Raw genomic sequence first — 557353 nt, 5'->3', positions numbered from 1 at the left:
TAGGAGAGAACAAACCATATGCAAAGAGTACATGAGACTTTGGTCTGCAATTCAAACCAACACAGTTAACATGTTAAAATATCCTAAAAAACACAATCTGCAGTACAATGACTGCATAAGGGCCAGAAAGAATAATGTTGCTAAGGATACATTGCCATTATCGTTATCGTCTACTAACTCTAACATCTCTTTGTTGACCAGAAGCTTCAAGTACACAGCAAAAATATCAACACTTCTGGTCTTAGACAAGCCAGGTACTTCAAAATTAAAGCACAATAGGTTCTGCTTTGATTGATTTATTTCTAACAATACTTTATTTAACTTTAATATAACAGTACTTTATTGAACTTTTTATAACTGAACTATTATAACAGTTGTTTATTAACTTTATTATGTGGCAGTTAGTACTTAATTTAACTTAATGTAACTGTAGTTCATTTAATAACTTTGTATTTTAGTAGTTTACATTAATTAAGAAGGGAAATTTCAAAATATCAAAATATATATATATATCATTTACTGCAATATAGCCTAAAAAATACTTTAAAGCTATATCACCAAGCTCTATGTGAATACTGGAAAAAATATATAGGCAATATGGTTACAGCAGGATTAACATATCCGTGGGAGATGCAATTAATTCAGGTGAAGAAGAACCTTATTCTAAGTCTTATTTTGGTGCAAAGATTTGTCAGTTAGCATGAATTCAGCACAAGGTGAAAGTTGACAGTAGTGCTATGTCGAATTAATTTGGGTATAAAGTTTTGCTAGTTTTATCTAGATTTTGTACCTAGTAGATGCACTACGAACAAGGACCAGTGTTATTCTGATGCAAGTTGTGCTCTGTCTTGTAGTACGAGCGAAAATCAAAATGCCACTTATATCATCTCATAACATCATGCCACCTTAAATATATCCAATACTATTCCTTGTCAAAATGTCACTGACTTGATTAAGACTTGATTAATTTGAATTTACAAGTGGTTGATGCTTCACTCAAGGCTACATAATCTCCTATGATAATTTAAAATGTATAAAATTCAGCTGCACTCCTTTGTATTCACAGTCATGACCGATAATGATTAATGTGCTGAAAGAAACACTTAACAGTGATGGATGATGCTGTGCCTGTTTAACATACGAGACCTTCACTGAGTTTTAATATGTCTCCATTCACAAACGGGGCCAGGTAGGTCAATTTTGCTGACAAACACTGACAAACACAAAAACCTTTGAGCTACTGCCTGAAACAGAAATAAAGCATGAGAATAGAATAGCTATGTTATTTTATAGATACTCTTCATTGAGAATGACATATATTATTGAGCATGTAAGGAGTACAAGAAAATGTGGTGGTCTTTGGTGAAATTCCATTAACTAGAAAAACACACAGTAAGCAAACCAACAGCGGCAACTGTGTCTAAAGGATCATCTCAAAGTACTGGACCAAGATGTGCAGCATGGACGATGTGCAAAGAGTTGACTACAACCTCGCGTGTCCATGATATTAAGTGTCCCGCCAGAACTAGCCTTTTATTTGAGAAAAACTGAAAATCCTGCGGTGAATCCCTGTGACTATAGTGATAATATCACATACAAGGTTACACCGTAACAGAAAGATGATCGAAAACCTCAACAAAAACTAAAATGTCTTCGGTGAAACAAATATTTCTTCACATACTGATAAATATTCAACATCCGAGTATAGTGATTTTTGTCATTGTTGCATAAATCTGCATTTGACATTCAATTTCCATATCCAGTAATAGAATGCAAATACCCTTCACGCTGTATTTATTTGCATTCTCTTTACATTTGGGCAACGTTGTCCTGTGTAAAGATTAGCAAAGTTAAATCCCAAATTCATACTGGCAGGCATGCCTGTTGTTGCAGATTGCAGGATGAAAGTGGTGGACTTTTCAACAGTAATTGGCTTTCAAGTGGATGGTAGAATGCACAGCATAATGCAGCGAATATTAATAAGGGGGAGTAGTATTTGAGGCGCTGCTAAGCACTGCACTCTCTTTTTTGGGGCCTTTGAATTTGACTTTTAACTATTAACTAATGTTCTGAAAAATTCCAGAGCTAAAATACTTCTGGCATATGGAGGATTGTCAGTTTCTTCATTTTATCACAGTGTCATAACTGCATGTTTTCTAATGCAGATATGTTTGTGAGAGAAACTAATTTTGTGAAGACTAATGCAATCTAGACAAGAGTGACTGTCATGCTACTCTTTGGGAGTTGCAGACATGCAAGCTGCGGCACAGAGGAGGGGAGAGAAGATGGACATTCTGCTTAACATCAGTGAATTTGCAGCTCACAGCAACTCAAAAAATGCAAAAAAATGTTGTTGCACATTTACAACCTGTTGCCAGTGCCATAAGCTTTTTCAGTGTATTTCATTAATGCTGCTGACACAATGAATGTCCCACAGAGCCTAATCAAACCTTAAAACTTTATACAAAAAACAAAAAGAGTCGTTGAATATTCGTGTTGAACAGCCAAATCTGATTCAACTGGCACAATTCAGTCAGCTTCAGCCCCAACGATAATTATATCAGAAAATATTGCAGAGTCACTGTATCACATTATTACAGAATTATTATTACCCCTTACAATGAAACTTAAAAGGAATAAAAACAGATATAGGAGAATATTACTATTTTTTTAAATGAAAGTATCTGTAGAAACTATCCCTTTTGAAAATTAATTAAAATAAACATGAGATTCTCTGTCAAGCTGCATTTTTTCAATACTGTAGGTAAGCAAACTTACCAATTGCAACCATCATTTTTCATGCCACAGTATACCTTGAAACCAGTTAATTACTGCAACTCCACCACCTAATATAGCAATAATAATATCTAATATAATTTGTCTCTTAACTATAATCTATACTTTCCCTCTGTTCTATATATTTGAGCATACTTTGTGTAGTAGTAGCAGTAGTTTACAGTTCCAAGTTTAGCATTTTTGCACATCCAGGAAATCTGTTATCTATTAATCCACAACAGCTTTATCTGGGATAATGTACAACAAATTATCTAGCACTGCCACATATTCTAAAATGTGCTCAGAAGCTACTGTATGGAATAATATCTAAAGCCAAGATTTCTGATAGTTGAAGGAAAGAGAAATGCTTTTCATCTGACTTATTTCTTTACAAGATTGATATGGTTTTGATTGGTTCATAAAGCATAGTCACAAACAATGTGATTCATACAGCTGGCCTGCTGTGCTGCTTCCTGTCACCAAAGATGTGGTACAAAAGCTTTGGGGAAAAAGGTTTAACCTGATTGACAAGTAAACATCTTAATTTGGTGTAAAAAAAAAAAAAAAAAGTACAGCAGCGATGTGTATCTAAATAATGTTGTATATACAGTAATGTGCTATAATTATTACAGTTCAGCAAAAATCCTTATAATAAGCAAACTGCCCTGATATGATGTAAAGCTAAGAGGAGCAATTATAGTTTGTCATTCTTGGTGATGCCTGAGTTATGCAGATTTGGCAAGCACCTCAGAGGACAGATTACCCTGTTAGGAACTGAACCCTGCAGTAAAGCAGTCAACATTTAAGAGCATATACATCATGAAGTTAAAGAAAGAGCAGCAAAGATGCAACACTGCACCGAACAAAGTGGTTCCAGCACGGAGGAGCAAAAACATTATCTGAACTACAAAAAGAAAGTTTATAACCATTAAATTTAAACCAACTTTTAGACAGACATGTTAAACATGACATGTTTCTGGCAATTAGGATCTCATACATTTCAAACTTTTAAACTTTTTTTGACTATTCAATGACTTTCAAGGCCTAATGTTTACAAAATTGAATTTTCAGACATTGAAGACTTTTTAAGGACCTGCAGACTTTAAGGTCAACTGCTCTTAAAGTAACTAGATACATTTTGCAGCAAAAGAAATGATTGAAATGAGACTGAACAGACTGAAAAATCAAAATCATTATTAAATATTATGAGAGAGAACAGATGTTAAGAAAGTTTTTTCTTTGGGTGAAATAATTTACAGTTGAAAAAAGTAATTAATTGCCACGTACGGCAATATATGTTATAAATCACAACATATTGCTGTATATATGTTATTGTAATCCTCAGCGTATTGCAAAACATGAAATATGGCAATAATATTGTATTGTGACTTATTTATCATGAAAATACCAGATCATGGGGTCGCAAATGATGATATTGACTCTTACTTATCTGTACTGCATTACAAACGCTTATTTTATTGCTAAGATAAACTAAATGCTAAATGCTTTGTACTTTAAAGTTTGAATTGCTCATCCAAAAAGTGGAAAAAATTATAAAGCTCCAACATTTGCTTGAGTATGGAAATGTTCACAGAAACACAAAGTGGTATATTTATGTAAAAGACTGTGAAACAACTTGTGCATTTGGCAACTACAGAGTAATCACTGCAGGTATCAAACTATCCTTTGTTCTATTAAGCTACAAACCCAGCAGGAAAAAAAATAAAACAAACACTCCGCGTAGCCTTTAGCAATATGTTGATATGAAAGTCTGTGATGAACACAACAGCCGACATTTTTCTTTTTCTGTGATAGACAGACTAAGGTAGCAGATATGCACACACACACACACACTTACCTTTTTTTCATCTTCTCTTCATAGATGAAACAAGCAAAGCGCAGAAATCTGCCACACAACAGAGAAAAAGATGGCCTTCACAATACAGTCAACCAATGGCTGCTATTCAATGTGTGTTGCAGTTGCTGCAAATGACCTTGCATAAATGCTGTCTGAGATAAGGGCCTATTCATATGTAATCTGCTGCTCTATATCTGCTGTGTGCTTGTGGAAAAACAACACTGAGAGGAGAAGAAAAAGTTTGAGACCCTGGACACAGGAATAGCAATGTGCTGTGAAGAGATCTGGCACTAATTACTTACTCAAATTGTAACACTTTGGATGAATACAAATGTACCCCTTTCAAACAGAAAAAGAAATTAAAGCAGATAGTTGTGTAAATCTAACAGAACATTAGGGGGTCCTTGAGGTTTTATAGCAAACACCTCTCATGTGAAACCTGAAGACAAATAATATGGGTAGATTTTTACTCTGCCTGCACACTGAAACATGTCACATTGCTTAAGTTGCATATACCATAGCTAGATATTAGAATTTTTGAGCAGATCTGTACTATATAACAGATAGAAAGGTGTCTCTTTGCATCTTGTTTTGTGGGAATTTAGATAAATAACAGGGACTTGCCAAAGGTTTTCAGTAATGAGCCAAGAGCTATTTAAAACCCAAAATGTTCCCATGATGAAGGTCTTATTAAAAAACTCCACTGCTTAGAGCTCTTAGGTGATTGCCTTAACACTACTGTCAATTTACTTCACACTCTACAGCCTAAATAGCCTACTTGATAAGAGAGTGATGCTACAGTCACTTCCTCACATTCACTGCTCATAAGATCAGATGACTCATGATATGGGTGTATCTCAAAATTGTGTAGAACCTCACTAGCATGTTTAAAGCCAATACAACTGCCCCAGGCTGTGGCATGATAGTAAAGAATGGGCATGATAAAGTGCTTTACTATTTAGAGAGATATGTTTGTATGATAAAAGGTATTATTTGTGCTCAGTTCACCCAAGTGCCTCGGGTGTCATCAATCAAAACAGATAAAATTTCTGTGATACAGGAGCTAGGACATATATACTCACACACACAGGAGACAAGATAGGTACATTTTTGAATTGTTATTGGCTTGTACCTAAAGGGACAGTTACCCCCCAAAACATAAAAAAAAAATACACATATTACCTCTTACCTGTAGGGCTATGTATCAGTTTAGATTGTTTTGGTGCTGAGTATTGCAGTTATCAGCCCAGAGATGTCTGCCTTCTCTAACATATAATAGAACTAGACGGCACTCAGCTTGTGGTGCTCAAAGAGTCAAAAAATAAATTTGAAAAACTCAACTGCAATGTCTTTTTCCAGAAATCATGACTTTTTTTATCAACATAATCCACAGACCTTGTTGTGAGCAGATTCATGTAGGAACTATTTTCTTTCTGCCAAATTACAACCACCAGCCGAATCACTGCACGAAAGGAATCCGGCATCTACTGCTCACCACTGAGCAAGCTAACATCACAGCTCAGCCAAGGAAGACGCCATTACTGTTAACATCTCACGCTGTCACAAGTACAAGCCTATTGTCCAAGTGTAGATGCACTCAACTTTCTACATGGTGATACAGTTGATGTGTGTAGTTCGGTAGAGAGAAAATACATGAAACTGCTCACAACAAGGTCTGTGGATTATTTTGAGTAACCATGTCAAGATTTCTGTAAAGAGACATTAATATTGTTTGAGCACCATGAGACGAGTGCCATGTAGTTTCTTTATGTTGAAGAGAAGGCGGTCTACAGCTCTGATTCTCTGCCTGAGCCCGATTATGACAAACCCAACCAGCCAGGTCGCAAGGCAACATGGTTGGCTGTGTTCGATTTCTGCCTCCCCAGCAAAGGGAGACGTGTGTACAACATGCAGCAATAAGCAGTGATCATTTACACACCGCATCACCATAGCCAACTAGACGCACCAAGAGACACAGCCCACTCTGCTGAACTTGACAAGACTATTGAAATAGCTGTTAGCCTGATCCATGTTTTAATGTTTAAAAATATACCATAAAGTATAAAGAGGGTCTTTAAAATGGGTCAAGACCAAATTGCTGACCAGGCCTGATTTTTTTGGGTCCAATCAGACCTCTAAGGCAGACATCTCTACAACCGATATCTCCAACACTTCGCAGTTGACACTAAAACAAGGTAGCCCAATAAACAGCACCACAGGCAAGAGAAACTAGGTATTTTTGATTTTGGGGTGAACTGTCCCTTTAAACTGTTCTGTCAGTACTAGGATATATCTTATTGAAATCTATATGGGAGATAATCTTCAACTGAAATCTGAAAAATACAAAAACCTTGTGCAATTTGCGAAATAAAATGCTTTAAGACAGAAACGTAAATGTGGCGAAAGTCAGTATATAAACATGTTTCATGATTAAATCTGGATGTTGTCAGTTCTATTATACTATATGACTAAAACAATCACACACTGGGGACCAATTTTTATGTTAAACCTTTCATCCGGAAGAACACAACAAGAATATCTAATAAAGAAATACAAGCCTAGAGAGCATTAACATTTTTATCCCAATTATCAGCATGAAAATCTTAAATTTGTTGAGGTGTTTTATACTTAAAAGTGTCCAGGATCAAACACAAACATAGCAATGTAAACACGCCATAACCAAACAAACAAATCTTCCAATTACTACAACCTGACACCCCAGAAACAGCGGCTAAAAGTGGAATACATTCTGTTTGTATCAAGGGGGCAGATGCACACACTAGGGGGCCTCAGATCATAACCCACTGAGGCCCAGCCACCACCACTTTGCACGTTTTGATGCAAAGACAGATTTTTGTCTGGTATCTGAATGTGATGAAAGGATAAATTGAGAACATGCTTAAATCATAATTTGCCAAGAAAAAAAACTTTAATATCCCAGTTTTACTAGCCCTTTGCAGTTAGTCCAAATTTATACTTAGTTTAGACACAAAATAGATAATGCACCAAGTAAATGCAGTCTGAGTTAAAATTATAGGGACTTAACACAGCACTGTACTATATTATAAAGCTTTGAGACTGGACTTTAATAGTGAAAATATCTGCCACACACTTAATCAGACAAAATGAACCTGGGGCTTTTGGGGCTGGGCTTCTGTGGCAAGTCCCTGCTTTAATCCAGTCTCGCTCATAATACCATACATATTTAATAAGCATCGCCACAGTGTACATTAATCTATCTGGAAACAGAGCAGGTCTACATGCAGATCAGGAGTGAGCTTACCCAAACCCTGAATGTTACTACAAATGCAGCTAAAAAGTGTTTTCCTGTAAATGTTGTGTCATCTGAAAATAGCCCTAGGTCTTAGATATTTTGTTAGCTAGTAGCTACATGGAAGATTACAGTGGATTAAAGCGGAATCTACTACAGGTAGATAGCTCCAATTGAAATATTGCATGCAAGCTTAAAACTGGTGCAAGAGTGCCACCCAGTGGACTCCATTATTAAGTACAATGGTATAACTCGACGTCCATTTATCAAATTACTACTGTGCAACACTGCAGTGCAAAATAAACCAATATATAATAGCTGCGTAAATAAAAACTGTCACGTTTGGGAGGCCTCTTAGCTTAAGTTTTATTCATTCTAGTGGTCATTGATTTAGTTTTTATTAATTTAATTTTTAAGCGGATTTTGTATTGATTTTTCCCATGAAAGCTGAAATTTAACAAAGTGAATTTTACATTATTAACATTGATTTTATTATAATGTGCGGCTTCTGTCCATGCAAAACAAAACAAAACATTACCTGCCTGAATAAAAACTAACACGTTTGGTAGGCCTCTTCAAAGTTTTATTCTTTCTATTAGTCATTAATTTTATATTTTTAGAACTTGTTTATTTTTTAAGTAGATTTTTGCTGATTTTGCCATTACAACTGAAATTCATCAACAAGTGCCCTTTACATTTTCAGCATTAATCCTATTTCAATGTGCAGCGTCTATTCGCTCCAAAATCAAAGCAGGTGAGCTAAATTAGTCACTAATTAACGCACGCTATATAAACAGCTGTGCACGAGCCAGAAAACTGGGATAATTATTCCTTTAAAAAAAAGCTTGATATAACATTTGGCGTAGTTACTATTGTCAACGTTTATATCTTACACCGTTTAAAAATGACTAACGATATATCTAAAAAGAAGGGGAAGAGTTCGGGTGAGAAAAAGGGCAAAAGAAAAGTCAAAAGAAGAGAGACTTATGCGATGTACATCTATAAAGTTTTGAAACAGGTGGGTGAAAAACCTTAACTGTTTTGGTTTTGCGAACTTTACCATTAACTAACGACCCTTTTCCTCTGCTTTCCAAGGTGCATCCTGACACGGGGATTTCAAGCCGAGCCATGAGCATCATGAACTCCTTCGTGAATGATCTGTTTGAGAGGATTGCCACAGAGGCGTCCCGGCTGGCTCAGTACAATAAACGCTCTACCATCACCAGCAGAGAGGTGCAAACTGCGGTGAGACTGCTGCTGCCCGGGGAGCTGGCCAAACACGCCGTGTCTGAGGGAACCAAAGCTGTCACCAAGTACACCAGCTCCAAATGAAGACTTCAGCACAGTTGTTGTGACAAAGATGCCTTTGTTGTCTGGTTGATTTCAATAAATATGAGCACAAACAGCATATTTTTCTTGTCGTTTTGTATTCCCTTCTTTCATTTAGAGACGGGGAAGCAGGGTCAATATTAAACCACTAGATGGGGTAATTGCACATCTATCATATTGCAGGCACATTGAGTCAGTGTCTTTGATAACAGACCTAATTTCTGTGCATAAAAGCTATAATGTTCCTATTTGCTAAAAAGATTCCCTGTACAGCTGTCATTTTGATTAAAATAAACTATACTATATTCACAACGTATGACACAAACATAACTGTATAATGTACTTTTCTTCATTGTTAATTATTATATACAAATTAAGCAGCAACCTTCGCCAATCTAGTTGATATGTGGAAGGTTATCCACAGCGGACTACTGAACAATTATTTACATTACACACAACAAAATCCCATGACCTTTCCAAAACTTTCAATGATTATTCACTAGTTTAATGTCTTTTCCCAGCATGGAAAACAATATTGTGATATTCTATAACTTTTCCAGGTTTTCTATGACTGTGGGAACCCTGGATATCCAGCTGTGGGATTATGCTTTTTGACAGCCTTAACTGCGTTTTTTGTTTTGTTTTGTTGTTGTTTTATTTATTTTTTTTACACATAATAAGAAAAGGGAAAATTACAAAATGTTTCTAATCAAGCCCCAATCGCAAATTCCCTTTCCTCACATTCAGACAAAGTTTGAATTACTATTACAACTCGGCTTGTTTTACCATTTATCACCACTAACACCCACGCTTTCAGCATAACAGAAGACAGCTATAACTGTACAATGGTACACACTGTACTTTATTTACGACACTGATCATAATTGACGTAAATTAATTATTATTGGTGTAAACTGTGGCATTTAGTTGGATATGAGCGAGGTATGAGACAAACCTATTGCAGACAAATAGTTTATCATCCACTTTGTTTTTCAAAACACACACAGGCTCCACTTGTGTGTAGGTCTATCATTCATCACACACTCATATCGATCCAAGAGCAAAGGCACCTGTGTCTCTAGGCGAGACACAAATAAACTGGGATACACTGAGAGCACCAAAGCCCCAACAGGTGTTGAATTAAACAGGTGGCTGTGATGTCGAGAGGGTAACATAACTGGATGAAAGCTGAACTGCTGTCAGCCGGTTAATCGCTTCGCGTTTTTGGCACGTTATCTCCTGCAAGTGCTCCACTGCAATGATTCAGAGACTCTTTAAACAAGCCCCGAGAGTCAACCGATACAACCACAGCTAACGTTAATGTCACTTACACAAGTAAGGGTTCCCGAAGTGTCTTGACTCAATGCGTATCAGTGGCTATAACTATCGTGTCAAAAGTTGATATGTTTTAAGCTTAATTTGTATCACAGCGAGCTAGCAGTTGCCCGATGTAAGGTTAGCTAGCACGGCTAACGTTAGCCTACCGTTAATGCGTTAACACACCACAAAAGTGTAATTTCACAATACTTACCAGTGTTTTGAAGATATTTCCTGATGTCTCCATCTTCAGTCGGCCGCCGAAACAACAAAAAACGACACATATCTCGCCTCAGACGAGTAAAGAAATAAACAAAAAAAAATCTTGTTCTTCTTCTAACGCAGTTCCGGTAGACTGTACACTTCAACAAAACTTTATCAGCAGCGGTCCAAAATAAAGATGGCAACCGGAAGTCTTGCTCGCTTGCTGGGCGGGCCCATAGACTGTATATAAAGATTTATATAATATTTATATTATATATTTATATATGTGTTTATATTTACATATAGTCACTTGAATATAAACTTGGGTGGGCCACAAGAAAAATATCAACACAATAAGCTATTGTTCGTTTCAGCGACCAACTAGTTACAGTTATTAAATTATAAAACAAACATAATTGTTACTGGTTACAGATACTGACAGAAAAAAATGTAATTAAATTATAGTTATTAATCACAATGTTGGTGAATACTCATTTAAAAAATCAGTAAAAAGTTTCTATGTTGAATTAAACATTTATTCTGCTGCTTTACATCTTTCTGTTGTGCAGGTATAACTACTCCTGGTGTATTTTTTGTCCAAAGCCGATCAGCAAAGGTGTTGAGACAATTTTTAGTGCAACATTTATGCACTTATGTATTGGGGTCTTTTAAGATTTATTGCCGTGTTTAAAATAGTTTTTGGAAAAATAATCAAAAAGTAATCAACTGTAATAGTTACATTACCTTTTATGAAGTAAGTAAAATCGTTAGGTAAGAAGAGTTTTTACACATACTTTCATTCACTTTTTAGTTACAGAAGGCCTGTAACACATTCAACTAAAAAAAAAAAAGCACAAAAAGCACCCATTGTTTTTATTACTTCATATGTCAGTGTAACTGATAATACCAGTTATTCTTAATTCTATGACAGTGACACTGTAATATTTTCTGAGATGGTTATCATACTGTGAAAGTCTCCTACCGTTGTATGTGAGGACACAGTCTGGGGTTTGAGGGTCCTCTCTGAGAAAATTGTAAGCATCAATTTCCTGCAGAGGAAGTTTTATGCACCAATTTATGGCAGAAATGTCTTTATGTCTGTAAAGCAAAACACAAAATTCAGGCCATAGGTTATTATTGAAAATATAAAAATATAATGGAATGTATAATGCAATAAGGCTCTCTGTCATTCTGTATTGCTTTCAAATATTTATTCTCTAGACTTTTCTCATTTAATGTTATCCCAGCTGAGTGTCTCAAGTTTGTGGAAGTAACCTCTTTCAACGTTCATGTGGCACCTGCTCATCATAATGATGAATTATTTCATTATAAATTATTTCATGTAGGGGTTGATGAATTAGTTAATAGTCCATATGTGTTTCAGCAAGATTAATACTCATGTTCAAAACTGAATGCACATTCAAAACATATCCCTTGTATATGTGCTCTCTCAGAAGTCCAGAAAATGTATAATTCTGAGAGAAAAAAAGTTGTAATATTATAAAAATGAACTCAGAATTTAATGAGAATGGAGTCATAATGTGTCAAGAAGAAAAATCTGCCCTGTAGCCTGCTGAGCATTATGTTACTAGTCTGCTGATTTCTTCTTCAAACTGTCTGACAAACACAGAACCCCCATTTGGGAATTTCTGTGGAGCAGGCAGTGCAGTGCTCCTCATCAGAGGTGGAATACCAAAACTAACTGATAACACTTTTGATCAGGCATATTAAAAGATTGTCCCATATTAAAAAAAAACCTACTGCACCTGACTGAATCAATACAAGACATGATTTGTCCTGCATATTCATGTACAGAACTCTTACAATGGAAATACTGCAGATGAGTTTTCTAGGATATTGTTAGGAACAAATCTGTCCTGGTAAATTATTAGTACGGATATCTCCCTCTTTAATACAAAGCTACGCCTTTGACAAGATGAGAAAGGACAGGTTCTATCTATTAGCTGAGCAAAACAGCCTCAACTTGAGAAATTGGTCATATTCACATTGACAGCATGCTTTTTTTTCAATCAAGATGGATAGACAAGTCTTTGATGGATCCCAAATGTTGTCAGAAATGGGGGTAAGAGTTTTTCAAAGTTTAAAACAGGCATATATCTCTGACCCATTTATCTCACATGCAAAGACAATGAATACATGAGAGGTACAACCTGTTTAATATTCTTATGATTAGATGTCAAAATACAGCAGTGGTTTGTTATAAAAGTCATGTTTTTATACCTCTGACGTCTGTATTCCAACCCTAATTCATTATTCAGTTAGCTTTAAAAATTGACATATTTATAAAGTGACGGAGGAAATAATGCAACATCGTATCCTTGTTATGCATTCTAATCAGGGTTTTAAAAGACGACCCTGTCAACTGAATAGTACTTGATTACAGGATAATGACACTAGCGTTTGCACCAGTCCAATCTGCATAAAATGGAGGAACTGATAAAGGTCTCTCTAATTAGGATGGTGTTTACATCAGGCTTTACATACACCTATTAGGCTACTCTTGTCAACATCCCACAAAGCCGGGGCTCAGTGTGATAATGCACTTGGATGTGACTCCCACCGCTGACTGTTATTGTTGAGACACCCATTTTAGACGTTTCCCAGTATTCTTGGTAATGATGTGAAATCTACAGATGTTATTACGAGGGTGATACAGTCTTTAATGGCAGTAACTTTGTTCGTGATTATCATGCCCATTTAGGTTTTGTATCTCGCACCCTTCCCCATATCCCCTCTCATGCCCATGCCTGGTGGTAGTCATCGCTGTCTCCTTTAGGCAGACTGCTATGAACACATTATGGATGGATGCATTAGTGAGTGATGCAGAGCCCAGGCTGGCTTGCCTTGTTTTCGTGTGAGAGTGCATCATTAGAAAATGTTCCACTTGGCAGGGAAGCGCGTATTAACTGCAACCGCAATGAAATGAGGTTGTGATAGATGGTTAAAGTTATACAGGACTATTAGGTTGAAATATGAACCTCTCAATTGTCGTGATGAAACAAAGGGCTATTTGCGTGGTGATCAGTGCATTGAGAGACAATTGGAATCTGAAAAGACCGATACAATACATTATAGGTAGTGGGGCTAAGAGCTGAAAGAGTACAGAAAAAGTAATCATGCTTCCACAAAATAGTTTGGAGCTACTGTTCAATTCAAGGCTCTATAAATTCATTTAGGTTCTCCACCAACATCTCAAGCATTGTGATGAGACCTGGGGGAGATTTGCGAACAGTGCACCTTGTCTAAGCCCTGTTGAAGACTCTGATGAGCCACATATATATGGAAGTAAACCAGAGATTGGCTATCAAAGGCGCTTTAATGGCATTGGAGAATTAAAGCAGACTTTGTGTGTCTACTTTAATGTGTCCATATGGACTGCCAGAGTCAATATGATGTTAAGAGAATGAGAAAAAGCAAAGATGTAAATCAGAATCAGCAGACAAAGGCATAAACATAGAAAATAGCTTCCCTGTAGATAATGTCGCTTGCCAAATAACCCTTTGATAAATGAGCAAACTGGCTTGATTTCTTACAAAAACATGGGAGGAGAGCAATTTAAGAAGAAATGAATGAAAATTAGCAAGAAATTAGTAAAAAAAAAAAATGCAAGAAAATTACCTGGAAATCTAAACACACACAAAAAACTGAAAGAGATAAACAAGCAAATGGCCTGAAAATGTTTTTAAAAATTATGAGAATTCTGTAACATCATTTTAAATATGTAATTATAGCAATAATGTAGTTTTTCCTCTATTTCTTTTTTCCCCATCCTTTTCCCTAGCTTTAAAAGAGAAATAATCTAAATCTACAAATTTTCAAAAACAATTTCTTTACTAATTGCAGTTACATTTCTTAACAAGTTGCTCATTGCCTTTTTTCTCTCATGTTTTTGAAAGAAATCAAAGCAACTTGTTCAGGATTCAAAGGTTTAAATACTTGTGAAGTAAAAGAAAAGCAACAACAACAAAAAATAAAAAAATAAAATGATCTCAAGAAAGTGCTACAATACATTTTTTGTAACATAATTTTAAACATATAACTGCTATAATTGTATACAGTTTGCAGGACATTTCTTGTCATGTTGCTCACCATGTTTATTCCCATGTTTTTAAAATAAATCAAACCAATTTTCTTAGGTTTCAGAGGTTTAAATGCTTGTGAAAGACTTCTGAATGAAGCCAAAGAAAACTGATGTCGATCCAGGCATCAAAGGGTTACCCTAGCTAAGTTATTCTACCACCTGCATAAAAACTTCCTGTCTTTAACTCCCAAGATTGAAACTTAAGTATGTAAATTACATATTAATCACTTTCTTATTAGCTCAAAATTGCCCAGACACAATCTTGCTCCCTAACAATAAGTAACACATAAATCATTAATAATAGAAACACCTGATGGATAATTGAGTGCTCTGATGTCATGGTAGCGCTCTCTCTAAACTTTCTTTGGGTGCACTCTGTCTTAAACTAACAACAGATCCAATTGCAAACCCATTAGCATTTAATATTACTGTAATTACTGTGTACATTTCATTATGTTCTCAGTATATTAAATGACTGCTCAGTGTGGAGGGAGGGCTATAGTTTAATCTCTTTCTGTATTACTGTGTGCCACAGTACTCAAAACAGCATTAAGAGGCACATAATCAGAGGGAACTAATTGCCTATGATTGCATAAATGAAGTGCCTCACTCTCATCAGGCCTGTTGCTGATGTCCAGCCTTTCACTGCCTTGGGAGAGGAAGGCAGTTGACCACAATGCTGAAAAACCTTGGAGAGACAGCTTCTGGTTGGTAATGTGAAGAAACCAAAGATTTAATATGTCCACAGGGGGCTGTGAGGGCAGGGGGTGTTACCACTGCTGATGTTTTTTTTCTTGTCATCAGAGTTGCCTCCGCTTCACAGAGGGAAAAAAAAAGTGGAAAAAAAAGAAACATGAATGCCCACCATTTGAGAAATGAATTTATCGAAGTCGCTGTCTTTTTCCCCATTAGTAAGTGTTTAGTTCAGCGTTTTAAATAATTGCGTTACCAGGAATGATATTTAAAATACATTTGGGAGTCAATGAGGCGGGAAAGTGCCTACATGTTTTGCTGATGACACCCGGGCCATTTGGAAGACATCAAAGTAGAGAGGAGGTAGCCCAGATGCATATTATAAACTCATTATGTATATCATTTAAAAGGATGTACTCCAGCCGCAAAAACAATATTCCTAGTCTCTCTCTGGTAATGTGTGTTTTCAAAGTTGAAACTCTTACTCGCCTTCAGTTTAATGTGGCATCTATTACCAAACTGTAACATAAAATAAATGACCTTGATTTCCATACCAGAACAGTCGTTAAGGTATAGATGAGATGCAGCGCTGCTTCTGTGTTTTTAAATGGGAAAGAAGGTAAAACCTCGCCACAAATATCTAGTATTTCTCCACCTGTGGTACAGACCTTGTTTTCCACAGAGCTTACAGGAATCCTAAAGGACTCAGAGGTGCATAAGCATATATTAAAATATGTGTACTTTTATACAATATGTATTCAATACAGCACTTTTTAACCCTTTAAAACCTGGATCAATGTCACTTGTCTTTTACTGTACTCAGCGGCCTTTCACAAGTATTGAAATGTTTGAACCCAGGGAATTTGTTTTGATTCCTTTGGAAAGCATGGGGGAAAGGCAATGAGCAAGTTGGCAAGAAATGACCTATAATGTGCAAAAATGTATAGATTTAAAAAAATAAAAAGAAAAAAGAAACTAAAAAATGTCCAGAAAACTATATTTTTATAATGATCATAATTATATATTTAAAATGATGTCACATAATTATTATTATTGAGCATGTTTTTGAGTAATTTCCTCATTTATTTTTTAAAATTTTTTTTTCTTTCTTTCTTTTGTTTTTGTTGCAAATTTTCTAGCAATTTTTATACAAATTTCTTGCTGATTTGGGGGTAATTTCTTCTCAAATTGCTCATTACCTTTTTCCAATGTTTTTTAAAGAAATCAAGGGTTAATAGATAATGATATTACAGCAAGTTAATCAGTCACCTAATTTTGAGTCATCTTTGCATGCCTTGAAAAACTATCCCTGATGTCTGAGAGATGGGATCAGTTTTGCTATTGGATAGGATAACGTTGGAAAATAGTGGTCCATCAGTCAAAAGAGATGTTTGTCAGATGCCTAGCGAGTAGGCTTAAGAGGCTTAATTATGCGCCGTCCCTCCGCCATCAGAACACTACACGTGGGGCAGAGTAACACAGCGGTTGCCAGTCATTCAGCCTAATGTTCTAATGCAGGGAGCCATGTGGATACATAAAATCCATTAAGGCTCTTGAAAGAAAAAAATACTGGAAGAAGAAAAAGACATTTTGCAAACACTCACAGGGGCTTACAAACAGGACATTCTAATTTGATCTTCCTCTAGGAAAAATTACAGGACAAAATTTGGACTCAAAAATGGCCCAAATGCACAAAAGTCAACTAATCCTTTTTATGTTTAACAGTGAAAGCTTTGTTAGGAATGGTCATAGTTTGCAGTGATTTGACACTTGGACTATACTTGCTCAGCACATCTCGAGAAGGAGAGGTGGAAACACACTGAGCTTCTAATGCCTCATTCCCACTGCACAAAAAGCCTCAACAAAAAAACGCACTCGCTAACATCTGGCTTTTAAATGCAATGGCAATCCGTACAATCGGCTTTTACACCCGGGTCAAATGACTCTGCAGTTGTCACGGGTATTTATTGCCCCCAGCTTCTATCAGCTGCTTAACCAGTGAGATGCAATGACATGCCGTCACTAATTATCATTTGTCTCCACCTAAGCAGCACCAAAACATCCATCCAAATAAATCTGCACCACGTTTTTAAGAGAGACTAAATTAGTAAGAGGTAAAAAAGAAGTAACTACTGTCATGTTTTCACAGACCTCTGTCCTTGCTGCTCTCTACTGTTTACGTGTTCTTTGGCCTATCTGTGACGTGAAACGGACACACCAAAACAACCCACAGACATGCTCATGTGCTGCAATGCTGTGTCACTCAAAATTAACACATACTGACCAGGAAGACACTAAAACAACCACAAACAAATGCAAAGGAACTGCAAAAACACAGAACAGAGCTGCAAAAACAGGCAAAACAACCACAAAGAGACACAATATGCAGGGTGACCTCTAGCTAACCTGGTTGAGTGTACCTAATATAGGCTGAGTTCTTTGCAGCAGCCTGGTAGCAATTCCAACCTTTGGCTCTTTGCTGCATGTTATTCCTCCTAACCCTCACTGCTTTCCTGTCTCTCTCCTGCTGTAAAGGCAAAAAGTCCTAAAAATAATCTTTAAAAAAGGATATGGCCACATATAGATGCAACACAACCACAAAGACACACAATTTGACCACAAGGAGATGCAAAAAGACACAAAATAACCACAGAAATAGGGGAAAAAACAACAACATAAAAACACACAAAATAACCAAAAAAGACTTAATTTCACAGAAAATGCAAAAAAACATACAATATGACTGCAAAGAGATACAAGGGAACTGCAAAGAGACACAAATGAACTGTAAAAATGGGCAAGACAAGCACAAAGAGGCACAATATGACCACAAAGGGATGCAAAGGAACTAAAAAGAGACACAAAATGATGAACAAAAAATACAAAATTACACAAAAAGATACATAATGACTAAAAGAGACGAAAGATTACCTAAAAGAGAAACAAAAAGACCACAAAGAGATGCAAAGGACCTGCAAATAAACATAAAATAACTAAAAAATAGGCAAAACAACCACAAAACACACAAAATGACTAACACAATTACTCAAAAAGATGCATAATAATGACAAAAATTACCATTAAGAGATGTAAAGGAACTGCAAAGAGACACAAAGTAACGGAAAAAAAGATGAAAGAAACACAGACACAGTAAAAACCTAATGTGTCAATGCTTTTGAGGAAGCACTCCTCCAATCTGTTGCTGATTAAGGTTCTGTCTAATAGGAGCCAGTGTAATTTAAAAAATATTTTCTATCACCCAACAAACTACGTGTATCGTAGTTACAAAACATGAGTTTACTCAACTCATTTGATACTGGCAGTCTGACAGAGACACTACATGGCTGTAACTTTGCTGCAGGCAAACAGGAGCAGCTCGAGTGGCTGCATGTGAGACATAAAAATAGCATTACTTGTCACACTCCGGGGAGGGTCTCATACCGAATATCAAAACAACTCTGTGAACCAGCCCTGTGAACAGCCGGCAGGCACACAGTGGACATTAGCCAGAGAGAACAACAACAGAAGCAGACAGACAGGCCTTTTTAGATGCTCTCCTTCACTTAATCACAAACAATAACTTTACTCTGTGAGAGACAAGCCATTCAGCATGTCGCGAGGCAGCTTTGTCTTCACATCCACAGCCCTACGCTCCCTTGAACTTGACGAGGACATGCTGGAGAGACACAAATACAAGAAGCAGCTGGCCTCCCATCACTTCAATAGCTATATGCTGAAGAAGGCGATGAGGGACAGGGCACCGCTGAGGTCCAGTACTGCCACACCGCCAGCTATCTGCCAGGATGTGGTCGTCCAGAACGCTCTGTATACAGGAGACCTTGAGGCCATGCAGCGCCTCTTTCCCAGAGGATCCACAGTGAACCTCATAATCGAGCCGCAGGGAGGGGACATGCACTGGGTCGCCACAGGGGAAGGTAGGAGACAACATCTGTCTTCATTAGAAATTAATTCAGGAATTCATATGATCTGGCACAGCTAAGCAGCTTTATTATATGTCCTGGAGATCAGCATCCAAAATTGACTGAAGTGAGAAAAATTACCTTTGGGAAAAGACAGAAAATAAATCATTGCTTTAAAATGATTTTAAGATGCAATTATGAGCAATATGTACCTTGTGGATCTCACCTTGACCCAGAATTTTGGGACACATGAGCTGCAATAATTATAGAAACAGAGCACGTGGCGATATTTATAGAAACCATATGCTCAACACATAAACAGACTAAGAAGTCATGGGTTTGTTGAGTGCAACAGGATAATAATCCATCAGATTCAGTAGTAGCCTTTTACTAAAGCAAAATAAGCTTCTTGAGGCCCTGGAAAATGATTTTCATACCTCTAAAGTTAAAATTTTGTACACTTTAGAATCTGACAAGTTGATTTAACTTTTTTTTAAAAATCTAGAAAACTGATTAACTTGAAAAATGTAAGTAAATATAACTATTAGTCTTGATTTATGTGGACTTTATATCTTGTAAAGTTTAATTAAAATAAATACAGTAACTTAATTTTGTAAAATGTTGTTGCAACTTAAAAATGACTAATTAAATCAATCTTTCAAAGTTTTAGCAACTTCAGTAATTCTCTGCTATATTCTGCTGTTTGCAAACTAGTCAATCTTTTCAGTCTCTTTTTTTTCCTAAACATTTTAACAATTCAGAATTTGCAGATCTCTTAACTTCATCACTGCAAACATCCTCTTTGTCATAATCAAGTTAAGTCAGACTAATTTTGTTTACTGAAGTTGTGGTTTAAGTAATTCCACTCGTCATTTTTAAGTTGCAACAACTTAAACTTAAAGTTAACATAAACTTAGATTTATAGGTATATTTACTTTCCTTCTTTCAAGGCAATTAGTTTCCAAGATTATTCTAAGTAAAGTCAGCTTGTCAGATTTAACAGTGTATGAGTACAGCTAGTGATGGGCTTTTGCAATACTGGAATTCTTTTGACTAAAAATTCTGTTTGTCAAAATAATGTCTTTCTCTTGAACTTAATTTGTGCAAGAGAGCATTGTCCTTTGACTCCAGTGTATTAGCTGAATCAGTGGGCAGGCGACATGCAACACACCAGTCATTGGCTCCCATGCCACTGCACTGGCAAGGTTCACCGGGTCAAGCAAAATATCACATAACGCCTCCTTGAAATAGCCCTGTCTGCACAAACAACCTGCATAAGCGATTATTTCCTCTGGGAGAAACCACCTTACAAAAACTTTTTAAAAAACAATCCATTTAGCTCCAGTATGGCTTATGTAGCACCTAAGATAAAGTACCGCAAACCAAAGCAGTACCGCAGCGATGTGATCGCCACAGCCAAGGCCTCCGGTTGTGTCCTGCAGTTCTGGAACTCTCTACTTGTCGGGGATGAGCTGACGATTCTCAGCATTGTGGACGACGACGAGTATGAGTACCTTATTGATGCCATCTATGACACCAGCAACATAGAGGAGTGGAAGAACTTCAGATTTAACTACAAAGTTTTGAGTATGTTTGTCGGAGTTGATGTTATATCAAACTGGCTACAGTTGGGGAAAAAAGTTATGGTCTTTTATGGTCCCTTTTCGTCAGGGTACTTTTGTTGAGTGAAGTCATGCAAACAGTAAAACTACGTAATGTGCAACTCTTAGATTCCTAATATCCTAAGGGTTGAGCTCTAAAATGACTTAATATTGTACTCTCTTTTGGCAGGACTGTGGTCACTGAGTTATGAGCAGGAGCTGACCACCCCAATTCACATCACAGCCAGCCGAGGCTTCACGGACTGCCTGAGACTCCTGCTGCAGCGTGGGGCCAATGTTGACCTGGCACCTGGGGGCAACACTGCCCTGCATGAGTCTTGTGAAAACGCCGAGCCAGAGTGTACCAAACTGCTGCTAATCCACGGTGCCAACGCCAACGCTGTCACTGAAGACGGCTTTATGCCCTTGCACTTGTGTACACAACCCGAATCCCTTGAGTAAGTAAATAAAACAAAAATAGAAAGTGTAACCAGCGCAGGAGCATTTATCGCAGATGAAATCAGAGAGTTATGTGATCTCACCATCTGCTCCTGTTAAGAGTGCATGAAAACAAGCTAGCATACAAATAGAGAACATGACATGGACACATGGGCGGGGCAAGATGTTGTAAACATTCAGGGCTCAGTCCAAACCCAGGGGGAGGGGGGCAGTAAGCATGCTCTCCTGGAGACTTGGGGAACAACATGACAATTTCCAAGGGAAAAAGTGATCCTGTAGAGCCTAAGTCCTCTTGTGTACCTATTTGTTCTCCAACTGTCTTAATCATACTAAAACCACAACACAACAAATGTTTTCAGCCGTGCCACCTAAAACAGAAGAAAAAATTGTCTGTGCTTTTATTTTCAAGTTACACTGTGTAGGGTAGGAATTTGGTGTCAACAGCATTACTAATCTTGAAACCTATTTTTGCTACTATAATTAAGTAAAGCCTACTTTCAGAAATCCCGAGCTCGGAGCTGACATTTTATTCAACCTAAAATGTTGTCTTTGGGACAGATGTAAAGCTCTGGGTATCCCTGAACTAAAATGATCTACTTCCTCCCGACATTTATCATTGACTAATCTTTACCAAAGACAGTGAAGATACCCGCTGGCTGTGATTGGTTGATCTGCATCACATGATATGTGGTGCTTATTGCTGCGTTCCAAAATTGAACTTTGGGCGTGTTTATAAATCTAATCTGATGCTCTGCAATAAAATGAGCGAGCTGTTGTTGGGAGAAATGGAGCGTTCTATTTCTACATGAATTAATGAACAGGAATTAATCTCACATTTACTCAGTTTGGTGCTCTGCTGCTCCTTCTCCTAAAATCTGCTCAGAGCACACTCTGCCACTCCGAGAGCGCTGGATAACCAAACGGTACATTCCAAAAGCGCTCCGAGTTTACAAACAGTCCAGTTTGTGTCAGAGTGTGCTTTTGACCAAGCGTTTCGGAGCACAACCTTTGTTAATCTCAGGGCACGGTCATCGTGCTATGAAAAACTGGGGCTTGAAAACGCTTGTCTGCTGTGACAGCAGCACTTTTGAGTGCATCTTCCATGTCTCTACATTAGAAACAATGGAATGAAAAAAAAATGAAAAAATGCAACATGTGTACAGGCCCTAAATAGGGTGCCCCAGGGATGATGTTTTGCTGGTTCTCTCGTCAAAAAGCATATGGGATTTTTCCATTGGATTTTGGATCACTGCAGAAAGTAAGGTCAAAGAACGATAACCTTAACAAATTAACACCACTTTCAGGATTTTTGATGCCTAAATGCAATCGCCAGAAGTAAAAAGTTATTTCTAGGCTAAAAAAAAACTACACTAATGACACATTGTCGCCACTGCGAGGCTGTAAAGATGTGTTCGGCGTAATGACGTTCTGTACTATTTCTTAGCCACTTGTTAGCAACCCTTTTTTTAAGATCCATAAAAGCTTCAAATATTACAAATGGGGTATTTACTGACAGATTTTATGTCGTAGAACAAAACATGAAAGTCTCTTAAGCTAGTGTTAACCACAGGCCTTATTTAACGCTGCCAACCAAAAAAAACATTTAAAAAACCCATTGACTTTGAGACGAGCAAACCAGAGGCACTGAAATGCTGAGAGGATTTCCAGGTTTTAGTACTTAAAAGGATTAATAAAACCTAATGGCATAAAAAAAAATATCCAGCCTCGACATCAACAAATTCAGGATCATGTTTTTCACTTTAGTTTGTTAAATGGAATTTAGTTTAAAATCCATTTAAATTAACACATTTGGAGCATGATGTTGATGAACAGGTTCTTATCTGATAAGACTATGAGTCAGCCCAAAAAAAGCAAACATTATACACATAACATATAATGTTTGCTTGGGAATTCACTGTGTTCTGTTACAAAACTTCTGCAATTCTGTGTGCAGATGTGCAAAGTATCTCCTTCAGTACGGTGCAGCGATTAACGGTCGCACTCTAGATGAAGACGACACTCCCCTACATGTCGCAGCCAGGAACGGCCTCCCAGAACACACTGAGCTCTACCTGCGCTATGGAGCTGCTGTGGACAAACAGAATAACGAGGGTCTCACGCCCCTGAACTCTGCCTGCTCACAACCCCAGGAGGTGCAGGAGCTTGAATGCTACTTCAAGGTGTGCCAGAAGCTACTTGGGGCGGGGGCCACTGTCCACACCATGGACCAGGACAGACGCACCCCTTTGCACATGGCCTGTAAGAATGCAAATCCAGACATAGTGGATCTGCTGCTGGCAAACGGCGCCTTGGTTAACGAAATGGACTACGGCGGTGAAGCTCCCATGCACAACATCCTGAAGGTGGTGTGCTACAAGATTTCGCATTACCCTGAGAGGATTGTCCGTGCTCTGCTCAACCATGGCTCTATTCGGGTGTGGCCTGGAGCTCTGCCCATGGTAGGGAATCAAAAAGGATCCAAAAGGATAAAATGTGTGTGCATGCATTTAATATGAGCTAAAGCATTCCAGATTAGTTTGTAGAAGTATGCTGTCTGTACAGCATGAACTAATTATTCATCAAGGTGTCTCATTTTGCATAATTAGCACATGTAACACCTTGACAAAGAGTCTTGAAACATTAAGCTGTTCCTTGCAATAATCCAGACTTCACAACTTCACATTCAAATCATTCTCATTTCATGACACAACATGAAGTGTTGCACTCTCTGCGGGAAACAGACTACAACCATCAGTGAACCCACGTGCACTAGACAAAATGCCTGGTTCCTAATTAGGCAAGTGTTAATAGGAGATTAATTAGCACTAATTGCATAATTTCCAGTTAAACCCCTGGAGGGAAGACCAATCTGTTCATTTCACAAGTGTTTAATTACTTTATTTCTTCAGTTCTATGGAGTCACAAGCTCGCTCATGAACTTAAATGATAATTATATGAATGTGTGTTGTGTCTTTAAAGGTACTGAAGCACTGCTGTGTATCCCCACGCACCATCGAGGTCCTCCTCAACTCCTACAGTCGCCTCAAAGTCACAGACACCTGGGTTGAGTCGGTGTCACCAGAGGTGTTCAAGGCAAGCTCGTTAGATGAGTCATTAATGAGTTGGGTGCAGTGTGTGCGTTTTGGAAAAATGTTTTTAGATTTTATGGGGTTTTTTTTAAATATGTTTTACGATTTTACCCTTTCTTTTTCTTCTTAAATTTCTTTTTGGTATTTACATGCTTAAAGGTTGCATGTTTTGGACAAAGTATCAGGACCATGACAGCCCCATTAAAATCAATGCTAATTAATTAGTTCTGGTAGTTAAAGTGCTCTTAAAATTGAGGTGAACCATCAATATGGTAAAGCCTCTAAAGGTCCAGTGTGTAGGATTTAGGTGCATTATTTGGCAGAAGTTATATATAATGTTCATAACTATGGTTTCATTCGTTAATAATGCCTACAAATTCTTTACATCGACAAAGTGGGTTCTAATTTATGGAGTCCGCCACGTTGTTTCCACAGAAGCCCAGAACAAACAAATCAAACATTGGTTCCCGACAGATACATTCACATTTTCACATCAGCCACGGGCTCCCAGGAAGTGAAGCCAATTTTCACAGTGACCAAAAAGTGTAATGATGTCTGTCACGTCATGTGACGCCCTGCAGCCCAAAAAGACCCTTTCCCATTGATTTACATGGTCAAAGAGGCATCAATTAATCAGTGAAAATATTATTTTGAGCATCAAAACACCTATGAAATTACTCTTTTCACCATTGGCATTTAATCCACTCTGTCCAATTACATTTGGAAAGTCTATAAGAGCAACATGACTGAATCATTTTTTTCCCCATTTAAGTCATCAGAGTGCTGAATAAGCTAGTGTGCCTGTTCTGCAGGCCACACAGTGCAGAAGCACTGCTGGTCAACTGAGCAATTATATAAACAGCAGTTGGACTTTTTTGGCTTTTTTGGCTCTCATGGGAATGAACGGATCCTTGCCTTCAACGCTGTATCAATTTCTCTTTACACATCTATTGTCAGCCACCATAGTTCTCCAACACAATTGGCACAAGGGCAAAGTTTCAGTTCTGCAACGTCACTGCTAGATGCCACTATATCCTACACACTGGATCTTTAATTATAGAATTAATTTACAACAACATTCTGATAAAATGAATGACTCAAAATGTGCCCAAAAAAAATTTTTTTTGAATGTTTAGCATATTTAATAATTAGTTCTTTTTATTTAAAAATACAGCTGTGAGTTTCTGTCAAGTGAGCCAAATACTTAGTGCTTCACTATCATGTGTTTGTATCCAACCAGGAGCACAAAGAGTTCTACGAGTCCCTCTTCTCTTTGGAGCGGACTCCTCGCTGCCTGCAGCACTTGGCGCGCTTCAGACTCAGGACCTTCCTGGAGGGCCGGGTGCACAAGGTGGTCCCTAAACTTGAGCTGCCCACCTTCATCAAGAACTACCTGCTGCTGGAGTACAGAGATTATGTCCACTGAAAGCACTTTGTGTGTAAACTGTGTTAGTGTGAGTGCTGATGAAGACAGAGTGCTGCTACATTTGTGAGGCTGCAGCAGCTTCTCACAGTATAACTCATAATTAAATTAGTGGCATCAAGTGTAGCACTATAACAGTACACTTAATAGTTTGAAATACATTTTGTGCCACACGTTTCAGGATGAAGAAGCAGCTTCTTGTCCTCTGTCACGTTTATTCCAGTTTGATTTTGCACCACAAGAGGGAGCTACAGACTAGAGTTGATCAAATACATAGCAGGTTGTGTTTTATATATTTTTAATTTTATGATCACATTTTTTTACTTCTGCACTTGATAGTAAGGATGCTTGTATTTTTATAACGATTATTATGATTGTTTGATGTTAATGCGCACTGTGATGCTGTGTTGCACATTAAGGATTAGCTTAAAATATTTGCATAAATGATTATTCCCATCGGTATTGTTGTAATTAGGCGTTTTGTATCAAAAAATGGGCTTAATGTAAAATAAAATATTCCACTACGGCTGTGTCATTATTGTTACTTTTTTAACTTAGGTTTTCTCTCTTTCTTCTGCTCTGCTGTTGTCGTTTTTCTACACTCTGTTTTGCTTTCTTTCTTTTTTTTTTTTTACATTTATGACAGAAAAGAAGTTTTAAAAAATTGATTATGCTTTAGTTTTCAAAAATCACATAAAGTTAAAAATTAAAAACAAGTTGCAACATTAAATCGTGTTGAATACTGATTGTGATTTGTGTTTTCATCACGAGATTCCGATAGTTATTGGTCTTTAACCTGCTCATGTGATGCAGCAGGGGTGTAAATATAGACAGCGCAGGCAGGGGCGGTTGAACTGGGGCACATGGGGTTGGGGGTGGGGGAAATATAGAAAGTGGGCCCTTGTGAGTTATTCAGATTGCTACCATGGAAAAAATATGTGACAAATTAAATTACAGTTAATAAATTGTTTCTTTAGCTATAAATAAAATTCAAAAGAAAAATCCATCTCCATCATGTTTTTTGTTTCTTTTGAAGTATAATAGTGAGTATCAATCTTTAACAAAATATGTTAGAAAGTATCTTATTCTATACAAACTATGAATAAACTACAAAGAAATCCAATTTAATACATTAATTTTTGCTTATTTGTGTGTGTGTGTGTGTGTGTCATATATGCAATGAGGAATTCTGGGTAATGTGTATTTTTAGTGTCGTCTCTATTTGACCTAGTGATGAGATGATAAAATTATAGAGTAGCTAGTCCGTAATAGGATGCTGGGAGCCTGCCTGAATAGCCTCAAGAAAAAGACAGCATAAGTTACTCTATGCAAACTGTCAAAAATAAAAATAAAAATAGCCTAACTATTCAATTAAATTAATATTTTCTGATTTTCTTTTGCATTCTTGTCATTTAAACATATGCAATAAATAATTATGGGTAGTACACATTTTTTGTTAATTTCAAGTCTCTATTTGACCATGTGACGAGACGATAAGATTATACCGTAGCTAGTTTGGGCGTATAAATAGTTACTCCCGTACACTATGGGCCCGTCATAATAACTTACACAGGGCCCATTGTCTCTTCTTTACGCCACTGCGATGCAGAAATTAATAACGAAAAATAAAAACGACAAGAGTTTAAGTTGCACCTGTCAGTCTCTCCCATCAGGGTTAACAAAAACAGTTAAGCTGTAGGGCACATTATAGTCACACGATTATTATCTGCAGACTTAGTTGCATCGATTTTACCTTATATTGAATAAACAGTAATGACAAACATTTTCAATACTTCTTTTTACAATTAAAATATATGGGGATTTTCTATAAGGCCTATTATCAATGATTTTTTTAATTTAAAAAACATGAATATGTTGGATATTCTATATGATTTGGTCACGAAAAATGTGACTAAAAATGGTCAGTGAAAAGTGTAAAGAGGAGCTGTGAGTTTCTCTCCAAAAGAAAAGGGAGAGAGAGGAGCTCAGGCGAATGGTTTCAATAGATCAAAGAGAGGTGCTGCTGGAGTCACTTGCAATTATAAGAATTAGCCTGGCCTGGCCCTCCACTGCTAATCAGAGTCGGTGGTGATATGTTTATGTCCTCGTGCAATCAGAGGACCAGTTGGAGAGCGCGGACACCCAGGACTCAATAGGGCTAATCATCATCAGTTCCCACTGCCATTTAAAAGGTGAAATGATCTGCGATTAAAGCAGTGCTTAAAGGAAAGTGATTTTTTTCACTTTACATGCATTTTTTTTTTAAATCAAGTATGAATAAAACAGCACACAAAGCAAAATGTGCGCGTCCAATTTATAAAAATAAAAAGTTTAAGGGTGATTTAACTGACAGATGATCGATAAGAGACGTTAAAGTTAATAATTCACATCCTTTCAAATACATTCCCCACTCAGATTTGACTTTGGCCACTGTGTGTCCGCGTCCACGCCGCAGTTGACCTCGCATAAACGCCTTTTATCTGAATCTAATTTCGCGCAGAGTATCTCTCTCCAGGGAACAATTGTTGCAGCACTTCTTTTCCCCCCTTCTCTGAAGCCAAACGCATTGTTTTTAGCCGCGGAGAATAGCGCAGAGAGCGGAGAAAACATCTGCCTCTCCTCCCTCCTGACTCTGATGCCCATCGGCCCCCAAATATTCCAACAAAAGCCACCGTTGTTTTACGCTGTCCCTTGAATCCAGAGTAATTACTTATCATCAATCAAAATTAATAATAGCTGATTGGGTTGGTGTGGTCAACGATTATAGAAGGGGAAGGGCTGGAGCAGTCTCTCACACCGTTTTGCAGTCAATGGTGAACCTGGCAAAAAAGGGGGAGGAGGGCTTTGGAGGGGGGTGCGACCCGTCTATTTGGTCTCCACTGGGAAACTACCGCCTCTCAAGACGGCCAAAAAGTCAGAGGCTGAATAAGGAAATGAAGCGTAATTTGAGGAAGATGGATGAGCCCCCAGGGAAACACCCCCTTTTCATTCCTCTTGTATTGCAGATGATAACCAATGCGCTCTCGCCCTCTCTCTCCGCGCGCACACACACACACACACACACGGTGCATCGGAGGGAGGAGTTGCAGAGAGAGGTGGATAGATAGAGAGAGCGTGTGTTTATGTCTCAGTGTGTGACAAATAAGAGGGAAAAGGTAGCGGTGGGGCACACAACAAAGCGCCCGACTGACATATAGAGTGCAGAGATCCGGAGAAGCGGTCCACTCCCAGGGATGACAACACGACAGAGGATCTACTTTCAATCCACTCTGTCTTGAAAGTTTTGCGCGAGGAAAAGGACACCTGCTTTCAAGTTTCAACCAAATTTAAAAAAAAAAAAAAAAAGTGTTCGCCTGCAAAAATGCAGAGACCAGGCGGCCAAGGGACGGCGTTTTCAATTGACTCCCTGATAGGGACTCCTCAGCCCAGACCGGGACACCTGCTCTACACGGGCTACCCTATGTTCATGCCGTACAGACCTTTGGTTATTCCACAAGCTTTATCCCACTCGCCTTTATCGTCTGGTATACCTCCACTTGCGCCTTTGGCTTCTTTTGCGGGACGGCTCACCAACACCTTCTGTGCCAGTTTGGGACAGGGGGTGCCATCCATGGTAGCGCTCACCACGACCATGCCAAGTTTCTCGGACCCTCCGGACAGTTTCTACCCACCACAAGAGCTCCCGGGTCCCCGTTTAAGCGCCGCCGATCCCGGAGCGAGGAGGCAGGAGAGTCCGCACTCTGACGAGCTGCACAGCCGGGACAAGGGCTCCGAGTTGCTCAACTTCTCGGAAACTTTTCAAACGATATCAGGTGAGCTCGGCCTCATTGTTTATCTATGGTATTTTATCAAATCCCACGATCCCTTGATCGTGGGATTTGGTGCGTAAAAACTGATCGTTGTGCGTAAAAATGCGTTAAAGCAGAGATTTTTGCATTATGACGAAAGAGTTTTATTCACTCCAATTAAATGTAAAAGTCATCTTAGATCAGTTTTGCCACAGTTGTAGCATAACAAAAAATTAATGATACGTTTATTAGAGCCCAGTTTCACGAGAATGCAACCTGGTGACACTTAATATAAAATATATCAATCCAGATACATTTATTTATAAAACAAAAAACAGAAGGTTGTCATTTCTGTAATTGCTATTTTTTCTTCACATAATATTAAATGTTAAAAAAGGGGACATGCTTAATCACTTAAAAAACTTAAGTAAACTTAAAACTTAAGTAAAACGATTTTGTTGGATAAATTAAACATGTGTTGCCAAAAAAAGCTGCAGTGAAAACTTACACACAGGCAGCTGTAATGACCCAATATGAGCTCAGTAAATGTTTCTACTTTTAAAAATATTTGAAGTGTTTTTGTTTTGTGATTTGTTTCTTGGCTTTTATCTCCACCAGCCCACTAAAAAACACAACGAATGCTGTCTAACGCTGTGAGACATTGCGTAATGGTCGATTTTGTCTCATTAATGTGAATGTTTATTTTTCTGCAGGTGAGACCAAACTGTACAGCTCAGACGACGAGAAGCTGGACCTAAAGTCGGCAGACACGGTGTGCAGTGACCGAGAGGACAGCTCCGCAGACAGCGAGAACGAAAGTTTCTCGGACGGGAACAACTGTGGCTCCCTGTCCCAGAAGAGCAAACTAAAAACCGGCTCGCAGGAGGCGCTACCGACCGGCAGCTCGGCGGGGAAGAGCCGCAGGAGACGAACAGCTTTTACCAGCGAGCAGCTGCTCGAACTGGAAAAGGAGTTTCACTGTAAAAAGTACCTTTCTCTGACTGAGCGCTCCCAGATCGCACATGCACTTAAACTGAGCGAGGTGCAGGTGAAGATCTGGTTTCAGAACCGCAGGGCCAAGTGGAAACGGATCAAAGCCGGCAACGTTAACAACCGCTCAGGAGAACCGGTGAGAAATCCCAAAATTGTGGTCCCCATCCCCGTGCACGTCAACAGGTTTGCTGTGAGGAGTCAGCACCAACAAATAGAACAAGGGACCAGGCCATGAACTCTGATGAAAATCCAAAATTATTATTATTAATAATAATAAAAACACTTACATTGACTCTATGATTCGTTGAACGCATGAAGCACAAAAAGGAGGACTCGATTATTTTGTCTGAGAGGTGAGACTGAGCAGGGAAGATGCTCGCAGACAGATCAGTTATTTGGCTGTCATTTTTATTTATTGCTGTGTGAATATGTAAATATAAAAGGGTAAAAATTGTTACAAATGGGCACTATGAGATGAGACTGTAAAGATTTTTTTAAGTATTTATATGTAGGGCCAAAATGTTTCTGTTGCATGTCCTCATTTGGTGAATTTTGTGTTTCGTACAATTTGTTGACCACATTTGCATGTGAGACAGTTTACATTTTTTTTTCTGTTTGGCAACTGTAGGAACCACCTTTGACAGCTATTTGTGGCAAAAAGAGAAAAGATGTGAAGGGAATAATGACCAAACAAGGGACGACTGTAAAGTATATTGACCTAATAAATCGCTTTATACGAACGTTGGGATCGAGATTGAATTATTTTTGTTTAGAGGGTGGAGGAAATTTGTTTTTATGGTTGCGAAAAAAACTGTCTTGGAATTGTTTTATCTTTTTAAAATCAAAAAAGTGTCCCACAGTGTTTGAACATAACGATTCATTTTCAGTCAGGCGGCTATACTTAATATTATTCAACACATTTTAAATAAAAAGATAAAGATATTATTTTAAATTTAATAAGGAGAATACTTCCATATAAGGTCTGTTTTCATAAAGGATTTCACTGAAAAAAATGTGTTTCTCTGCGTTGCAACTCAAGAGTTAACAACCGCTTCAGTGTTTTCTGTGATGCAACGTCGCAGCTCCGTTTACACATTTGTAAGTTGTAATATTTTTGTTACATTTTTTCTCCAGAAACATCAGGACCTGAAACTAGATGTTTAAAAAAAAAAACTGCAGCTGTGATTGATTTCTCTTTAGGAGGCCATGCTGTCTCAAGTGGACTGATGGATCGTCATTAGACTGAGGACATTCAACACACTGTAATGAACTTATCTATCAGTCAATACATAGAGAACCAAACCGACAGCAGCCAGTACTAATGTGAGAGCTTAAACAATTTTGTTTTTGTAAAATAATAAAAACTGACACGCAAAAATATAAATAATAATTTAATAAGAAGCTATAGAGGCTGGAAATAGAATTTTAAAAGCTGCTAGAGAATATCAAGTTGTTTCTGTGGCATTATATCGCACAAATGATACAACACATTTTTATTAATGAACGTTTTTTAAGATAAATGTTATACTAAGTTTAAATATTGACACCTGCTGAAAATATTGAAAAACAAAATTCTTACTTTGGTTTCTGTGTTCTTTTTGAAAATTGGATAAAAAGTAAATTATTTAATCAATTAAAAATCCACTGACTTTTAAGCATGGGTGAGATGTGATGCATTCAAAAGCTCCAGAATACTAAAAAATAAAAAATAAATAAAAAGTAAAAATAATAATAATTTCAAAAGTAAAATGAAATTCATATAATGATGCTTGAATGTCCCATTGGAAGAATATTTCTTTAAAAATAATAATAATTATAAAAAAAATAATATTTTTTTTCTTATCACGCAAGAGGGAACATATGACTTCTCAAAAGTTATTTTAAAATTATTTCCTAAAACTACATAACTATTTACACACCTTGACTGCATGCATGGCTAAGAGACAAACGAATGCTTCACTCAAACTGAATATGGAAACTTACATGGCAATGTAAAATTATTGAGCAGCAATATTAAAATAATCTGCCACTAAAGCCATGTCCGGCCACACAGCTATCCAGTAACAGGAAGGGGCGAACAGAGCTTAATGTTTTATGCAAACATTTTTGGGGTTTACACAGTTTCTCTTGTGTTTCCAGGAAAGTCTCGTGTTGGAATAATTTCATTTTTCCTCAGATGAGAGAAAGAGATTCCTGTTTCTAAAATAGACTCAGGCCTCAAGCCAGGTTTAAGCTGCAGCAGCACCTGTTGAAGTATTATGACCGGCCAAGATTCTTCAAATATTCCATTAACATTTTATCAAATTTAGCAGCACTCTTCTTGATCAGTATTTAGCTGGGATATGATGCATTTTGGTGACAATGATGTTATAAAAAATATTCTTGAGTACAGCAAGAAACACATTATAGCTGTATATTTCATCTCCCTCAAGCCTCTCATGGACACGCGCTCTGAAAATGATTTTTGACCTCAGAGCACAAACAGACATTTCATGACCTGGGCACCCATGAGTAGTAAAGTTTATTCCACTGTCCACCTCATACATCAAGACTGTGACACTTGGATGGGGATTCAAGGAGTGATGGTCGTGTGAAGGAGCGGTGGAAGTTTTATTATGGTCCAAGAGCTGACTAATATAGACAGTCAATTCCACGATGTTGTGCCAGAGTGCAACAGCTATTTCGGTTGCAGTGAGCTGCTGAGGTGACAACGAGGAGCCGTGACACAGCTCAGAGGCTAAGGTCATGGTGGTTGTTATTATCAAGATCCTTTGAGTGACGGTTTTCAAAGTGAAAAAAATTCTTAACTAAAAAGTGACTTTTAATAGGATTTGCTCATTCAAAACACTGTATATCATGCCAATTTATGTGGATATAAGATTTTGTTCATCCTTTAACAGTCTCTCTGCCATTAAAGCTACACTTTACACCTCAGTCTCAAACAGGGGCATTATTGTCGGGGTGGGGGGGGGGTGATTATCCAGGGACTCAATGGCAAGGGGGATGCAGTTTTGCATTTACATGTCTTTATTTAATGTCATTTTATAAGTGCCATAAATACATTAAAACTGCCCGAATAAATCAGGTGAAAGACTAAATTTTGTATAAAAGTAATAGTAGCTTCATGAGCACCAACGTACATGTCTCTTCCCCAAAAAGGAAAAGAAAAATACACAAACTGACAAAAAAGTAAAATAAAATAAAAAGATGAATAAAAAGGTGCATAAGAGAGACATGGATCAAGAGAGATAGGATGGGAAGCCCACAGAAAACTGTTTATGCATAGGGTCCAGAATTTGATGCTGCAACCCTGGTCTCTTATCTTATTTAGTAACCAGTGCTATAAAAAAAATTAGAATTGGTTTAAAATAGGGTAAAAGACAAAAGAAACAACACATGCCTTTTGAGGTCCCTCTCACCCCTTTGAGGCACAAAATGCTTTAGTCCACCCTTCTACTAGAATTTATCTCCAAACGTGGCTGAAGCCAAGTGAGTGACTACTTTTCCTGCTTGAGCACCAACGTACACACGTCTCTCCCTGAAAATGGAACGGGAAAGAAAGAAAACTGACAAAAACTACATAAAAAGGTGTGTGAGAGAGAAATGGATCAAGAGAGGAAGGACGGGGGGGCCCACAGAAACAGTTTATGCATAGGGCCCAGAATTTGATGCCACATCCCATTCTTATGATATTTTATTTAGTAATTAGTGCCATAAATCAATTAAAATTGGCTGAATAAATCAGGTCAAAGACAAAATGGTTTAGCTCAACCTTTCACTAGAATTAGTCTCCAAACGTACCTAAAGCCGATGGAGTGACTGCTTTTGCTACTTGTGCACCAATGCCCCCCCTAAACTGGCACAAAAAAATATCTAAAAGGTGTGTGAGATATGGAGAGAAGTGGATCAAGCGAGGAAGGATCGGGGGTATACAGAAACTGTTTATGCATAGCGCTCAAAATTTGGTGCTACACTTCTCGTCTTAAGCCAGTATCATTCTGCTACTTGAATCACAAATTGAAATATCAGAAATCCTCTCCAGCCAAGACATTAGACCACATTCCCACCTGGAGAGAGGGAGGGAGAGAGAGAGAGAGAGAGGGACCTCATTACTCGCTGCTAGTGTGAGTGCAGGGCTGCTCCGCGCTGACTGCAGGCCTGACTTCTCGGGAGGGTCCGGACGGTCGTGGCTACAGTGATGTATGGGCAGATGCATCAAATCGCACAAGATAAACAAGCGATGAGTTTCATCAGGGCCATCATAGCTTTAATTTGGCTGCCTAATGAGTCAGATCTAGTGGCGGAGATAAGAGTTGTCAGAGGCCCAGCTCTAATGAATTTCTTGCCACTTGTAATCAAGGTTGCCTGTCTGAGGGGGGATGATTAATGGAACCCTGGAGGATTCCCTCGGCCCTCAGCCTTCATTACAGCTAATGCATTCTCAGGCAAATTAACAGAGAAATGCAGGCAAAAGCCAACGGGGAAGGGGAGAGAAAGAGAGAGGGGAAGGGGGGAGAGTGATGGGAAAAGAGCGTTTATGTAAGACAAAGGAGAGAGAGAGGGGAGGATGAGGAGGAAGATAGTGTGGTGGGGATGAAACGGCCCCGGTTGGCAGCAGGAGAGGGGAAAGAGAGGCAGGGGATGTGCTGAAATCCGCTGATTAGCGAGAGGTTCAAGGATATGGAAATGAAGACATGAGTTTGGGGCAGTTACGGTGCAACACGGATGTACTGGGCAGACATGATGGAGCTGAAATTGATAAATGGATGTTCGGGTCTGGAGGGGATTCAGGAGGGGAGAGATGGTCAGATGTAAGGATATAATTATTGGTTAAAGGGGGTTAAAGGGGTTAAAAGGGGGTGAAGGGAGCAACAGTAACCTGCAAAAATCAAAACATGCCACCTTAAAGCAACATTTATGTTGCAAGCATGTCACTAACCAGGCTGTTAAAGTGGCCCGTGGCCAAGCAGCCCCTACATGTTATGGAAATATGGATTTAATGTTTGCAAATATGGTCTCGTCAGGTCTTTGTGTACCCATCCATCAGCCTCAGACCCACCTCTGCAATCTTGGAGGCAATTTGTCTAAGAAGAGGTGGGCGGCAGAGAGCCCTCCTCACTGTTTAGCAGGCCCTGATGAAATATCAAAACATACAGCAGTGCAAGCGAGTGCTCCAGTCGCACCACAACAAACACAAGTGGCCGGGGTCTGCCAAGGCGAGAGGCGCCGTAATAAATTACAGGACACATTTTTACAGTAATATTTCTACAGAGATGTGAAGGTTATATGATTCAGTACGGTTTCATTTAAGCAAGGGCTTTACATTTTGACATTCAAAGAGACAGGTCACCCCCAAATCAAAAATATATATTTTTCCTCTTACCTGTAGAGCTGTTTATTTATCTATCTTGTCTTGGTGTCTGTTGAGATATCGGCTGTAGAAATGTCTGCCTTCTCTCGAATGTAATGGAACTAGATGGCACTCATCTGATGACGCTTCGAGCGAGCAGTAATGTCTCTTTCCAGAAATCATGACCCAGTTACTCAAGTTACAGGCCATGTTGTGAGCAGTTTCATGTAGGAACTATATTCTTTCTACCGAATTACAACTGCCAATATCACTGTGTAGGAGGAGGAATCACGAAACGTGCTTGTGAAAGCGCAAGATGTAAACATTAATGTTGTTCTCCTTGGCTGAGTTTAATGTTATTGAGCAGCAGACGCATGCATTGTGATACGGTCAGCGGGTGTAGTTCAGTAGAGAGAAAATAGTTCCTACACAAAACTGCTCACAATAAGGTCTGTGAATTATCATGAGCAACCGGGTGATGATATCAGGAAAGAGACATTGCTGTTGAGTTTTTATTTTTTTTTTAAAGATAATTTTTTTTGGCATTTTTGTTAGACAAGACAGAAGATCAATAGCATGAAAGGGGGAGAGAGAGGGGATGACATGCAGCAAAGGGCTGCAAGCTGGAATTGAACCCGCAGCCGCTGCGGCAAGGACATTGCTTTCATTTATGGGGCACCTGCTTTATTCACTGAGCCACCTGACACCCCACTGTTGAGTTTTTCAAATGATTTTTTTGTCACTTTGAGCACCACAAGCCAAGTGCCATCCTGTTCATATTCCAGCGAAGGCAGAAACATCTCTATGGCCAATATCTCCAAAATTCAAAAACTCACACTATAACAATCTAGACTGATGAATAGCACTACAGGTAAAGGCAAAAATATGTACATTTCATTTTAGGGTGAATTGTACCGTTAAAGCCACTAAAGACTTTGAAAACTCAAGCTGTTATAATAATTTTTTATATTAACAATGGATTATGTTAATAAGTTAATGTGAAAGGGACTGCTTTTAATGACGGACCAAAGAGAACCTATATATCTGTATTCTGTTGGTTGCATACTGGTCAGTCATATTTGTATTTTCTTAAACATGTTAAGAAAACAGACCTTGCAGATCTCCTAACTTCATCACTGGCAAAATCCTCTTTGTCACAATCAAGTTGAGTCAGACTAACTTGGTTTACACGATATTGCTAACTCTTAGAAAGAACAAGGTGATTCCACTTGGCACTTTTAAATTGTAGTAACTTCACAAAATTAAGTAAATGCAGCTACATTTTAAGTACACTGAGAAATTGGACATAAAGCAAACGTAAATTAAGATTAGTAGCTATGTTCACTTTCCTTTTTCAAAATCAATTTACCAGATTTTACAGTGTGTATTGTACATCTTTAAAAAACATTTTTTATCAATAGTTTAACTTGCATAAACGCAGGCAATCTGCTACAATAAGTCAGTTTGTGGGTTGACTGACAGTAATCAAACAACCAATAAATCATTATTAGATTCAGATTCAAATATATGACTAATTGGCGAAGGGATATGCAACATCACCTTCCTCTAAATTACCTCTTGCTCACCTGGTAAATTGTGCGTCCCATAGGCTGAGTCCTTACAGCGGCCTGGGTTCAATTCCAACTTGTGGCCCTTTTGCTGCGTGCCATCGTTCTTCTCACTGCCCCCTTTCCTGTCACTCTGAAGTTGTCCTATAATAAAGGCAAAAAGCCCAAACATACACCTTAAAAATGAGCCTTGTCCACTTCAGCAGTGAGAGGAGAATTCAACAAAACTGTGTCTTGCTCACGCAGGAACCCATAGTAAGAAAGCTGATTAAGAGAATAAGTTTTCCGAGCCTTTAAATGTGATTTAGAGCATTGTGGCTCCATGTCAAGCCAGCGCTGAGGGAGGAAGAGGAAGGAGAAACCAGGTGATGAAGCCCGAACAAAGCCGGCCAGCAGAGAGGAAGGGGATGAAGATATGCTGAGACGAGATTAGCAGGAAATAAGAAGTGGATTAGTGAGGGCTCGACTCCTCTCAACACTTTAGACCTTTTACTTTTTCACCACAGTGTTGTGCTGCCTGACACTAAGCCCAGCTCTTTATCTTAATCCTCTTTCACCAAACTGTTGGGGGTCCAACAAGCAGGAAGTGGAAAGAGGTTGCTTTACTTACCTCAAGACCTGCTTGGTTGAGTTGTCGGACACATAATCCGGACTGCTGCAGTGAACTTTCTTCAGTGGGTTTGATGAAGGACCATGCAAAAGGGAAGAACATGAAATGGCAGCGCTTGTTGAAGCGATAGTGAGACTTTTATTTTGAAAGAGATGCTCACCTCATCAGCAGGTCATGCACGGAAGCAGCAGGCGTGATGGATGATGGATGAGCAACACACACACCAGACAAATGCGTCGCTTTCCCCAAATGCAGGGAAGGCTACTTCGTTTTATTTGAGTGTTTATTAATAGGTCAACAGTCAGCCAAGCATCCAAGCATACAACAAGTTACTCTTTAGCTTTTGCTTTGTTTCACGTTCTGAACGTAAAAGGAATTACAATAGGAAAATTAACTTGAACAAAAACAAAAAAAAAGAAAAAGATATTTACAAACTGCATTATAAATATGTCAAATGTACATCATTATACACAAGTACCAAAGATGGCCGGTTAATGTCGAGACCAAACAGAAGTACCTTAAAAATATGCCTAAGAAGAAACAAAAAACAACATATCAAAATATGGTTCATGGGTCAAAGGGGACCGTTGACCTAAAACCAATTTAGTGTGTTTCTCTGGGAGGAGCTCGTCTTCAGATAAAAGCATTAAGCTAATATGTACACTTGTTCATATGTTGTGTCTGGGGGGAAAACAGGCAGGTTTCTCGTGTATTTTTTTTTAATAATCTACAGTATGTAAATAAGGTTTCAGGTAATCACTATACACATTAAACTCCCCTCGGACACAGAAATGTTCTCACTGAAATAAGTTGGTCAAGTAAAAATCAGAAATAAGGCCAGTACCACTGTACAGTACGAGTAATATTTGAAGGTAGCGAGTTGAATTTGTGGTCGGTTTTGGGATGTTATGAAGAAATAGTTGGACATTTTGGAAAATGCTTACGTGCTGAGAGTCAGATAAGGCGATTGGTACCACTCTCATGTCTTTGTGTAAAGCATGGCACTAGAGCAAGGAGGCTGTTAGCTTAGCTTAGCTAGCAAAAAGACAGGAAGCAGGGGGACATGATTAGTGGGGAGCACGTTCAATATGAAAAGGTCGCGCACTGTTTTGCAGCGGCAGCGACAAGTATATAAACCAAATTCTAATATAACTTTACCTACTGTATGTGTAATTTTTGTTTTTATGTTACACACTTGCTTTGGTAATGTAAACATATATTTCAAATGCCAATAATGCCCTGTTGATTTTTCTTGAATTTTACTGAATTAAACCAGGACGTATTTAGCATAAAGGCCAATGCATAGCGTCTGTGCATGGGTCCAAATTGGTCTGTGTGATGTTAAAGTCATAATTCAGCCAAGTCCACGAGGGCCCGCTTGGGTCCACATGTAGCCCATTTTATGTGACAGCACAGACTGTAGGAATAGAAACCGTGGCAACTGTGCATGCTCCAATCTCTTGTTCAACACTTATTTCCAGTTCAAAACACTGCAGTTGAAGCAGCCACAGCTGCCTTTCTACCGTAAAGTTAGTTTTAAGTTGGATATCTGACAGACATTCACACGCAGCATCATTAAGTTTCTCTTTAACCTGATGTTGGCAGTAGAAGGATCCTAAGCCCTTGTGTTTATTGCCTGGGGCTGACACGGACCGCCAATTGTACTATGAACACAACTGCATGTGCTTGACCGCAGCTGTCACCGGACGTCCAATGTGGAAAGTTTGTCTGAGCCTTAACACAAAAGGACGTTCGATTTCCATTTAAAGTTTTGCTACATTTTGTCATGGCTAAATTCAGGCCTGGCTCGCACCATAAATTCAAAATCTGCCTACCAGCAGCTCTAGAGCATGACTGCCTAAAGATAACTGGACACAGCATTGGAGGTAGGGTTCTGTTAGTTCCTATGAAAGTTACTCAGTGGTGCACAAAGCCCCCAAAAAATCCAACTGCCGCTTGTAAAATTACCCTAATGATCGTCACTCCTTCTGCACTGTGTGGCCTGTAGAGAAGGCACATTGGAGACTTCGGCGCTCCACTAACTTGAATGGGAATAAAATTATTCAATTGTGCGTCCCTTCTAGTCTTTCAAAATGTTATCGTACTGAATGGATCAAATCCTGATGATGGAACAAACCCCTTTTTTTGGCCCTCAAAAAATGTATCTGATTTCACAGATTTTCAGATGTCTCTTCTGCCATGTAAATCTATTGCAAAAAATGTTTTTGGCAACACATGACGGATGTAATTACACTGTTTGGTCACTACGAAAAATTGTCATCAAAAGTGTGCCACACTTCCTGGGGACCTGATCCTGATCTTACAAATTAAAATGATAAATCTTGTTTTTTTTAATACAAAAAAGAAATTTTAAAATAACAGTTTTTTGAAGGAGCTACGTGGTATAACTAACCTTGTAGCCAGGATAATGTTTTTTTAGGGTGATCGCCTCTTGCCTCCAGCTCCATACCAAACACACAGACAAGAGACTGGCATCAATCTTCTGATCAAGACAGCAAAAAAAAAATGTATTCACAAATATGTCAAACTACTCCTCATATCCCTCTCTTGACTTACATCCTCTTTTGACCACATATTCATACACCATGGGGCTCTGAAAACAGGAACGCTGTAAAGCAACAACAGAATCCCGAAGATACAAAATGTTAAGAACTTGCTCTGTAAACATATACATCCTGCCTTTGTAAACGCATAAAATCAAAATGGTTTAAAACCTTAAAAATGGCAGTTGAATAAAAGGGAAAGTACACTGTAGACTTCGTGCCACCTGAATTAATTTCTTACCTTTACTATAAATGAATTATCATGTCAATGGAATACTGTACATTTGTATTAATGCAAAGAGAGTCGAACTAAGTATACTTCCCTCTATGAACCTCCTTGCTCATTTTCTTTCTCGCTTCAGTCAATTAAATGCATTCTGTTAACTCCCTACTTTCAGGCTGACACTTAAGGATTTTTTTTCGATTCTAAAACTTCAGAGTAAGTTCTTATAAGGAATAAGGTGAAGGAACAAGAACTACTTTTTACAGGGGTCTGTACATTAAAACACAGTTATGTTCCTAAATCTTCACTCTAAGCGTCTTCTCTCCAGTGTCCTCTCTCCAATGTATATGAACAGAAATGCCCAGTCGCTCTCTGCTGAACACGGTCACGGACGAAAAGACGTAAGCACACACGTGTTGTACGGTTAATGTACGGAGGCACATACACAGTACTATATATGTTTTTCACAGCAACAAAAGAGGAAATGCTCTTGAGAGTACCGATTACTACAGCCTTTGGCCACAGGAGGTGAACAGATAGTATCTGTGTCAAACAATTATCAACACAATCTGGTCAATCGGAAAACTACTCCAACAAAGACGTCATTAATGGTGTGATTCTACTTTTTCAATCAAAGGTTTGAATTTGAATGAATTCTGATTGAAGAGGCACGCTCACAAAGCCGCGTGGCTCGATGGTCATAAAACATCATGCCCCTTAATTCCTTTGTAGTCACAGACACTTTTACTGGAGGATCACGATAAGGGTGGCGAAGGAAATGACTCACTTTCAGCCGATAGGAATTCAGCAATCAGCTCCTTTATGATGATCCTAACCCATTTTCCTGTGAATTAAGTATCTAAATCATTTGGACTCTTCAACTATAATTGCTTTGCCTTTGTATATGAATAGTATGTCAAGAGTTTGATAGCTGTGGTGAAGACATGCATCATTACTAAAAGCTGCAACAGCCACCGAGATCATGGAAGATTTAGTTTCTTTGCCCACATCAGTGTTTCTTTTTTGTCACTTGTGAAACTATTCCTCACAGTTTTATGTTATTATGCTTAGGCTTGGAAATTTGAAGGAAGTTGCTCATCTCAGGCTCGTTATAAAATCAGTTCATGTCGCAGAAGGGGAAGACATAAAAGGAAATGTTGGAGCATTAAGGAAATGCTTTTCGTGGGGAAGGTATGAATGCCAAAGTAAGTCATTTGTTTGGTTGGCGCTTAAAAAACAAAAAGCTTAAAGCTGATCGTGATCGTTTCAGACCAAGACTGAATGAGTTTAACAAATAAAAAATAATAATATAAAACAAACAATGTACAATGTCCGAACCCCAAACACCGACTTTGTTCGGTGGAATATAAACAATGTGTCCATGGCTCCTGGTTTCTCTCTGTTGGTTCTGATTCTGGGTTACACAGTGTGAAACAGAGGAGGAAGTACTGGGAACAGACAGGAGCGGGTTCGGGGAAGTTCGTGTGTTTGCTCTCTGGCTCCTACATAATGCTGATGCTGCGGTTGAGCTCACACTGGGCGTTGTTGTTGTTGATGTTGGGATTGGGGTTGCGGCGGCTCATGTTGGGTGTGGGCACGGACGTCAGGCTACTTGTGTCGTTGGGGCAACCGTGCTGAAGCAAGATGTCCGCGCACTCCTGGCTGCCAGCGCGCCGGGCGTAGGACAACGAGGTCTGGCCACGAGCGTCCCGACTCTTCACGTCCACACCGTACTGTCGGAGAAAATGAGGCAGATCAGATATTAAATTTTACATACTTTGGGGAACTCCCAGGCTTTCCAATGTGAAAATGGGATTTTAAATATCCTAAATTCAAAGCAATCTCTCTGTATTTGGAGTTATTTTTTGAGTTTCCCTTTAATCTTACTCTTTTTTTTCTCACTTTACTTTCTACAACCAGAAACATTTTTTAGCGCTGTGTTTGTCACAAGATTCCTTTGTTTACAACAATGATCTGTGTATTGTTGGAACAGGTAATGGTTACTGGTTAATGGTAAAAGGTTTATGGGTCCGTATATTATCAACACTTTCCTGAGACGTTTCTTGTAAAGAAGTTTGTTATCCAATACTAATTGTAGCTGAGACACTTATTTTAGTTAGATTTCATTTAGTTAGGCAGTTATATCTACACTTCAATAAAACTTGAAAAGATAACTATGAAAAATAAAATTCCAAATAATAAAATCTTTTAGAGGGTTCTGTAGGAGGGGACTTGTGTTGAGAAACTGGCACATCTGGAAAGGTTTTCTGGTTGTCGGGAGGTCCTTCTTTACACACTTAAACTCCTCAATCACAATAAATCCCGACGATAACGTTCATCCACCTCAAAGCCACAGGAATCAACCCACCCAGATGAGCAGCTGTGTGATGACCACGTTTGCCATTGCGCAAGAGAGGTGCAGAGCGGTGCGTCCGTCTCCGTCCCCGTAGGTCTCGTTAACCTCCTCCTTGGTGCCGTGGGCCAGCAGCACCACCACCAACCTCAGGTCATCCTCCACCACCGCCCGAAGCAGCTGCTGCCCCAGGGGCACATCTGACTGGGGCAGCCCCACCAGGAACAGCTTCTGCTCGTACTTGGCTCGGATCCAGCGCTCCTTCTCCTCCCTGGAGAGACGGGAATGACAGACACAGAGCAGGTCAGCCAGGGTGAAACACAGCTATGATTAATTAAGCACCGAAGTTTAAGAACTTTTAACACAAATCTCATAAGTCACGAGAAAAAGGGAAGAGCGGGGATGCTGAAGATGCTTTACTTGGGGGACACTTTTGCAAAGTGACAGGAGCCTAGGGGCCAGTCACAGCAGCCCCATACAAGTTTCTAGGATTATAGGACATTTCTTGGATTTTTGATTTCTTTTCTTTTTTTTAAGATTATTTATAAGGCTTTTTATGCCTTTAATGGATAGGACAGAGCAAGTGTGAAAGGGGAGGAGCAAAGGACTAAGGCCAGAATCGAATATGCGGCCGTGCGAGCACATGCGAGGACACAGCCTCTGTACATAGGGCACCCGCTTTATCCATTGAGCCACCGGGCACCCTGGGGGATATTTCTAGGATTTTACGATATTTCTAGGACTTTAGGACGTTTCTAGAATTTCAGGATGTTTTTCCGGTCTTAGCATGTTTCAAGGATTCTTGGACATTTATTGGATTTTAGGCTGCTTCTAAGATTTTAGGACATTTCTAGGACTTCTGGACATTTCTAGGACTGTTGGACATTTCTAGAACTGTGGGACATTTCTGGGACTTTGGGATGTTTCTACGATTTTAGGACATTTCTGGGATTTTAGGATGTATCTAAGATTTTAGGACATTGCTAGGATTTCAGGGCATTTCTTGGATTTTAGGACATGGGGTTTAGCTAGGACCTCTATCAGGGGGGTGCGGGGGATCCTTCACTGGCACTTTTTGATCAACAAGCTCTATTTTAATCCTGTTTTATGCACTCTGGCACCTTATTTATACTAAAAGTACAAAAACAATTCCCAGTATGAATAACTTTATTTTTATTGTGAATTAGATAATGGTTGGAAGGCCACCCGGCAACCTATCTGGGGCCAGATTTGGTCCGCGGCCCCTAAGTTGAGAATCACTGGGATAGACTGTAGACACACAAGGGAAGCATTATTGTAATTAACCTGAGAGACTCACTAAAGTGACGTTTCCAAATGATCAGAGCACAGGACATCCACTGGCCTCCACTATCACAGTAGGAAATAATACAGATTGGCTGCAGAGATGAAAGAATGCCAAAGGCTGTGACGCTTTGGGCAATATTCCACTTTCGAGTGATTAAGGTCGACAGCAAGGCGGTTAGAGCCTGGCCAGCTTTCTAAAGGTTACACATCTTGAACAGCATGTCTGCCGCTGACAATACAGGAAGAAGGGGGACGTATTTTTTATCAGCGCTGTCGGCTGTCAGTCTGAACTGGTGGATCCCCTCCACAAAAGAGGCAGTGTGTCTCGGAGCCCCGGTCTCCCTTGGGGTGGCTGGGCCCTGAGTCAGATCGATGGGGCTGAATGGCAGCCAGAGAGGGACGGTGGGATGTGGGGCTCCTTCACTCCAGCACACAGCAGAGAATAGAGGCTGAGGGGAGGCTCCGTCCTCTATCGCCAGGCTTAATTCTATCTATTGCTGTCCATCTTGACCCCCCCCCCTGCCCGTCCCGTTTCATTCTCTACCCACATACAAACTGTCCAAATAAGAAAGAAAAAAAAAAAATCAATATCAATATGTGAATGACTGAGCATGCCCAGTGTGGCACTAACCCCATGACCCTGTCAGCCGGTGTGATAAGGGGAGCAGAAAGAGTCTGTTGTTTGGATTTGTGGGTGAGTGACAGAGAGGAGAGGGTTTGTACGGATAAGTTCAAGCGTCGACGCCAGCTGGAGTGACAAGGCCCTCGTGGGACTCTCCATCAACGGGCCGAGGCTTAGCAGCAAGTTCAAACTGACATCACTTCAAATTTGATCACAATCACAGTGACGACAAATGATGCAACTTAATTTCCAAAAATTAACCTTTCAGATGAGCAACAGAGCATCATATCTACACATTAAACCAATAAATATATATAAAAGAGTTGATTAGTCCAATTTACATTGGTAGCATTTATCCACAGGCACATTTGGTTTTATTTGACTCATTCAACCTTGAGTTTTTGTTTTCGTGTAGTTAGCATGCATAAGCTTACAGGGCTAACCTGGCTTGTTTCTAATATTATGGGAACGTCACTGCCACCCTGGGGTCAAATATTCATTTTTAACAGCCAAATCTCATTCAACTGATATAATTAAGAGGTGGGTCCAGCCCGACTATCTAGGGCAGTGATACTTTGGCCTGTGGGACAATTTTTGCCCGCCAACCATTTTCCCATTCACAATGAAAATGAAATGACTCACTCTGGGAATTGTTTTTTGTACTTTTAGTGTAATGAAGGTGCCAGAGTGCATTAAAAAAGGCAAAATAAGTAGAAAATATTTGTAAAAACAACACAAATTAAGGCTAATTATTTATTCATTAATTAATAATGTGTCAATGCCCTGTCTCCGGTCATTTTGCAAAAGTTTTCACTGGGCAAATCAAGTTGAGTATCCCTGATCTCAAGCCACAATGGATGAAAAAATAAATTCTTCTGTCATTTGTGTAAACTGAACCTGACTAAATCCCCAAATAGCTAATTTTCACTTACAGCAGCAGTTTCAACAATAGTAACCCGTTCAACATTAGTCACTCTCCTTTATTACGACCTTAGCAGCGAAGTGTCAAGGCTGCCAACTTACCACAGACAGCAACCATTTTCAGACTCATATGTCAGCTGCCAGGCTCACTTCACAGCGCAGTCCGTCTTACACAGAGCAGCCTGGCATCGGCCCTAACTACAGGAGTTAAGGATGTGATGGAAGAGGTGCGGCTCTTTATCAGCACAGATTGATTAACTGCAAAATGCCATTGGAAGCTCATAAAGCAACTAAACTCACATCTTAAAATATCCACTCAAAGCTGCTGAGTCTATAAGCATATGGGTGCATTTTTGTTATGACCTGGAGGAAAAAGTGGAGGAGAAAGTCCTCACTCTAACATAAGAAAATCTTTTCTTAAGGGTATTATGTGAGCAACAATACAGCCCTAATGGCAGGCAATTGCAGTAGCTTGGAGTTTTATGGTGTAAGACCTCCATCAATCCCTACTCAGTCATTATGTGCGGACAAGCCTGTTAGCAAATCAATTGGCCTTAGAAGCAGCGGACTGCTCCGAACAGGAAGGGGCCGTCCTGCCCTCCCCTCTTATTTCCGGTGGACTCTTTGAAAACAAGTCTTTTTTTTTAATGCCAAAGAGGATAAAGTATCTGAAAACTCTTTCGTAATCCTTAAGGCAAAAAAAATCTACAACCCTCTAAAAAAATCTGGTTAAAAGCAATCACTGTCGAGCTGTTGTCCAAAGTTTGTCTCAGAAAGCAGGACCATGAATGAGATGCTGAATCTGTGTAGCCCAGTGAATTGATATGAGCTAAATGAGGCAGAAAGTTAGCACCAAGATGTGAAACAAAAAGGCTGAGGAGAGCCATTAAGAAGACGTCAACATCTCAGAAAGGAGCCCCGAGGACACTTTGTTAGCCTCCGCTTCGAAATCAGCCCCAAAGACCTGCAGGGGGAAAAAAAAGGCCTCGCTCACCGCTGATGCTGAGCTCTGAATTCAACCACGGCTCTTTATACCCCAAAAAATAAAAGCTAAAGCAGCCGGGGCAGTGGTTTTAAAAATCCCTAAACTGCTGCCCACTTGAAAGACAGAGTGTGAAAGGAAGTGAAATGGTAATCCTGCCTCTGTCTTTTGTTTGAAATAGAAAAACAATCCAAACAGAGGTAGGGTTTAGACAGTCAGGGGGGAAACTGAGACCCTTGAAAAGGACACTTCCTCACCGCAGGAGGAAGAAAAATAAAATCAGCAGATTTAGCATGTCAAAGCGCCAGGACAGAGTGGGAGGGGAGATGGAAAGGGAAAGGAGAGTGAATTTTCACAGCATGGGGGGATATTTAGGAAACTGAACCGATGGCTACTCTGATACACACACACACACACACACACACACACACACACACACACGCGCACACACCGGGCACCAACAGACACCGATTTCCCCACCCTGGCCTGAGCACATACTTGTTCTAAATTTCTCTGTTGCTGAGGGGACAGAGGGGAGCTCAAAGTTCCCAATAAAAATGCCTGTGTCTCTTACAAGTAAAAACAAGCCGCACTTGCTTTACTGCAAACTCCCTTCATCGTTCACAGCTGATAATAATTGTTTAACCCTTTGAAAACTGAGCAAATATGCTTAATTTCTTTTAAAAACATGGAAAGAAAGCAATGAGCAACCTAAGAAAGAATAATTTTGATGCAGCCATTATTTACATTATTTTGACTTTGTCTAACATTTAACTGAACTTGTATTCATTTTTTTCCTTGTGATTTTTTATATATTTTAATTTATTATATACAGTAAACATACAGTATATTTAAATGTATATTTACCGATTGATTTTTATATTTTGATAAATGTGCCTTAAAGTGACCTTATACACACAATACGCACACTGTATCTATCCTGTGCAGGTGAACTAATGTGGGGGTGGGATCACAGGGGATGTATCTTATCTATTCATTCTTTTCTTTTTTTTTTAAAATTGTTTTTAATTTTAATTCTCTTTCTTTTTTATGAGTAGTTTGTTCTTTAAATACTTTTACCATCATGTCATCTGTCATTATATGTACTGTATATTGAATGTAACTCTATTTGTTACGGTTTAGTTTTCTATAAACTGTTATTCTCTTATTAAGGAAACAATAAAAATCATGATTGAAAAGGAAATCAGAAACAAATAAAGCTTAGCATTAAGTTAGTAAAAAGTAGAAGAAATTTGCCTGAAAATTTACAAAAAAATACAACAGAAAAAAATAAAGTAAAAAACAAACAAACAATGAAATGAGCTGAAAAAAGTTGTTACGAAATTATATTAATATTTCTTTATAAGCTGCAGTTATATGTCTTAACAAGTTGCTCATCACCTTTTTCCCATGTTTTTGGAAGAAATCGAGAGAGGGTATTTATATGCACATCACGTGGGTGCAAGACTAACACAAAACAGCGAACATGAGGAATAAAGTACCGCCAGACACTTACTGTTTGTTTTTCTAGACTCTGACACAGAAATATAGTTGTTTATTAATATAAATGTTTGTTCGTATAACAGGTGTGTGTCTTCCCTTATTGGGATTTTATTCCTTTATTGGCATTTAAGCTTTTTTCCTTCAGTGGAACATGATCTGTGTTAAAGGTGCCTTTTTTATATTGGAGATTGCTTATGTTCTCCCTTAACCTCAGTTTAAAACAAGTTTGAACACAGGTGATGCAAACTGATGGTGAATTTTAATATACATTTTTTTCTGATATGACAATGAATTCTGATATAGAAATTTTTTATATAGGCCTAATGTTTTTATCGATTGAGAAATGTTTGATGTTTTGTAATATGGCCTCCACATCACTGTTCTTCTTTCCCTGTGTTCTTTTTCTATGTATTTCCTGTGTAATTTATTGAAGTGTCTGTTGTTTGACCACCCTGATGGTTAAACACACCTGCTACCATAGACTCTGTAATCCCGTTGGGGTGCATTATGTATAAATATTGATTTGGTTTCATCTTTTCAAATATTTTGACCTGATGAAGATCAAAGTAGAATTGAAAAGTTGTCTTCATTAAACTTTTGTGGCACGGCGTAAGTGTGCAAGTGGAAGAATCAGCCAACTTGTTCAGGGTTCAAACATTTAAATACTTGTGAAACACATCTAAAAGAAGAAGAAAAGTGATGTTGATCCAGGTTTCAAAGCCTTCTATCATTAGATTTGATGCAGGAAGAAATCTTGAGCAAACATCAAAATGCTCACAGAGTCCAAAGTGGAAATGGGCTCCTGTCCAGAGCTGGTGTCCCCTTTCATTTGCCTACGCAGAAGCCCACCTAGATAAAGGCAGCCTTAACAGTAGAGAAAGGCCTCTTTTATAATTCTATTAGAGCTCTGTCCTTTCAGCTCTCCGTTGAGCAATGGATCCTGACCCTGACTTAATTAAGTGGCAAATGGCGGAATGATTCTCCTAAACCCAGCCCACGGAGTCAAGAACACATGACTGAATCCAAATAAAGAGGGACAAACAAGGATAATTAGTCAAGCCTGAAAGACAAAAGGCGAACGGGAATTTATAAGGAGGGAAGGGGAAACTGAGACGGCAGGGGCGGAGCCAGCAGTGAAACGACCAATCTGACTGCCTGCAATAAAGGTGCATTGGCCCATAGGAAGAGGAGGATGTCCGTCCCACCACTCGCCCATCTTTCAAACACACACTGAGTCCTCCTAAACAATCAAAGCTTCCAGAGCTCCTCCTACTCTTCCCCGAGGATCCAAATTCACTGCGGACACATCAAATAGACGCAGTGAAGGGGAGAAATGGTGGTGGTGGAGGAGAGGAGGGGTCTTGGGGTTTGACCAGCCTAAACAGACCACGCAGTGGGGGTGGGCAACTTGTATGGGAGCGATTCCCATGCAGCCAGCAGCTTCACTTCCACAAACCGAGGGGAGGGAAGAGACAGTGAGCGAGGAAGAGGGACAGCAGCAGAAAGACAGAGAGGGGGCTTGGAGGGAAACTACAGAGATGAAAAAAAAAGAAAAAAAAGCGCACAACAGAGACAGAAAGCTGGGCCCCAAAGCATCAAAGGTTGCTAAGGGCCAGAAATGAAGCAGCAACACAGTAAACGCCACAGCAAAAGTGCTAAATAAGGCCCCCTATGGTTCAGCGGGTACAGTGTGGACATGCTCCACTCTGAGAAGAACAGCTGCAAAAGAATTAAGACAAATATTTTCACAAGTGGAATACCTTTTTTTCCTCGCTTCCAGAGTGCGGTCTGAACAGATGACCAGAATTCAAAAGGTTGTTGTGCGGAGCTCTATAGAGGGGCCAACAGGAGAGCATCTGGGTGCCGAAGGCAGCCAGAGGGATGAGTTGAATATATTGTGACATTAATGAGGTTGTCAGACTCCTCATGATGGAGTGGCTGTGTTTTTGTGCCAGCAAGACTAACACCCTTAAATGCTCATGCTGTTAACCCCTGCTGAACCCTCGCCTCCAATACAAAGCAGAGGGGACGATAACACATGCCCTGCTTATGTATGCAGCCTGCTGCACGGACATACATTTCAGATTCTCGGTCACAGGAACTGAGCTTTTATTCTTTCAGACAAGAACTTTATGCTATGATTTTATAATAATATTAGACTAAATTGCACGTTTAAGTAGACTTTATCTACCTGGGTCTGAAACTCGGTGGCATGTGGGCAATTAGTGACCGTGGTACCACTTCTCCCACACAGGGCTAATTACTGACCTGTGGGTTTCATTTAGAGAGAGAAAAGAGAGAGAGAGACAGGGAGGACATGGGAAGACCCAGCCGCTCATTTGTCTTAATTAATTACTCTTCCTCCACCAGGGCTCCTGGCAAGGCCGGCTATTCTAAAAGCTCTTTTGAGAGTCGGCGTTCCAGCACTCCTAACCTGTAAGTAGCCCCAAAGCTTTGCCCCGTGTTTTGGGGGATAACTTGGAAGACAGAGGCCACTGTGGACAAATTTTAGAGCAGGAATCCAAATGGCATCCACAGCATTGACGTAAAACAGCTTGTGAAGGCGAGCAAAGATGCCAACGCCGGAGCAGAAGGGGTTAAAAGAGGCAGCAGGGCCAGGTTTGGAGAGGTTAGCGGTGTGATTCATTTTTATTACCACGCAGCCCCTGCAGGCGGCAGGAGTGGCAAATTATTTCTGAAACAAAGTGGAGGGCTCTCATCAGAGCTATTACCTGCCTGTGGCCGAGGGCGGCGCGGAGCCTACAGAGGGTGACAGTGAGAGGCCCGCGTCAGTGAGGGATAGCCGTCCACATCCGTCCACGCTCCAGGACATCTCCCCCAAATGAGAACTGGTGTCTGCGTATGTGTGTGTGCTTCGCTGATACTGTGTGTGTGCGCCAGTAGACAATAAAGTTAGCTCTTGGACTTCCCCCACGGTATCAGTCAAAATAGTCTGTGGTGTTTTCTATCATGAACACGCCAAGCAATTAGAGGTGACGTGCAAAACATGACGACTCCCGGGTGCTAATTAAAAGAACAACTCCCCTCCAATATGCTGACTGCAGCCACAATGAAGCATGAACACAAATTTATCATTGAGAATTTAGCTATAGCAAAGCAAGGTACTGCTTTTTAATTAGCCCTGCTTTATAAATGGGTTATTAATTGTTTCTAATGACTTTATTAATGTTTAATACGTCATTAATTCTTTTTAGATCAGTTATAAGACATGGATAAGAATAACTTTTAGTTTGCTAGATTGTAAAAAATCCCTTTAGCTGTTTGAAATATTTGACTTCTCACAAAAAATAAAATATTAACACTAACAACTGCAGACTTGGGGCCAAATTAGACACAACGTGCTTTAGCAGCACCAGTCCATGTCATACACCGAATGCTGTTTGTGTCCCATGGAAAACCACAATTTAATGCTGTCACTTTAAGTTATGGATGTTAGTAATGTCACCACCAAGTGGCAACGTACAAGGCTGAAAAATGAAGCCAATGCGGAAAAAAACTGTAGTTCATCAAATGGCCTTTAGAGGCTGGCTCCGAAACAGAGTAAATCTCTATAGACCCGAATGTTAAAATGCCCACCAAGTTTACAGCCTGATACAAAAAAACTGATTTGAGGCGTGTGGTGGTGAAAACTGCAAAACTGTCTCATTAGAGCCTTAATGATTAAAAGCATTTATTAATGACTTACCAAACTATAGGCTTGATGGCTTATTAGAAAGTGACAAAGACATTAGCATTTATTGGTGGATTAAAAACATTTATAACAGCATTATGACCAAATAGAAAGAGTTGACACCACTGAATGGGATTTTTTTTTTTTTTTTTTTACAACCTTGCAATCCAAAATGTGCATTAACTCTATTAGAAAGTGAACCATGCGTTTTTGCGAGGTCTAAAACAAGTGACACATACAGTATATGTGCACACATGCTTGGATATATGCATGCTTCCTATTATGAAGCCTGCAATCAGTCTGATGTTGCTGTGCAGATCTGCGTACGACAAATCTATATATTGTGCTCCTCCGATCCAGAATATCATAAGCTAAACCAATCTTGTGGATGAATGCTTTTAAGTTAAATCTCAAAAATGCAAGAGGGTAAAACTAGTCTTGCAGGAGACATTCAATCAGACGCTGAGTTGATATTCAGGTAGTTACTGAATCGTTTAGATTAGGTGTCACTAATGTTTAGTGGGACTTGGGAGCCATGCACTACCTGCCTGGGTGCCATCACAAAGCTGCTACATGTCACAGATGTGACACAATTAAAACCTTCTCATATGTGCTGCGCTCAAGTTAAGAGGAGAAAGAGAGTCAGGTCAGGATTTATGGTGTTAAAAGAAAGAAAGAAAAAAATACATCCCATTAAGCTGGCTGTAATTCATCATTCGTGATAAAGCAAAAATAATTTGATACCAACGTTTCACCCACAAGGGTACATTGTTCTATCAGCAACAAAATCATCAGCATCTCAATAACCAGTGGCCATATATGATATTTACAACTGCTGTGTTTTGTCTGAAGATTAGTTATGCTGCAAATGAGATTTATTGTTTGACAGTGAAGACTAATGGAGATGCTGCTGCAGGATAAGATCGGATTTTTTAGACAATGAAGAACCTTCCCGCCTGAGGCGACGTGGGACTGACAGCGGTAGGGAGAGGAATCAACATCAATAATCTTTCATCAAGTCCACAGTGGAGCACTTTAGCACAGATACCATTCAATAAATAACTGTAGGCCATCATTCAGTTCTGAACTGGCCGGAGAGCGCAGGATGGATTCAAGAGGAAAAGGCCTCAGACTACCACTGGAATGAAAAAACAATGAAAAACTGTTCATTATTAAAGTGAAACAGCATTTTTGTGAACTTTTCTTTTGATATGGTTGCAGTTTGTGCACATGAAAGTCTGTCACAATGCCATTTCTGTATGAACAGTTGTGATTTTGTGTTGGAAAACAGGCTAAGACTGCCCAATTGACAAAAAACAGGGAAGTGGATTTTAAGATACTCACTTATTAAATTTTCTTTTTACAGTGAGTCTCGTGAATTTTAATGCCACAAGATCAAAACCATAACCTGGACTCAGTCCCTAAGAAAAAGGAAACTATCATGACACAGGCTGTGCTCATATACTGTTCATACCTCCGAAAAGTGATACAATATAGTTTGTATGTAACCAAACCATCATGGGCCAGGAAGCTGTGATCACATGACCTATGTGCTCCAGGCTGGCCTTCCTCATATGACGGGAACAAAAGGAGGAAGTCAGATGACGTAGTACAAAGACTGGCAAAGTCTGCATATGTAGATCGTCGGGGTGGATGAAATGGGTCAAACAAACGCAGAACTTTGAACCAGGAGACCACTGTTTGTGTCCCTTGTGAGTTATTTTAAGTTTAAGCTCTGTCATTTCACGACAAGCTGTCCCATTATGTTAAGTAAAAAATATAATGTTTCTCACACATTAAATTATTTGCTGTGGCCCACCACAATGATACCATCTGACACCACATCTTGATTTCTGTGTTTTAACAAACGGAGCAGCAGAACACCAGGTGCAGTCAAAGTTTAACTTAACCATTTATTGTGCTGGGTTTAAAGTTTGCTTTTCACTCACCTGCAGCAGCTGCTCTTATCGGATTGAATGACACACACAAAAAAACATAAACTATTGTACTGTATTTATCCACTAAATGTTTCAGCACTGTCTCAAGCTGACTAAACAAGAAAGCACTCAGCCAACAATTACCTCCACCACGGCTTCACAATCCACTAAATCAAAAATTTAAGAGTCCCTTGATCTGTGGCCAGTGGCCCAACTTTTGACAGATTTCAGTGAAATTTTATAAAAAAAGTTTTCAAGGTGTCCTGTCAACAAACAAACATGACAGGACAAAAACAGAGCTGCTGCTAATACTGCTAAAATGCAACCAATATGAGCTGCGTCTGCTCATATATCAAACGCATTTGCTTTCAAAATACATCATTAAGATAGTATTTAAATTCATTCATTCATTTTTTCACCATTACAGCAGCAGCAGAAACAGCAGTAGTAGTTTAAAAAGGAAAGCAGCTCTATTTCTCTGTTGGTTTGTCACTTTTTGTAACAAAGTTACAAAGCTGTGATGTTAAAACAGTCTAATGCCACCAGGGAGACCCTGCAGACAGTCTTTGCTGTGACAGACAGAGTGATGACCCGGCCCTGTGTGATGGATATGTGACACGGCAGCTTGAGGCCCGAGGGCCTGGCTCTTGGGGTGGGGTTTAGCCATAATGGTGTGCTTAATTACCTGCACAGCCACACAGCAGGTCATTAGTCAGACTGGGACGCTAGGTCTCACCTGTCACCAAGAGATAAACAATCCTCCTACCAGATATCTGGGTACCTCAGAGGAACGGGAGCGGAGAGTCATTGGGATAAGTTAAGGCAGGGCAGCGCGCAGTAAGTGTCAAAGTATAATTTAACAGACACATATTAAAAAGATGGAAAGCTACTTATTAAGTTTCAAAAGTAAAAAAGGAAAACTTTGGTTAAGTAACTTTGATTGTGCAAGTTCTAAAAAAAACTCCACACTTCTACTTCCTATTAAACCTTTGAAACCTGGATCGACATGAGTGTGACACGTTTAGACATCTTTCATAATCATTTGAGCCTTTGAAAACTAAATAGTTTGGTTTGATTTCTTTTGAAAATCTGGGGAAAAGGGTGTATATATATATATATATATATATATATATATATATATATATATATATATATATATATATATATATATATGTGGTTATTTTCTTCTTGTTGTGGTTTTCTTCTTCTTGTAACTTTTTTACAATTTTTTTGCTGATTTTTGGGCCATGTCTTTTTAAGTTGCTTCTTGCCTTCCCTTTAGGGTTTAAGAAATCAAACCAATTTGTTCAGGTTCCAAAGGCTTAAACCTTCGCTGATATCGTACAGGAACAAAGGGCTTGGACTGGTTTCACATGTGGTTTAGATCAAAATATCTTCTACTAATTAGCACTTACATGTCAAGTGACAAACTTGATTGATTTTGAGCTAGTCAGGGCATTTATCAAGGAAGTGCAAAAATGTCGCACACGACACAACTTCCATGAATTATGGTTTTCAAGTGAGATTAGTAGAGGAAGAGACGTACAAGATGACAGAGACTATGGTGGAAATATTAGATAATATATCCTGAAATCATAAAAAAGATGGGCATAGATGGAAACAAAGTACTGACTCCAAAAAAAAGAGGTGTTGTGATCAATGTGTACAGGGCAGATTGATGCTCAAACATAAAATACTGCGTTCTTGCCTCAGCAGACTGACATTTATGGACCCCTGGTGCTTCTTATGGAGCATTTTGTGGTGTGAACTGCCTGAGCTGAAATGTGGGTGGCTAATAAACGGCAGGTAATGGAGAGAAGACGGTGCTGCCTCCTCACTCTATAATCTCTGGCCGCTTCATTAAGCAGCACCTTTATTTGTAGAAGGATGCTAACCTGGTGCTGTCGCTGCCTGGCTTGGTGTAGCCCTCCAAAGCGCCTTCCCACACGCTGTTGGCCATCGAGTTGCCGATGGCCGTCATCACCATGCTGAGCTCCACCGGCCAGTCATCCAGGTCCAGGGAGCGGACACGAGACAGGTGGGTGCCCAAGTTTCTGTGGATGCCGGAGCACTCGATGCACATCAAGGCGCCCAGGTTCAGACTGGCCCAGTCTGGGTCTGCAGGGGAGACGATAAGAAATCATTATATCAAAGGAAAAGCTTCATAAATTAGTCTGAACACAAGATTTTTTTTTTTAAATCTTGGTAACCTCTCTTGGAGAAAAGCTTTCTTTAAGGATCACTCAGCATTTTTTAATCTTAACTTTATACCAAATTTTTATTTGAATGATTGTAAAATTGCACCTTTGTAGCTTCAGCATCTGCACTGACAACATGAGTTCGTCTCACATTATGCAATTTTCATGATTTTGTTTTTAGCTGTACTTTAACAAACAGTATCCATTGTAGCTGAGTCCTGAAGCCAATAAGGAAATGCACTAAGAGAAAGTTTCTTTAAAAGTTGTTAGATACTGGCTTTGACACTTATAACTTGAGATAAACTGGTGCAAATGGCTGACTACATTTGAGCACACACATACATCCATTTCAACCAAAATAAGCACGTATATTCAGGTTTCTAAAATGTTGAAAACCGAGGTGATAAAAATAACATAATGGGCTCCTTTCCCATTGCCAAAGAATGAGTTTACCTTTCTGCTGTTGTTTCTAGTGTGCCACATTTAACATAACGAACACGTCAAACAACAGTTAGTTAACTGGAACATAGCGACCTGCGAAAATTTAACATTACTTCTTGTTTTGTGTCTGCTACTTTTATTCAGTCTCTCTTTTAAACTCTGTGATGTTTCCGTCTCTGCAGGTCAGAACTGGAGCTGTATGTATCTATGCGCAGGCAACCCAAAAACATAATGCCTCCAGCCCCAGCTATTACTGGAGCGGAGGCATGAAAACGTGATGAAAACCCTCAAATGAAAGGTGTTACAGTGTATCTGACAGAGACAGTGACTGCTGTTTGCCCAAATTTGGATTTTTTTTGTATGCATTAATTAATAACAATAGCAGTGATTATTGTGATCGGAAAACCCAAATCCAATCAATTTAATTCTTATGATACACTAAAAATGAATGCACTTGTGTAGATACAAAGGGGTCAAAGTGGACCTGAATTGAACGACTGACTCAATGTCTGATAACTTAAAACTTGCAAATATTTTTATTAAAGTCAAATTTGAGCAAAAAATTGGAAATACATATACTCTTATTTCTACTCTAGAAGGCCCTTATGAATGAGAAGTCAGCTGTTTTGGGGAAGAATTATACTCACTGGGTGCATCACAGTCCACACAGAAGCTGTTCCCCCTCACGTTTCTTATGGACTGAATGGCCATCGCATCACTTTGGCTGCCTAACCGAGACTGTAAGAAACGAGGAGGAGAATAAGTCAGCAGGAACTAATCACTGCAGGAGTAAGAGAAGACAAACAATTATAGCTGGACCTCGAATCATAGACAACCAACGAGGAGAGGGAGGGAAGAGGTTTTCAAAGTCTTAGGAAAAGACTGAGGCAGAGGGAAAATATGAATATGAAAATGAGGCCGTGTCTCCCCAGTATGCTGACACAAGCCGTGTTCTATCTCTGATGTCTGTCAGTTCTAATAAGAGATCCCCCACACTGCGGTGCACCTGTCTGACAACCTCCCACATGTGACAGCTTGAAGTGGGTGAGGAGGGGCGGGGGAGGGTGAGGGCGCAATAAAGGTTAGAAAGAAGGGGAAAAGAGGAATTTAAATGAAGCAGCAGAATTGTAGGATGATGATGGTGATGCTGTGATTAGATGATTTTCTCTCCTCGGTCCTTCAGATATTTCTTTTCTTTCACACTGTACCTTGTTCTTTATGCTCTCACACGACTGCAGGCTGGCAAAGATCTGGCTCTCGATGGCTTGGACCCACAGCTCCCTCTCCTCATATGTAGATGCCTCGAAGTTCCACGTTTGACCCGTCAACGATACAATGATGAACTCAAAGGAATCCTCTTGCTCTGGAAAACACAAATATATGAGAAATTAGGGCTTAAGAAACACACATGCCGATTGTGCAATCTTCTGCAAGTCAGCGCCACAGCTCAATGGTCGAGGCCCATCCAAGCACGAATGCACAATGAAATGGGCTTCTGTTGAACTCAGCAACATCCGAACGATTTCTCCTGCGCGCTGCTGTTTTATCTGACAATGCCTCAAAATCAAAAACTCATAAATGCTTTAACACATTTATTTCTTTTCTGTTGGAGTCAAATTTAAAGACCAGTTAGTGGTAACTCACACAGTTTCTGAAAGAAATATTTCATCCCCCCAAATGATGATTTGTAAATGAATTACACGTCTCATTTTACATTTAATTCATGGGGAAAACTGGTAAAAAAAGAATAAAAATACTCCAAAAAATATATTTAAAAATGTGTATTTTTGATTAAAAAAAACCCTTTCTATTTAAAGCACTTCAGCATACAAGCAGTGCACCTGGCCAAGCGTGTGCATCTGAACTGACTGACAATACCACTGAAATGCCAATTGTCTGTGCAAGAGAGTGGTTATGCAGAAGTCTTTTAAATACTATTGTTTTAGCAGAAATGCAAGACTGGATAAGTGAAACTTGGATTATAGTACACGCTATGTGAGAGATGTTTGTAACCTGATGTTTAAATGTAGTTATGCTGCTGTTAAACACAGACCACTTTTACTCCATCAATAATTTTCACAAATTTTGGATTCTTCGTTCACTGTGGAGGCATGCAACTAAAAGTTTTCTTCACAAATTCAACACAACACGGTGTGAGTTACTGACATACATTGGCAATCTAAACAGGGTTTTTAGTATCTAAAGTATTTTATCGTTATCCCAGAACTGTTAAGCTCCACGTATTTTATAAATATACAGACTACACGGGGGGAAAACAGTTCTTGAGAAAAGTTTAGTTCAAATTATGTCAGCTTTGTTTTGGCATGGAGGACGTGTGTAAATATCACACTGCCGAAGAACTTCAGCTAACATTGCCCTTAAGAAGAAGGCGATCAGAGTGGTAGTGAATTCTATATAACTCATTGATAAATTTGTGATGAAAACACTGCGCCATAGTTACTCAAATAAATAAAAAAATGATCAGAGTACAAAACATTTATCCAGGAACTGGAGGTAAATTCATTTAAGATGCAGATTGTATTATCTATTTTCTCAACACTGTATTCTTTAGCTTCCACTCACTGTTACTGATGCACAAAACAGGTTTTTAAGTTCAACTACTACCTCAAAGTTGTTATGGACACAGACTTTTACTTTTGACTTACTGTCAAACCAAAACCAGATATTTCTGACAAAAATGATCAGGTTGTCCCAGCTGTGGTTCCAAAATTATATTTTGGTGATCCGAACTTTTCCCTGGTTGAATTTTAAGTAAGTGGCCAGAGTCAGATTTATTGCATTTTTTAAATATAGAATTATTTATATATTCATTTTCACCACATCCTTTTTTAAAACTCAAAATTAGATTTTGAGACTTCCTTTCATTTAACATTAATCAGAATACTGACAAGAACGTATTTTAACTTCTTAGTTGAATGCCTTTTTAAAAACTGTTGGTACTGGCCTTTTAGTATTTTGTCTTCCAGCATACTGGTAGGGTTTGGGTATTTATTTTGAGATCTTTGCTTTAAATTAAATCCTTTTTATTGAAACTGGTTTACTGAACTTAAAAGTACATTTACTCCTCTGTAGTCCTGTCGAGTCCCTTAACAAGAATTTATCTCTGGCATGATATATCAAATAAGTAAAGCCTTGGTTTTCATTGTTACGAAGTATGTTGGTGTCTAGAAAGACAATGCTGAGACCAGTTATGTTTCTGGTATGTAGTCTTGTACATTTATTTTCTTAAATGCATTTGTTGCTTTGCAGTATAATGTAATATATAGTTTTGCTTCAAACTGGTTATGAAAATGGTGAATTGACTGTGTGATCTTTTTTTCTCCACTCTTTGTGTTTAACTAAGATTTATGAAAATGTCACCTGTCGTCTTCAAACAAGAGGTCTGACACAACATATGTTCCAACACATGCCATAATGCCTCTGCTGTTCAGCAGCAATTCATTAACTCGGTACAGTACAATGTGACTCGTGTAACATCTCTGGTCCGTGCACATGCTTGAGCTCATAGGCAAATGATTTGTAATTACCTAATTATGTCTATGCAAATAGTCATCTCATTTGCATAAACCATGTTTGGAGGACTGGAGGCAAGTAGACATGAGGGGAATGGATTTTTTTTCTTGTGTAGCTTTATCATTAATAGAAGTTACATTAAAAAGAAATTTGTTTAATGTACAAAATCCATTTATACTTCTAATGTGTTTTGTATTAATGTATATAAGTTTTTATATTTAATTAACTGTGTGTCTGCAGTTATGAAATGATGGCGATCTGATGATGATAAGATCATCAGACAAATCATCTAATCAAAGACATGATTACACTTTGTATTTATAATCAATTCAGCCTCCTTGGTGCGAGACGCAGCCCCTGTGCTGTTAAATGACAGATGTCTGACGGACGCCACTGATGTAGCAATCCCTGAGCTGCGGTGGAGGGCCATCTCTTCAGGGGGAAAGCAATAATCCAATTAGCTCGACACCGACTTCAATTATCTGATTTAGTTTGTGCAATCGACTACAGGTCACAGGGAATCAATAAGGGCTTGGAAGCCTCTTTATTTAGGCTTACAGTGAAAAAGTATTTATGTGGGCGCCACTGGTGGGGATTAAAATACAAAAATCTCTATTTGATGGATTTAAAATGGTGGGACCTAAAAGTGTCAGAGAATAAAAGCAAAAAAAAGGTAAGAAAAATAAATAAATAAGAAAAGCTTGATTAATTGGAACACATACAGTAGAAATCAATTTTTTCTTGTCCAATATAACTTCAGGTACAATAACTAATGCATTTGATTATAATTTGTGGCTCCCAGACTCAAATGCTGTTATACTTGTGTTTTCATCTTTTTAAAAACCTGAACAAAGCTAATTATTCTGTTGGCTGCCCAGGCAATAAATTGGAGGCATTAAAACACTTTCATTATGGAGATTAAAAAAGCAACGGATGGCTGGTTTCTTAAACTGATGAGTATACAAGGGAAAACAAATCTAATTCTCCATGCATAGTAATGCACACGCCAGACATACTGTAGCCACTAAAGAGACAGAGGACCATGTGCAGCAGGAAGCTTTATGTGTGACACCGGCATTGTCATTACATGCAGCTCCAGCATGCTGATATTACTTTTTAATGCCGTCCACAGTGTGGCAATTCAGCTCCGCATGCCAAAGTAATTCTGCTCCGTGTAAGCATGATGCTGAGGTCAAAGTGGTCTTTTCAGGGACGGTAAATCCGAGCGTGAACAATGTGTCAAAGGTATCACTGCTATCTTACAGGCACCTGACATGATGAGCTTGTAAAAGGGCCATTAGTGCTTCGGTTATTACTCAACGGCTGCAGTTAGCACATGGCTAGCAGAGGAGCGATCACCTTGTCACATTAACATGTGCATTAACCTCCTGACCAAATCTATCTGCGAGCCTACAGTCAACAAGTTTGTGCCAATTAGAAATAAATTAACACAGCTCTGCCGGTGGGCGGACAAGGAAGAACACAATTTAAAGCCAACAGAGGAGCCAACTGTAAAGAATGAGCGAAATATGATTTTCCTTAATTAACACGGCATAATAAAAAGGAAATTAGAGCGTAATGGCCATAGAGCTGCAAAGAGGAAGGAACAGGATGAGATACACGTCCTAGTCCACCATTTACATGGATCATAAAACTGTTCAGGAACATCCCAGTTACACGTTAGTCATCAGACACTTGATGGCTTCTAGCAACAGTACAGCACTTTCATAAGCAGAATGTTTTACCAATAATACATAATTACAAAATAAGATGGTTAATGCATTTCTAAAATTTGCTGGCTGCAGTGATGGAAGTATTTTTACTCAAAAACTGTGCGTAAGTACAGGTTTGAGGTAGTTTACTTTTACTCCAATACATTTACTTGGCAGCTATGGTTGCTAGTACAGCTGCAGCTAACTTAGCTACAATATTTTAAAAAAAAAAAAAAACCCACACAACTGGATGGACAATCTTGTCTGTATTTTGGTTTTGTTTTTTTTTCAAAGGCATACTTTTTACACATGGTTCGATTAACAAAATGGTTTCAGTTTTAAGTGGTAAATGTTTGTTCAACCAAATAAAACCCTTCTGTTCATGAAAGTGTTCATGTAAGGGTCATTGTAATTAATAATAAAAATAATAATAATTCTGTAATATTGTGAGACCGTGATATTTTCTGAGATGTTTAAAAAAATTGGCGATAAATTTAAAGAATATAATTAATTGTAAAGTTGGTCCCCAAACTTTTCAGCTAATGATCACTTTTAATGAGGTGAATGATTGGATCTCTTTGTCGCCTTACAGATGTTGTTCAGTTCAAAAAATGAGTGATTTCCCCTTTAAACTTCTCAGATGGTTTAATTTCTATGCAAACTGTTGGAATCAGATGTAATAAACTGATAAAGCCTCAAAGAGAGCTTAACAAATGCATGGGACTCTGTAAAAATGTCATGTGATGATTATTCTTCCCAAAATACTTGCATTTTCCAATATTGTCAAGAAATATACTCTTAACCCAGCACCAAAACATACTGGAATTGTTAAGAAACAGATACTGTTTCCTCAAAGATAGGACACAGATCTTTTTTTAAATTAATCTTAAAAGTATTCATTTTAGATTGAAAAACAGTGCTAAAAAGCTGGGCTTTTCAACAATTTGACATGGCTTTATGTAAGATAATCCTTTATTGGTCCCACAGCGGGTAAATTTGCATTTTTTTTTTTCAATATGAACTTTACCAGAGCTTCATTAAGATCTGAAGCATATTTTGAGGTTGGTGCATATGCAGCCCAGCAGTCTGTTTGGGTGATGCTGGACACGATATTTACAATTATTCCGATAATGCAAATTTACCAAGATCCACTTACTAATAGCATTTTTTATTGCAATTCCACGCTAAAATTGTAAATAATCTTATCCCTGCTGACAACCCTCAGTTTATTTTAGGACCCCTAGGAAGGGGTCAAAGTTGACAACTTCTGAACCAAATACAGACCTTCATATTAAGTACTAGTTCTAACAAAACCAGCTACATCAATAAAATGCAACTTAATACATCAATACTAACAATGAGATACATAATTACTCAAATACTTAAAGCACATTTAGCTGATAATACTTGTGTGCAATTGTGTAAGTCGGGTTTTGAATGCAGGACTTTTACTCTGAGTATTTCTGTATTGTTGTGTTTATACTAATGTATCTTCTTCCACCATGTCATTAAAAGACATTTGCACATCACATTTCAAACCTCTAAAATGTGTTTGTTTGACCTGAAAATCAAAGTGGACCCTGACAGAAAAGCGGGTTGATCCTTGCACGGTTATTCCTTTTTTGCTGTGTGCGTGCAGCAGATGCAGCGTTGAGGACCTGTGGACCAGATTGGCACCTCGGGGGGTCAGCTGCTGAGCCCAGCTGTACTGTCTATATGGCAGGCAGCATCTTTTCTGTCTAAGCCGCTCAAAGACCTCTGGAGACCAGTGTGACGAACCCTTAGAGAGGACTTAACAAACACTCCTTAGCCTTGAGGACTCCTTTTTTTCATGCATTTGTGTGAACTTGGCTGAAATGATGACAAGGCGCCGAGGTGCACAAGGTGAGCTATTGTTTTGGTGTGTAGGATGTGTTGTTGTGTCGTATGCATGCATCAGGCAGTCACTTAAAGAAGTGCTTGCCGTTCCCGTGAATTAACGAGCAGTTGGGAAGAACAGGCCAAGGCGGTGCCATCTGTAAATGTCACAGGCACTGCTTGCTCATTTTACACATCATTAAAGCCAATATTCCTAACCTGTATCAGAGCAATCAGGAGCAGGCCATTACTGCGACAGGGGCCCCAGGGGAACCACGACCAAACTCAGAAAGAAGAGAGCAGGGAGGGAGAGAGAGATAGAGCACACTCTTTATCTATCTGACACACACACACACACACACACTTCTGCACACTTTAACGTGCACACGCGCATGCTCAAACAAACAAGGAGCACACCTTCCAACAATAAACAAACACATGAAATCAGCACCAATGCCACTACGCTAATAGCTAGTGCATTTAACAACAGAGGCGAATGAAAACAGGGCCAATTATACATGTATCTGTGGGCAGTGTGTATGGAGCCCAAATGAGAATCTTGTTATTCCTTTCCCTCCATACTGTGGCGCTCAGAAAGCTAAGCCATTACAAGAGTGGAGGCTCCAGGGACAGCTTTCGGAAATGAGAGCGAGTCGGGGAGTGACAAAACAAAGTATTGAGATAAACACCCACCATTAGCACAGGCAGTTAAACCTCCATTTCCTAATCCTCAGCTGGACTCCAGAGGATATTAACCCTTAGTTTACTAAGGTGCAGGACAATAGGAGACGGGATTAAGTTGGACTGCAAATATATAACTTAACGTTTAATTTTATTTATTTATTTTTTTTATTAATGCAGGTTTACTTGTAGTTTGGGCCATGAAAATAACAGAAAGACCATGAATTCTTGTTCCAGTCAGGAGCAAGGCTCTGCTAAACATTTTTCTTTTGATCTAAACATGCAAAAGCTGGGCTCAGATTACAGGAGTTTTAAAATCCTTTACAGAAGCACCTCTCTCTTATCTCAAACATGCACACAAGATCTGAAAATAATCACACACTAAAGGATATTATCGTTATATTTACGCTGCCTGTTCAAGGTAGGAATATCACTCCATTATGCCGCCTTGCCGCTTAATAAAAGGTACATTATAATAGTAGTAACAGTGTCAAATGAGGTCTATGGTGCCTTGCAAAAATATTCAACTTGATGTTCTTCCTATTTTGTTGCATTACAACCTGCAATTTAAATCGTTTTTTATTGGGATTTTTTGTAATGGAACTACATAGTATAGTCAAAATTGGTGGAAGGGAAATGAAAAAAAAAAGTTTAAAGAATTTTGAAAAATAAAATAATAAAAAATGCTGCTTGCATATCTATTCGCCCCCTTTGCTATGATGCCCCTAAATAAGACCTGGGGCTACAAATCACCTCCAAGAGTCACATCATTTGTTAAATAAAGTCCATATGTGTGCAGTGATAGTGTCACAGAGTCTGCAGCACCACTGAGCAAGGTTTTTCAACAAAGCGATGGGCACCATGTAGACCAAAGAGCTATTCAGACAGGTCAGGTTCAGAATTTTTTTTAAACATTTTTTTTTAAAAATCTGACTCATTTTGACTATTCTGTGTAGGTCCATTACAAAAAATCCCATTAAAAATCTATTTAAATTATAGGCTGTGGTGCAACAAAACAAAAAAAACACAGAGGGGGCTGAATACTTTTGCAAGAGACTGAATGTAAAAGACCATGGATGAGACGATGGGACGTTTTGATGGTTCGTTAAGTGTGCAACCCACACATTTAGCTGCAAACTAAAAGAAGAACAGATGCAAATTGGGAAAACTTTGAGGTCCAGGAGCTCCTTACCCTCCGTGCAGAGGACAACAATGGCCGCCATGCAGGGACGGTAAATGATTGCTATTGACATGTCATGTTTTGTAAAGCTGCTGTATGTTTTATGTCATACTAGAGGCAGATGCAGTTGTATTAAATTCTACACCTGTCACGCCTCTTTAACTTTCAAAATATCACTATGCCGTCAGGAGCGGCATGATCCCACCATTGTTTGCTTTTGTGTAAAAATGCAAAGGTGGCATAAAGACGGGACTTCGTAGTGGCCCTATATTGTGAAGGAAAATTTAGATTATGTGCCACAGGGAGCCAGTCACGTGATCTCTCTCATATGATCCCATTGGGACGCAGATTGATGTGGTACAACAACTTGCTGTGATGTTAGCACGAGAAAATGGTTTTAGATACGTGGTTAACATGGGTTATCTGTAAATCCTCAGCGAGAACTGGAGGTGAGATTTTGTCAATTTTAATAAGAGCAGAATGCTAGCTAACGTTAGCTTCAAGGGCCTGAATGTTTATCTTTGCTTGGCAACAAACGGCTGCTCCACAAAGACGTAATCATAATTATTCAGATTTAATTTCTAAATAACAAACGTATGAAATTATCGCAGCTGTCACTGTGAGACTGCGAGCAGTTTGGGAGGTTTCAGACTGGATCTGTAACCTCTCACACTAGCAGATCTGGGCTGAACATCGGTACAGACCAGAATCCCAGACTGGATTTCTTTTTATTGTTGGGAGGGGTGAAACGGGGAAAAATTGGCTCAAGACAGCCAAAAGTTTTGAAAGAAACCCAAGAACAGATGTAGACTGATAAAAGTTATTAATAAAAAATTAAAGAGAGAAAATCTGATCTCTCCAATTTCAAGCCTGCTGTTGTGTTAGTTAACCCTTTGAAACCCAAGCAAAACTATATTTAAAATTATGTGACATTATTATAATATTTTCAAAGCACTTTTTTACCAGCTAATTTCCTTGTTTATTTGTTTGTTTGTTTTACTCTCTTTTTCTTTTTACTAATTTTTAGGTAATTGTCTTAGACTTTTTACTAATTTCTTGCTACTTCTTTTGGGTCATTTCTTGTTTAAAAAATAATTTCCTTAATCTACCAATTTGTTAAAATTGGTGAAACATTTTTACAAAGTTTCTCAGGGCCTTTTTTCCCTTTTTTTAAAATAAAGAAACTGAACCAATTTGCTCAGGATTCAAAGGTTTAAATACTTGTGAAAGGCAACTGAAAGCGGCACAAGAAAAGTGACGATGATCCAGGTGGTAAAGGATGAAGAAGGTGTCTGCTCTAGACATTACAAATAAACATCACTGCAAAATTGTTTTCATTTTGGTAAGTAATTCTGGTTAACATATATTATAATATACAACATGCCCTCCTCTGATTATTGCAGCTTCATTCCAATTCTTCATTGTCCAGTTACGGGAAACTGTGCCAGTGATCCCAGTGGACCCACATTATTTAGTGTATGATGCTCTGCAGCCTCATCCAATGGTAAATTATCGTTTCTAACAGTGTCAATCTTCAGTGACCTCGATGAGCTCAAACATGGATTCCTATTAAAGCCTAACTAATGTTTAATTTTTTACACATCTTCATTCTAATCTTCATATTCCTATGTTCACTTGAATAAAATGGTAGATTAATATGCTTACAACTGATTCTATTGAGTCTTTTTTAAAAAGAGTAACATTTATTATAATTGAAGCTGTATGTGTTTATATGCATGATTTGAAACTTGTAAAAATATATATAGTACTTTTATAAAGACTTTTTATTGAGAATCCAAAAAATACAGAAGTATAAAATCATAGATCTTTTCCATTTTTGTTGTGAAATGAATATCCCCAGGGGCCTCAGAGAGGGACCCCACCTGCCCGACAACATATTATATGTACTTTTGGTCAAATATCTGTCACTGAAATTTTATGATCACGTTGCACCAGTGTTCGTCCTCCTACTACACTAGGTATTAATGTCAACATTTTGTCCCTATTGAGCAAGTTAATCTATATTTCTAATTTTTTTTTATTCCCACTGATTTATAAGGGCAGGTCGCATACTCCTCAGCGACTATGTGAGAATTGTCTATTTTGAGAATCTGTTTTACATTTGGGACTCCACTTTCTTCACACATACAAATAATTCCCCCTGTCCTCCTCTAATTGCTGGTACAATCCAGTTGAGGAGTCCTTTCAATCACTTTTGATTCAATCAATTTGAATTGCAAAATAAAAGTACTTGATTAAAATCCATTGTTGAGTTTCTGAGTAAATAAGAAGGTTCATAAACCAATTTAAGAAGATTTGATTCAGAATGTAATTTGTCAGGATAAATTGACCTCAGCTCTGTTGCAAACACAACGCTCTGCAGGACATTTCAGTTCATTGTAGCTTACAGAGAGCATGCCATGCAGTACTAGTGATGCTGTTACCTTAATTTAGAGGCTCAAAATGTACAATCACAAATAAAGTTTGGTGTGATTATGTTTGATTTGCTGCCTGTCTATAAAGTTGCTTTAAATAAAACGTGATGGTGATGTAAATAAACGCTTTTAAGCATTCAGGCAGCCTCTTAGCTCTCGTTTTCTCCCTGATTTCTGTGACCTTAACACAAGTAAATATCGTCATCCATAAATCTGTAAGAATCAAGAAACAGCCATTCGTCACCATTTCTCTCCGTTTCGACGCTTCCCTTTCTGCTCACATTGGACAAGCGAAAACCCCCAAAACAATGAGCATTTGATACACTTTCTTTAAAAGAGAAATACATTAATGATGCTCCCTGACAGTCTGCATTAATCAGAGGGGGCTCCCCCTGAACACAACTCTTTATCGGCCATCGATTTTCCAGTGGGTTTATGGCGAGCGACACACCGAGAAAGCTCGTCGCCGGGCGGCTGCTGGGAAACACATTACGGGGCTGTCAGTTGTCTCGCCATGCATCCTGCATCATTCTTTAAGCACATGAGAAGTTCATTACACCACCCAGCTCTGACAGTGCATAGGATATTAGGGACTGTGTCCATTGTGCATATCCTTGGTGGAAGTGTAGCACCATAGACATAACAGGGATTTTATTGCCAAAATATGGCTTTAAATTGATTAAAAATAAATATGGCTTTACATTAATTTGAAATTAATCCATTTTACAGCAAATATATGAGTGATTTTAAAGCTTTCAGCTCTACTGAAGTCTATTTGAATGTTTTCAGAAAAGACACCTCTGCACAATAACTCTGTCATTTATCCTTTCATAATAATATTAATGAAGTTTAGGTTATAAAACAAGATTTTCTCCCACTTCAGCAGCCATGTAGAAGAGTCTTGCTAAGTACTGTAGCACCATATTTGGAAATGACGATGCAGCAACAGTTTCTCCGGGCTCACTCTTACATCCTACACGTCCCATGTTGACCAAAAATGATTTCTCACCTTAAGACGCGCACGGCGTTTTGATTTATGATGCTTCACAACTACTAAAATTCAATTTCAGCCTGCATTGCACGCTTCTGATTGCCCCGTAAATGAGATAAACTGATAGCAATTTATTCAAAGATCCCACCTCTCCTCTCCTTTCCCTTTCTCTCTCTCCGGTTCTCTCAAAAGGAGACACATCCCAGACTTGGGTGAATCCAATATTTAAGCGATACGTCTGTATTCCAGAGCATTCAGCAGAACAGACAAGGTGATGCTAATAGAAAAGCTCGCAGAGAACAATGAGAGAGATAGAAAACAATGTGCGTGTTTGATGACGTGAGAAACATTCAGAATCTGCCGCCTCCAGTCTGATTACTCTTAGATTTCCTCCTCAGGAAGTCCAGGAGTCATCTGACTTCAATTATTCCTCTTATCGATGAGATGATGTTTGATAATGCCAGCCATCACTCATTCACGGCTTCAGTGCAACTGTGTTACTCTGCCAGGACAGTCCCATTAAGAGCTAAGTAATGTCAAATAAAACTGAAGTAATGGACTCTACACTAGAAGCTGCAAACTTCTTCTGTACACGAGACTGTTCAAAACGATCTGAGATTAACTTTCACCAGTATTCTGATGTGACCACTTATCTCCAGGACGCTGATGATGTTCACTCTAAACAACAATGTGGTCAACAGACCCATTCAGACTTTAAAGAGGAGCTGTCAGAGACCATGATAAAAAAGTGTAATGATTATAAATGCTAAGCCCCATTTAGGAGGCGTCAATGCCATTGTTGTTGTTATCCAGCGTATCAATCTTGTTGATTGATCATCCCGCTCCGGTGACATCAGTTTTATGGCCTCTGAAATGCGTCCCAGTGTTTTCACAATGCCATCCAATTAGGGCGCTCCATTCATCATTGGGCTGGAGAATCATTATTAATTGGGTGGAGAGCCGACTGCCACTCCCCTGCTGAGGAGGGCCACGGCTTCTGGAGATCGGGCCTTTCAGACGACGGTGAAAGAAATGGGGGCTGTGAGGGTGCGCCGTGCAGGGGGCCACATAGAGACACAAAACTGCACACCTTTATGTACTTCACAGGCATCTTCAGTCAGGACACAGAGGAGTGTGTGCTCTCTTTTTTCATTCTGACTCAAGAAATCTTATCAGGCTGAATAACAAATGCTTCCAAAAAATGATCAAAGACAAGTTTCTGTTAAGTCTGATATAAAGATTCATTTTCCAGTTTACTGCACTCATTTGTTACGGCTGAGATGTTTTTGGACCAAATAGTTCGGGGGATCCCTAAGAAATATAATAACTTTACGTGCTTTCTTTCTGTTTGCATTCACACTGCCGGTTGGAACGCTAAAGGGAAGTAAGCAAACTACAGCTATTTCACACTGACGGGCCAAAATTGCATTGTACTCCCGCTGCTGCACATATATTGAATAAAGCCTGGACTTCACTGCCACTCATTTGTCCATGCTGTCATTTTTTTGTAGTTTGTATTGTCTGTTTTTTATACAGCTAATGTTTGTTTTTTATTTTTATTTATTTATTTACTTTTTAAATACTGGTGCTGTATTGGCTCTCGTGTTTAACCAGTCAACATACACTGATGTCACTGAAGAGTAAAATTGAAAAGTGACATAGGAGCTAAAATACTTCCTCAAAACGGTGTTCTGAGAAATCAGATTGTCCCTCGCTGTTTTGGTGAAGATACAATATAAAAGGGGGCTCTAAGAATTCTGAAAAAGTTCCTTCTTTACCACTTAACTCCAGTGTTTGTCTGCTTTTGACTACGTATCACTTTCTTTCACCGTCTAGTAACAAGCTTCACTGGGAGGGCATAACACTCACTTTACACTCCAGCCAAATCCTACACACCGCTGTGCAGAAACACAAACCAACCAATAGGAGTCACTTATGCACATACATGGATGTGATCCCTCACTGGCTTCCTAACAGCAAGAACAGACAATTTTTCAAACCGAAGACGTATAGCTCAAACATCTGTGGGTTTTACTCCTCTGTGCTGACCACTGAAACTTAATAAATAAATCAGTTCAGCCTGTGAACTCTTTTTTGTTCTTGCACAACCAGGAGATGAACTAGGGTCTCTACATTTGTTAGGTTTCCATTTAAATTTAGCGCAAATTTTATTCGAATTTTCGAAAAATAAGCAAAAGAAAATGCATATGAATGTATGTTTCCACCCACTACCTCTATATGATGCATTAGAAGTTGAATATATGAGAAAAATATTATGCGGCACTAATTCATCCGTCAGGTTAGGTGAAGTAGAGGCAGAAGAAGAGGGCACAACAAGATGACACAAACAAGTGCAGATCAAACCTCCACCTTCTATTTCATGTATAAACTGATCACAGTCTTCTCATTGAGCCACACAGATCTGATGTTTTCTGCTATTTTTAGGCTCTTCAGTAGACAGAAACATCAGTTGATGTGGACCTTAAAACCTTTTCCAGTTAGGCACCTGTGTATCCCATAGATTATTTTCTTTTTTTGTTGAAGAGGTTTTAATGATTTTAAAACTGTAGCAATGTGACTGTGTTGTACCTTCGTTGCCCGCAGATAAGCCGTCTGGTTTCGTGATGCCCGTGCTCTTTTTCCGTCTGTGTTTCTTGCGGTTGGCGTGTGGTGAAGGAGGTGGCTCAAGTTTAGGGCTGGTGGCGCTGCCCACACTGGAAGTGGTGGGATCACTCATTCCATTGGCTGAAAAAACACAGACAGGGAGAACAATTGTTACTTTGATGTTAAATAAATACATAAATGTATTTCTGTTCCCAAGTAGGTGAGTTGAAGTTTCAGGTTCACAGCTTCAGTTTGGTATCTATTGTTCCACACTAACCTCACAATCTTCGCTCAGTGACATAAAAAAAAAATACCAAAGCTATAACGAGTCTCTCATGAATTCAAGAAGTTATATAAACCTGTTTAAATGCACCTTTCCCACTGGTGGGTCATCATTACTGAGCTTTTACTCTAGTCTGGATTTTTTATCTTTTCATTTACATATTACTAAACTTTTTCTTTTCTTTTGGAAGTTCTAAATTTTGGGATATTTACCAGTGAAGCATGTTGAAAATTATGCTGTGAATGTGAAATGTGAAATTTGCATCATGTAGCATCATGTTGGCTCTGCTTGTGCTTAATAAGAAAAGTTAGTCTATTGGTTATTAAATGTGTTCATTGCTTGCAGCTAAAGGTTCAAGTCCAGCATGAACAAAGCACTGTGTGACAGTGAAAATGAAACATCTATCTGTGACATGAGTAGAGTATAAAATGTACTGGTTTGAAAAATGCGAAACCATTCCTTTAAAAATAAACTAAACTGGCAGCTTCAGTTTCACCTATTCAACTCAAAAATGTATCAAATGTATGAACTAATAAATCATTGTGAAATGACACTGAGCGGTGAATAATGAACAACATTATTTACTGAAAGCTTCATGCAAAGTAGACTCAGACTTGTCACATCCTAAAAATGTTGCAAGAGTTGGAAACGACTCCAAAAGTATCGGCGTGGCTCCGGCTTTAGATCGAGTGAAGGACAGGTACGGGGCTATCAGTGAACAAATGGTTACCTAAGTTAGCCCGCGGCAAAGCTTTCTATATGACTGTCTGAGAGTGACAGGGGGCTAAGAGCCGGCTTTGTTTCTTGTAAGTGATTTTATAAATGTGATATTAACCTGTGCTACCGTTGGGCAAAGGGATAGGAGGGATGGGATGAGAGGAGGGGGTTGTCAGCTTGCCATCCTTCTGATTTCCTGACATTTGACATCACTTTCCCTTCTTTCCCCCTCCGGATGCCATTATGAATCTGAGGAGCGGGGGCCAGGGGCCTGGGGGAAGCAGGGAGGGAGGGCCGGTAGATGGGCCCCATATTGCTCTCCTCTTACCTCCCTGTGTGGTGCTGGCAGCCTCCTCCATTGTCTCCCATCAAAAGCTCATTGTAGTGTGGCAAACTCCATTCATTTCCCTGTGCACCGTCCCAGCCCCAGGGGTGGAGTGCAGGAGGACAAGGGGGCTCAGGGATTATTGCTGTTGTCGTTGCCAGTTGCACATGCTATAATGTGCGGCACTGTGCCATTAGCCAGTGTACAACATTAGGCCTAATTCGGTCATTACCTTTAGGGAGATGGGGCTGTCTTGGAGGAGTAAGATGGGCTCAGCAGGGGATTGAAGATGCTAACGTGGGGGGAGAGTGGAGCTCTGGGCCCGGGGATGCATTGTTTGAGCGTGGGCAAAGTGAAGAAGACAACACCTGAGACACATATTGTTACGTCTGGACTCAACTTAAGTTATTTATCTTGATGATTCACAAACAAGAACATCATTACTGGAAAAAATATGTTCCAATACTTTTCTCTTTCATTTATTAGAAGATAAGTGACCATCCTTAGAAGTGAATATTTCAGCATAAATACTGAAGTGCAACTTGGAAAATAATAATATTGATTGTACGCCGTCACATTAATAAACATAACACTGGTGCTTGTGCCGGACTACATACATTAAGCTCTCTGGTGTTTTGAATGGCAGCACGCAGCCACACATGTAGCAGCTCCTAGTCGAGGCGTCTGTTTCAATTTCCCTGCTCTCTTACAACAGCCCCCCTGAGACGAGTCATTAGCTGGCTCAGACAGCTGGGGGCACAGGGGTCCTCCATGTGCACCCCCCACCCCTCTCCTCCCACCCTCTGCTTCCTCCTCCCTCTCCATCCCAGCGTCTGTCCCGCCAGCACAGCTCCGTATGGCGGGTGGAAGACTTGAGCTCCAACCTGCCTCCGACGTGACAGCCAGCATTTGTTTAATGTCGCTTGAGGTTAAAGGGGAGGGCTGCCCCTCGGGGGGCCCCGACCGTGTCATAAACACCTCTAATTATCAATTTCTGCCCCTAATGTTGTGGAAAATGACCCTGGCCCTGCTCATAATGCACCTGAAACTCATACGGGGTGATGCACCACCCTTTGTTTTAGGGATGTCCCGATCGGTATCGGTCCCGATCAACGCATTTTTAAATGGATCGGTATTGGTAATTTTGAGCACGCTCCCTGCCCAATTCTTTGTTTACATCTGTCGTCACACAGGTGTCATAACAGGGAGCACGATTTGTGGGTGATATTCAAGTTTTATTGTGATGCTGCTACACCAATAAGTAAAAACTGATAAAAAAAAAACCTTTTCATGTTAAACTTAAACTGCTGCACCACTTAAAATGGCATTGAAATTTTTGTACTACTTTATAATGCACATTTTTAATTTTTTTCAAAGTTTAAATAGAAAATCAAAATCCATCAAAAATGAGTATGTGCATTATTCCCAAGTACATATTTAAGATGGAAAAATAATTTAAAAAATATATATATACTACTAGTACAACTACTACTCATAATAATAATAATAATAATAATAATAATAAAAAGAAGGAACAAGTAAGACTAAGGGGATTTAATAAAGTAATCTCCAAGGTAGTTCATTTTTTCCTATAACGCTGTAATAAGCAGAATTCTGATGGATTTTGTTTTAATTTGTTGTGACTGGGAATGTGGAAAGTGGAATTGTGCTTATATGACTCATTTATAGTGTTTATGTACTTTTATTAAAATGCTACACTGCATGAAATTTTGTTAGCAATTTCTACAGACACATTTTAGTTTGTTTACTTTGTCATTTTGTTGAAAAGAAACCCAAATTTTTAAATGGAATTAAGAGCTATTTCTAAAAAAATTTAGTTTGTTGACATAGTTATTTTATTTTTTTTTAATGCTGCACTAAGTGGAATGGTGATAAGAGCCATATAAAATATGTTTACTTTGTTATTTTGTAAAAAAATAAATAATTATATTTAAAAAAAAAAAGCCTTAAAGAACTGTTTGGATGCAGACATTTTTTCTTGTATTGCATCGCAGAGCTCTTAAACGGTCAAGCAATACAGTGGATTGATTTTAATAACTTTAAAGTACTTGAAGTGTGCATTGTGTAGCGGCGTCATCCAGGTAAATACAAGTATCGAATTGGGACTCGGTATCAGCAGATACTCAATTTCAAATGACTCGGACTGGGATTGGGGGCAAAAAAAACGTGATCGGGGCATCCACACTTTATTTGTTGAGCCCTTATTGGTCAATGAAGGTTTAGGAGCAGGAAACGGAAACAACCACAGCACACATCATTCAGCAACAACCTGAAATCTAATACTTGATTATAATGCAAAGTCTCCTGCCTTTAAGTGTTCAGCTCTAAACTTTGCACAACTGGTGGATTATGTTTCTTAAATTGAGTATTAAGAAGTTAGAAGTGGACTCATTCTACGAGCAGAGTATTCACTGTGGCGTTATTAGCCGGCTGTTAGTGTGTATGAGGGCCATCAGGACCAAGCTGGGTAATGAAGCACACTGGGGATCAGGAGTCTCTTTCCCACTCAGCCACGATCACCTGGGCAGCAGAATAGGTATCAGCCTAACCTGTGATTACAGTGTATTACACTCCCACCACGGAGATGACAGTTTAAACATGCTCCAGGATGAAGACTATGGGTGAGACAAAGAGGGGGCCGCTAACAGCTTCCTGCCTTTACCAACGCCATGCTGATAATGAATGAGAATGAAAAAAGGGTGAGAGAGCGAGAGAGAGGCAGAGGATGGAGGGGGTGTGAAGGAGGGGGGGGGAGTCATTTCATTGTTATTCAAGAGGCTCCGGGTGAGGAGCACTATGATTCCGCCAGGCCCCTTGACATGGCAGCCCTGCCTGTCCTCAATCAAAGCCAACGGCTGCAATTAATGGCAAAAATTAGAAACAATCACCGCCTCCCCCTTATTATCCTCAATTAGAGCGTACTAATCAAGGCCTGATCGCGCTCTGCTGCTCTCTCCAAACTAAATGTCAAACTTCATTACGGCCTAGCGTAGAAATCAAACGCCCCACATGCTATCACCCTCGCATCGGGAGGCCAAGGTATAAAACACAGTGCCACAGGAAAAGGCTATCTGTGCATTAACTACCTGTGTCCTCATATGCAAACTTAGAGAAGAAAAAGCACTTATATATAAATACAGAGCAGTGCAGGGCAGAGTTGCAGCATAAAAGTCTCAGAAAGAAAAAAGGAAGCAAACTTTTCCTGGAGAATAGATATATATATATAAAAATATAATGTTGTGATAATTAGCACAGAATTATTCACAAAACTCAAATGGTAAAAAGCAAAAAATACTGCTTTTCTCATTAGATCTGCAAGTAACATTTATTTTCATTATGGACTAATCTCTTGACATTTATTGTACATCTATCTGTCCTGGGAAAGGGATTCCTTCCCAGTTGCTCTTCCTGAGGTTTCTTTACTTTTTTTTTGACTAAAAGACTTTTTTGGAGGGGGATTTTTCCTTATCTGCTGTGGCGGTCAAAGAACAGAGGGTGTCGTATATATTTAAAAGCCCACTGAGGCAAATTAGGACTTGTAATATTGGGCTATACTGAAAAAAAAACAGAATTGAATGGGCTTTAACGAACAACTATTTCCACTGTCAATTAATCTGTCGATTATTTTCTAGATTATTTGATTAGTTGTTTGGTCTATAAAATGTCCGAAAATGGTGAGAAGTGTCCATCAGTGTTGTTGTAGTGAGGACATCCTAAAATGCTTTGTTCACAATCAAAAAAATATTTAGTCATAGAGGAGTAAAGAAGCCAGAAAATATTCACATTTAAGAAGCTGAAATCAGAGAATTTTGACTTTTTTTCTACAAAAAAATTTCTTCAGTCAATTATTAACAAATTAGTTGGCGCTTAATTCCATAGTTGACAACTAATCGATAAACCATTGCAGCTCTACTGCTGATTATTGCCTCAATAATGTTATATTTCAAAAAATGTGGGAAAATAGCATATAAAAATGTCCATTATAAATTCAGAGGTGTTTTCCAATTGATTGTATTATCAGGTCAACAGTCTAAAACCCACAAGATATTAAATTCACTGTCATATATGACAAAGAAGAGAAGCTGATAAAGTAAATAAATAAATGACTGATGAATCGAAATGAAAATTAATGCATATTAATTTTCTGTTGACTGACATAATTATTCATCAGCTTATCCTTACACTTATCCTTACACTCACACAAAGAAAACACATTCTGTTCTTCGGTTAGGACAGATTTTAGCATAATTTTATCAATATATTTTTTTTTAGCCATGAGATCTGTGAACCAAGATCTTTCTTTTTTAACTACAGGATGATTTTGAATTAATTATCTCCCATAGAGAGCACTTCAATCTTTTGCCTTTGGAATTGTGACATTACTCACAGTTTGACCACGACTTAAGTTATTGTCATCAGCGAGCCCATCACGTTGCTCCGACATCTGTTTGAGCCTCTTGCTTTTAATTCAGCCTCAAAGATTGAGGTGTACCGAGGAGAGCGGGATCTAAACAAGCATCCAGTGCATTAAGAATGAGCGTCTTTATGAATGCAAGCAATAGAAAAATTGGGCCGGGATTTAATCAAAAATCTGCGCTCAATATTCAAGAGACGTTACTACCTCTGCTTCTGCCTTTGCTCAATAGGTTTACAAATGAGGACATTCTTTAAATAATATGGAAATGGTTACCTGGCTAAGATGCATTCATTCTCCTGTGAATCATCAATCTGCTGTTTTTGCATCTCAGAATCACATTTTATGTTAACCTGCAACCTTCACCAAGGATAATGGAGTGATTGGGCTAGGTTCAAGTCAATTCAAATGGCAAAACATGAGCACCCTTCACTGTGGAACACCCTCTATTGATTATTGAAGGCACATTAGGATGAAAGATAAGGGGGTCGTGTTTCAATCAAGTTGATGTTTTCTGATAGTCCAGTCACACTTTGCGCTGCATTCTGCTGCTTTAATTCACATTCTTAAATCGTAAAGAGACATAAAAACATGATATTCGGAGAAAGTTTTTGAGACGCTGCTCCCTTAAACTGTCTGCACTGACTATGCACTGATTACAGAGACCCTCCTTCCCAAGGACGAGCAACATATCTATCATTTGATGCAACGTTTCTACTATTATTTTCAGCTCATTTGCCTCATTCAAGCTCATTTGTGGTTACCTTAAGAGTAGCATGAAAATAATTGAAGAAAACAGAATAAAGGAGCAAAGTGTGGATCTGATTTAGTTGAAGACTGGATGCTGGTTAATGAGCTATGTTAATATTGAGGGCTTTTCAGTTTACCAAACATGAAAATGGGAAATTCTGAGCCTCCTCGCAGCACAACGTTTAGGAATTTGTCCTCTGCAGACTGGCTGCCACATTCACAAATATCCCCCCCCCCCCATACACACATTGTATGAACAGACGCAAACATGTTCCGTGGAAAAAACTCACATACAAAAAAAAAAAAAAAGAAAAAAATCAACGAGAACACACACACACACTCATTTATTTGAGGACCCCACGAATCTAAGTAATTCTGCTTTGGGCATGCTGCTGATGGGAGACAGGGGTAGGGGGTGATGGAAATGCCTGCGTCCAGGCAGAATTGATCGTTTGGCAGCTCCAAATGAGAGACAGGCTTGTCTGCGGAACCACGAGGGCCGTGCAGTTGGACTCCAGCAGCGCTCGTAAAGTGCGCTCTTTAAACTGCCGGGGCCCCTGGGAGCCCATGGGGAGGGGGGGAGCCGCCGCCGTGCTAATGAGAACTACCAGAGTGCAAACATGCATGGAAATGACTGTTATTCTGTTGATGTGCATTTAAGTGCTTTTTTACTGCCAACCACAAAGAGAGGGAAATAACTGGTGATGAATGGTACCCCCAAAAAGCATTCATTTTCCTCTTCGGAAGAAAAGAGAGGAAAGCAGAAGAAGAACGGAGGGGAGGAGGGGGGGGATAAGAGTAAGATGGAAGGTAAAGACAGGATGGGTGTGTGTGTGTGTGTGTGTGTATAGACATGCATGGTGAATATATTATCTTACTTCACTCAAGTACAGTGACAAGGTGCAACGTGACACTGAGTGGAGATGCATCAGTGGCGGAGAGTTAACCTTCACCACTCCTCTGCTCCGAACACGCCGCTTCTATCAAAGAGCAGCAGCCAAAAAGGTCACAGCGATCACAGCCCTGATCACCTAATTATGAAAATGAGGCTTGTTCCACCTGTCTGAGAAGCTTGGGAAATGCTGCCTACATCTATTCATTTAATTCACTCGACTTTGTGGTGGCGATATGTAAATTTTGATGTGCATGTTGAAACTTTGGAAGAGATTTAAGGGACGGGAATGTCTTACGGGCTCCGCTGCTTGTACTGGTGTTGATGGCTTCATTCCACTGGTCAGCGCTGGACACGGAGAAGGAGCGTTGGTGCATGCCGTCTTTGCTGCCGCTAAACAACGATGCGCCCGTCTGGAGGGATGAGCTGCTGTTGGAGTGAGGAGCACCTGGAGGAAAAAAGTGACAGACACAAGAAAATTAATCCTGATTTCTTGATTTCCTGATCCTGATTGTGTTGTGATTGTTTGAATTATTAACTTAGTCTGATATGACGGTTTTCTTTAACCCCATAAACCTGTAAAATGGTTTGACTTCTTTAAAAAAAAGCAATAAGCAACATATCAAGACATGGCCCAAAACTTACCAGGAAATTAGGAAAAAAAAAAGCAAACAAAAAAAAACCAAGTAACAAGAAAAAATAACTGATATTAAGCAAAAAAAAAAAAGTAAGTAAAAAAACAAAAATAAACAAGAAAATGACTCCAAATATTCCTAAGAAAATAAAAAATATGTTTTTTCTGTACTATAATTTTAAATATATGGTTATAATAATTATATATATAGTTTTCTGGACATTTTTCCCTAGAATTTTTAAATTTCCCCCTTTTTTTCAACTAATTTTCTAGTCCCCTTTTAGTAATTTCTTGCATTTTGCAGGACATTTCCTACCAAGTTGCTCATTTTTTCTAATGTTTCTCAAAGAAATCAAAGCTATTTGCTCAGGTTTCAAGGGTTAAAATGCTTGCGAAAGGCATCTCAGCACAGAAAACTGATGTTGATTCAGGTTTCGAGGGGTTTAACACAAAAAGTCTGCCAAAGAAGCAATAATGATGCAATCCAGCTAACAGTTTTTTGGAGTTTCTTCAGCACTGCAATGCTGCTGCCACCATATTTGTGCACATCCCTCTGTCAGCCAACCCCCCTCACTCACACTCACACACACACACACACGAAACCCCCTCCCCTCCGCCTCTGCCTCTAATTAGCCCTTAATTAACAAGATACACTCTGAACGCTAATTATCTCGCCTCATCCCTCTGACTGCCACATCGATCTCCACTGGCGTCAGCAGGCGTTCTCTCCCTAACTTCCAATCAGGCGAGCCGCGGACGCCTGGCTCTCTTTACTAATTCATGGGCTAGGCTGCGCCATGTGGGGTCCTTCCCTCCTGTTCACGAGCAGTCGCTACAACACATCCTAACTACTGTGGAAAACTCATCGATACACTGCCAGGCGTGTGCCAGGAGCCAGATTAACTGCTCGAGATTTACAGTGCATCAGAATTTTGTGATTTTATTCTGATGAATTATTTTAACATAATATTTTGTATGCCGAACAGGGAAATTAGTCATTTTTGTATCAAATTAGTCATCAGAGAAGTTCATTTTTTTACAGTGTCTTAACTCCTTTACAGGCAGCTACATTGAAAAACAATACAATTTAATGAGGTAAGCTGACATTGTTTTGACACTAAAAGGTTAAAAAATCAGATGCTTTGTTTTGGAAAACAAGCCATATCTCTGATTTCCCCCACAATGCTTTTCTCATCATACAGGTATCACACATCAGGGCCCTTTCTTCAATAATTACAAAAGAATATCAGTTTCTGATTGAGGTGACAATAACAGAAAATATAGTGTGTGGGTCGTGTGTAAAGTAAACTAAGCGGCACGGGTGCTTGTTAGGATAATATGTCCTACTCATTATCTAGAGTAATAAGTGTATCAAATTCACATAATCATGTCTAATTAGTATCAGTAATTATCTTGTTGGGCCCAGGAATATTAATCTTCAGGTCCCAGAGGGGAGGGAGCAGGATCGCAGCAAGAATGGGAGAGAGAGCGAGGGAATCATGCTGAGGAGCACCGACTAAATTAGCATGCTGAAATCAGAGCAGAGGAGGAGGAGGAGGGGGGAGACGGAGCTGTGGAGTAGAGGTACTGAAAAGAAAATGTGAAACTTTGTTTTTTTTTTAAAAAGTGACGGATGAATGATACACAAAAATAAGCTCCTGACTGCAAGAAAAAGGCTTTTGATTGCTTTTATCATTCTTGAATTAGAAAAAAAAGAATATTGAACAATATGATTTATGCAAAAAAGCAGTACGGTTGTGTCCTATATTACACAGACGAACCTTTAATCACCTCATTGTTTTGATGTAATTCTTTATTAACTACTTTTGCAATTTCTTCTCTTTTAAAATTTCTTTATTTCCAAAGTTTGACTCTTTGACACCTTAAAAAAGAGACATAAAAAACTGTTAGATAACTGCGAGGCAACTTCCATTGATATTTAAAATTCAACAATCACGTCTAATTGTCAAATTGGATGCTAATGATTAATGAATTATACATGGCTGTATCCATTAGTCCCCAGAGACCACTCCTGCATAAAGGGGAGGATAATGTAATTACAGTGGAGAAATAATCAGCTTGTGGCATTAAAAGAACACTGTACTGGCAGCTCCAGCCAGGACTCACTTCAGCACGACGTTTCACAGCTTTAGCAGCGACACTGCGGACAATGACGAACCTGACAACTGCTAAATGACGGCCACACGATTTGACTTAATAATGAATGCTGCCAGCTTCAGTAATCAGTTTACTGTTTTGACTGGTGAATACACCAAGCATGACAACTGCAAGAAATGTTTAGAATAATAAAAAACTATGATGTAACCTAAGATTGTAGGAGAAGTAAAAATGCATGGACACCACTGACGTTGCAGTCTTGTAATACTGGCCCAATATTATATATAGTTTACTTATTTATCTGTAATTTTTTATAATTTTTTGTAACTTTTTCTATTTTTTAAAAATCCTATTTTTAAAATCATTTTTTAAAATTGTCTATTGCACTTAAAAAATGTAATTTATGTTATCTTGTGTCCAACCTGCGATTTTTGTCAGATTTAATATATTTAATGTTGAATTTATTGTATTTGTATGACTTTAAATACCTATAAAAATAAGTAAAATTGTTAGCATTATAGTAAAAACGTAAAGTACTGCTTCATAAAGATGATTAAATGTATTGTTATTATTTTTGCAGTAACTATTCACAAACAATCAAGGCATTTACTGTGGAATTGTGCATCATGTAGTCAGTGGTAGAAAGTAATTAATGACATTTACACAATTACTGTAGCTAAGTATAAGTATTAGAGTACTGCACTGTAAATATACTCCCAGAAACATTTACATTTAACACCATTTCATTTCCTGACAGCTCTAGTTACTTTGAAAATGAATATTTTACATGACTTGACTTACTGTAACTTGTTTTTCTAAATATCTAGTTTTAGAGAATAAACTGCTCCACAGCATGAAGCTGTAAAACATTTGCTTCATCTCTGTGAGCTACGACATTAAAATGTTCTCACACCTTTTTATGCATCAGCTATAATAATTAAGTATTTAATAAGACATTCTGTTGCATAATGAGTATTTTTACTTTTTACACTTTAAGTGCATTCTGAATTAATGCTTTTGTACTTCAACTTAAATACAAGTTTGACAATGATCTGGGCATTGCTACTTTCACTGTGATAAAATTATGAATACTTCCTCCACCATTGCACATAAATATTATAGTGAAAACATTATTAAGGAAGAGGAAATTCCTGTTCAGTTAAATTCAGAATGATGCTTTTCATATCAAGGATGTTGCTCCACGGATGCCTCGAGTTTACTTCATTCTTATTAAAATTAATTGACCAACTTAAAAGTACGAAGCACCATTATGAGCATTTCTTGCTGACTGTATCGTCATGTGTATGAAGAGATAACAGAAGACACACAGTGTGTTCTGCAGGCTATCCAGGGCTGGGGTGTTAAGTAGAGGCGATGGATTAGCGGGGAGCAGCGCTGCCTTGCCTCTCATTTCTCTTTAGGCCGGGCCGTCAGTGGGTTGATGAGCCGTGACGAGGCCTGACCCCTCCGTGGAGTTGTTGCCATTATGTACAAGTAGTGGGATAATGAAGCATTCATGCTAATGTGGGCCGGGCAGCACATCATCTGCGGCTGTGTGTAATCCACCAACATCATCCTGACCGACGCCCAGACACCCCCCACTCCACCCCCCCCGATTCTGCTGCCGCCGCCAGTCCCCACGAAGCCACTCAGACTTAAACCTGAGCATTATGCGAATTATACTTATATAAACTGTTTGCATTAAACAAACTATACGATTTTTACTTTACCCCTTGTCAGGACAATACCTCACTATTTTCTTTACTTGTGTAAACATCTCACTTTTTGGCCATTTTGATGTGTTTGTTATTTCTTATTTTATTGCTTGCATATATTTCCGGCTCACAAATGCTGTTATGCAAAACTGTTACTATGAATTTGATGACAATTTGAAGTTATTTTCTGAGAGATGCATCTGGGTAGGTTAAAAAAGAAATTAAATTGAGGAGGAAACAAATATTTCTACAGACAAAACAGCTCTTGAAACAAACTATTACTCTGCGATTTCAAAGCAGAGATACATGCACCCACAGGGGATACTTCTACAGTTTCCAGGGACACATGCAAAGACAGAGGAGTAGCTCAACTTATTAAAATTTATAAAATTATGAAATTAGACAACTAATTTTGTTGTGGGGACAGGCAATATACGGATGTTATATTGTGATGTGAAACTAGACTTTGTCTTCTGCTGCAAGAGCAGGAAGGTAATCTTACGTGAGGTGAATACCAGTGAAGACAGAGAGCATTACCATTCACAATTAGTTTTTGACATTTTGTTAAGTAGCTTGCTCACACAAGGCGAAAACAAAAGCAATCCGGACAATATCCAGATGATTTCGTGGCATTAGAAGTGCTGTCTTTTCCTGGTTTCAAAGGCTGCATTATAACAAAGTGATATAATTTCTGAATTTACCAGACTGTTCTAGCTGTTTTATTATTTGCCTTTACTCACTTAGTCATTATATCCATATCACTGATGATTATGTAACAAAAATGAAGTACCAATCAACCCTAGTCAACCCTACAATACTGTCACAATATTGATATTGAGATATTTGGTTAAAATATCATATTTTTTCTCCACATCGCCCAGCCCTAACTAAAAGTGCTGGATAATATTTAACACATCTAGCTTCTGCCATTATTATGGTTTATTTATACTCCCTTTACGTACCAAAATAGATATGTTTATTTTGAACATTGTAACCTCCGCTGCCGACATATTTTCATGTGTTCTTTATGTTGGCCTAAATAAAGCCTGTAGAGGGCAGAGTTCAAATGTTCTAGCAACAACAAACAAGGTGATCTTGGTGGAGGCTGTGCTAATCTACCTTTTACAGGTCGTGTTGTTGATGGCTGTGGCTTCTGAAGTCATCAAATTCATAGGGGCATGTGGAGGAATAATTTGTTTTACTATAATACTGATTTGTACCACTCCGTCATTTAAAAAAAGTCTCGCTTGTAATCTGCTACACTGTCCCACAATTTCCGATGGTACTCGGTTTCATCTGTATCCCTAAACTTTGAGAAAACATGCAAAAATACAAATAACATGAACGTGAAACAGGAACAGAAGGCTCCATCTGCATCTGCATTGAACATTGAACATGAATTTGCTTTAACCCTTTGAAAACTGGGCAAATAAAGAGTATTTAAAAAACAACATGAGAAGTAGGCAATGAGCAACTTAAGAAGAAATGATCCAGAAATTTAAGAAATCATTAAAAAGTACTAGAAAAGTACCATAAAATTATCCAAAAAAACCAAAACAAAAATATGCTAAATAATTTAAATACATAAATATGATAATTATAATATAGTTCTCTGGAATTTTTTCACCCATGCTTAAAAAAAAATAATATTGTAAATCTATTAATTACTTGCATTTTGAGAGACATTTCTTGCCATGTTACTCATCGCCTTTTTAGGATTGACTCTAATTTGCTCAGGGTTCAAAGGTTTAAATACTTCAAAGGGTTAAGTGGTAGTGGTACAAATCCGAACATGGCTGAACTTAAACATATCAACATAACAATGCCAACTCATACATATATGATTAATGGTATTAAAAACCGTTTTAAATCTGTTAAACGGGACACTTTGGGAACCTGACGAATGAAGACGTGGTACTTGAGTTAATCTAATGTGGCTGAAAATAATGACTGGGAGTTACTTTTCGCTAGTACCCCCAAGAGGCCAGATTGCTCCAGTATTAAAACACAAGTCTCATTGTGGCAGTAGCAGGGCCTGCTGGTCAGTGAATATGTGTCTACTGGTTTTACTGGGCCACAGATTAGAACTGGAGAGAGCGAGGAGGGAATGAGCTAAACACTCCTGAAATCTCCACCTCTTCCACAAGCATCTCTCTCCCCAACAGGATTGATTCAAAGTGACTGGGCCCATTAATACTTTGATACAATGTATCTGTCGCCGGTGACACGGCAGGATGCGTGTTAACAGGGAGGATCATATTTAAAACGGTTCCGCTTAGCACCCAGCAAAGGAATTAAACCTGGCCGCTTGGCAAACTCGTGGGCGCATGCGTTCTCTCATTTACTCTCTGTCTCCTCAGCCTCTCCTCCACATCTTCCCATCTCCCCCCCCATCCACTCCGCCCCTCCTTCTCCCCGTCGCTATCCCTCTTCTCCCAGTGATTATAAAGGTCTTTAGATCTAAGGAATGAATGAATTACCAAAGGCACAGACAAGGCTTGTGATTTGGACGCCGTGAATGAAAAATTACCCCTTTGTTCCCTTCATCAATTGCACGTCTAATGAAATCAAAATCCCGATCGCATAATCAGAAGAGGGTCCTCCACCCAGAGAGAGACCTGATGTGATTTGTAACCTTTCTTTTCCTAAGTGGAGATTAAGGCGAATCTCCCACACATTGTTCCCTGATGCACGAATGGATGGCAACTGAAAATCTTGGGAATTTGTCACTGAGGCGTTCTTTCAAAGAAACAGAGAAAACTAGTTATACCGCCATGCCTTCACACAGAGAAGATCTATACAATCAGTGCAGTTTCAAGGTGGTTCTTGAGTTATGGCCAAAAGCATGTTGTATGAGGTCACTGAGACCTTGACCTTTGACCACCAGATTCTAATCAGTTCATCCTTGAGTCTAAGATGATGTTTGTGCCAAATTTGAGGAGACTCCATCAAGGCCATCCTCAGATATTGTGTTCAAGACAATGAAATGAATGCAAAGTCACAGTGACCTTGACCTTTGAACACCAAATTCTAATCATCTCATTATTGAGTGCAAGTTAATGTTTTTGTCAAATTTGAATAAATCCCTTCAGGTGATCTTGGAATTGTGCCCACAAAAGTGAAATGAATGTAAGGTCACTGTGACCTTTGACCACCAAAATCTAATCAGTTCATTATTGAGTCTACTGGAATGTTTGTGCCAAAGTTGAAGCAATTCCCTCAAGGTATTTTGGAGATATCATATGCACAAGAATGAGATAAATGCAAGGTCACTGCAACCTTGACCTTTGAACACCAAAATCTAATCAGCTCTTCATTAAGTCCAAGTTAACGTTTGTGCAGAATTTGAAGAAATTCCCTTGAGGCATTGTTGAGATATCATGTTCACAAGAATGTACTGGACAGATGGACAACCTGAAAAGATGCTATCGCCGGCGCGGAGACATAACAAACCAGTTGGTGCCGTTTTCCCCAAACCTGGTCTGGCCTGTTTTTAAAGGCCCTTTGTCTGCCCCAATGACTCCCCTCAACCCGGCGCTCAAGGTTAACAGATTTTGGGATGGGACAACCTCGATCCAACGTCCTCTGCTTTGTAAACTCCTACATCTTCCTGCTTTTGACTGATTAACCCGTTCAGCGGTGGCAGCACCTTGCCCAGGTTGAACAGTCACCTGCCTGGACAGTGCTAATGGTCCCTGCCGACCCGTCTTTGGCTCTGTACCAACTCACAGCCGGTTAGCAGTAACCTGAGCGATGGAGACACTGTGCTCATTTTACAGCCGATGGAGGACCCCGCCTCCCTCCGGGGATCATTTTGTTAATTAGTATTAATTACTCTTAATCCTAACCCCTAAATCCAGTCACTGGCTTCCCCTCTGTAAACCTGCCAGACTCTCCACAGCCTCCGGTGGCTCCGCTCGCTGGGAGAGGAGCTCTATTTTTAAACTTGAAAGGAGGAGAAACCCTGGCACAACGCTCAAGACCAAACTGGTTTTTGTTGCTGTGACCCGACTCGACCACAGAGGATAAAAAATAACTAGGTCAGTGTCACTGTGGCATAACAGTCCAAGATAAATAAACTACATTTATTTTTTGTTATATTTGGTTTTATGTTTAAACACAATTTTTAAATCCCTGTTTAGTAATTCAGAGAATTAATAGATTTCTCATAGACGCTCATTAAGTAATCATTGTGTTATACTGTGAGGCAGCTAATTTGCATGAGTGAAACATATGGAAAGTAGATAATTGATCTGCTGGGATCCATTTTTATGATTAATCACAAACTGAGGATGTAGAAAATGAGTACAGTCATAAAAGACTCATTGAGTAACAATTACATATTGTACCTATGGTATTTTTACTCTTTTGCGCAGTTCCTGACATACAGTATGACAGATCCCTCTTTACCTACCATGTCAATCCTGTCAAATTTACAAATGTAAGTGAATATTATAATTAGGAGGCATTCATTTCTATACCACAACTATAAAAGAAAAAGAGAAAACGTCTTTCCATACAGCCTGTACTTCAAAACTGGCGGCTAACAGTATCATAATTTATATTTATAAAATCAAAATAACAAAAAAATCTATTTCTGCTCCAACACTATTATAGTAAAAAGACTAATTATTTAATCTGATTATAACTTTACTCAAATTGTGTTTTTTGTTTTAAAGACTGTTGCTGCTTTTGTCTTATTTTGGGTTGATGGCGTCATAAAAATGATGACATATATTCAATACTTTATTCAAAAACCTCAACAGAAGCTCCAAATAAATTAAAAAAAAAAAAGACATATGGTACAGCTCTACACACGTGTTCTAGGGTCTGACAGATTATCGGCCTGGCCTTATGATCTCCAAAAACATTAATTAATTAAAAACTGCAAAGACAGTGTCAGCATGGGAGGAACTTTTACTTTGTCAAACCTCAGGGAGCTATTTTTATTTTTAAATTAAATTTCACTGTTTTCACATATTTAAGCCTTTGAACCGATGTGTGTTTCGATTCTGAAGCAGGGAACAAAATGAGTTTCTTTTATCTGAGTTGGCAGATCCTTGATTGTTAGTTTCATTAGTGTGCGATAACTTCCACAAACTTGTGGCTCATGTTCTTTTTACCACAATTTCCAATCATAAATTGAAGGTAAAACATTGTGCAAATATATACCAATCATATTCAAGATGAATCACTCAATTAAGTGATTGCATAAGTGTTGGAATACTTAAAATGCATTTCTTAAATTGTGCATTAACATGTGTTCTAAATATGTGAATGCACTTTCGTTACTCTGGTCTTTAGCCTTGTAATGAGGACAGTAAATGGCACCTGTGTTTCCTATGCCCAGCTGCAAGGTGCTGCGGTCCTTGGTCAGCCCGTTGGTTTTGGGACTGGCAGTAGGGGCGACGGTGGCCACTGCTCTGGGTGGTCGCTTCCCAGGAACTTTGACTGTTGTCCGCAGCAAGTCTATCTCTTTCCCATGCACATTCTGCATGTAGTCCTATTGAAAGTGGGGAAAAAAGAACATATGAATTGTTGTGAATGGCGTGCTCTCTACTCAAGTAGAGTCCAAATATTCCCACATATTCCCTCTCAGTTCAGGGAACTGATTATACACAGCAGACCAACAAGAATCCAGGAATTATGGAGGAAAAACTAATTAAAAGACTATTCAATTTCTATCCCCATTAGTCACAACCCATCTTAGACCTTCCACTAAGGGTGTGTGATGGTGGAAAAATGATTGTAAAGCCATTATACATCACCTGTGCCCACGCCGTCTCTCCAAATAGCGAGATGTTAGGCTTAATGAATGCAAACAGTCTCATTCTCTTTCAATTTGGGCATTTGATTTGGTTTAAAGCGACTACTGCCCAAATGTGGGAAGCCAAGGTGAAAATCATTGGGCTCAGCAGAAAAAAGACCCAGATAGAGGCGAGCTCGGCCTTTGCCGTCCCCCCACCGGCTCCTCTGCTTTATTACCGTGTCATAAAGCACTCATTTCTTTCCCAAGCCTCCTCGCTAATTACCCAGTGAGCGCTCTCATTTCATTTTATTGCTGGAATTAACAGCCAGATCGAAGCGTGCAAAGCTATTAAGATGTGTGATTAAGCCACATTCAATTAGTTTCTACAAACAATTTAATTGATGTAGCAGATAGAATTAACAGAAGGTGATTGTGTGGATGGCTTGGCTGACTGCGAAATTAAAGGTTCCCCTCTTCCACTCTCAGTCTGCCTCCCTCCCTCTTTCTTCCTCCCTCTCTCCTTTCCCCAATCTCTCTTCCCCTTCCTCACTCCTTCTCTGCTCCACTGCTCCAAATGAGCTCGAGCTGTTACCGCACTAATGTAACTGTCTCCCTTATTTCACCTCCCTCCGTAAGTCAACAGATTCATAGATTCATAGATTGCCCTGATGACCTGTAATAGCTGTAATGATCAAGAGATAGCCTGTTCAGTCAATTACATACATCACTGTAGCACAGCTCCGCTCTGCTAATAACTGCTTGTAAATTAAACCGCTAACACACTGTCAGTGCAACAAGGCCACACACAAGGTTCATGTCTAACTGTTGAGCTTGTGTTCAAACTTTGAGCTGTCTCATTAGACCCCAATATCTTTCATTTTAGCTCGCCTAGATTATCTAAAACAGTGGTTCCCAACTGGTCCACATTTCTCCTTAGTCATTAAATCATGGTCCACAGGTAAGAGAAATTACCACATATTCAATTTTATTAGACAAAATTAAATAACACCTGGGCTTAAAACACAGTGAAATAAAAACTATTGTAAGAATGAAGTGCAATTAGTTAAGATTAGGGGTGTTTCTAGCATTTGAGGACATTGGGTTTTTATTTCGGACCTTAATAGGGGTCCCACGGTTTGAAAGGTATGTTCTGTTTAGAAAGTTTTGGCTATTTTTTTTTCCTTTTAAATATTTTGGGGTTTTTTCTCTTTAAAATTTTGGGATTTTTTTTAAGTTTTAGTGATTTGTTCATGGTTTAATTATTTTTTTTGCGTGGCAATTTTCTTTTTTTGTGTGATTTCTAATTGGCAATTTTCTTTAACTCTTAAATTTTTTGTCTTTTTTTTCCTCTAAATATGTTTGGTGATTTTTTAAAGAAGACATGCATTCAAAAACCACAGACCCTGTGAAAAACAAACAAAAAAACCCCCCAAAAACGTAGCAATTTATCACAATAAGAATCTGTAAAACAGAAATTATCCTTGGATTTTCAAATTTCCAATGGTCTGTGCACACATCATGTGGGATGAACGCTTACTGCTTTTCCCCTGAGTCACTCAGGGAGGCTCACGGAAAAATATCTGTAGTTTTGTGGAGGGTAAAAAAAAAATAACTGACAGCAAGGTTTTGACAAACTTGACATGGTCGAGAGTCACTTGCAGTCCATTCAGAATGAACCCATGACCCACTTTTGGACTGCGACCCACCAGTTGGGAACCACTTATTTGAAACATTTTTAACCCTTTCAACTCCTCACCAAGAAAAAAGCAATAGAAAAAATGTTTAGACTTTAATAACAAAAATCTATGTTTATGTTTTTAAATGCGAAATATACCTCTACCAAAGGGTTGAGATGGCTGAAAAAAACCCCATGTACTGTAATAATGCTTCCAACATAAATTAATTTGTGACCATGGAATTAGTAGTATTACCAGTAGTAATATTATTTCCGTGGATATTTACTGTTACAGTACTTTAAAAATGTCTCAGAAATGGTGAAATAATCATACTGATAGAATTTCTTTCCCCAAATATGTAATGAACTAACATTAAATATATGTTAATAAAAACAGTAAATATTCAGCCCTTTTTTATTAATAAAAAATGCAAATGTATTATCTTAGCATCACTACTTTTACCACAAAAGCCTGATTCAACTCTACAGTAAAACATGGCTTTAAACAGCAAAAAATCATACTTATGATTTCACTGCATATATAATGGATACTATTAAATGTAATGTTCATTTGACAACTATGAATAATCATAAAGTTCATTTATATTTTAGCAAATAGTCAAATTGAATTCCATTACCTTTATCATCAAAGGCTAAATCAACTGTTTGGTAGAGCATGTTTTTAGAAAATTATTTGACTCGTATTTTTTGTATAAAGTTACATAAATCTGTTTACCTCTGACACTATAACAAGTTGCATAAATATGCCTACATTTGAAAATCCCACCCCACAGAGTGCTCATGTCTGGCGTGATTTTTCTTGTAACTAACTTCCTGTAAAAGGAGAACTGAGGGGGCAGACTGTTTAAAGACACAGCGACATCTAGCCGACTTTCTTATCATAACATTTCTAAACCGAATGGCAGAGACAGCTCAGTCAATTGAATTTTTTTCATTAAGATACAGTGACTCAAAATGTGCTCTACCATACGGCTGAGCAGGACGTTAAATGGTTAAAGGCAGTCAGAGTGACTGGAGGAATTGAAGGGATTTTGGAGGAAGACGGGCACCGGGCTCCTGAGCTGTCTGCTGCCAGCCAGCCGAGTGTTTAAGAGGTATTAGCGGCCCAGCGGGATTCTGACAAAGATGGATGTGGGAGGCTGGTCAGGCTCTGCTGCCATGCGGTGAGAACCATTATAAATACAAGCCAGCGTGGAGTCTGGGTGCGGCGGGCACGCAGAAGCCATGTCTCCATTAAACGGCACCGGGGATGGGCACCACAGGGGGGACAGAGATGACCACTAGGAAACCCTGTTTCTTAATACTACGCTTAAAGTCACGGGGTTAGCTAATATAGCTGTTATATACTCTGTAGAAATAATGAGCCTGTATGGTTGTAATCCAGCTCACTACAGCAGCGGTGGTAAATGTAATCCCATCAAGAGAATTGTGCTCAGCGGTGGAAAAAATCCTACATTAAAAACCTCCAGTAGCACCCTTGAGTACAAACAGTAGTGTAACAAACACATAAAGCCGATTGGAAAAGAAATGGGAAGGGAAGAAGGGAGGGAGGAAGGGTTCAGACTCACATGTAAACTGGGGTGGTAAGTAAGGACGCCGTTATCACACAGTGTGACATATTTCTTTTTCCACTCCTTGTTGAGGGATTTGCCACTTCGCTTCAGAAGGATTCCCTGTAAGAGACGAGGCATCACGGTGAGCATGTACTCTTCTCAAAGCAGCATGGTGGATAATATGAGCCATTATGGATGTTAAATACCATAAAACAGCATTATTATTGCTATTACAGATTTCATTATGGCACTTACATTATCTTTGTGGTTAGTCATAAAGCAAACATCATTTTAAGTGACAATTATGAAACAGTATGGAAGTGATTATACATTAAAAAAATATGAAAACATAATAGTAATATGTAATTAAATCTCCTTGAACTTTCATTCTTTATTATAATTTGTTGGCTGACAGGTTTAATACACTGTAAAATCTGACCAGTTGATTTTACTTTAAAAAAAAAAAAGAAGTATGAAACCAATTGCCTACCAAGTAACTAAAACGATCACTTAACATTTATGTTTACTTTGTATCTATTTTTTAATTTATATTTTATCAACCTTTTTTTCACTTAAACAATGTCACATATGATCAGCAAATCAAATAACTCATGTACACATATATAAAACAATAAATACCTAAATAAAATAATTATAATAATAAAAATAAATTGCATGAATAAAAATATGTATGTAATTTCAAGAGGAAAAAACAAAACAAAAAAGCAACAACAAAAAAATAACAACCAAAAACTTAATAAATAAATAAGAGTAAACCACAAAACAAATCCATACTCCTGCATAGACATGCACCACAATCTACTGTGATTTACAAGCAGTCGATTAGCTCTCAGACACCCAGAAAGTGTTTAAGTCTCATGCACATGGCGTGAGAATTACTTCAAGATCTTCCCATGTTAGCAATGAACTCCAAGTAGTCACCACTTATGTCTCAGTCCTTTCCTTAGAATTGAAAGAAATGTGCTGATAGTATCTAACTTTTGCCAACTCTGTGTACCACTCCTTAAAAATCTACATCCAATTGTTAGGTTTACTTCAAATGTTGTTATATTTACTTAATTTTGCAAAGCTGTTGCCACTTAAAAATGACAAGTTTAATTAAATCAATCTTTCTACATTATAACAACTTCAGTAAACCAAGTACATTGTGCTATATGCCTATATTCTGCTGGTTATAAACTAGTCAATTATGTTTGTATTTTCTTAAATATGTGAAGAAAACAGAAGTCGCTGATCTCATAACTTCATCATTGGCAAAATCCTCTATGTCATGATAAAGTTAAATAAAACAAGGTAATTTCACTTGTTATTTTTAAGTTGCAACAACTTCACAAAAGTAAACACAGCTAAATTTCAAGTAAACTTCTAAACTTCTTTTATTATATTCACTTTATTTTTTCAAGGCAATCGCTTTCCAATATTATTTTAAGTAAAATCAACTTGTCAGATTTTACTGTGTTTCTATTGTGATCATTTGCACCTCTGAAGTTGGCCAAGTTCCTCTGACACAGAGACAATTCAGAGGAAGAGAGAGACAATCCAATTTGCCAGACCTCCTCCCTGCATTCATACACATAACATGCTGAACTCTGGAAGACCTCTCAATCCTGGGATTAGGGAGTGTGATCTCCCCTCTTCAAAGCTCACTCAGCTCTTATTCTATTCCACTTTATCTTCTGTGGCCTTTCAAGGCATCAGAAGGTTTCCTTATCTGCTGAGTAAATCCACTGGTAAACAATGCAGTTCCTCTGCTGGAGGTGGCCAAACGCTGCTGAGTGCAAGGGCCAGGAGGCTCTCTGGGGTTAAACAGTGAGGAGGGGCATGCTTAATTAGGGGATTAAGCCGGGGCAATGTTTGTGCTTTTACAGCCAGGGCCTCTGTGTGTGTGTGTGTGTGTGTGTGTGTGTGTGTGTGTATGTGTGTGTGTGTGTGTGTGTGTGTGTGTGTGTGTGACTGGAAAGAGGGGGGTTAAAAGGGGTAGTATTTTGCTAGCCAGGCCCATCCTGCAGGCTTTAATCCTGATTAACACATCAGGAAGAGGTGACCCTCCGTGACCTGGGCACCAGGCTGTTTGCTGACAATCATCCTAATCCGAACCCTGACTCATCTGACGGGGGGGGGGTGCTGACTGTTGACTGCATGTTTGAACTAAAGAGTTTGGTGTTCTTCATATTTTACCAACTTATCTGCCTGTAGCTTGTCAGTGGAGCAGGACTCACATTTTGGACTATTGTCTTCACTCATAGCATGTATTTGCTCTATAACTTTTGTACATTCCCTGCCTAATATTTTGCACATCCAGCAAAAAACTGTAGAGCCCATCCTGTAACTGCTGTATTGTACATATTTGTTATGTTATAGTACTTTTTAAAAGTATTTTTGCCATATTTCATTCTAAGTTTTCTATGATATATTTATGATGATACTGAGTGTTGCAGTATTTGCCTGTTTCTTATTCCTCTATGTTTATTGTATGCATTATGAATGTATGCACCAAAAAAAAAAGCAAATTCCTTGTCAGTGAAAATCTACTTGTCAATGAATCTTTTTTTTAATTTATTTATGAATTATTTTCTTTAAGGGGAGAGGGTACAATGTTTTACATATGGATAAAAATGGCCTGTGAGAAGAAAGGTTCGCAATTTAATTTAAAAATAAGCCAAAAAAGGCAAACAATTTTAATATTTGTTTCATATGTTCTATATATTCTTTGTAATTATGCTTTAATATGCACAAGTCATGTAATTAAATGTTATTTTACATATCACAAAGCCTTGGTTAACTTTAATTATTGATACATCTGATGATTTTTCAGGAAGAAACATTGTGTCCCTCAATCGATAACTTGCTGACTCAATTCAGTCAATATAAGAACTGTAAACACTTTTTAAATGACTCTCTAATCATACAGAGTAAATGATCCAGTCACAGGGCCTCTGGCGACTTTATAATGCATGTTTTACAAGCAAATATGTTGCTCATCTCGCGGCCTTACTGAAGCATACACAAATCTATACACGCAATCAGTGCCGAGTTTCGTATATTTATCAGAGCCGTGAAGCAGATCAATAAAGACAATAATGTGAAAATCTTTAGAATAATTTTTCTGTTTTATTTGTATAGCTGCTGTGATGTATATCTTTGATAAAACACGTCACGTTCAGTAATTAGAAGCTTGACAAATGATTTGAGATAATTTACCCTAATTGCTCACTCATCTGCCACATTTGGATTAAGCGGTGCGCTCTTTATGTGACGCTTTGGCCTCGAATGGCAACATGTGTGGAGCCCTGTGCTTCTGACACACATACACACACACACACACGCACGCACAAAGAGACGAGTGTGTTCAGCCTGCGCGACATAAGGAAACAGGCCGATCGTCAGACGCGCTCTCTGTGGCCACACAATTGTCATATCTACACAGAGGAGATAGTGTCTCTCTCTTCTTTTGTAAGAGGACCAGGAGAAAAGCTGCATCCTGCCACTGTGGCTGACTGATAGGCCGGCCCTTTGTGACAGGGTGTGTGTGTGTGTGTGTGTGTGTGTGTGTGTGTGTGTGTGTGCGTGTGCGTGCGTGCGTGCGTGCGTGCATGCGTGTGTGTGTGTTGGGTCGGGGGGGTCGGTGATGGGACAAGAAAGCACTCACTGCTGAGGAGCTGTTGGCGCCTCAGAGTGTATTGTTATCCTCACTCACTATTTTCATAGATGGGAGGGGCTGGAGCAGAGGGGAGACATGAAGGGGGGTTGTGGTGTGTAATTTGGCCCAGTGGGGTGGGGGGGTAATTAAGCTCACATTGACACTTTGATCGCCTTGATTGTGCATTTGACTGGCCTAGAGATCAACTACCACTAACCCCCTCCCTCCACATGCCCCCCTCCACCCCCTTTAAAAAAAAAAATCCTTTGTAGATAAAGAGTGGGACGGCTCTTGTCAAAAGTTGCCATGATACTCCCTAAAAAACGGCCCTGGACTTTAATGAGGAGCTCCCAGTAATGGGGAAGAATGGGAGAGTTTACAGTAAAGATTGCTCTGAGGGGATTCTTTCACATGTGCAAAAACGAACCTCCTGCTCACCTGCACTTATCTGATTTGCTTGTTTCTGCACTGGATTACACTAAGAGGAGCTTTGCAGAGATGAAATAGAAGCGACATGTTCTCAGATTGATCTGAAGTTTTATATTTCTAGTTTTTGGGTGGCATTTTCAGCTGTTTTACAGGTTGTACACAAATTTGTTATTTGTATTTTATTTATTTACGCAGGGACAATGTACATTAATCCAAATTTAAACAAATGTAAATGCACCTGAGTTATCTTGGCTGCTAGTTTTAATCTGTAGTCCTTGCCTAATGTTAATAGGCATCCTAAAATAAAAATTAAAAAACATAAATAAATACAAAATACAATATAAAAATAAATTAAAATATAATATAAAATAACTAAAACATACAATATAAATTAAAAAATCTAATAAAAATATGCAAAATGGAACCACAATTGAAACATCTGTTGTATTAATAACCTTATTCTGAAAGCAACTGCTAGATATATTTATTTAAAACATCATGATACATATGATATGGGGTGCAAATCGTTTTCGCTTTCCTTTATCAATATTTGTAAAGTTAGTAATCAATTAATCAGTTTTTAATCATTATTTGAAAAACATACAGACCTTTACTTACTTCAAACAAAACCAAATGTTTTTTTTTTTCCGCTCAATCAAAGCTCACAGCAACATGTTGCATATAGAGCATACAGCATTGCATTTCACATGATCAATTAAATTTCACACGCGCAATTAAATTCTTAACTACCTGTTAATACATCCTCGATTAATTGTTATCATCTCTAGTCTGTATCTTATACGTCGACTATCAGGGACGGACAGAAGGACCCATACATGCTGTATCTGTTCCACTCCCTCAAGCGATATTTTCTGATTGAGTGAGGGGGTTTGGAAGTGTCACCCTGACATTATTTTTCGCTGGACCAAAGCCTTAGCAATTTTCTTTCAAAGGGAGTGAGAAGGTCTGGCTCAACATTTAAAAAAAAAAAAAAAAAAAAGAAGGACATTATCTTCTATCATTTGCAGGTAAAGAGGGTAATATAATGATGCTGACCCATTTTCAAAAGCCCTCAAATAATCATGAGTGATTACTAATCAATGTGTCAATTACTTCTCCGGTTGTCATCGGACCTTTAGAAATGATCCTCGCTCTGGTGTGTAATTCAGTGTTCAGTGCTACACAACTGGTCTTTTAAAGCACGAATAAATAAAAAAGAAAAGAAAAGAAAAAATCACGTTAAAAGGAAAATACCAGCAAAAATTCTTTAGCATGGGAAAAATGCAAATATGTAAAAATAGAATAGATTAGAAAATAGTCTTTTTTTGCCGTCGATCACGAACCTACCTCAGAAAACAAATAGTCAGATTAAAGAAAATTACATCTATCGGAAAATCTAATGAAATTTTCAGCTTATCATCCGCTGTCAAAGTTGATTATACGGATACGCATGAATAAACTTTCATGTAAAAATACTTCCCACGCACAATTACGGGCACTAATAACAATAACGTTTCCACTGGGACCAAACGTTTTGATATTAAAAGGTGCAATCTGTGATCTAAATGTAAGATTATTATCAGAACTGATCACAGGATTGGAATTATCTCTCCAAACCTAAGTGACATGAGTCTGAATATATGGACTAATACTACAAAATAACTAAATTTGTTTACACTGGTTGTATTAGTATACACACAATTAGCACAGACCTTTATATTCAGTTACAGCCATTTGAGAAACACTCAAAATGAGCAAATTATTATTAATAATTTTGCAATTTACCTACAAACTATGAGGTCAGAAATTAACCGGTGGTGCCTTAAAAATATCAAAACCTACATGTCTTAAACTGTTGGGTGTGTGATTTATACAAATAAGATGATTTTTTTTTTCTTCTGATGTTGATGTTGTGTCTAAACCCCCAGTTTTCTGTCTTGTACTCAGCTACATTTGTACTGGCACTGGTGTAATGTGTTATGTTGTATTACGGCGCCATCTAGTGGTTCAAGAAACACATGACTTTGCTCAATTTACACTGCTAAACTTTATGGCCTGTCCACTAAATTTTTAACCAGCAGGATATCAGAATTAGAGCTGTTTATTAAATATATTTTTTTCATATTTGTTGAAATGGTTTCTGTGTTCATGCAGCACTAAATGAGACGGATAATATGTGAAAAAAACTTTGGTTCTTCACCTGCTCTATTGACTTGTTGCACTTCTAATGGCCTTATCACGAGCTGTCAGTCACGTTAATCACTGCTCATGAACTTTGGTCAAACTGTCAAACTAGGTAGTAAATAATATAAATCAAGATTTTGGTGCTGCATTGCCCGTTTCCCATCTGAAATGTTTTTAGAAAAATATTTTAGAGTACTGTATATCTGTAAAATGAGGGAGTTTAGCTGGTGGGCAGTGCTTGGTGCATTGCTCCATGATTTCCAACATGGCCACATTGCCCGGGTCACAAATTGTTTTCTCTTACAGCTAAACAGTGCACTAAATAGATTATTTTGACAATTATAAAAAACACATCAACTGCTTCACTTAAAGAAAGTTATCACAAACATCTACAATCGTCGACATTTCACTTACACAATAAAATCAAAGGCTTATTTCCATTGTGATCTTGTGCATGAGTCTTTCCAGCTACTACCATCAGGTCGCCGCTATAAAGTCCCCCTCGCCAAGAAAAAAAACTTACAACAACACCTTCATTCTAACTGCCATAAAAATCTCCAATAAAAGGTAATGATACATACATCTACATAAATACTATGCCACTTTGCACACACTAGTATATTTTAATCTGTCTAAATTACTGTACTATGTATTTATACTTCGTTCTTTTTTTTGGAACACATGTATGTTTATTGTCCGAGTTTGTTTTGCACTGTATGCTGAAGCACGTCTAAGACAATTACCTCTCATGACAGAAAATAAAGTTTTCTGAATCTGAAAACTTTGGTGGGGCAAAGTGCCAGGTCTGAGACCCACAGGTGCAAATACAATATTCACACAATTACATAAAGAAACATAAAAGCCCAAAAAGGACAACGCTGAATTAGTTTTTGCAATGTCCCTTTTATGAGAGACTTTTACTAACCATTTCTCTGAGGCTTCATTCAACTTCACAAAAAGAAGTTTCTGAAGACACTTCAGGTGAGAAACCAGCAATGCAGTAACAGAATATTGATTCATATCTTGATCAGTGCTGCCTAGTTTGGCAACGGTGATTGACATGACTGACAGCCGTGTTAGAGACACCTCGGCTCTGGTTTGTTGTTTTAGGTTCACCACAGTAGATTCTAGCAAACGTCATGAGAAGCAGGTAGGTGGAGGAAGAGCGGCATGATATTTTGTTTCTTTTACTTATTATCAGTCTTACTTACGTCTTTCAGAATATAGTGACAGTTTCAGAATATATGATTTTATAAGTTACTAATTGCAGATTTAAACAGAAACAAAAACAAATGACGCAAGTGCCAAGTAAATACGACATCTACAGACTGTCAGCAGCTGACATGGCAGAAAATACCCTCCATGGAAAAGAGATATGGGAGTTCAAATTAAATATCATTACTGAGGACGGGGGGAATATCTTTATGAGTAGCCACACAGCAGTCTTCAAAGGAAATAATTTGTTTGGAAGATACAAATCAGATTTTTCAAGACCCCATTGATAGTTTCAATGTTTTAGAAAGGCTTAGTATCAGCTTTACATTGAAGGCATTGTGGGGTGACTGAGGATTATCCTCTGGGACTGAGAGACAGAGATGTGTCCTACTGATTACTGTTACTGCTAATTGTTTTGGTTCTGTACATTTGTAGAATTGATGGCTTTCTTTAAAAAAAAACAAACTGTTCCTGCACTTTCAGATGTGCCAGATACATGACAAAACCATTATTTCCTACATTATTTTCACAGGGCTCCACACATGCTGCCATTCGAGGCCAAAGTGTCACATAAAGAGCGAACTGCTTATACCAGATGTGGCAGATGAGTGAGCAATTAGGATAAATTATTTTAAATCATTTGTCAAGCTTCACATTTCAAAAGTTAAACAATAAATGCTGGGTTTTTTTTGCGTTTGTTTGACTAAATTCATTTGCATTTGTTTAAAATGTATTTTTATTTTATCATTTGTATTATATATTGTTTTCTTTAAATGTGTAACCTTTTTCTATTTACTTACTTATTCAATAATTTTTAACTTTTGTATTGTATTTTGTATGTATTTTTTCCTACTTTTAATTTTTTTGTTTTTTTATGGCACTACTATGACTCCCTACATAATATCTTCTCTGCTACTATTTAACTGCCACTTAAAATTCTTATTATAGCTGGTACAACCACTGCTATTACCACAGCTGCTATTGTACCACTTCCCACTCCCAATTTGTCAAATGCATCAAATTGCAATGCTCTTGGTACCAGCATCAGTTCCAGTCTATTTACACATGCAATGTCTTTTCAAAATAAAGTTCCCTTTTTACAGGAAAAAAAACTGGCCCAATTGAATTTATGATTGAAGAGCAAAGGACAAAGAAGTTAAAAAAAAGCCCAGAGTTGAGGAATGTCAAACAGTGTTTCATGCTTTATGTAACTGACATTGAAATGTTTTGAAGAAAGAGAGATCATACTTACCCAGATAACTATGAGAAATGTAGTGTAAAAATGAGTAAAAACGGCTTACCTGTTTGATAGGTATGGCCCTCCCACTGCCTATGCTGTCTGTTTTACTGTCAACGCTCTTTGCTTGTTCACTGGCTTTCCGTGACTGCAAGAAAACAAGAAACTCAGTCAGCAACTGAAGCAACACACTGACGGCCAAGCAGAGAGGGAGATGTGGGGTGTGAGGTGAGTTTTTTGGGACGAGGTTGCACATGTTGGTGTGTGTGTGAGGGAAAGAGAAAGAGAGACTGGGGGTCAGAAAGTGAGGGTTTTTTCGTGTTTAGAGCATTTTGCGGTATTTGTGGAGAAACTCGACGTTGCAAAATAAAAGTCTCAAAAGAAGCTCGAAATTAACAGACAAGCAGACCAGCGGAACAAACAGCAGTAACACCGACGTGCAAGTTAAAAAAGAAAAAAAATTAAAATGAGACCAAACCAAGACCACACTAGACACATCTCAACACAGAGGAGACCAAGGACGATCACACATTGAGTCATGACTCAGCCCTGAAACCCTTTGGGGGATCCTTCCCTCTGTTTGATACCCAGAGCGGGCCCTTAGTGGACCTGCAGACCAACTGCTGCTATACCAGTGTAGCTTCAGCTGTGCCTTAAGCATAGTTGCACTGATAAGGGCTTTTGTAGCACGATAAACATGTCAAAGTTCATAACAGGTTAAAGGGAGAGAAGGGAAAATGGTTATTTGACAGGAGAAGTTAAAAGTAGCGTCCTCTGACCTATGACCTGCAAAACCTGGTGGGATGTAAAATTATTTTGCAAATATCAACAAAAATTCAAGGAAAATGCATGAACATTTCAAAGTCGTACCTGTTAAGAGAAAAATTGTTACAGTTGATATAAATTGACATGAAAATAAATAAATAAATAAAACAATTTTCCCACCCCAAAACAAAAATAAAGAGATGTGATACAGGTAGGGACAGACATGAGTGTGTATGATCTCACTCAGAACATGAGAAATGTCCAGTCACCAATGGAGAAGAGGTAGAGTCTGAGTTCAAGTAAACCAACTCTGGTGCTTATATTTTTTCCAACATTTTATTTTTTTTTAATGATGACTTGTTTAGCTTCTATACAGACACCATACAAAGCAAGTCACAAATTCACTTCAAAATATTCAACAGATTGAGCCAAACATTGCAGTTCCCACAAAATATAGGATGAACAATAAAGGCATTATTTCATATACTCCTTATATGTATGTACTTTGTATAGAGTACCATTGTAAATAAAATACAATACAAGATATACAGCAGTCTATATTTTTCGTCAATCCGTTCATGATAGAAAAGCGATTATGCAAGAGTTCATAATCTCTGTACCAAACCTAAACTGAGGAAAATGAAAGTAAATAAATGAAGAAAAGACAATCGAATGTGCAAAAATAAATTAAATAAATAAAAAAGGAAAAGAAACGTTAAGTTTAACTACATTCATACAAGTCGGTGCAACCCAGTGTCATTTGTTGGTAACTTTCAGTATATTATCTCTCTGTAACACCCTGACCCTCTACGCTGGTTTTTATGAAGGCCTTCATAAAATTACCCCATAAATATTCTAATCTAAAATACCTCTATGATAATACATTTATACCACATTTTCAGTTCCATTCAAAACTCCCTGGAAAATAAGAAGGAATCAAATAAAAGCGGACCAAATGAATGTAGGAAAATCTAAAAGGAAGAACAAAAAAACAACTTGGCACCTCTAGTCCTTGAGTCCTCATTTATGGCAAAAGGCAGTGTGATGTCATGTTAGGAAAGGTTGGGTCCTTTGGGTGGCTGGATAACAGTTCCAAGAGTGACTTGACTGTACAGCGTGTTTTTGTATAGGATGTCTGAATGAGAGTTTGGGGGGGTGTTGCGGGCAGGGGGTGGACGGGGCATTTCCAGAAGAGTCCCTACAGTCTGTCTCACGTCGTGATATTTGACAGTCTACTTTGAGTGTGCTCAAACACTCAAATGGACTCGATTTTAGGCTGCGTTAGACACAAAGTCCTATGGTTTCCGTATAGTGCAAGTTCTATGCATTACCCTGAATGCAATAAAGCACCGAGGGTAAAGCAGCGACCAGCTGTAAGTCCTCAATAAATAATCTCCTCTCTATCATGATTGGCAAAGCAGGGGGACTCTTTTTTTTTTTTAAAACCATCATGCTCTTCTAATTCGGAAGGAGTTGGAAAGCCCTTTTTGTTGAAGAAAGGTTGGAAACAGAAGCACAAATCTGCAAATATTGAAAAACAGTGTCAAATGGTTATTATTTTTTTTCTTTGTTTGTTTTGGTTATGTTTTTATTTCATACGTGGAGATCCAATGACAAGTCAAGGGACTTAAAAACATGAAATGGGAAACACCGAATGGCAGACAGTAATAGATGAATTAAATGAATATGAATGAATGAGTGGGATGGAATTAAGTATAAAAATGCCGTAGTATTCATCTAAACTCCTAAACGGTGTGCTTTTCAACACAAAAAGGGACAGACAGCCTGAAGACGTCAGGAGAACCACAGACAGATTACAAAACAGATCGTTCAGTTATTGACCATGGAAGCACTCGGAAATAATGTGTACTGTGCTGACACCTAGTGGCCGAGGACAGTTATGGCAAAGACTGGCTTGAGATGACTGTGGTTGGTGACTTGTGAGAGCGGTGAAAAGACGGAGTGACACGATCTTCTGTTGTAAAGCTTTGAGTTTCATTCGCTAACTTTAAAAAAGAAAAACAATATATATTTTTCTAATCACCTATTTTAAGGGGCTTTTCTAATAAACTACATCAGATGTTTTCGTATTCAGATTAAATTAAACTTGGGCTACAAAATTATTTTTCTCTCCAACACTGCTCAATAATCTGCACATTGCAGAGGATTTTTCTTAATTTCAAGAGTCCCAATGCCAGCGCCACAAATGTGACATGTATTACTTTTATATCTGATTTCAACTGGAAAAAGATATATTACTTGCAGCAATTTTCTCCTCTGCAACAAAATACCGTGCATATCAAGTGAGTCAGATATCGATCCGTCAAAGTTTGTCCACTGATGGCATTAAGGCATATTTTCTTTCACTAAATTCTTCTCTTGAAACTCCCAAAATCAACATAAAGTGAATTACTTACAAGACTGTGGCTAGAAAACATGTCAGGCTTTCTGAGTGGCAGCCTGCGGTGGACCTTCGTAACACAGATGTCAAAATTTTATTTTGAAAACGGACAAAGCTAGGAAAAGGGGCATCCTCCGTATTGTTGTGTCGATGAAATATTTTCTCTGTTGTTTTGTAAAATGGCAAAAAGAAAAAAAGGTTGGCACTGCAAGTCTTCCTCTCCTGAGCCCATCGCACTCTTCAAGTGTCACTGAAGAAATGTCGCCCCGTGTTAACTTTCCGTCCCCTCCTCCTCAGCTTCCTCCTCCTCCTCCTCCTCCTTCTTTCCTCCCTCACCCTCCCTCACTCCTCCCACCCTCGGCTCGCTGCTCCTCAGAAGGTCATGAGCTGAAACTCCCGCTCGGCTTGCCACTCCGGCACCCACACTGGGTAGGTGGCGTGCTTCGGCATCTCCATGACGCGGACGGGGAGAGGCTCATTTCTCTGGTGGACATGGTTAGTCACTACCTAGCAGGGGGGGAAGGGAGACAACAAGGGGAGCTAGCACACAGCCTGTACTGCTCGGAGGCCACAAAAAAGCCTGCGGCTCCCACAGCAGCTGGGGGTAACAGGGTGAAGGCGGTAGGAGAGATAGAGGAAGGGAGGGGACAGATAGAGGGGTTAGTTAGAAAGAGATGGGGGAGAGAAGGAGGCAGGAGACAGGGGTCAGAGGTGATGGGGACGAAGACAGTTGGAGAGGAAGAGGTGAGGAAGGATAAGAGGGAGGAGCTGGAAAGAAATCATCTCACATAGCCCGATCGCTGTCTCATAAAGCTCATAAAGTTCTGGAGAAAAAGAAAAGTTGGACACAAAATTTAAAGCTTTGGAAAAGCTGACTCAGGCATTCTGAAAACACACTTTTTTTTTGGAGGTGCAAAAAGCTCTTTGTTGAATTTTTTTCATTGATTTCAAGACCATTTTTGGTATAAAACAAAATCAGCAGACCTCCCTGAGCTTCGAGACGCAGAGGTCTGGCTACGTGAGATTAGGAGAGGCTTAGCAGCAAAGAAGAAGGCTGGTGTAGGAGGGAGGAGAGAGGAGGAAAGGGGGAGCAGGCTGGGTAGAAGAAGAGGGCAGAGGCTACAAGTAAAAGACAAGCTTAGGACAGCTAAGGAAATTAGAGTGGTTAGTGCACACATATGCTATTGGTTAGAGCAGAGGGCAAATACGACAGGACACGGGGTAAAGAGCAGGCAGACAGGGGGTCGGGGGAGTGGTAGTGAATCTCCGAGATCAGATTTGGGCCAGAGTAGAAGTGGGGTTGTCTAGACTCAATGAGATGCTTAGTGGCCGGGGTGAGCGTTTCTATCTGGAGCTGGGGCGTTGGAGGGTGCTGGCATGCGTTTTTAGCAGCGTGTAAACAGGGCATTGGCTGGCTCGGACTTTTAGTTTAGCTTGGCCGGGCAGGAGAAGTGGCATTGGCGGTTTGTTGCTGCCGTCTCTGCCCAAAAGGGAAGTCACTGCAAAGAAAGGATCTAGTAGAAATAAGAGGGGTAGGGGAAGGGAGGTCAAAGATTTAGACAGTGCAGAGGGCCTAGTTTGTTATGGGTGAGATGAAAATCCATGCGCACTTACTACATCCAATTAGAAAAGAAAAAAGGACATGAAAAGACGTTTTCCACAGTGCTTATCTTTGATATTTGCTTTGAAGGAAGGGTTTTTCCATTTTGGAGCATTTTCGGGGATCTAATATAATTTTTCTCCTTTGCCCATTGTGCTGTGTGAACAAGACGCTTTCTTTGCCTGCAATCGGAGGCAGGAGAGGTGGCTTTTGATGCATTTTTCGAGCTACCTGTCTCCCTCTGGTGGACAAAGTGTGCTTGGCAACATGCCTCCTAGTAGTGTGAGTGGGTGTTGCTTTGCATCAGCTGTCGCATACTTACTGTGAAAATGTTGGAGCGGCGCTTTGACTGCTTGCGGATGGGCGTGGGCGTGTTGGAGGCAGCGATGGTCTCAATGCGCATCTCCCGCTGACTTATGCTGGGGGTGGAGGGAACAGAGGAGGAGTAGTCGCTGAACGCACCCCCACCATTGGCCGCCTGGGGAGCGAGAGAGATTAAGAGGAGCCAACAGAATCAGAGGAAGGGAAGCAGGAAGAGAGAAAGATGGAGAGATTGAAAGTCAGAGAGTGTTTATAATGAGGGACATTTCCACACTGATAAAATAAGTTATGATTATGAGAGGAATTACATAAACAGAGTATGGTGGAGGCTTCTTTAAATAACAGAATTAAGCTCTTAAATAACGACATGATCAGTGAGTAAAACAGCGAGCTGGTTTGAGGATCTTACCTGGTTAATGTGAACAGAGGGGATGGATGCAGCAGGGACTGATGAGTGGCTGGGAGAATTGGGGAGAGATTTGCACGGACCAATAGAGAGCTGCTGCTTTTTCCTCATGGCCACAACTTTCTGGGCAACTGGAGGACAGAGTGGCAAAGACACAGTGACAGATTGTTCAGCAATCCTGTCATATTCTTCCTGATATAAATAGAGTTTTGGTGGGCTGGTTAATAAAGCAATGAGAACATTGAAACCATAATTTTACAGGTGCCTCTGCAGGTTGTTTGTTAGCATTACTCATTTCGGGGACTAAAATAGAAATAGCAGCGAGTGTCACAACTTTTAGAAATGCTGCATTATTAAATAAAAAGCATGTGTTAGTCCTGGGTCAGAGATCAGATACATTTCATTAACATAAATGCTAAAATAAAGATGTTTTAGCAGCCTTCTTACTTTGAAACTTGGTTTCCTAAAGACTTAGATAAACATTTGTTTTCATGACAAATTAATGTGATGAACGTACATCCAAAAACCACAACGCAAAGAAAAAGGTGGTTCTTCAATTAATGTGTACAAACAACCTTTTAAAGGTATATCATATAAAGTTTTTTTGTAAAATATATCATGTTTTAAATTTATAAACCAGCATGTATTACAAGACAGCAATTCTCAGCTAGGGGCCAGCCCTCTTACTTTGGATTATGTTAGTCACCTGTAATAACTTAAAGGGTCAGGCACCCTAAACAGCATATTTTCTTAAAAATGTATTTAATTGCTGAAAGTTTTTTATATATATAAAACTGGGCTGTCTATGCAGTAAAAAGACACAGATACTGAGATGAAATTGGTGCTGCATGACCAGAGAAAACAGAGGAAAAGGACTGTGGCATTCAGTTTTGCTCAAAAGGTAAAAAACCTACAACTACCATAACGCTTTGCATTACACAGGACAAATAACGCTCCTGCTGGTGCATGTTGTAATATACGCTTTTCCATCTTTCCACAGGAAAAAATATGGTGGCCGGCTAGAAACAAAAGATCTTGAATTACAATGAAATGGTAAGCTAAAATGTGTTTTACGTAGTTTATTTGCAGCCTCTGTTTTTAGAATACAGGGAAACAGTAAGGCTTCCACTTCTTGTTCAGAAACTCTCTTAATTCAGCCAAACAGTGCACTGAAATATGTGGCAAGAAACAGGAAATACAGTAACAGTTATATTTATATATTTGTCATATTTGAGCACTGCCTAGTTTGAGAGAGCTTGAGAGAGGTGCGGGAAACTTCTACACACTTGTGTCCCTGGTGGTGGGCATACAAAAATGAGGAAGCACAATCTGTGTTTTGAGCCAGCAAAAATTCACGAGCAGGGAGATCAGAGCTCTGGTTAGATCAAAAGACGTTTACCACAGTTTATTAACACAAACTACCCACATTACTATGATACAAAGCTAGTTAAAAGTTGACACTGTGTAACTTTAAATCTAGTAAGTAGCCGTGCAGAGTTTAAGTAAGATATGGTTATTTTCAAAGGTTATGACCTTTCTGTGTCTGCGATGTGTTGAAAATAGCAGGGCGTCTCTGTCTGGACCCAGGGCATGTCAAGTCATGTCAAGTCAAACTGACTGTTTTCATATAGAGCAGGTCTAGATGGTATCACAAGCTGGAGAGGGATGGCAGGGTTACAAGGAGGATGCTCCCCCCAGGCCTCACCATAACAAGACTTCAGAAGCAAGAAAACATATTTATCTGTAGACTAAGTTAATTCTGAATGTGATGTTTCACCTACATATTAAACGTAAAGTGGAAAAAGATTTTCTTCCCAGTGTCATTATTAAAAACACTATCAAAAAATGTTCACATGGCCTAATTTTCTACATTTTTATGTGGGCTATCAGATCATAAGGGTCATTTTAAAACTAACAATTTGTACCTTAGAGAGGACCTATTATACTTTTACTTATTTTCTATCATATGTATAATTTTTCAGTGTCGGATGTTCATAATAAATGTGGCTAAAGTTTTAAATAAACAATAAATATATTTTAAAAAGCCTCAGGCTTCAGATAGTTCCGAATACTTGTTTCAATGTTGTTTTTTTTAGACTTTAGAGACAAACTGATGTCAGCTTGAGATAGATTTAAATGGACATCTGCTGCAGGCATGCGGCTGCAGGTGATTACATTACATAGCCTACACTACCGCAAGTAGCTGCACGCCAACATCTGCGAAACATGAAAACTTTGTTGACAGTTTTTTTATAATACTGTCCTTGATTCCAGATCATATTCCTGTTGGAACATGTCTGGTTGTGTTTTAGAGACATTTATCTGCAATTTTTCACAGTAGAAAGTGCCACTATTCTCTGTCATTGCAACAACAATGCAGAGACGGTGACTTATGAAACAACCGAAATGCTGACCAATTAGAGCAGACTGGGCTTTTTTGGGAGGGGGGCTGAAAGAGACAGAAGCTAAAACGGAGCGTCTGGAACAGCGGGTGAGTACAGGTGTTCCAGCACTGACAGTATAAGAAAAATAAAAGTGTTTTGGACAATTAAAGCCTGTTAACATGTTTTTGTAGAAACCCAGAATACAATAATAAACTTGAAAATGAGAATAATAGTTTCCCTTTAATCTCAGACTTCTGTAGACGTATGCAAACAACTCTGGGCAACTATGCATGCAGGCCTATGTATATGCATAATTTTAGGATATGTCAATAAAGTCTTCAGGCAGACAGAGGAAGAATGCTAATTTCTTTCTTGTTTCTTTATAAACAGAACCATATTAATAAAATACAGCTCAACAAAGTAAGCAAAGCTAATTCCAAACAGACGAAGAGCCATATGAGCACATTATCATGAACACCTCGGGCCATTTGTTTTCCAGTCAGGTAATAAGCAACATACTGCAAGGTGGCTCATACCTATCTCCTGGGGGGAAAAAAGGTACCTCTATTTCCAAGAAAAGTAATCATACAAAATGATGCTTGCAATTTTTTTGTGTCACTCACCGAGCTCTACAGAGTGATGTTAGCCAAATGAGACTATGTCACCATCTGAACAACCTGATTTTACATGCAATTGGTGCAACCTGTCATTTAATTCACAGCACACTTGAATGAGGGACTGGGTGGACCGGGAAGGAGGGAGGGAGGGAGGGAGGTGATGTTCACGGCTGCGTGATGTGAATTAGCACTGAGGGAAAGAGATGATTTGAAGTTGTGCTGACAGCTGGGACCACAACGCCCGGCTGCCTGCTGCAGCATGGCAAATACAGAGAGAAGGCAAGGGTGACACAGAGCGACATCTCCAGACAGCCAACACTCCTTCATCTCTTTTAATTATTTCAGATTGGGCTTCGGGAAGCAATTAAGGCAGGGAGGGAAGACAACGTGCCTGTGCATCAAGCCAATGAAATGCAAAGTGAACGTTGTGTTACATATTCAGATGTTTTGTGGAGGGATGACAGGCTTTCAAAGGAGCGGCAGCCTTAGGGGGATAATGTGCCAGAGTTGAGGCAGCAGAGTTTCCAAACAACAGTTTCATGACTTCAATTATAGATTTTGGGGAAAACTCAGAGTTTCCAGATACTTTTAAGAGACATTAAGTAAACCATTCAATCACATCTGAATATTAGCTGGTCTCCACATTTGTATGCAATCCTTCATTATGATTTCTGCTTCCATGATTAATAATTGTAGTGTTTGACAAATTAATTTAATTTAAAATGCCTGCTGTATGCAGCATTAATTGAGGTGAGACCATTAATGTTCCTTTACTGCTAACAAAGCATACTGCCAATCAGAGCTGCCGAGCACACGGCATAACGCATATTAATGTGTATGTGCACCCCTCTAAGTGATTCAAGTATGTATGGGCATTTATGCATTTTGCTAACAATAACTAATAATTATTAGTGAATTTCAACACTATGTCTAAGAGACTGACATACAGTTAAAAAAAAAAGTTGATTCAAGATTATCAAGGTGGTTTACTGTTTTGTCAGAGGGACTAAGTGAAAAATTACCTCAGTTTTGCACATATTAGAGCTAATTTGACCACTTTTCTTGAAATGGTGGGAAGTTAAAAGAACCTTGCAGTGTTCACATTCTTCACACAAAATGCAGCTCATTTGTTCATCCAATAAATTGTCAGAATGTCCTGTAGTTTTTCCATCAAACTTTTCAAACTGTAAGTTATTAATCTCAAATGTGGTTTAGCTGTTGGGATGGTGGTTTGGAATAATTTTGAGCTCAGTGTATTAATACAGCCTTTGTATTTGCTTTGGGTGATGCATGAGAATAAGGTGACTCAGTGAAACCTCAGCCTGTAACCCACAAATGATTCATTATAGATTAATCTGCGGATTTTTTTTTTAATTCATTGGTAACAAATTGTCTATATATGTCAAATGGTCATGTTTCTCGTCAATAATAGTCAGAAACGGCCATCACTATTTCCAAGAGCCCCAGTTGACATCTTGTTTCATACAATTCTATGGCTGAATTTGTGCTTACTCAAAGATAGTGTAATGAAAGGCTTAATTACTTTTGAAGAGTTATTTTTTTGTTTTGCACAAAAGGGAGAATGAAAAACAACAAAAAACAAAGAAACATCAATTGTACAGTATCGGCCAAGAATCTCACAACCGGTAGATCCCTACTTATTGCCTAAACAATTAGAACATAGTTCCAGATACATGTTTTGTCGATCAAATAACTATTTCATCTCAAATGAAAATGCCAATAAACTGAAAGATTACAGTTTAAACTAGAAGTGTGCTGAACTCTAAACCATCATGATGTTAAAACTACACCTTGTACTTCCTGTCTAACCCATTTCCATTTATCGTTATTATTTTTTGGCTCCCCTCTCACCGTCCTGGAAGACTCTCTCCACATTCAGGCCGTAGGTGGAGCAGGTCTCATAATACGTGCAGCGCTTCAGGTCATTTGACAACTTTCTGGCCCTCGAGTCGTCAATCACTCTGGGGTTGGCAGCACTGATTGCATCTAAGAGAGCAGGGTGAGAATAAAAGATTACTCAAACACTCAACTTTAATAAGGTTGTCGATATGTTATGGTTTTTGTCAGTGTCAACAGATTTCACCAAAAACACACAAGTATATAATTTCATTTTGAACACAGGTTAAATAATTTCCTAAAAACAGCTGGAAACTGTAAACAGAAGTTACAACAGTTAGAACAGTTACTAATTCTGGAGTAAATAGTTGATTTATTGGGGACTATTTTTAGTTGCAGGTTAATACTAAGGATGTCATGCAAACTTGTACTCCACTTTCAAGTTGATATCACAAACACAACATTTTTATCCAGTACAGTAGGTACCGTGCCTGCAATTCTTCTGGACCTGACAGGACCACACATTCATCTACAAGTGCTTTATTCTGCTGTTAAATGTTAAAAGAAGAAGAACACCAATCACCATGGAAAACAACAACACGTGGATGACAGCAGCAAGTGCAGCTGCAGCGACAGCTCCATTTCTCATCGTCAAAAAGAAGTTTGTTTTTCTGAGGTTTGCTATTTTCTTAATCCTTTGCAATGGGAGCGTTCCTATTTACACTACGCTACAAACAGCAGCATTGTGACGAGACGCTGAGCTTCCATTCTGCACTTTAAGTTATCGAGAGATGAAAAATGTTCAAATTTGGGTAAAATGCTGCGACTGCTCATCACTGTCAATTTTCGCTCAGGCATCAGATCAAATAAGAGGAAAGTTGGGACAAATATTCTACCGAAAAGACCAACCATCAAATCTGTGCGACTGACAATGGAGAAATATGTTAATGTACTCTAAGCTACATATGTATGTGTATCCTTGACCACAAAATCTCATGAAGATACATCAACTCTTACTTTGTGTTTTAGGCAGAGCATAAGGGATTAATGAATTACTGAATGAATTAAAAAAAACAAAACAAATAAATAATAAAAAAATGAGAACTTAATTGGGTACTGAGGATCATAACATTTTACTGATATTTGGTATCGACTGTTTAATTTCTGTCATATTCACATGCCTAATTAATACATGTTTGATATGCCACTGAGTATTTCCGGCAACAGGACGACATATGTAGGATTACTAAAAATAAACTCAGAGCTCATCGTAATGAAAAACATGTCATCCAGTGCCTCACAGCAGCTCATTGATGTGTTTCAAAGGAGCTCTACTGCAGACAGAAATGAGCGACTGTATATCAAGCTTTGACTACACATCACTTGTTAGTTTGATCAATTCATTTTACTGGAATTTGTTGACAATAGCAAAAATACAGAATGTGCCAAACTCATACTTAAATCATATTTTCCAAGTGTAAAGAACATTGAGTACTTCCTGTGTAAAGTGCGTAGTTTCATTATGGAGGAAACAATATCTTGACAAAACACATATATCAGATGTAGAGCAAACACCTTGTGTTCCAACGAGGACCATGGGGACCTCAGCTGTGTTCCTGTAGCTGGAGAGTCGCAAGAAGTAATTGTAGACCGTCTGGAAGCTGATCTCATCCTCCAGGCTAAAGACGAAAACCACCGCATCCACCCAGGCAGCGAACTGAGGACGGAGCAGAGGTGACATGATGAAGCACTGAGGAATATAAGCTGCCTCATTACTGCACACAAATATTCACACAACAGATTTCTTTTTTTCGACATCAAAACCACTGCTTCCACTTCAGTCACACACTACACTTGCAACTTAAAGTCCTCCTCCGTTTGGAAATGTGTTGCAGGTATTGTTACTTTACTGGGATGTTGGAGCTTCACTCTGATGTTTTCAAGTTAATCTGCTGAAAAAATGTTACGTTTCTAAATTCATGACATGTGCAAACCAGCAACTACTTGACATCACTGGTCAATCATGATCCAATATGCAAGTCTGAGCTTTCGTTATAACTTACAGACACGTTCTGCAATAATCAAACATTCACCTTCTCTTCCCCTCTCGTCAGCTCTCTCTCTGTCTTTCTCACACAGCAAGCGGCTTTATCTGTGCTGAGGCTTTCTGCTATTTGGCTTTTGACCAGGGAAAATTTGTTTTTTAAATCCCTCACTCTATAATATAAACATAAATGCCTCTGCAAATATGTAGGCCTAACATCATGTCCAAACAGCAAGCAAGTGCCTTTCTGTTCAAACTGAAGCTGTTTATTATGCACCTCTGTAACGACATGTAAACAAACCACTGTCAGCTGTGCACTTGTGTAAACAAGCCACGTAAAATATTGGCTGTGCACTTATTATTACTTTTTTTTAGTTTAAATCCTTATTTCGAAGATGCAAATTTAAGTGAAAAAGCATATTCAGTAAACAACAAAAGTATTTTATGTCCGAAAAGAAGTAGAAGCAAGTGAATACTTCTCAAAATGTACCACTTTTTAAAAACTGCATAAAAAAACTTGATATTAAACATGAATATTCACACTTTCCATCCCAGAACTTTTGACACTTCCCCTTTCTGTTTAACTATCTCACATCCCTTCAATGAGCTGTTTTTACAAATGTGTTTAAATTCATTAAATGTTTTATATGTTTTCATTTCCAGAAATTAACCCTTTGCCTGTAATACAATGATATTTAGCATTAGTTCTTACCGTGTCTTGAACAATGAAATTCATCTCAATTCATGTAAACTTTCTTTCATTTGCAACAACTTTTAGATACTAACTGATAGTAACTGTGTGCTTCAGATCCTCTCAAGAGTTAACCACTTAAATGATGGTTGAGTACTTGCAGTCGTTCTACCTTTGTATTTTTTACTACTGAAAACATTATATACCGTGAGATTTACTCGATATTACATACAACATAGTCAACAGCAAGTAGGTTGTTTTTAGCAATGGTCATTACCAGAAACTTCCAGCTCAGCTTTTCAGATCTGTGGTTCAGGTTTGGGTCACTGATTAACTCCTATGTTTACAGGTCGGGCAGGGTGGACTGGCTCTGGACTGGACCAGTGACTGCCTCTTATAATGGACACGGTTAATGCAGCAAAACCCTGACCCATCACTACATGGTGCACATTAACTGAGAACGGCCCTTTTTAGTATAGTAGGATAAATTATTTGTGTAGTAGTTAACATTTTTTGAAATACAATGTGCATGTTCATGGATCTTATAACAAATAAGTTCAAGAAGTTTTAACAAGGTAATTAACTTTTTGTGTGGGAAACTACTGACACATAAATAATTTCCCATATTCACATGTCTTAAAACACCTTTTCTAAATGAATTTTGTTCTTATAGTTTGTTCTTATAATGAGCTTCTGTATGACATTTTACAGGGCTTTAATTTTGATTTTCCACATCAGAATACCCTTATGGTTCCTCCAAGACACTTTGAGGTGGTGTACTGTCATTTTAAAGTCAGTCTGGTTTTTAATTTAATCTTTATTATTAAATTTGACTAATTATTCACACAATTTTAATTGAAAAGCAGTAGTATTATTTTTAATTACGTTCTCATCTTTTCCATTTCATTCATTTTCTATTATTTAATATGTATTTATTTTGTTCTATATATTTATGTTTTTTTCCATATTTATTTATAACTGACAGAGTAAGTGACTTCTCTCAATGACAATGAAATACACAATTTTATTTTAAAGTCTGTTCTTACATACTCTAACTGTAATGCCTGGTATATACATATTGCATTGCAAAACAACATTTTGCATAGATTTTAGAAAGTTCAATAAGTTTTGACGAGGTGTTTTTAACTTTTTTTGTGAAAAAAAAAAACAAACCCAAACTACATAAGACACAAATTAATCTAAATATTTATATGTCACATATGTTATCACTGTAATGTGTTGCAGGCCTACTTGTATCTGAAGTTCATACATACAGACAGAAGGGGGCAGTGTAGCAACAGCCATAGCACACTGAGTGCCTGGTTTTCAGCTAAAGAAGCAGTGTTAGGTGATATGAAAGTAAATGATGACAGACAGTCTTTGTCTTTGCTGCATCTTATACATTAACAATCGCAGTGTAGTTTATGATCGAACAGGTGAGAGAGGTTTCCCTCGAGTGGAGGAAATCAATCCTAATCACAGCTCATTGTAGAAAAGAGGCTAAGCAGCGTAGTTCCAGCAGTGACAATCAAGTGATAACTATTCCCCTCACCGCCCTCGTCTCCATTCAGCTTCCACACCTCACCCAAACCCCTATAGGGAATGAATGGCAAATCAAGCCTCCAAAGCCACAACTCTTCTCAGCCTCATGTGAGTGTGAACATAATGGAGGCCTTTAATTATGCCGCTAATTATACAGGCAGCTGACAACTGAACCGGACTCATTTCTGGTCCCTAATCTCACTGAGCGTAATGTAAGCGGAAATCGGAGCTCTGCCAGGCCAGGTATCAGTACCTGCTAATATAAACACAGTGTAAATTCACACTGAGCCATACCAGAAACATTGAATCTCGTGAGAAAAGTCAAAAGCAAGTCAATTTGTAGCTTGTTAGCAAGACCCAGAGACACTAACCGAGTTTTATTTTGCGCCTCTATCTAGCGCAGATGTGGGTTTGAGATTTGTAGATGTTTAATAAAATGCTTCCCATGCTCTTACAACCACTCCTGCACATAGGAGCAGATTTAACATATATTATATTTAACATATAACATATATTACTGTGACTAACATTACTTGTAAAAACTGACTAATGGTTAAAATGTAGCACACAGATATAATTTCTTTACATTAAATTGTGTCTGAATAGTTCAAGAGGTTTTGGAGCTCTGGGCTGGAATACATAAAGATACGATATATACTGTATACGTAGATACTCTGTTGTACAGGTATTTGTGAAGAAAATTTCTGTGACATTTATCTGGGTTTATTTCTTTTTCCAAAACGTTTCCAGGTCTGTAAATAGTTAATTTCAAATTTCATGACTTTTCCAGGCCTTTCATGACGTACTGACCCTCATCAAAGCATGTTAACATGTTCTAGTAGGTACAAAGTACACAAGTATGAACCTGAAAATGAGTATAACAACTAAAACTCAAAGAGTGACGTTCAAAAATACTCATCACATTCACATATGTGCCACATGAGTGTGTTTGCACATTATTCTTTGCTAATTTAAACAAAAGGGAAAAGATGAGAGTCCTGCAGTTGTTTCATTTTTACTAGAGCTGCAAATAACTACGCACATACTCAAAAATGCATGCACTAATTTTTTGGCTACTTGTGTGCAGTAAAAGACAAGCTGGAGGAAAAACTAATGTTACATCATCATCTTCTGAGTTGATATAGTGAGTGTGTTAGGAAACAGTTGCCTGTTTTCACATCCAGCAGACATGGAGCGACATTAACATTCATTTGGAGTTGTTTTTCTGACCACCAGACAAATGCAAGTCCAATATTCACAGTTGCTGTTTTTTTTTATCTCTGCTGCACTCTCCATCAACTCCTGAGGGAGAAGTCTGGCTCTGTAGCAGCTAAATGCTCTGCTATGTTCACCAGGTAGCCGCCAGCTTTGTCTGTCTGCCGTTTGGCGCTGGCCAGGTAGCGCTCAGTCGGTTTTTCAGTTTTTCGGTGACAAACAGCCGTCTGCTGCATTTGGAAATCACACTGCTGGAGGCCATGAGAGCGAAAACAGAGAAATATTGTACTTCTGACTCTATTGACAAACTTAATTGGCATCTTTAGTCACTAGTTAGTTGCAGATTAAGACTAAAGATAAATGTGATTAAAAAATAAAATATGATCCTCTGTTATAGATTAGAATCATCTGTTTTATATAAGATTTTTCCAAAACTTTAAAACCGGATAGTCCAGATACTTGAATGAATGTTAGGGTGAAATCTTGACTGATTACCTTCAGAAAACCCAGACAGGAGGAAGTATAAAAAATAGTTGCCCTATCTTACCTACATTTAAGTCCTGTACGATCTATAAAAGGGAGGTAAAAACAATCATTACACAAGGCTGGATTTACCAGGAAGCACTTCTTTAGTTTACTCCCTTTTGGAAAAGCATGAAATAGCGTCTGTATGAAAATATCAGTGGCATGTTCTCTCATAAAAACTGAGTAAAGCCCATTTTGGATAAAACAATAGCTCCATTACTCTTCATATTTCACATACTAAAAGGGCGATTAGGTGCTGCATCGCCCCTTTTACGACAGAAGTTATTTTGGCTGAGCTTACTCATTGATCTGTTGTTGCCCCTTAAGTGCTTCTGGTAGAACAACCACAGAGCGCTGTCACGCTGCTCCAAACAGTCCCGCAGAGAAGTAATGGTCTGTCTCTAAACAGTTCCTGTCTGCATGACAGTTTGCAGACAGTTTCTGTCTGACACATCTCGCAGCTTGAAGAAGAAAGAGACTTTTTTTTCAGGGTCAACACCCTCACCTGTAATTCTGGAGGCCCTCCTTCATCTCTGATCAGAAGTAGGTAGCTCTGTCCATCCACCACTATTTCTTTCTTGAACCGTCCACCTGAGGAAGAGACATTTATGAATTATTTATTATGACAGAGATTGTTCCAAGATCACTCTTACAACATGTCGAGTCGGGTGTAGTGTTGGTGCAAAACTAAAATGTAAAATTGTCTTTCTTAGGATGTAATTAGCGACCACCAGGGATTTCCCAGACCGCAGGCATATTTCACACTCATTAATCAGAACAAACATTGAACATGTTCTGGATCAGGGCTGGGTAATATACCTTACAAATAATAGGTATATATTGATATTTTAAGGCTATGCTGCAATGTATGCTTTACATATCTTGTTTTTTTCTCTATAATAACTGATTTAACCCTTTAATGTGTATGATCATCACAGTGTGATTATTCTAGCGATGTAATCTGAATTTAGAGGGAACGCAGCTTGTTTGTGACATTTTAGAGGGATTTAATTTTAAAATTTCACATCAGAATACCCTGATATTGTCTCAGTGATTAAACTGTCATTTTGAGGTCATTGGCCCAAAATGTATTTTTTATCATTATTTTTCACTAATTATTTACACAAATGAAACCCAAATTCTCCCTGAAACAGAGTTTACAGCAGTTCTGAAAAATTCTCATTCATTTTATTAATTATTACATTTAAAATTTATTTTCATTTTATAATATAACTATTTCATAATATAATATTTTTTTAATTGATTGATTTTTTTTTATAATTAACAGACTGACTGACTGAATTACATTCACCAGAAGGTCACTTTTATTTTTTGGTCAGTTTTTACTGGAATCTCTTGTATGAGGTATACATGTGCTGCAAAAAAAACAAACAAACAAACAAAGTGGGGACTAGTTTGACTGCCTTTCTCAAAGTGGAGGCTGCAGCTTGACTGCAGTGTTTTGCACTGGGTGATTTTTTTAAGTTATAAAACAGATTTGTGATACTGCTACCTTTGGCAGCAATCACTTCGTGTCATATTTTGCAGAGTGCAGTGGTTTACTCATCAGCTCTCCTGAAACTGAACCATCTCCAGATGACAGACACACTGTGGGATCTTCCTCTATTTTGAATTGACATGAACTCAGGACAATGACTGATGTTCAACCAATGGAACAATTTCGCCTATATTCATGCTTGTTGTTGCTGTGAAAACGGCATGAGGTTGCCTCAACAAGCTGGAATATTGCCATTAACACAATGTGATTAAAAAAAAATCAAATTAAAAATACACAATGAACAATATGATAGGGCACAACCCTATTCCTGATACCAAATTTAATATCAAAACACAGCTTGACATGGCTCATAAAAGTTTGCAGAGATGTGTGTGAGTTTAAGTGCAGTTCTCAATTTAGACCCCTAAATGTGTTGCCTTTAGGATCATATGCCAACAGGAAAGCAGGTCTCTCTGGAGCCAATTATGTGGGCGAGAAATTGCCATTTAGCGTGTCTAATGCACAGCTGCTGAGGGAACAGGTTCAGCGCCACTGTCACTGCACTGCCACAAGTCCTGGAAAGACCCAACTTTCACTTCACAAACACTATCAGACTGCACGTTCAGTCCATCACTTCTCTGCACGAGCTGCAGTGGTTAAGAAGATTGGTTTTCACAGCATTAACATAACTCATTACACTCTGCAATAAAATGATAAGACAAGGGGAATTATTTTAGAGACTGAGAGAGAAAGGAAAGGAAGTGATGGGAGATAATATTAGAGATTAAAAAAAACCTGGCCGTTATTCTAACTGGTGCGCCTCGGGTCACACCACGTCCACAGGAGAGTGGTGAGGAGCTAACACTTAGCCCCCGTGCAGCCTTGAGTCTCCCTCTCCTTTTCTTTATTTCTCCTCTAATAGAAATGCATTTTCCTTGCCGCGAGCAACGCTGGCTGCAGATAAAGAAGAGATCAATGGGAGAACTGCACAGTCAATTAGATTCTGCATATCATTTGAATGGTTGGCGATCCTGTGGAGATTAAAAACATTCAAATGAGAAAGTTGTGAGGCTAGAAATGTCCCTGGGAGTGAAAACTGGGCCTTATGAATACGAAAATATGCTGGAAGCAATTTGACCAAAATTGAATAATGCACAAATTCTGGGAAAAAAAAGGTCTACGAATGATCATGAAATAAATCAAACAAATGAAGCCAGCAGATGTGTGCGCAGAATAAAAGCACACCTGTTACACTTATCAGATTTTCTAGGAGTTTCATAAGCAGACATGTTAGCTGAGATACTCATACGATTAGATAACAGAGTGCCGGAGATCACGCTGTTCAACCAGCATATCAAAAACTACAGATCTTACATCACAGAGGAGCTGCAGGGGCCATATAGTAGCTGTGCCCTGTAATTTTTAATAGGCGGACAGTATTCCTGTCTCAGCAAGCAATACAGATCCACTTGAGCCACACTTCCACCCTGTTAAGTCCACTTTAGCCTGCTTGGCAAATAGGGGATTCTCCCAGCCTTTTGCACAGGCTCTGAAGCCCTGCTGGATGCTGGTTGTGTAACAAAGAGAGAGAGATTCACGTACCACCAGCCAGCTATTTCTTTTTTTTTTTTTTTAACTCAAGTCACAGAGCTTTGGAGATTCAGACAAAGGACTGAGAAACTATGTGTCTGTATGTCTCTGAATCCTGTTTAAAACGGGGAAAAGATGAGGAGGATCTCATTACACAGTGAGAAAGACTGGATCAGAACGATACAGCAAACCAAAGATTTATCAGAATACATTTGTGTGGAGCTTGGCAGCTTCGTGCATACGCCAGTGCCGATTATGGAAAGTCTCTCTGAAATCTGTAATGAAAGCATACGGCTCTGGTGAAAACACGGGTGGAATTTGAAGTAAACATATCAGTTACGTAATCATCCAGGATGCTGTTGTCTTTATTTAGAGCGGAGCCAATACAATGCATCCAAAAAACCTGGTGCTGTGAATAAATAAAGCAGACTACCATACCTCTACAACACTTTTCTACATCACCATGAAAAGAAATGATGAATTATTTGAATGTGTTTTTTCGCTGTTACATAAAAAGAGGCGACTAATAACCTTGCAGACAGCCTACAGAGACGGTAAGTTGGTAGGCACGGTTAACACGCAGTAAGCATACTCTGCTTACACGGAGGCTTAGACCTTGACACAGAGCCACAATCCAACGGAGCTCCATCCGGTGTTGCCATGGCAACATACCCCAGTACCTTTTTTCAGATATCATAGCAAAAGCCCAGGAACAAAACACTGAAGAAACAGCCATTGCTGAACCTTCCTCTGCTGGGCAATGCTTCTGCAATGTAAATACCCAATTTGGAGTAAAGCCAGTGTTAAAGCACATAAAAATGCACAGAGAGAGCCCGAGCAGCTGCTAATTATGAGACAGGTATGTTGTATCACAACGACTCGCAGCAATGTAGAAGGACATGTGCACATATCTGAGCCCGACATGTTTCCTTGATTACAGCAACAATAATCGTTTCTGTTTTTCTAGCATTTCCACCATTGATTTCTCAAGGACTAATTAAGCTACGAGGGTTTTTTTTCTCCCCTGGTGCAGCAAAATGCCAGAAACTAATTATGCGCTTCATGTCTCATCCTCACTATAATTACACTAAAATGAAACACTGCAAACCCCTCAAAGATAATCAGTTAACTCTGGGTTCGCCAACATCTTTGTGGATTTCTGAGAGGAGGACTTACCTTTTAGGCCAGAAGGGGGCATTCTCATTATGATTCAGATGATAAATTCAAGAATATCTGATTTTTAAATCTTAGAGAGCAAATTAAAATGGCGAGGGGTCCTTTTATGGAGAAGCGATCCTGAACTAAAATTCTAAAATACTAAAATTCCTGGATGATGCAAAACAAAACTGAAATTGTATATTTGTATTGACACTGTGTATTTGCATAGACACTGTACATTTGTATTGACACTACAATACTACATGTATGTGTATAGATACTATTGAGACCATATATTTGTATTGATACTACATATTGTATTGACACTATAAGTATTGACATTGCATATCTGTATTGACACTGTATATTTGTATTTACACTATATTTGTACTGACATTGTGTATTTGTATATTGTATATTTGAGTATTTTGTAACAGTTTTATATGGATTTTTTTTAAATTTCTTTTGAAATCATTTTATCTTAATATTTTCTTTAATTCTTGTATTTATATTTTTTACCTTTCAAACCTATTTATTTCAATGTTAAAACTGCATTCAGAGTGAAAGGAAAAGAAATAAATTGTACAAGAACACTTTTTTTTCTGTGCATATGATAAGAAACGCCTTGACTTGACGAACCATGGTAAACTGGCTCATCATCAGAGCATCCAAAAAGTAAATGGTTCATTATTGTTACAAAACCTTTAATTTACAGTCTGAAACAAATGATGGGGTTTAGTTTTACCTTTGTGTTTCAACAATGTGTAATCTTCACGGCCCTAATTTACTGAAAATGTTATGCTTTGTCATTATCGCGGCAGTTTCAGTGGAGGAGCAAAACGAAAATTTATTTAAAAAAAAAAAAGAACTGAGCCAATTATGAATTTTGGCATGCAGAAGCTTGATGTAATCCAACACACAACATTTTAACACAAACTAATTAGAAAAAATACTCTCAAAAGGAACCGTGCTTCATGCAACTGTCATAATACGCGCACCCTAATATGGTTATCCGTCTGCACAGTGTTGCAATCACTGCCAACATGCTTGACTTTCTTCTGGTGAAAAACAAAAGAAAACTAATTTACCAGCCAGCATGTTTTGGAATAATTTGACTAATCAGTGGCTTTTGAAATACATCACTGTAGTCAATCTTACAACAAGTCTCTGTTTAATTTTTGAGATGCTGAAACTATGGAAATTTAAGCTTTTCACTCGTTAGTTTCTACATATTATATATGACAGACTGTGAGGTAAATTAAAGCCGCAGTAAACATGCTGCATTTATCCAAATCTTTGTGATTTTCTTTGAGTAACTGGCATGTTTTATGACCTCTTGACCAGCTCCTCTGACAGCAGACTCTTACCTTCAGGTGACTCCTCCTGCACATATGTGCCTGTCAAGTACCGGTGCACCAAAGCAGACTTTCCACTGGAGAGATTCCCCACAATGCCCTGCAAGGCCAAGAGCAAAATACTGTGATTATTACTGACAAACATAACATGACAGGTAAAAACTACAATATGTAGACTTTGAGGACAACAATGGCGACATGACAAAATGGTCTTAGCACAAGGTGGTCGCTCTGTGTGTTTCTGGAGCTTTAAACCACGCTCAGCGACTCTGTCCACAGAGCAAGGCCACGAAATGTTGAAAAAAGCCTTAAACATCCGAGGTCAGTGGACCTTGTGTGTGAGATTTTGGTTTTTTTTTGGCTAGTTGTTGTTTCTCACTTCATAAAGCAGCCTTTACGCTCGATCATGACAGTGGTTTTGCAGGTTTTAGCCGATTATCTACAAATTGCATTTACTTTTCACTGCACTAAGAGCTATAGTATCAGAAACTACACAATTTTCCCATGTCATTTTTCCCCACAGCGTGATAAGAAGAACTGAAATTTGATAATTTTTTTCATTTAAGAAGTTGCTTTTTGGCTGTCAAATATCAAATCTAAGCGATTATACATTTTCATTTTAACACAGCGTTTTAAAATGAAAAACTACACAACACATTTTTGGAAATTTTCTCCATCTACCCCACCTGAAAATGCATATCACATGACCATTCACATACACTGGGCATGCGTGCGCCTGTGTAAACAGGAAGCAGATAGTCTACTCCGCAATTAGATGAGTAGTTATAGAAAATACTACATATCAAAAAAAGCAATGGCAGCAATGGAAAATATGACGGCATATTAGAGCAGTAAACGGAGCATTTTTCAGTTTCTTTACCAACAGGAAAGGGGTAAAGTGACCCACACAGGGAGGATGAAATGACAAGGTACCCAATCTGTAAACTAAGGCCCTGTCTACATATATACAGATATTTTTGTAAACAGATATTTTTCTCTGTGTTTTGGCTTCTCGTGCACACACAAAAGGAGTAGAGGTCGCTATAACAGCTTTCTGAAAACACCTCTCTGACGGAGCCGCTTCGTCAGTGACGGCGTGCACGCGCACAAACACACAGCCGCGCCTCTGGCTGCGGGTAGCGCGCGCACACACACACACACACATACGCCTCACTCCCCTCCCTGTTCACCCGGCAATTAAAAACAGCTCATGACAATCTCTTTTCCCCTTTACCTGTTCAAGTAGCGCGACCGAGGGTGCACGCTCAGATGTTCTGCTCCATGTGTACGCATACATGCACACACATCCTCATACACGTGGCCACTCACCACACGCTGCAGGCTCACCTGTCGGCCTCCATGTCTGGAGCCGACTGACCAAACAAAGCTGAACTGTTTCCTCAGTTAAATCGAGCGTTCTCGCGCGCGTACAGTGTCACGTGACCTACGTGATTTTGTTTATGATGTGAAATATTGTTTTCGGTGCATTTTGACTTGTTTTGGTTCAGGATCAGAGTCTAAACAGAGGGGTTCGATTGTTATATAAAATACACTGAAGCATGAGGGGCTGAAAAGGACTCTGGCTGTATTATATTGTGAATCTCGGCCTGATAAGATCAGTCGTGTGATGGTTGCAGAGGAGGTGAGTCACAATTGAACCGTGTTTTTGTACCTGAGAGTTGACGAAGAACTCCATTTAGTACTGTTTGTTTTTTGTAAACTTGTGCAGAGTGTTTCTTCTTAGTAGTTTTAAACTTTTCCCCCACTTTTGTAAATATTTTCACTGTTTTTCACTTTGGGAGGCCGGCACAATAAAATTGCACCAACACCAATATTTTTTTGACTACGCCATCATTTTTTTCACTTTTGTGAGGAGACTCCCAGGGCGCAGATTTTTCCAAATTCTGGTTACTTTGTATCTGCGAATGTAAAATGGAGCATTTCTTAAACAATGATAATCTCTTTAAATCACGCATGCAGATTGATGCTTGCGTAAAGATAAGCATGCACCAGAAACAACAACAATGGCAGACTACAGCTTAGTTTACATTTTTAGCACTGCTTGGTCTAATGACTACCTAAGGCTGAAATGTAGTATTGTTGCACAATTTCACTTACTGACATAGGCATCTGCTGCACCCAGTGTTAACTGGTCTATATCAACACATTTTTTAACCTTTTAAATTTGAGCAAATTAGTTTGATCTCTTTCAAAAACATTTGTAGAAGAAGACATGGCCCAAAATTTATAGAGAAATTAGTAAATGGTTATGAGAAATTTATCTGAAAAAAAGAGTAAAAAAGACCTGAAACATGTGTGGAAAACTAAAACAAAATATGTATACACTTTCTGTTACACAATTTTAGATATATAGTTATAATAATTACAAACACAATATTTTGGAGATTTTCCCCCACTTTTTTAAAATTAATTTTCTTTTCTTGTCACCTTTTACTAATTTCTTGGAATATTTGGGACACTTCATGCCAAGTTAGTCATTACCTTTCTTCACTATGTTCTTTCTAAGAAATTAAACCAATTAGCTCAGGTTTCAAAGGGTTAAATAGCTTATAAAAGGCATATAAACACAGCACCCCAGCTCCCTAGCACAAGAAAACTGATGTTGATCCAGGTTTCAAACAAGGGTTTTGGATCAGACCCATTCATACCAATAGATTGGACTATTTCGGGAATGGAATTGTTGTCTGTAAGGAATGAAGGAAAAGTTTGCATGTCCAGAGCAAAACTTGTATTTTGTATTTCCGTCATAAAGGGAAATCTCAGCAATGAGATCCCCAGTAGGTGTTCTGAAAAAGGTAACAATACTATACAATTCAATACCGTTGGGATGAGGGAAAACTGCAGTAGAAAGGTAATGTTGGGGAGCATTTGGAGTCATTTTCTAGTGAGGATGAAAAACCTTTTTAAAATGAAGGTTTCTTGGACAGAATACTTTTAAAATGTATGGAGAAAATATCAATTTTTAAAAATATCTGTATACTTCTTGACAGGGCCTCAATTTCCGCTGTGATGGATTGCTTCTCTATAAGTAGATTGTAATTCCATAGTGGCATGAACTGTAACAAACTGCTGCTTGGAAGGTAGAAAAACCAAACAAAAAAAAACGTATTGTATGGTTAGAAAACAGTGGGGAGTCATGGAAAGTGCATGTGGTTTGTAGTTAAGGAACAAAACCCTGGAAACCACGATCTGGTCCCCTGCACACAGGCTGTGTGAGGTTGAAACATTATGAGGAAAGTCTTCTAACATACATTGTTACAATAATCTTTCTCCCGCTTCCTCTCCCTGGTGTCTAGACCAGACCTGGCTACAGTGCCTTCAGGGTGATGCATGGCGGAGGGTGGGCTGATGATGCCAGCACGTCTGGGAAGAACAAAGGCTGCAACATGCCTCATCTCCTCCCCTCTCCTCCTCCTCCTCTCCCCACCATCGCCGTCTTCTTCTTTAGATCATTAGTGGGTGTTAAAGTCAGGTATGGTTCTAATTATAGGGAAGTTTGAGGCGCAAGAGAAAAGATCTGTTTAAGGCCTTTCCCAGCCTACCCTCTCTATAATTGAAGTATATATATACCATGTGGTACCCCAGCAGAATAAACTATGAATACGCTTTAAGTTTGCAAAAGTTGTAGGCTGTGTGCGGTGAAAGCAATGAGTCAACAAATATCGACTTTGAATGTACCACTGAACCAGTCTTCCTGCTGTTTTAACTGTTGGGCTTTGTGACTTGCTGGTATACAGCCTTCATGAAATCAAACAGCTGCATCAGCACAAAACTTTTACTCCTTTGTAGATGTTTGGATTTGATTTGGGAATATTAACAAGGTTCCCACACGTCGTCATGGACAAAATTTCAAAATCTTCCCCTGACTTTTCAAGGACCCCAATTTTTTTTCTTCTTGCCCTACTTGCCTGGTGTTTTTCAAACACACACAATTCAAACTGAATTTCAGTGTCCTATATGATGTGTTCAAGGACCGTCAGAAATTTGAAAATCCAGCAATAATGGGGTCAATTTGATGGATTTTAAAGAAAACATGCCTTTTGAAAATGTAAGCAAAAAACAACAATAAAACAAAGCAAAACAAAAAAATATCACCCAAGTTTTTAAGTTTTCTATTGAAAAAAATAAAGAAAAATGCAGAAAACAAAAAAAAAAGAGAAAAAAAACTGCCAAATTTTTTTGGAGAAAACATGGCTTCCAAACCTGTTTTTGCAAACAAATTTAGAAAAAGAAAATGAAAAAAAACACCAACATTTTTCAACTTTTCTATAAAAACAGCAAAAAAGAGGAAAAATTGTCAAAAATGGTTTTTTTTTAAAATGCCACATTTTTTTTCACGAAAACGTGGGTTTGGAAGGCATGTTTTCTTAAAAATCAGCGGTAAAACAAACACAAGTGGGCAAATGCCTCGTGGGCAAACATAAAGGGAAAGATGGTGATAAAAGAAGGTTTGGCCACAGTTTAGTTAGCATTATAAAGCTACAATAGAGGGGTACAGCTCGCTGGTGGGCTAATGTTTCAGACGTTTACTCACCCTATCATCATTTCAACTAATCTGCAGGAAATGTTTTGACTCCACTTCCTGTCGTTATCACTGTGGCATGAAAAAGAAGAAACAGATTTTGCCGTCATATTTAAAAAAGCTTTTTTTTTTTTTCAGTGTGACCTTGTCGCTGAACAGCACGTCTTTGAAAGATTTGAAAAGAATGATCGCTATTTTGAGACACTTCATTCAGTCTTTCCAGGTCCATTTAACAAACCCCCGTGTGGAAGCTGCCAATTAACACCTCAGCAACATAAAAGGAAACAGACGCATTCAAAGTGTTTGAAGCCAAAAAAGCAAGCTTGTCTTTGAGCTCCTTCGCGAATTCCCCTCTTTTGACTCCATTGAAGTTTTCTCTTCTGCAAGACGCAACAACAATGAATTCACCTGATACGGAAATATTACATTGACTGTCAGAATGGCGGAGTGCAGTTTTTTAAAGACTGCTAGTCTTTATGAGTAGAAGGAATTAAACCACGTGAGGATGTTAGTTGTGCATTTGGCCGTGGCTGTGTGTGCTTCACTGGCGGATGGGATCAGACCCAGGATGTGTCACTAGTCTAGCCCAAAACTGTCACTCATCTTGCGTCCTGCTGCAAGCCACCCTGCATCTCCATGCCAACGCATCTCATTAAAAATCACCAAGTACGTGCCAGGGAAAAGTCCAGCCAATTTCTCAACTGTTCCCCTCTCATGTAGAATGCAAAACCAGTATTACATGGACAGAACATGCTTTCCCGTTGACATTTAAATCGATCAGTAAGATGAAACCTCAGAGGGCGACTTAGAGAAGTTACTCACCACTTTCAGCTCCGGCACTGACCGACTCAATGTCCATTCCTGGCTGTTGACGAAGGAGTCTAAATGGAAAAAGACAAAAAAGACATTTAAAGATAATCTATCTGTTTGAGCACATTTGACCCTGGTTATATGGCTTTAACAGCATTATAGGGAACTTATAGTCAGACTTTCTGTCTTGTGTGCAACAAGTTTTATGATGGATTCAGCTGTCATATAGATATGACAAAGCCTATCTACAGGCTGGTCAGGTATTTAGTACACTTTTGACATGCTGCAAGATCAATTTTTGTGATAATCTTTTGAGAGAATGAGTCATTTCACCATAATTTTTATTTTTTGCACACAAAAAGAGAGACACACACAGAGTTAACCAGACTGATAGGGTCAAACTTTTATGGAGTTTACGGTAGATTTGCAGAGTCATGCTGCACAGAGTTTACTGACTTTAAAAGGGTCAGATGGTCATAAAGACATAGCCTTTTAAAGTGGGCAACTTTCAGCCTTTATTTATGCCATACACTGTGGGCCAAACAATCTTTCTTTTCATATTTTTCATTGCACTTTATTCTCACTGAGGATTCCAAAAATATGATCATAAAATAAAGAACTTAACACATCAGAGCTGCAACAATATTGTGATCAACTGTTATTCTGGGGGAGCATAAAGACAAAATCAATTAGGTGTTTTTTTCCAATACTGGAGGTAAAATGAAACTTTTAAAATGATACCAGTGCCTACACAGTGCTTAAACTGATATTCTTTTTTAAAAGCAACATTTAAGAACAAATTTTTATATTGCAAATTATATATTTACAAGTATGCTTGAATATATAAATATGGACGGATACAAAACACTATTAGACACGATATAAATTCACCTAACAAATAAAGCATAACCCAACTTCTCAGGCTTGCCCTCACTCTCTTTCTCACTACTCACACAGTCTGGCAACAAATTGAGGCATCGCTATCTGCATTATGATCCGGTCCATTACCATTTGGTTATGAAGGAACTAGTGCCATACTGACGCCAGGTTTCAGTAGCAAACACTCAATGCGATGACAACCGTATGTGACTGCATTGTACTTGTGGATGAGTAACTAGAACAGTTAAATTATAAAAGTTGATTTCTTGAAGAAATTATAATAAAGTATTAGATAAAATATGATATGTGTTGTATTCAGAACCTTCCTCACTCAATGAAAAACAAAAACGGTTATTTAAAACAAACAAAAGAGCAATGATAAATCATGAAATAGGGTTGGGCAATTTGATGGTAGAAATACCAGTAAAAACTTTGCAATACCGCTTTTTAACGCGGAAGCTTTTTTGAACAGGCTATGTAAATCTGCGCAGGAATCGCACTTGATCTTGTGAATCCAGCTGGCTTGCAAGGTAAAATGATTTTGGCAGACACTGAGGAAGGGTGGGACATTTTAAATACGGGAACCTGTAAGACTTGAAATTATTGTTCTCAGGAACCTTAAAGTTTCTGTTTTGAGAGTGTTTTAGTTCTACTATTTTGAGTCTTTCGTTTTCACGTAAAGCAGTTGTTTTGTTGTTTGTATTGAAGTTCCAAATGAATGAAGAAAATAATCAAATATGAATTACGATTTGGTTCCTTTAAACCTTAATTGAGCTTACGGGAGAATTTCTATATCCTGTTATAAACCATTACCACGATACATAATTGCATACATCATGATAGAAGATTTTGGCCATATCACCACCCCTGTCCAGATAGTAATCAGCATATAGATGGAGAATTAAACTAAAAGACATTCAAAGAAACAACCTGTCTGTAAATATTTTTCTGTCTCTCTCCCTGATTAATGTGCTCATGTCCTCCGTTGTTTATGTATTAACAACTTAAAAAAAACACATAACTGACGAGAAGGACTTGCAAAACACTTATGGTAAACTCAGTCTATGTAGCCTATTTCAATATCAGGTTTCAACACAAAGCAGTCTCTGAACAGGATTTAACTAATCCATTTCAAAAGACAGCCATTATCAGGCCTGATTCAACTTGTTTGGTTTTCCAGTGACATTTGGAGACTTTGACTGGATAATAATTGCACTTTGAAAAAGGGCAGTGGGAAAGAGCACTACGAGGAACAATACAAGCCCTCAGAACTAAAAACGCAAATGACAGCTTCACAAGCGGCGCCTGTGTCCCACAGAGACGGCGTACACAACGATGTGTCATAACAACTATTAGAACAAAGACCACCTTCCTGTTTTGGATTGTGGCTTTCTCACCATCTGAACCCCCCAAGAAGAAGATACCATCTCCAATATTGGAGTGTAGACTCTCTGTCTCCAAGCAACAAGGTGTGTAATACCAGGTGAGCCCCCCGCAATCCCTCCCCATGTCAAAACCACAACAATTAAAATGTTCATATACTAAAAAAAGGAGCCACGATTACAATAAGCCAGTTTGTTGCAGCGATGATGGTTTCCCTTTGCGCCCGAGGCGATGCTAATATGAAAAGAATGGCAGCATAAACAGTAAAGTAACCACCGTCACTATAAGACATGTTTCTATTTTCTCTCCAAAATGTACGCTAAAAGCCCACATGACTCATAGCTCAGCAGGCCGGAGCCAAAAATTCCTTTACCTACTACAATTAGAGTAAAAACACCCCCCCGCTAAAATGTTTACTTATTTCTGACCTCCATTTACAAAGAGCCTTGTGCTGCTCTGCTTGTCTCACTTGTTGTGGGAGAGGAGAAAAGTTCATCCCTAACAGAGGGGCCTTTCACCGAGCATTGTGTGGAGCGGAGTAGTCTTTAAACAGCACGCCTCATGTTCAGCCCTCTCAGCGTGGGTTTGACATGTCTGAACATGAGCGAAGACACCCTTCTGATTCAGTTTCAGGTCACAGCTCCCTGAAGCCATATCAGATAAGGCTGCTGCCTAATTTTCTTGGATTTCCTGTCATTTTGTTAAGACCTATTATTTCCACAAGCAGTCTCTGTACTTTCTGGATGACTTTTATTTATTTTATGTTTTTTTTCACTGTAATTAGAGGGCTGATAAAAGTTAACCATTTGACACCTGAGTGACAATATCTTGATTTTCTTACAAAAACATGGGAAAGCAATGAGCAACTTAAGAAATGCCCCCCAAAATTGGCAAGATATTTGTAAAAAGAAAAAAAAAGTTTAAAATTAACTGAAAATAAGCAAAAAGACAAAAGAAAAACAAACGAGAAAATTATCTGTAAAAAATGAGTAAAAATGTGCTATATATGTACAGTCTATATATGTATATACATATATATATATAGACATTTGTACATATACATACATACACACACATACGTATAATCTGTTAAACAATATTAAATATAACTTTTTTCTTTTCAATTTCTTTTTTTAAAGGAAATTCTCTTGTCATCTTTTACCTATTTCTTGCGATTTGCAGGACATTTCTTGCCAAGTTGCTCATTGACTTTTCCCCCCATGTTTTCTGAATTAATCAAACCAATATGTTCAGGTTTCAAAGGCTTAAATGCTTGTGAAAGTCGTCTGAATGCAGCCCAAGAGCAAGAGCAGCAACTAGCAATTAGACAAACACGCTGAAAGGTTCCAGTCTTTAGCACTTACTGCAACATTAACAAAGAATCAGTGAATAAACAGAAACAACAGAGAGCACAATTTAAAAAATAAACACAGAAAAACCCGCCAGATGCACAGATGTTTTTCTCACATTTACCCATTCCACATAATCAAACTTTCACACAGGGACACATTCAAATAAAAGCCAATCCATAGATAACGGTGCAGGGAAATTAAGTGTCATCAAAGGCCAACACTGAAATGGAGTTGTTGGCGGCCGACAAGCGCTGCATTTTGGAACAGCACAGTACCTTCTCATTGACCATAACAACATCACTTATGCTTTCAAGGACATAAAAACACTGACAGGAAGAAAAGAAGAGAAAATGAGCTCTAACTAACAAAATTGGACAGGACCCAACACCTGTGAATTAAAAAACCTTTAAAGGGCTCATATTATGCTCATTTTCATGTTCATACGTGTATTTTGGGTTTCTACTAGAACATGTTTACATGCTTTAATGTTCAAAAAACACTTTTTTTCTCACACTTTCTGTCTGAATATATCTGTATTCTCCCTCTGAAACACTCTTTAGGCCTCTTCAGACCCTCTTCCCAGAAAAGCCCTGAATGCTCTGATTGCTCAGGGGCTACTGTTATTCCAAATCTACGCTCTCGACATCCATTCATCATTGCAGCCATGCGACAATGGGGGGAGAGGGTACAGTGTCAGCAAACTACTACTATAAATTTGGCTGTTTTTGCAGGTCCGTGAACGCAGAAGAACACAGAACTTCATCATAAGTTATTTTCTTCCTTTAGCAGCAGTTTCAGTCGGGGCAAGGATGACTGAATGCAGTGTGAATGAATGCAAACTTTTTGACCCAGCACAATGATGTTTCACTTAACTTTCACTAATCTATTTTTGGCAACAGATGTTTTAATTATGGCACAAATAAATGAATGTGTGGGAAGCCCTGGTCAGTAAAGGCAGTGTAGCGACACTCTGTCTTTCTAAAGGTTTCACTGGAATTACATCGCTAGACAACAGCTCGTGTCTCTGTTTACTTCCTGTCAGCTTTTGTTATTCACATGCACTGCAAATAATAACAGTAAGGAATCAATAGACTGAATCACTGTGATACCGCACTAATAACATTTACTTCGGGGTAGAAAACTGGTGACCATTTTGAATGGTAGAGATATGTGAAACTGGCAAACTTGATTATCTCTGTTGTCATTTTCAGCTGTAACTCTAAGGTTTTAAGATATATAAACACGGTGGTTTGACCTGACGTTTATGCTGAGGTTATTTTATGTGCTGTGTTGCTTTGCTGGAATCTTTGATCAACCAAATCTACAGACACAGAAGCTTAACAATGTACAGCTGTGGATGGGAACCACAGCAAAGCATATTTCAGCCACCTACAAACAAATCCATAGCAGTTTTAAGCATACCCTTATTTTAATATTTTCACCGCTTTAATTTACACAATACCTTAGAAAGGCAGCAGTAGACCAGCAACTCCAGTACTCTATTCTAAAGAGCGGTCTGACAATACGGTAAAGGTACAAAATTATTTTAAATATATTGTAGACTTAAACTGATAGACGTTTTTTTTTTAAGGTAGGGTTTTTAACACTGTAAGAATGAATTAATTAATACAGCATTTGCTCAGCACCATTTGATTTTACTTATGTAACTCTGGGGCTTTCTGCTGAGAGGTTACTGTAAATAAACATTGTGATTTGGTCTTGATAGTATATTAGTGAAATCGTGACTTTATAGAAATCCTGGCGGCTCCTTTAAAGGCACAGTTTCTGAGTACGGACTGTGTGAAAATCCTTGTGGATTGAGTGTTTTGATACTTTTTCAATATCTATACAGAACCTGTAGCTGCTTTATAGTTAACATACACGGAAACCTGACTTTTTACAATACGGGACCTTGAAGGGAATCATTTGACACATTTCCTCTCACAAACACACCCTTTACAAACTGTAACAGAGAAAATGCCCAACTTCTTCCACCCTCAGAGCAGATACAGTACAACCAGTTTGGTCCCATGCAAAAAAAAGCCCTAATTGAATCCATGTGCTCTGTATTACGTCATTCAGTAAAAATGAGCATCCCTACATTACCATGTCCCAGAATGCCTATGGAAACAGAAAGCCCCTGCGTTTGTGATGCTTGGAGAGGACACCAGTGTCTTTGTCTCTGCCAGGGGGAAACTGCATTGCCAGCTTGTTTGTTAGGTTTTTCACTTCACTGCTCATGTCTACTCAGATAAAAATGACCATTCAGTCTGAGGGTAGCGAAGCACAATTACCCCCCCTCACTTATTCCATTTCATGAGAAAAGAAAATGCAATGCGAGCAAAAAATCATGTGCATACGGTTGTCTGAGTGTGTGTGTGTGTGCATGTGCATACATGCGGGCATTTCTACGTGCAGTGAATCTGAAGTGGTTTTTGGAATGAGAGAGGACAACCTTGAGGTCGAAACTTCCACTCTGAATGACTTTCCAGCCTTGCTTTCCCACCATCATAAATTACAGAGTGGGAATTTAGCTAGCAATTAGTATTTCTGCTTCCTTTCGTTGCCAACCTCATGACCAAACATTCCTCGTCTGACTACTTTTATCATTACAAAGTGCTCCTGAATCATCTTCCTATTGATGTGCAGTCCGAGCTCTTATCTCTCCTCTTCTGGGCACCCAAACACAAACCTCTTTATTCCATCAAAGGCCATAAGTGACAAACACAATCAGCAAGAGAACGAGGTAAAAATCGTTGTGCCATGTCAGTGTAATGCGGTCTGGATGGCCTGCCCTATTTAAAGCTCTCAGAGCCTTGTGTTGACTGCAGACAATAAATTGGACATCCTGCTTCAAACAGGATCGTCATTTAACATGAGACTTGCAAATTGACTTTTGAGACATCTTGACTGACTCGATTTGTAAATTTAAGAGATGAATGTGTCAGATTCATCTTTCTTGCTACCAAAAGCAGTGAACAAAATGAAGAAAGCAATCGACGTGAGCTGAAAGTGGACAAAGTGCACACTATGATTTTACTTACAAAATCAAAATCTAGGAAACTGATTAAAAAACGGAAGTAAATATAACTATTAATCTTAATTGATGTTTACTTTATGTCTATATATAAGTTTAACGAAACAGAACTAGCAGATCTCCTAACCTCATAATTGGCTAAATCTTCTGTGTCATGATCAAGTTAAGTCAAACTAACTTGGTTTACTGAAGCTGCTTATACTTAGAAAAGAACAAGGTAACTCCAATTGTCATATTTAAGTTGCAACAACTTTACAAAATTAGGTAAAATCAACAATTAGATATAAAGTAAATATATATGAAGATTTGTAGTTATATTTACTTTTTATATTATATATTACTAAAATCAACTTGTCAGATTTTACAGTGTACAAACAGACCCGAACGAAAACTTCAAACACCAGTTTGTAAACTGTTTCTAGAACAGAAGGACGCTGCTCACCTACTGAACCACAATCTCGATGAACAAAATGTACCCTAGCTGAGATTTGCAGTGGCAGATGCTCAAATATGAGATATATTCAGTTATTAACAGCTTCCCCTCCTCTCATGCCCAGACTGTATCACACAGTGATTTTTTCAATATTTCACTGTCTCCCCGTTTCTCCTGCAGCAGGTGAGAGGGCATTATCACAGTGTTACTGTTTGTCTCCATTTCCATGAAAGTGTCTGTTTGCCTTGAACATAATTACCTGCTGTGCGTCTGGCTCACCCGCCCCTGCTGGTATGAATGAAATAAGCAAATGCATATTTTAAAGGACCCGTGTGTAAGATTTAGGGGAATATATTAGCAGAGATGGAGTATAAAACAATAGGCATGTTTTCTTTGAAAATAAAAACAGTTTTCTTCCCCTTACCTTAGAATAAACCTTTAATATCTAGGAAGCGGATCCTAGTTTACTGAGATCAACATGTTGCCCTGATATGTTTCTACAGTAGCCAAGAACAGTCAAACCAAACATTGGCACCAGATGCGGCCTTTTGCATGCAGCCACCATAGTAAGAAGCCTAGCTGCACCAGAGTTGCACAGTTTCTAACTTGAAAGTGTTTTATTCAGTGTTTCTGGATGTTAATATCACTGGATCCGTTTGTTTTGGAGAGGAAGCAACTTTTGTGGATAATTCGGCTTCTGGTAAAAACTCCTGAACACCCAGATCTTTAGTTCTCAGAGAAAAAAGGTGACTTCACATATTGGCATGGGTTGGACAAGCTGCCCAGAGGCCAAAGTACATAAGAAATACATGGATTTTTGAAAGTTAAACTGCTTCATACCGTTTTTGATCAGTTTAAATTACCGGATCTGTTTATAGCTGTTTTAGTCACCTGATTTGGAGAGGAAAAGACCTCTGTGGATAAATCAGCTGGTTGCAATCTGCAATTCACTGCTAGACGCCATTAAATCCCCCTAAATTTTTATGAACGTCACCTTTAACCCTCTGGATCATCAGTTTTCTTATGCTGTGATCAGACACCTTTCACAGGCATTTTAACCTCTAAAACATGAGCAAATTGGTTTGTTTTTCAAAAACATGGGAATAAAAACAATAAGCTAAAAATATCTGAGTGATAGAGCAAGAGAAAAAGAGAGAGAGAGAATCACTGGAAAATGATCCAAATAAAGGGAAAAATAAAAACTATTTTCATCATTGTTAAAATCATGTAATTAAAATTGTGTTACACAAAAAAAAATCATATTTATTAATATTAGCATATTTTAACAATCATTAAGATTTTTTAATTTGTTTGTTGTGAATGTTTTTTACTTTTCTTTTTTGGAGCTAATTTTTAAGGTAATTTTCTTTTCGGCCTACCTTTTTTTTAATCAATTCTTTTCCCATTTTTGGGTCCTCTCATAAGTTGCTGATTGCCCTCCATCCATTTTTTTTTAGAAATCAAGCCAATTTGCTCCAGTTTTAAAGGATTAAATCATTTCTGAATGTGCAGATTTTAAAGCAGGCAGACTAACTCAAACTGCAAGGTGATGCGGGAAATTACGTTGGCAGGATTTCACAGGAAGTGAATGAAACATAGCAAGGGAAAAAAGCAAAGGGAATTCCACGCTGAATACATTTCATGTCAGATTGAAGATAAAGGAGAATGGATGACACGGATGGGGGATTTTCTTCAAACTGTCAATACGTAATGGCAAGTCAAGGCGGGTCAGAATAAATACGCATCGGCGAGCACTTTTTTCTACTGGATCTCATTGACACCTCATGCAAAAGGCTTATTGCAGAGTTCAATCTACTGTCCCAGTATTTCAACCTTCCCTACATTCACTGACCACCTACGCCGCACAGCGAGCCACCCCTCCTCCAACCCAAAGACCCCAGAGCGCCCCGATTCCAGCACATGGTTCACCGATCACTCCTGTCTCCACCAGCTCGACAGAGTGGCTCTGTTCATCCACAGGTGGGGGTGGGGACGCATTCTCCACACCTCAAACCGATCATCTCCCTTCCCCCCAAAAACATCACAAGATTTCACCGTCATCATCAGGAAGCACTTGTGTGTGCTCATTTGTGTGTGTTTAGTGTTGTGGGGCCGGGCTTCAGCTTTCTGGATTTAATTTAGGAGCAAACACTTAGGCAGGTAGCAACAGGCGACCAGGTCCGCCCAGGGCATTGCACACCTAACCTAACTCCGCCTGATCGGCACACCTACATTCCTGATGCCTGACTGACTGACTGACTGACTGACTGAGTGGAAGAAATGGACAAATACCGCTTGACACTAGGAAAAGGTATCCTTGGTAACATGTCATGTGAGAATACAAATACACCGGGGGGGGATCAACCAGGCTGACCTCAGGACCTATTATGAGTGTTACGCTGGCATGCGAATGAAATATCTGCTTTGCTGGTTTAAAGGTTAATCTTAATAAGAATAAATACAGGATATGTGCGACCTGACATTAGCAGAAGTCATTTAGTTGTCACAGACGACTAATTAGGTCTCCATGTGAAGGTGTGAAATTGGATCTTGACGCACAAAATGTAGCAAATCACAGCTATTAATTCAGATTGTTGCAAATATTTGCCTCTCTCAGCCTGGACTTCCAGGCAACTGGACAAACACACTCCACTTTCAGAGTTAACCTTTAAACACGGTGCTTAAGTCGTCTTCGTTTCTTCCCATCATTATAGCATGTAAGCCCTCTTAATTTAGCCCGGCTAGGCTGCCAAACGAATCCCCATTACAGCCACTAACTGCTTTAATGCTACTGCTTTAAGCTGCGTCTCTGTGAGGCCACAGACAGCTTTATCACTACTCTCATGTCCTGTGTCTGCTAACACAGAGACAGCAGTAGGGCTGTGTTACACCACAGTTGTACCACTGTAAAACAAGCTATTATAATGTGTTTTTATCAGTCAATGGTGATTTTAATCAGAGTTCCCACACATTTTCATGGACAAAATCTAAAAACCTTTCCATGACTTTCCAAGGACCCATAATAGTTTTTTTTGCAGCTAGCTGGCATACATAAAGGGAAAGAGACAGGATGTGGGGAAAAACTGGAAAAACATACGTGACGGTTAAATAAATGTTGTCACGCATCGATGCACATTAGACCACATTAGACAACTTCATGAAATTAATTTTCCATTTTGTTACGTTACATGGAAGATTATCGGATTGTTTACTATGACAATTTCATTACACAAAACAAAATTCCATGACTTTTCCAAAACTTTCAATGATTTTTAACCATTTGAAACCTGGATTGACGTTGATATTGTTGTTCTGCGTTCAGTCCTTCCACAGGTGTTTTGAGCGCTGAGCAAATTGGTTTGATTGAATTTAGTAGTTTTATAAAACGATATTTAAAAAGCTAGGGGAAAAAACAGTTGCGAAAACTGTATTCATAATATTATATATTTACAGTAATGTGAAGGGATTATTACATTTACAGCAATTTTTAAAGTCATTTCCTTGCTTGGCATTGTTTTTTTACTTTCATTTTTTCTGCTTATGTCCAGGTTATTGCCTCATACTTTTTACTAATTTATTTCAATTTTGTGAGTAATTTCTTCTTATAAGTTGCACTTTGCCTTCTTCCCATTTCTGAAAAAATAAACAACAACAACAAACAATCCAGATTACTGAGGTTACAAACGGTTAAAAATTCATTGACTTTTACCAAACTTTTAATGACCTTTTACTAGTTCCATGACTTTTCCAGGTATTTTATGACCATGGGAGCCCTTTTTAATTCACTGTACTGACCTACTCATTTACCGAACTTAAAAAGATCTAATGTAAGGCAAATTAATTGCTGTGTAAGTGCTTACACACATGAAAAAACACTGGAGAAACAGACTACCCAAAATAGAAATTCCAAAAGGACTCTCTGGAACCAGACATTTTTGAATGCTATCCAAACTCACAATTCCCCATGTGTTTTTCATTTGCCTGTCCTAAAAAAAACTGCACTTCCGTGTAACTTTCTGTGCGGTGAAGGAGGGGCTGCAAATGCAGAGCCGAGCTGAGAAATACATTCAGTAATCTTGCAGGTCTTACCTCGACCTTTGTGGGAGTCAATGCCTGCCAGAGTCGCTATGGTGACTGGCTGTGACTTATTATTCCCGGCCAGGGGATATTGGCCTGTGTCTTTGCTCTGGGACTCCTGGCTTTCACATTTGCCATTGTACGGCTGCTCTTTCCTCCTGAAACGGTTGGCTATGAGCTGCCATATGCTCGGCTCTTCCTGAACTGGTTTGGAAGATAGTTTTGTTGGACAGAGGGGCACCTCCATCACCTTGACCTTCCCCATGCTGTGGTACTGAATGTACTGCATGCCCCCATCCTCACTCTGCTCAGTGGAAGTCGGAAGCGTTCTTCCTGTGAGGTACGAGAAAGGCCGCGGAGGCATTGTTGTATCCTCAGCCGTGCTTGTAGTCCGAGAGCACTCCTTTACCTCCTTTTCAGACCCTAATGTAACTTTGTCCCGGGGCCGAGTCCTCCTGATTCGCAGACTGAGGCTCCGTCTTAAGGAGCTCAGTGTACTTTTTGGAGCATCAGATTTACTACATTTGGGAGAAGATTTTGTATCTTTATCAGTGTCCCTTTCCTTGCCCTTTTCTTGAGATGCTTTCCCAAAAAGCCTCCAACGAAAGCCCCCTTTGAGCAAGCCTCCTCCATCGCTGCCTGTGTGGCTGCAGCTCCTCTGGCTGTCTATCTCATCATCAGAGCCCCTCTTCCTCAGCTCCAGTACTGTCATACTGACAGGCCGGGGCCTCCAGCTCCTCTGGCGCAGTCTGGCGGTCACCTCAGCGGGGACCGAAGGCCGCTGAGGTGCAACAGCATTGAGGCCATCCACAGCCCTCAGCTCAGCCTTTCTGTTCCTGATCTGCTGGTTGTTTTCTAAAATGCTTGCCCTCTTGAGGGGGTTCTGGGTCTGGGGCTCCAACAGGACTGGGCCTGGGCCTGCCAGCATGCACACACTCCTGGGCCTCCGCAGCCGCCTCTCTTGTTCAGGTTGGGAATCTCTTTGCTGCTTGACTGAGTCGCCATACATGCTCAGCGGTCTCCTACCTAGCGGGGCTTCATCCTGACGTGACCTTCGCAACACGGCCCGAGGCAGAGAGCTATGTCCTGCGACTGGGCCATGTTCCCCAAAAAAGAGCCCTTTAGCATGGACGGTGACGGGTCGTAATGTTGCGCTCTGAATGTGTTGCTCCTGGGTGTCTGTCTGAGCGTCTGCCACGTCTCTGTCTCTCTGCAAGGAGTTACCGTAGTTCTTGAAGGGCTGTTTAAAAAACCCGTCAGTCTTCATTTTTCCCTCTACCTCTGCCAACTCCTCCTCATTCTCCTCCACAACTACCTCCTCTCTTTGTCTCCTAGCTCTACCTGTGCGGCTCAGGGAGGGCCACCTGTCAAACTCCTGCCGTGCCCTGCCCAGCCTCGGGCTGCTCTCCATTGGCACGACTCTGATTATCTCTCCTCCTGGCTGGCAGTTCTCCACCTGGGTGTGGGTGACCCGGCCCATTCCCAGCCCTGACACCACCGCATCTCCCTGTGTTTCGTTCAGGATGACTGAGATGTGGTAAACGGTTTTCCCCTGCTGCTGTTGGCCAATAACTGTACTCCTCGGGGTGGCATCCACGGTCCCACTGCTCAGGAATAGCATGGCACTTCACTCAAATTGATTCACACATACATCCTTATTCACAAGTGTGCAGCACAAGGAAATGTTCACATTCTGCCCAGGAGTAGTTGAGATTCAGCTCATAAAGTCCTTCATTTGAAGACTAAATTCCTATGCCAGGCATAATCCTTCACCTTTGACATGGGAAAAAAACTTCAAACAAGTTAGAGCAAAGCCTCGCTGCCACCTGCATCCTCTGGCTCCTTTCCTCACACAGACTCACACAGGCATTTAGACGGTAGCTGCCCGCTCCCCGCACTTTGTTCTACCTGTCTCACACAGGCAGATGAACAAAAGAAAAACTAGTTATCCACTGATTGTTTTGCCTCAAAGTCATATCTGTAATAGCTGCAAAAGTTGTAACTAAAAAAAAAAAAAATCACCTTTCCTCTTTGGCAGTTACGAACTGTGAGCAGTCCTTGTTGTTGGCGGTGCAGACAAACCTCTTAATCTCTGAGCTCTTGCCATGCAGAGCATGAGGGAGTGTGTCTCTGTTTGAACTTTCAGCTGCCTTCCAACCCCCCGGGACACATGGAAAACAAGGAATGGATCCCACAGGCATTAAACACGCCCTCCTGATTTCTGCAGAGCTGCTAGTAGCCCCCAGAGACGTAAACAGACAAAAGTGAACATGAGCTTGAGAGAAGACTGAGCTGATTACACACATGGCTGAAATAAACAAAGATGACCGGCCATGAACACTGGACAATGGACACTTTGTCTTCTGACCAATGGGAAACCACAAAAAGGGAGATGCTTCCCCATGTTTTAACCCCGTTTAAAACTGAGAAAATTGGTCTGAGTTCTTTCAAACACATGGGAAGAAGGCAATGAGCAACTGAATGAGAAATGGCCCAAAAATTTCAAGAAATTTGTAAAAAAAAAAAAAAGTACAAGAAAATCAACTGAAATAAGCAAAAAATAATCAAATACATTTAAAAGAAAAAAGTAAATAACCTTAAGAAAGTGCATAAAATAAAAAAGACTATATTTTTTCTGTAACATAATATAAAAAAAATAAAATATCTATATTTTATAATTCTAAGAATAAAAGCCCATCTAAAAATCATCCCACAGCTATTTTTCAAGTAATTTTCTTGTCATTTTTTACTTTTTTGTTCTTTTCAATATTCTGGACATTCCTTGCCAAGTTGCTCATTGTCTTTTGTCTTTTTAAATTTTAAAAAGAAATCGCACCAATATGTATGGATGGAGCATATTAGATACTATCCAAAAAAGGAAAAATGTCCAGAAAAATAAATCTATCATTTTTATGTTTTTATATATTAAAGTTATGTTACAGAAAAAAAATATTTTATTTTTTCAGTTTTTTGGGGATATTTTTTTAAGATATTATTTAATATTTAAGTTGCTCATTGGCATTTTCCCATGTTTTCAAAAGAAATCAAACCAATTTTCTCAGGTTCTATATGTTCAAATGCTTGTGAAAGGCATCTGAATGCAGCACAACAAAACCAATGTTGATCCCGGTTCTAAAGGGTTAATGGAAGAAGAGAAAATAGAGTTGACCAAGTTCTTTGTTAATTCATCCACATTTTAGTGTCCACAACACCGCGTTAAATTAAAGGGTCGAGCATAGCTGCACTGTAGACATGTAGCACAGTTTGGTCATATCTCTGATAGAGAAAAACTATTAATAAAATGTCTCTCGCTGCAGGCCCAAAAGAACACGAATGCAAACATAACCCGTGGTAGTAACATGAAGCATGCACAAACACACCACGCTTCCAGTAGCTCCCACTACCCAGCAGCCCACACACCGTGGGAGAGCTTAATGGGCCGAACAGCCTTGACATTTTTCTGTTCCATTTCCTCCTTTTCACAGGTGTGCTGCTCTATGATGCTTTAGTGAGATGAAATGGGGGCCCATCAAATATAGGACCAGGACGTATATACAGAGAGCATCATCTGAATAGAGCCAGATTTTACCTGCTCAGCTCTGCAGTGGTTACAGTGCGGTTTGGGCTGGAACACTGCCCCTTTGTGGTCAAAACGAGAAAAATGTTGGTGGGAAACAAAACTGTGGAATTTTGCCCTGAGGTTAAATCTTATCAAATATCATCAGTGTTGGGATAATTTGCCAGAACAATGTTTTCATGACACTAGATCAGAACAACCCTCTCTATGTTTTGATATTACACATGAACCTCTCATTACAAGATTTCCTGTATGACATAATGAACCAAGACACAGGTGCATGATCAGAGTTTTGCATTATGAGGGGTTTTTGGCAGAGAAAACCTACAAGAAAATGGCACTACTCATTCTCAGAGTCTGTCACTGTGGGAAATCCAGTATAACCATGAAGGTGGAAATTGCACTTCAAGTTTTACAGCAGCTTTATGATTCTCACTAGCACTTGATTTAACACTTTGAAACCTGCGAAAAATGTCTCAGTTTCTTTCAGAAACACGGGAAGAAGGCAATGGGCAACAAAAGAAGAAATAACCCCAAAATTAGTAAGAGATTACTAATAAGTGTGAGAAATTTACCTATAATTAGTTAGAAATAAGATAAAATAATTTGTAAAAAGTGCAGGAAAATTACCTGAAATTAGACCAAACCAACAAAAGAAGTAAAAAAAAAAACCCAACTAAACTAAAAAAGAATAAAATAAAATAAAATGAAAGGGAAAAGGGACATTAATTGGAAAAGTGCTTGCAAGATTTTGTAACATAAATTTAAATATGTAAGTATGACCATTAATGATATAGTATTTCCTCTGTTCTTTCCCTCAAAAAATTGTTTCTTTGCTTTTGAAAAAGATTTTTTGTGAATCTATTAATATCTTGCACATTATGGAGCATTTCTTAGCAAATTGGTCTTTGCCTTTTTCCCTATGTTTCCAAAAGAAATCGCACCAATGTGCTCAGAGTTCAAAGGTTTAAATACTTGTGAAAAGTGACGTTGCTCCAGGTTTCAAAGGTTTAAAGACACCCTTAAGTCATCCAACTGCTGAAACGCTGATCATTTCTTCAGGCTGAAGGAAAAACGTGCTCCAAAATTATATTACTTAAGGCCTTTGCCAGTTCACACCATTTCACAGTACACGTGAGGACTGATACTGGAGGTGTTTGTTGATGCATTTTTCCTTTTGTGTTCTTATCAGCAGACTGAGTGGTGCTGGAATGACGACAATTGAAAATATTTGAAGGATTGTTTCAGGAAACCCAGTGCTTTACCTACTACCACGTGCTGCAACCACACACAATCAGGGAAACCTGATGTTTCTTACAAGAGAGTAATACCAGTAAAATGTCAATGTTAGGCTTCATGTCAAGCTGTCAAAGCTCACCGTGCCGGCCTTTACCTGTGTCTAGGAAGCAGGGATTTGGAACGATATGAGGCTCATCGTCAAGCAAACAGTCCTTTTCACTCCAGTGGATCCGGTGGTGTCGAGTTCGTCTGCGACCCCCGAAGCACAGCAACATGGTGTACCTCAAAGGGCCTTCTCTATGACTCACAAAGCATCCATTCAAAACGAAAACATCCAGGTGCCTGTGATATCATGTGTCAGTCCAAATTGTTGGTCATCTTTTCATTTCCCTCTCCTCATGGGTTTTTCTTTTGCCTCTTTAAGCATTTCTGTGAAAAATATCCTTGCAGCTCAATCTCTCAGCTCGAACACGTCGGTCCTCTGTTGCTGTTGTCCAGCATGAATACAAAAATGTCTCTTTTGTCAGCTGAATCATGCTGTGGCCATGATGTGCTCTTCATGCAGACCTGATAATGTGGTTACCAGCAGAAGCTCGCCCCCTTACTGGACAGTCTGAGGAAGTGGCCCAGAGAGGCCGTGTGTGTCACGGTTCACTCGGAGTCGTTTCCTCCTGGTAATTCGTTCTGCAGGTGTTGGCGAACAGGGTCCCACATAAGAAACACTGATAGGATTAAAGGTAATCCGCTATCCTGTTGTCTCTCTGTTGTGGTTCGATCCAGAGGAAACCTGCGCTGCGGTAAATCCAGAGATCTCAAAGTGCTGACCTGCTAACAGAGCTTCTCTTGTGTGCCCCTCTCTCCTCCTCTGTCCCACAGCTCAGTGTTTCTCCCTCTTGTAACCGTATCTTGACGGCAGCTGGGAGGGTTTTTTAGAAAAACTGGATTAGCATGTTTTGAGGTTTTCTGAATTACCCTCCGCCTCCGTATCTGTGTGTACACATCAGGCTGATTGTGAGCAGATGTCACGCTGTGTGTGTTGGCCATTTATCTGTTTATCTGTGTGTGTCACTGTTACAGACATCAGTGCACTGTTGTTGTTTTGCCAACAAGGCTCTGACTGACCTGAATTTGTCCTTTACTTCCCTAAGGCTACATTCAAACTCCTTACTTACACAAAAGGTTTTCTTGGTTATGTTTAACGAATTCTGAGCATTTTTGTTGTCGTTGGGTATTTTTGGACCAAACAGTTCTGGGGACTCCATGAGAGGATGCCCACTGGAGAGCTCCCCCGATAACTGAATACCTTCAGGGGCTTTTTTCTTTTTGCATTTACACTGCCAATACTGAAGGATTGAGGAAGTGACATAACACCTAACTGTAACTAACTAACAGGATGAAATGTTTTCTATTGGACTCTCTCTGTCCACGAGCAACAAAACTCAATGACACGTGCTGTTTTGAGTGTAACTTCTATTGGACGCCCCGTTTGTATTATTTTACTTGTTCATGTTGAAAGCACTGCAGTGGATGAGGAACAGCTGATTCATGAGGCTGAATTTTTAAATTATTTCTTAAAGCAAAACATTCCTACAAGAAAATTCTTGTCATAGTTTGAGGTAACTTTTGAAATTAGACAACCTCGCTCGGATGTCTCCATGCTGCAGTCACCCGCGACTGTAAGCCTGGAGATAGTGAGCGGCTGAATTAGGAGAGGTTTTCACAGGATCATCAATTACCTTCAGGGCTTAAGCAATTTCAGGGGTTGTGATACCTTCTGAATACCTATTAGCAGGAAGCAGAGGGTAGATACTTCTGAACAGCAGACGTGACAGACAGGCAGCACTGGCGTGTTTATATAAGGACGCAGACATTATGTCCGACAAACGCTGGTGTTGTCTAGCATATTGCATGATGCATCCAAGCCACGAGTAAAGCTTACTAACCCGCCGCCAGTATCAGAACATGAGTCAGTGTGAGGAAGACAGCCGTGCACATATGTACACTCGTCTGAGGAGACAGTTTGCTTTGCTCTGGCAAACAGGGTAACAGGAACAGTCGATGAAGGTGACGACCCGACTGAAGATAATCAGCATGAGGCTCATAGGTGGATGTAGTCGAAACCTGCCTCATTTTTTTGTCAATAAGGTGTTGCTGACCTCACTCGCACATACACAACAGCAGCAAGGCTCACACCTGACGAGCATCCAGCATTCTCTGGCATCGCTCAGAAAAACAACAAAAACTCTGGTGTTCTCTACTTTCTGAAAGCACAAACATACACGTGTCAGCTGCATAATTCAGAGGTGTTGGCTGAGAGCTTTGCATGACAAATCACTGCCAAAGCTTGCGACTCTGACTCACAAGGTTTTATGAGACTAAATATGTTTATGACTTTTCTTTTTTCAGGTATTGATGTCACGCTTTCAAATATAACTGCATGTGAACACAAGAGCTTATTGCACAGGGAACAGAGGAAGTGATTCAGTAAAAGTCCTTGATTGAAGGGACCTCTAACCTCCATGGACAGAGTCAGAAAGTGACTGGCGTCATCACAGACCAGAGACATGAGCTCTGAATTGCTAATGGACAGCGTACAACGTTCTGCTGGAGGCTTCAATCATACCAAATGACTCCTGACACCATCGCTTGGATTTTCAATTTCAGCTGGTTGCTAGTAGTAGTAGTGCTCCTTTTTGGCAAAAATGTTGAGACTTCAAACCAAGGGAAAAGGGAATAAAACTTCTCACAGAACATTTCTAGAAAACTATGTGGACATGTATTTGGGCTTCACTGCTTAAAATCTAAATCATGTTAATATAACATCTAGGGGTTAACAGAGTTTTTTCAAGACCAGTACTGATTATTAGCAGTTCATGAGGCAGACAACTGATACTTGAAACTGATACGCATTTACAACTAAACTGAAAATATTTTTCAATATTTCGAATTTGGAATATAAAAAAATTCAACACAAAATGATGTTTAAATGCCTTTAGCAAATGTTTAATCAAAACTGAAACATTCATCAGCAAGTTCCCAGCAACTTTTTTTTTTAAGTCAAGTGAAAATTAAAAAAAAAAAAAAAGCATAAATAATGAGAGCGCCCTAAGGTTTTACAAAGTAAAGGTTCCTCTCATGCTGACACTTTCTTGCACTTGTTAATAAATTAATTCTACATGTTTGACTGCACAGACTTAGCCTTCTTTCATTCCTTCCTGTTTTTTTTTTTTTTTTTTTTTGGTCTAATAGCATATGAATTATTTTAATGTCGTAATAAGTCCTTATCTCCATAATTATTCATTTAATTTCAGATACAGTTATACAGCAATGTTAAGCTACGTGGTTACTTGTAACCAGATAAAAAACTGTTATGAACTTTTATCAGATTAGGAACTTATAACGCAGAAAGATCTTGAAATCTTGAATCCAGAAGTATGTTTTCAGTCATGTTGTTGCTGAAAGGATTCAGTTAAACTAAATGAACTGATAACTCAATTGGCCATTGTCAGAAAAACAATCATTAAGGTAGCAAAAGTGATAAATATTTTCTGTGTCCAGTTTCTCAGTTATGACAATTTTCTGCTTTCTTTAGTCTTCTGAGATAATAAAGTGGATACATTTAAGTTCAAGACTGTTACTGCTGATAAAAAACAAGCAATGATGACTTTACCTGATGGGCATTAAATGACTAATGGAAATAACAGATAACTGCAGCGCTTCAGTCATGTCATGTGTAAATTCTTTTGCATACTGTAAGGGGATTAGTAAATCACTTCTAATAATAGTGCAGGTGTTCTTGTGGATTTCTTAGGCGTGCAGCGATCAAGTTTCATACCAACAAGGACTGAACATGCCACAGTGGTAACCCTATTAGGGAAAAAATAGCTAAAATTAAAGATCTGTCACTGCATCTTTAAGAAAAAGAATGGGGAATAAATTATCACAGTTAATTATAGGTGTGGGCAGTCAAGAGGGAGCACCGATGTTTTCCTGGGTGTGACTATTCAGCTCTCTGTGGCACAATTAACATTTGATGTGAATCCCCCCAAAATTATAAACAGGTCTGTGAAACAGCAAATTCCCTTGACAGATGTGAATTATAATTTGATAAAGAAACACACACTGTAATGCTTGTTATGGCTTAAAAACTGAAATGAGGTGTTTCTCCTTTAAATTAATGTACAACAGTATTTATTCCTGAATGCAACAGTGAGAATCGCTTGGATGTAATGCAAACAAACTGCAGTTTTGGTGCGACAGAAGCCAATCTGTTCCTCTGTACATGCAGGAACACATGTACTGTGCACGTAAAAACACACAGTGAGAATAAGTAGACACGTGCTTTTGATTCCCCTACGCCTAGGTGATTAAGCAGCTCCAGTGATTACAAAATGACCTCACAGTTTTCAAAAAGACATCAATTTACCAGACCCCTTCCACCCTCCCCTCTCTGCATCCACACTGAATTAATATCTGCAAACGAAATAAGTCAGGAGAATCACACACAAAGACAGAAGGCCGACAGACAGCACAGAAAGTTTATGATAATTATGCTTGCAGTAGTGGCATTGAGCGTGGGCGTAGAGCTTTTTAAAATTCAGCTGCACTAGCGACGAGCATACGTCACCATTGCTCCACTGCAGAGAAAATGATAGGTTCGAGGACGTCTGTGGGAGGTTGTGAAAAAATTCCAGACGCTTCTGTCTCTAAAATTCAGGTTTTGAGAGAGAGCTTGTGCGTTCTGTATCGTGTGTGTGAGAGAACGTCGGAGAATGTATGAGATTGAATGGGAGAGAGACGGTGAAAGAGTGTGTACTCGTTGCATAACCTAAGCTATACGAGCAGCATGAAGGCCCCTTATTAAAATGTTTGACATCCAGGATGCTCACCGCTCATTTTCCCTTTTCCTCTGACAGAAAAATGAAACATAAAGTGCTGGGGAACAGTTTGCAGCGTGAGTTTGTACCTGCAGATGTACTGAACATGCATGGGTGGATGAATAGGCGGTAGTCTTGACTTTTTGACTGTTGCTTCTTGCAAACCATCACAACCGCCCTGCAGCCAATATGTTACTATTCGCTTGATGTGTCAGATGAAGAAATTAAAGGTGCAGAAAACTGTGGATGAGGTCTGCAGACTTGGCCAGAGAGGATGGAACAAGTGAACACAGAAAAAAGGTCAACTCAACAACTGGGAATGGGCGGGGGGGAAACACAGAGGCATATAGCGGTTTGTAGAAGATGACAAAATGACCAGTGAGAGCACGTAGGAGGAAGCTGCAGAGAGATGCACAGTTTTTACTGGCAGGTTTGTGTGGGCTGGTGGCTCCCAGTCCTCCTCCTCCTCTACACATTAGTTTGCAAACCCCCGCTTACTTCTGGTGTCATCTTTTGAAACTTGCCTTCAAACTCCCTTTTATGCAAGAGCTTTGATGTGGTTTTGCATTCTGTGATCTTTATGATGTAGGAGTTGTAATATCAGTATTATTTTTGGCATTATTACACAGAGGGACAACCTGATAGACTAACATCACGGAACAGGGATGAGACGTGCTTGATTAAAGTGGATAAATTCACTAAACAGTGACTGCTATATTGTAGAGATGCACTGATTTATTGGCCGAACATCAGTATCAGCTGATATTTGATCTGTTGACTGCATATTGGTTTATCTGTTAAAAAAAAAAAAAAAAAAGACATTCACTGATGGCAGTGGCTGATGTTTTACTGTTTTGTTACATTAACTTTAGGCAGGTTAAAAAGCAGGGTTCAATTAACGTTATGCCATGTTTGGGACAGACAGAGATCTTCCCTGGGACGCCTTCGGGATGAAAGCACATCAACGCCTTTGGGGATGCACCGATTTTTTTCCCCCTGATAATCACAATCAGAAATGCTACATTGTCAACAACAAATCCGTGTCAAAATCAGCAAGAGGAGAGCTAGTTAATGTTCGCTGTTAGCAGCTGGTGGCCAGAAGGTTGAGCTGCATGATGACGCGTTCAAGCTCTATTGTTCTATATTCTCTACTTGTTCAGCATTATTGTCTGGCCTCTATTTTTAGCCTCCAGGGTCTCTTGCCTCTGCTTTGCATTGTTTGTCAAAGCTCTTTGTAAAATCGTTTTTCAAAAATTCTATATAAATGAAGTTATTATTATTAAAGTTATTATTCATGACAACCTTATATCACATGCTTGGCTAACCAAGTGTAAATCTATTATCTACGGCCAAATCAGTTAAAAATCTAACTTTGTAACTGCTAAGTTACAGTTATGTTAGTATTTACTATCTCATTATTTGCATTTTTTCTTTTATTGTTATTATTTTTTTTCATTTAATCTCCCTTTTTGCAAACAGGAATGTGTTTATTGGTAGAAATATTACTCAGAATTATTATCATTATTTTTATTAATTGCTTAATTATTGATACCGTGTGTTGAAAACCAAATAAATAAATTGGTTAAAAAAGGCTGTTTCATGAATTTGTATGATTGAATTGGTGGCCATTTAAAAATTGTGTAATGAAGCACTGAATGACTTTAAAACAGTAGAGCAATTATTTATAAAGATTTTGTTGTGTTTGGTTATTATTGGTTGTTATTTTAAATGTGGTTATCGATACTGTATCAAAATTTCACAATCATTGCATCCCTAGTGGAGTGAGCTCTCTGTTGACATCTCTGTGCAGCGTTTAAAGTCAGAGGTAAGACACAGTGTGTGAGGCCCAATTTCAGCTGAAAGAAATCCTTCACACTGCTGTATCATTTAGACGAAGAGCTCTGAGTACTGAAAGGACTACTGCCAGCTTTGCACACGACACTTTCTTGCTCACCAACATCTATACCCTCCAAGCGATCATGCCAAATTGATCATCTTCTTTCTCCAATTTCCTCCTTGTAACAGCAACATGTAATCTGTCATGCACCATCTGGCCTTCAGTTGCATTCTTGTATCTCACTGCCATCATATTGTAACAATGCTGCAGTTGTTAAAATAAATGGAGCTGCCAATCACAACATTAGTCAGCCTCAAACTGACGTCATCTTGCTACGATACAATAAAGTTCTCTAAACTATTAAGCCAGCTCTTTTTTAGTTCTGGTTTCTTCAATATGCCCTTGCTACTCTTAAATGATTCTCCGGAGATGCCAGTCAGAACATCAACCTTTACAATCAGTCCTTCCTGTGGTTTACATGCAAAACCACAAGTCTGATGGATTTCCTTCGGCTGTATTTCTATAGAAGGAGTAATAAATCTACAGTATGTAATACAATTCTGCTCGATCTTCTTCCTTTTCTTTCCGTGCTGTTCCAAAAAGAGGGCCAAGAATAGCGACACATTTGGGCACAAGCTCCCATGTAATTTCCCACGCCTTTTGTCTCCGTTCCTGTGCCGCCCATGCATGCTGAGACAATAAGCTGGGAGCTTCGTTATGAAGCTGACAACACCATTTTACAAAGAAGTCAGGAGAAAGACCATCATTCCTACTGATGCTACCCCGCTGGCGCTAATAACAGACGAACCTATGGAGCAGCTGCTGACTGATCTAACACAGGAGTCTTTATTTGTTTCTATCAAGCTGATGCAGTTCATGAACCTCAGGTTTACAAAATAAAAACTCTGTGTGAAAAGATAGTGTTCCTCCCTTGATACAGTGCCATTTGCTTCCTGCAAACAGTTATGTAATCAGTTTGCAACAGATAATGGCTCCAGGATAGTGACGCATCATCGATTCGGTATTCAATGTGGGATTAATTGTTGCTATGTTCATTTAACTAGCATATCTGTGACTGATGAAAATCTCAAATCCTCAGCCTGTGAAATAGCTCGGGGAGATTTAGTTCCACAGGTGATTGACAATTAAGCCACGCTCCAACAGTTCAAGTCAAATGACGCTCAGTATGACGGGCACCGTGGTAACTTGGTTACTAGCAATTAGCATGGTGCAAAGGGAGTGATGGGCACAGAAGGGAAGACGCTGAGGTAAACATATAACAGACTGTCTGCAGGTATCAATACTTTAATTCAATGTTTTTAAGACCTTTCAGACAGAATTTGACAAACAGAATTTGAGACTGATTTTTGGACAATTCAACTTTTTCTTATTCAAGCTCAGAGAATCCCCAGTAACGAGTCCTAAAATCCAGAATTGAGTTAGCGTTTCAGCACTCCCAGTTACCTCGTCTTGCAACGACGGGTGTTTTGAATGGGTTTTTGGTTGGAAGCCTGAAACACAAGCTTAAGACACTTAAAATAGGAAATAAAATATGTCAGTAAATACCCTACTTGTGAACTTGAAGGGTGGTTGCTAACAAGAGGCTAAATGAGACTACAGAACATCATCATGCTGTGGCGTCCTGAACACAGCTTTACTGCCTCATTGTGGTGACGATATTAAGTCATGTGACTGTAGTGCAGTTTGTTTATAGCCTGATGTTCACTTTGTTCTTCTAGTGATTGCATTTAGGCTTTAAAAAACCTAAAAGTGGTGTTCATTTCTAAAGATTATCTTACTGAACAGCATGTGTATGTATCATTAATGCTTGTTTGCCACATATTGTTTTTTTTATACTTCATTGCAGGTAAGTATAAAAGTTCCCATGCAGGGGTAGGTTTTTTGTAGGAAAAACATATTGTTAATGGGAACAGCTGCAACTTAAGATGATTTTTATTGTATTATAATCTGCCAATTATTTTGCCAATTAATTGTTGAGTCTATAAAATGTAAAAAAAAAGTGTGCGTCACAATATCCTACAGCCCAAAGTCCCCAAGTGACATCTTCTAATTGCTTTTTTTTGTCCTACCAACAGTCAAAAACCCAAAGATTCCTCATTTACTATCAGAAATGACAAAGAAAAGCAGCAGAGTCTCACATTTAAGAAGCTGTAACCACTAAATGTTTGACATTTTTGCTTGAAATATGACTGAAACAATTTATCGCTGATCAAAATAGCTAACCATTATGTTCCTTTTGATTGACTAATGGATTAATCGACTAATTGTTGCAACTCTATTAACGAGTGAGTTAGGTTAATCTAAATTTTGCCAAAAGGAAGGTGCAAGTATGAAGTAAAAAGACATTAGGGTCAGTGGTAGGTTTAAGATTTGAAACATCAAATGCAGACTTTTACACAAAGGAGTTTAACTAATTTTGACAACAAGAAATTCAAAGATTAATAAATATATAATATAATAATAAAATTAAAATATAATAATAATAATTATGAAATGTTTGTGGCCATTGAAAAATACAAATTGTAATTTTTTAGGAGCTAAACTAAAAAGGTGGAACCTGCGGGCATCCTGTGTTAAGATCTTTGCAAAAAAATCTACTTAATAATAATATCTGAATATCAAAAACACCAAATTGGCAGATATAGATTCCCTCCCGGTGGCTTACACAGACCTGAAATCTCCCCCGAGGCTTTAAAAGTGGGACCTCAGCGTGAAATTGAATAACTTTGAAATCATTTATAGTAAACGTTGTGAACCTCTATCAGAAACGACATGCCATCGGTATTCTGGATGAGAACATGTCCTCAGTCAGACAGCCAGACTCAGAGGCTTAGTTCCACCTCAGTCGCCGTCTACAGTGTCTGAATGACACAGACGTCGAGGCTGGAGAGGCCAGCGCAAAACATCTGTATCCTAATTGGTGAAGTTTTGTGACAGGTCTATTTGTCAAAGTCAGTCTGGAGCAGTTACATTACACGCTCTTCGTGACATTTTTAGGTGCCCTTAACATAATGACACATCATCCTGTCGCTGCCAGGTACATCGGAGGAGGAAACATTTCGTTATATGCCGTGTTTCAGTCCAGTAAGATGTGGGCACGAGCAGCAGGTCGAGGTGAACCAGAAAACCTGAATATGATTAAACTGGACGTGGAGACACTGAGTGATGGTGCCCGACTAGTATTTCCTGCAATTTGGCTTTTGAGAAATGAGGGCTGTCTGACGGCTTTTGCTATAATGTCAAGCAAGTCTGAAAGTGGCAGCACTGAGATGGTATATTTAAAAAAACACAACAGTTTAACAAACTCACAAACAAAACAGTAAAATAGAAACACAAACTCGTCATTTCTCCTTTTTGTCATCTTTGAATGTGAGGATATCAAAACTGCTGATCAGCAGATCAGATTCTCCTCAGGGCACCACGCTGTGCTGAATACACAGTTTCTACAACTCCATCTGATATTCTACCGCAGACTCTTTGTCATTTTTCGACACTGACAGCTGAAAGATATAAAAACACTACGCTGAACTGTTGGCCATCAAACAGAGTAGACAAAAACTGCATGAACCAATTTTTGTTGGTTTGAGGAAACATGAGGGGCCAAAACCCCACGTGAGATATCATGTGAAGAGATAAGTGCTGTGTATTCAACCTGAGGGGGGAAATTGGAAAACAATCTAATGTACTTGGAATTCATATCAACTGATATCCATCTAAACACCTACTTTTTCTTGAGAATCACCACAAGAGATCAACTCGGTTTGCTCAGACTCACATCCAGCCTCCAGATCGAACTCTTCCAAATGCTGACGTGCTGTCTTTATTAGACATGGGGGAGTTCTCCTGCTGGGAAGTGTCAGAATCTAGTCAATTTAATGGAGGCACATATCTGCTGTACCAAAGAAATTCATTTAATAACTTCTGCAGCTCTGTGGCGAGTGTCCAAGCAGGCAGCTGCCGTACAAGTACAGTTAAGACTTTTAAAGGTAAACTTCTGTATTTTTTTTCCTGGACCCTACTTTCCCAAGAGATAGTAATTTTTGAAATTGGTCCAAAATTGAGAGATACTGTAGCAGCTGCAGTGGCGAAACAGGCTACAATGTTATCCATATGAGCCTTTGTGCACTGTCAATAAATGCCCCCTAAAACTGCTTCTTTTTTGCCACTGACAGGTTTAGGTTGTTATTGTATGTGTCAAACAACATTATGGAAAGGGTGCTACAAAGGAAATGTGTTTTTTTTTTCGTACAGTACCTTTCACTTGATCTAGTTTGTTTGTTAGTGTATGTAACCAAGTCTCAAACAAGTTTCATGTTCTGAAATCTCAAACTTTGTCAAAATCAGCTTAATATTTTGCGAATGTATTAAAAATCTTTAAGATGACACTAAAGCTGCGTTTCCTCTGAGCTGGTTGGTTCACTTCAGTTCTGTAAACATTTTTTTGCATTTCGATTGTGAAAAGTTGTGAATGATAACAATGAAATCATTTCTTATCATCCCCATTTTTCGTCAGCCTTTCGCTTTGGGTACCCAGCACACAGACCCGGTACTAAAAGGTGGAGCTAGAAACTCTGCAGTCCGCTCATTGCTCAGTAGAGAATAAACACTCTGAGATGTGGCTGGTTTAACCACTGTTCATAATGTGTCAAGTTTTACATACATTAGTAAACTATAACTATAAATAAAAGGATGTTTTGCAGGCTCTAGCAGCAGCTGTAGACTGATAAAAAATAATTTAATTCACTGGGCTGACTGCCGGCAACTTTTATGGAGGAACTTTTTCTTGTAATGTTACTCAGTGCATGAGATGTGAATCCATCAACACACCTTAAATTTCAATATGACAACTTTGACCACTCCGTCTGAATTAATTGTTTCTCTTGGATGGTTTACACTTTTAACAACAAGTGGATCTTCAAGCATTTAAAAAATCATAATTGCGATCAGATTATGTGAACTGCATGTATTCTAATCCTCATTTTGTGAAAAAAACAAAAAACAAAAAACAACTTGGCAGAGCGTCGTTTGGGAACTCTCTGGCAGCATTAAACCCTTGCTCTTGTTTGACAGAGAGTCAATGCACAAACCTGCTATTTTGAAATATATCATCGAGAGAGACTCAGTCCAGCGTGGTCTTTCATGTTCCGAAAATTTAGGCATGCCAGCCACAGGTGGCAGACTTCACTCTTTATCACCAGTAAACAATAAAATACAGCAAAAGCTGCTGTACGGAGCACTGAGTGACATGAACTCTGCCCAAATGTTAGAGTTCTGCCTGCAGTGAAATTGTTAAACAGATCTAGGGTCCAGGTACCTCTTCTCCTTGAACAAGACCGGTCACAATTACAAGTAGACCAAGAAATGATAAGGAAAAACATTACATTATTCTGTAGTGTTGTCAGACCTGTCTAATAGCAATCTGAGCCCATCAGTGACAAAAACACTCTTAATGGACATAAACTGACCGTGCTCAATAAATTGTAGTGACTGTACTGCAGCCTGTTTCTCTGCTGCAGCTGCTGCTGTCTCTTTCTGTGATGGATCAATTTCCAAAATTGTTGTTTCAATAAGTCACTTAGACATAAAAAATAGGGTTGAGGATAAAGTTTTCCTGTTAGCAAACATCAATGAGAATGATTCAATCATCATCTCAGCACTTTATGCGATAAACTGTCATATTTCTGTGTATTACAGAGGCAGAGCATCGCTGTGTAGACTTAGGCTGCACTAATTTCAGTAATTGAGCAATAGGAACATTCCCACCTGAAACAAATCATTGGCAACAAAGAAAAGTACATCTAAATTGCAATAAATGGGCATTTAGTGAGCATGAGCGAAATATGCTGCACTTCAGATGCTGATGTGCCCCGGTTTATATATTTCATTTACCAGAGGCCTCTTGAATGTACTTAATAGCAAATATCTTCTATGCAGAGCATGTACAGTGTACATTATTATTCAGCATTACTGCCTCATTGAGATCTGAAGTGTCATAACCTCCTACACCTCCAATCCATGCTAACTTTTCAGCAATTGATTTTTTCCCCCTGCCACCGAGGGTGATTGTGTTTGAATATGATACACTAAGACACACACAGTCTCCACAGCCATCCCATATCTTCCCCTGAGTAATACAGAGGGAAATAAGCAGCCTAATGAGCTGAGCACTTTGGTTTGGGCCACAGCAAAACAGCAGAAATGACACAAGAACGTGATCTCCTCCAGGTTCTCCTCCTCCTCCTCCTCTCTGCTTCTGTGTCTCTTCATCTTTAACTCGATCCTATCCGCCCACAACCCTCCATCCCCCCCATGCTTTGCTGAACACTGCATCAGCAGCATCCCCAGGAGAAGGGAGACCTGTTCTTTAACTAGACCCTGACGAATAACTGCCACTTCAAAAACCGCCCAGATGTACTGGCTTTATCTGCTCCCACACTTTCTGGGAGGATGCGATTCTATAATGTGATTCTCTGTTACGTAACCCTGCGTGATAAATAACTGCAGACACTCCAAGATTAATGAGATTCAGGGGAAGCCCCCCCACACCGCCTGATCTACAATAGGAGAAGATGAGGGTTCTGCTATTTTTACTCAGGCATCTCCATAGGTACTCTGGTTTTCTGAGGTCACATGGCTGCCCGCCCCTCGCAGAAGCACACTGCTGCAGTGCACTATTTCTGGGCTCCAGGAAGAGACAGGTGTGAGCGCTTGTGGGGGGAGAAACCTGCTGAAAGGTGCTACAGCGCTCCACTGCTTCAGGGCTGATGGTGGAAAGATGCCGCATGGTGCAAAAAATAACCCCCTCCCCCTGTGTTACCTCCAGTGTGACGAAGGCAGTACAGACAGTTGAGAGTCAAGGTCAGTGTTTGGGTTTCAAAAGGTAAAAGCTTGTGTAGCTCGGTGTTATTTTTGACCAATGGGTTCTTTGTCTGGGTTGAGTCTGAACTGTCTGCATGGCCGCTGCTGCTGCATGCCAATGAGATCAGCGCAGCGGCAGTGTCAGTTATGCGCCTCATCACAGTGACAGCTGCAGGATGGCCGGCATTATGTCGACATCAGTCTCCCTTTCTCATAACCCAAGCCTCGTTTATCTGGTGAAACGCAGGACTGATTTATTCAGATTCATTCAGAGGGCTGATAGAGAACTTTATGAATGACAATACAAAGGTCCAGATTTAAAGCATGATTCTTCTTGTGTAAAGACTTAGATGCATCAGTGAAATAATCTTACATATTGAAATAGGTAAATCTTTATGCAAGAAAAGGTCAGTACTAATGAACAGATTATGTGACCAAATATTATGATTTAAGAAATACTTCACAACTGGAGAGATGGTCTTTTCATTAAAATGCATTTGAAATTGGTGCTGAATGAGAAAACAGAGGAAAATGGCTGTGGCATTTAGTTTTGCTGAAGAAGTACAAAAATAACTACCAGAATGCACTGCGCTGCGCCGGACCAATAAACGCTCCCGCTGGTGGATGATATAATGCCTGCTAGGCCGTTTTTTCCACAGGACACAATAAGATAGCCAGGTGGTAACAAGTACACAGTACACTTCATTTTTACGGCGAAATAGGCTATGAAACAAAAGATTTTTGGTATATATTTTATCTGCACTGCTTACTTTTATCAGAGGTCTCAGTTTTTTTGGCCTCCATTTACATAATACAGGTAAATGATAGTATAGCGCCGTTTCCTGTTCAAAATCCTTGTATTACAGCCAAACAGTGCACGAAAATATATTTACATTTATTTTTTTACAATAATAGTAATAATAATACAAAGCTGATTAAAAATGTCCCTTTAAATGCAGCACTTACTTGAAACTAACATTTCGAAATAGGTACTGTAACGTTTTACACAACCAAATACATAGAGGTCAAGATCCAGAAATAGATTACGTGACCAAATAAGGATGATTTAAATGTAAATTGAAGGCAAATCCGTTTTCAAGACACAGTCAAAATGAAGCTCACACAGTTCTGGGACATTTTGGGAAATGACATAACAAGAAACAAACATACTAAAAACTAAATGAGGTCCACTGAAATTATTCTAAGTAGAGGCAAAACAGGTTTTCCCGAGTGCTGTGTAATGAACATGTCCGTGTCCTTTGATGTTATTCCTTTGTGCTGGTACGCAGTCACACACACACACACACACACACACACACACACACACACACACACACACACACCCACACACACACACACACACACACACACACACACACACACACACTATAGAGCAACATAATGTACTGGGTGCCATTAAACAGGATCAAACAGATGATTAATGTCCCTGAAAGCTAATAAAGCCGCTGAAGACTAAACTGATAACAAGCTGAAAAAGCTAGAAAAAGCGAAGCATGATAACATCTTTCTGTTCGATGATTATTGCATTCTGACTGCAGCGCATTTCATTATCAACAAACCATTACTTGCACATCTGTGTGTGTATTCAGGTGACATCACTGCTTTAATCTTGTACTGACGTCAAGTGATTATCTCTCACCTAATGTCTGCTGGAAGCCAGTCGAAGTTAATGTCAAAATGAGCGACGATTTTAAGGATCGCCATGTTAACCTGAGAGAGGTGATCAGATAAATCAAAACTCATTTTATTCTAATGCATAAATTAAAGGAGTGATGATATTGTGGGCACAAAACTGGCGGATATGAGTTCACTCCTTATTGAACATGCCGGAGACAATGAGTCTGGCAGTAATGGAAATGTTCTTTTACAGTCCATCGCAGCTGAAAATAGAAGTTATTCCAGTCAAGGTATATATGCGTTAAGGTATAAAACTCATTATGATGCTAATGGAAACCCAGGAGGACAAGTATGTGAAAGAAGCAACACCATAGAAAATATTTAGGAGAAACAAGTGATTGAGTGTATATAGTGTCAAGCTCGATGGTAATTTCTTTCTCCTCAAACGGCAAATTATCTTCCCGTGTAAACTGTGTAAGGAGGTAAATGCATGTTTGCTTGTGAAATACTTGACAGATAAGCAGCTGCTCTCAGGGATTCAGTCTGATTTGCGCTGGCTTTCACTTTCGCAGACTTTGCTTTGAAAGCACACACTGGAAAAGTCATGACACATGCACATTCGGTAGGAAACAAACACCACGGAGAATGCAGAACTTACAACGAGCCGGCCATACTTGCTGGGATCCTGAGGGGCACTGACCGTGAACAAAAAAAAAGCTTTCTAATGCCTTCTAATGCTTATTCTAATAATAAAAATATGTGGGAGAGGGATTGCCAATTATCCTCCTCACATGTAAATAGCTGCCCGGTCTGCTGTATTCCTGTTGGTGTCTCCATATTTCCTAATGGTCCAGAAATGACTCATGCTGAAATAGATGTAAGGCCTGGAGAGACATGTATCCATCTCTCAAGGTATTCAAAGCTTACTCACTCACGAGTAATGTCAGCGAGCGCCTTGATGCATGTTGACATTATAAAGTCAGAAATTCCTTCATTCTGTGGCTTCTAAACAGAGGAAACCTCACATATTTCAAAGCGGATGTGGCTATAAGAGGTGCAGTTGGGTGTTTATAATTGGTTCCATCTACTGTCAGTTTAACTCTTTTATATCTGGGCCAGTGTCACTTCCTTTCTGTTGCTTTCAAACGCCTTTGCCAAGTATTTAAACATTTGATCCCTGAGCAGTTCTTTTAAAAACATGCGGAAAAGGCAACAAGAAACTTAGACATACATGTTTTTACTAATTTCTTGCTGTTTTTTTGTTCAACAAATTGTGATAAATTAGGAGATTTAGCAAATTGTGAAAATCTAAGGAAAAATAATATATTTAAATATTTTAAAAGGGCAAGAAAGCAAAATACATTTCTAATCATCATAATTACATTTAAAATGATGTAACAGAGTTATTCTAATTTTAAAATTAATTTACCAGGTTATTACTAACTTAGTGTTTTTTTTAACTTATAAACTTACTTACTAATAACTTAACTTACTAATATATATATATATATATATATATATATATATATATATATATATATATATATATATATATAGTTTTGATTCATTTTCAGGTAATTTTCTTGTACTTTTTACTAATTTCTTACTAATTTTGGGCTTATTCTTCTTTTGTTGCTCATTGCCCTCTTCCCAAGTTTTTGAAAAAAAAAATCAAGCAATTTGCTCAGGTTTCAACGGGTTAATTGATTTGTACTCTCTGTTATTGTGCTTTCCCACTTCTCAATGAGCATGTGTCATCCGCAAACAGCGGCTCGGGGGCAAAGTCACACTACAGCCCTTTAAAGCGAAGATGTCTGTGCTGATTATAAACTTGTCTTCCCAGAAAATGTGACAGGAATAACACCACTGCAGAGAAAAACTCTTCAATGTGAGAAAAGGACATCTTCAATTAAATATACAGGTCACTGGGGGAAAGTGTCCCGCTCCACTCAACCGCAACCACAAAATAAATGGGAAACATAGTCAGTCAAGTGATAAAGACAAGGACAATTCTGGCACAGTGGCCGTTTTTTCATATACTCCAAAAAGACTTCCAGATCCACAGATAATAACCAAAACATAATAGCATCTGTGCACATCCCCTGGAGGAGGGACAGCTGCAGGGAGTAAACAAACGGCTAATCTGACTTTAGCCAACAACTGAGCACTGCCTTGACACAATAAACGGAGGAGATTCATCTAAATCCCAACATAAGCTCTGCCCACGTACTGCGTAGAGACGGGCACTACACAACAGACACCCGCTATTTCTGCATCCCCCGGTGCTCATGGGTAATACCATTTGTTGCAGTGACTCTCTTAGTCTCACTCCAATTTGCTGCGGTGTACCTACTTTGTTCCTCTGTCAGCTGAAATGTATAAACAGAGTTTCACATCAGAGGTCAAAACTCTGCTAGTGTGTGTGTGTGTGTGTGTGTGTGTGTGTGTGTGTGTGTGTGTGTGTGTGTGTGTGTGTGTGTGTGTGTGTGTGGTGGCAGAGCGTCACCACAGGGGGTCACTGTTGCTGTATAAAAATGCTCAATAAATTTAGACAGACTATCACAAATATACTTGCAGCTTCTTTTACTGCTTTAAAGGAAATGTGGAAAATCTCAAAGAGGAACAGATAATACAAACATATTTGACATGCATATTTCCAGGGCAACCATTGCTCATATTTTCTAAAATCCTGTTAAACAGAATCTGGAAAACATCTTAAATATCTTTTTATGTGCAGATATTTCAACTTCCAGCATGCAAAAACATGGATCTTCAATGTTAGCCATAGCCATGCAATCTGCCAGCTTGTGCTCGCCGTGGACAATCCTCCACCAGCGTGCACAGAGAGGTTGGAAAACGGATATTACATAAGAAGCTCATCAGTGGGGTAGTGGCCCACGCACTCCGCATCCTCAGTGGAATCTCTCGCTGTTGATCGGCCTCTCACTCAAAGTAAGAACAAAATGGCTGAGGTGACTGGCTGAGGGGGGGAAATGCAGCAGAGAGGCTGCAAATTTATGTGAATAATTAGCCATTAAAGAGATGCTACTCTGCGTAAATGAACTGGGCAGCTATATGATTCAGGAGAAAAAGGCAGCCAGTGTCCTCATACCCTCAACATATTTACACAGAAGATCAATTGCTGCAGAGAGGGAATGCTAATTACACGCTGACTGCATAACAAACATCATTCATGCACTGCATTAATAATTCTACCAGTGAAAATTGCTGTTGTTCCCATCTTTGTGTACCAGTGCCTTTTTGATATAGTTGAGCGTGCCATTTTGCTGCGCAAACTGTAAACAGACAGTGTGGTCAGTGGGGTCTTCACTGTGGTTAGAGTGAGTACTAATGCAAAAACCACACGAGCCTTGACCTTTAATGGGAGGCTGCGTAGTTTTTGTAGGATTTAGAGCTCATTGCACACGTTGGAAAGTGTCAATGAGAGAGAGCGAGAGTGGACTGGACTCTTTTGGAGATCATTTTGTTTGCATGCAAATTCTCCCTCATGCCATGACTGTTAAAGGAATATTTCACCCCCCAAATTTGTATACCAAGTACTTATCCCGTGCTATGGTGAATTTGTGAGGGAAAATTTGTTTAATTAGCATGCCTCCGTTCCGAACGAAAAATCCTAAAAAAAAATCTACCTTATTTGTAGTAAATTGGGGCTGCATTCAACAACAGCAAAACTGTATTAAAACATCTGTTTGCAAACGCTCACAAAACGTGCTGTATAATCCAAGCTTAGTCCCACTGTATGCTCAGCACTTCCCAAACACACGCATCATCGCTAAAATGTTACTTCTTAAGTTCTTTAAAGTAGTGTAAGGTTGAACTGAAAATGCACTCAGTACTCAGCATACGAATGGATGAAAAAGAGTTTGAATTACACAGCAAAAATTATTATTGTGTGAGTTTGTAAACACAATTTTTATATGTTTTTGCCATTGGTACATGTGACTGCCATCAATAATTTTTAACATTACAATCATAAAGAGATTATATCATAAGTAATATAAGCAGGGCTTTTAAGAATATTTTCTTAATTCATTACTTAATCATTTGGTCTATGAAATGTCAGAAAATAGTCAAAAATTCCACAACTTCCTCAAGCCTATGTTACAATGTTATGTCCAAAAGGTTATTTTTCCGTTATTTTATTTTAGTTTATATACAAAAACATTAAATGAGGAAAAATTGACAGATTAATCAATCACAAGATAATGTTAGTTTCAGTAGTACAGGAAGAACTATAGGTCTGGCAAAAAGCAAGATGAAGAGTTAACTTACTCTGGGCCTTAGATATATCAGGACATAAAAAACAGATTTATAAATTACAAAGACACTCACATTAGACAAAGAAAAGTGTCAAATCATAACATTTCATCAGTTGGAAGCAGAAAAATGTTGGAGTTTTATGCTTATATAACAACTTAATAAATCAAGTATCAAGACGCTGATATCTTTTCTGTTGGTATAATAATCCATTCATGTAATGATCTCAGCACGATCTGTTAGGCAGCTGCAACTCTCAGCTCATGACAAACGGGCCTGATGTGACACACGACCTTCTCCACAATACATCCACAAAAGACAGTAATCTAAAAATCAACAGCAGCCAAAGAAAGGACAAATCCTCCTCCACCAGGTGGTCCCTGATTGTGATGTTTTCACAAACCGCTGTCGGCTTCCAGCTGCGGCACGCCACAAAGGCAGGAGTGTGTGTACTCCCAACATGTCATGTTGTTGCCACCCTCCTCATTTCCCAGCAGATGGACGAGGGTCAACACCGCTGTCAGAGCATCAGCATTGAGCCCCCGTGCGGCATGCAATGTGTGCCAATCGCCTGCCTCCGCTCTCACCGGCCCACAAACCCATGTTGACTCCACGCCCACTTGCCCATCCATTGCACAGGCAACCAGTTGCCTAGGCAACCTCAAAGCCCTCGCGCCTGTTTAAGTGTCAAGACGAATTCTGTTTTACATTTTACTTGCACAACGGTTCATTTTTCATTCATCCATTCATTCATGAATCTATTTCCACATCTGCTTGTCTCTTTCCGTGAGCAAACCTCATGCTCAAATTTTTAACTCTACAGTCTCCAAATACAATTGTGATCTGACAAGGAAAATTAGGAAAACAGACATTCAGACACGGTTTTCTATCAATGTCTGTGTCTTACACAGCTAATAAAACTGCCACGGTCTCCTATCTCCACAAAGTAGGCCACGAGCAGGGAAAAAATGGATAGACATCATCTTCAAATAGCTCAGATAGATGAGTATAATTTGAATTCCAATTACTGTGTGCTGTTTCCACCAGAACAATTTATAAGTGTAGAGATGAAGCTGAAATGAAAGTCATGATATAAATCAATTATCAACCCAAAACAATAAGTAAGCATGATATCATCAAATCTCAGTTACATAACAGGAGATTTTAGGATACTGTCCTGTTGTGCAACTTACCTCTTAAGTAACAGTGATGAATAAAAGGAAATTAAGGTGCTAGATTGTGACACTTTTACATGTACATTTGATAAGTGAAGCTACGTGTCCAGAAAGTAACAATGTTGCTAATTAGAAAATAGCTGCAGACACATCAATTTTAAGATGAGCTGCAGCTGCATTATCTTAATTTTGATTTTTAGATGTATTTTATTAAACTATTCACAGACTAGTCCTGGTCACAGTGATTTCTGCACAGTCACCCATCACCCAGCAAGCCATGGCAGCCTGGACTCCACGCCCAGTTTGACTGCTGCGCAGCCATCCGACTAACCAACACCACTTCCTCTCTCTATCAGAAAATATCAGCAGTTAGGAAATTGGGGAAAAATGTCTTTCTGCTGTTTGTGTCTGAGAGAAGAAGAAGAAGAAAAAAAAGACAGAAAGAGAGAGAGAGAATAACAAGTAACACAGTTCAGCCCGGCTGCTGTTGCATTCATCAATGCCAACGTTCTGTCAAGGGGGGCGTGACACACACAGGAAAACTCACTATGCACACACAGCCGCAAACACACACATGCACACACGGCTGGAGGCTGATGCTGTGCTCATCAGTGTCACTGTTGCCGAGCCCCCTCGCTGCACAAATCGCAGCAGGAGTGCAGACGATGGAGGGAAGAGGATGCTTACATAAAGACGAACATGGAAACAAAGGATTTGTGGGATGCAAACATCCCCTGGCATGAAAACACAGACAAAATATACAGAAGAATAAATATTTCCAAATAACTGTCAAACTGAAGATAAGAGTACAAAGTCAGCGTCAATGGAAGACTTTCACTTCCAGTAAAAAAAAAAAAAAGTCTTGCAATCAACCTTTTAATCACAAAATGGTGGTGCGACAAAACTGTAAGCTCAACAATTGAACATCCACAGCCTTAAAAACAAACAAGCACCTTTATCAAAACTGGCTCAGTGTTTCCATGGGTGTTGTATTTCTTAATTCCTCATTTCTAGTCTACATTCAACAGAGCACTGCTGTCATGCTCTGTACAGCCGCCCACGTTCACCCTTGCAGAGTGTGAGAGAAAGGAAAGAGAGGGGGGGGAAGAGAGAGAGAGAGTGGGAGGGAGGTAGAAGAGAAAACCTTGCTTTCACAGTGAGAGACCAACGATACATTATGGGAGGACAAACCATATTGCTCCATGCTGTTTTTCTTACAAACCACTACATGACCAAACAATACATGCACATATTGTACAAATCCAAGGCGGCATGCCAGGCCTTGATTATTATAGCCCTGGTTGCACGGCTGAATAGAGCTGAAAGGAAGCACAATCTAAATCTATACACCAATATGCTGTGTTTATGTTCTTCTCATAATGGGAACATGTTCAAACTTCAGCAATTTCCTGGTAAATGACTATAATTTTTTTTTTAAAAAACTTGTTTTATTTGAGAAGATTCAGGTACTGTTTATCCCTCAGGTTAGAGCAACATTGGATTTTTGGGAAAAAGAACAACTTTGGCTTTTATGTTTTTCTATCACATATGAATCCTCCCTTGAACAAACACTGGATCCTCCTGCTTTTCTGTCTAGACAAGATTCAAATTAAAATCCTGAATACTGCAGCGTAATTATAAATACTGTGTTCCTGAAACGCAGCTTTCGTAATTAAGGAGGAGAAGAAAGAAAACAAAGTGCAGCCATGTTATGTAAGACCAACAATTTTCCATCCAAAAACCTGTAAGATCTTAAAATGGTATCATGGTAAAAAAACAAAACAAGCATTGCACAGGAGAGTAGCTACCGCTGAGGATACTGAGGTCATGTCCTCTGGATATTTTGTGAATTTGAGAGTGTTAGGAACTTAGGGAGGAGTTTCTGCTTACACAATGAGAGTATTTTATAAGTTGATATAAGTTGATAACTACTCCCTTTTTAAAAGAAATGTACTAACTGGAAAACAAAATAAAAGTCACTCACAGCCATCAGGCACCAATGGCCCCAAGGCCAACTGTTATCAAATTGAGCTACCAAGTGTAGAAATCAGAGGCGACTAAACACTGTCATACAGCCAACCACCAGGGTGCAGCATAACCGCTGTATGTGTATTTATAGGCAAACCAATGTCAAAAATTTAGTTATCGAGAAAAAAAATCTGAGAATAAGTATACTTTATCTAGACAACGTAGAAAAAATCTGTTATATATATTCTTTTTTTTACAAAGAGATTAATTCATAAGTAAAAAATGATGCTTAAAGATGGTCTTTGGTCATTTACTGTTGTAGGCGACATGATGGCAGATTCAAAATGCTGTAAAAAAAAAAAAACAGTTTCTTATAAACAATTCTGAAATTTAACACACTATTTACTGTGACATATTTGTATACACTGTGAGTTAAAGTTTCTGTTATCCAAAAATCCGAAATCTGTGTGATGCATTTTTGTAGGACAGTCTGAAGATGCTGTGTGGTGAGTTTGGTGTGACTTAAGCAAAAAATACTGTTGCAGTTTTTGATAAAAACAGAGTGAACAGAGGTTGAAATTTACAAAAGTGTCTTCATAATTAAATTAAGTTGCAAAGCCATAGGCCAGGCAGGTGATTTCTTATGAATTTTTAAAGTTTTGAAATGTAAACAGTCGCTGTAGTGCCACCATCAGGACTATTGACCCACTATTCATATTAAGGAAGTTTAGCCAGTTTATGTCACACTTTTGGTTTACTTTCATGAGTGGAACGTCGGATTTGCTCAGAAGAAGGAAGAGGAAGAGGAAGAACAGAGATTTCATCAATTTTTCTGGAAGTCTGGGAAAAGCCTTCACATCACCATTCAGATTTTTCTTTTTTAAAATTCACCGTTAATTGAACAGAAAAAGTCCTCCACTAAAAATCAAAATAATTTCAGAAAACTTTATGGATCTTATTAGTATCTGGAGCAAGGGCAGGGGGGGCGGCATTGGCGGGACTCATTATCACAGTGTTTCTAAAATCCTGGCAGCAGCAGCGCTAAACTGTTTAAGACACTTACGACTTACAAAATTATGCGACGGAAATGGGAATCAGGTTGGACTTAACTGATCTGTGTTACTATCTGAAGATCCCTCATGACCGTGACCCATATTACAGCGGGGGGAGGGAATCCATCAGAGGCAGTTCATCAGCGAGGATGAGCTCCTCTCCTGGGATGAGACTCATGGCTCATATTCAAGGCCGCTCGTTTATGAGCGCACACAAACACTGCCATCCCCAAACGGCCTATTATAACTTCCTGTCCTCGTCTCCTCTCCCTGTAGTCCACTGAGCTGACAGGATATGAGAGGTGAAAGCAAAGCAGTGGCCACCAGTTTATTATGACTAGTTTGACTGGTAGTTATGAAGGAAAGGAGGCGCGGGAAAGGAGATAATCAGATGTTTTGGCACCGACAATCCACCGAGTGAATAAAAATCATTTCTCCATGCAGCCTGAATTCCATCTGGCTTACCAACCGCACTGTCAGAGACAAAATGTTCCTTACTGTAGCTTGCTATAAGCATTAAACCCGGGTAGTCATGGAGAGAGGATTACTTCACTCCCCACATCACCAATTAGCCAACCTGTATTGAATCAAATGACAAGAGGGTCAAAGCCGACGCTATCTGATGCACTCTCCATTATCTGCAGCAAGAACAGCATTATTAATAAAGAGTGAAGCAGCACACGGCAGACAGTATAAAAGTACAGCACACAATATGAACACATGCTCGGTGCATCTTTGGGCTCGTTATTTTTGCGGCCAGGTATTAGGTAGCTAGCGCTCTCATTACTTGGAGAAAGATGGCACTCGGCAGTTCAGTGTTCTCCGGGGGAATAGAGCATGGAAAGAGACTCGGCACCTCTGCCTCAATTTTGACCTTAACTGCTTTATTTAGGTGGTTACTGCAAAAGAGGGAGTGGGAGAGAAAAGCCTTTTCATACTATTACATGACGAATGCACAGCAAATGATATGCAATGCAAAGACTACAGAATAACTGCATTGATCTGGGGTGCAGCTTGACTGTGATAAGTCCAAAAGAGATGCTTTTCTGCAGACTTTAAAGGGATATTATGCAGATTTTCAACCAGCTTTGTATAAAAACAATGTGGGCACATTTCAAAATCTCACACGCTGATCTTACTTTAAAACAAATTTAGGAAACAGAAAGCCTTTAAAAAGCTCAGTCAAAAAAAAGTTATGTTTACTTTATATCTGTTAGGTTGACTAAAAATTTTGTTGTATTTACTTTATTTCATGAAGTCAACTTAAAAATGACAATTGAAATGACCTTGTTCTTTCTAAGTGATAGCAACTTAATGAAACCAAGTTACAGCACAACAAAGACTGAATAGTTTGCACGATTACTTTCATTTTAACAAAATGTCATTCTGAGCACCTGTGTTACTCTAAATCTATATCAAGATATTACATAGTAAGAAGTCTTTCTCTTAGACGTTATTTAATTTTATCACAAATATCAATACCCAATCAAGCTTCAGCCAACTTGCAAAATACATTAACTGTTCAGTTAAGTCCAACTAACCTAAGTCTATTTAAAAACTTAACTTAGTTGCAAAACTTAACAAAATTGAGTTAACACAATTAAAATGTAAGTAAACTTAGGTTAGGTATGAAATACACATACATTAAAACTAATTGTTGTATTAACTTACCTTCATCAAAGTAATCGGTTTTGTAGATTTATAAAAGTAAGATCAGCTTGTTAAGTTTAGGATGTAGTATATGTAGATGAACTGTAGTAAACTTTACTTTACTCTACCTAGTGCCCACATGTTTCTCCTCCCCACAGCAAAACTCCTCCAAGTGACGTAATAGACAACATTTGGAGGAGTTTCGCTGGGTCTTGGGGCTGTTGCTCAAATTACAGGTTGTATTTCTGCATTTCCGTATTGCCCGCCAACCCTGCTGCCGCCACCACGTACTCAAAGAGTATTCAGCTGATCAAGAGACACACCTGCCCCTCTCTTCCTTTCTCAAACTTGGACCAAAATCCAATCAAACTGTAAAACCAGGCAGTGCTGATGGAATATAAATCAAGATTCTGTTACTGCACTGCCTTTTCTTGCTTAAAATATATTCAGAAATTTATTTCAACACCCCGTTTCACCGAAACGGGAGAGATTTTGAATAGAAGTGGGCGTCATGCTTTCTGCACATTGAAAACAGAAGCCAAAAAACTGAGCTTAAAGAGTAAAACTATGCAGCACTGATAAATTATAAACCAAAATTCTGTTACCGAGTTGCATATTTCTCGCCTCACCTGTTTTCAGAAACATGTATTTTAGCTTACTGTTTAACTGTAATATGAGATGCAGTCGGCCGCCGTTGTTTCACAAAGACATGCATCAGGCGCACAGCATTCTGGTAGTTGTAAGTTTTGAGTAAGAGCACCCTTTTTTCCATTTTCTTTTGTCATGTAGCACCAATTTCAAAAGTATTTGTTGTCTTCCTACTGCAGATACGGTCTTGTTTTATGTGATGGCCTTCTTTATGTTGGTGAAATACTCCTTTAACTAATCCACTATGAGGGGATTTGTTCTTGTGGGCATGTTTTGGATGCCAGATGAGCTAGATGTTGTCTTGTTGAGAGGCAGGGCAGCCTACGTCAGCACTGCAGGCTGCTGTCCAATACCACAGAGCGAGGACGCAGGGCAGACAAGCGCGAACTGCAAAAAAGGCCTTTTCCCTCCAGGATTTTCCTCTCGAGCCTGGCGGCGCTCCGAGCCTGTGAGTCTAATTCTGCCACCAGGCCAGTCCCTGGCATCCTCTCCAGATGGTGGTGAACAGGGGGGTGAACAGGGAGATTAGGAAGAGAGTGATGACTGGTTCCTGACTACACATCCGGTGGCTGAGTCCCACTCTACTCCTCCTCCTCCTCCTGTCATATGCCAGGCATGGCCGTGGAGGCCGGATGCTCCCCTGTCTCTGTGCTTCGGCAAGGTGTTGAGCTGTTTATTAGTAACATGACATGATGCTGTGGCAGTGCTGTAAAGTCAACACTAAAGAGAGGCCAAATAAAGACAGAAAAAAAATGGAACAAGTGTTTAGCTGCATGATAATGCTTTGTTTACCTCTGCGCTCCGCTGTCATTGTTTTCTTTTATTCAATAAAAGACAATTATTGAAGTGCAAAACCAGACAGAAAACTTGCAGGACTGTAATTAAATTTAAATTCTATTAGAGCAACAGATTAACTGCTCGGGCTAATAGCTTGCAAATCACAACGTAAACAACATAAAAGCTGAAAACAGATCTGACTTTCAAGCTTCATTGTAGATAATTAATGTGAAACAGGAGTTTGAAATCATTTTGGGCCTGAATATGAGCAAATCTCTGAGTGAGAACGAGAGAAAGGCAGAGAGGACGAGATGTGTGTAGCAGAATGAATGAGAGACGGCAGAAAGATACAGACCATAAGAGAGCATGTCGCAGCAAATTTCACACTCCAAGACTGGCAAAGCGAATCGTCTGGCCCGAAACGCTAAATTCAACTAGCGTGGAAAGAGTTGCGTCAGCTTCTATTTTCTCAAACTTTTGGGAGATTTTCAAGAGATGCTCCCGCCAAAATCCTGCTATGTGATGCTGAAAGAATGCAAAGAAAACTGTAGGAAACAAAGAGTCTGGGACTTGCCACTTTGTTTGGAAAAGTTGATGAGACATGGAAAAGTGGCAACTCTTGCAAAAAAAGGACAAAAAAAAGATTGCGTCTACAAATAATGGCCTCAAAGCGCACTGCAGTGAAGAAATGAGAAGAAGTAGTGACGTATCAAAGGGAAAGACATGCATTTCTTTTGTCATTTTCCGGCAAATTGCTATTATTACCAGCATGCATGTTTTGAGAGCCCTGACGACAGAAGAGTTATGAATCATCAGAAATGCTGCCATCATCTCCTTCACAGTCACTTCCATCCTCTCCAGGTTACATCAAGGAAAGAGTAAGAGAGAGAGAAGTGGGGGACAAAGAGGAAGAAGACATGACTCAGAACGACTCTGGCAAAAGTTGCTGTGCTGTTGTGAATATGCGAGTTGATTTATGACTCTCCTGCTTTAAGTACGAGGCTGCAGTTCTTGTGTAACTTCATTCACCTGGAGAAGCCACATCCACAGCGTGCCCATAAAAGATTCCTGAATCACCTGTGCCCATGTTCCTTTGTCACATCTTATGATTTTGCAGTCATTACCGAAACAGAACTGGAAAAGCACAGAAATACTGGAGCCGCCTGGATCACAAAAGCCGCCCATCATCACCGGATGCTTTTGATGACCCTCAGGTCTTCAAGCCAATTACAACACATACAGCATCTGATGTTACAAAAGACACCGCACAAAAAAAGCATACTTAAAGTCATTTTCTCCTTTGATCTGACAAAGCTTTGTATTACAGTGTGTCATTCTGGGAGGTAATTTTCACAAATACTGCTTCAAGAGGTAAAACAGAATCACAAATGGCATGTGATTATAGGCAGTTTGCTGTGAAGGTGTGACCATAAACAACTTTCTCCCAAAGCTGAAATCAAGAGGGCAAAACTACGCTTGGTCAAATCACATGGACACGACTGAAAGTCTTCCAGTCAGATTAAGGATTTATGGTCTTGTTGCTGGTAAATCATAATTTCTGAGGCGGCCATAATTACATGTTGTCGTGGGTTTTACCATGTTGACCGTTTAAAAATTTGGACGTGCCCATTCCTGAGGGAAAGGGAAGGGAGTGTCACCAGATTAGCTCAGTCATTACTTCTTTTAGGAAATAGCCAGATCTTTTGTTTATTTTTTGTTTTGTTTTGTTGTTTTTTTCTATTTGTTTACTCTATTTGTTTGTCATTTTCATCCTGATATTCATTTATTATCTTCTTATCTTATGTGTGTAGGTTTAGTATCACAGCAACCTGTAAGTTTTGTCATGATTGTTGTGATTAGTGTGATTTCCTGTTATTGCTTTTATTTCTGTTACGGTGAAAAAAGGGAAGAATACTTGGGTGCTCAGCAGTAAGCCGATTCATTATGAACAAATCGATAACTGATGCTAAGATTTGCCAACCAGGGAAAGAGGGATTGCAAAGTAAAGCCAAGATATAAAGAAATGTAGAGCCCTTTAATGATATGTGATGAATAGGTCTACAATATTGAAGAGGTGTCCTGACATTTGTGTTTTTTTAGGCTGTTGTTGCTGTCGTCATTATAATTGTTTTTTTATCTGACGGTTGCTGTACGCTCCGCAATGAATTTCTAATAAATATTCTACATATATATATATGTATCTATCTTAAAATAAATGCCACTCAGCTTCTTTTTAAGTTGATCTGTTAGCCTCACATGTATATTTAATTTAAATAAATAAAAAGATTTATCAAAAGCCAGTCGAGCAGTTAAATTATGCAGCTGCTAGTAAGCTGAGGTCATGTAATTTCTAAATGCACGCCACACGCTAAAGAAAAAGCTTCTAGGGATGTTAATGTTGGTCACTCAGACGTTTGGTCCAGACTGAAATATTGGATGGATTAGATTGTAAAGAGATTCATGCTCCACTCAGGATCAATCTGAATAACTCTGGGACTCCTCTGACTTCAGCACAATCATCCATGACTGTTTTTTTTTTTTTAAATCTTTTTAGCAATTATTAGCATGTTAAACTAAAATGGTGAACACATGGTAAAAATGACACCTGCTCTACTGTCATTGACTTTTTTAGGCGCCAAAAAAAGTATTTGTTGCTGACTCCCATCCACAGCAGTGCATTGCTTAGTTTCTGTGTCCAACTCAAGCCTGCTTCTCCAAACTAGGGGATGCCCCAACTGACATGTAGGTGGTACACTGATTATGGATAAGTACCACATACAAATCCACTTTTAAAACAAATCTGAACTTTCCCTTTAAAACAAGAGATTTCAGCATGTCAAATAGTTAGTTTAGCACCCTATCTCTACCAGAGAGGATATATTACACTGACAAACTCAATATTGTGGGTCCATCTCAGTGTCCCTGTGATATTTCTTTGGCGGTGGGGACGCTGTCAGCTTGTGTTGATGTGTTTACCCCCTGGTGGCCACATCAAGTAATGCACATTCATCTGCACGATAACAGCCTGACTGGTGATTCACTGGACTGAATTCATAAATCTCATATTTAAAAACCCTTCAGGGGGCAACCCACATTACTATACTTTTAGTCATTTTTCAAACACCCATGAAAACACATCTGTCAGTTCAAGGGCATACCTAATATCAATGAATCGTAAATACAGAGGAAAATGACAAAGACAAAAAAAAAGTGCTGTGCTGACAAGTATGGTTATTTTGGGGGCTTTTTGCTCTGTCCTTCACAAATTCAGATGCTGAATAGAAACATATTAGTTGGAACTAAATTATTAAATCAGTTAATAAAGTACAACTGGCTTGTAAGATGTATTTTTTCTCATGATTTGATTATAAGACTCAAATGAAATGATGGTGGATAAGGTAAAAGAAATTAACTGATAAATGTCACCATGACACTATCCCAGTTGATAACTTGTTGATTGAGGCAGATATTTTCTTGCATCACATGTTTTCTGAAATGCTGTGTTTAAATATGCAAAAAAGGCCTTTTTCTAATTAAATACACGTAAATCTGCAAACATTCCCTGAACAGAAATCTGCACAAAATTCTTGTTTTACTTAGATCACATATTAGAGTCCAACATTTTTATAGAGGGAATTTATTTATTTTTATCACTGCATAACTCAGAAAATACTGTCAGCAATCATTTAAAAAATATATATATTTGACATATTTTTAGGACTAAAATGTTCTATAAATAAGGCTACGGATGATATAGTATACAAAGAAGCCTAAATGAAAACTTTCAGAGGATCAATATGATTAAAAAGGGAAAGTTTGGTGCATTGCAACTGAAACGGAAATTTCTGGGTTTAGAGTATGAGAAAAATTAATTTGAGTAAATTGCCTTTAAAGATTTGTATTATAAAAATCGATAAAAATATTTCTTAGAAAAAATACAAGACACAACAAGGGAATAGGATAAAAAAACAAAACTATATCACCATGAAACTTCCTCAGCTGATTAATTACATAGGGACAATATTTTTTTTAATTATAAGTTTTCTGAAATTGAATGTTTAAATGTGCATATAATTTAAATATCCTCTTTTTGCATGAATTTTCAGACCAGAAATTTGAACTAAAAAATAACGCCTAAATGTGTATTTTGGATATTTTCTTACAACTAGTCTGAAAAAAAGACATGTAAAGAAGGCAAAATAGCCCCAAATCTCAAAATGAATCAGTGGTTGAAAAAAACATGTTTTAACCTGGGATGTCTCATCTTAAAACAATAAAAATAGGACCAGGGGTTTGTACAGGTTTGGTCATATTGATCATTCCTCACAAATCTGTTTCTTCATCACGTAACACTGGCCACTGGCCACTTAGTTAGTCATGCACCAAGTCCTTTGTCATCACAAACACTCTTTTAGATGTTGTTTGCATGGCCACCTTTTGCCAAATCCACACCGTTAATGTCAATATGATTACAGCAAGTAATTAAGAGATGTAAACAAAGTCCAAATCAATTTGCAAGTGCCAAGTGGAGCTTCAAACAGCTCCAAACTACAGACTCAAACCCTCAGCACGACCACTGGGATCTCTATCAGTCCATAAAAATCAAAGCTAAAAGAGTGTAGGTGTTGTATTTCGACTGACACACCGCATGAGTCACCACACGTTAAATGATAAATACTGCGAGACCAGAGAAAATAATTAATGATAATACTGATGAATTGTGTGCTGGCATATTTTATCTGCTATTGTTGAGATCTATCAACCAAACTATGTTTTAACATTTTCTTTAATGGGGTCGTGTGGACCCCACAACATAAAAAGCCTGTTAGCATACATAAATACAATAAAATAAGTGAACTGAGCCCTTATGGTTATTGTTACTAAAACCAAAAGGACCAAGAAACATGAATGAACTTTGTGCTTGTGATGACTGAATCACTCGCAAGTTAGTGTCAAATTAGAAGCCTGAAGTCAGTTCCTGATACACAGTGGGTTTCCTTTCAAGTGTGAGGTGACTACTACTGACTGCTGCCTCTTATTCACTGGGTACAGCACGCCAAGCCACTTGTGATCATATGCATTTCGGCTGCCTCCTAACAGCAGGAGATACCCGAGAGGACCCGCAATACTGTGATCCTACTTGTGACAGTCTGTTGAGCTAAATTGATTGGCTTAGCATGTGTTGTCATGCAGGTGAGAAATCATCTGAGTCTCACTTTACTCAGCTTTTAGTACTTTCATTGCTCCTGTGTTAAGTAGACTCTGTGGTTTGGAGGTTTTTTTTTTCTCCCACTCCTACATTCATGTTCTTACTTTTATCTGACAGATGACAGCATCACTGTGAGCAACACATTTTACAGTGCCATTCCCGTCACTCGTGCCGTGCCAGACTCTGACCACGATTCCTCAACCGTATGGAAATTGTGCATAAGAAAAATATCTTCCACTGCAGCAAGGCCAAAATGTACACAATAATTACATGGCTGGCTTAGTGAGAGAACAGGCGCAGGCGGATTGGACAAATTGCTACGTGTTACGAGTGGCAAGGAAGTAGGACAACTGAGAGGATGGCATCCCCATCTGGGATCCTCTCTGAAGGGTTATCATTGAGAGCAATCCCCACGCTCCAGAAGACGATCTTAAGACCTCTTAATACATCATCAGCACTGCCCTGCTTCCAACCTGCCCTGGGCCATACACTCCTCTCCTTTCACAGAGCATATGTCAGAGACAAGGGCACAGGAAATGTATTCAGAAACCAGGGTTAATGTGCCCCCCTTTTGTTGCACGTGATCCTTCAGCAGATTAAAAAGCCAAATCAGCCAAATAGTCAACATATTATTGGGCTCATAGGCAGACAGGCAGCTTGTTGTTGTTGCGACTATATATTCTCTCAGAAATAATTGCGAAAAATTATATTATTGAAATTTTTTGACCATTTTATGCCACTTATATAATGATTACATAATGTCATAATAATGCAAGTACACCCCATAGACTGTACAAAGATAGACAACAGGTTTCCACTTACTCCAACTCCAAAAATGAAGCAAAAGTATCAGCTATATGGGCGCAGCCATCTAGCACTGGTGATGTCATTCGGAGCTACAGTCTGCAAAGTAGCAATCTTCACGGTATCAAGTTCCTGCCCATACACCCGGCCGACCAACCATGAGCAACACAAAAAGTAAAATTCCTATAGCAAATATTCGTCTTATTCAGTCCTAACTGAGTCCCCTGAAACTCAGAACACCTGCTGTCACACACAAAGTCCAGACGGCAAAGGCCACAAAGCACGGCCTTACTGACACACAGGTACTATTTAACAGCTGGCTTTTAAAACCACTGAGGGTGAAAGGGCAAAGAGTCAGGGCTTCGTCAGCTTGAGGATCCACAGAGCAGACGGTGAAACTCAGCCTAGTATGTCGGGCTAGATAACCCTCAAATTGTGTGTGCATTCATCCAGTTGTGTCATCAAACAAACATTATCTGATGTGTAGCAGTATGGTTTTGAGTGTGTGCTCATATTGGCCTGTATTTTTAAGACTCACCTGCAGAGTTGCATGACGATGGGAATCCATCAAGGTGGACCAAAGGCAGCGAGGGGCGTGAGGGAGAGGAAACAAAAGAAAATCAATGAGAAGTTCAATAGATGTTAAACTGAAAATAAATCAGTTCAGACCTCAGATTCAGGTTACACAATAGAGCTCCATTATGAGTCGATTATATCGCTTGCCTATATATGTATATCCTAATCTAGTTGTACATGACCCCTGAGCCAACTCACTGGCATAAAATATGTGACCAAATTCAGGTTTTACATAACTATTTATATTCGGTATACTGATCAATGCACATGCCATGATAAAACACCGAATCTGTAGACAGAGCTGATATTCTAAAATATTTTGAGTTTCTTCTTCAGGGTATGCTGTCAACAAATATCTTGTCATTGTATTTTCTTGCTCGTTGTTTTTATTCAACCCAATATGATCCCAAGTTTGACACCTTTCAGAACAAATTCTCAACCAACCACGGGATAGGTTTTGTTTCATTAGTATAATCATCAGTGTGCTCAGTTGACAGTTTGGTGTGTTGACAGTTTGTTGACACTTGCTTGTGATACTGCAATCCGTCTAAGGTAACTCAATAAAAGAGCTGAATAATGTATCTCAAAAATATGAAATGAATTATTCATGGAATCATCACAAAGAAACACGAGTTGTCGGGATATGATATGACGGCTGACATTTTCACATTTCTGTAAGACGACAAAGATAAGGCAAAGATGTCAGACGTCAAACTGATAGATTCAACCTTTTTGTTGCAGACGGCACAGGCTTTGTATGGTTATGCGTCAAGTTTGAATAGCAGTATTAAATGAACATTACAATGTAATTTTTTCAAATTAAACTCAAAATCAGACAAGATTCCTGTTCAGTGACATCACATCAAAGTGATCACACACATCAGAGATGTTCCTGATATTGAGTTTAGATAATCCTGGGTAGTGCAGTTCGATCTCCAGCCGGCAAAATCTGCTGACGACCAGATGCTTAATTGAGTTAGTGAGTTCTGCATCAATCAGAGGCACTCTCCCCTCAGCTTCTATCTGACCCGACAGAAACAGGCTCAACATATAAAAAAGCCTCAGAGAAATACCACAGAACAGACATGTCAAAACACTTCTTTGGCTGGACCGCAGCATGCAAAGCCAGCCCTTTAATCTAAAGTCTATCCGTGAGTGAGTGAGCGTGGATTTTTGGGCAGCAGCGTGACTGAGTAAATACTGCCACTTCCTGTTCCAAATTAAATTTCAAATTCAGATTTCAAATTTTTAAATCAAATTAAAACCCTCTAGCATTTCTTACACAGTCCACCAATTTACTAGATATTAACCTTTTCTTGTTTGTCACTGCCCTAAATGTTAAGTAAGGTAATATCTGAACTAACGTATGGAATATCTGACAAACTTGAGGTAAAATTGGCATATTTTATCATATAAGGACACCATTCCTTGATTATGTGGGACTTTGAACATCAAAGATTCTCTGGAAGACACATCTTGGATCAGGAAATGATGGTTGATTGCTGTAGGGAGGCTTGGTTGTCTGTAATATTACTTATTTATTTTTACCTGTGTTTTTTTTTAATCTTTTATTATGTCCCACCATGCTTGTGATCTTAAACTGTGCTGTGTTACATGTACCATTTTAAAGTACCTATGTCAGGGGAGCAGAGTGTTAAGAGGAATTTGGGATGTTTGTGTGGAGGAGGGTTGGATAAATATAAAATATGTATATATGTGGAAAAATGGATATAGTAGATGTATAATTATTAATATATATGTTCCATAAAAGAAGTAATTTTCTCTCCATCCAGATCTGATAGACTAACTCAGTAAAAACTAAATGCAGCCTTTCTCTGACAAAATCAAATCAATCTTTGGTTTTCTACTGCATGAACTTGCAGCAAATTATTCATACTGCGTAAATATAAAACATTTGTAACATTTCGTAAGACTCAGCTCATAAAACATTTGAAATCTCCTCCATAGAGCTCTTCATAGGCACAGGGATCCAACAAAAATGTTGGTTAGAGTGGGTGTTATTTTCTCCAGATGGACACAAGAGGACAAATTATCCAGGATATTCAAGTAAGGCTCCGTAGAAACAACCAAACAAACCTAACTGCTTCCATGTTGGGGGAAAAATAATGTGAGCAGTGCTTCTTCTTGGTTGGACTCTATGTCCAATAACTCATAGTCATCAAAAACCACACCATGTTTGGCTTTGCAGTAGCTATCCCTGTCCTTGAGTCAGTGCAGGCAGAGGTGTTGCATTGCTCAGCACGGGTCATATGCAACCAGAGGAATTTTCAATGAGTCATCAGCATACCAGTTAATTCACACTGTGCATCATATAATAGCTTGCTCAGTTCCTCCTGCAGTCAAGATGTGTTTTGGGACACTGTGACCAACAAGACAGATTGTACCAGAAAATTAAAGTAACAAACCGTGGAATAAAAGTAAAACTAATATAGAAGAGGTGGTGAAAGGTGTTTGTTGTGACCCTCAAATCCTTGTTCTAAAGCTGCAGCTAATGATAAATCTGGCATGATCTGGCATGTGCCAAGATGGCACATTCAGATTTGTTTTAACCAAATATCTAGTCCAAAACCCAAAGATGTTCAATTTACCATCATATATAGCAAAAGGAATCTAATGCTTATATTTGACAAGCTTATGCTATATGTCAGAACTCAGAAATGTATAATTACTACTGGCAACAGTATTACAAAACGCCACTCAAAGGCAGAGCTGCTGGTTGTATACTCGGGGCGAATCCATTCATCCTGACTTGAAGGAGGGAAGAAGCAGTTGTCTGATGTCACACAACAAGGGCAGTACTGATGGAAGTGCACAGTATAAATGGTAAACCATCAATGAAAAAGCAATGCAAAGTATATTATCTGTATTTTATTAAAACAATACGTACTAAGGATGGGCATTCAAGTAACACACGTTTAAGTGCTCGCAAATATAATATTACAGAGTACATGAGTATTCGCAAAAACAAAAAAAATCTTATTAGAAATTTTAGGAATGTAAATTGGATGACAACGGGAAAAAAGTGCAATCTGAAATTCATTTATAGAACCACCAGGTTTCTATTAGCCTTAAACCATAAACTGAAAGCTAACATGAGAAAAATCAACAAACTTTCTGTCCCTGCCAATAATTTTACAGGTTAAACGCAGCACTAAAGGACCGTCCCTGAACTGCTACCCTCCGAGTCAGTTCACCGTCTGCTGGTTAGCACAAGCTAAAACAGCAGCAACAGCTAACACCTGATACCAAGCAGTTTCAATAACAGCTCCAACAAACTCACACTGACACTTTAACAGCTTAACTCTGTTTGTTCATTTAACCAGTTCAGAACCATGACAATTAGCCCTGTCACTGTATGTATGCAGGCAGACTCACACCAACTGTTCCCTGGTGTGGAGCTCACACTCTCGCAGCAGTAGCCTCATAATAAACAGAGAGAGAGCAACAGCAAGGCAAGGAGGTGTTGAGGGCAGCAATACACTGCAAACAGCTTTACTTCCCTAAAAGTTTTTACTCCTTTTGAATATTAAAAACAAGTCATATTCACATGTGGGAGTGGTTGCAATTAATCTATATGTTGAAGGAATACTAATGTCCAAATAAGCTCTCGAGTACTTGTGCCAATCCATAATACATACTATATAAAACCTGTTCTGCACGTACACTGATATCAGAATATCTCACCAGTGTTATTGGGTAGCTGGTTATGGTAAACAACCTATGAATATGAAAACTTTTTCTGCACAAAAGTTATTCTGGGAAACATTACAAATGTCCTTTTACCCAAACAACTGAAAACATTAAGAAATATCTAACATTTACTGACTTTTGCAGATCAAAGTGCCCCTAAATAAAATGTACAATTGCATCTGTTGCCTCATGCATCCTTTTTCCTCCCGTGATTTACTGATTTATCCTGAAAGGCAGCACTGCTGAGAGTTTAATTGTGTGTCCACTCACCAAAAGGCTCAGTTTGTCACAGTTAGTCATGCTTTTAGTTTATGTTTGGCATTAAAGGCTTTGAGGTCTAAAGTTGGAAATTTCAAGATGAAATTCAGACCTCCAATGTTGACTGGAATGTAACATTAAGTTAGAGATTATTTGGGATTTATGTATGAAATAGTGATTAAATAGTTTTCAAAATAGTTGCCTTGGATTCATTTTCTGTTGACTAATTAATTAATTATTCAACTAATCATTTAAGCTCTAATTCAGAGTCAGAGAACATGCAGGTCAGGTTGAATGGAATTACCTGCAGCCAGTGTTTGCCTGCAGGATGTGGTTGTCCAATGACAGACAGTCTACTTTTCTACATTCCTTCACCCTGTGCATGCTGGGAAGTGTTCCATTAACTAAATGGGAGTAGAAAGTGAATGTATTCATGTTTAATTGCAACTGAAAGGTTCAAATTTCTTCTTGCACTGCTGCAAACAGACCAATGTAGATGTTTCAGAGAACAAAAACTGTGCTGAATTATCCCATCTGTCCAAATATACCACGCCAGTAGCTCAGGCTCAGATAACCTCAGGTCAACCCGCCCTCTGGGGACTCTATCTGATGAGATCCGATCCTTTCTTTGTCAGAAATAAGGAGTGTCTAGTCCTGGACCAGCTGCAAACAAAAGGGGTCTGAGCAAGCAGTCAGTGCGATACGGGGGCAATTATCTCAGGCTATAGAGATATTGAGAGGATGGAGAAAAAAAAGAAGGTTATAATCCAAGAGAATGGTATAGATTGATTCTGCCAGACAAACCGTGTTAAGAGGCTTCTTAGACTGCAAACTCACCCCCACAACCCCAATTCCTGACCTTCTGTCACAACATGATACCACTCCAATACCTCGTCCCAACACCCCCACAAACTCCCATTACTTCCATCTCCTCTGGGTATTTCGCTCAACACACATCCATCCAGGTCAGGGGCAAAGGCCTGTGTGCGGGAAAATTCACACATCAAGAGAGTACCACATGCACACAAACACACACACACTCGTACAGAGCTACTCCAGCCACCTACTTGTGTTACATAACACATGCCACTGCCTACCCATCCACCACCAGATCTGCACTACACCCAGCCACCAACGGAGATGCATCACCAGAGCTCTTACAGTGCAAAATAATGCACTTCTCCAATTCTCTGCCTGGAAGACTTGTACCAGAAGCAAGGACAGGTCCTCTGAGCTGCTGATGCTAAATGTTTGTCCTGACACAAACTAAGATTTCATTCGGATAGACTTTTCTCCAAACGTGACAATCCATGAGAGTGACAGTGGCCAAGGGATTTTATTTGAAAGTGGACCACTGATCGTGCCCACTCTCACTTGCCAGTCCACTAAACGTAGGGTACTATTTGCTAAAAAGCCCTTTTGGCATGAAGAGAACACAGGAAGATTTGTTTTATTGTACAAACAGACAAATTGTAGCTTTGAATTAGCTTGGGCCTACATTAGCCGCCAATTCTTTTTCAAGCCAAAGCTAGATTTCATGCCAGATTCTGACACAACAAACGATATCTTTTATGGAGCAGGAGGTCTCTTGAAGCCAAATGTGTGAAAAGCCACAATTTAGTAGTGTGAATATTTTCTGAGAGGCCCTACACACACATTAGTAATGCAACTTAGACCTCACTTTCAACATATTTTTGTGCAACTACTCACAACTGGACAAATAACACAAAGCCCTGCAAGTCAACTGCACGATGCCAAGTAACCATTTTTCTAGCTGCCCGGGCATTGTTAATTGATGGACTAAAATATTCCAAACTCTGTCTGAAGTTTTACAGATGTGACTTGAAATAGACCCAATCGTAGCATTGTCTGAAGTGAAAGCAGCTACGATAGAGCTGACAGATAGCCAATATAACATGATACGCTTTGTGACATTGTTGACACAAAGATTTTGTTAAACTGGGAGCAGAAAAACCCACCAGCCAACCTAACTTAATGTGAAGAAAAATGTACATTTAAAAAAATAAATACATTTTCATTAAGTGAAAAGATGAATGTGTTATACCTTACATGGCAACCTTTTATAGACTATTTCAATAAGATAAAGCCATGACAAATACATTACATTACTGTGTTACCTACAAAGACATCTGGTATCCATTTTTCAAATGATATTTTTATTAATTTTGTTTAGTATTTTCATTTTTTATCTTTTCTTAGTTTATCTATTATTCAATTTAATCTGTCTAATTTTTTGCTTGATCGCATGTTATGTGTGTATATTTGTATGTGCACATGCTCTTTGCACTTACAAGTGTACAGGCACATTTGTACGTATATTTTGAACCCCCTATCCCAATTAACAGAAGTAAAAAAAAAAATCTGACCAAAATGTCCTACAAATGTCTGGCAAAATGGAAACAAATGGCTCACTATGTTTTAACACAGCAGCAGGGTGCCTCTCTAGACACCAGTTGGTCCAATTTCACAACAGAATGGGCCCAAGAGCACAATGGGGCCTGAGATGTAGTGTGTGGCAACACTAGTGTCATAATTCCTCCTTTTTAGCTGGACAGTATTTCATTTGAGGCCAGCAGTTCGTTCCAGTACGCAAACACAAAATCGAGGGAGAGCTCATCTTCTGAGAACAGCGTCAGGGCTGCTGAACGGTGCACTTTTCACGCCAGAATCCTCAATGAGGGAAATCTCATCATCCAAACCGGAGCTGACGAGAAGCTGCACTGACGCAGCCCTGAGCAAGAACGGCTTACATCAAATGTGCACTGCGGAGTGTCCGTTCACACAGATACGGCCGCTCACTTCACAGCACTGTCTCTTATCAGAAACACTGCATTTAAAAAAAAAAAAAGACCAAATGGTGCTCGGCAAACACTGTTGCATTCTGGTAGCTTTTTTCTTCCAAATCTCCATAGTAACATCACTTCTATCTGGCAGGCTATTAAGAATATGACTCTTATGAATGACTTTTCAGATTTAATTCACTTTTGCTGTCTTGTGTTTGGTGTTGGCCTCTTGTGTCCTGGTATTTTGTGGCCTTCTATAATTTTGGCTGAACCCTGAGATAAATGTGCTGTCTTGTTGCCAGAGGCTCCACTTTTTAAAAAAACATAATACAGCTCTCCTGGCACTGTTTTTGATACGGATGCACCACTATGAAAATCTGGGTTGATACTGAACATAAAAAATTTGTCCAATAGCTGAGATTGATGGTTTTTGTTATTTATTTTGTTTTTATTGTTATTCATTTGCCCCTTTTGTGCAAGAGAAACAAGAACATCATGAATATAAAAAAATAAATGTTTTAAAGTCATTCAGTCCTTCATCTGAGACGTGAGACGTACAGCTGGAACAAATTGGCGCTAGGAAATGAAGATGGTTATTTCTCCATTATTTAAAATGTAATTACATTATAATAGGATATAAACAGACTTAACCCTTTGAAACCTGAGCAAAATTGGCTTGATTTCTTTCAAAAACATGGAAAGAGGGAAATAAGCAATAAAAAATGGCCCATTAGCAAGACATTAGTAAAAAAGGTACAAGAAATTACCCAAAAAGCAAAAGAAAAGTAAAAAACTAAAAAAATATATGAATATATATATCTATATGAATTATAAATGTACTTTTCCCAAGTGATAGTAGTATAGTAATAATATCTACTTATTCTCCCCAGCTAATTTTCAGATCATTTCCTTGACACCTTTTACTCAGTTTTTGCCACTTTCTTGCCAAGTTGTTCATTATCTTTTTTTCCCATATATATACGAAAAAAATAAAAATAAAGTTTTAGAGGTTTAAATGCATGTGGAACGCATCTGAACTCGGACACGGAAAACTAATGTCCATCCAGGTGTTAAAGGGTTAAGGATATAAACTATTACAGGATATACTGTATGCATGTTGCTTTAATATTTCAGCATGAACATGGACTGTTACATGTTTAAGCCACCTCCAGGTATTAGTAGGTGTCGTAACAGGAGTCTCCAAACACTGAGGTGCTGGCGCTGACAGTGCAGCTGTTTTTACCGTCACAGCTGGAAATGGGGCCTCTGCAAAGAAACATGTCTTACAAACTACAAGTCACTAATCTGTAATTCTCCCATGCAGCCGAAATTTTTTTCACTTTTATTTGTAAACAACCTACACATGCGCACAGCACCTGTTGCTCTCTTATGTCGCATGTAGCCAGTGGCTTCTTCTTCAAATCAGCAGCTGGGTATGCCAGCTGCTGTCCAAGTCAGACCGCAAATAACCAAAACATCATGCAAAAGAGCGCTCACTGGAAAGCAGGGTTTCCCACACATTATTTTATTTGCAGTGGACAGCCGGGATCAAAACATCTGCCGCCACAATAGATTTTCTAAGTTTGGAGTTGAATCCTACATTTGAAGCACTATTGGAATATAAATACCCCTTCACAAAACACTCTCGGCACGCAACACATCCTGTTGTCACAGGGAGCAGCAGAACTGCAGTCACAGTGAAAGTGAGACTTAACTGTTCATTGAGCTGGCTCTATAGGTGTATTTTTACTCACTCTGCACTCTGCTTCTCCTCTCCCCTATGGATCTAATCAGTTCTGACATGATCAACTGATCAATTATCCACAACATAAATTAAACTGCTGCTTAGGGATAAAAGTAGCTCATGATGAGTTTCGCCAATGCTGGGATTAGATGGGAATGCCGGAAAGTTTAGTTGCGTGGTAACAAAGTGGAGGCCATTTAAAGTAAATTTCAAGACTGCATCCTTCCAGAGATATTGAACAATATAAACAAGAGTACTTGTTGTATGTGACATTAACGACCTTATTGGTTTAAAGTCTAATAAATTACATAGTGTTGCAACTATGCATAGAGTGGCACACTTGCAGATACTAGATCCTGAATTTAGTCAGTATTGAAGGCATTTCCAATAAAGGTATTGGAACAGCTCTGGTCTGGGTTTCCCACACATTTATTTATTTGTGGTGGCCTGCCACCATTACAGCATTTGCTGCCACATATTGATTATACATTTTTGAAACTGGACCATTCAATAAGAGCACTTTTGGAATATATATGTTTTTCGGTTATTTATTGCACCACACTCTCGGAGCGCAGCGCACACTCTGGCACAGAACAAGCAGCAAAACTTAGCCATTAATTGTTGGGTTCAAAAAGTTTGTTTTCACTCCCTGCAGCAACTCCTCCTCTTATCCATTGATCAAGTCAGCTCTGACCAGATTGACAGATTAATTATCCACTGCACAACTCAAACACCACTGACCTGCAAAAGTAAAAAAAAAAAGGGGCACACAAAGATTTAAAATAGCTACCACCACATGTAGATTTTAATTCTGTGGGAAAACACTGCTAGTGTACAAATACTGCAGCAACAAAGTCATTAAACCTCCTCAGATATAAACCATTTTGCCTCTGAAAAAGTTGGAATATGAAGGCTCAGAGTGCAATGATAAAGTTAGACCCCTAAAATCCCAAGGGTACAAAGCATTAGGGTTATTATTTCTGCTCACCACAAAGTCATTATTTGCAAAATGGAAACAAAATATTTCCAGACTCCAAATGTTCCACAGTATCTAAGTATTATGTCATTAATAATGCAGTTATCAGTTATGGGCTTCATCTGTGCACCACCGACTACAGGACCCATTCAAACATAAATGTTAGAGCTCTCTGTATTTGCTTCTCTTGTGTGATTCAAACTGAGACATAAAAAGAGTGGATGACATTCAGCCAAAGAGTGCCACAGGAAGTAAGTCTTTCCAGCTTGGAGCCGATGTCCTGTGCTCAGATGTCGGGTCCAAAATGGGAACCGGGATTGTGTTCCTAGAGGGCTTGTTGTACATGCAGTTCACATACCCCACCACATGACATGAGTCCTGGGTCATGGCCAGTGGGGATTCAGCAGTGGAACAACTTTAGGTTATTCCAGTCAGGGGGGGAAAGCAGGAAACGGGGGTATAAACAGTAAATGGGGGGTCACATTACACTTCCTCTCCGAGTGATTCCCACACAATTAAACTTCACAACAAACCCTCAGAGTTTAGATGCGATTCACAAAACAAGTAACCAAAAAAAAAGCTGAGTAACAGATGCAGATACTTTATTAAAACCAACTGCAGCATTCTTTCTTCTAATGCTGACAACTTTTCCCACAATCTGCAACAAAACAAACTGGAAAACAAGCACCTGGCATGTTGCCTGAGCGAGTCCTTTGAAGACGGCGAGCACAAGGCCAGAGGACAAGCCACAACACCATCAAAACAATGACATCTCCAAAAGGAATGTAGGACCTGGGTGATAACGCTCAGCTGGCACATGTTAAACAAGCTGTACTGACAAGAGGGCTAACCTCAGAAAAGTGGTGCTGACACTTACACTATTCTCGGTTCAATGAAAATCAACGGAAAGAAAGTAATAAGATATATACAGTAAGGATATTCTATTTGCAGCCAAGTGTGAGAGCAAAATGTCAAACTGCTGCACATCTACTACAAACACACCATTCTGCCCTGAGGGTGGCTAAAGCAACAGATAAGTAGAGCTGACTTTATCCTCACAAAAACGGGTTTATGTGTCAATTTTAAAAAGATCTGACTTTTGTGGGGAGTTTTAGACTCAGTTAAGCTCAAGTGATACCAGATAAGGTGCAACCTTTTGCTCAATGGAATTTATTCACGCAACTCACTTTTGTGAATAACTCCATGCGGAAACAAACAAACTGGAGGCACATCCTTGAAGATTGACTGACACACAAAAACTGTGAAATGTCCCTGAGCTTTTAGGGGAATTACATTGAATTTCAACAGCCCCGAAACCTTTAAATAGTCTACGTGTCCTCAATTACATTGCTCCACAAAAGCTGTGTTCTTACAGTAAAGCTGAAGCCAGGCCCACCGTTAGGGGGGTCCAAAGGGTGCAGATGACCCCGCCATGAAAGGGTCTATGGTTAACCATTAAATGGGCCCAAGTGCAACAACTTACTTATATCACTGACAATATAATTTATGTATTTAGTTGATAAATAAATGAACTGTTTTATCCCCCACCATGACCATTTACTAAGGTTTGACAGATTATCGGCCTGGCTGATTATTGGGGCCAATACTTGGCATTTTGCTGATTATCTGTATGTGCATTTATTTCAATGATTGCAGATAAAATTAAATTATTAAAAAGTGCAAGGAAAGTGTCAGCATAAGGGGAACTTTTACTTTTCAAAACCTCAGGGAGCTATTTTTATTTATTTATTCATTTTTTACTTGATTTTTCACTCGACTTTATGAAAAAAAAGTTGCTGGGAACTTGCTGCATATGATATTGTAAGTTTCAGTTTCGATTAAACATTTGCTAAAGCCATTTAAAGAAAGTTTTATGTTGGAGTTTGTTATATTCTAAATTTTTAATATTGATTGAAATATTTTCATTTTTTATTGTAACTGAATATCAGTTCCAAACATTGTTATCTGTCTCATTAACTACTAATAATCAGCATCACTATTGGCCCTGAAAAACCAATATCGGTCATCCCTACCACTTACTGTATAATAGTTTGGTCCATCTGACAGCATGGATCAGAAATCATATGTGCCACTATTAAAGATGAATAAAGATAAATAAAGATGTGGAGCAAACTGCAGCCTGGCTAGCCAAGTCAAAATGCCTCACCAAAAATCTGGATCCCCCAAAGAAAAGCCAGGTTGCAAAGATAATAAGAATGAAACAAGAGAGACAAAAGCAAAATATCTAGCCAAAAAAGTGAGGAAGGATCAGGTATGACAGGCAGATCTGGAAGTGAGGAGTTAGGCAGACTAATATTGGCAAGTAAAACCTGCTGCAGCTGGCTTAGTTTTAAAGCTAGAAGACACAGAAATCATATTAAATTAGAGGGATAACTAAGGCATCTGTTGGTACCAACTATGACATGCTATGTTACCAGGAAAGGGGCTAAATAACACTCCAAAGCTATGCTAAATTTGAGCGAGGGAAAAAGCGGCATTAGGAACTGTTCTTCATTTATGAGAAGGGAGAGGTTGGTGCAAACCAGGTGAAGCATTTCAGACATAATCCCTGAAGAGGGAGTTTTGTTTTTTGATTGGGGGGGGGCAGTTAACTTTAAGTCATTGTATACTGTATTCAAAATTCGCAACTTGGTTTTAAAGGAATGTTTTCTTTAAAAATTCCCATTCACAACATTTATCATAGCCCACAACTGAGATATAGGTCATTTATGGTGAGGGGAGGGTCAAGCCCCCATCCCCCTACTCTGAAAATATAGTACAGTTAATATTTCTGTGTAATGTGGTCAACAAACAGTCTTCGAATTGCAAAAGTTGGGTGCTGTTTGATTTTACTTTTCTATAATTATTCATTAGAGGAAATTTTTGGACCCAGGACCCCTACCAGTGGGTGTGGATGAGGGGCCCACTTCAGGAAACTTTGTCCCCAAACCCAAAATTTCTAATGGCTGGCCTGAAGCTAGCAGAGTGTATGCTGTCATATTCTGCAGGCCATATTTCCTGTATCCGGCATTTTCCTCCTCTGTGAGGAAAATGTGCTCCCCGAGGGCCAGAAAAGTCCCTGTGTGAGATTTCTCTTCAAAGGGCTTCTTTTCCTAAATAACCAAATAACTGAAACAAGATCGCTGCTTACTTTTCCAAACGGTGTTATATATTTATTTTTTTTTAAATCTCCTGCAGTCCCGGCTGATTCTCTGTCACGATTCTCCACTCCAATTAAAAGAGATCTGAATCCCCCCACAGCTGAATTTCTTTGTCTCAGATAACCATTTCTATTCTAAGGACACTTCATTCTTCACCATGATCCTCTATCCATCCCCAACCTGGATGAGACCAGAATCTTCCCACAGTTAGTCACGGGACTGCTGGCAGGCTGAGGGGACTTGGAGGCATATGCGCCTTTCCATCTGTTGCTCAGTCACTGCTTTCCAAACCCCTTCCTCTGTCAGCAGCCATCTGCTTCCAGCCCTACCCCACTGGCAGGAAACATGAGCACTTCCACCATAGGATATGGATGATGCACAAATTGAAAAAAAAAAAAAAAAAAAAAACAGGAGCCCATAACAAATTAAATTGACCGCTGTCTCAACCATAAAAGAAAAAAAATCAGAATGTCAAAATAGGGAATTATAAAAATCATAAAAAATGCAACCTTAAGTGTGAGGCTGCAAGTTAAGATTATTTTTATTGTCTAGTGATCTGACACCTAGTTTCTGGATTAATCCATTAATTGCTTGTAGAGCTATTTTGATAATGAAATATTCATTCTAGTCATTTTAAAGCAAAATGCCAAACATTTGCTGCTTCCAGCTTCATAAGTCACATGATGCTTTTCTTTGTCATACCAGATAGTAAACTGAATATCTTTGGGTTTCAGACTGGTTGTTTAACAAAACCAGATATCTGAAGACATCACCTTAGACCAGGGCTGTGCAATATATCAATATTATATTGATATCATGATGTGAGACTAGATATAGTCTTAGATTTTGGATATCGTAATACGTTTAAGTTTCATCTTTTCCTGGTTTTAAAGGCTGCATTACAGGAAAGTGATGTGATTTTCTGAACTAACCAGACTGTTACAGCTGTTCTTCTAAATTATTTGTGTTTATCCACTTTGTCATTATATCCAAATTACTGATGATTATTTATTAAAAATCTCGTTGTGTAAATATTTTGTGAAAGCACCAATAGTTGACTCTACAATATGGTCGCAATATTAATTAATAATATATATATTTTAAAGAAAAACTGAATCATCTGGAAAATAATCTTCAGATTAATTGACAATGAAAATATTAAGATTCAGCCCATCAGAAAATGGTGAAAATGACCATCTCAATATCCTATGGCCTAAGACAATATTTTAAAATTGCTTGTTTTGTCTGAAGATCACTTCTTATGTCCAGACAAAGAAAAGAAGAAATGTGTCACAACTGAGTGGGTGAAATTTTTTTTTATGTTTTTAAAAAAATAAATATTTTTGCTTTAAAAAAATGTCTCTAATAATATTAACTTTTGATGACTTCAACAGAAAACTTGTTGATTTAATTCATATTTTGGTGAATTTAAAAGTAAACTGCTGTCTAGCATGTTGTCACATCATCATATCACATATACTGCAGTTCACTATGGTTTCAACTAAGGGCCACTATGTTTACTGTCATACAGAAGTATAGAAACCAGAAAATATTCACAAGAAGCTGGAAACTGGGAATTTCTGACTTTTTTTCCTTTATTACTCAACCCTATTAATTGATTATCAAACTAGTGGGTGATTAATTTATTAGTTGATAACTTCTACAGATCTACAGTTCAAAATCATCTTATTTAATTGTAAAAGTCTCATCCTGTAAATAAGTAATATTGGTTGTAATCTAATTCACAATGTCCTTGCAGCAGAAAGAAAATATCTGCCATAATATTACATCACCAAATGTCCCCAGAAAATCAGATTTTTGTCCTCTTTCTTTCATCAAAATCTAATGAAGCTGCTCGACGCCAAACAACCACAGATTCATGTATAGTTGGGACAAACATTTAGCTTTTATTCTGTATTGAAAACCCTGCGATTCAAAATGAACTGAGCTCAAAATTCAGTGGCTCTTCCTTTCAATAAAATATTAGATCAAAACTACTCCCACTACCCTTTAACAATGTCAGAATAGGACAGAGAAAAAAACACTCCTCCACTTTCTGTTCATAAGAGATTAGGATACTCTAAATTTTCCTTTATATATTAAAAAAAAAAAGAAAAAACCTGAGCAGCTCACCCCACCCCTCCACATTCAGAACACAAGAAAAAAATTAGCTGTCCATCAATGGGAGAGAGAGAGCCTTTGTTCAACAGCACAATGGAGGACATTCTGCTGTGGAGGATAGCGTCACATTCAATAAGCCAATGCTATGGTGCTGCAGCAGCGAGAGGACAGCAGGGCAGATGCAGAAATGGCACCCTGACCCCTCGGACCTCCCAGGCCTTCAGACTGGGCCTCTGTTTACAGCTCATCTCTGCTGCCTCAAGGTCAAGAGTCAAGTATTACAATTAGGGGTTCACTCACACTGTCGTGGAAAAAAATTCAAAACTTTTACATCACCTTTAAAAGACCCAAAACATCTTCTCTTAAGAAAAGAAAAAAATCTCCAAAGTTTTTTAAAGAAAACACGCATTTTCTTGCAGTAAAATAAATACAAATTACAGCCAATTTAAGTTAGATGCCCCTGTCTGAAAGCCAAAAGTGCTTAAAAAATGATTTGACATACCTCACTGACATGCATGAAGGGAGAGATGGAATGCGGGATGAAAATGTAAAAACTTTTGTGATGAACAAATAAATAAAAACAACCAAAAAGTTGTCACATGTTGATGCATATTAGAGCTAAAACTGTGTTTTTCAACGGGGATGGAGTGATGCAGATGAGAGAAACTTTAATCACAAAACAGGGTCTCTTTCAGAGGGAGGCATGTGCAGACTGTTATCTGGCGTGCATCTGTTAGGGGGTAAAGTCTGTTACTACTGCACTCCCGAGAATAAACCTGTGACGTAAATGTGATGTTAAGTGTTTTTTCAACACTGACTCTCAAGGATTAAATGTTGGTGAAACCTGATCCGTACCATGCTCAACACGGAGGTGCTTTAGTTGCAACAGATGCTTCAGGGGATCTGACAATGTCTTCAAGTGAATGGGAAATCAAAAGGAAGCTTATACTTTTATCAATGCCCACTTGGGCGACTTGACATGGGAGCTGCATGCACTTTTCAGGTGTTTGGATTAATCCGTGTTGCGTCACATCAAAAAGGCTCAACTGAGAGCTTGACAGTGGTGTTGCAAACCTCTGAGACATACAGCAAAGGACCTTTTTCCTCTCACAGACACAGGATCATTCTCTTCTCCAGAACAGATCCAACTGGAGTGAAATGTGTATTTTGGAGTAATCTGTGTTATACTTAATTTTCAGAAATATTCACTGGTAGCTAAAGGACATCCAAGAGATTGGCCAAAACATGTTGGCTTCATTCTATTCTGTTCCATCATGAATTAGCCTTTATAATAAAGCTTTTTATAAGAAGAAGAGTGCCCTTTTAGCCCCCCCCTTTTTTTTAAATATTATCTTAGAGGTCTAAGAAGTTTAATTCCAGTACTGTAATTCTCACACTAGTCTCTAACTATCTTTAAATGACAAAAATGCTAGAATTACAATTTCAAAATTGATTTAAAGAAACAGTTAAACATTTTTGGAAAGTTACTGGTGCTCTTCTCAGGAGGCGTCACACTAGCTTAGCTTAGCATAAAGACTGGAAGCAAGGAAAAAACAGCTAGCCTGGCTTTGTCCCAAGGCGAGACAGCTGCCAAGCCACAGACCACGGTTTAAGACCAAGAAACAACCAAACCGAATGTGCCACCAAAAATGTTTTTAGAGAGACATTGCTGTATTTCAGGTAGCGTTTTTGCCACCAAAACTGTGTCTTTAAAGCAAAACAATGATATTTTTCTTACCATTACTAAGCAGTTTTTGCATTAATCACAACAAACAAAGTTTCCATAAATCCTCAACATAATAATGTACAAATGTTATATATCTGTAGATTTTTGAAATGTACAAATGTACAATGCTCACATTTTTTCTGGTGACTGAATTTTCTTCATTTTCACATCTTCATATATGTGTGTGTAATTTTCACACATAGGTGAGGCAGTGTGTGACCGCCAAGTCTATTACACACTTTGGCGTGACACTGGGTTGCAACTACATCTAAAAATATGTTTTTTCTTAACTTTGGAGAGAGCCAGGCTAGCTGTTCCCTCCTACCAGTCTTTATGCTAAGCTAGGCTAATCACCTCCTGGCTCCAGCTCCATATTTGACAGCCAGACATAAGAGTGGTATCATCTTCGAGTCCAACTCTTGCATGTATTTCCTAATATGTCTACACATCTTGGTACTGGGTTGCAACTAAATATAAAAGTATGTGGAAATGATTATTTGAGATTTTGGGGGAGTCATGCATTGTAATATTTTCTTGGCTATAGGGCAGTGACTTCCTGGAGTCTTGTCATCACCAAAAATGGTGTTTTTACTTTACTACCAGCTCTGAGTAGTTTCTAAACTTTGGAGAGAGCCAGGCTAGCTGTGTCCTTGTACTTCAACTCTTTATGCTGAACAAGGTTAATTGACTCCTGGCTCCAGTGTCATACTTATCAGACAAACATAAGGGTGGTATCAATCTTCCTGTCTAAGCCTCACTACTTCAGCAAATAAGTGAAATACCCAAGATGTCAACACATCCTCATACCTCACACTGCAGCAGAATAAGTTGTTTGCCAATGACTCCCAAGACAACATATTTGACTATTGGCGCACATATTAACAGGTGCAATTTTATACACTGGGCTAATGTTGAAAGATGGTCACAGCTATGAACATAAACTGCTTATTTAAGGTTAAAAAAATACTATTTTGGTTTAATTAAGCATGCTTTGGTACAATGACTGTTGGTTTCACACAGGACACAAACAGCGGTCTCCTGGGTGAAAGTCCTGTGTTTGTTTGATCAGTTCACCACCCTCATTACCTCCCTATTTGGACTTTATCATTCTTTTAACTACATTTCCAGACTCCCCCCTTTGATTCCGTCATTACTACAGCCCCAAGAGATCATCATCTAACAATAAACATAAATATGGGTCATAATAAGGGGCTTTCACAGACGACCTATACGGGTATTTTTGTGTGTGAGGGCAGGCTAAAAGATGTCTATTTTTTCTCAAGAGTGTAAAATCTTGTTGATCATCTATTTGTATTAAATTGAAGCATATTTGTAATGCATATTTGAGGAATTATAGATAGATGCCTCAAAAAAACAGGAAATTAATTAGTTTCTCCAAATTTCTACAGAAATCTCAGCATTTTACCTATGCTTTCTTTGTGACATTGAAAAATGAATAACAAAAAACAGGCCCATGGTTGGATCTATTCCATGCGTCACAGATGTATTTATGTGAGGCTTTATTTAGGCACAAGATCTACAACTAGTAAATACTTACTGAGCAACTCTATAAACACCAGCATTCCACATTAACAGCAATTTACATTGACATGCTGTGTAAGCGCCACAGCTGGTGGTATTGACTGACATTTCTAACTCTATAACAGTTTCTAATCCATATTCACAGATACGGTTTTGAAATATAATGAGCGCATTGTAAAGACCTCACTTGGCAGAAGTAGCAACGGCATTTTCCCTGACACAGATGGCCCACTGTGACAACTGTAAGCCCAAATCAAATCTAAGCACCACAACCACACGCACACATCTCAACCTTTAAACTGTTACAACTCACGGAGGAACCCCGTAAACCCAGCCTCTGTTTTATTTTTAATGAATGATTATTAATCAGGACTATGTTTCCTATGATTTATGAATTAAACTACAAAAGCTGCTTTATACATACGTTCTGCTACATCATGACAGCATGTGGTCAGTGACAGTGCTAATTAAGATCAGCTTGATTCAGTGTTTTACATCTCACTGGTCAGGAGGAAATAAACCTCGCTTCAGCAGCAAAGGAAAGATGCATTATCATCATTCTCTGCTTGTGCTTAGCAGATGAGCACTCTGCTTCACTCTCCTTGGCAATCAACTACAAGAGAGATGCAGTGTGTACCAGGGAGTTGCTTAGGTGCCATACAATGCCTACAGAGAGCTGCGAGGCTTCAGTCTGTGCACTTTTTGTATCCCTCTGTGTCGTCCCTATTGCTATCTGAGCGCACAATGTCCCATTGTGCAGGCGTATTAGTCCTTTCTTGAAATCCCAAGAACCCCTCTTGAGTAGCAGTGGATTCGGGTGACTGCCCTTGTGCTGACATTGGACCGCTGGTTGGAAATATGGTTGTCAGCGTGAGCTTGTGCAGTTTTCCAAAACATGGTTATTGCTCAAGATGCAAGATAACATAACAGAAATTTAACATTGCAACAAAACTAAAGATAATCTTCTCAATAAACACAAAAGTCAGAAATCATAAGCTGCTGCTGCTGAGGCTAGAAAAGCAGGAAGGAGTCAAACATTTACGTCAGCCTGTCCATCAGACATGTGCCGTTCTTGCTCTCTGTTATATCACACACACACACAAACACACACACACACACACACACACACACACACACACATCACATCCAGATATCTTTTCAATTACCTACAAAATGTCCTTAGAAAACTATATAACATCATGTAAGTCTGAGAGGAATATAAATTAGAGCGGCAATCAGGACTCCCATTGCAAATAGACACAAAGAAAACTATTCCCAGGACGTAGTCTCGTTAATGGAACACTCCTCCACATTGAAATGAAAAGCTAAAAATATGACTGGAATCACAGTGCAGATACCATCTCTGCAGCTGTCTTCATGTATCAGTGATCTGGATTTTATTCCACTTACAAACGCTCACACATTTATTACCCCCAGATCAAATCCCTGATCACATCCAGACTCTGACAATAGAATAAGGTGCATTCTAGTTTTAAGTCAATAAAATCCACTTTCAACAATAATATTAGTTTGCTCATTTGAATAATGAACCTTTCTGCTATTTAAAGCAATTAATTATGCAGAAAGGACATGGTATCCAATGTCTTGCCAGATGCCTGTTGGGTATTCATTGGCTTGGCTATCTGTACTAACTGTATTAAGAAGACTGTTTAAGGGATACTGCTTCGACTTTTAACCAGCTTTGTATCATAACAATGTAGACAGTATATGTAAATGAACTGTGGTACAGTCCCCTAACCAGTCCCAAGATCTCCCTGCAAACGTCAGTGGAGTTTCGCTGGCTCTCAGGGGTGTTGCTACGACTACAGGCTGTAGTTCGTATTTTCATATAGTCCGCCACGCCACTCCCAACACAAAGACCAGAGACAGACCCTCCCCTCTCTCTCTCTCTCAAACTCAGACGGTAATTGGATCAAACAGTGAAACTAAGATGAGTTTAATGCACTGCCTATTTCTCACCTAAAATATTTTAAGAAACATATTTTTAGTGCCCTGTTTAGATGTAATACAATTTTTTTTTTTTTACCAAGAAGCTGGTGTCGTACTGTTTCTGTGTAAAAATGAAGGCTGAAAATATTATGATCAACTGGTAAAAGTAAACAGCACTGATCAAATATGAACCAAGATTCTGTTACTGCGTAGCATACATCATGCCTCAAATGTTTTTAGAAACATGTTTTGTAGTGTTTAGCTGTAATATGAGATGCCCCAACCACAGGGGCGTTTATTGGTCTGTTATTGGTCCGTTGTGACGCAATGTATTCTTGTTGTGTAGATGTTCTACCTCTTGGGCAAAAGGGTCCTTCTCTGTTTTCTCTGGTAATGTAGCACCAATTTCATAAGTATTTGCATCTTTATGCTGCAAAGGCAGCCCACTTTTATTAAAAAACTATCTTTCTAGCACTGAAATACTTCTTTTAAGGCAGGATTTAAGGCTGAAGTACAACATGACAAACTCTCACACATGTTGTGCAATCCTGGTGATGTTCATGAACAGCTTTCCTTATTTATTTATGTCCGTTTTGTCTCCCTCTGACAACTTGTGACTCAACAGCCCATTGGATGGAGTTTAACCTGCTATCAGTTTATCACTGCTGTGGTGCAATCCTCAGTTGGATATTTTTGGCTGACAGCTAAAAACTTTGGTCTGCAGCAAACTTTCTGCAGCAGCATCAATGTCACTTCACGGTGAAGCTGAAAGATGGCCACTGGCAAGAAGACTGGCCAGTGTAATTGCGATGATGAACAAGGCAATATCAAGAGAATTAACAGACTGGGCCGTTAATGAAAAAGGCCAAGTGACAACTCTGCAACTTTGCAATAAATTACACTTTTCAATGCTTAACTTTTATTTTTTGCCATGTATATTGTTTTATACAGAAACAGAACTTAACTTACTGAACCAGTAACTTCAATTGTGGTCAGTTCTGTCCTGAAATGCATTATAATCATGATCATGATGTGCAACTCTCCCATTATTTTTTATAACATCCGACAGTTTTAAGTTCAACTGCTGGTCAATGTGCCTGACAAGTTCCAGAAATATGTTTCATCATGTGACACAGTTACCAAAATTGTCTATGCACTTGTTGCTCACATGGAGAAAAAGCCAAGTCCTATACTTATTCCCAAACAAAACACACAGTTTATCTGACACAGCCATTGAAACATTTTATGGATTAGGCCAAATTGTTGTCCAGGAAATTGCTATTTTCAGTTTAGCCTGATTGTAAAAGCACCGGTTTGCCACTCTATCAGCTCCACCATTTAATCCTGTGGATTTTAGTCATTGTAGCATTATGGCAGTGAAGGCTCTCTGTCATTAAAGAGGTATTTCACTGCTGGAAAGATGGTCCTCTCATACAGCCGGGCTGTCTATGCAGTAGAAATACACAAATGCTTTTGAAACTGATGCAACATGACCAGAGGAAACAGAAGAAAAGGACTGCGGCATTTGCTTTTGCTAAAGAGGTAGAAAACTTACACCTATCAGAATGCACTGCACTGCATCGGCCCAATAAACACTCCCACAGGTGGATGACATAATGCAAGCTTGTATGTTTTGAGACAGGACACAGTATGGCAGCCGGCTGGCAACAAACAATCTTGAATTACAGTTAAAAAGTGCACTAAAATATATTTCTGAAAACATTTTAGGTGAGAAACAGACATCACAGTAACAGAGTCTTGGTTTGTATTTGATCAGCGCTGCCCAGTTTTATGGCAACATAAGTTCACAGGTAAGCAATAAGCTGCAATTTTGCTACCACTGTATAATTAAGTTGTGGATTGTGCAACGCCCTCCACTGATGAAACATCCTTGATCACAGTGGTTCCAATCAAAACTGGTGGAAATGCAGGCTGGTTCATTTAAAAGCGGCAATGTTCCAAGTAGGGCTGCCCCCTGAGAGTCAAAGATTTGAATCATCAGTCTGAGATCCCTCAATCAACTGAGATTGCTACAAGATGAGCAGTCTGGTTTGTTTGTTTGTGTTAATGAGTCTGCTGTGCAGTGTGATTCTGGGGACATTTTGGTCCCCAGATTTTGCTGCAGAGTGCTCTTGACTTTCACTCTACTGCAATGACACAGAGGAAGAGACACTGCACTGTAAGGCTCTGAGATAATATGATCTCCTCTCTACTTTAAAGTGGTGAATATACAGCTCACAGCACCTTCATACAACACAGCAGTCTCTGGTTTGTGTTTGATATCAGTGTCAGCTGCTTTTTGGCATTTTACTGGCTGGTTTCTGGGCTTCTCTACAATATACAACAAAGCAGCCATCTATATTGTGTTGTGTATACTGTACCTGATGGGAAATGAAGGAAATAACGACCCAACAGTAATTTTTGCCCTGCTGCCCTAAAACAAATTACCCTGTCATGCTTATCCAAGCCTCTTGGATTAGTAGCAAAACATCCTCAAGACTTTAACAGTGAATCCACTTGCCAACCACTTAGCACCTCTCTAAATTTCTGCACTGCCATTTTGCTTGCACATTTCCTGGCCAGGTCATTCTCACAGCTTATCATCAATTACAAGCCTGTCTAATTTAGATCAGCTTCACTCCTGAATTCACAAGCATCGTTTTAAAAAAAGACAGGGGAGAAATATATTCAATTTATATTTGCACAGAAACCAGGCAGCACCCCGAACATCAATCACTGCAGAAGAATAATGAAACACAGAAATATTTAACACAAACAAAAATCAGCATGGTGTGTCGACACCATATAAAAGGTCTTGATAATCAACAAAACAACAGGGAAACCTAAGCAACAATAGGAATTCATTTTGTAAGAGCTGTAATTCATATTCACTCTTTCTTCAGCATTCTCAGCTAAATGCATGAGCCACCGGTTCCTTAGCAACAGACTCCGCAATGATGCAAGATTGAAGAGGAACAGCTCTGCAGTTCCACAGTGCAGGTGAAGACAAGTCGGCCAATGTCTCCTGTTGCGGCTCTTCAAAGCCTCTTGAAGTTATAGTCATTAAGCCAAATTCATGTCATTTAATGCCATGAAAAAGCAACAGAATGTATATCAAAGCTTGTTTTTTTTTTGTTTTTTTTTTTATGGGAAGGACACCAAAATCTGTTATGCCATCTGACATACAATGTAAAAATATCAATTCAAAACCATTCTTCATACACATAATGTCAAAGTTTACCCTGAGTAGATTAACAATGAGCTAAACAGACTTGTGAATAAATTGTCACAGGGCATATTCTTTGTATTTTTGTGCTTGTTTTGTTGTTCAGCTGTGGTTTCAGTCTAAAAATGGGTAAAATATTCCCCAATTTAACATTTTGTGTAAGCCTGCAGGTGTGGATGCAATGCCATCATAGTTTTGTTTTCATTCCCGAGGACACCCACCCAAATACAGACGATGTAACATCCTAGTGAGAGATTTCTAATCTCAAACATCAACAATAAGCATCAGGTTTAGCATACAGCACTTCTGAATCAGAAAGCGAGGGCTTCTTTCTAATCTTTGTGCTAATGTTCGACAATCACACAGGGAGAAACTGTGATGGAGAGACCAGTTTCTACACTTAAGAGAGCTGCAGTAGACAATACAGTCCATATGTTGTGTTTTCACAACACTAAAAAGGTACAGTGGCCTCCAAATGTCACCTTATATTCATGAACTTGTTGGCTAGCTAGTGGTATATGTTTAAATGCTAACACACTGTCTTTTCTGGGAGCTGTTAAAGGGCACTCGAAGAAAAGAGATTTCTGTAACTGAAGTCTATACAACAGCTTAAGCAGATATGAATCCACAATAAAAGTCCATCAACACCACAAAACTACTCTTATTTTTAAATTCATGACACCTGATACCTGAAACTGAATAGGGGTTTTCCTTGTGTGTTTGCTCGAAACATTTGTATCAAAACAGATTTGTGAATAATGCAAGCAGTAACCTTTCTGTTTTTAAGCGGCACATCTGAGAGATAACTCATAAAAGGCTCCAGTGTCCTATCAAGATACAGAATAAAGACATGCCTTCATTGAGGAAAATTATGCAACAGTCCTGAGGCATCAGAAAAAAGGGAAAATCATCCTTTTCTCAAAAGGTTGAACTCACACACCACAGACCCACCAGTTGATTGCTTATTTTTACATGAGGATGACTTTCATTCTCATTGTGATCTGTCCTGAACCTGTGGACATGGCACCACACTGGTTCTACCGCAAATTTTTATGGTGGTGGCAACTTTGTTGTGCGATATAAATCAAGGTAATATCAGTTGTTTCAAAGGTAAGCTGCGCGAGATTGTCGGTTACTACTTGTAAGCGCGTTTGGCAGGGAAATTGAGGTTAAAAGTCAACCACAGACTCACTCTTGTTTGGCGTTTTGCCCCGCTATATGTGCATTTCTTCGATGCTGTGTCTCTTGAATGCCTGTTGCTTACAGTGTGGCACCTGGTCCCTATCTTTTTTTAGAAAGCACTGACCTCACTGAAGTGCTGTGAGGGTACACGCCCATAAACATCCTGAGCACTGCAAATAACAAGAAAGTAAGAAAACAGAGGTAGAGGGAAGAGTCTGTGCTGATGAATACACACTTCTAGTGTGTCATAAGTAATGTTTGAGAGGGATTACTTCTGTATGAGTCTACAGATCGTCTTTTAGGGAAATCTAGCATTATATACCTTTAAAAATCAGCAAAAGCAAAACAAAAACTACAAAATCTGTCCCTGTCTGCATTGAAAGGTAACATGGAACATCCTGTTCAATACTGGCTGCATATTCAGATTTTGCAGGCAAATAGTGTCACGATTAACTCTGACATGCTGACATCTGTGGATAACATTAAGATACTGCTACATAACCAGTTTATATATTTAAACAAACACTTCAATAACTTCACTGAAGTGGCAGTAAAGGTATACTATGCATGTTATTCATTAAAAACAATATATTAAGTAATGCATCTCAATCATCACTCATGACCCACAAGAAGTTTATGGCAATGTATTTATCTGCAGAGACACTGCCCTCTGCCTGTATTTTCTTATTTTTTCATTATTTTGTTGTGCTATGGATAATCCACAGCGCAAGAGTGAGGTCACGAATTTCGAAAAGGGACGCTTTAAAAAGAGATGTCTTACCTTAAGCTGAAAGGGGATGTAGTGACGGTGCTAAAGCATTGCCGGCGTAAAGGGGACAGCCTACATGACAGGTTTTGACGGCGTGTTATGTGTGCGACCCATTTAAAAGCAACTCGTAGCTGTTTGCAGTTAAAGAGGAAGAAAAGCAACTAAAATGTCTGCAAATTGGGAAGACAATAGAGAAAGTAAAAAAATGTTTTGCCATGTTATGCCATTGTTATTGTTTGTAAAGCACTGCTGATTCATGTTATATGTCACATTGGAGGCCAAGGCTGTTGTGTTAAACATCTCGCCTGTCACCCTTCTTTTGCTTACACGATGCCAGCATGCCATCTATAATCACATTCTGGAGCAGCTTGTTGCCACCAGTTTTGTTCTGTGTAAAAATGTAAAGGTGGCGTAAAGAAGAGAATTTACAGCAGCCCTATGGCGCGATCGATGTGTAACAGGGCTACTTTCACTGATACTGTTTACTGACAGTAACCAACAATTCTTGCATAGTATACTTTTATGCATTTATTTCTAACATTCAATAAATTTCCCCATGAATCTTTCATACCGGCATACTGTAAACTCCTCATGGGAACTAGTTGTTGAATGCTAACACAATAGCAGTCCTATATTTGCATTAAAATGACAAAATGCTCAAACTACAGTAATGTTGAAGAAATAATCTTACATTTAATATCTCAATATTTCACCATCAGCTCAGAATTTTTGCCAAAGACAAACTAGTTTCACTGATACTCCATATTCTTTCCATAAAGATAACAAGACAGCTGCATATATTGCTGCATTCAGGATTAACTGCAACTGGATTGCTCTTATTTGACTGTAGGCAATGTATGTAAACCAAGATAATGCCACCTAATACTGGATACAATGGTGCAAACATGTCAGTTGCTGTAATACACCTCCAGACCCATGGCAGCTGACTTTGATGGACAGTACACTAACTGCTATATCACACAGCCATCGATTGGAAACATGGGTGGGTGATCGGCAGGGAGAAACACATAAGAAACCGCCACCATTATTTAAGGCGTTCACATCTTGACAGTACCATCATCCACACTTGGATTTAACAAGCTGCTGTGGTTTACAGTCACTGTCATCCTTTCCCCCATTCAGGTAATAACATTAGGACTTGATTTCCAGTGTGACAGAGAATATACCCACTGAGTGCCTTTATAACAAACCCACCATGCCATCTCTGCCATCATTTCTTCCTCCTGCACCTAACAACTGTGTGTGTCTGCATTGTTCAGGGCACTCATTAGTTTCATGCAACATGTGACTTCACATTGGTTGCCTCTGCTCCTCTAACAAAATGAAATCTTTCACTGGAGGTCAGACTGTAGTGCATGACATATGAAAACTGTAGCAAACGTCATTAAAACAGCAGCAACATTTTTTTGGAGATCTCATTACAATCTGCCAATCTGAGTGCAGTTGAACATTTTTTTTGTCAACACTGCAGTGCATGGAGGCAATCCATTTCTTGGATATGAGATCGGCTACGCCCCCAACCTCCAAAAGTGTGATTGTTGACACTGAGCTCATGACAATGTGTACATAAAAGGAAGGAAAAGGAGACCCCCCACACCCCCCTCCAAACACCACCACCCCAAACCCTCAATGAATGAGAAAACCCAGTGTGACTCCCCCTCTTTACTCACCTTCAATGGAGATTACATGCTCTCGGATCTGGTTCTGCAGGGCCAGGTCATCGATGCGCTCGATCAGATCGTAGATTGCGTAAATGTTCGGGTGCACAGACTCGAACCGATGGATCTCTGCCCTGATGGCCGCTGAGTTGGACAAAACAAACTGCGAGCCCGCTGAGCCTTGCTGGGCTGCCTGGCCCGAAACTGTCCCCGAACCGAACTGGCCGGCCCCTGAGCTTGCAGACGATCCGGATCCGAACTGGGACGGGATGGACTGGGGCACTGGGACGGGAACTGGCGCCGGGACCGTGCCTGGAGTGGGCATGGCTGGCTGAGACTGCTGCGAGATACCGGACACTGGGACGCTCGACTGGAAATTCATCTTCTTTTTTTGTTTTTGAAGCGACAAACTCTTTTTTTCTTGTAGAACGGCAAAAAAAAATGCAGGCTAGGATTTCAAGCGATGCGAACAAAAGAAGTCCGCGCGATTTGATGGTGTGGAAAACGATCGGCGCAGAAGCATCAATAGTTGGTCGCCAATTGCAACAAAACGCGGCTCTTGTTCATATTATTAAAACTTGACTGTGATTCATTTTCCGTTATTGGCCAGATCTGTCCTCGGCCCCTTGTCTTTTCTGTGGCTTACAAACCCGCAATGCCTACCACTTGGACACTCCTTTACGGGCTACGGCGCGGTTTTGGTCAAAGCCGTTTTCCTTAGTTGCTCTGTTTGAGGGAGACAATGGGCTAGGCTTCAGCACGGCGCCCTGGTCCACTGCCTTCAATGCGTTGTTTCTGCGCTGAAATGAAATAGCGTTTAGTCCTCTTTGGTCCAAGTGGTCCCTGCCCAGCGCCCTCCTCCGCATGCTGAAACGTCACCCAACACGTAATTGTACTTGAGATGGGGGAGGGTGTGATTGGATTTGGTGGAGGGGGAGAAAAAATCGCAACGTGCACATCATTATAATAACCTACCTGACAGTTATGCAACCACAAAAACCGGCTACTGCAAGATACACGAATAGATACTGCAATTACATATATCATGTGTAGTTAGTAGTCGTTTTCATCTCGATTATTAAGAAAAACCAAAACATTCTATGCCATGGTGGGTTTCACACTTTCACACGTGCATGCACGCGCACGCAGAGACTGCAATATGGGTTTTTAAGGGATTTCTTTGCACCAGTATCAATAATGACAAATGTTTATCCTCTTCAAAACACTCTGCACAACTTTATTTGAGCAGATTATAGGCGGATTCAAACCAAATGTCCAAATACTGCTTATCTTTTCTTAGAAATTCTGCAGCAACACACATAACATATTATGCAATTAAGTTATAAATAATATGATTAGAAAAATGTCACATAAAAGTCTAAATTTATAACCAAATAGGTTTTCACTTACAAGGAATTTGCTTTGGATTTTTGGTGCATCCATAAAACATTAAACATATTAAGAAGAACAGAAATAAGGTAAAGTAGGCCTGCTGCAAAACTCAAGAACACAAATATGGAATAGAAATAAAAACAATAAAATTGCTTTTTTTAAAAAAGATACTTTTAGAAAGTACTATAAGATAGCAAATATGTACAATATAGCAGATTCAGTCTAAGCTGTACAGTTTTGTGCAGGAGGTGCAACATATCAAGCCTAAAATGTGCAAAGGTTACCAGTGGTACAAAATGTGCAATGTAAAAAGGCAATGATACAGTAATTGTTTCTAAGTCATCCACATACATGGATGTCACATGAGGCCAGCTTCCTCCTCATTAAGTTATCACTGCATGTTAAAAAGGTCTCAAACTGAGGAATCTGTAAGAGGTGGTGTGATATGGAAAATAGTGGATCCTCCTCCACTGAAAAAGCAAGAGGCAGAGCCACCTGCTGGTTTGAATGCACATCACAACAACAGCTGTTGGAGGCCAGATGACTGTCACAATCAGTCAAACTGTTGGTGCAGCAGTAGGGCACTGCAGATAATGACTGATCAAACATGGCAAGAGACAAAAAGTATCAAAGGTTATAAGTCACTTCCAGGTAAAGTGTGTCGAAAAACAAACTGCACCAAGTTGAAAAAAGTTTGATATAAAAAAGTCATTCAAATATAATTCAGGGGAGAAAAAGTATTACAGTTCCTGATTTCACAGGCAGCCTGCGGCTTTAACACTTTTCTCTCACATTAATAATACAGAGCGCAATAACCATTTTTTATTATTCTACAGTTATAGAATTGGAAACAGTTGGAAAACGTCAATCTAGAGGTTAATATTGGTTTTGCAGAGAGTGATTTACAAGGGACATAAATGTAGATAATTCACAGTCATCTGAGAATTTTAGTTCAATGTTTTTAATTAAAGTTGCAATAAATTGCCAATAGTTTCTAATAGAGTTTAAAAAGCTGTCATGGTATTCACTTAATTCAGTGCTATTGTCTATCTTTCGTATGTTTATCTAATTCTGTTTTTTCTTCTAATTAATTATGTAACCAAACCTGTTGTGACAACCGAGATGATAATGCAAATCTCTGAACAGCTGCAATATGACACATAACTTTTTTATTCTTTGAGGCGTTGTGTCTAAGAAATTATACATTCAGGAGCAAGACCAACCTGCTGTTTTGAAGATTATGATCATTATTTATGATTTTCAAGAATTAATGACCAACTCTTATTGTTGTATCTTCATTTTGTGACTATAATGAGAGGATCTACCCAAATCATAAAAAGCCATGTTGATCAGCTTTTTATGACTGTGGAAACTCACTGCTTATACCGTCTGAAGACAACAGGCGTATATACTTCTCTTTATGTAACAATGAACCACCTCTGCAACATGCTGCACACCTCATGCTGTGCGTGTTATCTTCAGCCTTCTGCCACCATCTGTTGACCAAATTTGGAACTTCCCCCTTCCAAACACATTACCATGCTCATCCTGTTGCACTCCATTTTAGTGTAAACAACATTTATAAGCGACACTGATTGTTTATTTTGCCAATAAAGATTTTAGCACTTTTCAGTTCATTTCACAGCAATGTTCCATTTACCACCTATTTGCGTAACAATTACATGCCTGTAGGTGAGCTCCTCTGGTAAAGAAAAAGCAGCAGGAAGCCACAAGCGGAAATTGGTGGATCTTCAAATAATGTGCAATAACTTCAAGTTTCTGATCATCTGTGGCTCGCAGGCCTTACTAATTTCATTCTCTGTTCAATTACATGAATTATGCAGTAAATTCTTTGGCTTATTGGGAATGTATTGTAACATGATGATGCTGGCACTGCTGATATGTATTATGTAATAAGGGATATGACACAAGAGTCGCCTGCAGGGCTCGGTTTTTTGGCAGATGGCTGATCTAACATGTTGTTAGATCAGTAACTACAGTACAACATGGCACAGAGTCAGTGTCATATAATCTACGCCATTTATCACCCCTTCACATATCAGAAAATGTAGGATATTCAAGATGTACTGAAATACAGTTTAGATTGCTTGACTGAGTTTTTTGAATTTATCTAAATACACAATCATGGATGAATTACTGAACAGCCTTCCAGGTACAGGCCCAGGGGCCTTAAGTGTCAGGGCCCCCAGGCCTTCAACTGCAAATGTTCACTTGGAGATAAATGTACCATCTAGAAAGATTTTAAATGACTACAAAGAAACATGAAAACGACTATGAAGAGACACAAAATAACTACAAAAATGTGTAAAACAGCTGCAAAGGGACACAACAAGACTCACAGCAACTTCAAAAGGGGCAAAACAATCACAAAGACACAAAAACCCACAAAAAAAGAAACAGAGTAACTACACAGACACAAAACAACTACACAGACATAAAAATGACACAAAATGACTACAAAGAGACACAAAACTGCATAGAGAATCAAAATGACAAGTTAATGTAAATCAACTACAAAGAGATTAAAATTACTATAAAGAAACACAACATAACTAAAAAGATACTCCAAATATCTACAAAATTATCCAAACAAACCGCAAAGAGACTAAAAATGGCAAAATAATTATGCAAAGCTTCTATAAAGAGACTCAAAATGATGCAAAGCAAAACAAGACTCAAAATGACTACAAAACATTGCAATGTGACTACAAAGAGATTAATTGACTACACACTACACACAGCAACTACAGAGACTCAAATTTACCACAAAACAATGCAAAGCAACTACAAAGAGACTCAAAATTACCACCAAGGGGAACAAAACCGCTACGAGACGCAAAACTACTACAAAAGGGACAAAACAAACAAGGACACGATACTACTACAACGAGACGAAACCACAGAGAGATGAGTATCAACTACAAAGAGAAGCAAAACAACAAAACCAAACTAAGCAACTATAAAGTCTGTTTCTTGCTCTGATGTAGGAGAAGTGGTGAGGCCGTGCCCAGGGGCACACAGTCGCATAATCCACCCATGTATATAATCTCTGGTGAATATGAGTAAAAGCGCAATTGTAAACATAAACAATTACATAAAAAGAGAGATGGTGAAGACTTTGTGTTTCAACACTCATCTTTTACAGTTTGAATAAAAGTTATTATATTAAATAAGTTAATAAGTTTAAGTCACAATGCACAGTGACGTTAGCTATTTGAGCATTATAATACCTCCCAGTTGGCTCATTTGGTCTCTTGCTCTGAATGATCTGTGAGTAATACTGAGAGCAGCCCTGGGACTGGAAGTCGCCATGAATACTAGAACAGTCCAGTTTTATTGAAATCCAGTGAGAAAAATATGTGAGAGCCAACATTAATGAAACCTGTCTGAATTACTGATTCTCATTTTAACTTGCAGCGGACTAAATTTGAGTCCTCTTTCAAAGTCCTAATGGCCAAACCCCTCATGAGGGCTTCACAAAGGCCCCACTATAAAACAGACAGAGTATATCCTGCACTTGAACTCTGATCACACTGAAGACAAGATGGAGCCAGTCTCATTATTGTAAATTTATCCTTCAACCACGGATGACCCCAGATAAGCATCTTCTGGCAGTTCACCATACATACTGAGTGAAGTGAAGCTGCATTGTTATTGATCAGATAATAAACATATAGTTGCACATATAGGCAGCTGAGCGATGGAGTCAAAGGAAGGGTTATAATGCCACTAATGGAACAAAGGGAAAGCTTTACATACTTCCAGCTTGAGCAGAAAACATACAGAAAGCACTATAAATATGAGTAAATGATCACATGGAGGTGAATAGGTTGAGTGGTCCCTCCCTAACCCTCATCTGACCCCTGTTATGTCATTAGCACTCAGAGGAGTCACATATAAGTCAAACAACGACTCACTGTTTCGTACATCATAACAAGTTTCTTATCCTTCCTAATGAGTGGAGTTTCCTGTCTGCGCTCTCTCAAATCTCTCATTCCATTTGAAGATTTTTAAAATGACAGCCAGGCTCTGACACTTGCAATTATTCTCTTTAATGTGGAAATAATTAGTCCATTGTGTATATAACTGTATGCTTTAATTAATTTTGTTTGTCTGTGCCTTTACACTGTCTGTGTTCTTTCTTGTATGAAGCTCTCTCTTTCAAAAGAAATCCTGAGCTACAAGTTTAAATGCAGAATTCATAAATTAAATCGAAAAGCCTGCACCAACTTTGAACCATACAGACATGTAATTGGTCAGATGCAACCAATTATATGGAAGCTTAATAACTTAAAGTGTGACATTCAGAGCATTACTAGAGTAGCAAACAAGTAGCGATGTAAATATGAAGTGAAGTCATGACGTCCTGAGCTGAGAGTGAAGCTGATCCAGCAAGCACAACAAAAACACAAAAAAGTTGGAGGAACCTCACCTCCCTCAACCTTCAAATCCTAGATGGCTGCTCTGTGCATCAACAGTAGTGAAAGCTGTATGAATGTAGCCTACTCTTCATTAGCACTTCTGTCGTGATTGTGTCTCAGAAAGTACCCCGGGATGACGCTTCTCTATAAGCCGACTGAATTGTTGCAGGAAATAAACTGTGTCAAACAAAAGTTTATGATACTTACACATCTTGTTAAGCAAGATAATTTTCAAAATAGAACACCACTCTTCTTTTTTTAGATTTTTTTTTTTTTGGGCCTTTTTGCCTTTAGTCATTAAGACAGCGTCAAAGTGAGAGGGAGGGGATGGCACGCAGCAAAGGGCCGCAGGTTGGAATCGAACCTGCACCCATTGCAGCAAGGACATAGCCTTTGTACATGGGGTGCCCCCACTTTTAGGATTTTTAAAGCCTAAATGCAATGAGAAAAATGTAATAAGCTAACATTAGATATTAAACAAACTACACTACAAGTCACATGACTTACAGTAACGTTGACACCATAATGAGACTGTAAAGCCATGTTAGGTGTGATAACGTTCTGTGGTTCTGCCTCTTGTTAGCAACGTCTTTTTTTAAGACGCATTAAAGCTTCAAAGTTCACAAGTGGGGTATGTATTGATGCATTTAATGTCATAGAACAAAACATGAAAGTCTCTTAAACTTGTGCTAACCGAGGACCTTGAGGACCCCTAGAACATTCAAGCTTTATTTGAAAAGCAAAACGAATCGTTGAATATTCGTATTGAACAGCCAAATCTGATTCGACAGACATAATTCTGGGTCGGATACAGCCCTGACTGTTATCAACTGGTATTTCTAACAACATGCTGTACTGGAACGCAATCAAATCAGGTGTGACATCATTCCCAGCTCTTACTTCCGACCTACGAGGTAAATGGCTAGCTAATCGCTGCCACTCTGCACGGCCCTCATACTGTTGGCCCTTATACAACTAATACTGACCCATAGTGGCACTGACATGGAAGCGCTGCACCCGTCCTCTGAAATCTCCCACTTGAACATCGTTAGCTCCGTCAGCACTGTTGCACTGTTTGTACTCTAAGCACCGTTGGCTGCTTACATCGGTTCAGCCACTCCATGTTGAGAGCCATACGCAGACAATCTGGGCTCAGACTCTGAGCCATTCTCTCTGAACACATCTCCTTCAGTGTACAACAGTTTTGATCTGTTTCACAAAACATGTAGCAAAGTAAAGGTTAAATGTCACCCTACTTAGTTTTGTAATTTGTAGCTTAATTTATTTTTTGAACCTCCGTTCATGTGGTCATACACATACTGAAGTAGTCTGTTTCCCATGGACATTTAAGTTAGGGTAAACGAAACCCTGAGTGCACTGCCTTTTTTAAGTCTCCCACACAGGGTTTATTTGGAGTTTAAAATAAATAAATTATATAAACGCATTAGAAGCATCATAAACCTGTCAAACATGCATCTATGAGAGAAAAGAGAGAATTGGCTGTTAATTAATAAGAACATAAGGACAAAAATAAATTAATTTATCAAAGTAAACAACTTGCATAAGAGACAGCATCTTTCATGAGCAAACTGCAGAGGGAAGAGATGAATCCCTATTGATTCTCTTTTATGTTTAGGCTCTCTAGCGTGCCATCCAGACACATCAGCTTATACTACCATCTAAGGATGTAATCAGTGCAGCACAGAGAGCCGCTGGCCTTCACAAGCACAGGCCTCTGAGAGATCTCAGATAGCTGCGACTGGATCACGCCAGTGACCTCACTGGCTGGTTAGGCAGAGCTCCTCACTCTTTTTCTGTTGCTCATGTTCAAGTTATTAAACCATTTATAACACACTGAACAAAACTCCTGTGAAACAAGGTTATCTTCCAACATAGACTTTTATGGAGTTCATTTTAAGCAAGAAACACAAGTTATTTTATTACTTGTTAGATCACCTCTGTGCTTGATAAGGGGATTTTATTTTAAATTCCAAGATAGTTCCCAGTGTTTGATTACAGCCGACCTGGGAACAAGTAACAAATCATTGTTGCAATGCAATTAAGTGTAAGATTTGACTCAACAATGTCATGTTATAGTTCATAAGATGATGATAGATAATTTATTAATCCTTCACAGGAAATTACATTTGTTACGGCAGTTCATTTACAGCTAACCACACATAAAGTAAAAGCATGTCTGTAATAATCCACAGGAAAAAAAAACAACTTGAAAATATATAATAAATAATATATATCAAATACTAATAAATACTTTGTAAAGTATAAAAGTTTGAAATGCAAAAGTGCAGTAGTAAAATAGATGCACTGATTTTGTTATAGTGCCTATTAGGACACCAGCATCTCTGACCTTCTTGAGTGAGCTGGGACGAAATTTGAGGACTATCTAACACTATACTACGAGCAGGGAATGTATCTTTATATAAAACTGCACATATTTACAAAAAAAATAATGATAATAATCATACTATTACAGTCTCACATACAGATTACAGAATGTTCCTATGTACATGTTTGTTGCAATGCGGTGCTGAAGCTGTAACCTTTGGACATCTTGAGATATTGACCAGAATGTAAAATCAAGCTCTGCAGGTTGAGTCAAGTTGTGCAGGTTTGAGCAGTGCTTGACATGTTTGTTCATCGGGAATGCAGGCAGAAGACACTAAGGTCATTGTAATCCCAGTGTTGTTGTTTGGTGGACTGAAGACCCTCTACACTCTTAAACAGCTGAACAAACATACCAAATACATATATTACCTTGACATGTTCTGACGTCAGCTAATTTATGAGAATTGCTGCTTAAAACATGATTTTAAGCTTATGTTGGAGTTTTACAATGGTTTAAAGAGGTCTACAAGACGGTCAAACCTCATTGGAGTCAAACTGGCAAACAAAGGTAGCAACAATTTATGGAATAACAGTGCATATTTCTACAACTTGTTGGCAACCAAAGGAATATGTATTTGTTCATGCATAGCCCTTTACTGTTATATGTCAAATATATCCTTGTGAGGTGCAACAACAATTCCTTATGGTCATTTTGGTGTTGGTGTTTTTTTTTTCCACCTCCAAATGTGAGAGGCCAGTTTTTCAGATGCCTTTCACAAGTATTTGAACCTTGAATGCTACGCAAAGTATTGCAATATCTTTTTTTAAAAAACATGGGGAAAAGGCAATTAGCAACTATAATAATAAATGCTTTACATATTGTGAGAAATTAGTAGATTAGTCATTTTTGGGTCATTGCCTTCTTCTTGTGTTTTTGTAAGAAATAAGCCAATTTTCTCAGGTTTCAAAGGGTTAAATAATTAATTTATGCCTAAGTGTTTTTTTATTTTTTATTTAGCAGAAGAAAATGGTGTTGTCCTATCCATGCAAAAGTTATTCAAAAACAATTTCCAGGCACTTTTAATGTAATATCACCTGTATTACCGCACAGAGCACTGCTCAAGAGTCTGAAAATAATGCCCAATGTTTTCAATGCCAATTTTCACCTCCTGCCCCTGCATTTGAACCACTCAGCAGGACTGAGAACAGCACAATAGCACAGATTTGAACCCTGATCATCTGGTTAAAGAACTGCGTCCTATTTACACTGCTACTCAAGGTTACAACTCGTGGACAAAGGGTTACACGGCCCTCCTGTACAGTGACTTCATGCACTGCACAAGAGTTCACTACAGGTAGATAATTTGAGACTTTTTGTTGCATACTTTTGACTGTAGTGATGTATAAAGGTGTTATAGGTAATAAGAAGAAAAGGAAAAGGGAATTGTTTCCATTATTGTTTCCATTTTATGTGTTTTGGTTAAATAAATTATGGCACTACAGTGACCTCTAGAGGGAGTTTTTATTATACAACATTACAAGGATTAATCCGAATTTGAAATATATTATTGTTCCCCACAGGGATATTGTGATTAGGAAGCATTATAGAAAGAGGAAATAATAAGTATGAAAATGAGAACAAATTTAAATAAAAATATGTGCATTATGCATCAATTTCACACCAGTTTTTAAATTTGAAAAATGTAAAATATGTAGAATATGCTAAGTATGTAAAGTGTGTAAAAAAAATGCATTGTGCTACATTACAATGCAAAAACTAAAATGTAAATTTTAGAAATATAAAAAAATATGTGTTATGCTACATTGTACAACACAATGTATTCATAAGTAGACATAAATATAACAAAATATATACAATATGTGCATCTGTTAGATACATTAGTGGTGTTAGAAGAATCAATTAGGATAATGAAGAATATTGTTCAGTTAAATGATTGCACATAGTATAGTACTAATTTTTGAAACAACTAGTGCAGTTAAGACTGTTAAGCTAAATGACAATCAATAAATAAAACTGTGACAGAGGTGATCTTACAGTTTGATTCGAGTTTTGTTTCACCAATAAAAGTTTACTCATACTTTACATCATTGATAGTTAATATTTAATAATCAAACTCATGTGGGACTGACTTGTTCATTTAAATACATGATGTACATAATGTAGATGGATTACATTTGGGATATGGCTCTGGCGTCATCATTCCCCACAAGCACACATTAAATTCAGCCCAGTAGACACTGGGGACTAATGATTTCATTAATGACTTTGAAACATTTAGAGACTTATGCATTTATGCATTCATCTACTTGGCAGCAATTGGTCTTTGGACTTTTAAAAAAGCATTCAGGTTGGGATGCTAAATGAGATGAAGTCGACTGTGGCCTGTAATAATAAAAACACACTAAAAAATAAACACTTAGGGATAAAACTGCATTAATTGTTTGTTTGACTCAATGTCAGGGATTTTGGTTGCATTAATATCAATTTTGTATTTTTTTTTTTTTTAGATTAACCAAAGCAAAAAAAGTTTCTGTAACTTTGCATGGATGTTTCTATTTCTTCATTTTTGACTGTTAAGAGCATACTCCCATTCTTTGCCTTTTGTGTTTTCAACCACTGAAATGATCCCAGATAAAGAATATATAAAACAATTAAAAGTTTCAGTTTAATAAAATACCACTAGTGGAGACGTCAACCCTTAAACTATCTCCTCTCTGCAGTAAAATAGGATCATCCACACACTGCAGCCTTACATTAACCACACCCCTTCTCATGTTGCAGCAAAACACTCGACGTCGTTTTTTTCTGTTATTTTCCCAGAATACACCTGGAAAAGTACAGTGACGAAAGTACATACTGATGGGAAATTCGACACTATTGTAAGATCCGAATCTTCTGAACCAACTCAATGGGACGCACATTTTAGACTGTTGATTTACTTTATTGATCCGTGTGGGTTCATAGGTCACATATGTGACACAAAAAATAAATATACATATATACATGAATACATAAAATAATGATTAAATTATAAAACTGTATAAACAAAAACATAATCTAAAATATTAAAGTAACGTAGAGGTGGGGGAAAACTGATAAACAATACAATAACAATACTCAGCATACAACAACATGTTTTCAATAATGTGGTGATTTAAGTATTATGACACTATTGTATAGTGGGGCCTCTGCCAATTCTCACCCCTTGTATAATGTTAGATTTTATCTGATATTATTTCTAAATTTCTTGAATTTGAAAGACTAATAAAAAGGACTTGGTTTCAAACTGAAAGTAGGGTTATGGCAAGCCAAAAAAATAACAAAATAAATAAAGGAACATATTTCAAACACATCTATTTAAGTCTATGTATACACATGTATATGTATATAATACTAATGTTTAAACATTATTTATAGCCTATAAGTAAAATTATAACAGCGTAGAGTAAACAAGGCAGCAAATACAGCAGAAACTGCTTTTGTGACAGCTACAATCAAATGCTAACATGATAATATTAGACACATGTAGTCTGACAATACCATTTTACTAAGTTACGACAGTTTATATCGTTAGCCTTCTGAAAATACGAATAACATATGCAAAAGCATAAAAATTTAGCATAAAAGAAACAGTACTTACCTTCAATAAAATACAAGTGGTATGTCAGCTAGCTTGCAACGTGCTGGCTGTGAGATGTGTTTCAGTTGAACGGATCGTTTACGGACCGCACATCAGCAGATGACAACAACAAAACAGACAGAGCTACTAAGAGGGTGTTAGCGTAGTTAGCTACCTGAGATAAACAATTGGTGGTTTTGTCCGTGTGCTACACCATCTTTGCCGGATATTGCCAAATCTGACATTGATTTTACAGCACCATGGTTAATTTGTGCCATCAGCCATGGTTGTCGGTTATTTTATTCTAGTTTAGTCCAGCTAACGTTAGCTAAGTGGCTCGCTAAGCTAGCTCTATGGATGCCAAGCTGAAACAGGTTAGCTAGCTAGCTCGGTTGCTAGCTTGTTAGCTAACCAGCTCGCCTATGCGAGGTGGATAGGGAGAGAACAGGGAGATGCGAGCGAAGTGAGGTAAGGCCAACGAAATCATTTATTCAACTGACTCAATGTGGAATCTCATCGTTATACCAATACAAGTCTAAACAGGGGATGTTGGATATTTAGGCTAATCTCATTACATTTGTCAAATTCATCGACGTTAGAAATAGCTATCTTGCGCTACCCTGACAGCTGTGTTAGCTAATAGCCAGTTAGCGCAGTCAGAGGGTTGTTATTGACCAGCTAGCATGCTAGTAGCTGCTGGTGGCCCCTTACTTAATTGGCACTGTAGCCATGACTAACCAGAGCCCTCGATGTTAATAGCAACGTTAAGTGTTAGTGTACTTTTAACTGTAAACGTTTATTCTCTGGTAACTGTATGATAAGACGTTTGCGGAGGTACAGCTATTAACGGCAATGAGCTATCGGTAACTAACATTGATACTATGTTATAGCAACTTAGCTGGTAAGGTGTTTCATGTTGTCACGCTAACAACAGTTCATGGGTAGTAGTTAGTTAGCGCTTTTCTGTTATATCTGTAACTTGGTATTTTTGCAGTCTAGCTTTCAGGCTCGAGGCTCACAAGTTAAACGCCTAAAATGTTAACCATCTACTTCTACAGGCAGTCGTGAAAGTTTGCCTTTGTCTTACATCAGACCAACATAATAGGTGACTTCTTACATAATAAAAACTTGACAGTGTCCAGGAACTAACGGCACGGTGACTCAGCTACTCAGCTAAACTAATTTTCGTTCAGGGGCCACATACAAACCAATGTTATGTCATAGGACCAGACTAGTTAAAACGTCAACTGTTTTACAGTTCATTAAGCTTTGATACAGTAAAAATGCTTGATTTTTAGTATGAGTGTAGTGTGAGATGTCCTGATCTCCGATATTTCTGTTATTGTCAGGAATTGTCAAGCAGTATTTTTTTATAGTGCTGAAGTTTTCAGATTTGAAGTCATTTCAAGACTTTGGACTTTTAATTACTGGAATGTTTCTAAATTTACACAACAATGCTTGATTTTTGTGCCCGTACATCATCAGAGATGCCTACAACTGAAATGTTATAGTCAATGTCAGGGTTTATCTATTTAATTATTATTTCTAGCCACCCAAAAAAATATAAAAGAATAAAGACATTTACAGCACAATCAAGTCGTATTTACTTTTTAATTTGTCTCGTATAATTTTGGTCAGGCTCTAATATTTATGATTTATTTTATATTTCACACTTGGCAAAGTCATCCAGAGGGCCAGATTGGACCTTTTGGCGTGCCGGTTCTGGCCCGTGGGAAGTACGTTTGACGCCCCTGATGCACAGAAACAGACTACCATGATAGTGTCCTTACATATCATTATACATACATACAACATAGGTATTAATCAAATAGCTTCATGGCATTGTGGTTTCAGTAAATTGCAGCATCACTTCTCAGCAGATCTTACTTAATAATAATAAAGGACTAGACTATATTTATCAGAAAATAGGGGTGGCTGGGGTGTGACTTAGTTTTTGTTTTTTGTTGTTGTTTATTTTCATGATATTATGACCAAAGTCACAATTATTTTTCCTTGAGCTTCCCTGAGTGACTGGGGGGGAACTATAAACAACTATTTTTTATATTTACACCAAATGTAGGTACTAGTGGAGCAAATGCAACGAGCAAATAGCACAAGTTATCACCAAAACAAACAGCTTACTTCTTACAAAAATTGCAAAGTATCTTTAAAAATTGTGTGGTTAATGCCCATCAGAAATTTGTAAATTTTACAAATCTGGCTATGATAAGTGGTGTAATTTTGCAAGCATGCCTTTCAAACCTGCTAGAGAGATTTTGGATTCAGATGTTATATAAAATAAATACAAAATACAAACATTTATAATGTTTATGTCTCTCCCTTAAGCTAAAATAAAAAGCACAAATTCTCCTCAGTGCTTAAAAAGTTACCTGACATGCCTCCCCCTGTTTTGCATCACCTCTTCCATCTCATCTTCATCAACTTTGAAAACTAAGATTACTAAGATTAAGACTATCTGATGTTTGTGTTTGTGTTATTTTTTCACAGGGTGGCCTTGAATGAATAAATGAGCAAGACAGGCAAATGCGAAGAACTCTGGGAGATTCAACATGAAGTTGTATGTGTTCCAGGTCAACAATGGCAGCACATTGACATTTGACACCGATCTTGCTGTCCAAACGTAAGAAACTGGCATTTTACTTATAACAGCCAGGAATAGTGGTCAGTACATCTTGACTATTTTAACTTAAATACATTCTTTCCTTGTCTCAGTGTACTGGAGCTTAAACATGCCATCCAAGCCAAATACAAGATTGCAATTCAACATCAAGTCCTTGTTGTCAATGGAGGGGAATGTATGGCTGCAGAGAGGCGTGTCTGCAGCTACAGTGCTGGCACTGTAAGTTTACACAACTTATGAGTGTGCTTTGTATTTCCCTTGAGGGTATACAGGTTGCATTTGTGCATACTGTTTTTAATGTTTTACTGTTGATCTTCAGGAAACCAACCCCATATTCCTGTTCAACAAAGAGATGATCTTGTGTGACCGGGATCCGACGATCCCCAAAACCACCTTCTCTATTGAGAGTGAGATTCAGGTCAAGGTGGAGGAGTCTCTACTGATGCCAGCTGTCTTTCACACTGTTGCCTCGCGAACACAACTTGCTCTGGTAGTTCTCTTTTTACTTTTTGAGCTGCCTTTCATTGAGGTTTTCATTCTGGCCCTAAGAAATTGCATTGAAATGTTTGCCCATCTTTCTGCACTTTTACTTTATGAGATTGTTGTATGGGAAGCTCCTAACTTGTCTTGATTTTGTTATGTTTTTTTGCCTCTTCAGGAAATGTTTGAAGTTGCCAAGAAACTTTGCTCTTTCTGTGAACGACTGGTTCATGATGAACACCTTCAACACCAAGGCTGGGCTGCCATCATGGCTAATCTGGACGACTGCACTCTGTCGTATCAGAAGTTGCTTATGAAATTTGACACTTCATACACAAATTATCAACATGACCTGGAAGAAATTAAAGTTAAACTTTCAAAGTAAGTGCTGGTACAGATTACATATACACATAACTTCATACTTTGCTTATTTTATCTAATAGTTTTGAACTTGAAATACAAAGTACTGTATGCTTATATCTGCGTATTGCCTTTTCTGACGTGATAACTACTTATTTAATCACAATCATAACTAAATTAAATAACTGAAATGAGCCTGATGAACTTGATGGTCTCAATTTTGTTATGATTGCAGGTTAGGAACATCAGTGTCTGTCATGGCGAGGATACCTCTGCTGGAATGTTTGACGAGACACAGTTACAGAGAGAGCATGGAGAAGTCCAGCTCGACCCCAGGAAAGGATTCAGACGAGACAGAAGAAGAAAAGTCCACTGACTCTGTGCTCTGCGCTGCTGATGCACCGAAGCCCCCCAAGTCATCACCCTCTTTCTCAGCTTCGGGGACGGCCACATGTGAGTCAACTGGAGACCAGGAGACAAATGAAATGACTGACAGTGGTGGGTTGAGAGCTGCGCTATTAGATGATGATGATGCTCCAGAGCTCGCCAACCCGCCCTGTTTCAATGTCACACTGTTAGACTGGATCAACGTGCAAGACCGACCCAATGATGTGGAATCGGTTGTGAGGAAATGTTTTGACTCCATCAATAGGGTGAGTCACAGTTATATGAATAGAAATGACAAAATAGTGTTCTAAATATGAAGTCATGAATTATGGTGGAAAATATTACAAATCTTGACTGAAATGTTTCTTTCAGCTTGACCCTCGGATTATTCAGCCCTTCCTGGCAGATTGTCGTGACACAATTGCCAAGCTAGATAATCAAAACATGAAAGCCATCAAGGGGCTTGAGGACAGGTTGTACGCTCTAGACCAAATGATTGCAAGCTGTAAGAAGTTGGTGAATGAACAGAAAGAACTTGCTCAGGTACGTAAAGTAAGAAAAAATAAACTATAAAATTAATGTCTCCTTTATTTTTTTTTTTTTAACGAACTGTGCTCAATCATTATCTCCTGTAGGGATTTTTGGCCAATCAAAAGCGGGCCGAAAACCTGAAAGATACATCTGTTCTGCCTGATTTGTGTCTGAGTCACACCAACCAGCTGATGATCATGCTGAACAACCACAGGAAGCTGCTAGACATCAAAAAGAAATGCACCACTGCCAAACAAGAACTTGCAAACAACCTACAAGTCCGACTCAAGTAAAAATGAAAACCACTTCTTCCCCAGTTACTTTGTTATACTTTTGTAATAACCAGTGTTGGACAGTAACAAAGTACATTTACTGAGGTATTGTACTTAAACAGAGCTTTTGATTATCTGCACTGAACTTTAGTATTATTATTTTTTACACTAATTACTTTGACTCCACTTCATTTGAAAGACAAATATTGTACTTTTGACTCCACTACATTTCTATGAAGGCTCTCGTTACTCGCTACATTTGCTTGTCTACAACAAGTCAGTGTATTCAGTGGGTTGTTTTATAGGCATCACATTCTGTAATGTATTGTGATAATATCTGACAATATGTTGAGGTTTAAAAAAAAAAAGAAAGAAAAGAAAAGTGAATACAGAGGGTTTTTTTAAAGCTAGTACTTCAGTACTTAAACTCAGTAATAATTTGAATCAGCAACTTTCAATTGGAGTAATATTTGATCAGAAGTATCCATACTTTGACTCAAGTAATAGATTTGTATACTTTGTCCACCACTGGTAATAACTCTGTCTTCTGTGCTTGTTTCTAAAAATGCCAAAGTCAAGAAAATCATGTTTGCAACATTAACAATTGTAATGATTTTGCATTAGATGGTGCTGCTATGTGATGCTTCATGCGGACCAAGACGGGGAGAAACTTCAGGCTCTACTCAGACTTCTGACGGAGCTGATAGAAAGAGTGAGGGTGGTGGAAGCTCTCAGTACGGTGCCCCAGATGTACTGCTTGGCGGTGGTGGAAGTCGTCAGGAGAAAAATGTTTATGCGCCACTACAGAGAGGTCAGTGCTAAATGCCATCATAGGACAGTAATCATGCTTTCAGACATAGTAACTCAAAGGGGCAAGGTTTGTTGCTTCACTGAATCTGTAGCTTTTGGGTGTGTTCTGCGCTGAGCACATAATTTCGGCTCTACTGTAATTGGGCAATTCTCTGACTTTGCCACTATAATGAAGAGAGAACCAGACTATTATGTTGTTAGCTAGAGCTTGAAAAGTAAGTTAAGTTTTTGTGTTTTGTTTGTTCAGTTTTATGTTTTGGAGGCATTACTTGCTTTTCAGTGTTTTTACCTTTGTAATGTAACATTCCTGAAGCAGTAAACGTAACAAAATATTATAACGGGTGCCTAAGCTGATAAAATGAGATAGCATTGCTGGTCTTGTATCTTTTCCAGAAATGGAACTTGTGTTCATGCCCTTTTATGAAGGTCATCCTATTTATCAGATTCATGGAGGACTAGGAGTGAGTCACTGTGTTGTTTGGGAGTTGAACTATTGGTGGCTGCCTCCATCACATTAGAATAAGACAAAAGGCAAAGACTTTATCAGCGCTTTGAATCTTTGCTTAGTGAAATATAAAAGGCACCTGAGCTGACAAAATAAACTGTCATTGTGGTCCTTTATCTTTTATAGGAATGGAACTGGTCTCGATGCCCCTAATTGTGGGATATCCTATTTACAGACTAAAAATTAAATAAAAAAAGTTTTTGCTCCCATTTTTTTTCACAGATTTTAGCTTTTTTTATGCACTCAATAGATATATTGTACTCAAATTGCAGTCACAAATTTGTTAAAATCCAGATTAGTGAGCACTTCTCTTCCAAGATAATCCAACCACCTGACAGGTGAGGCATTACAAGATGCACAGCACAATAAGAAAGAAAGACGTCTTTTGTGTGCATAAAACAGTGAAAGATCTTTAATTTAAACCTATAAAAATGGGGGGATTATGTGGCATTTAAGTCTTTGTTTTATGTAGTAGCCTTACAAAGGTCTAGGAGTGTACATTTGTGCTTTTTGGGAGTTGCTTTATTGGTTGCCACTCCTATTGCATTAGAATAAGGCTAAAGGCAAAGGCGTTATCAGCTCTTTGTATCTTTGATAAGGACTGCTGTGCTACCTCTTTGTGTTGCAACTAAATATGCAGTAAGAGTGAGTAATAGAAGCCAATAATAGAATTGATTTGGTCATATTTGTCGTCTTTACTGAGCTAAATTTTGTTTTTTTCTCTCTCCTGTTGCGCTTCTTTGCTCTCCCTTTATATTTTTCTAAAATTGTGTCTTAAAGAGTTTCCTGCTGAGAGACAGACCTCTTTGTTTTGTAGAGATAATAAGACATTGATTGTACAGTTTTGAACAGGAATGAATTTAAACAGTCTCCTTTTTTGACATTTAAACTCATAACAGAAAAATGCTTCGTAACATGAAAATCTATGCTTGGGAAGTTGTGACAGTTGACATTTTAAGAAACACAGTTATTACTTTGTTGTTGAAAAATCTTTACTATCAATCTTTTCAGTGGGCTTATGCACTTGTGAAGGATGGGAAACGACTGTACGAGGCGGAGAAGTTCAAAAGGGAATCCTTTGGGAAACTCTTCAGTAAGTGTCTTTTGAAAATTATCAGCTGATGATATTTGAGTTGTCACTGTAGTGCCTGACGTGTTTTTGAAATACCACATATTCTCAAACAAGATTAGCGTTTTGATGAATTCACGTAATTTCTTTCAGGAAAGTCTTTCCTCAGAAATCGTTTGTTTAGGGGACTTGATTCATGGCCTCCAACATCATTTTGTGTAAGTTACAATCTGAGAGCAGTTTGGTAAAGTTAGCATTATCATGTATATTATTTTCACTGTATTATAAGAGATCTCTTCTTTCTTCTCTGCTTATTATTGTTTACAGACACGAAAGCCCAGAAGGTTTGACGACGAACTCCCAGACATCTCACTTGACGACCTGCAGTACTTGAAATCTTGTTGTCCTGTAGAGGTGCAGCCTTTCCTTATGTAAGTCACTATGTCCTCAGTTATTAAAATAGCCTTACATATAACTGATTGCTTTGAAGCCTGATCCTGTGGTTTCGAAACTGACCCGACTCCAAGCCTCTATGGCACTAACTTGCAGACTTTCTGCCTTAGACTCTTAGCACTGTAAGAAAATCTTAAGATAGTTTTGACTGTTCAATCCTTTATGTTATTGCTAATATTTTTTTCTGCAGGGTTCCCACAATGTGCGACTTCGAGCCCTTAAATCGCCACGTAGAGACGCTTCACCAGTTGGTCCAAGCCGCACAGAGTGTTGATGAGATGTCCCAAACTATTACTGACCTGCTAAGTGAACAACGGGTAATGACTGCTTTATTAACAACCATAATTTGTGTTAATTATTTTTGTATGAAGAAACATTTTTGCTATTTTTGCCACCATCATGACTGTAAGGGAGCAGGGAGGGACAATTCCACTGGGTACAGCTGCAACAGTGTGCAGTGTATAAAGTGGTTGCAATTAAATGCAGCCGCCTGGTGAAGATGTGTCCTCTTTTAAGTGCACTTTTGTAATTAGTAAAGCCCACTCACCACAACACAAAAAATCTGCAAACACCCGCTGACATCTGTTTTTTTAACGCAGTAGGAACGTGTACACTTGGTATTCACACCTGGGTCATGGCTATTTATCGCCTCCAGCTCCAATCGACATCAACGGGAACGCAACACCTGGTTAGACATGCTTATTTAAGGCCCTTAACCAACAAGATACAACAACGTGCCAACCCAAAATACATTTTTTTTTCTGCCCAAGCAGCACTCAAATATCGCTCTAAATCAGTCTTAGCCAAGTTTGAAAGAGAGACTGAATAAGTAAGCCATACATTTTTAACAAAAAAGAAACTGTGACGTTTTCACTGGCCTTATACCTGTATTCCGGCCTGTATGTGATGTCAAATTTGACACACCAAAAAAGACACATGCTAATTTTCATGGAAAATGGATTTAAATTGAAATTGGTCAGGTTTCTGGTGCAATAAATATTTCCCTTCTCTCTTTCTCTCTCCCTTCATCTGCTCTGTCTTTGCAGATATCATTTTGTCAGAGATCAACCGTGTTGACCCCACAGTCTGGAAGCATCCCTGAGACTACGACACCGAGGTCCTCCAAAACCCCTACCTCTCTTAGCCTTCAGGGACCCAGCTGCCAGCCCCTACATGTTCCCGTCCCAGCTCCTCTAGAGGATTTATCCCCAGACAGCATAGACGCACAAACATTTGACTTTGAAACCATCGGCCACCCAAACATGGATCCCGTCCTGCAGCAGGGCTCCCTTGACTTGGATTCTCTAGCAGAGAGCCCTGAATCTGACTTCATGTCTGCTGTTAATGAGTTTGTGATTGAAGAGAACTTGACCTCTCCGAACCCTATCAGTGACCCTATTAGCCCTGAAATGATGGTGGAGTCGCTGTACTCTTCAGTCATCAATGCTATTGACAACAAGCGTATGCAGGACACCACAATACTAGAGAGGGAGAACTCAAGGATCACTGTGCTCAAACAAGTTATTGACAAGTACAGATCTGCTGCTGAGGAGTCCCATTCAAACTTCAGAAGTGTAAAAGATGACCTCTTTCACCTGAGAGGCCTGGTATTAAAAGAGCAACATGACTTTGGCTTCGTTTTGAGGAATATGACCACAGAGGTGAGCAACATAGTGGTCAACATCTGCCAGACACAAAAACTGGAACTGAAGGAGCAGCATCAAAGTGAGCTTCTTTCCCTTCGGCAGGAGCTTGAAAAACAGGTTCAGACGCTAACAGAGGAAAACCAAGTTAACCAGAATATTGTCAAAGATGTCCAACACGCAATGCTGGAGCTGGAGGGACTCATGGAGCGTAAAGAGAAAGAACTTACTCAGCTTGAGAATGAGAAAGAGCGATGGGTTGAAACAGAGAGCAATCAGACGGATAGGATCAAAAACCTGGAGCAGATGATCAGCGATCAAACCGAAGAGATCAAGACGCTCTCAGCTGAAAGAGACTCTCTGACCAGCCAGCTCGAGAATCTGCACTTTGAGATTGAACGCAGCCAGCAGAAGATCCGGCAGGAGCTGGAAGTTGTTGAGCAGTCCCACTTAAAGGAGATGGAGGACAAATTGAAGCAGGAACACAAAGCAGAACTGGAGACCCTCGCTAAGGATAACCAGGAGGCCCTTGAACATCTGGCCGCTGAAAATAGTGCAAAGTTAAGTGAGGCGGCTGATCACCACGCCGCTGCACTTAAAGAAAAGGACAACCAAATTAAGGACTTGGAGGCTCGTGTTTCTGAGCTCGCAGAACTGCGCTGCAAAGTAGAGGTGGAGCTAGCTCTCAAAGAGTCAGAGACTGAAGAGGTGAGGCTCTTGTTTGAAGAGGCCAAGATGCAGCAGGCCGAGGCTGTGAAGTCCCAGGTTGAGGCTGCGACCAAAGTCCTTAGCGACGAGCTGGCAGATATCAAAAAACAGCTTCATGTTAAAAACGAGGAGTATGAAGTGGACTTAGCAGAGCTGAGGACTCTCATGAGGATTGAGAAGGACCACTGCATCTCAGAGCTGGTGGACAGACACGAGGAGGAGACGATTTTGTTGCGTAACGAGCTCTCCTCCCTGCAGCGGCAAGCCAAGGAAGCTGAGAGGAACCATGCTGAGCAGCAACAGAACCTAAAGCAGGATTTGGACCAGCAAGTTTTGGCTCTAAGTGAAGAAAAAGAAAAGCAGTTCAGGAGTTTCCAGGAACTGGAGCAAGAGTTGAGGACTGTTATCAGCAATTTGCAGGCAGAAAATGACCTGCTCTCCAAAAAACTAGAGCAGGACAGACAAGCAGTTGAGAGAGATTTAGAAAAAGAAGAGGCCTCTAAGGTTGCATCACCAGATGCCTTTAAAGAGTTAGAGCAGCAGAAGGAGGACATGGAGAAGAGACTGTTAGACAGAATTAGACTACTTGAGAATGAGCTTCATGAGAGACAATCCTCAAAAAGGTAAATGTTTGATCACAACAGCAAACGCACCTCATATAGAAGTCTAGCTTTGGTTTTGGGGGTTGAAAAGTGAACCAGTCTGTAGTTTGTGTAAATTTTATCTGCTTACATACAAAACTGTGACAACCTCTGTTAAAATCTCCGTTATAAATAATCAGTTTTACTGTTAATTAACAATGAACTGTTTAAAGGGACAAAACACTCCAAGCAAGTTTCTGTCTCTTAAAGCCCCCCTATTGAAAAGGCCCAGATTGCTCCTAGTGGTCAGTGTTTTCGGGTTTTACGTATGTGTGCTTTTGGAGACTTTGCACCGTCATTGAAGCAGGAATAATGTCTGTAAAAGAGTATAGCAGCCCTCTCTGCATTGAAAAACATCACCATTAAAAGCTTCAAAACACAAGCGATCATGGTCCAGGAGCAATATGATTTGGAATCAGGAATAAATTAACAACACTGGAAACCAAGATTACATGTTTCCCTGGCGTTAGCGTGCTGCTACATATAGCAGTGTAGGCTATGTAATGTAAATACTTGCAGTGACGTGTCTGTAGCAAATGACCATACAGAAATTTATCACAACCTGACGTGAGCTTGTCTCGAAAGAAGAAAAAAACATTGAAATGGAGTATTTAGAACGGGCTGAAGCCTGAGGTTTTTGCTCACATGGATTACTTTTACTTACATTTACCTTATTATTTTAAACTATGGCCACTTTCAATATGAACATTCAACATGTTAACACTATATATACAAAAGACAATAAGAAATATTTTTAAAACCCCCCTTTAACTGTTTTTTTGTCTCTGTGTGCTTGTATGTCTTTGTAATTCCTTTACCAGAATTAAAGTTTATTGTGTGCCTTTCAGCGATGAAGGGTTGTCACTGCAAGCTGAGGGACGAGCAGATGCCGGAGCACCTCTGTCTCTAGATTCAGCACTACAAGAGCGACTGCAGCAGGAGAGGGCCTCCCTGCAGTCCCAGATGGACCTTCTAGAGAAGAAGAAGAACGAGGAGATGCAGAACCTCAAGACTTCACTCATTGCAGAGCAGCAGGTTTGTATTTTGGGTTTTTAAATAGACGGGAAAAGTACTGCGTCTCATAATGTTTAGACAAAGAAGTAACTTAACTTTTCATTAATTTCACTGTAAGACAATTACAATAGATCTTTACCATAATTTATGTCATATTGATCCTAACAATGCTTAACAGTATCAATGAGGGTAGACTTAAAAAGTATAGTAAGGAGTTCTTACTTTATAAAACCTTTGATTTTTGACAGTTATTGACACAGTTGCTCTCAGCCACTTGTATTTAATTTAGAGTGAAAGATTCAATAAGAAACAGCTCTGCATTAAAATGTCTTAAAACAGCTAGACCTATGTAATATAGGGTGTTGAGTTGTCCACTTCAATTTACAAATGTTTCCAATAGGGGTCGTACTATTCAACATCATATATAGCAAGTTCCCAGCAAATTTCCTCTATATAGTTCAGTGAAAATTAAAATAAAAAATGAATAAATAAAAATATCTCCCTGAGGTTTACAAAGTAAAGTTCCTCCCATACTGACACTTTCTTTGCAGGTATTGCAGACTGCCTTTCCTGGTGTTGGTTGAATGTAATACACACACTTTTTTATTAAGTCATTTTACCTGTGATCATTAAAGGAAAACGCAGATACAGATACTCGGCAAAAAGCCAAATATCTGCTTCAATAATTGGCCAGGCCATTAATCTGGGGACCTCTACTTTCCAACAGTCTTCAAACCCAGAGAAATCTGTAATTATTCAAAGTAATGTGTCTTATTTGTTCGCCTGTCAATGATGTCCTATCCCCTTCACCCTGTTTAGTTACTCTAACTTTCGGGGAAACACAGGAAACACCAAATGATCTTTCAGAGCGTGACAAAGGAATTTGAGAAATGGAAGGCGGCTATTTCATTAGTATGAAATTACATAATGTGAAACAACATGCATAAACGAAACACCGCAGTGGTGGTTTTATATCAATGAAGACAAGTCCTGTGATCCCGTGCAACTTCACAAGGTCATCAGAGTCTGTCTTTTGTTTTTGTTTGGATTGAGAGACTATTTAAATCTTACATGTCAACAGATCAATCTTTTATCATTTGTCTGGCACTGATTCTGATCTCTCTGATCTCTTAACACCAAAAGAGCCTCAAGGGGCAGCAGACAGATTTTTATCGCTCACTTGCAACTATACAAACATGAATCTTGTCTGTAATTGATTACAATATTTAGCTCAATCTCAGTTTTAGAGATATTTGACCTCTCTCTGTTACACTAAACCTTCATTATTTAACCTGATAAGACAATTGGTTTGCACAAGCTATTACATCAGTAAGCTGTACTAACTGTAGCAGCTGTTAAGCCCCCAAAATTCCATTTCTTTTTTTGTTGCTGGGTATAATAGATGGTGAAAAGATCAGACATGAAACAAAACAAAAAATCAAATGGATTAATAAAAATCAACAAAACAACTGTAACTCCCATGGCTGCAAGCTGATCTGCATTGTTAGAACTTAGCATTAAAAAGGCATCCTCTCAAATCATGTGTGCTTTGATATGAATTCCCTCTTGTGCCCAAAATGGCTGTTAACCTTGTTAAAACTGTAAATGGTTTTCTTTTATGCTTCTCTAGACTAATTTCAACACAGTTTTAACCCGAGAGAAGCTGAAGAAGGAGCAGATCATCAATGAGCTCACAGAGAAGTTGCGGAAAGTTACTCAACAGCAGGAGAAGGACAAAGGTAAGTGCTGTACAAACTGAGCACTTTCAGACGAGAGTGATCAATTTATGTCTAATAAAAGAAAGCGTTTGTGGAAATTGTGTCTTTAATGTAATGCAATCTTGTTACCATCAAACCTAATAAATAGCCTCTAATATTACCTGCCATATTTAAAGAACAGCCATTCTTTAAGGATTTTATGTGATGGATTGGCATGTTGTGATTGTCAGTGTCTCTTATTTATCCGAACTTATTGCAGCTCTGATAGAGACACTCTCAGAGGACCGAGCTAGTGTCATGCAGGAGAAGAAGCACTTGGAAGAAGAGCTTAACCGCCTGCGCAGCACTGCACTGGTCTCCTCTGCCTTCTTCACTCCTAACCCCTCAGCTCAGGAGATATCAGAGGCTGGAGCAGGAGCTGCCGCAGCAGCACGAGCTCTGCCTGTTGCCGGGGCTTTTTCCTCTGAACCCATGGCTGAAACCGACAGACTGGCCTCTGTGGCAGCCGTTCGAGAAGACGAACAGGTTGATTCAGCAGTGGAAGCCAGCATGGTGACAGTCCAGTAAGCGTCTTTGTTCCAATAAACATGGTTTTGTTTACAGTTTTAGATATATTGTAGTGATCGTGATGTAGATTACAGTTCCATGCTCAGAGTTATGCCAGTCAAATTAGGCTTGGCGGTTCAATACGAATATTCAACCATTTTCTTTATATTAAGTTTTAAGGTCTGAACAGGCTCAGCAGGATGTTCAGAGTAACAGCTGCATGCATGTAATATAGTTCAGAAGCTAACGGCAGATCAGCAGTTTGCAACATTTTTTGCAAACACTACATATCAAACAAAACAAAGAGACTGTATCACATTAAGTTGCTATGAGCTGTCTCCTCCCCTGTGTCGCTGCCTGAGTCTACGCAGCCGCCTGTACCAAAGAGTAGCAATAAAGTCAGGATCACTCCCTCCGCTCCAAAACCTGGGGACCGAAATGTCCCCAAAAGTACACTGCACAGAACATTGACAGGCAAAAACCAAAATGACTGCTCAACTTGATGTAATCTTAGTCAACTGAGGAGTCACCAACTGAATCAACTTTCAGGGTGCAGCCCTAATATTCACACACATGCACGCACACACACACACACGAAAACAGGTTTACAGGAGAGAAAACATTTACTGGGTTCCTGCAGGTCCTTCAATAGTCTTAAGGTACTGAATTCAATCTCAAATAAGGCATCTTACAAATACTAAGACATGGGGAGAAGGGTGTAATTGGTACAAGATAATGCATATGAGACTTTGTATTTTATGCAAAAAGTTTTTCAAAAGGCAGTGGAATAACACATGTAGAGTGAAAAACTCAAAATCAGTCTGCCAGCTCCGTTCTACCCTTGTCTCCATCAGAAAACAAAGAAAGTCTTATTTTATATCACAATTAACATTTTGGTAAAATTGTCCCTAATCTGTAGTAACTGACGTAGGTTCATGTTTTTTTTCTATCCAGTTTAGGTTATTGTAGAAGTCTTACATTTAATTCTGGGTGGAATTAAAAAAAAATGGTAAAGACTGAAATGTAACTTGCTGAACACTGTAGAAGCCTGATTTACATGCATTGCCTTTATCTTTTAAGGCCTGTGTTGACATTTATGTGTCCCTACTTCACACCTTATTTTTGGACCCAGAGTGACACATTAAAAGTTCACTAAATTATATACAAGAGACATGTTTAGTGCAGCGTGACACTGATGCCAAAATAGATTTTTTTTTTAGGTCAGAGCATTTTGACAGTTCACTGAGAGGACGATCTTTCTGGAGGAGAAGCACACAGGTTTTCATTACTGCATATCTGTCTGAATTTTACAAGTAGCCCACTGTAGAAATTGAGTTATTTAGATTGAAGTTTCAGCTTAAGTTGGATTTTGGATTTAAAGTGAAGACAGACAACTTTTCAACTTTTCCCCAAGTAGTACTTCCAAATGATAAGCTATCATTGATGCTGCTGTTGCTGTGACAACCGAATCGTTTTCCATTTTCCTCAGAGCCTAACAACAAACACAGTTTTCACAGATATTTTGGTTGTTCCACTGTCCCCCATTTCCAGTACTGGAGATAGTAAAGACCGTACATTGACACTCTTTGATAACTAGGGATAGCTACTGATAGCTATCAGGGGGAAAACAAAAGCGCTATCCTCTTCTGGTTTTCAGTGATGCAGTTTCTTTGTACCATAAATCTAGCTTTCAGTTTTCTGGGAGATAAATCTGTGTGTTCCAACACCCATACTACTCCAGTGTTCATACTAAAATACAATCAGCATGCCACAAAAAGATTTGCTATGTCCCAAAACATACTACATCAAATGCAGTTTGCCAAAAAACACAGGATGTCCTACTGCATCAGATCAGATTTTGCAGTATGCAAGCCAGCCACCATCTCTGGCTGTTCTTATCCACAGTCCTCTGCGCAGAGCAAGATTCATCACATCAGCTGAGCCACAGACAGATGACAGCTCAGCTGACAGAAACCGCAATGACGCGTGACAGCGCAATCAAGTGACCGATGACCAGTCGAAAAGATAGTAATAGTAGGAATCGTTTAAGTAAACAAAATAACCATAAATATAACAACAGCTAAAGGACAAAACTATGACAATAGCAATGACATAAATGCTGATGTAGCTTTTCTGTTGTGAATATAATGTTAGTATCCACAGCAAATAAAGTTACAGCTGAAAAGTTAAAACTACACACATCGCAAATTAACAAAAGTAGAGTTCTCGGGGGTTCAAACTTCAAAGCATCGTGTTATGATAAAGTAGTATGTCCTAACTGTATACATACTCCATGCAACTGTACATACTCTGTAAGGGCAGCTGTACAACTGATAGTACTGATAGTAGAAAAGAAAAAAGTATGCCGTTCACAGTCTGCACACTGAGTCAAGAAATCAAGTCGTCGGCAGCAATACAACTCTGGTGAACCAGGTTTTCTTTTTCTCTTAACCTGACTGAGATGACTGTTGTTTACGTGATGTTAAAGACATCAGGTTACTGCAGAAAGCTGATCGGGGGACTGCAGTGAGAGATAACTTGTTGTACGTCTTTTACAATCAAAAATGAATGCCACTGAATTACAATCAGTCTTTATCTGCAGCACAGTCTTCTGTTGTAATAAGAAGTCATTCTCGAATTCATCACTCTGCTCCACCTACCAACAGTGAGACCTGAAAATACTGTTATAGGTAAACTTAGTTCATTCAAAGATAAATCAGTTTGTTTTCTGCATCACAATACAACCGAATTACAAGAATGGGGTTTATTTGGCAGCAAAGCCTAAATAGAAACTAAAATATTTCATTGTTGCACTACAACATGTCCCAGCAAGCATCTTTTATTGTAAAAAAAAACAGGATAGGATTTTATTTAAATTGTTGTACTTTTGGAACTATTTTTATTTCTTTTTGTTAAGTAATAGCCTATACTGTATATATTTGTTAAATACAATCTAAGAAAGTGGACTTAAAGTGACTGCATTTATACACCGTATCTATCGTTATGATGACATGAAATCGGTTGCCAGTTACTGACAGAAAAAGTTTTTGCGCTTTCAAAGCGAGAATAAAAAGGATGTTGAGTAAAACATCCAAAAAAGGATGGACAGCAAGGACATTTGACAGTGGAAGAAAGGCAGGCTAGGATCAGACAGTGTAAGTTTTCCATTTATTACTTATAAGGATTAAGAATTTGTAGCTGTTACAAGAGTAAAAAAGAGAACCAATTTCTATTTTGATCACTTTTCATTTTCTAAATAATACTGCTGCCATTTCTCAAATGTCATTAATCTGTAATCTAACGTTTTCTCTTTTGCAGTGATAACATCCTGATGTCAGAGGAGAAACAGCGGATACTCTTACTCGAGAGGGTAAATACAAACACATCCATCACTTTACATTTGAGAGCACAAGATGTTTCTGGGTGTCTCTAATCGGTTTAATCAATGTTTTGTGTGTTTTCAGACTTTACACATGAAGGAAGAGGAAAACAAGCGCCTCAGTCAAAGACTGGTCAGTTATTTGTTATCTTTATGAGATGTGCAGCACCTGCTCCACTAGGTGGCAGTAGCATCAAAGAGTAAAATCCTGACCCAGGAGGCCAAAGAGCTCGGTGAAGAGAGATGAATTTTCAGGAAACAGTGTCATTAGAATGAGCAGAGGGATGAATTTTTGTAAAAAAAAAAAAAAACATTAAAAAAAAACATGCACGCAAATTTAAATGTTAAAAAAATATGCATATATGGTTTAACAAATTAGTTTAACAGGCCCTGACTTTCTATGACTCACAAAGGATGATGGAACTTAAATTAGAGTATAATGCTTTAAAAAGGGTAAAAGTGCCAATATTTATTACGAAACATTTTTCTAGCAAATTCCCAAAAAGACAAATGTTAGAAGTGTATAGCCAGTGTTGTCAACCCTTCAGTGCTACATGTGTAACGTTGCCCTAATCCTTTTCTTTGTAGATGTCTCAAAGCATGTCGTCTGTGTCGTCACGGCATTCAGACAAAATCGCCATCAGAGAGTAAGTGAATTTTAAAAAAAAAACACATGGTCGTGCTGCTGTGATTTTTAGCTGTTTTTGTTTTTCGCCAAAACTCTGACCATCATTACATGCGGTGTAATTATACACATTTTTGTATAATTACATTAATGTGTTGTCTTTTGTGACGATCAGTTTGTAGAAGTCGGTGTCATCATCCCTTTGTGTCTTTGTGTCTTTTTTTTTTTGTTTGTCAGTTTCCAGGTAGGCGATTTGGTTCTAATCATCCTGGATGAAAGGCATGACAACTACGTGCTGTTCACAGTTGGTCCCACCCTCTACTTCCTCCACTCAGAGTCTCTCACTGCACTGGACCTCAAACCAGGTCAGCTTTGCCCAAACGTTTTGTGACCTTGATGGGAACTGTAGTGTTTGTTTTATCATTTACTAATAAAATTTATATTTATCACTGGTAGTTGGTTATTAGATTTTGTAAGTCAGGAATGAATTTATTTGTAACAATGATACTGTGTTCTGTATGTACGTGTTCTCAAAAAATGTGTTCATGCTTTATTTTGACTACAGTTTTCCTTATGAGCTTTGTTACGCACACACAGGCATTCATTTGTGGTTTAACAAGTATTTGTTTAACAAGTCGATTCATTTTTATTGTTCAGCATCAGGGACCTCAAGACGGCCGTGGGTACTTGGAAAGGTGATGGAGAAGGAATATTGCCAAGCAAAAAAGGTACTGCATTTGCCAAAAGTTCTATTGTGTGTTTTTATTGTTGTATATGTGATTTTAATGAATATTCAAGAACCAATATACTGACATAAATTAAGTGTGGTCCTAAAATTATTATGTTATAAGATTATTATTTTTTTAGAATTTCCACACTGGGTTTAGATTTAATTTTTTTGATATGTTGACTTGATCCTTGTACGCACAGTTTGAACCTTCTGTCTTATTAAAGCTTTTTCTCCTTGTCTCTTTTCCCTCACTAGGCCCAGAACAGGTTCAAGGTTCCTTTAGGAACCAAGTTCTACAGAGTGAAAGCTGTTCCCTGGAACAGAAAAGTATAATAGCCAAGTAATGAGCTAAAAATGTATATTTATATTGCTTAATTTTTGAACAGAAACTTCACATCATAATTCATAACTTGAAAATTGAAAGACCTTAAAAATGGAAAGAATTAAGATAGTCATCATGCTATTTTCAGTTTTTAGTTCAATATCCCACCTGCTACCACATTTTTGTTTTTCTTTTAAACCCAGATTTGTTATTGTGGACCAAATGCTATTAACTTTATTAGGGCATTGCCCTAAACACTGTGGCATTCTGCCATTTGACCTGTGTGTAAAATTGAACAAAATTTGGATGTTAAATATTAGTTCTCATTATCAGCATTTGTCCTTTTGTGGAAAATACTGTGTCATTATCAACATAATTAAATAAAAAATATACATTTATTATAAATGTTTATGGAGGAATGTTCATGGCATGCATATTGATATATTTTCTTTGATTTACTTATCCAGATAAATGTTGTAGTTGGAAATGTAGTTAATGCTGTTTGTTACTCACAAAGCAGTGTGGCCCTCTGTCAATACTGAAATGTACATTATGGCTGACTGGTGGAAACAGTCGTCTTTGCAATCCTTGAAATGCACTTTCAAAAACGATGCTTTTGTTGATTTGAAAAGGGAAGTTAATTGAGCTGTCAGAACTAAGTAAATATATCAGCACAAACTTCTCACTATCATAGAATATTGATATGTAGAAAGGAATACTTTGTGACTGTGTTTCATTATCGGAAGACATTGTACATTATCCATCAAATCACACATGTAACAATAAATGACTGTATTGTAAAAGATAGAGTTTTGAAACAATAAAGGATTGATCCCAAACATATTCTGCCGTTTTTATCGTGGCCAGTTATTGTTGTCCATATTTGGGAATTATCTGTGATGCTAAGAAATGTACATGATGCTACTGAATTCACCCTTATTATCATTAAAGGGTGAAATATTTTCCTGGTTCATGAATAGAAAATAATTTACTACACCAGCAGACATTTGGTATATTTCACCAAGACCCACTCTCCTGTTGAGATTTCTGTATTAACTAACAACATATCATTTTATTATAGCTTGTTTTTTATTCAATAAAATACAAAATAATAGTGAATTTTAGTACATATATGATTAATAGCTTTTTAATGATGCTTTTAATATTTTCTGGGGGATTCAGGAGTCAACGTGGAATAGCACAGTATAGTGTATTCATTTGATTTAGCGTTTTTGCTTTTGTGGAAACATTAATGTTGGCACGCTGCTGCAGGAAACAGACTTCAAAAAGGCTTCAAATCGGGGCCCAAGAACGATGCGGCCCTCATGGAGAAGGAAGCCCACCAACATCACTTTCCCAGTTCACAGCGGGGAGCATAGCAGCTCTCCGCCGAGCACTCTCTACCATGTGGGTCTAGGGGTGTTTTAACAATGTTTAGCTCTATTTTCTCCATTTAGCATAAGCCTGTTGTCACATTTGGATGGCTCCTTCATAAATTGATGGTGTGATTCCTACAATTTCGGGACAGGCCTGAATGACAAAATATGCAACACAACATTCGATACCGAGGTGGCTGGCAAGCACCAACCATGTGCACTGGACAGGCTCTTAGTGTAAATGTTTACAACCCCCCACTGAGCTCAGTGCTGCTGGGAGTCACTCTCATCAGGCTGAATGGGATTTAACATTGCCATGTGTAGTCTCTAGCTACTTCCACCATTAAAATTGCTTTTGACTTGCTGTCAAACTTCTTTCTATAACACTTGACTACTTATCTTTTAGTACCGTATCGTATAATTGGCTGTTGTTAAGCTGAACGCATAGCGACTTACAATGTGGTGTGCATCTCTGTTTTTGTTCTGTAATTATTATTTTAACAGGAATTTTGAATTTAATTCAAGAGCAAAGGTAACAATTGTGTTATAAAAACACTACATGTTACAAACCTCTGTTAAATGTGTTTTATAATAAATAATGAGTTAATTTTATGCAGAAGATTAAAGGTAGAGATAACAAAATGATTTACATGGAAATTAGGAAAAAAATACATAAAAGAATTAAAATAGTAAACCATAAAAATTCTTAACAAAAACATATGTTACCTATATTTTAAATGCATACATAGATTAACATATGTATGCACACAGACACACATGGACACAAATTTACCAAAATTAAAATTTAAGAAGCCTTAAGATTGAAATATGTATCTTTTAGGCGATTTCAAAGAAAATACTGATTTTACATTTACCATAAAACAAGGGGTGGGAGAAAAATCCATACAGCATGGTGGCAGGATATTTTGCATTGCAATATTGTTTCAATTCAGACGCCAAGCATACATTTTTTATTAAATACATTTTAAACATTGCAACTTTTGGTCGCCTGCTAGAATAATAAAATCAATCGAGTTTTTAGTCCACTAGATAAATTTTGCTGCAATAAAAACAATTGAAGTGAGATGGTCAGACTGAAAACTCAGTCTTTTTCAGATAAAACTGATGCTAACAAAGTTTTTCTTTGGGGACATAAATTGCAGTTGAAAAAGGTAATAAATACAATAAAAATAAAGATTTTGCAATCTGCTCTAAGCAAATCATGATATGGTTACAACTGCAATCATATTATATTGTGACTGAAATATCAATAAAATATCCTATGGTGGGGCCTTTGGTGATTCAAACCCTTAATGAATAAATAAGTAAATAAGTCAAATGAATTTGTGTAGTACTTTTCACAGACATAGGTCACAAAGTGCTCTACGAGGGCGATATACAACACACAAGAAAAAACATAAAGATAAAATGATTGAATGATTGTAGTTAATAGTGCAAAACTATTTGCATAGTACATAATGAAAAAAATCAAAATGCACAACAAGAATACACAAAAAGCACATCTAATGAAACTGCAATAAATTATGCCCTTCTCATATAGAGGTTACTGTAAAACTTTTCTCTCCTTTTTTTTTTTGGTTACACTAAAAAAAGTTGCGTTAATCCGTGGAATAAACCAATTAATGTGGAAAAGATACCTTAAAATGACCACTTCTTTATACTAACTTAGCGAACAATATATCTTTATACACAAGTAATTTCAAATGTATCTCTTGTATCATTGCCATGCAAAAAAGTTCAAAGGTAACCTGAACTTTTTTATGTACAAAAGCATCAATCAATCACAAACGCACACTAATAATTGTATAAGGACAGGTATATTATTAATGCAGCTTTCAAATGCCATCAGCCGAAATCCAAAGACACATGATAATGGCTTTTCTTTGCATGTCAACATATGCCGGAGGCACTAAATTAAGGTTTAGACGAGTAAATGTGAAATATCAAAACGATGTCGGAGACAACTCGCGAATAATGCCATCCAGTCTCAGATCTCGCCCTTTGTTACCGATATCCCCTGTATGTGAAGATAATACACAAGTTGTATTTGATTTTCCAATATCTATCTGACACTGTACTAGATAGACGGAGCTGCAAATAAACAAGCATTATTCGTGGAGTAAATATATGCATGAACTTCAAATGATGGATAAATGAAAATAAATAGGAAAGCCTTAACATAACATTTATATTTTCGAAAATCTAAATGGAACGAGTGTGTTGAAGAAGAGCCAAGAGGCATTAAGGCTGAAACTGCAAACCAAGGAGTAAATCGACTTAATGCCATCACATTTCCACCCTATTCATGCCTAAGAAAAGGGTTAGGGAAAGAGATTAGGTTATATATCTGCTGTCAGGGACTGAAGAGACCAAGAAGAGAACTTCACCTAAACAGAATGATGATCAAACAGACATGCTTTAACAGACATGCTTCATAATCTCATCCGTTATTGTCCCCTCTCTGCCTTGACTACAGGTTCAGTAGAAAATCTTAGACAGGGGCAGATTAAATGTGTGATGAAATGTCTGAGAAATATGTGAGAATGCGCAATATAAGGATGGTTGATTTTCTACCCACATGACGAACATAATCACTATTAGTAACACATATCCACATAAATATGATAATTCAAATTTTAAACACATTTATTGGGTTCATATTGGAAATCATCACCATCTGATGGCATAGTTTTATGGATAATTACCGCCAAAGAGATAATGCAGCATATGAAAGGAAAGCTTTGAGGCTTCTCCACTCACTGGGAGGAGAGTGCGTAGGTTTAGTTGTGCATCTGAGCTGTACCCAAAAGGCAAATATGTGGAAAGTTTGGTGACAAGCATCCAGGCGTGTGGTTAACAAGATTGCATCTGGTGAGCAGGAAGTGTAGGACAGAACTAAACTACATATTTAAAGGGCAAATTATTTTCACATTAAGTTCAATGCCATCAGTAATCCTTCCAAATATAGACAGAACTATTTCATTTTCAGTAGGAAAAATAATTATTCAAATACCCTATAGTGCAAATCCCGTTAATTTAGTGCATGACACAGTTTTTGATTTCCTACCACAGAACAAAACGGAAAAAGAATCCAGTAAACATTAAAATCTGTTGTTTTATTTTGGTAATCTGGCTGCTTACTGACAAGTAAATAATCAATACAAATAGTTCTGAAGTGTCTGAAAATAGACAGGCGATTTAAACTGTAACTAACAGCCATGCATTTTCCAGCTGCAGTGCAGTGTTGAGGAAATGACACCAGCTTTGATGGGTTGTATAGCTTTTGAGATGAGCCTCTTTATGCCGCTTGCAGTTCCATTATGGCTTTGTTCGAAAGCTTGTTTACCTGCTGATAACATACACTGGTGGATTCAGGAGCACCGATCCAAAATCTGCTGCCAAAGTCACTCAAGTCTCATTGTACTGCAGGAGGGGAAGAATGAAATGTTTATGCGGAGGGGAATGCAAATGCTAAATGTGAAATCAAACTATGGGACCAATAAGGGATCAGAATAACTTTGCCAGGTTTTATTTTTAGCCCAGTTGCAATGCTAGCTTTGTGGAACACTCTTCAGTTTAGCCTCTGTGCATCTGTGTGCTTAGGTTTTACTCAGTGGAGAAATGCCGTTCCAATTTTTCCAAAATGTTAAAACTGTAGATTATTATTTTTTCAAATAGGTCGAGTCGAACATAATCTGATTCAATCGTGCCGCATATCACTTTAATTAAACTGGAATACCTGGTGGAGGAAAAAATGCCTGATTATGGTGCTGTTTGCCTCTGATAATATTCAATATCAAATAACCAGCAGATCAAAAACTGCTCATCAAATCTCATCGTTGTACATCACTTGAATATTTTTGGATTTCACTGTTAGAAAAGCTATGGTCTCAGGTCAAAGGAATAGCCCCTTGGTTTGCATATTAAAGAGGATTTGCTAGACCTCTGTTAGCCATGCATCCCCATGCAGGCAGGTCTCCAGGGGGCCAGCAGGGCCCCACAGACGGGCAACTAGGGGGCCAGGTGACCCTGTCTCTGAGGTTAGCAGGAAACACTAAAGAGGGATGGGCAGGGAGCTGAGGAGCCACTGAGTGCGAGTGTGCAAGGCTGGTGATGGCAGCTGTCAATGGTTTGGAAGGAGAAGCAGACAGATTGTGCGTTCTGTTGGTGCAGCCAGTTCGCCACCTGGCAGGCTTTTCCTTGTTAGAACTTCTTGCTGTTTCTGTTCTCATCAGAGAAATGTTTTTCCTCTTATCCTCTGTGTTCAGGGGAAGTTAAATTTGTCAAAATGTTTAAAGATGTTTAGTGAAATGCAATTGTTTAAAGTATGCTCTGTGCATCCTACAGAGCTGCTGCTGCTCTTGTTTTTGATCAAATATGGTAAAAAAAAAAAAAGAAGCTATATTTATAAATGTAAACCTTGCTTTGCATAATAAAAAAAAAAAGTCTGTATGTAGAATTGAAAAAATACATAGGGTAATTCCTTGTGAGTTTTGACTCTGCGCTATATTATTTAACCGTGTTTGTAAGTAAGGGTGTATGTTTTAAGGGGGCAGGATTTACTTATAATAAATAATCTGGAACTTTCAAATCCCATCATAGCCGTAAATACTGCTCCGTGTTGTTCACTTGTTAAGAAGAAATGCAAACGTAAACCATGAACAGCTTAAAAGTACATTTAAAAATCAAATTTGGCAGTCAGTCCTTGTTCCAACAGGATTAAAAAAAGTCTTTCATTTGATATAAATATATGCAAAGAGAGTGGTGTGGTGATCTGGGTGCCAGAGGTGGCGCTTTACTCTGGATATTCTGGCTTGGGCCTGTAAGGGACATAAATTAACATGAATTAACACATGCATGCAATAAGAAAATAATTAATTCAAGTTATCAGTCACCTCTTCCATTCCAGGAATCTGATTGACAAGATAAAGTAATGTGCAAACTGCTTTTCAAAGCTAACAGCCTGGAGCACCCCTCCTATTAGTTAGTCATTCCCTCAGTATCACACCCGGAATCTGTCATTTCACAATTTTCTCCTATAATGCATATGTGCCGCTCTCACCACTCCACTACAGCAACTGCCATCTAACAAGTTGACACAGAGAATGATACAATTCACGTCCAGTATTCAGTTCCATATACAGCAAGCATCTGAGGCAGACGGGTCAAGAATATGGTACATTCTGTTCTCTCTCAAAATCGCTTTTCCAGGACTCTAGAGAAGCTAGATGAAGCTCCCATGATATCCTTCAAACACCTTCAACAGTTTTTAGGATTTAAAACACTCTACCAGGTGTAAAAATAGTCTGTGTTCATGAAATTATGCAATTTCTCACACCTGTCTACTTTTCATAAATCTTCCTGTGATTCTTGGTAGACATGCTAGTTTTTATTTTACCGTTATTAAAACAACAAGACTCTTTAGTCCAAGAGTGGCCAGGTCACTCTTGGAAAAGAGATTTTAAATCTCAATCAGTCTTTTACCTGGTTAAATAAAGGATATACTGTATGTATATATTTAGATGCATTATCTATTTTACAAGAAAAATCAGGCCAAAACTACTTGTCTACTACTACTACACATTGTCACATAACACTCACACAATAAATGCACATTCACATATAGCATACAGTAAAATAGGACCTCAAAGGCATGAATGAGAAAGCTTGACTGTTCTTGACTGAGGTTGTGTTTGCCAAAAAAATGCAATTTCTAAATTATCATATATCAGGCTGGATGGTACACAAAAGCAGTTTTGCCAAGTTTGTAAACATTACTGAGAGTTGTGTGTTTTTATAGTGAAATTTCTGATAAATATGTTTGATTATTAAGAATTTAGTAATTTCAAAAGCCATGTCAGAGCACATGAAGTCTGTACTAAAACATCTTTTGATACATAGGTCAGGTAAAGCATTTTTGTTTTTTTTAATGATACTGCTAGGTTAGCTAGCCTATAAGCAATAAAGAAGGAACCTGAGATGTATATATTTTTTAATGAATGTAATGACATTCTTAAATACATGTATTTAAAAAAATGTTGTAATCTGAACAACTTTAGATAAATAGGTCAGTTAGCAAAGCATTTCAATTTTTTTTTTTTAACATTTTCTGCTATGTTAGCTAGTTTAGCCTGTTAGCAATAAAGGAGAATCCGGATATTTATGCATTTTTAATGGCCATTTTGACACTTACATAAATTTCTTTAAAAAAAAAAAGTGATTTGAACAGCCACGAGTGTCTTGCTTAAACAACTTTAGATAAATAGGTCACTATATGCTACTAGCCTTTATGCAAAGTCACTAGAAAATATGCAAAGTATTTCAATCATTTTAAACTGCTCCTATGTCAGCTAGTATAGCTTGCTAGCAATAAAGGAGAACCCCAATATTTTGTTTTTTTAAATAAACATGTCATTCTAATGTAAATTGTATAAAATGATGTACCTGAACACATTGGTGACTTACTTGAACAACTTTGGATAAATAGGTCAGTCAGAAAAGCATTTAAATTGTTTTTAACATTGTATCCTATGTTAGCTAATTTAGCATATTGGCAATAGAGAAGAACCCTGAGATGCATTTTTTAATGACTATAATGACACTCTCAAACAAATTTATTAAAAAAAAAGTAATTTAACAGCCATGAGTGACTTACTTGAACAACCTTCACTACAAAGGTCACTTAGCAAAGTATTTCATAGTTTTAAACATTGTCTCAAATGTTGGCTAGTTTAGCCTATTAGCAGAGATTTGGAGATTTGTGACAGTAACGTTATATTTTTTTAACAAATATAATGATATTGTCATATAAATTGTATGAAAAATGTTTTAATTTAAACAAACATGAGTGACGTATTTAAAAATATGTAGATAAAAGTGTCAGTTAGCAAAGCATTTCAGTTATTTTCAACACTGTCCGTTATGTTACCTCGTGTAGCCTATTATAAATAAACTGTTAAATGTGTATTTCATGAATATATTGACAATCTCATATACATTGGGGGTAAAAAAAATACTTTAATCTGAACAGCTATGAGGGATGTACTTGAACAATTTAAAATAAATATGTCAGTTCACAAAACATCTCAATTAGATGTCTGCTATTTTAGCTAGATTATCCTGGTGCTTATCCTGGTTGTTTTATTCATAATACTTGACATTTAAAAAAAAAAAAAAAAGATCATTTTCAAACTGCCTTTTTTCCTGTCTGTAAGATTTCAAATTTCACCAGTCTGGTATGGTATTGTTTAAGCTTTTTTTTATTCACTAAGTTTAGTTCAAGTTCGAATAAGCTAGCTTGCAAGCTACTATGTTAGCCAGCTAGAAAGCAATTTAGCTAGTTAGTAAGCCTGTAAAGGCCAGTTAGCATCACAATTTCTGTTAGTGAGCACAGTATCAAATTCAAATAAGCTTTAAGGGCATAATATTTTTGCCAAAGCTACATTTGTGTTATTAGTTGTGCTGCATTTTTATTATCTGGAGGTTAGCTTGTGTGCTATGTCAAATGTTTTGTTTACTGTGTTTTACTATGATATTAATAATAATGCCGTTTAAAGGGTGTTATGTTGCTATTAAATTAGTTTGCAGAAAGCAGTAGTTTCTTCAAATTTGCCAAAATGTTAATGTCCAGAGGGGCCAAGGTAAAGCAAACAGCAAACCAAAAAGCACACTTGTCCAATTTGGGTAGAGAGAAATAAAAAAAAAAAAACTCCAGAGGAGGATAGTGTGCACAAAAGTTGTTCTGTTGCCCGTGAGTGTGGTGTCAGCCAGTCCCAGTCCCTGCGGCCCTCACCGTGCACTGTGCAGGCCTGACGGGAAACTGACTGCAGCTCAGGACATGGCCTCGTTTGTTCACGGTCCCCCCTCTCTGAAAAGAGTTATGCTGTCTGTTTTGAATGGACAGCGTTTTTCTTTGTGTGCTCGATCAAAACAGAGGGCAAAGTTAGTCAGCAAGTTGCATAGCTTCTGCATTCTGATTCTTCAAGCCTCTTTTGTATGAAGTTTAGCACAATGTTTTACACTGTGTTTGACCTGAATGGCATGCTGGAGGTAGGAACGCTTTTTTCCAAACTACAAAATAGAAAGGGGTAGAATGTAATTTTGCTATGATATATTACTCATTCATGTTTCTGCTGTAGAACTAAAGTAAAAATGATCACATGGGGTTAAAAAACTCAGCTATAATACACAAAATGACAGAGTGCAGTGTTGCTGAAATATTTATATGCTTTTATCTGATCTATTTCCTAACCACAAGGTATTTGCCTGCGAATCCCTGGCACTTTTGATATTACCTGAAGGCAAATGGTATATAGATTTATACAAGTTATTTACAACAACAGCCAAGCCATTCCTCTGGAAACTAGGCTGCAGATCAAAGGATTGTTTTGATCTCTACTTAGCATATTTGTTTAACCTAGCCAGTGATTCTGAAAAGTGCACAAGCTTTTCGGTGATATGCAGAGCACCCTTTATCCGTCTTTTTCTTCTGTTAGCTCTGGATTTAAGTACTTTCTGTATTTAGGAGACAACTGGATTTGCCAGCTTTTGAAATTTAGTTGCCCACTGCTAGCAGTCTTGGCACTCAGAAATAGATAACTAGGTATGTTCCACTGCTAATCCTGATCGGCCTTGTAATAGTATTTGCGGACTGTACAGCACTCAATTAGGGCATAATGTGCTATTTTTATTTCCTTTAAGTTGGATTAAATGTGGAAACATGTTTGTGTTTTTTTTTTTCATTTTCCATCTACTGTTTACCGTGTGGGTACTTTGCAAAGTATTGTTTTATACTGTTTCAATCAGTACCACTCTCTCCACACAGGATTGCAAAATGTCATGAGGAAAACAATGTCCAAACGCTCTCTAAAAAAGGTGCCAGGGCAATCAGGAAAATTTCTGGAATGCTTAAGAGAATGCATATGCACACAATGCCCTAATTCTCTCTTACTTTGGGTTTGGGAAAGATGAGCCCAGGTTTATTGAGAGCCAAAAAAGGGGGCAGATGGCTCACAAGAGGGATAAACCTGGGAAGTCATGCTGTAAATGTGTTTTACAGAAAACAATGAAAGGAGCGGACAAAGCGATTGTGGCAAAGTCCTTTGGAAAATGGAAAAGCAGCTCTCTAAGGTCCAGGACCATGGAGAAGCCGGATGAGCCGTCCGAGGAGAGTAAGGAGGAGAGCCTTTCCAACTGCACCTGTGAAGTCCCCCAACTCGGCAAGAAACCAGTTGGTAAAAGTACCTTATTTTCTTATTTCAAATCCATTCATACTGCTGTGTCTCTCGGCTTATTTTTTCTTGTGGCAATTTTAATTATTACTGTGGTGACTTTTTCTTTTTTTTTTCATTTGACTCTCTGGCCTGCCATATCCGGTGAACAAACAAACCACATTGTTGGGCAGGAGAATTCCTTTTGAGGCAAAGTGTGTCTCCGATGATACAGTGTTGCCAGAAAAAGACAAAGCAAAAAATAGCAAACACAAAAACAGTCACAGGTGCATGGGAAAAAGAGAGAACCGAGTGAATGGTCACTGCGGTCCCCAGGAGGTCTTTCAGTGTTAGCCAGTGCGGTGGGTGGACTTCTGACAAGGACGTTGGTTAGCAGCCAGGTGGAGTGTGTAACTGAGAATGCCTCTGTTTATTCTTTTCACATGCTAATGTGGCTCCTATGTGACTTTAATGCGGCAAAACTTTTTCTTGGAGTTAACATTTTTGTTGTTTCAATACCTGCTCTTGTATCACAGTAGTGGGCTGATTCAAAGGCACCGCGCTCTTTCATATAGGCTTGGGAGCGTGCCAGGGATAGAGATATATTAACTGTGCTGTATGTAAAGAACGATTTTACACTGGTGGAATATTTTCAGTGCAAACAGGTACAAATTTGGCTTTTAAAAACACGAACGAGACACGAACGAGTCATTTCTGTTAAATCATAATTATGAGACTTTTTTTTTTAAAAAACATTTTGACATCACTGTGGATTCCTGGAGGAGGCAGTTCTGGTGGTTCAGTGTTTATGTGGCGATGGGTATGTAAAAAAAGCAATGTTTTCTAACAAAAAAATGTTTTTCATCCACTTTTTATGATAAAATTATTCCATATAGGATTTGCTTCTTATCTTATTTGCAACCTAATATGCTCCTTATAGTGTAAAATGTGAACTATAGTATCTTATAGCTTCATATCCTTCCAAAAAAACTGAAATTAGGCTTCTAACACTCTGTAATGAAAGACTACATGAGGGCCCAAGTCCTGAGCAAATGCACCCCTATGTGGACAAAGTAAGAACAGTGGGGTATTTGGATGAAACAGACCATGCAGCCCTTACAGGCGCAATTGTTTCTCTTTCCCACAATGCTATCTAACTTGTTAGTGTAATAGGCTATCAATATTGCAGTAAATATGCTCCAAAATCTATCTTTCATTAGTTCGTGAGCCAGCCTAATGTCTAATCCAGGAGCACAAAAGAGCAATATGGCCTCACACTATGGGTCTTTCCATACCTTGTAGTATACGATCTGTAAATAGCTTAAAAGGCATTGCATCTGCCATCTGCACTTCTAGGAACTCTTCTGCATAACCATTAAAACAAGCTGTCTCAGAGGACATCATTCGTATTTCAGCCTCAACCCTGAATTACTGTGTGTTCATTATAATTATAAGGGAGGAGTGTTGCCAGGCTAGCCTGCAGAATGCCAGGTGCACACTTCCATAATCTACCATTTTAAACAACTCAGAGCATTAACAACAGTATCTACATGCTATTCAGCCATTAGTTCACTTTGGCTTTCATGCTCAAACTCACATCAGTCATCCGAGCATTTTGTTTCGCCGCAACAGACATACAGGAAGAAAGTGCAATACTTTGTAGTGTTCCATTTTCCTAAGCCTGCTTAGGTTATGTGACTGAGCCATGCCGCTGTGTGAAATTTTATCCCGATACTGGCACTGTATCCTTGTGAGGGAGTCTTGTAAAATAGGTTTACTTAGCGCCTTTGCTGGCATTTTCCGAAGATAGCAAATGCACAAACACTGTCCATGATCGGATTAACTGTTCAACAAAATGATGTAACTCTTTGTCTTTCTTGTGTGGCATAGGTTTCTCTGCTTAAGTTCAGTGGTCATCCGGAAGAGAATAGAAACATTTGAAAATCCAGTCACATCATTATAATCCATATATTATAAATGTAATAGATGACAGCCCTGGTTAGTCATCCTTTGTCACATAAATGTGCCATGTGACTACCCCAGAGTGAATCACTCATGCACTAAATTCACAAGATTTTCCAGATACTGTCTCAAACTGCACCAAGACGATCCTTAATTAACACAAGTCCTAATTTGTAAGGCATTTAATTTTGAACTTAGCCCGATGTTCCTCTCCAGTGTTGAGGCACAGGATTTAAATTGCATGTGATAAGTGTGAAAGATTTTTTTAAGCATCCATATACAGTATAAAGTACGCTATGCCAAGTACACAGAGAACATGAATTTGCACCTGAGGACATATAGCTATACATCCAGAGTCACAAGGTGTGTCCAGACAAAATGTTAATTACACAATTTATGACAGGAATCAGTTGAAATATCTCCACGGATCTCGCTTATTTACATTTTAATTACTACTATTACTTATTCTTATTTTTTGGATGTGACCATAGCAAGCCCAATTCCTCCCCTACACTAGAAAGGAGCAAAATGACTGTTTTCCACTGGAGGTTTAGATGCTTGTTTATCACTTTTAAATACCATCATCTTTGCTGAAATCCCCTCTCAAAAGAACCTTTCACTTGCTGGAATAAATTCAAATTAAAATTTAAATCCCTCTTTGCATTTCTTCAGCCTTTTTTAAAATAGCTGCCTCCTTTTAGAAAGCTGTTTATGTAGTGATCTGTTCATAATCCAGTTTGTTTCTCAACAGCGAAAAACACAGAAATCGTATTATCACTATCTTGGAGAGATGATGCGAGAAATCAGGAAGTATAAATGTCTGGATCTGTGGAAGTTTTCAAAGTTGTAAAGCTGAAGAATATGGCAAAAGCCTTTTCAATAAAGTACTCTGTAACACTGCAATTTGACTTGCAAATATGCAGAAATATAAAAGTACATTGTGCAGATAACTCAAAAACATTTCACCAACCTTTCGCAAAGCTGGTGTACAGATAGACAATGTGTGCTCATTCAACAAATACACAATATTTTGGCATGTTTCAGCCAATGAAGACAGTATTTCTCGTATGCTGCAGATAGATGGCTCATCAGAAACGCTGATGTGTTTGACATGCAGCTACCGAAGTGAAAATCAGAAGATTAACCCCTGGCACAAGTCATGCAGATCTCTGTACAGCTCTTTGAAGTCTTAGGAGGTGCTCACCTTCGAATATACTGAGTGAAACAATATCTAATCAGAAATGTAACAAATATAAACAAAAAAGCAGACATTTACATGCAATGCCTTTTGATAACAATCCATTTCAGATGTAAAATGACGCAGAAGAGGCCATAGGGAAATTTAATTTGCTCAAGCTAGATTGGATTTATTGTTTGGAAACAAATTATAATTGTGTCTCCAGAAAGTTAACCAAGATCTAAACAAAAGGAAATCAATGACCCACCCCCATTAATCACTCAAAGCCAGCTACTTGTGCTGAAGAAACTAACTTCATAATCAATTTCTTTGTTTTGCTCAAAGGACATTTGCATTTTAGTTCATGTCAGCAAGCTTCCTGTGTCTGGTGCAATCAAAAATTGCAAGCCATCCACATTAATGGAGTTTTTTTCTATTTATTCAAGTGCATATCTCTGAATACTCAAGATGATTTTAGCTTATTATGCAAACTACCCTACAAATATTTTAAAGACGGGGGGGAAAAAATCCTTTTGAGTGGCAGATTTAACTTTTCTGATGCTTCTCATGCTTCTAGTGTCATACTAAAACATGCTTTCTGTATGCTACATCCTCTAAACATGTTTTTTTTTTTTTAGTTTTAATGGCTAACCACCAATATCTGCGCCTTAGGATCTTGCAACTGAGCACCCACGGGACTTCTGAGACCAGACAGAAATGCCTCCTGTTAGTTGTGTCTAGACATACTATTACGGCCACCAAGGTCATTATCAAAGCACGCATTATACACACCTGTTACCATTGTTTAGATGCTCGTTTTTGGCTGAACATCCAAGCTCTTATCTGGCCATTTGTAGGCGTGTCTGCTTCATTGTCTGCCCGCCTGAGTAGAAAAGATGGGCAGGGACCCCTAGAGACGCCCAGATCTGGACCTAACCTCTCAATGACACAACACAATGAGACCACGGCCTATGAACTACAAAAGCCAGACATTGACTGACCGGTCATGCATTGATTCCTTAGATGTAAGCAATCAGATGCTCTTAATGTGAGGGCAGCGCATGTAAGGAACCAGCAGCGACCACTTATGACCAATGCTGTTAGTTACTGTTTTTCAACATGCAGTAGTGTGGATTATTATGAAATTTAACCATTTTAATCAACATTTTTCTCGATATATATTTGTAATTATTAGTTAATGTTTATTTCTGTGCATGCAAAAGCTTTAATTGTGATTTTTTCATAAGGAAGGTTTACGTTTGGCCAGTTAGTCACAATCAAATGCTCTAATTTGATGGCAGTAAATGTAGACAACAAGTAGAGAAGTACACTCTAAAATCTGATAAGTTGATTTTACTTGAACAGATCTAGGAAATGGATTGCCTTGAAAAATGTAAGTATAACTATTAGTCTTAGTCTATTGTTTACATTATATCTAATTGTTATATATTTATGTATTAATTAAATATCCTAAATTTTAATTTAAACTTAACAATTAGGTACAGTATCAAGTAACTTGTCAGATTTTATCATGAGTAGTTGAAAGTTCCACGTTGTTTTAGTTGAATTTTTTATTCCCATCAATCTTAAACTTAAATCGAGATTTTTCTGGCACAAAAGTTGAAGTTTGGCCACAGATGCCATCTGATGGCAGTAGGGAACAACTAGTGACCACTAATATCTGATGGTTTTAATAGGTATGGTAAATAATTTTGACCTACATTATGTAGGTACTTGTGAAAGATAACAATGTTAATCAACTATTTTTTGGAACCACACAGATATACCAATTGGAAGAAATCTTTATTATCATGCACTTAATATACTACTTAGAACTAAGGACTGACTGGGTCAGTTAAACATGCAGTAATATGGTTAATTATGAAATGTAACCAAGTTAATTTGTTTTTCTTGATCCACCTGATTTAGAGAATTGCAACATGCAGTAATATGGATAATTATTACATTTAATTACGTCAATCAATATTTTTCTGGATAAACGTGGTTTTAGGGATTACCAGTGAACATTCACTTTCATGCATGCCATGATTAACTTCAATTGTGATTATTACTCCACAAAAGTTTAAGTCTGATCACTAGTCATTGATCTTTGGTCAGTTAGTTGTATAGAACAAGTAGAGAATACTAATGGTTTGTGTTTTGACTAGATCATTGAAACATACAGTAGTATAGATTATTATGATCTTTTGAGGGCAGTAAATGTAGAGAATAAGTGACAACAAGTAACTGAGACCTGCAAATGTATAGATACTTGTGAAAGATTACCCATTTTAATCAACCATGTTTCTGGATTGGTTTTTAGGAATGACCAGTGATTGTTTATTTCCATGCATGCAATATGAGATTTAATTGGGATTTTCACACCATAAAAGTTTGGTCATTTGTCACCGATTTTTGGCCATTTAGTCACAATCAGATGCTTTTATGTGAGGGGTAGTTCTGATAAGGTAAATAATTCAGACCTGCAATTATGACAGACAACCATTTTAATCAACTATTTTTCTATATCCACCTGGATTTACCAGCTGCAATTGGACTTTCTCTACCATGCATGCGTCACATGGCCTCAATTCGAAGTTTTACACCACTAAAGTCTATGTTTGTTCACCTGTCACATCTAGTACAAGGTATCTTTGGCTACCTAGTTATTTTATTAGTTTTTGAGTGCTACCCAAGTATGTTATACCCCATGAGAGGAAGATTTAGTGAGTTTGGACAAAAAACTCAAACATAACAGAACCCTAGTTCCAAAAGGCATCAGTTGAAGGCAGAGATAGAAGACATCCTATATTTGTCCATAAAACATTTGAAATGTTATTGAAGTGTCTTCAAAGGACACCGAATAAACATATTGTAAGGTTGCCCACGGTCACACACACAAATCGCCCCAAAGGGGATTGCTGGGAAGTAATCTAATCATTTCTTTTAACTGAGACACAGTGACATGCAGTGTAGATAATGATCCCCATGAAAAATGTACTGTATTTTCAAAAGAATATTCCCTGTCTGTTGACATTAACATAAAGATAGTTCTACATCCTGGAGCCATATCAACAACACGTACTTATGTTGGTTCCTCATATTTGCATATGCAAATATTTTTTTAAAATTTTAATTTGGTCCTTTTATGTGACTTTGTGTGATGAACAAGCGGCATCAAGTGGTTGCACAATGAGGGTTCAGCACCACCAAGAAGAAGCATTTGTGTCATTTTAGACCAAGCTTAAAGCATTATAGCTGAAATTAACCACAGTTTAATATAGATTTTTACACATCTATCATATTCAATGGCACAGTGTGAATATGCATTGTTGTTTGGGTGTACGGGCTGCCATGCGAAATTAGTCGCTTTGCTTTGTTGAAATTACGGGGCGGGGTGTTGAGTGAGGGGGTTTGTTGAAGTTATACTGCTGACATTTTGATCCCGGCAGTGCATTAGAAGAATTCAGTTAAACATATTTGTGTAGGTTTCACAGGAGGAAGGTATAGTGCTCGAAACAACAGGGTGTCGTGACCCTTCACTTTGCTTACATAATTTGCAGCAGAATGCAAAAAGCTTTTAGACACAGATGTGACCCATTGTAATACCTTTCTAAATGCAATCAAACACTTTCTACAAATATGAGCAGGACTTTTTAAATGTGAACCCTTGTTTGACATGTAATTTTGTCCAACCCACTCCTCTTTCATTTCTCCATCAGCTCTCTCCAGTTATGCCCACATTTTCAGTTGATGAAATAGCTTGACAAAACACTAGTTTGTGTTCCATGCCTGCTTTGAATGAGGTCTTTTTTTTCAAACAGATGTTGGGGCCAAAAGAAAATGTAACATTTTGTAATGGCAGTGCAGTGTAGTCCTCAATATGTTCCTCTCTCACAATTTATCAAGATTGCTTTACATGAGTTGATTCTTGTTGTGTTTTCCTCCTGATGTCTGATTCTGGACATGAAATAATCATCCCTAGGACAAGCCAGATTGTCTGCATCAGCAAACAAAGAGCATGTTATTTGATAAGATGCTTAGATAGATGATTCTTTACTTTCATATGTCCGCACAATTACGAGGCACAAATGGTGAAAAGAGGGGGAAACCGAGGCACTCTCTTTGTATGTCTCTTTCACAGTGTACCATGAATTGGCTCTTGAAGACAGTTAGAAATTAGACTTTCAAATGAGGCATTAAACAAGGTGATGATCAACTGCCAAACCTTAAGTAATGATATTCTCCGTCCTCAAGTCCCCAGCCTTGCATAACCAAATGCACAAATCACAGAAAAAAGAACTGAAAATACATTATTATTACATATTGTGTTCACACGTCAGTCCCCGGGGACCGGGGGGACATCACCGACAGATAAGCATGTTTGGGTGGCCCCAACCATCAGCTGGGGAAGGGGTGCGCTTGGATCTTGAGGGGGGCCCCCTCATGGGTATCACTTATTTTAAATCCTGAGCCACACCATCTCACCCCCCCTCCTCTTTTGCCCCCCTCGCCCCAGGCTCCACCCAGAAGTGTGGTTGCCTTTGTCATTGTAATCTGGCCCTGTTTGCTAAACGCTTCCACTGTTTACTCTCTGCTATGGGGGCTTGTATGAACAGGAGTCAGCAGGACGCAGGGTGACATCACTTTGGCTGGGGGGGTGTTTGAAAAGCTGCATTTGTGATTTCTCGGGGCCCCTTTCTTCTTTTATTCTTCCCTGTCTCTATCCAGGCCTGTCGAACGCATGAGCTAACTCAGGAGGCTAACATGGCCTACAGGGAGGAATTACACCTAATTACTTGAATAACTGCGAGGCAGCAGCCTTCCGTAGTCGCCGAAAATCATTTCCAGGTCTCTGCCTTTTACTGATAGCCAGACTTCTTGTCACAGAAAAAGCCCGGACAAAGCTTTTACATTCAAATGGTCCAGGAGAAATGAAACAGACTGACAGGTACAAACATTAAAAAGGGGGGAAATCAAATTAACAGACAAGGATTTCATATCATCTATTTTTGTTGTTGCCGTAGCGATAAAGTCGCAGACATTGAAACTGGTCTGTTGAGCCATTGTTATCATCCCTGGCCATCTGCTGCTGAGGAGTGACATTCCCTCTCATTTGCATGATGAGTGATGTATGAGGAGCTTGGGAGGGCATATGCCCTGGTCTTATGACAAAGCAAGAGAAAGTTTTTTTTTAAACACATAGAATAAGGATTGATATATATGAATAAGGCTGGAAGAAGAAGGAGCTAAAAAAAAAGAGGGAATAAATCACCTGTGAGTGTATCTGTGTGTACACGTGTGTATTTGCCTGCATTTATGTTGCAATCTTCGCTAAGCGCACACAAATCTGTGGTGTGTGCGTGTGTCTGTGCGAGTGTACGCGCGCATGAGTAGAGGCTAGTGCGCGCATCTGCCTTCTTGTGTGCCTGTTTGTGTGTTTTGCGGATGTGGGAGTAGAGAGAGGAGGGGGGTTGGTGGCTGTTGATGTGCAAATGTGCATCATGTTGAAGGGCTGTGAATGGGGAGGTGTGACGTAAAAAGGGACCCGAACGCAGGTGCTTATCTCGAGGCTGTCAAAGGCACAGTATGTCATATTCCTGGGGACTACCTTTCAAAGCCACAGCACCAGCTCAGCTATCAAGAGACTGGGAGAAAATCAAACTTTTTGGATCACAGCACTAGGTTGGTGTCAAAGTTCTTTTTATAATAATATACTGTCAGTTTGGTCAGCATTTATCATCACTGATACTCTGTGTCGCATACGTGAAGCCTTTTAGCTCGTGCTGTTAGATGCTGTCATGTGTTAGAAACTTAGATTTACACTGAGATCCACTCTGTTGCTAAACTTGCGGATTTCACACGATTGTGTGAAATAGTGCTGCATTTCGACTGTGTCAGGGAACGTTCAGAAAATAATGCACTGGTGATTGTTTGCTTGATAAATAACAGTGTTCTTAAAGTCTTTGCTGGAAAGCGAGCGCAGCTTCTGTCCAGGTTTCAGACAGTTTGAGGAGAGATTAAATGGCTCAAACTGTTTTTTGAGAGCCATGACCTATTTTTGATCATACAGATAGCATGAGATACTGTCTATCTAGATTAAATTCACAGCATTTGTGTGGAGTATAAGCTTGTCTTAGAGGAGCACATGTTCGTATTGTGTGCAGAGACAAAGCATTGTCAGGTTGCCTGTGGCTTTGACAGTGACAGCTGTACATACAAGACCACTGAGCCTAATGCACTTAAACATTGACTCTGTGTTCCAGTAACATATTTGAACAGTCATTCAAGTATTTTATTGCGTCCTGTTCTGGCTTTCTGTTATTTCTCACTCTAAGTCCGATAAAGTTTGAAAACTACATGCTAATGTTGAAATAGTGTGAAAGTAAAATTCTCTATAAATCAGCTTTTGTGTCACACTTTGTCTTAGATTTGTCCCAGCTCATCAAACATTTAATCCTGCTCTGATTTGCTGTATTATTTAAAATGTAACTTTGGTAAAGTTTAATGTGCTAATGCTAAATGTAGTGTGATAGTAACACAGCCTATCAGGGAACTTTTGTTATACGTTGGCAAGTTTTAACAAATTCAGAGGGGCAAAAGCACTCGACAGTCTCCAGAGCAACTATTGATTTAGGAAGACGGATGCTGGTAAGAAAAGTTCATCATTTACTAGTAACGTGCGGCACACTAATGGCTCAGGATCTGCTTTATGACCTAACTTTAACTCTGTCGTTGTGAAACAAAAGTATGATTTTTATTTTATTTTATTAAAACGAGAGCAAACTTTAGGCCTAAATTGAACTTATAGTCCTGATATCATCACAACTTCAGTGTCTTTTCAGATTTAGTTTTTATTCTTTTGAACAGCAGAAAATGAATAATATAGTCTACGAGTGAAATTATGCACGTAAACCAACTATATCTGCAAATCTATCAAATCTATCGCCATGTCTTTCAGAGACATTATACTCCGTGACTGAGGTGTTAAATCATTTTTAGGTTTGGAGAATTTCACCGGAAAATTTGGAAAATTTTCAGTGCTGAAATAAATTGAAACGCCGGTTGTCACTCTGCCTGTTAGCCTCCATTTAATCACAACTCTCATCAGCTTATTCCAGTCAGCTCGGATCTCTCAACAAACAAGAAAAGAGCAACAAAAGACTTTAGATAAAGCAGCGTTGTGTAACAGTGTCACATCTCGATAATCCTTTGAAAAAAGTTTGGCGAGTTGTTCAAAGGTGATAAGAAGAAGACAGGACCTGTGAGCGAGGTTATAAAGTTGCACCTCTACTCTTTTGTTTTAATTACAAAAGCAGCACAGGCTACAGCAGGGCTGTGTGGTACAGCAGTGATAAGTAAGAGGCATTATTCCTCTGTGCTCCCCGCCCTCAGCTTCAAAGCTCAGGGATGTTAGTTGCTACACAACACATAAATGTAACCTCTGCTCGCCTCCAGGAACTGTCCAAGGTACCTGAGACAAAACTGAATCCACAAACTAACTCACATAGCTGCAATGCACACACAACTTCTGCGATAAAAAAAATATATATTTGTCTGTTTACATTAATCTTGACAAGAAATAAAAACATAAAGCCACTCAGGCTTTTGATTTCTCATTTTTTTAAATTATAAGTCAATTGCCGTCGGCTGCACACAATGTAAACGTCAAAATCGCATGAAAAAGCTCAGCATACATGTCAGCCTGTTATATATTGTGTTACCTGTTTTTTTTTTTTACCCTACTCAAACTTCAGTTAGTTAATCCAGGAAAATGAATTATGTGGATTTAATTCAACAAGGTCTCAGAAATGATCCATCTGCTGTTGAGCAGCTGGTGAAAGGATAAATGTAATTAATTACTTAACTTTTGAACAGAAAAACACATTGCTGTTTGTGTTTCCTACTGGTAAAAATGTAAAGCAACAGTGTGATATATACCTTACAAATTATTTTTTTTCTCACTCTTCAGATCTTAGAAATATGTTTAATTTTAAAACGTCTTTCCAAGTATCCTAAAATATTGTTTAAAATTAGTAACGTGTAAATATACAATATATATATATTCAGAAATTAGTTGCAAATGAAATATGTCACTTTAAAATATTATTAGTAATATTGCATAAATTTAATTTGAGCCTGTAATAAATTCAATGTCATAATATATAATTAAGTGTGTAGAATTGGAGATAAGGGCAATCCTCATTACATAAATGATATAGGCTTACACTGTAATTTTAATTACCATTTTCTGGTTGTTCCTTTAGAAGTGATCCTGTGCAGACACTCAAAAACTAAACAATTAATAATTATTACAGAAATTATTTGAAAATTGTAATAAAATATTCGTTTTGTCATATTTTCCAGCTTGGTTCGACTTTGCAGCAAAGTGATCTAAAAATGTTAACAAGGTTCCAAGAGGTTGGATTTTCCTAAAAAGATTAAAACACACACACACACACACACACACACACACACACACACACACACACCAAAAAAAAAAAAAAAACATTTTTAGTGAATCTTTATAATTGCTTGACAGGGCAAGACTATGAAATGTTCCCAATTAATATTACATGGGATTTTATTCCGCCTTTCTTGTTTTAAAAATATATTTCAGAATTTACCTTGATTGTAATGTACCTCATTGGCTGTGGTTTTGTTTGTTGGCCTAACTATAAAGGATCTGCTTATACCCTTGTGGGTTGGGAAGAATTAGGATTTATGAATTTATTTCCTCTGTTGTATTGTTTAAACAGCTTTGGTTTAGTTTTGATCCCTTCCTCTTGCCTTTGAGGCTGTTCCACGGTGTCAGCTGTTGACTGATAGTAAGAGAACTGCCTCACAGTGTGAATGAAAGAAAACTAGCGGTTGGTAAACACTGATAAGGGATAAATAGAAAGCGGTCAGGCAGAGATAGTTCTGTGGGAGCCCAGATTGTGTGCGGTCTGTTAAAATGAGATTCTGAGCCTGTCCTTTTTATTCTTCCTCCCCTCCCCTCCCCTGTGCGGCGTTTGTCTGGAAAATCTCCAGTGACCCGGCTCGGCAGTCCCAGGCTGCAGTATTCTCTTTTTGTATTTGTTTTGTTTTCTAACAAGGGTCAAGTTGGCCAATAGACACGTCCCTGATGCTTATAGACAGCTGTCATGACTTCAAGTACTTACAATAGTTACATTTTACATAAATTCAATGTTTTTGCACCAACAAGCACTACAGCATTTGTTAAATAGATTAATATGTGCACCAGTTTTTATGTGCATTTATTTAACCTATCATTAGATAATTTATTTCCAAAATGCTATAAGATTTATCTATTTATTTTTAATCTGGAGCACTTCCTTTCTTATATCACCCATCACATATGTGCTCAGAGTATCATTTTCCAGTCAAAGCTACGTGTGTATATCACCATGCTATATTAATTACAGTCACATAATTACACATTTACACTCTCTTCACCACAGACCCTGAGGAATATAAATCTCATTCCTCAATTAGAATCACTCCAAATGACGTTTTATTCAATTCTTTTTTTAGGAGCAGGCTGTCCTATCCAGAAATCATTGATTTTTTTTTTTTTCTGGGGTGAATCTATCTTTTATGTGATTAAAAAGACCTTCAGAGGTCTTACCTTGAGGATCACCATGTGGTGTATTTACACAGAAAATAATTCAGCCCATTGTAGCCCAGCAGCTAATGAGATTGGTTGTTAAGTGAATGACACAAAGGCTACAAAAAAAAAAAAAAAGCTTAGCGTTTCGGGTGAATATCACTGTGTCCCTGCACACACACACACACACACACACCATCCAAACACACTCTCTCAGCAGCGAGACTCTGGACTACCCTGTACCCCACCTCGATATCCTTCTGCTCCGTCTCCTCCCCGATGTCACCATGAGATGCAAAACAAAGGCTAAAAGGGGCATGGTAAGTCGAGCTCGCGCATTCTGCCCTGTCGGACATGTTAACATGGGTGCATTTTAGATGCAGGAGACAAGTGATGCTGTTTGTGTGAGGATGTGCTGTGCTGTGTACGCCTCAGGCTCAGATAAGTAGATTCATTGAAGGGTCAGTGACAGTGATGCTGTTTTATGTGACTCAGAAATGATTTTCTTGACCATTCTTAACTTCTGAATTCCTGCTAAAAACTTTTCTCTCTGTGAGCCACTTGCACTTGAACTTTATGTTTTAAAAGTAATTTTTGTGCGTGTGTGTGTATTTGTTAATAGTGCGGGTTACTCAGACGTACTTTATTGTTGTTAATCCTTGAGTTAGTGTCTTCCAAGGATTTATTTTAAGAAGGCATAATAGAGGAAGGCATGACAGCATGAGAGAGGGTCTTGTTAAGCACCCAGACTCAGTTTGTATCGATTGCTGAGCTGTTTAGACACTCACTCAAAAGTGAATTGATGTTGTCTCGACACAAACGCTGTGCACCTTCCCGTAAACTCCTCTCTTTTGATCTCTGAATAGCAGCACCAGTAGTAATAACACAAACATTTAAGTGCATTAGCTTATCATGCTCCACTGTCAGGCTGGAAACTGGGTTAAAGTCCATCGCGTATATTAAACCCTGGACTTAAGTCAAATTTACATTTTGTTAAAGATTACTCCTTTTATTGATGCATATAATCATATTCATGGACCATCTGCTGATTTGGCAAGCATGGATCAAACTCACAAAACAGCCCTGCTAACCTTTTAAGTACAAAATAGTCTGGCTTAACTCTGCTAGCCCAGAAGTGTGTGTATGTGTGTGAGAGATTGTATGGATATTGGATAATACTTAATTTAGATCCTCCAGGCTGCTCATGCCATATTTTATTTTATCATGATCGCTTTTGGTGGCAGACCAGCGCTCATGTTTGAACAACTGAGCAAATAATGTTTGTCTGACAATAAGCAAAGCGAAATCTTTGTATGGCATGAGGAATCTGATTAAACTCTTGACCACAGCGTTACAGCGCTGAGTTTATATCCGTCGCCATGGTTACGCGGATTTTCACAGTGCAGCATTGCACACTTCCACCTGGTTGTGAACAGCCATACGGGCCTCACCTCTTGCAGTGTAATAAAACGCTGCTTAAGGCTTTTTTCTTCTTCTTCTTCTTGTTATTCTGATGAACTGATTTAGTCGTGAACTATCTCCCAGTGTGTGTTTCACAGAAATAGGAATTCACCATCGGGCATCCTTACTGCATGAAATACTTATGTTCGACTCATTCCAAACAAAGCTTACGCAGATTGAGAATTCATATGCCAGAGGTAAATCCGAGTTAACACGGATTTATACTGGCATGAGTTAAAGGACTAGAGTTTGTAATCCAGGTGGCCAAGGGATTTTACCATACAGTGGCAAAAATCACTTAAAACTCCCCCAACATCCTAAGCCACTGAGCTCAGTAAGCAGACAGATTGTTCAGAATTGATGACAGCACAACTATATCAGAGCTGGACTCTGTGTTTGTGTGTGTGTGTGTGTGTGTGTGTGTTTGTGTGTGCGCCGGGTGTGTTTGTGTGTGCGCATATGCGAACATGTTTGCTTCCTATATATAGTCAATTAGTACTAAATGGGCTCTTTAGAATAAGACCTTGACAGATTGGTATTATTTTGCTTCAACAGGGTAGGGGAGGTGTATTGGGAATACTGCCTTCTATCTGCATAAACATCAGTAGCCTGGATGAAAAGACCTCTGACTGATTAGCAAAGTGATCAAAGTGAAATAGTCAATGTTTAAAATCGCTTGATATTCGATACATTAAAGATACTGGAAGAAAGACAAAAAAGTGCGTCTCCTATATGTGTGTGTGTGTGTGAACGCGCGCACCCGTGTGCACATGTGTGTGGAGGACAGAGGAGCAGAGATAGAGTGGAGTTGTTTAATGACAGGAACAGCTGACTCATTTAGAGAGAGCAGTGAAAGGTAATTAACCCTGGGAAAACTACAGCTGCCATGCGAGCTGTTCACTTCAGCGCAATCTGATTAGGAATCACTGCTCGAGTCCCTGACTCCTTTCAGACACTGTGTGTTCGAGGTAAACTTTTCCCTTTGCCCCGGAGAGCCCCGGAGCACTGGAGACCTGCCTTTTGTGACGGGGGGATTAGCTGGAACGGTTACTACGTTTCTCCAAATTGCAGACCACCTGGTAGCATTCATGCAACCTCCTCCATGAAAGGGCCTCCTTGGGCAGGAACAATGAGCGGGATTACTCTGCTCATTGTTACACCAGGGCTGGAACTTCTTTTTCCCCAAACACCTGTCCCCAAATTAGACAGGTTTGAAAAAAACATGTTCATGACAGAATTCAAAGATTCAAACTAACATGAGAGTGGTTTGGCGGACTGGAGACTTGCCAATGGTCGGATTGTCTGCCACTCCATTTATTATGCTATTGATGCATAGTGTAGTGCAAGAAGATACTAATTTTATTTGTCTCAATATTTTTGGTGTTCTTAATTGGATTGAAATTCACAAATAAAATAGCATATCATCTAGGCCCCTTTCATACGATAAGGGAACTCAAAGCACCAGAAATTTGGTCAAAAACAGAAATTGGCTCTTTGATGTCAGAAGAAACAATCTGGACTTGGTGCCTTTGTGTGGTCCGGCTCCAGATGAACTCAATTTAGAGGGAAGGCTTTGGGATGACTTTGGAAAGCGATTACAAGATTCATAAATCACCTCGGCAAAGGTGTCACCATCTGACTCTTTTATGGGACTCTTGCTAACTCTGTCCAATAACAAGTTTCCCCTGTAGTTATGCCATCATAACAAATCATTGAAGCGATAGCGGCTAGCCAGGCTCCTAATTGTCTGTTAAGAATTCTCTGAGCTGTGTTCTTTTATTGAAGCATCTCTGTCTTGGAGAAGTGATAAGATGCCAATACGCTCCTCTATAAAAGTACTCTTTGGCAAAAGGCACAAACACTTTGCTTGGCCGTCAGGGTAGCTGTGAGGCTGTTATATCTGAAATCGCAGTTGACTTCAAGATTTTTGACTGTGTCTGCATGAATCCAGAAACCTCTATCAGAAGGAGGAATGCTCAGAAATTGCCGGCAGAATAATTTTCTTTTACAGCATTTTTTTTTCTGTTTTATTTGAAAGGGCACATAAGCACAACTAGAAGTCTATTTTTTTATTTTTTGGCTAAAATTTACATTATACAAAATAAACTTGATATTTAAATCATTCGAGGACTGTTTAATTTTCTTATATACAAAGCAAATTTTCCAGTGTTGATTAACTGACAATTTCACTATGTAGGTGATAAAATAAAAAGATTTTATGCCAAATTTTAGACATAAATCAGACGTCCTAGACCTCTTTTGTCCCCTCCCCCCTCTCCTAAAATATATCTCAGCCATTATTCTAATGTCCAGCTGGTATTTAGGCACACAGGGCTTCTGATGGCTCCCTGGCCACCTCACAAAAAAGACAAAAAAAGAAAAGTTGTTTATCTAAATACTCTCTAAACAGAAGTTGATTTTAATCTCTGAGCAGAGCTTAATTTACTCACCACGAATCCCATTTGCATCTCAATGAAAAATGGCAAAAGCAATCGCCTGCTTTCTGTACACAATTCTACCTGCTTTCCACAGAATAGGTGTGAGCGCGAGCAGGTACGCTCCTGCCAGCTCACCTTTTCGCTTCATCTACACTTTGCGCGGAGAAGCCGCCAAACACAAACGTCCCATAGGGTAAATATAAATTATGATCAGTTCGCTATATCCTCAGACGTTCATTACAAGGAAATATGAAAGTAAAAAGGTGCTATCTCCTTGCCGTTTGCTCTTTATTATACATAAACAGAAAACACTTAGCATGTAAAATTAATGTGAAAATTATTCCCGGGGTAAACTATAAACACAGAAGTTACCCCGCACATTTACCCTTTTTTTCTCCTTCCCCTAGATCAGAGTGTAATTGCCAGTAATCAGGTCTGTTTGCTGCTGATAAAACCACTCTGAATGCGAGGAACCCTCTTTGTGTGATGACTCAATTATGCCAGAAGTGGCTCATCAAACCTGGCCCATCAGCTGCTTTAATAAATAAGGAGGAAAACTTGCTGCAGGCGCATTATAATTCCATTCATTCCATAATTAAATCCATTCCAGTTTTAACCCTTCACTCAGTGTGCTTCTGGAAGAGGAAACAAAAACAAGGAGCGAGAGAGAGAAGAGGGGGGGTGATACACACCAGACAGTGACCTTGCACAGAGCACCCATGCGTTCCCTATAATTCAAAATGATACTGTTGAAGAAAGGTTAAGAGAAAAAGGCTCATGGAGAAAAGGATGGGAATCAGTTAAGACGTGGCTCCTGTTTTTGTTTTTTTTATGTATGCATTGTTTCCACACAGACAGTAATTATATTAAAAGAGTAATCTAATCATAACAGTTGGTTGGTTGAGTGTGCAGCACTGACATTTTGAAATCTTATTTTGTGTAATCTCATTTGCCTCTATCATCTCGCCTGTACCCCCCCCTCCTATCTAAAGGAAATGTAAATAATGTAATTAATTTTATGGTCTCCAGAATCTTACTTTGCGACTCCGGGCCTGCTTTATTGGTTTCAAGATGAGGTATCAGCACAGTTTTTTTTTTTTTTTTTTTTACTCACATCACAATAATGTCTGTGTTAATTACATGAGAGCGTCCCAAGTGCGCGGATAAGCTGGGAACAAGGGGACACAAAGACTCAAGGTCAGTGATGAATATCCACAGCAGCTGCACGGCATTAATAAGGCATTATATGAAAATAATAATAATAGCATCACTTACAAACAAAATGCGAGAGAGAGTGTAATGTCAGGAGCGCCCGGGTGTTTTTACAGATATTTCCTCTCCACCATCTCAGCTTGGATCCAGCCTTTCTGATAATGGTGCGAGGCAATGGTTATTCATGATTGCTGGACTGGGAAGGTCCCTCTCTTTTTCTACCCCCAGTCGCAGCCCATTCTCTTCCTCTGTGGTGGGAATGCTAGCAGATGGGGTTAGGGGGGAATGGGCTGGGCTCAAGGACAGCTAGCAGCCAGATTAACACATAGAAAATCTCATAGACCCTCAGCATCAGGCTGCCTCCTTTCCCCCTGAGAAATCTGCCCTAGACGCAGAGAAACAGTCCTCTGAGAAGCATTATTTGTGTTGGACTTGAGGAGGGGCTGGGGTTGGGGGGGGGTGCATAAATATGATTCAGCAGATGACGAACCAGCTCAAATAGTAGTGAGTCTTTTTTCATATGCTAATGAAACTGAGTGAATAACCCTCCCTCACCCCCTCCCACCCGCTCCTTTTTTCCCCCCGCTTTGTTTTTCCGGGGAAGCGCTCTGTGAGCTATAATTAAGAAGATGGTTTTTTTTTGTTTGTTTTTTTTTTTTTTCAAAGCTAACAGAAATAAATAATTCCATAATAAGATCTGTGAAGTGAAGAGGCTTAATGTACTCATTGTGTTCATCCTTGTTTTCCCTCTTGGATGTTTTGTATTAATTAGAAGCAAGCAATTTGATCTCTGTCAAGCAATCAATTTGCAACGTGTTCCTCATTCCATGTGAGGTATTAATGTGCTCTTTCCACCTTTTTTTCTGACTGCATGTTCACATCCATGTCTTTAGGTTATGAAAATGTAACAACATATCATTGATGTTAAGAAACAAAAGTTGCAGACATTCATACGTGTTTTTTTTTCTGTTATAGATAATGAATTACACGATCACCTCCTGAGAGATAACAAGCGTGAAAGCATTACCCAGGGTGGACAGTGCGGATCTGGCATCTTATCCTACAGAGCGCTCGGAAAACTACAATCAAAGGTAAATAATCGCACGCACACGGAGCTTAAATGCTGCACGCGCAAAGTAGAAACAACTTCAGTTGGGGACAAAAAGTCTCTAAACGGTTGTGTAACAGTGTTTTGAATAAGTAGCATGCTAAGTGGTGGAGTGTCACTGCTCCTTTGACCACAGTCATCACAAACTGTGCTATTTTTTTTTTTTTTTACTTATGCAGCGATGTGGGTGGCAGCCTGATAATATACTCTTTTAAAAGGTATTGCTGAGTCTGCTTTTTCTTACGTGATGGTTGATAGGTGATAGTCAGGTTTTCTCAGCTGAATATGTACCTGATAAACCTCCTTTGAAACCATATTAGAACGTTCAGAGAGATTTTCTACAACATCTTAAGGTTCAAAGGAAAATATCATTTTAACTATGAATTTAAAACTATATAGAAATACATGGAAATCAATGGAAAACATTAAACACCTGGAGTGACATCAGTTTTCATGTGCTGCCTTCAGATGCCTTTCACAAGCATCTAAACCTCTGACTTCTTAGAAAGGTGGTTTGATTTCTTTTGAAAACATGGGAAAAAGGCAACCAGCAACTTGGCCAAAAAATGACCTGCATATTGCAAAAAAAAAAAGCCTTTGTAAAAGGTGAGGAGAAAATGAGCTGAAAATGAGCTCGGGGTGATTTTTATCAAACATTATCAAAGTCTACCTGGGGAAAAATGTCCAGAAAATATAAATCTAAATATATATTTAAAATTATGTTGCAGAAAATAACATTTTTTAAAAAAAATTATATTTATGCTCTCTCTCTCTTTTTATAAGCATTTTCTTAAAGTCATTTTTTTCATTTGCTTTTGTTTTGATTTCTTTTTCTTTTTTGCTTATTTTCAGGTAATTTTCTTGCAGCTTTTCACAAATGTCTTGCTATTTTTTTGCCTAATCCTTGTTAAATAGCTCAAAGTCTTCTCCTCATGCTTTTGAAAGAAATCAAGCCAATTTACTCATGTTTCAAAGGGTTAAATGTACAGTAAGGTACAACATCGATGTAGGGGGACTGGATTTGTACCTGATTAAACTTCTTCTGAAACTATATTAGAATATTTAAAGAGATTTGCAACAAGGTCTTTAGGTTTTAGTCTACCAGCATTTTAACTATAAATTTCAAACAGAAATGAATGGAAATCAATGGAAAACACATAAAACATATAATAACATAGGTCTAGACTTTGGTGGGGAGTGGGGGGGCGCTGGGGACATGTCCCCTTCAGAAGAACATGTGCACAAAATTAAAGATGTTTACACTGTACACTGATGCAGAAGTGTGCACATATTGATGCAGAAAAATTTACCAAAATGCAGGAAATGAAGTGTTTGATGTCTCGGCTGGATTTGCACCTGGTAAAAGTTCCTGTCAAACCATATTACTACATTTAAAAAGATTTGCTATAAGGTCTTTAGGTTTACAGGACTGTAACAGTTTTTAAACTATGAATTTCGAACTAATAGCAATGAATAGAAATCTATGGAAAGCGCATTAACCATTCAGTATGACATAACATGGGTTAAATTTCCAAGGGGATGCAGGGGACATGTCCCCTTTTATTTTTAAAACGTGCAAAATTAAAGATATTTACAACATAAACTGATGCAAAAAGGCACAAATTGGTGAATAAAATTCACCAGAATACAGGAAATGTGGTTACTGTATAAATGTCCTTTCCAATGATGAGATAAAAATCTACGCCCATAAGATAAAAGACTATGTTTTAGCAAATGCTCAGCAGCGATGTATAATAAACATGTTGTAAAGTAAAACACACTAAAACGCTGCTATCAATCTGCAAATAATAACCCCAGCTGTTTCTTAACAACAATTTCCGTGAGTAGTTGGCAATTACAATTTAATACCAGAGTACACAACAGAAAAAAACAAATCTAAATGGAAACACACACTGCTTTAAAGACAACACGAAAAGTATAATACTCTTACTGAGTTTCTGCAGAAAAAGAGTATTTTTCACTAAGTTATTATTAGGGGTAGAAATCACCAGAGGCCCCTTAACACAATATTATCACGATAATTCAGTCATGATACAATATTATTGCGATTTTAGACATGTTGTGATCTGCTGAGTGTTGTGCTGTGTGTTTTTAGCATTTTCAGCTGCAAATGATGTCTCCAAAGGAACATTTTATCAACATCTGTCTTTATCTAACAAGATCAAGTTTTCAGCTGGTTTATCTCACTTCTTTTATTTTATCACAGAAAATTGTATTCAGTGAACTGTCAAATCAATTGATTTTATTATTTTAGTAGGCTACCAAAACTTGAATCCGTATTTGAACTTTTAATAATTTAAAAATAAAAACATCAATACCTGGTGTCTGTGTATTGATACAATATTGCCATGCAAAAATATTGCAATACTATGCTGTATCAAGTTTCCCTCTACCCCCTGTTATTCAGTAAGTAAATTAATTGTTTTTTTCATTCCTCTGGTTACACTTTACTTTGACTTCTACATTTTCAACATTATTGGTAGAACATAGATATTTACTAAATTTCATTATTATTGTTGTATGCGTATACAGGGGTGGTTCAAGTGTTTATTAATATACAGTGTTTGTCAACAGTTCTATAAAAAGAAATTTTATATTATTATAACAGAATATTGTCATTATTATCTGTTTATCCACTAGTTTACACTTATGGGTGCCCAAAGGAGGAGTTACAATTGTTGACAAATACACAAATAAACCCTTATATGTGCTTATGACTACATTATAATGTGTTATAAACCATTCATTAAATCTGTGCTGCTTATAAAAGCTATATGGGGGATTAAAGCAAAGTGTAATTATTTTACTTTCTATATATCCAAATTCTTTTTTCATTTATCTTCAGCATAAATCACTCAGCAGCATAAATCACAAAGAACCGTTGCTCAATAATAATGAAATGGTAAGTTATATACAGCCTTCAGACAGATTGTGTAGGGGATGTCAAATAAAAGCTCCTATTTGACCCTGAATGTATCTATTTGTTCTGCTTTTGTAAACACTTGGCGTCACATGTTTGTCCATTTTGTTGCCATGCCAGGACTACCTGTTAGTACGCCACCAGAGCATCGACGGAGGCCTTCCTTGTTCTCCTGTTACTTGTCACTTCCTGTTATGTGAATTAAATATACAGTAGCCTCTGCTTTGTCCAAATCTGCAGCTTGGTTTTGTCATAATTATGTCAGAGAGGCACATGTGACGCACTTTGAAAGCATCGGCAACAAAAGAAAGGTTGCTCGTCAGACTTATATAATGTGTGACACTGGATAGGCAGCATGCGGTAAAAAAAATAGGTTGAGGTATAGTGAGGCGTACAAAGCAGCGGTATTGTGTTTCATTGCTTGGACTGACTATAAACCACTCATTATTAGGTGATTTTTTTATGATACTATCCTTAATTAATTCAGAGAAATAAAGCGATACATAAAAGAAAAACAATCTGTGTTGTAAAAATAACAAGTTTAATGATAAAATACTGTTTTTTAAACATTTGCATGAGAAGGGCACTTCTAAAATGTCAAATAAAAAAAAAAAACACCGTGGTAATAAACGCGAGTGAGTCAGTGGTGATATTTCGGTACACTGATAACATCATTTGAACTTTGATTAATGTCCATGTTACAATCTCAGGTTGCAGCATGTAAGAGCAACATTTTGCCTCCAAAACAACAAATTTACACAAAATGTTGAAGCATGTCTGTGCGGAAAAGTGTTACAAACTAATGAGGTACATTCGTTTTTACAGAATGTAATCTATAGTGTTTGGGAGTTGTTTGTCTCAATAGGCTGGAGTAATCAAAAGTAATGAACCTATTATGAGCAGGACCTCTGAGGGCCCGGCGTGGCATTAAGAGTGTGGCACATAAAAGGTTTATTAAAGGAAATTAAGGTCCATCACTGCCACACCTGCTCCCCTATTATAAATGTATGACAGGTCAGTGCCTTCAATCACAACAGCAAACGAGAGAGAGGAGTCATGTTTCCCATTACCAGGGAAAAGTAACAGCATATCCTATGACTCACAGATTTCACTGGCCTGTGACCACTATACGCCACCATCAGCCTGGAATAATTATGTTTAATAGGTTTTATTTGGGACCCACAAGCAACAGCCAGCGAGAGTGGATGGATTTTAGCAACTATTTTTGTCTAAACACACACAGCGAGGTGCTGTCCGTACTTTAATGTCATTATTTAGTGTCATTACATTTTTGTTCACCTTTAAAACTTTTTCCCCTCCTCTAACGTTTATGCATATTACTGATGTTTTAAGAGCTCTTTGTGATGTTACAAACAAAATATCTCCAATAATCTATAAAGTCTTTTGCCATTTCTATTAAAAATGACAAATACATTCAAATCTGTGGCTCACATGTACGTTGCGTGTTTTTATTTCCAGATGGATTCTGAAGGTGAGGAGCAAACCCTGAAAACATGTAACAGTAGCACAGGTGAGTGCGGCTTTTCAGTTTTAGTTTGCTTTTAACTAAACACACATGCACACACACACACACACTCCACTTATCGCCATGGGTTAGGGGTATCGGTTCAACAATCCAACTTTATAACTGTCAATTTTATGTATTATCTTACCGGTCTGAAGAGCACTGCACTGCCATTTCATTATTCAGAGGGGAATAACTTCATTAAATTGGGAACACTGGCTCAAATTAGTTAAGGAGTGTGTATATATTGTGTGATTGAAAACCTCTAGACTGGATATGTCATTATGCAAGTGTTCAGGGCCTCTGAGGCCCGCCTGCTCTCGCCGGAGCTATTACTACATCTGGGGAAATTCATGAAAAGTGTTATTATTGGTTGTGCTTCATGGGAGTATAGGGGTAGAACTTGTGAATGAGATTTACGCAGGGCCCCTGGGAAAATTGATTTACCCTTTTAGATCATGTTGTCAACGTTGTCAAAGGATGAGCTACCGTTGGCGTCGCTGAGAATGAAAAGCTTTTCAGATCAATGACGAGACCACTTCTCCATCCTTGTGCTGATTACACCCGATGGCATTGTAAAAGAGAATAAAATCTACGCTTATAGGCGGCATAACGCAGTATTAGCCCAGGTGGTATCATCCCAAAATCATTATCTGCAAAATAAATATTTACAGAGTGTTGTAAAAAATTTCATTAGCCCAAAAGTAGTGAGTCGGCTTGAAGCTTTGATGGAGAATATGCCGACAGATGCTGTGCCACTGTAGTGGAAATGTAAACATGACGTTTTATCTGTTCTTTTTTGGCCTTTATTTCACAGGGCTGGCCGACTGCATCACGGAGACTCACAGGTGAAATTATATGACGTGAATTTTCTCATCTTCATGCCAAAAATGGAAATTTTTCTTCCCAGATTACTGATGTTATTCATTAGAGAGGTTTAACTTCATAAAAGAAAGTCTCCAATTTTAATGGCTGGACCTTTGAAACGAGCCAACTGAGGCCTCTGTTGACCCCGCTGTGCCTTTTGTCCGTTTCCCTCTTCCCTCCAGCCCATATGGGTCCATGGCGAGGAAGAGGAGTGCTCAGGAAGGGGTGCAGGGCGCCCCCGTCAACAAGAGAAAGTCCCTGCTGATGAAGCCCCGCCACTACAGCCCCAGCGAGGCATGTGAAGAGGAGAGCGAGGACCTGGCACCGCCACAGGACAAAGAAGAGCTGAGGAACATTGACACTCCAGCAGGTAAACAGATGTCCTGTTGTTTTGTCTGTTTTGATGAACAATTGACGCTGAATTTTAAAATCCCATCTGTTGCATTCATATTTCCCTCCCTCTGCCATCAGCCAGCAGCCGCAGTCATTGTGCAGTGGAAGTGAAAGACTACACTGCTGGGTCCACATTAGTTGTGTCTCACGTCCACAAATTGAAGTTTTGACAGCTGATCTGCCATGATATTTTTGGCGTGGCTTTACCCTCTTTTGATGAGGCCAGATTTCAGACCCCTCATCTGTCCTTTTTCAATAGCCAGTCCAAAACCCATTGAATCCATAGAATGACACACTGAATGGGGGAGTGGACCAGCTCACTTTGATTTAAATTAAACTTCCTCCATTCTTTTAAACTGAATTAATATTGAAGTCGCCTTTTGTGAGGAACAAATGAGGCGTCAACATTGCTTGGCGTGTGTTCTGATGTGGTTTTTTTTTTTCTTCCTCTTCTTTTTTTTTTTACTAAACCACAAAAACATTTTCATCAACAGCAGTTGAAAATTGTTTACTTTCACTTATGCCACTGTCCTTTTCAGGAGCGAAAATGTTTTCTTTTTTCCTAATGAATTGAATTTTGTGCATTTTGGCAACAATGCCCGTGGTGTACATGTGCATTCTCGCCCACTATAATCTGCACTGATTTGGTATATTTTTAACGATGTAACTAAGCAACAAACGTAATTGTCCCTTTCAAAAGCTTTTGTTAGGCCCTCTAACACAGTCTAATACATAATTAGGCATAATGTCTACAGCTCATTATAGTACACATGTGTGTAGTTAAATGGACCAGGAGAGTAGCTCACTGAATTGTGTGGATTCGTTGGAAATGGAATTTATTTGTTTCCTGGGTTCATATTACATTACAATTATCTAAGTAATTCACTGTGCGTCGTCAGTTTTTCCTTTTGTTGTTGTGTATTCTTTTTCTTTTTATCATCCCGTGTTGATTGACTGCCGTATATTTTCCTTAGTTGAACCTGATATTCAGTGGACGAGCTTTAAAACAAAACAAAATACTGCCAGAATGAATGAAAAAAAGTGAAGAGTGTCAAATGAACACGGATATTGATAAACAATTTCAGAACATATTTTGCTGTTATTGTCAGATTTGGGGGCTATTTTCTGTAGAAAAAAAATTGGAAAAGTGGACTGGAGGCAGTAAGATTTTTTTTTTTTGCTGTGGGATGCTGGTCATATCTGCATTTTAACAAAAAGGGAGAAAAATAAGCCTCTCGTTTGGTCGAGCCACACTGCGTTCAACTCCAGCCAACTGCAGCCCTGCTGCAGAGTGCTGGTAATGGCTATTCTGGAGTACAAACTGTTCACCTGTTCCAACACACAAACCACCGGAGGGATCCAAGTTTTTTTCCTCCATCTCTTTCCTTTTTTCACTGCACTTCTGTGTCCCTGTGTTTGCATGTGTGTGTATGTGTGTGTGTGTGTGTGTGTGTGTGTGTATACGTCTTTGTGCTTGTCTGACTGTATGCGGCTGTGTCAGGCCGTGGAGTCCATCTGGATGAAAAACAAAACCCTTGTTGCTCGCCTCATAAATGTAAATACGTGTAACTGGCTTTAATTTCTCATTCAACAGGGTTTGTCTTTAGACACCTCTTTTATATTTCACAGCAGGGAGACTGATAGTGACACACTGCAATGCTGCAAAAATGCAACCAGACATGTCAAATTCCACCGCACAAAATCATATATTCGCGAAAACAGTTTGTCTTTTTATTAGCGCCACATGTTTTATGTTAAAGCTCTTTTGGTGAGGATTAAGTTTTTGTGCTGCTCCCATTAATAATAATGCCAGTGTGTGATCTGATTCTCACAATCCATCTCTATCTCTATCTATCTATCTGTCTTCTGTTAAAATATCTAATGTCTGGCCACTTAAGAGGATCTGGGCCCACAGAGTCCAGCCTGCTCAAAGTAAAAACCCTCACAGCCCAAAGAGCCTTAATCGAGCATAAGTTTGACTGGTTTTGGAGGATCAAGGGAGATTTTGTTGAATCAATCCAGATGATAGCTTTCCATTGTTAATCACTGACCATGACTTTATATAATCAGTGGTGTTAATAAAGTGTTGTTTCAGATGCACTTAGGATAACCCTCTTTGTCTGTTCCACTGATCAGACTTTCGCACAATCTTGTGGCTTTCTGTACATGTGAGCAGGATTTATGCTAAAAGATAGACGCCAAGAGGTCACTGCAAATTAAATTACTGAGAGCACTCAGCAAAATAAGCCACAGGAAATAGATTATATAAAAAGAGTGTAAAATTTAAGAAGAAATGCATGTTTGTTTTTTTAAATCTGCAGTAATGGTGCTAAATTGATCATATATATGACATCTTATCACAACTACAGGGATTTTAATGAGCCACCTTCCAAAATAAATACATCTTTTAGTTGATTGAGTTTGAAAAGAAAAGTTGAGTCAAAATAAGTTTTTGAAGTTAAACCAAATTCTTGTTTCTTTTTACAGTTTCTTCTGAGTTTTATATTTGGTGTTACATTAAAAAAAAAAAATGTGCTAACTGAGCAAGACCTACAGAATGAGTAACTTCGTACAAACAAAGGCTATATCATAAAGAAAACGTTTTAAAAATATTATGCACACTGATAAACAAATTAAATTTACTCTTAATACTTTGACATTTCTTCTTTTTTTATTCATCTTTCAAGTTGTTTTTTAAAGTACTGTTTGTTTTTTCAAGCTGTTCATAACCACTTTCTTAAAAAACTGCAGGTGAAATAAAGATAAAAGTTCTTATCAAAATTAATTTAATCGCTTGTATTTTCAGTAATTTTTTGGTTCATGTTCACTAAGCGAGCCGTGGGCACAGCTAGCTGTTGTGCTTCTATCACTTTTTTGTAACCAAAATTGTCAGTTTTTCGACTGAGGTGTATGGTTGGCTTCTCCTAAACCGTGTCCTGCCACACAGACAGCAGCAGCTAACAGAGATTTCTCTCTTTTATCTGCATGTTTGTGGTTTCCTCCATCTGTGTTTTCAGGAATCCTCTTCACTTTTCCTCATGCACATCTCAATTATGTGATTTTAAATCAGTTTTTGTGTGTGTGTGTGTGTGTGTGTGTGTGTGTGTGTGTGTGTGTGTGTGTAGATGACAACATGCTGCTGCACTTAAAAATACACATATTAATTAAAAACTGATGTTGACTGTCCACCGCACAGTAAATCCCTCTGTAATCTTGTCCTAAATCTTTGTTGGGTTGTTGCTCCAATTGGAGACGGAGGAAGAAGAAAACAATTGTGTTTCTCATCTCCAGGTTTCATGTTCAACTAGCAGACAGAAGCGACATATATGTTATCTAAAATATACTTGAGGAATTGCTTGGAAATCTTGCAACCTTATGATTATCATTTCTATTGCAACATGTGTTCTTCTAAATCCTCTAAAAAAAAACATGTTTTTCTCAAGATATTATTTGTTGAAAAGTAACAGAAAATCTAAAACCTTTAAAAGGATTTGGAGAAGATTATCGAGGACACACAATTCTTATTCTGCATGTGACCGAGGGGTCACAAAAGAACATGTTTGGTCTGTTATGTTCGGAAAACACATAAAATAATAAGTGTTTTCTTGTTGTTGTAGATGGGAACTTAAGTTCAATCAATGGAGTTGCCTACAAAAATGGCTGCCACGATGCGGCAGCAAAGTCCAGTGATTCTCTCGGATGGTCAGAAGTGACATCCGACGGCTCTCCGCAGTGTGAGCCGGACACATCTGAACCTCTGATGGACGAAGATGATGAGGAGCTCCTTAATAATGAAAGAGAAGACCAAAGTCACGACAGGATGAGCGGTAAATCGTCGCCACGTAGTCCGTACGAAGACATGAGGGAAGCCGAGTGGGAGCCTCTGTCTCTGTCCGCCAAGGTGAACGGCTCTAACTGCAGCCCCTCCAGAGTCTCCGAAGACCTTTCAGTCAGGAACGGCCTCGTGAAAGAAGAGCCACAGTCAGATTTAGGTGGTGCGATGGGTAGGGCGAGTATTTTTCAGGCTGAGGCTCTGAGATACAGGCCGCTCCCTGCAGAGGAGGACAGTGAGGGGGAAGCGGAGGCGGAGAGGCCACCGCAGCTAGACGGCTGGGCTCTGGGCCTCCATGAAAGAGGCCTGGAGATGGGCCGAGGGAGGGTGAACCTCAGCCTGTTGGAGCAGGCCATCGCTCTGCAGACAGAGCAGAGACAGGTCCTGCACCACGCCTACAGGGAGATGGACCGGTTCCTCTTGGAGCAGATGACCAATGAGAGGAGGCACCATCGGATGATGGACATGGACAGACTCAACTATCATGGAGGAAAAGGTAACAACATGAAGCGACCTGCGACATAAGATGATCTGAAGAAAAGGGGTGTAACGGTACATAAATCTGGATCAATGTACCTATTGATTCAATGATCAATGAGCCGATGTCATTGATGCAGAGTAAAAATATTAATACATTGTGGTGCGCGACAGTTCACCTGGTAGACCAGGGGCCCCGGATAAAAATGGTTATGTCCTTGCCATAGTTGCCACAGGTTCGATTCCAAACCATGGCCATTTCTCTATCTCCCCCTTTCATGCTTGAGTTGCCCCGTCCAAAAACGGTGAAAACCCCAAGAAATAATCTTTTTTTTAAAAAAAGAAAAAAACATTTATATATATATATATATCGTCCAACCCGATCTGACTCAACTCGTCAAATACCAAAGCTTAGTCCTTGGCCTTTGGTGTCAAATATGGACCCAAAAAGGCACGCTTTAATGGCAGGTATGAGACACACCGCAGTAGATTTTGACACTCTGAGCAACTATACCAAACTATGATGTTTTTTTCTAAACCCAAGTATGTGCTTTTGTTGCTTAAACCACAGGAAGTAAACTTAAAAATGAAGTCATTTACCTGTGTTAAGTCTGAAAACAGACTGCATACATTAAACAAGAAAAAAAACTGTACATTCCCTGTGAAAACCGAAGTTTATTTTGAAAAGATATACACCACATAATGGTATATTGTCATGCCAACCCTCAAAGTCCAAAACCAGTGCTGAAGGGGTGCCCAGAGCATCATAAATTTACTTTTTGGGCCACTGACAAAATGTAAGTATTTGACAAGTTGAGAGACAGATCAGGTTGGATCGTCATCTGTAACATACACCTTTATTTTGAAATTTCCATGGCATGTCTTTGTCGCCATTTGCGTCCAAGTGCACCTGATCCCTAAGCATCCAAACAGTGCTAGGGGCCCAGCGCCAGGCAAACAATGGCAAGCAGCCAAGAAAAAGACAATGAGGATATCGTCTCATATTGATAGGCCCCTGAATAGAATCGAATTGAAGCCGTATCATGACAGACTTTACTATATTAGCAAATATTGTTTTGTTGTCCAAATAATCGATATAACATCATATCCTACAATCCCTACCAAAGACTGTGTTACCAAAAGTGATCAGTATGGGAACGATCAGTTTTTCACGAATGTACTATCATCCGTCGTACATCAGACAGACCACTTGTGATTTGGATGATTGGGCGCTTTGAAAAACATTAAAAGGAATAAAAGAAGCACAGGCAGGGGAGGGGGGAAATCAGAGGGAGGAAATCCTCTTAAGTACTAAAAACATTTTGGCAACAAGTGAAGTAATAAATAAACAGACTAAAATAAAGAAGAACAAAATTTTCTGATGGAATTGCTACTACTCAGAATATTGGATTTTGATAGGAATCAACTGGATATTTAACCATGACCATAAGTCTTAAATCCTCCTAAAGTACCTCTCATGTTTCCCTCTGATTCTTCAAATGACTGCAGCTAAATGTGTAATCCTAGATGTAATCTTTCGATGGATGGGCATTAAGAAGTGAATGTTGAACTGCAGCCTTAACTAAAATGACAGATTAAAAGATGCATTTTGTGGAAAAAAAAGTATCTAGCTTTGCATGATATTTCAATCTGTTGACCTATGTACAATATGTAGACACGAAAGTGCATTTTATATTTCACTTCTACATTTCTTGATAAAACAAAGACAGAAGGGCTTTGGTATGTTCAGGCAGCATCACAGTGGTTGTATTATTTTTATTTATCCTGAAATCTTTTTTTACTTTGTCCACAGATTCTCCACGCACAGATAAAAAGGACATTAAGTGTCCAACTCCAGGCTGCGATGGCACTGGTCATGTGACTGGCCTGTACCCACATCACCGGAGTTTGTCTGGGTGTCCTCATAAAGTCCGAGTTCCTCCAGAGAGTAAGTCACACCAGCAATTCTGTGTATACAGGCTGTATAATGGATGATTTATACTTATAAAAACTGCCAGTTGTAGGATTCATAATCAGTCGCAGTAACTGAAATCCTCTTAAACCCAAAGACAAGAAAGACCTGCTTATACATTTAGTTCAATTCAAAGATGTGCACAAAACTTTTCAAATAAATTTAAAGGATTTCCTTTCTCTCTCTTTTTCTCTTAATGTGCTGTAATGTGTGAATATTGAATTCTTTTTTTTCTCCCCCCCTCACATTGGCGATTGTTAAGTCATTTCAATATAACTCAACAAACATTCGACATTAAACAGTAATGTTACAAAAGGAACAGAAAAAGTAATTAACTTTTTCAAAAAAGCGCGTGCTCTTAGACTGGAGGCAGTATTTGCAAATCAAAGGGCTAGCTAACGCAGCATTCAAAAATAAATAGACAACTCCAACAAACTAATTGGAGAATATGTACAGAAAAGAAGTTTCTAAGGATACAGAGCGGACCTTTAACGACGCGGTTGTTTTGAAGAATATAATCAGCTGTCTTGTTACGCTCCTCTTTGCACTAAGCTATTTACATTTCAGGCACATTACAGCATTCCTCACAATGAGGAAGCCTTTTTTCCCCCGGTTTCTGTCTCTGTAGGATCTTTGCTCTATAGGCACTAATGTAGCAACCAGTTACATAAATCACCATTGACTGTTTGAAAATGTATTTGTTTTAGTTCCAAAACCCTCTGAATATATATGTATTTAGCCTCTTATAATCTTCAGCTTCATTATGTCTAACATGCAAAATTATTTCTTTCTGAGCTTATCTCCTCTCTGTGTCCTTGTCCCTTCAGTCCTGGCCATGCACGAGAATGTCCTCAAGTGCCCTACACCCGGGTGCACAGGAAGAGGCCATGTCAACAGCAACCGTAGCACCCACCGGAGGTACGTCCACAGCAGAAAGCCATTAGAAATCTGCACCCTGTTCATCAATGAGTTACAGTATTCGGCTAATGTATTTGTTTTCCTCCCTGTCCAGCCTCTCCGGCTGCCCCATCGCTGCTGCAGTGAAAGTCTCCAAACCTCAGGACGAGAGCCTGAAATGCAGACAAACACCTGACCGCTCACCGAGGTACAGCACCCTGCCAGATAACGCTGCGGATTTTCACCACTATCAATGTGGTCACATGTGCAGGACAATAATTACAACGAGCACCCAGAAATCATAACCAGCTCTGGAGTGGACTGAAGTTGTAAAAGCGTAGCTGAGGTTATGCAAAAAAGTGATAAACACTATTATTGTTGAGGAGAGTGTGGGATATTTTTATTCACTGATCCCAGCTGAACGCACAGTCTATTTTGAGCTTTCCAAGCAGACAGAAGCAATGGTTGCTGGTCCTGTGAGTTCCTCTCTATTAGAGATGATAAAAGAGCAGAACTCTTTGTTCCCTGTGGATATATCATGGGCAGGATGCCCACTCCTACTATATTAATTAGTCTGGCAACCTGGCTGTGGATCTACAACACACATCAGATCCCAGACTCTATGTGTACAAAAGCACTGGCATCCCTGAATGGTTCAAAACAACGTCTATACTTAACCGCTTAATATGAGCTTGTTGGGCACTTGTTATTTCACGAGGTTTGCACAATAAAATTAAGCCTTTTTTTCTCCAATTTGTCTCCTTGCAGAGCCATCGGCTTGATAAAGAAGTTCGAGATGAACCAGTTGAACTACAGGCTCTCTCATCCAGTAGCAGCCTTGCAAACGAGCCTCACAAAAGACATGGACAAGTACAGCAGAATCCGCTTTGATTACGCAAGCTTTGATGCACAGGTCTTCGGCAAACAGCCTCTGATGGGGACCAACCAGGACCAGGAAATGTCACATTTCCCCGACTGTAAGTTTCACACATTTTACAAATGAGTTAATTAAAGGTGAATACATTTTTTTTGTTAAGTTTTATTGATTGAGGCCTTATTTCTGCCACAAAATTAATATTTGTCCACAAAAATCATGAACCTACATGCAAGTTTTAATCACATTTTAACCCTGTAAAGCCTGAACCATGAAATAATAACCAGAAAATTCTAATTTAATTTTTAAATTGATGTGTTTGTGGCCCTTTTCGACAAAATCTACAAAAAAAAAGAAAAAAAATTTGCATATATGGAAATCGTTTTGTATCACATTTGCTATGTCAGGCTTTTACGGTTATTAATTGATCACAAAAAAATATTTTTTTAGGAGCAAATATATACGTTTGATATGCAATGCAACAGGAGCACTTAAACTGTTTATCTTTTTTTCCCCCCAAACAGGAACCTTTTTTTTTTTATTAACATGCATGTGCATACCACTTTTTATTTGTGCAAAAAAACAAGTTTCTGTCCTTTATATTTCCCTCAGAAGGTAAGGGAAAGTCATCCACACTCTGGATGCCTCCAGTTTCTAGTTTGTGGTTGTAACGTTTCATGAGGCTATGATTATCTAAGAGTCACAATAGATCATTTTATACAATGAGGTAAAAACTGCATACAAAAGGATTTTTTTTTTTTCAGGAGAGAATTTAGGGTGAAGGATTGCAGGACTCAGTGTTTGCTGTTAAATTCGACTAATATCAACTTCCAACTTATTTTTAATGTACTATCGAGTTTTGGTCGTAACACCTGGTGTCTCAGTAACTATATTATCCGCTAATTATTTGTCTTTTAGCACCTCAGCAGTATCCTGGCTTCCTTGGTGCTCCAGGTGGCCGCTTGCCCACCTCTGGTCAGCACAGCCCGCCGAGTCAATTCAGAAAAGAAGACGGTCTCCAAGCAGCAGCAGCGACAGCCGCCATCCTTAACCTCTCCACTCGCTACCGGAAGAACATGGAGGCTGTCGCCGGCCGGCCCTTGGCAACCTCCACAAAGGTAATCAAATTAGACCACTTGGAAAGGTATTTAATGTGGTCATTTTAAAGGAACTCTGATTTGTGTATAAAAAGGGAAGACATCAAAAGACAGAATTTGGCAAAGGGAGCATGGCGCTCTGGTGGCAGAAAAACAAGGAGGTTTCCTCTCCATAAAGCTTTAATGTAAACAAATGAAAATTTGTGTAATCACATCAAAAGAAGAAATACAATCAGCCTTCTTTCCCAATTACAACTACTCGTCTATTTTTTTAATAAAACATGTGGTACTGTATTTTGTTTCGACATCAGCTGGCATGTAAAAACCCTGAACTGTTGTCTGAAACTGCATCTTGCCCGCTGCAGATGGCAGAGGATATTTTGCTTAGTTATATGATCCAGGATAGGCTGTGTGTCTACACCAGACAGCATTTAAGAGCATTTTAATGGATTAAGCCAATCAGCTAAAGGAGTTAACATCTGAAAAGTTTAATTCACACAAAATCCAAACTCTTCTTGGAAATGCACGCGGGTCCAAAATCTCTTCGGCTGTCGTTTTATCTCCAACGCGCCATTGTGTTCGGCTTTTTCCAAACTTCATGATTAATATTGATCACATTCTGTGGGTTACATACGTGCACACTGTACTGTAGATGATTCAAGGTTTCCACACCTACACAGCACAGATCCTTGTCTCCCAGCTTGTTGAGCTGAGAATGTGGCCCCGTACCAGGTACCAGCCCACTGAATGAATAAAACAGTGTTAGCAAGTTAATCATCTGTTCTCATTTACAGCTTAGTTGTCTTGGAGAGACGTACAAAATAAAGAACAGCTTTCAAGTCTGAAAAAAAAGGGGGCCATATTTAGAGTGTTATATGTCGTCGGATGCTTTAACTTATCTGCATATGTATATTATGTGTCGAGATATCGCGCACAAAAAGCACCATAGCTGGCCTTTAAAGTGTGAACACAAGCCGATTTTACTCATTTAAAAGTCCGAGACACTGAAATTACATCATTATTAGCAAAGCAAAATTTAAATCTTGACTTGAAGTTTTTAGTTGCAGCTAAAAACAACATTAAAATCTAAATAAAAATCATAAAAAGTCATGCAAATCCTTTACACTGGTGTTATTTTGATTAGGTGCACACGTCTTCGACTGGATAATTTAAGTGGACAGCCATGTAAATTATCCCCTTTAATTAATTTAAAAAGCTCTCTTTTGTTACAAAAAAAAATAATGATGTATAGGCTCTAATGAAACATATGCGTTGAATAATTGGTTTCATTTATGGAAAAAGGATTTCAGCATTTAATGAGGTAAAACTTTTAATACCATAAAACAGCCATAAGTCATCATGCTATTGCGTTTCAGCACAAAAACGACAAACACATCTGTCAGCGGGGAAACTTATGCCACATTAAGCTTTTTAATTTTTGCTATAATAATGATGACCTAAAACCAGCAACCCCCCCCCCCAGCTGCCATCATGGTTGTGTGTCCTAGAAAACAGATGACACAGCTGTCACTGAAAAACCACACACTAGTGATTATTTTTTTGTGTTCAGCAGAATTAACGCTGGCTTAGTTTGGTACTTTGTCTGGTGTGAGATAACCACTGTATGTATTATTTAAATATGTTTGTTTGCTCCGCGTTTCAAGTCAGGTTTTTTGCGTGTTTACAGAGAAATGTTGTTGGGTTCAAGTTTACCATATCGCTGCTGTCATATTAGTAAGATGTCTTACTGTTTTATTTACAGTGCAATTAGAAAATAGCTTCTATTTTTATCCCCTGATTCATTTATTTTCATATGTTAGCGTGCGTTGATATGTGAGGCATACTTTGCTTATTGTATCCTTCTACAACATGTTAAATTAAATGCTGCCTTCAGGACATGCTCATAGAGGTGGATGAAAATGGCACCCTGGATTTGAGTATGAAGAAGAGCAAAGAAAATGTAAAAGCCCCGACAAAAACACCTTTGGACGACCCGCTGTCCCCTTCGGAGTCCAGCGCGGCCAAAGGCGGGAGCGTGCTCATCAGCCCCGCCTTCTACCAGCCGCTGTGTGAGAGAGACAGCTGGGAGAGCCCCGTCCCCGTCAACTTCAGCAAAGCGCACGCTTTACAGGACGCAGAGGTAAATACATTTAAAAACTGACACTTTGACTATGATCTTAAAATGTAAGATATGCAGTAAGTGCATGAAAATGTGAATCATGTCACCAAACAAAGAAGTTTCAGTCACACGGAGGAGAAAAATAACAGACTAAAACAAAAGACTAAAAATGGGAATTATGGTTTTACTGGTATGCAGGATTACAAAAACACTGAGCTCATGAGTTTGAGTCCCTCCAACACCCTCTTCTCTAAATTTCACTCAAATGTTTACATTTTCTATTTTTACTAGTTTATCTGTGCTAATATATTTTCTGCAAGTATCCTCTGAAACAAACATTAACTCATTCATTCAGTCATTATCCGTAACCGCTTATCCTATTCAGGGTCGCGGTGGGTGGGGGGTGGCTGGAGCCCATCCCAGCTGACAATGGGCGGGAGGCGGGGCACAACCATGGACAGGTCGCCAGACGATCACAGGGCTGACACACATAGAGACAGACAACCATTCATGCTCACATTCACACCTACGGCCAATTTAGAGTCACCAATTAACCTGCATGTTTTTGGACTGCGTGAGGAGGCCGGAAAACCCGCAGAAAACCCTCGCTGATGCGGGGAGAACGTGCAGAACAACTCACTACAACAACTCTCCCAGAGTTCTCTCTCTATTGTACCCAAAACTGTACAACTCAAATAAGTATCATGACACAAAAAACACTTAAAAGAATTACTAAATAAACTTATTTCCAAAGTGGGCCTCTATGTAAACAACAAGCATGATACTTGGAACAACTGAAAATGCGAAACTCCCCATCCCCCTTGCAACCTCACGCCCATTGTTCAAACCCCTCCCTTAAAAAAGTAAACCACCAACGCTCCCCACAGAGCTGTGTTAACATTTGTTTAAAAACAGCTTTTGTTTGTCTTTGTTTAATATGCAGATTACACGGTCCTTTCCTGGAAACGCACTATGGGTTTTTTTAGGAATAACTGTTTATAAGAGTGTAGGTTTTGTTTCAACACTGAGGGGACACATATGAAATGCGAGGTTTGGGGGTCCTTTACCAGAAAGTTTGAGCATCAAACAATTGATTTCTTGTTTTCTGGTCAAAACACTTAAAGTAGACAAGTGTAGTCTAACCATGTGCTATTATAGTGATATAAAATACCACCAGGTTACTAAAAGGCCCAATTACGATGTAGATATGGAGAATATTAACATCTTTTTTGACTGAATACCTCGATATCAAACCTTTTTTTTTTCAACATTGTGGGGACATGTCCCCTGAGTCCCCTCTAAACTTATGACTGCTTACTTTTCTGATTACATTTCCAAACATGAAGGTCTAAATGCTGTTTCAAGCCCTGTCCTCGCTGTCAGGAATAAAAGAAGATACTTAGTTTTCTACTTACTTTGTTCACCTACAAGTTGTAAAATCTGGTCTAAAAATAGTAAAAGTCTTCAAAACGTAAGTCCAGAATTACTTAAAGGAGTCAAATGGGTTGTTAAAATAGCTAGTGTAAAATATAAAATCCCCCCAGGTTGCTAAAATGCCCAAATTTGACATTTTCTAAAGAAAATCAAACATCACTATATTTTCGACTGAACACCTCAATAACAATTGCAACTATAATGTAGGGTTGACTACTAATGCTTTAAAAAAATACTTACACAGTGAGATTTTTCACAAATAATCCCCAGTAATTTAAATAGAATAGCTTCAACAGTCTGGAAAGTTTAAAAAAACTGACTTTACTGTAATTCCCAGCTTTCTCAGACAAAGCAGCATTGTTACCTGTCAGATCTTTAACTCCATAAAACATATTAAAAATGAATCTTACACTTGTCTTTAAACTGGTCTCCACATGTACAAGTGCCTGACTGAATCTTTCTTTTCTTTATGTTCAGATGTGGTATTTATTTGTAGTTCAGGAGTCACCACATTTGACCTGTTTTTTTTTAAATCATACGCAACATCTGGTGACTGCACAATCTTGTCTGCAGAAAAAAAGGAGATCCATACGTCATCATGGCTATACCTCATAAATGCTATGTGGATTAAGTATGACTTTAAATGGATGTATGGTTTACTACAGTATAAGTATCCTTAAGCATAATCGCACCCTAACCCCCCTGGGCTTGTGTTTTAAGAGTATTACACAGTGCTTTTCATTAATTATTCACTTTTAGGTCATTGCAGATCAGGTCAGGTTTGATATTTCGGACAGTAAGGGTTTTCACTTTTCTGTCTCACCAGGAGGATTACGATCACGCCTCCTTGGAGGATCAACACTATCAAGGAGACGGCAGCATGATGAGCCCAAAAGCCAAGCTGCTATTACGAGACGCAAAGAAAGAGCTTTTGAGGTGTGTTAAAGAATGAAACATGTCGAGGCATCAGTCGACTGTGTAATGTGAGTTAGCTGGAAAATGGTCAGAATTAGCGACAAAACATACCTTTGTTTGAATGGGACAGTTTGATATAAGTGAATCAAACTGGGAATGGGACAATTTATAATTTTATCGCGATAAAAAAACACAACAAGCTCATCTAGTAACCGGTATAGGGCTGCATGATATGCATAATATATATATATATATATATATATATATATAATATATATATATATATATATATATATATATAGTGATTATTTTGACAGATATTGCAATATGAGTCACAAGAAAAATAATATAAAAATGATGATGATTTTTGCTTTATCTGTGATTTTTTTTTTGCTCTGTCTGTACAAACATGCATGTTCCTTTACGTTAAAAATATGATTTGTATGCCAGAGCATCTCTGTAGCACCACAATGCTTTATTTATACTGGTTTGCTTTCAATAAATTATCAAAAAATTGCAGCTTCTGCGTTTTGGATTTTGCACTTGGCCATATTGGGATAATATTTTGATTAATTGTGCAGCCCTATCAGGATAATTCGTGAATATCGTGCTGCAGCACCTACAGAGACTGCTGGACAATAAACAATAAAAAAGTACTCTGCAAAACCAGGCTGCATACGCACTAATGTCAGAAATCGCAGTATTAATCAAGCAATGGTATATTTCAACACAAAATATTTCCCCTTTTAAACAGCTGAAAACCTGGATTTTTAGGATAGGTAGTTTACTATAAAAATATGTTTTTTCTGATCTGCAATGCAATAAAAATATTTGTTTCTTAATAAAATGTAAGTATGTCCAGTAGTGTGTCCAGATTCCAGTATGTTTTGGTGCAACTTTAAGAGTTTTAAGCATTTTTTCCATGAAAATCGCGATCATACCGTGAATCAGAATTAATATGACCTGAATAACCGTGACATTGATTTTTCATATTGTCCCATGCCTAGTCAAAACGCACTGAAACTCCCTGTGTTACAATGTAACTGGTATGTCTGCAGGTTCATGTGGAGCAGAAATGTATCTATTTGAAAGTGAGTTTCCTCCCTGTACATCAAGCTTTGACTCTTGTAGTTAGAGTGCATGCTCTGCTGGGTCTCCTCTTGAGAATCACTCCACAAGAAAAAGTAGGACCCTCTATAGTCTCCACAGCACAGCAACCCCCCCATCAGAGACATGATTAAAAACTGAATGTTGAGCAATATAATAATTCTACTAAACTTCCCGCTGTACTAACTCTTTTTTTCTTTATTTAATGCCCATGAAAAGGTGTAAAAGAAAGATTGAGTTCAAACTGTGGGAACTGGAGTAATCTGTGTATTAAACGCTTTGTGTTCTCCTGCAGCTGTCCGACCCCAGGCTGTGACGGCAGTGGCCATGTGACGGGGAATTATGCATCACATCGGAGGTACTGTAAATAATTATACTCTCATTAGCACCAGATAGCAGATATAAAGACAAGAGAAACAGTGCTGATTGTTTAATTATGTTGATACAGTAGCTTGTAGATTTTATTTATCTATTTTTTAAACACAGTGACATGTAAAAAGCTTTCTCGTGAAGAGGAGGTGGAATTGTATTTTCAAATGATTCTGTATAAATACGCTTTGAGACATTGTATTAAGATTATTTAATTCAGCTGTGATCAAAGAGTGCATTAAAGTGACTGTTAGCTCTTTATCCTCTGCAGTGTGTCTGGATGTCCCCTGGCTGACAAGACACTCAAATCACTGATGGCAGCTAACTCTCAGGAACTAAAGTATGTGTTTATTGTTACTAAAGGATTTTGCACATTAAACTAGGCAGCTTGTTTTTGCCTCAGCTCGGGTCAATGCTTCTCCTTTTCTTTCTGCAACACATTATGCATGATTTCTACACATGAAGTTGTTTTTTGTACTACCTTTTTCTGCATATTAGCATGAATGCGGCTCTCTGCTCGCAGTCTTTTGCTGTAAAAAGCACCTGGTCTCTGTGTCTCTCAACCTGCAGGTGCCCAACACCTGGTTGTGATGGATCTGGACATGTGACTGGGAACTATGCTTCGCACAGAAGGTAGCAGAGAAAAATCATCGCAACTGAGCATGAAATACATTTGTCAGATGCATGACATTCAAACAGATGGTGAAAGTCTCACTTTATGCTGCAAACATGCTGCACTTTTTGAATTCTTGTTTTTTTTATTGATTTATTTGGCTGCCAACTTCTTCAGTGATTAAACATTTATTTATGTAGATTTATAGATTAGCAAATTCAAACTCAGTAGTTGCTCATAGCTGCCTGTAACAATTTTTTTTATTTTGACTCTTAAATAGATTTCCTTCATGTTAACCCATACTGTCGCCAATCATTTTTAGCTTGTCAGGATGTCCACGTGCCAGAAAGGGAGGTTTGAAGCTCACACCAAACAAGGATGACAAAGATGAGCAAGAGCTTAAGTAAGAGGTTTTTTTTTTTCTCATCCCCATGCTGTCATGTTTTTTTGTTTCGAAAATAAAACAAGAAAACATTGTGGAAATGCGTCATGCTTTTGTGCCCGGGGCATTATACCTGGAGGCCATTAAGTTAAAGAAAGAAAATAATACTTCTCTTGTCGCAACATTAGTGAATTATTTTCTGAGGATTAGCAGTGGGATTTTTTCAGGGTTTTGTATTATTTCCTATTTTCTGAATGGGATATCTGGCTTATTACTCTTCACTGAGTGCTTTCTTTATAATTATAGTATATTAAGAAAATGCCCGCTCTGATGACATTGCACTCATTTGCGGCTTAATCATTGTCTGTGAAAGTGTTATTGGAAAAAAAAAAAATAATGTAATTGATTTGCAGTTTAAATCCAAAGTCAGATATATGAGCCGTTGTTTACTTATACATCTGGACACAGATTTTTTCTTTTTAATTACTAATGCAAGGGCATGAGCTTAGGAATTAGACTGGAATAGATCTCATACACATTAAGAGAGAAAGGGAGAGAAAGGGGGAGGGTAGCAAATGTCCCTAGATTATTGTAAATAGTGGGCCATATGGCATGCCTCCATTGTCCTAGTGCCTTGCATCAAGCTACCTACCTGTAGTGGATGTAAGTAATGGGGCTGGTGTTGTTTTGTCCTCTAAGTGCTGCTGCTGCTGCTGTCGAGTAACAAAATGCTGAAACAGGCTTTTTGCAGCAGCACTCTACAGCATGTGTGCCATTTGTATCATCTCAGGTGACCTTTCACCTTTATCAATAAGGGAAGGGGTTAGCCACCTCCAAATTACATTCTTTCGCATGAGGGGATACATGACAATTATCTGTAATTCATGTCACTCCATTACTGACCTGCAGAAAACAGGCCCCCGAAAATGCAACTCTTAATGATATTCAGCGTGACTTGTGCTTATGTTTTTGAGCACAAACATAAAAAAATAACACACAGTGAGCACTCGTCCAAACTCAAGTTTCAGTGGATTAGCAACTTGTAGTAAATGCGATTATTTTTAGTTTTGGCGACTTCGTTTTTAATCAGCATTTGGCTGGATTAATCAACTTAATGGTTAACCAATCTTCCGGTCTAGTTATTGAAAGAGATTTTTTTTTTTTGTTTTTAATGATGTTGTTATTTTATGAGCAGTTAAATGTTTCTCTGCAGCATAGAGATGTTGTTAAAGGCAAGTTTTCCCTGTGTGAGTCAGCTGTGTTTACATGTACGACTGTGTTTCTCTGGTAGGTGTCCAGTAATGGGATGTGACGGACAGGGCCATATATCGGGAAAATACACATCCCATCGCAGCGCAGGCAGTTGTCCGCTCGCTGCCAAAAGACAGAAGGAGTCGTCCATCAATGGGCTGCCCTTTGCCTGGAAGGCCAATAAACAGGAACTGCCCCATTGTCCCTTGCCTGGCTGCAATGGCCTTGGACATGCCAATAATGTGTTTGCCACTCACAGAAGGTGAGGTCGCCTGTCCTCCATTTTATCTCTAAACAATGCTGCTGGTCGACATGTTGCATTCTTTACTCTCGTCCACAATTTCTACTCAAAGTTTGGTCGCTAAAAAGTTGTCATTTGTGACCTGCTAAACTAGCTTGTCGGGTTGCCCACTCAACGCACAAAGCATCAAGAAAAAGCACTCAGAAGACGAGATGATGACCATCAAACTGAAAGCCAGCAGTGGTAAGACACTCTGACATGACGTGTGTGGGGGGGGGACATCTCCCTCAGTATTTAGAACATATGTCTTTGTCCCTGCCAATGAGGAATGCCAAGACGTCTTACTAAATTTACAACATTTACACCATAAATGAATGCAGATTTGTGCACTTAACCCTACCTACATTTTTAAATTGAAGCATTTTAGCAACCTGGGGGATTTTATATTCAACACTTTTTTAGACTACATTTGTCATCTTAAGTATTTTTGGGGACTACATTTAACTACTCAGACTATTTCTAGACTATATTAGGTCAACAAAGTAAATAAACAAATAGAGAAGAAAGTATTAAGTAATATGAAAGTAGCAGCTTTAATTTTGACAGAATTTAAGACATTCACACCATAAATGTAGAAATCAAGTGTTGTCATATATATCCATATTTTCTGTTTGAACATGATAAATCAGATTATATGCTTCAACTCAGGTGTTGAAAACAAAGAAGATATTCAGCATTTGGATCATGAAATTAAGGAACTTAATGAATCCAACATGAAAATAGAAGCAGACATGATGCAACTTCAAACCCAGGTAAATATCTACTCTGGCAAGTTTATTTTGAAAGTACAAAAATGATTTGAGATCTATGCTCGCTCAATTTGACTTTTTTGTTTCTCTTTGTACACGAAAGCAGATCTCGTCTATGGAATGTAACCTGAGGACAATTGAAGAAGAGAACAAGATGATCGAACAGCACAACGACAGCCTTCTGAAGGAGCTCGCTCGCCTTAGCCAAGCTCTCATTAACAGTCTAACAGACATTCAGCTGCCTCAAATGGTACAGTAAGCCTTGACCACAGACTCCACTACAACTCATTATATCTTACCTGTCCTGGAAGAAATCTCATTTTCTGTGAATTGTCATTTTCTGCTGTGCTGTTTTCACTAATAGTCAAACATGTTTTTGTTGCAGGGACCCATCAGTGAGCATAATTTTGAAGCCTATGTGAACACATTAACTGATATGTACAACAACTCGGAGCATGAATACTCTCCAGAGTGCAAGGCCCTCTTGGATAATATCAAACAGGCTATTAAGGGCATCCATGTTTAAGCTGTAGAGCTACCAAGAGGTTTCTTTGACTTGGGATAATGGCACTAGATAGCTCTATTTTACTGAAGAGTGCTGGCTTGGCTGCATGTATAAGACAAGGCTTTTGGAAATGTGTTTGGCATTTCCCGGTAAATACACTGCACTGAGAAAATTACCAGCCAGATTTGTAATGCTTTTACTGTTTCTGCATTCACTTGATATGTTTATCCTGGTGAGATTTTTACCCCTCTTGCACTTAATTATTTTGTATGGTTTGCTTGATTTTAATCTGTATGTGTTCATGTCATTCTTATATTATCGCTATTTATTATTATATTTGTTCATCAGTGTATTTATTTCCTCGATTTTTATTTATTTCTTGAATTGTAAATGCTTAATATTTGAGAAATCTGTTCGACTTTCTGCACATTGTAAATTTACATAGAAGCACATTCCAGTTTCATGGCATACTTTCGCCACCTAGTGTTGAAAAACTTATATTATTATTATTATTATTATTATTATTATTATTATTATTATTATTATTATGATTATTATCATTAAACCATGAGTTGGATCTCCCTTTGAAAGTAAAAACCTACCAAAACAACTAAGCATTGATATTTTTAAGCATTGCTTTTGCTTTCTTTATTGGAAACTGAATGTATGGTAAGACAAAGTGATAAAAAAAAAGATGCAATGCAACTGTACTGTACCTTTTTAGCCAATAACAGCTGAATGCAACCAGGAAGTGAGCAAAAAAAAAAAAAAAAGCAACATCATTCGGTGAACTGAATGTCAGATACTGCTTTGCATAGCCACAAGAAGAGTGCAAATCAAAAATTCACTTTGTCAAGATGTCTTTTTTTTTAAATATAGATATTAAACTGCCTTCTGTGCACACACTCTGGGGTGTGCATATAGTATGTGCCTAAATGTATATGAATCCATAAAAGTATACGAGTACTATGTTTTGTGGTAGGACAGTATTATGTGGATGGTGTCTAATTTATTATACAGTACAATTATTTTCATAGGAGGAAACGTTCCTGATGACTGTTTAAATACCGCTGTCTCAGTAGCTGTGATCTCAGAGTCAGGTTTTGAAATATCACGACTGAGATTGAAAAGTCTGGTGTTTATTTTAACTTTTACGAGCATGGAGAGGGGAAAAAAATGATGGAGTGAATTAAAAAACAACAACATCTATTCCTGTTTTATCTTAAACTGCTTACAAGCCTTAACATTTCAACCAGTCTTACAGTTTAAATATTCTTGTAACGCTTGGGGCAGATTTGAGTAGTAGCTATTTAAAAAATATAAAATAAAAACAAAAAAAAGACTACCACGACAACTCGTATTTCGGTTTCAATCATTAAATGCAACACAAAAAAAGAAGAAAAAAAAGAACTCATAGACAAATGATAGTTGTTGGCTAATCAGTTGTTTGTTTGCATCAATTGCACTTTTGTATTTTCAATTATTTTGTATTTTTAATTCATCAAACTGCCCTTGACTTCAACAAAAAAGAGGGGACATTTTAGTCGCATCAAAGTTATTCCCACAAGACAAATTCAAAATAATTCGTTTGAGCAATACATTTTTCATTTCTGCAAAAAACAAGTCAAAGACATGTAGCCGAGGAAATTTCCAAAAGAAAACAAAAATGTAACAGCAAAAGAGCCAAATTACAGAAAAAATGAGACCCTATTTTATCCAAATACTCAATATGTTTTAAAAATCTTTTTCAAAATTTGAATCAAATTTAACTTAACTTTAAACTTAACAATCCTTTATTTATAATTTCTTATATTTAACTCCTATACCACACATTGTTTGCTCAGGAAGTTTTGTGAATAATATTTATTTTTTCCCTGTTAGTATTTGATGTTTTGTAATGTGAAATGCTTTTTTGTGGAACGATATTAGTATGATATGAAATTGTATTGTATTTTCTTTTCTTTTACATTAAAATGTAATGCTTTTTTTCAGTTGAAGTAGTTTGTAAATTGAAACTTCCTATTACTTTTACTATTTCATAATAAACAGATATGCGCTGTGTTGTACAGTTTGTGTATGGTAGAAATAAACTTTTCAAATGGTCGTGTGGTTTCTCAAAGCTTCTGGAGTCCACCAGCATTCAGATCTGAAACCAGTTAGGAGTGAAGTATCACATTTCCTGAAGCAACAGCATCACCTTGTGGTGAATATCAGGTATTACACGTAGAGTAACAGGGAGTGGTCAATGGAGTCGAGATACTGAGAGCTGCTGAGGTCAGAAAACAAATCAGGGGTTTCAGCTCAGATGCTGATCATGTCACTGCAACAGACATATCGTCCACCTCTCGCCTTCATTTTATCTCTCCACACTAATAAAAGCAGGAAATTACCAAAAAATACTTTAAATAATTCAGTGCACACTAAAGTTCATCTTTAGTATATTAAGTTTAAACTGCATTTGGGGATCATTTTCATTATCAACGAGTCTGTGAATAATTTTCTTGATTAATCATTTGGTCTATGAAATATAAAGAAAGGTTAAAAGTGTAGATCACAAATTCCTGAAGCCCAATGTGACATCTTCCCATTTCATATTTTGTATAAGCAACAGTCCCAAAACCCCAAGCTACTTAGTTTACTATCACATAAGACAATGAAAGACAACAAATCCTCACAATTCACAACTAATGTTTGTCTGTTAATGTTAGGTTCTCTTGAAACATACCATAAATCAATTATAAAAACACAGATTAAATTTCTGCTGATTAATCAACTAATCGTTCCATTTAGAATCGAGTAAACTTTGCTGTCCAGTCAAAGCAGGAAAACTGTGAAATGTGACAATGTGACATTTCTTATGATCTCATGGTCTAACGCAGAAAAATATAAACATAAAACATGTCCACAAGATAAAACCATCAACATTAACACTGTATTCATACAGCCGCCGCTCATGTTCAATAAACTAAGGTTATTTCTAACTTGGATAGTTTTATTAAAGGAGAAAGATTAGTCTTATGTCCAGTGACAAGTAAGTAAAGAGACACAAGTCAGATAACATAAAACACACTGTCACAACAGTAGTGACACTTGCACACAAACTCATAGATATTCAGAAAGCATGTAGTTCAGGAGCCATGGGGACTAAATAAAATCAATTAATAAAAAAAGGCTTAGCAAATTTGGTAAACTTTAAAGTGGGATCAATAGATGTGGCAATAAACATTAAAGGAAACCTTATAATTTAACATTATAAACACCCTTAGAATTACTGTCAAACCACAAACCACATCTCAGGACACAGGTTAAGTATCACATGTCACTCAAAGGTTTCACAGCTGTGGGAACTAAAAATCTTCAACCCACTTTCAAGAAGACCAATAAAATCACCAAACGGGTCATGACCTTCAGGCTGAAGTGTGGCTTAAACTAAGAACGCTTTTCTCATGAACGGGAAGTCCAGGGGCGGAGCCAGAGATTGTAAACATTCAGCCCAAACCTGGGGGGTCTGGAGGTATTGTGATATTTCAACACCCTATGTTGAGATTCAACTCATCTGTTCTGCTTTCTCTGTGGATGTTTAGTATATACAGTATATTTAACAATTACCTACATATTCTCTGAATAATCGAAATCCAATTATTCTGACAATATGTAGAGAATATGTTGAGAATAATGCTCATGAATTGTCACACACTCCATAGATTATCTGTTAAACATCACCGCAGAAATAGAATAAAGCGAAACAGCTGAATTGTTAAATCCCAAATGATAAGCTGTTGAAATATTACAAGTATTCTACACTATCCATAGGCAGACTATCCAAAAATAAAGTGCTCCCTTAAGTCTTCCTGCAGAGCCTACATCTCTATTTTGTAACAAATTTTTCTCAAACTGTTTTCGACATTCTGAAATCACAACACAGCAAATATTGACGATGACTAATTTTCACTCCTGACACCTAAAAAGAGGCAAAAACGGTCTGGTGTCACTATTTTTAAGCCACATAAAACAGGTGGGATTGCAATTTACTGTAAACAGCAATACTAATGTTGAAACATATGTTTGTCACACTATACCAGAGTAGAGTTCACAGAATTAATGTTTGGCTGACAAATCTACTACATTGAAATCCATCCCATAATACTCTGGGCTGCTCTGATTGCAAATAAGGATCCCCATCAATGGCACGTAAATGTGGCCTTAAATACTCTGAATTGTATATCAGACCAACAGAAGAACATTCACTCAATTATATTGAATTATGTTTCTTTATGGAATAGCAATGTAGGATAAACACACATTTCTTATCAAAATAAGACAAAGTTGAACATGTTTTTTTTAAAAAAACTAAAGGCCCAGATACAACAAACTGACATCGACTAGTGTCGCTGAAGGCCAACTGATGCATCACCTGATGTCGCCTTTGTCTCGGCGAAACAGTTGTACTTGAACACACTGCAAAAACTACAGCCAATGGCAAACTAGCATGTATGTTATGCGCATTCATGAGAAGAAATAACTCCATTTCAGGGTAGTCATCTGTTTTCATCTGTCAAAAAGAGAAACTAAAAGACCGACAGGACAGATTCAAGACTCTACTTATCCAGTTAGCACATTAACAACACAACTCGATGTTGAAAGAACAAAGCATATTTACCACGTTAGTGAACAACAACACAAACTATTCTGCTAAAGAGCTAAATAGATAAAAAACAATCTTATCTAATATAACAAGTTACTCATGCTTGAGAAATTTTAGCCATTTGTTTCCTTTCCTCGTTTCCTTTTCTCTTCTTATGTGCTGGGTTGAGATATGATGCCAGTAAGTGCCAAAAACCGCAGTTCATCAAACAGCCACTTGAGGCTCCAAATCAGAGTAAATTCCCACAGAACTCCATGTTAAAATGCCAAACTTTACAGCAAAAATAAACATTATTACAGCCTGATACAAAAAAAACCCTGCTGTGGTCTCTGTAGCCAATTTAAACATTCATGACAACTGCACAGGGGTGGCCTTTTTTTTCATAATTCACCCTTTTACATTTTATTAAGGCCCAAAGTTACATACATCTAATGACTGGGCTGCTGTGACAGGCTGTCTGCGAGGTTCAGCTACAGTCCGAGTCAGATCCAGCCCAGCCCTCGCTCCTCCACAGCTTCATCCCCTCGTCCAAATATGGTCACTTCTGGCTCCGAAGTGCTGGTGCCAGCCGAAATGCCAAACTCGGCTTCAAAATGGGAGTCCACAAACCAGTGGCTGACGTCACAGTAGCTACAACAATTATTTATACAGTCTATGGCAGGGATACTAAACTGGCTTTGCTTGGAGGCTACGTTTTCAAAATAACAGGAGGCCCCATTTCAAGGATTTTAGGACATTTCTGGGATTTTAGGACATTTCTAGGATTTCAGGACGTGTCTAGTATTTTAGGACATTTTTAAGATTTTAGGAAATTTCTCAGATTTGGGGCCTTTTCTAGAATTCCAGGACACTTCTAGGATTTTACGATGTTTCTAGTACTTTAGGACATAGCTAGGAAATAGTGGTGAAAAAAAACTGCTCAAGAAGGCATTTTAATCTCTGCATCTTTGATGTATTCACTGACCTGTGAGTGAGAAATTAGTATATTTAAGGTGCCACTAAAACAAAGGCAGCATTTCACCCAGACACTAAGTTTAGTTTATAGTCTACACACACTGCACTCATTCAAAATATGAGGCTATGCTGGCTCACACCGCAGACATAATTCCCATCATGCCACAGGAAGCTGCGCCTCCCTGTAATGTATATGCTGTGTGTGTAGACTGTGATATATTAAGAAGCTTGACAGTCACATACATACTCTGACCTCAGCTAACCCTGCTGTAGTCAACAAGTCTGCTTACATTTATCTAATGATACAGACAGCTACAAAATATGTGCTTTAATGGAAATAATATTAGAAGCAAGTGTGGCCAAATGTAGGATGCTGTTTTGGTGTTTTTTTGACGTTTTCATGAAGGCCTCACTCTGAGGACACAGAGGTCATGTCCTCTTTCATAGTGACCTGAGGAGAGTTTGCATTATACAGTTACACAAGTTACACATAATCTTATATCTATCTGTGTTTCTAAAAATCCTGCCCCCAGTTCTGTGTATCACTACTACTTATGATGCTACACACGGGCCATACTTGGAGTGGAAATGCTGATCTTGATCAGTCAAGCCCGAGTGACACGACTGATGACCCTGGTATATGAGAGTAAGTGTAGTTTTCAGTTACTTAAAAACTTGACTAAACCCTGATTATGCAGTCTGCAACATTGTGTATTTTGTGGTCATGTGAGCCAGGCTCAATACGTCGGTGTTGCGCAATTAAAACCACCAAGATAGGAAGTCAACAAAATCGTCACCTTACAGAACAACCTGCAGCAGAACAACAACCCAGAAAAAGGTCACATATTTTGGTACAAGAAAGTTACATAAAAACACCGCACTGTGAATGCTAATGGATTTTTTCTACTCCATCAGCCACTTTGGCAACTAATCAACCAGAACATTTTGAGTTTGGTTGAGTTTGACAATTTGGGCTGGAGAAAGCAGAGCTTGACTCTTAATATTTTGTAAAAAAAATGCCATCATCCTTTAAAAAATACAGGCATTCGGGCTTCAGCAGTCTGAGCGAAAACCTTGAAAACAGGATAGATGCAGCTCGAAAGTTCATTTTCTTGAACCACAAACAGCCTTCCTCTTTAAAAACAAGTAATCTATAGTATTATTGAGAGACAAGGTGAAGCAAGGTCCCTGAAACCTTGCTTGTCTGCTGGCGAACGTCCATTCCCACACTTCCAGAAAACCAACTGCAAGCTAAATTTAAACCTCTGCTTTAGGGAACTGTGAGAGGTTACAAGGTGAGTGAAACTTTCTAGGATCTTTTGGAGGCTTGTCACAGTAGCCCCGCCATATAGTTTCTATAAATTATTTCTTACTGTTTTTAGCCAACCTTTATCTGCAGATAGATATGTGGCATTTCAAGTTAGGCCTTCATTGGTGCCAAATACAATAGTTGCAGCAGTTAAGGACACAAAAATAGAGTAGATAGATAGATAGGCTATTATAAATGATTTAATTTTGGCAGTTTGCAAAGAAAACCTGCCAGATTTTGGAGTTCGGGTTGCATTTAAAATAAATACAACCATTTTAAATTGTGAGTTCCTCCCCTGAGCCAAAATAATAAACACAAGTCCCTCCCCAGTGTTGAAAAAAGTATGACAGGCTTGCCCCACTTTGCACCGCCCCCCGTAAATAACAAACAGTCCCTAAGTAACCCCCCAAAATACTCAATATAGGTCTAGTGTCTGTACACAAAAAGTCACAGATAGATAGACAGATAGACAGATAGATAGATAGATAGACAGACAGATAGATAGACAGACAGATAGATAGACAGACAGATAGATAGATGTGTGCAACAGTGCCTCCCTCTATCGACAACACTTTAAACCACGTGACCTGTGTTTACATCCTCTCCTCAGTTATTTCTTTCTTCTTCCACCTCGACACAACAGCTCTCCATTACTACTTTACCTTTCCACCCGGTCCAGGCTCACCAGTTAGCCCAGTAAACCGGTAGTTAGCCTCTAACTGGAGGCTGTTAACGGCTGAAAGTGACTGACCGTCGCAGTGCACAGAGCATCCAGTAACAAGGAGTGAGTTAATGCGACACGGCATTGTGAGTATTTTTAATTTATTTTAAGCGAACTACGTTTTTTTGTGTGTGAGTTAGCCGGTTTGTGTTGTTGGCAGAATAATTGTGTCGGTTTTATTTAACTCCAGACTCGCTGTTCGGTGTGTTTGCTAGCTTTCAGGATAAAGATGTGAGCTTACCTAACCTGCTTTGTCTCTGTTTTGATGATGGCGCACTCAGGCCCACCAAAGCTAACGTTAGCTGGCAACTCTGCTGGCGTTATCCGACAACCAGATGTCAACACTTCGCATTTAAAACGTCTATTTAACGTGTCAGTGTTAGCCACAGTTGCTAAATTCACCCGTTGTTTAACGTCTTTTTCACTTCGGTGTGCCTAACGTACGGGGCTCGAGGACTTTCTGTCACAAACGTTCGCCTCATCAGGCGGAAGAAGCTCAAATCAACGTTTTGTTTGTTTGTTTTGACTTTTGTTTGTCACGCAGCAGCTACCAAAAACACGCATCAGCTTGTGTTGTTTTTTTGTTTTTTTTAACAAACCGGTTTAGCTAGTCGTTGCTAAAAGATTGAGGTTAATCGCACTGCAGAGAGCTGGCCAGCGACTGCGTTTATGGTCGACAAGTGGGAACAAAAGCTGGAGGAGTGCACACACGCACGGGCTCTGTTTACTGTCTGTCAGCTCGTGTAATGGATGCTTAGCTCGCTGTGTTGTTTCTCACAGATGTGCACGGCGGGATTTTAAGAAACAGCCGTGATTAATAACGCTTGACAACATTTCATGAAAGCGCTGTTGTTGTTTTGCTCCACCGTCACACGCAGTGCGAAGAAAGTGTCCCGGCCGCTGATTGGCTGACAGGCTGCTGTCTGTGTGGCAACTGCAGCACGTGACCAGGTAGAGAGCTGATTGGCCTCATCAGGTGTCAGTTGTGGGGACATAGGAACATCTGTATGTATGTACACCGAGTGGGCAGTAAAATAAATACATCTGTACACTCTGAAGCACCATCCATGCCATAAGTACAACTATACTTTTTAGTATTTTTATTATATTTAGTTGTTTTTCAAACTTTCAGACAGAGCGTTCAAAACATGAGAAATACGCTTTAAAATAATACACAAACTACCACAGAGTTGAATGAACACTTTTTAGGAACTATGAACATATTAATATGTTCTGCAGATTATCTGTATCTGCATTTTATTTTAATGATTGCCAGTAAAGTTAATTAATGAAAAAGTGTGCATATTACACTCAACCAACACACACAGTCTGCAATACATGCAAAGAAAGTGTCTGCATGGAAGGAACTTTTACTTTGTAAAACCTCAGGGCGATATTTTTGTACAATTATTTTTTATTATAATTTTCACTGAACTTTTTAAATAAAAAAATTAAGGGAACTTGCTTTTGCTAAAGGCATTTCAACAATGTTTTGTGTTGGAGTTTGTTATAATCCAAAGTCTAATTTTTGCCAGAAATATTTTGATTTTTATTGTAAAAACATATCTGTTCCAAATACCAGTTATCGGACTCATTAAGTACTAATAATTTGGTATTGGCCCTGAAAAAACAGTATCGGTCAACCCCAATTATGTTTGTTTATTCATCACATCTATTACGCATGATATGATGTCATGTGGGATGGACCAGAAAAAAATGATTGTCTAGTTAGGCTATTCACTGCTCACCTGCATGGCGAAGGAGAGAGGGGTTAAGTTTTCTGGGTTCCCTAATTTACCCGCTAATCTCACTGATTTCGCATTTACCTTAGCACAAATCAGTTTCATGTATTAGATTTCGTTCCTGTTTATTTTTACTCTGAAATCAACAATAAAATCTTTCAATGCATATGCTGAAGTGAAAATGGATTATTAAAACGGTACGTCATACAGACATCAGTTGTTCCAGTCTCAGCCTCTTAGGCTATGGTAGTCTCAACAAGTGACTACACAGTTTAGGATACACAAGATTAGGGGTGCAACTACTGCTTATTGTCATCATTTAAACTTATTTACTTGTTTGGTTTTTAAACTATGCAAATAGTGGCAAAATGACCAGTATATTTTTTTAAAATCCCAAGGAAATATGGATTTTTTGACCTATCAGCAGTCTAAAATCAAGAAGATATTAACTGTTGCATAAGGTCTTCTCATCACATGAGGAAAAATTAAGATGGATAAAATGTATGCAGTACAAGACACAAACGGTTGCAGGTTATCTAGCTGCAACAAATTGAGGGAAAGACAACAATGTTTATGTTAGGTTTATCCCAAAACTGTATGACCTTTTTTTTGATCACACAGTCAGTAGGAGCAAAAGTGACAGGAAACAACTAGAGATCTGGTACGATTGCTTCACACACACACTCATGCATTGAGTTCCTGTTGCCAGCCTGGTACCATAAATGTATCTACTCTCACATCCTGTGCTGTCTGTGGCTAATTAACACAGAGTCCAGCGGTCAAAGTTACATAAATAAAGAGAGATGTGAATACACTTTTCATTCACTCTGATCACACCATCACACTGCCCAACCCCTTTGAGATACCTGGGGACTGAGTCAGAGTAGAAATGGTATTATTTCCTAAATCAAAAGGATTTGTCCACCGCTGAGTATAAAAACCTTCAGAGGTTTTCATGGCAGTTTTTTTCGTATATTCCAGTCTGAGGACGGTACTAAAGGAAGGGGTCATTATAGTGAGCGACTCATTAGACTGTGGGACATCTTGTGCAGCTGTGGAAATGAAAGTCAGGATTTGATACTACCACTAACACCGCCCCAAACTTTATAACTGAAAAAGGAACATATACCTCTTTAAAGGCAAAAATGTTTTATAAAAGAGTAGAAATTGGGCCTTATTTAAAAGAAAATTCTTGTCTCACAGGATTGGACAGACAACTGACTTGAACCAGTTAGTCCATGGGTCAGCAACCTTTACTATATTAAATAGCCATTTCTGGCCAAAAAATAAAATCTTTCTGGGGCTGCAAAAACATTTGAGTGTTAACACATTAATAATGTGTCTAAATGAGCGTCCATTAATATGTTTTACCCTAAGTTGACTACTCTGCAGTGGGCTATTTATGATCAACCTATTTGGTATTTTGAAGGCCCAGACACACCAAACTGACATCAAAGAACTAGAAGTGATGACGGCCAACTTTGAAGCGCCTCACGTGGCCTGTGTCTCGGCCAAAAAGTTGCATGTGAACACTGCAAAGGCTACAGCCAACTGACAACAAACACATACGTTGTGCATGTGCATGAGAGGAAACATCCTCATACCAGCAGGCGGCAGTAGTCCCTAATTATAATTTAAAAAGGGAAACCAGAAGACTGATGCAATGGATTCAAGATACTAGTTAGCACATTAACAACACAACCCGATGTTGAAAGAACAAATTATATTAACCGTGCTATTGCATACAATAACAAACAATTATTAACCGTTTCTGTGAAACGGCTCAATGGCAAAAAATGAATCCCATCTTATATTGCAATTTCATTTCAATCTCACGCCCTCTTGACTGTAGCTTACTTTCCTCACTTCCGTTTCTCCTCTTGTGCAGTGAGCTGAACAGCCAATCAGAGTTACTTCATTTACAGACGGGCTCCACCACCCATACTACATGCTGAATCAGCCCCAAAAAGCTGAGAAGGTATAGAAGTATTGAAGTAAAAAGCTAATGTTAGGCTAAAATGAACTACACTACGGTGACCTTGCCACTACTACGAGGTTGTAAAGACGCGTTCTGTGTGGCTCGATGTGATGATGTTTTTTTAGTCTAATGCAGCCATTTGTTAGCAGCCTCCTTTTTTTAAGACACATTAAAACTTTTCAAGTGTATAGTGGGGTATTTACTGATGTATACTTTGTGCCATAGAACAAAGCGTGAAAGTCTCTCGTGTGTGTTAACCACAGAGCTTATTTCAGGCTTCTAACCAAAAAACCTTTTTAAAAAACCCATAGACTTAAGGACATGGGAACCAGAGGTAAAAGACTATTTTCTTGGGTGCTTTATGGGATATGGGCAAAACTAAAAGATCAAAGTACACATCAAATTTTTCCAAAAGATGGTGTCTGTCATTTCAGGTAGTTCTTATCACCCTGATGTTTGATCAAATGTTCATTTTTCTGGTAAGTTTGGTTTGAATTAGTTACTTGATGCTATGAAAAGGGGGCTTGACATCTATATTGGTGCTGATTGTGATTGGTAGTACCCATAAACTGTTGAGGACACAAGATGACAGACAGCTCAAGATGGAAGCAGCCTGATCCATAACGTTTAGGCTTTTTGGGTGAAGTAGAGACACATCGTTAATCTTAAATACAGACTATGATTGGAATATGTGGTGAAACATTATTTTTCCCAGGTTTTTCCTGGGTTGACATTAGAGGAGGGGTCAATAGGTCACTGAATTCCAAAAGATGTATCCTCCGATGCCCGTTAACCTATTCAGCAAACATCATAGTCCTCTGTTCAGATTTTAGGTACATTATGTAAAATTGGACATTTTAGTGTAACTGTGGTGCTAGAAAAAAGGTCATTGGGGGACCTAAATCATTATGATTTATCTTCTGCGTGCCATGGATATCCACAGCAGATTTAATGGGAATTGGGTCATTAGTTTTTGGGGAATCGTGTCATGAAATAAAATGCTGAACAAGTGGAAGATTTTCCGTGCTGGTACAACTAGATTAGGACTCAGCATTGCTAAAAATGTATACAAAAGTAATCTTTATTACAGAAATGTTGTTCTGAATTACAGTACAATGCATGTGCAGGTGTTTTTCATCTCAATAACATTCAGGCGCCTTTGAGGCAAAATACGAGTACTTCTATGAAATTTGCATTTGGAGAGCATATTTGCACACATGTTGTATTAATAATACATGTGACATTGCAGGGAAAACAGTCGCTGACTTCCTTCCATACAGATCAAATCTTATTAATTACACCTCCTGAAGTTTTTTATCTGGCATTTTATACTTTAGTGTGATCCAAACATGCTCACATTATTAGCTGCAGTGAATATGGAACAAAGCTTTCACTCACCGGCCTCAAGAAATGTAAATTCACAGGCAGGATTTACATATTCACACAAGTCATTAAGGAAAATGTGGAAACTATTAATTAAATATCTATTTTTTTGTAGCTTTAAACACACTAACGCTGTAATCTGTTGTTACAACGTCACAGTTACAAGACTTGTGATTGTAGATCTATTATGAAATTTATGAAATTATCTATTATGAAAACACATAGATGATTTTTTTCCACTAATAATAAAAACCACATCACCCTGGGCTTTGCCTACAGAGTCTTGGACTTCATTTTGCTTTGCTGACACAGCTACAAATGAGCTGATAAAAGTGCTTTACTTTATACTGTAAATGCAGGTAACCATGAGGATTATCAGGTTACCCCACACTGCCTGCTGATCACCAGAGTGTACATGTCGGTGTGCTGCCTCGACGGGCCTTTGGTGTTTAGTTACAGCTCTAGGGTTGTTCTCGTCTTGCCAGAAGATCTGTTACGTGTTTCGTCATGCACTGAGTGAGTCCTTGGCTGGGTCATAGCAGCTGGTTATGACCTGAGATGGTGTCAGTGCACTTTCAATACACACCCGGGGTCAACCCAGGACATCCGGTGTGTGTTTACCAGTTTATTTCTGTTTACAAGTATTTTTTTTCTGCCTAGCTTCTCTATAGCAACAAATACCTACCTGGTCCTTATTTTTTTTGTCTGGGTGAATGATGACCCCTGTTTCAAGACTCTGGTTTATCATTGGTAAAACTGTACAGCAGAGCACAAAAGCAATTTGCTTGTAGAACACCTCGCTTGACCCATTTTCCTGGATTTTCTTTCAAGTGCGGGCAACTCAAAGGACTATGCATTACAGAGAGGGTAGAGGAGGGAAACTGGGATAAAAAATACACCGCTGTACAATCAGTGAGGGTGAGCGAATCAATGAGTCTTTTTGCCTGCGAAAAAGAGCCAATGGAAAATTACCTTACCAGGCCTCCCACTACAAAGTCACCTCTGAATTTAATCTTTATTAGCTGAGTCAGATGTGGAGATGCTGAGGAAGCAGAGAGGGAATTCAAGACTTGTCTCCCTCGGCTGAATCTCCAGCTATAGCCTTTCACTTTGTGCCAGTGTGGGGTATTTTAGGCATCAAAGCAACTACAAAATGTTTAAAAACCAGCATGTGGTAGGAATTTCCTCTTAACTTAATAGTGAAGCTCAGTACTCAATGTAAATGTAACCTTCAGATCAGCAGAGATCTGTTTTAATTGACCCAGTGAAGTAAAGCAGTGAATTCTTGGCATTTAACGAATCAATTTAACTAACAGCATTATATACAGCATACTGTACATTACACTCTGCATGTAGGACATTACATAATGAATAGAGCTTTTTTCACAACACAGATTTTGTATTTTCTGCAGGAAAATCACAGGTGTAACAAAATTACACGAATGATGGCTCTGTTCCATAAAGACATGCCAGTAATCCAGCATATGTTATACAAGAGATCTTGAATCAAATAGCTCAACTGCATGGGAAACCATCAGAGTAAAACTCTGGAATCCCATATTTTTACACTGAAGTACATCTGAACTAACAGGTGAGGTGTAGGTGTGATTTATTTTGGGATCAAGGTTGGCCAGTGCTCACCTAAGCAGCCCGAGGATGTGTTTTAAGGAGAGGATGGGGAGCAGTTGTTGAGGTAGAATTGGGAATATGCTAAACTTCTAAAGAAATTCATAGTATTCGACTGCAGACATCTTGCAAACCAGAGGCAATTTTAGACAAAATAACAGGGGATAGTCATTAAATAACAACTGTGGCCATGCACTGTAGTATTGTGCCATACTGTATGGCAAAAAACTCCATGAGAATGCTATCAAAATGTAGTTAGTAATCAACTACATTATCAAAGTAGTTAACTCCAGAAATATGTGGTGATACTTGAGTTAAGGCACTATCTATTCTTTCATACCTTCATACGTTTCTGGCATTTCACTGGGTATACAATATACAACGGCATTTGTGTAAAACAATAAACAAACGAAAAGCATAAGCTGAGAAGCAGAGCTACTGGTGATAGAATAAGTGTAGCATGTATTTTTAATGTCTAGCTTACAATGTTGTGTTTCTCATCAAAAAAATAAGCCCACTTAGACAAGTCTCGCTGGGCTGAACGGAGATGATCTGCTGAATAAAATCACGTGGCTAATAAACTGCTTTTGAAGTTGGAAGAAGTAATCTCAAGATTAAGTTATATGTAGAATTACTTCCAAACAGTGGCTGAGAAGTTTTTCATTTGACTAGTTCTGTAACATTATCCCCACCACTCACAGAGGCCACCTTTCCCAGCTCAGCTGTCTGTTTTACCAGTAGACGCTGACCTCTGGTGACAGGTGTTGTGCCCTACATCGGCTAAATATGGCATCTTTGTATCTAGAAAAAGAAGCGTCAATAGTTTGTTTTGGAGAATCAGTACAGTATAACAAAACATAGAATTGCAATATCCGAATGTATATTTCTTCTACACCCCTACTATATTCAGTAAGAGTAAACAAGGGTATAAGGGAGGTGTATGTTTGGGGGATTACTCTGTGTAGCACAGGTGATGTGATATTCAAAATCTTGAGGCTGAAACTACAAATTATTTTATCAAATCAGAATGCCTTAATGTTGTATTATTGGATTGTTTCAAACATGACATTTTGGTGAATATATTATTTGTAATAAATATTCACATAGATACGCCTATAGTGTTTCATTAAGTCTGTTATTAAACCGTTTTCATCCTGAAGGGAAGTCATTTGGGAAAATCCTGCTATATTCATTCAGTCCTCAGTCTGTTTCTGTCACAGTTAATATTTCATCAAAAAGACACTCCCAGCTGTGGGAAAATATTAATAAATCTTTACTTTTATCAGTATCTTAACTATAAGCTACGCTTGCAGATTTAAGCAGATGCTGTGTTCCCGAGCAGACATGTTGCCATAACGTGTTTATATAATTTCTCTCAGGTCACTTGCTGCGCGGACATGACCGTAGTCTGAACTGACGCTTGAGGAGTCACAGCGGCAGCATCCTTCAGGTCAGCCGTTCATCTCCATGCCACTGTGAGGAGGAATCACTCATCCTGAGTACGAGTTCGGCCCTTGTGTTTCTCTTCTCTTTTCACCATGGGGGGAGCCGTGAGCGCCGGGGAGGACAATGACGACCTCATTGATAATCTGAAGGAGGCTCAGTATATTCGCACAGAAAAAGTTGAACAGGCTTTTCGGGCCATAGACCGTGGTGACTACTATCTGGACGGCTACCGAGACAGTGCCTACAAAGACTTGGCGTGGAAGCATGGCAACATCCACCTGTCTGCTCCGTGTATATACTCCGAGGTGATGGAGGCCCTCAAACTACAGCCTGGACTTTCTTTCCTCAATCTGGGCAGCGGAACTGGCTACCTGAGCACAATGGTGGGCCTTATCATAGGTAAGCATAGTGTACTCAGCTGTGTTTTCCGTGTGTGGGAAGTGTTCAGATGGTCTGGAAAATCTAGGTTAAACTAATTTGCTACAGTGCACTATGTGCCTACAGATCTGTATCAGTGACGTTTACATCTGCAAAATATTCCACATTTTGCCTAATTTCAAGAAAAAAAAGAAACAATATTCCTACCTAAAGTGATTATTCTACTACTACTACATGCTACATGCAGCCACTCTGATTAATGTCCCCTAACGTCTCGATTATCATGTCAAAAGATTATCATGCCATTTTGCATTTTTTCAAGAGAATATGATTTTTTCAAAGTTTTACACCAATGGTCAACTTGTTTGACTGTCTAAACGCCTCCAACATTCAATCCTTCAACCCCCTTCTTAAAAAGGTTGTCTTTGCTATATTTGCACTGAAACATCCAAAGCCTGCTGATATCTGAGTCTTTCATAATGTTCAAAAGTAGGTGTGTTTCTTCTTCTTAACATAAATGTGGGCTTTCATTTGGGCATGCATCTCTACACCAGCCTTTCAAACTGCTGTTTGTCTACAACACATCCATGATAATTCACTGAGCTGACCATAAACAGGCATGAGGATGCGTGTCGCAAACTGCGGTAAAAACCTCAGTTGAGACACAAGTGTGAGTGTGTTGTTGTGTCCAAAGAAATCTCCTAAAACATGAATAATCCCAGCATATCCCACATCTCAATCGGAAAATTCTACATTCAGAATAAAGGCCTAATTCTGAATATTCAAATAAAATATACTGTTTAAATGACCTGTATCAAATTCTGGAATATTGTTATATTTAGTGCAAGTTAAAAGTCAGTGATTATAGGATGGCAAGGATTTTTTTCATCTCCAGTTAATGCACAGATTATTCTTCAGGTTTTTGGGATAATTGTAAAAAACTGAGAGATGCCCATCACAATTTCCCTAAAGCCTAAGGGACCATTTAGATGTTATTTTGTCAAAAATCTAAATTATAAATATTCAGTTTATAATTAACATAAAAGTAAGAAAATCTTTTTTGCCAGAAAAAGGCTATAACAATATGATTAAAATAATTGCAGATTATTTTTTGTATCAACTAATAATACAACTAATACTTTCAACATGATACCACAATACCTGGCAGGTAATGTAAAAATATTGTTCCTGTTGTGTGTTTTTTCCAAGGGCCATTTGGTGTGAACCACGGAGTTGAGCTCCATAAGGACGTGGTCGAATATGCCAGAGAGAAACTGGATGACTTCATAAAGAACAGTGACAGCTTTGACAAGTAAGTGCATGCTTTAAACCAACATTTCATCTTGGGAAAAGCGCTGAATTGCTTTCTTGGGGACAGTTGGTTTAAAAGATCAATACCACTCTCAAATCTGTCCTTAAATTATAAGGTTACATCTATCCCCTGGTTAGGCTAGTTTAGCATACATATTGTAAACAGGGGATAGAAGCTAGCACAGTTCTGTCCAAAAGTCACAATATCTGGCACTAGCACTTCTTAATTTCATTCATGTTATGTTATATCACAGTTGACTATTCCATATAAAAACAAAAATTAACAGGGTTCGTACAAGGTTCCTGAATTTGAAATATAGGAATTTAAATGCTGGAATGAAAATTAGATTTTTTTTGGTCCATTAAAAATATTTGAATAAAATTGAAGAGAACATAAAGATACAAGATCTTCTCAAACATTTTACACAAATGTTTTAAACAAGGAAACCAAGAACAGCCTTGCTTGCAATTATTTTCTAATGCTGTATGAGTGGTATGAGCTCAGAGTGGCAATGGGTTGGTAAACACCAGTAAATAGTCAGCACCAGGATGTTTAGCCTGCAAAATAGTCACAACCGAGCAGCATCAATTGTCAAAGTTTTGAGATATAATTTGGTCAATAAGCAGCCGTGTGTGTCTGACTGTGGATGGTTGAGCAAATCTGCACACTTATCTTCCGCAAGATAAGTGTGCAGATTTGTGGAAAAAGCAATTTCATCCTTGAAAATAAAAGTAAGTGTTTGAAAAAGTACTTTAAAGTCCTTGACTCTGGCTTGCCCCTGCCTTCACAAACCCTGAATTAAACAGATATAAGATATAATGTGTTAACTAGTGAGCTTTAGATAAGAATATTATCTCATACCTTGTGACAAAAACTGCATGTGTTCAAACCACAGGCTCTAGTAACTGTGTTACCTGCCGGTTTCGCTCTTGTGGACCATAAGACTCAGTCTTGCAAATTAAATACGTTTAAATGTCTCTAATTATACTCATATAATCTGCATAATTCAGTCACAGCTCACAAATGTGATGATGAGCCTGAAAGAAAGAAAAAAAAACTGTTCTCCTCTGTCATTTAATGCCTTTTACTCACTATACTTGTTATTATTTCACAGGTTTGAGATCTGCGAGCCTGTCTTTGTGGTGGGGAATTGCCTTGAAATTTCAACAGACAGTCACCAATACGATCGCATCTATTGTGGCGCAGGAGTGCAAAAAGACCATGAAAATTACATGAAAGTACTGCTCAAAATTGGAGGCATTCTGGTGATGCCAATAGAGGATCAGGTAAGTACTCTGAGCCATCACACTGATGCAGAATCAACACTCTGTGATTGCAATACAAACTGCTAACACATGAGGGAAAACACGGCAAAATAGCTTTGACCTACAAGGCTGGTTATGCAACTTTCACATGCATTATTGAGCCACAACTGCCCCTGGATTTGAGCACACACAGGGCTGTATAAATAAATGTTTTATTTAAAATGGTGGACGTGTGAGTGTGGACAGACTGTGGGGCATGCAAGAGGGCATTTAGACTATTTTGGGGAGTTAGTGGAGAAAATAGTTGGCAGGAACTTTTTCTGTCAGGAGAGTATAGGTTTGGATGGATTCATGGTCAAGGATATGGGGCAATTTAAGGAATTTTCAAGGTCCCGTATTGTAATAAATCAGATTTCGATTTCTTTTTTAAAATATAAAGGCAGTATAAGTGCTAGGGTTGAACGGTATGGCTGTAAAATAATATTATGATATTTCAGGGTATTTTTGTGGTAATTATATTTTTGATGATACAATAAAAACATTGAGAATAATTCATTATTAATTAAAAAAAAACCCATAAAATTGCAACAAAGTAAGTGTTAGAGGTGTATATGTCAACATAAATGTAGTTTGCCTTCAAATATTCAGCAAAAACTGAACCAAAATTCTCTCAGTTTAGTTTGTAAACAACAAAAGTAAATTGTGAGATTCAGATTCTGTATAAAATATAAAAATTTAACAACATAAAGTCATAAAGTAATCAAAACTTGCTCATCTAGATAGTTGCCAAATTGACAAAAACATGCCTTTGATCTATAAATAATCCGTATATACAAATGACTGATTTGTTTTCTCCACCTGGACCTGTATGTTCTGTTATTTCTCCTCCACTCTTCCTGTTATAGCGTGTCTCTCAGCGCTGATAATCAGACCCGCCGCACACAAACAGATCTGCATTCATCACACATTCGTACTTTTTTTTTGTTGTGCTGGAAGCATCACATAGGTTTACATTAGGAAAGGATTTTGACAAAATTACCTGATGACACTGATTACTGTGTGCGCACAGAAAGAGAGTAGAGGGAGACGCTGTGCTGCTCTGAGCCGCTGACAGTTTATTTTAAGTAGCATAAAAGGTCTGAAAAGTTCGGGGCTATTCATAAAACATTCAACAGTCCCAGCCACACTACTGAAGTTGCTCCTGGCCTAGAGCAATTTTCCTTTCAACCACGCTTGTTGATGCCACATGATGCCATGATGTCAACAGGTCAAAATATTGCCATTATCACAATATTAATTTTTCTTATCATATTAAGCATTATACCAGGATTATCATGGATGATATGATATGGCACATCCCTAATAGATGCTATATAAATACTGTAAAAGAATCAAAATGCTCTATCCACAGAGAAATGCACACCGTATGGAGACGCTGCACCCTCAAACGAGCCGTTAGGACCTCTGTAGACTTGTGATGTCACAATTACATGATATTAAAGGTAGAAACTGCCACCTCAGTGCTGTTACAGTCTTTATCTAGCTATAATAACGGTGCAGAGATGCAAGAGCACAGATGTGGAAGACCTGGAAACACTGACCAATCAGAGCAGACTGGGCTGTTTTGGGAGAGCGTCTTAAAAACAGGCACTAAAACAGAGCATTTCAGACAAAGGGTGAGTACAGGTATTCTCAGGGAGACAGTATGACAAAAATAATGTTTTTAACTGAACATTAAAGCATGTAAACATGCTTCAATAGAAGCCCCAAACGCAAGAATGAACCTGAAAATGAGCATTATTTAGGACCTTTAAAGGACAAATGGGCTGACGTTAAGCAAAGCTTGACCATGATTATATACTGTGAACAGAGATGTGTTATTTGGATTATGTTGTCAGTAACTGAAGGCCTGAGTGCACTCTGAAGTGTGCTCAGAGAGTGCAATATAGTTCAAATAAATAACTCATACGGTATGCTGTGTTTTTACGGAAGTCACAAGGTTTTAATAAGAACGAGAGCAGCCTACTTATCAATCACGATGGAGAAAATAATTACTCATAATTATAATAACAGATCTTTGAAAGATCTAAACAGCATGAAAGTGCTACAACCCATATCCACTCGGGCCATGTCCACACTAATGCTAATAATTTTCAAACATGTCTTTCTTCCTCTTTGTTGTATCCTTTCATCAGCCCCAAGCCGACTCTCTCCACCTCCCAAAAAAACACTGACATTGCTGGATACTGATTCAAAGAAGCAACAGTCACCTTGTATGTGAAATCATCATAGAAACAGAACGAGTAGAAAGGACGTCAGGGGGTCATAAAGTGTGTTACATTCACTAGTCTAAAAACTGTGTTTTGAATGATTCTTACACCTATTTTCTTTATCAAATAGAAAAACACAACCATACACCAATCCAAGTCCCTGTCTTTCACTAAATTTGGAGTAACAGCTTTATGTCTAGGGAACTCATCATAAAACACACTTTATTCAAACTTGCCAGAAATAAAAACAAAACTTGCCAAACTGCCACTGTCCCAACAACCACCAAGTCTGTTTTGGTCAAAATTATGTCCTAATTCACAAATTTAGATGTGAAAATATGCTGATCTGCACACAGTTTATCCCTGCAGTCGCTCTCAGCCTCTCAGCTGTACAACAAGAACTGGATATCGCTCATTCTTCGAAGTCAGCGATGATAACATCGTGTTTCAACAAACACGAATGCAATTAAAGACAACATAAAAGAGAAATAACAGTTATGGTGATTTTGGTTGTTATTGCATAACCTCAACCCTAAGTGAGTTTGCGAATTTCCGCAAGTTTGTTTTATTTCGTTTTAAATGCCAGAAAAAAATGCTGAAATTTGTCTTGCCTCATAAATACAAGAACAACATTTTTACAAAACCATACAACAAACGCTTCAAATCACATCAGACATTACGAAAAATGGATGCAGTGCAACATATTACTCACTCCCTGTTACATTCAGTGTTTGACCCAGTTACACTGAGTGTACTTAGTCATACTTTGATTTAATAGTTTGACAGACTGAGAACAAAAAACATGTACCATCGAACCGGTGGGACTCTAAATCCCCTGTGTGATGGCAAAAACTAACTTACCCAATAATGTGTGTGAATATGTACTATTATTATTATTATTGGTAAAATTAACAATCAATTCATCGTTATTTGAAAAAGAAAAACAAAAAACATAAAGACTTTGCTTATTTCAAACAATACCAAATGCATGTTTCCTCAATCAAAGCTCAAACCAACATTTTGAACATACTTTGACAGCGTTGCATAGCCTATTGATTAATCGATTACATTTCACCTATCTGATTAAATTTATAACAACTGATTAATCGATCATCATTTATTATCATCCCTAGTTCAGACGTAATAATACCACCCAGAGACAAAATTCTTTTAGTGTACGCAGCTTGAAAACTAGACTCAAGCGTTTGACTCATAAATTTGTTTATATGGACGTTTATTTGGCAGTTGGCTGGCTACAACAGTTGCCATAGCAATGGTAAACATAAATGGCTGCCGCTCTGACCTACATTGGTTTGACTGGTAATGTCTATTCTACTCTCATTCTGTGGTTAGAACATAATGCATTGTATGCTATAGATGTCATCTTAAGAATACCTTATCTTAATTTATGCTGGTGGGTGCTCTCAAAAACAACAAAAACCAAAAAAATTCTAAAAGGACTGCAATGCGCACTCTTAGTAATGACTGTAAGCCTTTATCATTTATGACCCTTAATCATATACAATTTTAAACATGCCCAAACATCTATATTGTGGCTTTAGGGAAAGAAAAAATAAGTGAGCGTTATGGTGTTGAATGAAGTACATTAAAGATAGTTATGGATGCATGAATCATGTATTTGCCTTCAAGGCATCTTCAGAATCTGCTGGTATTAATGGGCCTGTTGTGTGCCACTCGAATACTCCCCTGAAACCACGACACCTCCCCCCAAGACATGCACTCCCTTTATTAGCATGCATGATGAGTCCAGAGCTTCATGCGCTTTAATTGTGTTTTGATAACTGTCATGCTGTGGACTGGTAATTACTTGTTATGGCCGGAGCCACCAGATATCTGTCATCTACTGAGGACCATGTCTCGCATGTCTAACTTCTCACACACTTTGATGACGTGTCTGATAGCTGGGGCTGATATGATGATTTAATGTGTGTTATTAAACGAACGACTTAAACGATTAGAAAGATTGACTAAATTAATTGGCTACTCTTTTGATGATCTTTTAAGTCATCTTTTCAAGCAATAATGACAAAGATTTAATGGCTTCAGCTTCTCAACTGTTTTGAGTGTCGGTCTGACGAAAAGAGACATTGGAAGATTTCACCTTTGGCTTTTTTACTGTTTTAAAAATTCTCAAATTAATTGAGAACATTTTTTGTATATTAACTCTCAAACAAAAGAACACTTTGCACATCTATCAGATAAGAAAGGAGCGTTGGAGAGGGATGAATCAACCTTAATGCTGCAAAAGGACTCCTGCACACCGTCTCACTTGCAATATCACTTTATTTACGATGTTTCAGTACTAGACCTTCATCAGGCAAACAAAAAACACCAAAACCGTTTTTGCAAGTTAGACAGTGTGTGGGAGTCCTTTTGCAGCTGTATATTAATTGTAAAAATATTCATATGCAGCAGTTTTTCTACTGTCAGAGATTTTTTATTCTGTTTATACCATGGGAGCTATTTCTTTAATATATCTGGCAGTTATTTGCCATCGTGCGCAGTGTTGCAAATGTAGAGGTGCTCCTCGTTTCCTGGGGTAAGAGATATCTTTACACAGTTTACTGAACACATGTAGTTATGAGTAAGATCATTAGACGTGTGAATGTTTAATGAGCAAACTGTGTTATTTGTACAGAGATAAGTGTAATAATATAGAGAATCACACGGACCAACGCTGAAAGATTCCTCTCTACACAGGTGGCAAAACCTCAAAACCGCACAATAAGCAAATCTAAATATATTTTGGAGAGAAACTGTGCTAGTTTATGCCCCGAGTTCTTGCTCCCTAGTGTCACACAGCATTTCAGATTTCATTTTAAGTGTTGAGTTCAGGTTTTGTCTCTTTATGCAGCTGACCCAGATAACCAGGACTGGCCAGTGCACATGGGAGAGCAAAAACATCTTGGCGGTGTCCTTTGCCCCCTTGGTCCAGCAGAGCAGAGCTGATGGAGAGAAGCCTGACACTGTCCAGCTGCGTAAGTTCCTCAGCCTCAGCAAAACAAAACAAAACTAAAAAAAAACTCTTTGTGTTTTACTATGCCTAACTGGTCTTGAAGTGTAAAGCAGGCAATATTTCAAAGTCAGACAGTACATTCAAAGTGATGTGACGAGACGAATCCTGCAGCAGTATTTGCTTTGACATTAGAAGCTCGCCCTGCAGCTGCTTCAGTTGTTCCCTTTTCCTTGAAATACTGAGACACAGTTCTCTCTTTGACAGCCTCGCTTGTTTATGCTGCCCTAGTTGAAGGACTGGTGCAGTTGTATAGATTATTCTTATTTTTGTGGCGCATTGCCCTGAAAGACTGTGTCATATCTATTTGTCCTCAGCCCCAGTGACTGTCCGCAGCCTTCAGGATCTGTCTCGGATCTACATCCGCCGCACTCTGAGAAACCTGGCCAACGAGAACAGTCAGGGGAAAGGGATGGTGCAAAGAGTTCCCCAGAAGCGCAAACGCAGACGCTGCCGACGGCGACGCATCAACACCTACGTTTTTGTAGGCAACCAGCTGATCCCCCAAATGGTGGAGAGCGAGGAGGAGGAGCATGCAGAGGAAGAACACAAGGAGGTGGAGGAGGAGGAAGAAAGAGACATTGGCGACATTGAAATCTTCAAGCAAGTGAACATGTTGAGAGACCAAATAATGGCTTTACCACTGCCTGAGTCACTGAAAACATATTTGCTGTATTACAGAGAGAAATGACTAATTAACTCCATTTCCACTCTTAACGGGTGAGGCGCCTGCTGAAATGCTTTTCTTCACCCTTTTCAGTACAAATGTAGCATTATTTCCATTAAATCTTGATGGCAAAACTGTAATAGAAAGAGACGTCATAGATAATATTGGATAATAATGTTATGATTGTCGCAAATTGTTAGTTTTTGCTGACATTTTCTTTTGATTTGTATATCAAAATAACAATGTAAAAAGTATACTAAATGGACATAGTTTCAGACACCCATTTTGAGATTCAGATTTTATCACAATATCAGGATTTCTGCAGGAATTTGCAGATGAAAACAATTGTATAAAAGTTCTTATTATATTTGTTAAAATATGATCATGCTATGATGAAGACTTTTACTGCAGCCTTTTTAGAAGCTTTAACTTACAATCAGTGTATGGTGATTAAATGATCACCAGAAAAGACGCAAAAGACACTGAGAGGCAAATAAGGCCATATCCTCCCATTCTGAGTTACAGGTATACTCTGCAGGAAGTGACGGTTGGTAAGAGAGATGTCAATGGAGGGTTTACTACACATTAATTTTTTTGTTGCGGCCCACCATGATAACAACAACTGCCGCAAAGTGTTATTTACTGCACCACACTCTAGGAGCGCAGAGTGTACTTGGGGCATAAAGGGGGCAGCAGAATGCCAGATGCAGTGTAAATTAAACTTAGCTGATTTCTCTGAGTCTCTAAGTTTGCACTCCCTCGCCTCATCAATCAGTCTGATCTGATCAGATCAGCTGCGATTGGGTCGACTGATCACTTTTCCACTCTGCCAGAAAAAAAAAGTTTCATGTAGAGTTCCACCAGTGCTGCGTTCACTGACCCGCAAAAACGTCCGAATTTAGAGGATATACACACACGCGCACAAAAACAAACAGAAAGTTTGCTTCGTTAATCAGTTTACCACAGAGAATATTTTTGACTAGATCTGCATGTCAGACTGAAGGTAAATTTGCTGCTATTGACGCTATTCATTCGGCAATTACCACAAGTAATATCATCCCTACCCAAAAGCGCTGCTTTGGAAACATTTTGCTCACCCTCCGGTTTCCCCTTCGAAACGGCGTTACAAGCATTAATCACAGATTGAGTAGCATCACTAGCTTGTTCCATTGGCTAACCAGTGAAGACTGGAGGGTGAGCAGCTGGCACCGTTTCTGCATGTTAAAGTGGCTACCCAGCTGTCTGTCAGCAAAGCCAACAGAAAATGAACTAAAAGGCATGACATCTACAAAACCAAACATTAAAATTTCACCACCTTTAAATGGATAGCGCTTTAAAATGCAGCAAACTAAAAGGAGTTACTGGTTAATTTGTGTCCGATTACCCAAAGCAAAACTGACATCCCTGGTTTATAAAACAACATATTAACTCGGCCTCTCCTCCCTACACTGCAGACAACTGAACTACTGTACGAATGTTATATTTGTCTTAATGGAAAAAGCAGATACTTTTGCGATCTAACTAAGCTAACCGCCAGCATCTACTTGCCCACCAAAAAACAGACCAACTCCACTTCGCCCTTTATCCCCATCCACTCCTGTGAAAGCCAACTGCACAATACTTTAACTTTGAAATGAACTTTTGTCTTCTTGCATCTCACCTCGCTATATTTGCTTTTTTTCGGTGCTGTGTCCACAATTTTCGTCGTTTCCTCTGATATGCATGCTGCTACTATCTGGTTGCTACCTTTTTATAAAGTCCCATGCACTGTGCCCATGAACATCTGACCACAGCAAAATAAGAATAGAATAGTGAAATACACGCAGAGCGATACAGCCACACACTTCTTGTGTGTCATAACTCAGTACATTTACATGATGCTGGAGAAAGTAGAATCATTGTGTTAGTACGTCTAAAACTGGACTTTTAACATGAATGTAAACATGTTAGTCCAACTTAATCATACTAAGCTGATTTCTCTGAGACGGACTAACAAATCTAGATATTGCAGATGAGAGGTCAACTGTCTCTCATGTGTACGCCTAAACCGGAGCTGAACTGGCCCAAACGTTCTGCACATGCTCCATAGCTCCTTTACTGGGCTTTGACCCGGAAGCTGAATAGCTCAAATTTGCAAAAGAAAGCCGTGAAGAACAAACAAAGCAGAAGGGAAGAAAACAAAACAAGACCAACAAATCAACAAAAAGTAGCTGAGTACATACCAAATGTACAGCACCGAAAAGTTTGCCATTTTTTCACCATTTAACATGCAACCTGTGTGCTGCTAGCTAAATTGTTTGGTGTGTTGCTGTGTTAAAATGAATTTGAGAGCTCGTAGTTACGACACAGGAAGCCGTGCACACAACATGCTTGGACTTCAAGTTGCTAGGCAACAGCAACATGGAAGTTACTGTCGGTGTCTAGGGCCCACCGAAGCTAATGAGTCATATAATTCAGGATATGTAAAGGTATCGGTTCAGAGGAGAAGATGAGAATTACGAATTACGATGAGACTCTGTACGACTAAAATGATTATATATTAACTGCGCCTTCGCCATTGCTGAAAATGTCAGCAAACACATCACAACTTGTCAACTCGGAGCTGACGGAAAATATCTACTCACGAGGTCGTAAATACCACATGAGGGGTTGTTCATATGGACTCATGTCGTGTACACAGTAACACAACCCCGAATGATCACATCATCTGACGTAATAAGTCAACCAGAAGATGATCCAATAACAACTAGCTGAAAGAAGGCATATCACGACCCACCGTGGTGGAGTTAGACACACCTCTGTCAATAAATCGATTCTCCCCCGGTGCTCGTATACTGGTACAACGGAGCTGTAACTGTTGCTCGACTTAACTGTGCATGTAAACGTACTGAGTGATGATTGAGAGGGATTACTTCTCTATGAGTCTATACATTGTTCCATAGGAAAATCCTGCACAGTATACCTTCCTAAAAGAGTAAGACATTCTTGCAGAATCATGAATTGTCTTTACTCTTCTTGATATTTCGTTTTCGTTTTTTGTACCTTCTTATAACAAGAGATCATACAGAGAGTAGAATCATTTTTTCTACAGGGCACCTTTTAAATGTAACTTTTTCTACCAGGTGTTTGCATACTCGTTTCCTCACTTTGCATATGAGTAGCTGACATCCTACTTGATAATGAAGAGGTGTTGTAGGCCCTCTCCTCTCCGTGGTTTCCCCTTCCATTTTTGGTGCAAATAGTATATCGATTAATCATATCAGAGGTTTGATGATGGGTGTTAAGTGGTGGTTCAGCTTTGTTTAAGAGGAAACTGCTAAAGGGGAGTTGTTTGTCAATAATGCATGAATATACTGTATATGTGTTGGGTGTTCCTGACTTTACTTCACATCTTATGATTGGTCACTGGAAGTGATGTCCCAAGTGATCAAGTGCGGAAATGTTTGGAGAAAAAAAAACGCATTTGAAGAATATTAATCAATTTGATGGCCTTGAGACAAATCTTAAATCCTGTATAGTACTGCTTTTTTAATCAACAGCAATGCAAATCAGAATCACTGAGGATTTTGAAGCCTTTTATACCCTGGACTGTAGAAGTGTCCAACAAAGCACCTTAACTCTGCAGTCCTCAAGAGAAATTTGTTTCGTGGACTGTTGCAATGTAAATCAAAGTACAATTTGCTTGCAGAACATCCCTGATAGTGATGGCTTTTAAGTGCCAACGTACCCCATCACATTAGGACTTCTGCAAGCTTTCTGGCACATTAAATTCACCCAAACGATGGTATATTTCTACAAAAACATTCCAAGGGGAAAAAAAAGAAAACAGCACATCACTGATAGATGTCACACTTTTTCTTCATGCTTTACGACTTTGGAGATTTCGTTCATCTTACTTTGAATGCATCATTTAGTATTCCAAAAGCTGAGTTGAATGTTGTTGATATTAATTCTATTCAATATAAAGGTGATATATATGTATTATCATATGATTCTGCATACAGTTTAATTTGGTTTGTTGTAGCGCCCTCTTGCTGTACTGTATCTTGACACTGGGAACTCTGTAGATCAAAACTCCACTGCTGTCTGTTTAATAGATAAGATATATTAGTGCTATAGGTCTTCATTTTGTTATAGTGTAATGAAAAATATTTTGTTTGAAAACAGGAGTGATTATTATATTAGTAGTTTTTGTGTGTGAAGAGGTATCATTTATTTTTATGTAAGGTTTTATTTTTTGGGTTTTTTTGGTTTTTTTTTACATCCATCGGACAGCTTTGCAAGTAAGCAATAATGGAATCATTTCTCCGCTCATAATTACCAATAACGGCATAGTCCCATTTGATTTGCGTAGTATCCATTAAAATTGTCATGAGCAATTACAGGAATGCAAAAGTTTATATACCATTATCTAAAATATAATTGCTAATTAGAGAGCACATTAAGTATAGAAAGCAGGGGACCTACAACCTCGACTCTCAGGTCACGCCTTGCACCAAAGTTAATGGGACTGCTGTGATTACGTTTAATGTGGACGAGATTCGACTACAAAAATGGCACCCGGTAAAGACCAAGTCATAATCAATTCTGTGCTTTTATATTAAGTTAATCTGTTGAGAGCCAAAAAAAACAGTTCTGTTACTGTTTTTAGGTTGACTTCTCATAGTGTGTGCAGTTCATCTTGAAAATGTGTTGTTTCTCCGTAAATGTTTGGCACAAAAATAAAGGTCACAATCACATTATGCCTCTTCTAATCATTGTAACCGCTCTTTTCTTGTGTGTCAGATGGTTTTCTTCACTGACGTCCGACGTGGTCAAGGAGTCAAATGAGTCATTATTGCGCGGGGATAGAAAGCACAAACAGTAGTTAAAGTGCCAATCTGGCATCCTTGGCAAGCGCGTGATGACCTTTTTTTATTTTTCCTCGCTGCTACATTTAATTGATAACACAGAGAAAGAGTTTCCATTGACCCTCGCATTATGGCTTTTCCGACAGATTTGTGGATTTGCTGCAACGACCTGGAACAAGTAAACAGGTCCTTATCTGCACATAAAACTGAAGGCTGCATGCATTACTAATTTATGGTGTTTTGTACTTGATTTTCTGACATAACTCCTCTATCTTTGACTGCAGGAAACACAGAGGCAACATGAGCAGCATTCATGTGATGGAATAAGAAGCTGCTTTTATAAAGCAACTCTATAACTTCTTGCCTAAGATGCAGGTTTCCTGCTTAAAGCTTTAAATCCTTAAGATAACGCTGATGACATCTTTAGGCTTGTTTTCTGGACTATGTGCATTTTTTTTTTCTTTTTGTATACTAACATCGTACTGTGTGTACGTGTTAGCGGTGTATGAGTAGTACAACTTAGTGTGCAATACAGTCAGGGATGGAAGAGTACTAAAACATTTTACAAAAGTACAAGACTGATACTGTAAAGACATTTTACTCGCAGTATTATCTCAATAATAATGATTTTAAAACTGATTCTCTTAAATGTATATCTTGACCTTCATCTGTTTTAGAGTCTAGAGTATACAATTGAATTCATAAGAATAACTAGACACTTTGTTCTTTTTTATTTTATATGCAATCTTTCTGTTTTCCTAAAAATACAATTTGTAAATTCTTCCACATGAAAAATAAATAAATAAATCAAAAACTGACTGATGTCAGTGTAGAGTTTCTATGTCAAAACTAGTTTGGAAACCATTTGCAGTCCAGTATGCAACTTCAACATGCATGGTTGAAGATTCTGCATATCTAACCAGGTAAATAAGTACCATACTTTTTTTAATACTTTTACTTTTAATAACATTGTGTCAGTGATGTATGATGTGCAGTATAGTCAGGGATGGAAAAAGTATTAAAACATTTTACTAAAGTACAAGAGTGTTATTTTAAACATTTTACTCAGGTAAGAGAAAATATGATGATGAGGTTTAATTAAAAAGACCAATTAAAGGTGCAGTGTGGAGGATTTAGGTGCATCTGACAGTGAGGACTGCAGATTGCAGCCAGCTAAAACTTTTTCCATGTGCCAACTGTGAACTCCTGGTTGGAATTCCTTCAGTGTTCATAGTTCAGTTTTTTTTAAGCCGAATTAGCAGAGGTTTCCTTCTCTGTAATTAAGGTGGCTGTCTAGAAAACACAAATGGCCTATCTGGAGCAAGTGTTTGGTTTGTCCGTTATGAGCAACAGTAGAAACATGTCCGTGCAGCACGCCGTTTTCTGCGTAGAGCACCTGCTCCCTATGTAGATATAAACGGCTCATTCTGAGGTTTGTAACATAAACATGACAATTCTTATTTTCAGGTGATATACACAAAAGAAAACATACTTATGACATTATATTCCATTTCTGCTAATAAAGCACCCTAAATCCCAAAACCTGGACCTATAAGTATAAGTATCAAGCTCAGGCAAAGACACCCTGACCCTGATGACATCTTCAGGGTCATTTTTTCAGACTTTGTGCAATTTTTTTGTCCCAACATTGTATTGCGTGGATATTAACAACATATATATATAATCTGTGCATTTTAACACATAGACCAGGATGGAAAGAGTGCTAGAACATTTTACTCAAGCGCAAGACTGTTAGTCCGACTTAAAAACATTTTACTGAAGTAAAAGAATAAATGTAAACGATGATGTTTAATATAATCAACTAGACCTCTCAAATTAAAACATTTATGTAGGCTACAAAAAGTGCATCAGCATGACAACCACATCACACCACAGAGCCCGTCTGTCACAACCAGCAACACGTTCCTTTACAGACGGCACTTTGCACACAACTGATGATCGCTGCAACCAGCACAGAGGACAAAACTCAGCCACACAAGCAACAAAGAAAAACAGTAACAGTAACACGACACCGCGGCGGGTGCATCAAGCAAAATCAAGCCACATAAATTAAATAACCTGACATTTCTTATAAAATCACACAGCAATATAAAACATCAGCAGAACAGACAACACAGACATTCCACCAATATAAAACAGCCATTCGCACACATACAGGGCCGGCCCAACACATCAAGTTATACGAGCAGTTGCTTAGAGCTCCCTGGTGTAGAAAAGATTTTTTTCAATTGAACAAGACTAAAAATTGGACATTTCGTGCCATTTTTGCCAACAGAGACAAAACAAAAAGCTCGGAGACAAGCGTAATGGACAATTTAGGTAGACTAATAAGTAATTTACTGTCTGCTACGAAACAGCACTCCAAGGATTGTGTGGTTAAAAAAAAACAAAAAACAAATCAAATGAAAGTCATCGCATCACAGACATCAAATTAAACAGAGCTGTGCAAACGCTGCCTCTGTTAAAATATTTTCAGTGCTTTACTTAGCCATCAGCCTTTTTCAGACAGGGAATTGGAGCAGTTATATCTAAGCCGCAAGACGCCATTCACAAAAACTGTCGTGACTTTGCAGAACACTGGAGCGGTAACTGGTCGTGTATGAGGCAAGGTGGAGCAAATACAGTGCTCACTTACATGGTAATCTTTTTTTCAGTGGCTAAAATATGTCTTGCTGCAGCCCTGACAACAACAGCACATTGTTTAGTTTCTGTGACATTCAATTTGGTTCATCAAACACACTAGCAAAGCAACACAGTGCATTTAATCCACAGAGCAGAGTCCTTATACATCTGACCTCCACATGAGGCTGCAAGGGACAACAGAAATCAACACGTTTGCTGATTTTGCATATATCTTTGCAATTACAATCATTTTAACATACTACAATAAGGGGGCCCCCAAAGCAAATCCTGCCTACGGCCCCCAAAGCCTATGGCCGGCCCTGCACACATAATGCCAAAACAGACCTGCACAGTCTTCAATGCACAAACGAGGGAGCACGGTATGTCTTCCTCTGTAGAAAGTTACACAGCAATATGAGTGTTTATTTTACTCACCTGTCTGAAGACACCGAGCCTCGTGCAATCCTCAACAATCTGCTCCAGGTTCAACTTCTCTGCTCCTTCATTTTTAGTCCATAAATAGTCCACTGATCCTCTCTGTCGCACTGCGCTCCACAAAGTTTTCAAACATGTTGCAAAGTTTCTGCAGCTAAAACCGGGACACAGATTATCGTCTCAGACAGCAGAAAGTCCTCACGCTCCTCACCGAGGGGAAAAGTTCATTTAGAAATCACGGCTGGTGGATCCGCCATTGTAGCTTGAAAAGTGTTTCAGCGTTTAGCAATTGGCCAGACAAAACGTGCACCTGTGGGTGACGCAAAACGTGGGCGTGTTTGATTTGGGTTGATGGGGTCACGCATTCCCGGAGTGACGTATTAAACACGTGGTTAGTTAAGGTAGATACAATTTTTTTTTTAGAGAGAGAGGTTTTTTTATGAGCGAGAGATATGCAACCAGTAATTACCTAATTATATATGTATATCTCCTTTTTTGGTTCTTTTCTTACAAGCTTTATTATTACTTACTTACTTTTCCTTGTGACTTTTGTTTTTACTCAGTACAGTTCAAGTAAAAGTAAAATTACTCGTTTTTTAAAAACATACTCAAAAAAGTACAAGTAGGCCTAAACACACAAAAAGTAACAACTTTGCACCAGTAAGAGTAAATGTATTTGGTTACTGCTACTCCTGCATATACAGTAATCAAAACTAAACTGCTACTTCTTGAAAAACCATTAAGCTATATTTAATTACACTGTTGCTATAATTATGGACTTTACCATGCATTTAACATATCATAGGCCCACTTCAAAAATCAATGTGAGTAAACTAATATAATAAGTATATTTATATTGAGTAAAGTAAAATTAATTAAACTATTACACTTCATTTTGATTTAACTGTGTCTCACAGTCAAATGGACTTTCAGTCATATGTTTTGCTGCTTTTATGCCATTTTAAGGAATAGTGGGAACTTATTTAACTTTCTTGCTGGGAGTTAGAGGAGATCAATATCAATCTTCTCATCTAACTCTCAGCAAGAAAGAGAATTAGCAGTGCTGTGCACAGACACTTTATAAAGGCAGGTGCTCACGTGAAAAAAGGGCATCATCTGTGGAAGGGATGCCAGCTGCAACAATCAGACTAAGTGTGCTCTGCTCTCCTTATTTTGTGCTCCTCTCCTTTCCTTTGCTCTCCTCTTAATTTGTTTCCCTCCCATTTATTTTTTAAATAGTCACTGACTAGTTCTAATAATTATCCTCTAATTAATCTTTAAATATCCTTTAAAAATCCCAGAGAACAGACCCATGTAGTGGCTGCAGCTCCAAATTCCTCCTCTGCACTCTTTGCACTCAGTATACTGTCTGTGTGCAGCACCAAAACACATCAGGTTTGTTTAAATTAATCATTAGAGTTGCTGTGTGGCTCCAGCTCTAATCAGCAGTGATGGAAATAAAACTCTTGGGTGAACATGCTAATTTTAGCCCCCTAGCCAGCGAGATACAATCATGCGCTGCCACAAAATACTGTCCGTCTACGTCTGAGCAGCGTTCAAACATCGTTCCAAATTAGTCCGCAACAAGTTTGAAACAGAGACTGAACAAGTAAAGGGAAAAAAAACAAATAACCGCTGTAACATTTTCACTGGCCTCCATGTTGCTGTCAGCTATTTACTAACCTGTTTTCCAGCCCGGACACACCAGAAAAAAAACAAAAAAGACAGAAAGGCATACTCTGCTGGCACTGAAAAATGAGTCTGTGGCCTATTTTTAGCAGGATTTCACATGTTTAAAGAACCTGACTGCATGGCAATTTTTTTGTGGGGAAGGGGTGGTAGTGTATTTTTCAAAATGTCAAACTATCTCTTTAAGATGCAGTTAAGTATATTTGAAGTTGTACTACTTATATATTATTAATACACCAAATTCAGAATCAGTATGTCAAAACTAGCACAATTAAACCCTTTGAAACCTGAGCAAATTGGCTATTTTTTTTCCAAAACATGGGAAGAAGGCAATGAGCAACAAAAGGAGAAATGACCCCAAAATTAGCAATAAATTTGTAAAATAAATAAATAAATAAATAAATAAATAATAGTTGAAATAGTTAAAAATTAGTTTGAAAATAAAAAAAGAAATACATAAATAAAAAGAATGGTGAAAAAGGAAATGACTTGGAAAAAGTGAATAAAATATAATTATTCTGTAGCATAATTTTAAATATGTAATTATGATAATTAGCTGTACATACTTTTTTAAAACAAGAAATTGCACCAATTTGCTCATGGTTTAAAGGCATAAATACTTATGAAAGGCATCTGAAAGCAGCACAAACAAAACTCCAGGTTTCAAAGGGTTAAGTACAAAACTCATAGCATACTGGGGAATAAAAGCAAACATCAAAACACATCAAATGGCATAAATTTAAATAGCTTGTGAAATTGTAATGACTACTGTCGTGACACATAAACTGACCTTTAAGTGAAATTCAGTGAAAATTCCCACACGGAAAAATAAAACCTCACTTCACATGATCCATGTTATAAAAGGTCTTATTTATTAATTTATTACACAGCATATTTGTTAATAAAACATCTGCAAAAAATAAAATACGCCTCACTCTCTAGGTCCGGTGTTAATAGGGTAAATGCAACCGAGATCATTTTAAAGCACAAAAGCGTCACTCAGACTTTCTTTGCATAGACTGCACCACCATTAGTCTCCCTCAGACACTCTTGTCAGCTTAACAAGCCCGCACAGTAGCAAGCACTTTACTGACCCCATTTAATTTGCTATCCTCTAGAGTTTACTTACCCACGGGCCTCTTCTGTTTGGAGCCTACTCTGTAAATGGAAGGTAAGAGCATGACTAATTGCGCTAATTGACCTGAACTCTTTTTGAATATGATAGTTTAGTTGTCACTCTGCTGCGTTTATAAACAGTTTAATGCAGAGTGAAGTTTAAAGGGGGATCTCAAACCTTTGGAGGCCATGACGCTACATATCTCTGTTCCATGTTTTATTATTGTCAGTGAAAGGTTGTCGTATTTACAAGCTGAAGTCAAATAAATGAGGATAAAATGTTCCAAAAATACACCATAGCTGAATTTATCCGTCCGAGTTGGTCCATAGAGTAAACGATGAAGAGAGCACGAGGTCATGAGCTTTCTACCTGGTTGTCTCTGGTGCACATCAAATTAACAAATGCTATAATCCCTACAAGTAATCCCGTGTCATAATTCATAACTCTTTGAGTTCATTTGAATGTCAGTGTTTATTTACATAATCAAGTTTTGGGGATAAAAAGCTATGAACATTAAGGAAAGTGTTTTCTAATCATATTTAGAGTTGTATTGTCTGATAATGGTGACAGTGATTATCAAAGTGTCAGTCTTTCATCCACACAATAAAAACTACACCTTCATACAGCCGCTCTATCCAGGAAAGTTATATTCTGACCTCAACCTGTGGGTAAACGTCATATAAGGAGAAAAAGAAACGCAGTTATTCAGTTTACACAAATACATCTAAAGTGTTGGTTTCATCCAACCGATGCTGCCAGCAAACGTCTGTGTAATTAAAGGAATACCGCACCCGCAAAATGACCATTTGTATGTCAGTTTCTCACTGTGTGTTACCTTGAATTTGTGAATAAAACTTTTTTTTTCTCATGCCCCTACAGTGAATGGAAAATCCAAAAAAAGTGGAAAAAGAAAAGAAGTGAGAGAAAAATTCTATTCATAATGATCATAATTAAATCTATAAAATTGTGGTACAAAATATTTTTAAGCACTTTATTCAGGCCATTTCGTTGTTGGTGTTGTTATTTCTTTTTAAACGTGTGTTGTTTATTTATTTATTTTAAACACATTTTCAGTTGACTTTCTTGTACTTTTCACATTTTTTTTGCTAATTTTTGGGTCATTTCTTCTTTCATTGCTCATTGCTTTCTTCCCGTGTTTTTGAAAGAAATCAAGCCAATTTGCTCAAGTTTCAAAGGGTTAAACAGGGTTCCCACACCTTTTCATGGTCAGAATTTCAAAACTTTTCAATGACTTTTCAAGGACCCATAAGAAAATTTTCATTACCATTCAGATATATAATATGAACATAAGTTAACGTTACTCCAAATGTTAATTATATTATTAAACTGTCAGAGTGAACATCTGAACTCTGTAGGCTGAACGTGTCATTAGCTCAAAATCTCAAAAATAACTAACTTTTTAACTAACTAATTATGATCCTACATGTTAAATCACACTGTCACAACATTTTTCTCACCCCACGTGACCGGCATTATTATAACATATCAGTTTCGAACATCATTTATACTTAATTCCAGCAGAAATCAAGCAATGTGTGTGATGGTTACAAAAACGTCACCACTGACTCATATCAGAGTCAGGTTACGTCAACTGCTGCAGAAAATACATTTGATTTGACCTTTTCAGTGACATGAGTTTCTCACTCTGTACTGGAGTAGTTGCCCTAAGTGTCGAAACTGTGGCCACACTGTGCGTGTCATCCCATCACTAAATGTGGTGCCTCTGTGCGTTGGTGTCTGATATCGACGGCCACTTACTGAGCATCTGTATTTTGAGGATTTTGGAGGGGGGCTGGGTTGATTTGGGTACTACTGAGCCTACAACTAGATAAATGAAACTTGGATTGCACTACAAGAGCTGTGTGAGTTTGTAAACTAATTTAAATAACTTTTTTAAATTCGCTGGTCACCATGGAGACAGGACAAAACCAAAGTTTTCTTCATGAATTCAATGTAACATGGGGTGAGTAACTGATATACAAATAGCCATTTTGTGACTGAAGTATTCCGTTAAGTTTTGTATAAAAAATCAGATTCAGAATCAGATTTGTCGCCATTTATCTTAAACTCTAGTCCAGTGGAAATTAAATTTTACTGCTAATTCAAGTATGAATGTAGGTAAAAGTTTTCACCCAAAGAACACGCAAAGAAATGGAAATATAGAAAGTGTTATCATATTATGTCATCGTATCCAGTGTCCAGACAAGTCCTCGCAGAAGTTCAAGTGATGTGGAACAAAGAGGCTAAAACCAGATTTGTTTTAACTCTCCAAATCTTGAATAAAATTACATAGAAAAGCAGACTACCTTGGGAAAAGAACTGCATTATTTCATTGTGACGTGATCATAAGGATGTCTGAGGATCAAGAGAGGGACAAACTCACTTAAAAACATTTCTGAATTGCACATTTTGTGTCCATTCAGTCTTTTTGTGAAGTTTCGTTCATGTTTAGGTCCACAGTTATTCCAGAAATCCCAGAAATCTGAAACATCTTCATAGATATCAAGTATGCAACTCTTAAAGAGGTCTTTTATTTTACCGCTGTCCTTTTTCCAGTTTTCCTGTCCATCATTTTAGGCCACGGTCACGACTTCAGCAGCGTTTCACACGGGGTCTGGTGAGAACAGCGCCTGTCAGGTGGCGTATTTAAGTTTAGGTGTCTGTGAATTACATGAGATGCTGGAAAGAGAAGGAAATCCCGCGGTAGTTGCGCTGCCTTGGCTCTCCACAAACATCGGGTCCAGACAGGCGACTTTGGCAGCAAAAAAGGCGTGAATACAATGAAGCACTGCAAAGAGGTTTGAGAACTCTAGCTCCTGAGGGAGGAGAAAAAAATCAATGCTCAAGTCAAACATAAGTAATTTATTTTTCTATAACCTTGCTTCTTTGAAATTCGTGTTGAATAACCTTCTCTCTGACATTAAACATCCTTTAGAGTCAGTTACCTTTGCTTCAATAGATTTGGAGTCTTGATTTTGGAATAAAAACTTGATCTTGCTTTTTCCATCATCAGATGATCCTTTCAGCTGGGAGAACTTGTATCTCCACAGGACTGCCTGAAACACAGAAATAACAAAGATTATACACGTCTTACGTTAAAGCACCCCTACGGTGTATTTACGCCTTTTTTGTGTTTTTCATATTTGACCTGACAATGTTGTTTAGCTGTGCCATTTGCCAAATACTTTTTAATGAATGTATTAACTTTGTGCTGAAAGTGAGATAAAGGAGGATGTCGCTAAAATAAGATGATGACAAATGACTTAGTAGAATCTGTAAGTCGTACATCATCCTCCAAGCTCGCACACACTGCTCTGTCATAAACAATGTTGTCAGTCAGTCGCTCAAATGGTCTGTATTTTCCCTTAAAGGTAGCATGCTAGCATAGTTATCTTAGATATCTCTCTGTGTAGTTGCCCTAAACTTACTTTAGTGTGTTTTATTTTCACAATCACATTTGTAGCCTATGTGCAGTGAACGGCTGCAATCAATGCAGTGAATTACAACAAATCCCACCGGCTGAATGAAAACAACACTGACTGTCTCTTTCACTCGCTCTCTTCTTTACCGTCTCTAGGCCTCAGGGCACCACAGGAAGGATAGACATGTTTTTGAGGTCCACTGTCTGAAATGCAGTTTCTGGATGTGTTGAAAACACTTTCTACAGCACCAGCTTCTAACAGGTCCAGAAGCGCACAACTTTCAGTCAAAAAGTCCCGTTAGAATAACAAAAAAGAAAAAAGAAAATCTCAGCGCTGCCCAGAGCAGAGTTGGTGCTGTGAGTTGAGACGAGAGCGGCCTATGCTTGTGGACTGTGCACCATCACACAACTTTGTTTCAAACAGTGGGCCTCAGAAACACATCTATCCTTCCTTTGATGGACTGTGGCCGGCGTGTGGCTGTGTGGCTCCTCAGTGCAACAGCAGACAAACGGCGTCTCGTCACAACAACCGACAGCTACAGCAGAAAGGCAGAGCGAGTGAAAGTGAGAGTCGGCGTGAAGTCCTAATAATTGTCTTATTTGTGTTTTGATAAACAGTAAATTAATCAAATGAAATGCCAAATTGCTGTTTTCCAAACTACTGTAGTTATAATCTTATTGCTATGGTTATGGATTATCATGACATTCTAATATTAAACAACGAAACAACAAATTAAATTAAATACATATACATTTAATAGTTTCCTTGCTATGAAACACACCCTTATTCTCTGTTTGAGAAAAAATATTAAAAAGGAAGAAAAACTGGCAGGAGCAGGGCTTTAAACAAACCGCATCTATAAATCTATATTTACTGAATTCTTTTATATGTCACAATTTCATGAATAATTCATGTTTAAAATCCACATGGATCCAGTGAGAAATGGGGCACGTCAGCAGATCAACCACATAATAGTTGTTTTGAGGTATAAACGTGTTATTTTTCCCATTGAGAAATGCAACAAGCCACAGCTTATTTCACCTGAAACTGCAGAGCTTCAGTGATTCAATTATTGTTGAATAAACAAAAGCTGCACAGCGAGCCAGACGACCGTCGCAGACCGACTCCTCAGGTAGACAGCTGGCCGTGCTTTCACATGAATATGTATCTGTAAGCGTTCCTGCCACTGTAATAATTACTGTGACGCCAATCTGATTAATTCTGGCATAAGAAATAATGTTTAACATGCCGTACACAAAAGGGCCCACTGAGATGTTTTGAAAACAGAGCAGATTTCATGATACATGATCAAGTTGTACCATCGCTCCAGCTTTCCTTTAAAACCAAATCTGCCTCTGACGGAGGTGATGATATCGCCGTGTGTCTGCTGTGTCAATAACAAGTACAGAATGTAATATCATATCTTTATTGTGGCCGACTTGGGGGCAAAAAAACTGTGTTAATAATGTTTCCTTTTAACAGTGGCTCTCAAACTTTTTTTTTCAAGCCCCTCTTCAGAAGCTGGAAAAAGTTCAACCCAACCCATATTAAAAAAAAAAAAGTCGATCATTAACAATAATTAGGGATGCAACTAATAAACTAGATTTACTGTCAAGTGGTTATATTTCTTCAAGCACTTGTCAAGTTGCAATTACAGTTTAAATACATGTCTATGAAAACATAGAAGATCTATACAATCAGCAAAGTTTCAAGATTAACCTTTGACCTTTTAGATATTTTATTTGTGTAAAACTTTTGTCATAATAAGCAGATGGTTTTGGCAGAAAACATGTTTTGTGTGGTCACAGTAACTTTGACCGTTGTCCACCAAATTCTCATAAATTCATTAAGTCCAAATGGACGTTTGAGCCAAATTTAAAGAAATTCCATCAAGGTCTTCTTGAAATATCATGTTCACATGGATGTGACTGATGCAAGGTCACAGTGACCTTTGATCACCAAATTCTAATCAGTTTATTGTTGAGTCCAAGTGGACGTTTGTACCAAATTTGAAGAAATTCCCTCAAGTTGTACGTTAGATATCACATTTACAATAATGAGATGGAAGGATGTACTGAAGGTTGTGGGGATGTAAGATGTGCTCTCTTTTATTATCTTTATTTATATAATTTACTGCTTCTACTTGCCTGTTTGCACTATTGTATCTTGCATATTGTACATATGTGCATTTTTAATGTTGTACTGTTTTATGTGTTTGTATCTTTTCTGTGTCTGAGCGAAGCCAAAGGCACAATTTCCACTGAGGTGGAAAATAGAGTCTCTTTCTCTCTATGTATGTGCAGACAGACAACCCGAGGGGGGAAAAAAAGCCTCTGGTCACAGCTATAGCCAGCGTGAGGCATGAAAAGGATCCATGCTAAATTTTAGTGAAATAAAGGTCATCAAGTATCAGAAAACTCTTTACTTTTAACTTTATTTTTTCCCACATAAGTTACATCCACTCCATTTCTTTCCTTTTTACACTTTAAGAGTTCTATATTATTTGTTTTGAGTATTTTATTTGTTCTAGATGTTTGCTTTATTTATATTAAGTTTAAATACTGTATTTTCTTTTTCTTGGTTTTTGTTTATTTAGTGTTGTTTTGTAAGAGCTGGGCAGCACTATGGGCACCTCGTGTTTTATAGAGGTAAGCAGCTATAGGATCAGCATGCACCTGGGAGGGACTTTGTTTGTTCTTATTTACCAGAGAAAGAGAGTCAGCCAGAGTTATGATTTCTTCGTTCTTTGTTTTCTAAATAAACCACAAGAAAACGCTAAAATATGAGAATGGACAATGGATTTTTTATTTTATTTAATTTTTTTAATGTTTTTGTGCTTGTGTTCACTGCAGTACTGTGGAGCATGAATTTGATGACGTGTGATTTTGATTTAAGATAATTAGCCATCATACAAAAGTTTAAATGCTGGTCTTCACCTGAAGTACATCAAGTACTTTTCTTGTGTGGTATTACTTCCTCTACTTATATACTCATACCTACACCTACTTATACTGTCGGAGGAAATCAAAGGCATGAGAAAAGCATGCAATCTCCCCAAAGAAAGGCCCCAGGGACCAAACTTCAGAGCTTTCTTGCTGTTGTTGCTGTGCTTTAAATATTATAAATAATTGTGCTATATATATGTCCTGGCACGGTCATCCTTGTTCTATATGTTCCAATTAAGTTTGTTGCTGTTTTTATGCTGTGTTTTATACGGGAACGATAAAAACTAGAGCGACATTGGAACATTACGTCCTGAGCCAGCAGATTACAGCTCAACTTGTCGAACAGTTTTATTTGTGCAGTTTCTGATTGAAACTAATTCAAACATGCTTTGTTAAATTTGCCCATAGCAGCTTTTAATTACAAAGTAATCCCACCCTGTGTGTTGATTGCAATTGCAGTTTACATATGGATTGTGTTTTGTGCATTTCTCTCAGTAAACAATATGCTGGCAACACTTTTATCGTCCTTGGGGGACATTGCTGCTACACACTGACGGAATTAGGGCCAAGATCTTAAGAGAACAATATGGCAGCGCTTGTGTCCTGCTCATCCACATAATGTGCACCAGTGGAGTAGTCTGCATGGCGCTCAGATTTGGGGAAAGGCCAAAGAAAACTGTGGGAACGAGTGAGAGGTTTGAGCTGAGGGGGAGAAGCCGTCAAAACAAATGTGAACATACTCCCAAAAGGCACTCAGAGCAGAATAAGTCATAAGCACCAAAAAAAGAAAAAGTGAGGCTGAGGCATCACGATTAGTTTCATCACACTGTGCAATACAACTGTCTGAAATCTCCCTCTGAAAGGATCTCTTTTGTATTTGTATTGATGATAAAGTACTCTCTAACACTCACCTTTGAAGCTGCATCAAAGCACACAAAGCCCATACTGAAGTCAACTGTAAGTCCCATAAGGTGGCTCTCCATGATACAGGCATATGTTTTACACTACAAAATAAAAGAACAAGATGTTACCCACAAGTGCTACACAAGGACACAAAAGCCTCTTTTGCTCTGCTGAAAATGTCATACGAGTGTTATCAATCTTTGTGCTGAAACGACTGAGCTGGAACCGTGCGCTGGATTAAAATCATCACCATTCCCCGCACGTTGCCTACTGTTCAGGTGCCGACCTGTATCCTCTCCACCTCCAGGAAAGTGGCCATCTGAAAAGCCTTTTCCCAGATCAGCAGCTCGCACTCCAGTTCCACGCTGAAGAACATGTCCTCCCCGCTCTCCGTCTGCACACTGAAGCAGTGCTTCCTCTTGTCCAGAAGGTCATTGTCCTAAGATAAGACAGTAGAGCTGCCATGCTGATCAGGTACGGACGGACAGAGTGACGTGGAGATAAGACAAAGCAACAGCAGTGCAGCTTCCTGAAGCTAAAGGGTGGCTATTTTCTCTGACGACAGAGTGCAGCTTTAAAACCCTTTAAAACCCGAGCAAATTGGCTTAATTTCTGTCTGCCATTTCAGCCATGTTCTCAAAGAAAATCAAACCAATTTGCTCAAATGTTTGAATGCAAGTGAAAGGCATTTGAATGCAGCACAAGAAATCTGATGTCAGTCAAGGTTTGAAAGGGTTAAAAAGCACTTGAATTATTTCACTCTAAAACACTCACATAAATGTAATGCATATATATGCAAACTGAACCACACGATGATTTACACTCATGTATCTTTTCATAGTTTTGTAACCCTGTGTTATAGGCGCTGCAAAGGTCAACTTATATCTGATTTAATATGCGAATTTATATGAATCTAATTTGCCTTCATGAGTTTCGAGATAATGAGCTGCAGTGAAATTCTAACAATCAAATTCAAAGTGACTTCGAACCTGCGGAGACCGAATACGATCTGAACCCTGAGTGTCTCTGTGGAATTGAAGTAGAACACATTCAAATAAATCAGTGGGTTATATAAGTGCATTCCTCAGTTTTCTAATTTATATTCTCTCAATGTATCCAGTGTGAGAAGAGCTGCGTTTCTAAATGCTTAAGAGATGAAACAGAGGAGGCTGCCTTACCTTTAAAATCTTGCACATTATCTCATACACAGTAAAGCTTTTCTCGGCTCTGGTCCAGTCCCATGTCGTCACCTGAAACATTGTATGCTTTGTTAGCAGAATGACTCAATTAAAGAGGAAAAAAGCAGAATAACTGTCCCTAAAAGTATAACTGATGAAAATCGTCTAAATTAAAAAACAACTGACCATTTGCTAAACCCCACAACTCTTGGTCATTGTTTTTACACCAGTAAAGCTTTCTTTCAGTTTACAACGATAACACTGGCAGAAAACTTTTCACGAGCCTTTAATTTTTTTTAAACAATTTCTACAAATATGGCTCTTCAGTTAACACAGAAATTAACAAAAGCTTATTTTTCATGTCTAGCCAACGATAGTGCACTAAAATGAACTAAGTAGCAGCTTTTGTCAGCGAGAGGAACTTAATGCAAATGCTACAACTCTGTTAGTGTTTCTTAGCCTCCAGGAAAGCAGCTCAGCCCTGCAGCAAGTTTTCCCAGCGGCCACTCGCAGCATTGCAGAAATATTATCCCCTGCAGCCCAAAAACAATTTTTTCCAAGGGCCACCGTTATAAAAGAGACATTCTATAAAACTACACATCTCAAATTGCAAACAAGGTCAATTATGACTCTTTCTATTTTTTGATCCGTGGAGGTTTTATATTTGTAAAACTTCACTGGGTCCATTCTGAACGGACTGCAAGTGACTGGTGAGCGTGTCAAGTTTGTGAAAACACTTAATTTTGAAGTACAGTGACTTTTCAGCACATTTTTTTGAAGTACTGTTTCCATTTATTCTTGCAATAAGTTTTATTTCTTGGTGTTCAAAGCCGCCGTGTTGGTAACATTTTGTGAAATTCAATTTGTGGTATAATGCTGTATTCAGGAGGCTAGTTAGCCGGACATGCAGCATCCAGCTTTCATTAGAGCAGATAAATACACTGTTTAAAGCATTCATTACACTTTGGCTCTTGTGCTTTTGGTTTTGTAGAGGTAATGATAAAGACTACACCCAACATACTCTTTATATACAAAGTATCACCCTCACTACAATCACTTACACCGCCTTGACATGTGGAGAAATCTAAAGCTTGACTGGACGGCTGTGCCAAGTTATGGTTGCTGAGCTGTGATTGGAAAATCAATGTTCTGGGGTCAGTTATTGATGAATGGTTGTTAAGATCAAAACTGTCATCTTGCCGTTTCAGGGAAATATTCATCAAGCTGTAGGTAACTAGTCTGCAGTAATGAAGAAGCCTGTCTCATCGTCGGAACAAGCGGGCTCTTTTATTCAGCCATCCACTCACATTAGCATATTCCATTTATATTAGCACATTCAAGTTGAGCAGGCAATTCCAGTTTCCTATCAATCTTTTCCCATCTCCAGTAGCATCGACAGCTTATCCCTCTTGTCATAATCACTTAAGTGGCTGGCAGAATGTAAACAGATTTAATGATCATCATCAATCAAGAGGAAGATCAATGCAGCACAAAGGGATTATGATTGAGCTGCTTCCTTCTTTTTTTTTTAACAGGAAAACATTTTCTCCTTTAACAGTACATTAACATGAAATGAAAAATCTCCCGCAGAGCTAAACGACGTTCAGTGCAAACACAGAAGTTTGTCGGTTTAAAGGGGAAACAAATAAAGATTAAGTGGGAACTTACAGGAGGTGCTGAAAACTTGAAGAGTGAGGAACCCCTCAAAGCGAGGAACTTTGGTGAATACATTCGGTCCTGAACGGAGTCCTGCTCCTTCTCGTCTACCCAGCCCATGTAGATAATCTATCAAACGATAAAGAGACACATGGTCATTAAGGATGCCGAGTGTATGTGGGCAAAAGTTGAGCTTTATTATGTTAAAAAAAAAAAAAAAATCTAAAAATACTCTAAAATCGAGTAAGAAATAGTTCAGATAATCCATGAGTAACGAGGTCCTGCATGAACACATTAAGGACTGAATGGATCCATACCTAAATGATCAATGCTGCTGACACTAAGTGTTGTGTTGACTGTCAATACTGGCATCAGGAGGATCAATACTAAATAATATGCATATTCTTGAACTGGATCAAGTTTTCAGACTCCTCTTGGTAGAAACTGAAGAGTCTGCTGCTTTTTTTGTGTGCAACGGTGCATGTACAAATCACATTATTTCTTCAGAGGATTTATACAATTGTCAAACCTTTGTTTTTTTACCATTACAAACTATTTTGTTTTGTCACACATGAAATGAACTGAACTGAGAAAAATAAACACAAATCTGTGTTATCATCTACCTCTAGTTTTGGTTATTTCACAAAAGATATTGCACTCATTTCAAATGTCATCAATGCATTTAATGCTCGTTATCTGTGTTTATCAACCTCATACTCAATGTGATCTCATCCTTACTCTGTCATGATTCCTGCATTCTCCTCCTCCCCTTCACTGCCAGTACTTTTCCATTCACCTCACTCTGACCTGCTCTTTCTGCTGGCCACGCCCACTGCTGCAGTCTGCTCTCCCCCACAGCTGCAGCTCATCATCAATCAGTCCAGTACTTAAGACTCTCGCACACGTTCATTCACTGCCAGATTGTTCCTCTGCCATGCATGACTTTCCAGCGTTCTTTTGCCAGATTTCCTGTTGCCGACTCAGTTTGTTCCCGACCAACCCTCCGTGGCTCGCCACCCGTGTACCTCCACCTGCCTTCTGTCCCTGACCACGCAGCTGCTCGCTGCTTCGCATCTCTGACGGGTTTCACTGGCAAGACCTCCCCGTCACCACGCATTTATCCTTCAGCCTGCTCCTCCTCGACGGTAATTGCCAGTATCCTCGGACTGTTTCCTCGCCACGGATCCTGCCTGTCCCCGACCACGACTCCAGCGCTTCCCCGACGACGCTTCCACACGGGTTGTCGGTTCCTCGAGCTACGGGTTTCCTACTCTCCAGCCACAGTGAGTTCCAGCTTGTCTTCATCTCGGGATTACCAGAGACATTAACTGGGTAATTCAAGAACGGATAAGAACATTTGTGAGCTGATCTTTAGTTGTGTTGGCGATAATAAAGCTTATTACCAACTGACTTTGAGTGTTGGCGTACTGCTTCTGGGTTCATACACACCCCGTTTCAGTACAATCTGGCCAACAATGGACCCAGCAGACTCTAACGCTCTACAGTCACGCTCTAGCCCGTGGTTGAGGGAATGCTCCAGCAACACGAGGCTCAGCTTTCCTCCAACGCTGCTGAGGCTCGCATTCTGCCTCGGGCGTTGGAGCGAAGCTTAACCCTGCTGGCGAACCAGGTACAACAGATGGCCACCACGCTGACCCAGCACGCCATTCCTGGTTCGATCCTCGTTCAGACGGCTCCCAACCCGCGCCACCTCCAGCGCCGCACCAACCCCGGTCGGTACACCTAACGCCACGCTGGAGATCCAGAGGGCTGCAATCCGCTTTTGACAAACTGCTCCATCCTGTTTGCTCTGCAGCCACACACGCTCGCCACGGAGGGCGCCAAAGTGGCCTTCGCCATTAACCATCTCACTGGGTCGAGCACCCGACTATGGGGAACAGCAGAATGGGACAGAGGTACACCCGCCTGTGTTTTGTTTCAAGCCTTCGCGGATGAACTACGGAAGGTTTTTGGTCCAGTGTCTTTGGGCCCTGACGCCACCGGGGCTTACTGAACTAGCGGCCAGGGAAGTCGGACGGTCACGACCACGCTATTGACTTCAGGACTCAGGCTCGACAGAGCAACTGGAATTGGCCGCCCAGTGCGACGCTTCCTCAATGGGCTAGCACCATACATAAAGGATGAACTGGTCTCCTTTGAGCTTTCCTCATTCTCTCGATGGTCTCATTGAAGTGACCTCTTAGACTGGACAGGCGGATTCAGGCGCAGGAGAAAGGAGCAGCTGCCTGAGTGGGAGGTTCCCACCGGTTTTCTGTCACCAGCGGGTTCCACTCACCACCTGTAACGCCCAGCGGACCCGAGTCTGGGAGGGACGGAGCCGATGCAGGTGAGCCAACCAGATTATCTGCTGAGGGAGCGTGAGAGACCACGCTGGGGAGACTCTGCTTGTACTGTGGACAGGCTGGACATTTCTCTCCAGTTGCCCAGTAAAGGTCGGGCTCAGCAGTAGAGAGGGCATCCTGCTGAGCCGCTCCCAGAACTCTGCCTCCAGTCTCCGCCCCTTGTTCCACGGCAGCTCCTGTTGGGTGATAAGTTTCACACCCTCGCCACGTTCATTGACTCTGGTGCCGATGTGAATCTCATCGACGAGGAACTGGCTCGACAGCTGGGATTAACCCTGGTCTCCCTACCACGTTCTGTTCCAGCTAACGCCTGGATGGTCACCTCCTGGGAACCGTGGACTCCATCAGACTACTCCTGTCTCCATGCTCCTGTCTGGTGAACACTGCGGAGACCATTCAATTCCATGTCCTGAGGTCCCCAGAATTGCCTCTGATCCTCGGATACCCCTCATCCGCCACAATCCCCACATAGACTGGTCCACCGCCTGGATTGGCATGGGGTTCTTCCTGTCAACAGACCTGTCTTCGTGGCAAGAGGCTTCAAGGGGGATCACCCGCCCTGCACCACACCGGATCTCTCAAGGGTGCCCACAGAGTACCACGACACGGGAGGTGTTTAACAAGGCCAGGGCCACCTCTCTACCGCCCCCACCGCCTTATGACTGTGCCATCGATCTCCTTCCCGGAGCGGTCCTCCTAAGGGTCGGTTTCACTCACTCTCCGCACCAGAGAGAGAGGCTATGGACATCTACATCAGAGACTCTCTGGCTAGCGGAATCATCCGCCGCCCTCATCTCTCTGCGGAGCCGGGTTCTTCTTGTGGGGAAGAAGGACGGTTCTTTACGGCCCCTGCATAGACTATAGGGGGTTGAATGAGATCACGGTGAGGAATCGTTACCCCCTCCCTCTCATAACGACGGCTTTTGAACTTTTACAAGGGGCGACGATCTTCACCAAGCTTGATCTTCGGAACGCTTACCACCTGGTCCGCATTCGTGAGGGGGACGAGTGGAAGACGGCCTTCAATACACCCACAGGACACTATGAGTATTTGGTGATGCCGTTCGGGCTCACCAATGCTCCAGCCGTTTTTCAGTCCCTGATCAACGACGTGCTCAGAGAACACCTTAATAAGTTTGTGTTCAGATATTTGGACGATATTCTGATTTTCTCCCGACCAAACAAGAAACACGCTCACCATGTACAGACTGTGTTGCAGCCAAGCTTCTCCAGAACTCCCTGTTTGTTAAGGCGGGAGAAATGTGACTTTTATGCTTCCTCTGTGTCTTTCCTGGGCTACATCATTGGTCACAATAGCATGGAAATGGATCCTGCTAAGGTCTCCGCCATTACCATGGCCGCACCATTCCGTAAGCAGCTGCAACGATTCCTCGGTTTGCCAATTTCTATAGGAGATTCATCCGGGGTACAGCACGGTGGCAGCCCCCCCTCACGGGCGCTTTACCTCTTCCAAGGTTCGGTTCCGCTGGTCTTCTGAAGCTGATGGCGCCTTCGAACACCTCAAGGGTCGCTTCAGCTCTGCTCCCATTCTCCTCATCCCCGATCCTGATGGGCAGTTCGTGGTGGAGGTCGACGCCTCGGATGTGGGGGTGGGAGCAGTCCTCTCCCAACGCTCGGCCGAAGATGGCAAGCTGCATCCCTGCGCCTTCTTCTCCCGACGATTGTCGCCAGCTGAACGCAACTATGACATTGGCAACCGCGAGCTTCTGGCGGTTAAGTTGGCGTTGGAGGAGTGGCGACACTGGCTAGAGGGTACCGGAGTCCCTTTCCTCGTGTGGACTGACCACAAGAACCTAGAGTATATCCGGACAGCCAAGAGACTCAATCTCGCTAAGCCCGGGGCCTTTTCTTCGCTTCTCCTTCACTCTCTCGAGACCGGCCGGGGTCCCGAATGTCAAACCCGACGCCTTTCTCGCCAGTTCCTGGAGGAGGAGGGAGAATCTCCCTTTCTGACAATATTCTTCCTGCCTCTCGACTCCTGGCATCTCTCACATGGGAGATCGAGACCGTGATCCTGTCGGGCGTTGGAACAGCAACCGGGTCCCAGCGCCTGTCCTCAGAACCGGCTTGTTTGTTCCCGAGAGGTTCAGGGTCTGAGGTGTTGCAGTGGGCCCATTCGTCTCGCTCTCACCTGCCATCCTGGCATCACTGCATTCAGGGAGGTCTTGCAACGACGTGTTCTGGTGGCCCACCCTGGTTAACGACACTCAAAGACTTTGTAGAACTCCTGTCCGGTCTGCAACCAATGTAAGACTCTCGCCGAGCTCCTGCTGGTCATTTGCACCTCTTCCTGTTCCTCATCGCCCATGGTCCCACATCGCCTGGACTTTGTCACCCGGTCTGCCACTGTCAGGAGTCAACACCACGATCCTGCCAGTGGTAGATCGGTTCAGCAAGATGGCACATTTTGTGCCTTTACCCAAGCTCCTTCAGCTAAAGAGACAGCGGATTGCTACTGCAGCATGTCATCAGACTGCACGGCATCCCTTCAGATGTGGTCTCCGATCGGGGCCCCAGTTCACCTCAGCATTCTGGAGGGAGTTCTGCCGCCTTCTGGGGCGCCCACCAGCCTGTCCTCCGGTATCACCCCAATCCAATGGACAGACTGAAAGGATGAATCAGGAGATGGAGACGGCACTGCCGCTGTATGGCTTCACCAATCCTGCCTCCTGGTCATCGCAGCTCTTGTGGGTGGAGTTCTCGCCCCACAACACCCTTCAGAGTTCCGCCACTGGGCTCTCCCCTTCCAGTGTGCCTATGGTTACCAGCCTCCTCTGTTTCCTGCCCAAGAGAGGGAGACGGCCTACCCCTCGGTGGAGGACTTCGTCCGCCGCTGCCGCCAGACCTGGACCCGGGCCAGGGCCACGCTGTTGCGGGTCAGGTCACACTCGGGCGGCTAATCGGGCGCTGCTCCCAGGCACCTCCTACCGGGTGGGCCAGCAGGTTTGGCTGGCTACCAGGGATCTTCCGCTGAGGGTGGACTCCTCAAAACTGGCTCCCAAGTTCATCGGTCCATTCCCTGTTGAGAAGGTCGCCAACCCGTGGCAGTCCGCTTTGAAGCTTCCTCGTGCCATGAGAATCCATCCCACATTCCACGCCTCCAAGATCAAGCCGGGTCCGGGAGAGTCCCTTGCAGCCAGCCTCAGCCGCCTCCTCCGCCTCGGATCATCGACGGGTCCCCGGCTTATACGGGTCCGTCGGGCTCCTTCGGGTCCAGGCGCCGCGGCAGAGGCCTCCCAGTACCTTTGTCGATTGGGAGGGGTACGGTCCGGAGGAGCGATCCTGGTCCCGGCTCGGCAGGTTCTGGACCGCCAGCTCATCATGGGATTTCCATCGCTCCATCCGGACCAGCCGTCCTGCAGTTCCTGGCCGTGGGTCTTCCGCCTGCCTGCCTCCGTCTCCTGCTCCTGGACCTTCTGGGTTGGGGTCCTGCTCCAGGGGTTCCTTGCCGCCGCCGGTGGGGGATCCTCCTTCTGATGACGGCGACGACGACGACTACGACGACGTCGACGAGATGGTTTCTGCCGGGTCCGAGGAGTTCTGACCCTCCTTCCGGGGCCCTCCGCCCACCCGGCTTGTGACTTTTGGGTTTGGGACGCCATGGGTCAGCCCCTTGGGGGGTTCTGTCATGATTCCTGCATTCTCCTCCTCCCCTTCACTGCCAGTACTTTTCCATTCACCTCACTCTGACCTGCTCTTTCTGCTGGCCACGCCCACTGCTGCAGTCTGCTCTCCCCCACAGCTGCAGCTCATCATCAATCAGTCCAGTACTTAAGACTCTCGCACACGTTCATTCACTGCCAGATTGTTCCTCTGCCATGCATGACTTTCCAGCCGCTCTTTTTGCCAGATTTCCTGTTGCCGACTCAGTTTGTTCCCGACCAACCCTCCGTGGCCTGCCACCCGTGTACCTACCTGCCTTCTGTCCCTGACCACGCAGCTTCGCTTCGGGCGTTCAAGCATCTCTGACGGCTTCACTGGCAAAGACCTCCCCGCTTCGAATTACCACGACGATTTATCCTTCAGCCTGCTCCTCGACGGTAATTGCTGTATCCTCGGACTGTTTCCTCGCTACGGATCCCCTGCCTGTCCCCGACCACGCACCCAGCTGCTTTTCCCCGACGACGCTTCCACACGGTTGTCGGTTCCTCGAGCTACGGGGTTTCCTACTCTCCAGCCACAGTGAGTTCCAGCTTCGTGTCTTCATCTCGTGGGATTACCAGAGACATTAACTGGGTAATTCACCCGAAGAACGGACAGAACATTTGTGAGCTGATCTTTAATTGTGTTGGCGATAATAAAGCTTATTACCAACTGACTTTGAGTGTTGGCGTACTGCTTCTGGGTTCATACACACCCCGTTTCATACTCATTATATTTTGCAGCTTGGGAAATAGCTGCCTGTGTTACTACAATGACACAGCAGACAGCCTCTTAAATTGTATTCTGAAAAAAGACAGGGTCAGCGGTAAGAGGGGCTGGGCAGTTTAGTTTAGGCGAGAAAACAACTTGGTTACAGTCAAGAAAAGATAATGAATGGTACTAAAAAACACCAATGCAGCAGCAAGAAGGGGCTAGCAGTTAGGTTTACGTAACAAAACAACTTAGTGGTGGTTGTAAAAAGATTGCAGATGATGCAAAAATACCCGACTTTGAGTGGCACAAACATGCAAATAGGAAGGGATTTACAGTTATGTTCACTTATGTTTCATAAAAGCCTGCATATGTCGCAAAAATGAATGATTTTTTTTGGTCTCAAACACTGCTCTCTTAACAATTTTAATCAGAGCAGTAGCAGGTTCAATAGGTTTCACTTTCAGTTTTGTTAGGTTTTGGTTCCAATATTACGTGGTTAGGATTAGAAAAAAGATCATGGTTTGGGTTAAAATAATAACATTTGTTACGTAAAATAATGTAACGTAACCTGACAAACTTATGTCGGTCAGTTAAAGTATGTCAACATTGACATTTGGTTTCACATGGAACCCGAATCCTGGTCTCCAGAGTGATAGTCTGAACGTCTGAAAAACACACTGCATGCATGAGCGGCTACAACGTGTTTCACACTTGTGGTGTTCACACCAGCACTGTGTTGCTGTGACCCTTCTGCAGGCCTGTCTGCTTCTATGAGTGCTATATTTCCACATTTGTAAGCACAGTTTTAATTTATTAAAGACATTGTGCAAGCTCCTGCACTGTCAACACCAAGTCTTGCAAATGTTTCACAATAAAATGCCTTGTTTCAACAACTGATGGGATACTGTCAACAGAGACGTTGTCAGAGGACTTTTATTTTGAAACAGAAGCAGGAAAGTTTACATAAAACAAATATGCTTGTATTTCTTCATCTCTGTGATACATAAAGACATTGAAACTGTAATAAAAGGTGGCATACAGTCAATTCAATCATCAGAACACCATTTCACTGTCTATTTCTGCTGACAACTGTGCGTAGCATGTGGAAAAAATTGGATGCACAAAAAAAAAACAACAGCTGTGGCAATGCTCACGCCCTGCTGACACAGGCAGTGTGTTTCAGGCGTAACGCTTCGTCACCTCAATTCCGTCTTTGATCCTATCATAATTTCTATGGCCACTCAGGTATGACACAGGTCATAGATGTGGCAGGCCCCTTTTAGCCCATATCTATGAGGCTGATAACACCCATTCAAGCAAGTGATAACATTTGAAGCAGGTGCATGTCTGTATTTGTTTTTCTGGGCAGTGCACAGTTGGATAAAGGGATAAAATATGATGATTAATGAAATATTCAACAATATTGTGCTTGAAATTTGTAGGGTTGTTTGCAAAAAATGCATATTCAAACAACACCCACAGAATTTAATAGTATTAAACTCTTTATATTTCACAGGGGTGTCTTTTTTTTCCACAATTTCAACTTGGATTGTTGCTTATTTAATCATGAATATTCATTTTTTTATAGAGAAATACTTGAGAAACCAATTTCTCAGGGGCTTTAAAGATTAACCAAGCGGGCACGTCTGTTTGCATCCAGCAGATTAAATACCTCAGGAATCAAAGTACTTCACAACAGTGATGCAAAAATCATATAAAAACCCCTCATTACAAAATAAGACACAGAAGTGCTTAAGATTTAGCTAAAATAGCATAAACAGTGTGTCACGGTATGTAGCATCACCTTATCCGCCCTACATGACAAGACAAAAGATATAAAGTTAAGTATTCTTGAAAAAACAGATGGGGAGATGAAGAGAAAGAAAGTAAAGTGTCCACTGCAAATGTTCTGAGACATTATTTCAGACATCAAGAGAATCTCAACATCAGTGCTCATTAAATTCAGGGTGATTGCAACCCAAGCAAAATGTTTGCTTGCTTCTCTGTTTGCAGTTTTTTGATGGATGGCAAAATGAGAGAATGAAAGATTCGGGACAAGCCGGCGGCGTTGTATTTCTTAAAAGAATTGTCAAGTGAATTCACGTTATTTTGTGCGCGGCAGACACCAAAATAAATTAGTAACAAAAAAGGATTAACTCCCCATGTTTAGACTGAGAGATGACACTGCAAATTAACTGACTGAAGGCACTTAAGTTGTTTTCTGATCATTTTTCACTGGATGGATTTTAATGATGCAAACACTCTCCTTGTGTTGCAATCATTGGCAAGATTGTGCCGTGTCCTTTCTGTGACTCGCTGACCTGGTTTGATTTTTTAAGATAAGGATAAAACACACAGATTAAAGACAGCCAGAGTGAAAACAAAGTCTAAACAGGCAGCAGGGGCTCAGCCGCTGCCTGGAAAAACATCTTACCTGCTGGTTAACTGGAAAATTTCGGTTAATCTTCTTCACCTGTTAAATTTAACAAGAACATCAATAACTCATTAAAAAGTCTCCTGCTAACAATCAGACATCAATTACTGGTGAAGTATAAAATAGTTGTGGGACCTTGTGGGGACTCACAATTGGTGTCTAAGAACAAATAAACTATGAACCACGTTGTCTGTGCTCACATGTTAACCACAGCACTGAAGGAATACTGTTAGAGCTACTTCATTTATTCAATGCATGCAAATTACAAAATGAGATAGATAGTCATTTCCACAAGGACCCGAGGCTCTTCCTAAAAAAAAATCCATTTAAAAAAATCCATTCTCTCTGTGATAATAAAAGCGGGGAAACTACCGAGAGAGCAGTCAGGCTTTAAATTAAAACATTCTGCTCAGATCACAGGTATCACTCGCTCCTAATCCACACTATACTATCAATATAACTCTGTTTTAGCAGCAGAACACCAAATTAAGCCATCCAGACCTGAACCCGTCCTCCTATAGAGGCAAGAACAAGTCACAGCTGCTTGTTTTGAAATGTTACAGAAGTTTGGGCCGAGAGAGGAAACAGGATGTTTTTTTTTGTTTTTTTTTGTCAAGATGTGAGCAGGGTTTGGATATACGAGAGCAGTGACGGTGGGTTTGTTCAGATTCGACGGTGGGTTGTTGTGACCAGTCACACTGATATCTCTCCTCTGACAAAAATAGGGAAAGACTTTGGGGTTTTTCCAGTTCTTAAAGTTACAGAACACATCATGCATCTTATATTCCAAAAATACCCAACGGAGGTGAAAAGTACATTATCTAATTAGGAACACTTACTCTATACTTTGAAAGAAGAGAAGAGTATTTTGAGCATTTATATTTCTAATCCATAGCATTTTATAAATTATGTTTTACTCCACTACATTCATGTGACAACTGCAGTTATTGTAACATTGATGCACATCTCTGTTCATGATTTTTCTTTTTTTATTGCTTTTAAAATAATATATCACCAACATCATACTCAGTCCACTGCAGTTAACTCCTATACTGTATTACAAATCTGCCACATGCAATTTGATGCACTTGTTATTATAACCTTTGTTTTATCAGGTCAATTAAGATTAAGAACTTATTTTCAAGGGAAAACTGAGGACATTATATGTATCATGATGCAAGATAGTGAGGAACAATAATATAAGGTTATATTTTTTGTAAATTGCAAAACAGAACATGAAATAAAGTTTTTAGAAAAGCAGATATCACTTATGTATGCCCACTTATGTATGGTAGCTACAAACATGGCTAGAAATATCCCAAAATCACATTTAAAAGGACTGGGTTTGGTGGCTATGAACATGGCTTGAATTGTACTGTTGTAAAAAAATACCCAGATTGGTCATTAAAAACACAGCTGGACATGTCCCAAACACTCATTAAAAAACACCCGCTTTTGTTTGTCTTGACTAGCAGTCTGCCGCTGTCTGCTGCTCGCCCTCGTGCCACAGACACCCCCCCCTCCTCCTGATGAGAAGCTTAGCTCAACATGTAATCTGAACTACATCATATGAATCAGCGGTCTGCAGAAAGATACAGACTCAACATTTTTATGTATGTATATGTATGAATGAATAATTTCAAGGTATACTGCGCATCTTCAGCACAATCATTTCTTATTTTTACAAGTTCTCATCTAATCAGGGTTACTAGTTAAGTTGCAGATTACCATTTGAAATTTGCAGAGAGCAGAGCGGACTACCTCCTCCATCATCATCAGAAAACTGAACAAATTTTTTCAAGACAAACGGTGAAATACTTGACTACAAACAGCTCAATTGTACAACAGTCATCAAAGAAAGACTGACGCTGCTCTGCGAGGGAAAGGATGACCTTACTCTTAATGAGGTCCTTGATATTCATATGTTTTTAGCTGTTAGTGCTATTTTTGTCCACTTGTACATCTCATTTGAAAGGTTTCCCGTTTAATAAGTGAGGCTCATTAAATATAATTTTTTGAAAAGGTCTATCTATGAATATTTATTTTGACTTTTAAAAAAACAGGTGAACATTTGATAAAAACAAACAAATACATTCTCTAGTTTCACTGTTTATTGTTTTTTAAGGTCTTTGTGGGATTCTGGCTGATCCTCAGCGTGATAAATCAATCAATAAATCACTTTATTTGTCTCAAAAGGGCAACTGGTTGTGCAGCAGCAAAAATGAAAACACAAAGCACAAAAACACATCATATTACAAAAAATGAGAATAAACATAGAGTGTGCCATTTAAATTTGGAGCAAAAAATGTGAAATTTTATAATGGTTATAATTTAGACCCTTATTGGGGAAATTTAGTTGGAAGATAGCAAATAAAAGAAATATTTTTTCTCTGTTATGTTGGTTAGTAGTCTCCCTTACAGCTTTAGGTCCGTCTTTTGGTCCGCAACTTTGGTTCAGACTGAAATATCTAAACAGAATGGATGATTCTTTACTTTTCATCCAATCTCTGACGTCTGACGGTAATAAATCCTCTGAAGGCAACGGTCAATATTTCCAGAGATCTGAAGCAGCCAGCAGATACCCGGGCTAAGACTTCCTCTTCCGTGCACCGCTCATTGTTTACAGTTTGATTAGCAAGCTGAGACCGGTCCTGACAAGATTTCTGCTATAGTCTCTATAAACAGATACTTTATCTGCATATTGGGTTTCAGCAGTATACTGTGAAACCATATACTGTGGTATTAAAACTGATGGTTATCATACACATTAGGTTATCTACAGTATTAGAAAAAAAAACGAACAGAGAATTTCACCTGTGCATACACATCTCCTTTCCTCCTCGACTGCTTATCAGACATTTACATGCAATTTTCAGTTTTTGAAGGTCATTGTAATAGATAATAATAATAATAATTGCATAATACTGTATACTGTGAGACCATGCAATTTTCTGAGACAGTTATCATAGCTGTTGCATCCCTACTGCATATTAATGCAGATAAATTAGACAAAGATTGTCAGACAATAGCTGATAGGTTCCTCAGATGAGATTTCTCTCAATGCATTCTGCCTCTTTTGCTCTCCACACAGTCTGTTTACCTGTAGACAACCAAAGCCCACTCAAAAGTGATGGGTCAATACTACTCGGACAACAAACCAAAACCTGATGCTTCCAAAACCAAAATCTTGCCAATAGATTCTGCAAATAAATATCTGCTACAGCAAATATTTGTCAGAGAAGGTCATCACTAAGACTTGCCAGTTTGTCCACAACACTGGTTTTCAACCAAATATCTGCAAAACTAACTACAGTCAGTTTTTAAGTGCTAATTAGTGGGAGTATAAATCACTAGTTTCACCACAATACAGCATTAAATCGATTCTTGGGGACAAAAATATGACATTTGCAGATATTACAAAGTCTGCTACGATACAACTCCGATTCAATTCAACTCAGGGGCCTGTGATCGATACGATATAAAAGCTGTTACTGAAGGAGCCTCCACCCTATTTATTTGTCTTTGGCCCTAAAAGATAAAAACAACACATAAAAAACGTCTATAATTGCAACCAGTTAAGTGCAGTAAAGTTTACTTCAAACTGGCTCTACTGACACATATGAAACCCAGAAAAATCCTTTTAAGGGAGAATATTTTTCTTTTTAAACCAAAACATGATATTTTTCATTATTTGCCTGCCAATGACAGTGACACAGAATGTAAAAAAAAAAGGCGAAACCTAAAGATGATGATTTGGATTTAAGTTTTCACTTTGCATTGATGATATTGGACCGCTGATCATTGAATCAATATATCCAGATATACAGATCATTTCACCCCTACAAATGAGCAATTTTAGCATGCAAGCAGACTATACTCATACAGTAAACATGGTAAACATCATAGCTGCATGTTGATGTCAACATTTGCCTCAAAGCACCACTGTGCCTGAGGACAGCCTGACAGAGCTGCTAGCATGACTGAGGACTCTTGTTTTGTTGAATCTCTTTTGAATTTTCTTTTTATGTTTCAATTTATTTTCTATTACTGGAAGCACCATTGGAACTGTCGCAAAACGACCTGTTTATTATAAACTGAGGTGAACAGTGTGTGCAGCAGGAAACATAAAATCCAGAACACCAAATAAAAAGGATGCACGACGACATAAAAATTCAGGTGACAATAACCGATCCAAAAACAGTCACTGTCTGAAAGATACCGGAGCTTAATGATAACTGACATTACTGAAGGTTCGGCCACATCAAAATCTTTAGTATTTGCAATTAGACATCTATTTTCTTCAGCAGAAATCTGTGCATCCTACGTCCATCTATGTTGCTAGCTCACTCACACACCTCAGCGAATGCCAAGGCCAGAGAGAAATACACTCTCCATTGTTGAGGCCTTTCTGGCAGCGAGCAATCAGTGTTATGTTTAGTACGTCCCTCACTTCGTCCACTCCAATTAACCAAGCCTCCATTATTCCCTGGAGACTCTCCCACACACACACGCATACACGTACACATGCACACACACAGAGCTTTGCCAGTGGACACATGATAATTACAAATCCCTGTTTTTCCACTGCTGCTCACTCCATGTCGTATCACATCATGTGGCGAGCCGACACTGATGTCTGGTTATATATTTCTAGATGGCAGCTTAATGGGCTCTCAAAAAATGTATACTTTGCTGCATGAAAATTAACCTAAATATGCTGATAAATGTGTCAAAATCAGACACTTCTGTCAGGCTTTATATGAGTCACCACACACGATGGAGCTTGTTCGCAGTCTGTGTATGTGACCCCCCTGCTGAGCATCATCTGGAAACATGCTTTATATTTTTACAGCCAGAACAATATGCTCACAACAAGAGAAAGAATACAGCGCGTTATTTCTTTGTTTCTCGCTGTCTCTTGCTATCATTATTGTATAATGTTGAATTATAGATAATAAGCACAGGGTTTTGGCTGGAGGGAGTGAGTGTAGCACAGCGCAATTGCTGTTATTGTGACCTTGGGCGCGTAGAAATAAGTGTGTGCTTTACTCATAGTGTGAAAAGACATTAGTATGTGTCTACTTAATGCCGTGACATTTGCAAAGAGACTGTTAGACAACCCACAAATTGAAAGTATTTTGCATCAACTCCCCACCCAACATCTTATTGGTTTACTTGGGTGACTGTGAGGGGCGGCAGAGCAAACACATGCTTTTATTTAGTACTCACATTGTGCTTGGTGAGACTGGAAATGTTGCTCGCTATTGCCTGAAGCCAGTCCAAGCAGTCCTCAGCTGTGGGGAACTGTATAACTCCGCTGCAAACTCCGTCCACAGCTATGACCTGGAAAGCATTTTTCCTATAAGAATCAAGAGAAAAACAATAGATTACGGGACGATTTATCAGTTTGTAGTTCCTGAACTACAAATTACACATTGAACAAGATGAAAAACGAAACACAAAAACTCTTGTACCCTAGTCAATCTTCATTTTGATAAATAATAAAATAATAAAATAAAAATAATAATAAAACTGATAAAATATACAACAATATTTACAATAATGATTATGATAATAAAATAACATTAATAAAATATGTAGAAATAATAATAATAATATTTATATAACTATATTATTGTATTTATATATTTGTTATTATATTTATATATTTATAATAATAATAAAATACAAAAATAAATACACAATAAAAGAATAAAAATAAAAAAATGAATAAATAATAAGAAAATACATCATAAAATACAAATTCATTATTGAATTAATTATATAGTGCCTTATATATCACATACTTCATATAGAAGCACATATAATCACACCACCTTAGTGAAATCAAAGCAATTCTTGGTCCACTCTGTTTACCATTCGAGTCTGAGCATCTACAAGGCCTTCATCTTACAGCATCTTGGCCTTGAGACACCCTGGAGCCTCCTTACATGTCTGCATGCAGACAGTGAAGGACACTGAGGCCTCCGCAAATAGCCAACCATGACCATGGATGAATCATACACCTTCATACCATTATTATTATTCATGATGACATTTACATGCTTTCATACTGAATAATTTTTTCATGACAGACTGTAACTGATTTACGGTGTTCAAGGAAGCCACTAGTTTCCATTAATATCGTAAGGGAAGGAGAAAAAACTTGCAAAGACTGAAAAATTACTTGCAGTATGTGATTTCCTCAACTTCACTTTGTTATCAAGAGATCAAACCTATTACCTCATTTCATTTCATCCCAGCATGTAAAACTCTGAAAATGTATACATAAAACTTGCTGAGGAAGAAGTATGTCCCAATTTTATTTCATTTTTTACTTTGTTTATTGAAGTTTCAGAGTAACCAGCATTTACAAAATAATGCACTTGCAGGTTTTTTAGCAGGAGTATATTCAAGACCTGCATGGGACTATTTTTCCTAATCCCACCCCTGCCCGCTACCCCAGAGAGTAGATTATCTATTCCCGCCTGTTACCGCAGGGTGTGTGTCAGCTCCCGTCTGCACCTGCAAATGTTCTGACCATACATTCCCCCACAATAATCCGTTGATTGACTCTTCTCCCATCCCACAGGGAAAAGCCCTCACTTTACTGTGGTATTAAGAAAGATATGCATACGTGTTCATTGTAAGTACTAAAAATTACGTTCCAGTGCAGACTTACATTCATGACAGTTATTCTGGTGTCTCTGGTATTTAGTGTTATTATTATTATCTGTAATATTCCAAAGAAATTCTTTTTTTTTTTTGGCCATTTTATAGCAAACAGTTGCTTATTTTCACATCTAGCAGGTACAAAGCAATATTATTATCCATTTGGTAACATTTTTCTGTTAATTTTATAAATGTTGCCTTTTAGCTCTGTTTTTGGTCTTGACCAACTCCTGATAGAAATATCAGTATTTTTAGTGGCTGAATGCTCCACTATTTCACCAGCTAGTCAGTAACTTTGTCTGACTGTTGTTGGTGCTAAGTGGAAAATGCACAGTGGGGATTTTAGAGGTTTTCCACCAAAAAAGCTGCCTGCTGCCTGAAATGACTATGAAAGTCAAACTAAGAAAGTTGCAGTCATACAGTTAAAAAAATGAGCTGAAACTCACTACGAAGCTCTGTAAAATGAAGAGAAGCTGCAAATTCAGGTGCTAATTTTCAGTATGTTCATACCTATTTTGCTTTAAATGTATTTCAAAGAACAGAACCTCTTCACATTTTCATGACCAAAGTAAAATTAATGAAGCAAAAGTTTACTCTCGTCTGTTTTGAGGGTGATGTGATAAAAGATGTGAAATTCATCTCCATTGTGTCCTAAAATAATAAATAGAACTCACTGCTCACTGCATGGCTAATCAATCTATAAATGTATAATACCGTTATGCAATTTTCAACTGATGGGCTAAAACATGCCAAACCACAAGTGCAGTCCATTAAGAGCCATTTAACAAGATTACTGTTTCTATCATCCACAGTGTAGCAAAAGGAAAATGTATTATTGACAGTTTATTGGCTTATTACATCAAACATCCACCATTCTGAGAGTCTGACTCACTGCAGAACTATTTTGTTTCTTCTAATTTTGTTTAAAGGGATATGCTTAATAGCAGAAGTAATAATATAATAATAATACTTTTACAGATGAGGGATGGCAGTTTCATTTGAAACCCTTCAAGCATTGAAAAAGTAAGATATCTCTGCACTGTCAGCCTGTCAAGTATTACAGGGATAAACCAGCTCTGCAAGTGAGAACAGACACCACTGACCCTTCAAGATGAAGTCCCGCAGCTCACCTGCAGACGTCTGAGCCCGGGTTGTACTGCGACAGCCGTGAGTGAAGCAGTGGAATAAGGCGGAGGTCCACCCATCTCTTCTCCCAGCGAAGCCCCGGGGACGTGGGCCAGGACGAGCAGGACAGCGTGTCCTGCAGAAGTGTGAAACGCAATTTAGAGGAGCTTGTCGTTTCCCACCTCGCTCATTTCAAACAATTGACATGTCAGGAGCTCAAGTCCTGCTGCTGTTGTTGCTGCAGGTGCACAGGAAGGCCGAGCGAGAGCGAGCTGCAGAGGAAAGCTGATTCACCCTTCTCAAAAGATAAAGATAGAGCATCCCGGTTGTCAGCGAGCAGTGACAGTTGCATGGAAACAACTTTCTGGCACGGGGAATGCTGCTGCATGGTTACAGAGGGACAGTTATAGAATCAGTCAGTCAGAGAGAAAGAGGCTGATGAAAAAAAAGTACCGTGTTGTTGGGATGGTAGTTCAAGTGAAGGCCGCTATCACACAGAGGAGAGGACGTCCCACTGCTCTGGTCGCTAGGGATACCTAAATGTACGGCAGGGTCACAAACAAAAAAGCCAAGGAATTAGGTCTGCATGATTTTGGCCAGAATGATAATCACAATCTTTTTGATCAAAATTGAGATCATGATTATTTATCCCGATTATTATTATTATTCATTCATTGCAGATGTGAATTAGTTTGAAGCTATAATCTGCTACGGTGCATTAAATGGTAACATTTATGATTTAATTAGGGCTGTCAAACATTTAATTTTTAAAATCATGATTAATTGCAGAATTTCTATAGTTAATCAACATTAATCACATTTTTTTAATGGCATGTTTTTAATCGCTTATTTTTAAGTCAATTTTTTTGCATTAAAAACAGTTTTGAGGTCCACATTGACGGAGTGAAACAATTCTTTCCAGATTGTCTTGATTAGGAATCAAAGGATTCCAAAAAAAATGTCTAATGAGGAGACTCACGGGTACCCATAGAGACCATTGTCATTCAGATGTCTTGAGTTCAGAGGTCAAGGGACCCCTGTGAAAATGGTCATGTTGTTTTAGCCTTGCAAAAATTTATCCTAACTTGGGAACATTATTCCGCCCCCTTCCTGAGAAGCTAGCATGACATGGTTGGTACCACGGGATTCATTATGTAGTTTCATATGATGCGATTTAAACAGTAACACTGACAGCCCAAGTTTTAAACTGTACACGGTCCCTTTAAAATTAATGAAAACATAAATACTTCGAGGGACAAATGTCCAAATCTTTGCATCAAAATAAGGCAGGTCTTATTCATAGTGCATCTCTAAGAAAGATAATATAAATTAAATTGTAACAAAACTTGATACCAAAATAAAAATCAGCAAAGCATTGCTTTCATTTTCCCCTTGTGCCATCTTCCTTTGCATCAAAATAAGACCAAAACAGAAGGTTCTTTGTCCCCTGAATTAGTGCATCTTCTCTGGATACATATTGCCCGCTGTATTTATACAGCCTACATATTTATTCACAGCTGTCACCGTACCGTGATGCACTGCAGTGCAGCTGTGAATGTCTGAGTTGACGCTTGATGAGGACGAGAATTAACAGTAATGGCAAAGTTAGGGTTACAGCGATATATATATATATATATATAGCATGGTATGAAAATTGATGGCTATCATACAGTGTACATTTACTTATCAACTGTATCGGAAAAAAAAATACATCTGAATGGAGAATCTCACCTTTACTTTAGTTAATTTTAATTAAATAATTTAATTTTTTTTTTAAAAAGAGGATTCAATTTCCAATTATAGTAATACAATGTTGTAAAATATTTGTTCAGCTATGTTTTCATATATTTCAGGGTCTTTGTATCTGATAATAACAATAATAATTACTACTAACTCTGTAATTCAGTGATACAATATTTTACCTAGATGGTTATTGCACCATGAAAGTTTGAAATGTTATAAATCCCAGCCTTCATGCATTCATGGTACAACAGATTGTGTTTTTTAAGGTGGTTTAGCAAGTTAGTTGCATTGCTTTGCTTTGCAGACACAAGTCCCATTTAGTTTGTGCATACGGTTTGTTCTCTCCTATGTCAAAACAATGGATGGTTTTTATTTAGCCCGTCTGCAATCGCACCATTCAGGAACATTTTTCACAGGCAGCTGCTGCAGAAGCACGCAGCGGCATGACAGCTCTTCAAAAGTGGAGGCTGTTAGTTCAGGGAGCACTTGATTTGATACACAGCAGGGTTTTCTATGAGTGGAGAACGCATTTTAAATGTCAATATCACAGCCGATCATGTCAACTGAAAGGTGGGAAGCCAAAATCATAATCACGATTAATATTCAATTAATTTTGCAGCCCTACAATAAAGCCTTCAAAGTCAGAGCAACACCTCCATTTATTTCAAGGTTTCCAACTGCAGTGAATCACGGCTATCAACAGAAATGTGTTACTTTGTTCCCCAACAGTGTGGGCTGCCACTCTGTGCCAATTTGTATTCAGTTGACTGGTTGGATGGCCAGTCAACCTGGCCTATATACGCGAATGAAAGGATTTTTATGAAAGCTTTCATGTCTGATGACGGGGCTGAAGCTTTCCCATGGAAGAGCAATCAATTGCACCACAATGAGCAATGTCAATTCTTTCAGTTTAGCACATTTTGGGGAACTTGAGAAGTGTCCGTTCCTCTCCCCCCTCTTTAGCAAAGCTGCATCTTTATTCAGTGCTCATCAGGACGAGAACAAGAAAGTGAAGCAATTGAATTTATATTTCTTATTCTCAAAGTGGCTCTTCAGGCTCCGGTTTATTGTCACCAGGACAACCAATCCTAGACTGAAATAAAACCAGCTATAAATACTCTTGGTTAATTATTTTTGTACTGGTGATTATATACTTTAATCAAAGTGTGTGTAGAGGATTCTTACATGTGCAGTCCTCACACAGCGGCAGTTTCAGAAAGGCTGGAGTCTTCTTCAGGAAAGAGACAGTAAGAGTCACTTCTTCTCCAGCGTTTCTTAAAACCTGGACCTGGAAGGAAGAAACGTTGGGGTATTTTTATTGCTGCAAACTGTGTGGTTTTTTTGCAGATTGCTTGCTGTGATGAAACATGGTGCACTAACGTCACCCGAAGAGTGGAAAGCCAAGATAAGAGATTTACACAGACTAGACACACATATCTCCTGCAGTTACATTTTAAAAAAGCATGAAACAGAAACAATTGGCTTTACATGTCAAAAAGATACAAATCCTAAAGTGAGACAAGATAAGCTGTTGAAAGAGCCGTTGCAGTGTAAGAAAATATGAGATATGAGATGACAGCTTACCACTTCCTCGTGGCGATAACTTCGAACGTTTATTCCATTTATCTGGAAACAACAGTTACAGGGTTACCCTAAATAATACTGCTGGCATCACATCACTGTAGCTCTATCTTCAAAATGATTAATGAGGCAAGCACAATAACTGTTATGGCATCTGCGCTGAAAACTGTAAACAAGAGAGTCACATCCACAGTTGCCATGAATACAGAGCGCCTTTGGCTGGCTTGTAAATGTTTCCTCTGCCTCAGATGAGCTGAGAGAAATGAGCTGCTGGAGATTTTTTTATTTTTGCTGGAGCACATGTAACAAATGAAAGACTGGAGAATGTGACATTTACCTTTACCGATGCAGTTTTGTGGACATGCAGCACATGAATTATTAAAGTATGTGTTATCTTGCAGAGTAGGATGAGATATGTAAACAGAAGTTTTGGCATTTTACCTGAAGGATGCCATCCCCGATGAAAAGTAGCCCAGAGAGTTCAGCTGGAAACCAAAAAAAGTCACTTTAGTAAAACCAAACTAGAGGAGTGAAATGGACGTTGAGAGTTGTAAAACCAAAAACAACAAACCTTTTTGTTCTTTTGATATTTTTGAGATCACAACAGGGATTTTATGCTCTGCTCCACCCTAAGGACACAAATTAAATTATGCTGAGTTACAAAAGGTATCACAAACGCAGAATGAGTCAAAGACACTCGAAAGCAACTCAATTTATAAATGATCAATAACACTTGTTCAGACTTAATTTAAAGCAGTTGGGAGGAGAAGCGTAATCAGCTGGGATCTAAATTACCTTGATGCTCAGGCCAAACCCTCCAATTGTCTGTCTCCTGATCGTTACAGTCCTCTCCTGGAAGACATTCAGTTCGAAACAGAGAAACAAGTTCAGACTGATGCTGAACCTGTGGGAGCGCTCACAACAGAACAAGAGAGACTGATTGCCTTTCGAAGAACTCAAATTTAAACATGCACTAAAGGGTCTTCAATATGGCCCTAAAATAATATCACGATATTTCAGAGTATTTTTGCCATAACGACATGATCATATGACAAAATACTGAATACTGATACTGATACTGAAAAAAAACCCATACAACTGCAACAAAGTAAGTGTTTTATATGTCAACATAAATGTAACAGCTTGCTGTTGGATATTCAGAAAAAAAATAAACAAAAAATATCTTTCATTTCTTTAATTTGTAAACAACAGTAACCAGCAGGAAGTTTGCTTTCAGCCACACTTGATGTTGCCATGCGTAACAGTATGATGTCATTTGTGGGGTTTTGAGGGGTGATCTGTAACTATTCTTATAGATGCACGTTATTAGATTTTTTGCTGATAATTATTTGGCAATAACGATATATATCCACTTTTATCCCCACCTAATTTTAGTGATCAGTAAGTCTCTTCGGTGGTGAAATTAACATCATGTTATGCTCTTATCGTGATGGCCCACCAGCAGATGGAGACATAAAAAATGATGCTTTTCAGTGTTTGAAATATTCATTCATTGTGCAAAATGAGAAAAATACTTCAACTTTGGGTTGATGTTTTGTAAATGTTCACTTCGTCAAAATCAAAACAAAACAAACAAAAATCATTTTCTGATATTGGAAGAAGTCAACACGTTGACCAATATTTGATTTTAAAGTCAATAATTGCCGATACCGATGATGTGCCGATATTATTGTGCATCCCAACTATTTCTAGATGAATAATCACTCTCACTGGTTGCCTGGCAACCTTGCAGTGATGACAAGACTCCAGGCAGTAACTGCGCCTGGCTGTTCAGTACTTCATAATTTCCCTATAAAAACCCAAATAGAAATGGTTACATTTCAGTTTGTGTACTGTTGATGAAATAAACAAGATATAAGATGGTAGCGAGTGTACTTTGAAGGGGGCTCGTATATTTTTAACTTTGGACAGAGCTGGGTTATCTAGCGCCTGCTTCCAGTCTTTATTCTAAGCTATGCTAATTACCTCTGCGCTCCAGCTTCCAGTACGTAACATCAGAAAGAAATTGTTAGATTCCCACACACCATCAGCACAAAGTTCATAAAAATGCAATGTTTGGTTATACATATTCCACGGACTGCCTGCTCTGTGCTGGAGTATAAACTGAAAGACCTTGGTTTATGGAGTGAGGGGAACATTTCAACCTTCATTTAAACTGATTTGAGTGTTTTGGGTGGTTGTTCTGTGCAGCTTTAATATTGATTGTGTGAGCTAATCATTAATTCAATGGTTGAGATGAATAATGATTAAAAAAGGTACTTAGATTGATACTTAACCTTTCTCAATACATTATTGGATCAAAAACACTCTAAAATCTTTAAAGTAGTGGGGGAAAGGGGTTATTAAGAGTAACTATCATAAGTGTGATCTTGCAAGGCCATATTTGATGTTAATTTTCTTTTGCTTTATTCTATTTGCTAAAATATATGATACCTTTTTCTACACAAACACAGTCTCCCGAGTTTTCATTAAATGTTGGCTTTAGCGCAATTGTTCGTCCTTATGTTGTGTCGAGAATTTTCTTGTTTATCTAGTCCTTACGTCTAGTCCTAGTCCTCTAGTCCTCCACTATAAAGATGTTGTTGTTTCATATTGATGATTGAGAAACCCAGGAATTAGTCCTAAAACCCAGAAATCTATTAGCATCTCAGCATCTCTGGTTTCCTTGTCTCAAAGTCAAGGATTTTTTTTTTTTTTTTGGTTTTGGTTAAAAGCCTTAAATAAGGCCTGTGGTGAACACAAGGTTAAGAGACCTTCACGATTTGTTCTACGCGGTGGGGACATGACCGTAGTATAGTTCGTGTTAGCCTCGCAAAAGGTTTTTTACTTTTGTAGATGACATTTGGATTTCAAAAATCCTGAAAGTGGTGTTCATTTGTAAAGATTATCTTGCTGAACAAACAAATGTAGGTATCATAGACATTTGTTAACCACAGAGCTAATTTTCTGCAAAATTCCTAAATAAATAAACCAGGGCGACTTTAGCTTCCAAAAACGTCATCCCTGGGGCACTCTATATGATGCCCAACACAGTATTTTTAATACATTTACTGGAGAAAGCCTGCAGAAATCCAACACTTTCTTTTAAATTTAAAAGCGTAAATTGGTAACAGTAGCTAAAAAAGTCTACATCAGGTCTCCCTGACATGTTATGGTTTTATTTCTGTAGCATGACTTCACACTTTCCGTTAATAAGAAGTTATGTTTCAGAGGACACTCCATTTATCTTAAAAGATTTATCCAGCTCCTTGTTACTGCATTCATTTTTTAAAATGAGAAAAGTGAATTTATTAATGTGAAGACAAAGACGTCAGACGTGGTGACAAGTGTGGCTTAAAGATTACACTCTGCTCACCATGATCCAGTGGGTGACTCATTATTTAATAGCTACATTTGATTTATGAAGAATAGATTAACTGCAGTAGATTTGCCATTAACGCAGACATTCAGTGTTCTCAGTATCTTTGTGCTGTAACCTTCATGTATTGTGCAGTGCATGTAACTGATTTCAATGCACAAGCATGTGAAGTGCGGTACAGCGCCATTTAGCAATTATGAGACGGACTGGGTTACTTACACTCGAATAAAAAGGCTCTCCTGACACACAGATGACATCTTGTTCTTGAATGGTCAGAATATCTTTGGCCAAGTGTAGTCGAATATTAAACGGCTCCTCATTACCTTCTTGCATCAAATAAATCCCAGTCTTTGTCTGTGAAACAGAAAGATAAAATCATTCATCATCCCTCCACGACTAAATTAACTGGCCATGAAATGAAACATAGCTGAGAATACTCACTGCAGGATGAACATGGAAATTAGGATTCAGAGTTTTGGTGATGTCTGTTATTTCTCTCTTTTTTTTTTAACTACTCGCCTTAATGCTTATGTTGGAACAAATGAACCTATTCAGCACTCTGAGTAATAAACACACATTTAGATTAAAAAAACATAGAACAACTGCTGATTTATGGTTTCAAATAACGAGCAGACCCTCTGAGAAGCAGCTTTTTTGTATACATTCACGCTGAGAGAAAAAAATTATATCATCTCATTTGTTCTACATGTAAGGCTGATGAGGATGATGGCAAATTAAGAACCTGTGAAATTAAGTGGCTGGAACCGAGCTCACCCTCCACATTTGAATTTCCCTGCTTCATACAAGCAAGTGTGAGGACGGTTTCCAATGATCCATTTAAAACATGCTAATCCGCATAAATTTGCATTCTGCATATCCTTCCTCCTCCCTGGCTAATTACGATGCCTGGTCTGTCCTTGACTTAAAAAGGTCTAAATAAAAGAAGCACCTCCACCTGACAAGACTGCTAATAGAAAAAAAAGACCCCAGTGTCAGCATCCTTGTCACCCGGGATACACTGCTCATCAGTTAACAAGACAGTTGCTTGCACGGTTGCTATTCTTAGATAGAGTATCTAAACGGCAGGTCAAACTTGAATCAAAGTCAGTTTATGGAGCATATTATCTTTCACCCTGTAATGAGGATTGTGACGAAATGAGCCTCCGCCTGCAGCTGCAGCGTGAGAAATGAAATGAGGGGCGCATTAATTCACATTATTTGAAGTAATGTGTGTGTGAGAGTCATTAGCCGAGCAAAATGAGGGCAGTAGTGCTGTAACTGTATAGAGCTGGGTCAGACAGTTTCTCACGTGGTCGAGCGCTGTTTGACCTGTTGTATTGCTTGCATTGCACATACTTAGCCTTATCTCTGATCCTATTGTATGTTTATCTATTACTCTCCCCTCCAACCCTCCAACTCACCCACCCCATTATTATCTACGTCCTTGTCTCAGATCTGATAGCGTGCGCATCACTATTTCCACTGCAAGATATGCAACAAGGACATCTCTTTCTAACCCAGAGATGGAGGAGCTCCCAAACGTCTGAATCTTATGTCAGTGTAAAAAGGCACAAGTTAGCATGAAACTGGCATGCCACCCATCTCTGACATGCCAAACAGTGTCGCAGAAACACTGATTTGTAACGTGAAACTGCTTTATTCAGTGTTTTTACCTGTTTTAATTACCAGTTTCGTTTGTTTTGGAGAGGAAGACACCTCTGTTGATAATTTGTATCCCAGTGAAAACCTCCTGAACAATGAACACTGAAAAGCTCTGAGAAGTTTTAGCTGGTTGCAATCAGTAATCATCACCACTAGATGCCACTACATCTTACACACTGAACCTTTAAGTTTCAAACTTAAGTTTGTCCCTTATTCAAAATATTTCCCTAAACTGAGGGGTTCATTTAGGAGCACTGCATAAAGCCTCTTAGGTCTTCGCTTTTGTGTTTTGTGTTTGTATTTAGGTTTTAACGGTAGTTATTGTCATTATATAACCAAGTTCATAGATAATCTTCATTTGCATCATCAAGATTTAAAATGACTTAGCAGCAGTAAAATTAGCTAGTTTCTCCAAAATGGATGACAAAGAAAAGAGAAAAAATGAAGAAAGCCAAATTGGACTGAAGATGAGAAAGTTCTCCTCGAAGAATATGGAAAACACTATAGCATAATCCAGCGAAATTTAACCCAGTCATTGCAAATAATAATCACCAATCATAAGATGTTGCAAAAAGTAACTGACAAAATCAGTGCCACAAATCTTGCTATAAAAGAAACTGTAGATGAAGTGAAAAAGAAATGTAAAAATATTACTGTGACACCAAGAAAGGAGTCGACAAAAACTGGCAGCTCAATAAAACAACATAGCTGCCATAAATATATGAAACATGTTGTGTTAATGTTTGGCTAGGTAGCTACAAAATTGCTAGTGCAAAGATTAACAAGTTGTGTTTAGCTCATGGTGTCAGACGTTGTTTTTTTTCCCCAGTATCAAGAAATGTGTCTTGATATCTTCTCCTCCTCTTTAATCACCATCAATTCAGCCATTGTCCAATGCTCCACAGATGATTTTACTTTAAAGAGAAGAGTACCCTCAAATTTTCAGAGGAAAGTGGTTACTACGGACCTCCTAAAAAAACACATCAGGGAATACAGTGCTTAAATAGCTATGGGCAAATACTTAGGAACATTCAAAGGAAATTCTTACGATTTCTGCAACTCATTCATCTATTTGTGAGGTATCCTCAGATAAACATTTAAGGGTATCCTAAGTAGTTCTATGCAACTGGGTACTAGTATTAGAAGTTGGTGTTTTTCTACATAAGTAGCGTTATAAATGCACGTTTGGCTGACTACAAAGCAGTTGTATAACAAACAGTATTAAATCCTAGTAACTGTGCTGATGCTGAGGACACCGGGTGAGCTTTTCGAAGCAGTCATGTAATTAAAAAAAAAAAGGAGGTTAAAATCAAGCTTCCAAAAGACAAGAAAGAAAACGCCAGGAGCAAGAGAGAAAACAATCAAAGGGAAAGCGACTTGTTGGCAGTGTTAGCTGTCTGATAAATGAAGCAGCTCTGCCCTCAGTTTGAAAAACAGCCACTAAGAGCGGATCAACTGCAGGTCCATCACCACCATCTCCTCATGTTACTGAGGATGTGAGTTCATAACGCGGCAACTAAAAGACACTTCAAGCAGTCTCTTACTGCAGTTTACAGTGTAGAGAGGAGCAACACATTCTCACGCCTGACTCCTCAAATACAGATGTGGCCCCACACTGTGACGCCGTCTGCACCACTCCAGCTTCAATTCTGAACATTCAGGGACGGCATGTCAATTTATGCTTTTTAAATGCAGCACCATAAAATGAGAGAGCGACGATACTCCTTGATCTTGCTCTAATCCATGCAGTTACAGTTTCTGCTCATTTAATGAATTCAGTCTCTTTACAAAATAAAGGTACTCGCTTAGGCTTGAGCAACAAAAGCATGTAGTTAGTCTGAAGAGCTTCATATAGTCTCCCCTTAAATTTATTAGGCTAATTCTTTTTCTTATCGACAGACTCGTAAAGTGTTTCAGGAAGACTGCAGGAAGCCAGCAGTCAAAACATGTCAAGGTTAAAAACACCTTACTAGTCTGCCGGTAAGAATTAGCCTAATAAGCATGTGGTTAGATTTAATAAAACATCATGGTTTGGCTTAAAATAAGTACGTCTGTTACTGATGTAATATAACATCACCTGACACATTACTAGCATAATATACTACACATACTAGCACACCATAGTTAAATAATAAATTAATAATAAATTATTTCTAACTTAACTGACTATTGGTTTCACATAGGACATTAACAGCAGTCTCCTGGTGAAAGTCTGGAGTTACAAATGATCCACATCCCCACTCACCCCATACCCATACCACATTTGCTCACAGCGTCAAAAACAGCTTCAGCCTCTATAAGCTTCACACAATGGTGGGTTTTTTATGTAAAAGCTGAGAGAGGGAAGTTATATGCACATCACATAGGTGCAAGGCAATCAAAAAACAGCATACATGAGGAAAAAAGTAACACCTGCAAACTTACTCCATGCCACACAGGTCTAATGAAGAACATGTCGAAATTTAACCTGAAAAAAGATTTGACTCAAATTTTACAAAGATCCAAGTAGGATTGAAACACTGTCTTCATTAAACTTGTGTTGCATGGAGTGAGTGTACAGGTGTTACTTTTTTACCTCATTTACGTAAAAGCAAGAGCACAAAATAGTTTCCTGTTGTATTTTACATATTCAGCAGGAAACGGCTGATTCACATGAACAATATTCTTACAATTCTTTTACAAGGACAGAATATCACCTATGATTAAATTATAATACGTCTCGCTTTAGCATTGCCTGATCTCACACAGAGCTGTTCAGAAAGTCGCCGATGCTGCAGCTTAAGTAGTAGTAGATGCGAGCACTTTTCAAATGTATGAATTGTCACACCCTCTCGTCACTCCGCCACCTTGGACCGAATCGCAGGTATCCCAGCATGTTATGTACAGCAAGTCGTTCGCTTCTAATAAAAGGTAGCAAATTTCTGGTCTAGTATAGTGGGGCGGTATCAAAAGGGTGCCTCAATGCATCTGTTTCTGATGCTGAGGGCTTTGAAACTTAACATGCAACACTTGCATCAATAACTCTGTTTTAGTTTAAGTGTTTACTCGTTTCAGTCATTAGTGCAGGTGTAACAGTGGATGTATTAGAAGGGGAGGGGACGCCTCTAAGGGTGGCTATGTACAGGGCCCCAGATTTAAGTCCTTTTTCTGGCTGCATGCTTTCACTGATGATGTTTCAGGCACTTGTAAATACCAAGGCTGCTTCTATAATCATTGGCAATTTACTGTCAAAATGTTACATTGATTGAATCCTACCAACCTCTTCATTTGAAGTCTTGAAATCCATGTGCTACTACGCAGTGAGGGATACTGCAATGGAGAAAAACAAGATTGAGTTAGACAGTGGAGGAAAACGCTTAATGACCAACTCACTGCGGCAAAACCGTACAGCCAATTCAAACCAGCATTGTTAGCAGAGTACCTGTTTTCATTATGCCTTTCTGGTATAGAACTTAGGTAATGGAGAGAAATAGATTTTTCATTGAAATGTGCCTCTTATAACGCAACTTAACAGTGAAAGAAGAAAAATACCCATGGAGCAATCTCGTGAGAAACCCGGAGACCATTAAACGTTTATGAATAATTCATTATCAAAGGTGAGAACCCAGGTATCCTAATAAATGTTTCAATATCCAATCCCGCGGTGCCAGAAATGAACTGTGTTGCCATATCTGATGACTTGTCAGAGAGGGAGTAAAACTGGGCCACAGCAGAAGGAAACACCACAGTAAAAGTACCAACCTGAGTGGTATTGTGGTTTAAAAAAAAAAAAAAAGACTGACAGCACTTACTTTTTTAAATTACCTGACTTGCTCTTTACAGACAGATACACAAGTGTCTTGAGAAAATGTTATGCGAGCAGCTCATTTACATAAACCAGCTCCACTCAGTTTTAATCAGACACGACTGCCACTTGACTCCACAAAGCACGTACGGAAAAAAAATGGCTCACACTTGAACCTGTGCTGCAGAGGGACTCTGAGACTTGCCTCAGTAGAAAGGCCCCCAGCTCTTTGTACGGTGAGATCTAGCCATCGAGCAGCGAGTTGATCCCTGATCTGAGCCGTAGCAGAGGGCCTCCCTGAATCATGGCTGTCAGACTTGGGTAGTTGGAGAGCACTGCTGTCACCTCTCCTGGTCGACTGTGGGTGTTGAAGAGCAGAATGAGGCTATCGTGTAGTGGCTTCACTCCTGGCGGTCCCCGATCGGTGGATGTGCTGCAGTAAAAAGAGGAGAATGCGGTTAAAGAATCATTCTAAACTAACGTGCTTTTTAACACAAATTAAAAGATGAAAAGTTAAACAAACAGCTCACCCCAAAAATGAAAAATACATATTTTTTCTTCTTACATGCAGTGCTATTTATTAGTCTAAATTACTTTGGTTTGAGTTGCAGAGTGTTGGAGATATCAGCCGTAGAGATGTCTGCGCAAAAAAAAAAGAAAGAAAGAGAGAAACACTCAACAGCAATTTCTCTTTCCAGAAATCATGACCCGCTTACCCGAGATAATCCACAGGCCTTTTGTGAGCAGTTTCATATAGGAACTTTTTCCTTTCTACCAACACCCGCCGAAAAGAGACCACGGTCAGTTCTAAGCACAGACACGAGGGAGCAATGCTCCACCTACACAACACAAAACCATCTTTAGCCTCAAGTAATTCTCATCTTTGAGCAGTTAGTTTTACAGCAGATGATGGAGAGGTGAATGAAAATGAACTATAGTCTGAAAATTATGTGTCAGCAAAAGAAAACTTAAACACCTAAACCTAAACCATTTCATGCTAATCATATTTACATAGTCAAGAACACAATTCCAATAATAGAAGAAAACCATTCACAAGAATATCACCTTACCCTCCTTTACATCCCCAGCCCTCATCTATGTACATGGCAAAAATTCTCTTTCTGAACATATTTTTAAACCGTTTGATATTCTTACTTTGTTTGATTTCTTCCTCCAGTCTATTCCACAAAAGCACACCACAAATAGATATGCACATACGTTTATATGGAAAATAAAACATGCATCTTTGCATCTTTTCATCATACAGGAATGTCTTCTTTTCTATTTCTGGACATTTTTAGCTTTATTGTTCAGTTCAAAACATTTGTTATAAAAGTAATCAAATGTAGTAAGTTAAATTCATTTGATAAAGTAATTAAATTAGTTACATTACTAATTATATTTTTAACAGGGTCAATAATTAATTAGTTATCAATAACCTATTATTTTTCAAAAGAAACCTTCCCAACACTGGTGTACATTGATGGACATCTGCAACGTCTCTTACCCAGTCATTCAAAAGCAGTATAGAAGCGGGTCTGAAAGAGACATTGCTGTTGAGTTTTTCAAATGTTTTTTCTTTTTTGGCGCTTTGAGCACGACAGGCCGCGTGCCATCTAGTTCCATTATACTGGAAAAAATGCAGACATCTCTCTGACTGATAAACTCCAACACTCTGCAACTCACACCAAAACAATCTAGATTGGTAAGTAGCACTACAGGTAAGAGAAAAAAATGTGTATTTATATTGGGGTGAATTGTCCCTTTACAAAGCTCAGCTAAATATTGCTGACTGAATGCTTCTGACTATGACTGAAAATATATAATCTACAGCTGCTTGCAACACGGATGAGCGTGATGTCAATATAACTATTGCATGTAAGTGAGAGTTTCAATCAGAAGCAATTCATAACTTTATTGCCCAAATAAGCACCTGGTAAAAAAAAAAAAAAGAGAGATTCAAAAGCAAACTCAGATCTGCGAATCCCATTCCTTAGCCTACGCTGAAGGATCCTCTCAAACACCTCACTTGTAAAAAGAACCTGTGGATTCGTGTGCACGAATGCCAAAACGCAATTAACTCATATTCTTTCATTTTTGTATGCCAAGCACAAATACCCTGTTTAAGTGTTTATTAAGTTTCAAAAGCACACCCTTGAGAAATCCTCCTTGTTAGCATGCATTGTTGGCTTGATGCCACCTTTTGTTGTTAACCACTATTATCGTCGATCCAAATGGTTTAAAAAAACTACAATGGATGCATCTTGAGATGCATTTCATGCATAAATCATTGAAGCCTGATTATAAAGTAACATCAGCCTTAATTTAACTTAATGTATTTGTTAAAGCACTGAGAAGATAGAGTGATTCATTCATATTATGTTACTATCAGTGCAACAACTCAAGAAATCTTCCCAGTAATTGATATCAGTTTAGCTTATTAACTTTCCGTTTTATGAAAAAGAGTACATTTCCTGGGGCAATTTGACTCTTTAATGGTAAATATTTGGCCCTTTTTCCTTTGTAAAAATGTTTTATTTTGTATATTTGTTTAGGTTTTATCCCTAAGTTATATTATAGGTTTTATTTTTTAATTAATGCCTAAGGCTTTCTGGAATGTTGTCCTGTGACTATAGCGCACTAGAAGGTCCAAACAACATTTTTAAATAAAGTCTGTAAATTCATTTATGGGGATCAGATACATTGAAAAAGACACTGTACAATAATATTAATATTAAAAATACTACTACTACTACTACTACTACTACTACTAATAATAATAATATAATAATAATAATGACTTATTAAGGAAACAGAGAAAGGTTCATAACTTACTAGATAAACAGACAAAAGTCTATGTGCAAATATACAATACATGCAATAAATACAAAAAACAACAACAAAAAAAAACCTGAACTGCTGCCAGGGACACAAATCTCCTCCTTCTCTCTCTTAAAGTGTAAAACTAGGCAGTGCTGATCAAGTACAAACCAATATTCTGTCACAGTACTACCTGTTTCTCGACCAAAATGTCTTCAGAAACATATTTTAGTAGTTGTGTTTGGCTGTAGGCCCAATAATATTACGTCAAGAGGCGGGTGCTATACTGCTTCAACAAAGTCTGAAAATATTGAGATCAAACGGTAAAAGAAAGCACTGTTGATCAAATATTAACCAAGATCCTGCTACTGTGTTGCCTATTCTCGCCTAATATGTTTTCAGAGACATATTTTAGCTTACGTTTAACTGGAATTTGAGGTCTTTCGTTTCTAGCGAGCCGCCATATTGACACCTGTGGAAAATCGCTGGACCAAGCTCACCGGCAAGAGTGTTGAGGCACAAAGCATTCTGGTAGTTGTAGTATATACACATTTTCCTCTGTCTCCTCTGGTTATGTTGCACCAATTTCTACAGCATGGACAGTCTGGATTTATGAAAAGACCATCTTTCTGGCAGAGAAATACTTTTTCAGTCAATTTGTGGGGAAAATGACAAAAATCTGCCCAGCCTCTGAAGATTTTCTGCTTTTCACTGTGTTATCTGATTTAATATCAATATCTAATCTGAAAATGTCTCTTTGAGCTCTGGATAAATGTGATTGTCTTTTTCTTTTCAAAAGTTATGTGACATTTTATGAATCACACAACTGAGTCATCAGTCAACTAATTTGCAGATAATAAGTCATAATTTTAAAAAAAAATCATTAGTCTGGGCTCCAATTTAAAGGAGTAGTGTGAAAGGATTTAGTGGCAGATAGCAGGAAGGTTGCAGATTGCAACCAACTGAATACTCCTAAACTCACAACTCCTTTTTCAAGCATGCAGAGAACGTACGGTGGCCTTCAGGTAACATACAAATGTGACAGGCCCCTCTAAAGCCAGTGGTTTGTGTGTTTTGAACTGTTTTGTTTTGAATGTAGAAAGATGACAGCGCAACATGACAGAGGACCTTCCTATGTAGATATGAGGAGTTCAACAATCAAAAACACAGTAATTCGTATTTTCAGGTGATTATACACTAATGAAAGCATACTAATGATATTTTATTTAATTTCTGCCAATAGAGCCCCCTTAATCACACACACCGAGCCTTTTAACTCTTTAAAACCTGAGCTAATAAGTTTGATTTCTCAAAAAACACAGGGAAATGGCAATTAGCAATTTTACAACACACAGCCCAAAAATAGCAAGAAATTATCAAAAAGTTCCAAGATGTTTTACCTGAAAATAAGCAAAAAAAGAAAGGTGAAAAACCTAAATAAACGAGACAACAAAAAAAGTGTGGAAAATTAAATAAGATATGAATAATTGTTTTTCTATGACATTGTTTTTCTGGACATTTTCCCCTAGCTTTTGATCATGTTGTAATAACTCTCCCCCTTTTTCTTAAAACTAGACCTTTAACTGCTTTCTTGCAATTTGTGGGACATTTCTTGCCAAGTTGGTCATTGCCTTTTTGCCCCGTGTTTACAAAAGTAATCAAACTACTTTGTTCAGTTTTGAAAGGGTTAATTAATTGTAAATGTACATGCATCCGACATTTCAATTAAGTTGTATGATACTCATACGTACTAGAAAATCGATGATGCACGTGAGAAAACTATTATTGACATTCATTTCAAAATATGTGGAATCCTTTGTGTTTGTAATCTATGATATTGTTTTTCTATGTATGTGAACGTAAACGTGTCCCACAGATTCATTAATAAAGTTTTATTGACTTTATAAATTCAATTTGGATCACGGTTTTCAGCCTCTCCCGCCTGCCGCTGCACTCTCTCGTGTCAGAGATGAGTCGGCTCTGTAATGGATGTCAGAGAAATCCTGACATCATTTGTGGACCTGCTTTAAAAATGAATGTCTTCACGTGGTCAGCTGAAAAACGTGTCTGCCGCTCTGATTTGAGCACTTTGTCTTAGCAGGTGCCCTCCTGCACATCCTGTCAGACGCCTGCACTTCTCCTTTTATTTCTCTGAGAATCCACAGATTAAATAGGCCGAACCTTTTGTGCCTTTTACATCGAGTCAGCGTAACTCCTTTTACAACCACGCCATCAGATAGTTTCAGTCCTACCAATTTGCCAAGCGATGTTTTTCAAATAATGCTCTCGTCTTTGACACAATGGCAGGAAGCAGAGGGAGAGGAGCAGAGTTAGATTGGCTGGATGATGTGGAGACTGTAACTTGACATCTCCATCTCTTAGACCTGAGGACAGCTGTGGCCCGCACAGGATGATGAATGGCCGCTTGTGAACGCAGGTGGAGCAGCTGCCTGCAGAGTGCTTCAGCAAATGTAGTTTTACCGCTCGAAAAATTGAGATGGGTTTCACTTACTGTACCGCTCACTTGTTCTGCGACCTGGAACATATGGTGCCTGGGAGTGCAGCTTTTTAATTTGGCGAGCCATGATAGCAGATATTATGTTACTCAAATATTATGGCAATCCCCAAAGATCCCCGCTCAACATCAACAGCTGACGAAGTTTCACGGGATCTGCTCAGTTTATGTTCGAAAACAAAATGACATTTGTGTTGCAAGCTGCCAGCCTCCTCTGCTGTTTAATGAACACCTCCCTGTTTTTAAATTTCTTTCTGTAGAAACAAAGAACACTAATCAGATTCACTTATCTATTTCTGTTACCTTGAGAGGAAAACACTTCTCCAACAATTGAGTTATTTTTTTATAATCTATCATAATATTTTATCTTCTAGGAACTTTAAAGAGGCAAAGTCTGGGTATATTTTTCCTTTTCTTTCATATTTTCAGTCATGAGGATTTACCTAAATCCGGAGGGAAAAATGCTGAATTGTTTGGCAGATTTTGTTCAAGGTTGTGGGATCTGGCTGGATTGTGCTCTTCATGTGACAACATAATATGGTTTTTATTGCTTTTTCTAGTTATTGTAGTTTCTTTGTACTTGTTTTGAAAAGAAACCGAGAGCTGCCAAACTGCTGAGGAGCTTTGTGGAAGCGTTATAGCTGTATGTAAGCTTCTCTTTGTCTCTAACTTGAGCGCTGCAGCTGTGTTTTCTTGTTTGTTTTAGGTGCAGTAGGTGAGAAATGGATTGAAATGGAAGTTTTAATTGAAGTGCAAGTGCAATGATCTGTTGTATCTCTGGAGAATAAAATACAACAAACACAATGAAAAATGAGTAGCAGAAAAAGAAAATGCATGTTTTCACTATTCCTCAGTTGGTTTCAGGGCTGCAGCAGGCAATCACTTTCATCATTGATTAATCTGCCAATGAACTTCTATAATAATCGGTAGAGGGTTTGGGCTATAAAATGTCATAAAAAAGTGAAAAATGTTGATCATATATTTCCAGAGCCCGAAGGTACATGTATAGATTGCTTGTTCTGTCTGACCAAAGGTATCATATTTAGCAGCATAGAAGAAAACCAGCAAATAGTCCCATTTTAGAAGCTGGAACAATGGACTGTATGAAAATCAACCAGGGGCATCAACTGTTTCAAGAGCCCAGGGTGTCATCTTCAAATGCCATGTTTTGTTCAATCAAAAAAATCAAAACTTGACCCAACAATCTTAATTTCACCATTAAAAACAGGTAAATCCTCAAATTTGAGAAACTGGAACCAGAGAATGTTTGTTGTTTTTTGGTCTCTGTTGACTATTCATTTCAGCTCAGCTCACAGCTTTAATCTAAAGAACAATGTGTGCATTTGTGTTGTGTGCAGGTTCCTCTTCACCTGACAATTCCTGACACATTAATAAACCCAACCGTCAGTCCCGCTCCTGCAGTGAACGTCTCGTGTAAAGAGACAGCTGTTTGAACAGTTTTGTGTTTACAGAGCGCATCTTGTATTCCATGGGGCCTGTTTTGCGTGCTGCTAGAGGTGCTACCTCTGCTCCTTTTTCTTTAGATTAAGTCCAAGATAGATCATTTAGGCAATGTAGAAAGAGTATGCCATCATGTTTTTTCAATACTTTTAAAGCATTTGTCAAAAAATAAGTCTTTCATTAAGTCAATACGTGAGCCCCTGGACGCAGCCAGTGAAGCTCTCGAGGCCAGATGCTCATGACTGATAGGCAGGGGAGTAAATTAGTGATGGACACATTTATAGACTGAGCTCTTGACCTTCCTGACTATGATGTATGTTTTCTGGCAACAGGGAGCCACCAGTTATCAGGTTGGTGCCAGCTTAAATCAGCCAGAATCATTTCACAAACTGGTTCCCTGTAACGTCGCCGGATATCAGAGAGCAGAAATAGACGAAGGACATAGAATTATAGCTAGAAGACACTGGTCCAGCAGCATGTTTGATACTGATGGGCTCCTTAATTGGATTGTATTCTTTTTTTGTCTTGAACATGTGATATAATGGTACAACGCCCGCGGATAAATGGATTGGGCAAGTCAAGCATGTTATCTTACACAAGGGTTTTAATTAGGCTCAACAGATGAACATGCAGCCTTTTATACTACATTGAATAACATAATTCAGTCATTTAATTACATGATATATGTTTAAGTGTATAGTCATTTTTGTATTTCAACCAATGCGACCCGAGCAGCGTTGCAGGGGAAGACTCGGGGGCCTGGAAATGGCACCATGCTGTGTGTGGAGTACATGAAAGGATTAAAAAGCTCAGCATATTGCTGAAGGCTAAAGCTACATCGAAATGAAGCTACACAGTCGAGGGACACATCTGTTCACTTACTAAATATAAAGTAGGGAAATATAGAACTGTCTCTCAATTGCTCAGGCAAATTATTAATGAATTCAAACTGTGTGACATGAAACAAATGACTGGCTTAGGGATATAAATGAACTTCGCTAGATAATGAAGCTTAAATACTAGTAACATTTTATTGGAGATAAAAGCGGCAGTTAGAAACTAATGATTGCATATTTACTTTATTTCCTGGAAGATTTGCAAGATTCCCTTCAGGTCATTTTCTAGCTGCAAAATTTGACGTGTTCACCTGAAAACTAATATAAAATATATAGGTAGGGCTGCAACTAATGACTATTTTTTTTATTGTCAACTATTCTGTTGATTATTTTTTTTAAAGATTATCTTTTTAGGCTTTTTGCCTTTTTAAGATAGGACAGACAAATAGACAGAGATGAAATGAGAGAGGAGTGATGGTATGCAGCAAAGGACCAGGTGAGCTATGGGTGTTAATGGTTCATTATATGGATCATTTAGTCTATAAAATGTGAGAAAATTGTGTGAAATACCCATGAAAACCTCCTAAAGCAAAAAAAGTGTCATTTTCAAAATGCATTTCTTGTTGGAACAAGACTTAAAATTGTAAAATTATTCAAGTTGTGATTTAAAACAGAAAAAAGGTAAAAAAAAATAAAAATGAAAAAAAATTCTCACATTTGAGTGGCTGGAATTAGGAAACAAATAGGATCGTTGAGAGGTGAGAACATGAGTCACATGACATCACTCGAGTCGAACTGAAGTTGCAAATCTGAGGATATGAGACTTGCTTGACTGACGCTGATAGATGACTCGTCTTGACTCTGCATGGGTTTTCATAACCTGAGACTTGAGAAAGACAATTCAAATTAACTTTCTAATTAAATATTTGCATTTTTCTAGATATTAAGGAGTTGTGTTTTGTTTTTGAAACAAGATTAAGTGATTTCTAGTACTAAGTGTGGAAACCAGCAACCTACCAGGTCTTGACGAAACCCACAAAGAATCAGTCTTTTTATCAAACCTATTAGCTTATTGGCTGGATAAATATTAACTAGAAAGTTAGCATAACAATTGACTAGATCACTGAATTTCATATGACTTGATTTGTCTTGCTTGACCACGTCTAGGGCTGTACCCAACTCAGAATTATGCTAGTCGCATAAGATTTAGTTTTTTAATAGGACTATTCACCTATTCATTCCCTTTCTTTTATGTATAGATTGAGAGTTTGAACAGGAAGTTCAGTGCCACAGCAATATTCACGTAATACAGTAAACAAGCTAGTTGTGCCAAATGATCAGAAATGTGCAACAACATTTTTTGAACAAAATGCAGAGACTGTATCATACTGAGTTGCTGTGAGCTGCTAATTCACCACTTCTAAGCAGAAAGCTGAAGATATCCTTGGGAAGCTGCCTTCTTCTCACTCATTGCTCACCCTGGGTCTGGGTCAGCAGCTACCTGCACCAGAGAGCAGCATGAAATTAAGGAGCACTCACTCTGCAGCTAAATCTGGGAACAAGAAACCTCCCCCAAAGCACACTGCACACTGACTGACAAATAAGGCCTGACTGCTTGACTAAGGGCTCATTTATGCTCAACGTTACATATACGGACACGGATGAAGCCTTCTGTCCACGCTCTCCTGAGGGCAGTGTCTTCAAGCAAGATACAACAGTAAGACACAAAGAGGACATTAAAAAAATGTTGGCACAGAACGACACAGTAACACTGTGAAAACAATTTTGTGTCCACATGTTGGGATATATTAAAAGGCCCCATTGATTTACTGCCATCTACAACACTGCTTCCACTAAAAGGTACACCATCAATTACAACCTCCTCCACCATCATTGTCTGAAACTTTTGACTCTGCTCTCTAGTGCCGTCTATTGGCTGTATCTATGTCAACATAAATGACGCATGGAAGTGTGAGGGCAGTGACACTTAAAACATTTGAAATAGATCTATTTTTGTGCATAAAGGGAGTATAAAGGAGCCCTTAAGGAAGTTTCAGTCAAACTGGTGATTTGAATCTCCGACTTTCAGGGAGCAGTCCGAGACTCGACTTGCCTGATTCTCACTATAGTAACTTGGGACTTGCGTGAGACTTGAAGGTTAAGGTTTGCTTGTGACTTACTCCCTCCTCTGGCATTCATGCATGGTTTAATAAAAAAATAATTAATCGAGTATCATAATAGTTGGCAATTACATTACATAAATGCTTAATAAAAGCTCAAAACTGTTACTGTAAACAGAAACTATGACGGCCACACAGCCTGTTTTGCCACCACAAGCAAAAATTGTGAAGTGGGTTAATTGCTGCCTGGGGCTATTTCACTACTCAAAGGTTGAATGAATTGCAAATATTCCAAGGAAACACAATAATGCAATTTACAGGACATAAGACAACTGTTTTCCATCAGGACTGAGCTGCTGCTGTAACACGCTGTCAAACCAGCAGTGTTTAACGAATAAGCGGAGTCTCCACATTAATCAAATGTGACCTAAAATTGTCCAGCCTGGGCTACATACACGCTGCAGAGCATAAAGGATTGAACAGAATTGCAAAGTTGGAGGTATAGATGTTATCTCTGAGGGTTTTTTTGTCACTTGTATGTTAAGCGGCGTGTTAGTCTCATAAATCATTATGTGTAATCTCAGTCCTTATTGCTTTACTCAGGGCAGTTATCACTTCCGTGTAGCTTTCAGTGCGTTGGTCTGTGTTGCAATCCTGAACCTCTAAATCAGATGGGCTGGTATATGAGGCGCATATAAATGAGAGTTGTGTCTTCTGTCTTCCCTGCCATGAGACTTTGGTGTGCATTCGCTTCATTAGCCATCAGTCTCCGCTAAGACAGACTAATGGTTTTCTTGTTGCATGACAGTCAGTGACTTTGTGGCACAGACCCCTAATATTTCTTCTCCTCACTCTCTGGGTGAGAGAGATATCTAGAGTTTTTTTTTTTTTTTATTTGTGCCGCTCGTACATCACGTCGCGATAAAAAGCATATGGCTTCTCCTCTGTGAATTCAGCATCTGGAGCAGTTTGTATGGATGGTCGACCAAACAGTTGCTATAAAAGCCCCACGGAAACATCAGGTGTGATACATTTTCCTCCCCGTTGCTGGGCTCTGGGGCTAGATTGTAATGAAGATGTCCAGCCTTACAGTGACATACTGTAAGCTCTCCCAGCTGCCCTTTAGATAGAACAATCGCTGCAGGGAAACGTTAAAGGACTGTTTTCATTAAATGCACAAAATGTGCACCATCACGTTTCAGTCTCGAGCTTTAACTTCCCCTTAACTCACTGCTACTGTTCCATTTTTCCTGCCAGCCTTGTCAAGTTTTTTTCATGCATCATTTTCAGCACAGCACTCCTTTTCATGATCAAAATAGGTCAGTGAATAAAGCCAGATGACATTAAAAAAATGAATTATGCTTCACTCCAAGCACTGCAAGTGTAACCCTTGAATATTCAGAGCAACACTGTTACATACCAAGCTGCTGGGTGATGCCTGGGGAGTGTAACAGCCCTTTGAATGTGTTAACATACATAATTGATGTCAATGTGTACATTCACTGCTTCCAGTAATGCCTTAGGACAAGTTATCCCACTTGTATGCTTCTAAGACGTTTAACTAGTCCAGCTTCTTAAATGACCCAATGGGATTCAGTTGCAGGAGGAAAACCAGATTATTGATTACTTAAGCAGGGAAGATAAAGTGTTGGAGTACTCTTTGTTGTGCAGTGTAGACATTGTTTCCAGATCGTGATCGATGCCAGCCAGCTTTAGATGGTGTTTGTGTTGGGTAAAACTTTGTGACAGTCTTCTTTTTTCTCCAATTATCAGCAGACTGCGACACAGTAGATTCAAACAAGTTGTCCCTGGCTGTCTCTCCATCCTGCCTGACATATTGACCAGACGTGACTGACACCATTTCACTCAGGCCTGATTTTCTGCCAGTCTAGCTCTGTCACTTGGCCAAACTGCTTTTTGATTTAGGACATAAGCAGAAATAAGAGGGGGAGGGGGTAAACGCGTGTGCCAGGGCATAAAATCGTCAATGACATGTCAACGTCGTCCCCTCTGTAGGAAGTGAGACCTCCAGTACATCAAACAGATTGCTCCTGACCTATGACCAGCGAATGGACCAGCTTAGCCCGGCTCAATATGCTTGTATGAGCAGAGAAATCAATGATGTGAAGTCTGATTTTCTACATCTCAGTGGGCTTCTTGGATACAAACTGCACTGACTGCCTGTCATCCTGTAGCCCATAATGAGAAAAAACAAGCCTGCCTGTGTGCACCCCTGCCACACCAGTTTACAGTTCAAGAAGCAACATAAATTTTGTGAAACACTGGAGGATTTTCTGTGAGGATAATAAAACACAGTGGACCAGCAGCAGCAGCTCCTCAGCTTTATCACTGATGGACGTCGTCTTGATGCTGTTTCCAAGCTGCAAATGAGCATTTTGTGAATAGACTTGAGTGACGTTTGAGATGTAAAATGGCCTGTTTTGTTTTTAAAAAATTGCTGTGGATTATTGGCATCCAGTGCAGGGAGAGTTCTTTAACGCTGCTGAATAGCACTATGGATGAAAAGAGGTCTGCTGCCTCTGCACTGACTGGAGGAACTGCGGGTGCTGCTACCTGCACTGAGGCAATGTGAAGCTTTCTGCACGATATCAAATCATGCAATATTGCGAAAGGCTGTTTTAATCACGAGGCCCATTAGAAGTGAAGTGCTCAGCTGAGTGCATCACCGAAATGTGACTAATAGTGGATGGGATGCTTTATTATGCATCGGATCATATATGTGATTGATACATAAATCTCGGTGCGCAGCAATAAGGAAGAATACATCTCAAAAAAGTACATTGTACACGGATTAATGTTCCGTTTCATGGGTGTTTGGCGTTATAATTAACTACCTACGTTCGTCATGCACTGTATCATGAGGCACTGTAAATGTTAAAGCTTCCCCCAAAAACAAAAAAGATCAGTGAGGCTTACCTGATTTTCTAGTAACAGGTGGTGATGTCTTATTAGATCCCTTTGGACTCCTATGTGACGGGCTTTCTTATTTTAATTTATGCAACGGTTGCTAAAACATCTCTGCGAAATCACAATGTATCCCTTGTGGCAGCATCGCCCACACGGCATCCTGGTCCACTATACTCTGTAAGCGATGTGCAGGAAAAAACCGACAGAGGAAAAACAGCCCACAGAAAACAGTATTTGTCCATATTTCCTGGGCAGCGGCGGTTTCAGGGATTCCTCTCCGTCGACATCTCTGGCAGAGGGTCCAGTTTCACAGCTCCGCGTCTGTCTCTCTCTCGCATCGTGCTGCCAAAATGACTGAAGCTGGAAATCACATGCGGCTGGTTTAACGCGCGCGTCAATCGACTCCGTTTACCCAAGGCAGCCGCACAACTCTGGATCCATTAATATTACATGGTTCTACTTTTTTACTGTTTCTAGGGGACGTGCCGCTGCGCTGCCCCACATCCTGCGCTAAAGACGCGCAAACATCTCGCAAAGCGTTTTTCCCGTTTTCTGCCAATTACATTTGCGTGCACTGCGGTCCTCTGCGTGAGTGTGTGTGTGTGTGTGTGTGTGTGTGTGTGTGTGTGTGTGTGTGTGTGTGTGTGTGTGTGGATTCACTCGGGATTCAGACCAAGGTTTGCCCGCTTATAGATGAGATCTGCAGCAAATGACGAAAGAAATAGAATATTTGATTTGTTTGAACGCCCATAACTTCAAAGTTATTTTCACATTAAAGGCTATGTGTGTGTGTGTGTGTGTGTGTGTGTGCGTGTGTGTACGTGTGTATGTGTAGCTTATGTTTGTGTGTTCCACACTGTAAAATCTGTCAACGATTGCCTTGAAAAAGTGAGGAAATAGGCTAAAACCATTATTCTTAAATTATATTTTAATCTAATTGTTTAGTTCACTGAAAATGTTGTTGTATTTACTTAGTTTTGTGAAGTTGTTGCCACTTAAAATGACAGCTGAAATGATCAGGATTCCTACAGCTTAAGGTAAGTTAAATTTAAGACTTTTAAGACTTTTTTTATTGCCAATTGGAATTAGATAAAACCAGTCTTATAATATTCAAAACTGAAGAACAACAATTTTTCCAAATATTTATCATAACATAAAACGTGACTTTTTTTCCAGTAAAAAAACAAAAAGGTTATCTACATCAAGTTAAGTTATCTACATCAAGTGGAACACATGGAAAATAGATATAATAGATATAAGATAAGATAGATATAATGCACAGTATACTTTATTTACTGATGCTGCTAAAACTAAGAAAGATTAAGTTAATTTCATGTGTTTTATTTAAGTTGTATTAACTTCACAAGATTACGTAAATATAACTTAATGTTAAGGTAATTTAACGATTGCTGTAAAGAAAGCATAACTTAAACATCGCTTAAAGTAGATGATGCCAAAAGCCACCTTTTGCGTCAACATGGAGCAGTGCTGGACAGCTTCAGCTGACAGCATGGCAGGACAGAACTGGTGGCATTTTTATTATACGATGCTGGATGGCCGGAAAGGACCAGGTACATCCACACAGGCAGCGTCACTTGAGAATGGAGCCGGACAGAACCAGTCGGGTGCACATGAAACGCAGAAGGATGGCGTTTGGTTGTAAACGCTGCTGTTGGCAGCATAATACAACGGGAGCATGAGCACGATCCTAACCCCACAAAAAATTGACTTTCATGCCAGAATCTGATGTTCGCTTCCTGTCTGAAAGTGATGGGGGGTTTTTTCTACACCTTATCGTGAGCCTCTTACACATAATCCTAACCATCATTCCCACCATGTGCATTTGTTGACTTCACAGTAGCATCTGAGATTACAAGCAGCTGATGCAGAAAGATACCTGAAACATCATAAGTTGACGCAGAAGTTTACTGCAAAGTGGCATCATGTGACAAGTCGAGATAATAACTTGTTGTTTATATTTACTGACTTTTTTCAAGGCGATTAGTTTCCTAGATTTTAAATCAACTTGTCAAATTTTACAGTGGAAACCTGAGCTACACAAATGGTGATTAAGAGAGAAAAACAGGCTAAGGCATGGGTGGATTTTCTTTGCACACTGAGATTCTCATGACTCAGTTTATGTTGTCAATGAAAACACACTTGCATCTCCTTAACACACACACACTGTGCACATTGCAGTCACTCGGTAGTGCTTGGACTATTTCCCTGAGGCCCTCGCGTGAGCAGCTGCGCGAGTTGACCAGGTGCACCTCATTTCCCATGCTGTCATCTTGCCAGCTGAAGAGACCCTGCTATTTCCCCAGATGATGCAGGCAGACTCCTCTGACGTCTCACCTGGGCAGCACGTCTTACGTAGACAGACCTTATTCACAAACTGAGGAGCACGTGCACCATTTCACTCTTGACCCCAAAACAGGTCTCTTATTGAGAAAATGTTTTTAAATTAAAGGTGAAATCCTGCAGCTCTGGACCAGTATACCGCCTTCTTTTGGATCTGCAGCCTATAGCTGTGCTCAGAGTTATCTGCCGGTATGATTAAATAGAAGTGCTCAGTCACATCACACTTTGCTTTACAACAGCAACCTCTCTAAGTGTAATTCCACTGCGAGGCTCTCCATCCCTGTCCTGCCTAATGGCTGCTTAACTGTGATCCATCAGCAAACCAAAGCTAATTCACACCCAGATTATAGCGCTTGTACAGCCTTCAGGTTTCTCAAGAGGCCTTGTAAGAGTTCTACATTTTACCTTATTGTACCTTTAACCAATCTGACATCCCTCTACCTGTGCAGTGATGTACCCGATTTGGTGCTGATATGCTTGATTGGGATCAGCACAGATTTCAGAAACCATCGAGTATCATCTGATGGCAATACAGCCTCTGGGAGCAATCATGGTTGTATAAAGAGAAGCAGGCACACTGACTGTATCCCATCCATTCCAATAAGAGCTGCTCAGTAACACATAAAGCCCAAAACGTTTTATTTCCCGATATAAAATAAATACTTTTGCAATGTCCAGGGAAACTGGTATTGTTCCATCAGTTCTCAGACTTATAAAGGTCAATCCACTTATTGAAGCAAACGATCCAAAATGTTTTACAAATTACCATCCCATTTCAGTTCTTCCATATTTTCCAAAATTTTGGAGAAAAAAATGTTTCTAAGCGTATCCTTAAACATTTGAACATACCTACCTAATAAAATACTTAATTGTCATCACACAATTAAATTTGGGAAAACGAGAGCACTGCTATTAGATCGGTTTTCATTATTGGCAAACGTCCTGACTTGAGGTATTGAAATGGGCACCAGAAAAGAAAAAGTTGGATCTCAGCATCCCTGCGAGAACATATTGTCTTGATCAACTTCTCACTCTGAGTGATGGGGTCTTATATTACCAAAAATGATCTGCTAAACCTGGATCTGTTTGATTGTTTGACATGAGATTTTTCTGTATTTGTGTTTGAGCTTCAATCACGGGTTTAAAGTGGGTAGGGCTTAGATGGGGAAAAAAGTCATAATGCCTCTATCAGAAATTAGCAACATTTTAATAGTGATAACAGCTACCAACACTGTCAAGCAAATCTGATCAACATGTTATCTACACAGTGCTGAAGAAGAAGGTTGAGTTTTTAGCATTAAACTCTTAGTTAACATGTTGCTTATTTCAACCTCAAAAAATAAAAAATGTCAAAAGGCTCATGAGACTCGGATCAAAATAGGAAGGACAGCGGTCCACAGACAACACTTATGCATAGGGCATGAAATTTGGCACTACACCCCTGCACCTTTTATACACTATTCACTTTTTACACATTAAAAATGCAGCTATTATAAAAGATGTATGTACACTAAGACATACATATGCACAGATAAACCCACATATACTCAGATATCTGGGGGTTAAAAGTAAACAAAAGCCTGTGCAGGAGAGGTAGAGGGTTTAAAGCTTCTACAAAGACTGCTTCTAAAAACTCAAGGCAAGATAAGCAGGATTGCATTAAATAAAATAATTAGAAAGGTAATTACAGAACAAAGGGAAAAACGAAAAATAATGAAGGAAAATTGCTTCTCAGTCCAGCTGTTCATCAGGCAACACTATAATTGGGACATTAACAATGTTATCCTTAAGATTTACAAATTTCCACTCAACAAAACATCATCTGACCTAGAAACATTCCAGTGATCCGAACACAAGCGGACAGCCAGAACACATCGCCATTGACACCTGTGTCTATCATGCGTCTCCAGCTGACCACTTGTGTTCAGATTTCATTACTGCTTATGTCATTTACTTTAGAAGGTCAAAGGGCCCAGCACACCGTTGTGACGCCCACACTCTCACAAGCATACCCATCAGTCACATTAGTGGTTGAGTCCATACAACTGGAGATACAGCTTTCAACAGAAATCAAAACATCTCCTTTCACAGGGCAAAACAATGAAAGGTCACAGAACATTTCATCCAAGTCATCATGAAATGGTTAAGATATAGCAACATGCTCTCATCCCAAGTCTTCACGTATAGCCAATACGTCAGTGGACGTTTGTATCTATATATAACGCTGTAGGTATCCTCCTGCATCTGCTGTTGGCATTCCAGGATGCCGCAACCAACACCGGGATGCCAACAACATGGTTATGTTTAGGCAACAAATTTGCATGGCAACAAACGCTGGGTAAGGTTCAGGACAAAACATCATGGTTTGGCTCTACATTCATATGGGAAGCGAACAGCAGCATTCAGTCAGTTGGACCAATCCACCACCACTCCTGCCTACCCCACAGGGACCTTCCAGCTCCTTATATTTCATTGCTACCAGCAGCACTTCAACCTGACGATGCGCCAGGTGCCACTGTGACCGGCGGCGTAACATAACACCGCGAAAGGTTCCATCCGGCTGTGTTACAAACTGACGCTGCTCCGTAGCCTATCATACCACCAGAACAGTGGCTTTTGGCATTGGTATCTTACACTGACATCACTGACAAAGCAGCTGTATTTGATGACTTTGGAAATAGATCACTGTCACCATGGCCAGCACTAATGATGAAAGGGTAACAAATGCATCTTGGTGGGGATACATCAGGATGCTTAAGTGTTTACTACAAAGGATACGAGATCAAATGCATCCTAGACCACCTTGGCAAGTGGTCTGAGTGATTGAATCGCAATGAGCTTGTTAAGGCCTGATGTTAGTGGACCACCGGGACACATCAAAGTTCACACCTGCGCTTATCATGCATCTCCAGCTGACCAGATGTTACAGTTATTATGTCCACACTTTTACTAGCTGCTCTGTAGCATGCTTGCTGCTCATGTTAGCAGTTGTGTCAGTACAGCTGGATATATCGCCATCAGCAGAAATCAACACATCTCCTTCCACAGGGCAAAATGATGGATGTCCATGCAACACATCATCCACCTTAACATAAAATGGGTAAGTTACAGAGCATAAGCTTACTCCTACTGTTGGCGTATCATACCACAGCAGAAGGTGGCTTTTGGTGTTGGTATCTTACACTGAAATCGCTGACAAAGTGGCTGTATTTAATGACCTCCGAATGACACATTAGTGGGCCGTCACCAAAACATCCACCATGGTCGGCATTGATGATGTATTCCTTGCTGGGGACACATTAAGTTGCTTGAGAGTTTACTACAAGAGATATAAATAAAATCTCTAGCTAAATAAAATTGACTTGACTTGACTTGATAAGAGGTCATATGCATCCAAGACCACCTCGGCAAGTGGTTTGAGTGATCGGATAAGAAATGCACGTTGGTGGTTGTATTTAGTGCTGTCCAGTTGTGATCAGATCACCTGAGTGAATGCGTCTTGGTGGTCATTCAAACCAGTATATATCGCTGTCCACTTATGGCCACTTATGCTCAGATCACTCATTAGGCATGTTAATTCCAGGTCTATACAGGCTCTCAATGATAGTTAACCAAATTGTTGAAATACAGAAGACAATAAAGATGCCTTGACTGTCTAGCAGACAACACCTGGATGTTACAGTGAGCAGCTGCCTCTCAAAAAAGTAAACATTACCCTTTCACGTGTACTTGACCAGAAATCAAAAGCATGTTCATGTTTTAATTGCCGATGTTACATTATCCTGCCATGATGACACAATGCAGGGGCAAGGATACACGGCTTCCCCTCTGTTAATTAATTTTTGAGCTCACAAGCTACAGCCTCTGCTTTTCAGGGTATGTGATATGATTTGAATCGGCACACCATGCTTTCACTCCCCCTTCATTACTGTTGGCAGAGCAGCATCCACATGCTCTGAATGCAGAGAACAGAACCGAAGCATGAAAACTGCAAGGAGGCATATTTTCACCTGGCCATGCATGGTCTGCTTCTCTTGGATATGGTGGGTAATATTGATGTCAAAGCATTATCTTTTATGGTGCACTATGTTTTCTGCTGGATCACCACCAAACACCACCGCTCCTCACACATCCTACTTGGCATACAGCGCACTGAATGTGTGACAGTAGCCGGGAGTTATTATGCACAGATAACCTTCCCTTCCCTTTATAATCCAAGCGGGCACAAAGGGAAACTATTCATGATCTGCAATTATGTTTTCTAGATAAGATAAGCAGTTCACAATTAACTTAAGGCTTGCCCCAGACATAAGGAGCTTTTCATATCTGCTGACCTAGCCAATCAAACTGTTCTAGGAGCTGCTTTTCAATATCACCATGGCTAAGTTTTTGCCTTTGTGTGTTTCATTTTTTTCCTCCTGCCTTGTTACTTTCAGATGTTCGGCTCACACCCCTCTCAGAGGAGCAGAGTTGAACACAAGGGGGCGTAGACTGCTAAGTTTGCCTCTCCTTGTCCAGTTCAGCAGCAGCAGCAGGAATATATTAGATTATGGTATCATGTCTGACCTTGAGAGGGAACTACTCTTAAATTTACATTTCAAGGAGGACTGCCTTATTGCATTAATGGGGAGGAAATGTGCGGCTTTCTCCACACACAACTGCATTAGGAAGGGCCATCCTCTGGCAAAGCCTCAGAATGACAATGTGGAGGGCAGCGTGCAGTTTGGCCCAGCTGGTTCGATCATAAAGTCAAACATGTGTCTGTTCAGTAGATTTGTATTTATATATAGAACATTTGTATAAATACAGATGATAAATCTTCCGTCTTTATTCAAAGGAGTCATTATCATCATCATTTAGAGTCTTGGTTATTCTCCAATTCAAATGTGCCACCCATACAGGAGAATAATCAAGTCCCCAGAGGTTTGTGACACAACAATCATCAGTGGCACCGTGCATGCTCTGTGCAGTGATTGCATTAGCAATGGCATTTTAAATAATCCTGTCTATCTCACCCTCCTATTATTTCCCTTCCTCTCACTGTTTTATCTCTCTGTAGATGCAGGAACCCACACAGAAAGATGCTGGTTCCTCAGCGGTTCTGAGGTGTCATATAGCACCACTGCCACACTAAGAACCCTGTCTGGTTCTTCTGAGATTCTTTGCCATTTTTTATCCCCCCAGTAAACTAAACTAAGCTGAAGAACCAGTACGGAACCTTTAAAGGCTTTGTATTGTTCTTTCGGGGTTCCCTACTGGTTCTTCAGTTTAGTTTAGTGTAGTTTATTGGGGGAAAAAATAAAAACACTGCATTAAAAAAAGCCTAAAGACAATATTTACATAGGACAACTCATTAATGCAGTCACTCTCAACCTTTTTGCCCCCATTTGCTCTGAAATATTCCAGGTTTGAAAAGGTAACATATTACATTTCTCAGTAAAGATGTGGCACAGGATTCTGAATCTCTTAAGCCAACATTTCAAAGAAATGATTATTAATTACTGAAATAGACACTGTCTATGTGTATTACATCAATGCACATCTTGGACTATAATCTCTGCACATTGCACATATTTGCTCTACTGTGATCTTACATACAACTGTACGGCTCTCTCATTCTCAAACTGCTATATTGCACATATTTGCAATGCAATAGTACTTTTTTTAAGTATCTTTGTCATTTTTTTATTGCAAGTTCTCTATTTGATATTTATTATTTATTTATATTTAACTACTTAGTATAAATCTTATTCTTTTAATGAATATATTTTCTTAGAATTTAGGTTGCCACAAATACAGTGACACTGAGTATTTCATTAAGTCTCATTCAGATTAGGATTTTAAAAAGCTTCATTTGGAAGCATATCAATTTCTCCACTGCATTATCTTGCAACACTCAAGGGCTCCAAAACTCAAAAAATTAAAAACTATATAGTGCCAAATGGTCTCTAGTGGTTCTATATAACACTATTGGGAAAATGTGCAGTATAGCACCTTAAAAAGATGGGTGACATACAGGTTCCCCTGTGATTATGAGCAAAAGAACCGCTTTTGGGTAATGTCAAGCACCATTTTTTAGAGCATGTTTTTAAAAATGAATTTTCTTTTCTTTAATTTTGGTAATTAACTTTGCTGCCAGCAGTATGAAGCCATGTACACATTCATCCTTGCAATACACACACACACACACACACACACACACACACACACACACACACACGTCTAGTACAAAGCACCTGTCTGACTGGGGTAAATGGCATTAACCCAGCCCCTTGGGGGGGTTGAGCTCCTATAGGCTCGAAGCGCATTTTAAAAACTCCGTGGTAAAAGCGAGATTTAATTGGTTTGAGGTCGCAGTATATGTAAATGCAAGCGTATGGCTCCTCCCATGCACCTGATAGGCAGTATTTACAGCTCTTTACAGCTACTCACTGCACTGTTTCTAAGAGCGCAGCGACGCACCATGACACTCCACTGGACTTAAGCAATAAGGATTTCCGTCTTCTCACAGCAAAGTCGCCGCTACATACTACAGGAGAAAAAAAAAGTTTGCCAAAAGTTTCTACTTGTTTTCCAAGATGCCACGCTCGTTTCTGGTCAAGAAACACATAAACTCCGCAAAGAAGCCAAATTATAGCGAGCTGGAGAGCCCAACAGGTAAAGTTTTAAAATGAATAACATGTCTCACTTTATAAAGCTTTTATTTCTTACAAGCTGTCGCGTTTTTTGTTTTTTGTTTTAAACTTTGCAAAGTTTTTAAAGTTGTTGACCGACTCTGAAATCCGTGGTCCTCACTCCACGGGCGATGACAGGCGTCACATGACCATTTTTACTGCCTTTATTTTCAGTGTTCTTCACGCCGCACATCTACAGGGGCCTCCCTCTGCCTGTCATCCCGCAGCCGGAGATCCTGAGCCCGGCAGCCTACAGCCCCATCACAGTGTGGACTACCAGCAACTTGCCGCTGTCTCCGCTCCCCAGTGACCTCTCCCCCATCTCCGGATACCCCTCATCGCTCTCCGACACCTCCTCTAAAGACCACAGCGGCTCCGAGAGCCCGAGGAGTGATGAAGACGAGCAGATGCTGCCCAAACTGACAGACCCTCACGGAGTGGAGGCAGAGAAATTCCAATGTAGTTTGTGTAGCAAGTCCTACTCCACGTACTCTGGACTGCTCAAGCATAAACAGCTGCACTGCGACGCCCAAACGAGGAAATCCTTCAGTTGTAAATACTGCGAGAAGGAGTATGTGAGCCTGGGAGCTCTCAAAATGCACATCAGGACTCACACTTTGCCTTGTGTTTGCAAAATATGCGGGAAAGCTTTCTCCAGACCGTGGCTGCTCCAAGGACACATCAGGACGCACACCGGTGAGTGGATGGGGAACAACAGAGGGGCCTTCAGTGTGAAGAGGCTGAATGTTTTTGTTGTTCAGCTTTAAGGCACAGACTAATTGTGTTTAAAGTAATACATGATTTAATAGCCTTTAGAGCATGTTTCACAGCACTGAGCAGCTTTGTAGTGAGGCTGTGAAAATATTCAGAATACTACAACTTCCTAGGTTAACTTTTAAATATTACTTTTTTTGTGACGAATATGTTATTTCTTTGAAACATTGTGTTGCAACAGACCAAGGTGCCTCTGTCACATTTTTATTCACACCTCTGTGTACTTTCTCTGACAATGTCTTCTTTCTCGACAGGAGAGAAGCCGTTCTCCTGCCCTCACTGCAACAGGGCTTTCGCAGACAGGTCCAATCTCAGGGCTCACCTACAGACCCATTCGGATGTGAAAAAATACCAATGCAAGAACTGCTCCAAAACCTTCTCCAGGATGTCTCTTCTGCACAAGCATGAGGAATCTGGTTGTTGTGTAGCACACTGAACTGGGATACTTTTCCACCAGCAGCAAAAGAGAAAAAAAATCCTCTTTATTTTTCCAGGAGAACTGTCAGGGAATCACATCGAAGGGGGTTTGTTCCCAAACATGCAGACTTTTTGTTTTTTTCTACGAGCGGTCCATTTCATTTCAGAGTGAGAAATAGCTCACGTGCTTCTGTGACTGAGCTTTGTCATGCCATGTACTCACCTACCTGTGCTATTCATGCACTTTCCTGCATGTCTAGAATGTTTTGTAAATGTTATCTTCAGTGTTTTGTACCAGTGTCTATCATTGGCTGTTATGCAGTCCTCCACTTTTTTTATACACACCACACAAACAATACCAAAAGGCGCATTATGAATGACAGTACACATGTAACCAAAGGAATACTGAAGCCATTGTTACTTAGGGAACAAGTGCAAACTTAGTGTTTTAGGGTGAAATTATTATAACTTTTGCACAGTCATTAGAAACAGTTTGCCAGCACTCAAATAGCAAAACAAATTCTCTCAAGTGCCTCAGTTTTACTTGGCAATAATATGTATTATTCAACAGTGTCCTGTTATATTTTTATATATTGAATGTAAGCGTGACTGAGATGATTGTATATCAACAGTGAAAACTGTGATGCTGAATGATTTTGATATTTTCATATCCTCATGACACTTTTAGAAATAAAGTTTCATGACATTTTGTATAATTTTTTTGGCATCTTTCGAGTTTATCCAGTGAACAGCTCCTTCGGCTGATTGTCACACGGTTCAAATAGAGTATCTTGCTCAAAAGTTAATGATATTTAATCCAGCTTGCACCATCTCATGTTATGGAGATGTAAAAATGAGCAGTGAGGTGACTCAGCTGCAAATCAGGCCTGAACCTGTTCCCTGTGAACCTGTCCAGACATCAAACAATCTTGAAATTTAACACATACTAGCTATATTGATCTGCACTCACTTGTTATACCCTTTGAGGACCCATGACTTTCTTTACCCAAGTGTGTGTAAAGTTTAGATGCGAGGGTGTAGTTCTCTTTATCTCATGTCATCGATGTATGTAACTCGAGGAAAATGTGTTTTTTTTAAATCTTCCTGCTCAATGATAACAATCTCTGCAGGGGCACGGGCCACTCAGATATCTAGATTTTAATATGTTTTCACAAAAAGCTCAAATTTGCATTTGCTTTGACAACCTCCTTGAATTTCTGGGATGCTTGCCATCAAGGATTAAATAGACTTCCTCAGGCTACATTTTGTTGTCTTTTACCATATGCTGTCTACTTGCAGCAGATAGAGATTAGAGCACAAAAAGTGCAGCGCCTTAAGGGATACAGTCAAAGTTGAACTCTTTCTAACAAACCCCAGAGTGTGTTCCCGTTTGCCCTAATGCCCAAAAGCTGCTGACCTGAAAGATGTGATCTGACAAACAGACACTTGTTTTTCTCACTGCGAGGGGCTCAGCTCCCCTGTAGGTAGATTCTCCTCGCTGTGAGTCATCGTCGAGCTATTCCAGGTGCTCGCAGTCGCACTCCAGGTCGGGCCAGGTGGCTCGGGGGCTCGTCAGCAACCTCGCTGGAAAGCAGGTGGATACAAACCACAGCCACAGGTCCGCTGATACTGTGGAAACCTCAGCCATGACCTAATGTGGAAACATCACAAGCAGCAGGTTCTATTATTCAGATCATTTGCCTCATAAAAGCAAAGTGCCATCAAGAGGGCACTCTAAACTACAACACTGCTGACAGTGAAGCGGTTTGTTTTCACTCACTAATATCTTTTATTCCATAGGCTACATTGTATCATCTTGGTGTCAGAGAGGGAAAAAAACAATGAATGCATAATGCCAATTAGCTTCATAATCTTGCAAGATTTCCCCTTTTACAACAACAATTAACTGCATGACTGATTTCTCAGATAACAACAACATGTTAAATGCTTTCCCCCTCCAACATGAATATTTGATTTAGCAGTTGTGATGATAGTGGGAGGAGAAGAGGAGGGGAGGGAGCAGGAACTCATTTGTTTGAAAGCATATGGCTATTAGAGGATGTGTTAAAGAATGTGAGATCAAATATTTGTTAGCTGTAGAGACTGTTAATAGTCACACTGTGGTGTTTAAGTTGTGAATCCCGCAGACGCCAAATGCAGGTAGATACCCTGTGGGTGTCTTTGCAGATAGATAAAAAGAAAGAAGAATCTCTGAGGTGAAATATTGCAAAGATAAAGTAAAAATTTGATTTATTCATTCCACAAGTCAACTAGAGTGAACATATTTGAGGCCTGAATTCAGTTGTTTATCATATTCAGTGTGAATAAAATATTTAATTTAGCTTTCCATTAATTGTTTCCCACCGGATGTTGAAACAAAGCTTACACCCTTGATTTAAAATGCCCGTTACATTTGACAATCAGTCCAAAATCATTAAGATATTCATATTATTTTCATATGACAATGAAAAGAAGAAAATTCTCACATTTGAGAAGCCTGGTCTTTTTACTTGAGAAATGACTAGACGGATTAATGAATTAATAAAACTGTTGGGGATTAATTTCTTGTCAGTCAAATAAATTAATCATCGACTAATCATTGTAGCTGCAGTGCAAATACAATCTAAGTTTTTCACAGACTGCTCTGCATTAGTTATCTATTCATTTCATTTGGCTGTGAAATATTGTAAACATGGGGTGGAATATGATCAGCTCTTCTTGACTTAAATGAACAAATTTGGGGCCTGAATTTGGTCATTTATCATTTTCAGCACATGATCATTTTCTTAATTAAATGATTACTAAATATATATATATAATACTTTACTAAGCCCAAAGGAAATGTGTTTAAATCATAGACATAGATTTTGGGATCATGCAGGGATACATCAACCCCAATATGTAGAACAAGTGCATTTGTCCCAACAAATAAAAATATGAAAGAGGCAGAGGACTTTTATTTTGACGAACTGCTAGAGCGTGATGCAACAACGTCTCAAAAACAATGTCAGGACGCTGCCATAAAATAGAAAAAAATAAAACAACTATATATGACATTTCCACCATTAACTAATGCTAAACATACATAAATTTGTGCTTAAAAAAATGATAAAAAATTCAGGAATTTAAGTAACTGACACTAGAATTTTCTAATAATGATTCCAAAACCCCTAAAAAAATCCATTTGCTTTCATATATGAGAAAGAAAAGAAGAAACTCTTCACAACCAAGAAGGTAACAACAAGGAATGTTTGGCCCTTTAGCTTGAAAAATGACTATAACAATTATTTTAAAAAATGGTTGCAGATTAATTCTCTGTCGATCAAATAATTGATCCCTGGACTAATCATTGCAGCTGCAAACCGAATATTAGCTCTGGCTGTGAAAAGTTGCAATAATGAAGCAAAATGTGATCAGTTCTTCTCTAAAAGCCAAATTTAATGAACATATTTAAAGCCTGGATTTAGTAATTTAACTGCTGAATATTTTCTCAATTAATTGATAAATTAATGAAGTTTTAGCTATGAAATGTGAGACACTTTCGCAAAAAAGAAACATTGCAGTTAGGGTCGAAATAAAATGATTTAGCCATTTAACTTAAACTGTCTATACATTAAATTTGCCGCCCATCCTTTTGATTCTGATTGTTATTAAAGCCTGATTTCATAATACTCTCTATTTCATCAGATATTTAACATCACATGTAAAATAAATGTCCTCACTCTGTACATATGAGAGCTTGGGGGGGACTTAAAAAATCCAGAGCGGCCTCAGAGAGCAGTTTGTGAGATGTAAAGGAGAGCATCTCTCTCACAAAGCTGCTGACTTTATGGTGAATCAGGGAGTATGATTCCTTTATGACCATCAAGTGGAACAAATAAAGTTAAGGGTGTCCTCTGAGGTCTGATTGTCCTAGCCAGGAAGCGATCCCTAGCCCTCCTCTCTCACCCCGCCACATCAGAAAGGAGATGATTGTGTATTCCCCTTTACTCCGACCGCCCCGAGGAATGTTTGCCTGTTTATTGAGCTCCCGCATCTTGTTAAAGACTATTCTCTTTCATTTCTGTTGTCTCCTCAAGTGACTGGGTCGCTACTTAGAACGGCGCTGCTTTTCAGCTGGAGGTGCATATTCTCCAGATAATACTGTTTGCCTCTAATTGTGTGGCGTCCTTTGCATCGTCGCTCTATTTGTTGATAAATTGGATTCATGCAGATCGAGCGAGCATAATTTAATCGCCAGGGAAGATGGATTCTTCTGAAGTTTTGCAGTTTTATAGTTTTATGTGTTTATCTCATTAAAGTGAAACAGGTTTGATGCAAGGGGGCAGAAAAACTTTGAAGAAACATGCGTGGCAGGCTGCAGTCATGCACTGAGATATGGTGGCTGACCCTCCATGTAGGTCAGAAATGATTTTTGTTTGGCGTGTCATTACGAGCACTGGAGTGAGGAGTCCAGCGGAGACAGACGAGGCTGTGTTGTCTTAATCAATAGCTCTGTGGTCTCTTTCTGCTGCCTCTTTGTCGAGCAGAGGTCAGCTGTCAAAAGATCCTGTGATCATATTTACTTGATTGTGTTTCCTCCTTAATGTTCGACCCACAAAACCCCATGACCACAGCTATAAAAGATCATCGCTGTAAACAACGATATCCTTTGTTACCACAGATGATTTGACGGACTGAGAGTCATCCTTTATACAACAGGTTTTATTTTAAACGGTATTTATAAGCAGCATATAAACAAAAACATTGTTTATAGCACAAAGAAAACACTATATTGTAGCAGTAAGCAGATTAATTGTACTCAGCTGCAGCACCAACTACAGAAGCATTGAGGTTAACTATTTAAAGTCATAGTTTATTCAATGTAGGCCTATCTCTGTTTTACTAAATTGAAATAGAAAACACATAATTACATATTCTTCAATTTAACACAATTAAATATGTAAAATGTACCACCAAAGAGGAGTTTCTGCCCCCAAATGTGGACTTTTTTTTAGTGAGTAGTTGTTGCTTCTCTAGTGGTGTTTCTGCCCCATATGTAGGTATTTTGTAGCAGTATTTTGTTGCGTTTTTTTGCTCGCAAATGTATTTTTTTTTTTTTTTAGCAATTCTTTGCCAAGTTTTCAATTGCGTTTCTGCCCCCTTACCTGGAAGTTTTTTTGACAGGTCATCCCTGTGTTTCCAGTGGCTTTTGTGCCATCAAACATGGATGTTTGACTAAAAGATCTTTTTCAAATCCTATGCAAGTTGTTTATGTGCTTAAATAGAACTATGCATTAACTACAGCAATGTTGAAATGCAAAGAAACGTAAAATCGATCACTATTTACCAATACTAATACCTATTTAAAAGAGGTGAAAACACTTGGCTTTGTTTTTTTTTTTGTTGGTCTCAAATAGTGGTCTGCTGCTTGGCATGAAACATACAATTGTAATGTACCCCTGGTTTACAGAAATGTATAGTGCCAACATTTTCTTCTGGTGTTCCTGAATCGTAAAATCATCTGTTGCAAACTTGTGATAAATCACACTTGATTTGAATGGTTTGAGTCCTATTGTTCATTCATGGCTTTCCTATTTGAATTAAACATAACCACTTGAACTTTGAGATTTTTTTTTCATAATTGAGTATTCAGTACAGTCTCAATATATGCAAGATGAACTCTGTTTGCATGTAGAGAGATTTTTAGAAGGTGACTGACATATAACCACACGATTTACTGCCGATGAATCCTCATGGCAATTCGTTTGGATTTTATCATCTTCAACATGCAGCTCTCTGGAGTCGAGTCTCGAGTCCTTTTCCTCCACATCTCAATAGAGACCATCCAGGCGGATGATGTGTTCAGTCCTCTCTGCTGCATTTTCAGGTGATGCTGGACAGACATCTGGGTTATCAAATAATGTTCTGACAGGTACCTCTGAATGGTTTTCATTTTCACAAAGTGGTGCAGGGGAGTCTGATGCGGAGCCGCTGTCAGACTAAGTGGGGAGAGGCTGCTTTTAATTTGAATAATGATGATGTCATTCCCTGAAAAGCGGATGCAGCAAGTTGCTCATTTTTAATCCTTTCAGACCTCAGAGCTGCCTTTGACACAGTTGATCATCCAATTTAAAATTGAACGCCGTAAGCACTGGGTGGTATTACCTGTCCTTCGCTTGGCTGATTCATCTCCCTCCACTCAAACAGAAACTCGTATTTCACCAGTAAAAACTCATCTTTCTCTTGAGCAAACATCATATCTGGAGTTCCTCAGGGCTCTATTTTGGGCCAACCCTTCTTTCATATAGTCCTTCCTTTGAGCCACATAATTTGTAAACAAAACGTTTAATTTAGTTGATTTGGTGATAATTTGTAGTTAAACTTTGTTTTGTTTTTTTCCTAGGTTATAATTTATCTCCATTAACAGCCTTTTTACACTAAACAATTGCCCTTTGTTGATCCACTGACTAATTATCTAGCGCCATGAGAGGTTAACATTTGAGGTTTTGGATGAAATGGTGCAAAAACAAAAAGGGCATAGTCATTGTAGCATCAGCCATTGGCTTGTGACTTGTGTTTTAAAGCTTCGAGTTGGTCTTTCAGTTGTCGCTTTAGATGGATTTTTGGAGATGGTGGTGCTGGAGAAGCGAGTGGTGACTATGATTATACGTAATTAAGTATTTAGAAAACGTGAATGTGTGAGTTATATAAAATTTTCAGCCTGTTCTTATTCCCAAGTCGTCAAATACCATCGCTTAGTCAGTGATTTTAGCGTCTCAGGGACACCAAAAGCCACCTTTCACATCAATATGACACGCTGCCAGGTGGAATCAGTTTATAATGTGAGTGGACGGGACCTTCGCCTCAGAATGATACACCGCTGGACGGCTGGACAGCACCTGTCACGGGCTATGATATGCCATGGGGCGCTGTCAGTTTATAATGCACCTGTTACAGCAGTATGGTAGACCATGGGACAGTGTCAGTTTGAAGAAATGCAGTTATTGAAACTTCTGCATTCATTTTTAGTCCTCGAGATTGCCGCTTCAGTGCAAAGCACCACTAATATAACTGAAGACTCTTAATTTTGTTACAACAAATTTGAAATAGATTGAAAAGTTAAAAGTTAATTTATAGCCTTGGAAACACTAATAAAATAAGCCATTCAGTGGTTGATTATGATCTAAACATGATCTGCCATCTGCAGAAACTAAATTCAGGATAAACCAAGGTCATATAAGTCTTCTATCTTCTATATCGGCATGTAAAAAAGTTATGTTTTCAAAAAGTTCTCCAAAGTGGAGAGACATTAAACGACTGGTTTGTATTCATAGTGTCAACAAGGAAAAATCAGCAAGTTTTCTGGTATGTTATCTGGTCTTTCAGAAAATAAAATATTAAAGGTAAACTCTTGGATAAACAAACTGGAACAAAACACTTTTTACTGTTGAACCAAACCATATATCACCATTAGTTGTGTAGTACCACCTGTTCTACTTTATTACTGTAAATAGATCATATCGGAGGTATTTCATTTCATTTTGTATTCACAACAAGAGGGATGTTTTGACTGTTATTTTCAGCAGCAGCATCTTCAAAAACATGAAATATTAATGTTATCCTAATTTAGTAAGACAACGCAAAACTTGGTGTGCTTCTTTTAGAGCATGTTTTGACAGCCATCAGAAGTTACAAGTAAATTGATCCCACTGGAGCTGCACACATATAGCTGCTGTCTGTGTTCAAACAGGATGGTAGCTTGTCAGTAATTGGTTATCATAATGAATTTTAGGCACCAATAGTTCCTTTGTCTTTTCTTAAATTAAAAAAAAAGGTGCAGTAGCAGTTAATGAGGAATATATTAGAGAATCAGAGACAGCAAGGAGAATTTTAGAGATATAACAAGCTTCAAAGTAAGCAGTAAATGTTTACCTTAATTACAGCACATATGGTTGTTTGTCCTCTATATCTTTAAGGTAACTCTGTCCAGCTTGTGTTTGCTACAGGCTGGACGGAGGCCCCACATCCACATCCTCACACTGGATCACCACTTTTAGTGGTGATTACACTATTTCACAATCACATCCTGTTCTGAGCAACAAATTAACAGTGGGGCAGGTCTACACCAATTGCATATTTACCAGCTGTTTGGGTCTAATCGCATCCGTGGCTGCCTTCATTCACATCCAGATAAGCAGGAGAAATTACAAAACAGGATGCACCGAACTTTTAAAACAAATAATCATCATGGAAATTGGATTTGTTTTGTAATTGTACAGCTGTGTCCTGAGTCATTTATTCAAATTAATTTCCTCACTGTGTTTACCTGTTGTGGGAAGCGCTGTGCATCTTAATGTACTTTTTATCTCCAATCTATTACATACTGTGAATATAGAAAATGGTACGGGTCACTTTTCAATGACGGCCGCTGATGAGGCTATTAGCTTTAATAGATGTCACTCTGAATCTATACCAATCACTTAGGAGGAGACCGAAAAAGAGCAGCAGATAAGTCGCAGAAGGATTCACGAGACAAATGGATTGTGCAAGAAGAGAGTGGCAAGTCATGTAAATGTGAGAAACCCTATTGCTTGTTCACGGCATATTATTTTGATCGCTGATTATCTCCGAGCAGTGTCGGGGGTGCACAGTAGTGTGAGAATGTGAGTGTGAGATGATCCCTGAGAGGCCAGCAGACCGAGCCAGTGACCTAATTATGATGAATCAGAGCTGGGAAAATCTGTCTGGCCACCAGCCGTTTCTAAGTGCTTTTACACTCCACAGCAACAGCATGAACAGCCTCAACAAAGCAGCAAAACACTGCTCTGAGCTCTACAGTGGCTGTAGGTACATTGCTCAACATATATTCTTGTTGTGTGAGCTGAAAATGGAGGGCGTGGTACTAATAAATGTTTTAAATGCAGTGACGAAGACAGGGTGGAATATTTTTGTGGCTTTTTTTTAAAGGACTGCTCCAAGGACTGGCATTTTTGAGTTTGCCACTTGATTAACAAAAAAGTACATTTTAATAGGTTTTCCCCCACAAAATTATAGGGTTCAAATGATAATAATTGTTTTCACATTGATTAATCTCACCTAGTATTTCTCATTTCATTGTTTGTTCTGTAAAATGTAAAGACATGGCAAAATGTTCCAAGCTGGATGCCATCCTTAAATGTCATGTTTAGTCTTTAACCTAATAATTTTAATTTTGCAATAAAAAGTAACAAATCATCACATTTGAGAAGTCTGACCAGAGAATGTTTGGTATTTTTTAGTCTCTGTTGACTATTCATTTTCCCCTGTACAGTTGTCATTAAGGGAGAAATTAACTATAGAGATCAAAAACATTTTTGTACTAGGCTGTGAACACATTTATTTCTGCCATCAAGTTGAGCTTTTTAACATAGGGTTCAATGGGAATTTACTCTGTTTTGGAGCCAGCCCCAAGTGGTCATTCGAAGAACTGCCATTTTTGTCAACTCTGCCTTGGCTTAGTTTTTTAGTCCCATCGGTTGAATAAAAAAATGAATACATTTCTGCAAGAAAACTTGACAGAAATGTATTCATGTTAACCTACATCACTATTTTTTCCCCTAACCTTTCTGACAGAAAGCAGTCTAGGCAAATTTCCCCCAGTTGCATTCAACAGACAAATATGAGAACATCAATCCTTTCATCAAACTTAACATCTAATGTCATACTTTTCCTTCAAGGCAAAAAACGAACTGGATCTATATTGTGTGAGCTTGTCATTGAAATATGCGAATCCCTGTTGAGTCCCAGGTACTTACATCAAAGGGCAGCTGTTCGGGGACACACACATTACTGCATGACCTCTCTTAACTTATGGGTAAATAGTGAAACAGAATACTCCGGGGGCTTGAGAAAGGCTCGCCCTGTAGTTTGGCATGACATTGGGCCTCCGAGTGGTATTAGGCGCCATCCACAACACATTTAAGACTTGAGTATGTTGCTTTGAGGAATTTTTGGGATTTCTCAGATGGATATGTTGGCCCTAAACCATGACGCTGTGTGAAATCAGTCCACAATATCCACTGAGACACAATTCTGAGTAGAGCCAGTGGCAGCTAGGGTATCTCTTAAGATAGTTTGGGTGTTTTTTTTCCTTCTGTCTAGTGGTTATCTGATCATCAGTCGAGGGAAAAGGTGAGTATGGAGCGCAAACAAAAGGTGCTTGAATAAACTAGCTCCCGGCCACATTATTCAGACTCTGGGTATTGTACTCTGCTGACAAGCCTCAACAGGACGTGAACCTCCAGTGAAGCTTCTCCGGGGATGGGTAGGACTCCTTTGCTCGACTCAGCGGATAAAAGAAAAAAAAGTGACTTAGATAGTCTGTATCTCTGCTGCTGCATGATGCATATCCAAGCAACAAATCACAAGTGTTTTACATCTACCCAAAATGTCACAACTAGAAAAACAGACACACCTGTAAGATGTTATGCAATCCAGCAGCAGCCCTGCAGGGAACAGCTACTGCTTCATTGTTTTTTTCTGTTCTGACTTAATTCTGTGGAAGATTTAGAGGCTGCACTTTGGGCTTTTTTGGAATGCATATGTTTAAGGGTGCATAAAACTGACACCTGTCATGTAAACAGCTATTAAAATTAATTAGTTTCACAAGAGGAGGAGGACCATTGAGTTGGATTATATTACAATATTCAAACATCTGTATTTTACTCATAACTCATTGTATTTGATGTTTTCTGAGGTCATTATTTTAGTTTTTCTTAAGTATATTTTGACTATGCTTGTTGAAAATTGCTGAAAATGGTATGTTTTAATTTTTAGTATTTGTTCTCTAATCCTTTGAAACTGTAGCAAATTGGCTATCTTAAATATCTTTCTAAAAAAAAAATATATGGGAAGTCGGCAAGGAGCAACTTGAGAAGAAATGACCCAGAAATTAGCAAGAAATCAGTAAAAAGGCACAAGTAAATTACCAGAAAAATAACACAAAAAAAACCCGAACCCAAACAAACAAAAAGTTAAAGTTAAGAACAAACAAACAAACATAAAAACATGAAAATGATCTGGGGAAAAACACTGCTTAAGTTATAATAATTTTCAATATATATTTATGATAATTAGAAATACATTTTTTCTCTATTTTTTTCAAAAATAATGTTGTGATTCAGCTAATTTTTTGCAAGGGACATTTCTTGTTAAGTTGTCCATTGCCTTTTTGCCCATGTTTTTGAAAGAATTCAAACCAATTTGCTCAGTTTAAATACCTGTGAAAGGTGTCTGAATACAGCACAAGAAAAGTGATGGCGCTCCAGGTTTCAAAGGGTTAAATCAGTAGTTTCCAAGTTTTTGTCATGTGTGGTTTTAAAATAAGGCTAAGTTTACTTGGGAAACCTCATCACATGTCGCATTAAGTCTCCAAGTTGTGACCAGTTTAGTTCTATCAAAGCCATCAGGTCAGATTTTAATTCTGATTAACGCTTTGCTTCAAAAATTTAAGGTCACATTTCCCTGAAATAAGGTGTGGATATTTATGGTCCCCGGAGGATACATTTTAATGTTTTCATGACCCCTGACCTTTTCTGTAGCACCTCCATTTCCATTTCTATAATAAACTGTATGTGAAAAAAATGATGTAGTTACCGTGACGTCAGCAGCTGGTTTGTGGACCCCCGTTTCAAATCCTTGAGTTCTGCAGTGCTTGGATTTCTGGAGCCAGAAGTGACCATATTTGGTCGAAAGGTTGGATCTGTGATGGAGCAGGAAGTGGATCTGACTCATCCACTGTGGTGACGCATCGCAGACAGCCTGTAACACACAGAGGCAACACACTTAATGAGGCATATATTTCAGCCGTAAAATAAGTAAACAGGTGAGTTATATAAAAATACAACCCCAACACCTGTACTGTTGTCATGAATGTTGAAGTTAGCTATAGAGCCAAAAACTGCTTTTTTATCAGACTGTAAAATGTTTATTCTGCTGTAAAGTTGGGAATTTTAACATTGGAGTCTCAGGGGATTTACTGTGTTTTGGAGCCAGCCTCGGGTGGCCATTAGAAGAACTGCAGTTTTTGACACTTCCACATTAGCCTTTCTTTTCTAGCCATTCTGCCTGCATTTTCTTATTTTCTGTGTTGAGTATGTTTGTGGGTGTGAACTTTTAGAGTTCAGGTAAGGTTGGGAGAGCTCAGGTGAGGTCGGGGCTTTATAAAAACATAGCAACCAGCTTCCTGTTAATTTCACTGACGAAAACTATGACGAAAATTATGTCAAAAACCTTTTTTTCCATGACCAAAATAAGATTATGTCAAGCTGATAATGAAAATTATGACAGAATTTATGTTTCATTTTAACTGATGACAAAAAAATGTCAGTGGTGACTATCGCACATTAAAAATGAGAGGCAGGCAGGTAGAAGCCTCTGTTATCTGTAAGAGTAGCTGTGTTGTATGTAAACAGTCTTAAATCGCACAGTTTTCATTGACAGCCGAAAGTTTAGATTGAAACACCAATTCTGTGAGAGGACCTGAATTCAACCTTCAGACAAACACGTTAGATTCAGAAAGAATTCAGGCTGAAATGAAGTTATTTTTCTGCTTCTTCACAGTGTGATCAATAAGTCAAGAGTTTACAATGAACCTGGGTACAAATCGCAGTTGTCTCAAATTATTAGTTGACATCAAAATTATCTCAAAAAGATTTTTTTATACAACCTGTCAATTTGATTCAAATTTTATGGAACATATTACTAAAACGTTTTGAGTTTTCACCAACAAAAACGAGACTAAAACTATATAGGATAAAAAAAAAGTCTAAATTTAAAATCATTGCCAAAATTAATGCTGTTTACAATCAGTTACTGATAATAATGCAATGTATAGCCAACTTTTAATAGGTAAATCACTGTGAGATTTGCTCAACACTTTCAGTTTTGGTTTTCTCTCTATAAGTCTCTAAACTTAATGTCCTGTTATCAGCTTGATGAGCCAAGAAGCCAAGGCTTTGAACATCCTGAACCAACGCCAAAGATCTCACAGTAACTCTGTTGATGGACATCCTTTATAGTTATTTTGATTTAAAGAACAGAGTGTGTGAAGACCTGAGGAAAATTTTATAAGCTGCTTTTACTAAAGCAGGTTTATAAATGAGTACTTTTACTGTTGTGCAAGTTCTCAAAAGGTAGCTGTTGTGTGATTTTTGTGCTCTTTCTCACAAAATGATAAATCCAGTGTGGTAACATATTTCAAAAGGATATGCACCATGAAATACCATCTGCATATAAAGCCACAACAGCAGAACGTCATCACTCATTATAAAAAAAAATTTGTGTGACTAGCTTTTTGGCTCAAACTTGATTCCTCTGTGATCACTGGGACAAAACAGATATCGAAATGTTTACAATGGGATCCAGAAAATCTCTCTACAGTGAAGTAAAATATCCTCTGGGGCTGCACAATTTTATTTATGTTGAACAGAACCTACTACTGCTATTTTCCTGTTTCTCAAGAGATAGCGGAAATATTTCTGCACTCTAGGATTTCAAACATTACCCATCAGGCAACCGAATACTTGTATGGAGTGATATTTTGCAATTATGAGTCTTATAAACACTGCATCAATATTACAATCCCCCTCCGAGAAACAGATTGTTTGTCTTTCCAAGCTAGTAGTCACAGTCTTCCCTGCCATAAATATCCTCTGTCATTGGTGCATTCCTCTGCCTTCACCACAGCCTTTGAGTATTTTCGGAGATTGTCTGGTCTGCACCGATGCTTTCATTCCAGTGGACTGATCACAGGAGACCCGATCCAGCTGTGTCATGAGCCGCAGAGAAAACCACGGCTGATAAGAGACTGAGAAGACACCGAGTGATGTGGTATAAGGCGTGACTTTAAAGCCAACAAGCAGCATTTGGATTGTATTAGGAGATCTTGCTAATGGCACTCAGATTAACACTAATTTGGGCCTTTGGTGATTGAAGTAACACTGAAAGAAAAACCTCTGGCTTGAGATCACTGATGATAGCATCAATATGAGACATGCCACTGAGCACAGGAATGGGATATGAATCGAGGGCCTGCGGGGACAGACACGTCATCATCCCACAACAGCAGTGTTAGTTGCCACAGACAGCTGGAATGTTCCACTGGGATGACAGAGGGTGTGTCCGATCACACGGCAACATCCCCCCACCTCTATCAACACCACTTTTCCCCATCAACATGCCTCCTGGTTGAACCCCCCTCCGGCTCTAATCCCCTCCGTACGCGCTAACCGGTCAGTCGAGACAAATGGCGAGGCGCTGCCTGGCAGTGAAGACACAGCAGGTGCTGTGCTGTCAAAAGCCACTTCACACCTCCTCTCCCTCCTTCTCACACCACCACCACTATCGGCCCCCCGTAAGCCACCCTCTCCGTGGGAGGGGAGAGGGGGACTCTCCAGGGTGTGCTTTGTTATCAGCGTGCTCCAGCTTTGAAGTGAGCAGGGCCAGAATCTGGACTGTGTTTACTTGAAGGCATCTCCCTTGTTGTGTGTGTCAGGCCGAGGTAATTATGGCTCAGTGAGTAGCCCTGACCGTGATGACACGGTGGGGTAGGTGTGGAGAAGTAGGCAGGGCCCGGAGTACATCAGCGTCTTGGGCTGCTCTTACTCACTAGGATGTGGTGTAGACGAGGGAGCTCCCAAGGGGGGGTCTGCTTGCACGGGCATGATTTGTTAACAGAGGCAACGACCATGGCCAATAATGTCCTATAATTGTATTGTTATCATGAATTGCAGACTGTGCTTTTTTCTCAGTGGGGTGTCACATCAAAGACTTGTAAAGCAATGCAATACATTTGAAAATACAAATTTTGTTGCATAATTCAAAGGGGCAGTATGTGCAAGTTGTTATTTTGCCACATTAATCTATGGTAATACATTTTCTGTTAACACTGCTTCAAGAGTTTGATTGAGTTTGAGGTGAAGTTTGCCAATGTCATTTCTTCTTTAGGATATGAGTTACAGAAGTAGTTCATATTTCCGGGATATGATCTTATTGCCTTTCTTCCCCCAAAGTTTGATAAGGATATTGTTTGTTATGTTTGCATGGTAGCTAGTTAGTTTAGCACAAAGACTGGAAACAGAGCAAAACAGTTAGCTTAGCTCAGCCAAACATCTCAAAAGATTCCTATTAATATGCAATATCTTGTTTTATCCACTCATAAAAATCAATGTGTGACAAGGACATGTTCGGCTTTTAGGAAGACTTATGTGTCATCTCTATTTCTCAATGAATAAATCATATATTTTTCACATGAAATCATAGAAGGTACAAATCCAGTGAAATGTGATCCTGTCAACTTATTCAGCTTGTGCTTTTTAGGCTGCCACTTTATAGTTTTCCATGTTTCCAGACTGGCAGCAGTGCATGTGTTAACAGCATCCCTGATGGTACTGGTAATCCATGATTTCTGCTTTGAAATGATGTTACAGACTGATGATTTTACAAATTAAATTTGCCAAAGACACTCTGAATTAAATGATGTGGGGTCATTCCCATGTTCCCAAGTTCCTATGTTCCTCAGATTTATATAGCACATTAGGCTTGGGCGGTATGTAATAATTCAAACCTCTCTGAAAATTAAACTCAATGGTATATGACAGCATAAGTGTGCAGTGGGAACCTGAAAAAGATGTTGCCCAGCTCTATATTCCTTTAATTTGACATGGGCCAGGCTGTAGCAGTGAAGATTAGGTTAGAGGTCTATGATCATGAATCTAAGGCAAAGATTAAGGCAAGAACGGCCTTACTTAAAACAGGAAAGTCTTTCCTTTGCGTTTAAAAAAAAAATCTGCATTCAAATGATAACATTGCGAGAACATAGACTGGTAAAAACAATCGAAAATTCTGTAGTATGTATGCCAGGCCAGTAGTTGGCAGTGTAACTTTATAATGACGCAAAATGTGCATGCGGGAAGTGTGGCCGTGATGTCACCGTTTTCACACAATCCACCTATTGCCAGTTTACACAGCGACAGAAGAAGCTGCGTTTTCAAAAGATTACACTCTGAAACCTGGTTTCAAAAGTTTGCGTTTTCAGGCATCCAACATGCTGTTGTCATGTGACAAAAGGCCAAACCGTAATAAAAAAGCTTAACGTTTAATGCAAAGACCATTGCTGTGAAAACGTCCCCCAAGAGTCATAAACGTGCTGGACTTAGCCTTAATCAGTCCCTCCAGGATGTTGCGATCACAACAATTAAGCAAATTAAGAATTGAATTCTGCGTGACCTAGCAATTTTGAATCACCACAACTTTACAGTAAATTTGACTGTTTAACATGGGTGTCATCATATTGAGCTATGTGCACTTGTGCAAACTAGGCAGAGACAGCAGGTGGAGATGGTCATTCTGCATTTCGTCATATGTCGGCAATACAAGGTGCAGATCACTGTTCGAGACCAACAAACAATAAAAACAGTTGTATTTTAGGTATTTTATGTAGGTGTTTTGTAGCAACCCTCCAGCAGGAAAAGTGCCATCAAAAGCAGCTGTTTTTTTACTGAGACAGAGCTGCAATTCCTATCAGGGTAGTGCCTCCAAAACCGGGTATTATAAGACAATAAATGGTCTTTTCTTAACCATAACCAAGCAAAGTAACAGTGAGTTCTAGCGGTCCATCAAAAATGTCCTCAAACTGTAAATAAATAGAGAATTTGCTGCCTTGTTTTGCATTGCCAATTAAATTTCAGCAGCTGTACTTTTAACTAAAAAACAAGCCAAATCTATCAGTGTCACAACACAAATGCTGGTCACACATTGCACAAGCTTACTGGTGAGAGTTTGATAATGAGAATTCCCCTCCCTACAGCCTGCTCAGTAGCCAAAACATGCTTTCTGCAGCTCTTAGAATACCAATTAACTGCAGAGGCATTCAGACTATATGAAAAAAAGAGAAACCAGCATATGTATATTCATCAGGTCTAAATGTCATAACACATGATGCTGGTCTTGTCATAGATCATGTCATACATTCTTGTTACTCTGGGCTCCAAACATGTTGATGATGTGACTGCTAGCATGAAGTCAAAGGTCAGATTCCACATAATGCTGTTGAAGCCTTGTTGCAGATACTGGGTGCATGGACTCTGTAATGTGGAACTAAAATGAAGATTGGTGCATTGCAAAAGGCCAGATATTCCCCCTGCAGGCCTGCTGCAGTTAGCAGAGACTATGTGTAAGCTCTCTGTCAGAGTAATACCATGGAAAATAAGTCTTGCATCATCTGTAATATCCTGTGAGGTGTATTTCTTTATAATCATGTGCATCATTTAAAAGTATCACAGACTTCCATGTTATGAAATATTGGGCTCTTCGTGCTGACTGAAGACTATTTTTATTGTTATTCACATCACATTAGGCATCAAAAAAAAAAAAAAAATCAGGATCCAATCTAGGATATTTATCTTGTCACTCTCTCTTTTAACTTGTGACAATTAATTTTGGCTGTTATCCAGATTTAATAGATGTTTTTACTTGTGAGAGAATAATTGCTCCCCTGCTTTGAACAGTTAATTTGAAAAAAATGAATCAATTCTCTTTAATGAATAAAAGCTTTCATTAAAAAAATAGATAAATATAAAGAGCATGAATTCCCACACAGACCAAGGTGACGAACTACATATGGCAGAGTTAATGTGACAGGGAAAGCTTTTTTCAAAGCAAGTATACACACAGATTAGGGAGGATCTACAAAGTCTATTGCAATCTGATAAGACTTCTGGTGTTTTCATTGGTGAGTGTCTCTCCTTTTATCTTCTACAACCGCTGAGCTTCTCTTATCATGTGCAGCACAGTCTGGAATTTCAGCCTCTGATAATTGTCTCGTAATCTTTGGTTACCAGAGCAGAGAGTTAAAACTTATGTAGACTGTTAAATATTTCACAAACTCATACCTGTAAGTCACTACGATTGCCATCATGATGATGGATCTTCCTATAAGAATGTCTTTAAATCTTTATTTCTACCAAACCTTTCAGCTAAAGGAGCAATATCTTCTCTTTATGATCAACTGGGAAATGGACCGAAATGAAGTTTGGCTATAACACGTGAAAAAAGGGAAGAGATTACAGAGGAAGTGCACACAGTGCGTCAGGAGCCTTTTTTACACAGAGATTGTGCTATAGGGCTACTACCAAGTCCCTTTTTTATGCCCTATTTGCATTTTTACACAGTTACAAGTAAAAAGTAATCAAAATCCTGATCCTTCCCTAACTTTAATCAAAGTGCTTTTGCTGCCTAAATCTAACCACAGAGACGAGTCTGGACCATGGTTGATTAGGAGACTGAGATATAGCATTTGTGACAGGGCCCCGATCATTCCTATCTGTAATAAGTTGCTCAGTGGCGCATGAAGCAAACAAAGCTCTATTTCCGCAGTATGAAATTACCCAGATGATTGGGGCTGTTTCTGCGTCACTGGACCCATAGTGCAAGCGCACAAGAAACTTCTGCCAGCTGAGTTTAGCACTCCGCTAACTTGAATGGCGATAAAATGATTTAATTGTGCTTTTCCTCTAGACTTTCTAAATGTAATCTGACCAAATGGATCAAATCCCTGATAGTAAAACTAGCCATTTTCCTCGGGTTTTGACACTCAAAAAAATGTATCACTGATTTAATGATGTCTCTTTCACAGTATAAGTCAATGGGGAAAAGTCTTTTTGGTCCTATGGCATTATGTGACAGACCCCTGAGCTGTAATTTCACTGTTTGGTAGCTGCGAAATTGGCTTTAAAACCCAGCACATTTCCGGGGCCTGGTCCAGATTTGTCCTGCACTTTGTATTCCCACCCACCACCCCAGCTGTTTTACTGTTAACCCTGAAACACCTGGATCGACATCAGTTTTCTTGTTCTGTGGTTCAGACACCTTTCATAAAACATGAGAAATTTGGTGTGATTTCATTTGAAATCATTGGAGAAAAGAAAATGAGAAACTTTGCAAGAAATGTCTTGCTAATTGCAAAAAAAAAAAAGAAAAAAGAAATAAAACCTGGAAAAAAAAAAGAAAATGTGTCCGTAAAACTGTGTTTATAACAAGGGCTTTGTGGTTTTTTTGTGTGCTTTTTTGCTTTTTTTTAGGTTATTTTTTTGGAACTATTTAATTATTATTTTTTTCTAATTTTCAGGCCATTTCTTCTTGCCCATTGCCTTCTTCCCATGTTTTTAAAAGAGAACAAACCAGTTTGCTAAGGTTTCAAAAGGTTATTCCATAACACTACATAAATGTAATGTGTCATTAACTCAAAGAAACTCTGATGATAAATCTATGAATATGGTAATATACAAACATCATTTCTTGGAGACAGGGTTGCCTTTGGACAGGAAAGCTTTTCCCAACGGTTTCCAGTCTTTATGCTACTGGTGGCAGATTATAATTCAATACAGAGTCATAAGAGTGTTATTGTATTATCATCTAACGCTCAGCAAGGAAAAGAATTAATGTTATTTCAAGAAAATCAAACTATTGCTTTCAATTAGAGACGCACAGGTAGGCTATGCTTTGTGGTTCCCTCGAGAAAATCCGTCAAACTGTGTGAATTATGTTAACACGGGGCTCTGAGTTGAAACTAACACTGTAATGAACATCTTTATCATTATCTGTAAAAACATCACATGCTGAGTGTTTATCTTTTTTTTTTCTCTGTTTTACTGTCATTTATCTTTCCCGTCTGTGTGTTATGTTTTCATTTGATAAGAGAACCAATTAACAGAGTTTTAAAAATGACTTCTGTTTGGACTGATGGTTAGATTTGATGAAGCTCTACTGTGAAATATATTTTAAAGGTTTGTTATATTCATCTCTCACTGCAAAATAAATTCACTGACATGAAGCCTGGAGGAATACGACTTGAGGGTGAGGTAAAGCTCCTCTGCCTTGATGCCAAGAGAAAGCAGAGGCAATGGTTGACCTTGTCCTTCTTTGCTGTTGGTCTGTGGGTTTGGGCCAGGGACAGGAACTCCCTGTACAGACACTGTGTCTGCGATTGCTGAAACTACTCCACAGTAGAACGCTTTGTTCACTGCCACCAAGGAAAACCTAGACAACAAAAACACACACATTCTGGAAAAATGAACACTCGAGAGGGGTCGTTTTCTCCTCAAAACGTCTTGCTTGGGTTTCAGTGGTAAATAATATTCCCTTCAGAAGGGAAAAATCATACAGCTTTACAAAAATGCCTCGGGATAATACATACAAGACCTGTTGTTATCAAACTGTTAATCTAAATTCACAAGTAGTAAAGGGTTATGATGTCTTGTGTAAAAACAGAAAAAAATCCCTTAACCACATTGTGACCAAAGACTTAAGTTGTTTAACTGTGTGTGCCGTGGTGAAGCTCATAACTCTTTGAAAATTAAACAGTTATAGGTCATGCGGTTATTTGTGTTATGTAAAAAAATCTTAACATGAACCAGCCAATAAAAATAACAATGCAGGAACGCTGTTTTAAATCAGAAAGATAACTCAGTTTAGCAGTTTTTACATAGATATATACAAATATATTACAATGCTGGATTCTAAAGTTCAGCAACTCTTGTGAGAGCACGTCTGAACACAAGATGTTTTGCAGCTTCATGTAAATAAAAGATTAATGCAACAGCAAAGGGGGGTCATTGGGTAACTTTGAACACTGCTGCCAACTTGGCGGCTTTCTCACTAGATTTGGTGACTTTTCAGTCCCTCTTAGCAACTTTATTTCTAAAAAGCAACGAACGACAAATTGAGCAACTTCTTCAGATCAATTAGGATAAAAAAGACCTATATTGTTATTCACTCCAATGCAGGCTGCTCAGGGTAATCACAAACCAAGGCTCCTCTGCCATCAGCCCGGGGTCAGCTGCAGTGCGGATTTTTTTATAGACTCTAATTCAGCAGTTAAGCAAGTTACTGCAATGGAAGCAAGTTTTCTTGCTTCCATTAATGAATGATTATGTCAGTGGTATGAAAAATAAGCCTACATAGTCTTCTGACAACTTTAAGTGATTTGAGAGTCTTGGTGCTTTCATTGGGAAAGAGTAGGCAACACTAATCATTAATCTGTGAATTTTCTCCTTGAAAATCAATGTTAACTGCACTATGCCTGGGTCTAATGTGAGCAAACCTCAGCTAGCAGCTCCACTCATTTGGCAATTACTGCTTGTAACACAGACTGAACCCAACAGTGTTGCTGTGCAAACATTGTGCCCACCCTCTGGTCTTCCTCTAGGTTGCCCTGATGAGTAAACATATTTTGAACCAGAGCCTCCCTTTGGCATTGTTAACTAGCCTACTAGTGCCATTACCAGTGTCAGAAAGGCTAGTGGTGCTAACGTGGTTAACAGTGCTAAAGGGAAGGACAGCATTCAGGACGCAAATTTGTAAATTTTTATGGATATCTTTATGATGTATTAAGTAAAATGTTGACATTGTGGACAATAGTCCTAGGACAGCGAAGGAATGACCCTCCCTACTCTCCCTGTGACTGGCTTATACACTATCTTAGTTGGTTGGAGTGGTTACATTAAGGCAAGAGGAGTGAGACTGGTTTGAGTTGGTGTTTCCTTTGTTATGCTAGGAAAGGCAAATGCACCACCAGGACAGCTTTGGGCTACCACTGGCGCTAGCTAGCTCCCACTTGGCCAAGGTGGTGTGCAGTGTAGACCAGCCAATGCTAACTTTCGTTAACCAGTGGAAACCAGAGGGTGGGCACTATGCTTCCAGATGTTAAAGCAGCTAGCCAGCTGTGTCAGCAAAGCAAGCAGAAAATAAAAGTCAATACATTTACATCACAAAACATTAAATTTTCACTACCTTTAAATGGAAAGTGCTTTGAAATGCAGCGCTAAAGCTCACTGAGTCAACAGAGCGCCAAACTAAAAGGAAAGGCCACTTGTATTTCATGTTATTTTGTGTTTGTTTTTCCTGAAAATTAACTGTTTCACGGGTGCTGGGCTATCAAAAGCAAACCAAAACTGACATCCTTACTAAGGCAACAGTTCTTCTCAGTCAAAGAGATTCCTGGCGTTTGGCATTTTTTATTCACTTCCAATCCAGCTGACCAAATATCACTGGCAAATAGTGTCACTTCAATCATAGTGCCCCCAAAACTGATAGGTTATCCAATTATGTGCGTTGATGCATTTCCTGTGAAGCTGGAACATTGCTCATGACCTTTTTCTTGATAGAAATGAAATTTTCTCTCCCTCAGGCTAAACAAAATCTCACAGCACTCCACCCTTTGAGTGAGTCATGCTGGGATAGTCAAACAAGCCTGCACGATGATGAATCTACAGACATTACTACTGGAGAAGATCTGTTTAGAAATCAGCCACCGTGCTCGCCAATGTGTCACATGTCCTCTCTCTCTCTCTCTCTCTATGAACTGGCACATCTCAGGGTATTAGAGATGTGTGGACAAGCGGCGGAAAGTCCTCCGCTGCTCTTTGCTCGGTGTCTCAGAGCAGGTTATCTCTCCCTGCAGCAAGCTGCCACGCGCCTATTGCACCTGATTGTCTCATCGGCACATTCCAGGTGAGAGGGCCTGACAAGCCAGGACAGAGCACCCAGACAGTGATACACTTGTTCAGCAGCCGCAGGTGTAGCTGCCCTCTTTTTTCTGCACTCTCCCAGAGGTATTAGGCACTGTGGAGGAGCAAGAGTAATCTGAAGGCGAGGCAGGGAAAAATCAATGACAAATGACTTGGCTCTTTTTTATGAAGCACAGTAAGAAAAGAACAGCCCTTTTTTATGTGGTCATCTTATTGACCTATATTCCCGTCCATCATTCAGAGGAGACTCAGGAGTGAAAAATACAATAAAGTAATAGACTGAGTGGTGACAACACCTGAAGCAAGAAGCATTACGAAAAGGAATTTTTCAATATTTGCATTGATTCAGCTTTAACTGGGCCAAACATTGTGAATATGGGCTGCCGTGGTCTGACAGATGACTTTAGGGACATTCATACACAGGCATTGGACAAAATAACAGGAACGTTACAGTAGAATCTATATTTAATGCCACAAAACATCCCTTCTGATCCAGCTTCCTCATATGTTTACACTTTGAATCAATCAGGGTTTCATGACTGTGTCAGCTGTAGCCGATTCACTGCTAAAAATAAAGTCTAAGTGGGATAAAATGTCTCATATCAAGGTGATATATGCTTGCTCTTTGTCTTTGTCTTTGACAAGTTATGTCCTTATGTTTGAGCATTTTACCTACTTGTTGAGCATTTTTTTGTCCTTTTATGTTGTTTTTAGTATTGCTGTACTGGTTTGAAGGGAAACATCTTGCCAATCACCAATAAAGCATGTATTCTATAATAACAGGTACACTGGAGAATTCTAAATAAATACTCATTATAAAGTTAATCTTGCCTTGTTTTCCAGGCTTGTGATACAAATATGCCAAATCACACATAAGAAGCACAAATTAAAATGTGGAAATCCAAAGGGGTAGGAGAAGGATGAAAAACTTTGAAAACTAAAATCTTTACAAGAAACAAAACTACAACTCTAACTCTGAGTGTATAGAATATTTTGGGATTTTGTCTGCTCTATTGTTATGTCTGTGTTTTGTGATATGATTAGAGTATGTTGTGCAGATTTAGGTCCGTGGGGGCAAATTAAGAAATCAGAGCTCTATTCACACAGGACTCGTACCAGCAGGGGACCTCATGTGATTTAGATGTGATTTAGAAATTACCCCCCACGTCTGTGTTTCATGCTGCGCATTTGCATGGGATAAGTGAAGTCTGATGCTCCATTTAGCCCATACAAAAATGTTTATTCAAACAAAAACTGTAAAAACATCAACACTCTGTAGTGTTACACATGAGAACTGCATTTTAGTACAGTGGGGTTTAATTCAGTTCAAACATATGTTTACAATGCCAAAGCAAGTGTGAAATATAATAAAATATGTACAATAAGTAAAGATCTACTCGACATTTATTTATAAACATGTTACTGCTGATTGGGTAGCACCTCTGACAAATCAATCAAATGAGAGAAAAAGTACTTCATAGACCGCAGGTGGTTCTCACGCACTGTTCGCACTTAAATAATGTACCAAGTACATTACTTGAAATTAAGTATATAACGTAATTCGTGGGACGCTAATTTGTGAGATATCCTGAATAGGAAAGAGGCAGAAAAAAGGTGCGGATTAGGAGATGCCCATTTGCACATGACTTATTTATTACATGACCTCTGTATCTGGTAAATATGGTACGTAATTTGCTGTGGATTTTTTTACTTGACAAATTTCGGACATGGCAGAGGTCTGAGGAAATTAGGATAACAGACGACCTCCACGGTTATTACAAATTCCTAGAGGTTTCCAGGTATGTCTGTGCTAATAGATCTTAAGTCTGTAATTTAAGTTTATTTTCATTATTGCTTAATCTGCAGATTATTTTCTTGATTAAACGAGTCGGGTCTATGAAATGTCAGAAATTATTTCATGTTGAAAAGCCTAAATTGACACCCCTGTTATTTGTCCACCACCTGTACATGTAAAGAGCCTCATTATGTATATATTTCCACCCTCTGGAGCAGAATAATGTACATTTGCTCTGACACATACTGTATCTCACAGACATTAATAACTCCCCTTCATCCATTCAGACATACACTAATACATTCACCTTCTAAATTTATTCCTTGGTGGGTCTGTTCGACTGCCACTGACGGGAGATCAGCCATTCAGGCAAAGGAGGAAACAGGAACTGAAGCATTTTGATGATGTAATTGGCAGCAGATGCGGAGGAAGATGGAGATAAAGGAGAAGGAATTCAAAATAATATCTGTTTGGGCATGCATTGGGGGGTTATCATGAGCACAGAGAGATCATGTTTTGACTTTTGTCTCACTGATTCACTGTTGCTCAAGTGCTTTCGTTTTACAGTGGTCTGAGCTATGGAAATCTGACATTTCAATGCAGCAGCGGTGGTGATATAGTGGAAGAATACTGTAGCATCTCTGAAAGAAGCCTTTAATAAAACATTGCTATCCCCACCTGATCAGGGGGCGCACAGCGGCCAGTACAGAAGACAAATTGGATATGCAAATGTACGAGACACAATGTGAGTAGCTTGTAAACAGTATTATCTGCACGCCTCATTTTGTGTGCCATAATATCAGCTGGGAGGAGATTTCAAATTCTCTAGGAAAGCTTTCTAATGCTGGAAACAATCCAACAGTTCATCTGGAATAAAATTTGCTCTCTCATCTGAAATTCATGGCAAAGAAAGCAAGCAAAGAAGGTCAAGTAGCCACTTTTTCTTGCCTTCCTTGTGGTCTGACAATAAGGCGGTGAGAACAACAAGGCAGGGCTGGGTGAGAGGATGCAGGGGGGGAGGACGCAGGCTGGGACCTGCCTCAGCATTAAGTTATGCTTTTGTAAGGCAGAAGCACTTGCCTGTGGCAGGTGCAGGTAGCAGACGTGACGCTGCTGAGGTGTTCCTATTGAGAAGTACCCAACCTGCCGAGTTGTCAGGACAAGTTTGAGGACTCAGTCACCACCCTGCTCTGAAAGGCTAACCAGATCCGCGTACTATGACTTGCACTTCTAAAGATGTGATGGAGGAACTGGAAAATCCCAGTGCTCGAACATAAAATTATGGGATTGTTGTGATGCTTGTCATGGAGGCTAATGTGGAAGATAATACATCATAACAGCAATTACAATCTCAGGGATTGTCTCTTTTATGTTCCACCCTAAAAAAGCGCTAAAAGCATTTACAGACTATAAAATAAACTCATATATCACTGACAGAGTGCTCAGCAGCTATATTTAAAATTCAAAAGGTTAGTTTTTATGGGAGTGGACTAATCCTAAAGCTAAAGTTTAAATGGGTATAAAATAACTGGGGCACTTATGAAGCTTTCCATCAGTGTATTCTGACTTTCCACTTAAGATTAACTCAGAAATGTTGCTGTATTTCTCAATAAAACCATCCTTTCCTGTTCATTATAGGGGTCCTGCCGATTTTCAAATATCTTATCTGTATCATAACAGTGGGGTTGTATGTGTAAATGAACTGTGGTCTCCATCTTGCCAGCATCTAGATCTCCCTTCTTTTTTGCCAGCAAAAATCTGCCAGATGACGTGTTTCTTGTCTCATTTTTGGCTGGCTTCCTCATTTTAGCATGCCCGCTGCCACCACAGATACAAACAGTACAGAAGCAGATAGCAAGCGAGCCGGCCCTCTCTCCCTGTCTCAAACTCAGACCAAACAGTAAAACTAGCCAGTGCTGGTCAAATAAACACACTGTTTTGCTTTGCTCATTTCTGGTTCAAAATGTCTTCAGAAATATATTTAAATATTGTTCCAGTGCGGCACAGTGCATTTTGGTAGTCGTAGGCTTTCTACCTCTTGAGCAAAAGTGAATGCCACAGCCGTTTTTCTCTGTTTTCTCTGGTAATGTAGCACCAATTTCAAAGTATTCACATTTTTCTACTACATAGACAGCCTAGTTTTATGAAAAGACCACATTTCCATCAGTGAAATACTTCTTTAAGCCCTCACTGTATTCAGCCTTCTGCCCCGGTGTATAAGGATGAACTCTTACGTGTTCACACCACAGAGGCACCTGTAGCTGCCTATACAGGACAGTGAATCACCAACAAATGTAAGCTTGCAAGTCCAGCCATGTCATGGTATTCCTGTCATCGCAGTGCAACAGTAATAATCTGCACAGAGGAGTCTGAGTGAGGAAAAAAGCGAATGAAAAGGTTCAGTGTGAAAAATGCAAAGAATCATCTTCTGGAGGAGACGTGATTCACCATGTGCCTCACTTGCTCAAAACATTTTCTTGTTGTAGGAGTGGCGATGGAAGGCCCAAGGCAATCATTTCTCAGGTTCAAAAGATGTTCAAGGAAAACGTATTTCTGACATGCTGCAGAGGAAAAGAACTTCCTCGCTATGCTGGTGTGTAACCAGAACTTATCAATCCAGAGCCTGTTTCAGCCTGCGTAGCAAAAAGAAAAAAAAAATGCTGAGTGAGATGATATGAAAGATTTTTAGCCCTCATGCTGGTTTGGAAATCAGAGATCACGTCAATGCCCACCAACATGGAGTCACAGGAATTTAAATATACCTCTTTAAGTCCTCTTTAAGCCTCCATGCCTGGAAAATTTTATCAGCAGGTAATTTCGGTGTGAACTCACACTACAAGCTGCTATTACAATTTTCATGTTATTCTCAGCAGCTAGTGAAGCAAATGCGATGATGTGGACCTAAAAACACAAAGTTTAGCCGCAATTATCACCGCAGACACCTGAACGAGTGGAGGTTTCTAACAATGAGGGCAGAGGAAGCAAAACGATCTTCCTTCCCTCCTCTGTTTGCTTTGCCTGAATGAATAGCAGATCCACCAGCATGGCAGTGCCAGAATAGATTAGCACCACGGTCCATCTCCCTGGCTTCACAAAATAAAATCCTCTTAAAAGCAGGGGATGTCACTCAATCTCCTGAGACATGTACTTGCATGGTGGACTTAGGAGCTCTCACTACTGGGAAATATACCTGCACAAATAGAAGAAGTTTAACTGAAAATGAGCTGCCAAAAGAAGTACTTGCCAAGGTATACAAAACCTCCCACACCAATTTCCCCTCAGACTGAATGCTCATATTATTCAAGTTTTCGATGCAGTCAAAGAATTAAACATCATGGAACTGCAAATAGGCATTATCTTATCAATCCACTTAGTCGTTTATTAGGACATCCTGGATGTTTAGCTTTCAAGAGAACAGGTTCAAGTAGCTCATATCTTAAAAGTATCTTCACATTGCCTTCAGCTATTTCTTATTTTATAATCATAGCCCAGGGCTGAGAGTAAAAGACGGCTTTTCAAAACCCATTCAGAGTTTTCAATCCGTGTAACTATGAAAACAACAGGAAGTTCCTCCCCGAATAGCCCAAAGGCAAGAGGTTAAGAGTTCATTGCTCACAAAATATCTTCTCTATTCTAACAAAACAAAAGTATTTATTCTTTCAAAGCGAGAAACATAATGTGTGAAGACTTTCCAAAAAGAGCCGTGTCTGCGGGTAGATGGCTGTATGACACAATTTGACTATACTATGCCATGCATTGAAAAACACAGTGTGACAAGTATTTGTGCACTCTATATATTTGAAATTAGTTAGAATATATTTTGAAATAGATGGCAATATCGAAAGTACAAAATGCAACAACTATGACTTTTTGTCACATTTTTCCTAATTGCAAATATATTCATTTTTTTTGTTAGTTCATGAATTATGAAATAAATTAAATAACTGAGCCAGAGGCTCGCTGGCGGGCTAATTTTAATCCGTTGTCCCTGTTAAATGTTAAAGAGGCACCCTAAAAGCTGAATTCTCGAGTAGAAACAGTTTTTAAGGAGGGATCTGTCATGTGTGCACGAATGATCTGGTGCTTATCTTGGAGAAGTGATCCTATCGAATGAAATATTTGATATTTACAACAATTTTGTCGAATCACGGATATGGACATTATCATGCAGCAAATATGTTGCAAATTCATGTGTCAACGACGCTGTGTTTAACACTTAGTTACGGTTAGGCATAAAATTCACTTGGTTGCATTTAAGAAGATTTTGGCTTCAAATATCCGTTTTGGGGAACACAAATCTTCACAGGGAAAGCTACAATCTCTCATTAAAAAATTATTGCTTTTCATGCCACTTTCCAAGCAGGAAAAACAGCAGCTGGTTTCTACAAAACACCTCCGTTTAGTGCCTAAAAAGCTGCATGAAACACATCAATGAACGTTAAAAAAAACCCAGCTGGTTCTGGTATCTGTTAGTCATGAACAGTGGTCTGTAGTGGTCAGCATGCATGTTGTTGAGGTCAATGGTTTCCAACTGGTGGGTCATTGTCCAAAAGTGAGATGTGATCCATTCAAAATGGCCCATCAGTGACTTGTTAACATGTCAAAAGAACAGTGGATTACTGGCACTGAGCTTTTATTTTGAAGTGATGTTTCTGTTTATTCTTGCAATATGTTTTATTTCTTTGTCTTCTAAGCAATCATGAACATGTGATCATTTATCTAGTGTCTGGATGTTGAACTAATGACTAAGGAGAAATCTGGACCCTGTGACTGGACCAGTTGGGAACCACTGCCATCCACTATCCCCACCACCTCCCATTGATAAAGTCAGCTCATTAGCCACATCACTTTAGAAACCTTGATATGATACATATGAAACATACACATGTAACATTTTTGTGGTTTTCAGAAACATACAATGCAGACATTTTTTTCTGGTAACTGGGCTGATGGGAGAGACATTACAGTCTCTTCTTGTCTTGAGCCTCCTTGTACATGTTTTACCCTCCTGTGTCCTCAAGACTGAATAAATGTGACGTCATCCAATCTGCTGCTATCCTCTCTCACCGCATGACGATAAAACACAGAGAACAGAGACAATACAGATTGCCCTCTGAGATATCCGGAGGACAGTGACCTGTGAGGTGGATAACCTGTCCAGGAAGGAGAAACAGCGTTGGCCAGTCAGCTTAATGCCTAAAGCTACTTTAAAGTCTGTCAGAGCAATCACGTCGGCGCAAACGCACATTCACACATTACATAAATTCCCTACAGAAGTGCATTTACACACTCACAATGTATACATTTCTTTGTCGCACCTTTTGTCTGAAGATAAAGGGTTTTTTCGGTCAGGGGTGTAAAGTTTTTACAGGAGCTGAAGGGAACTCAATGCTTTTTTCCTAAACTTCTAAGAAAGATCAGCTGTCACTTGAGGCAAGGATGTAAAAATCTACATTTCCAGCAGTGCAGCGTGTGTCTCTCCCCTCAAATTGATTGGGATCATTTTCTGTACCGCAACAAGAATCCTCTCCCCTCTCCTTTTCATCTCATAGTCTCATTGATCATTGGAGCTTCTCAGATACAGAGAACAGGTGTGATCATCATCCTAATGCATTTTCTGTATGTGTGTGTGTGTGTGTGTGTGTGTGTGTGTGTAGGAGTATTTCTGTGTGCGCTAACATTTCAGTGAATACACTGGTGTGGTCTGAAAGTACAATGAATGAATGTTGACACAACATCCGTACTCATCCATAATTTATTTCAGCTCAAAACACTTTCCAGAGCTTTTTAAATGTTGATTTTTCTCCGTTCCTCGTAATATCATGTTGTGAAGACTTTTCAGTGCTCAAACTGGGCTAAATCATTGCAGGCCAGAGTTTACAATGCAATACCTTGCAGTGTTTGTGTACACATATTTATGTGTGCATGTGCGTGCATGCATGTATGTGTGTGTTTGTATCAACTCTGGCATAATGATAGACTGACAGTGGGAGCGACAGCACCACCCCAAGCAAGTAGAAAAGCCCTACATTCCTGGGCTGCGAGCTGTGAATCTGAGCACAGATTACAAGTTAAAACACGCAGCCAGGAGCCACCACTGTTTTAGTAAATACTTTCAGAGCTAGTGTTTAGAGATCATAGCTTTAGGACAAGGGTGGGATTGATTTCCCAAACATGGATTTTGTGTTGTGGTTGTCCGGTTTTATTGAAGGGTAGAAATGGAAAACCAGCTTCACCTGCTGAGGAAACGCTGGATATTCTTCAAGGTTTATTGATGCTTTAAAGAAACTGTTTAATATTTGGGGAAATGCTTATTAAGGCTCTTGCTAAGAGTTGGATGAGATGATTGATGCACTCTTGTATACACGTTAAATATGAAGAGGATGTTCAGTTATCTATTTTGCATTTATTTCGAGTGTAAGACTACACACTGTAGTTTTTTCTCACTATAAATGATAAAATCAGTTTACCAATTTGAGTGAAAAGGTGAATCTTGAAAAGTTTGCCCAAAACCTAATGACCTGTGATTTAGCAATGTTCCAAATTCACAATTTGACTTCTCACAGTCTACATTAGCTCTGATGTTTTCCCACTATCACAATGCTACTTAGGAAGCAATGATGTGCTATAATCTTGACACAGTCATGTATATTACAGGTGAGCACTGGCTGTTTGAATTAGCCTCAGATGAGTAGATCAAATCAACCTGAGTGTCATCTGATCATGTGCTTTAATCAGACCTTTTTCACACAGAAGACATTTTTATATGTCAAGCACAGGTGTAAATCATAAAATTAACAGCTGAATTCTATTTAGCTGCTTTGATTTTAGGATCCTGGTATTGTGCATGATCACTCACTGTCGTTTAAATAGAATAGAGCCATTGTTCATGTCATTAGTAACACCTGTGCTTTTCCTACTATGATAGACCACAATATCAGCTGTGAAACTCGTCTATGTAAGGGATAACTCAAGGAAATCTGACCCTCTGAATTCTGGCCATCTCTCAGCGAAGAAGCAAATAAGTGTATTTTGTGTGTAATTAGGTGATGTGTTGAACTGTCTCTTTGGTCTGAACATAATAATTTAAGTGTTGAGATGCTCAGTGATAACATAGTCCTGCATATAAAGACTAGATAACACCACAACTTGTAGTTTTTACACTTCAGTTTTTTTATGTAAATATATAGGCAAATTTTGTTACCTTGGGACACTGAAAGCTTGTTTATGCTGGATCTTAGATATGGAGATGGATAGAGCCTTCTGTCTGTACTCTGCATTCATTTTGTCCATATTTGTGCGCGTTTTTCTTAAAACCTATGGATACTGACGAAACAGAGCAGTACTCCTGCAGATCGTGGAGGCAGTAACGCACTTCAAGGGATATACGCAGGGTAGCTGCATCTCAGCAGGATTTACAAGACACAAAGCTTACAGCACAATAAGTGGAAAGAAATTCCCCTGTTTTCAACACAGGTTTTACAAAGTATGATGCAGGTACACTCAGTTAACAGCAGCATAATATAATAACTAATGACATATAATAACCTGCATCCCAACAGGATGTATAGTATAGGGAACACTCAAACCCATCAGCACAATAACTAAGGGATAATGTACTGCAAGGATGATGCCACTTCCACATGTCCACATGTCACAATGTTTTTAATGGCCTCACAGGCCACCACCTTCAACGCTGCCTCCGTTTACTGCTGCTGTATCTATGCCATCATAAAGGACGCACAGAAGTGAGGACAACAATATTTACAACATCTGAAACAGACAACTCTATTTTCAGCTTGTTTTCATTCCAAAGTTGTCAAATACCACCACTCTGACAGTGCTTTCAGCATACGATCCCGAAGCCAAAAGCCACGTTTTGCATTCGCAGAATACACCTGGATGGCATCAGCTGAGAACGTGGCCAGACGGACCTGGTCACAGCGTTATCATAACGCTGGACGGCACCTGCAACAGCAGCCTCATACATGGAGGCCGGTGTCACTTGAGAACGCAGCCGTACACAACCTGTCGTGTTTGCATGGTACGCCACAGAATGGTGGCAGGTTGAAAAGCTGCGAGTAACAACGTGATATAAGGAGTGCGAGGGCTCCTGCAGGGCGGGCTGTAAGGGTGGTGGATTGGTCTGGTGCTCCCCTCCTGTTTTTTTTCATACTCCTTACCATGTTCCTCCTTCCCCTAATCCTAACCATCCGTGTTCCAGTGTTGGTTGCCATGTGCTTTTTTTGCCTAAACATAACCACATGCAATGTAATCCTACCATATGTTTGTGTTGACATCACGATACCAACATCCCAGACCATCCATAAGAGATGAAGACAGATGCCTAGAGAGTAATATGTAGATGCGGAGGTCCACTGCAAAGTGGCAATATGTGATGATTTGAGATGAGAGCATGTTCATTTCTGTATGTAAAGGAAATATAAAACAGCCCTTACCCTGTTTCCAATAGTTATGCTAAGCTCGGCTACCTTTTGGCTCATTATATCTATCGCCTCGTGTCACTTTCAACAAGAAAGCAAATAAGGAAATTGTTATCACTCAAAAATACCTATTCCTTTAACAAAAAATGAAATGCAACAGCACATTTGCCCTGTATTTATGTATGTTTGACACATATTTGTATCATAAATCTATTCGCAAGTGCTACAAAATAAATCCCACAATACAGAAGGGGCTCTCGTTGGATTCTTGCATTATGTAATAAGAAATTATAGATTTATCCGGTGGTTCACTCTGGCTGCATAGATCTGCATAGATCACCACCTGCCACTCAAATCTGAAACACCTGCTTCCTCCACAGCATCCATCGCCAGCTGGCTCACTGCAGAAAACCCTAAAATAGCCATAAAAAAATAATAACTCAGCCAGAACCATATCTTTCCCACATCTGACTTTAAAAATTTGAATCCCATAAACGTTCATAATAATATTTCATAGCTTCTGTATGTGCCCACTTCTGTAATATTTATCCCCCACTCATTTCACCATGCTCTCTTTTTTCCACTCTCATTCCTGCTGTCCAGGGGTTGCTTGAGCTATGAGAGGAACTTTCCTGAACTCCCATCCAACATAATCAAATAGAAAATGTTCCCAATAATAACATGTACTCCCTGCATCCACTCAGTAACCTTTCCCCTCTTTCCTTTCTTTAATTGAAACATTAATCAAACGGACCTGGTAGTTTGACCATGTAGGGCTCAATATTCCCAGGCAATAAAGAGGAGAACTGGTGATTACAGGCGGACATATCAGTGTGATTTAGATGGTGGACTCATGATCATGCTTGGTGGGAACATACAGGAAGGAGGATCCACTCCACCTACAGGTTTCCACCGCACATAACAGATTGTGTCTCCACTCGGCTGTATTAGCTCTGCCCAGCATGCTCTGTTGAATCCCTTTTGACTTGATAACAAGCGTATTTGGCTGCTCTGGTCCTCCTCACTCTGCCTGGCTGCCTTGTCTCATTGTAATTCACTACCGTTTTGCAGCACTTTGGACCCGCTCCGTTGCATACAATCCTGTCTGATGCCCGTGGTTCATTTGTCCACTTTTCACATCTTCACATGACATGCAGTGAGTGTGACTCTCAGTTTGTCTTGTTCCAGACAGCAGCTTTTAGTTTGATCATTTTTCTTTCATCTGTGTTGAGAGAATTATTGGGATCTTAAGTAAAAGTAGCAATACCTTAGTGATAAATATAATAATGTAAAAGTGCTGCATCCATAATATTACCTAAGTTGACACACAGAAGATTAACAGCTAAGTATGCTAAGGCACTACAAGTGGGAGTGCTTATTATACAGCAGAATGGCCTTTGCCTTCTTTGGCATTATGTTATTTTATTGGCAGTGGTGGGATGTAACCAAGAGCATTAACTCTCGTTCTGTGTTTAAGTACACATTTGAGACCCTTGTTCTCAAATTTTTCCCTTTGACTGCCACAACAAGGCTAAATTGATGTTCATGAGGGTCCACTTTTATGCATTTGACATAAACATTGTCATTCACCCATGTTTGTGAGGGTCCTATGTGAACGAAGATGTGCAGCCCACTTTTTTGTGACCATGCCGACTGTAGGCATATCAAGCATGCCATCTCTCTTTGTTAGGGGTTGACAGATTATCGGCCTATATCAGCATTTTACTTTAATGATCACTGATAAAATTAATTAAAAAGTGCAAAGAAAATGTCAGCATGGGAGGAACATTTACTTTGTAAAACCTAAGGGATCTGTTTCTACTTATCTATCTTTATTTAAATTTTCACTTGACTTTATAAGAACAAAATTTTGCTGTGTATGATGTTGAGCGTTTCAGTATTGATTCAATGTTTTTCTGAAGGTATTTAAACAAAGTTTTGTGTTGGAGTTTGTTATATTCCAAATTCTAAATATTGACTGTTTTTTTTTTCATTTTTATTGTAGATGCATATCAAAACCAAATTTTGGTTATTTGTCTCATTTTCTACTAATAATCAGTATTGGCCCTGAAAAACCAATATTGGTTGACCCCGACTCTTCATACCATGTCAGTTGCTCTCAGCTTTAAGATTCGGCGTGAAGAGTTTAACAGAGTGAGTTGAAAGGCCAGAGCATCTCATACAGATGCTAAAGGCTGGCATCTATCACATGCCGAGGGTCATGACGATCTGTATTTGATGACCTGGGAATGAAAATGGGCTGAGCAACTTTTTTGCCGTGTATGGTAGTAAATAAAATAGATTTGGCTTTGGATTATTGCTTGGTGTCTCGATGTGGTAAGGGAGAGTGGCAACAAGGGTAGGACCAAAATATAGACAGTCGAGGCAGAAAGGAGGATTTTAGTGGCTTATTGTGAAGCTATATCTCAGGCATGCATATAAAAGGAGGGCAGGCAGGTAACAGACAGACAAGTAACAGAAGTTCAAAAGAGATGACAAAAACCACATTGCGATCTTGACAACCGTGACAGAGGAACAAAGGATCTGAGCTGTATATGCGCGGAGTGGCTGATTAGAAAATGAAATGCAGGTGAGGAGGTGGGCGGGGAAGGCCAGGCAGAGCAGCAAAGCTGATTAGGGAAGTGGGAACAGGTGAGTAGACTGGGGGGGGGGCAGTCAGGTGATGGGGAAAGGATGGAAAATTTAAGGGCATGTGGTGGATGATAGAAAAATGGCCATAAATGGGCGTGGGGAAATATGTGACTGGTGAGGGGAAACAAAGAGATAACTGTGACAAAAAAACAAGTTCTGTGAAGATGTCATTTTTGGGAATGTGGGGTTATTGGCATTTCATTTTCCAGCATTTTACAGATAAAAAAAAATCCATTGATTTATCAGTAAATGATCATTAAAGATTTAGCTCTGTCTGTGTTAAACATGCTCTTATTGAGATTTTTATGTGATTTATACAATAGACATTTGTAAATGTGATTTTACTTAAGTTATATGTCTAATGCAATGCAACATGTTGTGATGTTTAGGTCAATTGACATTTACTTGTCTTAAACACATTCTTAATGAGACTTTTTTTGTGTGTATGTGTCTTGCTTCGTGTACATTTTATTGTAGGTGGACCTCAGGAACAGTAGCTACTACCTTAGAGGCAACTAATGGGGATTCAAATAAATAATTAAGAAAAAGCCCTGAAAAACATTTCACCTCAACCAACAATAAAATGTTACTAAAATACTAATGACTATGATAAATAAAAATATTCAAGTCACAGTACTTTTGTTATTTCAGCCCAGTTGCCCGGAGACTGCAAACCACAAATACAAATCATTTGTACATTTCAAACATATTAAAAGTTTTTAAACTCATGTAGTACATGAGCTGACTTTGTCAGCGGTCGGTGGATGGGGAAGGTGGAAGATGTGTCACGAGAAGCCTGCCAAACTGCAGACCAACAAGACCAACCTTCAGCACCAACACACAACAAAGGCAGTTGTTTTTTCAGTAAACCATCACTGTGTTTCCAGCCTGGTTAGTACCATGAAAAAAGGTTGTTTCCAGTGGGGACTGTGCCACCAAAACTGTGTATTTTAAGCTAAAATACGACCTTTTTTAACCATGACTAATTGGTTTTTGTGCTTAAACCTAACCATAAATTATAGTGTTGTTTAAATGTAAAGAAACATTAAATTTTTAATATATATGCTTCATTAATAACATATAAATGTAGCACATCCATGATTTGCAGAAATGTACAATAGACCCACATTTAATCTGACCATTAGGTTAGATGCTTAAGTTGTTTAATTCATAATATGTACTTGCACTAAGTAACTAAGTATTAATTTGTATAAAATGTTAATCTTTAAAGTAACTAGTGACCACAGCTGTCAGATATATGTGGAGTAAAAAGTAAATTGTGTTTGTCAAGAAAAAGTGTGTTGAAGTAGCATTACATGGAAATACTCAAGAAAAACCTTACATGCATCACTTGAGTAAACATCTTTAGGAACTTGCCACCAGTGTGTTTCATATACAGTATATTAAAACCAGGACAAACATAATGCTCTGTATGCTGTGTTGCAAATAAATGTACTTTCAGTTAAACTGGTATATAATGGATGAATTGGAGGAATAAATCCTTTCAGCCTGAACAGTCACAATCCTGGATGCTGTGTGTCTAACAAAGCTGCTTCAGGTTGTCCAATCCAGATGACACAAACCCACAAAGTGGAAGATTTCCAGGAGGACGTCAGACCTGCTTCAAACTTGAACTGATTGGATGAATTTCAGAGATTGTTTGCTGACAAGTGTCGATTAATTCAAAGTCTGATGGCGATGCGAGGACTTTCTAAAAACTGCTTGTTAAAAGGGCCTGCTTTCTTGAAAAAAGGCCTTACATTTAACAGCTTAACCGCAATTTAAATGTAACAATGACAGCATTAAACATCTTTGATCAGGCGATATATGCAGAATTGCTGTAATGAGGCTCTTTAAACTCTAAACGGTGCTTAAACAAATGAATCGAACTGATTACAGTAACTTTACTCTGTGCCTACTTTCAGAGCTAAATGAGAAACAGTTTGAGGCTAATAAAATGCTTAATGCTTATATGCACAAAGAGACATTTAAGATTTTAGTGCAGACTTTTGGGGCATAGGTGTTCATCATACTGCTGGTAGACAACTAAATAGCTTCCCATTATGACTCAGACAGACCTGCAGGGCGTAAGAGCGTAAGGTGGTTGTTGCACCTGATGAAGTAAGGGCCTGTTGCCACCAGCTGGAGCAGAGCTGCAGTGCATCATCACCTGCAGCGAACACCTGGACTCCAGACAGACAGGTGTGTTCATTCACTCTAATGAGCATGTGCTGTTTATACACACAATCACACACACAAAGGTATTTGGTCGGTCATAGAGAAAATGTGGAATTAATGTGGGATATTTGTCTGAATTCTGCAGAGCTTGTTTATTAGAGATGAAAACAAGCTTTTTAATTAAGAGCAATAGCCCCACAACCACGGCTGTGATGTGTTTAGTGGCGCTGTGTGATACTGATGAGGATGGCAGCTTACTGATGACATTTCACATGAAACCTGTCAGATCCTTCCCCATGTTACTGCATGTGGTGCTCCAGTGCACGAGTGCCACAAGCAATGATTCACATGGTTGTTAGTTAAGATGTGATGATGATAATCTAAAGAGGAGGAGGATTACTCAGAAATAGTGGCAGAGGAAGTATCCATACCCTTAAGGTAAACGTGATAATACCACAATGTAAAAAATATTCAAAACAAGTACTGTAAAAGTCTGCCATTCTAAATTAATTTGTCCAATTGATTTAAGTTAAAATGTACTTTGAATGTTCTAATTTATCAAAAATAAAAGTACTTGGACTAGGCAGTAGCTGGTCAAGGTAACCCAATTAAATCACCAATTAAAATTTCAACTACTTATTGTATTGTACTGCCTGATAGTAAGTAACATAATGCATTAGATTTTAAAAATTGAATTTTTTTTTTCATCAACAGTTTGTAGTCTTAAGGTACACTACTGATGCGCTAAATCAACACTGACAAATATTCAGCTTCCATTCACTTCAATTCAATGGAGACAAAGAGGCAAATAAAACATTTTCTTCCACTGACTAAGCATATTCGCATCATATTGTGGGATTTCAACTTCTGTGAACTTTAGGTGGTTATTTACCATTTAAGTTAATCACTCATAAAAAAAAGTTGTTCCATTTCAAAGAAATTTTAAAGTGTTAAGCAACTTTACTACTCAACCATAGTTCAGAGGAAAATAGAGAAACCTAATAATGAGTCCTAAAATCTAGAAATCTGTTAGCATTTTGGCACTCCTGGTTCCCTCTTCTCAAAGTCAATGTGTTTTTTAAAAGGGTTTTTAGTTAGAAGACTAAAATAAGGTCTTAATACAAGTGCTTACAAGCTGAGGAGACCTTAATGTTTTGTTCTAAGACACAAAATAGGTCAGTAAATACCCCCCTCACAAAATTTGAAGCTTTTATGTGTCTTTAAAAAGGCAGTTGCTAAAAAGTGGCTAAATGTGACTACAGAAATAACCTAGCAATAGCTTTTTACTTTTGACTATTACATTTAGGCTTGAAAAAATCCTGAAAGTGGTGTTCATTTGTAAAGATTGTCTTGCTGAACAAAATGTGTCAGTATCATAAACATTTGTTTGCCAAAGAGTTTATTTCCTGCAGTGATCCAAAATCCAAAGGAAAAATCCCATAGGCTTTTTGGCGAGGGAATTTGGGCAACGTTAGCTTTCAGGTTGGCCTACAGAAAAACGTCATCTCTGGGGCACCCTATATTGTACTTTTTACTCCACTACTTTTATTTAACAGTGAGATTGGTTGGGGTAAGAATGTCAAAGTAAGCCAATCAGAGGCAGAATAAGGTAAACTGTGCTAAAGTACTTGAATAAATGTATTTAGTTACATTCCACGACTGTTCAGGAGGACTGAGCTGTCAGCGGAAGCAAATCTCAAAAAGATCAATGGTCAGTGAAACAATGGCACTGGGAGTGAATGTAAAGTGGCTGTGAATCAAATTCCAGTTTGTACAGGAAGCTGTTGAACACCAGGAAGGACACTGCCCTCGCTCTTCCTCTGCTACGTCAAAAATACACCAGCTACAGGCACCAGACGCTGCCCGATCAGGATCCTGTTTTTACTCTTTTTTTTGGTCACAGTTTCCAAAAAAGAGGAGGGTCGCTGTGACATGGCACAAGCTCTTTGTTGCACATGTGACCAAATGTGGCTGCTACTGTCAAGGAGTCTTAAATTTCCTCAGCAGGAGCATGGTGCCTAATTTTAGAGAGAGCATATGACCAAATGGGAATAAGTGATAGCTGATCACACTATGGACTGTAGATATTCAGGGGTTTGAATGGTTTGCTGTAGGAGGAAGTGATTATTGCAGCAATGATTCACTGAGCTATTACTAACTTCTGAATCTATGTCACAATATCAAAGTGACAGTGATTCATAAGTCACTTGACATTATCAAAACTACTTTTAAGACTAACTGAGATTTTCTCTCTGCCCTTTTAAGATGAGCTATGTCTTATATTGCACTGCTGTAGCTGTAGCTGGTATGGTACCATTTATAGGTGCTTATTTACTTAAGTATTACCATTTTATGTTTCTGTATAGTGCTACAATGGATAATATATTAGAGGAAATATTGTATTTTCTTTTATTTCCTCCTTGGTTTATGACGCCAAGAGATATTAAAATCACTGAATGTGGATGGTATTGTTAGCTTGTCAACACTGCGCATAATACTGCTAAGCTTAGTAACAGCTTCCACAATAAGGCATGCAATAAAAAATGATTTAAAAAAATGTTTGCTGTCGCTGAAATTTCTCATCAGGTCACAGAATAACAGATCTCATAAAAATTAATACAAAATCCAATTTTCTACTATTCAGATTATGAATTCGAATTAAAAAAAGCATATAGTTAGATTATAAAATACAATGCATTGTTAAAGGGGAACTATTCTGCTCATTTTCCACTCTAAACTTACATTTGGGTTTCTACTATAACATGTTTAAATGCTTTTATGTTTAAATAACACTTTATCTTCCTCATACTGTGCTGGAACACCGAAACACTGCGGCGTCTCTAGCACTCATCTCCTTAAGCCCTCTTCCGAAAAAGCCCAGTCTGCTCAGATTGGTCAGTGATTCTGGGACTTATGAGCATCTCTGCGCCATCACTGAAGGTTGTGAAAGACTGACTGAGAATAGCGGCACTGTCTACTCTGAAAATTCATCAGTAAACACTTAAAAACCAAAAACTACACAATGGGGACATGTTCCAGCAAAAATATGATGCAAAACCAGGAAGAAATTAATAACATAGCAGCAAAGATTACAGGTTTCCCTGATGTTAGCATGTAGCTACATGCAGCAGAAATGACTGTGGATAACAGCAATTTACATAGTGGAAAATCATCAGTTAAAGTTTCTAAACCAAAAACTACACGACATTACATGTTCCAACAGGAACCTGAAATCAGGGAGAAAATAACATCAGCAATCAAAATTAAATGTTTTCTTGACATTAGCATGTAGCTACATGTAGCAGAGTACTTGCAGTTGGGGATGACTGTAATAAAGTAGCCTATAGTGGCATTTTCTACTGTCGTTTAAAAAAAAAAAATCACCAATAAAACACTAACCTAAAAACTACATTACCAGGTTGTTCCAGCAAAAAAATGATCCAAAATTAACAACACTGCAGCCAGGATTACATGTTTCCCTGACTTTATTATCTAGCTACATGTAGCAGTGTAGACTACATAGGGCTGGCACTATATCAAATTTTCACTACACCATTCTGCTGGCCAAAAGACTTCATGATAACAATAATATCACGATATCTATACAAAATGTTGGGGTAAAATAATGCTATCAGTCAAATTCATCTAGTGTTTTGTTTTTTGTTTTGCCAAATGAATTACACTCAAAATACAAGTGCAGGGGGGTAAAGAGTCTGTTACCATAACTGTACAAAACTGTACAAAAAGAGCACTTACTTATAATGAAAAGTGAAATAAATAAGCCAGATGGCATTGGTGGAGGGAAATAAAGTGAGACAGGAAAGAAACGCAAATGATTTACATGGCGCTGGATTATTTGCATATTGTCAGATGTTTTTCTATATCAGTATTTCACTTTTAATCACGGTTATCATCAATACGTTATTGTGACAACCCCAAGGCTACACACTATAAATACTTGCAGTAGCGTGCCTGGAGTAGATGATCATACAAGGAAATTCGTCACACTATGACGTCAGCCTATTGCAAAAGAATAAAAAAACAAAAAGCAGAGTATTCAGAACAGATCTTAAGCCTGAGGTTTTTGCTCACAGGGATTACTTTTAGATACGTTTACCTCATTATTTTATCTTTGGCCATGTTTAATATGTTTGACATCTGACATTTAAAAATTATAGGCCTATTTAATAAAGAAAATTAAGTAAAGCATAATACCTTTATGGCTTTTGACCTCTTACAAAAAGACAATGTCGTTGAAGCCTCCTGTCCTGTTTCAGATGTTTTTATAAGTTACACCAAAGACAATTCAAAGCCCAAAGATGTAAAATAATCACAAATTTCACAAAAAAGCAAAGATTAGAGTCCATGAAACATATGCAAATTTGTGTAGCAAAACAGCTCATCTCATGACCCCTCAGATTTATGTTATTTACCCTTTGGAGGGGTCGGACCCTTGGACTCATGTAATATATAACAGGCTATCAGTTATCAGCATTTTACTGCAGAACAAGCACTCTGTTACTCAAAGTAAATCTTACTTCTGTACTTTTGCTTCATGTATTTGTACTTTCACTTCATTCAGTAACTCTGAATACTTTCTCCACCCGCTGGGAGCACAGGAGCAGCTCAGCCAACGACATAAGTAATGAAACAGAAATGGGAAAGTACCATGTAATGTAGTATCTGCATTCAATCTCCATCGCTCTATAGCTGCCGAGCTGCACTGCTGCTAAGCACAGAGGCTGGACTTCCAGCTGGAAATGTTCTATTGGGCTTTGGGCCCATTTCCTATAATCTTTGCTAATTAAAAGCAGCCCGTCCTGCTTTATTCACATGCTCTGTGCAACGGAATACCATAAATCCTTGTAAAAGACTGAATGTGTGAGAGAGAGAAAGGAGAAAGGCCGAGAGGGAGAAGATGAGAGAGAGAGAGAGGAGACCAATTATTCATCCTCATTATTATTGTAAAAGGAGATTTATTTTGTAATTATCTTATTTTTCTCATCTTTATTGAGATAATTTGTATAATTTGATTAATTGTAACTATTCTGTTTCTTCATTTAGATAGGAAACTGCATTACACAGTGCACCTTGTAATGTTCGTAATGGCAGAGTGAAATGTAAGAGAGCAAAGAGAAGCTCTTGCTTTACCCATGTCCTGAAAATAGATTTAATTCAGTAACTATCAAGTTTATAGTTAGCATTGAGTATAGCCAGGGTTACACTATCATCTTGATTCATCACCTCCTAATTATAGGCTTTCCAAAACAAAAGGAGGACAGCACTTAAGGGCGCTCATCGGGCTTTTCTCATACGCTGTTTGTATGTTTTCCTACGAAAAGTAATGCAGCAATACTCACGTAATGATGAACTTCTAATTTGTATAACCAACATATTTTGGAAGGCTGCGGTCACGTGACCAACGTGCTGACGGGAGTCAAGAAAGAAGCAGTCCTGAACTCCGTAGGAGGCAGTTTGGGATGGGGCATGGGACTTTCCTCAGGAGACTGGTGTTTGAAACAGCGTGAACTCTGAGTCATTTCAAGGTACGTTCACACCACTTTTTTTTAAACCTAACCTCAGTAATTTTGTATTAATTACTTAACCTTACGTTAATTATATACCTTCATTTATGTGTGCATTTTTACAGGATATCACACCAATTGTTTTATGTGGATACATTGCCCTGACACACCAAGCCGGCAGTCACCCGGCTGTCAATGTTGGGCCGTTGGTAAGCATATGTCACCTAAGTTTTTGCAGTGTATCCTGCACCGTTGGTCCAACTCAGCCCTTGTCTGCTTGTTTGTTTGTTTTTTTGCCAATTCAGCATGTTGAATCAGAGATTGCGGAGCCCGTCGGTGAACAAAATCACTCAGTTCAGCTCAGTGCACGAGAGGAAAAACAGACGTAAGGAAAGCAAACAAACAGCTTAAGTCAAGAGTCCATAAAATCAAAACAAACTTGTTATTGAGTATGTTTTGTTTTTTTTAGCAGAAGTGATTCACAGTTGTTTGTGGTTTTGTTTGCCTCTGCATGGTAATTATCCTTTGATCTTTCAACATTAGGTTACGTCTTTAATGTGCTAACTGGCTAACTAACATTTTTAATCCGTCATGTCAGTCTTCCAGTTTCACTTTTTGAATGACAAAGACAGACTAAAGCCGCCTGCCTCTATGGAGAGCTACTTCCTTTCATGCGGGCACATAACATACGTGCCAGTTGGTTTTTGGCTGTAGCCTTTGCGGTTTGTTCAAGCACAACTTTTTAGTCGAGACACAGGAGATGTGAGGTGACGCAACAGTCGGCCTTCGTGCCTGGGCCTTGCAACTCAGTATTCTCCAAATTCAATATGGGACTTGTTTTAATGGCAAAATCTACGTTATTAATAATTTTCTGGTAATCATTGAGATTGAAAGTGCTGGACAAAAACCATCAACTCAACGTGAATCATGTAAGTTTTCATTACTTGATGTATTGCTTTGATATTTGCCAGTGATGAATGCTTGCTGGGTATTTATAACCAGATCCCTGCACAATCAAGCTTTTGGGGGGGTTTCAGTTGGTCTGAGAAATGAAAAAGACCTTTCTAACAGGAAAAATATGTGCTGTTAATTAATCTTTTGGGGGTATTTTATTAATGTTGACCCTGGATCACTGCACAGACATCAATTTACAGCCTCACAATGAGGAAATACTGTCTTTTTTTAAAATAATTTGAGATTTTTTGTTTGCTTTAATATGCATAAATGCTCACTGAATGAATGAATGCTCACTAATGGAATTTATCAAATGTTTGTATCAACTCGTGCTTGTTTGTCAATTATGTGTCACCATATTCTAGTCATGACAATCTTTGGGCTGATTTATTGAAGGCTGGGACGAGCCAAGTTATGCAGACAACCAATCAATAATGCCATGATGTAAAGTGACCTCCATGTCACTGCATGCTTATTTGCAAGGAAAACTCGTTTTCTGAGCTGTCATCAAATCGAATACCTCTGAAGCGTGTTACAGGGGTGGAAAGAATTTTAGATTTATTCAGGTTATTTAAGGCAACCAAAAAAAGGGCTAATCATGATCTAAAAAAACACCACCCAACTTCTTTTCCTTTTATTGTCTTTGAAGGCATTTTCTAAATTTAGGTTTTACATTGGCAGTTTTCATGAGCATGAGTCAACATGTGGACGGGGATTAAGGAAGACAGTTTCCTTAAATAAAAGCGAGGTGCAAGTCATCCCATGAACAATGCAAAAAGATCAATAAATTGTGTTTGTTTGTGCGCGTGGGTGGTGGGTGAGTGTGCCCATCTGTCTGCGAGAACAAAAAATAAGGGTCATAAATTCAAAAATAGAGACGAAAGTAGATGAAAAGGCAACACCACCCTGAAAGTGTAAGTGTTTGTGTGATAATTGTGCAAGGGGTTTTGTGTAGTCCTGAGTTCGCATTTTCTCTAACAAGGGTCTGGCGTCCCCGCAGCCGTCAGTGGGATCCACGCTGGGCCCTTTCGCAGTAATCAGCCAGACTGTCTTGCTCTAATTGTTTCCAGATTTGTGTGGGAGGTCAGAGCCCCGGAGTACTGATCCTTGCCAAGTTTATAAACAGAGCAGTGTTTCCAGATGGCCACTGGCTCCAGACTGGCTAGCAGGTTGATTGGGACCAGAATAATAACAGGTGGAGAACAGACAATGAATTCCTTGACACTTTTTACCTCGCACACACTCACAGCGGCACCGACACTCTGAGAACACACAGTAACACACTTTCAATATGGTGAACAGGAGAGACTCCTGACGCCGTCTCTGTGGTTTGAGCCCAGCAACAGCCAGATCTGAGAGTAATACAGGCAGGATGTAGAGCACATTGAGAGGGCTGAACAGAGCCTGTATTACAGTTTTACACATGAGAATATAATGTAACAATCTACGAAATCTGTGAAATTGGAGATTTAACTGATTTTCAGCTCATCTAGTGACACTAATGTATAATTATTAACAGAATCTTCCTTTAAAAAAAGTTGCAGACTTGACTTCTCCTTTGTGTGATATTTTGACATTTTACAGTGTCTTTCTCCTGACTTGGCCCAGTCCCAGCTTTATGAAACCTTTCCTTCTTGTGGGGAACAATGTCAGCTGTGAATTGCAAAAGACACGATTACAAAATATGAGGTTCCTACAGGAAGCCAACTGCTTTCTTGTGTTGTTTTTGGATGCCATGTCAGATTGTGAAATCATTTTTTGAACCTCCAAGGCATCTGATTATTTATGTTTTCACATTCTGTGATTTTTTTTCATATATATTTGTATTTTTAGTCTAAAGCCTAAAATCCAAATAAAATAAATTCCTAGGAAATGTAAAGAAAATAAATGTGTCACATTCTATCTAATTCAAATCTCTCCTTTGTTTTTCTCCCTCTTTTAAGTTGTCACTTTTGGAAGTGTTCCTGTTGCAAACTTTGTCAAAGCTGAAGGTTGACTGTTTTTCCAAGAATCAGCTTATGTCCCCTGCAACACACACACACACACACACACACACACACACACACACACACACACACACACACTGTCACACTTTCAAAGTGGAGATTTCAGCAGCTTCGGTGAAGACATTCCCACCACAATCACATCATTAGCTCCACCATGTCTCTTAATGCCTCTCTCAAGTTTTTGTTTACAGAATCCAGTCCTTCCAAGGTCTTTGTAATAGCTTGAGAGATCTGGGCTCTGGAGAGCAGGGGGAGGTTTGGAGGATGTGTGTGTGTGTGTGTGTGTGGAAGCAGGGGGGGAGCCTGCCTTTCATCGGTTTTGCTCTGCTACACTTGTTTGGGCCAAGGTTGGCCCCTGTTTTTCAGTAAGCGTACTCCACTCCAGATGTGCGGCGGCTCCAGAGTGGCTGCCATGTACAGTAAATCGGCATCTGAGGGCTCGTCAATCTGTGGGGTAGAGCGCTGCGGTGTCGTCAGCCCCAGCCACTGGTATAAACGGAAATTTGTACTGCTGAGCTCCCATGAGGCCTTGGGGGAGGTGAAGGTGGGTGGTGTTGCAGGGGGAGAGAAAAAAGGGGGCAGGGGAGGATATTTGGAAGTGAGAACTCAAAACTGAGAATGATGACTAGCAAGGGACAGAGACTGTTAACATGCACAAAAGGTGCAGCAAATGTCTGAATATTCTCATCCAAAGGGATAATGAGCTCACTTGGCTCAGCGGCAGGAAGTTAAATGAGCAGAAGAGAATGACGTCGACATGAGAATAAATGATGACTTTCGCAGGGAAATTTATCCACTGCTGAAAACGGAGACAAGAGTGTGGAAGCAGGTCACAGCCGGGGTATTTCAACATGCTTTAAATCAAATCATCAAGCTCCAAGTCGATAAAATCATACAAGTTCATAAAAGACTACTTTGCCTTGAAATAAAACACAAAAGGATTTTAAAGAGCAGCTGATTACAAGTAGACAGAAGTGCCAAATATGAATACAGAAAATGTTAACACCATTAATTCAGCATCACTCTGTTAATGTAAATATATGAGGCCTGACTCATAATAAAGACAAAGGTCTTTTCGGAGAGGACACAGTGCAGACTCTGGAGTGCCATCAGGCCAGACAGTGTTTCCCCCGCACATTCCTCCCTTTACATTTTCCCATGCTCAGAGCTCAGGCCCTGACTCAGCGCCATTATCACTGGGAACAAGTCATAGGAAAGCTGCTGATGACTTACAGAGTGAAGCCCTCATGTCCAGACTAATGTTTGAGCTCTGTCCTCAATGTGGTTTCCTCCCATCTAATGTTATTAAAGGTCAGCCATGTTTCTGTCACACAGAGCAGCCTGAGGCACGAGATGAGTCGCAGATAACCAAAGAAATAAAGTTGGTGATCGATCAATTTTTGTTTTAATTGTCACCTTGTGAAAAGCTTTGTTAAAACAAGTGTGTTTGCACTTGAATGGTTGGCCTTTTAACACACTGCAGTTTTGGGCTGCCTTATGAAAGCTGTCAGTTGGGAGGAAAACGTGATGAAATCTTTGGTTGTCAATCAGAGACATAAGCTCTGATCATACTGTGAGACGAGTCCACCAGCAAGATGAGACGGTGTCCGAAATTTAGATCTCAATTTGAAATGGAGAATACACTGCTAATGTTGGCAGGTTTGACTGATGACTTTGCCAGTTAGCCCAATTATAATATTCATTAAAGATCCACTCAAGTGAAAAATAAAGTTTTAACCTTGTTAACATGTCCATATGGGGTTTTAAATATGCTACAAAATACGAGCAAAAAAAAGCAGTCATGGCCAAGCATTTTTACCTTGGAACTGCAGTGTGCCAATGACAGTCTCAAAAACACGGATTCAGTCTTCCAGAGTTTGTAATGACACAAACCAAAAGGACCAGTTCCATAACACTGCAGAGAAACGAGGAGTATCAGAGCAGAAGCCAGATGTAACAACGTATCAATATTTTGTAAGCTAAGCTAGCTATCAATTTTTACTTCAACTTGTCAGAGTTAACGACTGGAATATGATGAACAGATGTAAAATAATTACATAGATGATATAATAAATAGCAGAGAAAAGCCCACTTAGCTATGTCCTGTCAGCTTCCTGTCAATCTCAATCGTACTTCTAAGCCTGGAAAGAGAGCTATTTAACTGAAACATAGTTTTCAATTAAACAACCTAAATTATACAAAAAGAAGCCCAAAATCAAACTAAAAGTAATGGAAATAACCCACTGTGACAACACTGTAAAGTGTCAAGCATAATGCTACTAATAGAAAAATATATTTACAAAGTCAAACATGCCTTTCAGATATTGCATTTCATGTTGCCCTCCTTTCCCTGGTTGTGACGGGGTCAACAGTCTCGTCCTTGTCCTCTTTTGAGGTTTAGCACAACAGACAAAGCCTGTTCACCGAACAGTGTGATACAGATTGTGGCCAAGGTTTTTATTACCATCTCATATATTGTGAGATGACTGTTGTTATTGCACGCTGTATATGTGACATTACAGATGACTTTCTGAAGTAACCTGATTTCTCCAAGGTATACTATGCAGAATGTCCGCAAAAAATAAATTAACAAAACAATGTACAGTATAGACTTATAAAAAAGAAATCCCTGTCAATCATGACTTATGACCCAGAAGAAGTGTGTTGTTGTGTGTTTATCTGCAGAAACTCTTTCCTCTGCCTATATGTCCTTATTTATTCTTATATTGCTGTGTTTGGTAAGTCCCTGGTCACAGTGCACAGGTGAAGTCAGGACTTAATAAATAAACAAATAAATAAATGAATAAATAAATGAATGACCAGGTGTCACACCATAAGCAGCATGCATCAAATCACACACACAGCACAAAAACCTGCAGATATAGCTAGGCAAAACTCCAAATGGACAAAGCTTGTTCCAAAATGAGAATGCATTCTGGGTTGGCTTTCACTTTCACTTTCGCTGGCAATATTGTTTACAAACAGCAACGAACGATTTCTGCATAGTATGCCTTTAAACATTATGTATATGAGACACACAACGTCCAACATCCTCTGCCACATAACTGGGTTTCTAATCACCTTTTTATATGCACATGCATCCAGTCCAACAAAAATAGAAACTTAAATACCAAACTGGATGTATATTGTAACGGTGTCTGTGTTTTTTTTTCTTCCATCGGCATGCCCATACCATGACCTTTTCCTCTTCGTAAGACAGACCCATTGCCCGACCCCTGTCCTTAGTTTCCTTTGGGATCCCCCACAGTCAACTGTGGGTGCCCCCCCCCCGCCCCCCCTCTGCCCAGTAACGAGGCAAGGCGTCAGAGGCCTGATTATTTGCACTGACCCGGGTCTGTCTCCTCGGGGCGGCTGCCTCGGCATAGTCGCACTGGATCCCATTGACACGGTGAGAGGGAGAAGAAGGGGGGAAGAAAACAGACCCTGGCTCCAGTCAGTCGGCCCTCCTCGGCAGGTTGATGAATGTCCAGGACTTCACGATCTTTGCCACCCAAGCCAGCGGAGTCAGGCTACAATGAGTTACAGTCTCCTGGTTAGAAAACTCTCCTGCCCGCCACCGCCGCCGTCACCCCCCCAAGCCAACCCACGAGCCCCACAGTCCCCCCAGAACCCGAGCTGGCCGGCCTCCCTCCCTCCACAAACACTGGAGGTCTATCCTTGACTGCTCAGCGCCGCACTCCTGCCACCACCTCCCTCGCCCTTTCAACTCTCGGCCCTGACTGCACCGATTCTACCCAGCAACACACACTCACAGGTCCAACCACAAGCTGGCACAGGTCACGTCAGCATGTCATTTCATTTCACCCCAAGCTGCTTATGTCAGTTGTCTGCAGCACTGATGTACTCATGAACCTGGCACCTGACTGCTTTAAAACATACGATGGACTTTATACAGTTCTTCCTGCAATGCAAACTACAAATAGAATATTTTGTCTTCCAGAAGGTGACGAACACTGCCACCAGCTAAACTTCACTAAATAATAAATGTGCTAAATATTTTATCGTCTTCCTTCACTCCTTACATCACGTCTGCACTGACTGCGTACCTTGTAAATGCAAAACAGAGGTGAAAACGTGTGCTCAGGATGGCCGTAAAACCAAAACCGCAATGGCATGAGGAAAACAACAGCATTGTTAAGATCGGCCTCCTGCTGCTGCGGCTAATTGTTCTCCAGTCATGGGCGATTCACTGTCACAGCTAACTGAAGGCAAGTATCAACTGACTGAGAAACTCTTGCTCAAGTGCTTCTCTCATCATTTGTGTTTGAATAATGGAGAATCGGCTGATGATAGTTGTTCTGCCGTAGGATGAATGTAATCACACACTCATATAGCCACTGCGATGTTTCCAGGCACTTGCTGTCTCATGTGAATACAGTTTTCTAACAATAATATCTCAGCAGGCTGAAAGGTTACAGATACACTGGAAACTACAGAAAGAAAAAGAAACAGTAGGAGGCATGATGAAACTGCACAGAGCTAAAGACAAATATGCCGTGCCATTAGATTTGCAATTATTTGTTATTACGGCAAAGCACACTCATTATGTTACCCTACAATTGAGACTGGCAGCACTCGAGGTAATTTGCTGACGCAAAAGTCGTGATGCCTTTGGCTGCAGAGCATGAGTCTGAGTGCTTTGCGCCATTTTTCCATCTTCAGCCAGAAATCCTGACTGACCCCTTTAATCATTTGAAAGGGTTCCTTCTTTTGACTCCTGTGTGTCATAATAATGTTTCTATAAGAAAGACGTTAATTTCACTATTCAAACTGAATCTGGAGCACTTCAAGAAGCACAGAGTCAACACTTGAACAGTGGCAGAAAGTAACTAAGTACATTTACTCAAGTACTGCACGTAAGTACAAATTTAAGGTACCTGAGTAATTACATGTTATGCTACTTTAAGCTTTTACTCCACTACATTTTTGAGGCAGTATATAACGTGACGTTACTTTGCATGTTTAGATTATTAATACAGAATATAAATTAACTAATAAATTATGTTGTATTGTAATAGGTTAAACTACCCAGCAGTGTAGAGAGTTATTCACTAATTATAATCTAGTAATCTAATATTTATGATTCTGCATAATGAATATTTTTACTTTTGGTACTTTAAATATATTTTGATGCCAATATTTTTTTAATTCTACTTAAAGGCGCTGACACACCAAGCCAAAACGGTTGGCCCTGAGCCAATGTTGGGCCTTCGGTGAGTGTCTCCCCCTAGTTTCTGCAGTGTGTCCTGCACTGTTGGCTCACAACAGTGAGTCGGTTTTTTTTTTCAGGCGATTCTGCACGTTAAATTGGCGTCGGAGATGTAGAGGCCGCTGGTAAATTAAATCACTCTGATTGTCCATTTAGCTCAGCACACAAGAATCTCCAAAATCCTACACACTTGACTTTTAAGTAATGTTTTGCATGCAGGACATGTATTTGTAACAGTATTTTCAGACTGTAGTATTGCTAGCTAGCTAAGAGCATAGGTATATAATAATGACTACATAACGGATCCCAAGATGGCGCCTAGTCAGTTGAGTGGAGTTCGTTCCTGGTGCAGACGGCAAAAAAAGTTACTAGCCTCCAGGTTTACTTCCAAGGAATGCAGCCCATTAAGTATGTGCAGTAGTGTTTCATCATTCATTCACACTGTAAAGAGTCATAATTGATTTGACGAAAAGTCTCTTTTATAATGATGGTCTTTGGGGACAATGCATTTTGGGCTACAGCGGATTTTTTGCTGCAATACTGTGAGTGGCCACTGGAAAAATTGTAAGTAAGCCTGAAAAAGCATTCCTGGTGTCCTGCCTAAGAGCTGTCAGTGACTCAAACATGCTGTTGATCATTCTAAGCTTATTGACGTTAAAAAAAATTAAGCAGATATTTTCTAGTAATACATGAGCGCTGGTGGAAGAAGCATTCAGATCTTTTACTTACTAGATAAAAGTAACTACAGTCTTAAAATTGTTTTACAAACAAAATTTCTGCATGTAAAATTTTATTCAAGTAAAAGTTTAACATCAGCAAAAAATACTTAAAACATACAATTTTAAGTATAAGTATTATGTTAATTTGATCCTTTTAGATTATTATTATGAATGTTATATGATTAGATTATTATTACTGATGCATTCACATAAGCAGCATTTTAATTTCATAACTGTCCGAGGTTTTTACTGATAATTCAGTCAATTAATTATCACAATTTAGAGGTAGATTATATCTTTATGGAGGCTAAAATATATATATAAAAAAAGTAGTAAATATTTACTTCTGAAATTTTGTGCACTAGAAATACAAACTAGTGTCAAATGGAAGTACTAAAGTTCAACTTAAGTACAATATACTACAGAGTATTACATTGCAGTGTCGGTGGTTGAAGTGTCTCTGGACATTAGGCGCCACAGAAGAGTCAAAGACTTGTGATCAGCTGACACAGTCGCTGTCAAAGGATTCTTTGAATGGCTTTTCAAAGGAAACACTGTCCGCACACGGTTCATCCGTCTGTTCCCTTTAAACCACATCTAACTTCCGTTCAACCCCCCCACTGGTGCAGGAGACATTCCTCACAAGATGGTTGAATGGCGGCCCTGTTGCAGGTCAGCCTCAGCGGCAGCAACAGGCGATTTACAGGGTCCCTGCTGTGTGGAGCTGTGACCTGGCCTCAGAGCAGTGCTCCCAGGTGACAAATAAAACACTGGCCCTCACAGGAGCGGCACTTCAGGCTCCACAATGCTAATTCAATACAATGCGTCTAATTGTGGCCCATTTCAGAGGGGCCAGCAAGATCCTCTGCCAGCCATTCAGGGGATTACTGCTAATTGGGAAATAAACGTGTGGTAAAAGAGTCTGGGATGAGGTATTTAATGTGGAACCCTCTTAATGGACACTTAGAGCTTATTAGCTTCAGTCTAACAAAGCATTGTTTGATCAGAAAGGCTCCTTTATTTTCCCTTCATGGTGTTGCATTAGATTCGGTGTTTTTCTTAAAAAACACTGATTGTTTTGTTAGGCGCCACTGAAAGTCAGCATCAAAGACGCTGTGCTGCTAAATATCAGTTCAATTATCTTGGTAATTTCATGTTGTGCATTGAAGCATAATTCATACAAAAGCATATTTTAGTAATGGTCTGTAGATATGGACCACTCACCACAAAATCCAGAGACCAGACGGCCAAAGTGCTTATCAGCGATGGCTTTGTTTGATATTTTGTGGAGACATTGAAAGACCATTTGTTAGAGCCTGTACACCAAAATAATAATGGATTTATTGTGCCACCAACTATTTAAATTTGAATATATACCAATACTTTTGGAAAGACTAGTCTACAAATTACAGTCATGTGTTGTCGCTGCTGTTGGTTCAGTAATTTACCTTCGACCAAGAATGTTTTTTTCAGAAATATTGCCCTTAGCTACTTATGTTGTATTATTATTTAGCTGTAAATAGTATCCGCATCAATCCTGTTTAAGTAAGTTGTGGCAGCAGTACGTTTGCAACTAATTCAGTTTTTTAAAATCACTGTCTTATCCATCTGCATAACTAATTTTTTAACTTTTGGTTAAAGATATTCTCCACATCAAATCACTGAAGGAATACAAAATAGCCATTTGTAGGTCAAATACTCACCCCGTGTTGTGTTGAATTTGTGAAGAAAACTTTCTTGGATGCCTCCACAGCGAACAAAGAATCCAAATCTGAAAAATATAAGTAGAGGGTTCCAGTTTGCAAACTGTCACACAACTCGTACAGGATAATCCAAGTCTCTTTTATTCAGTTGAATGCTCAGTGCTTCCCAAAAACAGGCATTTTTGCTAAAGCCTTTAAAACACTTCTGCGTTACAGTCTAATGCAAGAACAAGTAGCGCGTCTGGGCAACACACTGAAACACAGGCAAAGTTTAAACGCGCATGATTGTCTAGGTGCACAACTTGTATGCGGAAATGTTTTAAATAGTAAGGTTTTAGAAGAAAATGCATGTGTTTATGAGGTACTGAACAAACAACTGGATAAATGAGACATATATTATACCAACACATTCTCATCCCAACTCATCAAATATTGCAGCTTGTTCAGTACCGTTCTCGTCTACATATGACAGGCGCCTGTGTCTGAATTTCCGGGATGGTGTGTCAATTTACAGCTTTTAAATAAAACTGTCTTTTTAATATAAACTTCAGTATCAACAGGAATTATATGGCTTCTGCTGGTTAGGCACATACAGTTTTTTTTTTCCAAAATAAACTTACAATGTCATAAGTTTCCTTGTACAACACAAGCACATGAGTACTTTAGGCAAGAAAAAGCATGTGGTTAGATATATATATATTAAAAAAAAAACAAAAACAAAACATTGTGGTTTGGCTCAACATTCATACGGTAGGAGAAAAGCAAGCTGCAAGGTGAAAGTCAGAGCTTTGTTAGCCCCATCAAGACCCGCCCGCCCTATAGCTACAGCTCCTTATATTCCATCATTACCAGCAGTGTATCAAACTGATGCTGTGTGATGGAGTATCACCACAGGATAAGGTGGCTTTGTGTGTCAATTGCTGACACTGAAATCACTGACCAAGTGGCAGAATTTTACAAACGCGGATGTGTTGATTATACTGCACAGGTTTTATGAGAGTTTTGTAAACAGCTGTTTTAAAAGAGTTTTTCTGTTGTTAAACGCAGTCCCCTTTGTTTCAGTTCATCAAGACGTTTTGGAAAAGAAAACCAATAAATACTGAAACATCTATCAGTGGATTCATTTGAGAGTCGAACTACTGAAAACATATCGGCGACAAATTTTTAATTAAAATTGATATTAAATCAATATTTTTAGTCACAAGTTCAGGTTCAGAAATGTGATGATTTGCTGCTCCAAAAGGTGCTGCTCAGTGTGGAGACATGCAAGAAAAACTTTTTTTTGATGAGTCATTGATATACTAATGATCATATTGAAGGTTTAAGAAATGTTGACTGTCCGGTTGACAGTCATTACCATCCAAGTCACATCTTATAAAGTTAAGGGACAATTCAGGAGAAAACCTCAATCTGTTACCCTGTGAAATCCATTTATCCATGACCCGGCTGCGGTTAAAAGAAGAAAAAAGATGGATGGATGGAAAAACATTCAGTGAAATGATTCTATCAATAACGGAAACATTGATATTCACTATAATATGACCACTGCTTTCAATCCAGCACTATGCATGAAATGATCTAGAGTTCAAATGATTTATAGCTTCAGGTTCATGTATTTTCAAAAAAAAAAAAAGATTCCAGCCTGACCCAAAAGGGATCTTGACCTAGAAATAGCTGTCCCATATGTGAAAAAAAACAATATATATATATATATATATATATATTTATATATATATATATATTACCGCCATTTTGGAGGCAATACATCTTGTTGAAATATCACCTATTTGTTGTGCCCTCGATTTCAAGTTTCTGACATCAAATCAAGGGCTTAGATATTTTGGGCCATCAATAAGACAGATGGTCTATGAAGCGAGACTCACTCAGAAGCATTGCAGCATCACATTGGTTTAGTCTGGCACAACATAGATTTCTATCTCAATTAAGGAGGCGGAAATGATCCTGAAAGCAAATTGAAATCAAGTGTTAACTGTCAGTGGGGTAAGAAGGATGCCAGAACTGGCCCTTGACCAAATATGTTGTTGTTCCAGTCGCTGATAAGATGGATTCCCACATACTCCCATTCATTCATCAACATAAAGTTATGCCATGTTGTTGCAGTCACAAAGTCGTTCCATGTTAAAAAAAAAGGGGGGGTTTGGGCTGCCAAGATGAAAAATGTCCTGTGTTACAAATCAGTCGTTGCATCAGTGGCTCAAATCTTTCTGGAGTCTGAATTCACTGATAAGATTATGGTCACAGAAAACTCAGAATGCTATAAGCTTCTTTAATTCGCAGCATGAGTTTCATAATCATATATTTTAAAGGTCTAACTTGTATGGTACAATATGTTTAACACACCACACACTGAACTCTTTTGCACTGCAGGAGATAGTTCATTTTTAACTTACTGACCTTTTACATTCATAATACGCTGCCTCTTACTTTTACTCAAAAGGTCACACTGGTGGTTTTGCATAATTATGCCAATTCACTACAACTCACATATACTTAACATTCTGCTGACCATTTTCCAAAGCAAACTCATCTAGTTTCAAGTATATACATGTTCAAAATCAACTTGGAGAGATCTGGAGCTTAATTTACCAAAGTCAATATTTAGTTTGCTTTTTGTCGGTTATGTTATTGTTGCATGGTAATACAGCTGTAAGCATGATCTGATTTGTGTGTGCTCATGCGCTGCAACATCCAAAACTTATGAGTCAACTGCTAAACAACAAATGTTGTGATAGCTTCCAAATGTATATTATCCTTTTTACAACATCCGTATTTGCAGTTTGTTTGTCTGAAGAATTTGGAGAAACAAAGCTTCTTTTGATTCGAGGAGTCTGCACTGCATTACACAACACTAACATAACCCTGACAGATACATTTTGTTCACTGTGATGTATTATCTAAAGTTACTTGAGTATTTCCATTTTATGCTATTTTAAACTTAAATACTCCATTTGCATTTTAAAGGCAAATATTGTATTTTTTTTTATTACATCACATTTAAATGATAGCTTAAGTTACTTTACAGATTTCAATTCTAAATGCAAAATATAAATTAACTAATAAATGATGATTGATCCAGATTGATGCAGATCCATTTAAAAGTGATCAGATCACATCAGTGGATGAGAGGAGCAGCTGCTGCAGAGTAAAAACAAACTTTGAGACAAAACTCAAAACTCTGCTGCTCCATTTATGCTCTGGGCACGCTCTGTGCTCCAAAAGAGTTGTGCAATGCACAGCTGAATGATTTTTTTTTCTCCAATAGCACTCCTACTAAATGGTCCAGCTCCAAAAATGTAAAATCAATATGTGTCGGCAGATGTTTTAATGGTTGCAGGCTGCTACAAATAAATTAACATGTGGGAAACCCTGAGGTTAGGGTACCCACTAGTATATTAAGAAATGAAAATTAGGCCCACCTTTACTAGCTGCAACAGTAAAAATATGTACAAATTAATACACCACTAATCTTAATCAGGTGATGAAATAAATGTGGTTATAAATTGGGTAATTCTGCATAATGAGTGCTGTATTAACTGGGTCAAGTTATCAGTCGGCAGACAGCAGAGAGATGATATGAGAGATAATATGTAGTATCACAAGTTATCAGATATAACTTGATGGACCAGAGGAGCTGACTTTATCCTCAGCACTTTGAGTTTATTCTCAAAATTGTATTTTAACTTCATTCTCAACATTTCAACTTTGTTCTTGAAGTCTGACTTTTTGAAATGCAAAATAATGAAAAAAAATCTTCCTCCTCTCATTTTTTCCCCTTCTGCCTGGACCAGGCAGGCAATACTTTCACACGTATTACCATTATTCTTTAAATAGACTCGCTGCCTCAACTCTCAGGATTGTAAATGTATCAGGACATTTTTAAGGCTCTTTTCCACCCCTAATGATCACTCACACACAATGGGAGACCCCACCAGTTCATCCCCCACTGAGAAGTCCAAGAGTCTTTTACGAGTACATCACAGAGTACAGAGTTTGTCCTGCCTTGTGTAAAACACAGAAAGTGACTTGTCATGTTTATACATCCTTTCTGGTCTGGTCTGAGATTATATAGGAAGTGTTGTCTGTGTCCTATAATTGCTGGATGACATTACCTACCACACTCAACAGTAATCTTCACTCTGGAACCATTAAACACATATTTTATATGAGTTCTTGAACCTAACTTTTGTTATTGTGTATCCATACGCTCTTATTTTGGCGGGAGAACGACATGGATTCGTGGAAATGAAGGAACAAAGCATGCATATGGTTATCTACAGGATTATAAATGAATTTTTCTTTAATAATCTACTGGATGACACTGGTTGTAAAACAGTCCAGAGCGAGCTCTCTCCTGGATCAAATAGGCAGGTTCTCAGCATGCTATCAGCACTGTTAACTCCGGCTGTAAACCAAACCTCCCACGAGGTCAGGGGTCAAAATGTTTGGGCTTCAGAGAGACGCCATAGGCTGAGAATGGCCAGGATTTAATATGAAGTCTGACACACAGTTACTGCCTGTGAATTAGTGACCCGTGCATCCACCCTCCATATACTGTAGGAAGACAATACAGAGAAAGTCCAGATGTGGATCATCCAGGCATGAGACTGGTTATTATGGGGGTAAACTCACACTTCATTTTTTGAATAATACTGGATCCAATTTTATAGTATAATATATGATTAATAACAGACATTTTAAATAAAGCAAATTTAAATTTCATTTTATGAACAAGTTGTAATAGTTCCCATAATTCTATTCTGTATGTTATGCTAATATGTTTCATTACTATTTAATTGTCCATAGGCATGACTATATGGATATCTGTCAATCAGTCCACCACTTAAGTCCTGACTGAACAAATACTGGATATATTGCAAAACAATTTTCGGTCAACATTCACGACCCCTAGAGGTCGAATCCCATCAAGTTTGATGGTTGCCTGGGTTTTTCTATAGCACGCACCACCATTGAAGTTTACAATTTTTGGCATTCAGTGAAATGCATTGGATTACTTGCAATGAAAGTGTGGATACAAAGCTCCCAGACACAGCACTTGGCTTTGAGGCCACTTTAACTTAGTGGCCAAACAATGTTATTACAACTTCTGGATTTGTCACACGATGCCATTGGACCAAAAAGACATTTCCCAGTGGACTTACACTGTATAATTTGTTAAATACACTAATAGCTGAATCCAAAGTTATTTTCCTGTATTTATTCATGTGACCGAGTCTGAGAGGTTGGGAGGCAGGGCGAAAGGAAAAGGTACTGCACTCGCTCCATGGACCCATGGATGTGGAAAAAAATAGTAAATTTATACCTTCAAATCACCCATTTTTTTGGCTTTTTATGTTGCAAAGCAACTTTTAAAGGAATGAACAGCCCCTCCCTCCAGCACTGTATCCAGGTCACCTTATACATTGGTGACCACGTCAAAATTTTAGTTTGTTTAATACTTCAGTTTATGACTCAACACTTTCAGAACTGACAATTGATCAGCCTTATCTTATCTTTGTGTTTACCTCAAATTAGCTATAGTTAACACTTTAGCTTACAAACAAGATAAACTAAGATGGAGAACATGCTAAACATCACTGCACGTAAGCATTGTCATCAAGAGCATGCAAACATGCCTTGATTGATATCAGGCTACCTGAACAAATAAAGACCATTTTTTATTTGTTTTAATATAGTGAATTATCTCATATTCATAAATTACAAACAGGTGAAAATACTGTGACATAGTCTTTTGCTCTTTTCACAAGAACACAAAAACAGCTAACTTTGTGCCTCGTAAAACCTGATGACACATTCGTTCTGATGAGTAAGAGGAAAGTCGGAGAGGTGACGGTGGATGAATGAACATTATTTCACATCACAAGTGTAGAAATGTGTCTCATCTGTAGGGCGTGCGTTTGCATTAACCCTGTTCAAACAGACTGGAGCAAGTGTGTCATGTTGATCTGTGAAGCTGCACGGCGAGCTGCGCAGCTCTTAGGCACAGTAAGGTGAAAAGCAATTTTCTTTGGTTGCATGACTTGTCAATGATCTAACAAAGATTTAAAAGAGGTCAATTGGATTTTGCTGATGTTATATATAAACCCCAGACAGAATAGTTTCTGGGTACAACTAGAAGATTCATTGTAGTTGGCTCCCCAGTGACAATAAACAGAAATAGCAGTATAAATACTAATGAGGCAGACATAAACAATATGCCTGAGTTGTTTTATGAATACTGAAGAAGCTATTTGGGCAGTGAAAACAATAGATAACAAGCTTATAATTCATGTTCATGAATTTAAAGGCTCCATTAAGTTAAACAGGAACTCCACCAGACAGTTTGTTGAGAGAACAATGTTGATTTAAAGCACAATATTTTTTTTTTCCATCTGTTATAAGATAAGGCAGATAGTGAGTGTCCCTTAACACTGCGGTCAAATGACTACACTTTCCTGCGCAAAGACTAACTGAAGGATACTTCAAATGATTTATTTCTTTAGTGAAAATTTCAATAACACCCAGATAAAAGACTTAGAGCACCCTTGCCTGCTTCCCCTTCTTGCTCTTCATTTGGCATGCATTTTGGCAGGCACCTCAATGCACTGCACTCCAGGGTGGCACAGATGATAAAGGGAGAGAGAGGCAGAGAGGGAGAAGGACACACTCGTGGTGGGGGAGGGGAAGTGGTCCGTTATCAGGAGCTGAGAGCAGCAGCCTTTACCTGAGACGTGCACCTGCTGGCTCAGTGTGTTCTCACGGAGGACAAACCCCCCACAACGGTACATCTGGACACACTTGAAAATATGCAGGCCAGTTACTGCGGTATTAAAGTGTTCTTGTCTGGTATCGCATAGATTTGTCTGCACAGCACTTTGTAGTGGCACAAGGCCTAATTTTTACACATTTGGTGGTCAACCAAGCTAAACATGAGACATTCAGCTACATGAGCTATGAGACACTATGGAGAGATAAATTCCTAGATACAGAAGAATCGCTCATTTTAAATTATCACTATGGTGCTGCATTTTGGGAAATATGTGTATTCATTTTCTTGCCAAGAGTTAAGACAATTAGATTGCTCCCACTTTTATTGTGCACTAAATATGTTGCTGAAGTCAGGGGCTGCTTAGCTTAGCATAGCATAACGACTGTAAACGGGCTAACAGCAAGCTCGGAAAGTAGAAAAATACACTTATCAGTACCTCTAAAGATAATCAGTTATTGCATTCTATCGTGTGTTAAATCTGTACAAACACCAAATTGAGGAAACAACAACTGGTTATGTGCTGGACTGTTTCTTGGCCACTGACTCTAATAGTTGCCCTGCATATTGCCGTTTTTATACTTGAGTTTTTGAACAGATTAAATAAAACAAATATAAACAGTATAGCATTAGGGGAAATATATTGATTCACTTTCTCTCTGAGATTTAAATAACAATGTCTCATGTCTGTACCAGGCCCCCAAAAACAGCAGTTCTGCCTTGCAGCAAATTTTTCCAAGTGGCCACTCCCTGTATTGCAACAAAAAAATAGCCCAAAAGCATTTTTCCCATTGACCACCATTGTAAAAGAGACATCTGATACCAAAAACTGCAAGCAATTAAATAATGACTCTTTTTATTGTGAATTTTAATCCATAGCAGTTTAAAACTTTCCTAGAGCTAAGAAAAGCTATTCAAAAATCTTTGACATCGTCACAATGTAAAGTCAATGAGCCAAGCAGGAATTCATGGGCGGGAGAAACACTACTGCACTTATTCAGAGTAACCCTGGAAGACAGAACTTTTTGGGGGTGTTTAAACCTGGTTAAACCTGGCATCTGGTATCTCGGTATTGTTACAAATGTATGGCCTGTACGGTAAAAGTAAGGCTACCACTAGGTACACGGTAGCTTAGCTTAGCTTAGCTTAGCAGAAAGACAGCTAACACTGCTCTGTCCGATAACAAAACAATCTGCATACTAACACCTCCTAAGCTCAGTAATAAACATGTAATGTTTTCCACTCCATTTTTTTGTAGTGGTTAAATCAATGAAATGTAGTGTATTAATTAGTGAACTTTAGAGGTGCATTGGGGCCTTTACACATGGGTGGCATGATGAATAGAAAAAATGAAACTGCAAAATACTCTCTTGCAAATGTTTTCCAACAAAACTATTCATATGAGCTTTGATGCAGATAGTTGCCAGCAGCAATGCAAACTTACAACACCTGCAGGGATCCTGACCCAAGCTAGCATCTGGAAGTCCTTGTGAGGTAAGTTGTAAAGTCTAAGCCACTGTAAATGTATTTATTGCATTTCCTTTAAGTGAAATGCTGTGAGTGAATGTGGGTTCCTTCTGATAAACAATTACCCAGTATATGTCTAGGCCTTTTATTGTGAAAGGTAAGAACGGAAGGAGAAGAATCAGATATGCGCTGCCTTTCTCTGTTCTGTGTGAAAGTACTCATGACAAAAAAAAAAATATATATTGATGTGCAAATTAATTGCACATGGTTCTGGTGTGTTTTTTGCTAACTTTGGACAGAGCCATGCTAGCTTCCTGTCTTTATGCTAAGCTATGCTAAACCTGTCACTCACACCAGCTACATATTTACCATACAGAAGTGAGAGTGGTATCAAGCTTCTTATCTTAAAAAAGTATATTTCCAAAAACGTCAAACTATTCCTGTAATTTTGTCAGATTGTAAACTTGACGCAAAAGGTACCTGATCATTTGTTCGCATGTCTTAGTATCAAACAATGTTTCTGTAGGGACTGATTGCCCTCTTGTCCCTCCTGTGCGACTGAGGCCGAGATGAGAGCTATTGTAGGGAGCGTTAATACAAACCAGATGTTAAACTTGTGTCCTCAAAATGAATGGGCCTATTGGGAAACCAAGGCGAGTCTCAGGGGACATTCCACTGGAGGCTAAGCTGATTGGTTCATATTGAAACAACATGGCCAAGATAAACTGGGATTTCAAGAAAGGGGGTCTCTGGACGCTGGAGTCTAAAATAAATCGTTAGGGCTAAAGGAGGAGCTTAGCTCATCCTCTAAGGAAAACAGTGAGTTTTGCAAGTGACTGACACACATGATGACTGTGGCGCCAGGCAACCTCGGTCTACGGCCCAGTTGTGGGCTGCATGGGAAGTGGAGAGCATCGGGGGCCATGCTTCTTTTGTGCTGATGTCACAAAGCTGCAGGGTATTACTTTTTCCAAATTGTTGTATTTATTTTCCCCTCACGACTTGACTGTTTTTGGCAGAGGGAAACTAGAGCTGAAATGGTCTTGTAAAGGCAAATTTAAATGCAGCTCATTTGTTTAATCTTGCATAAAGGCATCAAAGATATCATGTTTGAGTCAGGCTCTGTGAATTCAGCTACATCTTGATCTATTTACTTTCTAACTCAATTCCGTATTATTCAGTTCATGGGGATGAGATAGTGTACTTCAAATAATATCAGTTTGAATCAATTTTGTTGATTTGTGTTTTTCCAAACTGATTATAATATAATGCAGTTTTATCTCAAAAGCCCTTGCTTTTTTATGTTCAAGATTCAAAGATTTATTTGTCACATACACTATTGTATACAGTACAGTGTGCAGTGAATGCTTAATTACCATCTCCATAGACTGTGCACGGGGAAAGTAAAATTAAATGCAAGAAAAATATTTAGACTAAAAAATTTGGAGCATTTTAAAGGAGAAGTGTGTAGAATTTAGTGGCATCTAGCAGTGAGGGCTGCAGATGGCAACCGGATGAAACTTCTCCGAGGGCCAATTGTGAACTCCTGGTTAGGATTCCCTCATTTATTATTGTCAGGAGGTTTTTACTGGGAGTCGGATCATCTGTAAAGGTCTCTGTCTTTCCAAAACAAACCTGACCAAGTGATTAAAACCTAAAGCAGTTTCACATACGGCTGGGCAATAAAACAATAATAACGTTGGTATAACTTTCCTCGATAGAGACATAACAAATCATTGATATAATATAACCATCCATATGCCCATAGAAGGGGGCACTTACCACTCACTATTAACTGGAGGAAAAAGAATGAGATGTAATAGTAAAATAAGAAGATAAGAAGGGCCACTAATGCATACAGTAACGTTATAACTTTACAACATTCAACATACTCATAAAGTTATTTTTATTATGATTTTATTATGATTGTTTTGACCCTGTATTACAACAATACCACGTCATTAAATTTACCACATAACATTAGCTACAGTAGTTGTATAGTCAAATCATCTAATGCTTATAATTGTAAGTTAGCAAGTTGACTGACTAACCGGCTGTTTCATGACAAAAGGTAATGTGAATAAAATGTTCATACATTTCCTTGTTCAAAAACTTGATTGCAGTGAACATCAACATGGCGATGTCAGTGGACAAGGACTCGCTCCCTATGTAGATATAAATGGCTCAATCTAGGGTAACAAAAGCACAGTGATTCTGATTTTCAGGTAATTATACACCAAATATGGACCTTTAAAAGAGCAAATGAAAGTAAAAAGGTTATGATCAACAATGCAATGTTAAGTAGCTCTGAGAATTATATGAGTACAACCACTAGAGAACTCCTTATCTTGTAGGACAGCTTGTTCGAACGTGTGTAACAGCTTGTTCGAACGGGAGTAAGAGGATATTTAATTTCACTTTCATAAATCAATACTGATGTTGACTCTCATAAAAGCGCATCAGTATCAGCAGTGAGGAGATAATCAACCCTGTGACCACATGGTTTTGTCGAGTGGAAGTTGTTTGGACCTGTTTTGGAGCCTGGGATAAAAAAAAATAAAATAAAAAAAAACTCCCAAGGTCACACTAGTGGCTTTTTAATTACCATCAGCCAGTCATGGAGGTAATTGCTGGTGCCATGTCCTTCAGTGCTCTGACTTGTCAGGATTTACAAAGAAAGATCTAAAAAGAGAAGCACGCTTCCACACAATAGCTGGAAAGCAGGAGTGCGGCGGTGCTTTCCTCTGTCAGAGGGCTGGTCGGCCTGTTTTGTAAGCACTTCCATCCTGTGAAAGCCCCTGGTAGACCTCCACCTGCTAGCTCACTACTAGTCTACTGCAACTTCTCAGAGAGAGAAGCGAGCCAGCCTCTCCCCCTCATTTCACTGGCGCCAGCGCTCAATGGGCCCTGCACTTTGATTATTTGTGTTAACAGTTAATTTAGCACCACAGACACATGTGCCAAAGCTGGCTTCACTTCCTCATGCATCACCAACAAATGTGACTTTTATGAGTTCCTTTTCACAGGGCCACCCCCCTCTCAGGCGAAGTTCTCGCCTGTCGACTCACTGCGAACCCTCTATGGACCGAGTCCCCCCCACCAAACACACACACACACACACACACACACTCACCGTTGCAGACACCATCTCCTCACCTCCTCTTACCTCTCCTCTTTCCCCTCCTCCCCCATCTCATTTTCCAACCTCCCGCCTCCACTCCTCGCTTATTTCGTTGGTTCAGCCTTAATCTCTTCCACATCTTGCCTGAGAGAGTTATTTCTGGCTCCTCTGTTCCCAATGTTTGCATTATCAGGAATACATTTCATGTCAATTTATTCGTTGGTTAAATACCACAAGAGAGTCACTCTTTGGGAGATTTGAACTGCAGTTGAAAAGAATGCTTATCCCCCAAAAGAGGGTCTTCTCAACCTTTTCTGATGCCTTTTTTCCATTTGGATCAGCGCTTATAAAAATAGCTACTAAGCGGGAATTAAAGAAATAACCGTTTCATACAGTGAGCTCACTTAAAAAGACATTATGGACCACAAAGAATGCATACCTTATTGCAACTGATGATAAATGGCGCTATCATCCAGACTCCTGGCTGAGGATGACCACTGTAAGTGTTCCAGATATTAAGTCAAACCTGAGAGCGTGACCTGCACTCTGTCAGTGTTAGGTGACACAAAGATATAATCTGCCTTTATGAAAACCTCTACCCTCAATACCAAGTGGAGCCACAGTCTAGTGGGTAGTGGGAAAGGGAGCTCAGAGGACTTTGTCAATGCCTAGTTAGCTTCGACATTGATACTTACAGACTGGGAAAGAACAGTGCTGAGGGAGCACAAACTAGCCGCACGCCGATGAGCTCATGCCAGGACTATGCAAGCAGAAGGCCACAGGAGCCATGGAAATATTTGGACATCTATTTTGCTCCCCCGCTTGTCTGTAGTGCAATCCAGTGCATCATCTTTTGTGGTCGAGAGACACGTTTTCAAGTGGCCAGAGGCAGAACCTTAAAAGGTCGGGTCTTGCATTTTTTTTTTATTGTGTGACTACATTTCAGCCACTCAGCAGGAGCAAATTGCAACCGCATCCCGACACCGCAGATTCTTCTTCATTAATTCTCCATCCGTGCCATGTGGTCTATCACTGCTCGAGCATTGATTCATGCGCAGTGGTCCATAATGGCACGGCCACTGTTACGGCCTGTTTTCAGTCAGACAGAAATGGTCACTGCTGGTATGATGAAGCAATGTTATATGTGGTGAAACTGCCTGTGGAAACATGAGAAAATCTTATGTAATTGGTTTTTCTTTAACATGAGCTCACAGGGTCTGGGTCTCTGCAGTCAGGCAGCTTACTGAGCTCACAGGGGTGACATTAAATCTTTCATTTGGATTATATTTTATCTCTTAAGAGGTTCAAGTTTCAGCTTTTAACTAGGAGCAGGTGAATTCTAACACTTTAGAATTAAGGGACAGTTCAATCTCAAATCAAAAATACATATTTTTTCTCTTACCTATAATGCTATTTATTAATCCAGATTGTTTTGGTGTGACTTTCAGAGTGTGATATTGGCCATAGAGATGCCTACCTTCTTTCAAGTATAATGGAAGTAAATGTCACTCGGCTTGTGGTGCTCAAAGCGGCAAAAAAAATACTTATGGTGCTTTAACTATATTTTGATGTTAATGCATTTGTACTTTTATTAGGAAAATGTTTAATGCTGTAAATAATCTTATAGCAGAGTAGTTCTACACTAAAGTATTTCCACTGTTACTTAATTACAAGATCTGAGTACTTCTTCCAACCCTGATTGCCTTATATCACATAAGGCATATCATATTTTGTATAATGCTAAATAGAGGGGTTAAAATAAATGCTTCTCTAAATTCTGCTAAAGCCAACAGAACGAAGACATCACCTCTTAAAGCCTGTGAAGAAGCTCAACAAAAATCACTCTTCATTCTCATTCCCCTCACATACAAAAGGTGAGAGGATGACAAAGTCTATCCTCAGGGGAAGAGGGGGGAGAAGTCACGGGGGAGTGCTCTCAGAGACACTCGGCTGACCAGGCTTCTGCACACAGCTCCGGGATTCCCTCCTCTTCCTTCCCAGTATTGTCTCACATCCTGCAAGGCCCGGCTCTCCTGTCCACTGCAGCCATCGCTGCCACAATAGCATCAGCGGGCACCGGGCACTGAGGGGTGACCAGAGGGACACCAGCAGTCAGCCTGACAGGATGTGACACACTTCTCTCAACAATTAATGAGTACAAAAGAAGCGGATGACACGACATGACAGCTTAGCGTGGCACTTCAGGCCTTAATGGCTCACTGAGTGGCATCTTCACACCCGGCTATCACACTCTGAAGCAAAAATGGTCAATGATGGCAACATGGAAATGACTTGCTAGAATGTTTATTTCAACAGGAGGTCACGCTCTTGGAAAAATGATGCACTGAGATGAGAAAATAATTTTAAAAAACTAATGCTCAGTGGTGGCAAATACCTTCGTGCTGCAAACTTGCTCAAACGCAGTACTTCAGTACAATTTGAGGTTGCACTTTACTTGAGAATTTCCATTTTATTGTATCTTATCCTTTAGCTCCACTACATTTCAGCAGCAATTATTACCTTTTACGTCACCTCAATTTTTTTGACATCTGTTACAACTTACTTTGCAGATCACGATATTAAAGGTACACAACAAGTGTAGTCAATATTAGTTTGATCTTGCCAAGCTACAACAAAGAAGAGCCCTCAGCATAAGCCAATATTATACTTTGAGAGGCCACCCTGCTGCCTAATGAGTATTTTTAGGCTCACTTTTGATACTTAAAAAGGACAACTTTCAGAACATTAATATACCAGCAAACAACGATTTGCTATGTAACAAAAACATCAGGTGCACTATTGTGCATAATCCCAGTTACACATAACTCAATATTGTGCACACACTGCACATAACATTGCATTGTTGTAATCCTGGCTTCCATATTCTTTGATGTGGTAGACAGTCCAGCTGCGCGTGCATATTAGGAGGATTTCACATCTGGGACCCAGGTCCAATGACTCCAAAGTCCAGTTTGGTGTGTTGGGCTATTTCATTTATAATAAGTCATGGTGTGCTCAATATCAACTCAATAATGAGATATCTTTCATTTCTATCTCTGTACAAGACCTATTTTTTATTTGACTAATTAGAGCTTGGTCCTGTGTTGTGTTTTGTATGTTGAAGCTGTTAATGTTGTTGTGGTGATGGGATGTGTTTATTTGTGAGTATGTAATGTCATGTATTGAATGATGTTTGGTGTGGACCCCAGGAAGAACAGCTGCTGCTTTGAGTACAGCTAATGGGGATCCTAATAAATGAAATGAAATGAATTTGTTCCATTAGTGTGGACACGGTGCACCATTCTGTGCCCAAGAATACTTAAAACGGTGGTATCAACGAAGTTTTACATGTACTCTGGTGTGGTACGCATTGGGTATAAACACCAACTGTACCAAAAACACAGAGGTAGAGTGCTATTTTACATGACTACAAGGAGATTATAAAGAGCTATGTAACAGCCTTAATGATGCAACAGCGCAGCCTGCAAAAGACAGACTCAGATTCAGCTTTGCTGCAGCATTTGGACCTGCAGTTGGAGCTCTGACGGGGGGTGCAGAGTACTGAGATTTGAACTTGGGCAGGGTACGAATCAATCATACCTATTATGAAAACACCCTATAGTGCACATCATTTCCTGTATGTGTAACCCACTGGCTAGCTAATCACTGCTGCTTTCCACTGAGCTTGTACAGCAATTACTACTATTAATCCCATCCTGACCCATAGCTTTGTCACAGAAACATAGCATCCACCCTCCTGCATTAAGCCTTTAAAAATCAATACCCTGCAGAAAACTGGGGCTTTCTTGGTTTGCATGATCCAGAATATAGCTAAATAAGGACCATAATAAGTAAAACACTCATTATATTTAAGAAGAAAGCTATGATTTCAGTCTTGTTATCCCATTGTGTGCTTATAATACCATAATTGCGCTACTGAATAAATGATCAATCTATGTCATCGCTTTGCACTCTGCTCATAAAACTAAGCATACTAAGCAAAAACTAAATGACACTTAAGGGTTGACAATGTTGGCTCTGTCAGCACTGTTGCCATTGTTAGCACCATTAGCTGCTAGCCACCTTCATGCTGAGAACTGTGTGCAGACAATACCGGTTTTGACTCTGAATCATAGATATGCTGTAAATGTTACATCAGCTCTTTTAAGGAGGCTCCTAATATGTCTGTTCCTCTGCTTAAATAAAATCTGCACTGTTCTTTCCAAAGCTCAGGGCTAGCCGTGGCTATTAGGAGAATTGTTGCAACGTCTTTGATGTAACGCCAATGTCTTTCCAAATATAATAAAATAAATTAAAGAAAAACAGCATTGTCAATTCTAATTTTAAAGTAAAGAAACTTTTTTGTCGTTATTTGTCAGGAGGAAGTCTGAAAAACCGCAGAGACAAAACATTTAACAAACTAGTATTGATATCCTTCCTTCCCAAGTGACTTCTCTGGCCTCAGTAAATGAGTAAAAGAGCTGAATTTCTGCCTCCTCTGGCGTTTGCCGACTGTGAACAGCAGCTTTCTCAATATTAATAATAATATTACCGATGGCACCACTGAAAGAAAGGGATTAGTGCTCATACTGCTGAATGAGAAGTCACCGCTTGGCTGGTATACATGTGGGATTTGACTTGACTTTTCTTTAAACACAGCAAATGGGAAGCCAAAAATCTTTTTCATTTAAGAGCAATTAAGTGGATCCCAGAATCACTGGCTCCAGCACGCCGCCGAGGCTTTTTTTTTCTCCTGGTTTTATTACCCATTTCCTCTCCCTTGCGCCAGCAGAAGGAATGCTCACTTTTCTCTCACAAAGCCACATTTCCAACGCCAGAATCACACAGGGACCACCATGATTAAGTGCAAGCCAGTGCTTCCCTAAACATGTGAGACATTATAGACCCCCCTCCTCCTCCTCAAAACACTGGAGAAGTGTTGTGTTCCAACATTTATGTGAAGTAATTAAAAACATCCACCAGTAATTTAATAGTTCTCACCAAGTAGAGACATGAAGTCTACACAGTTTTTTCACTCTGTATAAATAACCTGGAATGCAGTGAGTACACACAGACGATTCCCTCGTTTTTTTCTTCCTGCTTTTTGCAACATTTTGTAAGAAGCCCTGTTCTGAGTTGCTTTGACCCGAGACAAGGTTACGCAGTTACAAGCGACACACTGACTTTTAAATTCATGTTTCAGATAGCGTGATCCATACATCAAACGCTGACAGCAGATTCAAATCAAAGCTTTCCTATAACTTGAGACTGCCATTCCGCGCGTCTTACAGTCTAACATCAGTGAGCATGAAAATGACCTCAAGCGCTCGCTGCTGCAGCGTATCTGAATGCGGATGACTCTGTGAAGTGCATGTCAATAGCCCAGAGAGCCAGCAGTGCAAGAGACATGTGGTTCCAATCTGTCTCTTTTCTCACAGCGAGAGGAGGCCATTCATTTATCTCACTGTAAATACAGCACTTAAACACTCAGACACACTGTTTTCCAAGCCCCCAAAAAAGTGTCCATGTGGGTAATTAGCTTAAGCAAACACTGTTATTGTTACTGATCTTATTTTGATAATACATGGATAAAATACCAAAAAATACCTTATTCTGTTCCCCAATTTAATCAGGTTAAATTCTGAGCAATGTCTGGATCAAACCTTAGCTAAAGTACTTTCCAACATCGTCAGATTTGTTTCCACCAAAACTACCAATCTAGATGCTTTCAAAACACTAATCTGGGTGAAGAAAGCATGGCATTAAAGACCCGAGGTAATGTGATTAATACAACAATTTTTTGGGGGGTGGCTAAGAAAATGTATTTTTATTGATAAAGGACATTTACAACTGGTGGGTTGTTTAATAGTTTTGAGTTAATTTGAATTCTCAACCTGTTCATGGTTTGAGTGTCATAGGAAAAATACTTCAAGCTGCACTAATAAACATACTTTATTACTAAATATCTAACGTGAATGGGGTCACTCACTGTGATGAACCCACTGAGAAGATGCTCCATACTTCCCCACAGCTCTGCTTAGCTTTTTTTTTTAGCATCTTTCAGCTAATAGTTTTGGTTTTACTGTCCTACACCTTAAATGTTTTATTTCAAGCTGCAGAAGGCAACTTTTCTCAGAAAAAATGCTCTAAAATTTGCTGTGCAGTACCTTCTCAGGACCAAACAGCAAACAGACACAGTTAGCATCTAGCTGCTGAACATAGTGAGCTCTTAGGAGCTGAAGAGCCATGTTTCTCTCAGGAGCTGGTGAAGACCAAAACAGAGCTAACAGAGCTTTCCTCATCCATGGCTACTGTTCAGAGGTTTAATTTTTATATAACTCACCCATTTACATTTTATTAAAGCCCGTTATTAAGCAAAAGCACAGAAGTTTTAGCAGCAAAATGTAGCCTACTTAAAGCAGCTGACTACAAGACTTAGAGCATATCTGTGATTAAAAATCTGAGCAGGGATTGTCTGCGCACGGATCTCAACATGGGGGTAGGTGAGCTGGTAGTGAAAAGACAGTTTTAACAACAACAAAAACAACAGCAACAGTGCTGACAGAGCAAACAGTGGTAATGTGAGGGGCAACCGCAGGGTGCTATGCTTCTGTGACAACGCTATGGGTCAAGACCAAGGGCAACCTCCGAGGCTGAAAGATTAAACCAATGTACAAGCACCAATTCAACAGATGGCTACTTGAGGCTGGCTCCAAACAATCTCCATAGATCCCCATGTTAAAATGGACAACTTCACAGCTGAAATAAACATGCCTGGTACAAAAATAAAAGCTTTGGTCTCTATAGCTACATTCAACAATCACAACTGAGGGGGGAATTTTTTTTTATAACTCACCTTCTGACATTTTATTAAGCCATTAAGTTACACATATTTCGGGGTGGAGCCACTTAAGTGACAGGCTGGCCTGTAGATGTTTCTGCAGTCTTGAATGAGATCCACCCCTCACTCGTTCATTGCTTCACCCTCTCATCCAAATACAGTCACTTTTGGCTCTAAAAATCCATGATGGTAATGGCCAAAATGCAAAACCAATGGGTGATGTCACAGTGGCCACGTCAGTTACTTATATACAGTCTATGGTCCTAGTGCTGATGTTGCTTCATGTCTACTGCATATGTAAACAGACAACTGTCAGCTAAGACATTGCCCTGATAAACTTTGTACGGTCATATCAATGCCGTGTGTTGACAGCTTGTTTAAAACTATCTATCAATGCAAGTTTAAAGAAAAACTACAGATCACTTGAAACAACTTAGTCAGGAGACGTGTTGGGTTTCAACAAACCCTAAAGCACATGGTTTTGCATTTTGGCCATCGCCATCTTGGATTTAGCTATGGTCAAAAGGCATGCATTTGGCCATCATATATACACATCCATCTTGTATGGATGTGTATACACAGTATGTGCAAGAAAGGCTACCACAACAAAAAAAAACCTCTGTGGAGGATTTGAGCTCGACATGTTGGCTACCAAGCACAGAGCTGTAAAGTCACAACTCAGTGTAATACATCATCATAATAACAGAGCCCTAATATCTCAAAGACCACTATTTTGAGGGGTTGTCGGGGAAAAACTACAGTTAGTTTTGCTGACTTGTGCTTGCCATTTAGATTCTGTTGTGTTCAGAACTGGATGAAGTTACCATTGATCACTAAAACAAAAGAAACTGACTTTTTTAAAAATTCTAGATTATGGAAAATGAACAATAAATTGTATGTTATTATTTATTTTGGGGGTGTTTGACTTGAAATGATAATGCTGATGCCAAATCACCTTAACTCCTGCATCTTTCCTATCTCTACCATACGACAAGTACCATAATTGAAACTTGGGGTTTTCTTGTGTGATTTAATGCCATTCCTCCTTTGTCAACTAAACTGAAGCTTTTGATATATTTGGTATACTTTTATTTCAAAGCCACACACTGTATGAGCTCTCCTCTCTGTAAAACTTTAAATGTAACTTACCACAAGGACTAAAAGAATGGTAACAAATGTCTCAGGAAGACAGACACATTCTCCCTTCAGCAGCCATAAAGAAGACAAAGCTTTTTACAGTATCAACAGATGCAAGACGTGACCTTTTGGCCCTTTGGGGCAAAAGGTTAGGGCTCTGGCAGCAGAGGCCTAGTGCCAGAAGTCTGCCGGCAGACGAGACGTATGTCCTCACTGCATTCCTTCCCATCTTAGATCACTGAACAGCTCTCTCCGGCTTTCTGCCGTCAGTCCCTTCCAACCCAGAGCAATATAAGTCTTTATTTTTGCCCGGATGGCACCTTATAAAGAAACCAAAATAAACCGGGTGGTACAAGTGTAATAAGCTCTGCGAGCTTCCAGTGTGGCTTCAGCTGGAGCTTTTGTGCAGGTGCATGAGTTAGAAATTCAGATTAGTCTGATGGGGCTGGAGGTTAAATAGTCAAGGAAGGATTTCCTACTTCCATTCAAATGAGATTTAAAAAAAAAAAAAGTAGTCATCGTGAGAAAAGGTTCAGAGAAGTCTGCTCTAGAAATACATGTGGTGAATAAAGGAATAAGCCCCATGTAACCTGCGGCTGTGCCTTTTATATTTGGGGATGACTGTGCTGCTGAGTGAACTGGCTGCAACACAAGCCACTTCTGATTTCATATTCATGACTTCCGAGAGGAGAGGGGGAAAATAAACAAAACAACCAGCAAGCAAGGAGGGTATAGCTGATGGAAGCTAGGCCCATATACTAACTGTCACATCCAGAAAGTCAAATCTCATCTTGCTCAGAGTACTGAGGAAGAGCGAGGTCATCCTCTGCAGCAAACACTGACTCATCTCACACCCACACGCAAGCCCACAAATTGAAATAAGAAATCTTGCTCGCACTCAGAGATCTAATGGCTTTGTAATACAACACTGCTTTAGTTATCTAGCAATGTACACAACCTCAATAGCCCCGTGAGGACACACAAGAGACACCAGCTAAGAGCCTTTGGAACAGTGGCCTACAAACAGTCGGGCTGTAGTTCCCCACAGCAAACTGCAAAACACGTCACTTTTCTAAAGGAATAATGACAGCATGCACAAATGGACCCTGGGAGCATCACAGTGGCCCTGCCTTTTCAGACAAGTCATGTCCTCTAAACAGAAGCCCCTTCACACAGCACTGCCAAGGACATACATGAGTGTAGAGCGCCCTCTAGGGGACAGGACTCAGAGCTGATTGGACAAGCAAAGCAGTCAAGCATACCAGTGCAACCAGACAGATCAAAGCTCACCCTATGCAAATGTAGCTTGAAAATAGAAATAGTTAACAATTGTGACTTTTGATATGCAAATGCTGCACAAATTCATAATCCAAGCATGTTTTCTTTCTGTTTATATGTTTCCCTTCTCATGCAAATGTGTCATTTATATTCATATAGAGTAAAACATACTGAGAAAAGATGCCTTTGTGGTTCTATTCATCTTTATGCGAGTCAGCTGTCTTGAGACTAAATAAACAGTGTGAGACCCCCGTAAAAAGCTTGTTTCTTCAGGGGGCACTTTTGAATCATCAAATACACCGAGCTCTTGCCATGCTGCAGTGACAAGTGCTACAGTGTGGAGTCAATGTGGCTGACAGATGTGTGCTCATCCCAGCACTGAGACAAGACAAGCTGCATAAAGTTGGGCTCTGCTGCAGCGAGGGAGATGTATGTCCAGGAGGTCACACAGGTCGAATGTGGAAGCCACCATCATTTGTAGACATGTCTCTCTCTCTCTCTCTCTCTCTCTCACTCACACACACACACACACACACACAGTCTTGAAGCCTTGGTTGCTTTTGAAGATAGAGTTGTACTTATTTACAAAGAGAGCCAAGCAGCTTTCAAAATTCAACATCCATCATAAAAGGTATCCAATATATTATGTCGATGTCACAAGCGCCGGGTAGGAGAAAATGAAATGTCAATCGAATGATTTGACTGATGGCAAATCAGTGTTTTGCGGTTGGACCATCAAATATTAATCCTTCCAAAATAAGTTGAGTCTGGTGCCAGTGGATAATGAGAATGTAAATTGCCACAAATCCCCCCAAAAATACTCTATTAACCCTCCCGCACAGGCCCAAATACTCTCCCAGGCCATCACTGGAACAAACAATGTCGTCTTGCTCAATTTTCCTTGTAAATAGGGTTTTAAAAATTGACATTCAAAGATGCTTCTGCAACTTAATGTTTAGCAACACACAATTATTTCAAACAGTTTAACAAACTGAGTGTACTGAAGACAGAAGATTGTGCCATCTGCAGACTTCCCTTTAAATGCCCATTTGGTTAATTAAACTTTGTGAATAATCAAACAGCTGAAAAGCAACAAAAGGTCACATTCTCAGGGGGAACAGTACCACTGCTCCTCACTCCCACACTGATATGGTATCTCCTACCAAATACTGTGTGGCGTTCCTAGATTAAAACAACAAGAAATAGTGCAGAACATAACAAGGTTTGGATGGACTATCAATCATTAAGGAGCAGCTTTGTTCATCTAATAAATATGCCACTAAGTGAGAACTACAGGGTGTAATAAATGGCATTTTGATTATATTATTCTAATGAGCGCAAGTCACATATCAAATATCTGCAGTGTGTTGTAACCAGGCAGTTTCATTAACCTGGTTTCCATTACATAGCCCAACAGAGACAGCGAGAGCTCACACTCAACATAATGCATGGCTTGTGCCTCCGGCTGCCAACAGAAGTCGACTTGTCAGCTGAGGCCCTCTTGTGAGGAAAAGTGGCAAATGTTTGTGCAACTGGGGAGTCAAATAAACTTCAACCTCGAGATGTTTTTTTTCTTTTTTTGCAGACAGTGATTTTAATTTCAGAAAATCACAAGTTCATACACCTGCCATTTTCACTAGAAGTTAAATGCAAGGGTTTCAGAACAGAACAGGCTTCAACGTCTGTTACATGTCAAAGAGCTGCAGAACAGAAACATATTGGTATCGTGTCAAATACAGATATATATATATATATATTTATAAAAAAAATCTTTCTTACCTTGTGACACTACTTTTAGACTACAGCCACAGCTCAATATTTATTCTGCATGATATTTTAATGAACCTGCTAAGTTTGACTAACAAACTCAAAAATGTGGCTTCTCTTCGACTAGGTATTAGTTACAGAACATGCCTTCATACACACATCTTGCCGTTTACTTCAGTGATCAGTCATTTGAAATTAAAACTACTGGGACTCTGGTACAGCCTCTGTGTGGCGTCATGCTTCCCTCTTCTAGCCCACTCAAGCTGGAACACGTTGAACATAAAAGTCATTGTCAAAGTAATTTTATTAAAGGCGGATAACTGTGGTCTTGTAGTCTTTTAACTATCTATTCAGTGCTTGACTGCAGGGACATTTTCTTTTTGAATGAGCTATGTAATAAGGAAGTCCAATCTTGCTCTTGCAGACGATATTGTTGATGTGTGAAGTGAGCCTCTTGATGATTTTACACGATATTTCTAAGAGTAAGGTTTAAGACAGAGGGTCGAAACAATCCATTGCAATTAAGTGCTGTAGGTTTGTCCTTCTGGTGGTTGTGGAAGCTTCATATTATCTTTGGACATCATTAGACGCCTTAACTCTTGAAGAACAATTTTAATGCTATAAGAATTCTGCCATTTTGCTAAACATGGTATGCTACGTGAATCCACCTGCGAGGAAAGAGAAAACAAAAACACTGAATCAGTCATTGTGACAGGGCGGCTGACAGTGAGTTATCACATCTGAGCATCACGAAACTGCAACGTGAGACAATTTCTGAGTGATAAGACAGAGCAACACTCATCGATAACCCTGACAGATTTGTGATGACACTTACCATCCCGTTGGAATTATTTATCCCATTCATGCTAATTTTTGTTACAAATCTAACAGTCGGGGCCGCCTCTGGGTATCTAGATCCACACTCCACTTTCAGACTGTATATCCTGTTCTCATAATTGGTCTGTAAAACAAGATAAAAACAAACAGATAAAACATTACTTATTGTATTAGTTGACAGTATCTGTGCTGTAATGCACATACTGAGTCTGCTCTGCTTACTCTTGCTGGTCCAATGATCATGCCTGTCCACCGTGTGAGAGTCATGTCTTCGTCATCCTCAAGGCCCCAGCTGACTGTGCCGTCACCTTCACCCTTCTGCCCTTCTTCAAGCTCCTCCAACAAGCGAAAATTGCGTGGAACTTTAACTCCTAAAATAATAAAAACGGAGAATGAATTACACAGATTTTTAAGGTTTGCCATGAGAGATTTATCTAAAAAATTAATGCAGACTAATGCAAAAGTAATCTCTCTAAATCATCGCTTATAACCCGATAAAAGTGTGTTGATGTGTATCCATCTGCAGAGACTCTGCCCTCTACCTGTATTTTCTTATTATTTTGCTGTAGTTGGGACGTTTCTGGGCACAGCACATAGTTGAGGTCGGGGCTTATAAAAAGGTTGTGATAAGGAGCTAGACCGCAAGCATTACGCAACCATAATGAAGCTACAAAAATTGGAGACACAACACTGAAAAAATGTAAATATAGTGAGGCAAAACGCCATGTGGACAGGGCTGGGGTTGGCTTTCCCTTTCGATGGTGATATTTCATGCATCGTTTACCTTGAAAAGATATGTCTGGTTTTGTAGATTTTTTCTACAGTCAACAAAATACATTTACAAAATTAAACAAAAAATGAGCTGATCCTACCAGTAAGTAATTGTGTAGAGCCAAAGCCTGATACACTGATAGCTGATTCCTCTGTGCCATAGACCTCCATTGTTAGCGAGAAAACAATTAAAAACAAATCACTGAGCCACAATGTGGGTGTGTGGATGACATGTTCGCTAATTATTATGATTGATGGTTCTGGTTCAAATGTGAGGAACTGCTGCTTTTCCTTATCTTAAATTGTAGTTAACTGAATATATTTGGGGTTTTTGACTGTTGTTCAAACAAAACATGCAAAAAATTCTGATTAATTGATTAAATGACAAAATTACTTGCAGATTAATCACTGTAGTAAACAGAGCTGAAACTACTTTGACAATCAATTAATTACTTCAGTGAATTATTAAGGGGGAAAAAGGAGAAGCAGGAAAGAATATTATTTCCCGCTTCTCAGATGTGAGGGAAGCTTTTTTTCTTTGCTATATCCTTGTATATTTAATATCTTTATGATTTAGACTGTTAGACAAAACAATTTTTGGACAAAATTGTCCAAATTGTCAATAGATTGAGACTTTATGACAAGCTTTTTTTTTTTTTTTTTACTTAGGTTTTGAAGTCTAATAAATCAATAGAAAAACAAATCAACAGGTAGAGTAATCATTAGTTTCAGACCTAATTGTAAACATTTTTTACTTGCAACCCTAAAATAGTTAGAAACTGACAGTTTTCCTCTGAAATAGAACTGCGACATCATTATCAAAGTGTTTTTTCACTGTTGGTGCTCCAACTGTGCATCCTTTCATGAAAACTGATGCAGACACACATTCATCTTTCCAACCATGGAAAAGCAGTGCATCCAAATGAGTAAGAGTGTTAAACATGTGCAAGACGAGGCGGTTTGATAAAAGAAATGGCTCAACTGAAGGATGGGCTTTACACACGTGGCCATAGTGCACAGCACATTCTGGTCTACCTGCTGTGGAGCTGCATCTAATTTGATACCTTGTTCACAGGACATTTATTAAAGATATCTGATGCTGCTGAACATTGAAGCTTAATAAAAAAAATAAGTCTTGACAGCTGTTCCGAAACAGTCATGAGATTTGGAGCAGATGGGTCTATACTGCTTATTTTTCATAAATGATTCAAACATCCACTCATCTTATGACCAACGTCATAGCTGACTTGATCATAATTCAAAACTAGTCAGTCAGAGCGTTGAGCTTCTGGGAAAATGTTCTCAGAAGACGGTTCAGACATTGCCATTAAACACACAGTCTGACAGCCACTCACGGCGGTGTAAATGATGAACCACTTACAGTTCATGTCTAGAGGAGTGGTGGAGGTTGAGGGGACAGCACTTAAGTAAAACTATTGCTATTCATAATCATGATCTTGTAGACAAATTCACAGGAGAGGAAGTGAAAAGAGCATTTAAAAAGACCCCATGACTGGGGCGGAGGACAGGATGAAAACATTCAAATTTCCCCTTCTGTCACTGAACTCTTTATTTTACCATCTCCAATCTCAGACAATATTCTTCACCAGAAAGCTTACCAAACCTCTTTCTAAAATCAATATTTCAAATCTGGTGTGCAGTGGCCACAATGAAGGATTGACCCTTAAGTGGCTCGTGCATTTTCTTAACTGCATTTGTTCCCAAGAAGTTGTCTGAGATTTCAGTTCTTTGTCAACATGCAAACACTAGTTATGAGACCAATGTTAGGGGCTAATTTTAGCTCACTACAGCATTACCGGTATCAGCATATATGTCAGCTGCTAAGTAACAAGAAACTGCAGTACAGAAATGCTCAAGATACTAGGGCTGCATCTAAAAGTTATTAATATAATCAATTACCCTGCCAATTAGTTTTTCAGAGCCCAAACTAATATAATCCAATGGCATTTTTTGGTCTGAAACCCAAAGATGAATTGGTTTATTGTGATGTAATACAAAGAAAAAGCAGCTCACATTTGACAAGCTGGAACCATCAAATGTTTAACATTTTTGCTTCAAAAATTACTTCTGAATAATGACAATAATAATTTATCTGATCACATTAAAAATACTTGTTAATTTATGAAAATTAACTGATCATTGAGTTCTAGTTATAAAACATAATAATTGCATTTCCAGTAAAGCTTACAACTATATTTAATGTTTTACTGTTGTGTTTTTTGAACTGTATGTTCCGCTCAGCACATGGTCTTGATCTCATCTTTTTAATGATCAAATTACAGAGATCCTTATTCTTATAAAACTTTTTAAACTTGCAAATATCTATACTGGTATCTGCATGATGTCTAAAGCAAAACAGCTGCACATTTCATGGAAATAAATAGCATTAAGTTGCTGATCTTGTATGAATTAATATGCAAATTTGCTTTCCTACGTGATAAAACCAGTTTAGTCCGGATCAACATCAGTTTGAGCCTCTCATATATGTTTGTAACTGTATAATTCAGCTTTTATTTTCCTCCATTGTTGTAGCCCTTCCTGTTCTCTTTTGAGTCATTAATATTGTTAATATGAACGCAATGCTGATTTTCCCACAAAAATCTGACACAAGTGTCGAATTAAGAACGCCAGGGCCTAATTATTAGTATTTCAATTGCAATAATAATACACGAGAGGCATAAATTTGAGCTAAATCAGAAATATTAGCATACAGTCAGATTAGTGACTCTATTTACTAAAACCTAAATAACTTCACCTTCAAGGGCTGTAACCGTTTTATAGAGCTCCCATGCCGATCCTTTTGATCTCATGTTATCTATAGCACTAGTAATTTAAAACTTGCTGGGTTAAAAATGAATCAGCAGGTCGCGCCAACTTGCCCTGAGGTAGTCTGAATTTATGAAGTTACTCACAGTTGTCAAAAATTTGTAATTACATACCCACCAAGTGTAGTTAAACTGATGCAGAAGAAACTCAGTTAACCCCAGTGGCGATTTTAATCCTATCAATCTCATTTTCTGTAATGCTCAGAGTTTATTTGGTAAGTTTAACAACAACTCTTCCTGCTGACCGCTGAGGCAGACAGCGGCTCCGACTACTTGCTGAAACAAAGCGTGCCAACTACAGCGTACGTTTTAACAATCGGGTGCATTTCTACACTCCCCGCCGGACAATGACCAACATGCACTTCATTTAAAGACTCTGAGTTATATCCTGCATCTGTTCCTAGTATTTAAACAGCAGAAAACAGGCTAAAACCTAACAAAGGTGTTAGCAAGTGAAGAGCTGATCAAAGAAGCAGCGAGACTGGTCTCTTCATTGAAGTACCGTTATCGTCCCCGTCATGGTGCTGCTATGTGAGGTGTGTCACACAATCAAAATCCCCACGTCTTTATTAAATATAGCAGCTTATTTACTAGTAAGACACACAAAATACGTACGCCTGGGTGATCAATATGAGTAATAGTATCTTTATTCCGATCAAATACCTAGCTAGCCGGACATAACGGGATCAACACTCGCTGCCTCGCGGTGTTAGAATATTCTAGTGGCTAAGTTAGCCACACTAGCTAATACTATCTGCGGTTGTTTGTAATCTTCATCACAGCGGCAACTTACACATCCTACTAAACTTTTATATCGCATTATACAATCTGAGGGGATTTCTTTGTGACACATAAAGCCAATACACACAATACCGACGCTTGTTTCTTGTGCTATTTTAGCTAACTCACGGGGCTCGCTTAAGCTAGGTTAGCCAACACAGTAGTTCCATGAAATAGATGGCCCCCGTGAAGATCATTGCCTTACCGAGAGGAGATATCAATGGATAAATTGCAGTTCAGAGCTATTTTAGTATACATGTGTAAGTTTGTAAGTTGCCACATTTTATAGCTGGGATGGCAGCATGGCCGTGGCTTCACCCCCCCCACTTTGTGTCGCTGTAGATGTTTAGTTTGAAGGCACACCAACCTGAGACCGCCATCTTCTTCAGCCGAGTCCAGAAGCACACAGAGCTGTGACATCACAGCCGTTAGAACCGACAGCAACGTCACACCGGCGGGTAACGGCACTGCAAGCTGCTGGTTCACACTCAGCACTGGTTTCCATAATGTTTACTGGTGTGCCAGCGAGGTCTGAAATACAGTTATTATACCACTGGCAACTCCAACTGACTTTTAGCCTGTTGAACTCTGATGTTTCCCTCAATTTCCACTTGAGCAGCATATGTGTTGTTGATGTTGTTATCTAACATATTTGTTTTTAGTTTGGCGTCATTATTTTTTGTTTTCTTCCTGTATTTTAAGTTTTTAATAATTCAGAAAAGAAGGTTTTTTAGGTGGAGGCTTTAAATAAGCACTTTGGGTTTTTTGCCTCTCCCTGCACTGTATATTACCTTTCTTTCTTGTTATTTTTTTTCTGAGTATGTTTTTAAACTGTGCAAAATGAATAAAAATGTGGTTTTGTGACTTGATGCAGTTCGTACAATTAAAAAAAGATAAAATACTCACTTAGGGAATCCAGGGATAAATTCATCTCCCTCTGGGATCCAGTTTTGAGGGTAAACTTAAAACTATGCCTTCACAGTTTCTACCGATTTACGATATTTAATAATTTAGACCACAGCATGAACAATTCCCAGAAAGATTCAAGGAAGTTTCTGTTTTTTCCACCATATATTTTTTCCTTACATCATTTTTTATCACCATCATTTTTTTCAACTATGTTTTTCTATCATAACTTTTTTCCCCAACATCCATTTTTTTTACCATCTTTTTAAAAAAAAAAAAAAAAAAAGTTCACCATCTACTTTTTTGCCACCAACTTTTTTTCTTATTTTTATCACCATCTATTTTTTTTCCCCATCAACAACTTTTTTTCCATCATCAATTTTTTTCTTTCTCCCAAATGTTTATGTCCTTCTGGGATCCAGTTTTGAGAGTAACCGCAACACTATGCCTTAAACCACTTAACAGTTTCTACCAATTTAGGATATTTCATCATTAAGAACACAGTACAAAAATTCTCCGGAGAGTGTTTCTTTTTTTTTTTTTTTACCATCATACATTTTTTTTCCATCATTTTTTTTGCCACCATCATTTTTTTCACCATCTCATTTTTCCCCCATCATTTCATTTTTTTCTTCCATCATCAGCTTTACTTTCTCCCCCATGTCCCTTTAGGGGCTCCGCACATGTCAGCTTGTTTGCATTTTTACTGTCTGTTTATGAAAACAAATCAGTTCCACCTACATAGATCCTTCTTGATGTATGTGTGTAAACTCTATGACTGTCCTGCCATTGTCAGGTGATGAAAAAAAAATGCAATGTGATATTGCTTGATTAATCAATATTGTGTGATAGGCCACATACACTGTATTTTTGAACGTCAACAACTGAAATGTCAACAGACATTTAAAATTTGGTTCAAGAGCCACAATTGGCCCCTGGCTCTGACTTTGGACATGCCTAAACTAACAGTACTGCTTAGATTTTTGTGTCTATTTTTCCTTTCCTATTGTATGTATGTTTGCTCTATTCCAGCTGCTTTCATTAACAACGCTCAGATAAGGAATGGTTTGGGTGCTCTTTTTCTCTTCATAAACTACTCCACTGTTTCGGATGTATATTGTGCATTTACCTTGTAGATCGATGCAGGCATGTATGCATGTACCCATGGATGGTTGTAGAACGGGTCTATCTGGCAAAGGCACTGGGCTCGTGGTCTTCACCTGCAAAATATCAATCATATTAACATGTACTGACGAGGAAGAGACACAAAATAACTACAAAAAAAGGACAGAACAACCACATAGAGACAAAAAAATAAGAATAAACAATATGACCTCAACGACCCACAAATGACTACAAAGAGATGCAAAAAAACAACAACAACAACAACAGCGACAGCGACAGCACAAAAAAGTCAATGTCTTGCTTTTATGTGGAGGGGTTTAAGGACATTTTGCATATCTGTGTCCAGGGGACCATTGTTTCACAATCTGCCCATGCATATACCTATAAGGCCTACTGACGTTATACTGGTGTTTTTTTCACTTTAGACATTTATATCTCTACAGTGGCCCAGTGGTGTGTTTTAAATATTCAATCTGCATTTGAAAGGTCCATATCCCTCAGTTCCTTTGCAATTTGAACTGTGAAGCTAGCACTTACAAATCTGTTACAATGTTAGTTTATCCTGGGAGCATGATGACTCCACAAACTAGTGATAAAATTAGCTACTAATTAACAGAGAGGAAGTAAAAGATCAACATAATAGGTACCTAGAAGTACAAAACAGTAATTAATCTAGTAAAAGTCTGCAAGCTTAGCAAAATGAGAAAGATAACCCTGCTCAAAAAACAACTAAAAAACAGCTTTAGCTGGTAGCTGGTTTTAGATAGTTATAGCTGGTTTTGGTTGATCAAATATGGTCCTGACCCAATTCTTGCTGGTCTTTAATGGTTTGACATGCTGCTGGGATCCAGCTGCGCACATTTATCTCCAAGCATAACACACCACAGAAAATTTAACTGATTTATGCCCTTTGCTTTTCATATTTCCCCCTCATGACACTTTTATTTCTCCATACTAAAGGGCATTGACTGGGTTTAAATTTTACAGTAACTTCGGTGGATAAACCAGCTAGTGACCACCACAAACTTGTATGACCAGCTAAACCATCAAAAAATATGCCAAAACACACCTTAAGCTTGCCAAACAAGCCGGTTAACTAGCTTAACCATCTTAAACTGGTCAAACTGGGGTTTTCAGCAGAGCAGGACCCTGGGAACACAGGGATGACCCTACAAACTAGTGATAAAATTAAAAAGTAAGAAAGATTAACACAAGCCCCTAGAAGTACAAAACAGTAATTATTCGAGTCTCCAAGCTTACAAAAATCCAGTAAAATAGATAAGTTAGCCCAACAGCTAATTAGCCGCGACACGGCTAGTCAGGGTTAGCATCCATTAGCAACACATTAGCTTCAGATAACGTAGCTCTGCTAGCTCATCGGGAACAACCTGAAAGCTTCACGTACCTCTCAGGAGCGAGGAGAAACACGGCGTGTGGCCAAAAAACGATGAGATGTCATAATAGCTGGTCCAAAGATTTAAAAATGAACCCGCAGTAACAAGGAAACTGCATTCAAAACAAACTAGCTCTCCAACAGTCCCTTCCTCTCGGCAGACATTTTCACAGGTCACTGTAGAAAAAAAAACAGGTGTGTCGCGTTCATGATGGCTGCATCCCATTTAGCAGAGGTCCTGGTTTTGAGCATGCTGCCTTTTTTCTCTTTCTCTTTCTACTTTGTCATTATTGTTATTTAATTGTTATTCACGACATCTATTGCACGTCTGTCCATCCTGGAAAAGGGATCCTTCCTCAGCTGCTCTTCCTGAGGTTTCTTCCATTTTTTCTCCCTGTTACAGGGTTTTTTGGGGAGTTTTTTCTTCGGCGATGTCAGGGTCCTATGCTGTGAAGCCCTCTGAGGCAAACTCTGTTTTGTGATAATGGACTTTATAAATAAAATTGAATTGAATTGGGAAAGCACACTGGGACACTTAATGGAACTGAGCCACTGTTCACGTGATCAGTTTCACCTGTGCGTTTCCTATTTTGACAAATCAAAATGTCTGCTGGGAAAAAAGGTCCTTTAGTAAGCTCAGTCACTCAACAGGAGGGAAACTTATGAATTTCGACTGGACAAGCCGACAAACAAAAATGTTGTTCTCTACAGAAGTGTTTCTGGTGTTTTGACCTCAATTCACAATCACAAAACAGTTAAACGTCAGTGTAGGCTACTTAGTTATAACATGTTAAAGAAAAAAAAATAGTTAAATTTTGATAATTGAGTCATAATATTACGAGAATAAAGTCTTAACACTATGAGAAAAAAGTCGCAATTTTATGAAAAAAGTCCTATTTTTGAGAAAATAGTCGTAATTTCATAATAAACTGGTTGTATTACGAGAATAAGAAAAAAGTTGTGATTTTGCCATAAAAAGTAACTTTTATGAGAATAAAGTTGTAATTTTACAAGAATAAAGGCAGAATTTTACAAGGAAAAAATGTTGCAATTTAACGAAAAAAAAGTCATAATTTTATGAGAAAAAAGATATGTTTTTATGAGAAATGTGATATATTACGAAAATAAACATATTGCCAGAAAACTATAAAACAGGTGAGAGTACAGGTCAACGGGTTACCCGTTGACTGTGTGGCACCCAAAAATTCCAAATATATTAAATATGCTGGCAGAATTACGAGGTAATGTACATAAAAACTCATATGAATTTCAATTTGAGAAAAGGCTGCAGCCATAAAAACATGAAGTCTTGGGTTTGAATATTTCACTCAGTCATAAAACTTAAAGATTTGGAACAACCTGGTGCAGAATATATTATACTGTATATTTTACTGTGAGAGTGCAGATTTATTTAATTTCAACTTTAAGATGCTCAGAGGAAAATATAATAACAGTGGAATTTATTGACTTACCACTAGTGTAAAAAAAAGAAACTTTCCAAGCATTTTCAGCGAGCAACATTTTATTTTCCCTCTATTAACAAGTAGTCAGTGCAAGCTACAAAGACAACTGTGGAAATAATAAGTGACTGACTCGACTCTCAGTCAGTACAATTTACAAGTTGGATGAAAAGAGCTTTTACCAAAACAAAATACAAAAACAGCAAGAGCATTACTTTAAAACAGGTAACCAATGACAAACAAGCCCTTTTTAAATATTAGATCTATTATTTGCCAGTATGTGTATTGTTGTTTTTACTTTTTTTCATTTATTTTTCTTTTATATAACAGTACACCAGAGTTTGAGCGAGTCATGCGGTTATTCTGAATCACATCTCTAAATTGCAGGATATTCCAACATCTAACACAGCCAGAAAACATATGGTGGTTCAATTACGCAAAATATTTTTACAGCACCAGAAAAGAGGTTGACACAGGATAGGTTTTAAAATTAAGGACTGTACATAATTGCAGGGTGTGCCTTAGGCGAGGAGACGCACAGTCTTTCCAGTGACTGTCAAGTAATCCTCGTCAGCCAGGGCTCGGAGCGCCTCGTCAAACAGCTCCTTAGTGATGGCCTGAAAACAAAGTCACAAACAGGGAAGAAATTACAGGACGCGGTGGTGTTGTTGATAAAAATGGACCATGTATAATTAAAAAAAAATTACTTTGAAGAAAGTAAGTCACAAATAATTTCAGTTTTTCAGAGATTTTCATTTAATTAATTACCTACACTGTAAACTGGCCACTGATTTAAAAAGGATAGTATCAATGAGAGACAAACTAAAATTATTTACAGTTTCAGACTGTCCTCTGAGGTCCTCGAGAAGCTGCTGGTATTTCATGGCAGGTGTCTTTCCTTTAGCCTGGATCATTTTCTTTAGGGCTTGGGCGACCTCCTCCTTGCGCTTGCGGGCGGTGGCACTCATACCTGGAATCAAAGATTAATTCAGTCAAATATGCTGTTTCATAATGGATGTATCTGCAGTTTATTTTTGGTTATGCGATTTTTGGCCATCGGCCTCGTTGGGCGCGAACCTCAAATCTCCACTCTTCACTCTTTTATTTTTTATTTTAAATAAATTAATTCCATTGGTCCTCCTCTACATCTATCAGTGGGTTTTACCATTTCTCAACCAATCAAATGTATTTAAAAAAAAAAGCTTGTGACTAAACCTCCTAGCATCATCGGATCCGTTTAAAAACAACATTTTTTCTAATTTCTGAAAAATAGCAATTTTGGAGATACAAGGTTTGCGACAGCAGTTTTATTCACAGAGGAGGTTTTGGGCCACATGTGATGAACAATTTGAGTTCTGCATTTAAAGTAAAAATTATGAGTTTGCACCGATTTCTAACCTAATACTCTGAACTCTAATCATTTTTTCACTTTAGGCCCTAATCGTATTCCGTACATATTGCCTCCACAAATACTTTCTATTATTCCGAATGCAGCACAAACATTAATCTTACAAGGTCGTGTGTTGCGTACCTGTTGTGAGAATAGAGATGTCAACAAATCCTGTTCTGGGGTCAGTGGCCGACTGTTTGAGGGCCTCTCTGTGCAGCCGTTTGGCTTCCTCCACGTCGATGGTCTCCACCTTCTCAGAGAAGCGCACCTTGGCGTGGGCCTCTGCCAAACGGATCAGGGACTCCAGCTGTCTGGGGTAGGCAGACACCATCCCTCGACCACTGCCGATCTTCCTCATGTCCACATAGGCCTGAGGACCAACATGCACACCGTCAAATGAGGGCTTGTGTCGAATTCATATTAAGCGACTGTTATTAGGCAGACCTTTCTGCAAATATCAAACATAACGCACATAAATTGTTGAAATCCTTAGAGAAAACAAACCTCAATGAGCGCCTGGCTGGCCTCCTCACTCAGCCTCGGACTGATGTATGTTCGTGCATATGCAATGTAGTCCCTCAACACAGCCATGTCCAGGAACTCCTCTTCAATCTGCTCCTCACTCTGGTAGTACAGCGACACCAGGTGGTGGGCCAGCCTGCGGTCGTATGCCTCGTCTTGGGGATCCAGCATCAGGAAGATGAGGTCAAATCTGAGGGAGCACGTAATGCTTTCTTTAAAACCATTAACATGACAACAGAGAAACTAAACCATGAACAAATCATGAAAAAAGGCATTAGGTTGGATGTCCTGTATACTGAATCCAAATGCAGTTCCCCTTATTCGTTATTGTCAATGTTAGATACGTCGCCACGAGTTTTCTCACATTTTTATTGTACTGTTCAAAAAAAAAGGATACAAATGATTCAGTTTTTTCTAAGTTTAAGAATTATAAAGGCAAAAGATGTCTTTTATGTATATGTGCGACAATCAGTTAAGTTATAAAATAAATCAACAGAATAAAAGAGAAAAAAGGCAACAAAGAGACTAGATAATCCCACACAGTCACCTTAAGATACCCAAGAGTCCGACTCATCACTTCTGTTTGATACTGTGAAATATTATCATAGTAAGATTTATATTATTATATTACAACATAAAATGTAGACCGTCTTATCTCATTTCAAGCTGCAAGGAAGAAACCTGAGATCATGTCGACAAAAACTCACCTGGACAGCAGCGTGTGAGGCAGCTGAATGTTCTCAATCGTCGTCTTTTTGGGGTTCCACTGAGATTCAATCGGGTTGGCAGCGGCCAGCACGGCTGTACGGGCGTTTAGCTGGCAAATAATTCCAGCCTGCAGACATATTTAAAGAAAAAAAGTGTGAGAACTTCAACAAAACATGTTTTCAGTCTACATATTCTCCATCTACCTAAACTTGTTTAACATTTGGGAAACAAACCTTCGCAATGGAGAGGGTCTGCTGCTCCATGACCTCATGCAGCACAGATCGCGTGTTGTCGCTCATCTTGTCAAACTCATCGATGCAGCAGATGCCGTTGTCGCTCAGCACCAGAGCTCCGGTCTGCAGGACTAGCTGCCTGGTCTCTGGGTCCTTCATCACGTAGGCGGTGAGACCCACGGCGCTGGAGCCCTTCCCCGACGTGTACTGGCCACGGGGCACCAGGTTGTAGACGTACTGAAGCAGCTGGGACTTACTGGTGCCGGGGTCGCCACAGAGCAGGATGTTCACCTCTGCACGGAAGTTGCCCCGGCCGGTCTGACTGAAGTCCTTACGAGTGCCGCCAAACAGCTGCAGCAAAATGCCCTGGAACAAACAGACGGAAAAAAAAAAATTAGTTAAAAAACAAAACAAATGATTTAGAAGCATAATTCCATCTGGAATGATCAATACTGTGATTGGACCTGACATCGCCGAAGATTTAGGGGAAGAAGAAGAGGAATTTGTCATTGGCGCATGAACATGGTACAGAGAAATTCTCCTCTGCGGAGCAGTGAGCAGCTGCGTGTAGCGCACGAGCACCGACAGGAATATTAACCTAACGTACATGATTTTTGTTGAGAACATGTGAACTCCACACAGAAAGGACCTGGGTCAGCTGGGACTCAAACCTTTACTGTAAGGCAACAGTGCTAACCACTGATCCACCATGACGCCCACCATGGCTATCATAACATAACGCAAGGCTCCAGTAAAGGCTGCAGAAATTTAAACACATTTCTGTGATCAATAACCAAGTGAATACATATGAATTTAATTATTTTTATACTTTGTTTGTATATTAAATTACTGTATGTGATGTTTTGTCTTTTTTTTTTATATGGACCCTGAATCAAATAACCTTTTCCAGATATTTCAGTGGGAATTTGTCAGTTGGAGCTACGAACTCTAATGACTCACAGGCCTTTTTCACTACTTTACCATCATTGTTTTACCTCCTATTTATATATTAGGGAAGGGCATCAGTACCCGTGTACTCGATTTGGACGTCAGTATTCCTTCAACACGCAGAGTAATCACTGCTCAACCTCTCAAATGTGAACATGACTTTGTTTTTTGACAAACCTGATTTGATTGTAGAGCTACGTGCAGTGCAGACCTCATAGGTCTGATATGAGTAATACATCATCATACTTATGTTAACACCCTTATCTCATTATCTTAATGTGGGTGTACACCTCATTAACTTGAGGTCTACTCAACCTTAATTTTGACGCGCCACAGCAGGAAACACACAGGAGTGACAGTAATATTAATGATGGTTCCAGTGACATTAAATAGACATTTCGACTGGCAGAGGTGAAACAGATTTTGTTAGTGATGGCTCAGTTACATTAAGTGTCCCAGTGAGCCTGCGTGCACAATATCAGAGCCCTGAAACTCTCTCGTCGACATGAACGGGGTCATTAATGTTATTAATTGCGCTCATTTTTCCTGCTGTGATGCATCAAAATGTCTGCTGTGCTAATTAGGGCTCATAGATTTCCGTTGGCTTTTCTTAAAATGCATGTTTATGCATTAAATGCAATGATCAGAGTGTTATTGGCAACTCAAACAGTGTGAGAGTTTGTGTTACCATTACTCGTTACCCAGTGCTTGCACAGGTTAACACTCGTGTTTTGGCGTGCACCCATTCACACACACACCTTTTTGATGTCCTCGTGCTCGTAGATACTTGGTGCGAGGGCTGAGGAGAGGCGTTCGTAGACGTCTGGCTTGGCTGCCAGCTCCTTCAGGGTCTGCACTCGGTCCTCGGTGAAAAGCTTCTGTTCGGCCTCCTCATCCAAACCGTGCAGGCGCTTCTCGTCTGTCTTCCGGAAGTGGATGGCGTCGATGTGAGTCTTGTAAACCGACTTCACATTGCTCTGACGAGGGTTCACGCGCATGGGGACCGCTCTGTAGACACCTGCAGGGACATTTAAGAAGGTGTTAGGATGTCTGACTGACTGAACAAGAAATATGGAGATTTTAGCTTGGGATTAGTTAACGTGGGACTGCCAAAAAAAGAATGTTATCTTATCTGCAGACAGTCAACATGACGAGTATCGGCCAATACCGACATGCGGCCATTAAATCTGTGGATCCCCCATTATTTTATCACATTTTATAGACCGTACTGGAGCTTAAATGACTGGTCTACAAACAGAGTTAATATGTAGCTATTCAAATAATATAATCAAAATAGTTTTATGTCTTTTTTTTTAAATAAAAATTAATTAATGAGCCCAAAATTGGGTTTGGGGCATTTAGTTGGACAATATGAATACATCAGCATCAGCTCTGGAAAATCATGATGGTCAATTCTCATTATATTGTGGAATTTCATAGCTCAGACGATAATGGAAAAATAACAGACAGATGAATCAATGATGAAATCCCATTTGCAGCCCCAGCGGTAGAGATTTAGAAAATCATACCAGTGATGTTTATGCGGTCACCAGGCTGCACTTTATCAACCAGGTCATTATGAGCGTAGATGACAGTTGTGTGAGGCGTCTGACCAGCCGGCATGTCTTCAGGAGACTCTTGAACTTTGATCTGTTGAAATAAAAAAAAAAAAACAAGATCAATGAATGAACAGATGTCACGACCTCCACAGACAACATGTCACTAATTACCACTCAACATATTCTGAGATTAGGTGTCGCTGACTGTCGGCAATCTGCCCCATTATCAACCCTATCAAACTCTCACCATCTGTTTGTCTGAGAAGACCGAGCGATTGTGAACGAGCGCCAGGCTGTGGGTGGTGTTGCAGTGGCGGCACACAGCCGGTTCAGCGATGCGCCCGCGATCCACCTCCACACGGGTGCTGAAGGCGCACACCTGGCACTGGAAGAAAGCCTCCTGCATCTCAGGGATGAGCTGCGAGGTGCGGATCACCATGCCGCTGATCGTGATCAGCTGATCGATGTCTGTGGAGGCAACACACGAGACACACAGACGCTTTAGCCCGTAGCTGATACCTCACATTTTATCAAGCAAGGAACAATATTCACAAAAATCCCACATGAAATATGGGAGGCAATATCGTGGTGTGGTGGTCTTTATAAAGTGTGATTTCACTTCATATGGGCTGGATTAATGAATCTGCTATGGCTTTAACGGTTTGCGTATTTATTCTGAACTGTCGCGGTTTGAGGGTTACGGGTCGGTGAACGTGCCCACGCGTGAAATAACCAAAGTTCATGAGTGAGTTTCACCTGGAAACTTTTAGTCTGCGCAGTTGCTGATGTATAGACGTGGATGGTAAATGGACTACAACTTGTATTGCGCCTTTCAGTGCTCCGATCACTCAAAGTGCTTTTACACACACATTCATACACGAGTGACCAACGCTAACATACAGGGTGCCACCTGCTTAAACAGTTAAACATCCAAACACACTCACACACTGACGGCATAGCTATGGAGAGCAATTTGGGGTTCAAAACCTGCCCAAGGACACTGAAACAGGAGGAAACGGGGATCGGAGCGTAAATCTTATGATTAGTCAACGATCCACTCGACCTCATGAGCCGCCAAAGCAAACTGGCGAACTGGTCAGACAAACGCCAAATTAAATGTTAGAGCTAGAATACCCAACTGGGGATACTGGTGACAACAGCAAGAGAGAGTGAGATATTTTAGAAGAGGAGGACCGTGTTGCTCAGCTGATCGAGGGTACAAGAATGGAAACACCTTCACTGTCCAATGTCTAACACACACTGGACAGTATCGCCCAGATGTGCCAATCACTGGGATCATAAATGTTCAGGTGTTCTGTATTTTTAAATATAGCTACAATGAAATCAATCAAAACATTTCCCCTGATGAACAAATTTTATTTTTTATTATTCTATTTTTTTCTGGTATTTTTAAATTTCACAGCATGTTAGACGCTCTTCACTTTTAAAGTATTATTCAAACTAAATTAAAGAAAGATTTTAAAATCCCCTAAAATCCACGCACCTTCTGGGTTCAGACTCCTCATGTTTCTGGTTTTCAGGGCGTTGTAGGGGCGGACTTGGATCTGGTACTCCAGGATGGAGTCTGGGAAACGCTCAAAGAAAAGCTCGTTGACTGCCATGTCAAAGGTTGGGATGACTTCCTGCAAATGAAACAAATTACAACCTTTAAAAAGGAGACAAAGATGCTAAAGATATCCTGTAGATAAAACGTGACAACAATAACCCCGTTAGTCAGATCCCATCACATTCAGGACTGTGCAACTTCTCTCATTTTTTTAATCGAGAGAAGAGTAGAAATATCAGCCCTGGTCTCTGTCTGGTGCTGATTCTCACCTCTGTGATTAGGACTTCTTGTTATTTAGCTGTTTAAGCACTTTGGTTAAAGTCTGTTTAGTTTTAGTTATTTTCACTTAAATACCAAAACAGATAAAAACATGCAACTAAGGATTCACGATAATATCTGCACAACATCAGTATCAGCCAATAATGGCTTTTAAATGAAAAATCAGAATTACTATTTTAATTTTTCGTGAACATGTAGGTTGAAGTATTTTTCTTAGTTTACACAGTGAAGGAATATTACATACATTCAGAAGTACTGTATTTTATATCTCCATCTACTGGTGGCTCATCACTTTAAAGAGCATGCATAATATGATGTTAATTCAAAAGTGGATATACCAATATTGGCAAAATGAATGGTTAAATATCAGCTTAACGGATATCGGCAAAAAAAAAACAACAACAATATGGCGCATCCCTTTATGCAACCATGTTGAAGGCCAATATATGAATCAAAATAGTCTAAAATGACTTCGTAATGCAAACGAGGGAATAAAATATACCATAAAATATGGGACATTACCTGTGGGTAGCTAATGAGCTGCCTGTAAAGCTCTGCATCAAAGGACTGTACGTGCAGACAATTCACATTCAGCACTGGATCACCGACGACACTGATCTGTGAGAAACGAAGAGGAGTTTTAATATTTAAGATTAAAGTCTGAGATTTCCTGTCATGTTTCTATTCAAATCACCATTTTGTGGGATTTCTCCCCTAATTTCCTGCACTGTGAAGGCAAAACTGGCCAAAAGATGCATGAGAATAAATCAAACAGATAAATAAGTACACTACCTCTTCCAGCTTCTGCATGTATAAAGGCTCGTTCAGGTCCAGGCCTGCGTTCTCATCTTCATTAGATGTCGGGTCAATGAACCTCTGCAGGAATCTCTGAATGCACAAAGCAAACAATTCACTCTCAGCACTAAGAATTGAGAATATGTTATAATACCTAAAATGTAAGATTCAATACCTGAAACTTCTCCTTGCAGGTCCCAACGTTGACATCTGTCCCCCAGATCACCAGTCTCTGGCCGGCGTTTGGCTCGCTGGCTACAGCTCCATCGGCACTTGGCTGTAAAAAAAAAAAAAGTGAAAATTTTAACTACATTGTTAATTCTTTTGGTCCTGGCTCATTCATTCACACTAAATTACCATCACAATCTTAATAATGTTCTTGACGTGTCCACTGACCGCCTCAGAGTGAAGATCCACTTGTGGAGCCTTCCTGACTGACCCCAGATCAGGACGCTGTCTGGCCGGGGTGCCACGCACTCCACTGCGAGGGGTCCCTTCGACCCTGGAGCTGGGGGTCCCATACATGAGAGGAGAGCTCATGTCCACTTCATTGGGCAGGACTGTTTAAAAAAAAACAAAAAAAAACTGTAGTTAACTCAAGTGTGTCCCAACAGAAAAGACTGGGGCTCATTCACCAACTATTTAGAAATTTCTTCTTAAAAACTACTATAATTTTCACAAAAACTCTGACATTCAACAATGTATTCCTATTTGGGATTAGTTACTGGACTTCCAGGCTGGGTGGCTGGTTAACGCACATTTTAAGCATCTTTTTTTGTGTTAGTTTACATCCACTACTAAATATGGCAGCTCATTTGGCATTCGCTTCCTACAGAAGTACCTGCACCTCACGGACTCTGGGGCCTTTCAGAACACTAAGATCACGTGACACACAGACTGAACACAGGTACTTTATTTAATAAATGATGTGACTTTTGAGGTTAACTGGTAAGACCAGGCCTTATTTAGGGGTTTGGAAGGTCTTGACATAATTCTCTCAACCTTTCTTCTTCAGTGTCTGTGTGTGCACACGACACTGCAGCCTCACGCCCTTTTAGGGGGATTGGCGGTGCGTTTCCCTGCGCTTATAAGGATAAAATGGCATGAGCTACCAACTTACAGGGACAATAGGATTCCTCTTTATCGAGACAAAGGTGCCAAATATTCTGCAGTTTAAGAACATCTCACTAATCTGACGTGACTTTTCTTAAAAGCTTCCTTAAGATCAAGTTTAAGAAAATCTTATTGATGAATGAGGCCCATTAAATCTTCCCTGCATTTCCACTGAATAAGAGTAAAATCAGCAGTAAATCTTTAATTTGGGCACACACTGTACCTGAGGGACGTGGGCTGGAGAGCAGAGATGTGTCCTGAGGTGCAGCTGGACTGAGCATGTCGGTGGCCGGGGAGGTCGGCATCGGCATCAGGTCCCCGGCGGAGGAGTCCTGGCCTCTGCGGCGCTGAGCGGGAGGCGAGGTGGGGCCCTCGCTGCTGGCTGAGGACACACAGGACACAGAGACGAGTTAATAACAGTCCACACAGAAAAGACTGCCACCTACAATCAGGTGGACATGTCAGTGGCACAGCAGCTGAAATCATAGGAAGCTGTTCAGCAAAGAGTTTCATCTCATTTCGGGCACGTGGACTTACGTGTGGAGGGGTCAGTGTTCCTGTCTCGTTTGCGGCCGCCAGGAGTTGATGTTGGGGAAGACATTGTTGCTGAATATCTAAAATGGATTCAAGTGAATTAATTCTTAGCCAAAAGGAAGGTTGCCATATTATTTACTGCCATCTGCAGAGGAAGTAAAACAACAACTGCACTTTGTCAGGTTTGATTTTAAGTATTAACTCTTTATAGATGGATTTCAGCTACCTGCCAACTGTTTGTTTTTGTTGGGAGCCAAAAAACGATTACCTCTGTTTGAAATGAGTCGGAGTTTGTGTTCTGTGCGGCCAAAAAAAATGTTACAAGGCTGCAGGTCAACTGAATTGGTAAAAAAAAAAAAGTATGGATGTTTTTAATGTTGTTAAATGTTGTTGTTTTGTTTACCAAGCTATTGCCTTATTGCCCCCCTGGACCAACTTTTTTGCCTCATTTCCTTTTTGTTGCACTTTCACGCCCCAGTAACTGCTGAACATATATAATAATCCTCTAAGTGAAACAAAGTTCAATCATGTTTGATACTTCCTGGTTAATTCACCTGTTTAATTTGAGGGTTCTTAACTTTATACTTGGCCTGACAAAGTAAGAATAAGTTGTGTACAGTCCCCAGTATTGTGTTGTTTTATTGTAATTTACTTTTTCTAAGTTTAATTTTACATTATGTCTTAACATTTTTGCACTGTGATTAATGTTATGCACTAAATCTCCAAGTCATACACCTTGTGAGTGCAAAGTTACTGGGCCATAAAGAACGTATTAAAAACATTAATTTTCATTCGTTTGCCAGTGTTGTGGATTAATATTTCCAATATTTCCACTCAATGTTTTTATTTGGCTCTTCCAGTTACTCTGCAGGCAATGATCTCAAAATATAATTTACAGTTACAGTTTAAACTTCAACAAAGTATAATAAAGCAGATGTCCGGTAATGTTACATTATTTGCTTTCCTTCACATGTTTGTTTGAGTTAACTCTCAATTCTTTAAAAAAATACAATACTTGAATTTAGTTGGGGTTTTTTTTTAGAATTGTGCACACTATTTTGCCACTTCTTCCTGTGTAACGTGATTGTTAAATATTTTAATGTATTTGAACTTCTTTTATCAAAAGCTCTGAGTCAGTCAACATGAACTTTCCCTCCATCTGACATGTGGCTGCAGAGGAAACAATGAGATGAAACCTCCTGCGCTGTTTCGCCTGATTTAACTGATGAAACTGAGCTTGAACGTTGATGCACAATCAAACAAACACGCGCATTAACAGCGCGTTTAGCTCAGTCAACACGATCGATCAATTATTAAGGAAAAAAGTTAATCAAATGAAGTCTGTTCTTACCTCTTCTTCTGTGTACGTCCGAGTGCTGCAGATCTGGCGCGAAACTGCGAGTGACGTTATTTTCGCGGGGAACTTTGGACCAATAGCAGCTCAGATCATCGCTTTCTTTCCGGCCGACTCCGTCACTGCAGAGGGGGGTTCATGTTGAGTTTTAGCGGCTGAGACATTAATTTTACACAATACATTTGACTAACAAACAATGCAAATAAAGTAAAGTAGAAATAAAGGTACACAATTTCTGAATATTTATTTAAGCTACGATCGCACGTTTTCTGCGCGTGGCTTTAAACTCATTGATACCCTTAACTGATTTGGTTTGGTCCAACCAGAAATTACCTTTTTTTCCACGCCTTTGCTTTATTTAAACAAACCAAAAGACAAAAATGCAAATAGCAAATTATTAAACAGAAATTAAAATAAAATAACTGTAGCAAAACATGAATGAAAATGCTTTTCACTCACGAAATTACAACTGACATGATAATATATATAAATGCAAATAAATAAATTGATGAAAAATAAAGTTTCATACTTGCATAATAAAAAGAAAAAATGAAAGACAAATAATATTTATAGGCTTACATGTCATTGTACATTGTAGTACGTTTAATTTTCATCTGAAAAATAAGGATTTTCGAGATGCTTGTTTTTTGTTGTTGTTTTACAAGGAGATTAATTGTGAACTGAAATGAATTATTTTTGACTAATAAGTTCAACTCTCCAAAAGGGTTGAGATGTTTGATTGTAAAAATTAGCAAGAATTTTTTTTTAAAGCACAAGAAAATTACCCGAAATTAGCACCAAAAAACACTAACAAAAAACAAACAAGGAAGTAGAAAAAAACACAAAAGGAAAGACAGAAATGGAAAGGGGGGGCGTCTGGGAAATGCCCTGGAAAAAAACAGCATAAAAATGTTTATTTTTTAAAAATTCAATATATAATAATTATATATATATATATATATATATATGAATATAACAATTAGAAATACATCTCTCTGAATTTTTTCCCTCAGCTTTTTTAAAAGATAATTTTCTAAGTTGCTCATTTTCACATGTTTTTGACAGAAATTGAAGAAACTGCTCAGGGTTCAAAGGTGTAAATACCTGTAAGATGTATTAAAATGTATTAAAAAAATAATTCCTCCTCATTGCTGCAAAATGAGCAGTCTGAGGAAATCAACTTAAACTATGTTTTATCATCATTCATAATGATACATGTCTTTAGCTTTGCATGAAGTATTTTTACTTCATGCATTTTACTTTACACTAAAACACTTTACACTAAAACTAGTGTCTTTATCATGCAGGAACACGCACTGACCACCATGTGGCGCAGTTTCCATTTCAAAAAGGGCTCTGACAGAGGAAAAGTACAGCACACTTCCTGAGGGGGAAAACACAGGAGCGTTTCCGAGAAGTCTCAGTACCATGTGTCCCCTTAAAGTGATAAAATCAACCAACGTCATCTCTCCCAAATTCATTCTCTAAACATTCGTCAGTACAATAAAATGGTGCATTTAAAATCAATAGGTGCCACTATCTATCTATCTATCTATCTATCTATCTATCTATCTGGTGATGTCAATAATTTGATGACAGACTAAATATGGGTTTGGTAAAACAAACATCAATGAATACAGCCTCCAATATGCGTCCACTTCTAGTAGAGTTTCTGCCTAGTAAACAGTAACAGTTTGACCATATATACAGTTTGTTTTCCAGCTTTTGCTTGTGTGAAACAGCTATACTGTATGTTTAAGTTTGTATATTTGTTAAGCTTGTAGTCTTTGTTTAGGTGTGGGTTTTGTGTCGCTCTGTAAATTTGTTCTTTGCCTGCAGGTAAATTTAGAGCTACAAACATTAGACAAATTCCCTGCGTGTGTTAACTGGGGCTGCGAGTACTGGTTATCACCTGCAGTGTCAACGTCAAAACGGCTGGTGTTGTTTTCTCCTTGAGAGTCTATGTCATGGTGTCATGGCAAAATGTATTTCTGGTGACATATATTGAAGCAGGAACTACCACAGGAGCAGTTTTGAGTATTTTGCTGTGTATGTTTGTCTGAGGACAGATTTTTGTCAACGCAGTAACGTCGCAACCATGTAAGATGCAGTCACAAACTTCACAGATGTGTAGTTGAGATCAAAATAAAGCAGTCTGAAGATCAGCGTGGTTCAATCAAGGCTGCTCAGAGAAGGGACGTAGGAAGTAGAGAAGGGGACATTGGACCCCCGACTTTACACCCCTGGCCGACGTGTTGTGGTTGGAGAATTTATTTTATTTAATTTATTTATGACAAGAGTGTGAAATAATATCCAAAATTTGTCAGAGCCCAACTTGAGACTTAAATTTATTAGTTTTGTTTGTCACAAAAGACTTTAAAAACTGACTGACTGAAACGGTAAGTGGTTGGTCTGTCAAAAACGTTGCATATTTATTTCCTCTCAGCCAATTAATCAACTGATCGCTCAAACTCTAGTGTCAACATCCTCAACCAATAAAGTTGATTTATAAGTCTCTTATATATCTTTAAAAAACTTTAAAATGAGTACATTTCCACTTGGCTGCATGGCTTTTAAAAACATCAGCATGATTTTTCCATGGTAGGTTAAAAATGTCATGAGAGCCTTCTGTATTTTTTGTATTCTTATTTTTTGCTATTTCATACTTATACTACGATACATTTCAGACAGAGGTAACGTCCTCTTTACTCCACTACTTACAGCTACAGTTACTTTTCAGATTATGTTAAAAATGTGATGTATTGTTACTGATAAAACTAATCAACAGAATATGAAGTAGTTATAATGAGCTTCACCTCGACCAGCTACAACAGGGATACTTAACTTGTGTTTCTTGGGGGCCACTTTTAAAAGATGACAGGAGTCCAGGGGCCAATCACAGCTGCCCCATACATGTTTCGGGGATTTAAGGACATTTCTGTTATGAAGATTTTAGGACATTTAGTGGACTTTAGGATATTTCTAAGATTTAAGGACGTTTCAAAGATTTTAGGACGTTTCAGGATTTTAGAATGTTTCCAGGATTTAGGGACATGTCTGGGATTTTAGGGCGTTTCTAAGACTTAAGCACGTCTATAGGATTTTAGGATGTTTCTCAGATTTCAGGACATTATGGGCTTAGCTGGGTTTTATGCACTCTTGCACCTTATGTATCCTAAAAGTACGAAACCAATTCCCAGTGTGAATCACTTTCTTATGGTTATGAATAAAAATACGGTTGGGGGGGCAGATTTGGTCTGCAGGCCATAAGTTGATTATCACTAAACTAAAACACTGAAGTGCTTCTTCCCTGAAAATGCATCAGTAATGAATTATAATAATATGAGTCTACTTTAACACACTCTTCATATTAAGTACTTTTCATACTTTCAGTACATTATGCAGATAACACTAATAAACTTTTATGTTGTATTTTAACATTTTGAATGCAGGACTTTGTCTTGAAATGAGCGCTTCAACATTGTAAACTTGCAGTGTAATTATTTCTGTTTGAGACTGCCATTTATAGAAGCTCGTGACAAAATTAAATTTAATCCCAAACACCCAGAGCCTTCAGTATGTAAACAACTCTGAACCATTCATACTATCGTAGTAAAAAGTGGGTGGCATAAGCAACACGCCCCGCTCTCCTCAAATGGGAAGTGAACGGACACCACGTGACCTCCGTTTTCACTTGACTGGCTGGCGAGAAGGCGGTACGTGTGACGTCAGCGAGGCAACGATACAAAACACTGCGCGAAACTACAGACGCCTCAGAGAAGTGTCAAGAAGAGTCATCAGTGACAAGACCCTGACAGTCAACAACCAGGGCTCAAATCCAAAGATTTTTTTTTTTAAAGGGAGAAAGTCGCGTGCACAGAGCGTGAAGCCGCTGCAGGGCTGCTGTGCTGTCACATCTGTGTGTTACATTTTAACATAACCTTCCTGAACCACGTGGGCGAGTCAGCAGTGTTCATGTGTGACATATACAGCCTGGACTCTCACTGCGTGTCTCCACAATGCAACATGAGTTGGGCGATGGAGCCTGCTAACTTCTACGAGAGCACCAAGCTGGGCGCCCCGCAGCAGGGGATCTGCAAGCCGGGCAGCAGGAGCGACGGGGCGGCCGAGGACGGCACCATGGTGGAGCTGAGCACCGCCACTGCCATGTACGACGACGAGAGCGCCATCGACTTCAGCCAGTACATCGAGTCCATGACAGCCGTGCCAAACTTGGAGCTGTGCAACGACGAACTCTTCCTCGACCTGTTCAACACTGTGAAGCAGGAGAAGGTGGATTTCTACACCATGCAGAGCCCAGTGCTGCCAGGCGGCATGCAGCAGCTGTCAGCCGCATACGCAGCTGAGAGGAAGGCGGAGATCGGGCTGGATAAAGTGGCGTTTAATGTGCCCATCAAGCAGGAGTCTGACTGGAGTGACAGCGACATGTCCTCATCCCTGCCCTCCCAGATCGAGAGCTGCGCCCAGACCTCCGTCAGCCTCCCCACGGGGCAGCCGACTCCCCCCACCACCCCGGAGCCTGTCTCCAACGTGAGCTCGGCCAAGTCCTCCCCGAGGAAGATGGGCAGAGACAAGGGGAAGAAGGTGGACAGGTTCAGCCTGGAGTACCGACAGAGGCGAGAGAGGAATAACATTGCAGTGCGGAAAAGCAGGGACAAAGCCAAGAGGCGCAACATGGACATGCAGCAAAAGTTGCTTGAACTGAGCTCCGAAAACGACAGACTTCATAAAACTATCGAGCAGCTAACCAGAGAGCTCACCGGGCTCAGAGATTTCTTCAAGCAGATACCCAACTCCTCCTATGTGGGCTCTACGAACGCAGAGAGCCGGTGACAGCTTCAATATCCTATGAACTGAGCTTTTTAGGAGACATTACCTCAACAGACATTTTACCATCTGTACCAGATGTATTTTAAGCTTACCATAATGGCACTGGAAAATATATGATGTTGCTGCCATATTTTTGTGGGAATTTTCTCTATATTAAATTATTTTACCACTGCATTTACATGATGTTATACCTGATATGGTACATGTTTTATAATTCCAAACTTTGTATAAGAGCCAGAGCATGATCTTTTATATAGTTTGTATGAAACCTTGAAAACATTTTTGTTTATGGAATCTATAATAAAATTGCTGAAAAGGTGCAGAAATATGCTGGTCTGTGAGTAGTTTTTGCACTGATGTTGAGGGAGCAGCTGGAGAGAAGTGAGAGTGAAACAGGAAATGGAAAAAAAAGTCAGCAAAAACACAACTTTTATTGACACATTGGTTATCTTATATACAGAGGTAGATAAATTGGAGGAAAAAAAAGTTTTTTTGGACTTCAGAAAACAGACAAAAGTCCAAAAATCCCCAGTTGATGAACCACGTGGGCTGCTTTGACAGACTGCATGCCACTGGTCTACCCTTGGGCTGTCAACTCCTGGTCCACAGGATCACATATCATTAACACAAACAAGACCTTGTCTGCTTGCAGCCCGTTCACTTCAGCACAGCCTCAAGCTGTCAGGGAGGCCTGCAGAGGGGGAGCAGGAGGAGGAGGAGGAGGAGGAGGAGGAGGAGGAGGAGGAGGCTGAACTGGCTCACAGCAAGGCCTTTAGTGTGCAGATCCTTGGCTTAGGTCTGAGGATTGATATCATTAGCTTACTTGCCCTGACAGCCTCAGATGCAGATTTCTTCCAGGCCGATCCAGAGGGCAGGTTTCCTGGTGACGACTCGGACGTAAGCGGCGAGGGGGCCCACCTCTTTTCCCAGGACATTCTCTACATCGTAACCTGGGAACTGAAACATGCACGCTTTATTTACTACCAGAGTTCCCACACACTGTTATGGACAAAATTTCAAAACTTTTCCATGACTTTCAAGGCCCCAAAATTTTGATTTTTTTTTCTTGCCCCAATTTCCCTTAGTTTTTCAAACATGTAAGATTCAAACTCTATTCGTACATAATTTAAGCATCCCAAATAATGTGTGCAAAGACCGTCAAAACTTCCAACAAATATTTTCATTTTTTTACAGTCTCCTGCTGTGAAAAATGGTGTCATACTGACGCGCATTAGAAATTCAAGAAAAAAAAATCACCCCAAATTTTTAAGTTTTCTATTAAGCAAAAAACTGCAAAAAATGTTAAAAATAAAATTTTAAAAATTGTCTTAACTTTATAAAGAACACATGCCTTCAAATGCGATTTTCCTCAAAAATAAGAAAAAAAAGCCAAAAAATAAAGAAGAGAAAAAAAATCCTCTTTTTCAAGTTTTCCATAAAAATTTCCAAAGATGTAAAAAAAAAGAAAAGAAAAAAAGAAGACTTTTTTTAAAAAAAGAAAAGTTGCATGTTTTCTTTTAAAAAAATGTGGTAAAATAAATACATAATACAATCTCAAAAGCTGAATGCCGTCTCCTAAAGCCAAATGTTCTTAAAAACATCATTTGATATGCCTTGTGGGCATAAATGAAGGGAGAGATGAACGCGAGGAGAAAATGAATAAACTTACATGATAAACAAATAAACAATAACACAACATAACCTAAACATTGTTACACATCAATGCAATTAGAGCTATGCTACATTGCTAGAGAATACATCCACTGTTATGTTAGAATAATATGATTTAATTTAATACTCAAATCATTTCTGTGATTTTTCCAAACTTCCAAACTTTCAATGATTTTTACTAGTTGCATGACTTTTCTAGACCTGGAAAATGTGATTGTGAAATTCCATGAATTTTTCAGGTTTCCCATGACCGTGGGAACCCTGTGCTGCTTGTTTGGCTGACAACAAATCTTTTCATAAAACATATTACATATTTATATCTGCTGATGTTGCAAAACTATTTGAGTGCATTGACTTTTGCACTCCCCACATTGGTCAGCAGTATTTCTGTTGATCTAAGAATTTATTCTGCACTCATGAGCATTAATGCCCTCAGTGCAACTGTGAACAGCCACACTACCCGTAAACTACATAGGAATGTTGTTTTAAATGTAAAAGCAGAATGCAAACTTAAGAAAAAAAAACACTGACAGAGAATGCGTCACTATTTCCGCAGCAAATTCCTTCATCTGTGTCAGTGACGAGCATGACTCAGGTTTTTTTTTTCTTTTCTTTCAGTACTGAACAGTCTTTATCGCCCTGACATGAACAGACGACAGTGCTTTCAGGACATATTGACAGAAGATCAATGCACCGTGCAGCTCAGCCCACAGTTATGTAACAGTTTGTAAACCTACCTCATGACCCTCCAGTGCTGCAGTGTTCAGGATGGACATGATCGTCTTTCTCTGCAGCTGTCGAGAGAGATTAAATAATGTGGAGCAATTAATATCTATCGAATTACCACCTGAATGTTGAAAATGAAAAACAAATGCTGCGCTAACACATTTAGTAACAGACCAATCGAAGGGGCTGAAATATCAGTCGGCTTATAAGAATGACGCTGATAATTTTATCAGTTTGGCTGAGTTTTCTGATAACAAAGTCAGAGCAGCTTTTACATAATAAAGTGCTGTCATGCAGACGCACATAAAGTGAAGAATTGTGTTTATTCAGCTTTTTTATAAGCAGGAATGTCGGAGGGAGGGTTCGGTGTCTGACTTAAGGACACTCCAACAGGACTGATGCTGTTTGTAAAAAGATTTGAACCCAGCCTACACACACTGATCAATACACCGTTCTTCCACCCTGCTGTTCTTTGTAAGGTCATTCTTATGACATTAATTTTCTTTTAAAATCTTGCTGCTTCTCTTTTTTTCAGCTTAAAGCAAATGTTCAATGATTTGGTGAGAAATACTTTTTCGCTCTTTTTTTCCCTCCAAGAATTCGATTAAAAGATTAGATGTTAGATGAGAAGACCAATGCCACTATCTTTATTTTTTTATTTTACTTTTTATTTGATATATTCTTCTGCTTCTTGTATTAATATATATTATTTATTTATTTTTCATTTTATTGTTAAATCGTCAGTTTTCCACCTTTTTTGTTTTTTTTTTTTGATAGGTTGTTTTTTTTTTTATTCTACAGCACTTTGATCCACTCTTGTTTCTAAATGTGCTTGATAAACAAATCTGGATTAGACTGGATGTCTGTAGCACAAGGCCGAAGCCATAGAGTCGACATCAGGGGGGACCAAATCTGCCCCGGGTCTGGGGTCTGCTACAGCTTTACAGTGTGCATTACCAATGTGCAATAAATTAAAGCTACAAAAATTGCACAGACAGCACAACATAAACAACTACCACTTGAGAAATATAATGTAATAAAGGTGTTATTGTTAGTTGAATATGCCTGTGAGCCGTATTCTGATGGGGTAAGACAACACCACCGCAATTTGTTATGTTTATTTATGATTTTGATTGCCTTTGCTATGATTATTTCAGATAGCAGAACATTGTTACTTATCATAGAATAGAATATATATATTTATTTATTTGTTCATCTTTCTTTTTTTTCAAAATAAATTAGGCCATACACTAGAAACAAGGGGAAACAGCCATTCTGCGTCTGTCCGGAGTAAAGCCGGGCAATATATTGATATTATATCGATATTAGTATGAGCCCAGTTATCATGTTAGATTTTGGATAACGTTATATTATTGTGTGTTTTCTTTTTCTGGTTTTAAAAGCTGCATTACAGTAAAGTTTTGTAATTTTCTAAACTTACCAGACTTTGTTAGTTTTATCCACATTACTGATGAGTATTCCTCTAAAACTTCATTGTGTAAATATTTTATGAAAGTACCAATAGTCAGCCCTACAATATCGTCGCAATATCGATATCAAGGTATCTGGCCAAAAATATTGTGATATCTGATTTTGTCCGAATCACCCGGCCTTAATCCAAAGGTGAAGACTCCAGGAACTTATTGGTCCAAACCAACAAATAGTCTGACACGCAACTTCTCATAAAACAGCAAATCTTCGCTTTTACACACCAGCTTTGGCACCAATTCAAGAAATAAATGTTAATTATTGAGCTTTAAAGGTGCTGCTGGCTGTTTTTTTAATCTTTGGATAGAGCCAAGTGACCTGATTACTCTTTTTTCCAGTCTTTGTGCTCAACTAACTGATGCTGGCTGAAGCTTCATATTCACAGACATGAGAGTGGAATCAATCTTCGCAACTAACTTGGCAAGAAAGCGAACACATGCACCTCCCAAAATGCTGACTCTAGATAATTGTGAGCTATAATGTGTAAAATAATACTAACGAAGCCCTAAAACATTTTCACTTTTGAAGCTTAATTAACCATCGAAATGAAAAGCACGCTTAAATGCAATAACATTGTTCTCACCTTAACTTTTAAAGTGCAATTACTTAATGAAGAACTCAGGAACACTTCCAGTTGAATCTTCCTGTCTGGCTTGTCCACCTCCGAATGACAAGAAACACAGTGGAAGTTTTGACTGTGGAAGAAAAAAAAAGAAATATGCAGTTACAATTTGCCATCAAGTTTGTTTGCAAGGACATTAAGGTGTTTTAATTCAAGGAATACTACACCTACAGAATGACCATTTGTAGATCAGTCTGTCATGTTGTGTTATGTTGAATTTGTCATGAAAATATTTTTCTTTCATGTCTCCACAAAAAACAGCAAACATATTGTTTTACTGACTGATTGGGGACCATTTGCACATTATAATTCAGGTCTCATTTATCCAGTTGTACACTCAGTACTTTCCAAACTCATGTGTTTTTGCTAAAATGATTTGATCTCCTCCATGTTCAAAACATCTGCAGCCACGTATTAATTTAATCATTCTGGAGCTGGAACGTTTATTAGCAGCGCAACTGGAATATAGCACCTTTAAATTATAAACTGCACCAAACTTAGCATAGTCTTGCACAGAAAGAGCAGCAGGACGTCAGCGCAGTTAAGGTGAAACTTAACCATTAAGTGCAGTCTAAAAGTTTTCTTTCACTCCCTCTGCAGCAGCACAAATTCAAGGAAACGCTGCATGACTAATTGATAAACATATGGTCATTTTGTGAGTCAAGTGTTCCTTTTAACTTGAGAACTTACGGTCTTTCTGCGGACAACTCTAAGTTGTCACCTCCACAATGGTTGCAGGCCGGCCAGGAATAAGCAGTGCTCTCGTCCACACCAACTATCACTCCTGCAAAGTTAAAATTTAAAATGGACATGCAAAATCATCTTTGGGAAACATTAATGCACACTGTATCTTTCAACTTGGCTTTTGTTTACTTTAATTCATGAATTATATTTACATCTTTTTCAACTTGTGGATGCCAAAAGGAAAAACATTGATGCCTGACAAGAAGTAACACTGATAAATGATCTACGCATAGGTCTCAAAGTGTGTGTATGTTTGTGACAGGGTGTGAGAGATAAACACATCCCTCTCATTTTTATCTGAGATCGCAGCGATTAACGCAGCAGAGTGATTCCTGCTTTAACACCATCGCACTTAACAACCAGAACTGCTGCTACACAAACACAAGCACAGGGCCTTTAACAAGATACTGAGTTTGACACTGATAAATCACTCTCGTACATTCCGGTCTGAACCTTTTCCACTGGTAATTTCCAGAAGATAGTATTCACGCACGAGCGCAAAAGATAATAAGTTTGTTTTATTTATTTCAGCCACCTGGCCAAACATGCACGGCAAGTGGGGCCAGAACCAAGAGGGTTCACAGTTTGATCTTTGCCCTCGACTGTGACACAGAGTCGACAGATGCAGTTTATTATCTGATTTAGGCGACTTTTTTTCCCTGCACCACATTTACATAATTGGGAAGGAACCTCACAACAAGGACCTATCAACTTTTAGCAAATGTGGTCAATAAATGCAGCAAAAACAGCTCTTTCTATTTAAATTAAGCTACAAATAGTTACTTCAACATGCATGCAGCTGTGGCATTAATATTTGATGTTAGCACATTGTAGCTTAAAAATATGAAGAAAAATGCACACTGACTGTATGCAATAAAGATTTTGAGGAAACAATGCTACATCGTTTCATCTGTAACTTATTTTCACAACTTTATTGCACCCTTATCTGAAACTTAAAGCCTTATGGGGAGCAGGCATGTTAATTTTTCTGACATAATGACATGGGAATTGACATGATTCCAGCAAAATTTCATGTGTTTTCATTTCACAAAGTTGCAAACAATGACAGCCTGAGGAGACTGAATAACAAACAGCAGAAAGCGATGCCTTGGAGCCACATCAAGGCCCCTTGCTGAGCTGTAAACTTATGTATGAAAAAAACAAGTGGTTTTCCTCCCAAGTAAACAACATGTTGGGCATGTTCTGCAGGAATCACTTCAGATGAAGCGAGTTATATGAAAACCACAGAACTCGGTGAGAGGGGGAAACTGACCTGAGAGAGAGCAGAGCGAGTTGGGTGTGATCTCAGGACTCAAGGGATCCAGTCTCACAGGTTGGGGCAGGGTCTCCGCCTGAGGCTCAGATAGCGACTGTGAGAGTGACTCAGGTACAGCTGAGGACAGAGGATGGCCTTCAGGATCCACAGAGCACATCTCAACAACTGACTGCTCCACACACAGGAGAACACCTACATTTGGAAATTTGGAAATGTTATTACAAAGGAAATATGCATAACCAAGCTAGAGTACAGTTCATCATCCCCAAACCAGCAGACCAGCAGTGACTAATGTATTATTATTTATGAAATTAGATCGTTAAGACTGATGCATCAGTGAAAGCAACATTTTACTGCTGTAATAAATCTCATGTAATTCGCTGTTATAACAAAAATATCAGTTATAAAGTAGCTGCCTTAAAGGCATTAACACACAGGGGATGTGATAAATAAACAACATAAGAATGCAAAATATTCGCCATTAAACTACTCATACCAGCAGTGATGTGAATTTGCAACAGTTACAACACTTGTTACTAAAAGGTTTTGATGTGAATAGAATGGCTGCCAGCGTTATGAATTTATGACAACTATAGGGATCCTACTGACCCAGAGCAGCGTCTGTCAGCCTCTCTGAGGTAAACTGGGGTACGGCCTAAGCTTAGCGTACAAAAGTATGCAAGGTTTATGTCTCTGGCTTTTATTGTGAAAGGTACGAACGGAAGCAGTGGATCTGGTTTACGTTGCTTTTGTCAAGGCTGAAATGTGATAAAGTTCTCCATCTTAGTTCAGACTACGGAGCCTCTGTGTTGCTGATTTATTTGTAGCCACATAATTTTCAACTTCTGTGTGAAAGTACTCATGAAAAAAACGTTTGAAAAAATACATTGGGGTGCCCAGTGGCTCACCCGGTAGAGCGGGCACCCCATGTACAGAGGCTGCTGTCCTCACCGCAGCGGTCACGGGTGTGACTTCAACCTGCAGTCATTTGCTGCATTTGATCCGCTCTCTCTCTCTCTCTCTCTCCCTTTCACACTTGAGCTGTCCTATCTCTGATAAAGGCAAAAACCAAAAATATTATCTTTCAAAAAATAAATAAATAAAAATACCCCTGGGGTGTCAAGGCCTAAAATCTGATAATGTGATGCATTATCAGTCACAGTAGACTAGTGCTGCACAACCACTAATTTTGCTTTTGATACTTCAGGTATGTAAAACTGATTAAAACTTCTTTACTTTGACTTTAGTAGAATTTTGAATGTCCGACTTTCACCTGTGATGTTGTATTTTTACACTATTGTACTGAGTACTTCTTCCAACACTGTTTCTAACAGGTAAGTGTAGCCGTCAGATATATGTGCCATGGAGAAAATACCAGATTTTCTGCTGAAATTGATTAAAGTAGAGGAATAAATCAGAAGTAAACAGAAGTACTAAATTATCTCTTGATTAAATGTAGTTATTGACTTCCCATCAGTGATTGTGCACACACCCCTGTGAGATAAAACACCTCATGACACAGTGAATAATGGCATGTCAGGTCAAGTCACACAAAGCACTACCATGTTCTCTGATGGCATCTCTGAATGACATGCGACAGGCAGCGGGGGAATTTAGTGCTTCGAGGACAGAGGAAATGAGCACACAGGAAGCGCTCACACACAGGGCCACCGTTCGCCTGCACGGCCTCTCTGGCTGCTCCTTCTGAAGGCTGGGGTCTGTCAGCACCAACCAAACTTCACCCTGGCCTACATCACTGCTCTGAAACGAAACACAAAGACAGAGAAGAAAAGTGTGAATTACTTGGAAACAGAATGACCTAGAAAAAGGCAGCTTAAAAGGAAACATTACATAACAACAAGCTTACAAAGCACAAATTAGATGCAAATTTATGTCAAAAAAATCACCTGAAAACAGCTTTGACGAGATTATTCAATCAACAAGGTTACTAGTACAGCAATAAAAAAAAAAGTGTATCTGTGTGGCGTGAGCGCGAGGCAAAGTCCACCACATTGTTCTGAGCTGCTATCTCATCTTGGTCAAAGTTTAAAGGTCTCACCAATCAATGGTAAAGAACGCCCGGGCCTCTAAAACACTGTCATACGCACAGTGATATGGACGCTGCTCTCTACGTCAGAGCTCAATCTTATCAGTTTGTTGGTTTAAATGATCTCAGTGAGGATGACTTAGAAGTGCTAAAGATACAATATTTATCATCTTCTCCTGAAGTTTAAGTTAATCAGTATTTTTTTATGAATAAGAAAAAAGTACCTGCAATATTCTCTTGTGTAGAACAGTTGCAACAAAAGTGCAGCGACTGGTTTTAAGCTCACTCTGAAAGAGGAAAAAACAAGTTTTAGATTGAAGCACTGAAGATAAGTTATCATGATCTGCAGCAAATTTGATCTAATATGTTCTCTGAGAATGTGAGAAAGTGTTCACCTGCAGTATGTCTCGCAAGGTTTGTTTTGTGGGCGGAAGATAAAGAGAGGACACAGTTTGCTCCTCAGAGGGTTCAACTGAGCTCCCCTGGCCAGACAGCAGGTAGCAGAAGCTCGGAGCCGGACCTGCAGCTCTACTTTCCTAAAAAACAAACAAGACGTGTGAAAAGCATTTCTATGTTTAAGAAAATGTACTGATTTGTAAATTTTGAATCAAAGTATCTTCTCAATTAACAATTTCTTTATAGACAGTTTTGTTTTTTTAAATTGACTTGTTTATCTTACAAGGATAAAATACATTGCTTCATATAAAAAATACAAAGTAGATGCACTCCATACAGGTTTGTTGCAGATTAATTTGCAATCCCTGTCTCGGGTTATGCTTCTAGAAATTAAGAAAGGAAGTCAAAGATTAATAAGCGTGGAGTAATACAATACAGTATTGAATATAACATATTACATACAATGAAATACAGGCAAAAAAAAATTCACATGGATACCAAAATAAGAACAGAGACAAAAATGTTTAACAATGACTGTGTTACTATGTTTTCTGTATTTGCAACACATTTTCTTGTGATAAATACATGTTGTCATCTTGGTGAATTTGTCAGTTTGCTCATGTATTATCTCTACTCAACATTTTTTTTAAGTGTTCCTCATCAATTGTGTGAACACGTATCTAACAAAATCTTTATGAGATTGTCATTTGTTTTTTTCGTGTGTTTTGTAACGATCTTTCTCTGTGAGCCACTACAATTTTCACCTCATTTTTCACTTTGTTCATTTCTGGATGTCTGTAGCCATGGTGCATTTCTGTTTTAATTAAAAAAGCCTGGAGTTTTCACATAACAAAACAAAACAAAAGTAAACTAAACAAAACAAACAAAACCAAACAAAAGACTACTCAATAAGCAGAAATATGTGTCTATGTGACTAATTTTTCTTTTTTGTAATAGTTTGTGCCGTACTGAAAGATAACACTGCATCTGGCAGCTTCAAAACAAGCTGCGATGTAACCACTTGCAGCATTTGTGCACAGTCAATTTACATCCTCTGACATTGCTTGTTTTTGCCACTGACAGGCTCAGATTATTATTCCCAATGTCTGACAACATTATGGAAAGGATCCCTACAAGGATATACCTTTTTGTCTAAGAGTAACATCTACTTTTTAACCACAAACAGTACCAAAACTCACTGTTGCAAACCTAACCAGACTCCATGAAAAAATCTAACAATTTTATCATTATTAAACACTTTTCATGTTAATACAACAGAAACAAAATAAAACTCACAAAAACTTACTTGGTTCATTTTTCCACTGTTTCAACAATCAGCAGTGCTGGTTCGATTTGAATTAACCCTTAATTCATGCAGTTAGATGTGAAAATATGCTGGCTCTATACACACTTAAATCACATTTTATTTAAATGGAGTCTGGTGGATTTGGCAAATGCCATTTCAGGACTGTTTCTGGTTAAACAAAAAGGATCTTACATTTTAACAAAAAAGTCTATATCTGTAGGGATGCGTTTCATAATGTTGTCAGACACTTATAAAAATAATCTGAGCCTGTCAGTGACAAAGATAGGCACTTTTACTGGATGTACATTGTGGGTGCATGATTGCCCCAAGTGGTTGCCACTGTAGTCTGTTTGGCCGCTGCTGGCTGCAGCCCTGTCGTTCAATATTGGACCAATTTCCAAAACTGTTGGCTACATTAGACACAAAAACATGGAAAATAGGGGCCAGAATAAAGATACAGAGGTTACTGTTTAAATATTTTTTTGGGGCAAAAATGCCAAAAAATTCTGTAGTTTCAGTTTCTAAATTACTTCTTTTCTTTGTCTCACATTATAGTAAACTAGGTCTGGGGTTTTGGTTGGACAAAACAAGACATTTGACATAATTACTAGGAGTTTAGGAAAATGTGATGGGCATTTCATAGGCCAAACATTTACTCAATTAGGAAAATAGTCAGCAGAATAGTTGATAATAAAAAAAAATCATTAGTTGCAGCCCCAGTTCCCATCATAAAAATAAGAATATATTCCCAAATCAAGCCCTCTCTTAGTGAAGACATACGATTCCTGCTCTAATAAGAACTTACACTGGACATACTGGGTGTGTTTCCATGATGTTTAAGAGGCATCACTGGGGGCCACAGACTGTCTATCAAGCTGAAAAGCCTGGTGCGCCTAGTGAGACACAAAGAAGGAGAAAAAAGAGTGAGGAAGGGGCACTGAAGGGGGAGGAGGAGGAGAAACTGGTGAATAAGGGACTCCAATGGGAAGACAGAGCTTTCACAGGCAGTTTCACTTCCACCGAAACACGAATCTGTTAAGACTGAGCTTGTTTTAACAAATTAGCAGAGAGCATGCTCAGGCTGGCAGAGCACAAACACACAAAAACAGTTTTTTACAAGCAGGTTTTGGAGATATGGGAGATACAGGTGGGAAAACAGCTCACAGCTAAATGACTTTATCATTGTGGTGCAAAAAAAAAGAGGTTTAGAGAAACAATTACAAGTGATTTTAACTGTTTAAAAGGTTTGATTAGTGACGTTCATCTACTCTCACCACGCTCTAAATCTCAGTGATGACATTGAAATTAGTTCATGCTCTATTTGCTTTTGTGAAGCTGCATTTACGTCAATCTGATGCTGTAAGGATTAAATCATTCAAAAGGAAGAAAAACATCAAGTAGCAACTCTGACAGGACATGTCAATCATTTGATACACTGTCTCTTTCCTAAGAAGTACTAGCTGAGTGTTGGGTAGCCAGTCAATGTTACTTATTCATCCATATGTGTGTGTGTGTGTGTGTGTGTGTGTGTGTGTGTGTGTGTGTGTGTGTGCAGTCACATCAGCCAGCAGTTAACGACCTGTTAGTCAGCCTGTAATCACAGGGTTTCTTTGTAAGGAACTGGTTGAGCAGCCCATTCAAGTCTAGTGAGGCCTCCTCGAGGATGAGTAACGACAAAGTAACAGGAGTCGTTCATTTCATTTTGATTTTGATACTGAGCTGATACACACCACTATTTTGGCAAACCTCAACACTTTTTTTGTTTATTTTTTGCAATTTGTAGGTTGTAATCTTTTAATTTCGTCTGTATTTTTAAACCTGAGCCCTATTTCAGTGTTTTTGTGTTTAATGTAGCCAACAGTTTTTTTTTTTTTTCAAAATTGGTCCAGTATTGAGAAAGAGAAAACACTGCAACCGGCTACAATTTAACCACTTGCGGCAGGTGCGCCCATTAATTTACATCCACTGAAATGGCTTGTTTTTGCCATTGACAGGCTCAGATTATTATTTTAAGTGTCTGACAACATTATGGAAAGGATCCAAACAGAGACAGACCTTATTGCTGAAGAGTAAGATGCTTTTTGTTATACCAGAAACAGCCCCAAAAAACGCCACTGCCAAACCCACCAGACTCCATTTAGATAAACAGTCATTTTAGTGTTTATAGTGCCAACAAGTTTTCACATCTAACCGGGTGATTTAAGGTGGTTGATGGTGGTTGGAAAAGTTAAAAGATGAACCCAGTTTGTGTGATTTTATTTTGCTTGTATCGTTTTTTATTGAAGTGTTTGGTCATGCCGATTTCGGGGCTGTTTCTGGTTTAAAAAAAAAAAAAAGGATGTTACTCTTTCTATCTCTGTAGGGACCCTTTCCATATTGTTATCTAAGCCTGTCAGCAGCAAAAACAAGCTTTCAGTGGCTGTACATTAACAATGCACACCCATGCATAGTGGTAATATTTAAGAAAAAGGATCTTACTTTTAACCAAAAGGTCTATTTTTGTGGGAATGCTTTCCATAATGTTAAAATACCAATCTGAGCCTGTCAGTTGCAAGCACTCTTTGCGGCCACACATTGACGGTGTGCACCTGCTTCCAGCTGCAACCCTCTTGCTCATTATTGGACCAATTTTAAAAATTATTGTCCCAATTAGTCAACTAGACAGAAACACATTAGAAATGGGGTAAAGGTTGAAAAATACCAAAGTTAGATGTTGATCCGAACCTTTAAGAATGACTTTTCCTTTTTTTTTGTTGTCAGCATACATTCGAGAAAAAGGAACTTTACTGTGGAAATTGCTCCTTCCCATCAGGACACACCACTCACACAGGGGCCAGAGAGGCCTCTGCTTGTTTGTTTAGAAACCACACCCCCCAAAGACTGATACTGTTTAAGAAATAGTTCGGCATCTTGGGAATTATGCTTACTTTTCGCAGATAGTTTAGCAGAGAGAGGACTGATACCACTCTACCATCTCACAGCAATATCAATCTCTTTTATCTAACTTTCCGCAAAAAAGTAAACAAGCATGCGCCCTAAAAATCTTCACCTCTTCTATACATTATTATGATATCCCAGGAAAGCCTATATTTACTGGTTCTAAGAAACTGGGAATGGGAAAAAACTGAATGCCTGATTTATCCTAACCCTGGGCCACGTGTTTTTCAGTTTGAGCTAGGAAGATGGCCCATGTGTGAGCAGCGGAGGTAGCCCATCCATCACAGTTGAGACCACAGAAAACCTCCAGAGACATTATAGGCTGCTGTGGCATTGAAAATACCAAGGATGTAAACATACCCCCAGCCAGTCTCTAAATGTTCCCATGTCAGTTCTTCTAACTGCTTCTAATCTGGGATCCTGACTATGGAAACTCACAAGGGACACATAGCGTGCACCTCGGTATCACTTTACATGTAAACACAGTTGCACTGCCGGCAGCACAGCATAATCAGGTTCATATGAGCTGAGAACAGTAAATTCTCATTGTGTTACAAATGCGGGAGTTAATGTTTCAAAAGGGTGTTCAAGCATGAAAATGGGGGATTTGCTGTGTTGGAGATTCACACATTAAGATTCTAAACCCAATGTGTGATGGTTTAGCTTCAGGCTCAGCGCCTCTAGCACAGGGCCCTGAGGCGTTTACCCAGGGCTGTTGTTCCAGATGGCTAGGGAGCGAGATAAGATAACCTTGTGTAGAGCAGAAATCCATATCACTGATTGGTATTGGTCACAGGTTGAAGTTTACTCATGACACTGAGCTGAAATTCAGGTGAAAAGCTACCTTTCTCACCTTTCTCGCGTGACCCGCTGTACCACTTTAATGCCTCTCAGCATGCAGGTCCTCCCCTGCCACATGTCGCAGTACTGGTGGAGGTCGTCCTTGCAGGGCAGGAGGTGGAGCTGGACCACGCTGAACATCCCGTAGCTATCCTGGACGAGCACACAGAGCCTAGGGAAAAAATCAGACAAAATAAATAATAATAAAATTATAATACTAATAAAGAATAATAAAGAATAATAAATTATTATTATTACTATAAGTAGAAGAAGAGGAGGAGGAGGAAGAACATAAAAAGATAATAATTAATAATAAAATCACATTTTATGTATTTAATGGTGTCCTTAATGTCACTAAAGTTATTTATATCTGTTTAATTTCTAGCTTACTTGCTGTTTACTTCTTTACTGCCTTTCCTTGTGAATTTTTATGCTTCTTTGCCCATTACCACCTCTAAATGTAGAGCTGCAACTGTTGATTGATTTTGTTTGGCAACTTATTTGATAGTCGATTAATCAGTTTGAGTAATTCTTTGAGAAAAAGGTAAAAATTCTCTGATGTTAGAGATATTTTCCGGCCTTTCGTCTCCTTTTTGACAGCAAACTGAATTTCTTTGGGTTGTGGAAAAGAAAATATTTGAGGACAATGTCTTCAGCTTTGGGAAACACTGTTTGGATTTTTTTGCAATTTTCTGATATTTCATAGACCAAACAACTAATCCATGAATTGAAATTAATTGACAATGAAAATACTCATAAGTTGGAGTCTTTAACTGTTGATCTGTGTGAAACAAGCAGCAGATACACATATGTGACTCGTAGTTTCCCGTGACAGTACACAAAACCAACAAAACTAAAGTTTTTGGCCACACTACCAGTGGCCAAAAACTCCAGGTGGTACCTTTAAATTCACATAATGGAGATTTTTCAATCTCATGTTGAAAAATCAGAAAGTTGTGATTATTTTAAGAAAGAGCGCCAATCTGCACACTGTGAATTGCACAGCCCCATCAACATCTTCAGTTCTTAAAAGTTCAGATTGTTGTTCTCTTTAACTTTCAAGGCCACACGGACAAGAGGTCCTAAAAGTTATCCATATAATTGAAAGTTTAAATGTCTAACATATCCTGGCAACTGAAGAAACTCAGCAAGTAAGTCAACTTAAATGTTGTAAGTTGACTCATTCATTGTATCTGGAACACCAAACTTGGTGTGCAGAGCTCATCTCAGTTTCCTTTGCAAACTGCATTTGTCCCTGCTTCACCTGTACGTTGCTGGAGCTGGACTGTAATAAAGGACTAAATAAACAAACAAAGTGTCTCTGCTGCAAGTGTTTGCATTAAAAATAGGGTTAATGATGAGCACATTTTCACCCAATTTGTTTGATTAAAATCAGATAATCCAACCATTTCTTGTTTTATGAAAATAATGAGCCATTTATATGATTTAGCACTTATAAGAATGAAACGCCACTGTTCCCAGTGACACACTTAACAGTACACAGCTAAGGCTCAGCGCTGACATTTGGACGTGTTAATGCCAGTGGCCGGTTTGACAGGCTGCCGCTGACAGAAAAGACCTTTGGCCCACAAAGTTGTGAGGCAGTGAGCCGCTGTGTATTCTTGCACTCTGCTGCTCCCAGTGAGCGAGGGACTGGAACTTCTGTAGGCTCCAGTATCTTAGCCAGTCAAGCCCAGACACAGCCCTGTACCAGCCCTGAGAGTAAACAGCAGAGTTCATATCCCCTGGTTAGACAAGCAACGGCCAGGGAAGAAGAAGAAGAGAAGGAGGAGGAGGAGGAAGAAAAAAACAGGGAGGAGGGAGGAGGGAGGAGGTGTCAGCATGCCCATCATGCATGTGCATGCATGCGCACATCCCAGACATTGGGAAACTTTGAGACTGTTTTCAGCCACCTGATTAGACCTATAAATGTCCTCTGTTGGTAAACATGGGGTCGGACTGTGTGTTTTGAGAGACCTGGAAATAGATATCTCAATAACATTCCTGACATGACTTCTGGTGGTGTAAGCCAATGTTTTCACCAAGATTATTCTCAGTTGTTTGCTCTATTCACAATCCAAAATCACACCAATATAGCACAAGAAGAAATGTTAAACGTACACATAATGAGGCAAATAATCTTTTCTGTAGATTAGATGCTTATGGAGCTGTACATATTAGTGCATTAAGTGTAACGTTAAGTGAAGAGAACATTTTTACAAAGAAGGTATTAATCCCTTTAATCACTTATTGACACGTTGGACACTTTGTCAGAAAGAAAAATGCCTCAGAAAAAAATAATTTCCCGAAAGCCAAAACATTTCACATTCTTTCAAAACACAAAAATAATATTTGCGTCTGTTGGGGTGACAAAGAGGCTAGTGTCCTACAAAGAGCCCTGTCACAAATAGTTGTAATCGTTAGGCATCAACAAGCAAATATTTAGATTATTCATTGATCTGTCTTTTGATTAGTCAATTTTTTTTAAAACTATTATCAGCACTGATGTGTTCAAATTGCTTCACTGACCAAAACCCCCTAACATAAAATTTAACATGTATTTGCCATTTCTTACTTTATAAATGACTTTAAAATGATCGACCCTTATGAGGACAAGCAGTTATGGACATTTTTTTGGAAACTACAGTATGTCAAGATTATTAATGCGAATGTTGACAAACACATTATGCTGGCCTGTATTTAGACCTAGCCATAAACAACATTAGCATCACATCCAGGGTAAAATTAGTTTATGTATTTGGTAGGTGTTAATAGCCACTTAGGGATTCTCTCTGGATAAGTTTTTGTTGTGTGGAGTATACACTAATTGGGCCACATTCACAAAATGTGCAGAAAACAGAAACAATACAATACAGTAATTGGCACCAGGGTTGGTGTGCATGGTGGCACCAGGGTTGGTGTCAAAATTTGCATGCAGATTTCCTGTATTGCCAGACTGCATTTTTGCATCACACTGGTGAGATAATGCTTTAGGACTGGCGGTGTTCTGCATTGTTCTTACGGGCACAAATCTTTGAAAAAAAAAACTAAATAAAAATGTGCTTTACTGTCTTTTAGTCATTTACAGCTTCATCAGATTTGCTGTTTCTTTAAAGCTGTTAACCTTTAAGGGCATCCGTCGGCTCAGTGGATAAAGCAGACACCCCATATATGAAGGCAGTGTCCTTGCCACAGCAGCCGTGGGTTTGATTCCAGCTCTCTCTCTCTCTCTCTCTCTCTCTCTCTCTCTCTCTCTCTCTATATATATATATATATATATATATATATATATATATATATATATATATATATATATATATATATACATACACATACACACAGTAAATAATTTCTTAGAACACCTGGGCATGCTGGCTTTTAGCAAACGTTACTCAAACATGAGGAAATAGTGCATATGTTGGGGCAATTTTTAGCTGCATACAGTATAAATATACATTTGGCACTCGTGAGTATTTACAGCAGAAGGACTGTCTGTGGGATTGTGGGATCTACTCAAAATGATCTATAGAGTGCATGTTCAGCGTAATGAAGAAACAACTGTTATTATCTTATTTTAGAAGACATTTGTTTGAAACTGTGTTATAATTTGAATATGAATTCTTGTGGCCAAAAAAAATGTTTTGTGAGGGCACAGTGACCTTTGACCACAATAAAATTTAATTAGTTCATTCTTGAGTTTTGCCAAATTTGAGGAAACTCCCTCAAGGCCTTTTTGAGATATCGCTTTAACGAACATAAGACGGACGCAAAGTCGAAGTGACCTTGACCTTTGACCACCAAAATCGAATCAGTTAATCGCTGTGTCAGAGTGAACGCTTGTGCCAAATTTTGAAAAAATCCTTCATGGTGTTCCTGAGATATCGGGTTCATGAGAATGAAACAGATAAGGTCACAATGACCTTTGACCCCCAAAACTGATCAGTTCATCGTTAAATCCAAGTGAATATTTGTGCCGAATTTGGAAATTTGGAAAAAATCCTTCAAGCCTTTCCTGAGATATCACGTTCATGAAAATGGGATGGACGGACAACCCAAAAACATAATGCCTCCAGCCACGGCTATGATCAGCATGGAGGCATGAAAGTCTAGACCAACATCAGAGTTATCTCTTAACCATTATCAAGGAGCGTAACATATTGTATATATAAGTAAATACATTCAAATACTGCTACATACAAAATTCTGCATTTAATCCTAAAAAACTGATGCTTTTTTTTAACTGTACAAGACTAAATCAATAAATAAAGAGACACAACTTTGCCTCTAATATGAATACAGCTGCCAGAGTCAAATTTGGTGAGAAATACACTTTCACTTTAAGTAGAGCTTGTCTGAACTTGCAAAGACTTCTCATGAAATCTAATATGACACTTGACAGAGGAGAGAAACGGGTGATGAGACTCGTGGTGGTGCCAGCTTGACATAAACAACCACCTCCCTGTTCAGTCCCTCCTTCAGAGCCCCACTTCCTCAAACAGCGACCCCTTGCTCACATAAAAACCCTCCGCCATCGGTTTCAGTCGCAGGCTGTTTTCAGGAATTTGTTATTGTGAGCGATCACAGAATTCTCAGCAACTCAGGTTTTCTTCCAGGAACTACGATCCACTGAGTCTGTGCAAACACACACACACACATGCTCCTTCACACTCTCACAGTCACACTGTGTACGCATGCACATTACTTGGCAACGCACAAGTAAGTGACCCACGCATTAAGAATACAGCAGTGAGGCCTCATTGGTGGGGGGCGGACAGGCGGGATTCCTTCCTATGTGTTGTCCACCAATCACTGCAGGCAGAGTGATAAACACGGTTGTAACAGGATCCTTGCAGCACATTGTGTTCCTTCTCCAGTGAGGAAAAAAAAACAACTAGCCTCTCCTCACTTCCTGCAAACAGTTAATCTTCTTGTTTATTCTATTCTGAATTTACGGGAACTTAACATCTTCTTCAGGCATAAATATCATACTGGCCTCCACCCCTGTGTGTGTTAACATAGAGGCCAAACAACAAAAGGATCAAATAAGCATGCTGACCAGAGGGGTGAGTCATAGAGGCTGGGGACACAACATGAGAGGTACAAACTGTCCTTGTCTTTATACAGAATGGGGCAAGTGGGCTGCGAAGTAAATTACCCACTGTAGAGCAGGCATGCATCCTGGGAAAGTACAATAAGCAGCACAATGTACCAAGAAAGTTGTTTTTCAAATCAAAACCTCAAATAAGTGTAACTCAAATGAGTTTAGCATCCTATTGTACTTTACAAAAAAACATGATGGTAAAGATGAAAATAGACTAAAAATATCACTTTCCAGAAAATCTGTCACAAAAAGTACGCTGTGTCACCCACATATTTTGACCTCAGGAACTCGTGATCACCTCCTAACCTCTATCCTATCACTACCACCCAAGCCTGTTGAATCTGGTTGAGTTACAGAGAAACGGAGGGAAGGGCAGGAGTGTTTCCGGTCAGAGGGCGGCGTTTATTTACCAACCACAGAAGCAGCATGGCAGGAGCAAGTGTCATATTACAACGGACCCTCATTTAGTCAGTTAGCCTGTCAGCTGACCGGGGCTCTCCCCTCACCACAGAGCCCCTGGGGGCCTCTCCACTCAGAGGAACCAGCGCTTTTCTTTTATTACTCAGCAAAGAGCTAAAACAACAAGCCTGGGGAGGGCCAGGCAACTAGAGGTCATGCTCTTTGGATTTGCTTCAAATAGCACATTCACTGATTCATTAACTACAACAAGACCACTTAAGTAAACATCGAAGTCATTTCAATAACACAGGATGCTTTGAACAGCTCGCTCAGCAAGTCTTCTGAAAGAGTTAACTATTGTTTTGTGTAATTAATATTTTGGTATGAAGAATGAAAAATATAACCGTGTGATGTTAAATTGGTCACATAAAGCGAAATACTGACAGAGGATCCACACTCGCCTCGACTGCAGCATTTTAGTGTCTTTCAGCTCACTGTTTCGGTTTTACAGCAGTCAACAGCTCACTGCTCTCATCATCATCATCATTTCCAGTCACAGCAGGCAGCCATTTCCAGCGAAAAAACTCCCATAAATCCACTCTACACTACAGCCAAGCACCAGTTAGAGATGAGATTGTGAACACAGTGAAGCATTTAGCTGTTAAAAAGACAGATATTTCCACCACAAGTTGGTGGACACCAAACAGAGCTTAAAGGAAGGTAAATATTGGACGTTCACCAGGTGACCAAAACATGACTCCAAATGAATACTAACGTTGTTTTGTCTTTTTCTTGATGAACTGATTATTTGTTTTGATGATAAAATCATCGCAGTTTCCCATCACCCACTGTGGTTTGTTCAAATGTCCTGTTGTGTCTGACCAACAGTTAAAAAAACCTAAAGATATTCAGCCTACTATCAGGTATGAAAAATAAAAACCTAAAATACTCACATCTGAGAGGCTTGAACCAGGAATTATTTTGCTTTTTTTTTTTTTAAAGTGCTTAAAGGTCCAATGAGTAGGATACAGGGCAGTGATACTCAACTTGCAGCTGAATCTGGCCCAGTTTTAACATACATAAGGAGCCCGAGTGCATAAAAGAAAAGCATCAAAATAGAACTTGTTTATCAAAAAAGTGCCAGGGGGCGGAATCCCCCGCACCCCTAAATCCTAGAAACAGCCTTGCATACATGTGTGGGGCTGCTACAGCTGGCCCCTAGTCTCTGGCCCCTGGGGAAAGCAAATTGAGCATCCCTGATTTAGGGACATCTTTTGGCAGAAATGGAATATAATATTCAAAGCTATGTTTTCTTTAGTGTGTAACCACCTGAAAACAACACTTGTTGTGTTTTCGTAACCTTAGAATGAGATGTTTATTTCTACATGCGGAGCAGATGCTGTTTCATGGAGTCCGCTGTGTTGTTCTACTGAAACCCAGAACAGACAAACACAAACACTGACTCTAAGACAGGGCCATTCATGCTTTTGTGCTGACCACCGTAGTTCTCCTACATGCTTGGCACACGAGAGAAGTTTCAGTTGGTTGCAAAGTTGCAAACTCACCACTAGATGCCACAAAATTTGAAACACTGTACCTTTATACAGCATTCAAAGTCTGGGCCAGGGTTACCTGCACAAGGCTCTAATCTCTTAAATCAGAAGCAATCATAGGAGTGCCTGATCTGAAATGGTGGTGGCCACATTAACGGTGCCACCAGTGCTTATACTGCTAACAACAGTGTTGTGAGAGTGTTAATGTGGTTGGGGGGTGCTGAAGGGTGGGTGCTAATCTACAGCTACAACGCTGTCTCACCACTACGGGTTTAAACAGCTTTGTCAGCATTAACCACCTACCAAGGAGTGTTGATCAGCTAGTCAGTGTGACATACACAGGGATTCAAAGGCACTAACATGCAGGTGCGGCCTGACCTTTTACTCCAACAAAAAACAGAGAAGCTCAGTTTACAACACACAGAGGGAGCATGACTTCATTCTCTGCTCAGGATGACGTTATTCTGAAATATCTTTACATAGCAAAAAGTGGTTTACTGCCGTGCTGTGAATGTCATATATAGAGCCTTTAAATGGTTATTCGATTATTATCACAACAGGTCACAATTCTTTTTCTGATAATCAAGTGATTGCCTTATTTAACTGATCATTTCAAGCTCTATACCTTTTATATTTCAATGAATATTAATGCAATGTGTGGGCTCCACCATCAGATAAAGTCACCAAAGCTAAAACAAGTCTCACCCCGTTCCTCACAACTGTACATTTACTGCAACGCTGAGACTGAAAGGCATGACATCTTTACACCCATGTAAAATATACTTGTGGTTTTCTTTCGAGCATTAAGGTAATGAAAGCGGCTGCGAACCTGTTCCACCCAGCTGAGTACGAGTGGGCACCGATTCAACTCTGGCTTGCTGGTGCACGAGATTCTGAAAACATCATGCTGTCTTTCCCGAGAATTGGCCAGAATCTCTCACAGAGGAGCTGGATTCAATTAGAAATGTTTGTGTCCTTTGTCAAGCAATGCCATATGGCTGGAGACAGCGTGAGCACTTTGTGGGGCCCGCTGCGCTGTGAACAATAGCTCGACCACTTAGACACATTGTGCCACCAAGGAGAAGCATGCAAGGCCCGAGCCCAAGAAAACCAGCATGCATTTTTTCACAAAAACAGTCATTTATATTGTGGGAGAGAAGCATACACAGGAGATAAAATGTGATTCATTTTTTCCCCAGTCTCTTTTGGCATCGAGTGACAAACTAGAGGCCCCACTGGGCTGCTGTACCTGGTTCTGCCTTTTTCTGCAGGAGGAGGAGCGGAGGGAGGTCTGGGCTTGAGGATGGACACAGGAGAGCAGTCAGGCACAGGGATGGAGTAAACTCTCTGGATCACCACCTCCACGTCCTGTCCCACACAGCCAGCCTGGCCCAGCCCCTCAATCACTTCCAGGAGCGAGAGGCAGTGTCTCGTCAAAACTCCTGAACCTCCAAAACTGCACAGAGCTTCTGAGGCAGCAACCTGAAGAGAAGACAGAGAGGGAAATCAAACAGTATTTATTGTAGAGCTGCAATGGTTATCCAAATATTCAATTAATAGTGTACCAGTATTTTCAGTACGACTAATTTTTATGTAAAAATTCTAGTTTCAGTTTCTCTGGATTTGTCATTCAATTTTATATATAACTTTTTGGAGTTTAGGACTGTTTCTTCTTAACCACGTTTACGAAAAATTACAATAAATCTACCTTGTACCTTGTTGGTTGGAAAAGACAATACATTTCAAGATGTCAACTTGGATTTGGAAATTAGTGATAAACAATGATTGTTAAATAATGAAAAGAATTGTCTGTGGCAGCCATGCGTTCTGTGTTTGTGCATGTGACACGAACAAACAAGTTCACTAACGGTTTATTTATATTTCCATACAATTTGTTGTCAACAAACATCACGGCAGTGTGTAATGCTTAATACAGGGATCGCCTTGTCTTTACACTGCATTAGACAACTGCTAAAAGGACAGCATGGCCACTGGCGCCATGTTTTTTAAGTTACTGCTAAAATTTATTGTTTTTGCTTGAGGACAAAAACAGAGATTCAGATTTAAGAAAACAAATATGCATGTAAACCACCTGCAAACTCATGATATCCCTGCAGTAATGACCGAATGCACCAATATCTGACTGATGTGGGTTAAATGCTCTGGAGTGACTGTTAATTGTTCTTTGTGTGAGAATATTTATGAAGTGAAAGCAGTGAACCCTGTGGCAAAAACATGTTGTTCGCACAGTTGCACCTTTGATTTGATATGAATTTATGGAGAATAAATTCATTATATTTATGAAGAATATGAACACATGCTTCCTGGTATATGATCATTCCATAGGGGTATTTTTGCACAGAAAAATGAAACCTTATGCAGGGTTCAGCATTGTTTTTTTTTTATATATACAAGTTGTTACTATTAAATTTATTAATGATAATCAAACAACAAGAAAGACCACAGTAAACTGTCATGAAAAACTAGCCCATTTTATCTGCCTTGTTCTCAAACTGGTAGTAACCTGCACAACACAAAATTGGAGTTCATCCAACCTAATTCCTGTTTCCCAGATAACTGAAGTGCTTGCTTGTACTTCACCTCTTAATTTTTTTTTTCTTTACTGGCTGCCATTTTTCCAAAAGAGCCAGATCTGTACTTTGCAACTGAGAGACACGAAGGAAGCAAGATGGCTCACTCCTTACCTACTTTCATTGTCAGCTATGAAAAAAACTTGTTTATTTAATTTTACCACTTGTCACATCAGTAAAATGAGTTGCTAGATTTATTAGCCCGATGTTGCATTTTGCTTGCCCCAGGCAATCCTTAGTACTGAGCCCTGCCTTATGGCCAGTAGCTTCTTAGACTTAAGACATTTTTCTGTGCACTTCAGGTGAGTGACCCAGTTTAGGTGGCATTATGATGGTCAAAACAGATTAGTTTGATGTCTTACATTACGTAATAGTTAAAATGAGGTACATTTGAGTTGGTAATTAAAGCTAAGGCACGTGATTATATTGATATCGAAGCATACACACCTGTTTGGCAGTGATCTCCTCTGTAGTTCTGCATTCCTCCAGCAGTCCAAATATTTTGCAGAGAGAATACGGGTTGCACCTTTTTGCTGAGAGCAGGCCTATAGGTGCAGACGTGTCGGCTGGTTTGGTAGCAGAGCAGACTTTCTGGCTGAAGTGTGTGTTCAGAATAATATCACAGCTGAAACCCTCTATGGACAGACTTTGCCTGCAAAGAAATAAAGTTCATCAGTTCTGGATTCGGGATATAGCAGTTGTTTCAGGGCTGTTGTTTCATTCTACACCTCGACTTTGAGCGAGTTTGGGACATTTAATTTACCATGAATTTATACATATTTCAGGTGTTGGGCAATGCTAAACAGTGTTGTGATTCAGTTAATAACAGATGCAAAGACTCCAATGTTACACTACAGTGAATGGAGGAGGCTATTGCACAAATGTAAGGGGGCTGAGAGCTCGAGACTGTTTGAATGTCAAACTCAGATAAGGTACCAACCACCTCCGCAGGTCTCTTGACGAGGTACCACCCAGCGCAGAGTACAAGTTCAAAAACCTCCTCTAAAGCATGTGAAAATACACAACAGATGCATCTGTCCTCTTTTACTGAGGTATAGGATGAATTTTCCATGTAAGCGAGGTTCTTAAAAGGCTACACCTCACAGCGCTGCACAGCTTGATTAAAACACTTTCCAAATGTGACATCATGTGTGGAAAAACACTTCAACACCCGTCACAATCAAACAGGCCGAGGGTCTGCTGATGAAAAACACAGAATCAAATGCAAAGACGGCATGTGTGACCTGAAGTGCTCTTGTGTTAAATTTTACTCATTTTTTAACTGTTACCAGCTTGGATTTAACTGATCTGTGTGCGCTAAGAAGGAGAAGCTGAACTTTTCCATGAAATCTACAAAAGACATTTTTCGTCAAGTGTTTAAGCTCTTCAAAGGTAAATGACACATACCTGAGTGTTACCAAGCCTGAGAATGCAACAACTTGAATAACAGCCAGATAATTATATGGCAAGTTGTTTGGGGTAAGTTTGAGTTACGACTTAATATCTTCCATATGTGACACGGATAATAGTGTGATGATGGCTTATCGCTGACTCAGAGCCAAGAGCACTGTGTGACTGGAACTGCAGTACGTGCCACAGCTCGTCTAGTTGAACCAGAAAAATTAAACACACAGATAAATCGGAAAACAACAATTTGTTTGGCTGTGCATTAAAAGCAGGAAGAGAGTATTCACAAAACAAACTGCCGCACACACTCAATTGGCAATTTTAGGTGGAGAAAGCTAATGCCTACCATATTCTAGACGACTTTGAAAAGACTTTTAAAATGACTCAAGTCCGAAACCCTCCCACATCTAAAGACATTGTAAGGTTTCAATCACACACTGTAAGATTCTGCAACTACTGGGGATCTTGCAGCGTCACTGTTTGCAAAACTACTACTAGATTCATTTTGATATTATTTCCCATCCTGCTCCTGATGGACAATGTTATGCCAAAGTCCCTTTAAGAGATAAGACATACTAAGAATTTTTTGCATGTATGCAAAAAAAAGACAAAACCCAAGAAACACAAGATAAAAGATGTCATATGTCCACAGTATTGCTTAAGTCAGCATCAATAAAATCTATAAAGATAAACTATAATAGTGTACAAACTTCACATTTTGGATTTTATAGCCTCAACTTGTCATCAGCTTCCATTGGTAAGCTTCCCTATGTTAGTGGGAGGAGACCATGGGAATAAGAGGCAAACTATTTCAAAAATCAAGATTCCCAAATAAAGTAAGCGCCACCCTGGAGTCCCCTTCATGTTTGATGTCTATCCGATTTGCTGCCTCTTCTTTGGTTCCAGAGACGCACACTTTTTCAGACCCTCCACCTCTAGGATTTCATAATGTTACAATTCCAACATTTCACGTAATTTCAGCCTATCCCTGTGAATTCTGCATGACCTTGCAATTTTGTGCAATCACCGCAAATTTAATCATTTAAAATGGGTACATTCTCATTTCATTGACCTGCATGCAGCGTATTGATTCACTCAGTCCCTCTCTCTCTCTGTTCATCATGAGACTTGTTTTAATGACAGTCAATTCGGTGTCTGTGTGAGATTAACAGCATGGTGTGGGATGTTAATTGTTGCTGCGTGGCTTCGACACGGGACAAAATATGATGATCATGCGCTCAGTAGAACAGCATCAACAGCTAATTGTTGAGGTGGCACCAACACAACTATTTTCGCAATTTTTACTCGCCCCTGCAATTTCATTGACAAAAAAAAGAGGAAAAAAAGGCCTTTGAACATTGCAAAATGCATTGCATTTTTTTAGAAAGTGATTGTGGAATCAGCCAGCAAGATCCTGGAGGGACTGCCAACTAGCTGTTGACAATGTTTACATCACTGAACTTCACTATTTGCATGAGCCAAAACTAAAAACCAGAAGAAATGCAAATGTAACTCGACCCTTATGAAGGTTTATTTAATTCTATGGTAATTTTGGAGAGCGGTGTTTGTTGATTCACTGAATTATATCACATCACACTGATTGTTGTTTCTAATACTTGAGATTAGTGTAAATACTGTCTCCTTTTACAAATCAAGGCTGGGCATTATTAATCATATTTTAGTGCGTAATTTGTTATATATTCACAAAACAGGCATGTAGAACATAAAGAGCACATTTACGCAAACATTTGTACAAACTACAGACTCATGGTGAAGTTTGATCAAAATCTGATACTGTCTAAATAGAATTTGAAAATTTTAATCTAGTCTTCAAAAAAGGTTGTATTTTTGCAGGTTTTTTTCGCCCTGACTGCCTTTACCTGTATATACATGTTCATGTCACTGTGTCTATACCCTACAATTAATGCAGTCAAGCAAGATTTATGGACACAATGTTATGCATTTGCCACATACAGTACATACTGTACGCTTTACCATGACGGTGTAGACAATTGGATGACTCGTCCATTAGTCAACTGAAAATTAATCCGCTGGTATTCTGACAGTCAATACTTTCAGTCATTCATCAAGTGAACATACCTAAGGCTTGCTGGCTACACTTCTTCCTGTCTTCCTATATATCATTTTGTAAAATACGCACAGACTCTTACTCAGACTCAGCATGCAAAACAATTCTCAACATTTTAGACCTGGATTTCAGTAGTCATGTTGAATAAATAACAAAATCACCTTTCTACTACCTTAAAATACTGCCAAAATCAGGACCAACTGAAACTTGTATACGATTTTATCACTCCCAGACTGGACTACTGCAATTTACAGGTCCGTCTAAGACAGCAATCAGACCGTTCAGCTTATTCAGAATGCAGCTGTCAGCGTTGTAACAAGGACCAGAGAGACTCAGCTTATAACCGCAGTTCTCAGATCACTAGATCGATCACCAGTTTCAGCTTGTCTGTAAATCACTGAACGGTTTAGGTCCAAGATATTTGTCAAATCTCCTGACCCTAGAAGAACCTTGCCGACCTCTTAGGTCAGCAGGTTTTGGATAACTGGTAATTCGCAGGGTAACAGATAAACTAGCTGCCTATTACCTAGCAGGATATACCATTAATATATATTTATATATCTTTATATATTAAAATATTGGGACATATAACTTCATATAATTGTTTCTCATATATATATTGAACCGTATGTGTGCAAACATTTAGCAAAAATATTTGAAGCTACTCATATAAGATGATATATGTGCATACTGAATGTGTATAAGTGTTATGAGAGAAAAGTGCATAATGGATTTTTGTTATTGTTTTAGAAATTATACATTGGCATGAGCATATAAACCAAATATGAATGAATGAATATTCTAGATTCCATTATACATTTTCCACATGTATGTCAAACTTAAAGGGTTAACATTTGGGGACACATTTGTTTTGCACATATAAAATGTGATGTATGTACACATACATGCATTTTAAATCCATTATTAAAAAAGCTTCGCAATAAAGAGTCAATTATTTAATATAAAAATATGAATAATAATTCATAGGAACAATATAAACCATTTTCACTAGTTGTGTAGTCATTTTTAGAATTACCTTTAAAATTTTGGTGTAATCTCAGGTTATTTACATCCATTTTGTATATAACCTAGAACTTTAATCAGAAAGTGGTTGTGTTTTTGTTTTTAACAGTACTGTTTACCTGTTGATGCATCAATACTACTGATAATAATATTATCATTATTTAATAATATGACGTTCTCTCTTCTTTCATCATCTAATCTTGGATTAAAGCTTCGTTCTGCTGATCTTACTTTTTCATTTTCATTGCCATCTTATTTCTTCTTTTTCAGTTCTGACAGCTGGACCAAAAAACGTTTCATGCACACACATGTATTTGTTGACTCTGCATGAGTTCTCATGCTTTTAATACAGCATTTATCAGTCCAACATCTGAGCAGAGATCAGTTAATCAGTGAGAGCTTTACAGTCACGTTAGCAGAGCGGAACGTACTGTTCATGAGAACAGGTAAGACACCCGCACAGGAAGTGTGTGACCCCATTGTGAACAGGTGAGTGGGCAGCTGTCATCATCAGACAGGTAGCCGGGTTAAGGAGTGGCCCCGGCTGCTGGCGTCACAGCTCGTAAGTGAATAATACCTGCAGGTATTTCCGCTCATGCCTTGGCCCACTCACAACAAGGCGTGGGAGGTGGGAGGAGCAAACCTACTCACTGCAGGAATTGTGGAGGAGTTTAACCCCTGGTGAGTGTCACACAGGAAACTGATAAGAGGAATTTTACCAGACGTGTTCATGCTCTAAATTCCGGGTTTTTCCACTCGTATCCAGCCTTTGCTGTCACTGTGGAAGTTGGATAAATGAAAATCTCTGCAGAGAACTTTAAGATTGTCATCAGCTGTTCTTGGTTATGATTTAGGGACTTTTTATTGAGTTAGAAAATTGATTGATTTAAAATGCAGACCAAATGTTGTGACTGCTTAAAGTATTTTACACAAACAAAAGAGGATTTAAAGATCCTTGCTGAGAAGAGAAATCATTCTTTGAAAGAGTAGAAGTGTTTGGTGGGGGCTCTACTCTATCTTGTGATTTCAGGAATAGAATACAACAGGGAAGGAGAGGTGCTAAAGCCAGAGATGCTCTCAAACCACCATGTGTTTTCAATCTCAGTCCTTTGGCTCCCTACACGCTTTGCTCCCAAATGCTCCAGAAAATAATCCTACTGTGTTTTTTCCCCGGTTTGCTGGAAATGACCTAACTACTGCCAGGAAGAGGAATGTGAAGCATTCCCTGGAGCTGTTCGTGACGTCAGAGCGCTGAGGAGGCCCCTGCGCTTCCGCCAGCCTGGATATTCCAGAGTACACTCAACCTAAACTCCCAACAGCTGGAGTCAACTGCTGCTTCGCTCCAACTCCAAAACAATCCCAAAAACACACACTCACCCCCCTCCTAGCCTCTCCACCCTGCCCTCACATCTGGGCCTTTGCTGCTTGCTATTGTGAGATGAGAACAGTACATTTTTATACGGGAAACTTTGCTATTTTTTAACCTGGACACTATTTTCCCAAGCTTTTTTGTCTAACTGACTGATGGAAACGACAAGTTTTGACACTGGGTTCAGTATTTAGAGAGAGCGCAGCAGCCATTAGCCACATCACAGGCTGCAATGCAGCCACTCAGGGCATTTACGCACAGTCAATTTACATCAAATACAAGTGCGTGTTTTTGTCACTAAGCGGGTTTCTATTACAGATTTGCACAAAACTTAAGCGTTATTTTCAAAATGTCCATAAAACACAATTGCAAGTTGACTGCGTTTCCATTAAGTGACATTATGCTACTTATTGTCTCATGATAACATTTCAAGAAGCATGGCGATGGATGTTCAAAACATGAGCAGTTTCATTTCTATTGTAGCCACCATACTAGCTCTCATTATTTCCAATCCAAGGCGACATAAGCGTGTTATATGAGCGATAATGTAAAGGCAAGCCCCTTATAAATGGGAGCGGCCACGTATGAGGGATTTCTGGGAAGTGATAGTCCACAGTTTCACAGAGGAATTGTGGATTCAAAACTTCCAGATGATCCAATCAACTTTTGAAGAGTTAAGTGATGCAATAAGTATATATTTAATGTATATCAGGGCATCCAGTGGCTCAGTGGATAGGGCAGGTGCCCCATGGATGAAGGCAATGTCCTTGCCGCAGCAGCTGTGGGTTCGACTTCAGCTCACAGCCCTTTGCTGCCTGTCATCCACCTATCAGTATGCCTTGTCAGCATTATTTTAGGGGATCATGTTAATCTTTTTCCTGCACAGAGTGAGTCAGTCTTGTATTGTGCAACTTTGGCCTTTCTGTGTAGTTTTTGATGGCTTGCCAAGTCACGATGACGTCAAAAATCAAAAACAGAGAAGTGCAAGAGAACAGTTCATTAATCGGCGTAATAATGCATCATCGCACCCATCATCGGTAGTATTAAGCCCATAAAGTTGAAACGTAAAACGTATCTATTCTTAATATGGCTCAAATAAGTAATCAATTTTTATAACTAATTAATCAGTTCCAGCATTTCAATTGTGATACTGAATATTTTTGATTATTAGTTTAACAAAAATGTCATTGTGGGCTTTACAGAATTGTAATGTGCTTTCCTACATTTTATATATCTCACAGTTAATCAGGAATATAAATCAGCAGATTAATTAAAACTTCTAATAATTAAGTGCCATACTAATTATTTAACAGCTTGCAATACATCTTATTGCAGAAGAACCCCTGAAGTGATAATTCATCTTTATTTATTAATCCACCAGTCAAAATTCTCTGCAGCTGGCGCTTAACGGCCGTCACTTTTAGAGCCTGTTAACTGCCCCGCAGCATCAAATATCCAAATCAAACTGCATGCAAACTACAGCAGAATGGGATTTTCATTTGAATACCCCCTCCAGACACATTTTAAAACATGCGAAAAACACTCAGATTTGACTAAAGATTTGTGTGATAAGGATTTTCCTCCAAAAAAGAGACAAACATCTACTCCTTTTCATTCACTGAAAACTCCATCTGTGCAGAAATGCAATAATGTTCATTTTGTGTGTGTCCACAGGAAGTTTCAAGTTTCCTCATCACTCTTGTGTAAGTTGCATAATGGACCCAGTATTGGCTCCAAACTCGCTGTGATGTCATAAAGTCCGGCTCATATGTTCATGTGTTAATCTCAGATTTAAAGTGAGCACATAGAAACGTTTCCACCTACAGCAGATTAACCCCGTGAACCTGAGCAAACTGGCTGTAATTTGTTCAAAAGCATGGCAAGAAGGCTATGAGAAACTTAAAAAAGGGCAAAAAATAGCAATAAATTAGTAAAAAGTTACAAGAAAATTACCAAGTAAGCACACAAAAAAGAAAAACAAAAAAAGTAAAAAAACAAAGACAACAAAAAAAAAAATACCTTAAGGAAGTGCTTAAAAAAGGAGGGAAATCCTTCTGTCAGTTTACTTCTGTAACATAATTTTAAATATATGTGAATATATGTGATATATATAACTATAGTTTTCTGGACATTGTTTTTGATAATATCTCATAATTTCATTTTCTTTTCACCTTTTACAATTTGTGTGCGGGACTTTTCTTTCAAAGATGCTCAATGTATTTTTCCCCATGTATTTAAAAGAAATGAGATTTTCTCACGGTTTAAACACTTATGAAAGGCGTCTAAACGCAACATAAGAAAAACTATGTCTATCCAGGTGTTAAAGGGTTTAAGCAAAAACAAAAACTGATGTCTATCCAGGTGTTAAAGGGTTTAAGCAAAAACAATCTTCTCATGACAAACTCTGCACAGTGAAGTAACAAAAAGGAAAACACAGAGTGGCTTTAAAGGGCGACATGTACGGCATCATCTCACCATGGCGGGTATATGTGGATGATATCTTTGGGTGTAGGAACCAGCTGGGCTGCCGTCTCTCTGTTGAACAGCACCAGCACACGAGCATTTTCCTCACAGCGAGGGTGAGTGTGTTGGTGGCCCTCTCCGGGAGGCTGGTGGTGCTCACAGTGCGCCAGTTGCATGCTGCACTCCTCCTGAACCTCCAGCACCTCCAGCACCAGCACGCCAGGCCTGTCCACTGGAGAGCAGAGCAACAACAACACAGATGTTGAGTGTGTGTTTCAGTGTGTGTGTGTACTCGTGCTCTCACGGACCCTTGCTCTCTGTGGGACTCATTATGTGTTATGAGAGTAATTCACTTTTAGCATCAGAACAATTCGCACTGCATAACTGTAAAGCTGTTACTGACTCAGGCTGAGTTGGATATGAAACGCAGTGAATCCCACTGGGTGAGTGTGCAAATGTTTGGAATTTCACCACAGCGCTGACTGTGCTTTTGGCCTGAGCAATGAAGTCGACAGAGATAATTAAGAAGAGCAAATCGAGACAATGCCCCGAAGCTATAAATCAAACTGAGATAAGAGAGCAACTTGGCTGCATGCAAATGTTGTGTGTAAACTTGATTGCGTTGAGTTTTGAAAATTGCAGCATTAGAGCTCACAGTGAACGCAGATCTGTTCGTGTGTACGTTCACAATCCCTGAAAGTAGCCAGAGGGGAGAATTTATTACCATATGAGTACATCAAATCAAAGGGATCGCTAGAGAGTGATTAAGTTTTAACATGCATTTGTCCAAACATGAATCCCAAGTGCTTCATTTGTGCTCTGTGTGTCCCAGATTACAAAATTATCAGAATAACCACAGGCAGCGGGCCAAAACTGAGCCTGTCTTTGAGATCCTCCTCTTGGCCTACTATGATCTGATAAGTTGTCGTCAGGGCGTTATGTCAGGAAACAATTCAAGGCCTGTGTGCGAGTGCACTGACATCACACACCAAAATTACAGCAACAAAGATAAACAGGTGTCCTGTAACAGCATGATCCAGCCAGTGTTGTTATTGTGAAGCATGTAACAGGGAGTGGGACAAATTAAATAGAAACAAACTCTGCTGTAAAGGTTTAATTATGCACTTTGCACGGCATCTGACTTGTAACGGTTTGAAAACTCTACATAAAAAGAATCAGGCGTCAATGCAGAAAAACACTAATGACTGGACTTAAAAATGAGTTAAAGTCGACTTTTCACCTAAGGACTAAAGCAAGGACACATGCACAACGCTGGAATGAACAGACAGGCTACAAGAGAAAAGAAGTGTTGTTCAGTAAGCTGGTCAGAGGTTAATGTACCAAAAGTTTTTAATTGAATACAGTGGCATCACCATTTATTCCTTGTGTATTTTTTAACCGAAAAACGAATAAATAAAAAGTAAAACAAAAAAAGAAATGAGGTCAAGTCAATATAAAACTCTGCGCTTTAACCCTCCATTTAACTCTTAAACATCATACTAATCAAACCATCTACTGACCACAAACTTGGATCAGGTGGGTGTTTACTCTTTCCACAATCAACTGTCACCTTTAAGCCTCTGCTGGTGTCCTATTACGAGGAGATACTTAACAACCAGAGAGCACAAGTGGTTTGGTACACCACGGAAAGGAAAAAAAGAACTAGGCAAGCAGTATGTAGGTGACAGGAAACTGAGTTCACAGTTCAGAGCCACAGTGATCAAACTACAGCCGGCACGTCCTCGGCATCGCTTCTCCATATGATCACGTAAAGAAAAGAATCCCGCCTGCCTGCAGACGGCCTTCATCCCACTCACAAATCAAAGTTCATCATTAAACATGAGCGGTGATTCAGAGATCAATGCGTGCAGCATCCTGTGGAGAATACAGTTTGTCTGTGAGGATCACCTGCTGTTGTTGAGGAGTCAGAGATGGACTGGTGCCTCCAGAAGCTCACAGCTGACCTCTGTCTGCACTGCAGTCGATTCAGCCTCTCAGCAAGACCTCCGCTATGCAAAAGACAAACACAGAGGTACAGCGGATGACTTGATAAACTAACGCAGCTTGAACAAAAGCAGGTGTAAAATTGTTTTTTTCAAAAACAGAGATTTCTGATGTAACACACAAGCTGTCGAAGACTGCAGATAGCCATCTGTCAGATTTGGTGGGCTTGGAGGTGGCAATGACATTTAGCACCCACATCATGACACCAGGTGTCCCTTTCATCATCAGTTCTGCTGTGGAAACATTGCCGCCAAAGTTTGACTCTGGCAGCAAGCGCAATGCCTCTGTACCTGTGTATGCTCTATTATGAGGCAATACACTATGACACATACATAATAATGTGCAGTAGAGATGCAGCAATCGAGATATAAAAAGATATACTATGCAGGATTTTTCTTAAAAAACAATATAAAATGATGTAAATGACCAACTGGAGGTGTGTGGCGATGTTTATTTCTGCAGGGACTCTGCCCTCGGCCTGTTTTTTCCTATTTTGCCGTGTCCCAAATATTTATGGGCGTGCAGTTGTGGCACTCAGGTGAGGTTGGAGCCTAATAAAACATTAGCGACCAGGTGCCTGACTGTAACAGTTGGGCCATACTGCCTGCATGAGCTGCTCGGCGCATTGCGGAAGTTGTTGTGTTTTTTTTTCCAACACCCATGTTAACAGGTTAGAGCAGTCACACTACCCACGTGAGCAGCGCTACTCAGGCGAGGCTGCTGCTCAGCTGCGGCACATCTAGAGAATAGGAATCTTGCCTATTTTTACCATGCAACGCTCACAGTTTTCAGCAAAAATATACATTAAAAATGGTCATTTGAGTTCAACTAAAACATAAGAAACTTGCGTTCTTTGACTTGTAGAAATGCTCATGCAGGCAGTGTGGCCCGGCCACATGACGAATCCAAGAGGGGGCTGAAATAATTGTGAACACAGTGTCGAAAAAAAAAACCCCACAAATATATCACAGCGAAACACCAAGCAGACAAAGCTCGTTCCAAAATGAGAATTAATGTGGGGTTGGCTTTCTTTTGCTGGTGAGCACTTAAGGACAGGAAGTTGCAGGCAGTTATTTGTAAGCTTGCACAAGTATCGGTTTTTCCATTAAAACAAATCTTATATTCGATACCATCAGTGTAGGGGGGACAGACAAAGTCTGAATGTTATTTTTACTAGAGATGTGTACAATTAGTTGAATAATTGATTAAACATTGCTACTCTCGCTCATAAGCACCAGAAATACAACTCAAGTTAATTTCAAAATGATTGTGCCATTTTTATGTGATAGCGTTGATCAAATGGAAATTCTTATTTGTTAACTTTTATTTAATGAGGTGTTGTCATGATTTATAGGAAAATGTGCAATAATAATAATGCATGGTGCAAAGTGCCAAACATTTCAGCTGCATCAAAAACATGATTTGGTTATTGAAAAATGGGATTCACAATTTCAAATGGATTTTACAATATATGCAATATTTTTTCTGATGATTAAACTTAAAGATACATTTGTGCTCAATTTTGACTGTTTTTAAATGTTTTCTTAGTTTAGACTAGTTGACTAGTCTAAGTTTAAACGTATATTTGAATGTCAGTGAAGTTAGTCATTATAAACAACCTTAGTGTTTACAAACAGTTACCAACAATTCCTGCAGAGTATACCTTTATTCTCATTATAAAATTCTGTGTTTATGCGTTCAGTTACATTCATTCCCTCATTGTGGGCTGCTGACTCAGTTTTTGGCGCCACAACAATCCCTGGCCTCATGTTACCTCACATTAAAATGATCCACACACAGTTGTATGCAGATTTTAAGTTAAGTGGAAAAAGGGAACATTCATACTGGATCTGGAATCGGCATCAGCAGTTACTCTAAGTTGAGATATCAGAATCAGTATCTTGGGAAAAAAAGGCAAAATTCCCAAATGTGACTTTAAACAAACCACATGCAAACCTTTGAAATTTCCTTTTCTTTTTGGCGGAGTCTTCAGGGGTCTTGGACTCCCTCTTGTGCTGCGGTTTCTGAGGCGTCTGCAGCATCGCCTGAGCAGATCTGACCCAGTCACTGACTGACCTTTTGCTGCCCTCACCAGTTTGGAGAGGAGAGCTCTCAGAGTCTGGTCTGCTCGGAGTCATTGTGCTGTCAATATTCTCACCATCAGAAGCATAGCCTGAGATCTCCAGCTCCGGCATCTGGGGATAAAGTGATAACTATTAATTAACTTTAAAAAAAATATTTATTTGACCCAATTTTGAAACAAGTCAGTTGAATTAATTTTAAAGTTTTAAATCAGAGATAAAATAACAATATATATCAGGGAGATATTTGATATTAAAAAAGGCCTCAGCCTTCAGTAAATTCATTCTGAGTCATTAGGTTAAATAAAATGAATAAACTCAATCACACACTGGGTGGATATGGTACACTGATACACCGACTGATTAATTCACCAGATACGTTAAGAAAACAATCTTTTTTTGCTGCATCACTGCTCACTGCACCTGAGGGAATCAGCACTCATGGAAAAATCCACAAGAAACCCGAGTTCCTGTCATGTGCAGACAAGACCAGCATACCAGGCTCCGTCAGCCAACGTGCTCTCTTATTTGAATCAACTTGACCCTGCTAGGCGGAGTGCCAGCAGACGTCACACTCTAACCAGCTACAGAGAGAAAGGAACACTATGTTCCTGGCCCCGGCTCAAAAATGTTTTCACCCGGCACTGAAAGCATTGTAAGTACACAGCTCTGTGCAGCCTTGTCCACTTAAATGTTTCCCTCAACAAACAGTAGTAAAAAGATGTTTATAGTCCTGCTCTGGTGACACGGCTCTAATCTAGTGAGGAGCCCTGATGTGGTGGAGGTTGTTGACCCAGTGAGCGGCTGAAGTTTGCCGGACCGGGACACGCTTGATTGGGGAAGTGGCCTTCCTCGTTGGCCTTGAGATGCAAAGTCACCCTCACAGCTCCGCCTATCCACATTCATCGCTAGTGCAACAACACAGAAATCTGGCAGACATATACGTCAAGTGAGTCAGACGTACATTTATCTGGAATACTAAACTTTGACTTGGACTGGGATCCCTCTGTATCCTGTTAGATCCGGTTTGATTTAAAATTGGCAGCATTTGAGCAAGCTTTCAAGGCCACAAAGAAATTCAAACTAGGCTGTTCCATTTTCCTGCTCCAATTTAATCAAAATCTACCGTATTGTGGTGCTGTAACAAAATGCCACAAATCCAAATGCTATTCCGATTACTGAATCTGCACTTGACTTATGGGCAATCAAACTGTCAAAAACACAACATGCATACATTTCAGTACAAGCATATTTCAAAAAACTAGGACCCTTAAGAGTCTGTCTTTCTAGTAGGCCTCTGACCACAAACCTCCTGCTGGGTGATCTTAGATCTTGTTTGACCCCAGAGAGCTGATAGCAGCAACTAAAACTGTGACAAGAGGAAGTAGCTGGGTCTGTGGGGGTGATGTCAATCTGTCTACAGGCTTCCTCTTGACATACAGCCTGCAAAAACTCAGAGCTTAATCACAAGATATTGGTTACTTAAATGCAGAGCTGTAACTATCGATTAGTTGTCAGTTATTAAATTAATCGCCAGTTTATCTGATAATTGGTTTGAGTACATTTTTAATTATAACAATAATAATAAAATAATAATAAATAATAATAATAATAATATAAATAAGTCAAAACTCTCTGATTCCAGCCTCTTAAATGTGATCATGTTCTGGTTTCTTTACTTTTCTATGACAGTTAACTGAATATCTTTGGGTTGTGGACAAAACAAGGCATTTGAGTACGTCATTTTGACTAAACGACTACTTGATAATCGAAATATCTGGCAATTAAATGTCTTTCAATTGACTTATCGTTGCAGCTCTATTAGTGAGCAATGTATTTTAAGGCATTGTGCTGATTTCAGTGTTGTCATGATACTGGAATTTCAAACTTCCATACAATAACTAAAAAAAAAGTCAATATCTGATACCACAGGGACATTTTGACATTAAGGGGAAACACTTGATTATGGATATAATAAGGCCATAACAAGACAACAATGACTTTTCCTTTCTTAGTTAGTTTGCAGAGAACAGCACAATGACTTCAATAAAAATTAGTAATAATTCAAACTTTAAATTAAGGAAAAGAATAATCTTGTGGTGGTGCACACATTCAAAAACCCGAGACGGACACAAAATGCAATTAAGTGTAAGTACAAAACAAAACTGTGCCACAAAAGCCTGAATGCAACCAGAGTGAATGAGATGAGTGACAAGAAGACAGAGTGAGTGACTGAGAAGAGGAAGGTTTCTGGCGCCACTGCAGTGAGGTGTGTGTGTGTGTGTGTGTGTGTGTGTGTGTCTGTCTGTCTGTCTGTCTGTCAACTCACTGTCGGAGAGAGGAGAGAGCAAGAAAGTAGTCTCAATAGTGCTGATATTGAGGAAAATTTGGTATTAAAGCTGTTTCGAATAGTCAGGATCAGTATGTCAATAAATCAATATGTTATGGATGACTCAATAGAATAGTGTAAGAACATTAATAAACCGCTATCCCCACAACCGCACCACCCCAGTAATTTGACCACATCTAGCTGATCAGTTACATGTTGTCAATATGAGCTACTACGAAACGCCATGTGCGGTCTTGAACCTGAGCACAACACCTTCAACCACTCCTTGTACATTCTGTCAGTGCCAGCCCGGCCTTTAACAAACACCACTGCTGAATGACTTTCGAGAAGGAACAGTCAATCTAAGTCTGCACAGCACACAGGAGGGCCGACAAAAGATCGACTACTATGATAACAAATATATTTGTCTAATGAAACAGCATGAGAAGTGTGTTCAGTAAACCGCAGTGTGAGCATCATATGACGTGGCTTTTCAGCGATTACTATTATCTATTAATCTGCTGATACATTTTTTGATTAATATTCAGAGAGCAGTGCAAAAAATGCCCATCACAGTTTCTGAGGGCAAGCTTACGTCAATGTACGACTTGTTTCGTCTTATAAACAACCCCCACTTTAGAGAGATTGAAACCATAAAATTTATGCATTTCTGCTTGAAAACTGACTTATTAGACAATAAAAGCCAAATAATTTTCTGTTAAAGCAACTTTTGTCTTCATTTAAGTTGTAAAGTTTCTTCTTCAGGCACTCCCAACAGTTTTAATATCTGCTTTGGATCAATGAAAAATTGGCAGCTTCCTACACACTCTGTCAGCACTTTAAAGCTAACTCAGCTTGTGAACTTTGACAGTTTGGATTATAACCTGAACCTACAGAGAGCATGGTGCTGGTTTGAGCCTGTCAGGGCCTTTCAGGACATGAGGGCATGACTGCAATGCTCCACCTAGTGGCCTAAACGTACAACCAAAACAAAATACATTAAAATAACTAAAACAACACTGATATGAAGTCTCAAAATAAAACACGATGACACAAGTATACTTTTACTTTAACCTGGAACATGTGCAATCACGCCATGTAAGACAACACTGATGGTAAAGCTCATCAAGTTTAATATACGCAGTGCACAGAATTTGATCTGTCTCACTGGACTCTAGGAAAAGTACTGACATTTATGGCACTACTTCTAGGATAACTGCATGCACTGGCAGTCATCTAAACACTTTTAATTAGAAACATACACCAGACTCCTTAAGTCATGTGGAGTTTCAGTGGCTGTGTGGCACCATCTAGTGTTCATTAAAACACATAACACAGTTGAGAAAATGAGTTTTAAGTTACATATACTATACTGTCAGAAACAGAAAAACAAAGAATAAGTATATTTGACTCACATTTGTAGGTTTAAGAGTCAGATCTTCTGGTTTTTCTTCAGCAGACTCTGACTCACAGTCAGAGATCTGTTGCCCACTGTCCTTTTCAACTTCTTCCTCACATTCACCCACATCACTGTCTGTGTCAATAACAGGAAGGTCATCTAAAGACAGAAATTAAATAATGAATGAAAATAATAGGTTTAAGTTTGAAAAATTATCTTAAGTAAACATTAACTTACTAAATTCCTTTATGGCTTTCAACCACATCTCACAGCCTGCTATTAAGTGGAGATTGCTAAACTGATAGGTGTAGTTTGGTAGAGAGAAAATAGTTCCCAGATGAAAGCGCTCACAACGAGGTCTGCAGATTATCTTGAGTGACCAAGTCATAATTTCTGTAAAGAAACATTGCCGTTGAGTTTATCAAATGTATTTTTGGTGCTCTGAGAACCACAAGTCGAAAGCAATGTAGTTCAATAATATTGGCGAGAAAACAGATATATTTTTGGCCAATATCTCCAACACTCAACGACTCACACCAAAACAATCTAGTTTGATAAATAGCACAACAGACAAGAGGAGAAATATGTACATTTGATTTTGGGGAAAACTGTTCCCTTTAATGCATACAAAAATGAAGTGTACAAACAACAGGTTGTGGGGATTATGTGCAGCACTATTTCTTGCTCAGGTGCAGTTGCCTGAATCTCTACTTTTTGCCTGTGACAACTACACTACCTAAAGTTACTGCTCCCAGCCAAGTCTTATATACGAAGTGTAATATGAGACCTAAAACAAAAATCAGCTCTTGAAAACCTGAACTGCACCGTTAGAACAACCTGTCATGTCTCAGCAATGACTTAGCAAGTCTCAACTGACTTTCTTTACCTCTATCAGTGCTGAGCATGCGCAGCGCTCTGGCGTACGACTGAACGGGAGCTGTGGGTCTCCCTGGTCTCTGGGGACGTTGTTGCTGCTGAGCCGCGACTCTGGCGAGACGCTGCTCCTGTATCTCATCATCAGACTGTTCACTGTCGCTGGAGCTCCACGCAATGTGCACTGGGTCCTCATTACAGTGAACAGCGCTGCTCTGCACTAGGCAAACAAAAGAGAACGAAAAGGTGAGCTGTCGGCTATGTTTCAAAACTTTTAACCAGTTGCTGCACTCCCCTTATGGGCACCCAAATCAAGCACTCAAACAATGTATATTACGTGTCCCCTACTCTGCCCTTTTCACAATCTAAATTAATGACAGAATATTTCAGGGCTGGGTGATCTGTATTTTCATGATACTGGAAATTCTAATTTCCAAACAATACCTTGACATACCCAGATATTTGACATCATTTTCAATATTGTTGGGGAAATGTGGCATACTATGTAATTATTTTATTAAAAGATAAATATGACAAGGCTATAACATAACAACCATGACTTTTATTTTCTTTGTTAATAGCAGAGAACAGCAGACTGACTGTAGTAAACATTAACTATAAGAGAGAGCAAGAAGAAGCAGCTGGTACTGGTTTATCAATACTGTGGAAAATGAGTATTAAAACACTTTTAAAGTATTTATCGATATGTACTGCTTAATCAGTATCTTTGAAAGAACTAGTGGGTATTGTTTGAAATTAAATGCATTCCCTTCCTTCTGTGCTTTTTCTTGCAAAAACATTTTTCTTTTCACGAAAGAAAAAAAGCAGATATTAATAGTACAACCCCAATTCCAAAAAAGTTCAGACGCTGTGTTAAACATGAATAAAAATGCAATATTTTGCGGATCTTTATGGGCCTAAGTTTAACTGAATACAGTACATAGACAAAATATTTAATGTTCGAACAGATTTTATTGATCTTTGAAAATATAAACTCATTCTGAATTTGATGCCTGCAACACAAAACAAAATTTAGGTCTGATGCTTAGCACTAGTTGAAATTGACTGTTCAGTCCAAACAAACATTTAAATAAATGCAGTTTTATGAAGAGTGTCATCATTTTAATTCAATACTTAGTTAATTAAAATGACAACATTGTGGATCATGAGTGACTCTCCTGAGAAAGACCACAATATGTTACCAGTGATGGAGAAATACCAATAAACTGCATGCAAATAAATCTAATAAGACAAAACAATGAATTACCAAAAGCAGGAGACTGAGCCAACTTTCTGATGTCAGACAGTTTCCTCCCTGATGACTTGAGCTTCTGCAACAAAAATAAGCAGCATCAACAATGTTAGAGCTGCAGGAGTATTTGCGTGAGCTGTTATCTGGTTATTAATCATTTCATTATGTATCTGATCGTTATCAACCTTCATCACAGGAGTGTCCAGAAAACTGTCCCCACATGTCTCCCAGCTCTTTGCGACGGACACAGAAGAAAGTGATGATGGCTCTCTCCTCACCTTTTGTAAACCATTTTCAACATCATCGGGAAAGAAAACACATTTTATATCTTTGTAGGAGCTTTTACGCTACGAGAATTGGAAAAAAAAGAGAAGAAAAAAAGTCAGGTCAAAAATGTTTCTCATCACTGAATAAAGCAACCGGTTTGATAGCTGTTCATTAACGTTAACCCCGATTCTCATCGTGGTGGCATCAATAACGTATATCAATAAATTACAAACAGTTGTGTATATTGTGATAATAAAGTAAATATCACATCAAAGCAGTTAACACGTGAGTGACAGGTAAACTCCACTCAGCTGTGGGCGGGCAGAGGCTAATAACTTGCTGAAGCTAACTAGCATGTAGCTTAAAGTTAGCGTAAACTTGCTAGCTTTTTAGCTCGCGAGCAGGTTTCTTACCTTTCTGGAGGACATGGCGACAAAATAGAATAAGTTTCAGCTACAGCTGCAGTTTATGTATGTGCACACACAACACTGTCGACTCTAATCCTTTTTATTAACCCATCGTTGTGCATTAGCGGTTTGCCGGTGGGTGCTAACTCAGTAGTTTGTACAGTAACTAGCACCGTAGCTGCAGCTGTTGCTCAACTTTCTTCTTCTCCTTCTGTTGAGTTTATCGGCTGTTAGTGTCCATAAAGTCGCATTACCGCCACCTGCTGGATTCAACCTAAATCGCCACAAACTAAAGATAAGCAACAATACTAATAATAATAATAACAATAATCACAATACCCTTTCCTATCCGGCTCCCTCTCTACCGTAACTGAACTACTTTTTGGACAAATGCACTCCTCGTGTCCTGACTGACCCGTCCATCGTAGCCTCGCGCCGCACACCAGAGCTCGTCCCACCAACACTCTCACGTGAATCTATCTGTCTTCAGGCCCTGACAGTGTCCGTCTCCCTCACTCTCTGTGGACAGGTAGCCTCCCATGCCACATGGTGGCCCTAACACGGACACACTCTGTGTCAGTCCTCGGATGTTTTATAGTGAAGTCGGTTCAGTCAGTCTCCGCCACTGTTACTCAACCTGAAGCAGAGGGGTGTGTTTGATTTCCCAACAGCGTGGACCGGAGGCAGCCTGCGTGTGTGTGTGTATGTGCGTGTCTCTTTCAAAGTGAATAATAAACTACATTTACGTAAGTACTGTACGCAAGCACAAGTTTGAAGTGTTTGTACTTTATTTGAACATTTTTCATTTTGTGGTATTTTGTACTTTACATTCAGAGGCAAATATTGTACTTTTATTCTTGCCACATTTATTTAAAATCAGGGGACTGTACTCTATTATCAGAGGTGTAGGGTGGCTCGGCTGTGACTTCACTTTGTGTGTGTGTGTGTAATTATTATTTTTCTGTATTAAGTATTTGTAGATTCAAATTATTCTTCCAAAATCTAAATCAGCTAACATATGATGAGTTTTAACTATGGATTAGGGTACCCAGCAGTATTAGAAGTAGTTTAAATGAGTCCAAGCTTTATTGGCGGGAACATTAAAGTGATGAGGATGTGACTGCATCATTCATTTATAATGCGTTAATACACAGGGCCATTACGCATTATGAGTACTTTTACTTTGATCACTTTGAATATGTTTTAATCTCAATACTGCCCTCTCTCTGTATTTCCATGTTTGATTTTGTCATATGGATTACTGTAATTCTAAAATGTTTATTTATATCTATTACACATCTTTACATCCAGGAGGGGGGGATCCATCCTGAGTTGCTCTTCCTGAAATTTCTGCAGTCCATTTCCTGATAATACTTTCATACTTAACTTGATCAAAAACAGTATTTTCATTTTGTGGTATTAGTGTTTTTAACAAGGTAAACACTGGAGTACCTCTTTCAACACTACTACCACTAATTTCTGCATTTGAGAAAAGGCTATTAAATTATAAAGTAATTATATAATTATACAAACATATATGTAAATTGCTAAATCATTTCTCTTGCATGCTGTCTTGCCATTTGAGACACACTTAAAGTAGTTAACTTAATTTAGCGCTTACAGAACTATGACCAAGGCTTCCTGCTGCTGCTGGAGTCACATGACAACACTCCCATGGACTCAAAACGTGATTTTATTACAGCAAATCCATCCGAATCTCAACAACTTTCAAATAGCAGGTTAAACATACAAAAAGCTCACTTAACATACTTGTTTTTTTATTAAATATGTAAAAAGCAGGTCAAGTTATTCACAAATAAAATGCAAACATGCAACACGTTTTTTGGGGAATGCATAATGAGTGGGACATGAAAAAAAACATTTACCATTCATTAATTATTGACAGTACATGTTTACATTCCTTTTCATTTACACAATAATATATAACTAAAGCATTATGGTGCACTGCCCAGTCCAATATTAGTAAATGCAATATTAAGAAAGGGTATACAATGTACTTACTGGAATATAGCATGGCGAATTACTCAGTGAACCGACTCTCCCTAAGACCTGCGGCTTCTAAGAAAACATCTGAAATCTGAACAGACCACAAGTTCCAGCTGAGGTTTAAAACTTAAAATGCTGCATCATAATAAGACTACTCCACAATAATGTCTCCTCCTTCCTTATGTTTATGGCATACCAAGATAACTCTATTACCAAACAACCTCGTATGGTGTGAATAACACGTTGCTGAGCACGCGGATTATCTGTCGTTTGTGAGGATAGTTGTCAAACAGTCATAAGATGACATTACACTACATTTTATTCACAATGCATTGACTGTATTGTCCTCCTTCATGAGGATGCAATGCAGAAACTCGCACTATTCCTAAGGCGTAATAATAATAAATATGGTGAGGGTCTATGGACAGATTGTCCAATACAGAGTCAAAATGTCAGTGCAACTTATGGAAGGGGGTTAAATAAGAGCTACTACGAGCCCTTTCAGGGCTTTGCTTATTGCATTCTTGTGATTAATATTGTTGATATGCAAAATAAAATAAAATAAAATAAAGGAGGGAAGCTGGGAAGGTAACACTTGCACTGACAGGTAACAGTGACCTGTCTAAACTTCAGCATTTCATCACGTCTACTGTAGGATTTGAACTGACTTTCCACCCACACAGTCCTCGGAAACTTCTGTGATGGTCTGAGCTTGTTCTGCTGGTGGAGGTCGTCACCACAAACCTGCCACAGCAGTTCACCAAAAGTCACAAAAAACATCAAACAGTGAGCAGAGGGATACAAAAAATAAAATTCAAAAAACCGTGATGGTGCTTCTACGCAGGAGGTTGCTTCATGTGCTCAGTCTTGGAGAGAACAAAAAGAATAAACCATGAGGAAAAAATTAAAATCCTTTAACAGTTCTCACATATTAAAAAGTGGGGTGTGACTGCGGTGAGGGATGATGGCAGTCAGTATTCATCCTGCTCTTCCTGCTGATCATCTGGCGCCTCATCATGGGCTTGCTGGTCCACTTCGTGTCCGTCCCCCTCAGCCAGCTCTGCTCCTTCCTAAAAACAAGGGGCCAAAGACAACTTAACACTAGTGTGACTGAAGAATGCTCCGAGGCAAACGCATGTGATTACACACACAAAGACTGACTTCTTATCTCCTTCTACGGCACAATAACGTCCACATGATTTTACCACCAAGAAAAACAGCACCATCAGGTTTCACTGCTGCAAAAAAAAACTTATCTAACTCTGTGAAAAACAGCCTCCTGACTCCTGTTCAGATCAATAGAGGGTCGCAGACTGACCTGTTCGTCTGAGGCGTAAAGGACCTCCATTAGCCGATCAACAAACGGGGCATTTTCTTCACTCTGCTCCTGGCACAGCAGCTCCACCTCTCGCAGCTTGCTGAAGTAGTAGTCCCTCTCCTTCTCCACTCCTTCCAGTGCCAACTTTAATGTGTTCAACTGCAAAAATAAAAAGGTCATTTAAAAAAAAAACAACAACAAAACTATGGACTTTGGTTACAGACAAAAGGCGACCGATAAGCAGACATAAATTAATCTTAATTACAGAGGAGTAACACAAACTGTTTTGCACTTAAGTGATATGAAAGCATAATTCTGAGAAACTGTTGCATGTAAAAGGACGTAGATAAGGAAGGATTAGATAAATCATTCGCTTATGGCGTTTGGGTTTTTAAAAACATACAAGTTGTAACACTGTACATAAAATAAAGTCATTCACTTTGTTTGGGCCAGTATACATCCTTCTTCCCTGCAAAAAATGATGTTAGTCCAAAAGAAATTTGTCCGATTGGCAACTGCATCAAAACGCAAGAAATTAAATCTGCTGTCCATTTTTAATATCAATATTTATCAAACAAATGTTTTTATGCATGTTTTTTTTTCAATATAACAAACAAACAAGCAGTTTGTTATATTGTCGTGTTAAGGAGAGGAATACTCTTACAATTTGATTTTTTTTTTTTTACTATCAGCCCCTTCAGGTTTCTTGCACAAACATAACAATTCTTGTTATGTTTGTCATTATCTATTTGCCTTTGTCAAATCTTGTGTGCTATTAAATTAAAATTAGATTAAATTAAAAAAAAATATATATACCTTTTTGGGAATCCATATAACAAAAGGCTATGCACTTTGTGGACACTTAAAGGGGCCATTCATGTCTCTGCAGTGATGCATTTTATTAACTTCTTTATGACTTATATCTACTCATTTATGTTTTTTATTTAATTATTTTTTTCTGATATTTATTATTAACTTGCACTGTTTTTATACTTTTAGAGGGAATGTAATTTCATTTTTATCTATGTATACAAATGCATATCTGAAGATGACCAATATTATTATTATTATTACAATTTTATTTAAAAAATGTGTTATTTACTTTCCACAACAGGTTACTCTATAATATTCAGGAGATTTGAACACAATGTGTATCATGTGTGGAGAAAAACAGTCAGTTAATTTAAGGTATACACCAAAATGACAAACCCACTGTCTCACAAAGAAAATCTACAGCGTAGAATATTATGTGAAGTATAATTTAAACAAAAGACAGAGATCCTTATGTGTACAGTTACGCTCAAGAACATTACCACCAGCCTGTTTAATGCCACTCCAGAGGACGACAGACTTTGTTTGTTCTGTAACAGGAGAAAGCTACAACGAGATTGTTTTTTTGTGTTATTGTCCTGCCTATGAAGACATAAGGGGTGTACTTTCTTTTGGTGGGATGACTGTCAGAAAATCTGAATTGTGTTAAAGAAAGCAAACCTTGTTTGCGGGGCCTTAGATAGAAGGAAAAGTATTTTGTTTGGAGTCTGACCAGTAAGATAACGTGCAGTTTGGATTGATCACTCCAAAGATACCGTAATGGTGCTTTGTAAACTAGGGGTTGACCAATACTGGTTTTTCAGGGCAGATACCAATCATTCGTAATTAATGAGACCAAAAAACAATATTTGCAGCCAATATGCATTCACAATAAAAATGAAAATCTGCCTGTCAATATCTAGAATTTGGAATACAACAAACTGCTTCACAAAACTTTGGCCAAACATTTGCTAACGACATTTAAACAAAGTTTCCAGCAACTTATTTTGTAAAGTCAAGTAAAAATTTAAATAAAAAAAATTGGTTTTATTAAGTAAAAGTTCCTTCCATGCTGACACTGTCTTTGCGCTTTTTAATAAATTAATTTTATCAGTCATAAAAATAAAGTACTGATAAAGATAATCTGCAAAATGCCAAATGTCGTTTCCAATAATCGGCCAGGCTGATAATCTGTCGACCCCTATTTTAAACCTGTGAGGTTTGTGTGCATGATAAATAAATAAATAAATAAAAATCAATCAATCATGAAATAAAAGTTAAGCATAAATAAGATGTAAAAAGTGCTTAAACCTGCAATAATTTATTGTTTTCTCTGCAGGTTTATCATTACAAGTAAACCCTTTCACATGGTCATCTGATACATTGTTTTTTTAAAAAACATCGACTACAGCTGCTTTACCTGATAAAAGCTGTCTAAAGTGCACTAGTGACGTGTAACCAGAGTCGTCAAGACTATGTTGCTTAATTGATTATTCTATTGATTGGACCTCAATCTTTAATTTATCAGTGCTTAGATTATCTACTGATCTGTTCAGTCATTTTTCAAGTAAAACTACCATATATTATTTGAATTTGGTACAGTTTCAAATTCAAAACTTTTTGGGGTTTTTTGCTGGCTCCTATAAGTTACAGCTCACATTCAGAATGAATGGTTTCATTTGCTGAAATATGTTGGATCAGACAATGGAGCATCGACACGACATGTCTTTTATTTTACTGAACTATGAATGTGCAGCTCTACATTTTTACACCTGCTCAGCTGCATAAAGTGTCAATAAAATATATTTTGATTATTGATGTATTTTTCTTTATATACTAAATCACAATGGTTGCACATACGGTTTTAACACGGTTTAAAACAAAAGGTAAAAAATCACAGTACAAGTAAATATAGAAAAAAACAAACTTTGGCAGCAATTACAGCCTTTATTTATGTAGATTGGTCTGAATCAGCTTTAATCCCATAAACAAAGCCAAATTGGAATAGATTTTTAAGAGCAGCTGCTGTTGTATGCCAGTCAAACTAGTCATTATGATGAAGAGGTTGTTTGAATGCGAGAGTAGTGTTCGGTGTAAGAGATTTATAAACTGGCAAAAGAAAAAATAATCATGTTTTTACAAGTCACTGCAAAACCAGCAGTAGAGATGTTAAAAATGTTATTTAGTAATGTTTAGTTTCAGTTCTCTGGTCTCTCCTCTTAAAGCACAGTCTCTGTCACTGAAATCTAGATCTGAAACCAGTCAATGGAGAGAAAACTGATCAATAATCAACTAAAGTACTGTTTTCAGCTTCTCAAAGATTTTCCTTGTCCTTGCTGTTTTGGAAAAAAAAAACAACAAGCAAAATTTAACGCCAGCTTTGGCCCATTTTTTTTTACAGTGAAAAGATAAAACGATTAATTGAAAATAAAAATAATCATTAGTTGCAACTTTACTACCATCAGTGGCGGTTTCAAGTAAACATAGTCATTGCTGAAAGCAGGAATGTGAGCGACATGAAGAAAACGAAGAGTTTGATGGTCTTATTGTTGGTTTTCAGTTTCAGAACGACTGTAAACTTTGACATTTGGTTTGCCACAAATAAAAGTGAGCTTTTATTTGCAGCAAACGCGGGTGTGGCAAACACTAACCTGCTCGGTCAGTTGTGTGACCTGTGCTTCCAGTTCTTTCTCTCCTTTGGCAGGAGTTGGAACTGCAGTTGCAGGGATCTTTTTGGCTGACGAGGGTCTGGATGTTGGTGTTGAAGACTTGGGGGTTGTGGCACTCGACCTCGATGCTCCTACGGCAGATAAAAGGTTCAGTATTCAAGGATGGGTGACTGGCAACTAGTGGTAATTTAAGCCTTGCTCAGACTGACAGCGCAGACATTTTTTCAGGATATTCATATTGATTTTAGGAAGTTTGGACAGCTAGAAAATGTTCGAAATGTCATTTTTGCAAGTCTGAATCAAAGCACATTGTTGTAGGTTTAAATTGCTATTCCAATCAGATACAGATGTGTCTCAGTCCAGATGCTCTGGCCCCTCTAATTGGATTTCAAAGTGTCTTTGAACACATCACACAATGACAACACCGAAAGCTATGAAGTGCTGAGCAGATCCAAGCTGCTATCAGCAACATGTAACATGAGAAACAGCTGAAAAAACGCCAAAATAAATTGTTTGGAGGGTGAAATGATGGACCTCCAATTCTCATGCTTTCGCATTGGAAAGAAGCGTCACCAACGTTTCTACGTAGTTATTGACACCATGCAGATAGGTCGGTAATGTCTGGACCTTTGACTGTGTGGCTGGCAGCAGAACAGGCCATAAACCCCGCCCCCGTCATGTTAATAAATGGAACATGGGTCAAACTAAAAAATACACATCAAATCAATTTTTCCCCAAAGATGGTTTCTGTCATTTTAGGTAGTTGTTATCACACAGATGTATATTCAAGTGGTTGTTTTTCTGATAAGTTTGGTTTTGATCCGTCATTTTATGCTATAAAAAGGGGATTGTCATGATTGACAGCTGTGTTTGCCAATACATGTGTCATTTTTGTACAGTGGGGGTAAGTGGAAAAGCGCTGTTCGTCTTTATATACAGTCCCGAGACACAAATCTGATCTGTTTACTTGCAAATAAAAGTGACGGCAGTCTGTCTTCAAGATCTGATTTGAAACAAATCTGATTTGTCTGCAGTCTGAATGTAGCCTTTGTGATTCTCTCACATGAAATGACACAATTTGTCTGTGTTCTGAGTTTAAAGGAAATTGACTTGACATGAAAAAAATACCATTACAGGCAAATACATAAATAATAACTCATGCCTTTGTGTCTGCAAACATTTCACATATACTTGAACAGCAAAGAAACAAAAAAAAAAACTTTTGCAGCATAACCTTCACTTTTCTTTCTGCAGCAGATGAAGCGTACCTGCAGTCGGGGAGCTGGCTGCATGGTGGGACTTCTTTGGCAGGTTGAAGATCTGCTCACCGGGGTCAGGTGGGGGAATGGCATCCTGACCCTGTCTGGCTGCAACTGGGTCATACTCTTTACCATCATAATTGGCATCAAAGAACTTCTTAAACCACTGGATGAAATCAAGATTGTCCTGAAATCTGCCTTTAACCAGTTTCTCCACAGGAATTATCTGAATTGGAGGGGAAACAGAATCAAAATATAAATCCATAGTTTACTCAAAGCACAAATGACCCTGAACAAGATTATACTCACCTTGTCCACATTCATCCGCTTGAAGGATGCCTGCAACAGCTTGAAATTGTGAATGTACTCGTGCTCCAACTTAGCTTGAAACTTGACCTTCTTAAGACTGATGCAGCCAGGAAAGAGCAGATCCATGAACTGGCAATAGGCAGCTCCTAAAGACGTAACAAAAAGTCAGTACAAAATCCCTTGCTTGAAAAGTAGAGTCCAGATATAGGCTAGGATTTATCATGCCTGCCTTTGCACGGCAAGAATCCTCTGAAATAAATGAAAAAAAAAAGAAAAGCCTGGGAGTCTTTTCATGTCCAGATCAATGACCGTGTTTCTTTAAAAACAAAACTATTAAAGAAGTATTTCACTGCTTAAAAGATAAAGCTGGCTGTCTAAACAGCAGAAAGCCGCAAACACTTTTGAAATTGGTGCTGCATGACAGGAGACTACAGAGAAAAAGAAAAACTACAACTACAAAAATGCACGCGCCACATCAGACCAATAATGCTCCCTCAGGTGGTTGATTTTATGTGTCCCTGTCCTTGTCTCTGTTCTGTTAAAGCAATAGCAACCGGCTGGCAAAAAACAATTCTGTATCACAGTTAAACTGTAAGCTAGAAAATGTTTCTGAAAACATTTGAGGCCAGAAATATGCAACAAAGAAACAGAAGCTTGGTTTTTAATTGATTAATTCTGCCCAGGTATTTAAAAGTAGCCTCTTTTGACAATTTGTGGTGATTGTTTTAAATTATAGTATTCTATGTGTATATTATTGCATTTTTTTGTGACGTAACATATATGATGATGGGAGTTGGCTTATAATGGGTTAAATACACACAGACTGTGGTGCTGATTGTGAGCTCATCTCATATCTGATTGGCCTTGCCTGAGTCGACATTATCTTTACATATTTTCAAATTTTCTTTGTTTTTTTATTCATCCTGATAAAGGTCTGATGACTAAAACTTAATAATAAGTAAATGATAAGTAACAAGTAATAGGACGGTGTTAGGGAATACTCTTTCTTTCTCAGCTAAAACAGCATTAAAATATGTTCCTGAAAACATTTTAGGTGAGAAATAGGCAGTGCACTAACATAATCTTGATTTATATTCAATCAGCACTGCTTAGTTTTACAGTTTAATTGGATTTCGGACTGAGTTTAAGAGACAGACTGAGGAGTGGGTTTGCGTCTTAATCTGCTTGTATGCTCTGTTTCCGAAGCGGTGGCATGGGTGGCAGGCAGAGTGCAAAAATGCAGAAGAATGGTCTATAGGTCGAGAAACAGCCCTGAGAGCAAGCGAAACTCTGCAGGATGACGCAAAAAGACGTCACCTGGCAGAGTTTTGCTGTGGGAGAATATCTATGCACTGGTTAGACTGAGGGAAGTTTATAAAAGGTCAACTATACATTACTTTGATACAAAGATGGTTAAAAATCGACGAAGTATCCCTTTAATGCAGGTTCTTGGTGACACAGATTTGAAAAAGAGGGCACTAGCTCAACCTGGTAGTGCCCAAGCCATCAGATAAAACTCACATAAACCCAACTAGAGAGCACGTAAAGGGTAATCTGCATCAAACAAGTAGCTTATACCTTAAGAGAAGAGGCGTGTGTTTGTTTCTGAGGGTGATTGAAATTGGATTACTCTGTCACAGCAGGAAAACACGACAGACTACAAGTTTATTTATAGACAACTCTCTGCCAGGGAGAGGTGAGCATGTTTCTACAGGTTGCTTTAGCAGGCAAAGACGTAATCTGTAAAACAGGCTCTCTCATCTCAAACAGCTTCTTTGACACAAGCAGAGGGTAGAGGATTCAGAGAAATATCTCAAGTTCTCACCTGAGGAGAGCTGCTCCACTTTCGTGTAGTTTAGGCAGAGAATATCGTTAACCCAGGCAGTGATGTCATGCCTGCTCATAGTCTCCTGGGTTATTGAGGTAGAATATACGTTGACCGCCATCCCCCAACTGCAACAGAAAAACAACACTTGAAAACAAAAGCAATGCATCTCGAATGAATGCGCAGTTTCCTCGCTTCTCAGATCGGCTATTAAAATTCTTGCAGATTCATTTTCTGCCAATTGCAGTTGCAGTTTTATAAAATTGTACACAGTGTACACACAACACATATTTTAATGATATAATAATGACCGAAACAACCAGCCCTTTGGTGCATGTTGAAAAATGTGTCAGTGAGTTTGTCGTGTTGCCAGTCTCTGAACACATCAGCTGACGACAATAAGCCTCTGAGGACCAGGGCCAATATTTCAGGAGATCTGCTGTAACAGGCAGATATCCAGGCCAAGACTTGTGTGCATTTCAGCTAAACTCCATACACAAATAAATGCATATTTGGGGTGGAAATCAAAAGTTTTATCACAATACAATATTATTCTGATTCTTTGGACAACAACATGACATTTTGCTCAAATCGCAATTTTTGCTACGATACAATAACAATTTGATTAAATTCAGGGGCCTGTGATCGATATCAGAAAATATCCTCACTGCTGTCTTGGCTGTTTATCATCGTCTGCCTGGTGCCTGGACACCAGCACCGATTGAATGTCTAGGAAGGAGATGAGCTTTGATGGAAATGGTGACACACACACACACACACACACACACACACACACACACACACACACACACACACTATAGGAATTTCAAAACAACGGCGTATCTTAAAGATGACGATATGCATCAGTGTTTTCACTTTGCACCAGTGACAGCGGTGAGAATCACCAGAGGCCCCACGTTATGATATTATCACAATACTTTCAGCACAATATAATATTGTTGCAATTCTAAACAATTTGCAATGACATATAATGTGATGCATTGTGATTTGATCCTTTGTCAAATAAAAATTATGTCTCCCAATGAAAGATTTGTCAGCATTTGCTTTATCTAATAAAATAAAGTTTTAAAAATAAAGTTTCTTACTTTCTTATTTTCATTAATAATTTGTATGATAAAAAAATGTTAATCGGCGTCTGTGTATTTCAGTTCAATTCAAAATTGCCACACAAAATGTTGTGATACTACGCTGTATCAACCCCCCACCACCTCTAATCAATGATAACGGATTATTGATCGTTGAATCCATAAATTAATCCAGACTGATGTACCGTTACACTCCTCCTGCATATGAATGCAGATACATTTTTTTTAAGCTCAAGTAAAACTTTATTGTTATCAGACTACAACCGACGGGTTTTGAGATTACATTTCGGCCAGTGTGTTCCACCTCTTCACGCACACTATTCACCTGCCGCTTCGACGTGATTGGTCAATACCTTCAGACTACAACGGAAATCAGGACGCTTCCAAAATCTTGTCCCGTTGTCTACAGATTCATTCAGATTGCAAACTTTGGCTATCGCTCTTTTAAAACATTGTCAGTACATTCAACATTCAATACCTTTCTACATCTTGACAAAAATCCCCCCTCAAAACTCAAAACCTAATTCTGCAGGAAGGTTTTTTAAGAGTAAATGTGTTGCCTAGTTTCTATCCCTCTTTTCTAAATGTTATTGCTTTTATTACACACACTGTTTTATCTGGTCTTAGGCTATGGTAAATGTATTTATTCATGTTTTTGCTGTTTTTATCTTGACGGTGCGTATTATTTTATATTGTTCCGTAGAGCACTTTGTAACTGTGTTTTGAAAAGTGCCATACAAATCAAGTTTATTATTATCAATTAAAATATATCTTCACGAACTGTGAATAGTGGTAACATACCTTTCCAGTCATAAACCTGTCTTAAATTAACACCCAGGCTCAAGCAGACCTTGTAGGCCCTCTCTGAATTTGTACCCGGGATCCCTTAATCTGATTTTGCCTGCATGATAAATAGAAACTGTCACAAAGTTGGATTAGAAAGATGCTGTAATTTTACCTGCTTGCTTTCAGGGCACCTGCCCGATTTATCTATTTACACAAGGGATATTTAAGCATATTTACAACAGAAGAAATTGATCCTAAAGCATGTGAATGAATAAATGCATACAATTCCATTTGCTAATCTTTAGCAACAGAAACACTGGAAGGCGCCTTGGTTTTTCCACATGTATCAGGTACATCTGACAGCAAAGTATATTAAGACCATCGAAGTACCGGGATATTTTGACCCATTTTTAACAAACATTAGCAATTTTGTTGGCTGTGAAGAGAAAATTTAACTTTTAATCACTTTAACAAATACCTTGTTTGCCTGTCAACATGCATGTGTCTTTATTTAGGTCCCATTTTATAAAAATCTGATTCCCATGTCTTTTTTTTATTATAATGCAACATAAACCTAGAAGTGTTGACCAATCCATGGATGTACCAGAGACCTGGATATAACATTTGAGGTGGGTCCAGTTTATTCCTATGATTGTTGCTCAGTGGCGCATGAAGCCAAGAAACGCTCTGTTGCTGCAGTATGACATGAGCTGGATCATTATGGGGCCCATAGAGCATGCACACTAGAGACTTATGACGGCGGCCGTGGCCAAACAGCTAACTTCAGCTGGATGAACAGCTAACTTCTAGTTGAGCTCTCCACTTACTTGAATGGGGTTAAAATAATTGTATCTTGTGGCTCTTCTAGACAAATGAAATGTTGACGGACCGAATGGATCAAATCCTCAACGTAAAACAACTCATTTTACGGGGATTTTGATGCTCAATAAAATGAATTTACTAATTAACAGACATCTTTTTCACAACATATGACTATGGGGAAAAGTTTTGGGGCCGCATGGCATCACGTGACAGTATAATTACACATTTAGCTACTACAAAAATTGGCTTCAAAGCCCAGAGCTGTTCCTGGAGGTTTGGACCAATCACAGCAGACTGGGCTTTTTCGGAAGAGTCTTAAAGAGACAGAGGGTTGAATACAGGCGTATTCAGCACACCTTATGAGAAAAATTATGTTAACGCTTGTAAACATGTTAGTAGAACGTCAAAATACAGTTATGAATATGAACATTTGTATAGTATGGGACTTTAAAGCCAAAATGGTAACTCTTTCAAACATATATGCTATAAAGCAGTGATACTCAACTTATGGCCCCAACCTATATCTGGCCCCTGATAGGGTGCCGGGTGTCCCACCAACCTTTTTCTAATTCAGAGTAACAAAGTAATTCATACTGGGAATTGTTATAGTGCTTTTAGTATACATAATGTGCCAGACTGCATAAAAATGCATCAAAATAGAGCTTCTTCTTCTTTTTTTTTTTTTTTTAAAGAAAGGGGGCTAGTGGAGGATCCCCTGCACGCCCCAAGAGGTCCTAGCTAAGCCCCTAATGTCCTAAAATCCTAGAAATGTCCTAAAGTCTTAGAAATGCCCTAAAATCATGAAGATGTGCCAAAATCCAAGACATGTCCTAAAATCCTAGAAACATCCTAAAACCCTTGAATCATCCTTAAATCCAACAAATGTCCTGAAATCCTAGAGACATGTATGGGGCTTCATGGGACTCCTGTCATTTTGCAAAAGTGAACTCCAAACAAGGCAAGTTGAGTATCCCTGCTATATGGTGTGTATATTATCATATATAACAAAGTAGTACTCAGTAATAGCCATCATATTTAGCATTAATCAAGTGTTCAGTCCTCTTTAATTCCCTAAACAGAAATGAAGACTGCAGCATAACAATTTGATCTTGACTCAATGACAGGGAACAGCAGGACAGCTGCATTTAAACACCCCCTTTTTACTGGTTTATGGCGGCGACAGATATGGTGTTAAATCATGCTAAATCATCATCATCATTGCTATCCACTAGCCGACACCAGGGTACGCAGGGTATAATAATAACCCTTCAGCAATAAAGTTGGGCTATCATAGCACTGCAGGAGCAGATCCTCGGTTGACTGATTCTCGGGGAAGGAAGGAAGGAAACTGGGCCAGCCGATCTCATGTCAACAAAGCGGATGTATGTGCAGCTAGCATGCTTTGTTAGCCGGGCAGGGATAGCCAGCCGACACCGGGGCAGGGCTGATATTTAAAGAGGGGGAGGAATCGGGCTTGTGCAGCACTTCGCGAGGGGGTTCACACATCAAAACATCCCCTTAAAGACACACATAAAGTGAGAAAGTGGATTATTAAATAGCTGCATGTCATGATGGTAATATCTTAGCAGCGGCACAGGGGCGACGGCGCTGAAGTTAGCTTTCCATTCGTAGCTTCCAATTCAGCAATTAAGGGGAGAGTTAAGGTGAAACGTAATTTTTTATGCTCATCGACCGATTCTCAGCTTTTTGCACCCAAGACTGTGGTGAAAGCACGTTAGATGCTTTAAGTAAACCCTAAGCGTTGTCTGAAGCCCGCCTTCAATTTTCTTAAAAACCTTTATTCTATGTTAAATTCTTTAAAAAAGAGAGATTTCACTAAAATTTTCACATGTAGACCACATTGGGCCAGGTCCAAACCAAAAACCACTATACTAAAACTAGTCAAATCTAAACTAGATTATCCCAGGGAGGCCAAGGATTATTTAAAGCACAATTTCAGATTTGTGAAAGTTTTACTATTTTACAATTACATGAAGATTTTACTGTTGTTTTTTTTTTTCAATTTTGCTATTTTTTTATTTTTATTTTTGCACTTCCACACATAGCATAAAAGTTTCACAGATCTGAAATTATGTTTTACATAAACTTTTTCCTGTCTGGAATAATCAGACTTCACTTGTCTCACTACAGAGGTTTTCAAGAGAGACCTGGTTCAACGGAGATGTAATTTTTGAATTTACACGAATATAATAAAGGTTTCACAAATCTACAAGTGTGGCTTAAATAATTCTTAAGCCTCTCTCGGATAATACAGTCCAGATTTGACTCTCGACATAAAATACATAAAATCTTACTTACTGTATTTACACATATAGAATATACATTTCAGAAATCTGAAAATTGTGTTTTAAATAATCTTTAGCCTGTCTGGAATGAGCGAGTCCAGAATTCACCTAAGTATATAATAATCTAAATGCAAATAAACAAAGTGAAACTTTGCTTTTTGGAATTTTCAAAAAATATAATAAAGGTTTCGCAGAACTGAAATTGTGTTTTAAATTATCTTTAGCCTGTCTGGAATAATTGAGTCCAGATCTGATCCATATAAGTTAGTGGTTTTTGAGCAAGACCTGGTTCAATTTGATTTACATGTGAAAAATGCAGTAGATCTCGCTATTTATGGGCATATTCACACATAGAATAAATGTTTCCCAAAGCTAAGATTTTGTATTAAATACTCTTTTGCCTGTCTGGGATAATCTAGTTCAGATTCAGATTCAAAGTAGTCTGTTAAAAAAAAACAGAAAAAAAGGACTTCTTTTACATTTTCACATATAAAGTAAACGTTTCACAAATCTAAACTTGTGTTTCAGACAACGCTAAGGCTTTAATCAAAGCGTCCAACATGCTGTCACCACAACAGGAGGTGCAAAACACGAGAATCCGTCAGTAAATGTTGCAAATTACATTCCCCTTAACTCTCCCCTTAACTGTTGAATAGGAGGGCTACGAATCGAAAGCGAACTTCGGCGTCGTGCAGGGGCGGCTGCCTGTGTATTCCTGTCATTTAACAAGCGATCCACTCCTCCAGTGCCATTGCGCACTAAAACAGTTCACAACTACGTAGTGGTGCCAGCTAATTTGGGGTGCTATATACCAGTGAAAGAAGCTAACTTGAGAGCGATTTACGCCACATACAGAGCTAACATGACAGCAGACTGAGAGACAACAGGGGAAAATAGCGAATGGGTGCAAAGCAAAACCAAACACACAACGAGGAGGAGGCCGAAATGCAGGTTTATATCTGCAGCAATGTTTCTTTTTATGATTTTTTTTTTCTTACATGACATTAAATGCGGATCATTACACTGATTTACCTGTAGGCGCGCTCTCCCCGCACTGTATTTTTCCTGTAAGGAATGATGTTGGTTCCGTTGTCCGGGACGATGTCGTTGTTATTCTCTCCATTTGGGGAAAGGGCTTGGGTGGGACCGGGCATTTGGGTCTCTAAAATGTTGAACAGATACTCTGTTCTCTCTCTGGCCGGGAAAAAGAAACCAACAGGAACGATGCAAATGCTAAGAAAATGCCGCACCTCCGAGGATCTTTCCCTGCTGTCTGCTTATTCTTCACAAATCTCTGCCCTAATGACGTTGCTGCACCCTGCACCACGTGACTGATGGGGCTGGCTGCCTGTTCCCTATGGTGGGCTATTTTCAGTACACCAAAATACATTGATCACTCGCGTGTTTTAAAAAGCATCAAATCAGATCAATGCTGGTCGCTTTTGAGATGCAGATCATCTTAGTGACAATTCAACAAATGCTCAGAGACAATCATCTGACTTGATTAAAAATGAAGATTCAGCCCACCCATTTTCACCTTCAGATCTTTAGGTGATAACATGATTACAACACTCCAAAAATGAGTTTAAAAAAAAAAAAAAGAGGTACTATATCGATAGAAGTAGTGCTGATGAAAATGATTGCAACAAATGTTATGGGAAAGTAGAGTAAAATAATTTGATTACTAACCACATCAATCAATTAAAATATCACCACAAAAGCATATCAGTTTGTCTACTTAAATGTTTACAGGCTGCAACTACTGGTCGAATAATTTATTTATTGCTTAACCCCCTGAAACATAAAAAAGATTTGATTTCTCTCAAAAACATGGAGAAAATGCAATGTGCAACTTAACAAGACATAGCTCAAAAATTAGTAAAAAGTAACAAGAAAATTAGCTGAAAATAAGCACAAAAAAAAAGAAAATAGAAAAATAAAAAAACAAGAAAATGACCCTCAAGAAATAAAAAAAAACTATATGTAAAAGTTTTTGTATTGTAACATAATTTTAAATATATAATAATAATATATCTAATATATAATAGAATATATAATAATTATAAATAATTATTATTTATAATAATAATTTTTAATTTATTTTATTTTATTCTATTTTTCTTCTATAATTTGTTCAAGTAATCTTGAACAAATTTTCAGGTCAGTTTTTACTAATTTCTCAAAATTTGTGGGACATTTCTCGGCAAGTTTTTCGTTGCCTTTTCCACCAATTTTTTTTTTTTTTTTAATTAAACCAATTCGCTCAGGTTTCAAAGTGTTAACTGACAGAAAGCAGCAATAATTCTGATAATCTACTTAGAATCTTAGAAATCTCAATTGATTTTCACTCTGATGTAAAACATAGTGAATTGTAAAATAATAATAATAATTATAATAATAATCAATATGACTTATGTAGCACTTTTCTATGTACTCAAAAATGCTTTAAAGTAGAAATGAGTGTGAAAATGAGAAATAAGTAAAAATACAAAACAAAAATTGTGTATGGTGCTTCAATTCTACACTAGTATGAGAAAAAGTAATGATGTAAAATATGTATAACATGCTGAGTATGTAAAATGTGTAAAAATTGCATTAAGACATTTTTAAGAATAAATAAATTGGTCTGAGCTTTTGAAATGTGAATATTTTCTGTAATTAAATGACAGATAAGTGTGTGGATTTGTCTTGTTTTGTGTGCTCAACAGCCCCAAAAATATTTATATGTAGCCTACTAAAAATATTCAATTTACTATCATAGAAGCTAAATCATGAATCAATTATCAAATGGTCTGATTTATTTTCTGTCAACCAACAAATAAAAATCGACTAATTTTTTTTTGCTTTAAAATGTGTAGGAATTCACAAATAATAAGTAAGTAAGTAATAAGTAATGTCTGTAGATTTTTCTGTATGGTCTGATCAAGTCTTAATACATGTACCAAAAAAAATCAATTTGCTATCATAAAAGATACAGAAAAATAGTAAATATTCACATTTAAGAAACTGAAACCAGTACATTTTTGAATGATAAATTACTTCAATAATGAATTTACTATCAAAACGGCAGCCGTCAAGCAATAAATTGGTTTATTGATTAATCATTTTGCTCTAAAATGAGTAGGAATTTATAACTATCCAATAGGGATGTAACAATATGGTTTATATTTCATACAAATATCTATATTTACTTCACATGATGTTATCGCCTATTTGTGTTGCACCATCTGTTATTTTTAATTTCAAAAATACTCCTTTTGCTTTGTATCAAATTTATGGCTGAGCAATAACTCCAAGTGATTCAGAGGAAATACTACTGTTTCAGCCAAGTACTGTGCTATATTTAAAGTGAGTTCTCTACTACATCTTACTTTGCTGTATTACAATGAAAATATAAATTGAAAAACTGTGAGAGTGACAACGCCTTAAAACTTGCCATGAATCATTACACCCCAAAAGTCAAAATATCTCTGTGTCAGCAAGAACGGTCGACTCAGCCTGACTTTATATGAACATGGTTAGTAATCAGTGATTTGGAGCTATGACATGTGGACCAGCAGGTCGTGTATAATAGAAAACCGATTTGATGACACAGCTCCATAACAGCACTGAGCCGCTGCAACACAGCTGTGGTTTTTAATACAGCATGATGAAGTTTGTCCAGCCAATCATACGGCCTCTAACGATGATGTGGCTTTACCGTGACAGCAGAGGCGTCTGGGAAAAGGTACGGCGTATTCTGTTTTACTGCCTTGATTTTTTGTCATTTTGTCATTTTCGCTGATTTTTGCTTTATCCAAAAGGCTACCTTCTATGACAGCCCTTTACGTTTTTATGTAAAATTTAAAAACAGAGTTAAGTTGGAAATTGGCACCAGCCACCAAATAAATGCTATTAAAATATGCAAGTGGCTGCTAGATTTGTTTTATTTGCCAACCAAAAAAAAATAACGGTGGTTTATTAAGTGGCTGGTAGATTTCGGAATCCACCAGCCATAGTGGCAGGTGGACAAAAAAAATAATTTCAAACCCCGATGGCTATGCTGAACCCCTGTGACATCTGGTGGCACCTTTAAGTGGTTGACAGAAATAGACCAGTAGCAAGTAATGTTGCTACTGGTCAAAAAAAAAAACGTATTGTTTTATTTTTTTATTGTTTGTATTTGATTCTTTCTTGCTTTCTTTTATATGTCCTTGTGTGTGAAGCACGTTGTAACGGTTGTTTTGAAAGGTGCTATGTAAATAAGGTAATTAAGTAAGTTATGCTGAGTGCTGCTGTGTATTTGACAGAGTTGGTAGTTCAGCATGCCAAAAAAAAAAAAAATTACAGCTATACTGAACGCTTGTGGTATCTGGTAGCATTTTGCACATCTGAATACTTCCATTCAAATATATACTGTATATATATTTTTGGTTTCAATATTACTTAAAGGGTGCTGGTGCTGGTATCATAATAATTTTAAAAGATACCCAGCCCTTGCCAGGTCACTTGGCAAAATTATTTTGTTACACCTTTTATGTTTCTTATGATGCAAACTGATCAAAGCCCTGCCTCTGTAGAAATAAATCATCTTCTTAAAGCCTATTACAGGTCTTATCAACAAAGATTTAACACTCCAGAATGCACATCCACGTCCAGCTGCAGTGGCAGCAGTTTAAAACAATCCATCTATGCTTTTAAAATTGGTAAAAGGATGTCTAATAGTCACAACATTTGGTCACCATCTGTGTGCTCAGTTTCAGCAGCTCCTCTGGTGCCACCATCAGGCCAAAGCTGAGGCCTCCGTTTACCTACTACTTTCTTATGAACTTTTACACAGAGCCTATAGACAGACTGATCTCTGATCTCTAACAAATCTGACGCAGAGACAGTTATGATAAATGAATTCTGATTAATTTTACCCAATAATATTGACCTACATTATAAGTTTTGTCTTGCAGTACCAGTTAATCTTATTTCAATGCACCTCTCAGCCTATTATGGTTACTCAAAAGGATTTTCATTCTCCAAACTGTAAGTAGAGTCAGGGCTTGATGAAGTCGCCTTCTGTTAAATCTTTGCTTTAAAGATATTTCAACATGTATTCCAAATCCAACAGGAATTCACTGTGAAATTATGGCCATAATTTACACCATCGCGCTCATTTTTCAGCTTAAACTAATCACTCTGGAGCTTTAAAAAGTCACATGTCAGCAAAGTGGATATATGTGCGGCAGACCACATATTTGGCTGCAGTAGTAGTACTAAAATGTGCTTTTAACCTACTCTTTTAACCCTTTGAAACCAGGATCGTCAGTTTTCTTGTGCTGGGTTCGGACGCCTCTCACAAGCTGTTTAATCCTTTGTTAACCTTGTTTGAAAGTTGACTGATTCATTTAAAAACATGATCAAATTGGCAACTTTTTTTTTTAAAGGGGAAGAGGTTTTTTTTTTAGAGAATTATCTTTTTTTTTAAATTTAATTTTATCTTATTTTATCAAATAGGGAAAAATGCCCTGAAAACAATCTCTAAATATTTTCAATTTTCATCACTTTTGTGGGATAATTTTCTTTTCTTTCTTTTTTTAACTTTTTTTTTTTTTTTTTGCTTAATTTCAGGTAATTTTCCTGCAACTTTTTACAGATTTTTTTGCTCAGTTTTAGCCATGTCCTCTTAAATTTCTAATTGCCATCTTGAAACCTATTTGTTCAGGTTTCAAAGGGTTAAGTGTATTTGAAATTTTGAAAATGCTAGAAATAATCAAGGCAGTGGCATAAATGCAGTAAATCCATTTTGTGTGGTTAGTATGGAAGAACATATATTCAGGATCCCCTGCCTCTAATGGGTCAAAAGTACACTTACAGAAAAAAAAATCTGCAGAGCCAAACACTGGGCACAAATGCAGGCTAATCACATTAAATGACCAAACTTTTGACACTAAAAATGTCTGCACTAAGAGCCAAAAGCATGCTGTGCTACATTTCTGCTACAGTTATGCTAAAGGCCCTTTTAGACTGGAAAGTGACAATGGTCTCATCACAATCATGCAACAGCGAGCACAGAGGTCCGCTTTGTATCTGGTGACATTCCTGACAAACTTCAGGGGCAGCAGGAAATCAGGAAATTCTGTGCTTATTTACATGGGCAGTAAACAGCTGCATCCCACACTGTGCCACTGTTTGGTTGAGTGGCAGGCTGCTATGAAAACAAACTTGCCACTTCACAGTTTGATAGGCCTGTAAGTGTCACCAGGGGTGAAGCATGCATGTCCTGTTTAAAATAAATGTTCAGACTATGAAGCTTAGGAATTAAATATTTAAGTATGAGGCCATAAAACGAGACACACGTGGCCTCTTGGTCTGTTTTTAATTTTGCCCTCACCTGCAGAAGGGTTGTCCTCCTTGGTCTTGACAAAAGGTTAGCACTTATATCAAACAGATGGAAGGATTTTTACAAAAATCGAAACATAAGTTACTATGTGCTTAAAGTGACAGACCCCCCCCACAAATTTTTTTTTTTTACCTGTGGTGTCATTTATCAGTCTAGACTGAAATGTTTGCATTCTCTACAATATGATGGAACTAAATAGCACTTGGCTTGTGGTGCTCAAAACACCAAAAAAAACACATTTGAAAAACTCAACAGTAATGTCTCTTTGCAGAAATCATGACCCCGTTACTCAAGACAATCCACAGATGTTGTTGTGAGCAGTTTCATGTAGGAACTGTTTTCTTTCTATGGAACTTCTCCCGCCAACTGTATCACTGTGCAGAAGGAAGCGTTCATCTTCTCATGGACAACAGGCTCAACAAGGTGTACAAGGTCTGTTTATTATCTTTAGGTAACCGGGTCATGATTTCTGCTTGCCATATTTGAAAAGTTTTTTGGTTTTTTGCGTTTTGAGCAGTGCATGCCAAGTGCCATCAAATTCCATTAAAACCCAGAGAAGGCAGACATCTCTCCGGTTGATATCTTCAATACAGGTTGAAAAATAGCACTACAGACAATTAAGAGGGGGTCCCTTTAAATATATTTAACTGGCCAACATGGTGCTTTGCCAGATGACATTGCACTGTGTTGCAGTAAAAAGTGAGTCAGGTTCCACGTCTGAAATGAATTAGGGTGCTGCATTTAATGTACACAGTGCTACGGTCTGTCTGAGCATGGCTTTAAATGATTCAAGACTGTTAAGGTGAAACTTTGGCAATAGAAAATACATACTATATATGCAGCAGGCCTTCCTGCAGAGGTAAATTTAAAAAAAGACATGTCAACCAAATCATTTGTTAAGTCCAGTGCTGGATTTTCAGGAAACAGTGACCTCAATGCGTGTACACACCACTAATGTTGTGCTTTTGTGTGATATAAGTGACTGGGGTTAAATAAGCTATGGTAGAAACAACTGTCCAGAAAAACATAACGCAAGCAAGCTTTTGATAACAGCTGTGTTTTGCATCCTTGCTCATGTTGCTTCTTTACATTCTCTGTTCATGCTGGTCAGCTACAATAAATCATTTGGGCATAAGCTCATCCATTAGAGGAACACAGAGCTGTGCTTGCTCTCCATTCACATTTCACCAGGCTTTCTCTGCACTGTTATGTCCAAAGTCTGGCCCAAGGGCCAATGGTGGCCCACAGACCAATGTTAAACAGCCCTTGGCTTGTCTTTCAAAATATACTATGTGATCAAGAGAATATTGGTTAATCAAGTAAGTTTACTTGGCATTTGTTTTCATTACGCCCACAATGACATGACAAGCACACAGTTTGTAGACATGCACCAAGTAGGAATTATGTGGAAAAAACTGATGTATTTTTTAACAAACAGATGGTAAACAAGGTAACGAACGGTTACCTAACACTGGATATTTCCTGTGACGTAACAGATATGGCCATGGCAGAAAAGCATTAAGTCATCAGCGAGGGCCGCCGCTCTCAGGAGTGATGGGAAGTTGGACACGTTTTCACTTAAAGATGCAGCAGCTGCATTGTGCTGTTTTTCTGATTTTTAAAAAATGTATTTATTATTATTATTTTTAGTAACCCATATGATGCCAGAAGCCACTGGCCCCCATTTCAAAAAGTTTGGACACCCCTGCACTAGTGATGATAGCATCTCCATCCAACAGACACAGCACTCAAAAGCAAGGAGGTCAGTGTTTCTCTGAATCACAATTTGAGCAGGTTAAAGTGTTTGTTGCTATTCAGGCTGCTTAATAATTTGTAAATTATATATTTAAAAGGGGACAATGTACATTAATCGACAAACGTAAATGCACCCAAGTTAGCTGGGGGGATAATTTTCATTGGTAGCCCGTTGCCTGATGTTATGAGGCATCCTAAAATAATAATAATAAAAGAAATGCAATAATAACAGTAATATTCTTCACAAAGATCTTTTTTTCAGAGTCAGGGCATGCACAATCACTTTCACCTCAAACCTGAACAAAATGAAGGCAGGGAGGGCCAGGACCAGAGAGAGGGATGCAATAATCTCTCATATCTTACACGATATCTTTAAGATTTTCCTTCTATTACACGTGTGTTGAGAAAAGTTTTCATCGCCATGAGAAACAGAGGAACTGAAGAGATTAATGGTCACCCCCCTCTTCTTTTCGCCTGTCCCCAGTGTACGCCACTGCTCAGAAACAGCCTTAACTGTTGAAAACACCCAACAGTTTCGCTAATTTCTTAATTTTATAAAGCAGCTCTGCAACGAAGCAGCTAGCAGCATTTGGTGTCGTGAATTAAGCTAACTCAGCGTCGTGTTGGAAATGACAGTTGAATGAGAAACAATGATTGGAAAGCAAGCTAATACACAGTTAAACAATGGGAAATCAAAAGAGAGAGTGGTTTAACCAAGTTAGACGTTACTTACAGTGACGGTGGTACATCTTGTTCAGCTAACCGCCAAGTTGCAGTAAGCTAATTTTGTTCCTACCAACACTTTGAACGGTGACAGCCGACATATGCCCTGACCCCGGGTACCATCACCGTACGAACCACCGACACACACGTAAAAACGCGCCGGTTTTGGCATTTACACACCACATTGCACGTCTAAAAATAGAATAACAGACTGGAAAGGTTCGGCAAAACAAATGAGACTTACCAGTGAACTCCGATCCGCAGGTTACAAGGTGTTAAAAAAGCTGTTTTCCGGCTGAGTCACCCCACCCTCAAACGCCCATTCTTACTACACGCTGAGCGGAGAGCGCCAGTTGATTGGGCAATGCGTCATCGGTGAGGCAGATGATTGGCTCGTTTGTGACATCTGTTGTACGTTTGACCAATCACGGCCTGATGCGTTGATCATTCGGAACATCCGACAGCTTTCCGTCTTGTCGCTCCGTGTCACATCACTTTCACCACAAAGAGACTGTTATTATTACACTCTATGACAGAGACGCACAATATTTTCACAAATTGATATGTATTGATGTGTATTAAAATGATTTTTCTTCCCATATGTATATATACGCGTATACATCTAAAAAATGAAATACAATTATGAAATATTTTATTTGCCCAAACTAATAGAAATGTAAAATGGACTCAAGGCACAACAGTTTATTTATTTTTTCTTCCCAAATACTAAAATAATGACGTAATAGACGTATCTCAGAAAAAATAATTATGAAATATTTTAATTTCTTATATATAGTCTCATACAGTTGAGAAACCTATCATTGCAAATTAAATTATAACATTATATATATA

At 38.9% G+C, this 557353-nt stretch overlaps 14 protein-coding genes across 24 annotated transcripts; 8 read left to right on the top strand and 6 right to left on the bottom strand.

The window, feature by feature from the left end:
- Positions 1 to 8687: 8687 nt before the first annotated feature.
- On the top strand, positions 8688 to 9312 carry h2bk1 (H2B.K variant histone 1). The gene is made up of 2 exons (XM_042497144.2): positions 8688 to 8922; positions 9000 to 9312. The coding sequence occupies exons 1-2, from the start codon at positions 8809 to 8811 to the stop codon at positions 9234 to 9236; spliced, it is 351 nt and encodes a 116-aa protein (XP_042353078.1). The 5' UTR covers positions 8688 to 8808; the 3' UTR covers positions 9237 to 9312.
- A 9686-nt stretch (positions 9313 to 18998) lies between these two features.
- Positions 18999 to 26567, top strand: asb10 (ankyrin repeat and SOCS box containing 10). 2 transcript variants are annotated; one of them, XM_042497140.2, is made up of 5 exons: positions 18999 to 19484; positions 21261 to 21528; positions 23484 to 23988; positions 24509 to 24622; positions 25859 to 26567. In XM_042497140.2, the coding sequence occupies exons 1-5, from the start codon at positions 19160 to 19162 to the stop codon at positions 26042 to 26044; spliced, it is 1398 nt and encodes a 465-aa protein (XP_042353074.1). In that variant the 5' UTR covers positions 18999 to 19159; the 3' UTR covers positions 26045 to 26567. The 2 variants fall into 2 exon arrangements, with proteins under 2 accessions (XP_042353074.1, XP_042353075.1); XM_042497141.2 differs by lacking the exon at positions 18999 to 19484 and adding an exon at positions 20738 to 21056.
- Positions 26568 to 29173: 2606 nt separating this feature from the next.
- On the top strand, positions 29174 to 31650 carry gbx1 (gastrulation brain homeobox 1). Its single transcript, XM_042497142.2, has 2 exons — positions 29174 to 29853; positions 30543 to 31650. The coding sequence occupies exons 1-2, from the start codon at positions 29403 to 29405 to the stop codon at positions 31055 to 31057; spliced, it is 966 nt and encodes a 321-aa protein (XP_042353076.1). The 5' UTR covers positions 29174 to 29402; the 3' UTR covers positions 31058 to 31650.
- Positions 31651 to 38586: 6936 nt separating this feature from the next.
- On the bottom strand, positions 38587 to 206068 carry agap3 (ArfGAP with GTPase domain, ankyrin repeat and PH domain 3). 2 transcript variants are annotated; one of them, XM_042498498.2, is made up of 18 exons: positions 205206 to 206068; positions 129012 to 129070; positions 123659 to 123746; positions 118551 to 118636; positions 113604 to 113745; positions 112044 to 112178; positions 107174 to 107301; positions 106766 to 106921; positions 101742 to 101825; positions 92967 to 93071; positions 89285 to 89456; positions 79785 to 79934; positions 72070 to 72225; positions 58299 to 58453; positions 57738 to 57828; positions 56347 to 56569; positions 43506 to 43761; positions 38587 to 42870 (listed from the first exon to the last, which is right to left on the bottom strand). In XM_042498498.2, exons 1-18 carry the CDS (start codon positions 205573 to 205575, stop codon positions 42640 to 42642), a joined length of 2787 nt encoding a protein of 928 aa, XP_042354432.1. In that variant the 5' UTR covers positions 205576 to 206068; the 3' UTR covers positions 38587 to 42639. The 2 variants fall into 2 exon arrangements, with proteins under 2 accessions (XP_042354432.1, XP_042354431.2); XM_042498497.2 differs by lacking the exon at positions 205206 to 206068 and adding an exon at positions 140173 to 142511.
- Positions 206069 to 217124: 11056 nt separating this feature from the next.
- Positions 217125 to 236691, top strand: rb1cc1 (RB1-inducible coiled-coil 1). The gene is made up of 23 exons (XM_042497160.2): positions 217125 to 217482; positions 219523 to 219655; positions 219748 to 219874; positions 219975 to 220145; positions 220314 to 220516; positions 220731 to 221148; positions 221255 to 221425; positions 221518 to 221702; positions 222310 to 222496; positions 224012 to 224093; positions 224223 to 224287; positions 224397 to 224500; positions 224713 to 224839; positions 225569 to 227496; positions 228363 to 228549; positions 230159 to 230267; positions 230506 to 230809; positions 234111 to 234162; positions 234257 to 234304; positions 234760 to 234818; positions 235034 to 235161; positions 235454 to 235524; positions 235782 to 236691. Exons 2-23 carry the CDS (start codon positions 219585 to 219587, stop codon positions 235857 to 235859), a joined length of 4875 nt encoding a protein of 1624 aa, XP_042353094.2. The 5' UTR covers positions 217125 to 217482; positions 219523 to 219584; the 3' UTR covers positions 235860 to 236691.
- An 8452-nt stretch (positions 236692 to 245143) lies between these two features.
- st18 (ST18 C2H2C-type zinc finger transcription factor) lies at positions 245144 to 292145 on the top strand. Of its 3 annotated transcripts, none has more exons than XM_088085606.1 (23): positions 245144 to 245294; positions 246304 to 246478; positions 265290 to 265405; positions 269843 to 269894; positions 270706 to 270736; positions 270938 to 271125; positions 274766 to 275476; positions 277271 to 277405; positions 278257 to 278347; positions 278442 to 278534; positions 279095 to 279303; positions 280119 to 280318; positions 282192 to 282437; positions 284677 to 284786; positions 286168 to 286230; positions 286513 to 286581; positions 286812 to 286874; positions 287177 to 287257; positions 288528 to 288749; positions 288883 to 288971; positions 289437 to 289540; positions 289644 to 289787; positions 289923 to 292145. In XM_088085606.1, exons 1-23 carry the CDS (start codon positions 245241 to 245243, stop codon positions 290061 to 290063), a joined length of 3387 nt encoding a protein of 1128 aa, XP_087941732.1. In that variant the 5' UTR covers positions 245144 to 245240; the 3' UTR covers positions 290064 to 292145. The 3 variants fall into 3 exon arrangements, with proteins under 3 accessions (XP_087941732.1, XP_087941731.1, XP_042353023.1); XM_088085605.1 differs by having other exon boundaries at positions 289641 to 289787; XM_042497089.2 differs by lacking the exons at positions 245144 to 245294; positions 246304 to 246478 and adding an exon at positions 259397 to 259523 and having other exon boundaries at positions 289641 to 289787.
- A 5379-nt stretch (positions 292146 to 297524) lies between these two features.
- On the top strand, positions 297525 to 319514 carry pcmtd1 (protein-L-isoaspartate (D-aspartate) O-methyltransferase domain containing 1). The gene is made up of 6 exons (XM_042497092.2): positions 297525 to 297757; positions 305780 to 306245; positions 307434 to 307536; positions 308651 to 308822; positions 313947 to 314070; positions 314423 to 319514. Exons 2-6 carry the CDS (start codon positions 305939 to 305941, stop codon positions 314794 to 314796), a joined length of 1080 nt encoding a protein of 359 aa, XP_042353026.1. The 5' UTR covers positions 297525 to 297757; positions 305780 to 305938; the 3' UTR covers positions 314797 to 319514.
- A 5726-nt stretch (positions 319515 to 325240) lies between these two features.
- On the bottom strand, positions 325241 to 378013 carry sntg1 (syntrophin, gamma 1). The gene is made up of 19 exons (XM_042498234.2): positions 377441 to 378013; positions 364957 to 365184; positions 364227 to 364276; positions 359525 to 359659; positions 356722 to 356778; positions 356498 to 356555; positions 356368 to 356411; positions 355930 to 355971; positions 355531 to 355633; positions 353056 to 353138; positions 352608 to 352738; positions 350035 to 350164; positions 344806 to 344844; positions 335644 to 335760; positions 333976 to 334047; positions 333084 to 333236; positions 332806 to 332898; positions 328473 to 328583; positions 325241 to 328343 (listed from the first exon to the last, which is right to left on the bottom strand). The coding sequence occupies exons 3-19, from the start codon at positions 364251 to 364253 to the stop codon at positions 328161 to 328163; spliced, it is 1578 nt and encodes a 525-aa protein (XP_042354168.1). The 5' UTR covers positions 364254 to 364276; positions 364957 to 365184; positions 377441 to 378013; the 3' UTR covers positions 325241 to 328160.
- Positions 378014 to 386212: 8199 nt separating this feature from the next.
- snai2 (snail family zinc finger 2) lies at positions 386213 to 388373 on the top strand. Its single transcript, XM_042497825.1, has 3 exons — positions 386213 to 386449; positions 386641 to 387162; positions 387495 to 388373. Exons 1-3 carry the CDS (start codon positions 386371 to 386373, stop codon positions 387674 to 387676), a joined length of 783 nt encoding a protein of 260 aa, XP_042353759.1. The 5' UTR covers positions 386213 to 386370; the 3' UTR covers positions 387677 to 388373.
- A 412-nt stretch (positions 388374 to 388785) lies between these two features.
- On the bottom strand, positions 388786 to 472985 carry ube2v2 (ubiquitin-conjugating enzyme E2 variant 2). Of its 4 annotated transcripts, XM_088085604.1 has the most exons (6): positions 472476 to 472985; positions 472140 to 472246; positions 471075 to 471165; positions 441411 to 441478; positions 399274 to 399438; positions 388786 to 389308 (listed from the first exon to the last, which is right to left on the bottom strand). In XM_088085604.1, the coding sequence occupies exons 3-6, from the start codon at positions 471109 to 471111 to the stop codon at positions 389174 to 389176; spliced, it is 405 nt and encodes a 134-aa protein (XP_087941730.1). In that variant the 5' UTR covers positions 471112 to 471165; positions 472140 to 472246; positions 472476 to 472985; the 3' UTR covers positions 388786 to 389173. The 4 variants fall into 4 exon arrangements, with proteins under 4 accessions (XP_087941730.1, XP_087941729.1, XP_087941728.1 ...); XM_088085603.1 differs by lacking the exon at positions 472140 to 472246 and having other exon boundaries at positions 472476 to 472971; XM_088085602.1 differs by lacking the exons at positions 388786 to 389308; positions 399274 to 399438; positions 441411 to 441478; positions 472140 to 472246 and adding exons at positions 463604 to 464473; positions 464641 to 464766; positions 464865 to 465013 and having other exon boundaries at positions 472476 to 472615.
- A 982-nt stretch (positions 472986 to 473967) lies between these two features.
- On the bottom strand, positions 473968 to 485051 carry mcm4 (minichromosome maintenance complex component 4). Its single transcript, XM_042498530.2, has 17 exons — positions 484923 to 485051; positions 483575 to 483651; positions 483261 to 483419; positions 482321 to 482484; positions 482100 to 482201; positions 481922 to 482017; positions 481652 to 481747; positions 480788 to 480926; positions 479531 to 479751; positions 479254 to 479374; positions 478483 to 478742; positions 476777 to 477142; positions 476543 to 476670; positions 475818 to 476025; positions 475455 to 475683; positions 474760 to 474893; positions 473968 to 474540 (listed from the first exon to the last, which is right to left on the bottom strand). Exons 2-17 carry the CDS (start codon positions 483636 to 483638, stop codon positions 474445 to 474447), a joined length of 2583 nt encoding a protein of 860 aa, XP_042354464.1. The 5' UTR covers positions 483639 to 483651; positions 484923 to 485051; the 3' UTR covers positions 473968 to 474444.
- Positions 485052 to 488690: 3639 nt separating this feature from the next.
- On the top strand, positions 488691 to 490102 carry cebpd (CCAAT enhancer binding protein delta). Its single transcript, XM_042497239.2, has one exon. It carries the CDS (start codon positions 488901 to 488903, stop codon positions 489777 to 489779), a length of 879 nt encoding a protein of 292 aa, XP_042353173.1. The 5' UTR covers positions 488691 to 488900; the 3' UTR covers positions 489780 to 490102.
- An 86-nt stretch (positions 490103 to 490188) lies between these two features.
- On the bottom strand, positions 490189 to 533054 carry spidr (scaffold protein involved in DNA repair). Of its 2 annotated transcripts, none has more exons than XM_088085601.1 (20): positions 532443 to 533054; positions 531948 to 532040; positions 531778 to 531841; positions 530524 to 530730; positions 529654 to 529796; positions 525785 to 526023; positions 523733 to 523833; positions 521837 to 522056; positions 513921 to 514125; positions 512132 to 512364; positions 503843 to 504001; positions 500858 to 500945; positions 498746 to 498886; positions 498575 to 498637; positions 497866 to 498064; positions 496301 to 496495; positions 494974 to 495067; positions 494245 to 494356; positions 492185 to 492241; positions 490189 to 490733 (listed from the first exon to the last, which is right to left on the bottom strand). In XM_088085601.1, the coding sequence occupies exons 1-20, from the start codon at positions 532455 to 532457 to the stop codon at positions 490614 to 490616; spliced, it is 2748 nt and encodes a 915-aa protein (XP_087941727.1). In that variant the 5' UTR covers positions 532458 to 533054; the 3' UTR covers positions 490189 to 490613. The 2 variants fall into 2 exon arrangements, with proteins under 2 accessions (XP_087941727.1, XP_042353172.2); XM_042497238.2 differs by having other exon boundaries at positions 531948 to 532109; positions 532443 to 533053.
- Positions 533055 to 534111: 1057 nt separating this feature from the next.
- On the bottom strand, positions 534112 to 556845 carry mapre2 (microtubule-associated protein, RP/EB family, member 2). Of its 3 annotated transcripts, none has more exons than XM_042497158.2 (7): positions 556746 to 556845; positions 542634 to 542761; positions 540809 to 540954; positions 540509 to 540725; positions 539223 to 539371; positions 535762 to 535920; positions 534112 to 535513 (listed from the first exon to the last, which is right to left on the bottom strand). In XM_042497158.2, exons 2-7 carry the CDS (start codon positions 542752 to 542754, stop codon positions 535415 to 535417), a joined length of 891 nt encoding a protein of 296 aa, XP_042353092.1. In that variant the 5' UTR covers positions 542755 to 542761; positions 556746 to 556845; the 3' UTR covers positions 534112 to 535414. The 3 variants fall into 3 exon arrangements, with proteins under 3 accessions (XP_042353092.1, XP_042353090.1, XP_042353089.1); XM_042497156.2 differs by lacking the exon at positions 556746 to 556845 and adding an exon at positions 556512 to 556664; XM_042497155.2 differs by lacking the exon at positions 556746 to 556845 and adding an exon at positions 548686 to 548979.
- Between the last annotated feature and the right edge of the window lie 508 nt (positions 556846 to 557353).

The sequence above is a fragment of the Plectropomus leopardus genome, chromosome 12 (genome assembly GCF_026936395.1).
Source record: "Plectropomus leopardus strain MGB_pleo_1.0 chromosome 12, ASM2693639v1, whole genome shotgun sequence".
NCBI classification, from domain to species: domain Eukaryota; kingdom Metazoa; phylum Chordata; class Actinopteri; order Perciformes; family Serranidae; genus Plectropomus; species Plectropomus leopardus.
This window is presented reverse-complemented; position numbering and strand designations above follow the sequence as displayed.

Bases quoted from the DNA above. Each gene is read 5' to 3' on its own strand.
- rb1cc1 (XM_042497160.2), top strand. From the start codon at position 219,585: ATGAAGTTGTATGTGTTCCAGGTCAACAATGGCAGCACATTGACATTT. The intron at 219,656-219,747 runs GTAAGAAACTGG...TCCTTGTCTCAG, and splicing joins ACCGATCTTGCTGTCCAAAC to TGTACTGGAGCTTAAACATG. The intron at 228,550-230,158 runs GTTTGTATTTTG...ATGCTTCTCTAG, and splicing joins CACTCATTGCAGAGCAGCAG to ACTAATTTCAACACAGTTTT.
- gbx1 (XM_042497142.2), top strand. From the start codon at position 29,403: ATGCAGAGACCAGGCGGCCAAGGGACGGCGTTTTCAATTGACTCCCTG. The intron at 29,854-30,542 runs GTGAGCTCGGCC...ATTTTTCTGCAG, and splicing joins AACTTTTCAAACGATATCAG to GTGAGACCAAACTGTACAGC.
- mapre2 (XM_042497155.2), bottom strand. From the start codon at position 548,807: ATGCCCGGTCCCACCCAAGCCCTTTCCCCAAATGGAGAGAATAACAAC. The intron at 542,762-548,685 runs GTAAATCAGTGT...TTTCTGTTGCAG, and splicing joins CGGGGAGAGCGCGCCTACAG to TTGGGGGATGGCGGTCAACG. The intron at 540,726-540,808 runs GTGAGTATAATC...CCTCCAATTCAG, and splicing joins AGCGGATGAATGTGGACAAG to ATAATTCCTGTGGAGAAACT.
- ube2v2 (XM_088085602.1), bottom strand. From the start codon at position 471,111: ATGGGTACATGCATACATGCCTGCATCGATCTACAAG. The intron at 464,767-464,864 runs GTAAGCAGAGCA...CTTGTTTTACAG, and splicing joins TGATCATTGGACCAGCAAGA to ACCAATTATGAGAACAGGAT. The intron at 464,474-464,640 runs GTAAGTGTCATC...CTTTCCTCGCAG, and splicing joins TAAATAATTCCAACGGGATG to GTGGATTCACGTAGCATACC.
- snai2 (XM_042497825.1), top strand. From the start codon at position 386,371: ATGCCACGCTCGTTTCTGGTCAAGAAACACATAAACTCCGCAAAGAAG. The intron at 386,450-386,640 runs GTAAAGTTTTAA...CTTTATTTTCAG, and splicing joins CGAGCTGGAGAGCCCAACAG to TGTTCTTCACGCCGCACATC. The intron at 387,163-387,494 runs GTGAGTGGATGG...CTTTCTCGACAG, and splicing joins ACACATCAGGACGCACACCG to GAGAGAAGCCGTTCTCCTGC.
- h2bk1 (XM_042497144.2), top strand. From the start codon at position 8,809: ATGACTAACGATATATCTAAAAAGAAGGGGAAGAGTTCGGGTGAGAAA. The intron at 8,923-8,999 runs GTGGGTGAAAAA...CTGCTTTCCAAG, and splicing joins TCTATAAAGTTTTGAAACAG to GTGCATCCTGACACGGGGAT.
- asb10 (XM_042497140.2), top strand. From the start codon at position 19,160: ATGTCGCGAGGCAGCTTTGTCTTCACATCCACAGCCCTACGCTCCCTT. The intron at 21,529-23,483 runs GTAAGTAAATAA...TTCTGTGTGCAG, and splicing joins ACACAACCCGAATCCCTTGA to ATGTGCAAAGTATCTCCTTC. The intron at 23,989-24,508 runs GTAGGGAATCAA...GTGTCTTTAAAG, and splicing joins GGCCTGGAGCTCTGCCCATG to GTACTGAAGCACTGCTGTGT.
- st18 (XM_088085605.1), top strand. From the start codon at position 245,241: ATGAAGTTTAGCACAATGTTTTACACTGTGTTTGACCTGAATGGCATG. The intron at 282,438-284,676 runs GTAAATACATTT...CTGTCTCACCAG, and splicing joins ACGCTTTACAGGACGCAGAG to GAGGATTACGATCACGCCTC. The intron at 284,787-286,167 runs GTGTGTTAAAGA...GTTCTCCTGCAG, and splicing joins GCAAAGAAAGAGCTTTTGAG to CTGTCCGACCCCAGGCTGTG.
- cebpd (XM_042497239.2), top strand. From the start codon at position 488,901: ATGTGTGACATATACAGCCTGGACTCTCACTGCGTGTCTCCACAATGC.
- sntg1 (XM_042498234.2), bottom strand. From the start codon at position 364,253: ATGGATTTCAAGACTTCAAATGAAGAG. The intron at 355,972-356,367 runs GTAAAATGCCAA...TGTTGTTTCCAG, and splicing joins TCGGGGATGGCATCCTTCAG to ATAAATGGAATAAACGTTCG. The intron at 328,584-332,805 runs GTGAGTGTTAGA...TCTGTGTTTCAG, and splicing joins GCTTTGATGCAGCTTCAAAG to GCAGTCCTGTGGAGATACAA.
- mcm4 (XM_042498530.2), bottom strand. From the start codon at position 483,638: ATGTCTTCCCCAACATCAACTCCTGGCGGCCGCAAACGAGACAGGAAC. The intron at 483,420-483,574 runs GTAAGTCCACGT...GTGTGTCCTCAG, and splicing joins GAACACTGACCCCTCCACAC to CCAGCAGCGAGGGCCCCACC. The intron at 474,894-475,454 runs GTACGCAACACA...CTTTGATTCCAG, and splicing joins CATCTCTATTCTCACAACAG to GTATGAGTGCCACCGCCCGC.
- pcmtd1 (XM_042497092.2), top strand. From the start codon at position 305,939: ATGGGGGGAGCCGTGAGCGCCGGGGAGGACAATGACGACCTCATTGAT. The intron at 307,537-308,650 runs GTAAGTGCATGC...ATTATTTCACAG, and splicing joins AACAGTGACAGCTTTGACAA to GTTTGAGATCTGCGAGCCTG. The intron at 314,071-314,422 runs GTAAGTTCCTCA...ATTTGTCCTCAG, and splicing joins GCCTGACACTGTCCAGCTGC to CCCCAGTGACTGTCCGCAGC.
- agap3 (XM_042498497.2), bottom strand. From the start codon at position 141,781: ATGCTATTCCTGAGCAGTGGGACCGTGGATGCCACCCCGAGGAGTACA. The intron at 43,762-56,346 runs GTTAGCATCCTT...CCGTCTCTCCAG, and splicing joins CCAGGCAGCGACAGCACCAG to GGAGGAGAAGGAGCGCTGGA. The intron at 42,871-43,505 runs GTGGGTTGATTC...TTTCTCCGACAG, and splicing joins TCACACAGCTGCTCATCTGG to TACGGTGTGGACGTGAAGAG.
- spidr (XM_042497238.2), bottom strand. The intron at 531,842-531,947 runs GTTGATAACGAT...TTTTTGTTGCAG, and splicing joins TGGACACTCCTGTGATGAAG to AAGCTCAAGTCATCAGGGAG. The intron at 512,365-513,920 runs GTGTGTATGCTT...TCTTCTCTTCAG, and splicing joins AGGAGATCACTGCCAAACAG to GTTGCTGCCTCAGAAGCTCT.